Consider the following 487,587-nt stretch of genomic DNA (forward strand, 5'->3'; position numbering starts at 1 on the left):
ACTCTCAAATAAAGCTGAAAGGAAGGCCACAATTTACAAGTTTTTTTTAAAAGGCTTACTTGAATAAAGAGATCAGTATGCTGCTGGTGTTGCCACCACCCTCCTTGAATATCTGATAGCATCATTCAACTGGCATGGAGTTGCACAGTACCCCCTAATTACAACTGAGCAAAGAGGCCCAGGCAAAATCCCAAATTGCAGCGTGGTCAACCACTCTGGAACCAAATGCAGCTATTTCAATTTCAGATAGTCCTGGGGTTCTGCAAATATATTTTCAAGCTTGTAAGTCTGAAGCACACTTACAGAGAGATGGCATTGTATCTGTCACTGTGCTCAACTGCTGAGCTCCACATACAGAGTCCTACAATGAAACTGAGTGCTCTTGAGGTTCTCTAGTGTCTTGTACCTCAGATCCTGTCATCGCTGCTCAACTTGAAACTAGGCACAGCTAGCAATATTACCTCTCAGAAAGCGGATCAGGTGAGTTAGGAGCATGTAGGGGTGCTCGGGCATACCTCTGAAGGATATTCATGCCTTGTGAAACCCAAGGAAAACTGTTACCTCTTATTGGCTTACAAATGTTCACTGAGACCGGCGAAGGGTATTGCAGGTAGAATTCTCAATGTTGGGACATTGACAGGAGAAATCAGAAATGACAGATCTACCCTCAAGAAAATGCCAGAATGGAAAGCATTGGATGGAATCTCAGCAAAACTTCTTCCTTCCTGCCCAATTTTCTGACTCTCTGTAATTTGATTTGCTCTCACAGAATCACAAGAATCAATGATTTCTAAGACTACTAAAACTTTTTCTTGTAAAACCTAGAGTGTCATTCCTCTGTTGTGTTGTTTTCTTTACTCTTGAGTTTTGGTTCTTGGACTCTTTTCATACTTGCAAGAAGCTCAACTAAGCCCATTCTCCAAATATACTTCGATAATTTAAAAATAAGTCCTGAAATTTCCTGAGTAAAGGGATCATTGTTCATTTTCCCCAAGAATCCCAGAAGCATTTTTTTAAATAGACAATAACCAAAGTGCTGTTGAACTTTTAAAATCTTTGCATTTTTCATTTCCTTGCTTATGTTTTGTACTTCCATCAAACATGGTTGTTTCCATTGATTGGGAACGAGTCATTTACACAGTCTGAGTTCTAATTCTGTAGAAAAGCATTATCAAGTCTCTGAAATCTAAGGATAGCTTTGTTTCCATTTTAAGTCAAATGAAAATATGCAAGTTGAAATGCCTCCATTAAATTTTCCCCCATTGTTTCTAATGAATAGTCCATTTCCTGTCACTGCGAACAAGACATACTTCTGTACGTTTGCCAGGAAGTTGATCCATTTATTTGTGCTTTCCAATATGCTGCAACGCATGTCACCAGCTATCTCTACATCCCAACCCCCTTCCCACAATTATTCCAATCCACTCTGAGTGGAGTGCATAAACACAGGCAGTAATTTCAGCACAGGAAGTAAATTACCTAAATGTTTTGAAATTAACAACCCTCTGCTTGTTCTATGAGATGGCTGATATCACTGATTCTGTACAACTAAAACCACCATATCCAATCAACAAATAACCTCAATGAAATGTACTCACATATACTGGATGTCTTTTTACAGTAGACCGTACATTCAAAGGAAATGTAAATGCCTAACCAAAGTTCATGTCCTGTGTCACCATTATAAATAAAACAGTAAATCCAATTAAAAGCCAGCTGGGTTGATTGGCCACTCATAATTTAGATAGCTAATTAATTGTAATAGTGGTTTATTTGGATCTATAGTTCAATAATCTAATTACTCTAATTTTCTATAAGTGCTCCAAATTGGATGATCTAACAGATAGCTCAGAATACCAAAGAGGGTAGTTTTGAAATTAAGCTGCATAAAAGCTTGGCGCTATTTCAGAAATAGGAATTGTTTTTTTCTAAATATATTTGAGTAACAAAACAAATCCTTAACATCCTTTACAATTCAGAATGATTTGGCTTATTTCTTAATTACTAAATAAGAGTGAAAACTGAATCTATAAACCTTAATGAATTGAGTGTTTGTTTTACTCAGTGATAAACCATTCAATACCAAATAAATCAACCATTATGGCATCAAAATTCTAGATTCTTCAATTTCTGAAATGGACTTTATAATTTTCAGTTTATTGTGCTGTGTATAAATTAACCACATTCTGTTCTTATTTATTGAAAATCCATTTTACTTTGCTGCAAAGCCAAAAAGGCAACATGTACAAGCAAACAATATTACATCTCAAAAGAATAATTGAAACTTCTGCGGTATAGACTTGATACTATTTTATTTCAGTTGGTCATTTATGGAAGTCAGACTCTTTTCCCTCCAAATAAGCTCTTCATTCACAAAAGTCTGCTCATTTGGCCACAGCTTCCCAGATCCCAGTCTGCAAGCAGCTGCTCAGCTTGGGCTTTCTTCTACTCAACTGCAGGTTTTTTTTAATCAACCCTATAAGATCCTGCAAGTATTACATAACTCAAGGTTTCATGAGCATATGTCAGAAATTATCATTTACTACAGAAAATAAATATTCACACTTTTTTTGCCATCAATTGCAGTCGGAGTCAGTCAAGGACAACAAAAAGATCAGCAAGGCCTTGCTGTGGTGACGTGGAAATTAGGAGCATCCATGTCCGTGAATAATGAGGAAAATGAAGCAATGTAGAAAACCAAACTATGTTGAGTGGAATTAGTATCAACTGTTTGGATTTAAACTACATTTCGATTTTTTTTGCAGCTTTTGAATATTTTATGCCCTATTTTTTTGAAACAGAATGTTAGATCTGCTGTACATTAAGTAACATGTCCACGATAGCTCATGCATTAACACATATGTCTCTGAGTCAGAAGATTGTGGGCCCAAGTCCCACTGCTGAGACGTCAGCACAAGGAATAATGGTTTGATACACTAGGACAGCATTGAGGTAGTGCTACAATGTCAGAGGTCCAATCTTTCAGAAAGTACTTCAAACCAACATTCCTTCTACTACTCTCTCAGGTTGGCATATAAGATCCCAGGGCACAACATTGTTCTTAAAAGGGGAATTATCCTGACTGTGATCAATATGGATCCCTCACTCAACATCATGAAATCAGATTATCTTAGTGTTATTACCTTGCTGTTTGTTGAACTTGCAGTAACCAACTTGACTGTTACATTTTCATATTACAGAAGGACCACAGTTCACAAAGTACACCATTAGCTGTAATGTGCTGTGGAACATTCTTGAAGTTATAATAAAAGATACTCTATGAATGCCTTTTTTCTGATATATCAAACACTTTCGTGTATTTATATGTGAATTATATAAATTAATAAACTGCAGAAACAAACAAAATCTGTGAATTTGAATTTTATTGCACTGTTTGAAAACGAATTCTGATAAATTACTTTTTAACTGCACTTCATACATGTATCAACAAACAAAAAAATATTTCAGCAATCTATCCCAAATGATTTGAGAAAACATCTATTCTTATGCAGGGAATGCAAAACTGTAACCCAACTTTAATCCTTATAGTCTACACAGTTTTAATTTCAATCAGTTCAAGGTTTGAGAATTGATTAAACTCTCAGAGAAAATTTCTTCCTGTTGTCAGTTCCATTCTATTGTATTGTAACAAGGAAATTAACAGTGCAGCAGGGTCTTTTGGCTCTTAATCAGATTGCAGGACATCATGTATGTTTCCTGGTGTCCGGCCTGCCCATTTCAGTTAACACATTAAATAAATATTTACCATAGAAAGGAAGACATTTATTTCCTTTCCATGCCACAGAACAATAATTCTTTTTTATACAATTAAATACACAACTAGTTCTCAGACTGGGAGTAATTATCACACTTCCCTGCATTCTTCATAGACATTGTCATGGGATGACAGTAGCCATTAGGTTTCACTAGATTTTTCTCACAGTGTCAAGGAAATTTATATAGAAAAGAATAAACAAAATAATTATTACAGGATATTATTCTCAAATTATAGACATCACTGCCTCTTAGACAATAACCATATTTCAATTTAACATTTCCTCTTTATGGTTTTCACTGAATGACTCCATATTTAGGAGACAAAACAAGCCTTTAGTCATTACATGAGAGCTAATAATATCTTACAAATGAAGGTGCTGCATTTCCAACTATTAAGGATTCAAAATATCTTCAGAGATCACAATTAAATTGGAAGGAAATCATTACAAAAACAAAATAAAACAACAGCAATAACATTCATATATGCTCTAATACAGTCACCACAGAAGTTTCATCATTTAGAATGGATGTGCAATTCAATCATTCTGAAGCAAAACTAGTCATTCCAGTTTACTGCATAATAATGCATCCATCTATAGACTTGAGAATTCAGTACCCTTGCTCTAGCAGCTGATACTTTGGTTTTATAATAGTCATAAATGCTGCTTTAATAAACCTACCTATCTGAAATTACCAAATCATTCTTCTAGGCAAACTCCTAAAAAGAAAACTTGCAGATATTTTTGTGTAAAAATGATAAAGTGTCAACTGAAACAGATCCATGAAGACTTGTTAATTGCTGCTGATCTACCTAGAGATATAAATAGTTGGAGATGAATGAGGACATGGGAGAGAATTGATGGGTGGAATCTTGTTGCCCCAAACTGGTTGCTGGTAAGGCATTTGGAAGATATTCATGCCATTGATGAACAAGTGGGAATATGTGGAAGACAGAAATTGTTGGTAAGAGTCTTTGTCAATACATTCTTGAGCAAATGAATGTTATGGAAGAAGTCATCGTTGATAAAGATTGTTGGAAGGTTAACAATGGTGATTTATTGATGGAATAATGTGTGAGACAGTTGTGACATGGGATTTGATGGCATCTTCAATGACCTGGACCACAAATGTAAGGTCATTAAATTATGTGCAGCCCCATACCCACATCCTTGGGGGCCACTCTTTTGGCATTGACCTTGAGTGTAACCTTCTCCTACTGTCACTTTACTCTGGAACCAGAGGGATTAGAGTCATAGAGTCATCGAGTCATAGAGTAATACAGCATTAAAACAAGCCCTTTGGCCCAACCTTTTCTATGGTGTTTCCTTGAGTGGTATGTATTTGTTTTCCTCTTCACTGGTTGTGCAAGAATTCCAAAGCTGCATTTGAAAATCAGGGTGCTAAGTCATGAAAATGAGGGGAGAGCACATATTTTTAATGCATCCTTCACCAAATCAAAAATACATTGTTTAAATGTACCGCAATCTCACAACATTTTCCAGCGATATTCAACTTAGTTTCTTATATCACCTCAACAAAGAGTTAACTATTTTAACTAAATCAAAGATCCAGCTTGTATCTTACCAAGATAGTATTTCTGCACTCCTTCATTGTCAGGATGTTTACCATGAATATACATTTGCCTTTCTTAAAATGCCTTCATCTATATCCTGTTGTTAGGCAGCCCAGAGTATATGGAGGGAACCCTTATATTCATTACAGAAGGTAAGCCATCATCCCATCCAGCTGTAATTAATTTGAATTAATGCTCCAGAGCACCATTTTCTAAAGCTCTACACTTCTCAGTCTTAAATATGTGCATATCACTATAGTAAAATACTCTAGTTTTAGTGTCCACTTTTACCGAAAGTGACAACTTTAATATTCTTTGGCTTTAATAATTCTCTACAAAAGATGTACCAGAAAAATTTCTCTGTAACTAAAAGCTTTATGCAACATAATTATTGCATTAGCATGAAAATTATTGGGCACTGTATCTATCTAATGCAAATATTTCATGAATGAAGAATGCCTGCTTGGAACTAAGTATAATCAACATCTTGTCTTCTGACAAATATAGTGGGTTTTATAATGCATGGCAAATTTCAGCTTTGTCAATTAGGAGCACACAATTCAATAAAGCCAGAATGCAAGGAAATCACTGAATAAATTGTTGATTTTTTTTCACCTATTTCTTAAATGCTGCTCTTCTCAGCAGGGAGATTTTAATCCAGATCACTGACCTGCAATTTTTTTTTCAAATCCACCATTGGTTGTTCATAACCAACAAAAACCACACTGAGGCAAGTGTGATTATATAAGTATTTCTATCAAACATAGCTATGGATTGCACTCCAGATTATGTGCATTACACATCATCTGTTAGGTAGAGACCAGGATAGATCTGAATAGGCAATTACAAATTTACTTTTTAACTTCCTGATTTTTCCAACATGGAGCTTCTGAATAAAACCACGTAACACAATAATGTGGTGCTGAACTCTGATCTCTTCATATCATTTGAATTACTTGAAGCACACTAAACTAAACTTTGTCAACATACAAAACTCCATTCAATCCCCAAACCAGCTTTCCTCAAATAAATTTTCCCAACTGGTGTAGTTGAGGACAATTGCTATGATTTATTCTGTAATACAGATTGATTTCAACACTTTGGAATTGGCACGATTAATTGATCTAGATACACTTCCCTAAAACAGCATTAATGCAACATTTTTAAGAAACATTCATTTTGATTTGTGTATTCCTCATCAATCTTTGTTTTCTTGACTTCTCTCCAATGAGATCATTGAAGTATAATTACATTTGATGTAATGCAGATAAGTACATAATAATCATACAACTGTGCTGCCCAATATACTTCAGCAACCGAAAATATTTCACGTAGATTTATTACACTAATTCAGCATATTTTGTCCAATTATTATTAAAATGTTTACAAATATTTACCTTTCCTCATCAATTTTGATGAAGTGCTGGATTTTTTATCTCCTGAAATTTAATTCGTGCCTAACATTTTTGCCAAATAGACATTTACCAGTTGAAAATCAGCAGCAAGTCTGGTGGAGGAAAACAGCAGAGCTAGCCAAGTTACACCCAAGACTCTATGATGCCATATTCAAGCGTACTAACAAATGGGGAAGCAGCCCCATTGCCTGAAATAGGCAAAAGTATATTTGAAGGGGTAGGACTGTGTGTTAATGCCAGACCCTGAATAGCCTAATTATTTATCCTAAGAACCACCATTGGGGCCACTCAAAAGGAAGCCCAGGAATTTTTGTAGGCCCGGGAGATGTCAGAAATTCCAGCTGGATCCATAATAAACCTCTGAACTGTTGCCAAAATATTCAATCTTCTACTCACAATTCTACTCACAATCACCATATCTCTCCCAATTCTAAGCAGCAGGCCAGCCAATGTTGAATCAGCAAGCAACAGAATTTTTCAATGAGTTATTTAAATTTGTCTTTCACCTTGGGTTGACAACTACAGGAAGCAGTCAACCTATTGGTCAAGTTCCTGTTTTGGACATACCAAATTATCCCCTCCACTCACACCTACAATCAATAACAGGAGTACATCCCTTGCCTTTTTTCTGAGTTATATCCCACATTTTAACCAGTGTGGGTTATGGCTTTGCATGAATATGAACAGTAGTTCAGACAGATATGAACTGAGTTCATCTATGCAATGCAAACCTATGTTAAAATATTTTTCCATTTAATATTGTGTGGACTCTGGTAATACTGTCATGAATGAAAAGTAAATGTTAACAGTTTTCAATGAGGATATTGTACAAGGTAATTAATTGAGCATACAAAATTTTTGAAAGTAGCAGCAAATCAAAATAGTTAGAACTAACATAAAAACTAATGTTGTTTTTCTTCTAAAGGGAAAGAAAAATTGTTACTTTATTCTAAACAAGAATACAATTTGTAGTGTTAATGGCTACGAAATGAGGAAAATAGAACTTTTCAATGAGCAACTCATACAATCCAAAAGATTATCAAGTATTAAATGTGAAATTACATCATTTACATCGTAAAAAGGTGTTTGTTTATTTTATTCATATGGCATTTGAAAAGGAACAAATAAACATCAGTGATTTTTGAGTCAGGCAATCCATTCAAAGGCATCTGAAGTGGCTGGATGCCTACGGTTAGTACCTCCTGTGCATGTTTATAATGGATAGGGATCAGTTTCGCAAGAGCACATCATACTCCACCAGATTCATGATAGGGGGATTATCTTATTTTCTGTTTGGGAAGAAGACAGCAGTATAAAAATTGTTGCAAATAGTTAAGCATAATCCATAGCTTTCTGCGCAAGTTGAATCCAGGTAATACCTGCATGAGATCTTCAATTAGCACATTCAACAGAAAAGCAAGTTTTTATGCCACTAATCCTTGGCATCTATGTGGCCAACCATAACGCCATTGCATTATTTCAGTAAGGACTGTGGGACTTCAGCCAGCTCAATGGCACATATTTGATATCCTGTGTGCATTGTTGGCTGCAAGTTGGCCAAGATTGTGAAGCACAGTGGCATCTTGCCTGATACTCAAAATGAAACATATGAAAAGGAAATCTTTGATGTGGGAGATGAACAGACTATTTTGAAAGATGACATTGAGAGCACTGCCCACTGTCCACAAAAGATCTCTGTTAGTATGTAATGAGTGAATCCAGAACAATGAGCATCGTGTGATTATTGTCATCCCAAAAAGACAATCAATCATGCAGCAAAACCTAGCAGAGAATCACATTTTTCAATTCCTAGTAAAGCCCTCTGTAAAATGATTTTTCTAGGAATAATAACTGCCATTGACAAGCTGTTTAAAAAACAACCCAGTGCCTGGAAACAGTATTTCAGCATCAGCAAAATCTTCTGACTTCACCTGCTTGTCAAAAACTGACTTTGATTTCAGATTCCCATTGTAGAAAAACGTTATTGATTTTAAAAATACCTTTGATTAAGTACGTAGATCAAACATGCAGAAAATTGCCTGTTGTGTTTTCTTGCTTTTGATTCCAATACACATCCTCAGATTTTCTTCCCTTTCCTCTCTTCTCCTTAAGGCAAGTGCCTCATGTCAAAGTATCATTTCAGAAGTTGTGACAACTCTACAGTACAACATTCATGTCTCCCTTCTACATGTATGAAAATTACCAAACAACTCTACACATGCCATTCAAATATGATGGCAGTACAGCTGGAACCCAAATACTCGCACAGAAACAGCTACTGTGGGCCAGTTGCAAAAGCAATAATCCTGCAACAATTGCTCATATCACCCAATGAGAATGGTTGGTTTTAAACACACAAGCTTCCCTGTAAATAAAACATGGTGATACAATTAACCATCCAAGTGGTCAATTATGAGATTTCCCAAAGATACACAAAAGGAAATTTCCACAAAATTGTCAAGATGAGGCTTCATGAAACAGGTGACCACAAATCAAAATTTCTTTGAAGCGAAAAGCTTATTTTGTATTTTGTGAAGTTCTTTGTTCTTTTAATATTTGCTTTTTCTAGTGCTGCACTAAAAGGCATTTTGATTGGATGTCTTTGGATTGAGGTTTCACAAAATTTCTTAGTTTAGTATGGTAACTACATTTATCTACAGCATGCAGAAAAATGTTCTTATTACTGTTTCGGCCCTTTTAAAAGTAGGATACTTTAAACTTTGATGCTCAACTCACTTGAGTTTACTTTTCCCTCAAAAATTCCACATGAGAACCAAAGAACTATTTCAGCATAAATGGAGGTGATTCAGTCCACTGAGTTCACTTCAGCTTATTAATGGTCCCACTGCCTGGCTCTTTCTCTCTAGTCCTGCAAATACTTTCCCTTCAATTGAATCTGTTTCCACCGGCCTGTAAGACAATGCATTCCAGACATAAACTGTATGCTCCATAAAGAGATCTTCTTCATGTACCTTTGGTTCTTCTGACAATCATCTTAGATTCTTAAATTCTATTATTTTTGATTCTTAATTCTTTGCCTAATTAGAAGTGAGTTATAAACCTGTTGTTGGAAGCTGGATTAAGCTGGTGTTCTTTTTCAACTGGCACTTCATCATTCAATCCTTCATCACTTTTGCCACCACCAGTCACGTCTTCTCCTCCTTTTTGCCTTCCGCAGGACGCACTCCCTCAGTAAGTCCCTGGTCCGTTCATCCCTCACCACCCATCCCTCCCTGACTCCTGGCACTTTCCCCTGCCCTCGCAGGAGATGTAACACTTGTCCTGACACCTCCTCCCTCACCACCATACAGGGATCTAAAGAGCACTTCCAGGTGAGGCAAAGGTTTACATGCACCTCCTCTAACTTCATCTGCGGTATTCGGTGCTCTAGATGTGGTCTCCTCTACATTGGCGAGACCAAACACAGATTGTGTGATCATTTTGCAGAATACCTACGTTCAGAGCCCAATGACCATCCCAAGCTCCCAGTTGCATACCATTTTGACTCCCCTTCCCATTCCCACACTGACCTGTCCACCCTCAGCCTTCGCTACTGCCAGGATGAGGCCCAACGCAAACTGGAGGAACAACATGTCATATTCTGCCTGGGTAGTTTACACTCAATAGCATAAATATTGAGTTTTCCAATTTTAGATAACCTTCCTTTCTGGTGGGTTCTTTATCCCCCCTTTAACACCCCCCCTTCCTTCTGATCCTCCTCCAGTCCTCCCATTTTTGTCCCCTTTCCCTCATACCGCCCCAGAGCCCCCTTACCCACCTTCATCCCACTCCCCCAACCCGTTCCATCCACCTACTACACAAACACAACTCACCTACAGGTCCTCCCCTGCCCATTCCCTATCTGGTTCTGGTTCCAGCTGTCATTTACCTCTCCCCTAATGGTTCCCATTCTCAACTCCTCTACTTATCAGAGTCAGAACTGTTAGCACTTTGTGTTCATGCTTAACTCCCTTCAGCAGCTATCTCCCCTCCCCCACCACCTTGCTCCATCTGCCTCTCCATTTTTTTCCCTCTCTCTCTTTGCCTGCCTCCATCTGCCTCCACTGTCTCTCAACTGCCTGTCATTTTACACCCCTCAGCCCACCAATCACTTCTTTCTCACCACTCCCTTTCTCCTCTTTATACTGGCCATCTCACCTCTCCACTCTCAGTCCTGATGCAGTGTTTCGACTTGAAATGGTGACAATTCCTTTCCTCCCACAGATGCTGCTCGACCCACTGAGTTCCTCCAGTACATTGTTTGTTGCAGCACAATGGGAATACCCGTATCTTAAGCACTGCAGCAGGATGACCAAGTGGTCCTCGCCTCTTGTCTGAGCAAATAGAAAGACCTTTGAAAACCTAATCTGGCAGCAATCCCATGAGTAATAAAAATAAAGAGCAACAAGATGTCTCATCATACCACAAATTCTTACTCTACATCACATTGGTAGCTGATCATCTCAGCTTCCAAATGACCACAATGATGAACGCAAGATCAAATCAAATCAATATTTCCAATCTTTTTGTGCTGCCAATCATGACAAAAAAATTCATACATCAACCATTCTCCTTGCACCTATCTCCTTTGTGCCTTTGCCGGTCCTACCATTATTTATGTAACACTCTCCCAATGGCAGCAGCCAAACTGGTGGAAGGCTGCTCACTTGCAAGGGAGGAGCAGATGGGAGTGAATGACAGCCTAGAGCAGCTCTGAACCCAGAAAGGCAGCTTTATACTGCAGCATCAAGGTGTGAGCAGCAGCAGGAGTCAGTGTGAGCCATCTGTAGAGCAACAGTAAGAGTACTGGCAAGGTGACAGTGGTTGGATCACAAATGCTGTCAAGTGAAAGAAAACAGCCAATTGAAAATCAATAAAACTAGAATTCTGGTGAAAGGTTATCAAACTGAAATGTTCCCTCACCACAGTTGCTGTCTGGCCTGCTGATTATTTCCAGCATTTTTTGTGTTCATCATTGAGAACAGCCAATCTGTGTAGCAGAGAAATTTGCCACTCAGTACAGTGCCTGTGAAATCCTATTAATCTATAGGAAGCCAGACTGCTCAAATGCTGTGACACCCTTTAAACATTGGTATGCAGAGCCATGATAACATCCTTCTGAACTAACATGGCAGAAGTCCAAGTTTTCACTGCAACACCGCCTGCAATCAATGAACAGCAAAGGGAACAGTGGCTACATGCAACAATCCTGGTAACATGTAGCTGACTTGAAGTTGGCATCTAGCATGCACTTTAATCCTTGGGTGGAGTTTAAATATGCATTGCTATTCCTACATCTGTTTTCAAGGGTTATTCAATTTAACCGCCAATAACTCACAAAACTGGTCAACTTGATATAAACTAGATAAGTAAGGAGATTTGCTGGAGATGTTCCAATTTATTTACTTTTTTTCAGACATGGCAAATAAACAGAAAATGCCCCTGTTGGCAGATGATTCACGAATTAGAGAAAAGAAATTTGAGCTGTTCAGCTTCTGCTTGTGAAAACACTTAAAACTGTGCAAATCTTCGGCCATCAGACTTTGCACAATGATGGATGTCTAAGTGCTGAAATGGACTGGGTAGTACTTCCAAGGCAGGATTCCAGACTCTTCATAAAATGGTACAAGATAGGAGCTGGACTCCACAAATCTCTTGACACTATTGTACTGATGAGGGTAAACAGCAAACATCATAGTGTGATACTGGAGAAACTTGCCAGCTGTTGTGAATTGTCAATCTGTTCCTTGACTTTAATCACACATATATAGTTAGTTAGCAAACTTTCACAGCTGGGAGCTACCCTTTCAGCCATCTCCTCCTCATAGCATTTTGTAATAGATCTAAGCTCTTCCTGGCACTTGTGCATGATGGACCCTTCTCACCTCTTCTACTTTGTCCTCCAAGACACCCATTGCCTCAGAAAGTGATTCCTTCAATCTTCCCAAAGGTTTGGAATGTGTCTCAACAGCTGCTGGAGCCTATGAGCACATCTCATTTAAGATTGCAGACAGGGCTAAAATCAATACTTATTACCTGATGCTAATGATTCCCAAAGCTGAATCCCACGGATGTGTGCTAGTCCAACAGCAAGAATGGACATTCCTTCCCTTCACTGCAGGGACAAGGTAGACACGCTCCCTTTGAAACACAGAGCAGTACAGCACAGGAACAGGCCGTTGAGCCCACCATGTCTGTTCTGACCACGATGCCAATCGAAACCAACCCATTTGCCTGCACGTGGTCTGTTTTCCTCTATTCCTTGCCTGTTCATGTGTCTGTCTAAATACCTCTCAAATATTGCTATTGTATCTTCTTCTACCACCTCCCCATTCCAGGCACCTACCACTCTCTGTCTAAAGCTTGCCTCAAACGTCTCCTTTAAACTTTCCCCTCTCATCTTAAATCTATGTCCTCTAGTATACGGCATTTTCACCATGGGAAAAAGGACTCTATCTACCCTATCCATGCCTCTCATAATTTTATAAGTTTATATCAAGTTGTCTCTTAGCCTCTGACTTTGCAGGAAAAACAATTCAAGTTTGTCAAACTACTTCTAACGATTCTAATCCAGGCAACATCCTTCTGAACCTCTTTTGCATCCTCTCCAAAGCCTCCACATCCTTACTAGAACAAACTGCACACAATACTTCAAATGTTGCCAAAAAGAAGATTTATACAGCTGCAACATGACTTCCCAGTTTTTATACTCAATGCCCAAACTGATGAAGGCAAGCAGGCACACCTTCTTTACCACCCTGTTCACTTATGTTGCCAATTTCAGGGAACTATGCACTTGCACCCCAAGATCCCTCTGTACAAAATGCATCACCTTACACTTGTCCAGATTAATGTTAACAAAATGTTCCTGGCATCCACCTTTCCATCCCACGCTCTTATGGATTACTGTTTGGCGAGTTGCCTTACGTTGCCCTTTCAGGTTATCCTTTACAATATACATCGTGTCAATTTCTGGAAAGATCATTTCCAAAGAAATGTGGACTGACAAGGACACAAGAAGATAGGATCAGGTGTAGGCCACCTTGTCCCTCAAGCCTGTCCCGCCATTCAATATGATCATGGCCAATCTACGCCAGACCTCAACTCATTCTCTGTGCCAGATCTCCGAGCCCTCAATTCCCTGATCTTCCTATCTCCACCTTAATACTTCTAATAATCTATAACCCTCTGGGATAGAAGATTCCAGGGATTAACCACCCTCTGCAAAATTATCTACACATCTCCATTTTAAATGATTGGTCTCTTATCTTGTAACAATGTCTACTCATTCAAGACTCTCCCACTAGTGAAAACATCTCAACACCTAAGGTGATCATAAATGATGCTTTCCACCATTTTGTTGAAAAGAGGAATCAAGGTTAGAATTTAGTGTGAAGGATAAGCAAAGACAAGCAACACTGTCATGCATAGTGTACAAGGCCTTAAGTTTTCATTGACAGGCAATTGAGTGTAAGATAGCCAAGCACCTTGCAGAATACATCCTCCATCCTTGGCACTTGCCAGGTTCTACACCCACGATCTGCAGTATCAACTCCTACACTGAAGAGAGCACCTGAATGACTTCAACCTCCTCCTGTCCTCAAAGTCTTGCTGGCTTTCTTTGCAAGAGATTGTTAGTTGTTGTCTTGCAAGACACATTGGGAATGTGCAGTCCTATGAAGAAAGGTTGGACAGGTTAGGCTTGTATCTGCTCAAGTTTATAAGTATGACAGTCTTGGTTGAAAGATACAAGGTCCTGAGGGATCTTGACAGTCAGAATCTTAATCATATGGCATGGAAATAGAACCTCTGACTCACTGAGTCCGTGCTGACCATCAAGCACTCGTTGACACTAATTCCATTTAACTTCTGCACATTGCCATCCCCAGATTCTAGCGCTCGCCTACATACTAGTGGCAATTTACAATGGCCAATTAACCCATCAACTCACATGCCTTTAGAATGTGAGAAGAAACCAAAGCATTCAGAGGAAATTCACTCACTGACAGTGAGAATGTGCAAACTCCGCACAGACAGCACAAGATGTCAGAAACAAACCTGGGTCGCTGGAGCTGTAAGGCAGCAGCCCTGCTGGCTGTGCCACTGTGCCGCCCTTTGGGTGAAAGTGAAGAGGATGTTTCCTCATGAGAGAATCCAGACTGTTTAAAAATAAGGTATCACTCATTTAAGACAAGGATGAGGTAAATGTATTTCTCTTAGAGGGTGGTGAGTCTTTGGAATTCTTTTTCTCAAAGGGCTGTTCAAGCGGTGTCTTTGAATATTTTTGTTTTCAAGGATCACAAGGAAAGCAGTCTTCTTGAGTGACTGAGCAGCTTGAGAGGCAAAGTGGTTTATTCCTGCTCTTAATTCATATCTTTCCATGACCAGTAGGAACTCTCTTCAACCAAATTTTGTTTCGAGAGTTAGACAGAAATAATTAAGTGGAGAATGTATCTATGATACTAATCAGAAGGAACCCAAAAAGTTGAGCTCACACATGGAAGATAGGAACTATAGTAGAGGTTGCTCAATTCAGAGATGTTTGGTGGAAATTAAGTGCCAGAATCCAATGTGCTAATGGAGATCAAATGATCTCTGCTACAGATAAACTAAGTCAAGTTGGTGAACCGCTCCATCAGGTAGTTGTGTCCAAGATGGATCCAGAGCCAACCAAGAAGTGAAGTGCCAAATCCAAGTCTGACAAAGGTGCAGACCATTCTGAAAGTCCAGAATCAATCAGTCCAGAAGTTGATGCAAAATAAAGCCTGTAAGGAGATCAGAAAAACTCTGAATACTGGTTAACTTATAGTTGTTGTTGATAAACTTCATACATTGATTCTGGTACTTCACTTTTTTTTCAAAAGGGAAGTAAAGTGTATTGCGTCTTTAAGCATAGAACATATTGTATTCTCCATATCCATTTGTGTCATGTGGTTGCCTGTTTCTCAAACAATCTATCAATTTCATAGATATTCAGTTTACAGCAAGAGCTTAAAGACTCAACATGTAAATAGTTATCAAGTTGTCTCGTAAGTAAACCACCAATTCTTTAGATATATAATTACTACCTCTCAATATATTCATGAAGACATTACAATAAGCATTTCCCAGAAACTACCAACAAGTTAGTAAAATGGTGATGAATGCATTATTATGCCATAGATTGGACCTTTTTTGATGTAATGAGAAATATGGGTAACTGACTTACTGCAGCTATGTCTAACACGGAAGAAAATGGCTGTTTGCATTTATACATAAATTTGTGTAAAAAGTGTCCAATAAATTTAACTATAATAAACTCACTTTTACATTAATACTGTTAGGAATTACACTTTGAGAATACTTGAACAGAATGCTGAATCTTTCCTCTCTCCTACTGGAACAACTATTGTAAAGAAAAACTCCCTTGCAAAAAGTGTCCTTGTGTGAATCCACTCAACGTTCATCAACCAAAGCTTATCCAAAGAAAATTTACTCTAAGGTTCATTTTAAAAGCCTCTGTTTAAAGATGGTAAAATCCTAAATTATCATATTTATATGGAGGCAATAAATGGCAAGAGAACTATGCAGATTTGACAAGATTAATGCAAAGCGGTAGTACTACACACACATACAATTTATGCTGGACATTAGCTAGATGTTAAAATGTTTGCAGAATTTTCTATGGATTGAGATGAAAGTAAAAGACAACTTTGAAATTATGAGAGGACAATGCAGTCTTTTAAAATTCACCTTCAGCAAAAAGTAATTGGCAATTGCTTTCTTTTAAGAAATCTTAGTAATTGGCAAATGCTTTTATAAAACTATCTTTGCTAAATAATTTCATGCCGTGACACAATTTTTATTGAAACACATCACTGCACTTTGAAAATATCTCAGTGTTTGAACGATACATTATTGCAATGAAAATGATGTGTAGCTGTACTGCTGGTGGCCTGGCAGTAAAGACAGTGCCTCTGTATAAATCAAAATTGAATAATGAGATCTTAAACCGCACTAATGCATCCAACTCATGTGGTGACTCAATATAGTACATTTTTCCAAGACAGAATCTAAATGTTACACATCATTCCTGGCCTGAACATGAATAACTCTAACAGCTTACTGAGATGATCTAATAAGCAACTAAGCAAAGCAAACAAGGAAAGTACAAGGTGTGATTACCATGATTATCACGATGTGTTTGGTCAAATGAGCTCAGGTAGTGCTGAGCTGACTCTAGAGCTGACTCCAGTCCTTTGGGTTGGAGATTTAGAACAGGTAAGGGGAATGTGGAGAGTAGGTGGAAAAGTGTGGGTAATAATGAAGATTTGTATATTGTGATCAAATGCAGGAGGACTCTAGTCAATCAAATTACCCCTGTTGGAAGTGTAATGTTTGAATAATGATTATTAGCAATTTGGCATTGTGATAGAATCATTGGAAATGAATGCAGAATCAACAAAGTCATTACAGCACAGAAGGAGGCCATTCAGTCCGACCATGTAGGATGACATGATGACCGATGACATGAAGATTGGTGGTGGTGTTATTAGGGGAAGGTAGTTTTCGGATACAAAATTATATTGACCACCTAGTTTATTTGGCAGAGCCAAGGCAGTTGGAATTTATTCCTGATAAGTGTAAAGTGATCCATTTTGCAGGGAGGGGAGGGTTCCATAAGAGTAAGATATGAATGGTAGGGCCCTTGGTATTATTGACAAACCTTCAAGTGCAAGTCCAAAGATCCCCAAAGGTAAGTAGGGTAGTAAAGCATTCAGGATGCTTGCCTTTATTAGCTGGAGCATAGAGTACAAGAGCATGGAGGTCTTGGTACAACTTTATAAAACATTGGTTAGGCCACAGCTGGAATAAAGTGTGCGATTCTGATCACCGTGCTATAGGAAGGATGTAAATACACTGGAGAGGGTGCAGAGGAGATTCATTGGGATGAAATGTTTCAATTATGAGGAGAGACTAGATAGGCTAGGCTTGTTTTCCTTGAAGCAGAGGACGCTAAGAGGGGATCTAAAGACATATACAAATTATGAAAGGCATGGTTAAAATAGATAAAAAGAAACCTTTCCCCGTGGCAAAGATATTTAAAAGTAGAGATTTAAGGTGAGGAGTGAAAGTTCTAGAAGGGATGTGAGGAAAAATCTTTTTCATTCAGAAGATGTATGCAATCTGAAATTGACCTCTAATCTTCAACTGCAGCTACATCTGGAGAATAGGATCAATCGAGTTGTGATGCTTCCATCCTCTCACATTCCCTTTCAAAATCCTGAATTGTACACCATTACAGTCAAATTGCCACCTGATCTTATTTTCAGGGTTCACTCAGGAGTCATGACAATGTAAGCAAGAGATGCATGTTCATATTCAAGTAATGAACTGATGAAAGGAAGGAGAAAAGCAGTGCAAGAATAAAAAAGAACTGTGATGTAAAATGTAAGTCACCAACCTTACTGAGAAAGAAGTTACCTCAATTGTCTCCTGAAGACAGATTGTCAACTGCTATAAAATAAATACCACTGGGATGGCCCCAGTTTTGAATTTTTCAAAGTATCAGTGCTAACTTATGACAACAGGTATGAAAAATGAAATTTCCATTTAGCTCAGTACATGGAGATAAATGTAGAATGAAGATGAAAGTACAATCTTCAAATATGGGAGAACAGACCCATTCTCCATAAAAGCCTCTTTGGATGGTTATTAACTACTCATTGGCCATATAGATAATACATCTAAAAGATAAAGAAAGGACAATCAAGATATATTATTCTTATTTCACCTTCATTTCAATCTGTGGAAATACCAACATGAGCAAAGCCCATACAACAGGCAGTGATAAAATGACTGAGAGAGGTTTTGGGCACATCAGTAAACCAACTTCAGCATAGTTGCGACTGCAAAGTTGGTGTGGAATTTGGGATTGACCAAAGCAGTCCTGCAACATACTGAGTTGGGGAGATGTTGAAGCAAAACATCCAGGAAGTGGAGGTCTCAACCAAGAGTGTAAATGAGGTCTTTTGAAGTATGGGTTCAAAGGCATGCAGTGACACTGGATGTCAGATGTTTGAACATTACATGAGTGAAGATGTACATTAAAATGGATGCAAGCTAACAGATGCAGTGAATTTTCTGACTCTTGGTCAATTACAGATGATTTGCACACAGAGCTTTGCCATCAAACAAGTTAAGTTTATTTCAGAATGTTTCTTTTCCTTTTCAATTGTACATCTAAAGAATATATAATAAATGTTTGTGATTATAAGTAAATTTTCAAAACTAAAACACAAGTTATTTTCACTCTGCTCTAATAAACGTTAAATGATGCCAGAACTAGCATACGGATTCCACTGATCTGTTTTTTCTTAAATTTGCTCCAAATTGGTTTGTCATTATGTGGGACCACAATTGCAAGAGCATTATAATACATGCTTCTCATACTTTATCCTCTTTGGTAGTCAATGCAGCTAAAAAAAAACTTGCAAAATTGCAGAGTTTAGAAATATGTCATTCTGCAAGGTGAAGTGAGCTTCACAGGTGATGATAACAAAGGTCCCACCCAAAGACTAAATTGATAGCTTTCTGACAGCTTGTGTAGAAACTTTGAAAAAAATTAAAAAGGTTAATTGAAAAAAACATTTACATCCAAAAGCATCTGGAGCAAAAACATAAAAACAGTAATATTAATAAAAACAAAATGACCAAACCACTTACTATTTTAGTGGTCAGTGACTCCACTCAAATGAATGGGGCTGCTCCAGATGCACCAGCTATGGCTACCATAAAGCTGAGGGGTCAGATGAAGTATATCTGGCCCTTCAACTCAGTACTTAACAGAACTGCTGCTAAACTCAATAGTAAGTCCAGTAGCAGAAAAGAAGGTCAAATGTGGTAACATGCAATGCAGCTAGCCAGCCACCAGCTTCTGAACCACCAGTCAGCCATCAGCACAATACAGTTTTGCAACCTGCCTGAGATGATAAAAAAAACATAAATAATACAATGTACAAGCTGTCCCGGGGTAATGAATGGTTTCTGTTTTTACAGACAGCCATACGCCAAATTTGTCTGTAAATTGAAAAAATACACTAAAATCATTCTACATGGTAACCATACCGCCACAGTATTGTAATGAATGGCATCAAAAGCACATAAGACTGATAAGAAAGAACAATTATTAAGAGTGAAGGAAGAGAGGGGAAACTACTTCTGCTGTTTGCAAGAACGAATATATTTACATACGTCAGACTTTTGAATCTAATAACATTACGGGATCTCACTTACATGTGCAGGTGTCCATAAGTCAGGCATTCATAACCTGGGGACAGCCTGTATATGGACCATAAACAGCAAGACTTGGCAGTTTACAACATACAAGGAGATTACGTGACCAAACGGGTCCACACCAGCTACATTCACATCCCCTTCCGAACTCAGTCTGTATGCATTGTCCTAAAATTTGTATTATGTAGTCTGTCATAACACTTCTAATCTTAATCATAACAAAAATATTGCACAGTTTTATTTCTCAGTCTATAATATATATTCATTAGCCCAAACCTAATCAAATCCAAAATATAAACAGAGAGTACAGGAAATACTGAGCTCATTAATCAGCACCTGTGGAAAAAACAGACAAGTTCATGCAGATCTTTAAGGAAAGCAGGAAAAGATTAAGGATAAACAGCACTGAAAATGTAATAGAACAAAGGAAATATAATTTCATAATGTAGAAAGAAGCCCCATTCTGCCTGTCCTTGCTCTTTGAAAATGTTATTCAAATAGTCCCACTAGCCTGTTCTGTCCCATTGTCCAGCAATTTTTTCTCTGCATCCTGAGAAGAGAAACACATGTGCAAGAGGAAAGCAATAAAGTTTAAATTGCTTATATGTTAAACATGAGGCTGTGTTCTGGCTGATGTTATATTTTTGTGCTCACATTAAGAGAAATTCAAGTTATTAAAGATACATGAAATATGTGAAAAATGCAGAGGCATTTGGAAAAGCAGACAGAAATGTATAGGAAACTGAAGAAGTGAAAGATGGGCTTCATCAGAATACTGAGGTTGAGGCAAGGAAGGCAGTGGGATCAGGAATTGGAGTGGAAAGTGACACGGCGCTTGTGGTCACAACTGTGGAAGAACAAGAGGTGTTTGGCAAATGTAACATCAAATGCAGAGACTGCTACAGGGACAGTACTTCAGGTTGGAGGAAGTATACTTAAATTGCCACTTCACATAGCTGCAAGAGCATAACTAATGCCACCCAATCCCAAGGCATTAGAACCACTCTATTCTGAAGACAGGGTCTCATTTACATGCTGCAGACTGCATAATATCAAGTGACGCAGAGGCTGGGCTGGCTGGAGGAAAAGCAGGTCCATTGTGAGCAGCCACATTTGGAGAAGTCCAAAGCAACCACAGCCCATGTACTTCCCCTTGACAGCCAAATTTTACTGACCAGAGCATGCAAATTGTATAACTTTCCTAGCAAGCTTTCTAAATTTCCTCAGTTTCCTATATGTATCATGTATTATACCACACAGCCAAATTGATAACCAAAGTTATCATTCACAGGTGGATGATATTACTCTCTATGCATCTTGTCATTCAGAATGAAATATGTGAAATTTGTAGCATAGCACTCCACAAGAATAATTTGGAAATGGGATGACTATTTTCCGTTTCACACATTCATTACTTTTTGTAATCAATTTATTAATTCAAATGTACTTAGATTTGCTGGAATTCACACCTTTGGAACTAAGGATCCAAAATAACTTCCAATCATTGAGCACAGCAGCCTTGAATCCTACAGAAGACACAGTAAAGTTGGTGTCATTAGCAAGCAGTGCATTACAACCTCGGCAAGCCTTTATTTGTGCTAATCATATCTCAGACCTTAGGGAGATTTACAATCTGATTTGCCACTGCAAACTCTATGTAATCTTCTCTGAAGACCAACACCATTTTATCTACACTTGATTCCCTGTTCCACATGCAAGTAATTCAGTCCTATACATTGTCAGCTCTGACAGCCTGATTTAATCTGTAGCATTCCAAGCACCTCTGACCACTGTGCAGAGTCATTAACCTTGACTCAGGTAATTGAATTCAAGGTTGATTGCCTATGACCCCCTTCGCTTAGGTCCTTAAAATGTACATATTCATTACTGCCTGCGTAGCTAAACGGATTGCACAGGAAAAGCTGTAGCAATCAGCCTGTTTGGTATTCAGGGGGCAAGAAGGGCACTAATTGCATGTTAGACTTGAGGATTAGATTATGAAAAGAGTGAGAAAATGAAGATAGATCCTTCTGACACTGTCAGATTAGGGGCAGTGATATACAGGAAGAAGACACTAAAATCTACAATGACATTAGTGGTAGAAAATGCTGAAAAGGAAATGGAAATTATACAAAACTGTCATACATGATGTGTCACTGTTTAAGGTAAAAGCTACAGTTTTTGACATTTCAAAGTCAATTTCATTCTGTTTTTTGAAAGGTATGCAAAATGTTCATATTCAACATGTAAAAATGAAACAGGGTGTTTTAAGTTTAATCGTTCACTATAACATGAATTTTCATATTCTCCCACAGCAGCGAAATAAAGCAAAACAGACTAAATTGCATGAAGAAATCAACAAGGTGATGTAGCCTGTATACAGCATTTTAATAGAGAAATGTGCACTGAAAATTATGGGAGAAGAATTTCTCTATAAACTATATGTAATGAAATTGTAAACCCATTTATAAAGAATAAATTAACTTGCATTAATATAGCACTTTTCATGTCCTCAAGACATCCTAAAGTACTTTACAGTCAATGAATTACTTATGAAGTGTAATCACTTATTTTGTAGGCACACACGACAGCCAATTTGTGCAAACAGTAATAAGATCCATGACCACTTAATCTGTTTTGGGTTGTTGCTTGAGGGATAAATGTTGGCCAGAACATTGGAAGAAAGCCCTGTTTTTCTTCAAATAGTGTCATTGGATCTTTTATATCCACCTGAGTGAACAAACAGAGCTTTAGTTCAATGTATTATCCAAAAGGTGATACCTCTGATAACGTAATCTTCTCACTGTACTGCACTGAACCAGCAGCCTGGAAAGGCATATTAAACTCTAGAAGCATTGATCAAACCATAAAGAATTAAGAAAATGTTTTCTCTGAAGAACCAAACAGTATTTAGTTTATTGCATTAGTATACACTTCATGGATAAATGCAGTGGGTCAGAATTTACATTTGTAAAAATTGCAAAACTGTCAGTATTCACCTTCATTATTCTGTGAACTTGAAAAAGAAACCTCTGGCAATCAATCACACATGTACAACAACTATCGAAATCCAGAAGTAGCTGACATGGTGCTCTTCCGCAGCCTGTGCTTTCACAGTGTTGCAGTTTTTGCAAAATCAGCGAGAAGAAGTGAACTTCATTTTTTTCTAACAAAGTAATTGCACTGTAAAAAATACTGAAAATGTTAAGTCTTAATGAATGAAATTTACCTGAGTTTTACAGGGTACAAGGACATAATTATGACTGAAAAACCTATTTGTATCCAAAACTGTAATTTTAAGTTGTGGACTGTTAGTCCCTCAGGAAATCTGACTTTCAAAAGTATTCATGATAATACTACTTAAATGAGAAACTTATGTAGATGTACTTTTTTTCCATTTTCAGTATGTTTAGAAAGTTAAAAATTGGAACCTTGTATGATGTCTGAGAATTGTTCAATCTGATTGGCTGCTTGGCATGCTTGATGACATCATTGTTGTTGAACAACACAGATCTCTGACAGAAGGTGCCTGACAGCACTTCACATTAGATTTGTCTTTGTTGGTGAGTTTTTTTCCCAAGGTCCATGGTAAGTCCCATCCGACACTAACTGGAAAGTCCAAATCATCATCCACATGGCTGCGTGTTTTGGCGATATTTTATGCTTAATAACAGACCATTTTGAAATTGTTCTTAATTCCTCTGTGTACTGGACTGTACAGAAGGTGGTACATGCCTGCTCAAATTAGGAAAGCAAAGCATTCTTCTATTCTTACAAATATTCTCTTGCGTTAGAGATTGATTTGCACAGATTTTTTTTTAGAGATTTGGATCTAATAAGCAAATGTTGTAAGTCCTGCAATAGGAATTTAAAGAGGATTTAGAAAAGCAGGCTCACACAAAATACACCAGCTAGTGAAGCTGACAGAGCTAAAACCCTGTGTGCTACCAGCAGAAGAAATATAGGCAGTCAAAAGAAAATGTCTGATCAATAAATAGAGTTTTTCTGTTTCAAATTCCTATCATTCTTTGAGTTTGTGCTATAACAGAAAAGCTTCCATTCAATTATTATCAAAAGAGCATTCCAGTAACATTATCAGAGTTGGCAATGGTCACAATTCATTTATTATTACCAGTTTTTGGACATACAAAAGGTGTAATGGTAAACAGCTGCTGGGAAGTACATTCATATTTGCTTCTCAAGATTTGTGTCTATCTCTTAACCTTATTACAAGAACTATAATGATGCACAAACTATCACAAATTTTAAATTTTCATAGTCAATTGATAAATCAAATTTTATAAGAAGCAAATTGCAATCATGTAATCACCAGTTACTCTGAGCAAAATAGAAGTTAAACATCCAGATGAATGCTGAACAGAAGTGGATGGCAGTGGTGGCACACAAGAGCACTGTCATGTGATACAAGGGAAGTGTAAAGGGCAATTATTCAATTACTTTTGATAAAGATCCTACAGAAGCATGAAATGCATTGAATAAAGGAAGTGAGTAGTCACTGCGTGCAATTAGAACTCTAGCAGCTGTTGAAGAAATAAACACAAAGTGAAAACTGGTATATCACCTCTTCTTTACTACATCCCTGAGATTATCATGATGCTCTTCTTCAAGATGTTTAGAAATCCTAGCAATTAAAATATGTTCACAGTGAGTGCTTGGGTCACTAAACCTGCTAGTCAGTAGAACACAGGATTCCAGGTTCAAACTGAATTAGTGGAATTCAGCCAATATCTCCTATTGTTACTTTTGTGACTATGCTGGAAAGTATGTACGTGCACGTTGGGTTAGTATGATATTGTCAGCCTGAATAACTACAAGATGCTGTTGTTAATCCATTTAGAACAACCAATATTCCTTCTGCTACAGCATCCTTGATCTCCTTCAAGGTTTTCACCTTAACTACCCAGTACAAACTCCAATTATTAGTCATTTCTTACATGAAGAATGTTCTGAACATTTTGTGAAGTTGTACCAGTGGTTTGAACCTGTACTTGTCTGGGAGACTAACAAAGATTACCTTGAAGTAGTGCTCCAAATTTACCTTTATTATACTGCTGAAAAGGCTTATATCTCTGGAAATTCACCTTTCAATCACCTACTTTCAAGGAGAGCTCAATCTATCTAGTTTTTCTTTATAACTCAATTTCCTGACACAAGAGATCAGTGTTATGGATTTTCTTTGTACAAACATCAGGGTTTGATGTTTCCCTTGTCTCTTCCTGATCAAAACTAGAATCCTCAGCTGGCATTCACCAATACTTCAATCTGTCAGACTGCACTCCACATTTTATTCCATGTCATATAAATTACATAAACCTGCAAAATATAAATTGTTGCATACAAACAGCTGAGTGGCCTTACCTTAACAAGCAATATATATTTCTTTGCACAATCAAACAGCTAAACAGAAAAAGATGCAATATATTTATCTATTTTAAATGAAGACTTCAATCTCCTTGTTGAATAAGTCATGTGTCCTGCAAAAATAGTTCTGGACATGTGGGGAAGCTTTGTGGGATATTTCTTGCTTGCCATTTTTTTTAAAGTTCACATGTCAGAACATGCAACCCAGAGAAGATACATCAGTGGCAATAATTTCTACTTTGGTTGCCTTTGAGTACTCTCGTTTTCTTGCCTCTGTTCTCAAGCTGTCTTGCATCTCAAGTTTCCCTATTCTCTCCCAATTCTTAAGCCATATTTCTTCCCCTTCTTTCCCATTTCAGCCTTTGCAGTGGATTTCCTACATCACATTGTCTGCACATGTGTCAAGTAATTTGAGTGATGTGAATCATAGTCCACAATCTCAATTAACTCAATCTGTTTTCTCATTGTTAGATTCATGTCTTCAATAGGCTTTGTCATCAATGTCTTTTGCACCCTGTCTCAGACTACAGATTTATTTCCAGTACTGTGTCAGGGGCACTGTTAACACTCCCAGAACTTTGCTTGGCTTTAGGCTACTCTCATCTGTCTCTGCTTTTTCCCCCACTGGGATTTTGCTTGTTCATGTCCAAGCCCTCAATAACACTCCTTGTCATTTAGGGGGAATCCATGGCACTCTTAACTTGCTCCCACTAAAGATTAGAAGTGTGACTTGGTGTCTATGGTTGTGGCTTTAGCCTATGCTGCTCAAGTTTTTGATGTCAGCATGTTTATTATCAATACCATTGCCTCAATCAATAATGCTTCATCGTAACCACTTTCAAGAGTTGTATCTATGTCCATACTTGCTATCCAATCTGCATCAAGTATCATCAAATCTTCGCATGTTTGTGTCATTCATTTTGAATATACAGTCCACAACACAAATCACCATCGATTGATCCTCCACATCTAAATCTCATTTCTGTTCTAGTGCTCCAGTGCCAGACGCACTTCATTCTCAAATGCAATAAGTGCAATACTTCAAGATTTGAAGCCAACTTAACAGTCAGAATTTCCAATATCTGTGAGGTCCTCAAGGATTTTCTTGAGCTCAGTCAGCATCATTTTGTATAGAAGATTTGTAATAAAAATGTTCTACAACCACTCCCTGGGTTGTCTCTGATAGGCCTTCGTCAGTTTCTACCTGATCCTACCTGACTTGTCGAGTATTATGAGTATGTTCTGCTTTCAGTTCAGATTTCCAGCACATACAGTTTTTGATTTTCAAGTTATTGGTCATGCTTCCTTATTTTTTTGAAATATTCCTTCTATTTGTTGAGATGCTGCTTGAAAATTCTCAATCTCTTTTCCTTCCAAGGCAAGTTCATTATAGCCATTGACTCACTTATTTGCTAATCCTGACCTGTTTGATCTGCAACCTGTAAACATTGTCTCCAATGTCTGCCAACTGGATATTGCTGGGTGTTTCATGGAGGATTGACCTATGGTTCTTAAAGGACTTGTTCTTTTGTGCAATATGCCCTACCCCATGACAACCATGACACCAGACCAATTTACATGGGCGTTCTGGATTTGGATGTCTCTAATGCATTCACGTCTACACCTCCTGCCATTTTCAACCATGTATTCCATAGGTTTCTGTAATTTAGCACTTAAGTGATCTGGTTTTCTGCTGAGCCCAGATGAAGACCACTATACCACCATTACCATGCCCGAAGGCTTGTTTAATATCTGCACCTCGGATTCATGCCAAGTAAACCTGTTTCACATTCCCACACACCAACTTCACTCCGTGGCCATCATCCACATTCCCTTATATTTTAGGTCCACCGTATTAAAATACTTTTCTTGAATTCTTTCAACAACTCCCAACAGCATCAGATTGACATATCCCTTAAGTTTTTCTTGCAATATATAGATCATGGTGCAAGTAGACTCAGCAACATCTCATTCATCTCTGGTCCTCTAGACAGCAGCAATATTGCCTTCCACCCTACAGGTGTAGTGTTCCTTTGTTTTGTGTCCTTCCCTGGGATCTCAACTTTAAAGAACAACTCCACATGACCTGTTCAAGATGAATGTCTGAATTTGCTCATAAATCTCAAACTTCACACATCTTATACGTATAACAACACAGGAGACATTCATTTGGCCCGTCAAGTCCATGCCTGCTCCCAGGTGAGCAATGCCATCTGTCCCATTTCCTGTATCCTTACTTCTCTATACCCCTGTAACTTATTCCCTCTCACACATACACATCAATTCCCCTTTAATTATTTTTGCCATTAACCTACACTAAAGGGTAACTTACAGCAATCAATGAACCCATCATCACATCTTTGGGATAGTGGGAGAAAATGGAGCACCCAGGGAAATCCATAGAGTCACAGAGAGAAGCTGCAAAGTCCATACACACAAAACTCAGGTCAGGATCAAACTTGGGTTCTGAAGCAGTGAGACAACATCACTAATTGCTGCACCACTCTGCCACCCCTATAATCTGCCACACTTACAATGTGCACTCCCACTCAGAGAAATCAGTTCTCCTGTTCTACCACTTGATCTGTGTTACTGTCATAAGCATCAACACCCATCCTTCACTAAAGGAGCATCTGTGGGTTTGTTTGGCACTGACACAAGAATCTAAATTCAGACGAGCTAAAGCATGGAAAACCTCTATTCCCAAACTAAACAGCAGTGCCTGATAGAATGTGGCAAGGTCATACCACAAAGTATTTATGAATGTGAGTGTACCTTTAAGAGATCAGTGTAAATTCAATTTTAAAAGACACACTCTCTCTCATGCACATAACGGACTTAAAAAGGGAAGTCAAACGTAGATATTAACCATCAGCAGAGTTTCATGCTCTACTGCTAAGATCTCAGTGATTCATTCCTACCAGTTTCCATTTGTCTAAGCAACAGACAGATGTTATTCACTATGGCTTAACAAAGATACCTTTTATATTTTATCATTAATTACATTCATTATTCAGTTGCCTGTAGATCATTTTCAAAAGCACAGATACTGAAACGCCATTATACAGATACAGTCTGTCTTTTCCAGTGAAAAAAAACTGAATATTTTTCACTCAAACTACACAAAGCATGAACACAGTGACTGAAAATCAAAAAGCTGCAGATACTGGAAATCTGAAATAAAAACAGAAAATGGTGCAAATGCTTACCAGGTCAGGCAGGATCCATGGAAGGAGAAGCAGAGTTAAATTTTCAGCTCAAATACCTTCATCAGAACTGGGAAAGTGAGAAAACAGTTAACTTGAACTTTCAGAGATGGTGGAGGAAGAATGGATGGGATAAAGGGAAAATGTCTGATAGAACAATATCAGGATTGTTGTGGAGGTAAAATGTTGCTTACTTCATCTAGATTATAAATTAATGAGGATTTACAAAGAAAGAAAGCACAAACAAGAGAACATGTAAAAGATGAGAAATGCGTAACAGTTCAGGCAGTATTAGTGGAAAGATAAAAAATGACAAAGCTACAGATCAATAATGCAGCAGAACTGGCTTGTTCTGATACAAACAAGGGAAACTGTTGAATTTGACATCGAGTATGGAAGGTTGCAACATGCCAGACAGAGATGAAGTGCTGTTCCTCAAGATTAAATTGTCCCTCATTATTCAGTTCAGGAGGCCACAGACGGAAGGGTGAGAGTAAGTGTGGGTTAAAGTAACAGGTAACTGGAAATGCAAGAATGAATACAGGAGTGTTGCAAACCAGTTACCAAATCCATGTTTGGTTTCTCCATTGTGAAGGAGACTACATAAAAGGACACATTGCAGCCTTCCAGACTTAATATCAAATTTAACAATGTCAGGTAACTCACTTCTTTGTTGGATAGATTAAAATGATGACTTTTCCCAGTCTGGGGTGTCCAGAACCAGGGATCACAGTTTCAAAATAAGGGATCAGTCATTCAGGACATCTGTGAATCTTTGGAATTCTCTATCCAAGAGGGCTGTGGAGGCTCAGTTTCTGAGTGCAATCAAGACAGAGGTCGATAGGTTTATAATTATTAATGGGATCTAAGCATACAAGGTCATATACAAGTGCAGAGGAAAGTGGTACCAAGGTAAAAAAGAACCATTTAAAGTTAGAGTACATACTGAAGGACCAACTCTTTCCATTTGTATTCCAGTAAACTGCTCCCCCTTTGTCCCTTTTCTCTCACTTCCTGATCTCCCCAGCCCCCATCACCCTGTCACTTTCCCCTCCCCCACTACCATCTGCCCTCCCACCTCTCTCCCTCGATTCCATGCTCTGCCTTCCTTTCCTGTCAGATTTCATCATCTTCAGCCCTTTATCACTTCCATCTATCACCTCCCAGCTTCTGGTGCGATTCCTGCTCTCCTTTCCCCATTTACCTCTCACCCCTCCTCACCTGGATCCACCTATCACCCTGCTAGCTCTTGCTCCACCCCTTCCTTCCACCTTTTTATACTGGCTATCTTTCAGTCCAGCTGAAGGGTCTCAACCCGAAACATCGATTGTCCATTTCCCTCCATAGATACGGCCTGACCTGCTGAGTTCCTCCAGCGTTTCATGTATTGCTCCAGATTCCAGCATCCAGTCTCTTGTGTCTCCTTCTATTTCTTATGGTTTCTCACATATTTGCAAATAATTTTGAAAATCAAGCAAGTAACTTAAGAGAAATAATGCACCAGATGGATTGACTTAACTACTGCTGATGTGCACAATCACACGAGAGCACTGGATATGCCTCCAGGTTATAAAATCACAGCTCTAAAATTATCAAGATAAATCCCACTCTATCTCAAGAAGCTGAGAGGTCTTAATACACAAAAGGCAACAGCAGATAAATTCAATCTTGTTATTGTAAAATATATAATTTTGGATGATTGCACATTAGAAATTTAAATTTAGAAAAATTGCCACAGCATATTTTATTATAAAACCGTTTTGAATGATTTGATCACTCGCTTTTTTGGTATCTCCTAACTGGTTACTCCAAAAAGCCTATTTTTGAAAGTGTTTAATAGTTCTTCACTGCTAATTTTGTACATGTTCAAATATTCCTGACCTCTTCTCTTTTGACTTAATGCTACTTTACTGCATGCTAATCACGAAAGTGTTAAAGCAATAGCTAATGATTATGTGTAACAAATATGTGCTAAGCACATGGAGACACAAGAGACTGCAGATGCTGGAATCTGGAGCAAAAAAACAAGCTACTGGAGGAACCCAGTGCATCAGGCAACATCTGTGGAGTCAAAGAGGTAGTTGACATTTCGGGTCGAGACCCTGCATCAGGACTGAGAGTGTAAAGGGGAGATAGTCAATATAAAGAGGTGAGGGGGACAGTGAGGCAGGAGCTGGCAAGCGAGAGGCGGATCCAGTTGAGGAGGGGTTGATGGGCAGATGGAGCCAGGTGGGGGAGGGAAGGGTGGATGGGAGACAGAGGCTGGGAGGTGATGTGGAGACAACAAAGGGCTACAGATTATGGAATTTGACAGTAAATTGGTTTATTATTGTCACATGTATCGAGGTACAGTGATAAACTTTGTTTTGCATGCCATCTATACAGATCATTTCATCACATCAATGCATTGAGGTAGTACAATGGAATGCAGAATAAAGTGTTGCAGTTACAAAGGACGTGCAGTGCAGACAGACAATAAGGTGCAAGACCATTACGAGGTAGATTGTGAGGTCAACAGTCCATCTTATCATGCCAGAGGACTATTCAATAGTCTTATAACAGCAGGATAGAAGCTGTCCCCTTGAGCCTGGCGGTATGTGCTTTCAGGCTCTTGAATATTCTGCCCAATGGGGGAGAGGGGCATGAAGAGACAGTGTCCAGGTGAATGGGGTCTTTGATTATTTTGGCTGCTTTACTAAGGCAGCAAGAAGTGTAGACAGAGCCCACGGAAGGAAGACTGGTTTCTGTGATGTGCTGAGCTGTGTCCATGACTCTCTGCCATTTCTTGCTGTCTCGGGTAGAGCAGTTGCCATACCAAGCCGTGATGCATCTGGATAGGATGCTTTCTGTGGTGCATCTATAAAAATTGGTGAGGGTCGAAGAGAACATGGCAAATTTCTTTAACCTCCTCAGGAAGTAGTGGTGCTGGTGTGCTTTCTTGGCCATGGCGTCTATGAGGTTGGACAAGGACAAGCTGTTGGTGATGTTCACTCCAAAGAACTTGAAGCTTTCAACCCTCTCGACCTCATCACTGTTGATGTAAAGGGAGCGTGTACTCAGCCCCCTTTCTGTAGTCAATGACCAGCTCTTTTGTTTTGCTGACATTGAGGGAAAGATTGTTGTCATGACACCATGCAACTAGGCTCTCTATTTCCTTCCTATACCCTGACTTATTGTTATTTGAGATATGGCCCACAACGGTGGTGTCATCTGCAAACTTGTGGATGGAGTCAGAGCAGAATCTGGCCACGCAGTCATGAGTGTACGGGGATTAAAGCAGGGGGCTGAGGACACAGTCTTGTGGGGCACCAGTGTTGAGGATAATTGTGGCAGAGGTGTTGCTGCCGATCCTTACTGATTATGGTCTGTTGGTCAGGAAGTCAAGGATCCGGATGCAAAGAATTGTTTTGAGTCCCAGGTCTCAGAGTTCGGAGAGGAGTTTGCTTGGAATAATAGTATTGAAGGTGGAGCTGTAGTCAATAAACAATAGTCTAATGTAGGTGTCTTTACTGTCCAGATGCTCCAGGTGAGTGTGGGGCCAGGGAGATTGCATCTACCCAGGGAAGGTGATGGGTGTAACCACATAAGGGAGGGATGGTGGGCAGATAGGAACAGTAGAGGGAGGTGATAGGGGACCAAGTGGATTGAGACTGTGGGTGATAGATGGAAACAGGCGGAGGAGGGGAAAAAAACTGGGTAACAGAGGGCTGGGGGGTAGGATTAGAAAGAAGGGTATATGCAAGAAAACCTGTGTGGAGCAGGAGAGAGAAAGGAATAGAGAGGGTGCGTTAATTGAAATTAGAGAATTCAATGTACCCACCAATGGGTTGTAGACTACCTAGATGGAATATGAGGTGTTGTTCCTCTAGTTTATGTGTGGCCTCACCCTGGCAGTGGAGGAGGCCAAGGACAGACAGGACAGAAAGGGAATTAAATTGGCTTGCAACCAGGAACTCAAGATGGACAATGCGGACAGAGTGCAGGTCCTTGGCAAAGCGGTTGCCTGGTCTGCACTTGGTCTTGCCGATGTAGAGGAAGCCAGATCAAAAGTAATAGACGAGATTGGAGGAGGTGCATGTGAATCTCTGCCTCACCTGGAAGAGCTGTTTCGGACCTTCCTCACCTGTATCCACCTATCGGTTGCCAGCTTCTGCCTCCCACTCCTCCTCACCTCTTTATACTATCTTCCGTCTACACTCGCAGTCCTGATGCAGGGTCTCAAATCAAAATGTCAACTTTCCCTTTGCCTTCCCAGATGCTGTCTGACCTGCTGAGTTCTTCCAGCAGCTTGTTTTTTGTATTTTTAGTCAATTAATAGATTAAGATAGCTGCATTTTTGGATAATAATGCTTGTGTAAAAATGAAGCTTAAATGGTGTCACTTTGAACAAAGACATAAAATTTGTAATTTTATAATACTATACCACCAATCTATGACAATGGTTAAAAGAACATGCACAATAAGTGGCAAAACCAGGTCAGGTTTCTGCAGTAAAGAGAAGCAGCACAACAAAAGGAAAAGGTATGTGAGGAAACAAATTAAAATGTATTTTTGCATTATTAAAAGTAATAAAATAATGAAGCACAGGAGGTGCTGAAAGAAAGAAAGGGCTTTTATATAATACCTTTGGGACACCCTAAAGTTCTTTACTTTTGAAGCATAGTCACTCTTGTTACATGGCAGATAATTCGAACTCAGCAAGTTCACGTTCAGACCTGATTATCCCATCATGCTTTGCATATCAAAGCAAGACCATAAAGCAAAGAAATAGAAAACAAGGATCAAAGAAGCAAATAAAATTTCAGTTACAAAACAAAAATGACATTCAGGCCTCAAAATACCAAGAGGCCTTCGACTAGAAATGGTAGGTTAAAAAATGTTTAATGACAGGCTCACATGTATGACCTTAGGGGAAATTATGACTTTTTTAATAGATTTATAATTTCATAATTATTATTTATTCAGCATATATTCATCTGAGTCAGATATAAAAAATGGCAGCAGGAAATACACTGAAGTAGTAACTGCAGTGTGATATACTTAATTACTACCTTTCAAGTGATGGCTTTTTTGTGGGTTTCTGTGGGATCTCCACTAATCTATAGTTCAATAAATTAGTGCTGCAGGTGGAAGAACCATGGTTTTGAAGCACAAAGAATGGAAATATGAAAAAAAAATAAAGAGTTAAGCATCTAGTTCCCTTTCCTTTGCCAATTTTAGCTACTGCAAAAGCATATTATTTCTTTGAACTATTTGGAAATCAGGAAAGTACAGAACACGAAAATCACAACAAAAACCTAAATCTACCTACTTCTACCTGAATCTTCAGAATTAATGCACCCAATCACTTCAGATATTTTAGGTGTGGTTTAACAGCTATTTAAAATCACTACTTATTTCAAGTCATTAACATTGTACTTGAAATAAAAAGTGATTTTAAATAGATATTTATTGTACACCTGTGGAGTGTACACTTATGAGTTTCTGTCACTCATATCACCTGGATTCTGCAGTGGAAACTATTTAATGATCAGAAAATAAAATAGATGTTAAATATTTTAAAAAGCAAGAATTTTCTGGTGATAATTTTCCTCCTTACAGAGATTATAAAAATGAGCTTGTCAGAATCCTTATTTTGTCCAGTTAAAGATATTAGGTACAGTTGAAATTTGATGATTATTAAGACAAATAAAAGCTGATAAAAAGGTAAAAGTGCAGAATGTACAATCTACAGACATCTGCTGCAGGCATGTTTCTGGGTGAGCTGCTTTGAGTGTGTGTGGTAGTGGGAGTGTTACATATTGAATCATCAATCTTGTTTTAAGTGAGGGGAAAATTAACTGGTATTCTTGCATCTGATTGGAATCAAGCAAGCAACCCATGCAGGAAGTGCATGTGTTCAGAATTCGATGTAATTGTGGACTCACACTTTTGAGTTACTGCCTATTTGGTAGATTTGGAGTGTTAAACCAAAGAAAATATGTTATTTAAGGCAGCCATTGCACTGCATTCTTCTGTATAAAATTGATTTAAACCCCCTCTGCTAACTTTACAAGGTTGTCAAGATGCCATATCATCAAATCCACCCCATTCCCTTCCAAATCCACTCCACATAATAAGCATTTCTCGAACCAACATATCCCTGTTGCAAACCCCATCCACCACAACAGATCAGTGCATTAAGAAATAGTGTGAGGTTTCCTTGAAGAAGGTGCTACACTAATAAGGCTTCCTATTAAAACTGATATTGTTTGGCTTGCAAGACGATCTTTCTTGCATGTTGGGAGCTGAGTTAAGACCTTTGCTAACATTTTAACTCAGCTCTCTTCAAAGTACGCCTTTGAACTCTGGACATTGGAATACATTAATTTTGAAAGAAAGGAAAATGAACACTTCAGAGTTTTAAGGTTCAGCATCAGAGAAGGCATCATCATAGCAGGAGAAGGGTGCCGCCCAACAAGAAATGCCAGCCAGTTACCAGAGAAAGGAAAGCAAAAATAAACACCTAGAACTTTCAAGAAGTATGTAAAATCACTTTACAACCATCCATTTTACCCCCACATTCTCCCAATGTTCACTACTTTCCCATACTTCCAGTAAGATTTTCATGTGACAGGCCTACACCTCACTGAAACCTTGTAATTACCAAAAATTTAAAGCATGGTGGTGTAGCGGTTAGCGTAACGCCATTACAGCACCAGCGACCCGGGTTCAATTCTGGCCGCTGTCTGTAAGGAGTTTGTACATTCTTCCCATGACTGTGGGGGTTTCCTCCAGATGCTCTGGTTTCCTCCCACATTCCAAAGATGTACAGGTTAGGAATTTGTGGGCATGTTATGTTGGCGCTGTAAGAGTGGCAACACTTGCAGGCTGCCCCCAACACATTCTACACAAAGATGCATTTCACCGTGTGTTTCGATGTATATGTGACTAATAAAGACATCTTATCAAATGGAGAAATGAAGTCATAATGTGATATGTTCTTGTAGCTTTAGACTATAACATTCATCACAAAGCGCCACACGTTATTTACTACTACTTAATACTTTGACTGCTCCTTGTGTGAATTCATTGTTTACTTGGTTTTTAATTCATTACCCCAATGTAGTGCAGGATGGGAATGGCATGGCATTGATGGGTGGTAACTAGGTCAATATTCCTTGGAGGACTAAGGTGACCTTTGTCTTGGCATTGCTGCTGTTGAAGAGGGATCAGCTTCCAGCATCAGCTCCGTCCAGTGAATGCGCAAGTTCATTAATAATAGATTGACAGCCAACCTTTACTGGCAACAGCACCTGAGCCCACTCTATACAACCCAATGGTAATGTGCAAGCTCTAACAGGTTCTGGTGGTCAGTGTTTTTCCAAGCCCTGTAAATGATTACCCCTACCACAGTAACTTCCTGGACTGTCACACCTCCAGGATATTCTGCAGCCATTAGAAATTTCCCTCCCAATGTGTGGCAGATGCAGGTTGTAGACTCAATAGACTTTCCAAACTATCATCTCTGTGCGGTGACCCAATATAATTGCCCCTACGTGATGCTCCTCAATCGCTGGTCTTTTGAAGAGCAAGGTTTCTATTCATTTCAAGAGGACAGACATTTCTCACCTTTTTACAATGCAATAAGATGCTCCTTCTCTCCTAATTTCAGGCTCTCGTTCTCACTGGTGATAACCATTCTGCCTGGCCAAAATTTCATGAGCAAATGTACCTGCATAGTTAAGATGCCATGACAGGACTGCTATCAACATGGGAGCAGCTGTTCATCTGCAACTACCTTGTTGATTATAGGTGATCAAGCAGGAAACCCCTGGTTATGAAAGACTGTTCAACAATAAAAAGTACATTTACCCTTGAGGAAGTTTAGGGGATGAGTAAGAAGATTAAAATGCTTTTTAAAAAAAAACACAAGAAATGATTTCAAATTACAATGTAACTTTACCAACATTATCCAATTTCCAAATAAATCTAATGCTTATAGATTAAGAAATCTGTGCAATGGATATCCGCCTTTTTTTAGTCATCTTTGACATTGACTGTGTGGCTTTTTTCCCCCCTTTTGGACAAATAGAAGGGAATTTTGAGACCCATGAGTAATCTGAAAACTACTGATAGTCACGTATGTGTTGATGATGTAGGCAGCTCCCTTCAAAGTCAAGGTTTAGCAGAAATTGTAATTGCGTACAATTGATTTTAGCAAGGCTGGTGCATGAAGGAACAGTGAAGAGGAATCTTAAGTATTGGGCCCCACCAAATGTCAATCTACTTCAGAACAGGAGACATGGGCAAAATAATCAGTAGAAAATGTTTAATGACCTTCACAAATTGCAGCTACAGAAATATTATAATCTGATAAATATATATTACAGCTGAGGAAAGCCTCATAGATCTAAGAAGACAATCCTGGAAATATATTAGTTGGAGAATATAAACATGCAGTACAAATATTACTGCTAAATGCATCTAGAGTTTCGAAATGTAAAAATTTACATGTTAAAAAATCTAATATATTTGTTCGAGAAATTCCATATTACATGTACTGCTCAATAAAATCAGTATTAAAAAGGTTAATTTGTTAGTTCAGAAAATGTAACTCTAACAAATTCACCAATCCAATCAGAAATAAATTCAACAGAACACAGTTTGATAAATAACCATAAAGTATGAAAATTCTGAAAACGCTATAAAGCACTCTAATATGAAGTTGGTTATAGTGCAGTAAGAAAAGTTAATGGATCTGTCAATCTCACTAAAAGTATTCCAAAACTGATGTCAAACAAATGGAACAGCACATTTCAAAAACTAATTCAGTGGTTCCAAAGCAACTCTGTATTACTGGAATACTCCCCCTTCACTGGCATGCTGTATGGTCAGTGACTTATTATCCATCATTTATTCACATACCTTTATCTTTAGATGGACAAGACATGTCAAAACAGTATATTAGTCTAGTGGATCAATTTTTATAACTTCTGCATTGAGTGTGCATAGATATTAATTTTTAAAGTCTTCAGTGAAACAAATTGTGCCTGACATGAAAATAATTTTGTTCCTTGTAGACATAAACCTACACATTTGCTCACTGCAAAATGCAATTTGAAAAACCCATTTGTAGCTGCGTAGAGATAATATATCTGCTTCAAATTTTAGAGAATTAACAATTGGTAAGTTTACCAGAGACTTGACTGAAACAATACGTATGTTAGAGTATTTCAAAAATGCAATAAAAGGATTGGCTATGCTCCTTGTTTACTGATATGTCACCAAAGTTCTTTAATATTGCACATCTACAGATTTTTTAAACTTTTTAGATTAAGCCATCAGAATTGTGTCTGTTCCCTTCTGCCTTTATTAATAACTAATAATTTTTGTGCATAAGTCAATAAAAATCCTCAGAGGCAAACTACAGACATTTTTGTGATTCCCATACATCTGAGATAAATACTCTAATTTATTAGTGTTGAAATTTCATTTACTAAACTATAGTGCTAATGAGCTGTTACCCTGGGACCACTAATTAGATTCACTTTATTTGTGTCATCATAATTAAGTTATCCTCCGCGGTGATGGCCTGAAGTAATCAAATATTTTCATGAAACTTCCTAATGGAATGGTGTCAGCAAAACTAAATGGCTTCCAAACTCACTAAGCAGCAATTTATTTTCAGGTCATTTCCAATGTATCATTTGATGTATTTGTCATAAACTGTAAATAATATACAATATAATGCATGCTGCTCATTGTTGAAACGCCGACCATGAACTCTCATTTTTCTCAGTCTTATGAAATAGCCTGGTTTGAAAACAAAATAGCATTGATGTTGGAAAGACTTAGTGGACCAGACAGCATTCACAGAGAGACAGGAAGTTAACATTGCAGCTCGATTTTCTTTCATGAGTTTCTTTAACCATGGATGCTAATCTGAAATGCTGAATATTTCCAGTATTTTCAGTTTTATTTATTTTAACTTAATGTGAAGTATATTGTAAAGCAATATGCAAAGAAAGTACTTCGTCACAAACTGCCAATATAAAAATTAGAATGCATATTTAACCAAATGAGGTAGATATCCATCTCTGACTTCAATAGAACAAACTGTACAGCAGGAGTGGGTAGAATAGAAAAGGTGACTGATAAAAGCAGCACTAATTTTAGTGCTGTTGATCAAATATTAATTTTTCCCTTTCATAACTTTTCCTACAAAGCAGCAAAACTAAAAATATCCCTGACTGGAATTTCAAATAATTATATGCAGACCTTCTGAAATGTGGGGAACAGTAATCTGTAGTTTTCTTATGAGTAACGTTATTTTTTTCTGATGTGTCTTCAGCGGTTTTTATTTCTCCCAAGCCTTGTGCTCCTCGTGCCTTATCAAGGCAAATGAGCAATCAGTGACCAGGCTGTAACCAACATTTCCATTGACAAGCCATCAAGAAGAAGAAAACACCAATCCAATGAAAAAAGTGCATTTGAATTTAAGTTCCTTAGTTAAATTTCAAGGATACTGTCAACCAAATCCTGAATTGATCAATCAGATTAAATACTTACCAAACACAAATTGGAGCCTTACTATTTCACATCACCAAGTGTTGACTCTCCATACTCCAATATTAATTTTGAAACATTTTAAACACAGAACATTGAACAGTACAGCACAGGAACAGGCCCTTCAGCCCACAATGTCTGCGCTGAACATGGTACCAAGTTAAACTTCATCTATTCTGCCTACACATGATTCATACCCCTCCATTACCTGCAAATTCATTTGTCTATCTAAAAGCCTCTTAAGTATCTAAAAGCTACTGTATGGAAGACTTGCATTCCAGAACGCACCACATATCTAGCAATCTGTTCCAATTGTAGCATCTACCTGGCAATGTGGAAAATTGTTTGGGATGTTCTATCTACTAAAAATATGCACAAGTCGAATTCAACTAATTATCACCTAATTTGTCCACCACAATCGTCAATAAAGTAATGGAAAGTGTCTTCAATAATGCTATCAATGTCTGTAGTTTCCAATGCCCTCCTCATCGATACCCAGCTTGGTCCATCGGGACTATTCAGCTCCAGACCATATCACTTGGTCTGAATAGGAACAAGAGGAGTTCCACTGCAAGGTGAGACTGAATACCCTTGACATCAAGACAACATTTGATGCCACAAATCAGTGAGACATACCTTACATTCAGGTAGATGATTATGGTTGATGGAGGCCAATCATCTCAGCCCATGGAATCACTGCAGGAATTCCATAGCACAGTGACCTAGACCCAACCAAAGTAATTGGTAGGAAACAAAGTGTGGGTGAAATGACAGATTGGACTTCATTCACAATAATCATCTTATGGCTTTCTACCTCTACAATACTGAAGGAAGAACAGAAAATTGAGACTAGTTATTACACCAGGCCTTAACATAATTTGGCGCTATTGAGCATGGGCTGCTAAGTGGCATGTAACATTGGCATTTATGCAAAAGCAAAGCAATGACCATCTCCAGCAAGATACTCCAATTGTAACACTAAAACTGTCACACTACATTCTGCATTCTGTTACTGTTTTCCCCTTTGTACTACCTTGACATACTTATGTCTTGGAATCATGTGCAAGGATGGCATGCAACACAGTTTTTCATTGTATCTTGGTACATGTGACAATAATAAACCAATTACCAATTGACTAGTTACCCTTGATATTCAAATTAGTATTACCATCACTGAATACCAAAAAACAGAGCTATTGAGGCAATGTTCAGATACTGGACACCATTCTGAAACAGTGAATTTAAAGACCAACTTCAACATCCAATGAATATAATTTACACTTTACCTTCCTGTGTACTCTTAGCACTAAAAATGACAAGAAATGAAAATTTATATACATACTTAAGTAAGTAAAAATAACAGCCACTTATTTACTTTCTCAACAGTGAACAAAAAAAATCACAATTTTTGATCACCACTGCATATTCAAGTCTATTGATGAAATTAATTTGATTTTTATTCAGCCAATGTAAATCAGTACTCCTGATCTTTTGCATAATACTTATACTACTATAAGTAGCCCTGTGTGTGGTTTCGATGTACATGTAACTAATAAAGATATCATCTTATTAGGAAACAGATAATCCCCCAACATTTTATCAGTGTTGTTATAGGCTATCTGTTAATATTTTCAAGAAATGTAACATTCATTCAAGAAATTACTGCAGTATTCTGCAATGATACATCCCCAAGTGTGTGATATTTTTACATTTATTTCAAACAATCAGCAAATAGTCAGTTCTACTTTTATCACAAGACAACGACTTGCTAAGAACCCATAAATATAACTGCAACCACATATATATCTTGAAAAGTATTTTTTTTCTCAGATTAACTTCCAAAGCTCCAAGTCTTCTCCAACCACACTGACCCAAGTAATGACTATGGGAGCACCAAATGATGTTAAAGCCAGGTGTGCTAACTAATCTCAACTTTCTATTCTTCCTTCAAGAGGTGGAAAGAAAGCCACAAAAAGATTTTTGTGAATGAAGTCTCATCTTTCATTTTACCCACACTTTGTTTCCTGCCTTTACCAATTATTTTGGTATTTGCAACCTTGTCTTGCGTACATTTCATTTGCCTATTTCTTTTTACTGGACCAGTCTTTTTGATAAAGGTCTCATCTGTTGTCATTTCTACTTTCTTAGCCTTGCTCTTCACTCTTACCCATTTACTTTCCTTGGTTCTTCAATTAGCAATGACTCTAACTATCCTATGGACTGCTATTGTAATGGAGCAAATATGTCATGGTGCCCTTTCTCATGGAAATCGTGGCATTGCTCCATGAAGACTCTTGCCAAAACAAATGGAAATGAATTATAATGTCTCTATCCTATTTTCAAAATGACAACAATGATGGATTTTCCTGATAATTAAAAGCAAGATAATTGGGGAAACAATTGAGATGGTGAAACAGTGACAGACTGAGATTGGATTTAGCCATTATAAATGCTGTCCTATGAATTCCATTATAAATGTTGACATATACAGTTTCAGTATTAAAGTAAGTTTTGAAGAAAAAGTGCACCTTATCCATGCTCTTTAAATTATTATATACTAATCTAGCTCCAATGGTATTACACATGATGGTATTGGTGTTGGTTTATTATTGTCACTTGTTCCGAGGTACAGTGAAAAGCTTGTCTTACAGACCGATCATACAGGTCAATTTATTACACAGTGCAGTTACGTTGAGTTAGTACGAAGTGCATTGATGTAGTACAGGTAAAAACTGTAACAGTACAGAGTAAAGTGTCACAGTTACAGAGAAAGTGCAATGCAATAAGGTGAAAGGTCACAACAAGGTAGATCATGAGGTCAAAGTCCATCTCATTGTATAAGGGAACCGTTCAATAGTCTTACCACAGTGGGGTAGAAGCTGTCCTTAAGTCTGGTGGTACATGCCCTCAGGCTCCTGTATCTCCTACCCGATGGAAGAGGAGAGAAGAGAGAATGTCCTGGGTGGTTGGGGTCTTTGATTATGTTGGCTGCTTCACCAAGACAATGAGAGGTAAGGACAGAGTCCAAGGAGGGGAGGCTGGTGTCCGTGATGCGCTGAGCTGTCCACAACTCTCTGCAGTTTCTTGTGGTCCTGGGCAGAGCAGTTGCGGTACCAAGCTGTGATACATCCAGATAGGATGCTTTCTATGGTGCATCGGTAAAACTTGGTGAGAGTCAAAGGGGACAAACCAAATTTCTTTAGCCTCCTGAGGAAGTAGAGGCGCTGGTGAGCTTTCTTGGCTGTGGCATCTACGTGATTTGACCATGCAAGGCAAGCATATTTGTCAGTGACTATTCAACAGAGGAGTGTACACAAATTCAGTTCCCACTTTAAATGTACATATTTGTATTTTTGTGGCTTACTTCAATTGTAATAAACGAACAAAACTTACGACAATTTTATAGGAGAGAAAAATAATTGGTTAGAGAATAAGTTTGTCTGTAATGCAAGACAGCAAGACAAAAGCTAATACTAAAATTTTGGCATTGCACCTCCAGTGATGGGAGGCTCGAATTAAAGAATGACAAGTTTACATAGAGTGTCTGAATTAGAATTGTGCTCACAGGAATTTAAAATAAAAATCCCAGCTGGAAATAGTGTTTTATCAGATTGGACATTGTAAGATTTTTCCATAGTAATTTTCTTGAAACTGTAGAAATTAAAAATATTAAATTTTTAACAACATTTGCTTTCATATTTTCTTTTTCAAGATTTGCTGTGACCTAATTCAACTGGAAGTTTCACCTACCTGTAGCTGACAATCAGCCTGAAAATTGGAATAATGGCAGAAAAAAATATAGGAATCAGGAATAGAAGCGAACTCAATTTTCAGTATGGTGAGTGCACAAAACTATGGCAGGCAGAGGTCAATCTGGGAAAGTGTGAAGTCTTTGGATCAGAGGAAAGCAAATTAGAATATATTCTTAGTGGTGAGTGTACAGAAGCTGTGTGAGAACAAAGAGATTTGCCTGTCCATGTGCCGAGATCATTAAAAACAAGTACAAAATGTATTCAAAAAGCCTAATGGAATGTTGCTGAAGGGCAATGGAATACAATAATGAGGAAGTAATGCTTCAGCTCTACATTCATTTACACCAACATTTTCCATCTGCATCCCTGTTCAGTCTCATAAAACAGCATTTCCAGTGAGGATTTTTATTTTTGCAACATTTTTCATTCTAAATTCCGATATCTACATTTTTCAAAACCCAGCTGGAGTGTTTCAGTCAGTTTTGAGTAACACAGTCCTTGAAGGGACGACAAAGCCAATTCATGAGGATGACACCGGGGCTTAACAGGTTAAATTATGAGACCAGGTTGCATAAACTTGTTATGTGTTCCATTGAGTTTATAAAGCTGAAGGATGATTTCAACAGGGTCTCTTAAATGTAAAAGTATTTGTTTTGGTGGATACACAGAAACAAACATCCTTTATTGGAAGAAAGCAGAGCGAGGAAGCATAATTAAAATTAGGTCAAGCCCATTTAGGTGCAAATCAGGAAGCAGTTTTTCCAAGCAGACAGCAGAGAAGATTTGAAATTTCATTATCCTCCCCATCCCCATTACCCATCTACCAAAAGCCAAAACAAAAAGTCAGTTGAATCTTTCAAAACTGAGTGTGATAGATTCTGTTTTTTCAGATACATCAAGGGAAGTGGGTCAAATGCAAATACATAGATTTGAGGTAGAGATCAGCATTGATTCAACTGAAGGGCTGACCAGATTTAATCTCATTGTACAGCACAAGTAAACTGAATTTACCAGAAAATTACTTCAGCAATGATAGCCCATTTTGCTCAGTGTGCCAAAACATTTTAGTGCACCAAATTGCAAATTTTAAATAGTTTTTGTATCTTAAGACATCAATCAACTCAAAAGGCTAGAAATTCTTCCAGGTAGTCCAATGTTTATGTGTGCATCACAAACAAATTTAATCTAAAACCCTATTACAGTTTTATCACTTTGTTTCAGGGCATCCATATGTAAGATACACAAATACTCCAAGACAATCAATTTTGTATCATGTTGCATGTCAAACAGCATGCAACATGGGATTTTATTTCACATATACAAAATTCCTTTGTACATTCAAGGCCATCAAATGGCACAGGCAACTCACATTGAAGCAGGCCCTAAATGGAGTGTCATAACCTGCTTTGGTATTAGTGAACATAGGATGCTGCCAGGCAGTCTGGGACATTCTCCTGAAACACTGGTGCTGTAAAAATTTTGCTTAGCCTTTGTTCCCACTACTTATGTCATCAGGTCCCTGATTACACATACAGTCTGTACTAGCCCACTTGACACCACCGATGGGCTGATTGCATATTTGACTGTAAGTCCAAAGCCTGAATATCCCCTGCCAGGTGTTGCCTCTTCCAGTGAATGTCTACAAATCCAGGACGAATTGTCCTTTACCCCGGCAAACGTTCTCCATCACAACCTGCTACCTACCTGATTTCATCCCTCTACAATGTCAGGCCTAGCAGAGGAAATGCCTTTGCTTTATTTTTGCATGCAAACCTGATCCTCCTATTCGAAGTGAGTTATATACAACTCCAAAGTGCAGCACAAGAACAACCTATTGACAACGAAAATGGATATCTACAGTGAGAGTTATACTGCTGGAGTGTTTTCATGAGCCTGTGACTTTAAGAAAACATGGCATGGAAAAGGGGTGGTTCAATGAGGAGTGGAGAAGAGTATATCAGTTTCTGCATCAACATTACCTGAAAATGAGGTGACAATCTGGTGAAGTTGCAATAGAGAAGTACATTCAAGCTGAATGGCAAAAGCAGAATGCAATATTCAGAGCTATGTGATCTCATTTCCCACATATCAAAGTTCTGCAGTCCTCCCAACTTGTCATTAAAGGTGTTGAGCAATCAAACAGCTACTGGCTGCAGGAGACTCCAAGTACATGCTCACCAATGGCAAGGCTCAGCCTGTGAAGTCTATGGACAAGGCTGAAACATTCACAAGCATGTTCAGTGGATGTCTCATGAGATCTTCACCAGCACAGAATCTTGTCTTCAGCCAATTTAATTCACTCCACCTGATACTATGAAACAGTAGAGAGTGAAAATTATGCAACCAGACAGCATCCTGGCTGTAGTACTCAAAAGCTGCATTCCAGAATTAGCTGCACCTCCAGTCAAGCTGTTCCAGTACAGTTTTAATACTGGCATCTAACCAACAATGGAAACAGGTGTTAAATTGCCCAGGTATATCCTGTTCACAAAGAGCAGGACAAATCTCATCTGGTTAATAACCACTAAACAGTCTAATTTCAATCATCAGCAAAGTGATAAAAGATGTTAAGGACTGTGCTATCAAGCAGCAATTATTCTCCTGCTCATTGACTTTGCCAGGACCACGTGGTTCCTCATTACAGGCTTGGTCGAAACATGGACCAGAAGACTGAATTCCAGAGGCGAGGTGAGCATGACATCAAGGCAGCTATTGACTGAGCATGGCACGAAGAAACCCTGGTAAAACTGAAATGAATGAACATCAAGGGGGAAAACACACCAAATGTTTGATATAGTCTTTAGAGGTCAATCAGCCCAGCCCCGGTACATCACTGCAAGAGTTCCTCAGGGTAGTGACTCTGCCCCAAACATAATCAACTACTTCATCAATGACCTTACTTCCATTAATAGGTCAGAAGTGGATGTGTTCACTGATGATTGTGCAAATCCTCAGCAAATGAAGCAATCCACACCTACATGCAGCAAGAGTGAACAACGTTCAGGTATGAGCTGATAAGTGGCAAGTAACAATCATGCCACAAAAGTGCCAGGTAACCATCACAGAACCATCAGTCTGTTCTGTCCAGCTTCATCCAAGAACAATCTAGCTCGTCCTATTTCCCCAACTTCTCCCCATTGCCCTGCAAGTTTCCTCTTTTTAGATACTTAACCAGCTCCCCTTTGAACACTGCAATTAAATCTGCCTTCACTACTAATCCTTGCAGTGTATTTGAGACCCTAACCTCCCACTGCATAAAAAGATTTTCCTCATGTCGTATCTCCAACAAGGGAGAATATAACCACAGACCTTTGACATTCAATAGCATTTTGTGGCCCTAACTCTTTTCATTTTGCAGCACAGATGATGTTTTGCTTAATGAAATGCTTGAAAAATTAAAGATACTTCAGTGAAACACCATTTGAAATATTTCAAAACCACAAATGTTGTATGTGTAATTAGATGAGGAGGCAATTGATGATTATAATCCAATTTTGAGAAACCTGGGAGTCATACTTAAATTATAATGTTCATGTACTGTATGTTGAGGAACATACTGGTGTGCCACTGCAATGTTTAGAGGATCTTCAGGTATGCCAGAACTCACTTTTGAGTAAGCCTATAGGATTGCTGTTGAAAGAGTCGATATCGAAGAATACAAGGAAGTATAACACTGCAAACATACACAGAGCCTTCCAGGGAAATAATGTGCACAGTTCCATGCAATGGCAAATACCAATATACCACTGGATACTCCCTGGCTGAGATGCTTATAGGTCATCTCTTATGAATGAGGTCAAGTCTTGTGCGGCCCAATTTGGATGGAAAAGAATGGGAACAAGAAATAACGATTCCCAGTTTGGAGACCAAAACAGAAGTGATTCCAGGCAGACCAGGGGAAGGTGCCTTGACATCCAGGGCACATTTCACTGTCAAGATAGAAATATAAAAGTGCTTAGGGCCAGGGATGGTCACTAAAGAACAGAAGGCAATCCAAGTGAGGTCCTGAAAAGGAACCCAAGAAATGTTACAGGAAGCCTTGGGAAAGACAACCAATCAGGAAAACTGTGCCCTGCTTAAATCTGTAATTACACACATGTGTATGTATGCTCTTGTTTGTAAATATGTTCACCTACTGTCAGTGTTGTTCATATCTTATGTCAAAGAAAAGCAATGTGGGGCATACTGTATATATTGGTCTGAAATGTAACTCACTTTAAAGTTGATGGAATTGCTATCACTTTAAAGATTTGTGTCACATGTTCAGCTTCTGCAACCTTATTTGTGTCATAGTCTAGGTTTAAATAAGTAGTAACTGCCACAATAATTAGATGCATTTCACTTGCTATCACTAGTTGAAGTAAATTATTTACTGTTTAATGGTACAGTATGAGAACTCAATGCACTACAGGCAATAAAATGGCTTGCCCTTTTGCTATAACCTAAGGTCACTTTCTTTGTTTTCTCTTAGTGTAGAATTCTGAGAGTAACCATCATGATCATTGCATAATCTCTCTGGAGTGTACGGATTAACTTTTGATATCGATTTAGCTTCATGAATTAATTACTTGGTTTAGCTTCAATGTTCTAGTGTGTATATTTTAAATTTAAATTCTCAATTAAAAATAAAATACATTTTAAAAATAAATATAATGATCATGTTTAGATGAGTCTTGATGTTGTTGTTGCATCATATTTCATGAATTCAATCCTGTTATTTACGAGGCTGAGCAACTCACAGCAAGACATCTGTTGCAGGGTCAACATGGGTCAGATCATGACATGAAACAAGCAAGCCATAACGAAAGCAGAGACTGAGGGAAACCAAATCTTTGGTGTTGCTTTGAGAACTTGGCTGTTCAATTGAGAGCAACAAAACAATAGTTCTACTGGTATATGTTCCCTGGTTAGTTATGTATTTCTAATAATGTTCAATTCGTTTCAATAAATGACTAAATTAATGAAGAAAATAAATTAACAACTGTTGAAACTGAGTAGAATAAGAAATTTTATGCTAACCTAAAAACAGAAACTGCAATTTTATTTTTGGAAATTTCAGTAATATATCATTTTGAACCATATACACTAGGTTTGCAATCTGACAATGGAGGAGACACCAATGTTGAATCAATCTTTGGCTTATTTTGTTGCCTGCAAATTTATTCATCAAAAATAATGAGTGAAATGTTTTGAAAGCCTCCATTTTTGAAAAAGATTCCATTCTGAAGTAAAGCTTGAGATTACTTACAATAATGGAAAATGTGATGATGAAATCTATCACTTCCTATTTAAAGACAGAGAATCAAATTTCAGCTTCAATGTCACGAACCTTATCACCTTCAATAAAATCAAGAAGTTTTAGCACCTAAGAAAGTTGCCAGGAATGAAGAATTTGAATACATTTCGGCAACTGGTTAATAAAACGATAATTAAAAGTGGTCAGGGAAAATAGTTTAATAACTGGCACGGTAGTGTAGCAGTTAGCGCGACGCTATTACAGCGCCAGCGATCGGGGTTCGATTCCCATTGCTGTCTGTAAGGAGTTTGTACGTTCTCCCGTGTCTGCATGGGTTTCCTCCGGGTGCTCCGGTTTCCTCCCACATTGCAAAGATGTACGAGTAGGTTAATTTGGGCTTAAAATGGGCAGCGCGGACTTGTTGGGCCAGAAGGGCCTGTTACCATGCTGTAAATAACATTTTTAAAAAACTGATTGATGCAAAGCCCAAACCAAGCCTCAAGTATTTCTTTCCAGTGAAAGTAATAAATAAAGAAACTAAGGGGATTTAAAGATAGCTTTAAAAAGTTATTTTAAAAAATAACTTGGTACATTCATGCAATACTGTGTAACACATGAATAAAACAGAAAGTTAACAAGAGAATTGGTCACTACATGCATAATGTCAGTTCAATCAGCATTCCCTGCTGCTCTGTGAAGCCTACCAGCACCTCTGTAACATTTCTCTGACATGATCAACTCTTAAAATGATCCTTATTCAACATTACTCTTTTTGATTGGCCATAAACACATTTGCTTTGTTCATGAGCACAAAGTTACCTTGATACCTGCACACTTTCCCAATCATTAGCATGCTCGTCATGTTGCATTATTCTGCATCATCTATTTGGTTCTCCTCACGGAAGTGTCTGTTGCCCAATGTTCACGAAGCAACCAACGTTTGCATGAAATCTACAGTGTGAGATACTGCTTTTTACCAAATTATTTCTTTTAAAGAGAGTTTGCTCAGATTTGTTTGTGCTGACATTTTCTGCAGCTATAACAATTGTGGCTTTTAAAATATTTTACCAGTATGAGTCTTTCATCCAGTCTTTCTCTCTGATTTCTTTTCAAATATTTAGGATTGATTAGAATGAAATGGTGCCACAATTGTCAAACCAGTACATAACTCCCATAACCACCCTCAAAATCTTTCAAAGCACAAGAGATACAATTACCAACTGAGTCTTTGGCATACGAAAATCAAAAAAAGTTGTTATGTTCTAAATACACTTCTGGAGGCTTAAAGTTCAGGAGGTGCTCCTACCTAATGCATTAGAAAAAATAAACAGAAAACTTGATAACAGACTAATGTCACCCTAGAAATAATATTATTCCATAGTGGATTATTCCAAAGATTACCATGTCATTTTCTGACGCAAGCCAAAAATGTGTCACAAATTAATGATGAAGATCAGGATGAAAGAAATTTAGATTAACACCCAGAGCAATCCAACCACACACAGGACTCCCACCAGGAGCCCTGTTAATACTATTCACCAAAACAAATAATGTTGTTTGTTATTTACATTAACTGCAATATGCATAATGCCTTAACTGGAATTTGATCACTGGACAGGGTTTAATTACTAGTGGCCAAGTCTGTACCATGCTGCCTACATGTGGTTCCAACTCCAAGAGGACACATTAAGGGAAGACTACAAACAGCCCATTAGAGCCTTGGAGCAGGGTAGGAAGGCATGCACTACACCAGGCTAAATATTTAATCTTTAGCATTTCATGTTTTCATCAATGGCGGAGGGGGATGAGCATGAGGTGGGGGTGGGCTAAGAGGGCAAGAAATTTGAATGCAACCAATGTACTATTGATAAAACAATTTCCAAATAGTTACTGGGAAACAACATGGTCAGTAAATAACATCATCCTCAGACGGCTATGCAAAATGTACTATGTAGCCCCATTTAGCTTGTTATGCTCTGCCTCAGAAATTCACTCAAATTATGTCAATAGAATGAAATCCAGAGGCTGTATCGAACACGTTGATGGCATTATAAAACATACTTACAGGGATGAACTTCTTGGCAATAATTCCCAAATGTACCAAGCAGTGTACTGTGGAGGTGCAACAAGGCAAGGGAATATACAATTAATGGGAGGATATCCAGAATTGTTGGGGAAGAGGAGGATCTTGGAGTGTAGGTACGCAGATCATTAAAAGTACAGACGTGTCTGCACTCAATAGGGATGAGACTTATGAAGATGTTGCTTGAACTGGAAATTTGAAGGTATGAGAAAAAAAATCAGATAAGCTGGGATAGTTTTCTATCACATAGTAAAGGCTGAGAGGAGACTTGATTAAGCTGTACAAAACTATGAGGAGCTAGACAGAGTAAATAGGAAGGACCTACTTCCCTTACCCAGAGGAGCCAAAAACCAGGGGATACAGATTTAAAGAATTAGAGAGGAGATGAGGAAAGACTTTATCACCCAGAGGATAGCAGGGGTTTGGGAATCACTGCCTGAAAAGGTGATAAAGGCAAAAACTCTTGTTAGATTTATACAGTACAGGCAGTCCCCAGGTGACAATAAGGGCTCCAATCCCAAGAACTGTCCTTCAGCCAATTTCTCTGGAAGTCAGAACCATCCATTTTCTACATCTACCCATATTGTATCGCTCTAAATGCACTTACTATAATTCTTTCATTTCATCAAATATTCACTCAAACACTACCCATAATTAAACTAATGGAGTATATACTCATCCAGTTATGAGTGAACATCATGAAATATGTTATTATTATTATTACTACTACTATATTGAAAAATACTTTAAAAATGTATGAGAGAATTTGCGTAGTCAGATTTCCGTAAGCCAAGTCATCGATAACATCCCAAGTATGTGGATGTCTACTTAAGGGGCCTTCATCTGAAGGGCCATGACCTAGTGCTGGAAGGTGGGATGAGACTGGAGAGCTCTTTTCAGCCAAACAATAATGGAATGTGTTCTAATTTTTCCATGATTCCATTATTGCAATGCTGACTATACTTTCAACAGTTAAGTGAGCAGATACTATACTGAATGGGTGAGATATATAGCTATATGCTTGTTGTAAAGCATGCAAGCATGTAGCTGACTTCATGAAGATCCAACTGCTAGTGACTTCTTGAACAATATAAGAGCTCCTGGAAATGTCAGCTCAGTTTAAAATTTATTGTGGTTCAGCAAGCAGCCTCAGTTATTTTTATAGTCGTAAATTCAAATCTGAATCAATGTACAAAACTAACTATATAGTTTCACTTTATCTTCCAGATACAACTTGCTCCAACATAAAACTTGCAGATGTTATAAAAGAAAGGTCATCTCTGTGGCGTAAAAGATCAAATTTCAACCAGCAGTAAATCTATAGCAAAAATAGGGTACTTGACGTTATTTCATATTCCTTACTTGGTTGAACTACAATTCTCGCACCAGCTAATCTTATTTGATATTCGTTTTATGCCGTCTTAGACAAATTTTCCAAATTATTTCAGCCACTGACTTACGTAGTATCCTTTTGCTTAGTCTACAACTAAATGCTATTAACTTTTTAGTATCCCCTGGACTTTTTGAAAGGCTAAGTTGAACTGATTTTTTAAAAACTAATTCCTGTTTTTTCTTTGTCTTTGCTTTACCGATAACTTTGGACAAAGTACAGACTTTTTCTTTAACCTATCCAGAAAGGTGCTCATTCCATTCTGATATGAAAGATGATTTTCATAGAGTTATAGAATAATACAGCATGGAAACAGGCCCTTTGGCCCAACTCATCCATGCTGACCAAAGTGCCCACCTAAGCTAGTTCCCATGTTTTCCCATGTTTGGCCCATATCCCTTGAAACCTTTCCTATCCATGTACTTATCTAAATGGCTTTTAAATGTTCCTGTTCTACCTACCTCAGCTAGTTTCTCTTGCAGCTCCTTCGATATACGCACCACTCTCTGCATGAAGTAGTTGCCCCTCAGGTCCCTTTTAATTCTTTCCCCTCTCACTTTAAACTTATGCCCTCTAGTTTTTTGTTTCCTTTCCATGGGAAAAAGGCTGTATGCATTCACCCTACTATTGCCCCTCATCATTTTATACACCTCTATAAGGTCACTCCTCTGTCTCCTACGTTCCAATAAATAAAGTCCTAGCCTGCCCAACATCTCTCTCTAATTCAGGCCTTCGAGTCCTGGCAACATTCATATAAATCTTTTTTTGCACTATAACAGGGTTACCAAATTTTGCTATTTTTCTTTTCACAAAAATACAGTAAAACTCTGATAATCCAGTATTGTTCGGAAATCTTGACAGTTTGGCTTCTGGCTCACTCATTAGTCCAGAATATGAGCTGGGGTCCAGAGTGAGATTGGAGTGTGTGGCCAGGGCTAGGGTTCAGACTGTGGGCCTGGCATGCAGCTGAGGTTGGTGTCTGGAACACCAAAGGTCAGGAATGTGGGTAGGATTCTGGCCACAGCTGGGATCCGGAGTACATGCATATGTTCATTCTTCACTAGAAAATTTATTATACTACTGTGTAACATGTAAAAAAAAGAGAAATAAAATTTTGTTTGGATGTTATTTGGAGTAACATCCAATAATCTGTAAAATCTGTTACTCCAGCACTACCAAGTCCCAAGGGTGCCGGATTATTGGAGTTTTATGTGCAATATATTTAAATTAATATACCATTTGCATGTAGTTGACATGCTTGTATCACTGAGATTTGCATAGAACTTTGTCTTGGGAGCAGAAAAATATTGATTTTGCAACAAAGTCCAAAACCAAAGCAACCCATTTGAATTTTGCAATACAACTGATATTAGCAGCAGGAATGGAGATACTTTGATGCAAAATGTAAATAGTGAGAAAGTAGAAAGAGGGCAAAATACGATTATAAAATTTAGATTACCTTGTGAAATAACATATTGTACCACAGCAGCAGTATAGAAATTGACATCTGTGCTTCTCCATTCAGCAAGATCCACTTTAACCAAATAATGATTGTGAGTTACTTCTGGCAGAGACTCAGATCCCCACGGGGAAAGGAAGGAGAATCATATGTTTTCGTGGCAAGGGACCAGAATTACAGAAGCTCACAGTCGGTGGATGGAATATCTTGCCCTCTTGCCTACTTCCCAACAGGCAGCAGCAGACACTTTGCCAAAGGGCTCAGATTAAGTTGCGTAAACTGCTCAGGGGAAAATGCATCTGACACTGACTGAATGTTGGAAGAGTAAAACTAACTGAAAGGCAAAGTGAATTTAAATCTATGCATATTCAGAACAAAAAAAAATCACATTCTTAGAAGAATTACAAAATATTTGAAAGTTTAATGATAATTCAAGAAAGCTTGTACAAAATTTCCACTGAGAAATGAATTTACTAACAAAAATTCCACCAAGCAGCAGTTTCCCTATCCTGGACAAATCTGGGTTCACTCACAGGCTCAATGGACAAGTTGTACATTGTGAGTTAAATGCATCCTCAGTGTAACAAGAATCTTCCATTCTGTTCCTTTCTACATTATGCTAGCTCTGTTGGTAGGCTAGTAATAGAGTTAAAACTGCATAACTGTCCATAGTCTAATAGGGTGGGTGGAAATCAACTGTGTTCCTTCTCCTGGCTGTTAACTAGTAATGTCTGCTGGGAAGGCCCCTCAGTGCAAAATGTTAGATAAAGAATATTAAAAAATCTTGTCAGATATTAACATTACACCCAAACTAAATCATACATCTCCACTTTTTTAAAGCAATAATTTGCACCAAGTATGGGGTTTCTTACCTTCATAATTATGACTGCAAAAATTCAGTTATTGTTCACTGATTTCATAAATTGCTGTTAAGATATAATACTTCCTCATATTTTATGAAATCACTACAGCTCTGTGTCTGTATTCTTTTTTTCATATGATAATAAAAATCTTTAATCTGCGGAAAAAGAATAATTGGTGAAAAAAAACAATGCCCTTTTTTTGGAAAAAAGCACTGAATTTTCCAAAGTGAGTGTTCTGTACTTGTTAACTTGAAACAGAAAAAAATCCTTTTTTCACATGGAAAAAAGATATTCCTTTTAAAATTTTCTGGATAACTCAGATTTCTAAATTAAAAGGAATATGAACATAAGATTTTTGCAGTATTCCACACCTTAAAATTAATAATTGCATGCACATTGCAGATGTGACAAACTTCAGTAATTTCATAGATATAAGTAGCTTGTGACCTTCAGTTAGCAATGTGACCATTAGGACAATAAAAATTATAAGCCTTTCAGGAACGTTCTTTGATTTGACCAGTAAAAATGTTCAAAGTATGTCCTCGAAACTGCAAAACAAGTAGAGTGGATCTACAATATTGTTTCAAGCAGGGTCATTGCATTATTGAAGCTTTTTTTTGAAAGCTCACTTCATGGATATGCATATCGTAAATCTTACTGCAATACTGCTCCATTTCCTATCTGGGAAAGTTTAATGTGCCCCAGTTAAAATATTATGACAAATGAACAATTGCATATAGCATTTTAAATACTTAACACTAAACATGAATGACACATCTTTGTTATGGCTCCTATATTCAAAATTGAAGTGGAATTTACCATCCTGCATAAGATTCTTCAAAATTGCTTGAATGGTTTTATGCATTTGATCGAGAACTGCTACAAGAAAGTAACAGACAAGAAGTAAAAACTGAAATACCATGGTATCTAAAATGTGTTTTGTCAGAAATACAACCTACAAAATGTGTTTTGAACCTCCAAAAATGTTTCTCTAATAATTAGGCCATGCTTTATTTCTCAATATATAAAAATAAATGTTTTCTTCTTTTTTAGTTTTCTGACATTGAGGAAGCTACTGAAGCAAAATTTCAGACAATATTGTGGCCTTTATTAGCATAGAGATGTTAAAAGCCACTAAAAAACCATAAATGACAACAAAAAAAAATCAGTGTTAAATTGATACCTGCAATTTTCTCTACTTTATCATATTGGGCTAATATAAGTGAGGCTGAGTTCTTAACTTTAGTTTCAAGGAACTGACGGCAATTTCATGAGTGGAGATATTGTCTCCATATCATTGCACTGCTGTCCGTAACAATCAAACTGAAAATATAATTAGATTTCACAGAAGTGGAGATTAAAAACAAAAACACACATATGGTTCTTGGAACTCCTAAGATATTATACATGAGATATTATGAGCATGGGATATACGAGACAACAGCTAAACACACGTTTTTCACTGCTGAAGTTAACTCAAGGACTCAGAAGTAATAATATCCAAAAATTAATTATAAAGACCGTTCACAAGATGAAAGGTATATGTGAAAATGTTAATCTCATTCTATTTCCATGTGTCCTCATTTCCATCACAAATTTTAATTTTATATTGGAGTTTAATTTGGGAAGTCATCCCTTCAGAATTCTGTGTTAAATTTTCATCAGGTCGCTACTGGTGCAACTTTATGGTCCCAGAAGTGAGTGGAGGGAAAGGAAGCTTAACGCAGCTGACAGCAGACACAATTACAGTAACAGATACTTTTAGAACTGAGGAGCTGAGTTCTATTTTTAATGTGTGCATCAGCACGAGCACCAATGTATTGTAGCTCATGGCATTATCTCTCCTACTTAAAATAGCATTTTACCCATCAAGAAAACATCTGCTTTTACTGATTGCTCATTCAGCTTTTGTATCCATGCATCAAAATTCTACAGATAAAGAGAAAAAATCTTGAGTGATGCGTCTTAGGTACGCAGGTCATTTCTTTTCTAAAGTCAAAATATCTTTCTGTGTATCAAGAAAATGTTTATTATGGTTCATTTCAATGCCAAATAATTTCCTTCACACATATGTATATCACTTTACAATTATTTACTTTTTGCTTGAGCCTGCCACAGTAATACTGCCTTAACCCCACCCCTCAACACACTGCTACCCTCCATCTCTTCACCCTCCTTTAGCATGGAAAATTGCAAACAAGATAGACCAAAACAAAGAGGAAGAGATTGAACAGTTGAATTTATTTACACTGTCACATTTGAGACAAACTAGAAGAAAATATATTTCTGCTGAGTTAGAAGAATTTGATTCAGCAGAGCTGAACAGTTCTGTAAAGGAAAACAGGAAGAAATTAAACCAAATACTGTTGGCAAGAACTCTAAAGAGATTATCATGTTGTGTTTAATTTTATCAGTTATTACCATAAAAATGTGCTTCTTTGTCAAAGACATCTATAAAAGTTGCCTGTGACAAAGTTGCCTGTGACAAAGACCTTCTGAACATTCTATTCCATAGCCACTTGGGAAGTAGATTCAGTAACTGGTTAAACTATCCTCACAACAATGAGCCAGTACATTGTTTGATTGACTGATTTGGCATGATTAAATTGTCCCTGAAATGTTTTCATTAAGTCTACCAGATTATTTGGCCCCAGGAGCCTGATAAGATGTTTTGGACAAGTGAAGTGTTTTTGTTGACATACAGAATCTTTTGCATCATACAAATGCAGAAAGTTCTGGAGAGAACTCAATCTGACCAGATGATGCTTCTCGATTCAACTCGTCCCTATTAATATAATTTTAAATATAAAATTAAAGTAATATAAAAAATGAAAAACACAGGTAACAACAATGGAAATTTATAACAACACAATTGAACCTAGCTATTCACAAACCCTTTAGAAAGTTACATCTGGTTTGCTTTTCTGTCTGAAGTTTTATCATAAACAACGTCACTGTGATGTTTTTGACATCCTAGTGGCCACCAGTTTGACATCCAATACAAATCATGTCAGGCATATTCAGGATAATGTAATAAAAAAGCTGCACAATTTGCATTCAAACTGGGTTTTTGACAAGAGCATAGCAATAGGCACCTAATCTGGTCTCAGGTCTCCACCTGCCCTCTCCTTAAACCCGTGATCTTGAAAAGGACTTTAAATTGGAAATTATTACACATTAGAACCTCAACATGGGTCAGATCGAAGTGGATCGATATCTTGCCGAGTACAATAAATCAGCCTTCTTCTCTGCGGTTACTGTTTGCTGAACATATTTAAATTTTCTTGTAACAAATTAATTCCAACATTTTCTGTTGATTGAATTAGGGCAAGTGTTGGTGCTGTCACAAGTATTTCACTACTTCAGTGAGACAAATTGCTCGTCTGGACACGGGTAACAAGCCAAAGTGTTGAGTCCCTGATAATCTTCCCACTAATTCTCCATTACGGCAAAATGAAGCCATAAATCACCATGACAGCTGATCGATGTAAACATTGTTTCCGCCATGATTGCCAGAGCTCCCTGTGGAGTTACTGTCCACTTACAATTCGCTGAAATTACTCCCACTGCAACCTCCCTGGAAACAATGTAAGCCTTGGAACCAAAGTCACTCCTGTCTAAAAGTAACCATCTCATTTCAGCTTTCAGACCACTCACAAAATAAAAAATATTAATCAAAATGCCCTATTTAGATATCAGGAATGTAATTTTCTTCCAAAACTTAGAAGAATGCTATAGACCAATCATTCTCTGTGGGTAAAAAAGTGAAATTTTAAATCCCTATTCAATAAAATATATTTGTAGAAATGTAACGCTGTCAATCTCAACTATTGTCATTTTTTCTAAACTAACTAGTGGCAACCTGGATGAAATTACTTGACCCTTTATCGAGTTCTTCTAATGTCTTCCAAAAAAAATAAATTAAACCGCCTCATAGCTTGCCCTATGACATTGGTCTACACACAATTCTAAAAAGATGCTTTACGTGCTACTATGAAGGATTAATTCACAGGACAAGGCTGATGTACTTTAACCTGAGTTTGTGTGAAATATTAGGGTGCAGGGTCACTTCTAAGAATTTTCATTTTTCTATATTGATAATGTGTCATGCTAATTTGTTCAAATAAAATAATTATTTTTCAACACTGAAGAAATGACACATGTCTACAGGTCATAATTTTGAAAATTATAAATCTTTGAGAAGATTCACAAGTTAGCATCACAAAAAGCCACATTTTGATAAACAGGTCAGAGGCGCTTGTCGAACTAATCTACGCCAGTCATTTCAAAATTATCATGACATCATCACAAAGACAAGTAGAGAGAAAGAAACAGCATGAGATCATCTGTCAATGTCCATCTCAGGTTACCTCTCAACCAATCAAGTGAATTGATCAATAGTCAATCATTAAGGAAAAGAAGAATTTATGAGGTGCACATTGGGAGATAAAGAATAACTAATCAATAAGTAATGATGGATTTCATCTTTTTTTTACAGATTTCTGCTGTGAGTTGCAGGAGCTCACAGATTTTTATAACACAGGGACAGGACTAATATCTAAGTAAAGCTCTGGGGAGGATGGGAAATGTGAAGATTTGTTGTTTCTGTTTCATTTTTGTTGACAACAGTACTTAAGAGAAAAATCATTTTCTCAATTTCATATTTGAACAATTTATTCTTTTCCTTTAAATGCATCAACAAACAGAATTTTATTGACAATAAGGCTCAATGTTAAACGTTCATTTGATTGATGATATTGTTAACTATTTAAAAACCCTTTGATAACACTTCAATTTGCATTTAACTGGCTAAGCAGAGATTGATTGATTATTTAAAGATAGCAAAGAGCAGATCTGTGTTACTGAGTTTACAATTCAATTAAAGGGTCACATGATGTTCTATTCCTGAAAACTGCTAGTCATTCACAACAGAGTCTATACTTTTGCAACAAAGACTGAATTTTAGTGCAGGAGCCACAAAAGACTGCATCTTCAGTTTGGAGCTGGCATTTTGTGACACTGCTGCCTTTTCTGCTTTTGACTCAGAGGACAGAAACGTGGAAACATAAAGCACAATTTAATTTGTGCATCTGTGGTTGCAAAGTATTTTAATTCAGACAGCTGTGACTGAAGAGTTAATATTTTACTTGTCAGAAACTGAAACGAGGACAGTGAATCACTGTAATTCTCATTAAGAGGCTTTCCCCCAGTAGCACCCTAATTCAAAATAATGAAAGAAAAGACTGAGCACCAATCTAATACCAGTTGAGGCCTATCTTTTAATATTTCTTCAGTGATGGATTAGAGATTGGAGAAATTCATCTCAGATCTTAGAGCCTAATTTAATAAGGAATCGTTCCAAGAGTATTGCATTTTATAATAATGTCATTTAATGTGTCGTCTTCCATTTTTACTGTCCCATATGTATGCTTACATAATGGTGCCAGAGGGATAAACTTTTAAAGAGACAGTCATCCCTTTTGATGGAATCTATATAGTTGATCTCAAAGCTATGGCCAAATAAACTAACACACCCCTGCAGTTTCATAAGAGTTTTAAACAGTCCAGATAAGCATAAATGAAAAATGACAGTAAGTGTACCTACAGGAAGACTGAAATTAATTGAAAACATAATTGTTTCATTTCTGATGTTCAATCAGCTTTTTAAAAAGGATGCAAAACTCTGCAATTTTGCAAAGACATTTTTGTATTCTAAAAGGTAGTAAACAGAACCAACTTCAGAAAATTACAACTTCAAAATTTAATTTATCTCCTAGAATATTTTAAAGTCTAACTCAATATAATTATTTAAAAATAAAATGAAATATCTTACTGATGAATAAAATCACCTACGATCAGAAAAGTGTACTACTATACTCCAACCTGTGCTTTTCTTCATCCCACGGAATCTTAAACAGCCTATAATACCACTGTTGGCCAAGTCATCTCCAATTGTTTCTTTGCAACTTTACACAGAGTTCAGAAAAAAAGTTTCAATAAAAAAGGATGCACTTGAATCTTATGATGTTGAGTCTGCATGTCACTTTTATAGTCTCCAGATTTTAACATCTCAGCTTCTCAAAAAATGTTAGTACTTGCCCTAGGTTTGCTTCTCCTCCTTGCATAATTCAATTATGCAACAGAACCAATTTCTAAGTATTAATACTGGCCAAGACTGCTACAGGGATAAAAATCAAGGTCTAGTCTCACTGATTTAACCGATAACATCCATGCCAAATTGTGATCTGATCTGACAGGATTGGATATAAGATTGATCAGATGAATGTGACATCTGTGTTCTTGAATATGGCCTAAAAGGACTGATCTATGAGCAGCCGTTTACAAATGCTGGCAGTTAAAGCAAAAATGGTGACCTGACTCTTTCTGCCCAGCTCCAGACAGATAATACTCTTGCAAGCATGTCTTCCTTATCAACCACCAAGCAGTAAATGCAGGAATTAAGATATGGACTTGCAAAAGCATTAAAGATGGTCAAAAGTCACATACAGGGGCTTACAAAATGCATTCTCACAATTCAACTTTTTAATTTCCAATGAAAGTAAATTCTGGTCTCTGCATGGAAAACAAATTAGAACTGGAAAAAAGAAGTGTAATCTAATAGAGAGATTAGAAGACAGAGGAGAATATTCAGGCTTTGCATTGTTACACTGCATTCATACAAGAGCACATGGAACAAATCTGCTCAATCATGAAATGGTCCATGCTTTGGACTAACAGCTGAGATGAACCCAAGTTAGTGGATTGCAAGGTTTTGTTGAAAGAGAACAAGAGGTTCAACATAATTCAAAATTGAATCCAAAGTCCTTCTTATAAATCACTCTCAATTCTATTTTAGCACCTTATCCATGCACTCGATCTGAGTGCTCTAAGGAATAAAATCAAAGACAGTTTCATAGCATTCATGGTGAGGATTGTCATTGCCATTAAAACGTCTAAAGGTTTTGGCCTTTTTGAATTCAAATACATTGGTCCTGCAAGCTATGAATAAAACTTTGACTCATCATCTTATGTCCATTTGGAAAACAAAATTCTTATCCAATGTCCCACTGTTTCTTTACATACCCATCAGAAAATATAAAAGACTAAACCCTCCAGGTAAAAACTAAACAGCTAGTCAGCTGAATCATGCTGGTTGCGGTTGGCCTTTTGAAATGAACAGCCAGCTTTTAGTCACTCCATAGTGAGTACATCCCAGATGTGCACTTACCAGCTGAAAGTGCAGGTCGTGCTGAGTAACAGACACTTGTGTGGAGTCCAACGGCAGAGCTCAATTTGGCTGAGATAGCATCAGAGTCCCCTTTTATTTGCACTAGGAGAGAAAAAGGTAAGTTATTAAACTTCCATTCAATTATTTAAAAATATAGAGCTATTTATAGCAATTTTACTCATTTGTAATTGGCTCTGAATATCAGAAACACTTAAAAACTGTGACAGTTTTGACAGATTCCACTCAGAATCAGAATCAGGTTTATTATCACTGACTTATATGACGTGAAATTTGTTGTTTTGCAGCAGCAGTACAATGCAAAGACATAAAAATTACTATAAATTACAAAATAAATAGTGCAAAAAAAGGAATAACGAGGAATTAAATTGGTAAATTGGTTTATTATTGTCACAAGTGGGTTCATGGACCATTCAGAAATCTGATGGCAGAGGGGAAGAAGCTGTTCCTAAATCGTTGAATCTTAAATCGCTCCCATCCTTGCTTCCTGACAAAGCATGTCAGGTAGGCCACAGATACACCTCTTGAGGCCTACTTGCTGTTGAGACCTCACTGCACCTCACCGGATGCCTCCCAGATGTGGCAGGTGATCTTATTCAGTCCTCCGGCCCAGCTAAGTGCAGGCAGCAGGCTGAATTAATATTAATTTGGCCAAATTAGGTTTTCCAGTCTTGTTATTAGCTTTACAACTGTTTGGTGCACCCAGTAGCTTTACTGTTAATATAATAATGCCACTCACAATTCTGAAACTAAAGCAGTGTACTGAGGCAAGACACATCATTGTTGGTGGTTTGGGGGTAGTGAGAGAAAATAGATCTCAGTTTTGCTCATTGATAACTGAATTTTTGGTCTGCATCCTAGCACAATGTATGCATGACCTACCTCCATAATGAAAGATAACAGGAAAGCAAACAAATTTGGGCCTGGTGTGTCTCCCACCACTAAATATTTGAAATTGGGCTGGTTACTTCGATACCTGATTCACTTAGTGCACCTGACCTTACACCCGCATCAGGCACACACCAAATGGAGTCATTGTTGGCATAATGCCCCTTTTGGCTTGTAAAATGAAGCTCAGAGTTCCACACTACGACTATTGTGGAACAGTCTCAGTGGAACTAGGAGCACATCATGTTACTTTGTTGCTTTTCTCACTGTTAGAAAGGGCCACTGCTGACAGCAGGACACCTGACTGGACAAACCCTCAAAAGCCTTCCAAACTCTACAGGGAATGTTTAAGCTAACACAGAGTATTCTCTCCAGCATTTGGTTGCTGAGTTACTCATTCCATGAGTGCAGCAGTAGTGACTTTGCTGACAGCATCTCAATTACAGGAGCAGTTATCATGGTTATGGCTGACCACTCTGCGTCAGATTCTTTCAGGCAAGGGGCAAAGACATGTCCATCTGCCAACAGCCTACTCCCGGATCCTTAATCCTCTCCAATGAACAATGTATTCACAGGCTCAGATTTACCAAGGTTGTCATCATTGAGACATGACATTCCACAGGAAGATCTTCTGCTATGCTTTCAGGCCTGGACTGCATTGTTCATTGACTCTCAATCTCCTCATTAAAGGAATTTTCCAACTAGCAGTAGCAGATCACTTTCGTGTTTCCCAATTTTCTGCTCACAACTGCATCAGAGAGGTCACCCAGGCGTTCCATTCACAAAACAATGATGTCAACTAATGTAATTGCAGTGAGGACAGATAGCCTCTTGGCCATAGGATTTGACAATATTGCTGGTTTCTCATGTGCAGGCACCCACAGGCTACACTCATGACCATAAGAGATCCCTGGACCTTTTAATCAAAAGGGAAGCTTTCCATTTCCTCAATCTGCAGTTTGGAGTGGATCATAAGAAGAATTCCCTCAAGTTGAATGCCATGCCTCTGGGAAGCACAGATGACTCTTTATCCTCAGGGAAACTGCAAAGCCAGACTACTTTCCTGCTCATGTGCTTTGCAACTACAGCAATTGAGCACATTATGAGAAAGCCAAATTATGAGATGCCTGGAAACACCATTTGTCTCTTCAAGGTGAAATTTGATTGCATGCATCAGTCCAGGGCCACCTTGCAGCACAGATCAAGCAAATGCAGAAACTTCACTGTTGTGTCTGGCATGCTGCATAATCCAGAAACCATCAGCAGCAACAAGTGGCAGGGGGGGAGCAGAAAGGCGAGCCAAAGCCCAAAGAGAGTTGGAAGAGGGGAAGCAGGAGGAAGGCAGCGCATACCAGGTGATAGCCCTGCTCAGCTCCCAGATGACCAGAAGTAGTAGCATCGTCCATGTGGACTATCAGGGAGTCCCTGATTAGAGAGAATCTTCTCCCAGTGAGACTCTAAAATCATGGCTCCCAAAGCAAACCAAGTGATCCTCCCCATACTTCAATCATTACCTCCAAAAATAAATACCAATCAGGCAGGGGAGCTCAGATGACACGAAAATATCCATCAAATACTGATTTGCAAGTCCAACTACAATTATTGCAACACTCCAATGAATGATTCCTTGTTCCAATTACTTAAATGGCTTGCAACATCTCTGTATTGCCCAGCGAATAGTACCTCATTTGCAGAAATCAGGTCTCTGGATGAAATACACTTCCCTGTGATGATCTCACACCACAGGTGCAATGTGGTCCAAACATTCTGATGTCATATAAAGACATCAAAATTCAGTTAACATTACTTCTATGTGGGGGATCCACACTCCTGGAGGAGGCTGCTGTGGCCACCTGTCAGGCTCTTCTGCAGGTGGACCTGGCCAATCTCCTGTCCCCATAGCACACAGGATCTCCCTCCTGACATGAATCACGTTAACCAGAATTTCCTGAGTGAATGTGGGTGTTGTCTCCCTTTTCCTTGCAGCTTCTGTCTCTTTCATAGCAGTTGTAGCATGTGTTCCTGCTGTCCGTTTGCAGTGGAGAGTGCATGTGTCATCCTCCGGTTGCTGTGTGAGCAAGTGTATCAAAGGAGAAGCATGAAATTCATGGTTCTGTAAGGAACCATGCAGACTTGCTTGTAGCACTTGTTTGTGGCTTTAACCACCCTGGCATAGCTTCACAGTGGACAGAGACTAATTTCGCAATCTATTGCAGGGAATCCAATTTGGCAATAGCTCTAAACACAGCCATGTTTTAATCACTTACGCCAGGTGAAATCCAACTTCGAGGCATGTGGCTCCAGCTTTTCACGTTCTCCAGAATTTGGAAAGATTGCCAGAGTCCAGGTGAACAATAGGTAAAGAGAAGCCGGGGATCAAAATTAAGTAAAATATTGTAAGATTTATCATGGAAAATAAAAACAGCAAAATACATTGGATGAAGTTGAACTCACAAGACTCCAAATAAGAAAAGTACAGGGATAACAGGAGAAAAGCAGCTCCAGCTGCCATTGCTGGTAGAATTTATATTTTTCATGTAATCCTCTGTTTTTAGTCATTTAGTTGTTCTTAAAAGCCATTTCTGAAGATTGAGCTGATTTATTACTGTAATATTTTCACTCTTTGCTGAGCTTTGACTTACCACCTCATTGGTCTTGAAGGGAAAGTTATAAATCCTCTACCCTGTCTAATTGGGTTTTCCACCCTACATATCAGTCACTGTGCCTGTTCATAACAGAGAGGTGGGTTTATGCATGTCTGGTAAACTCACATTATACTGTGACTTTTGAATCGACTCATCACCCTGTATTGATGATGTAGCTTTTTACAGTCCTGGCACACTCTTCCTGTAGATTTGCATCATTCCTTCAAAGTCCAGACAGTAGCAATCCTCAAGGAGAGGAAATCCTTTTGGCAACAATTTACCATTCACCATCTGCTGTACTCTCATCTTGCTGATTTAGATCTAGCTTTGGCCAATTCCCCTATTTGCCTGGAGACAGTCAAAAACAACAGCTGGTACATCTGACTACAACTTCATCTGCATCTGAGTACCTTTCACAGTATCTTGAGAGAAATACAAATGCAAATTTTGGCCATATGACAGAGATAATCGGAACTGTCTCAACTAGGAAGTTGTCACTTGAGTCCAGCATCCTTTCTATCATCTGAAATTAGACAAAATGGATTATATCTAAACACCTGGATTGTCTCACTCATCTATGCCTTGAAGCTAGGTTTTGGAGTTTATAAATTGCTTGTTCTGTTTTCCCCTTCCTGAACCAGATTACCTAGTTCTGATAATGGCAACATTTAGGGTCCACACACATACAGTTAAACATAGAAATCAAGAAGTAACCCTCAATGATATCTCCTCTCCTTCCAAAGGTTGCCCAATTGCAGTTTTCATAAATGAAATCTGCAAAGAACTAGTGAATTATTAGGACATGAGAAACCAAAGCAGAAGTAGTAGGTCATTAGCCTGGTGCCTGATCCATAATTTTGTTACAGAGTCATAGAGTCATACGGCGTGAAAACAGGTCCTTTGGCCCAACTTGTCCATGTCAACTGTGTTGCCCAGTGAGCTAGTCCTATCTGCCCACATTTGGCCCATAGCCCTCTAAACCCCTCCTATCCCTGTACTTGTCTAGATGGCTTTTAAATGTCGCTAATGTGCCCACCTCAACCACTATTTCTGGCAGCTCATTCGAAATACACACCACCCTGTACATGAAGGAGCTGCCCCTGATGTTCCTTTTAAAGTCCTAGTCTACACAACCTCTCCTTGTAACTCAGGCCCCCAAGTCCAGGCAACATCCTGGTAAACCTTTTCTGACTTTCTAGTTTAATAACATCTTTCCTATAACAGGGTGACCAAAACTGTACACAATACTCTAAGCGTGGCCTCACCAACATCTTATATAACTACATCATAACTTCCTAACACTGATACAAAGTCCTGATTGATGAAGGCCATCATGTCAAATGCCTCCTTCACCACCCTATCTACCTGTGACGCTGCTTTCAGCGAACTATGCACTTGCACTCATAGGTCCCTCTGTTCCATAACACTCCCCAGGGCCCTATCATTCACTGTATAAGTGTTACCCTGGTCTGATCTCCCAACATGCAATACCTCACATTTAACTGGATTGAAAGCCAGTCGCCAATCCTCAGCCCACATACCTAGCTGATCAAGATTCCCCCTGTAATTTTCCATAACCTTCTACACTACTTACAACACCATCTATTTTAGTATCATCTGCAAACTTACTAACCATGACTTGTACATTCACATCCAAATCATTTATATAAATTATAAACAACAAAGGTCCCAGTACTGACCCCTGTGCACACCACTAGACACAGGCCTCCAGCCTGAGAAACAACCCTTGACCATCACCCTCTGCTTTCTACCACTAAGCCAATTAGGAATCCAATCCGCTATGTCCCCCTGGATCCCATGCGATCTAACCTTCCAGACTAGCCTGACATGAGGGACCTTGTCAAAGTCCTAGCTGAAGTCCATATATACAACATCCCACTACCCTACCCTCTTGGTTACCTCCTCAAAGAACTCCAAGTGATTTGTCAGACATGATTTCCCACGCACAAAGCTGTGCTGACTGTCCAAAATTAAACCCTGTCTCTCCAAATGTTCGTAGATCCTGTCCCTCAGAATTCCCTCCAGAAATTTACCCACCACCAATGTCAGATTCACTGGCCTGTAGTTTCCTGGCTTGATTTTGCTACCCTTTTTCAACAATGGTATCACATTAGCCACTCTCCAGTCCTCCGGAACCTCACCTGTGGCCAGAGAGGAAGCAAAAATCTCTGCAAGGGCCTCCACAATTTCCTCTTTAGCTTCACACAAGGTTCAAGAATGCACCATGTCAGTTAGATAATGGCTAATTCCAACTCAGTACCACATTCCTGCACTAATCTTGTCTCTGGATTCCCTTAATATCCAAATATCTAACGATCTTGCTTAGTGACTGCATGTACTTGGGATTAAGTCCTTCTGGTAGAGAAGAAATTTCTTCTCATCTTTCCTCTCAATGGCCAACCCCTTATTTTGAGCTTGTGACATCTGGTTCTAGATGTCACCCCACACAGAGCATCGATTCCAATCTAACAAAATTTTTGTGGGCTTTGCGGTATGTTTCAATGAGGTCACCTCTTGTTCTTCTAAACTCTGTAGTTTATAGGTTCAGCCTGCTTTAGAAAGATACAGTGTTACTGTACAGAAACAACTCCTTCAGCCCACCAAGTCTACAACGACCATCAACCACCCATTCACACTAACACCACATTAAGCCCATTTTCTTTTCTTCCCACATTCTCATCAAATTGCCCAGATTCTACAACTCACCCACCCACTAAGGACAATTTATAGTGTTAATTAAGCTACCAACACACATCTTTGGAAGGTAGGCAGAAATTGGAGCACCTGGATGAAACCCAAAGGGTTACAGGGAGAACATGCAAACTCTACATAGACATCACCTCAGGTCAGGATTGAATCCAGGTCTCTGGCCCTCTGAGGCAACAGCTCTACTAGCTGCACCACTGTGCCACCCTTTATCTGTTTTCATATGACAAACCTATTATCCCAGGCATCAATCTGGTGAACCTTCACTCTAATCCCTCAGCGACAAGTATATACTTCCATTTGGTTGGCAGAACATACCGGTACATAATATTCCAGGTGTAGTCTATATAACTGGAGCAAGATTTGCCCTCAAATCTTCTTGCAACAAAGATCAACAAACCTTTAAGATTCTTGGTTGCTAGCCAAGCCTGCATATTAACTTCCAGTGATTCCAACACAAGGACATCCAGGTCGCTCTGCTTCACGATTCAAACTCTTAGCATTTAAAGACTTCTCTGCCATGTATTCCTACCAAGTTGGATGACCTCACATTTTTCCACGTTAGATTACATCTGCTATCTCCTTGCCAATTTACTCAGCCTGTTAATATCCCCATGAAACCACTCTCATTCTCCTCACAATCCACACTGTGACCTACCTTTGTATCACTAGCAAACATTGGATATAATACACACTTGATCCCCTCCCCTCCAAATCATTGATACTGATTATGAACAGCTGGGGCCTATGACTGATCACTGTAGCACCCCACTCCTCAGAGACTTTCAGCAAAAAAAATGAACTGCTTATTCCTGCTCTCTGATTCTGTCCAAGAGCCAACCTTTAATCCATGCCAGTATATTACCCCCAATTCCATATACTCTAATTTTGTTTAAAACCTGTTGTGTGGCATTTCATTAAAGACCTTTATAAAGTCCAAATGTACCATATTAAGTGTTTTTTTCTAATCTATTCTGCCACCTGCATCCTCAAGAAGTTCCAACAGATTTATCAAATGTAATTTCCTTTTTATTAATCCATGTTAATTCTGTCCAATCTATTATTATTTTCAAAATTGCCTGTTACTACTGCCTTAATAATAAGTTGCAGTATTTTCCCTGATACTGGTCAATAGTTCCCTGTCTCATCTCTACCTTCTTCGAGCTACAAAAACATCCAAATATTAAGTCATGTTGAATGAAGTTTAAAAGTGATTTTAAAAGACATGGTAAGGGAGGATATACCAAGACAAGAGAAAATCCAACCATTACCCTCTGACATTCAATGGCATTACCACCACTGAATCCCAACTATCAATATTCTGCGGGTTACCACTGAAACCTGAATTGGAGTAGCCACATACACAATATGGCAACAAGAGCAGGTCAGAGGCTAGGAATCCTATGGGAAGTAACTCGTCTCCTAACTCCCTAAAGCTTGTCCAATATCTGCAAGGCTCAAGTCAGGAGTGTGATGGAAGAATTGCCACTTGCCTGGATGAGTGCAGCTTCAACAACATTCAAGAAGCTTGACACCATACAGGACGTAGCAACCTGCTTAATAGGCTCCCCATCCACAACCATTCATTCACTCCACCAGCGATGCACAGTAGCAGCAGTTTGTACCATCTACAGGATGCACTGCAGTAACTCACCAAGACTCCTCAGACAGTACTTTCCAAACCCACAAACTCTACCTGCTAGAAGGACAGTGGCAGTGAAAGCATGAGAACACCACCACCTGGAATTTGCCCTCCAAGCCACACAACACCCTGACTTGGAAATATATCGCCATTCCTTCAAAATCACTGGATCAAAATCCTGGAACTCTCTCCCTAACAGCATTGTGGGCATACCCACACATCAATGATAAGATAAGATATCTTTATTAGTCACATGTACATCGAAACACATAGTGAAATGCATCTTTTGCGTAGTGTTCTGGGGTAGCCCGCAAGTGTTGCCATGCTTCCGGCGCCAACATAGCATGCCCAAGCATGACTGCAGCAGTTCAAGAAGGTGGCTCATCACTACCTTCTGAAGGGCACCTAGGGATGGGCAATTAAATGCTGGTTCACCCTGCAAAGACCATGTCCCTTGAATGAATATATAAAAAAATAATTACAACTAAATGACCTTTCTGGTGCTAAAAGTGGGAACTGGAATAGAACCACAAAAGGATAGACAAGACAAAACCATTGATAACAACAGGAAGATGGCAGGAAAATTATTTTGCTTTGGTGTTTACCAGGGAGATAGAACAAATTGCAATGACATAAGATGATGAGATGAGCAGTGAGAGCATTTAAGACAGTAAAGCGGGACATATTGTTCAAAGCAATCAAACTCAGAGGATAACATCCCAGCTGGATTGGATTTGTGCATCTTAAAAGAATCTAGGGAAGTGACAGTAGAGATATTATTATAGTTATTTAACAATTTGTTCGAGAAAAGTGTAATGCTGAGGGATTGGCAAAAATCTAACGTAATACTTATGTTTAAGATGGGGTAGGTCATGTTGAGCGAATTAAAAATCAGTCAGCTTTAACATTAGTGATAAGAAAAATAATGGACTTCCTATAAAAATATAGATTTGCAAATCATCTTGATAGACTTCAAAAGGTGAAAATCTTGTGATTTTTTTTGGAGGAGCTAAGAGAACAGACAATGGTAATGCAGTAAATGTAATTTCTCTAGATTTACAAAATGCCTTGAATAAGGTACTCCACAATAAACTAATAACTAAGTTCAGTGATTGTGAAGTCAGGGAATAAATAGCAGAAATGATTGCCAGCTCTTCAGGACAGAACTTAGTGGGATTAATGCACAGCTATTCATAGTGAATAATGGGCAGTGGTTTTGCAGAAGGATTACAGCTGGGACTACAGCTGCTCACAATTTACAATAACAACTCAACCTCTGAAATCAAAAGCACTTTTTCTAAATTTTCACATGATACCAGATTGAGGGGGATAGTGAATACGGAGGACAAGTTACAGATGGATATCAACAATATTGCAGAATGCCAAATAACTGGGAAATAAATTTTAGCGCAGATTGGAAGGAAGAATAGGGAGGTTACTTTCTATTTGGACGGTGCAGGTCTAGATAGGGTGGGAGATATCTTGGTACAAGCTGCACCAATCACAAAAAGTTGTGTTGCAAAGCCCTAAAACAAAAGCAAACCAACCACTGGGGTTTATTTTTGGGAGGGACAGATTTGAAAAGTAGGTAATTAGGCTAAACTTGCATCAATCACACTTACAATACTGCATTAAATTCTGGTTGTCATAATAGAGAAGGGATAAAGAGGAAAATATGTCAAGAAGAATTTACAGGAATGATACCAAAACGATGATGGAGTTTTTAATCAGGAAAGGAGGAACTCACTGGGTTTTGTCTTGAAAAATGAAATATTTAAGCAGACATTAGAAGTCTTTAAAATTACAAAAGATTTTGACTGTGGGGATACAGAGAGAATCTTTCCACTTGTGGGGAAGTCTATAACCAGAGGTCATCAATATGAGATTCAGGAAGGAAGCCACAGGAAATTTTGAAGAAATATATGAGGTGGGAAGATGGAACTCACTCCCACAAGAACCGAGTAAATGAAGCAAATTGTATAAATTCATTGAAGAGGAAGCTGGACAAACATTAGAGAGAAGGGGACAGAAAGTATTGTTGATAGATTTGGCTGAGGAATGAAGGGAGAATACTTGAGTGGAGCATAAATGTTTGTCTGGATTGGTCGAGTCATGTATTCGACATTATTCTATGTAATTAAGACAACGTCAGCCATTATCAGTTTACTATTTCTGCATGGAAAAATCATTGAGTGCTAACTCAGCCTCATACAACAGAAATATATCCACAACTGTGAACTGGGACCTGTACACAATGAAAAGATGGCAAAACTGAAATTTCTCCATTGTCTAGTGGATAGTGAAGCCAAATGTAGTTCCAATTTTCAATTAATAAGGGTATTAAATCAAAACAGGACCAACTAAAAAAAAAATCTGGTCCATTAGGTAGTAAGAAAAATAGATTAAGAGTCATATTTTCACATCAAATCCCATTGCTTGACACCATTACTGTCAGGGGTATGGAACACTACCAGCAGGTTCTATACCTGGAATTCTCTATGCAACAATGCTTTCACTGTACTCTCACAGGAAAGATTACAACAATTCAAGCAAGTCACAGCCCACCACTTTCTCAGATGCATTCAGGAGTAGACAATGAATGGTGCCTCTCAACCATAAGTTAATAAAAATGCCAAGCTCCATGCTGTTTTATGTTAAAGAAATTCAAGGGAATTAAGGAAGATAGTCTAATGAGCTCTTTAAATAGGATTCGTCAACCTGTATGTCAGTGAAATTCTGACATTGCAAAGCAAGGAAGATAGAATATAGATAAAACATGCAAATTTTATAAAGCTGTTAATACTAGTTTTAAACAATCTTGCCGTGAATTATTTTGTCCCAAATGTAATTAACCTGGTGTGCTTGAAAAAATTGTACTAACATTATTATTCCTCTGAAACATTTTTCCAATGGCTAATGGACGATAGTGGACTCCTTTGGAGCCTCTGGAGATGCAAATCCAGTCTGCAAGTCTGAATATGTGAGACTTTGTCTGCCAACTGCTTCTCTTCGACTGATCTTTGGCAACCTGGACCAATCACTTTCTGGAAACAGGGATGTTATCGGTTGATGGGGTGGCTAGTGAGCAGGTGTCCTGACAGGAGAGAGTGGTGTTTGTCAGCCCTGCTGTGCCTCTATCATTCCCATGGAGCAAGAGCTTAGTGCTTCCATGTATCTGCCAGGCAGCAAAGTGCAGAAGCTGAATGACACCTTCAAAATAGTTCTGTCAATTTGTCCAAAGTGGACTTCTGCCTACTGGTTTGAGGCTGGGCTCTCCATGGAAGAAATCTGAGCTTCTAATAACACTACAATGGTGAGAAAGATTGATTCCTGATGTGTAGCCCAGATCCAGTCCCATACTCTCCAAGGTAGATCAAATCGATATCCTATGACATCCTGTCATATAAATGTAAGCTAAAAGCAGACGCCTGCACAGCGGAGGTGACTGCCCAGCACTGACAATAAATAGTGAAAATCAAAAAAAAAATACAGATGTTTGAAATTTGAAACTTGTTTCACAGACCACCTGCATTCAGACCACGGGGGCAATCGTGAGCTTCATGTTGCCTGCTAATTTATTTCTCCATCCCACTGCCACTCTGACCTAACAGTCTGTGGCCTCCTACGCTGTTACAATGAGGCCCAATGCAAGCTTGAGGAACAGCACTTCGTCTTCCTGAGATTACAGTCCTGATGCAGGGTTTCCACCCAAAACGTCTATAATTCCTTTCTTCCCACAAGTGCTGTTGGACCCACTGAGTTCTTCCAGCAGATTGTTTGCAGCACTTCATCTTCCATCGAAGTGCTTTGCAGCCTTCTGGACTTAATATTGAATTCTACAACTTCAGGTAACACTGTATCAGTCATCCATCGGTGATATTGGCTCCGCAGTTTTTTTCTCTATTTTTTTTCTTTACCTCAGGGAAGTAGGACATACCCAGCTGCAGTGTGAAAGGTCATGGCTGTCATGTGACTGTGACAACACTGACCCCTCTGGCTGGGATGACACCACTGAGCACATGGCCGAAAGCGACATCACTGTCAATCAAGGTCTGGCTCCGCCCCACCCATTAGGTAAACACCTTTGTCCTGGCTGGACCACCTGGATTGGTCTTTGTTCCTGGGCACATCTAACCATTGGCCCATTTAAACACCTTTGTCCTTGCTGAACCACCTGGCCCTCCAGCAGTATAGACGTGCTGCATGTTTGGTTCTCTCTCTCTCTCTCTCTCTCTCTCTCTCCCCCCCCCCCCCCCCCCGAGGATGTTGAGGTAAGCTGTGCACTACTTCAGGGCAGTTAGTTAAGGACTCCCGAGACCAAAGAGCCAATGTTTGTCCAGAATCAGGGTGTTCAAACATTGTATTGTTTATTCCTTGATCATTTGTAACCAGTTATTTTGTGTGTGTGTGTGTGTACCTCACCCCTGTTGTGATTCCCTTCACGTTCGCGATCTCCTGCTTGAGGGTGTGTGAGTGTGCATCCGTTCCCATCCATTCTGTCCCCGTGTTTGCCTTTGTAAATAAAATTCTCCCTTTTAAAGTACAAAGACTTGTGTCTGAAGCCCTCTGCCTTTAAGACCTGAAAGAACCTTTTCTCACAACACCAGCCCAACCTGCTGGGCTTGCCTTCCTTCTTTGCATTTCACAACTTCTTCAGTTTTTTGTTGATGTTTTTGTCTATGGTCTCACTCTCTAACTGCTTCCATTCACTTATTGACTAGTTAACTTTGTTTACAGCTGATCTCCATGATCACCCTGGGTTACACTATCCGAAGCATCCCCCTCCCCCACCCTTCCTACAGTTTAACAAGTTTCTTTTGTCTCCTTCCCAATTCATCTACGATCTTCAAGCTGAAACATTAGCTCTGTTTCTCTTCTCACAGATGTGGCCTGACCTGCTGAGTATTTCTGCCACTTTCTGCTTTTATCCTATGATAAACATTTTTTTTCTCAGCAGAGGTGGAAATGGATCTTGTCCTCCAGTGATCTTTCTCTTGGATTGTTCCTGTAACCAGCACCTATTGCTGCTCCAGTGCTAGGTGTTACAGTCATCTCTAACTCGGCCTGTGAAGTTACCTCTATGTTAGTTCTCGAAAGAGGCATAAAGTACAAGAGTGATTCCTCAGAAGAATTGTCTTTTTCCAAAGTGCCACCTTCCATGGGTTACAGCTGTGCAGAAGTAAAATGAGGAGAAGGAACAAGAATTAGGATGATAGTGGGAGACTTAACACTAACATGTGGCAAACAACAATAATACAGTGGATCATAACCAAGCCAAGTGATTATGCATTTTTTAGAGGTTCCATTAAGGAATACAAACAATGGTCAGAGACAGCTCTTAGAAGCCCCTAATTATGTACACTCTTATGCTGCTCTAGAGAAGCCACTAATTTTCAGCATTTGTTGCTCCAGGTGCAAGAGTACCACAAGGTCTTCTGGTGCTTCCCCAGTTTTACTCTTCACTCTGGTGTTGAGCAGTGTCTTGTTCTTCAAAGAGAAAAGGCAAGATCTGTCCCTTCTACAAAAGGAAAATGCAGCTGTGAGGTTTGTTTGCCTCTTACTTCCTTCTCCAGAATCTCCATAGCAATCTGCCTTGGGTCATGTTGAATAACAGGTATAGGTATATGGTGTGTGAATTGAGGAGGAAACACAAGAAAGACATCCCAAGAAAATCGTCAGACATTCAAAAAAGTGTTCTCGGCACGTGCAAAGAAATAAGCAAGAGGTAAGCATATTATTGTAATGAAAATGAAGTATGGTGTGTTTTATCTGAACACTGGGTGGCAAAGGATACAGTGATATACAGGAAACTGATAAGCATCTGAAGGTGAAATGTGTCAATGGCTACTGCCACAAATTCTGAAACAAAGAACTGCATTCAGTTTGCTATCTGGCCTTCAGACTGAGCTGACAATTTTTACCACATTGCCCTGTACCTGATCAACTTGGTAGTTCAAGATCCTCATCCCAAAGGTAGGAAAAACTTCTCCACTCCTCGCCTGAACCTCCGGTAATAAACCTACAGGAAGGTTTTAGAACAACCTGTCCAACTTGATTTCTTTTAAATATACCTACCATTCAACTTCTTTGTGTTGCAAAATCTACTTGGGAGCCAAAAGCAATAGAACATCAGTTCCATTTTAATTAACTCTGGCTGATCTCCCATAAATAGTAATACAAAATTGGCATGGTCAGCCTATCAAGTTCTAAAGAGGCTGAGGCTCCAAAGAAACCCAGGCTTGTCTTACAAGACAGTAAGTGAACTTTAAATTTACCCCATTACCCAACTGCTGAAAACTCACCTCATGTTAAAACAATGCAGCCTTATGCCCTTTCATAAATTCCAAATTTCACAAAGATGACAGCCACACATTGCAGATCAGAGGTCAGTACAATGCTATCTCACTAGCACTTAGGATACATTCCCGAAAGCTCTAAAAATGGCTTTTACTTCCGGTGCTCTCACTGACTGAACCCAAATGATGTAATGCTCATTTGTTGTCTAACCAAACGTGAAGAACTTGGCTATGTAAGCTGTCTGGACACGTTTGGCAAGCTGGCAAATTTTGATGATTTTTTTTGTTTTCCAGTATTTTTGGTAGAAATATTTTACCCATGGGCCAAGGGTGCCATAACAGGTTAGTGCTCTGCAGGGCAACACTTAGTGGGGGAGCAGTGCACTGGTATTGGAGGCAAGACCATGCTGGACCCTTTGCAACACGTGCAGGTGGGAGAGTAAGATATTCAACTCTGGAATTCAGGGTAGGAGGCAACAGTGGGACACAAAATTTTGGGCAACCTAACTTTGAGAGCGGAGAAGATACTCTGGTACCTGGCAGCATTCAGAGTAAGCAAGGTCTGGAATATGTGTCCGCTTGAACTTTGGGATGAGGTCAAGCAGCCTTGAGAGAGATGCCAGGTGGAAAGGAAGTGTCCATGTAAACTAAGCATAAGTAGAGATTGGCAACACTGTAACTGGCAACATTTGGAGGACAAGGGCTTGGTAGTACTGGGGAGAAGCTGGGATCTAAAATCTCGATGGAAGTGTACCAAGGTCCACTAGTACTGGATCTCGTAGGACTCAGAGAGAACTGCACTTCAATGACTCTCCATTAAGTAATGTAAAAAAGGGAAAAAATGTCAAGACTGTTCAACAATTATTTTTGTTCCCTGTGTAGGTTTCCATGCATTAATTTATTTTCATAACAAACATTTCAAGAGTAGGTCAACTTGCGTAGCCATCGGGTTAGATGGAGATATTTAAAGTCATGAAGATGGAGTAAGAGAAAGCTGTTTGCATTGTGAATGTTTGATAAGTACAAGGCACAAAGGAAGAACCGGAGACAAAAGGGAAAATCTATTTCATCACATAACAAATGGTTAGGATTTGCATTGCCCAAGAAGGTAATCGATGCAGATTTAATGAGCTGGATCAAGCTCAATCCACCGAACACCCATGTTCGCCCTCTCTACCTTTCCTGCAATTACACTTTTGTGGCCCTGTCAGACCTAACAAGCTTGAGGCCCCATTATCATGGCAGTTCCACGGATGGTGTGGTTCCCAAGTGGTGACTAGGCCTCAGGTGGAGAACCATGAGGCCCTGCTCCTACCAAACTGCTACCAAAGGCCTTTGACCTGTTCTTGAACATCTCTGATAATCAACAACATTGAAAAACAAATCAAATATATTAATATAACTAAATCACAAGTTTGTAAAATTAAAACAGATTCTTTCAAGCACCTTCAAGTAAAATAAAGAATCTGTTTACATTTTCACTTAAGGTCAGTAACCCCATTCAAATGAAAAGGCCACATTACTCACACCAGCACAAACTGCATCCAGTTCCTCAGCTTGGTACGTATGGATTCTGCTCCCTGACTCAGTGCTGAATCCAGCAGCAGACCACAAGGTCAGATGTGAGGAGGGGTATCACCTGTGGTTCTCTACCAAGCCACCGGCAAAAGGTTAGGTACATTTCAATCAAATGGTATCCATAAAAAATTCCATAATAATCCAAGATAACCAAAAACATTGAAAGAATACAATTAAAGAGCAGGTGAGGTGGACTAACAGGCTTGCTCTCTGATAGGGCTGGTACAGTCTTGATGGGCCAAATGAGCGACACAATTGCATGATCTAAATAATCATTACAGTAGCAGGGAGATTTTTGCAGGATTAAGATTCTGGCAATATGGCAATCCTCGAGTTATCACTAAATGTAAACTGAGATGGAAAATGCTATCAGTAGGGACCGCTGAGTAACAGTAACACAAATCCGGGGAAGAGGTGGTCCTGTGTAGAAAATAGTTTTTGGCATTCATAAGAAAAGAAAATTAGACAACTTTAATATGTTTTAATCTTTTTTCTGCGCTTAGCAATTGGCTAAAGTACAGCAAGGCTGGACCTTAGGTCAGTACTGACACTGACAAATTTGTGGAGGCACGTTAATTTAAATTGCTTTCCATCTGCAATTTGGAGCTCAAGAATGGGGGCCAGTGGGAAAATGATAACTGTTACACAATTTAAAACTGCTTTGCTACTAAGACAGCCTGACATCTTTCTCACCTATTTCAAGTGCTGGGAAAAGAAACTAATGTTACATTGCTGCTTCAGAGATGTAAGCTGCCACCTTCGCTGAATATCTATCATGCTAGAGAGCATTTTCTTTCATTGTCTAACAAAGAGGAAAAGGAACATTACATGGATAAACCTACCATGGATAATGGTCCACTAACCTTAAGCCTCCATAACACTGAGAAGAAGCACTCAACCTTTTCGACATTGACAAAATTATGAGGAGCATAGATAGATATGTTAATTTATGATAATTTAAACTTATATTAACTTATGTTTGTTGTATTTGTAATATACTGTGCTGCTGCTGCAAAGGGATAATTTTCATGGTATTTATACCCGTGTATGTCTGCCCATGACAATAAACTTGAACCAGGATGGATAGTCAGAATGTCTTCCCAGGGTTGAGGAGTCCAGATTAAGGGGCCATAGATTTCAGGTGAGAGAGGAGAAATTTAAAAGGAGATCTGAGGGGTAGGTTTTTCACACAGAGGATGGTGAATATTTGGAACAAGCTGTCAGAGGAGGTAGTGGAGGCAGACACATATTGCAATGTTGAAAAGGCATTTGGACAGGTACTTGGATGGGAAAGGATTAGCATAGGCAAATGGAATTAGCATAGATAGGCATCATGGATGAGGATTTTTCTATTGTACATTTCTTTGATTCTATGATTTTGTGACAGAATGGATAAAATATTAGAGACGAGGAAATCAAAGCCAGGTGTCAGCTGCAAGTTCATTGTAATAAACAGCTTTTTTCTCTTCCACATACAATGGGACCATAAATAACTCGTCAGAAAGCTGCCACAAACTCTCGTAGAATACCTTATAAACATACAAATGCAGTTCTTTGCCAAACAGAAAGTCTTGGACATTGACATTATTGACCATATATAAGCAAACACTAAAAGTAAGAAAGAGCTTGCATTTCAAAGTGGAAAGTTCTAAATTAATTTGGAAGAATAAAAAAGGCCTAAGATTACATGAAAGACATTATCACCAACACTACAGCATTCATCAGTATAGCACTTGAGCATCAACTTCAACTTTTGTGTTCAGGTTCCGAGAGTGTGACTTGAACCCACAAATTTCTGACTCAAAAGTGAAAGTGCTAACGACTCAAGCACTGAAAGCAACCAGCTTTCACAGCAGATCACCAGCAGTACACAAGAAAGGGTCAAAACAGGGTATTCTGTGACAGGCTGCCCTCTTCCTGATCTCTATCCACTATCTGCATGTTTCAGTTCAAGAGTGTGATGGACTGTGCACCACTGAGATGAAAAGGTAGGGCTGCAACAACATTCAAGAAGCTTGATATCATCCAGAAAAAAAAACAATTTACTCAACTGATTCCCATCTCTGAACTTAAATATCCACCCCTTCCAATGGCATTCTACAGCACGTTCTACGGAACACACTAAGGTAAAACAAGTTTCCAGTAATATTGACACCACCTCCGTCCAAGCAGATCTGAACACAAAGCAAAATAAAAGCAACAACAATGGCAATTGGGAGGGAGGGTAAATGCACCACCTATCTTGGAGCATACCATCATGGCTTAGATCTGCCTCATCGTCCCTTCATTGTCATTGGAGCCATGTCCTGGAATCTCCTCCTCAGCACTGGTATGGGAGCACCATCCATACAGGACTAAGGATGCTCGATGGGAAGTCTTAGCATCTCATTTTCAGGACAAGTGGAGATGAACTTCTGAAAATAAATTTGGCAGCATTTCATAACTCATGAACAAAACAAAAACATTGGGGAACATCCACCCCTAATGTTTATGCAAGAAAATGGAAGAATGCCAGCCTATTTGAGGACCCACTGAGAAGAAAGAGGAAAATGAAAGAATTTTTATAAGAAGCAAATAACACAATAACATTCCTGCCAAAGTGATGGAAGGTGAAAATGAACACTATGTTACAATACAAGGTATTTGTTATGATATAATTATAACCAATGGCTTTCATGCATAAATGTGTCACTATTAACCAATTATTCCTTGCCCTTGAGTGATGTTTGGCTTCCTTATTTAGTAATCATGGTATTAGACATGTTATTCTTTGCTCTTTGAGGTACATACTTCCTTTGTAGTTTCTCCAAATTCTTTAGTCATTTCTGGTTTGTTTTTTGTTTTACCCTAAAGTTCTCTCATACCTGTCAAAATCTGATGGTACCCCAAATTTTTGTCTCTTAATTCTTGAGTGTGGTGCTATTTTTGACATGCTAAATGGCAAATCAATGAAGTTTTATACATCCATTGAATGAGCATCGCTGGCAGGGCCACTATTTATTCCCCACCCCTCAATTTCCCTTGAAAAAGTGGCGCTGAGCTACCTTGAACTGTTGCAGTAAGTGCGGAGAAATTATTTCCACAATGCTGTTGAGTAGGGAGTTGCAGAACTTTGACTGAGTAACAATTAGGGAATGAGAATACAATTCAGGATAGTCTGTGATAGACATATAATTGCTGATGATGGTGTTCCCATCCACCTTCTGCCCTTGTCCTTCCAAGTAGTGAAGGTCAAGGATTTGAAAGGTGTTGTCACAGAAACTTCTGTAGGTTACTACAGTGTATCTTCTAGTAGTTACACACTACAGCCACAAAGTGCTGGTTGTGAAAGGACATGATCTTTATGGTGTTAGATGGGGTGCCAACCTGTGTCAAGAATAAAGCAGAATTTCAACTGGTATTGGAGTTCAAGCAAGTTAAAACAATTTCATCATTCTCCTGACATGCTTTAGGGGGTCTGCAGGTGAGTGACTTGCTGTGGGACACCAGCCTCTGAGCTCCTCTTTTAACTGTGGCATTTTTTGTGGCTGGTCCATAAGTTTCTAGTTTGTGGTGCTCCCCTCATGCTTCCCCCATCTTCACAGCCCAAATATTGATGATAGTAATGCCACCAAATGCCATGGGGAAGTATTCACATTCTTTTTTTTCTAAGATGGTCATTTCTGGGCACATAAATGAGCAGTAACTTTTGCATCAAACATCTGTTCATGCCAAAATATTGTCTGAATTTCTCCGCAGGTTAGCACGGTCTACTTCATCATCTCAGGAGTTAAGAGAAGATATCTCTATTAGTCACATGTACATCGAAACACACAGTGAAATGCATCTTTTTTTTTGCATACAGTGTTCTGGGGGCAGCCCGCAAGTGTCGTCATGCTTCCAGCGCCAACACAGCATGCCCACAACTTCCTAACCCGTATGTCTTTGGAATGTGGGAGGAAACCAGAGCACCCGGAGGAAACCCATGCAGAGACAGGGAGAACGTACAAACTCCTTACAGACAGCAGCCGGAATTGAACCTGGGTTGCTGGCGCTGTAAAGCGTTACGCTAACCACTACACTACCATGCCTGCCCCAGTTGTAGGTGGAACTGAATACTGCAATCATTAGTCTGCATTCCCACTTCTGGTCGTTTAATAGATGGAAAAGCATTAAAGCAGCTTGAACACCTACAGTGATGAACTGCACACCTCTGAATGGTCTCCAACAGGCACAACCATCATCCTTGCATTAAATAAGATAAAGGTACGGAGATTTTCCCCTACTTCCTTTGACATGAGTTTTACAAGGACTCCTTCTCACCACATTTAGTCAAGTGCTGCCTTGATATGAAAAGCACTCACTCTCACCTCAACTAAAGAGGACAACTCTTTAGTGTACATTTGAACAAAGGCCATAATGAGGTTTACAGCCAAATAGTCTGGGCACAACTCAGGTGAGCAGATTGTTGATTAGTAATGATACTTCATAACAATCTCAATTTCCTATCACTTTCCTGATGATTGGGAAAGAATGATGGGGCATAATTGACCTGGTTGGATTTGTCCAGCTATTCATGGACAGGATCTGCCTAGGCAATTTTCTACATGATCTATTAGATGTCAATGTTGTAGTTGTACTGAAGGTGTGGTTAGCTCTGGCACACAATTCTTCAGAATTTTGTTGGGAATATATTATTGGCTTTATCAATATGGCAAGCCATTTCTTTATATCATATGAAGAGAATCAAAATGGATGAAGACTGGCTTATGTGAAGGGAGGTACCAGAGATGGAGCATCTGCTCAGCATTTCTGTTTGAAGATGGCTGCAAACTAAGTTACAAAACTATTTACAAAATCAATACAGGAGACAGCTAGTTGGCCCATCTTGCATGTGGTGGCTCTCCGTAAAAGCTATCTACACATCCCCATGGTGGCAAGTATGGTTGATTTAGATTGCCTGCATTTTCACATGATAATAATTCGCTAATTATTATGCAAATGCATGTTAACCTGGCTTCCAGAAATTATTAAAATATCAAATACCAAGGAATGGTGTAACTTTGTTATATTGTCCCCTCCATTCACCCAACACTGACAGATTTGTGACTTATAAGGAAAGGATGAACAGGCGAGGCTTGTATCTGCTGAAGTTTAAAACAGTGAGAGGCAATTTGACTGAAACATGCAAGTTCCTAAAAGGCCTTGACAAGCAGATGTGCAGAAGATGTTTCCTTTTGTGAGAGAATCTAGGACTAGGGTCACATTTAAAACAAGAGATCACCCAATTAAGACACGGATGAAGCAAGATATTTTTCTCTCAGCAGCTTTGAAACTCACTTACTCAATGGATGATGGAAGTAGAGTCTCTGAATAGAAAACGGGAGATATTTCTTAATAAGCAAGAGAAATAAACAGATACTAGGAAGAGATGAGAACAGGGAGCTGACAATCAGATCACCATGATTTTATGAATGGCAAAGCAGACTCGAGGGGTCGAGTGGCTCCCCCAGCTCCAAGTCTGTATTTTTCTTAATTTACCCTGCATTTTCATTCACCGCTGACTGATAGTTTAAACTCTTTCAATTCTTTTTCAGGGATTATTTCATTGTGGCAATGTAAACACAGGAAAATTATCTGAGTGCATAGCTTTTGAATTGGATACTGTTGAACACATTAATATTTCACGACCATTCTCCCAATGACAGATAAGATTTATCCCAAACTCCAGTTTCAATTTTTGGAGTCAACTAAAGCCCAATGACAGACCTCAACAGCACTGCAAGAAAAAACAGTGATAAGAAATTGTATTAACTTTAAAAGAAACAATGTCTCTACTTGAAATGAATAACTATTTTGTTGTGAGAAAGAGTACAAGGAGTGGGCTAATGGACATTTGTTCAGAAACCCACTACAGACAAAATGGCCTGAAAGGCCACCTTCTGTGTGGCAAGATTTTATTATTACAGTCAATTTTGCAGAATAACTCAAAGCTCTCCAATATCTACCTACTAATACAAATCTCAGCCCACAACCAGGTAGATCCAATGTGTGTACTGCCAAATTATATAGATTTTGGACATGGGTTACTAAGGCTATCTCAATTTAGGAGCATCATTCTACATGCATTGTATGTATCATCCCATACATATATACATACCTAATGTCATGTTTGTAATGTATTGTGCTGCTGCAAAAAGCAAATTTTTATGGCACTTATATCCTGAGTATTTATGGCTGTGGCAATAAACTTGAACAAATGTGCTCAAGTTAAAGGAGCATTCAAAATTCTCACCTCTGTGCAAAGAGTGAGATAACATTATTTGAAGTGTTCACATCACCAAGGTCATATATATTACAATTTACTTGAAACATCAAGGTAGAGTATTTCACTTCAACCAGTTTTACTAAAAAAACATGCATGCTCTGATGTGTTGTCATTATGAATATTGGTCATAACATTTTCTAAAATCAAAACTAATTCACAATTATTGAACTAGCATAGCTAATTAACAATTTGTAGTGGCTGCTACCGCGAAACGAAAGTAAGACACTAGTCGATGAGTTGCAGAACAAAACTGATTTATTTTCCTGCCTTGCGTGGGCCTTTTAAGAGGAACGGTTTCTGCCCACCGAAAACGGAAATGACGTATGCGCTATGTCATCAAATTTTTCCCGCGTGCGGGTTCTCCCTGTCGCTTGGGGAAGATGAAAGCCCAGCGCCATCTTGGGCCTCGCCGCTCCAATGATGCGCGACCCAACCGCCAAGCCAGTTCGCTTGCTCGGACGGTGAGTCGCTACACAACCCTCCCCCCCCCCAGAACCGGCGATATGTTCCCCAAGGTTCGCGGGCTGTGCTAGCCGTTGCTTAGGAGGTCGGCCTCTGCGTTGCGGTGTTGGACCCTCGACCAGTTGTTGTAGACCTAAATGGGCCAGTTTGAGGCGGTCCATCGTGAGGACTTCTTCCTTGCCCCCAATGTCCAAAATAAAGGTAAACCCACTATTCCTGATGACCCGGAATGGTCCCTCTTATGGTCGTTGCAACAGTGCCCAGGTGTGCCCCTGCAAACGAAAATGAACTTACAGTCTCGTAGTTCCTTGGGCTCGCAGGATGGGGCTTGACCATGCCGCAAAGTGGGAATCGGTGCCAAGCTGCTGAGCCTCTTGCGCAGTCTTTCCAGGACTGCCGCGGGTTGTTCCTCTTGCCCCCGAAGGGCGGGTATAAACTCCCCTGGGACGACCGGGGCGCACCATACACGAGTTCAGCTGACGAAGCGTGGAGATCTTCCTTGGGGGCAGTGCATATGTCGAGCAGGACCCAAGGCGGTTCATCGACCCAGTTAGGACCTTTCAGGCGGGCCAACAGGGCTGATTTCAGATGGCGGTGGAAACGTTCTACCAACCCATTTGATTGAGGGTGGTAGGCCGTGGTGGTGTGCAGCTGCGTCCCTAGCATGTTTGCTAATGCAGACCAGAGGCTGGAGGTAAACTGGGCGCCCCGTCTGAAGTGATGTGGGCCGGAACACCAAAACGCGAGATCCAAGTTGTGAGCAGCGCCCGGGCGCAGGAATCAGTCGTGATGTCGGACAGAGGGGTTGCCTCTGGCCATCTCGTGAACCGGTCCATGATGGTAAAGGAGGTACTGGGCTCCTCTTGAAACTGGCAGGGGGCCAACGAGGTCGACGTGGATGTAGTCAAACCTTCTACGGGTAGGCTCGAACTGCTATGGTGGGACCTTGGTGTGTCGTTGGATTTTTGATGTCTGGCAGTGCGGACAAGTCCTGGCCCACTCACTGCCCTGTTTGCGCAGGCTGCGCCAGACAAACTTGCTGGCGACCAGTCGGACAGTTGATCTGATGGACGGGCATGCCAACCCATGTACAGAGTTGAAACCACGTTTCTGCCAGGCTGCAGGAACTATAGGGCGGGGCTGACCTGTTGCGACATCGCAAAGGAGGGTCTGCTGACCTGGACCGACTAAGAAATCTTGGAGCTGCAGGCCCGAGACTGCGGTTCTGTAGCTGGGCAGCTTGTCGTCGGCTCGCTGTGCGTCAGCCAGGGCTGCGTAGTCTACACCCAGGGACAGGCTGTGGATAGTCAGTCTGGAAAGCGCGTCAGCAACGACATTGTCCTTTCCGGAGACATGTTGGATATGCATTGTGAATTTGGAAATGTAGGACAAATGTCGCTGCTGACGAGCTGACCAGGGATCGGAGACCTTGGAGAAGGCGAAAGACAAAGGCTTATGGTCAGTGAAAGTGGTGAAAGGCTTGCCTTCTAAAAAGTACTGGAAATGCCGGACCGCCAGGTACAGCGCTAGAAGCTCCCGATCTAGAGTGCTGTATTTCAGTTTGGGTGGTCTAAGGTGCCTGCTGAAAAATGCCAAGGGTTGCCAATGGCCTTCGATTAGTTGTTCCAGTACTCCACCGACCGCGGTGTTGGATGCGTCCACCATGAGGACGGTTGGGACGTCTGTCCTAGGGTGTACTAGCATCGCGGCGTCTGCCAGGGCGTCCTTGGCCTTAAAGGCAGCCGCAGCCTCGTCGTTCCAGGCAATGTCCTTGCCCTTGCCAGACATCAGCGAGAACAAAGGGCGCATGATACGGGCTGCTGCAGGGATGAACCGATGGTAAAAGTTGACCATCCCCAGGAATTCTTGCAGGCCTTTGACCGTGTTGGGACAGGCAAAATGGCGGATAGCGTCTACCTTGGCGGGTAGGGGTTTTGCTCTTTTGCTGGTGATTCTGTGGCTGAGGAAATCGATAGAGTCGAGTCCGAATTGGCACTTGGCCGGGTTGATAGTGAGGCTGAAATCACTGAGACGGGAGTATAGTTGGCGGAGGTGGGAAAGGTGATCTTGGCGGTCACGGCTGGCAATTAGTATGTCATCTAAATAAATGAACATGAAGTCCAGATCCCGGCCTACCGCGTCCATCAACCGCTGGAAGGTCTCCGCGGCGTTCTTAAGGCCGAATGGCATTCGAAGGAATTCGCAGTTTTGGGGACGTCGTCAGGGTGGACCGGGATTTGGTGGTATCCCTGGACGAGGTCCACCTTGGAGAAGATGTGGGCCCCGTGTAGGTTCGCTGCGAAGTCCTGGATGTGAGGGACGAGGTAGCGGTCTGGGGTGGTGGCGTCATTCAGCCTGTGGTAGTCGCCGCAGGGCCTCCACCCGCCGGTGGCTTTGGGGACCATGTGCAGGGGGGAGGACCAGGGGCTGTCTGACCTGCAAACGATCCCCAGCTCCTCCATGCGGCGGAACTCTTCCTTTGCCAGGCGGAGCTTGTCTGGAGGTAGTTGTCGTGCTCGGGCATGAAGGGGTGGCACTATGGTAATGATGTGATGCTGCACCCAGTGTTTGGGCATCAAATTTGTAAACTGAGGTGCCAAAACTGATGGGAACTCGGCTAGGAGCTTGGTGAACTCGTTGCCAGACAGGGAAACGGAGTCCAGGTGCGGGGCTGGTAGGCTGGCTTCTCCCAGGGAGTAGGTTTGGAAGGTTCTGGAGTGCACTAGCCGCTTCCCTCGCAGGTCGACTAACAGGCTGTGGGTCTGAAGGAAATTGGCTCCCAGGAGTGGCTGGGCAACAGCGGTAAGGGTAAAGTTCCAGGTAAAACGGCTGTAGCCAAATTGTAATTGAACTGTACGGGTACCGAAAGTTTGTATCATTGTGCCATTTGCGGCTTTGAGTGCGGGACCCTGTTGCCTGCTACAAGTGTCGCGGCGGTCGGGGGCAAAACACTGACCTCTGCTCCAGTGTCGACGAGGAAACGATGCCTGGACTGCTTGTCCCAAATGAATAGGAGGCTGTGGTGGCGGCCAGCCGCCGTAGCCATCAGTGGCGGCTGGCCCTGGCGTTTCCCTGAAACTTGCAGGGTGGGCGGCATCGACGGGCCTCCGCGCCCCACCTCTGATGGTGGAAACACAGCTAGTCACCAGTGTCATTGTCTGTGTTTCTGGGGTGTGGTCGCTCAGTTGCTGGGACTGGTTTAGGTAGGCGTTGGGCCCGCGGTCTAGCGATTTGGCTGACGGACGACCTGCCCTTGCATTTGCCCTTCCACAGGACATCTGCCCGGGCGGCTACCTCACGTGGGTTGCTGAAGTCAGCATCGGCCAACAGCAGGCGAATGTCGTTGGGTAGTTGTTCGAGGAAGGCCTGTTCGAACATCAGGCAGGGCTTGTGTCCCTCAGCCAAGGCCAGCATCTTGTTCATCAGGGCCGATGGGGATCTGTCCCCCAGGACGTCGAGATGAAGCAGGAGGGCGGTGTGCTTGCGACGGGAGAGGCCGAAGGTCCGAATAAGAAGGTCTTTGAAAGCCGGATACTTGCCTTCCTCCGGAGGAGACTGGATGAAGTCTCCAACCTGGGCGGCTGTCTCCTGGTCCAGGGAGCTGACCACGTGGTAGTACCACGTGGAGTCGGAGGTGATCTGCCGAAGTTGGAATTGTGCTTCAGCCTGGTCGAACCGGACATGGGGCCGAAGCGTCCAAAAGGTGGGCAGCTTGAGTGCCACTGCATTGGCTGCTGCGTTGTCGTCCACTGTGTGGGTCCAAAATCCGTTTGGACCATCGGGGTCACCAATGTAGCAGCTGTGACCGCAATACGAAAGTAAGACACTAGTCGATGAGTTGCAGAACAAAACTGATCTATTTTCCTGCCTTGTGTGGGCCTTTTAAGAGGAACGGTTCCCACCCACCGAAAACAGAAATGACATTTGCACTACGTCAATCTTTTCCCACGCGTGGGTTCTCCCCGTCACTCGGGGAAGACGAAGGCCCAGTGCCATCTTGGGCCTTGCTGCTCCGACGACGCGCGACCCGACCACTGAGCTCGGACGGTGATCGGATGGATCACTTGCTCGGACGGTGAGTCGCTACAAATTCACTTAAATGTTTTATTTAGCCTTAAATACAAGTTTAAAATTAAGAAATATTAATTTTGATTTATATTTAACATGTGGCCACTTTTAATCTAGAAATAAAACATTACTGTCAATTAAGCAATACCAAATGTTTTCAGTTAAAATACGTTGCAAAATATTTAGCAACTTAAGGACTGTACACGATCAAAGAAACATATCTCTGATTTCCTGGGGGAACATATTTAATCACTTCATATAAGTAGATGAACTCAAATTTTTTTTAAAGTTAAACTTCACCACATACCAGTGAAATGGGTGTGGAATACTGTGCATTTTCTGTGGGAAGAACTGGTCAAGTTAAAATAAAATCAAGGAAACTAGCATGACAAAACTTGTTACTTTTTACGAAAGGATCCAGTCTTCCATCATTTCCATCTTAAAATATATCTTTGTTCATAGTTTTGAAGCTTCAAGGTCTTCACATTCACTAAATTAAAATAGCTTGAGGCAGTTACATTAAGTAATACGCAAAAGAGACTGAGTAATACAGACCAAGTGGCCTGCTATACGATAGACTTAACTAATATCATTAACAAACTGGTATGCAACAAAATTGCAACGTATTTTGTTACCTCCACTTAGACAACCACACAAAATGATTGTTGGTACATACCTCGCCAAATAACTATTCCTTTGTGTTTGAAATGTGTATGTTTAACTTACATAAAAAGGAACCCTCCAAAGAATGTTCATAATGATTACATTCTTCCCTTTGAACTGGTAGACAATAAGATGTGAGTGCATCCTCCATTATATAGTTTTATTTTTCCAATAATCCTCCTACCAAACAGGTATTGCAACAGATAATCCCTGGTTGATAAGAATCAGCAAAAATAAATGTGCACAGAAATATAGCTAACCTTGCAACATGGCTTGGAACAAACAAGGCAAAGAGAAGGGACAAAGGGTAAAGACATTGCATGGTAGTATGTGACATGACCTGGTGACACTAGCTAAGGGATCAAACTATCATTAAATCGGCATCTTTAGGAGGTTTACAGAAGCAATTTAGATAACACACTGTATCCACATTTTTGCTCAGAAGTACTCACCCTGAAGGATTCTTCATGTACTGATTTTTCAACAACTGATAAAGACAAGCAAGCTAAGGTTTATCAGCAGGTGGAGCATCAGATGACATCAGAAAGAACTTCCAAAAATAAAATGTCCCAAAAGTTCCTCACACCAGCATTGTTTAATTATCATTGCATGCAACTCATTTATCAGATCAGTACAATTATGTTTGTGGTTTGGTATGAAATTGAATAATAAACTGAAAGCAATCAAGAAAAGTTATTTTTTTCAACAGGAATATGTCCCAAATGGAATGTTATCAGTCTTCAGCTAGTCCACTAGATGGGGTGTTTTGCAAATGGCTGAATATTCCATTTTGGAGGAAATATTGGCAAGACTATTATACCGCACTAATGAGCATTGATGTAGCATGAAGAGAAGCTAAATATAGTATTAGATCAAAAGAAAAGACTTATAATGTTGCTAATAAGAGCAGTAAACCTATAGAGTGTGAACCTTTCAGATTTCAGCAAAGAAGAACCAAGAAATTGATGAGGAAAATGAAAGCAGAATACAAGAGTAAACTAGTGAAAAACCAAAACAGATTTTAAGAGATTCTACAGATAAGTAAATAGAAAAAAAGATTGACTAAGATTAATGTGGATCTCTTACAGACTGAGACAGGAGAAATTAAACTGAGGAAAAGAAAAATCATTGAGAAATTAAACACATCGCCATCTGATGTGGTAAATGCGGGCTCGCTCTTTTAAGAGTAAATTGGATAGATACATGGACGAGAGAGGTCTGGAGGGGTATGGGTTGGGGGCAGGTAAATGGGACTAGCAGAATAATGTTTCGGCACAGACTAGAAGGGCCGATTGGCCTGTGCTGTAGTTTTCTATGGTTCTACAAACAACCCCCCTATACCCGTGGAAAATAACAGGTCAAAAGAGGAATCCAAAGAAATTAGCATAAGTAAAAAAATAGTACTGGAAAAATGAACAAGACTGAGAACCAATAAATCGCCAGGACCTCATTACCTGCTTCCAATAGTTTTGAAAGAGGTGGCTTTGGATTCCAGAACATTTCCCACCGATTAGAAACTTGTAAATGTGACCTCACTTTTAGGAAAGGACAGAAAGCGGTAAAATGGTGGATCACAAATGGGGAAGCATGACATCAATGGTGGGAAAAGTATTAGAATCTATTATTGAGGAAATAGTAGCAAGGCACTCAGAAAATAATAAAAGGGCTGGACAGAGTCAACAAAGATATTAAATGGAAATTATGATTGATATATCTGTATGGAGATTCTTTAAGATTGTAGTTAGGAGAATAAATGAGGGGGAACCAGTGTTGGGGTGTTTTTGACTTTCAAAAGTTTTTTGATTAGATGGTACACAACAAAATTAGAACATATGGCATTGGGGTAACATTATCTTCTGGAGCAAGGATTGGATAACAGACAAAAGAAGAGTTCAACAATAAATAGGTCATTTTTGAGATAGGAGACTGTGAATGGTGAGGAGCCCCAGATGTTCACAATCTATTTATATCATTTGTTCAGCCTCTTTAACTGAGGAAGGATATATTTGCGATAGAGGGAAAGCAACAAAGGTTCACCAGTTTAATTTCTGAAATGTATACACCGATTAAGCAGACTGGCCAACACTCAATAGAGCAAAAAAACAGTTTCTTGAGTCTCCACTATACTCAGTGGAATTTAGAAGAACAAGAGATGATCTCAATGAAATAAAATTCTTAAGATACTTGACAGGATAGTTTCCTCTGGCTGGGGTGTCATTAACCAGGAATCGCAGTCTCAAGATAAAGGATTGGCTATTCAGGACAGAGGTGAGCAGAAATTTCCTCACCCAGACAGAAGTGGATCTATGGAATTCTCTACCCAAGAGAGTTGTGGTGGCTCAGCTACTGAACATATTTGAGACTGATATCAAGAGATCTCTGAATGTTGTGTATCAAAGAGCATCGGTATTGTGCAAGACAGTAGTATCAAAATGAAAGATCAGCCATGATCTTTTTAATAAGAAGAGGCAGTTCATAGGACCAAATGGCCAGTTCCTGCTTCTAATTCCTAAGTAGGTCTCAGAATTGCCAACCACAATTAACATTAATGACAAGTTTTGTCATTGCTCTCACATAGAGTAGTTTGTTCTGTGGCTATAAAGAAGGGAAAACAATTTTAATGATGTTTAAAAATTTACAACCTGCCCTAAAAAGTGGCCCTGCCTGAAACAGTATCTATATTAACTTCATACAGAGAAAAATGTTTCACAAATCTTCAATGCAAAAACAAACTACAAGTTGCATTAAAACAAATATTCAATTCTACATAGCTTTCCAAGGAGCACAGTTTCCATTCTTGTATGACTTTTAAAATTACCACTTGTATCGACAGAAAATTATGTATCATTTATTATCTATTAACTCTACCATAAGATCATAACTCAGGTCAAGGATTACGTAACAAGAGCCTGATATGACACAAATCTAATAACTGTCTTAGGAATATGACTGCCAAAAATCCTGTATATCACAGAATTCTCCACATGCAAAAGAGAAATTGGCTGTTCTGTAAAATCAACAGAGTTCATGGGGACAAGGCTGAGGTCTCCAAGGACATCTCCAAATCTTTAAGAGGAATGCTTGGTAAAGCTACCATGTAGTTTATAGCGTATTTAGAAGCCACGTATGACATGTTGACAGGAGGACCATTTTGGAGGCTCTCTCTAGAAATCCATGGTAGGATACAACCCGATCAAACGTCTATTTCATGGATCAGGTCCCAGCCAATGCATAACTCAGACCCTGGAGCCCAGGTAGAAGCTGTCAGGGATCCAGAGACCAGCTTCACTCCAGTTTGATCTTTTGATCTGAAGTCAAGATTCAGATCTATATTCAATCCTGACCCAGGGATACAGTACTTCTGGACACAGGTCTGTCACTGTCTAATACTGGGTTACTGTACTATTGGGTACAAGTCGATCACTGTACAGTTTAACACTGGGGTACAAATCAATGGACATAGGCCTACCACTCTGTAACACTGATACATTACTGATGCACAGCGATCTCTCACAAACACTAACTGCAATTTCAAAAAGTTATTTTAAAGAACTGGTTCAGGCACAATGCATTTTAAAATTCTTTGAATTCACGACCCAGTCTTCTTCCCAGATTTTACTCTTGTTGGAGATAGGTACATGCATGTGAATTTGAGGGATTCCCATGTAGAGCTGGTGTTATTTAAGGCTGGCAGGGAAATAATGCATCCATCCTTCTGAGTTAAAAATATTGCCCTCTGAGAAAGTGCGGGCAGCTAACTTTTAAAAAAAGAACAAATTTTCTGGAATGGCCTAAAATATCACCTTTATAGTATATCTCTGTAAATAATAGAACCTGCAGTGCTTTCAATAAATTTTCTAAAATGGTATAATATATAAAAATTGCAGCTAATGCTGTTCAAATTGTCAAGGTGAACAAAATCATTGATATAGGGCAGGAAAATAATCGTCGAGCAGGTTATAAATTATGCTGGTACATAAGGAAATGTGGATTAGGAGAAATAAAAAATTACTTTTCCAAAATCCAAAACTGGGATAGCTATACTTCTTCAGTATTTATATTAAAACATATATCAACATTGGTTTTAGCTCTATATTTGTTAACTGAAAGACTTTTTTAAAAAATCAGTTTTAATTATTTTGTCTCTGATGAATCTTTTGGCTTCCCCAAGCCTCAACCCAATTGTAGAAGCAGCACTTTGGAATCTCTCTCTCCAACACATGATTTAGACTCGAAAATATCTTTCCCTACCCAATCCTTATGCATGCATCTGAACCAATAATGTATAAGTTGCTAATGAGGGAATAATAGCAATGATGGGAAAGATCAATGAAATAATAGGACCAATGATACAATACATGACATTGAATGAAGGAAGCATCATAAATGTCCAATATCAGCACACTTAACCCTGTTTTAAAAGTAATTATATATTTAATTCTCAAAAAAAAAGTTTGAATCCCAAGGGATAGATCCAAATACTGCTTCTGTAATAATTCTAAACAATAAATTTCCTTCCTATCATATGCTCTTAAAAAATAAAATATGCTTTCAACAAATGGTCTTCTACTTCAATGGTTCAATGGCATGGTAATGTAGCGGTTAGCATAATGCTTTACAGTGTCAGTGACCCAGGATCAAATCTGGCCGCTGTCTGTCAGGAGTTTGTAAGTTCTCCCCATGTCTGCGTGGGTTTCCTCCCACATTCCAAAGACATACAGGTTAGGAAGTTGTGGGCATGCTATGTTGGCGCCAGAAGCGTGGCGACACTTGCGGGTTGCCCCCAGAACACTATGCAAAAAGATGTATTTCACTGTGTGTTTCGATGCATGTGACTAATAAAGATATTTTATCTTTCCTGATCAAAATAACTTTTTTCATATCAATCAGTAATTATCAACAGTCCAACTCAATTGTGACTCACCGAGGGGCAGCACAGTCAGTAGAGCCACTGCCTCACATCGCCAGAAACCCAGGTTCAATCCTGACCCAGGGTGTTGTCTGTATGGAGTTTGCACTTTCTCCCTGTGAGCGGATGGGTTTCCTCCAGGTGCTCCTGTTCCCTCCCGGATGCAGAGATGTGCAGGTTGATAAGTTACTTAACCACTGTAAATTGCCCCTAGCGTGTACGTGAGTTGCAGAATCTGGGTGGAGTTGATGATAATGTGGGGAGAATAATATGCTTAATGTCGGTTTAGTGTAAATGGGTGGTTGATCATCAGCATGGGCTGAAAGACCTGTTTCCGTTGCTACATCTCTCTAGGACTCTAATTCCAGCATGCAAGCACATGCAAAACACACAGATAAATGCATTTGCTCATTAAAATCAGGTGACCCAGGAGACGTCAGTTCATGAATCTGAATCAGTGATGAAAGTTGAATGATCTGAGAGATGACTGAAATTGGAAAGAAGAGGAAGAGAATAAACAGGAATATAAATCTGGAAATAGCCCAGACAATGAAGGCAGGAAATTGTACTACATGGTGCACTTAGTGGAGCACATAAGCTTCATGCCAGTAAGAAGGTTAAGCAATCTGAGGCTGGAGATTTGGATGGAACACTGGACTAATGGAGAGAGGGAAGGTGGTGGGGACAAAGGCTAGAGAGCCAAATCGATGAAATAGGGAAGGGACAATGTCACACTAAATCTTTACCCATGCATTAGGGCTTGCTATAATGTATTCTGGAAACAATCTTTGACATTTTTTACTTGGCTTTACCTGCTCTGAGAACTACAAGGTATTGGAATCAAGAACACAAATCTCCTGATCATTGAGAGTTGGGAAAATATGATTTCCCCACCACATAATATTTTCAATTGTTCATAGCCTTAAACTTGAAAGATATCAAGTGCCTTTCTCTCAACCAGAGACAAAAAGTTCTGAGCAAAATCATTTCTTTTTTACATGTACAGAATGTACAGATATCAAGAATGATAAACCGATAAAAAAGGTTAGTTTTACCCTATTATTTATGCATGCTGATCCTGGATATCTCAATTTTGCAAATTTTCTAATACTTAGTTACAATAAATTCAAATTTTCCAATTTCAAATCAAATATTTTAAAGACCTAAATATAGTAAAGCAAATAGGAAGCAAATAACACTTCACACATTCAGTTATATTCTGTAGGTAGCTAATTTTCTGTTCCCCAGCAAAAGAGGAATACTCATTATATTTGTAAAGAAATCAAGAGAAATAATGATCCAGCATCCCACTGGATGCATGGGCTGGAGAAGGAGGTGGAATTTTAACTTATAATTCACCCAGCAGGAAACCAAAGGCATGGAATTAACATGAATTTTACACCCCCTCTGCATCAAAATCAGGCAGGTATGAAATGGCCAGCAGATTCAACCCCTTCAGTTTCCCACCCTCCCCAAACCCTTTGCAGTCTCATGTGTGCTCTGGAATAGATGGCTAATCTATTAGCATATGTTTTATAACCCCTTCTGCCCCTCCCCCAACCCAACCCCATCATTTATAATGCAGATCTTAAAATAATTTGTCACCTAATTGCCTGTTACTTAACCAGTCATCTGTTCTTTCCAATGTGTGACCTATTACAATTCCACAAAACATCTAAATAACAAACATATTTTCCCAAAGGAAAAAAATCTCATGTTATCAGCCTACCAGATGAAAAGCCAAATAGATAATCCTTTTCTATCTCTTCCTGAGATATCCATTAACTTAGATGCCAGTCTTCAACTAATGAGCACACCACACGATACCAGGAATCAGCCGGATGCACTGTAGCTAAGGCCTGAGCAACATCCTAGGTGTAGTGCTTAAGATTTGTGCCCTTCCCACAAGTTACAACAATTTATTGAATCAATGCCAATCAACTGGCATTGATTCAATAAATTGTTCACCAATGCTGTGTCTGGTTTCTATGCTATCACTCAGCTCCAATCTTAACCACAGCCTTCATCAAAACAAGAACACTAGCTGAATTTGAGTGAGAATGATTACCAATGTCATCATTCAATTGAGTACAGTACCAAGTAACTTTAGTAAAACTGGTTAATGGGTGATCATGGGGAAAATCTCCAGTGGTTGAGATCATATCAAGATTGATGCTAATCATCTCACTTCAATGATTCGCTGTCAAAATCCCTCAAGGCCAATGTCCTGAATCCACCTAAAATCAACAGCTATATCTTATTTCCAACATAAAGTCAGGGCTGGGCACTGCAGTGGTAGCTGTTCAGTGTTCAGGTCCTGGTGCAATTGTTTAAAATCTGTATATGTTCACACATAGCAATACCTGGGAAACATCCAGCCTGAACTGATAAAGACAATTAATTTTTTTTACCATTTCCAACAAGATAGTGATGCTAATGACGTCTATAGTGGTAGGCACATTAGTGTAGCAGTTAGCATAACCCTATTACAGTGCCAGTAACCCAGGTTCAATTCTGGCCACTGTCTGTAAGGAGTTTGTACTTTCTCCCCGTGTCTGTGTGGGTTTCCTCCGGGTGCTCCGGTTTCCTCCCACATTCCAAAGACGTACGAGTTAGGAGGTTGTGGACATGCTATGTTGGCGCTGTAAGAGTGGCAACACTTGCAGGCTGGTCCCAGAACACTCTACGCAAAAGATGCATTTCACTGTGTGTTTCCATGTACATGTGACTAATAAAGAGATCTGATCTGATTTTATGAGCCAAGTCCCCGTCTTTAATTTTGTGGGTGGGGTTCACCTTTGACCAGAAAGTTGAAGCTGCATTGAATAGCACCAAGTGGTTTCCAGCAGTAGGACCACGCATCCCAGTTCCTTAAACTACCTGAAAGTCACATATAAGGAGTACGTTAGAATACTCTCCATTTGCCTGGAAGGATGCAAACAGCTACAACAGCAATAAAGGATGACACCACCCAACGTTAAGCAGTCCATACGATTGCCACTCCATACTCTAATCTAAATATCTATTCCCTCTTCCACTGTCATATCATGGTTGCATTGTGTCACATCTGCAAAAAAGAACCCAAAATCATCTGTAGTAAGTTTTCACAATTCATTAAAGTGTATTCGGCAATACTGCCAAAACCAACAACTACCACCACCCTGAAAACAAGACAATGATTGCGTACAAGAACCATCGTTCCTCTTCCGCCACAAGTCTGGGGCATGTACACAGTACTTTCGTCATCACAGCCCAGCTACTCGGCGCGAAGCACCTTCACTGGATCACTGAGACCCAAGTTTTCAGCAATGTGCAAGAAATCCCGGCCTTGCCGCCAGGATTTATTTAAATAAAGGACGGGCACTCCATATTTCTAACATATCCTGGATGATAACTGCAACATTAGTCACTCTCTACCGCCTGACAGGGGCAGGGGGCTTAGGCAACAGGCCGCAGCAGCGGCGGGACAGACACAGATGAGGTACTAATGTATCGACCTAGTATTGAGGCCATTGTCGCCCATTTCACCAAATTAAAAACGGTCCGCTGGCTCTGGAGTCTGACAGCCAACTCGGCGTCATGGCAACTCCAAACAACAGGCAACAATTAACTTGGATGGATTGCGCCGAGTAGTTGAGTGCACTCTCAGAACAACAGGGACTAGGGTCAGTTGCAGGGAGGCCCCCGTGCGAGGACAAAGTCGGTGTAGAATTTCTTACCAGACGCACCAGCTGCTCCGTCCAGCTCCATGGGCTTCCGGTGCCTTTGCCCTTCCAGCTGCTGCAACCTCCTCCCGCCGAGGCCTCCGGAGTCGAAAGCTCTCGTTGCCCAGGTGAGCGTTTTGCTGTTTGCACCACTCCTGCTCCTCATCGCAATCGGCGAGGTTACTCGACTCGAGCAAAAATTATCTTTAGAGAATGTGGCGTCAAAATTACTTTGGATAAACCAAAGGTCCTTGTGGCATCGAATTGTACCGCTGCCCGCCTGTTGTGTGCTGCCGCAGAGTTTACACCAACCAAACACGTGTCCGCCTCAGGTTGGGCCACCTGACGGGACACAGCAACACAGGATCAAGTCAACAGGCAGTTGCTTTCAAGCACAGGTGTGACTAGTGTGCCACCTGTAGTACATGTCACCTCCAAAACAAACTGTCCATGTCAGCTGAAAACGAAGTTTATAGATGGACCTCAATACGTTTTACTAAATATATGGGCGTTTTCCAGCATTAGAATTTTTGCTATCTGGATGCTGGTGTTGATATAACTGATTCTGGAAAATTTCTACTTATATGAGCATAATGCATTTTTCAAAATTAGATTCAAGTAACATTTGTCTTGTGACACATGTTCCTTGTGACTTTTTGTTCACTTTTTAAGGAACTTGTTTGTATTATATCTCACAAATTAATCCAAATGTAGATATAATTCATCCCGGACCTTAAATTGTTTTTTTTTGCTCACCGAGTTTTTAAAGTAATTAGTACAAAGGTGTATAATGACATAATTATATAGTTGTTAAAATATGCCAACTTGCCCCAGCCAACACGAATATTCAGTTGGTTCTGCACATTTTATCCAGGACTCTTTTACAGGTCTTTTGATGTGGAATAAATACATTCCCATTTTACTCAATTCGAGACGATTATTTTTCTATGTGCCTACCTTTCAGAGTTTTCGCATATTAATTTCGAAAATAAGTAAAAAAAAACTTCGAAAAGCCAAAAATATGTAAACAACATTACAAAATTGCTGGAAATTAATTAGAATGTTATGACTTACCACTGCGAAGCACTTAAAACAAGGAAACTTTTCATTTGTATTCTATGTCTGCATCATTGACGAAAGTTTCAGCTCGTTGTATTTCCCTGACCCTTATATCCAAAAGCAGCAAATATTAAAAAGATATATTATAATGTTTACCACAGCATCGCTTTAAAAAGCAAGTCTTCTTACTGATCCTGCAACAATGTTCGACAATACCTTCATGTTCTCGAAAACAAATTAAAAAACAAATGCAGAATCCATCGATATTACACGCAAACCAAAGTTTGAAAACAGAAGTAAGTGTAAAAGAAATAACAATGACGGCTTCAACATATTTTAATTAAATATATAAAATCATTTCATTCTGACTTGGCACTCGTTGCAATATATGCAAAATCTGATCGATATCGGCTGATTTCCGTTAATCTAATTCATTCAGATTAATTGCATTGACATTAAACCGTAGAACTGTACAACAGAGAAGGTTTTGTTTCATGTTTAGAGTCATCGTTGAACACTTGTACAAATAGTCTGTTCACTTTATTATAAATAATCCAAGAATGGCGCAGCATCTATGAATTGAAGTACATCTTTACTTCCGATTTCTATCATGACGGCGGGAAAGGACATAATTACTCTAAGTAATATCCCTTTGCAATGAGCTCTTCAAATTCTGCTGTCCCATGAGTGAATCAAGGTTTTCAATGAAACCAACACCCCAAAGAAACATATTCCATAAACATCTATGTGAAATAAATTCCCACAACAGCACAAGAGAAATATTTATGAATAAAAACACATATGAAATAAAAATTAAATACTGACAGTCTATCAGTCATACACAATTTAACCAAAATAAAACTTTGTTCGTGTATTGACAACTGTTTTACACAAAGGACCGTACCTTAATCGTAGGGATTAAACTACATGAGTTTACGGCGAAATGTAGGATACATAATTTATATCTTTTGATCTAAAACAAATGGACATCTAGGTTGAATAGTTATTATTGTCCATTATTTCAGTTATTGTAAGGACAAGAAAATAGTACATTGGAAAATTCTAAAATGAAAATCTCTGAAATTATTTTCTTCACACTTGCATAACAATTATGTGTCCCACCTAACATAAACCAAGTGCAATTCTGATTTAAAGGACATAAGCGTCATTGAAAATAGTATAAATATACATGCAAGTGTAATTCTTTGCACTTCATTTGATTGTTCACTCTTGACTCTCATAAATGGTTCACTCAAACAGTTATGAAATCCACTTTCCACTTCTGTGTAATGTTCCAATAGTTTATGGGAAGCAAAAGTAAGCATCAGGATTTCCATTCTACGAGAGGGGGCCAGCCCCCATGGGTATCAAGTAAACTTGTGCTAAAATGAATTCGCAGAAAGCTCACTCCCGAACTTTTTCCCAGCTGCGCGTCCATCCTCCTTTGGAGGTTTTGTCTTTTAAACTTGAAATTGCTGTTGAGATCACAGGCCTAGTGCTGCGGCGTGTTTTTTTGCTTTGAGTCTCAAGTCTGCAATGCTGGAGTTTTTACTGGTGGTTTTGGCGGCAGCTGCTGCCGCCACGACAGTAGCAGATTCTGCCAAGGTGGCCAGAGGCAAACCGAAGGGCGGTGGCGGGAACATCATGTAGGGCGCATGTGCCGCCAGGTGTGGATGGAGGTGATGATGGGCGTGCGCCACACTGTCCAACTGCAGTTGCGCTTGGACCTGAAAGGATAGTGGCGTCATGTTGCAATGATTCTCCTGAAAAACAATGAAACAGAAGCCTATTGAAATATCAACTACAGAAATTGCAGTTGCCAACAAATATTCACGAACAAATGAAAACTTACCCAAAGGTGTTGGGCATTAATCACTGGATAAGAAGGGAAATGAATGGTTAAATAATATTGGTCAGCTACCTGGGTTATAGTTTCTGAATGATGTTTTGTAACCTAAATGAGTGGAGGCACTAAAAAAAAGCCCTAAAACTATCAGATCCCTCCACTCTTGAATATTTATAGGAGTGAAATTAGGAACTTTACATTGCGACTATGAGAGACGATATGAAAGTTACATGCTTTTCACCCCTCCGATCTAACTGAACGGAAAAATAGGAGTTTTCCTGCAAACGGCGGTTCCACCAGTCGACAATATTCGAAAGGACAGTATCGGGAGCTGGCCAGTTACGGAAAATACCCAACTCATTGCACTGCTGGAAGTCTCCATCATTCTATGAATGGGGGACCTTCATCTTAAAACTGATAAAGGCAACAATGAGTTATGGAAGGCTCTTAAACGTGCAATTATGTAATACTTGTACTTCGCTCTGTGGAGATTTTGAACGAGAAATTAGTAAAAACAAAAGATTCGTTTTCTGCATATGTAATGGCTTCAGGCAAACATTAAACAGCATGTTTCGCTTCCCACTCCCACGATTAAGAAACACCGTTGTGAAAATCCGTTGATGATGAAGGGGATTTTATTAAACATATCGTTGATGTTCCTTAAATTATTGGGGGGGGGGGGTAATTGTTACCCAGCAATGCTCTAGGAGTGAAGTTTAATCCCAACAGATAGCTGAGGAAATTCAAGCCTGTTGAATCTGTCAAATCTGTCTCAAGACATCAAAGATGCAAGAGCATATTCTATTCCAGCGAAAACTGTAATAGATTATATCTATTTAAGTTCGATTCAAAATATCCTCCAAATTATCATTAGGGTATTTTTTTTACAAGAGTAGTGGAACATTTGGAAAATAGTCTGTCAAACTTGATTGAGGAATACGATTCGAATAGCAAGATATGTAGGTCAAGTGCACAGAGAATCATGTGGAAATATAAACTCTTCTAAAACCAATAACTGTAAGGCGAAGTGGGAAAGTACACAACGTAACAAGTCATAAAAAAAATCATCAGGGGCCAACCTTCGGTACTATGGAGTTGGGACGTTAAACACGAAGTAATTTCTCGTTTCTATTGAGTAAATTCTAATTGAAGATTCTATCTGGATACTGGCTTGGACTTAGGTCCACACAGTCAATGCCATCCGTGAATATTTGCCCAAGTTTGGATACGAAAATGTCATGTCGGGCGAGCTCAGCCAATACAGCCAGCATGTGCTAAGATTAGTCTATTTGTCGGTGGGGAGAGAATTGTATATATTAAAACAAGGTCATGGCAGCTTGGAAGTAAACTGGGCGAATATGGGCGCATTGCCGATGGAATCTAAAAACTAAACAGCCTTGTGCTTAAATTTTTATGGGTAAAAATTGCGAAGGAATAAAATTTGGTTTGGAATATTCAGGCATCCTGAAAATAGAGACAAGGAGTTATTGCGAAATGTGCTGCCATTCATATGCCAGTAAATGGACCAGAAAATGGCAAACAGGTTGTTCTGCAACATGGGAATCCTTTCGCCAAGTCAGGCAAATGAAGAATGGAATTACATGTTGGTTAGTGATAGCTCTCAGAGGAATACCGATCTTCTTAAGACGCTGCCCACGTCGCATTGTTGACAGCACTTACTGGTAAAATGGCAGAACGTGATACGGGTGGTTCAGTAATAATCAACCATAACTAGTTCAACTGTTAAAATACCCCAATAGTTCGAAAAATCCACAGATTTTTCTCTCCCTTCAACGATTTTTCACCTGTGAGACCACGCCCAATTGAAACAAATGACGTCACCTGCTAATTATCAATGCAATTTTAGCAATAATATGAAGCCGTGCTCTGAAAAAATTAGGAAGATCCTATCTTTAAAATGACTCATTAGCACTTTACTTTCAAGACAAGCTTCATACAAGGAGTATAAGTGATAAAACAACTTGTATCTCACGAACGATTGTTTATGCAGTTTGATGTCAGTGTTATTACTTGCCTGTTGAAATGGCATCCTCAAAGCTCCCACGTTAACGTACGGTGCGACTCGACAAGCTTCAAACTGACTAGCGGTTCCAATAAGTACACCTACAGTCGGGAAATAAAAAGGAAATTCAAATGAATGTACGTTTTTGCCTCACAGGAGGGCCTTATTGCTTCAATTAGTTTGTGCGAATTCCAATACACAATCAAATTATTATGTTAAAATTAGCATGATAATGTTGCTTAAATTCATGTTTCATAACATATGAATAATGAATGAATAGTTGCAACGTTCACTGTTTTTGTTCTCGCGATCCCACCAGCCACCCTGGGTGCAGCCTGAAATGCAGCCCTGTAAACTTGGTTGACGACATTGTACACTGAAAGTTTACAACTGTGCCCTAAACTGCACGTGTCAGGATATTAGCGATTATTAAGATTTTGTAATTTAACACACATACCTTTATGAAGTTGATTCTCTTGTTTTCGACATTTTGCTCTTCTGTTCTGAAACCATACCTATAGGGCAAAATGAAGTAATTTAATGGCAATGATTGGCAGCTGCATCTCAGATGTACGAGTTATATTGTTCAAACTGACAACTATGCGATGCAATATCCCGTCGGACTTATTAATTATTAATGTGATTGACCTCGTTTATTTTAATTATCTGACTCTTACATACACGATGCATGGCAATATCTTGGGGGGGGGGGGGGAAGGAGATGCTGCAAACAATCGAAAACATCGTCCGTTTCTTAATGTTTATTGGTTCGTGAAAAATATTTTATGCCCTATTTCTAGTAAAGGTTATCATACCATAAGAACTAAATGCAACTCCATGATATCTAATACCACAACGACAATGGCCCTGACGTTTGAGCAATGAGCTCCTTCTAATAAGATTTTGCTCATTAGTAGACTAAAATAAGTACCGGCAAGAAAAAAAATGTTTTCCTGATAATGAATAATACCTAGTAATTAGTATTATTCAAGATGTGTATATAATACAATGTTTATTCTTTTGTTTATTATACCGAGGCAACATACGCTCACAAAGGACACAGATTAAAACCCATACAATAAATACCGCATTAATATGTTAAGCTGGTTTTCAATTCTCTGATGAAAGTCTGGTGTTAAATAATGCATGTACTATATCGAAATCATTTTATCTGCAAGTAGCACCACATGAACAAGTTTCCCAGAAGCATATGTGGGTAGAGAAAACTTGGGTGCGTTGTAGAATTGTGAAGCCAAATTTAACTTTAGATCAAATGGAACTTGGACGTCGCCCTTTAAAATGGCAAATATTGTTATCAAAACAGATTATTTGTTTAACTTGCGGATTTAATAACGGAAATGAAATCAAACACAGTTTGATGCATGTAATAAATATTCAATCTTCTGGAAACCTTTCACTGTACTTTGTTCAAGTGACTCTTAATCGATACAACATTCTGCAGCCCATGACAAAAAATATCCGAATTCATACAGTGGAGACCCAAATGCTGTCCTTTTAGAGCAACTCAAGTTAGTATTCTTTGGCTCTGCAAAAACAACTGACTGAGAAATCAAATTTCTCGAGTTTTTTTTTAAAACATGCCTAGGAAGTAAAATTTAATTGCCACTGAGAACAAAGAATGATTATACAGTCAATGATATTGATGAGAATTTCGGGTACAATATAGATGCTGCTGGCCGTTACAATTTAACAAACAATATTATAGTAATGACCAGAGCTGTTCAAGAGAGTGGGAATAAGTGACGAGAAAGCCGTTTTACACAAATTGTTACAAGCCTATAACTGTCATTGTGCAAGATTAAAAACAAATTGTATAGTTTGAAGGATGGATAATAGTTGTTGAAATATGCCACTTGCTGCCTTGTATTTATAATGTGAATGACAGGGAGTCCTGAATCGAGTCTAATGGACATTGGCCAGTGCAGCGCTCTGTACAATTCCTAATAAATAACATAATTCAGATATTCGTAGCACCGGGCTACTTGGTATTGTTGCCACTAAAATCGTTAATTATGTTTCATCGCCTTTTATGATGCGATATTGAGAAATCATCTTTAATGAACACGAGTCAAATGGAAATTTGATGGGTAAATGTTATTTGTTATATGCAGAGAAGCCATAACAAAGAATTCGCGAAAGATCATACGAACAGTGTGTTTTTTCTTCCAGTGTTCTTTAGGCAGCAATCTTTTTTTTCTTTTGCAGGTCTGTTTGATGGTTTTTGAACACTGGTCGATTTGTTCAGGTCAAGTTGCTGCTAAGTTTACCTCGTTATCGTATTACAAGCTGGAAACCCCCATAAGAATACTATATAGCTTGATGCAGATGGTACTGTAACAGAGGGCGCATGCTGTAAGTAATTTCCCAATAGCAGCTGCAGCTGCCGCTGGCCTATCAACCACAACTTCTGAAACTTCTAGTAAATTAAATATCAGTTCTTACGACGCAAACCTATTTAATTCATCATAGCCGCATGCAGCGTCGACATCTGAAGGACTACTTATGTAAACATAAATCATCTCCTTTATGTCCTGAGCCTGTTGTTGTGCAGTTGCCCTAATTTGTTTCCTTTGCACGTAAACCCAAGTGTATTAGTACAGTGCTTATTTCTCGCTGAAGTGCAAACCACAACCTGTGTTTAAATATAAATAATGAAATCACTCAGCATATTAAAACATTGTGGTACCAAATTAAGCTGATATTTGCTGTATTCTAAAATACCAGATGGATGTGTAATAGGGAATATTTGCCTTACTTGTACCCTGGCTTCTGAGAGCCCCAGCCTCTGGCTCAGCTCTTCCCTCATAAACGCATCCGGATAATGCGTCTCATCGAACAACCTCTCAAGCTCATTTAGCTGTTCCAGTGTGAAGTTAGTCCGACTTCGCCGTTGCTTAATTTTTGTCTGCGCTTCCTCTTCCACTGGTTTGGTGTCTTCTTTTTTCTCTTTAATGTCACCACTTCCTATAAATGGCCATTGCACGTGATAATTACTGGCATGTTTTGCTACAGTTATCGATAGATATAATTATCGATAAGAAAGTTTTAAACGAATATCTCTAAAAAGTTAACAGTTATATCACAATCAGTAAGAATCACAACCATTATAATTATACAAGGTATAATTAATAGTAAACGTAATTTAACTTCAACCCATGCCAGCGAACTTGTCATTGGAGCAGAGTACATTCTTCCCATTGTAACGAAGTAACATTTAATAGCTGGAGGCCCTGCGCTTGTGGAAAAAAAAGCTTTTTTTAATTCAAGATGATTACAACCCCGCTCTCAATGATGCTTATTTTCATAATTTTCTTAGTCAATGACTAGCATCATGATAAACTTCGATATTCAGTGGCATCCGTCTGATTGTGTCAGAATCTAACAATAGACAACACCTTTAAGTATTTACGATGTGTATCGCATTCAAATAATTTGATTCAGTAAATTTCTTACTGCACAGAAAGAACGCACAATTTGAATATATTGAATGTTCTAAATTAACTGTGATACAAATTCACAGCGTATTTGCTCTTCTTTAAATAATCTGCTCGCTCATTCCATTATCTGTCAGGAAGATTCAGGTGATGTAACATGCGTTAGATAACAAAGAACCAAGTTTGAGTAGCTGAACAGTTAGGTTGCATTAAATGTAATTTATAAACATTTCACGGTGGAGCTTCAAATATTTTGAGTTTAGGTTTGATTTTTTTTAGGTAACTGAGCTGCAACATTCAGCGGGCTCAGCCACTCGGTTAATGACAACGGGCGTCTTAACCAAATTAGACACATAGGCAGCGTTCACAGTCTTTTATATCTAGGACAATACATTTTCAACCAGAATTCTTTGGGTCAGAAGAACCTTTGTTAGAATTCCGCAACTGTTCGCATTTTAGCGGCTTGATTTATTTGTAACGAAATAAAAAATACGATCCATTAAAGCTTACTGTTTACAATGTACTATGTAATAGTGTGAGCATTTGTTGCCTGAAGCTCTGGAAACTTAGACAAGTCTTATTATTTTAATCGTCTTGCGAATGAGCAATACATTTTTTGGTTATTTCTTTTTATAAAGAGAGTCATCTGTCAAATACAAGTCTACATAAAAAGTCACGAAAATGAACTGTGTCACACATCATCGACAACGTTACAGCGTGAAAGCATCTTACGCTACATGAGACAGATTAAACGGTTGGCTTTTTGTTACAATTTACTGCAAATAAAGATGAAAGGAGAAAAGAAAATCGTTTTTGCTTCCATATAAATACTGATTGAAGACGTTATCTGCACCTAACATTTTCTGCATGAAAGAGGGCTAACTCATTTTATTTAACAATGGGAATCCCATTTATTATCGTAAATAAATTTATCAAAGAAAATGTTACAAAATGATTAATGAAACGATTATACTTAGTGAGGCGACTGGTTCCGAATCTGCAATGCTGAAATCATATTCAGCCACCATTTAATCGTCTTAGGCTGCGTAAAACTGCAATATTCTGTGTACAACGTATACAACAATATACGTTGTAAATTATTGCGAACGGTTTTGTGCTTTGCTAAGAAGTATCCTTTTAAATGGCGTCAGAGATAAAGTAACAGTATTTATTTATAAAACCATTTCCGAACGATGCTCTGGAATTGTGTTCTAATCTCAGCAAATAAAACAAAACTTAGTTGTACTGTATCAATGTAAACATATCATTAAGATTAGTTCCGTCATTGCCATCTACCTATGGCTAAACGTCTATAAATGGCAAACTACCGCAACTGGCTTTGAATGTGTCTTTTAAAAACAATTCCATTACGTTATTTTGATTATCAGCAAATCCTGCCTGTTTCAAACTGATGCTAAGCGAAGGGGCACGTTCTTCAAAAACATAAACCAGAAGAAGCTATTAAGTTTTACACCACAATTAAAATTGATTGAACTCCCCTTGCGTCACCGAATGCTCTGTAAACATCCTCGCGGTATTATCCGGGACACATTTCGCGTCCCTTATCGATATGCAACTTCCACTTTTTAAAAATCATTGATTATGTAGTAATTAATCGCCTTTCTTATAAAGTGACTATGATTTACTGCACCTGAGTTATATAAAGCTGCTAACTTGATAGTATATTTAACAACATTCGGTAGTTTGTTCTAAATGTGCTTATATTCTTTGATTTTCGTAACTGGGATGATATCATTGAAATGATCACAAATAAACCAATCTAACATTGACATTGTACCACGCAGGTCATACGAAGCCGCACTGCTATATGTGAAATTGAAAGGTTTGTTTACCCGGATCAGTTAATTTCGGAGTGCCGCTGTCCCGCGGTCTCTCTGGCCCGATCTCTGGCTCGCTACTTGGGGATCGAGACGCCCCACGCTGTGCGCCGATTACTTCATCCCGGCTTCCTTCACTCAGACCCGGCTCCCGAGCTCGCACAGGCCCGCTCTCAAGAACTTCTCGATATGTGATCCCATCCTTCCTTTCTTTCACTTTTTGATCAAAAGACTTCGAAACAAAAGCTGTAAGTTCTTCCATTGCTGCTCTGAGGAATATGACCCTGTCTTTTTTTATTCTCTCCAATACATTAACCGTACAATATTTCTCTGTGGTATGTCGTCTTGGAGTTGAAGTGCAAACCTGATCTTCCAGAATTCGGCTTGCTCGGAGATGTAGATCTAATACTGATGCGCTATTGAAGTCAGACTATTTATACTTTGCAATGCTTGCCCAGCTGCGCCCCTTGTACTCAGCAATTACCTCCCCTTGTACTCTTGATGTGTCCCCACTCCTGGAACACAGTTATCATCAGCCCCTGGGCTGCAACTCATACCTAGCGGCTGCTATTGGCCATTAATCCACCACTGACAAGCATTCGTAATTAATTTAATTAGCGAGTATTACTGCTATTGTTATTACTTAGCTAAACACGGGGGAGCTGGGATGGCACTGGGGTGTGGCCAAAAAGAATGACACATCGTAGAGCACGGTGACTGGATCGTCCCCAAAACCAGCGGCTTTAAACACCAAAGCACGCTAAAATCAGGTAAACTTTTGATTTGCTTAAGGTAAATCAAAATAATATTTGCAGCTTACATAATGTTTAATATTTCAACAGATCTTTTACACAATTTACGTGCGAGCATGTAATATTATAAAACATACATTTTTTGCTGATGGTAAATTATGAAATATTTGTTAATCTGTTCTCCACCTGAATGGTGTTCTGACTGGGTCAAATGATTCACAGGCATTTTGGTTGTTAATTTGCTTTAAATGTACATTTACATTACAGATCATTTAAATTTAGTATATGACTATACTCTTCCTCCAAAAAGAACCAGGCAAAAAGAAGACTAATGCGCCACTAAGTCACCTCCGCGGTTTTCCTCGTGGATGTTTTAAACATTTACGGCCGATATGGTACTTAGCACCGTGTGGACAAAAGACACTTTATTATGACGTCTGATGTATACTTTTTGAGAGAACCGTGCACACATAATGTTGTTTTCTTGTCAACTAATGCAGACATCCACTAGCAAATGGCTTTATATTGTTGTTTACCCTATATCCATACTTCTTCCTATTTATAGGAGGAACTTTATACTTAATACTTTATGTTAAAATAACAATCCGACGGCATGTTAATTAGATCTTCAACGAAACTAACTATATTCATACATGCAAAACATTGAAATTGTAAGTTTTAAAAAAAAATCATTAAGTTGTTTAACATAAGTAACCCATGTTTACTTTGATGTAGCTTTTTCACTTAAGCACTGTGTATGGTGTCCACGTTTTACTAAATCTGAAGTAATTTAATCTGCACCTTTAGCAGTGCCGTCTGTCCAGAAATACTTTATTATCGTTTAATATTACACTTTGCATTATTTATCCAGCAAGATGATCAGTATTTTCATCCTTCATCATTTAAACCAATTACTTGTGATTTACCACATATTGTTAATCAAATTAATATTAGTAAGGCTGAAGCCTGGATCCTTAACTGTAAATACATCGAATTGTCATAAAGCTATATCTCGACCGTAACTATGTTATCTCTCTTCAGCTGTATTATCTCATCTGCATGATTCGAACTAATATTTATTGCACTTTACAACAGTAATGCTTATTTTCAAAATATATTAGAATTGTTTGTGAAGTTTATCATAAATAAAACTTCTTGGGGAAAGTTGCAATTAATCCATAACTAGATTAATTTTTGAAAATAAATCCACGAACACAAATGTGTTTGAACACAAGGAACAAATGTTACATTTTATCCGAAAACACTTAGTAATAATATTTTGCAAGTCCCACGTCTTGAAAAAATACATATAAGTTTTCTATTAATTCAACCGCCAAATAATCAACATTTAAATTTCAGCGATGTTCTTAAGTTTACAGAGAAACATTTTATTACAATTGTAACAGAATAGTATATTTTTCAGTGTATTTTGCTCTTATTTACATAATAGCAACAATCTACAAACGCTTGTAACATAGGACAAACATCTTTGCTTACTACACCAAAGATAGAACATCAACAATTATAAAAGTTGTTTAATGTGTAATTATTATTGATCGTCAAGAAATTTAATATGATTTCCCCAAAGTCACAGCAATAAAAATACTTATACGCGCATGGAGTTGGGATTAATTTTAAATATAATAATTGGTATTAATATAAAGAAAATAGCATTGATATACAATTTCCTTAACTTTCAAGGGACTTTTCATAATTTGCGCACATTTCTCTGAAGCTATCTAGGAAACAAATGGGTCCACCCAACAAACCAAATTATCATCTAATCGCATGTCATTTCCTATGTGTGAGTGTTTGGGGGTGGGGGTGGGGGTGGTGGTGGTGGGGGGGGGGTTAGTGAGGAGGTCTCTTATGATAATCTATTTGCTACACTTTTATGTGTAAACTAAAATGCTTTTCTAATTTAGCGGAATTTTCACACTAAGCTTTCTTATTGCTTCATTTTATTGTTTTAAATGTACATAAACGCTTGGGGTATTTTATGGTGTGAGTTATTTCAATTAATTTGCAAGGTGACGGACGAAGATATTTTCATAGACTACCGCGTTAAACCAAACTCTCTGCACCAATATATCTTTCCATTATGATATTAAATATGTTTCTGCTGTCACATTTAAATATAATCATTTCCCCATAATAATCAGGGATGATATTGAGAAAGTATGATAATAGTCAGCGATTAGTTAAGGCTCTTAATTACGAATGCAAAAAACTCGATATTTCGTCCTTGCTAAAAGTCAATGCTAATCTCGAAAAGATACACTCATCCATTGTCCAGTTTTCAGTGCTAAACCAATCCCGAAGAAAAGCAAACAAAAAAATAATTATTCACGACGCACGAAATAGCTACCATAGTACTTCCAAATACGCTGCTCAACTAACAGATGCAACCAAATAATATACAATAAAGATCCTCAAAAGTTATTTGCCTCCTTTTGTGGTGATAGCGTTCAAGTGCTCAAGATCTTTTGGAGAGTGTATCCATCTTTCTTGGAGGAAACAATTTTAACTTGCCTCCCCAAATGTGCATCGATGTGAATCTTTCTTCATAATAATTAACATAAAATCTCAATGTACTTTAGTTCGGCAGCATTGCTAAGTGAGGTAAATCAGACAGAGTTGTGAACTTCCCCAGCTTCTTGCACTGAACCAACTCGACCGAGAAGGCGCGTGTCCAACGAATCGATGAATCAGGAACGATTTTCTTTCGTTCGGCTTGGGTTAGATCGGTCATCGGCTGAGAGAGCCTGTTAGACATGGCGTCGTCCTCGCTGTGGGGACTGCGGAGAATTGTCTTTATTAAAGCCTAGCGCTTGCCCAGGTACTTATCCTTTCTTTTAAAAGGGATATAACGGAAGCAATAGATGCATAACGATGCCCGCCGGCCCTTTTTGCACAGGTCCTTGTCTAGTTGGCCTGCAGGCGCTGGAAATGTGTAAACACTGAGGCCTACAGTCGGCGCCCTGCGCCCGGCCCCGGAGATCAGTTCACCTCCGGCTCCCAGCGGCCGGGGGAGGTCCCGGCCCTTCTCCCACCCGGATGGGTGGAAACTAAAAGGACTTTGTGGCCCTGGCGGCCGAGGATAGGGAAGGAGTCGCCTTGTGATGTTGCTGCAGCCGGGCTGGGCGATCGGGGCCCTTGGGGTGGGGAGGGGTTTGGTTGGTTCCCGGGTCGGTGAGTTACAGAAGCCCTTGGGATCCTTCACGGTTTGGAGTGGGGGAGTCGAGTCCCTGGGGTACCTTAGCTGTGGGTGGGGAAAAGGTCTCGTTCGTTGTCCCTTGCGGGGCTGGGGTGGGGAGGGGAGGCAGGGGGTCCCTCACAGCCGGAGGGTGGAGATCTAGGGACTAGGGTGCTGAGCAAACTTGTATTGAAATTGGGGCTGAAAGTGCGGCCTTTGCAATTGATGGACGCTGAAGTCGGCAGCTTTTCATTTGTTTGTTGAGAGCCGGCATTTGAAAACAGCACAGAATCTGGGTTCAAGTGACCAGTTTACTGCACTGCTGGTAGTATATTCTGTTCATGACACTGACGCTGTTGAATTATTATCTATCAGTATTAAGCGCAAACATGTTCGGTACGGGAAAATGAATAGACTATTCTACTTCATTCAGTGTCAGCATGGTTGCTTTGCTTGAACTTGACCAGCCACAGTGTTATTTTTATTTCTTTGCAAATCCACCAACCGTTCTTAATTCGTTAAGTGAGTTTGATGCTTTTTCTTTGAATTTTGGACAATTTGTGCTGTGACCAATATTCGTTAGGATCTCATCTGAGTGACTAATCTTGGTCTTAATTGGCCCATTTTAATTGATAAAAGCTTTCATCCTGCTTGACAGCAATGTCAATTTAATTAATTGAGACAGTACATGATTTTAAAATGCCATGTCTTTTCAGAGCAGAGCTATTGCACCAATTTTTTATCATCACCACCACAATAAATTGCTCATTTTGTATAAACCTACTTGCAACTGCTAAGCTTCACAGAAAACCTTTTGTTACGATACCAGTTTCTTTTGCTCTGCAGTTCAGGTAGTATCACTTTAAAAGGTTCTTGCACAGGCACCACAATTGCTTTATTGAAATTGTGGGAGGGGGAAGAAAAGTTCAGCAGTGTGAAAAATGTATATTTAACATTGCTGAAGTGTAGTTACTGCAGTTTGTGTAGGCTAATTTTAAAGTCAATTACTGCTCATGAAATGGCTTTGTTCTCACATGCTGTGTATTTTTGTTTCTACATTTCTGTGAATCTTATTGAGATGATATCTGAGATGTGAAATAAAGAAATGCTAAAATAACTGTACAAATATTTTGCATCTGTCTTTCTGGAAGATGCAGAAAACTTGCAGGAGATAGTGGAGCACAACAGGTATAGAGTGAGTGAGGTACTGAAAGAAATTAGCAAAAGAAAACTTTTATTGGAGAAATAAATGGGATTGGAAACTGATTAAATATATTTTCTTTGGCTGGGGGTGTCTTGAAACAGGGACTACAGTCGTAAGATAAGGGGCCATCATTCTGGACTAAAGAGAGGAAATTCCTTCACCCAAAGGGCAGTGAATCTTTAAAATTCACTACTGAACAGGGCTATGGATTTTTCAGCCATCGAGTATTTTCAAGATGGAGGTCAATAGATTTCTAGCTATGAAGGGAATCAAGGAGTATGGATTTAATACAAAAGAATAGTAGTGCAATTAAAATATCAACCATGATCTTATTGGATGGCAGAGAAGGCACAAGGAGCCAAATGGCCAGTTTCTGCTTTCTCTTGTGTTCTTGTCCAAATGTGATAACTTTTAATGTACAAACTCATGCAGGAGGGGAAAAAAAAATAAAAGGTGCTCATCTATGTTGGATTAGATAGGTCAATATGTCCACTTTCATTTTTGTAATTAGTATTACTGATCATAACTAAAGTCCGAACCTTGTCCTGTGGGATGCAGGATACCAGACATTGTATTGGGAAATGAGCCTGGTCAGGTAATCGGTGTTTCAGTGGGAGAGCATTAGGGGAACAGTGATCATAACTCTTAAATTTTCAGATAGTTATAGATAAGGATAAGACTGGATCTCAGGGGAAAGTGCTAAATTGGGAAAGGCTAATTACAACAGTATTGGGCAGGAGCTGGGGAGAGTAGATTGGGAGTGGATGTTATTGGGTAAGTCTACATCTGACATGAGAGTTGTTTAAAGGCCAGCTGGTCAGAATTCTAGACCCTCATGTTCCTGTGTGGAAAAAAGATGAGGATGGTAGGTTCAGGAACCTTGGACGATGAGAGATGTTGCAAATTTAGTCAAAAAGAAAAAGGAAGCATATGTAACATGTACAAACCTGAAATCGCCCAGGCCTTTGAGGAATATAAAGTAAGCAGCAGAAAACTTAAACAGGGAATCATGAGGGCTAAAAAGGGCCAGGAAATGCTTTGTTGAGTAGGATTAAAGAGAATCCCGAGGCATTTTATATATCCATTAAAAATAAGAGGGTAACTAGGGGGATGGTAGGACCATTTAAGGACAAAGGAGGGAATTTATGCTTGGAGCCAGAGGAAATGGGTGAGGTACTAACTGAGTACTTCTCATCGGTATTCACCAAGGAGAAGGACATAGAGAATAGAGAGATCAGGGAGGGGTATGCTGATATTCTACAGTATGTTGCTATCAAGAAGGAGGGGGTGTTGGGGCTCTTGAAGAACATTAAGTTGGATAAGTCTCCAGGGCCTGATGGGATCTAGATGAAAAGCGCTGTGATGTTGGAGGAAGTCAGCAGACCTGGCAGCATCCTTGGAGAAAAGCAGGTGGTCAACGTTTCGGTCAGGACTGAAGATAGGAAAGGGGGAAGCCCAATATATAGGAGGGAAAAACAGAGCAGTGAAAGGTGGACAAAAGAGGGGAGGTGGGGGGCACGAGGTGGTGATAGGTAGATGCAGATAAGAGATAGTGATAGGCAGGTGTGGGGGAGGAGGGGAGAGCAGATCCACCGGGGATGGGTCAAAGGTAAGGAGAGAGAGAAAAAGGGGAGGTAGAAAAAAGAGAGAGAGACTAGGAAATGGAAGAGGCATGGTGTGAGTTGGGGGAAGGGGAAGGGGCGTGGGGATTACTTAAAGTGGGAGAATTTAATGTTCATGCTGATAGGCTGCAACATTCCAAGACGGAGAATGAGGTGCTGTTCCTCTAGTTTGCACTTGGAATTCTCCTGGCAGTGGAGGAGGCCGCGGACTGACATATCTGTGATAGTGTGGGAGGGGGAGTTGAAGTGACTGGCAACGGGGAGGTGCAGATCACTGTGACAGACAGAACACAGGTGTTCTGCAAAACGGTCACCTAGTCTGCATTTGGTCTCTCCAATGTAGAGGAGGACTGGAGAAGAACCAATGTAGAGGTGGACTGGAGAAGAACCAATGTTGTTCCTCTGTTTAAGAGAGGCAATAGAGACAAACATGGAAATTATAGGCCACTGAGCCTTGCATAAATGGTAGGGAAATTATTGGAGAAGATTCTTGGGGATAGGATCTACTTGCATCTGGAAAGCCACAGACATTAGGAATGGTCAGCATGGCTATGTGTTGGGGAGGTCATGTCTTAGAAACTTGATTGAGTTTCTCAAGGAGGTAACAAAAATGATTGTTGAGGGCAGTACAGTGGATGTTGTACAAGTTTTTGACAAGGTCCCTCAAGGTAGGCTGATCCAGAAGATTAGGCCGCATGGGATCCATGGAGACTTGGTAAATTGGATTCAAAATTGGCTTGGCCATTGAAGACCAAGGGTAGTGGTGGAGGAGTGTTATTCTGAAATGGAGGTCTGTGACCAGTGGTGTTCTGCAAGAATCAGTGCTGGGACTTCTGTCATTTGTGAATATAAATGATTTGGACAAAAGTGTAGGTGGGTTGATTAGTAAGTTTGCAGAGTTTACAAAAATTGGTGGAGTTGTGGATAGTGAGGAAGGTTGCTAAAGGATTCAGCAGAATATAGACAAGTTGGAAATGCAGACAGAGAAATGGCAGGTGGAGTTTAATCCAGACACGTGTGAAGTATTGCACTTTGGGAGGTCAAATGCAAGAGGAAAATATACAGTACATGGCAGGACCCTTCACAGCATTGATGTACAGAGGGTTCTTGGGGTGCAAGGTCATAGCTCCCTAAAAGTGGCAACACAAGCAGATAGTGTGATAAAGAAGTAGTGGTTGCCTTCATCGGTCAGAGTGTTGGGAAGTCTTGTTGCAGTTGTATAAAAGCTTAGTTGGGCCACATTTGGAGTATTTGGTGCAGTTCTGATTGTCGCATTACAGGAAAGATGTGGAGAGGGTGCAGAAGATATTCACCAGGATGTTGCCTGGATTAGCTATAAGGAAAAGTTGGACAAACTGGGATTGTTTTCTCTGGAGCATTGGAGGCTGAGGGGCAACCTGATGGAAGTATTTAAAATTATAAGAGGCATAGATAGGGTAGATAGCAATGTCAGATACTAGAGGGCATAGTTTTAAGATGAGGGGGGGTAAGTTTAAAGGAGATTTACAAGGCAAGGTTTTTACAGAGAGTGGTAGGTGCCTGGAACTTGCTGCTAGAGAAAGTTGTGGAAGCAGATACAATAGCAGCATTGAAGAGGCATTTAAAAGGAACATGAACAGGCAAGGAATGGAGGGATGTAGACCATGTGCCAGCAGATGAGTTTAGTTTGGATTGGCATCAAGGTTATCATGGGCTGAAGGACCTGTTCCTGTGCTGGACTGTTCTGTGTTCTAATGCATCTTGAAGTAGTTGTAAAACGTAATTTGGATGGTAAATAGGTTTATTATTGTTACACGTACCAAAGTACGGTGAAAAACTTTGTTTTGCATGCCATCCAAACAGATCATTTCTTTACATTATTGCTTTGAGGTAGTACAAGGGAAAAGCAACAGAATGCAGAACGGTTAGTTACAGAGGAAGTGCATTGCAGGCAGATAATTGGGTGCAAGGCTATAATGAGGTAGATCGTGAGGTCAAGAGTCCATCTTATCATACCAGTGGACCATTCAACAGTCTGATAACAGCCGGATAGAAGCTGTCCTTGAGCCTGGTGGTACATGGTTCCAGGTTTTTGTATCTTCTGCCCGATGGGAGAGGGGAGAAGAGAAAAGAGAATGTCTGGGGTGGTCTGGGCTCTTTGACCATGGTGGCTGCTTTACCGAGACAGTGAGAAGTGCAGACCATGGAGGAGAGTCTGGTTTCCATGATGTGCTGAGTTGTGCCCACAACACTCTGCAGTTTCTTGTGGTCACAGGCAGAGCAGTTGCCACACCAAACTGCGATGTGTCTGGACAGGATGCTTTCAGTCGTGCATCTTTAAAAATTGGTGAGTGTTAAAGGAGACATGCCAAATTTCTTTAGCCTCCTGAGGATGTAGAGACACAGGTGCACTTTCTTGGTCATGGCATCTACCTGGTTGTTCCAGGACAGGTAGTTGATGTTCATTCCCAGGAACGTGAAGCTCTCAATCCTCTTGCCCTCAGTGCCATTGATGTAAACAGAAGCGTGTGCACCGCCTCCCTCCCTGAAGTCAATGACCAGCTCTTTTGTTGACAATGAGGGAAAGGTTGTTGTCATGACACCATGCCACTTGGATCTCTATCTCCTTACTATACTCTGACTCATCGTTATTTGAGATTCAGCCCACTATAGTTGTATCATCTGCAAACATGCAGCTGGAGGTAGAGTAGAACCTGGCCACGCAGTAGTGAGCGTATAGGGAGTAAAGCAGGGGATTGAGGATGCAGCCTTGTGGTGCTCCAGTGTTGAGGATAATCATGGCGGAGGTGTTGTTGCCTATCCTTACTGATTGTGGTCTGTTGGTCAGAAAGTCAAGGATCCAGTTGCAAAGGGAGGTGTTGAGTCCAGGTCGAGGAGTTTGGAGAAGAGTTTGCTTGGAATTATAGTACTGAAGGCAGAGCTGTAGTCAATAACCATAGTCTAATGTAGGTGCCTTTACAGTTCAGATGCTCCAGAGATGAGTGTAGGGCCAGGGAGATAGTGTCTGCAGTAGACTTGTTCTGGCTGCGGCTGAACTGCAGTGAGTTGAGGTTGTCTGGGAGGCTGGAATTGATGTGTACCATGACCAGCTTCTTGAAGCACTTCATGGTGGTGGATGTCAGAGCCACTTGGCTGTAGTCATTAAGGCATGTTACCTTATTTTTCTTAGGTACTGGGATGATAGTGGTCTTCTTAAGGCAGATGGGGACCTCAGATTGAAGTAGGGAGAGGTTAAAAATGTTTGAAAATACCCTCGCCAGCTAGTCTGCGCAGGATCTAAGGACATGGCCGGAGACTCTATCCAGGCCAGATGCTTTCTTTGGGTTCACTCTCCGGAAGACTGATCTGACGTCTGCATCGGTGGCTATGGGTACAGGTGCATTGAAGGCTGTTGTGGCGGGTGGTAACGTTCCATTCCCCTTCTGTACAAAACATGCATAGAATGCATTAACGGAGACACAAGAAAGTCTGCAGATGCTGGAATCTGGAGCAACATACACAAAATGCTGGAGGAACTCAGCAGGTCAGCCAGCATCTATGGAGAGAAATAAACAGTCGATATTTCGGGTCAAGACCCTTCATCAGGACATTAATCTCATCAGGAAGGGACGTGCTGCTGTTGGTGATGCTGCCTGACTTTGTTTTGTAGCCTGTTATAGCATGTGAGCCCTACCACAATGGATGGCTGGTCTGGGACTTGATTTTGGACCAGTATTGTCTCTTGGCATCCCTGATAAATTTACGAAGTTCGTATCTTGATTTCTTGTATAGGTCAGGGTTATTCAATTTGAATGCCGCAGTACTGGATTTCAGTAGTGAATGGATCTTCCATTCACGGTTTTGGAACATCCGGATTGACCTCTTTGGTCCACAGTCCTCTGTACACTTGCTGATAAAGTCCGTGACATGATGAGAAAAAATGTCTTTAATTGTTGTTGGGAAATTCCTGCAATCTAGTAATGTTGTAAGAGCTCACTTAGAAAATCAAAATAGGTTTAGATAATCGACAGGAAAATTGTGATTGCTCATTTTCAAAAGAATTTTTTCAGGTTGAACAATGGGGAATCTGTGGATGTAACATATTTGGATTTTCAGAAAGCATGTGGTAAGGTGCCAATTAAGGTTAACAGAGTAGTGACAAATGGATCATTTTCTCATTGGCATGCTGTAACTACTGTGATGCAACAGGGGCATTGTATTCAAGTTTACTAACATTGCAAAGACAGGTAGGAATAGCTTCCACTACTAATAGGATTTTTAGGGTACCTGGAAGCATGTTATTTTGACACTTGGATTCAGTTTCAGATCAGTGAAAACTGAGGATGTGTTCAAGTGAAATATTAATTCCCCAGAGTTTTGGGGAGAAAACCAATAGTTCCTTCTCTTAATTTACTGTGTGATGAGTTATTTTTAAATTTATTTCTTTCAAAAGGATTGATTCAAGATTGGTGTTCTGTTTATTTCTTCCCCATACTGGAGATATTGCTTGCCTTGCTTTCTCGCACATAAAGTAGGAAATACTTATGTCGATGATTGGTGAAAAAGTTTGTTTCTGGTACAGTGCAAGGAAAATTATTTCCTGTATGAATGAGCCTTATAGTATTTATGTTGTTCTTCCCTACTTGCAAAAGGATATTTATATGTAAAAAGAAGGAAATAATGCTCCATTGTTTTAAGTTATTTTCTTTCCCATCTTTATATCATAAAATCAGATGACGGGAAAATAAACTGCATCTTTGCTCATTGGCAAGTAATCGTGAAGCTTTAATTGGGATATATATAGTAATCATTCACAGGATTGTTTATCTCTAAATCCTCAGAGAAGCTAACTGGACAATTCACTGGCTTGCAGGATGACCAGATAACAATTAATTATTGGTTATGTCAGAGCTGAGTTGAAGTAATACAAAAGACGGACCTTGTTATTGAACTAGCTCAGACTTTTTCAATTGTGGGTAAACTTTATCATCACTCAATCAATACTTTCCAGTCACTGAAGAGATTCTTGTGAACTTGCTTGCAAAGCACATTAGATGGAAGATCACTCAGAACAAAAACAACTTTTTGTAAATTTTTTACATAATGATTATAAATTGTGTGTCAATATTGTGATGAAAAACAGTTATTTAGATAGGTTCAATGAGTGAATACTTAGAATTATGGAATCTCAGAATGTGTAAGAAAGCCACGTGGCCCACTGAGTTTGTGTCACATGAGCACAAGAAAATAGGAAAAGGAGTTGGCTACCTGGCCCCACAAGACTGTCCTGTAGTTCTATATGATTATAACTGATCTGCTCAGGGCTCAATTCCTCTTCAGTGTCAATTCCACAAAGCTGTCAATTCTCTGATCTTTAAAATAATTTTTTACCTCTTTAAATACCTCCAGTGATCTATTCTCCTCAACACTTTGGGGTAAAGAATTCAGCACTTGGTCACTTGATTTCCAAATTGTTCCTCTCCCCTGCTCTTTTCCTATACCTTTGCAATTTTCTCTCCTTCAAGTACTTATCACACCCCTTTTGAGAATTGCTATTGAATTAGCTTATCCTTTTAACTCCATCCTAACCCTAAATGATTTTCAAAGCTTCTGTTAAGTCACCTCATTTATTAGTTACTGCAGAACAGGCCAAGTTTTTCTTGTCTCTCCATGTAACTAAAGTTTCTCATCCTGAGTACTAGTTTAGTATTTCCCTCTGCACCTTCTCCAGGTCTATGAAATTCTTTCTCAAGTGCAATGTCCAAGAATTAGATACTAAATTTCAAATGAGGCCAGACTAGTGTACTGAAAATATTTGGTATAAATTACTTTCTGATATTTGGTATAAATTACTTTCTGTTACACTCTGTGTCTCTGTTTATAAACCCAAGGTTTATATGTCTTTTTTCACCTTGTTTTGCCCTTTTTTCCATTTGTTTTTTTCATTTTTGAAATTAATGTTTGTAACAATATATCGAATTATTCTAGAAATGTGAGAGCTTCCACTTTTATATCAGCATATGTGAGAGAGGAGCCAAACCTTTAGTGCCAAAATATACTTTTTTTTAAGCTTCAAACTTCAAGGAAAAGAAAAAAAAAATCTTTCCCTTCCCAGTTTAACCCTTCTCTTATGTTGCCTTCATAAAATCAGATAAGTTTATGGTATGGGAAGGTGCCATCATATCCATGTCAGATTCTTACCAGGAAGGTCTGTTGACTCTGGAAGTACAAAAATTGATTGTTATTTTATAAGATTGTGCACTCTCCATGTGAGCCAAGATGAAGACCTAAGTTGGCACATCTTTCTAACAATTTATGTGATAAATTTATAATGCTTAGGAATGCCTCACATAGTTCAGTGAGGAAGCAAAAATTTCTATAGGTACATGGTTCATGTGAAAGAATAATTATTCTTACTTTATAAACTAGATCTGACAATTTATTTCTAAGTGTACGGATGATTATCCTGAAAGTAGTTGCTGTGGAGCTACTTTTCAGAAAAATCATCTGTAGATTTAGTTGAGTCCTAAGAATTAGCCAATGGTGATGATACATTTTGGCATTGGTGAGGCTGCAGAAGAAATAGTGATATGTATATGTGAGGACATTACCAAACAATGCAATTACTGGCAACAGGAAAATTGGTGACAGTTAGTCAGATCCAGTAATAATCTTATTTAAAAATCACATAGGTTTATTTTAATTTAGTTGCGGATTGTGGGACTTGGTGGCTGAAGGCAGATATGAAAGCAGATAATGATGTGCTCAACAGGACAGAAATCCCTTTTAATGGGATCCTGGAAGGATTTCATTGTAGTGTCTACTGACATAGCTCACCTCCTGCTGAGTTCAGCTGTTGTGCAATAAGCTTTTACATGAGGACAAAAGCATCTTCGTGTCATCTGTAAAATGTATGTGATGGGGAAAAAAATAAGAGAAAATATATTGAGCAATTTAACAAATAGAAGAAGAGTGAATATCATGGGACTGTTCCTGCTCTCTTAAAAACTGCACAAAGTTTTGCGATTGTCATTTTATTCAAGTGAATGGCAGGTTTAACTTTGGAATGCACGAATGAAATTGTGTAATGAAGTAGGAAAATTCTGCAATAATTGGTCCATTAAATTTGATCATCGTTTACATATAAGGAGCTAAACACCAGCATCGTCTACTGTTACAGTGTATTTTTGTTTCATAATGGTGCAACAGTTAGTAAGTTTGTCTAATAAGTTAGCCTCTGGGAGTGACCTATTATTCTGTTGATTGATTATTCTATGGATTTTTTTCCAATAAGTTTGATTTTTGGGTCTTGTCTTGAATTTAATAGATAGTTGTTTAAATTGACAGTTCAGATAATGGTTTTGAAATTGCGTATCAGTCAGCCTTTTCAAAATGAATGATTTATCTTGACCCTCAGATGGCTGGCTACGTAACACATTGCTGAGAGTAAAGACTTTTATGTATGGCATTTAGACACTGCATTATTTAGCGAAGAGGTTGTAAACTGCTTTTGGTTTTCTCTTGAAACAAGAATTTGCCAGTCCATTGTAACAATGAATATCACCACTGCCGCTGTCATTTTATTTGATTCCTATTTATCATGTTTGTTTGTCAATTGAAACCAAAAACAAGGAATAATAGTGATGTAATTCTGCCACTTTCTAGTAAAAGATTAAAACCTCAGGTTAACTACATAGATACTAGGACTTGCAACCACTTTCTCTGGATAGAATGTTTGGGCTCACCTAAAGTTGTATGGATGGTGAAGAGGTAAAAGAAGATCAAAGATAAAATAGCCAATATTATTTGTGTTGAAAATAAAATTGAAAAGTGATGCTCATTCTTGGGATTGATTAAGAGAAGGGAAATGTATGTCATTTTGTTTTTGGATCATAATTTAGTCAAATGCCTTCAAGTTAGGGCTCAGACTAAAAGAAGGGAGAAATCAGATGGACTAATCAAATGTTTAATTATTTTAAAATAGAAATATCAGCTAATATTCAGTGGAATCCAGCTGATATCAGGTTCCTGTTGATATTTAACAAAATTATTGATGTAAACTTGAGTAGCATTGTAAAATACCCTATATTATCTGCATGTGATTTGGTTCCCGTTAAGAGTCGCAGTTTAGATAAAGTTCATTTCTTGATAATTAAACTGTTTTAAAGCAATTTACATTTAAGAGTTCAAAATGTCAGTTTTGGGACAGTCCTACTCATTTTTACAAATCGGCAGAGAATTCACATTGTTTGCGTTGAAAAATAGATGTGTGCAAAAACACAGGATTTGTTACAGTTGTATAAATACAGAAGGAACCAGAGTTTTAATTTGCAAAGCAATGCGTATTTGAAAAACCAAACAGCAAATGCTGGAAATCTGAATTAAAAGTAGAAAACTTTGAGAACATTCAGCAGAGAATTTAGCACCTACGGAGAGAAAAATAGAAATTACTGTTGTCATTTAATAACCTTTTTGTTAGAATGGTCTTGACAAAAAGTTGTCAACTTGAAATATTTCTCTATCCATAGGTGCTGCCTGACCTGCTTAGTATTTTCAGAATTTTCTGTTGATGAGTGCTTATATTTAGTTTGCTTTAATACTTGTTCTCCAATTATGAACAGTGATCATTTTTTAACTAGTAAACGTTTTGTTAAACTTAATCTGAAATATTAAGTGTTGAAACATAAAAAGTTGAAATGTCTTCATCTTCAAGTTCACATTGAAGTCGTACAAATATCTATCCTTCATCTGTTTCTTTCCAGCCTGATTTTGTAATAAAGACAATCCTCCCTTTTAAAATAAATAATTTGATACTTAAAATCTCCATCTTGTATTATTGTTCCCAAGTTGTATTTTTCTTGATTTTTTTTTATTTGCAGATATTTTTGCAAATGTATTTAAGTTGCTTTGACTCAAAATTTGCAGATCTTTTTGATGAACGACAGCACAAAGGAGGCTATTCAACCATTCAATTCATGCCAGTTCTCTGTATAGCAATCAATCAATCACATTCCCTTACTCTGCCCCTGTAACCCTGCAAGCTTATTTTCCTCAAATGCAAATTATTTTCTTTATGAAATGATCCTCTCATTTTCCCTCATAGCCAATAAGTTTTGAGGAATTACCACTCTGCATAAAAGCAAAGTTTTTCCTTGCATCCCCTCCGTATTTCTCACAAAAAGCTTTAAATTAGTGCTTTTGGTGTTGGTACAATCAACTAATGAGAAAAACTTTTCTTTGCTTTGTTCAAATCTGTCTTGATCTTGTATTCCCTCATCAAATCTCCCCTCAGTCTTGTTTGCTCCAAGAAGAACAACTCCTGGAGTGCAAAATCGAGGTCAATGAGGAAAGTAGCTGGCTATACACAATTCCTCTGTGCACACCTGACTTACCTACATGATAATATTGATGTTGTCTTATGCCATAGTCATTTATATTTAAGTAACTTTTACTAGATCCTGGAATTTCACACATAGTACAATAAAGCTTGATGTTAAAATTACTGGTGCCTGCACAGTTGGATGGCATATTTCATGGAAAGTACAGCTTGGGGAAAACAAAAATGACCTTGCATTTTAGAAGGAACTTATTTACAAAATATGAATTGCTCAATGAAACAAGTCAAGGTCTATCTAGTACTCATTCCATCATCCTGGAAATCACATGATATAACAATAATGGAGTTTTTGGCTGATCATGACAATCAATCTCTTGCGAGTTAGTGTGCAACAGATCCAGACATGAGGCGAGAAAAAATCCAGTGATGGAAAGCTTTTAAACAATAGGTCCAAATTCACCTGTTCCTTTCAAGCATGTAATACTTCTATGTTGTTTCTCAAATTACCCATATACTCTATCTCAGTATGTATTTTCTGAAAAACAATCTAGATAATTTACATTGGGATCAATTAATACTATCTCCATTCACTGTCTCCTTTGACAGTCTGTTCCACAGATTGACCACTTGTTCAATTAAATGTTTTCACAACTTTATTTAGCATTTATTGCCTCTTCAGTCACAAGCTGAATCCTCTAATTCTTCTGTTCCGAACTTAGTGAAATACCTGTCCGCACTACATAAACACAATGCAATTCTTCTAATACCTGGTTGCTTTCTTTTATACCAGTTCAATAACTGCAATATTCACTTGATGAAGTGGTCATCAGAACTTTACTAAATGTTATTTAAAAACAATAACTTTTAAAAATATTAAAAGCACACTGTATCATTGCACCTGACAGAGTAAAGCAGCAACTCAGAAACTGTCATTGTGAGAGACTTTGCCACTTATAAGCATCTGCACCAAACTTCTTGTGAATGCTTTCTAATTGTATACCTCATTCAAGATCTTTGTGAAGTAATAATGTGTGGACTCCTGTTCTGGTGAGCCAGCATGCTTGATTATCTTTGCTACCAGGCTAGCTGCAGAATAACGGTATAAAGTGTCCCTCCTTGGGTAACATGCCATTCTATTGTTTTTACAATTTCAAGACATTAATCACTTAATCAATCCTGGTCTTGATGTGCTTTACTTATCACACCTTCAGATTGCTTTCACTTTCTATGCACATTATTCTAATTCAACTTGCCATAGGATTTTTCAATATTTGTGGCGCAGCCAAATAGGAATTCTTCTACTACATATGGTAGTTGAATGTTGATTGTAGCACTGAGTAAAAATAATTTAATCTGGTCCATTATTTAGGGAGACAATCAAAACAGGTTCACACAGGTCCATTCCAGCTCCTGTAGGGTCAGATGGCACTGAAATAGGCTCTTCGGCCCAACTTGTTCACGCTGACCAAGGTGCCTACTGAGCTAGTCCCATTTACCTGTGTTTAGCCCTTATCCCTCTAAATTTTTCCTATCCACATGCTTGTCCAAATGTTTTTTTAAACGTTGCAATTGTTCCTGCCTCTACCACTTCCTCTGGCAGTTCACTCTGTATACCCACCACCATCTGTGTGGAAAAACTTGCCCCTTGGATCCCCTTTAAGTCTTTCCCCTCTTACCCTACAGTTTGATTTCAAATAGTTGGAAAAGCAAGTTAAGGTAGAATCACCCAAACTTAATATAACACATTCCAAAAAAGAGCTTTGAATACATATTCCTCTTTTTGTCAAGTAAAAATTCCCTTCCATCATAGTGAAATGGATTCTGGACCTTGACTTAAATTTTTGGCACTTCTGCACTTATACCTTCTTCTCTTGCCAGCAGTATAACAGAGTTCTCATTGTCATCATCTTCCTTTCTACCTGGTTTCTCCTGTGCATTTTCAAGCACCTTCAGCTTAATGTAGCCATGAAACACATCTTTCCCTTTCAACATTTTGAACAGATTAAACGTTCCTCAACACCCTGGTTCCAGTACAATCACCACCAATTCCCTTTCCACTTCCAAGGCATCTTCTAAAGGTCACTGTGCATGTATCACTCTTTTCTGCCACTGGATTCCATGTGGAACTCAACAATAGAGCCCTGTCTTGGTACATTCCCTAAGGGGAATGTATCTCTCCCATCTATGCAAGTAAGACATGGTCTAGAATCAGAATCCCCATTAATTTGTATGGGGACTCCTGGCTTCAAAATTTGGAGGGAAAAGGCAAGTTATTTCTTTCTTTCTTATTTTGTACTATATTTAATACCTTAAATTATTTGTTTTTATTTTTTATTTCTTAAAAATCTAACTAATTTTTTTATCTAATTAAGGTGATCTTAGTAGTTTTTGAAATATGCCTGCAAATCAGAGACACTTAGGAACTTTCTTTAAAAAAAAATGTCTTCCAGCTTTGACACAAGGCAAAGTTCTACCCTCAGCTATACCACCTGTCAAAGGCTATAAAGGCATTCTGGGGGAAGGGTAGGGGTAGGACATCAACAGTAATTTGCCTGAGGCTTTCCTGTCAGTGAGTCCTTGCTCTGCCTTGTCAGATATGAAGGGACAGCTCGATCAGTCCTCCTCATCTGGTCCAAATACGTGTGGGCGGCATGCCGAATCTGGCCTGTTAACATTGATTCTTTACAGATGCTGCTGAATCCTCTGAATATTTCCAACACTTTCTGTTTGTTTTTAAGGTGGAATTCATTAATGTTAGGAATACAACTGTTGGGATCAAATTTATTATACTGATGCAACTTTATTTACTTTTTCTATGAATTGTCAGAAAAATTGATGCCCCCAACTCAAAAAGCCAGTTCCTACATTGACTTACTGATTTTATTTATCTTTGTTCTTTGGAAACTTTAGGAGAAGGTGGAAAATGGGGCATCACTCTTCAGACAGTGAAGATGACACAAGAAGTCGTCGTAAGAAGAAACACCGGAGAAAGTCCACTTCCAGTAGTTCTTCAGATAGCAGAACATACATTCGGAAAAAATCTAGTAGAAGAACAAGATCCCATTCGCGTACTCGCCGCTCCCATTCCCGTTCTAAAGATAGAAGGTAAGTATAGTGAAATATGTTACAGCAGTGTATCAATAAATTAACTGCTGTTAATGTAGTTTCCATCTAGAAACAGATATGAATGAAATATATTTGTTGCCTGATTTTTGCAAATATTTTTCAAGTCCCTCTTTATTTTTGTTACACGTTGGCAGTTTTTGATCGAGTATGTTTTGGTTTAGATAGGAATGTCAAACTGGTACTAAACGCATATTTGTTGATGGAATTGAAAATAACATGTTGGCATATTTCCCATCAGTTTAGTAGATTTAGAATAGCAGTTTGAAGTGAAATTATATCTGCCTGTTATTGGTTATATAAATCCATCTCCTGATATGAGAGGTTATGAAGGCACTGGACAGAATGTGTCATAAAGCAGTTGACAAACTAAGTGTGGCATCAAGAGCTATCTGCTGTATTACTCTTCAACTAAATCTTTTATCTGTAGAATTTCATTTTTTGCACTGAAATTAAATATTACTTGGTTCATTTTTGAAAACAAGTAAATTGCAAGTAATTCTCAGTTATAATTCCAAAGACTACTTCAAAAGGAAATTTACTCTGAATGCAAATGGCCATACCTGATGTTTTAATGCTGCAAAAAAGGAATTGAGCTAATGAGTTGGCACCATGATGGTCTACTTTAGCTTCCGATCTATCTCACTTTATTTTGTGTTCATTAGAAGTCAGAATAAACACTTCCCTTTGAAGTAGTCTTTGGAACTATGGCTGACGATTATTTGTAATTTGCTTGTTTTCAGGATGAACCTGGTAATGTTAATTTCAATGTAAGAAAATTAAATTCCATGAGTAAGAGAAGATTCAACTGAAGAGTAATATAGCAGATAGCTCTTAATGTCATATTTGGTTCGTCAACAGCTTTATGACGAAAATGTCAGTGACAATAATAACGCTTTTGTTCCAATATGGTGTTGTTTTCCTCAGAGAAACATTTGAGATGAGCCATCTTGCAATAAAACTCTATAAAATGAAGTTGTCACTTTTTGGAGTGACTGCTAGTGCAATTTTGAGGAAATTGTGATAACATTGTTCATTTAAAGGTGGCTACAAACACTTGAATCTGACTGGAATGAGAATAAAATGATGATAAAGTGTAGATGCGCATGAACACTTGGTGTTTAAAATTGATAAAAGTTGGAAATTGACAACAAAATGACACTATCAGATTAAAAATGTGAATGAGATCTATTGGAAAGAATTGTGTTCTTGGACAAAGTATAGTAAGTTCAACGGGATGCAGCAGATAATAGTAAATAGATTTAGTGTAATATGATGTATAGTGCATAAAATGTTCAGACTTGCAGCAGTACTACAATATTATTTGAATGACCAGTAATATTGGAAACAATTGAAAAGCAATTTATGTGGCTTGGAATTTAACAATAAAAACACAGCTAAGAAAACAAATGATAATTGTACAATGCTGACAATGTACACATTTGCTTGAAGAAGAAAATGTCATCTTGGAGATAATGCATTGATTTGATTGGCTGGAAAATGACTAATTAACTTAAGTATATGCATAAACATTTGCAATGTAAATGATTAAAATATTCTGTGTGTTGATATTTTGATCTGACAGCTCTGTAGTTGAGATGTTACTTTGTTCACAATTTACATGTAATGTTTCTGCCAGTTGGTCTTGAGCAATGAAAGGTACAGAAATATTTCTGGTGAATTTAAGCTAATATCTGAAATACATGCTTCTTGCAGTGGAATATTTGTTGCAGAATATTGCAGCCAAACTATAACAAAAATGAAGCTCATTGCCTGTGAATCTTTACACATGATTTTTGTTTATGAAGCACAAACTAGTTTCTCAATGCTTTCTGACTTATCTCTTATTTTTTAAAAATCTAAAATAAGCAAAAGTCTTAAGTACGCTACATCAATACACCTTCTAACATACATGTCATCCTTAATATTTCAGACATAGGCGACGCTCAAGCAGTAGCTCATCGTATGAAAAACGAAAGAAACGAAGTAGTCGTAGCAGGTCACGTGATCGAGGCAAATCCTACAGATCACGACGTTCTAGGTCAAGAAGCAGGAATAGAAGGTATGGATGTTTTATCTTTTCTGTATGGCAAGTAACCATAAGTTTGGTTAATCCTACCTTTAGTTTTTAAACTGTTCTGTCTTTTATTTTGTTTTGTGTACCGGCTCTAGAAAGCTGTAATTAAATAGCTGGTGCATTTGCAAACAAGTCCTTTGCTGTGGTAACTGATGGACACTCAGTAAGGGTAGAGGAATTGTTTGGAGAGATGATTGAGGGTATGATCGGTATTTTGTAGGAACAAGTGTATCATAAACAAAAGTAAGAGAGCAGCTGAGCACATCCATGAGGACAGGGGCATGAAATTTGATAGTAAATATGTGAAAGAGCTTGGGGTGTATTTTCTATTGGATGAAAATGAGTGTTGTATTGGTTGAAAATCATAATAACTGCAGCTGCTGGAAATCTGAGTAAAAAATAAAATGCTGGAAAAGCTTAGCAGGTCAGGTGGCATCTGTGGAAAGAAAGCAGTTGAAGGTTTGGGTCTGCGACTCTTCATTGAGGTTGGCAGAAGGATATGAGTGATAAATGAGGCAATGAGACCAATTGGGACTTGATTGGCGAAAGAAACCATTAACATTGTACAACATTTTGGAGGAGAGGAGACCACTTGTTTTGGAGAGTGTGTGGGTTAAATAATTTATGTGAAGGGTGCAAGTGAATGAGGACAGAAGGCCTGAAATTAGAAGTAGGGTTAGGAGAACCTGGCTTACTTTGAAATCACAGGAAGAAAGAGTCCTCAGTGGAGAGACTGGGAGGAAATCATGATGATTAAGTTGTGATGATAATTAAGATATGATATTAATCATGATGGTTAAGATAAACATATCTGTTTAATGAAAAGACATAAGAAATAGAAGGGCATATTGTGCTCAAAGGTGGAGAAGATGCTAAAGATGTAGAGGCAGAAGCAGATTTGGCAATGGTTGCTTTCTCAGCATCCCTACAGTTTGGGTGGGGCAAGTGATAGACTGTTTCTTCTGTGGTGGGGAAAAGAGTAGCAAGGGAAGAATGATCACTAAGAGGTAGGCTTATTCTGTCCTGAATGCCTTTTAGCAAAAGATAGGGAGGATTTTGCAAGTGGGAAAATGCTTGTATTAGTGGGAGGCATGCTGTCAGTAAAGAGTGGAACAGTGGCAAGGTCAGAGATGAGGGAGGCATTGTAGGAATAGGAGAGAGGAATTTATTCACCCACGAGTTGAATGAGTACAAAAGTCATCAAGAATGGAGGATTAGGCATTTGGGAGTGCAACTCTGGTAAGATATCGACAGATGCTTCCATAAACGTGGGAAAGATTACCAAGGGACTCTGTAAATTTGTGGCAAAATAAGAAATAAGCAGTTTTTTTTTAGTGAAGAAATAGTTCAAAGGGATTTGGCAAGAGAGAAGTTGGAGGGAAATCATAGTGGAAGGAGCTGAAAAGAGCAGAGCAAGCCTTGGAACTGGAAAAAGAATTTATAGCTTGCAGAGGCAGGAATACAAAGAAAACTGTCTTTTTGGAGAATCTAGAGAGTAATATTCAGTTCTTAAAAAAAACACAGCTCCAGATTTGTGCAGTGCCATAAAATCCAGTCCTTCAATCACAGCTGAAATCTAAATCCAAAGAATTAACATTGAAAACAGTTACATTCTCTTAATCCACACATTTGAAGAGATTTATTAAAATTTTTATGCTCCATACAAATAAGCAAGTGATTACCAACTGTTACTCTTTCAAGTGTAATTCTCTTCTCACATAACACACACACAGGCCGATTTTCACCAGGAATTCCTCATTTAAAAAATTTAGCTTGTGGAACATCTGATTCTAATATCCACCCCTTACTCTCAAGATCAAAATTTGGATCTACCTGGTCTTCATGGCTCAGTAGGATACAGCAAGAAACAATTATCTTCTGATCTTATTTTCAGGTGAGGAATTCCATGCCAAAGAGCCCCTGAGTCAACCATATAGATTAATATTAAGTAACCTTCTTTGAGCTGGCTGGTTGTTTGATGTAGGGGTGAGTGTAGTGGTTGATGAGGTTTGATGTGTAGGTTGTAGTTTCTGAAGTTGCTGGAAATTTGAAACTAAGTATCAATAATTTTGAAGGTCATAGCTGGTGAATCATCTTTGAGGGGGGGAGCAGGAATGTTTTGGACAAATATTCTTCACCCAGATCAAATATACAACCGGGACCATTTCTGTCATAGGACAGAATAAATTAATTAGAAAGCAACAAGCTGACATTGAGGTTCAGGGGTTTAGTGGCTGCAATTCTTCACACATAAAGCTATTAATAGATCAAAGCCTGGTGAATGAGAAAGTGATTTTTTTTTTACCTATCTTCTATTGCCTCACACATGGGTCATGAAAATTGTTGACTCTGCTCCTGGCAAAAATGTACAATAAACACTTGGGAAAGAAAGAGGAACAAAGTAAAAGGTACATGGGAGAAATAGGTAAGAAAATGGAGAGAAATCAGCAAGAAAATGGGGAAGATTTTACAGTATTGATATTCAGATAAGGGTTTTCTGGGAAGAACATAATTTAACCTTTTGAGTTGAGACTACAGATTCTTCAATTCATGTTTCACACTTTGAAGGGGCCCATGTTCGTTTGGTTTGAGGGCCCCAGGCTTCAATGTACAAGACCCAAGGCATCAAGCATTGTAGAAAATGACTTGCTTGTGCAATTATTCATCAAATCCTTTACTCCATAATCTCCTGCCATTACGGACAGGAGATGGTTAGGACTGAAGATTGTTGGGGAAATTAAAATGCTTGGGGGAATCAGTGGTTAGAGTGATTGGAAGTAGTTTGTGTTGAAGAGATCATGGGGTCAGAGGAAGATATTGGTGCTGAGGAGAAGATTGTTGAGGGTATAGTGGGGAAAGCTCTATGGGGCCAAGAGGATACTGACAAATAATAGCGATGAGAGGTTGGTCATTTTGTTTACAAAGATAAGTTTGAATTCTACTTATGAGGACAAGCATTATCTCAGAGTCCCCAACTCTTGCCCAGGTTGAGATGGGCCTTTTAACTCATTGAACAGGCCTCAAACTTCTCGTTAAAATCTGCTCGAATTTTTTTAAGGCCCAAACCATTTCTGAACCTCTTTAGAGTTTCATTCTTGATGTCATTTGTACATGGATTCCATATGAGGATGCTCCATGCCCAGTGGCTCCATGTGTGTTCATATCACATGCAGTGATAACATGCTGAAGGCAGAATTACATATGAATTCTCAGAGCTGAGCTGGAGGATATTATAGAGATTTGAAGGAATCTGATCACAAGGACAAGAATTTTAAATTTGGTGAATAATGAGCCATTGAGCGTCAGTGACCCCACACTTAGGTAATGGTGGAATGGAACTTGGTGTTAATTAGCATATAAATAACTCAAAATCTATTTTAAAAAAATGTATGTATAATATGGTCAGTGGTTGCATGTTGCTTGTAGTGACCATCTGTTATTGTATAGACACATAATTAAAAGAAAACAGATTGTGCACATAATACAAAACAAAAAGGTGACCACATTTTGAAAAAAGAATTCAAGTGAATTACTGATTAGTTGCCATTATTGGGAGATGTTATTGTTATGACATTGTAGTAATAACATTTCTGCTTTTCTGTTGTTTGTTACTTAAATAAATGTTCAGAAATTGAGACACCTTAGAACAGTGGAACAGTAAATGTAATCCATGTACAAAGATATTTAAGATCCCTGCAAGATAAAATATTAATAACCTCAATGCTGCAATGCAATTTTAACCCAAGCTAGTTAACATTCCTTGCCCTTGCACAATAACGTTATTGTGTGAATTTGAATTCAACAAATTGAACATTCCGATGTGTTAACCTCAATTTTGCCTACAATGTGAAACTCTGAATTTAGATATTTGCAGACATGACTGCACATTGCAAAGAATTTCTAAATTTGTGCAATAAATACATTAATATTAGGCATCCATGACAGGCACTTGATAGAGAGCGACTTTGTACTTTTACTAATTTACTGAAGAAGTACTTAGCAGAATACTGATTTCTGTAAAAAAAACTTTTCACTTAGATATTGGTATTGTCAACGTTTGCGTTGGTCAATAACTGTCATTAAAAGACTATGCTCTATTTATTTAAGAAAGGTTAATGTGATTGCTCTCATGAAGTATATTTAGTATTCTCCTGAGGTTTGCAGTCTCTGCACTATGTCATGGTAGTAATGTTGGCACATGCTTAGGTCATACTGAATATAGTAGGCTCTGTGTTCTTATCTGCTATTATCTTAAATAAAATATGTAGCTACAATACCAATGATTTAGAAAAGATTGTTAATATGTGCTAATGGACAAAGTTTAAAGTTTCACGGTTTAAATATGTTGGTGACACTCTTTGTATATTTGAGATTGTAAGTATCATCATCATTAAGATAGAATTTCACACAAATACAATTGAAATTTTGTATTTGTTTCCTATAAATATCACAGAATATAATTTCCTTGAAACAAATTTTGTCTTTTCTAACTGGTTAACCCAATGATTTTCATTGTTATGCCACATTTCTCAGACCTAATTTTTGTCGAAGTATTTTAATATATTAAGAACACTTACCTTAACAACAATTTATTAATAATCCTTTGCTGTGAAATAAATACTTGTGTTACTAAAATGCCTTCATTTAGAAAATGATCTTAAATGTCAGAACATCTATGGTAAGTATAGAAAAACTGAATTAGTCGGGGAAAATATAATAATTAAAAATGAGTTGATTCTTCATATTGAACCCATATGGTGATTTCAATTTTATAAATAATCTTCGATATGGAGGAATATAGAAAAAAAATCTGTTGGGGTCAGTGACAGCAGATAGTTTCTCAAACTGCCTATATGAGAACATAGAGAAATCTTTCGGCATGACAAAATTTAATAAATCATCCCATTTCCTAATTTGATCATATTAGATGCTGATGTGGAAGAAGCGTTTCAAATAGCAGCTCCTCATTAATATACATCAGTCTAGGGAATAGAATGTAATACTTATGCAGGGATGTCATAGTTACTGTTTCTTAGTTTACTAAGTGGAACAGGTTGATGTGATATGGGGTGTTATTTGTCACTGTCGTATTAAAATGGTTTGGGTCGAGTTATGGAGTCCAAAAAGGCGTCTGCTGATAAATCAAAACTGGATTGAGTGGACAGGAGACAGTGATTGATACTCTGACAGGATATGAAGAAAAGAATCTTGATATAAGAATGCATGATATTGAAAATGAGCGGAAAATGGCTCTGTAGTATGGATATTATTCAACAAAATGAGAATAATAGTGGCACGAAAATATTGCTGAGAGAAAATTTGGATAGTAATTATTGGAATATTACACATTTAGGTATAATAAAAATTGTTTGAAATGCTTTCCATGACACATTTTTTGAATAAATAAATCAATGTTTTTTTTATTCAAAAGTATTGAATGTAATGCTATATAAATTTAACTTGTATTTTGCATATTTTTCAACTGACACATTCACTATTGACAGGAAACCTGATTTTTCACAAGTGTGGCCAGTATTGTAACTAAAGAAGAGTTTTCATTTAATGGAATTTGAAATTATTAGATTGAGACCATCATAATACTGTAGACAAATATATTTTTTAAAAGAGAGGAATATAATATTTCATCATGGATAATCATCTTTTGCAATGGGAAGGCTTAATGAAGTTTTGGTGATTTATATTTATTTTAATTTTTTTAAAGTTACATGACTTTTGTATTTTTGAATAAGTAGTAACACACAGCATCTTGCTCAGAACCCTACAAGTAACAGTTCAGATTTGGGAATAAGAGTGAAGGGAATTTACTCAATATACATTTTTGAGTTGATTTTTAAAAATATGTTCTTTGTCTTTAATGATTATATCAGGTGAAGCATTTGGATTCAGGATTTTAGACATTTGGTAAAGGACGTAAAATGCTTGAAACGTGCCAATGTGATGAATCCCTGGTTTTGTTGCCCTGATGATTGATGTTTTATTCTTCGTCGTTACAACGTATATTGTGGCAGTTCTTTGGATCTTGCAAGCAAGAATGATTCATTTGCAATTGTTTCTAGTTCCAGTTTGTAAGAGAGGTTGCAATTTTATTGGTTTTAATGTACAAATAGTTTTTTAAATAATGGTATTTTTGTGATATACAGAAATATATACTTGTATTCAGTACACAGAATTAATGGCACACAAACTTTGCGTTTTAAATAGGAATCCTCTTTGGTGGAGAAAAGTATCAATTATAAATGTCCTCACTTCAAGTAGATAATTTGAAAATTCTTTTGGTTAAAGCAAATAAACTCAAGTCATTAAAGAATGTGGAGACATTTTTGCATCAATTCATATTGTTGAACAAAAGGCTAAATGAAATAAAATGACACTTAAGCAGTGAAGTACAGGTGCAGAAGGGCAGAAGAACAATACGCATTATAACATTTATTAAGGGCTTAATCTAAAGATAATGGCCAGAATGATACGGGAAATGAGGTAAAAGAATAATCAGAGGGCTAAAGAAAAATCCAGGAGAAAAATATTGCTGCAGATTCAGAATATAGCAGAACAAAAAGTGTTCGCAGTTGAAAGTTGTCAATGGGCTTAGAAACTAGCAATGAGCACAAGATCAAATTTAAGTCTTTGAGAGAAATTACTTTGACTTGCTCAAAGAAAACAACAAAAAAAATACCCAGGGTTAGATGCTATTTATCTTGGTGTCCAGAGCCAGTAATGGGGAAAATTGCAAGGCTTGGGCAGTTATCTTGAGAGACTAAGTAGGCACTGGGGAAAAAACAGTATTTTGAAAACAGGTTAATGCAGTGCCTATATTAAAAAAGGATGACAAAGCAAGCACAGTTAACTACAGGCCCATTAGGATTGCTTTAATTCCTTGTCAAATAACGGCATCTATTATTGTGATTAAAGTTAAGTATTATTGGTACAACAGCCTACTGAATTGAAGTTGGCATGCCATAAGGTGAAGAAGGTGCTACCTGACTATATTTTCCATTTTTCAAAGATAGTTAACTGTGGCATCACTAGACATTCAAAAAACATTTGACAAAATTGTTTTAAAATTAAGCCTATATTCCTTTATCCTAACATGAGAATTTAGGACAAAGGAATATGGATCAGAAAAATATGAAAGTAGGACACCAGTTTGAGGGGTTATGTCTGAGTTGGACATGTACTTTGTGCCTTATGTTGGGCTTAATTGCTTTTTGCAGTTTGTATTTGAAAACTCAAAATAAACTAGTTAAATTTGCAAATTATGCCACTGCAATAAGTGCTTACAATTAAAGGATGAATTCCAAAAATAATGAATTGAATTAATCTAAGTACGAGTTGTGCAAGCAAAGGAAAATGAAATTTACTTTGGACAAGTGTAAAACATCATTCTAAGGAAAAATAAGCAATATACACAATGTGGATGGAATTGAAATAGCTGATCTTAAAGTTGAAAGATCTGTGAGTATTTGTAGATTTGATGTTCGTTGTGAGTATAGAGGTCAGTTAACATATCTAATGAAGCAAAGCCGTTATTAACTTGTACGGTGTTTATATCAGGTCCTGCCAAGATTGCATTGTCTGGTCTTGGTCGCCAAGAAATGAAAGAGACTCAAATACTGTTAACAGTGCATTAAATCTGAATCCCAAATATTTAGATATCGTAATTCTTAATAAAAATTGGAGAGATTTGAATGGCAGGAGTCTGAGATTTTACTTTTGTGTTTCAAGACAATAACTTACAACATAGAACCTTTAATGCAGTAAATTATCCCAAGGCCCAGTCTCGAAGGAGAGTTATCAAACAATATTTGACACAGAGCCACATAAAAGAAAAAGATATTTTCAGAAAAAGTTATCAAAGCCTTGTCAAAGAAGTAGATTTTGAAGAGTGTTATAAAGCAAGAGAGAGAGATGGAAAGATTGATAAGTTTGGAGAAGGAATTCCAAACTTTAGGCAGCTGAAGGCATGGATGCCTATGGGGAAGGGATGAAAATTGATTTTAAGCATAAGGCCCAGAATGGCAGATTGTAGAGATTTAGAAGATTTGTGGAGCTGGGAAATTTATGAAGATAGAGCATATTTCAGGGATTTGAACAGTAGGATGAAAATTTTAAAACCGAAGCATTGTTGGATTGGGTGCCAGTGTATGTTGGTAAGCAGAGGGCTGATGGATGGATTGAAACAAGTGTGAATTAGAATGGGATAATGGAGAAAATTGTATTGTTGGCTAGCAGTCAGAGTGAGTTGTATTGGCAAAAGAATAGTTTCAGTCTCCATTATTTGATTGGTTGGGCAACTTGCATGTCAAATCTTTAAAGGGGTGGTGTTGAGGTAGAGCTAGGTGTTGTCAACATACATTTTTGGATGGTAGTGCTGGAAGTGGCAAATAGATGAGAAATTGTAGGGAGCTGAAGATCTCTTGGGGAACCCCAGAGGGTATTTGGTATGGAAAAAGATTATTACCTATTACCAATTTAAGTTATTTTGTGGGAGTAGGACAACAGCAAAATCTACTTGCAGAGCTCTTTGCTTAAATAAAGTGGCATAAACACTTAGAGGCATAACTAAAAAAAACTTGCAATGCTAAAGAAGGAATAAAAAGAAACACTCATCAAGTCAGGCAGCATTTATGGAAATAGAAATGGAATTGATCTTTCAGGTAAGACCCTTCATCAGAACTGGGAAAGAGAGAGAACAAGTCCATTTTCAAGCTGCAGAGAGAGGGGTGGTAATGGAAAGGTGTAAGGTAATATCTCTTATAGGGTGAGCCCAGGATTGCAGTGGGGATAAACAGTTGATAAAGCGATATGCATGGTGGGTTAATGAGGGAAGTTAGAGGAGAAAAAAAAACAAACAAAAGAATGCATAAAAGGTGTGATATGCACATCAGAACATCGATGGTTTTGTTCACTGTTCTAATAATGACCAATCCAAGATTGAGGGAAAGCATTTCATTTTCTATGTGGGCACATTGCAGCATTCTGGATTTGATATTCAACAATTTCAGGTAACTCATTTACCTCCTTTCTCTGCTTGCATCAGAACTAGCCATCCTCCTGTAAGTCATCCATCTGTAATGTTAACTCAGGTTTCTGACTCCATTAATGCTGCCCGATCTGCTGGCCAGACACTGTGCCAAGTGGTGAGATCGTCATAGTTGCAAGGCTTCAAATGATGTAATTGTCTGGCATGCTCTGGTCAGAACAAGACCCGCCCACAAAACTGCTCTTAAAAGCATTTTGACTGGCAAGCATCACATTCATCTTGTTATCCGTCAAAGCAAAGGTCTTCTCAATATGATCCAAGTTTCAGAGAAATTTCATGCAGAATGAAGGGGAAAACCCAACAAAATCTGGGCTAACATGATCACTGCTCATTTTTCTGCACTTCCTTGATTAAAGGTCAATAATTTCATGGAAAAGATGTGTTATTATATTCTTAATGAGCATATTTTCACTCTAAATGTGAGCATAGACTTTCAGACACATGTTCAAGGACAGGTTACTATCATATCTTCTAATGTTATCTATGCTGCACATAGCAATCCAAAAGGAATAAAGTATTTACATAAGAACATAAGAAATCGAGGCAGAAGGAGGTCATTTGACTCCTTGTGCCTGCTTCATCATTCAATAAGATCATGGTTGATCTAATAAGCTTTTTAAAAAGCCTAATTATATCTTTGTCTGCAAATACAGCAAATTTGCATTAGTTCTTTTCAGTTAGAAAGGAGGAACACTTCAGCTCATTCACCTGCATGGGAGGAATTGTTGGTGCCCTTGAGCTGTCAAAATTTCCAACAATTGGATATTATTCCTATTAATACACCAACATGATTTTAATTCACCATTTTTTAAAGACGTTACACAGTAGTGTAATAAATTTTCAGGTAACCAGGTAAGAGAACATGGGGAACAGAGACTAAGTGAGTTTAAAGGGAGTGTGGGGAACAGGGGCCTGGTGAGTTTTAAGGGAGTGCAGGGAATGGGGTCCAGTACCTGTAAAGGGATGCCAGATGCTGAACCATTGGGATTTCAGAGTTTTACTGTACCATGATAATATGGTAATGTTGCACATAGACCAGCAATGTCTAGGTTCAATCTTCAGTATTTGGAAACAATTTTGTATCTTTCCCAGAATGTATTTACAGTTACGACAGTTGCGATGTTGATAAACACTTTGCAGATGTGATGTAAATCCTGACAAAAATGGGGCATGACTTGCCCCTTTTGTAGTTATTTGATCTTAACACCTGATTCACACCATACAAGTTCAAGATCATTGTGAAGCTGTAGGTAGAATCCATTCCAGCATAAATAACTGTTTGAGGATTTAGTTAAGAAGCAACTCTATTCCAGTAGGCTCCTGTTCTGTGGATAATTACTGAATGAGTTTTCACTGGTCCTTCATTATTGTGTGAATATTAGAGTTTCTTTTAATTGGGGGGTGGGGGGTGGTGTGGGAGCATGAAACACAGCATTATAATGTTTTGAATGACACGCCACATTGTTAAAACTACTTTTAGATGTTCCACTATTTGTAATTCGAAACAAGAATTATTTAAATATGAACTATGATGTAGAAGTCTTTCTTCAATTGCTTGTGCTATAAACATGCAATATAGTTGCAGCTGTTCCAAGTTAATTCAACCAAATTTGAGTATAATGTGCAGCTGCTGCTTTGTTTTGAATTCAACACGTGACAGTTGAAGAATGTCTACCCCTTTGTCTTATAGAAAGCATTGTAGATACCCTGAGTAATAATTTGTAATAGGTATTTTAGATTTGAGCAATAATACTGTATATTTAAAATATTTATGTATTGCATTTCTATTTTCACATTTTGAGTGAAATGTGCACCATATGCCAAATTTGTATGATAGATTGTTATGATAACAATTTTACTTACTCATTTAGTTAAGCCTGTTTAATGCAGTTTTTAATTAATGAACAATGGATGTAAAAGTAGCAGTAGCACTCATTGAGCTGGTTGCATTATGCTATTGAATACAGCTATAAAATTCCATATGAATAGACTGTTTATAGAGGGTATATTCTCCAATGAAATATTCCATAAGATTTTGAAAATTTGATGTTCAATATGTTCAATGGCAAATTTGATTGAATACCTCACATGGACTAATTATTGTTGATATTTAGGAAAAAAATCTTTGCCCTTAATGCCATGTTAATCACTTAGTTCACAGTGTATATCAGTATGTTCGAAAGTTTTTAGAATAAACAGAACTGATGAAAGTTAACTTTAAGTTTGTGCAGTTTCTTTGAGAAAGATATTTACTTGGGATGAGGGGTGGGTAGTCGGGTATTTAGAAAATAGTTCTAGTCACACATGGTCAAAAGCTTGCAATTTGTAAGTTGAAAGTCACATTTTTTTATTTGAACAAGTTTGTCTATACCAGGGTATAATTCCAAACTGATTTTTTTCCTGTTAGATTTTTGCTTCAATTTAAGCTGCTTGAAGTTTTCCCAAATTGGATTTTAAATGCCAATTAGAAGGTTGAATGTAGTAAAATAAAAGCAAATAAAACCAAAATGGCCTCGCCTTATGGCTAGTTAGACTTCTAAGAGGAAAAATGAACCTTTGCTCCAAGCATGGCTTTGAGAAAGATATTCATCATAATGAACACATTAATTAGGACGATAACTATTTATAAGATGATAATTAGAAACGAAGCACAGTAAACTGGGCTTTTCCTGCAATTAATGAAGGATTAATTACTGTAGGTAATGAAGTGGATTTTTAAATGCATTAAGGTGAAGTACAGAGATGTTCAGGGCTTTAGTAATACACATAATTATTTCAGGCTGTTTGAGCATGCTTATGTGAGTTGGCTAATAAGCATCATTGCATCATTATGTATGCACTTAAAAAGACTTGCCACCAAAATGACTGTCTAATTATTTCTAATTGGCAGGACTATGTAGTTATTGAGCTGTTTGTAGCCATTTTAATGTTCATTTAACTCTCCTCGGGGCCATGTGATTGAGAAAAAGTTTGAGATATTTGCTGGCCTTGGCTGGCGCCGTTAATCACTTTTGGTGGACTACAGTTAAAAATGCTTTACTTATGCAGAGGTCAAAGCCTAAAGTAGTCTGAGTGAAGTTTTCTTTTCTAAGGCTACTTGACTATATATTCATTTTCAATTAGTGCAATAATTGTGGGTGTCACTTTGTTTAGCTTTCACAACAGTGGAGTCTTCTTTCATCACTGTCCTTTTTAGTGACACATTAGTATTGATGGAAGCCAAAAGTCTCCTCAGTCTAGGCACGCAGTGAATTTGGTGCTGTGGTTTATACCTTGTGTTCATGTCTACTGTATCTTTTTTTTCAGGTTAAGTACTGATTATCTTTTCAACACTGTCAGGTAATACCTTAGATTGACTGTTGAGTGAAACTTCTTTCCCAAGGATAAATTTTTTTAAAGCTTTTAACCAAGTCCCTGTGGAGTTGGTTATTACATTTTAAAATGCAAGTAAGAAGTATCCCAATCCAACACTGACATTTTCCAGAAGAGTTTTGTTGTGGGTTAGTGACATCTACACTCCAGCTGTTGACAGCTGTATACATTCTCAAGGCCAGCACTTAACCAGAAGTAAAGCGGGACATAGTATCCGCTTCTGCCTTTTACTCAGTGCCTTGGTGGATGTATTACACTGCTATTACCTGTAATTTTGACAGTTAATAAAGCAAATGGAAGTAGTAAGACAGTTTATAATTGTCTGTCAACTATGTAATAAATTAAGTTTTATTCCCTTATTCACATTAACCCAAGTTACATTTGAGTTGACATTCCATTGTGTATGTATGAGAAAAGAAATATATTGTGTATGCTGCCCAGTTGTACTTAATCAAAAACATCTGAATGATGTTGTCAGTACAGAAATGCCATTCTTGTGGCTTAACTGCCCAGCTGTAGAGCAACATGTAGATTTAGAATTGAAGGCCAGCTTTGTCTTCAGTTCAGATGAAGGATGGTAGTTTTCATTTTTATAATTGTGAATCGTGCACTTCAGTTGAGTTGACTCAGATCCTCAGACTTCATTTTCCAACTGTGTTCGTATATATTTGGTTATTAGAGTACTTAAAATGCATAAACTCACTGAAGAAGAGAAACAAAATGGAAGTCAAGTAAAGAAAAGGACAGATTCACTTTAAGGAGGTAAGATGATTGTGTGAGGCTGTGCCAGAAATGTTTCAAATGAGTATGAACAGATTTACAGATTAATTGGTCAAGGTAGTTTTGAGGTTATTGTTTTATTGTCACTAATAAGGAAGTTCGCATGCTGGCTCAGTGTGATAAATTTGTTTGTTTCCAGATTAAATTCAAGTCCTTTGTCACTTACTTCCAGACAAAATGTTAATATGAAATGTGCTCTGGTAGCTGTTTTACACTTGCATTCAAAATCAGTACGAATTTAGTACTGAGTTTGCTCTATAGTTAATATAAATTTTTCTGGTTCTTCATGATTTATCATTATAGCAAAAGTAATCTTGCACCATCTCTGATTTTGTTCATATTTTGCAGCATTCTTGCTTACAAACATGTTTTCAAATATGCATTTTGTTTTTCTACTAATAGCTGGATTTCTGAAGTGTATTATTAACAGTGCAAAGCTACAAGTCCTGGTTACAATAATACAACTCTTATATTCCTTCAAATAATATTGCAGGTATTAAATATTTCTACTTTGGTTATGTATACTTTGTGTATATTGTTGTGTACATATTCTGGGGCCAAATTTAGCCGAGGAATGGTCAATAAATAAATGGATGATGCAGGTTTTGGCATGGTGTCAATGGAATCCTCAGCTGGGAGTTAAAAATTTGCTTAGAGTCCAATTAAGTGAGAGTACCGTGCCCAAACTGCTGCAGTTTCAGTATTCCTAGGCTTTAATTCTTTACATAAGATGCAGCAACCAATATGTGAATCTATTTTCCATGCAGAATCAGTGGGTTATTGGACAATATAGTATTTAACATTTTTTGTGATGTATTGGGAAACACTTCTTTTGAGTTTCTTTTATTGTTCTTCAAAGTGTTTAAGAAGTTTACCTTTTTTTGCATCACAGTGCAGCTTGCATACTTGATCAAACAATGCACTGTTGGGGTTAAATGCATTTTATGATCCAGCAGAATTTTGAAACCTAACCTTGGAATGGGATCACATACTGCAGCAGCTATCCTTTTGCCCTCGGCAGATGCACCGGGTATTTATGAATGATTTTAGACCATTAATTGGAAATGGTTTTTTAAACTGCCTGAATTCATTTTGCATGTGATGTTTGCGGCAGAGAGATTTTGATACCATTTTTCTATGTCAGTTTTAAACCCAGAGATGAAAACAGAGTATTTGGCATTCTTTACAAGGGTATAAAAGTAGTAAGGAACAGTGTAAACTGGATATCAACAAGGTTGAGAGATTACATATCAGAAGAAAGACAAAACCATATTTTTTACTGGACTCTGAAGATAATGGAATAAGTTGTTAACTGTCTTAAAGATTATTCTCTCAGTTGATCAAACTCTCGGCTGTGCGATATTGGGTTTTGGGTTCAAATCCCACTTCAGGTACTTAGGCAGAAAAAAACCTAGACTCGTACTTTAGTAGTATGTTGTTGATGGTGCTTTCTTTCAGATGGAATGTTACAATTAGGCTCCATTCAGTTTCTTAAACATATGTAAAAGATCCAATGGCACAATTTTAAAGAAGACTAGCATAGTTACCACTGCTGTTATTGCCAGTGTTTATGCTTTGTAAAATCTTTCTTAAACACTTTGGAATCCCATGGAAATCTTTGTTTCCAATAGTAAGAAAGCCGCAGTATCTTGTATCCTGCTGCCTCAAGTGTTGCATTGGTCCAGTTATCTTGGTGCTCATGGGGTAATGTGAACCTCCAAAGCCTCCCTGCTGAGCCTGAAGTACAAATACAGAAGTTCCATTAAAATGAATCAAACACACTAACAGCTGGGAGAAAGGGTTATTTATGTGAGTTAGTTTCAGCGTGCTTAATTGACCTAAAGTGCACAAGTATCTTTTTGGTGCTTTAAATCTAAATAGTTATTTTTAATATTTTTGAATTTTTTTTCATTTTTTCATGGGTCCTAAGCATGATCAATTATTTGTGAATTTAAAACACATTCACAAACAAGACTGACATTTGATAGCAGGTGAAATGGTCGGATCAGTGGCTAAACAAAAAGAGCGAATGCTATGTTGGCATTCATTTGAGAGGTATAATGTATAAAAATAAGGAAGTGTTGATGAGACTCTATGGGGCACTGGTGAGGCCTCATTTGGAGTACTGTGTGCAGTTTAGGCCCCCTTAGAAAGCATGTACTGATCTTGGAGAGGGTTCAGAAAAGATTTACGAGGATGATTCCTGGAATGAAAGGGCTTACATACAATGAGCGTTTGTCAGCTCTTGGACTGTCTTCATTGGAGTACAGAAGAATGAGAGGGGACCTCATAGAAACATTTCAAATGTTGAAAGGACTGGACAGAGTAAATGTGGTTAAGCTGTTTCCCTTGGTGGGTGAGTCCAGGACTAGAGGGCACAATCTTAGAATTAGAGGGTACCCGTTTAAAACAGAAATGAGGAGAAATTTCTTTAGCCAGAGGGTACTGAATTTATGGAATTCTTTGCCACATACAGCTGTGGAGGCCCGATCATTGGAAGTGTTTAAGGAAGAGTTTAAGGAAGAGATTGATAGGTATCTAATTAGTCAAAGTATCGAGGGATATGGGGATAAGGCTGGAAAGTGGGGCTAGATAGGAATAGTTTTAGTTTAGTTTATGGAGCAGACTCAATGGGCCGAATGGCCTACATCTGCTCCTTTGTCTTGTGATGGGGGCAGGGTATTTCTGGATGTCAAGACCCATTCTATGAGTGCAGCAGGTGGCCACATGGAGACTGCAGGCACTCTGCTGTGATCAGACATGCTGATGTGCTGGGACATGAGCTCCCAGTAGAGGACTGTGCTGAGGACCATGGTGATGCACAGCATAGCCTGGGAGCAGACAGCCAGCATTTTGTGGGAAACAGAAGATCTGTGCCATTAACTGATCACAATCAAATTGCTTTATTTAAGAGCTTGCTATGCACAAACTGGCAGTTCCTATATTTAACAGTGACTACATTTATAAAATATTTCTTTGTTTGATAAGCACTTTGGAGCATTGAAAGGTAAATGAAAGGCATTATATAGGTGCAAGTCATTTACAATGTTAAGGTAGATAATGATAAATTGTCTCCTTGGATCTATTACACTGTTACAGTTTGGTGCAGAATTAAGATAGAAATAAAAAGGAAAGGTTTGACAAATATTTTCCTGCAAAGGGTAGTTGGAATGCAGGATTTGTTCCGCAAGTTGTTGGAACAGTTTTCAAAGGTATTTCATAGTTGTTTGAAAAGGAGGAATATTGTAGCTTTTGAGAAACAAGTAAGAAAATAGGATTAGACTAGACAGCTCTTTGGTTAGAAAACACTGGCACAAACTTAGTTGGCCAAGTGGCCTTTTTCCTATGGTGTAAAATTCTGTAAAGGAATTGATGATATAATGTATGCAATACTTATCTGCAACCACTAGATGTCAAGGGTATGTTTTGTAAATCTTAATCTTTATGGAAAATCACTTTGTCCTAAGCAAATTTAAAACCTAAATACCTACTGAGCAATACTCTTTATATTAAATGGATGCTGCCTTAACTTGTATTGCTGCTAATTTGCAGATGAGCAGATTTGTCAGTCTAACCCTAATCATACATCAATATTGTTAATAAGACCAGGAAATTATGAAGCGACTTCTGTGTCACATATTACCAGCCATATTCGGATCAATAGATGAACACATGGAACCAACAGCCTAACCTCGTAGTCGGAGTGAGATTAGAATATAAGAAATTGGAGCTGGAGTGTGCCATTTGACTCTTTTGAGTCTGCTACACCATTCAACAAGATCAAAACTGACTTTCTACCTCAGTGCTATTTTCATGCATAAGCCCCCATATCCCTTTATTACTTTAATATCTGGAAACCCAAGGATCTTTGTTTTGAATGAACTCGATGATTGAGTCTACACACCACTCCAGGGTTGAGAATTCCAAAGAAATTGTTTCTCAGCTCAGTCATAAATGGCCTCCCTCTTATTTTGAATGTGACACCAGGTTTTGCATTCCTTAACTAGGAGAAACATCCACTCTGCAACCAGCCTGTTGAGCCCTGTAAGTATTTTGTAAGTTTCAATGAGATTTCCTCTTGTTCTTCTAAAATTGAGATAATATGGGCCCAGTCTTTCCAGTCTAGATTGACGAGATTGATTTGAGGGATGGCAGGTTTGTCATTTGAGGAAAGATTTGGTAGTCTCAGTTATTGTTCATTCAAAATAGAAGATGATAGATTTCTGGATTTTAAGGGAATCAAGTGATAGAGTAGAAAATGGCATTCAGGTAGATCAGTCATGATCTTGATGAATGGCAGAACAGGCCTGAAGGGCTAAATGGTCTACTTCTGCTCCATTTTCCTATGTGTTAAATTTCTCCTTGATTTAGCAACCAGTCCAGTGGATCTTTTCTGCACTCTCTCTATGAAAAGTCCCTTTTTAGTTAGAGATCAAAATTGTGCTTAATACTCCAGGTGCTTTCTCACCAAGGCCCTATAAAATTGTAGTAAGACATCTTTACTCCTGAACTCAAATCCTCAAGTAATAAATGTCAATATGCCATTTGCCTTCCTAACTGCAGACTGCACCTGCACATTGGCTAATAAATCCTCATAAATTAATCCTGGAAAAGATCCCATTGTCCTGTCAGCTACTCCATCTTCAATTTTACTTTTCCTTCAAGCAAGTATACAACTTAATTTAAAACTTAAGAATATTGTTCCAACAATTTGTGGAAGAAATCCTTCATTCTAACTATTATTTAAAGATATTTTCTATCTTTTTTTTATCTTAGATTTACTTTATAATAACTGTGTTAAAAATCATTATTTTCCTTATAACTTAAAATGGATAGCATTTATAAAACACCCTATCTACCCCTTTCAATGTTTCAAAGTGCTTCACGAGTAATGAAATATCTTAAAAATCTAAACATTTTCACAAAAGTGTTGCTATTGCATCTACATATATCTTTATATCATGGGAGTATAATGCAGCAATTTATATGGAAACATAAATGTAATGATACTTTAAACACTGACAAATTTGAGAGTATCTTTAAAATTTGTGGTAACATTATTGATTTTCTGATTGAAGTAACTACATGTGAGGAGGTCTCAATGAAATAAGGAGCCCTGCAGCATGGTGATCTTATCACAGCTGTGATCAATATTTAAAAAGCCATGTGTATGTCTTAGCATAATAAATAGCATTAATCCTGTAATGTTCATGAATGTTCATATTTAAACCCCATCACTCATCGTTAACAGTTGTTTTTTTTGTTAAAGAAATAGTTATTGTGTCACAAAATTGCCATTATAATTTTGTAACTTTGTAGCTGGAGACAGTTTTGTGATTTCTCCATTTTGAAGGCAAAATAACATTACAGTATTTTGTTTCATAATTAAGTTATTCCATGTATGCGCGTGATATTACTTGAATGATCATTGTGCATGTTACTTGTGCATTCTCCAAAATTGGCCTTCGCTCATGATCAAAGGCCAACTTGCATTGGAAATTGAATATGGATATTGAATAAATACCTTTATGCAAAATATTAGGCCGCAAGGGAGTATGAATAAATTTCTCTTGCCCCGACATCCCTTGATGCACAATATCTTCTGTTCATTCAGCACACTGAAACTTTTGGGTTTCACAACTGACATTTCACTTCCACCTGCTCTGAACTTGTCTTGAAATTATTAGTTGCATCCACTTCTTAGCATCAGTTGATATTAATGGGTCTTTCCTCTCAATTGCTGTCTCCTTCGCCTTGATCTCGCAATGCCATTCATCTGATTTTGATTCCTCTGTTATTTTCTAATCTTCCTTTGCTCTTCAAAGTTATCAAATGTGCATTTCCAACCAAATCCATGCCTGTCTTTACCCAGCTCTACATTTGAATCCCATTGATCATGTTTTCCTCCTTGCTGAAATATTATGACTTCAGCAAAGTCATGCTGTTCTTCCCATCCTTGATCAGCCTGCTGCCTTTGACACATTTGACCACACCACCTGCTTAACCACTTCTACGTCTTCCTGGGTGGGTCTGCACTTTCTTGGCTCTATTCTTGTCACAGCCAGAGAATTATCTTCAATGGCTTCTCTACTTTTACACTGTAACTTTTAGAATCTCATGAGGATCTTTTCTTGGTTCTCACCTTTTTTTCATCTACTTGATCTACTTGCAACTTCATCTGAAAACACAGCATCAATTTTCACATGAAGGTTGATGACATCTAGCTGCATCTTACCGCCATCTCTGTCAACTCCTTCACTCTCAGATATCTCATTTGATGTCCAGTGCAAGATGAATACAAATTTTCTCCAGCTGAATGTTGCCAAGACTATATCATTGTCTTTATTCCTGTCACAAATTTGTTCCAATGTCACTGACTCCAGCTGCCTCTCATGGGCAATTGTCTGAGGCTAAACCAGATTATTCACGTTTGATGGTATGTTTGACCCAAAAACGAGCTATGGACAACAAATCCACAGCATTGTTAAGGCAGCCAATTTCATCCTTGGGAATGTTGTCCAACACTGTCCTTATCTCAGCTCATCTGCTTCTGAAGTCTTCACCTATGCCATTTGTAACCTCTAGATGACTTTTCCAAAACACACTGGACTACTCCAGCTAAACTTAAGGCTATCCAAAATCTGACGATGTCCTATTTTGCAGTATGTCCTATTCTTCATCATCTCTAGAATTTCTGACCTACATGAGCTTTGGCTAATCATCACCTTGATTTTTAAGTTCTCATCTTTATTTTTCAAGCCCTTCATAGTCTCATTCCTCCCCATAACCAGTTCAGCTCTATTTCAGCTCTAATGGTTCCAACATATTGAGCTTCTCTGATTTTTAGTTCATTCACCAATAGTTGCTAGTTCTTGATTCATTAAGATTGAACTATATAAACTTATGAGGGGTATTGATAGCGTTGAATGCAGAAAACTTTTCCCCATAAAAGAGGTAGATGAAACTAAGGGGTAATGAATTTAAAGGGGATCCAAGGGGACCTTTTTCATCCAGAGAGAGTACTTGGGATACACTGCCTCAGATAGTGGTGGAAGCAGAGCTGCTGACAGCATTTAAGAAGTGTCTAGACAAGCATTTGAATTGTCTTAGCATTGAAGGCTATGGGCCAAGTGCTGGAAAGAAAAATTAATACAATTGGGTACTCACTGGTCAGCATAAACATGGTGGGCCGACTAGCCTGTTTCCATGCTGTATGACTCTCATGTTATTCAGCTCTAGATTTCTGTCCTGAAACCTCCACCTTTGTTTCCTCCTATTTCTTTATCAAAGTTTGAAGTTACCTGCTTTAATATCTCCTATTGTGACTCAAAGCCATAAAAAGGACATAAAAACATTGGCACAAGTGGAAAAAGACTTTCATTAAAGCAACACCAGAACTGAGATTGCATTTATCAGAAAAGATTGAGCAGGTTGGAATATTATTCTTAGAAAACAGAGAAATTAGAAGTGGCAATTGTGGGTTTCAATAATTTTTGGATGGATTGGGCAAAGTTGATGTGGAAAGAGCATTTATGCTTGTAGGAGAATCAAAAGTCAGTAGCCAGATGCAAGATAAATCTCATGGAGAAATATAGAGCCATTTCTTTCATTAGGCACCAGTTAGAATTTGAAACTTGTTGCCACATGCTGCGGTTGACTAATTGAGCTAAATTGACATATGAAAGATAAAGAAATTTGAATGGAAATTGGAATGAAAGATGATTTGTTTGAAGCATTAGCATTGGTGCACAGTTGTAGTTCATACAGCCATTTTTGTGCTGCCTATTCTATGCAAGTCTCTGAAATTTTGAGGTTGCAGCATCATTCAGTAAACTTTGTTGAAGATTGTCCTTGATCATTTATCCTCATCCTTTCAGAATATAAACCTTCAAATGTTCAAACATTGATATGGGATTTGAACCAATCCAAAATAGAAGTTCCAACAAGTGTGACAACGATATCTTGTGAGACTTCCCTGACTTACAAGTCATATCCTAAGTTTATCATTTGAAGTATCAAGCTCTGTCTGTTTTACCACACAGACTAAAACTTCCTTCTGTATCTAAATGGAACTGTGAGGTGCTAATATCATGTATTTACATGGAAAATCATAGTGTGCATTTTCCTGCCCATTCATTAGAAGTGTGCACAGAATGCAAAGTTAATGTGCAACCTAAAAAATTGGAATTTCAGCCATAAGTGAGCCACATACCTAATATGGTATGTCCAAAGCAATATTTTTGTTGATTCCTTTATAAACATTTGTCCACTCATAATGAGTAATGTACATGAATTTCTTCCAACTGTGTTTGCTAAGGTGGTCTTAAATTACAACCAGATTTTCATGTGCTATGGGAAACTATCATTTTTCTGGTATTTTACTGCAATATTTATATTAGTTTATTGTCATCAGGAATTATGAATTTCTTTTTCTGCAAAGCTATTTTCATGATGGAAGGAAGCACATCAGCACATGTAGGAATGTAACGATTCATTGTTACACTGTGATTTTACCATCCATTGTTTAAAGTTGTAAATCTTGTATTTGCTTTTATTGATGGGAATACAGAATAAGTTATTCTGTATTCCCATTGAAATCAGCAAATCTCAAGATTCTGTTCTGTTTTCTGTGTTCTGTTTCCTATGGTTTTGGACATGATATAAAGCAGCGACTTTACCTTAGACCAAAATTCTCATTACATCTGGTTGAAAAGTGCTCTTTTATTCCTTGTGCATATTTCACATATTTTGTGAATGGGAGAGAGTGTTAGACAGCAGTGCAAACATTCTGTTTAATACTCCAGCTTAGTATCAATCCTTAACCCATATTAAACAGCTGGCAGCTGTGGTGTGAGAATGAGAGTTTTGGTTATTAGTTTAAAATCAGGGCGGTTGTACAGCACTTTAGTGGGTATTTTACATTGAACCATAACTGAAATAAATCTGTTTGATAAATCTGCTCATCCTGAAATATTTCTGTGTTAAGGGTTCTGTCATTTGATAATATTTTTTATGACCCGAGTAAAAAAAAACTTTTGAATAATAAACCTATTGCACAAATAGGGTGAATGAAGCTGCTTCTGTTCCCTTAACAACTATTTAAAAAGTAAGACTTTTATCCTTAAGACTGAGTGTTGGATATCAAGTTCAGACAGTTATTTAAGAAAGGAAATTGCAATGTGTTGGTGATGAGATTATTTGTGTAAAGAATAGATAACAATCAAAATCATGAAATGCTATTTGAGAATTCTTGCTGCATATGTACATTGACATGTGTTTAACTGTATGATCAAACATGCAAGATCTAAATTTATATTCCATTTTTATAAAAAGAGGTTAAACATTTCCTCTTTCAATTACAGTTTTACAGCAACTACATCCTTGACTGTGATGTCCAGACTGATATAAATGTATGTTTAATTTTGAAAATTTTAATATGTTTATTCATTTAGTAAATTTTATTGTTGTATGATTTCTGTTGTGTTTTGTATAAATGATTTGGTCTGATGGTATTTGGAATGCAAAGAACAATGCCAAACAATGATGATCTCATTTCCTTTAGAACATCAGAAATTTCAATTTTATTAAGGCAAGGTTCCAGGTGCAAGAATACATTTAATTAAGTGTAGTTTCCTTTTGGTGCTGGTATGTGTATCTGCTTTTTGTCATGGGTCTGTCTTAAATATAATTGTCCATGTGTTTTCTTTTGGTGTTTCTGCTTTCTCTTTTTTCTTCTTCCTTCCCAACTGCTGAATTCTAAATGACCTGAATTATCAAAGTGTGAAGGAAAAGCATTCATATGTAAGCTATAAATTTAGTTTATAGAAGTCTTTGGGTTTTCAGACACTTAATAAATATAAATCTACAAATCAGTGCTGTATGTACTTTAAAACACATTTACTAGTTAAATGCAAATTTTATAATACCAGTGCACATGAAAAGTTTTGCTCTGGTTTGTTTTAACTAGAGTATGTTTCTGTGAAGTCAAAGTACAGATGGTTCTAGTGAAACTAATTATATGAACCGAACAGCTGTTAAATTTAATACAACTAATTTTGTTCTTGTATTCCAATTTTCAACTGATTACCTGTGAAGAATTAGCAAATTATCACTCTTTTGGGCAGTTACTGTAACTTCACTGGAGTATTTAGAATTTAATGGTTAGCATCAGCATATCTGAAATAAGGGGATTTCTGCCTGCTCTTAAACATAGCTGAGATTTTGTGATCTACGATTACTGTTGTAAGTTGCTATTAGTATTTGTACTATTTTGGAAAGCAGGTGAGTTACATACTTAGAGAAGGAGTAGATTTTCAAAGTCCTCTGGTGCCATATGGACCTATGTAGATCTAAGAAACACTTCAAGATTTTTGAACAGTAGCCCATTTACATATTGTTAATTTGAATTTAATTTTAAATTATTAACTGCAGATCTGAATTGACACTTTCTAACTGATACAGAATTAAATTCACATATAACTAATGATGGCATGTGTGTTTCTGCAATATTTCATTACAAACGGATCTATGAACTTTTTTGTAAAATATTTTCAAAATTATTTTTCTGAAACACGTAACTCTGCTTTGAAACTATTTTAATTTACAAGTTCTGAAAAGAACCATCATTATAAATCCAGATTCCGAGGATAAATGTAATGACAAAAATGGGTAAAAGGGTGAGCTTTCAGAACTTTGATTGCTCAAATTGGCTGCAGTGCTGTTGGGAGCTCGATCTGCAGTTTTGTTTTTGAATCTTAATAGTATTCAGGTTTATTAATTCTGTTTTTTTAATATAGGGCTGCTGCTGAAGGTGGCTTAGATCCTTGTGGCAGTGCTGCATTATAAATGAGGTGGTAGTTGTTCCTCCAGCGGTACAGAAACTGAACTCCGAAGGTGGTTTCTTTCTATGTCGCTGGAGGGGATGTGCAAAACATTCACAAAAGAACTATTTAGCTTCAAATAGGACACTGTTTTTGTTGGACATTTCTATTAAACTATTTGAAGCTAAATTATTCTTCTGTGAATGTTTTTGCACATCCCCCTCCAGCAATCTAAGGAGCAACCACCTTCAGAGTTCAGTTTCTGTGCTGCTGGGTCAGTGAAAATAATTTGTCTTCCAAATGCAATTTCTTAATGCCATTTGCAATTCTAACCAATGTTAAAATTGCATATCATTCAGTATCTGCAAATTGTTGTATTTATTTACATTTTTTGTTCTTTTATCTTCATTATCTCTAATTTGTTCCATGTCTTTTATTGTTAAAGCTATCTTAAGTGTCTGCTTGCATTATTCTTCAATCACAAAAACTTAATTTTTTCTCTGTGATGTACAAGGTCCAACCTGAGGAAGACATGTAATGTTTGTAAAGCATTGTTAGATCGCATACAAAAGAGAGTTTTCATGTGACCCCTCTACCTTTTCCAGCATCCAATCTCTCTGCGAAGCTGTGACAATTTTTTAATATCAAAACCACTGTGGTTAATGTCCTTCTGGACTTTTTTCACTTTCTGAATGCTAGATGTCTTATAAATATTCTTCCTCATTCTTGTCTCAATATTCCTGCTGTTTTGAAGTCAAACCACACTGCTATGCAATCTCAGGTCTCAAGACTAAACTGCAACTAGTGCAAGCTTTCTGCTATTAATTTAACTTTGGGATCTACAGTCTATTTCATCAGTTGCTACCCTGGTGACAGTTGTAAATTACTCCTAGCGTGCTTATATCTTCATTCATGTTATCCCTCCACATTATTTCACTTCACTGTTTTTACTGTAATAAAAAGACAATTGGTAAAAATTACTGCATGTCCGCCATTACTATCATCATAGTAATGCCAAATGTTATAGAATATCAACTCTTGGTAATATCAAAATTGAAACGGTGCAAGATAATGGATAAGTAGTATGTAGAAACAGTATTAATTGGAATAAATATGTCCGTGGAAAAATGTTATATAACTCATATGGGCTTAATTGATTTCCCCCCCCCCCCCATAGGCAATCTTCAAAGGTCAGTATATTAATGACAAGTTGATTGGCTACTGTAAATCACCCCAAGTGTAGGTGGGTGATAGGAGAATCAGGATGGAATAGATGGTCATGTGAAAGAAAATAACTTATAGGGAAATAATTGGCAAAATAGGATTGATGGGAATGCTCTGAGCTGAGAGCTGGCATAGACTTGATGGGCCAAATAGTGACCTCTTTTGTCATAATAAAAACATGAAAATGCAGAATATTAAAAAAAAGTGTATGTTGTTTATATGCATTTTCAAAAAGCATTTGATGCAGTACCACTTGAGAAACTAATGCAATTGAAGGAAATGTGGCCAAATAGACAAAGGGATCATTGGTAAAGAAATGTTGACAGACAATCTGCATTAGGGGTCTGCTGGGGCTACCCTTACTGAGATGTTTAAATGCTTATGAAATGGACTGAGCAAATTTATAATTTTCAGATAACAATCAAAACTTGAGGGGTTTGATTTCCCATCCGCCTCTACTAACTCAGATATTTAGTTCTTAAGATCAGTTTACACAGTGCAAACCAGGTGCCTCCTTTAATCCCAAAATTTTCACTTGTGCTTCTAGCATATTTTATGCATGCATGCAGCTCAAAAGGAGGGAAAGAAATCATGTTTGTTGAAACCTTTTCCCTTAATGTACCTGTTCCTTAATTTGAAACATCAGGTCTCTATGCTTGTATGGAATAGTTGGTTATGGACAGGGTTACATCCCTTCAGGATATGTATATGCAGTTGATGCCCCAGCACATTGTAGGTGTGTTAGCTGTGTGGCTAACTGAAGTAATTTATCTCATATTCTGGCTCAAAAGAAGCACAGTTTATAATCTAATGAATTGAGGATTGTGCTTTCATCCATCCATAGGTTACAGTTGGTTTCACATTTTAGCATAAAGGTCATTGACCTCTTTCTTTTTCCACAGATGTTACCCAACCTGCTGACTATTTCTAGCACTTTGTTTTTTTTCCAGATTTTCAGCATGTGCAATATTTTGCTCTCTGCTTTGGTCATGTGAGCAAATAGCTTGAATTCAAATTCCTAGAAGTAATGCTGAAGCTGCACACTACCCTGGTTAGGTACTGTCTGGAAACGTGTGTCGTTCTTATCATTGTAACATGAGGGGCCTTCAAGGCAGTGCAGAGGAAAGCAAGTAGGCCGGAGGAAAGAGCCATCAGGAACAACTTAATAGATTTTGTCTCTTCAGTTTTTGGAGAAAGAGATTTAAAGAACAAAACATAAGATTGTATGAATCAGAAGAAGGGGTGGGCTATTTGGCTGTCATGTCTTCTCTGCTAACCATGGCTGATCCTTAACCAGAGCATCTTTTTTCTCAGTGCTCAATGACCAACCTTTATTTTGAAAATGTGATTTAAGGTGCAGTTTAATGCTGTAATGGAAAATTAGGAAGACTTGATATACCATAAGGGTGAGATTGAATGAAGAGTTTTATTATCCATAATAACCTTGTCATTTTAGCCACCACCGTTCTTTGTTAATGAAGGACTGTCAGAATTTTTAAATTGCACTGCTTTGATTCTTTGCAGTGTGGCTGATGAAAACATCTGTTGATATTAGGAGTATTAAAATATCTCATTGAACACATTGTAAGTAAGCATTAATCACAATGAGATATATTTTGCATAACTTCCTATTGATGCAATGAATGTTGAGCCAGGGTGCATATATTGTAGCAAATGATTGCCTGTAGATTACTCTGTTCTCTTACTTTTCTTGCCTACAAAAGATGTTTGATAGTTCACTGGTATAGATAAGAGTTCACATATTTTCCCCTAAGAGCTATTTGTATTTTTATTTTGGATTTGACAATATAACCATGTTCTGCATTGCCAGTTTGCATTGGACTTGAAGCTGCAGAATTTTTTGTTGTTTCTAATACTTTACTTCCAAGATCATTCATCAGTGTTGGAGCTCTTTTCTGTGTACTTTGTTTGGATTTGGTTGATAAAGTAGTTTGCTGTTGCTGATGTTGTCAAATACCAGCTGCATGCATGATGATAAGCCTACCTACTGAATATAGTCACAGACCAGTCTCCTTTGGAGTTGCTTACCCGGGAGTTGCTATCAATTTTCAATCACATGTATTAAGAAGTACATATGAATTCATTGTTCTTGAATTTGTGATGGTGAAAGTTAGTAAAATTGTGACAGTTTTTGAAATCTTCAACATATTTTAGTTCAATTTACTATTGAATAATCTATTAAAAGTGCACTATATGCTGTTGAGAGGAAGATGATTACTCATAAAGTAGTTATTATAGAAGCAAAGACAAAGCTAGTGATCTTAAAAAAAGTTTCTTGCCAAAATTAGTTCTTTCTGTTTTATTTAGTTGCTAACATTTTGTAATGAAGGGTTGAATTAGACCACATAATTTGAGACTTTAGGCATGTTTTAAAACCCCCTCTGTGTAATTGTTTTATGTTTTCTTTTCAATAATCAGAAGTAAGCTGAGAAATTGTCATGATTTTTTTTTACTTAAAGGACTGACCTGCACCCAGTGAGTGAAGCAGTAATGATATTTTGGATGGAGGACAAGCACATTTTGTAATGATATGCAGAAAATTTCCAGAATACTTCAGTTAAAGTGATATCATATCCTAAATGGTAGCATGCACAATTGTGTTGGTATTTGACGAAAACATGTCACAGCATTAACTGTGATATTCAGTAGGTCCTATTAACACAATCATCTGTGGTCTGGTTCAGGTTTATATCAATGTGGTGAGTCATTAGAGATAAACGGGTCTCTGCAGTTATATGGAAGTAATTGCTTTATTGATAGTGTGGTGGGAAGATGACAGTAAATTAGAAAGATTAAATAGTTTGGCAGAAAACTCGTTGGAAGAGGCATGAGAATATGATGCAGCTTGTGGAAAAAATTTGCTGCACAGTTGAATAGGAAACATGGAAACTATATTTCATTTTGTTGTGAACTGTTGTTTTCAACAAATGTTCTTTTTCTCATTGTGATTAATTGAAACCTGCTCGAGAAAATGCTCAACTTCATTTGACGTATAACCACAGTAATTTGTAAAAACAAAACAGATTTTGTGTTGATGAATAATACTTGTGGCTTAGATTCTGCAGGTAAATGCAAGCATGTTGGGGATGCATGTATGTCAGAAGTGTAAATCTTGAACATAATCACTAATGGTTGATGCTGAATTCCCTTCCTCTTATGCTAGGGTATTTGTTCTGGCGCAGGATCTGGGAACCACTGATTTAAGTTGGGATTGCATGGCTACAGGAAAAATATACAGGTTGTAAACAGCGATGGAGTAAATTGAGGCCATAATATATAAAATATGTCTTTTAATCAAGAATGCTGTTTAAAGCTTTGTCCTTAAAGAATGTCATATATCCCACAACATTTTACATTGATGTCATTGTACTATGTTTATATTTCCAGAAAGCATTTGATAAGGGGCAACTTGAAGGTTATTTCTGAAGATATATGGTAGGAGTTTAACATATTGGCATGGATAGAAGGAGAGTGGATGAAATGGAGAGTAGTCATAAATTTGTCTTAGTTGGCAAGATGATGTACTCCAGGGAGCAATACTAGGGCCTCAGCTTTTTACAATTTATGCAAATGATTTGGATGAAGACACCAAAGGTATGGTTGTTAGATTTGCTGATGACACAAATGTACATAGGAAATCAGGTTGTGAGGAAGACATAAGGAGGCTGCAAAGGGACATTGATAGGTTATGTGAATAGTCAAAGATCTGGCAAATGGAGTATAATGTGAGAAATTGTGAAATTTTGGCAAGAAAAATTAAAAAATGAAGCATATCATCTAGATGTTGAGAGATTGCAGAGCTCTGAGATGCTGAAGGATTTAAGTGTGTTAGTGTATGATTCACAATGCTGGTATGCAGGTAGAGCAAGTAATTAGGAAAGCTTTCAGAATGTTATCATTTTTTGCAAGGGAAATTGAGTACAAAAGTAGAAAGCTTTTGCTTCAGTTACAAAGGACATTGGTGAGATTGCAACTTGAATATTGTGTACAGTTTTGGTTTGTTTAAGGAGGAATGTTATTTGTTGTGAACTGTTCAGAGAAAGTTTATTAGATTGGTCATTTTATGAGGAAAGGTTGGCTGAGTTAAGCTTGTATCTGCTGGAATTTAGAAGAGCGAGAGGGGACTTGATTGAAACTTGTAAAATCCTGAAGGGCCTTGACTGGGAGATTGTCGAGAACCATGGGTCACTGTTTTAATACTAAGGGGGTCATTCATTTACAACAGAGATGAGACAATTTTTGTTTCTCAGAGCATCATGGGACTTTGGAACACTTCATTAAAGGACAATGGAAGCAGAGTCTTTGAATATACTTAAGGCAAAGGTAGATATATTCTTGACGAGCAAAGATCTGAAAAATTACTGGTGATAGATAAGAATGTGGAGTTGAAGTTACAATCAGATCAGCCCTGATCCCATTGAATAGCAGGCCAGACCTGAGGAGCCAAGTGGCCTACTCTTAAGTCAAGCAGGCGAATGATATTGTTTCTGAGATGTGCATTAAAACAAATGGATAGAGGATTAACACACAAGGGAGCAGGAGGAACTTGGCAAGTCAGGCAGCATCAATGGAGGGAAATGAACAGTTGACGTTTTAGGTCGAGACCCTTCATCAGGACTGGAAAGAAAGAGGGGAGATAGCCGGTATAAAAAGGTTGGGGAAAGGGGTGGAATACTGGAGGGTGATGGTGGATGCAGGTGAGGGGGGAGGAGAGTGGGAATGATGTAAGAAGGTGGGAGATGATAGGTGGAAGCAACAAAGGACCGAAGAAGATGGAATCTGATGGGAGAGGACAGTCCACCATGGAATAAAGGGAAGGAGATGGGGAAGGGAACCAGTGGGAGGAATGTGTGGGTGATGGGCAGATGGAGAGGGTGGGGGAGGGGAAATGGTGCTGGGGGCCAGTGGGATCAGGAGGGTTAAAAATGAGGCGGGTGGGGAGGGACAGAGGGGCTAGTTACCGGAAGGTAGAGAATTCAATGTTATTGATGTCAGGTGGAATATGAGGTGCTATTCCTCTAATCTGCATCTAGCCTTGGCAGTGGAGGAGGTTGTGGACAGACATGTTGGTGCGGGAATGGGAGATAGAATTAAAATGGCTGGCTGCCGGGAGATCCCAGCTGGTATGGTGGACGGAGCAAAGGCGCTGGACAAAGTGGTTCCCCAATCTGCGTCAGGTCTCACCGATGTAGAATAGCCCACACTGGGAGCACCGGATACAATAAATGAAACCAATGGATTTCACATGTGAAGGACTGCCTCACCTGGAAGGACTGTTTAGTGCCCTGAATGGTGGTGAGGGAGGAGGCACAGGCCAGGTGTAACACTTAGCATGATTGCAGGGATAAGTGCCTGGAATGGGATCGGTGGGGAGGGATGTGGATAAGGGAGTCATGGAGCGAGCAATCCCTGTGGAAAACGGGGAGGGGAGAGGAAGATGTAACTGGTGGTGGGATCCCGTTGGAGATGGCGAAAGTTGTGGAGAGGGTTATGTTGGATGTGTAAGCTGGTGGGGTGGTAGGTGAGGACAAGGGGAACTCTATCCCGTTTATGTCTGGGGGGGGGTTGGGGTGGCGGTGGGGGAATAGGGTGAGGGCAGATGTATAGGACATAGAAGACATATGGATGAGGGCTCCATCGATAGCATTGGGGGGAAACCCCATTCTCTGAAAAAGGAGGACATCTCGAATGTCCTGGAGTGGAAGGCCTCAGCAAGAGAACAGGTGCGGTGGAGATGGAGGGACTAAGAAAAGGGAATGGTGTCCTCCAAGTGACAGGATGGGAAGAGGTGTGGTCGAGGTAACTGTGGAAGTCATTGGGTTTGTAGAAGATGTCAGTGGACAAACTATCTCCTGAGATGGAGGCAGAGAGATCAAGAAAAGGGAGAGAGGTGTCAGAGATGGACCAAGTGAATTTGAGGGCAGGTTGGAAGTTGATAGTGAAGTTGATGAAACAGATGAGCTTTGCATGGGTGCAGGAAGTGGCACCAATGCAGTCATCATTGTAGTGTAGAAAGTGTTGGGGAGCATTGCCAGTGTAGATTTCGAACATGGATTGCTCCATGTAGCCAATGAAAAAAACAGGCATAACTGGGGCCCATGCGAGTGCCCATGGCTACACCTTTGGTTTGGAGAAAATGGGATAGAGATTGGAGAAGGGTAGAGGATTCACAGCTGGAATTCACAGTTTTCACCTTTTGAACTTTTAAATTGTGTATTGGAAGAAGAATAGTTGGGCATAATATTGGGCTGGATCATCCACGAGCTGGTCTATTGCCTGAACTTGCTGCCCATGGTCAGTGAGCCAGGTTGATCCTCTCCACTGAAAGGTGTCCCATAAGGTGGTGGTTATGTTCCAGGAGCAGGACTCTGCTGCCGAATCCTGAGGCTCCATTCGTGAAATGCTCTGATGGCCTTTTGACGACTTGCCACTGTTAAAGGCTTTTGAAACTTTTTAAATGCTTCATATTTATTTTACAAGCTTTTAAATAGATTTAAATTAAAGATATCAAAGTAATTTAATTGAAAGTGCATTAAACTGACAGCAAATAATTGAAAACATTAAAATAAATACACCACTTATCTACACGTATTTTTTTTTGTGTGGTTGACAATCTCATTCAAAATTGCCAGTCTTCACATCTGGTCCCTTTCCTAAGCATATCAGTGTTCCACCACTGGACTTGGTGTGTGAAGCAAAAAGCATTGATTCCATACATTAGTTGAATAATTTGAGACCCCCCAAAAATGAACCATTCAAGTTGTTTCCAATGAAAGTTAACAGCAAACTAAGGTAAAGCGCATGATTCTTCACTCCTGTTTTAAACAGTACGTCAAATGGAAAAGGACAGATAGTGACTTCCATAAGAGGAGTGCAGGAAGAAGGCTGTGCTTGAATTGATCTATCTTCAGAAAGATTAAATTATCTACTATGTTAGCTGTTTTACCACCCACAACAGTAAAAGAGAATCAGACTTCACATCTAATTTGTTTGACCCAGGGTCTTCACTGCTTCCACCCAACTTTTGCTAAATCTGAAAAGCTTATCCAACTGCTTCTTGAGCTCTAAATCCACTAGTTTACCAATGGTGTCAAATGCCTCTATCTTGGTCTATAATTTGGGCATTAAAAGTTAAGAGATAAAATTTGATAACATTTGGAAGAGCATACACTGGTGGCCTTTTATATCACTAGAACAGTGCAGGACAGGAACAGGCCCTTTGGCCCACAATGTCAACCATGATGCCAAATTAAACTAAACCAATCTACTTCCACATGATCCATTTCCCTCCATTCCCTGCATGTTCATGTACTTGTCTAAATGCCTCTTAACTGCCACTTTTATATCTGCTTTCACCACCACCATCATCAAATTCCTTACAAAAATTCATGTAGACAATATCCACTGACCTACCCTCATCAATCATCTTCATCACTTGCTCAAAAAAACCCAGTCAAATTTGTAAGACGTGACCTGCCCTGTACAGAGCCATGCTGACTATCTCTAATAAGCCCATGTTTTTCCAAATATGAGTAATTTTGACCTTGTAAGATTCCTCTTCCAAAATAATCTTGGGATTAGGAAAACCGTTTTCATTAGAGCCGATAAAATCCTCCCAGTGTTCCCACAATCAGTCATTTCTCGATCAGAAACTTTCTCATGGAATCTTGCTCCAGGATTCTTTTTGTTACCCTTCATTTACTCCACTATGTACTTTCAACCAGAGCCATGTTCACAGCACTGATGGGTGGCTCAGCTGCACAAGGCTAATTGTCCAAGGGCAATGATAGCTGATTCAGTAATGAGAAAAATGGGGAGACATCTCTCTGGCAATAGATGCAAATCCAGGATCCTACATGGAGGTTGATCATAAGGTAAAAGCCCACAGGATCCAGGGCAATTTGGCAAATTGGATCCAAAATTGGCTTGGTGATAGGAGGGAGATTTTGGAGGGTTGTTTATGTGGTTGGAAGCCTGTGACTATTGGTGTACTGCAGGGGTTGGTGCTGGGACCCATGCTGTTTGTTTTATATAAAACAATCCGTTACACGATTTTCTGCTTTGCAAAGCTGCATCATCTACTCGTGTCAAGAAATGCAAGTTCAAAAAAGTTAATTTTGTGTTTGTTTATTTACTTTCTTTTCATGTAAATTTCACAAGCAAATTTTTATTCCTTATCTCAGATTTTTTGGTGGTGATTTGTGAATTCCTTAAGGGTGAATTTCCATTACCCAAACTGCCATAATGCAGGGTGTCACCTGTAATTAACTACCTGGATGTGAATTTAGAAAATATGATTGGTAAGTTTGCAGATGACATGAAGATTGGAGGTGTTTTTTACAATGAGGAGTGTCACCTTTGGCGAGAAAATAATTTTATTGGTAAGAAGGACAGGGAAATGGCAGATGGAATTTAATATTGAAAAATGTGTGGTATTACATTTTGGTAGGATTAGACTAGGATAGACACAGTGAATGGTAGGACTTTATGCAGTACTGGGAAACAGAGGGACCTTGAGATACATTTTCAAGGCAACAGCGCAGGTAAAGAAAGTAATTAAAAAGCTGTATAGGATATTTGCCTTCATTAGCCAGGGCATATAATATGAGAGCTTTAGGTAATGATGCAACAATGTAAAACATTAGTTAGGCCACAGCTGGAGTACAGTGTGCAGGTCCCCACGCCATAGGAAGGATGTGATTTTACTGGAGAAGGTGCAGAGGGAATTCACCAGGATGTTGTCCTGGCTGGAGCTCTGAGGAGAGACTGGAAAAGTTGGGTTTTTTTTTTTGAAGTGGAGAAGGCTGAAGGGGGAGGTGGGGGTGGGTGGGAAAAGAGAAAGCGAATTGAAGTACACAAAAATTATGTGGGGCATAAATAAGGAAGGTAATGAGAAACTTTTCCTCTTAGAAGAATGCCTATGATCAGAGGGTATGTGTTTCAGGTAAGGGGTAGGAGATGTGGAGGGGATTTGAAGACGATATTTTTAAACCAGAGTGTGGTTGAAACCTGGAACTCACTGCCTGAGAGGGTGAAAAATGCAAGTATTCTCATAAAATTTAAGAATTATTTAGACAAGCATTTGAAATGTTGTGGCATACGTAGCTGGGAAATTGGATGAGTAACGGTACCTCATTGCCGGCATGGATATGGTGGGATGAAGGATCTGTTTCCATGCTGTATGACTCTGACAAACAATCTGCTGTGCTCCCAGAGCCTGGCATATCACCCATGCACACCAAGAAACTTTCCAAGATCATGCATACCTCCCACTGGTCCAGATTCTATCATTGCTTGCAATGATTTCAGGTTTTCCCATACTGCATGCCACAACAATTATTCAGTGAACCAAATCAGTGAACAATCATCCAGTGAACCAAAACATAATGCTGCCAAAGTTGAGCACCCTCTTAAATGCAGCAGTCCACTACTACTGAATCCCAAATACCTATCTCCAATCTGATGCATGTTGTGCACCATTTCTCTTTGTATCCTAGATTTTTAAAATAAGTACTGAATATATACGGGGAACACTAATAATAATCAAGGTACTTCAAAGCTATTTGGGCAAAATTGCCTCTCCAACTGATATGCTATTTTCATCCATTGAAGTGATTGGATATTGCATTGCAAAATATTTCTATTAGATTTGCATTCCTGAGTACTAAATAAAAGAGAAGTATTTTCAACTGTGACAGGAAGCTTTAAACCTGTAATTAAGTTACTCTTCCTTAAATATTTAATATTTCTTTGACTCTGAGGCAGCAATGTCATAACTGTGATCAATGTTTGTTGTATTTGCATATTTTGTGTTGTTTTGTTGGAGATGAAATAGGCTTTCTGAAACCTATGGACTTATTGAGATTGTTATACTTCAGTGTGTTTTCAAATTCAAGTTGTTAATTTATTCAGAATATCCATTAATGAATGCCAGGCCTTGGGTTTGAAATCTGAAGCAATTGTTGAAATGTTCATTAACATGACCTGCCAGTGCTTTCATCAGCCCACAGCTGCATGGTGCTAATTTCGACATTTCTTATTTGGGTGGGGGAAGAAAGACAAAAAATGTCGTGAAAGGTTTGATTTGATTATAGATGTTTAAAACAGTCTCTTTCTACATGATTGATGACAGTGTTTAAGGCAGATTGAATCATTTGTGAAATTTAGATGAATGCAAAATGGCCACTAAGTTGAGGCACCAAAATTGATGGATCAGCCAAATTCTTCTTCCTAGATGAAAGCAACATGTATGGTAAAATGTTAGTGTGTTAAAACCACTTAGATATCAAAAGGAGGAAATAATTTAGTCTGAATCTGAAATTCCTGCAGCCAATCTATTTGTGAGCCATCAAACTTCATAACAGTTTTTATCTTCCAAGTTTTGTTCATAACGTTCATGCAGTACTCCTTGGGGCTCGTGTGAGAAAAGTTCTGGGCAGATGTTTCATAACCTCTGAGCAATTATCAAATCTTTATTCTGTTGTAATTCTGTGCAAGTGCTGTTAAGATAACATGGCCTAAATTGTCCAAACAGCAAGGGGTGCCCTGCTCTGTGGCAAATGGAGGGACAGATTGAGAATAACATCAACATGGTGCTGTGCCTCAAATATTTCTTCATACTTAGCACTGACGAGTGTGGTCCAAAATAGAATTAAAATTTGTAAACAAAATTGAAGACTTAAATCTAGCTCGCAAGAGTGAGGTTCACTGTACAGGACTTGGGTCTTGGAGCGAGAGCGGGAGAGTTTAAAAGAGGTAGGTCTTGGGACTTGTGAGTGTCACTCTACAGTACTCTAAAAGAGGTAAGTTTGCTAATTCTTAGTTAATAGTTGATTGACTAATTAGCTAATTAACAGCAGCCAATAAAAAGAAGTTAGGGTTAAGCAGAGCGGTCTTTGTGGAGTGGTCGTTGTGAGAGTTTGCCAGTGGAAGAGTGGGGAGCTGAGGCTTTGGCTCAAGGGGCTGAGTAAGTGGCTTAGGTGTTGGGAGTGAGAGTGGATATTTAAAAAGGCTTTGGTGAGGAGACACAGGTAAGAACAGGTAAGGTCTTATTTTGTTGTTGATCTTTCGTACTTGATTCAGTGTAGGCAGGGTGGTAGTTAGGGCATTGGAATGCTCATCCTGCAAGATGTGGGAAGTCAGGAAACCTCATGGTCTCCCTGATGACTGCATTTGTAGGAAGTGCACCCAGATGCAGCTCCTGACGGGCCAGATCAAGGAACTGGAGCTGGATTTGAATATACTTAGGATCATCTGAGAAGCTGAGAGCATTATAGATGAGACTTTTACTGAGGTGGTCACACCTAGGTTACAGACTTCAGATAGATTGGTGATCACCAGGAAAAGCAAGGGAGTAGGCAGACAGTGTAGGGTTTCCCTGTGGCCATTCCCCTCATGAACAGGTATACCTCTTTGGATACTGGTGAGGGGCATGATCTTTCAGGGACTAGCAGCAGTAGTCAGGTCTCTGGCACTGTGACCAGCTCTTGAGGCTCAGAGGAAAAGGGTGCAATTAGACAGGGCGATAGTGATAGGAGACTCGATATTGAGGGGGATAGACAGGAGATTCTGTGGCTGTGGAAGAGATGCCGGGATGGTGTGTTGCCTCCCAGGTACCAGGGTCAAGGATGTCTCTGAGCGGCTGCAGAAAATTCTTGAGGGGGAGGGCGAACAGCCAGAGGTCATTGTACATGTTGGTAAAAACAGCATAGGTAGAACAAGGGATGAGGTCCTGCAGAATGAGTATAGGGAATTGGGTAAGAAGTTAAGAAGCAGGACCTTGAGGGTAGTGATCTCTGGAGTACTCTCGGTGCCACTAGGTAGTGAGACCAGAAATAGAAGGATAGGCCAGATGAATTCGTGGCTGAGGAGCTGGTGCAGGGGTAAGGTATTCAGGTTCTTGGACCATTGGGATCTCTTCTGGGGTAGAGGTGACCTGTACAAGAAGGATGGGTTGCACTTGAACCAGAGAGGGACAAATATCCTTGTATGGAAATTTGCTAATGCTACACGGGAGGGTTTAAACTAGATTGGCAGGGAGGTGGGACTCTGAGCAGGAGCAAGTCGTTGGTAAAGCAGTAGCCGGTGAGATCAAGTTTAGTAATCAGGATAGCCAGGGGCATAGTAAAGAGAGAGAAAGGAAGACTCAATTAAACTGCATTTATTTCAATGCACGAGGTTTAACAAGTAAGGTAGACTATCTCAGAATGTGGATTGGCTCTGGGGACTGGGATGTTATAGCCATAAACGTGGCTGAGAGAAGAGCAGGACTGGCAGCTCAATATTTCAGGTTATTGATGCTACAGGCTTGACAGAGGTACAGGTAAGTGAGGAGGGGTGTTACATTTTTGATAAGGGAGGACGTAACAGCAATACTTAGAGATGACATTCTTGGGGGATTGTCCAGTGAGGCCATATGGGTAGAACTTAGGAACAAGAAGGGGAAGGTCACTCTAATGGGGCTGTATTTTTGACCCCCTAATAGTCAGTGGGAACTTGAGGAACAAGTGCGTAGGGAAATTGCTGATAGCTGTAAGAATAATAGGGTTGTATTAGTGGGAGATTTTAATTTCCTTGGTATTGACTGAACTACCCAGAGATAACCAGTACAGGAGCAGCATGTTCCTGTTCGGGTGAAGAGTAAACCTGGCACGTTTAGGGAACCTTGGCTGATGAGAGATATTAAGGCTCTGCTCAAGAATCCCAAGAGGTTCCATAGCTACATCAGGAGTAAAAGGGTGGCTAGGAAGAGAGTAGGTCCCCAAGAGATCAGCAGGGCCACCGATGTCTCGAGCCACAGGACATGGGTGGGATTTTTAATGAATATTTCTCCTCTGTGTTTACTGAGGAGAAAATTGTGGTTGCTCAAAAGTGGTGATGTTTTGGAGGACATTTGTATTGCTAGGGAGGAGGTATTTGCAGCCTTACAGTGTATTAAAGTGGATAAATCCCTCGGGCCTGACCAAGTGCATCCTTGGACTTTGTGGGAGGCCCTTGTGGAAATATTTGCTTCACCGTTCACCACTGGTAAAGTTCCCAAAGACTGGAAGGTGGCTAATGTTCAGTTGTTTAAGAAGGGTAGCAAGGACAAGCCAGGGAACTACAGGCCAGTCAGCCTGACATCAGTAGTGGGGAAGTTACTGGAGGGAATACTGAGGGGGATCTACCAGCATTTGGATAGTCAGAGTCTGATTAAGAGGAGTCAGCATGGCTTTGTGTGTGGAAAGTTGGACTTGACGAACCTTTTGGAGATTTTTTAAGAGGTAACTAAAAAAATTGATGAGGGTAGGGCAGTGGATGTTGTCTATTTGGACTTCAGCAAGGCCTTCAACAAGGTTCTTCATGGTCGGCTGGTCTGGAAGGTTTGGTCCCATGGAATCCAGGGAGAGCTAGTTAGGTGGATTCAAAATTGGCTCGGAGGTTGGAAGCGGAGGATGGTGGTTGAAGGTTGTTTCTTGAAGTGGAGGTGTATTGCAGGGGTCAATGTTGGGATCCTTGTTATTCATTATTTATATAAATGATTTGGATGCAAATGCACAAGGTTTGATCAGCAAGTTTGCGGATGACACAAAATTAGAATGTGTTGTTGATAGTGAAGAAAGTTATTGTAGATTACAGGGAGATCCTGATCAGTCAGGGAAGTGGGCCGAGGAATGGCGAATGGATTTCAATACAGATAAGTGTGAGGTGATGCATTTTAGAAGGTTAAACCAGCGTAGGACTTACACTATGAATGGTAGGGCACTAAAGAGTGTAATGGAACAGAGGGACCGAGGAGTACAAGTGCATAGTTTGTTGAAAGCAGTGTCACAGGTAGACAGGGTGGTGAAAAAGGCATTTAGCACGATGGCCTTCATCAGTCAGGACATTTAATATAGGAGTTTGGATATTATGTTGCAGCTGTACAAGTCTTTGGTGAGGCTGCACTTGGAGTACTGTGTACAGTTTTGGTCAGCCTGTTGTAGGAAAAACATGGTTAAACTGGAAAGTGTGTGGAAAAGATTTACAAGGATGTTGCCAGGACTAGAGGGCCTGAGTTATGGGGAGAGGTTGGCCAGGCTTGGTCTTTATTCCTTGGAACATAGGAGAATGAGGGGCGACCTTATACAAATGTTTAAAGTTATGAGAGGCATAAATAAGGTGGATGGTAACAGTCTTTTCCCCAGGATAGTGGAGTCCAAAACTAGGCAGCATAGATTTAAGGTGAGGGGGACCAGAGGGGCAACTTTTTCACACAAAGGGTGGTGAGAATATGGAATGAGCTGCCAGAGAAAGTGGTTGAGGCAAGTACAGTAGTATCATTTAAGAAGCACTTGGATAGGTACATGCAGGGGTGGGGCTTAGAGGGATATGGGCCGAATGCAGGAAATTGGGACTGGCTGGGTGGGCACAGTGGTCGGCATGGACTTGATGGGCAGAAGGGTGTACATCTGTGTTGCATTGCTGTATGACTCTAAGAGCTTCCTGATCATTAGGAACTTGTCAAGATATTGCAGTAGTGGAATAGGTCCATATTTCTTCAGCCTTGTGTCAGAAACATCACCACCAGGCACATTACAATTACAACCATGTCAAGTTCTTCACAATTGAAATGAGGAAGTGAAAACTGATTTTTGCTGGCATTCAGTCAAATGTTAAGATTTAAAGAAGTTCTTCTGTGCCTATAAAATAATGGGGTAGTGTTGTGACTGATAATTCAGAGCGCAACTTTTTTTATCATTGTTATTTGTGGAAGACATTAAATAAATTTTGTTGTCAAATTGATGACGAATAAAATCATTTAGGAATCCATTGATGTCTAGCCCCAATCCAATAACAAATTATAACTGTATTAAATTTTCCCTCCCCCATCCCTGCACCAATGGTTCTTATCTTATCTTATTGAGTGGTACAGAATACTCTGAATACTCTCAGCCATCCAGCATCCAAGGGGAATAGGGTTGCTGATCCCATGAGAGTTGCTCACAAAATACATTACTGTACCTCGCACACAAGTTTTCTTGCTCAAATCTCGAAATGGCCAGCTCTGTGATTTTCATTTTTGCATAAAATTCCTTTGCTTTTTCCACCAGCACTGGCCCTAAGATAAATGCACCCTCTGATCTTTTTAAAGAAAACCATTCATAGAGTTTATGATACACAGTTGGAACCAACTTCCCCTTGTAAATACACACGAGGGATAGAGGGCGGGCTGCTGTGTTGTAGGCTGATGGGAGACAGTGTTTAAACAAGATCGTATCAGAACCTGGCGAGCCAAATTCAAATTTACATTTTTGAAAGCATAAAATCGTATAGCACAGGAACAGGCTCATTGGCCCATGATATCTGTGCCAATCATGATGCCAATTTAAACTGCATATCCACCTGCACATGGTTGATGTTCCTCCATTCTTTGTTCTTGTGTGTCTAAATGCCACATAAACGTTGTTGTTGTACCTGCTTCCACCACCTCTCCTGGCAGCGTATTCCAGGCACCTACCACTCTTTGTGTAAAAAAAACACTTGCCATGCAAACCTACTGTAAATCTTCCCCTTTCACCTTAAAGCTCTGCCCTCTTGTGTTTGACATTTCCACCCTGGGAAAAAGGTTCAAATTACTGCCTATGCTAATTTTATATACTTTTATCAGATTGCTCCTCAACCTTTGATGCTCCAGAGAAAACAATCGAAGTTTGTCCAACCTCTCCTTATAGCTAATATTCTCTAATCCAGGTAGTATTCTGGTGAACCTCTTTTGCACCCTCTCCAAAGCCTCCATATGCAGAACTGACCGGAGCTGCACGCAATACTCCAAATGTGGCCTAACCAAAGTTTTGTACAGGTGCAACATGACTTCACGACTTTTATACTCAATGTCCTGACCGATGAAGGCAAGTATGAAATTGCTGAATATTCTTAGAAATATTTGTTGGTTGCATGAGAATTCCAGATGTATAAATACCAGATAATGGGAGTTTACTGTACTTTGTAAATTTGGACAAATTTTAGGTAACACCAATGCTCATTGCAAAAAGCAGTCAGGTGTTAGTTTGGTTGGGATCCAATAATTCAGGAGCCTTCAGTCACTATACCAAGCCTCATTTTATTTGTGTTTTGACCTTTGGTGGTGAAGTATCTTGGTGATTCCACTGAACTGTGCTATAAAAATTGCTCAAATGGTAAGACTGTAAAGATTAATCAATATACAACAAGCTGAGCATATATTTGAAAAAAATATTCAAGAATGCATTACTTTATATGTCAGCCAATGTAGAGAAAGAAAGAATATATCCTGAGACTCAGATTCCGATATCTTTAGCGTCTTGGCTTAAGGGATTTCAAAATTCTGTCCAGCGTAGGTACTATCCGTGCTTTGTTGAAAATGTCTTTCAGTACTCCCACCTGGGTTTACAGCAGCTACAAGAGACTGTGAGAGTGTTGTTATGAAAACAAAAGGAAAGCTCCATCTGAATGGTAGTGCTTTCTTTCTTACAGGTCTATCAAAGTTTTAAGGAATAATGCATTTTTAGTATTCTCAGGACATTGCTTCATGGAACCAGAGTCGAACTATACGATCAGTACCAGAAGAATCTTCCCTAGGTTTTCGCAAACAGCTGTAATCATTCAAGCATTGCTTTGGAATCTTGCGCATGTTATTCCAGAGTTCTAGATTTATCCCTTAAGCCACAAAGTAGGCAATTGTTTTGTTCCTAGATTTGTGTTAAAACCATTCTTGAGATGTTCACTTGGATGTGTGTGTGCAAACAGTTTCAGCCCAAAATGACATAGCTACCATTTTCTTTAGGTACTTTATTTACTGACACAATTCCATCAACAATTCTCAGATCATTTTAATGGCACAAGTGAGGTTGAAGATTACTTTATGGAAAATTGTCTGCAAGTTGTATATTTTCTAATCACGTGGCACACTGGAGTACCATTTCCATGAGGATTTCAAACATAATTTGAGCTCAAATTGAATATGCTGAGTGCAGAAACTTCTTTTTAACTTATTGTATTTAATGCTTTCACATAGTTCAAGATCTAGACATGGACATCGCTCTCACAGTCGCAGCAGTGAACGCTCAGGCCGCAGACGAAGTTACAGTCGAAGCAGGTCTCGAGAAAGGGATAGGCGCAAAGGCAGAGACAAGGGACGAGATAAGATCCGGGAAAAAGGAAAAGAAAGGGAATCACGAAGTGATAAGAAAGGGTAAGATATAAATTGTAGAATATCATGATTTTTGATTTAATATTCTCTTAACAGATAATGCTTGTGGACGGTTGTCAGTCTTCCCACCACATTGGGTGCTTATCAAGCTGAAATATTTTGGGGAAAAATGTTTCTTGTTCATGCACTTGTTTACTGTTTGATTGTGGGTCATGTTAATCTAAATGTATGCAAATCGTTCAGGAAGTTTATGAAAATTATCAAATGTTAATGAAGGCAGCAATTGTATTTTTAGTAGTGCCGAGACCTTTATAGTAATTTACCCACCATTATCGTAATGATGACATTGTTCACTATTTTAACAATTAACGAAACACTAAGTTAACAACATTTAGCATAAGAATGAATAAAAAGCTAAAAATTATAATGTTTAACAGTCTTACTTTATTCAAAGAAAGAATGTGTAAAATGTATTATGGATTCAGTGAAGAGAAGAATCTTTCTATTGAGGAGGAGAATATAATTTTGGAATCTTAGTGGCTTTTTCCAAACACAACTCCTTACAGTGATCCGTGGCTCCTTTTAGGAAAGTACCAAATGATTCTTCATGGTCATGCAGCTGCAACATATCAATGTATTATAATCAAAGCATTTGATTGCTTTTATTTACATAAGACATTACATTATTGTGCTATTAATCTGGTTTACAAAGACTTCTATTATGCCTGTAGAGCTTGGGATCATCAAAAAGGATTTATTTATAACATAGTGTGGCTCTTTTCATGCCAAATATGCATTTAAGTACTTGTATGGTTTCTTTAAAACTTCAGTGCCAAACTTTGACAGGATCTGCTCCCTTCCTCGGGAGTAAGAGTGCTTTGTTGGACTTTACTTGGCAGGCTGGGAGGCATTCAGCTTCTCACCCTGCCATAGGCAAAAATATGGCTGGCTGCACTTCCCAGAACATGTCTTTATCTTGTTTCCAGAGATGTTGGAAGTGTTTTCTAACATTGCTGCATTGTCTAACAGCATGCAACACCTGATTTACTTTATTACATTCGTGAAATGTGGAAAAAGTAAATTGTATGCAAGTTGTTCATTTGAACAGGATAATTTAGTGAATTTAGTGAGGGCTTTGTTTAAAAATGACTGATAATGACACCTTTACATTTTCCAGAGTATTTTTGTTGGTGAAACTTGTGGAGGCTTACTGTTTCTGAATCTACTACTAATATTGATGAGAGTGATGATATTTTATCTAATTTGGTGACATTACTGATTTGTGGATACCTAACCCAGGGTTTTAAAATGTGTGAGAAAATTGCATGTGAGTTTAGTCCTAATTTTCAAAGCTCATTATTTTTGTGAATTGTCTCTATGGGTTAGAAAATTACAAATCTTCGTGGGAGAAGGAGAAAAAACATGTAACTTCAGATTTGTCAGTTTAACATTTGTCTGAAGTCTAGAATCTGTGGAGAAGCAAAGGGATTGATTTGGGTGTTCCTGTTTGGAAATCACAAGAAGTTGTGCACACTGTAACCTATTTGAAAAGCAATTGGCAAGACTGTGCTGGGCTGGTTGCCCGCTGACTCCTGAATCAATGTCCATGTACGTCCACACTCAGCTGCACTGTATGCAGAGGTCCTACCTCACTTGCTCTCCATGTCCTGGAGTACAGTGGTATAGTCTGAATGATGATTGGGTCTTGGGCAGCATAGTACAGAAACCCCACTCTTGAAACTCCTCAGGTTGGAAAAATTGTCAGTGAATTTATTGTTTTAAAATGTCTCTGACATTTAAAATATTAAAATTGAAGTAAACTGAGAAAATTTTAATTAATGAACTTAAAAATAAGCTTACATTAATAGAAAGTATCAGAAAGCATTTTGAAATAATTTGAAAAAATCAGGACAGATCTTCCCAGATCCCAAGATCACAGGTTGCATGTGCCTTGGACCTTGCTGTTTTTTCCTGCATGGTCCAGGATGCAGTTTTCTGCTAAGAGGCAGGCTCCTAGCACTTTGAGGGAGAGCTTTTTTTCAATACAAATGGCCAGCTGAGAGATCCCACCAAATGTTTTATGACTGCCAAGCATACTGCTCAAATTAAATGTTTGTGAATGGCTTTGAGCTGAGTGGTTTCAAGGAAATTGAAAATAATGTTCTAAAAATAAAATATTAAATTTGTCTTAAGAAAAATGTGCATGCAGACACAAACACATGTACGCCTGCATATGCAAAAATCAAAAACCTTTACTTAAGTAAATCAAATAAAAACCTTTGTCCCATAGTCAATTTCTCCTGGTAGCTGATTTCTCCCATTCATTTCAAGGGGGTCACTATTTTATGCCAGGATAAGTTGGCATGGGTTCAACAGTCAGGTTTCCCAGCTGGAGAGCTGAGAAATCCAGTTGTTCATGCTGCTCTGTTGAAGTCTATGGGTAGAATACTACAGGTGTTTCATGGCCAGTGCTTTACTGAGCAGGAGGCTGCACCATAGCCTCCACTGGAGAATTGCCCAGTTATGACATTTCTACCAGCAGATCTATGGGGATATTATCAGAGTTATAATAATTTAGAAGGCTGCAACTTACCTTCTCCTTTGCCTTAAATCTTTGCCCTACACTCCCCAATGAATTCATTTGTGTCTTGAATCCTGAACAAATCAGATTGACTGCAGGATCCAAGGTGCGATTCTGTAGAATGCAAAAGCAATGAAGTTTTTACTGAACCTTCATAAATGAATAGTTAGGCCTCAGTTAGCGTATTGTGTTGAATTGCAGACACCATACTTAAGGCATAATGTAAAACCTTGCAAAGTTTATTAGAGATTTATGGAGATTTTACTGGGAATGAGAGATTTCAGTTATATGGAGAAACTGAGAAGCCAGAATAGATTTCTTTACAATGGGAGACTTAGTATAGGTGTTCCAAATTATGAGTGATATTGAGCAAGTAAAGAAGGCTTCCACTGGCAGGAATATTGGTAACCAGATAACAAATGTAAAATAATTAGCCAAAAATCCAGTGGACCAATGAGAATGTTGGATCCAGAGTGTTATTGTGATCTGAAATGTACGACCTGAGGGTGAAGGAAGCAGATCCTATTAAACTCTTTCAAAGGAGCATTGGAAATATACTTAAAGAGGAGACATTTGCTGGGCATGAGGAAAAGAGCAGAGAGGGGAGACTTAGCTTCATGATTCCCCATTTGAGATTTTTTTTCATTCATCAGTTATGTCACTTCATTGTTGAAGTTTGTAAACACAGTTCCTTATAATACACAAATTGCATTAACAATCTTTTGTCAATATTTTTTCAAAAGTTGATTTCAGATTGAATGTACCTTAAAGTACAGTCAGTAGAATACGACATAAGCCGTTAAATTGATGATAGTGGATATGCATTTATGGCACATCTGGAATGTGCAATAGTCACACAGCCAATGTTTGCTTCATCCTTTGATTTACAATAATTGTGCGAAATGTTAGCTTTCGAGCATTTAAATACTTTAAAAACCATTAAAATAAAATGTATGGAAATGTGAGGAAAGACAGATTTGTATGGTTGTATTGCTAAATACATAGTTTTTTTTCAGCTCGATAGTCTTCATTGGACTGATCTTCTCTGTCACTGTTTTCAGCAGTAGATGACAAGGTATTATACTAACTTTCAACCAAAGAAGTTCTTACGGACTTGACATCAAATCTGTCTTCCTTATTTGTGAAGAAGACATAATACTGTGGATCAAAATATCTGTGTGTGTTAATGATTAATGTTTTTCAAATCTGTCTTGAAGTGTACAGAGTGCTGTCGCTATGTTGTTTGTACTTTTTTATGCGTTTCACTTGTTTGACAGTTGTGTTCTAAAAATTACCTAGTTTTCAGTTTGACAATGTCCTTAACTCAACCAAACCATCATTCCTTTAAATACTCTTTCCCCACCCACCCCTCCTCCACCTTCCAATGCTGCAGGAAGTCCTTATGTTAATTTAACATTATTAGCATACAGGTTACAGAGTTCTGCTGCATGAATCATGCACAGGACCTCTTTAAAGTGTCTACTCAGATGAAAGCAAGCTTATGTGATTGGTGTTGTCTGACACCAAGCTGTATGGTGTTGTTTTCATTAAACATTTATCACACTTCCAGTGTGACAGCAGGCAACTTTGTGCTTGAGTAACGTGTTTTCATGCAAAATTTATTGAAGAAGACGAGGCATTGTAAAGGGATCTTGTTGCCTTTCACCAGTGGCAAAAGGGTAAATGGTTGATTGGAAAAAAGGAAGTATGCCTTTGACATCGCACTTGAATTGTTTTATTTGACAGGGTCATGTAGGAAACAGTGGATGTATTAAATGGCATGTTTATTTTAGATATATAGACATATTTAATAAAGCATTGACACCTACTTGAAATTATTGGATTTTGATATGTCCATATACGTGAAAGTTTATTTTTATCATTCTCATAATAGAATATCCTGACGTGCAATATGCTATCTATGATAACATGATTTTATTTGGATCCACAGTATCAGTAAGTGATCTAGTATTTCACTTGTAGGGAATGTTTTTGTTTTAATTTCTTAACTATAACAGTGAAAATAATGATGCTTAATAAATTCAAGTTGCTATTCTCTGTGGCATTGGAAGGAGGAGAGAGAGAGAGGAAGTTAGAAATTTACCAGGATGCTGCCTGGTTTAGAGAGTATGCATTATGAGGAGAGACTAAGGGAGCTAGGGCTTTACTCTTTGGAGAGAAGGAGGATGAGAGGAGACATGATAGAGGTATACAAAATATTAAGGGGACTAGATAGAGTAGACAGCCAGCACCTCTTTCTCAGGGCATCAGTGCTCAATACAAGAGGGCATGGCTTTAAAGTAATGGGTGGGAAATTCAAGGGAGATATCAGAGGGAGGTTTTTTACCCAGAGAGTGGTTGGGGCATGGAATGCGCTGCCTGGGATAGTGGTGGAGGCAGGTGCATTGGTCAGATTCAAGAGATTACTAAATAAGCATATGGAGGAATTTAAAATATAAGGATATTTGGGAGAAAGGGGTTAGATAGTCTTAGGCGAGGTTTAAAGGTCGGCACAACGTTGTGGGCCGAAGGGCCTGTATTATGCTGTACTGTTCTATGATTCTATGAAATGTAGTTGTTTACAAAATGAAGATGAGAGGTAGGACATGGAAATCTTTTAGGAATGTGGTCATTGAAGTGAAATGTTGATGTTGTTTTTGCTAGGAGCATTTTTTTTACTTCAAGGCCTTTTACTCTAACCACACCTCACAAAACATCTAAATGACACAAGCTTTTTAAAAATGAGACAAAGGCACAAAGTAAGCATGAACACCTGTTGTTACAAGAGCAAGAGGATGATCCAAGATTCTTGAGGGTTTTACAGGTAGAAATGGTAAAGGGTTTAGGTGCAGTCTTTTAGACAACAGTAACATTTCTAAGAAAATGAAAACATTGCAGTTTGAGAGTTGGAGTCAGCTGGGGTTTCATCTGTTGATGTCCATGCAGTCATTGTTAACTTCTGATTTAATTGATTCATCAGCAATGGATTAGGGCCAAGCTGAGGGTATTAATAATGAGCCCCTCTAAGTGATACAAAGGAATTTGCTGCAAAGACTATGAAGGACAAATGTGCATTTCCTTGAAACTGGATATTTATGACTTCCAACAAAAATAGAATGCAGCATCTCCTTGAAAGGGAATAGCACAGTGCCTTTGTTACAGTTTTTCACTGTTTTCACATGGTCACCCACGAACACATGGATCCTTAAACTAAGGAATGACATTAACTGTACATTCCTGGATTCCCTTAATATCTAAAAATGTATCTCTGTCCACTTTGAATGTCCTGAACAACTGAGACTCCACAGCCCTCTCGGTAGAGAATTTCAATAACTCACTACACTCTGGGTGAAGAAATTTCTTCCATCTCAGTACTGAATGGATGATCCCTTATTTTAAGATTGTGAACCCTGGTTTTAGATATCCTGCCAGGGGAAATATCATCCCTGAATCTACCCTGTCAAGCTCCATAAGAATTTTGTATCTTTCACTGAGATCACATCTCATTTTTCTGAACTCAAGAATACAGGATTAATTTGCATATTCACCACTCGCAGTGAATCAATCTGGTTTACCTTTGTTGCATTCCCTATGTGCAAGAATATCCTTCCCTGTGTGGGGAGACAGACCTGTACACAATATTCCAGATGTGGTCTCACCAGGGCCCTTTCCAATTGCAGCACAATTGTACTCAAATTGTCTTGCAGTAGAGGTCAACATGACATTTGAGTTCCAAATTGTTTGATAAAACATGTTGAAAATCATGATAGTAGAGCCAATATGGATTTATGAAAGAAAACTCATGTTTAACTAATCTGCTGGTATTTTTTTTTTGAAGATGTGATTAGTAGAATACTCAAGTGGAAACAACAGATGTGGTATACTTGGTGGCTGTTCAATAAGAAGGTTGATCAACAAGGTTTGAGCATATAGAATTGGAAACAATACAGTATATTGATGTGGAATGAGAATTGATTATCAGACAATTAACCATGCTTTGTTTAGATGTTAGTCATTGCTTATTTACTGTCATTGCTTTTAATGTAATTTCCTAATTTGCCATAGCTAACTCCCTTTTTCTGACATTGGATTGATAAATAAATGCTGTAATTGGCAAAGAGTAGGGACAAACAAATCATTCTCAGATTGACAAGATGTGACTAGTTGGGTACTGCAGGCATTGCTGCTTAGGCCCCAGTTACTCAACTTACATCAGCAATTTGTCTGAAGGGACAAAACATCATATTTTCAAGTCTGCAGATAGTACTAAACTCAGAGGGATTGCGTGTATAAAGGAGAATGTAAAGAGGCTTCAAGGGGGTAATCTCATATTCTCTCCTGACCAAGAAGGAGACCATATAGCGCATTGAGTCTATGTTAGGTCTTAAAGAATTTCTATCAGTCCCATTCCCCCACTTATTCTCTTTCACATACCCATCAATGTCCTCATTCTCCTGTCATGTAATTATGCTAAGTCACTTACAGCTGCCAATTAACCAACCAACGCATTGGGATGTGGGGGGAAACCAGAGCATGCACGGAAACTACATGGTCATAAGATGTGCATTCGAAAGACAGCATTCAAAATAAGGATCAAACCAGGGTTGAGGGAGCTGTGTGGCAGCACTAACTGCTGCACCACAGTATCACCTGGTTAGATAAGGAGACTAGAACATGCAAGATGGAATTCTTTATGGAAAGGTGGAAAGTTATTCACTTTGGTGGACATAACAGAAAAGGGGAGTATATTTAAATGGTGAGGTATTGTACAGCATTGAACAAAAGCAGGCGAACACAAGTCACTGAAGACCAACATGCAGGTGCAGCAAGTGATGAGGAAAATAGTAGGCTAGCTTTAATTATGAGGGGAATTGAATATTGCCATAGGAATTTTTATTTTAATTGTTAAGGGTGAGACTGCAGCTGCAGTATTGTGTACAGTTTTGGTCTCCTAAGCTCAGAAAGGATTTTCTTGTCGTAGAGGAAGTGCAGCTAAGTTTGATTAGACTGGGATAGCAGGTTTGCAGCAGGAAGAGAGATTGAGTAGACTGGGACCGTATTGTGTTGAGCAGTGGTATTTGGGCTGCAGCTTGAGCCATATGTACTTTGCAGCTCTTTAAGACCTCTAATTTCTGTAATAGAACATGAAATTTTCATTACACTAATCAGAGTACCAAGTATACTATATTTCCCATTATATACTGCTAAGTGTAGGACACCGGTCAAAATCAATAAGAATTTCTTGAACAATCATGTGCATTCCTCTTATAGATGTTAGTACCCCCAGCTGTGGATGCAAAATTAAAATGAAGAAAGCATCAAAAATTGAAAGTACGAAAGATCGGTTTAAGGGATGGAAATGTGATTTCTTCCTTGTGCCTAGTAGTGGAAGTAAATGTGTCTGCTTAATATGTTACAGTCTGATTGCCCAATTCAAAGTAGTAAAGAATAAAAGTAACACGCAAAATTGACATTCTCCAACATGCGAAGAAATCCTTTTGAATTGCTATTTCAGGTAAAGGACCCAACATAGTGGAGTTCATGCCACAGAGGGATAGTCAAACATCAAGCTGGCAATTAAGTATATGAAATAAATAAATTAGCCAAATGTAGTCTTTATTGTACTGAAATTTTTTTGGGTGAAAATTTAAGAAAATTTGATCATATCAATAGATATATATTAATCATGGTAATATGTGTGTGTTTGGTGGAGTGGTGTGCAGGGCATACAGAAGTCGTGTGGCTCTTTTGGTTGATCGTGATTGTGAAGGTGGCTCTGGAGTCTCATAACTATGGAGAAAGATAAGATTTCACAGAAGTATGCAAAATTGTTAATGAACCTTTGGAATTCTCTACCCTGAATGCCATTGAGGCTCAATAACTGTGTTCACTTAAAACACAGATGGAATTCTGGGTTATGGGATAATGATACAAGGTAAGCCATAATAATGAATTTGAAAGCTGACTTGAAGAGCTGGATAGCCAACTCCTGCTCCCATTTATTACATGTTAACTTTGTGGTTCTTTTACAAGGGCAGCCAGGTCCCTCTGACCGCCAAAATTCTCTGTTTTTCTATTTCATTATCAAAATGAGTGGCCTTATTTTTCCACACTGTATTCCTTCAACCATATCGTTGCTTCAATAAAACTGTCTGTTTGCCACTGAAATCTTTCTGCATCCTCCTCACAACCAGCAGTGCCGTCCAACATTGCAAACTTGGGATGTATTGCCCTTGCACCCTACATCTATATCATTGATATAGATTGTGAACAGATGGGGCACCAACACTGATCCCTGCAGCACCCCTCTATCCACAGGCTTTGAACCTGAAAATGACTAGTTTATTTCTACTCTCTGTTTTCTGTTCTTAGACAGGCCTCATCTTCACCAGAACATTGACTCCAGAACTGTGCACTCAAACTTTGTTTAATAAGTTCTCCTGTGGCACCTTATTGAATGCCTCTGATATCTAAATACACCATGTCAACTGGTGTGCTACATTTTTTTTTGCTAGTTACAACCTCCAACATATTTGTTGAACGTGGCTTTCCATATTGACTCTGCTCACTCCTGTTATTATTATTATTAAGTTCCCTGTACTATTTAATAATAGATTCCAACATTTTTTGATATTAACTCCCAGGCAAATTGGACGGTGGTATCTGGAGACACGAGACTGCAGATGCTGCAATCTGGAGCAGAAAAATAAACTGCTGGAAGAACTCAATGGGTCAAGTAGCATCTGTGGTATCTATCTATTTTAAAGCTGTTGCAGTCTACAGTTCCACTTTATCCTCTATTTCATAATTAGTTTGTAGTTCTTGTTTCTTTCCCTCTTTTCTTAAGTGGTGGAGTTCCATTTGTTTTTCCAACCTGTGAGAACCCCTCTAGAATTATGGAAGATAACAACCAATACAATTGTTTTCTTCATAATCACCTCCTTCAAAACCCTGCGATGTATGTGAAAGTTCCTGGAGGATTTATTGCTTTTGGTCCTATTAATTTCTCCAATGTTTTTTCTTTACTAACGCTAATTTCTTTGAGCTCTTCATTCACTCTAGACATGTTGTGCATCACTATTTCCTGGAGGTTTTCTCAGTCTTTCAAGAAGACAAAAATGATTGTTTAATTGTCTGCCTTTTCCTCTTTTTCCAACATAATTTCTCCTGCCTCAGACTGTAAGGTATCCCCATTAACCAGATGATCTCTTCCTTTTGTTTACATGTGTATAGAAGTTCTTAGTCTGTTTTTAGTTCTTGCTAGCCAACTCTGGCATTTTCCCTTTCCTTATCAACGTGTTGGTTCCCCTTTGTTGAACTGTGGTATTTTGCCAACTCTCTCTTTTGGTAACATGATACCTTTGCTTTCGCTTTCCTTTCTGTCCCTAACTAGATAGCAATGGCTGGACCACTTTTCCTGTTAGATATTTTGAGTTAAGTGGATATATATCTTACTTGTAAACTATGTCTTAATTGGTTAGATGTTAGCCATTGCTAATTTACTGTCATACCCTTTTAATGTAATTTCCTAATCTGCCATAGCAAACTCCCTTTTTCTGACATTGGATAGATAGATAAATGAATGCTGTAATTGTCTATCCTGAATTGTGCACAAGCTCTAATTATGTCTGTGTTTTTGCTTTCAACTAATTTATAATTAATATTTAATTCTGGAACTCTTTTCCCCTATTTATAATGCCATTATTTATTTTCATGGCCATATATACCCTCACGTGTACATTCAAATTCTTGTGCATTTGATTTTCTTGGTACCTGTTCATGTGCACCCATGTACATCTTTCCATTGAACTCCTTATTTTTCCTCCCATAATATATATATGAGATGCCACCTGAAATCTTTTCTGCCTATTCTATCCTATTTCCAAAGGCCTTAATGAGTTTCTTTACTGTTTGTCAAACTGATTAGCGTCTTAGTAAGTTTTGATCTTGTGCTCCCTGTTCCCAATATCAGATTGCCTGCACGTAGTGGGAGCAAAATTGGAGCCAAACTTGATGCCTGTGGTAGACTATTTTCATTACTTCTCCAAACCTAACAGCTATTAACTCTGCGCTCAAAGCAAAATTCTTTCTGTCCTGTTTCATCTACCTCTTGCAGTATCAAACATGTATTTTTGTACAAAGATTTCCAAAAGATATTTCTGCAGTCAATGTATTCAACATCTACTGAATTCCCTGTCATTCAGCCCATCGTTTAAGCAGAACTGCACTGCGTTAACCTGAACCTGATTTTTAACAATTTACAGTGGCTGTTCTTGCTTCCCTCATGCACTGATCAATATTTGGTTCCTCTTCAATTATGCACTCCAAATCCTCAATTTTAATTCTAGTTGAGAAGTCTGCTTGGTGCTAGTGGATGAAAATAAAAAAAAATACTGCAGATACTGAAAGTATGGAATTTATTTGGGGCTAGCAGTGAGTGTCTCTTGCTTATGTAAGAATTGGTCTTTCTAAGAGTTGCCATTTATGTAGTCTTGACACCTTTCTCTGGGAATAATATTAATCTAGGAGTTGGGTGACCTTGGAAGGAGGTCATTATGAGAACATGAACCACATCTTTCTGACTCCTTTCTTTTTGGATCTTACCAACCTTGCCTATTTTACCTTCTCGGTTATTTGGATTTATGTTTCCTTTAAGCAGCAGTGGATCCAGCACAGATCCTTGCAGAATTAAACATGGGATTATAGCAAGCAAAGCCATTTATTAACATACTTTGTTTTCCTTTTGAAATCAGTTTTTAATTCAACCAGGAGTCAATAATTCTGCATTTGTGTGAAGATTCTGCAGAATGGGTTGATAGTTCTGCAGTTTAGCAATACCCATAATGATTTAGTGGATAAATGGATCAACTTAGATCAATTTATCCAACAAATGCTGGGTGTCAGATTAGTCCCTTAAATTGAGCCTGTGACTCGCAATTATGACACAAATTCAGTTCTTGGGATTGTAATTTGTAGTTTCCATTTTTGGAACCAGCTAATTTCACTGACCCCATCAGGATGCAGATGTTACTGCAACTAATCTTGCAGTCTTTTCGTTGGGAAGTAAAAAAAAATCAGTGATAGTACCTTCCTGTGATCACTGCCATCTACATGTACGTGTTCGTGCATGGACAATGGCAATTATTGATTATATCACCAACAATCCGAAAGCAGCCTCTTGCACATGGAAAATTAGGTTTAGCCTGGTACTGTAGGATTGTTGACTGCAATAGAATTATGGTATCTAGTTGGTAATGATTGGTTGGGAAATTGATAAGAGTGGAAATTAAAACATGCACCACTCTATTTCTTCAAAATAAGCAGTAGTCAAGGATAAAGATATTTTCTTCTTTTTCTAACAAGGAATTCATGAAATAGTGTACAGATAATGTTACCACGATGAGTTGCTTTGTTCATGGCCTTCTTTAGAATATCACTTAGCACTCTGAAGAATGCTTCTGCATATTTCTAGAATCTATTTCGAAATCTACTTTCATCCATTCATTTTGAAACAATTTCAGTTAACTAACATTTGCTAGTACTAAATTGTTATTACTTACAATAGTTATGTAAGTACACATAACAGATTTAAACCTTGTGTCATCTGGTTTAGTTTTTTTTAGTCTGTCATCCATTTGTGTTGTCAGATTTGATAGTGGCCTGCTGTTGTGAAAAATGGGAAGAAAAATTGAATTGGATCACCTTAATGTTGATCAGAGCAATGCTACGTGAGTTTTTGAGAGCTGCGAAAATCCAGTTATTGTGAGCAGTAATCTCTTTACAGCCTAAGAAAAGTCATGGTACTGTTTAGATACCCTGGAGACTGTGTGCTGCAAAGATGAATAGTTCACCAAAGATAATAATCCTAGACAAAATGAAAAGAATAATTTGGTCTGCTAATGCACAAACAAGTAGAAGCCACTGGGAGCTTTTTGACTATATTTATAACTGACTACCAGATATTGAGTTGACCCTTTATTGTTAGGCATTAAATTATTTTGCCAAATTAATATGAGAAACAGCATTACTTAACTATAATATCATGATTTTTTTTTACAGAAAATACAGTGACTTTACAAAGACTTACTCTCCTTAAGATGTGCCACAGCCATTTCCCCGTCCTTATTGCCAAATTCCCTTCTTTCTCCGCTCTCCATTCCTGTACTATTGTTCCACAATCACTGGTCAACTTCCGGTACAGCACTGAAGTAGGGATCATTCTTGTGGCAGCCTTGATGGTGCATATTGAAAGGACATTTGTTTGCAGCAGGATCAATTAACACACATCTTGTCCTCGTATGATGTGCTGACACATGCATACAGAGATGGGTTTGCTGGCTAATGATCAAAAGGTGGAGGGCTGGCTCATTATCTTTTCCCTAGCCCAAGGCACTGTGGTCAGCTGTAGCACCTCTTTTCCCATTTTGGCTGAAATCAACTTAATACAATCTGGACCATCCTCATCTGTATGGCTGAGTACCTCACTTATTAAAAAGTTGTTCTGTAAATTATAATTCTATACTTAAAAATGCACTAACTGGATCTATAATTGAATATATTTGATTGTAAGTTAATCCTTTTATGATGCGTTAGAGCTTCATTACACAAGGAACAAAATCGTTTGCATTATGATGGAAACAGGTCTTGCATCTTCAGGGTCAATACAGCTGATGCATTTCCCAGTCAATCAAATAACCATAAAGAAAAGGAGTGTCTAATTTTAAGTACAAACATTTTCTGTCAACACAAACTGAACAGCCAGAACAATATGTGGGTTGAGTGCTATGGTTAGGCAAGCTCTTCTCGTTCATTGGATAGATAGATGATCAGAAGATAGGAATGCTTGCTTTTCACTCTTAGCTTAGAATTGGTTTGGTACACTAGTAGTCATTAGAAAGGAGAAAACAAGCTGCCTGTTAAGCAGTCAGCTTATGTAATTTTCCATTGTATGGTGGGATAATGTCCTATGACTTATATTCTTAGTCTTGTGATTTCCGATCTTCTGGACCTCAGCAGGTTCAGACGAGGGTTGATAATGTAACTCTTTCATGAGCAAGGATTCAATAAGTGGGTGGAGGAAACAAAAACTGCTTAGTGACTCAGTAGTTTGGTGCTCTGTGTAGCAGTATACAAAACCATACTGTTCAGGGAGGTCTTAAGTTTGGTCCCTAGTCTTTATTGAGTTGTTGATCTTCAGCAACTTGACAATTGGTCCCAGGGCAAAGGACTGAAAAATCAGCTAGATCAGCAATGCTAGAAAAGCTGTCATTGACGTTTAAATTAGGCTTGGGTTTGATGTTGCCTTGAGTCAGAGAGTCTATTGTTGTATACTGCCCAACTTCATAATTGACGAATAGTCTTTTCGGTAGTGCAACGTTGTGAGCCATTTATTGTGGTGAAGTACCCAGGGTGAATGTTTGTCTTCTTGGGAGAGGGAGGAATAGTGATGGGGTAAAAAGTGGGGGAATGAAATTTGAGTTAATTGATTATTTGGGGGGGCGGAAATAATACTGTATTTTTCAAAGGTTTTTTGTGCTTAATCCTAAAACACAAAAAAAACTACCAGAATTTGAGGAGGAAATCACATTTGCCTCTTTTCTACCTTTCTAGAAATTTTAAGTTCTGGTTTTGATCCCTTGGTTATGTTCTGAAATGTGTGCATGTTTACATTTTACTGACTAATCCTTATGGAAGGTAGCATACCTTCTCAGTAAAATTCATAATATTTTGTGAGAGAACAAGAATAAAAATATTGTGCTTTTGTGCAAATGGAAACAAATTAGCTACTAGATCGGCTTTCAGCCAGTATCAATATAAAATGAGGAATAAGACCATATCAAGCATGTTTAGTACTTGTTTAAAGGAACGGGGGCAGTAGACAGGAAGGAAATTCTTCTGTATCCTTGAGCTAAAACATCAGCTGTGCTTGGCCTTGTCATATTTGAGCAGCATTTTGCATCAAACTTTGGGCTTAGCATTCATTTGAGATAAAAAACCAATAACTTATTGGTCTCCTTTGCTTTTCATTTGCCTATTGTACCACGAAAAAACTTTTGATGAATTATCACACACTTTTTTTTAATTTTTATTTGGCAAATTACTTGGATAAAATTATTTTCTAAAATTGTATGATCTAGTGAGCAATTCCATTTGTTCATGGTTACATAAGAATCACTTTCTTGTTTGAATTTTGATGTCCTTCCTGCCTGATGATGCTTGATGGTCTGAAAAATAATATAAACAGTAAATTTGAAACTGGAGAAAGTGGGGGGGGGGGGGGCGGGTAGGGGAAAGAAGGAAGAAAATGAAGTATAAAACAATGAAAGGAGGAACAAAATTGTGGGCTATTGTTAGAGAACAAGGACAATTCACCAACCTCATCCATTTATCCCATGCGACTTTTGTCAGTTATATCTTATCCCAATGACTTGCACATATCCACAAGTCCACCAGCTCAGAATAGAAGAATATGCAACAATCCTAGCTCCTGGTTGTATCTTGGTTCGGTTGCTGATCTCGTGACACCTTTCCTTTGGATATCTTACCATGGGCCATTCCCAGTTATGTTTGTTTATAATTGTCATTCTGAATGATATGCTCAAGCTCCATCCTGGCATTCTAGAGACGTCCTCACCTCTTTAGGCTCTTCATACTTGGTGGCCTCAGTTTCCATCATTATTCCTCAATCATTCCTCTTCTGGATTCGCTCCCTTGATGCCATCAAATAATTTTGCCCATTATTTGAACTCTTCAATCCCATAATTAGTTCAAGGTAAGTATGAGCAACGGTGGTTATCTTTGAGTGTGAGAAACTGCTAGCACTATTGGATTCAGTTTCTTTGTTGGCTTTAATGCAATGAGAAATTTCATGCATGTAACAGATTAAGGAATGGAGAACATCTTTCCTCCAAAGGTGAGATTTGAGGCATGACTGTGGTTTATTCTGGCATTCTATTAAAGAAACTGGCCTTTCCATGCTAAGGATATATCATTTTGGATCGCAATACTTGTAGAGGAGATTAATCATTTGAATTTTTTTTGAAACTCGGGAAGGACAACGTGAAAATCAAAAGCTGAAGATGCTAGAAATCAAATAAAAATGAATACTGGAAGCACTCAGCAGGTTGGGCAACATCTGTGAAGGAAGAAACAGAGTTAATGTTTCAGGTTGAAGGCCATCTATCAGAACTAGCAAAGAAAGCAACCTGTTAGTGTTATGATGCAGAGAGGCTGAGGAAAGATAGGACAGAGGAAATATCTTTTTTAGGATAAAGCCAGGGTTGCCGATGGTATTAGCTGTAAATAAAACTGTCTGGTTGATGGGTTCAGGTTAATGTGAGAGAGGAGAGAGAGAACACAAACAAAGGAACAAGTGAAAGCTGCATTTGGTTTCTCCAATGCAGACAAGAGCACATGGTGAGCACTGAGTGTAGTACACTGGTTGAAAATAAATAGAAGTGAGTTGCTACTTCACCTGGAAGGACTTTGGGTCCCTGGATAGTGAGAAGGAAAGAGGTAAAAGGACAGGGGTGTTGCAACCCCTGCAATTTTCCTGAAAAGTGCTATGAGAATAGAAGTGGTTTGGTGGAGATGGAAGAGCAGACCAGGCAGTTGTGAAGGGAACAGTCCCTTTAGAATGCGGAAAAGGGACGAGAAGAAACGTCCAGTCGTGAAATCTTATTGAAGGTGGTGGAAATTGCAAGGGATAATCCATTTAATGTGGAGTCTGATGGTAAGGATGGGAGAGCTCTATCTTTGCTCTGTCCACAGGGATAGAACTCAGTGTGAGAAGTAAACAAGGACTCTGTCAACTATGGTTGAAGAAAGACATTTCAGAAGCATCTGTGTTGAAGGTCCAAAATAGTTATATTTATGAAGCAACCATATGTATATCCAACTTTTGGTTCATCTAATAATCCACTTTTAAGCCTTATACAAAGCATTTTTGTTTGCTATGAGTGTCCATGCAAAGCTTGGATACCTTTGTTGTTGCATGAATCCTGTTCAGAGGCAGTGCTTGCATTTACTGCAATTGGACACATTTATAAAGAAATAAAATAGAAAATGCTGGAGATATTCATCAGATCGGCAGCATCTGTGGAAAGATAAACAGAATTAACATTTCAGATTGATGAACCTTTGTCAGAGTCAGTTCGATAATAATTGTAAAGAATCTGTGAATACCTACGATATAACTTATTTGTATTTTATCGTAGATCTACATTTAAAGTATAATGATTGAAATTTCAAGAAAACTCTTCCATAAGTTCAGAACTAGGGTTCTGTATCCTTGCAAAGGTTGTCAAATTGTATCAGGATGTTTTATGATATTTTGGTCCATTCATTCATCAATGTTGATTCATAATCAATATTTAACATTTAAAAATCCCTTGAGAATAACGTTCATAAAAACCTTGCTCTTCCTCACCCGGGTTGTTCCCCTGGTACAGCCCTTACAATGGCATGCAAAAGTTTGGGCACCCCTGGTCAAAATTGCTGTTACTGTGAATAGCTAAGCAAGTAAAAGATGACCTGATTTCCAAAAGGCATAAAGTTAAAGATGACACATTTCTTTAATATTTTAAGCAAGATTACTTTTTTATTTCCATCTTTTATATTTTCAAAATAACAAAAAAGGGAAAGGGCCCAAAGCAAAAGTTTGGGCGCCCTACATGGTCAGTACTTAGTAACACCCCCTTTGGCAAGTATCACAGCTTGTAAACGCTTTCTGTAGCCAGCTAAGAGTCTTTCAATTCTTGTTTGGGGGATTTTCGCCCATTCTTCCTTGCAAAAGGCTTCTAGTTCTGTGAGATTCTTGGGCCATCTTGCATGCACTGCTCTTTTGAGGTCTATTCACAGATTTTCGATGATGTTTAGGTCAGGGGATTGTGAGGGCCATGGCAAAACCTTCAGCTTGTGCCTCTTGAAGTAGTCCATTGTGGATTTTGAGATGCGTTTAGGATCGTTATCCTGTTGTAGAAGCCATCATCTTTTCATCTTCAGCTTTTTTTTTACAGACAGTGTGATGTTTGCTTCCAGAATTTGCTGGTATTTAATTGAATTCATTCTTCCCTCTATCAGTGAAATGTTCCCCGTGCCACTGGCTGCAACACAAGCCCAAAGCATCATTGATCCACCCCTGTGCTTAACAGTTGGAGAGGTGTTCTTTTCATGAAATTCTGCACCCTTTTTTCTCCAAACATACCTTTGCTCATTGCAGCCAAAAAATTCTATTTTAACTTCATCAGTCCACAGGACTTGTTTCCAAAATGCATCAGGCTTGTTTCGATGTTCCTTTGCAAACTTCTGACGCTGAATTTTGTGGTGAGGACGCAGGAAAGTTTGGAGAAGAAAAGGTGAAGAATTTCATGGAAAGAACCCCTCTCCAACTGTTAAGCACAGGGGTGGATCGATCATGCTTTGGGCTTGTGTTGCAGCCAGTGGCACAGGGAACATTTCACTGGTAGAGGGAAGAATGAATTCAATTAAATACCAGCAAATTCTGGAAGCAAACATCACACCATCTGTAAAAACAAAAAGCTGAAGATGAAAAGAGGATGGCTTCTACAACAGGATAACGACCCTAAACACACCTCAAAATCCACAATGGACTACCTCAAGAGGCACAAGCTGAGGGTTTTACCATGGCCCTCACAGTCCCCCGACCTAAACATCATCGAAAATCTGTGGCTAGACCTCAAAAGAGCAGTGCATGCAAGACGGCCCAAGAATCTCACAGAACTAGAAGTCTTTTGCAAGGAAGAATGGGCGAAGATCCCCCAAACAAGAATTGAAAGACTCTTAGCTGGCTACAGAAAGTGTTTACAAGCTGCGATACTTGCCAAAGGGGTGCTACTAAGTACGGACGATGCAGGGTGCCCAAACATTTGCTTCGGGCCCTTTTCCTTTATTGTTATTTTGAAACTGTAAAAGATGCAAATAAAAAAACTAATTTTGCTTAAAATATTAAAGAAATGTGTCATCTTTAACTTTTATGCCTTTTGGAAATCAGGTCATCTTTTACTCGCATAGCTACTCACAGTAACAGAAATTTTGACCAGGGGTGCCCAAACTTTTGCATGCCACTGTATCTTCATTCCCTATATCCAGGAACTGCAAACTTGAATCATTATGGTGGACAAATGATTTAGCCATCCCATGTCAGATCTAGCTTGCTGCATAAACTACCAAAAGTGTCACTCTTGTCTTTCAAATTTCCTCACAGTTACTGGATAATCATAGAATGCAAAACTTTCTTCTTAAATGCCACTCCCCTTTTCTCCACCCTTATCTCTCACAACATATGCAGGGAGCTCATGGATTATTTTGGGACCATATAAGATTGAGACGATTTGCTCAGCCATAGTCTTTGTGTTTGCAGTTCCAAGCTCACTGGGAATAACTTCAAAAGTTACTTTCTTGCCCAGCCACAAGCTCTCAGCCATCCATAGTTTCTGATATCCCCTCATGCCCCCTTTGAACTCTGCTTATTCATGAGAACCACTACCTGCTCCCTCAACTCTGTTCCACTAAACCAACAACCAAACTGAACTAGGTTCCCTTCTGGTGCTCACGTTTACTGGTACGGCTAATTGTTTTGTCTTGGGTACCATCTGCTTTTTAAAATCTGGCCTCCTCATCTGTTACCTTAGAATGACTAACACTGTATGCTTGTAAACTACCACCCTATTTCTAAACTATTTCCTCTCTAAGGTGCTTCCCAAATGCATAAACACCTTGCTCTAAATTTCTTGCTTGAATGTATCTAATCAGGTATCCCCTTTGTCACCTAACAAAATGACCCAAAGTGACACATGACATCATAGGTGATTGTTATAAAGGAAATATGCTCCTCATTCTTCTCAAACTCTCAGCAACTTTTGGCATTTATAAGAACATAATTCCCCGCAATCCTGCTTTGCTATTCAATAAGATCTTTTTTGATCTGATCTTGAACTGAATTTACTTTCTGGTTTGACTCCCATAATCATTAATTCTCCGAGAGTCTAAAAATATACCTTTTTCAGCTATGTATGTACTTAATGCCAGGGAAAAATATTCCTCCTCATCCCAGTCTAATTGGGTGACCCAGAGTAACTGGAAAAGGTAGGAAGAAAATTGGTGAGTTTGGAAGGTAGGTCAAGCCAAGGTTAGAAAATCGACAAAATAGGAGACAAACTCTGCTTAACAGTATATATTCAATTGAGGTACTGTAATGAACACAAAGGATGAGCTGAAGGCAGACATTTGGAAGTGTGACATGTTAACTATTATTAAAACATGGCTTGAAGAGCAGGAGTAGCAGCTTAATCTTCCTGATTAAAGGGTTTTTACATGAAATAGTGTGGAGAAATAATTGGGCGTTAGCAATATCAGTTAAAGAAACAATCACAGCAGTGAAAAGGGGTGAGGTGTTAGAAGGATCATCAAATGAGGCTGTTTGAGTTGAACTCAAAATAAAAGGCAAGTATGTGGCAGGGAGTGCACCACAAACCTCCAAACAGTCCAAGGGAGATAGAAGAGCAAATTTCTGACAAATTGTAAAGCACTAGGGTGAAATTGTGGGCCATTTCAGTCAACCTAATGTTCACTGGGGTGCAGTCAATGTAAAAGATACAGATGGCACAGAATTCGTAAACTGCATTTAATTTGCTTTTCACATGAATATTGCAAGTGCAAAATATGGAAGCAACTCTGGAACTGAAGTTTACAAAATTAAGCAAGGCGGGTGGAAGGGATATCAGTTGGGGAGCAATTTTTGCTTATTAATCATCAGATTCAGTTAGATTTAACATAGTTATAGAAAACAGAAATAAAGGCCTTTAATCCCAAGGGGGAAGGCCAATTTCACTAGGCTGAAAGTAGTCTATTGAAAGTGGATTGGAAACAACTGCTTGATATAGATGTTGCATCTAAGGATAGTAACTGATGTGCTGCGTGTTTCCAGCATTTTCTGTTTTTCTTGTATCCTTGAAGGCAAATTGTGCCTTTGTAAACCCACATCATATATGGACTGCGCATGTATGATTTTTTTGTGCCATTTCCCTAGCATTCCTGACTTTGATTTAGTCTCCTGTAATGTCCAGCCTGAAGTTCCCTTCACTGAAGTTCCCTTCACTGAAGATATTGCAGTGGCATGGCTCTGGATGCACTCATTACATTTGTTCATGATGAGGCTATTTTGCTGAATGGCTCTTTTAAATGGCACTGTTATAGAAAATGTATTGGTTTATTATTGTCACTTGTACTGAGGTACAGTGAAAAGCTTGTCTTACAAACCGATCGTGCAGGTCAATTCATTACACAGTGCAGTTACATTGAGTTAGTACAGAGTGCATTGAAGTAGTACAGGTAAAAACAATAACAGTACAGAGTAAAGTGTCACAGCTACAGAGAAAGTGCAGTGCAATAAGGTGCAAGGTCACAACAAGATAGATCGTGAGGTCATAATCCATCTCATTGTATAAGAGAACCGTTCAATAGTCTTAACACAGTGGGGTAGGAGCTGTCCTTGTCTGGTGGTACGTGCCCTCAGGCTCCTGTATCTTCTACCGATGGAAGAGGAGAGAAGAGAGAATATCCTGGGTGGGTGGGGTCTTTGATTATGCTGGCTGCTACACCAAGACAACAAGAGGTAAATACAGAGTCCAAGGAGGGGAGGCTGGTGTCTGTGATGCACTGGACTGTGTCCACAACCTCTCTGCAGCTTCTTGCGGTCCTGGGCAGAGCAGTTGCCATACCAAGCTGTGATACATCCAAATAGGATGCTTTCTCTGGTGCATCGGTAAAAGTTGGTGAGAGTCAAAGGGGACAAACAAAATTCCTTTAGCCTGCTGAGGAAGTAGAGGCACTGGTGAGCTTTCTTGGCCGTGGCATCTTCGTGATTTGACCAGGACAGGCTGTTGGTGATGTTCACTCCCAGGAACTTGAAGCTGTCAACCCTCTCAACCTCAGCACCATTGATGTAGACAGGTGCATGTACACTGCCCCCTTTCCTGAAGTCAATGACCAGCTCTTTTGTTGACATTGAAGGAAAGGTTGTGGTCATGACACCATTCCACTAAGCTCTCTATCTCCTTCCTGTACTCTGACTCATCGCTGTTTGAGATATGGCTTAAAATGGTGGTATCATCTGCAAACTTGATGTAGATTGTTGTAGCCCTACTATTATAATGTGGCCTTGCAGTCATCTTTTGGACCTGTGAGCCCCAGCTTTTGTCAACATTGAGAAATCCCATAAGGTGGGTGTCTGAGAAAACATTAGGTGCAAAACCTTGCATCCTAACCAAAAGTATGTCTGGTAGAATATTATTTGGTGCAAGTTAATTCAGCAATGGCTGCAAATGTGATTGTGGCAGGTTAAATCTACTCTAAATTGTATAGCACTGGAAAAATATCAATGCAATCCAGTTTCTCAGCTTACAAATCTAAACCTAGTTTTGAACATTGTTACATTGCCTAGCTGTCCATTCTAGGTTTTCTTTGTACAAGGGTCTAAAACATAGATATTTGAGTAAAAATGTTCCATTTTAAGAAGTCCTTTTCTCCGATATCTGATAGACAGGCTGACCAGTTGTTAGGATATGAATCTTTATAACTAGGATTAAAAATATAAAACAATTTTTATCCTTCCTTTCCTAGTTACCTCTAATGCATTACTACAGTCCTCTAATTAAATTGCATATTCTTAGCTTTGTTTTTATTTAACAATTTCTTGTTTCAAAGTCAGGGCTGAAATGGTTGCCACAAGAGGACGTAGGTTTAAGCTTCTGGGGAGTAGGTGTAGAGGAGATATCGGGTAAGTTTTTTTACTCAGAGAGTGGTGAGTGTGTGGAATGGGCTGCCAGCAACGGGGGTGGAGGTGGATACGATGGGGTCTTTTAAGAGACTGTTGGATAGGTACATGGAGCTGAGAAAAATAGAGGGCGATGGGTAAGCCTAGTAATTTCTAAGGTAGGGACATGTTCGGCACAGCTTTGTGGGCCGAAGGGCCTGAATTGTGCTGTAGGTTTTCTGTGTTCTATGACATTCCCTTTCTGTAGTTTTTGGATTTCTGTTTTGGAATGAGAGAAATATGTTGTATGTATCAATTACAATATGTTACAAATTATGGAAAAATTAAACAACAAATTTAACTTGCCACGACATAGTGAATTTGCCACATAAGCAATACCTTTAAAATGGAAACCTCTTATCTCTTCAGAATTTTACCGAGGAAGTTAAAGAATCAATTTTGTCTTTGAATGTGATTAGTTGCAGGGCTATCAGTTTATACTTTGGTACCTTGATGACTTGAGGTATGATATATGAGGTTGACAGACACAGGAATACACTCAACACTTTTTTTTATTCTGTTTGATATCAATTGGCATTGCACATGAAGAACGAAGACTAAGGCACTTTTTAGATCAAGTAGAGTGGGATTTAAGGAATGGACAAAAAATATAAATGGGGAGGTGAGGGAGGAAAGGTATTTTTGCTACTGCAGGAGGCAGGGAGCTTATTTTTGACTTTTCATTTGATGCGAAAAATGGTCAGATTGGTGGTACTTTCAGCCTGCTCAGTTTGGGTGATACTGAATGTCTGTACTTGTACTTGGCTTGGTGTGGGGAATGGATAATGACATATGGATTTTGCTTTGGTTTGTTAATTAGACCTGTTTCTACCATGTAGATTGGCTGGATGGGTGGTGTTGGTAGTTTGATTTTTGCCTTGCCATTTTCATTTTCATTTTCAGCTGAATGTGGCGTAATTGACAATGTTCTATTCCATTTGGGGTATTTCTAGGGCAAGATTCCCACTCAGTGGAGAAAAAAAACAGTTAATTTTTGTCTTGTTTGCCCCTTCCAATGGATGGGACTTGACATAACTTAAATCTGTGCTTTTATCACTGTCAGGATGAGGTTTGTCTGAAATAGAAAAAAAATGTAGATGTTACTTTATGTTTCATTGGAACTTGGTTTGTGGTCTTTAATTTTTTTGCAATGCAGCATCTCTGATGTTGAACATTTATGTTAATATTTAAATCAATTTATGGAGTATGTGGAGCTTTTCATATTTTATTAATCATAATTTTCTTAGATTTGCATGATCTAAAGCTCAAAGAAAACTGAGTGATAGCTCCACTTTGACATTTTAACATTCTTGCTAGATTTTTTTTAATGATTGTTATCCCATTTGCAGAGTTTGAAATAAATAATAAGCTTTCTTTCAACCAAATTTGACTTACAGAAATAAGATGACTGCAAATCATCAAGGTAACATTTAAAATATAATTCTTTTAAAAATTTCATTGATATTAGTTGGTCTTTTATCTTCCAAGGTATTGGAAGCAACATATTGAACAGATTCTTTTGAGGACAACTTGAAAAACAAAATTTTGGAAAGTTCACAATTTTGATACATTTCAATGACACTTGCGGCAAAACAGTTGATGGTGTATTCTTACTAAATCATGCAGGCAGAAAGATAGATTTAACTGCTGCCAAAATGTTTATGCTTATTTGGTAAAGATAATTATTAGAACTTTAAAGTACTGTGACATTAAAATATTAACGGAAGTGTAAATATGAAAAGCTATAACAGGTCATAAGTAGGCTGCTTTTATGTATAAGATTAGCAGGAAACCTCACTGGAACTCAATTCTAGTTGTTTATGTCACAAAGAGCACATCAGTTTTGGATTATTTTCTTAGTATTTCACCTTGGATTAGCATTTGTATAACCCTGATGTCCTGAAATGGTCCTCATTTGCCAAGTGCTTTGGGCCATTTTTTTAGTTACTTCTGATGAAAACTGTGACCATCCTAAAACTGTAGATGATATGAATAACAATTGTTTCCAAGATCTTGCCATATCTCCCTGGGTAACCTGCAGCCTGCAAAAGCAGCATAAGTAGCACATAGTCTTTGTTGCTGCTTATCCAGGCTATACACTTGTAAGAGAGTGAAGGGATAATCACCTAAATCTAATTAGAGGTTAAAGTAGGCCATGACTGTGCTGTGGCGGTCAGACACCTTGCTGTAGCAATCCTGTTTGCATCAAAAAATAAGGTGTCATATTGATTATTCAAATTAGCTCTTAATGGCCATAGATCATCCCTCGTGGTGCAGCTGAACCAGTCTGAGCCTGAGATCGCAAAGAAGCCTGGTGTTTGTTGTCTGCCGTATGTTTTGCTTTTTTTTTGTTAATTTCAGATTTAAGAGAGCCTTGATCACAAGAGAATTTTGGTGCAAGAAAGATCAGAAGGGTTTAACTGCAGAATGCTAGTTTCCACGTGAGCTTTTGTGATGTTTTGAAGCTTCATTTGCTGTCAATTCAAGAACATGATTACTTGTAAAACAGTTTTCTGATGTATTACTTAGCTACAAAAATCAGACAGAAAAGACAGCAGTTCCAAGCTGCACTATTGTTTTTAAAAAAACAAGTATTTTCCTTCTATACAGTATTATAAAAATATTTGCTGAATTAATTATTATTGGAAATCAGACCAATTGTTATAAAAAGCTGCTTCTTTTAAATAAAAATATGGCTTCCATAGATGGAATTTACTTCCTTTCATGTACTTTTCATTTTGCTATGGCTCTATATGGAAATGATTTATTGTTCAACTTCTGTTTAGATAAGATTTTGAGGGGTGGATGTGGAGTGGGTATTTTCTCTTAAGACAGAATCCAGAACTCGGGGAAGGGGGGGGGGGGGGGGGGGGGGGGAGGTCACTGTTTTAAAAGAGTGGTCCCCATTTATAGCAGAGATTAGATAATTTTCTTTGAGCATCTTGAGCCTTTGGAACTTTTCCTCAAAGGGCAGTGGAAGCAGAGTCTTTAAGAATACTCAGAGTAGAGACAGATAAGTTCTTGATGATTTTTTAAATGGTGGAGCATGCTTGAAGGATGAGTGGCCTATTCCGACTTCAAATTCATTCACTCAGATGTCCATAACGATCATGCTTTTTCTTTATTGTTCACGTAGCTACCGAATAATGTAGTGCCAACTTCTTGCTTATTTGGCCTGAACTAAATTTAGAAATCTACTTTCCTCAGTATGGCATATTAATTTTGTATAAAATGATAGTCTTCCAAGTATTTAGTGTTTGGGTATCTAGGGTTATGATGTTCTCTAAACCCAATTGTTTTACTTTGCTGATGCATTGTTGTTTTGGGGGCAAAAAGGTGCCTTTGCTTTTCTCACTGAGGTTGTAATTATAATACATTATTGTAATTTCTATCTGACAAAAGAAGCCAATTTTTGAAATCTCATTTTTGAGTAAAATGAAAAATTAAGTTTGTAACCTAATCTAAAACAAAAGATGCCCAGTACAGGTACACCTCAGCTTATGAATGCCTGACTTATGTACAGCCCGTAGATCTGAATGAATGTTTGGGAAACCAGTGGTTTGGATTGGTTGACTGCTGCAGAACTGCAGGCATCTTCTGCCATGTTACGAACAGTTCACAGGATCAGGATCCTGAGGTAACCTTGGGCGGACCTGTAAAATGATTTTGTTTTTGAAATGCACATGAGCGACTCTAAAATTTGTCGACTTGAGAAAATAAATTGAAATGTGTCAATTGAAACTTGTGTGGTGGGTCCTAAATTTAAAACTAATGCAACTGAGATAGTTCAGTCATTTGAATCAGGAGTCACATATAGGCCAGACCAGGTAAGGATGGCTGAATTCCTTCCTTGAAGGGCCATTCGTGAACCCGATGCTTTGTATTGCACTGTTTAGTTTTAAATTATCTATAATCACTGCTGATGGTCCCTGCATGCCTATTTACCTGGTTTTGATATGGGCCTTGAGCTTGCTGGTCAGAAGGATTGGACTCCTATGACAATATCTGAGCAGTGGTAGGGCATTGATGGTGCTTGAAGAAGACCTGCCCTGAAAATCTTTTGTCAGCTGGCAAATATTGTGTTGGTTGTCAGAGCAGTAAAGGACTTTAAAAATAACTGAAACATTGAAGAATTATTTAATAAAAATAAAATTAGCTGAAAGCAGTTGTGAATAATTAAAAGCAATAAACTATACCAGAATAAATTTTATAAAATAAATTAAATCCCTCACCCCCTTCCCCCTGCCTTCTCTTCAACATAGCCCTACAATCTGGCAAAGGAGCTGAGAGCTGTTTTGCTTGCGAAATGTGAAGGAATCACAGAAAGGACTTTTGGGGGAAACCCAATGGCAGGATGTCTGACAGGTATGGTGCCTAACTTGGTCTTATTCAGTAAGTTTCAGATGACATATGCATGGAAGTTCCAGACGTCAACAGTTCAATGCATCTGGATCTGTTCATAGTTGCCAAAATTTACTAGTGAAATTCAAACTAAATCTCATCTCAACTCTTTGGTACGTCTGTCATATTGAATACATGAGGCATATTTTGTAGATAGATAACAGGAACATCAGGGGCATAAATTGGGTGGGCATGGAACTTTTGGCATTTCCCTACAAACATGAGTATGGAATTCCTGCCTATCATTCCAATTGCATTCCAACATTGCATTTCAAGTGGCCTGATGATGCAGTATAAGCTAGCTGTAATTTCTTAGCAGTTTTGCCAGGAAATTTGCCTACTGAATCTTCTGGTTTAGCCCAAGCACAGATTCAGCAGTTCGGTTCAATTCAGTGGAGAAAAGTGGCTATGAGGGAGAGAGGTAAGTTTTGGACCAAATCAGAGCTGGCTTTGGGGGCCAAATTACTACTGGCAGATCCCTTTCAGGTGCATACAGACTAAAGATGTTAAGGGAGTGGCAAGCATGGAAATTCATGGCCACTTTGATTAGCCAGGAGATTTTATGTATCTGTAACACTTGAAGTGAAATCCAAAATGCAGTTCTCTTAAATTATGCAGGTTCAAATTGGACAGTGTTGTATGCAGGTAAGGTTTTTGTTAATTTTTAAAATTCACTTCAATTGATCAAATGAACTTAGCAGTTATTAAGAAAATACTCAAGTTTTAAAAAAAAAATTAGGACTTTTATAGATACAACTGGTAACATTCTCCTGTACATATAAAAATAGAGATTTGGTTAAGCTTCAAAAATGACTGACTCATGTTTTCACAAAATAATTTTAATTTTTTCCTATATTTTGTTTTGATGCCATATGCAGTTCCCAATTAAAAATTACCTTTTTTGAAGTTAATTGCAATTAGCTACAAGTGTTTAATACAAATGTTTTATTGTTGTATATTACATTTTAACAACAATATTTCAATAGAGCATATTGTATATTTTTGTAATTTGTGCAAGATTCATGCTAACAGTGATGCAGCTGGTGAAGTTTAATGCTGCTTTGACTCTAAATATAACCCTTATCCAGTAATGCACCCTTTTGCTCAAGAGTGTTTCACCTTTGTAGTTGCTTAAAGTCGGACTCTTGAAACTGTGGTTTCAACATCTGATGATTCTTGTCCTTAAAGTTAAGCTACCCTCTGATACACAGGCTACCTGGAGAAAATGTATTTTTAAAACAATCTGTTTCAGTACCCATAACACATTCCTGATTTTCATTTTCAACAGCAGGCCTAGCAATGAAGACCATGAACAATTCTTATTTTGTCTGAAGCACGATTTGTGTCACCATTACACAATATAAATACAGAGGAAAGAGTTCAGAATATAATTTAGGAAACAATTCTGATAACATTAGTGAACTGCACAGACTTCCACTATCACAATATCTGACATTGTGTAAATCATCGCTAATCGAATTACAGCCTTGTAATATGATTGCAGACATCTATTATTCTAGATATTACACGATTTCACTAGTCCTTTTGGTGTTGTTTCTTTTTTTTGTTTACATTACAATAATTTGTGGTTGCCATTTATTGTGTCATTTGACAACAATGGCGCCTGGAGAAGAACAAATTTGTTAAATGTTACCATGACAAAAATCATACACGTATTTTTCTTTACAAAACCATCATTGCCTACTCCGTACAAACAAAAGCAGACTTTAAAATGTAGTAAGTTTGAACTGGTGATTTTTTTTTTCCAGGGAATTGTTCAGTGCCATATCTGTACAATGTATATATATTTGAAAATGCATGCATTAATTCTATTTAATTTTACTGAGAAATGGGTGCCTTTGTTTTTTTTTGATTTTTTTGATAACTTAGATTTCAGCACTGAGGATTTTATTGAAGTAGTGTGTTATTAGAGTAGGAAACTATTTGACCCATTGTGTCTCTGCACACTTAATGCCATAGCAATCCAAAGCAAATCCCACTGCCCCACTTTCTTTCTGTAATCCTTTATGATCCCTGCTTCAAATATATATCCTATTTTCCATCAAAAGAAATTTCAGTCCCTGTGAAAGTGTCACTTGATTTATCAGTCTTATGTGCAAAATATACTTTAATCTGTCTTCACTCTTACAAACAATTTAAATAAGTGATCATTTATTTGTGTCTTAAATCAGTGAAAATACTCTTACCATATTCACTCCCTTAAAGCATAATAGTTTCCTACTAATTCATCTCTTGGCCCTTTCTAATCCAATGAGAATAGCCCTTAATTCCTTGCATTTAAAATTCACACTCTAGAATTCAATTTTTTGTGACTTTGCCCCTCCCTTTTTCTGTTACCATCTTCAGGCATACAGGCTATATTGCGTTCTTCTACTCATATCTCATGTCTCTGCTTTATTCCTTCATCTCACCATTTGCAGCTTTTCTTTCAGTTGTCAAGACCTTAAGCTCTTAATTCCCTCCATAAACCTTCCTGCCTCTCCACCCTTTTCTCTCTTCAGACCTACCTCTTTGACTAAGCTTTCCGTTCACCTCTCCTAATATCACCTTCTATAGCTTTGCATCTATTTTTGTGTGATTTTGCTTCTTTGGACAGGCTACATAAATCCTTTTAACTGCTAGACTTCTTTCACGTTTTCTTTTAATTCCATTTTAAATCCCATTTTTCTTCTTCTTCACTTTCTGTACTCATGATTATCTTTATGACTGTTTGCTGTTAACTTTATTGTATGTCTCTCTTTAAAGTCTTAATTTAAGTTGAACGATACAAATGTATTTAGTGCGTATTGCGAAACATGTTTCAAAGGAACCTGATGAAACTTTTGAAACATCATAGACCAAAGATTTTTTAACTTATTGCAAAACTGCTTTGCTTTTGGGACATGCAAGTTTTCAATGGGCCTGCTGAAGAACAACAGCTGCCGCTGTCTTGGGGATTTGACAACTGTTCTGGTTGTAGGTTTGCTTCAATTTTTAAAACGTCATGCAGATTTTTTACCATCTGAATGGTCTAAATGAAGTCACACTATATTAAACCTAATTAACAATTCAAGCATTCTATGCATTCTACCTAATATTTTTTCTTCCAATGCCAATGCCTTTCAAAACTTCAGACCATGAGGCCTGAAGCACCAGTGTTGCTTACTGGACACAGATGTAGTCAGAATGTCTTGTCCCGCCTGGTAGCAAGTGCCGTCAGATAAATATCCATAAAGGGATTTCTTGCTCAAGCTCCAAGGATTTTTGCCTTGACTTTTTGTGTGAGTTTTAAATGAAATGTATTCATCTTTTGCCCCAAAGAGAGAGCCTATTGAATGGGATAACGGGTGTAATGTGCCATTGAAGGCAGGATTGAAAGTGATTATCTTGTTAACTCCTGACAGTTACGGCCAGCTTGAAATAGAACTGACAGGGTTGATTTGCAAGTGAATTAGAGGGTTTTTCATTTTGTGCCAGGATCATCTTTTTATATTCTGATATGACAGATGCTATGTTTTATGCTTTTGTTCTCTTCCAGTCTTACACTTGCAAAAGAGCTCACGATTTTGATGTGTATTTCAATATTTGCATCACTGTGATTGGAAATCCTTCTTTGGGTACAAGTACTTCGGTGAAATCTTACGTTTCAGAATTTGGTGATACCAGTATATTTTTCAAATTGTGCTCTACATTAATTCTTTTAAGCAAATTTGAAGTGGTTCTTTGTATCGTAAGTGGGTTAAGAGGCACATGAGCCATTTTTGGTAGATGAGAACTGGATTTCTTGAGCTATCTCAATTATTCAACAAAATGATGAAAAAGCAGTTTGCAGTTTTCAAAATAATTTCTTCATTGGCATTTGTGAAATCACCATTTTTCACTTGGATATGACCATTTTGAATATAGATATGAAATATGTATTACCAGTGTATATGAAAAATATCGTTAATGCAACTTTTTCATCTTTGTGTTCAAACTGCTTTTGGTTTCATGATCTTTGTCACTACTAAGTGACTTTAAAGAAAGTCAGTAATTTGTTACACTCTTGCACTTATTTAGCTGGAATTTATGCTGATACAGATGGTGTGATGCTAATTATTGAACGCTTTGTTTCTTCAGGAAATTGTCATTAAATATAAAGTACTTAACCCTTTCATATCTGCTTATGTAAAATATTTTCATGCTTTTAACCAGAATGCTAATGTATTTAACAAAAAACCTGTAAAGTGGAAAATCTGTAAAATGAGTACCCTTATTGCTTCTTTAGTGCTGTATTTCTATGGCAATCACATAATATCAGTGTTTTACTGCAATTTATACATTTAAAGATGTAAATGTTCCTGATTTTCTGTGGTATTACTCTTAGAATTTGAATGATGAGCTCATTTTAAATTTGTTTATCAACTACTATAGAGTGTTCTTCATTCTATAATTATATTGGAGCTGTAAATTGCCCTGTCATCTTAAAGTGAGAATGTCTAATTCATGATTTGGTAGGAATGTAGTTTTTTTTTGGTGAGGGAGCCAGTAGGTGAAAAATATCTGCAGAAACAATAAACTGGTTGGCTTTTGTCCCCTTTGTTTTAAGATTGTTTATATTTGCTATGAAAAGAAATGCGGGACTCAAAACAGAATTCAAAAAGTTAGTACCAGAAAATGAACAATGTTGGGAATGGCAGCATTTTGATTTGGTTAAGCTCTTCATTCTGGTGGATTACCAGAGCATCACCAGAAGGTGTAACTGGAGGGATGAGTTGATCCAATGATAATGTGAGAAAAGTGAGAAGAATAAGGTAATTTGAGCAAAATGATAAGGCAGACTTCTTTGACCCAAAGTGCTTTATAAGCAATAAAGTACCTTTTGCAGTTCAGTCACTGTTGTAATTAAAGTAAGAGCTGCAATAAATTTTCACTGAAAATGTTTCATATACAGTGACCAAATAATCTCTTGTTTAGTCATGTTTGTAGGAAGAAAAATGTTGGCTAGGACATGTTCTCGGAATAGTCCGATGAGATCTTATACATGTACTTGAGAGGGCAGTAGGTAGCTATGATTTAATATCTCACGCAGCTTTGTCTATTGGAGCACTTCCTCAGCATTTTGTACCCTCATTCTAGATTATACACTGTTGTGTGGCTTGAAACCACAATTTTTGGATTCTAACTCAAAATTGGTATTGGCATTGGTTTATTATTGTCACTTGTACTGAGGTACAGTGGAAAAACTTGTCTTGCATACCAATCATACAGGTCAATTCATTACACTGCAGTTACATTGAGTTAGTACAGAGTCCATTGATGTGGTACAGGTAAAAACAGTAACAGTACAGAGTAAAGTGTCACAGCTACAGAGAAAGTGCAGTGCAATAAGGTGCAAGGTCACAACAAGGTAGATCGTGAGGTCCTAGTCCATCTCATTGTGTAAGGGAACCGTTCAATAGTCTTATCACAGTGGGGTAGAAGCTGTCCTTAAGCCTGGTGGTACGTGCCCTCAGGCTCCTGTATCTTCTACCCGATGGAAGAGGAGAGAAGAGAGAATGTCCCGGGTGGGTGGGGTTTTTGATTATGTTGGCTGCTTCACCAAGACAACGAGAAGTAAAGACAGAGTCCAAGGATGGGAGACTGGTGTCTGTGATGCGCTGAGCTGTGTCCACAACTTTCTGCAGTTTCTTGTGGTCCTGGGCAGAGCAGTTGCCATACCAAGCTGTGATACATCCAGATAAGATGCTTTCTCTGGTGCATTGGTACAAGTTGGTGAGAGTCAAAGGGGACAAACCAAATTTCTTTAGCCTCCTGAGGAAGTAGAGGTGCTGGTGAGCTTTCTTGGCTGCGGCATCTACGTGATTTGACCAGGACAGGCTATTGGTGAAGTTCATTCCCAGGAACTTGAAGCTCTCAACCCTCTCGACCTCAGCACCATTGATGTAGATAGGTGCATGTACACTGCCCCCTTTCCTGAAGTCAATAACCAGCTCTTTTGTTTTGTTGACATTGAGGGAAAGGTTGTTGCCATGACACCATTCCACTAAACTCTCTATCTCCCTTCTGTACTCCGACTCGTCGCTGTTTGAGATTTGACTTACAACAGTGGTATCATCTGCAAACTTGTAGATGGAGTTAAAGCAGAATCTGGCCACGCAATCATGAGTATATAGGGAGTAGAGAAGAGGGCTGAGGACACAGCTTTGTGGGGCACCAGTGATGAGAATAATCGTGCCGGAGTCAATTGACTCAAGTATAACAAATAATTGACTCCAAGTACAGCAAATAAGGATTAAAGATTATGAGTTTCAGCAGAGAAGTGCTGAAACCTGGTTTGGCGATAAAGGAGTATTGTCACTAGAATTCTTCAAAAAAACTTGCATATAAGCCAAATTTTCACACATTTATTAACGTTGCTGTTGAATCTAGATTATTGGGTGAGAGGAGTGGGAAGAAAATCAAGAGGTCCACCTCAGTAGAAGTATTTTTCAGCAGAAGTCATTGGCCTGGATATTTACTTGCATAACGCATGAGGTTTATTTGAAAATTTAATTGTATATTTTTCTGCAAATGGAGTTCGAACCTTCTAGCGCACACACAGCATTAAAGCTACTTTTGATCATATAGTTTTCTGCAGCTGTTATGTGACTACATGATGCATGTGGAGTGTGCACAAGTAACTTCAATCTTTGTGCAAACAACAATTGTTGCCTCCCTGTGAAATTAATTCATTTGTATTCAATTAACACTCAATAGGAGCAACATAAAGGAAAACAGATCTGAACAAAATGCTACTTGCAAGTTTGTTGGGATGGTTTTTGAAAATGACCTTGTGCAGTGTTGAAACTGCCTGCAGACTTGGAAATTTTGGAACAAATTTAGCTGATCCTTGAGGTAAAGGTTGCCTTTTGTAAATCGGAACATGGGAGCCTCAGTAATTGTGCTACTGTGCATTCCATGCAAGGGGGAGAGGCACCAAAGGCAAAGATTCTCTTGTGGTCCCTGTCTTCCATGTGCATTTGCCTGGCCTATTGCTTCCGTGCAGTGTCATTCCAGTCTCTGTAATTAAGTTGTTGAAGTTTCAATTGCATTACTTAAATATCAGGTCACTTTTGCAGCGGTGGAATGGTGGAGAGCTGTTGTTTGTACCTTGCTTTGCCACTATCTGCTTATGCCTGGTAGCCTACCTGATGTAAATCCGGTTTATAATCTATTCTCTAATGTTTGTGAGAAACCACTATCTGTTCTGGTTGACAGACTGTCAGATGATGTGTCTTGATCTTCCTGTACAGAGTTAGATGGCTGTGCTGCAAAGCTTGGTGAGCTGGCATTTTAAGGTATCTGAAATCTGAATTGCACATGGGTATAGTTATAGTAAGACTATGGGTGAGGGATGAGGGACATGTTTAAATGTTGGCATGTTCTTTTCCAGAAAGGAATGAGATGGGTTAGATATGAATATACCCTATCCTCAGTGATCTCAGAGCTACCACTGGCCAATGGCTCTTTAGTGGCCAAACTTATGCTCATCAGCTTCCAGTCCTGATTCTGTGAACGTGGTGACTCCCATTTCACCAGCGATTGCTTCAGTGAATGGTTGCATGCAATTTTTGAAAGAGCGAGACAGGGTATGTATTTTTTGGGTATATTGAAATAAGTGTTTACATATTGTCTCCTACAGTGTGAGCTGTGCGTATTGAAGTGGCAGGTTTGTGAGTACAGGAGCCTTGTTTTTGATAGGTAGAATCTACTGCTGCTTCCACTGACCTTGACCAAACATGACGTCATGAAACATTTTCTTTCATTGGAATCAAGAACTTGGGGCAACATTGTGAAAAATTATTTCACTGCCTACCTCCTGCTTCATTTTACCCTTTGGTGGCTTCTTGGCGCTTCTCATTTGCAGTAACATTTCCCATAAGGATCTCAAAACCAGCATTAGTGAAATAGTCTGTCCACTCACTAGTCACAGACTGCATCTTTCTCCTCAGTCATCTCCAAGATAAAGAAGGACTTGTAGCAGTGGTTGGAATCAGTGCTCACTCCCTAAAAGATGCACAAGCTTGATGTAAATTAGTGCAGGTCAATTTCAATTGGCCCTTGGGACTCTGAAAATGCCTACACCAAATGTGCAGCAATGGGATAAATATAGTAAGTTGAACATTTGAACAAAAACTACAGATGGTGGAAATCGGAAATGAAAACAGAAAATGTTGCAGTTTAACAAACTTCCTTTCTGGCCTTCCCAGTTCTTAGGAAAGCTCTTCAGCCTGAAACATTAACTCTGTTTCTCTTCCCATATATGTGATTTGACTTGCTGCGTTTTTTCCAGCATTTCCTGTTTTTATTATAAACATAGTAATTTGCTCCACATGTGCTCAAGTTCTTGCAGGAGGTGGGCAATGAAAATAATACAGTAACAGCACAATGACAGATTTCCAGAGGTCCCCTTCACAATACTATTTTCACATGTAAATGAAATTTTATCCCATCTTTCGAATAGGAAAAGAATATTTGTGGTGCCATAAAAAGTCAACTTTTGTAAGGGCAGTGGCCACCCACGCATTGTGATATTTACTGGTAGCAGAAATAGGAACAAAATTAAATAAAACTACTTCAAAGGTGCACATGATAATGACAGGTACAAAAGACTAATATAAGGGCTTTGAACTTGTCTTGAGTTCCAACAGTATTTTAAACATTGCTAAAGTTTTTGAGGTTTATGACATCATCTGCACCTGAAAACAGTTATTTTTTGTGACCATTCTCAGATATCCATTATTCTTTAATTATATTTTCGGAACTTGCAGACATTCTGCTAGGTTACTATATTTTATATTTAAGAAACTGAAGTTCTTTACTATATCTATTTTCATGTGATGTTGAAATACAACTCTGCACTAATAAAAGCAAGATAATGTATTTTAAAGTGGTGTTATTTAAAATGGTGTGTTTTTCAGTATTGATATGATCCTAGCTAATGTGCAATGGTTGACATTCTGTTTTTCCTTCATTCTGCAGTGATCTTGTAATTTAACAAATCTAACACAGAATTTTAATTTGTTTGTTGATGTTTGACTATTAAGTGAATGACAGTAGTTGTACTTCAAAACAAGATGAGTAAATCATTTAAATTATTTGAATAACAATGTATGTGAATCCTATTTGTCTATGGTTCATAAGTGCCAGCATTGGGCCTGTTCCTCTGCTGCACTATTTCATGTTCTATTATGCAATAATATGAAACTGTAATTAAAATAAGGTTTATGATTGATCAACAATTGTTACTATTCTTTTTCTATTCTTATCACATAAGCCTAGAACAGAGTTAATGCAAATTTAATCTGGATGCAAACGAATCCAGATAGGATAAGCAACTGGGTGGCAATGCCAGTAGATAGGATGCTGCAACTGTATAAGATGTTGGTTTGGCCATTTTTGGAGTATTGTGTGCAGTTCTGGTTGCTGCATTACAGGAATGATATGGAGGCTTTGGAGAGGGCACAGAAGAGGATCACCAGGATGTTGCCTGGATTAGAGGGTATTAGCTATAAGGAGAGGTTGGACAAACTTGAATTGTTTTCTCTGGAGCATCAAAGGTTGAAGGGTGACCTGATAAAAGTATATAACATTATGAGAGGCATAGATAGGGTCAATAGTCAGAGTCTTTTCCCCAAGGTGAAAATATCAAATGCTGGAGGGTGTAGCTTTAAGGTGGGAGGGACAAAGTTTAAAGGAGTTTTTTTGAGGCAAGTTTTTTTAACACAGAGTGGTAGGTGCCAGGAATGCACTACCAAGGGAGATGGTGGAAGCAGAAATGATAGCAAGGTGTAAAGCCAGTTAGACAGGGACATGAACAGGCAGATGGAATTAGTTTAAACTGGTGTCATGGTCGACATGGACATTGTGGCAGATGGACTGTGCTGTGAGAAAATGTGAGGTAATGCAGTTTGGTAGGAAGAATGAAATGAACAGATTACATTTTAAATTGTAAGAAACAAGTACATTTTGGTGTGAAGATTCATGAGATATAGAAATTCAACATGTATGACATGAATGGCAAACAACCAGGATAGCAAATGCATATTTTCTTTATAGAAAGAGGTTTTGGACTACCTTTCTTTGAGTTAGAAATATGTACAATTTTGGTCTCTGCATTAAAAATTTACTTGCCATGGAGTTGCAATTTCACTTGGTCAGATCTGTGATGAGGGGATTGTCTAATGAATAGAAACTAAATAAGATCACCCTATGATCACTGGAGTTCCGAACAATAAGATGTAAGGTCATTGAGATATGTAAGATTCTGCAAGGGATTCTCAGTGGATGCCAAGAGGCTAGATCCACTTGCTGGAGAATCTAAGCTAGGGAGCATTCAGTCTGGCTGAACAATTCATTTAGGACTTAGATGAGAAATTTCTTGCAGCACAGGGTGGTACCACTTTGGAAATTCCACCCAAAGGGGCGTGGAAGTTAAGTCACTGACTGTGTTCAAGTCTGAAATTAACATTTTCTTGGACATTAAGGGAATCGGGGGATATGATGATCTGGCAGGTAAGCATAGTATCAGCCATATTCTTACAGATTGGAGATGCAGGCCTCAGTGCTATATGTCTTGCTTCTCCTCCTAATCCTCATGCTCTTATCTGTAAATGTATGAGAGGGATTTCCAGTGGCACTCTAAGTAGGAAAATGTATTACGAAAATGATGACAGCATGCTCACCTGCCCTTTCTCACTTTCAGTTTGGGCACTGCCACTGCTGGATGCAGAATGATTGCCTTATTTCACTGATAGACCTTTTTTTCTTGTGCAAAACGGAGCTTGAGAAAAATGAGTCAACTCCAAAGGCTTCTGCAGCATGCTTAAATTGTCCTCTCTCTTTAGCGCTGGAGCAACCTAGAAGTTGTTTTTCTTTTGATCTATTTTGCAGAAATTCACCTCAATGAATCCCAACCACCTCTAAACCAACTGTTTAATTAGATGGACTGATTTGATTATCAGGATATAGTAAGTTTCATATTAAATGCTGTCAGTGTTTTGGGAAGGATTTGGCAGTGATGTCTATTGATTTGCCCCTCACCTCCAATCAAGACATAGGCAACTGTGCTTTCAGGGAAGAGGTTTTTTAGGATAAAGAGTGGAGCATTTGCTGAAATCTTTTCAGAGAAACACAGTTCTGGATGTTCTGAGCACCAGTGTCACGAGTCTCTGTTAAGAGTAGTCCTCAGTTAGTTCTGGATCATACATAAGCCTATAATGCATGAAACTTAGTTTAGAAGAAAATTTCCAAGCTTGTTATCTCAGAAACACCCCCAAATAAAGATAAAGCAAATTGTTAAGAAGCTATCTGTTTTCACCTCTTCCAGGGATAAACTTCATTCATGTTAAATTTATATGATGCCAAAGCCATAACAACTTTTCAGCCAAGTCTTGGGTTTAAATAATGACCCAACAATCAGATCACATTATGATTATTTATTAAAGATTCCACTGCTCTTTTGTAGGTGTCCTCCCTACAAATTCAGGAGAATGGTGGGCAGGTTGAAAATCACTATGTTGTGTTATAAAACAAGCTGTAAACAATAGGCCAAAATTGTGTCTGTCAATCGAAGAATAGTGAAAAATCCTGAGATGTGGCAGGTATCTGGACTAGTTTATTGGTATGTTAATGGACAGCGGTGATGGCTGTATTCTGAGTTACAGGAGCTGCATTTATGGGAAATCTGTTTTCTTGTGAATTGTGCTAAAAAGGTTTAAGTCAAAATGCAATCTTAGAGTATTTTTCAATACTCCAAGCAAAAGCTACAATATAATCAGTGGAGGAGTTTGAGTATGAATATAATATTTACATCAAAAATATGCCATCTGGAATATGGTACTGGGCAAAGAATCCAAAGGTTTGCCCTCGTTGATCCAATGCGGGCAAAGATCACAGGAATAAGAGGAGGTGGAAAATGATCAAGTGAGCAAAATTGAGGACTGAAAGCAGTGCAGAAGAAATTGAAGTATATCATGAAAGAAACATTGGAAGTTGTAATGTTGTTATGGAGGTAATATATTCTATGATTTTACAAATAATACAGGCATTCTGCTTTTCAATTTCAACTAACTAGTTACTAGTTACCGCCAACTTGCTAATTTGGCAGGGGGATGGGAACCGGAGTGATAGGGCTGAGGAAGGGGAAAACAGTAATAAATCAAAGATAGTGCACAGTAAAGAGGACAGGAAGGACAGGCAGGTGATGGGGCAAATTTGCAACCAGTGGGATGAGTTGCAGTGCAATAGAGTTGCAGTGCAATCAAAGCAAAAATTACTGAATACTGGACTTAGAGTATTATACTTAATTGCATGCAGCATAAGAAATAAGGTGGATGGTCTTGAAATACAGCTACAGATTGACAAGTATGACGTTGTGGCCATCACTGAGACGTGGCTAAAGGATGGATGTCTTTGGGAGCTGAACGTCCAAGGATGCACAGTGTATCGGAAGGATAGGCAGGAAGGCAGAGGGGGTGGCGTGGCTTTGCTAGTAAGAAACAATATTAAATCATTAGAAAGGGGTGATATAGGATCGGAAGGTGTAGAATCTTTATGGGTTGAGTTAAGAAATCGTAAGGGTTTAAGGACCCTGATGGCAGTTATTTACAGGCCTCCAAACAGCTGCCGTGATGTGGACTACAAATTACAACAGGAAATAGAAAAAGCTTGTCAGAAGGGCAATGTTATCATAACCGTGGGGGATTTTAACATGCGAGTGGATTGGGAAAATCAGGTTGGTACTGGATCTCAAGAGAGAGAATTTGTAGAATGTCTACGAGATGGCTTTTTAGAACAGCTTGTTGTTGAACCCACTAGGGGGTCAGCTGTACTGGATTGGGTATTATGTAATGAACCAGAGGTGATGAGAGAGCTTAAGGTGAAGGAACCCTTAGGAGGCAGTGATCACAACATGATTGAGTTCACTTTGAAATTTGAGAAGGAGAAGCCGAAATCTGATGTGTCAGTATTTCAGTGGAGTAAAGGAAATTACAGTGGCATGAGAGAGGAAATGGCCAAAGTTGACTGGAAAGGGACACTAACGGGAAGGACAGCAGAGCAGAAATGGCTGGAGTTCCTGCAAGAAGTGAGGAAAGTGCAAGACAGATATATTCCAAAAAAGAAGAAATTTTCAAATGAAAAAAGGACACAACCATGGCTGACAAGAGAAGTCAAAGCCAAAGTAAAAGCAAAGGAGAGGGCATTACAAGGAAGCAAAAATTAGTGGGAAGATAGAGGATTGGGAAGCTTTTAAAAACTTACAAAAGGCAATTAAGAAGGTCATTAGGAAGGAAAAGATGAACTATGAAAGGAAGCTAGCAAATAATATCAAAGAGGACACTAAAAGCCTTTTCAAGTATATAAAGGGTAAAAGACAGACAAGAGTAGATATAGGACCGATAGAAAATCATGCTGGAGAAATTGTAATGGGAGACAAGGAAATGGCAGAGGAACTGAATGAGTATTTTGCATCAGTCTTCACTGAGGAAGAAATCAGCAGTATACCGGACACTCAAGGGTGTCAGGGAAGAGAAGTGTGTGCAGTCACAATTACAACAGAGAAGGTACTCAGGAAGCTGAATGGTCTAAGGGTAGATAAATCTTCCGGACCAGATGGAATGCACCCTCATGTTCTGAAGGAAGTAGCTGTAGAAATTGCAGAGGCTATAGTAATGATCTTTCAAGAATCAATAGATTCTGGCGTGGTTCCGGAGGACTGGAAATTTGCAAGTATCACTCCACTATTTAAGAAGGGTGCGAGGCAGCAAAAAGGAAATTGTAGACCTGTTAGCCTGACATCTGTGGTTGGGAAGTTCTTGGAGTCGATTGTCAAGGATAAGGTTACGAAGTACCTGGAGGCACATGACAAGATCGGCCAAACTCAGCATGGTTTCCTTAAAGGAAAATCCTACCTGACAAACCTATTGCAATTTTTTGAAGAAATTACAAGTAGGCTAGACAAAGGAGATGCAGTGGATGTTGTGTATTTGGATTTTCAGAAGGCCTTTGAAAAGGTGCTGCACATGAGGCTGCTAAACAAGATAAGAGCCTGTGGAACTACAGGAAAGTTACAAGCATGGATAGAGCATTGGCTGATTGGCAGGAAACAGAGAATGGGAATAAAGGGATCCCATTCTGGTTGGCTGCTGGTTATCAGTGGTGTTCCTCAGGGGTCCGTGTTGGGGCCGCTTCTTTTTATGTTGTATATCAACGATTTGGATTATGGAATAAATGGTTTTGTGGCTAAGTCTGCCAATGACACAAAGATAGGTGGAGGGGCGGGTAGTGTTGAAGAAACAGAATCTGCAGAGAGACTTGGATAGACTAGGAGAATGGGCAAAGAAGTGCCAAATGAAATACAATGTTGGAAAGTGTATGGTCATGCACTTTGGTAGAAGAAATAAACTGGCAGACTATTATTTAAATGGGGAGAAAATTCAAAATTCAGAGATGCAAAGGGACTTGGGAGTTCTCGTGCAGGATATCCTAAAAGTTAACCTCCAGGTTGAGTCGGTGGCGAAGAAGGTGAATGCAATGTTGGCATTCATTTCGAGAGGGATAGGATATAAGAGCAGGGATGTGATGTTGAGGCTCTATAAGGCATTGGTAAGGCCTCAATTGGAGTACTGTGTGCAGTTTTGGGCTCCTTATTTAAGAAAGGATGTGCTGACGTTGGAGAGGGTTCAGAGAAGATTCACTAGAATGATTCCAGGAATGAGGGGGTTAACATATGAGGAATGTTTGATGGCTCTTGGACTGTACTCCTTGGAGTTCAGAAGATTGAGGGGGGACCTCATAGAAACATTTCGAATGTTAAAAGGCCTGGACAGAGTAGATGTGGCAAAGTTGTTTCCCATGGTAGGGGAGTCTAGTACAAGAGGGCATGATTTCAGGATTGAAGGGCGCCCATTCAGAACAGAGATGAGGAGAAATTTCTTTCACCAGAGTGGTGAATCTGTGGAATTTGTTGCCACAGGCAGCTGTGGAGGCAAAGTCATCGGGTGTATTTAAGGCAGAAATTGATAGGTACCTGACTAGCCAGGGCATCAAAGGTTATGGTGAGAAGGCGGGGGAGTGGGCTAAATGGGAGAATAGATCAGCTCACGATAGAATGGCAGAGCAGACTCAATGGGCCGAATGGCCATCTTGTGCTCCTTTGTCTTATGGTCCATGGTCATAATGTGTAATTAAGAATAATAATTTTGTTTTGAAATTATTTTTTGTTCTGATCAGTTACAGATAGTCTTGCTGGTGAATGAATAATTGCAAAGCACTTTGCATTTCAGCAGATTTTGATGTATGATGTGAGGTTAAGTGAAATAAGTATTTTATAACTACATACATTGAAGAGTAAGGTTTACACTGATGTCACTGTTCATGGTGAGCAAATAACTAGCTTCACCTTTCTAAAAGGTAAGACAGATTATCAAGACTATTTTCAGCAGTCTGCAATTAGATGGAAATATACACATGTATATTTCTATAGATGAACTGGATGTAATGAGCTTTCAGCAAAGAATATTTTCTTTGGTCAACCACTTGGAGTTTGCTAATTTAACTAATATTTCCTTGTGAATGTAAAAATTGCAGACATGTGTACTTTAATTGGAAATGTGGCAAAATTGTTTCAGTTTGAATTAAAACATATCAATTGATTTTATATTAATTAGCATTGTAAAAATATTGTTCAGTGTACCTGCAAAGCTAAAGGAAGTGATTAGTTGTTTTGGTCAATTTGAAGTCTTGTAAGAGCATTGCGTCATCAAAAATGCCTTGTATTTGGTTGATTTATCATTTTAATAGATGAGTAGCATTTAGTACCAGCTATCTGATTCCTAATTTTCTAAGTTACTGAAATTGAAATCTTCAGTATTACTTGAATTATTTGGCAATTATATCATGCCTGTGAATATTGTCATGATAGTTGATTTAAAGCAGATTACTTTAGAAACTGGCAGTTTTTTTGACTCAGATGAAGAACCATATCATGTGATTTGCCCTCATTGATAGTTTTTTTGAATTGCCTCTTTTGCCAATATTTAATTTTTACATTATCTGTAACTTAAATGTTATGTTTAGCATTTAGAGTGTAGTATTTGTTTCTAATGATTCACCACCATGAACTCGCTAACTGCTATGTCAGTACTGTGACTGCAATGGAAACCATGAGCTGGTGTATTCCTAAGGGAATAAAGGCATTATACTGTTTCAATCTATATCTTAAAAATGAAATATTCAACTCTAAGGTCAGAAGACTGCTGTGAGTTACAGGAATTGACAGAAAAATAGAGCAGGATTAGCTCTGCAGAACTATCTTAAGAAGTGTATTCCTGACGTAATCAGTTTTTTTCCATGAAGCAAACCTTGCAACAAATTGGTAATTTAGAAATCAGTTATCCTCAAAACTTATGTTAGTGGAAACTAGTTGCTGTGATGTTAAATATGTAATGTATTGATAATAGCAATAATTTGATTTTTGCCATTGAGTTTGTTACACTTTCACACATGTAAGATGCATGTGCCACATGGGAGTGAAAAAAGAAAATTCATTCATGTCTGGTCATGACTTAATAATATATTTGGTGTTTTGATGGATTGAATATATGTAATTTGAACCACACTTATTTTCGAGAAATGCCAAGCCAAAATAAAACTGTTATTTGTTTTATATAAGACTGATGAACTCCCTTTGACATTTTTAATGGTTAAAGGGAAGTCATTAACATTTGTCAGATCTTGTCCAAGGAAATAAGTGTGAAGTGTTGCATTTTGGGAAGTCAAACCAGGGTGGGACTTGTATGGTGAATGTTGTGGGGAGTGTTGTGGAACAGAGGTACCCAGGAGTAAAGGTACATAGTTTGCTGAAAGAGGCATCACAGGCAGAAAGGGTGGTGAAGAAGGTATTTGGCACACTAGCCCTCATCAGTCAGGGAATTGAGTACAAGAGTTGGGACGTAATGTTGCAGTTGTGCAAGATGTTGGTGGGGCCACACTTGGAGTATTGTGTACAGTTTTGGTCACTCTATTGTAGAAAGGACATCATTAAGCTGGAAAAAGCACAAAGAAGATTTACAAGAATATTGCTAGGACTCGGAGGCCTGAGTTATCAGGAGAGGTTGGGCAGGCAAGGACTTTATTCCTTGGAAAGTTGGAAACTAAGGGGTGAGCTTACAGAGGTGTATAAAATCACGAGGGCTATAGATAGGGTGAATGCACACAGAGAACCAAAAATTTAGAGGGCATAGGTTTAAGGTGAGAAGGGAAAGATTTTAAAAAGGACCTGAGGGGTAACTTCCTCAAGCAGATGGTGGTGCATATATGGAATAAGCTGCCAGCGAGAGTTGAGACAGGTACAATAACGACATTCTAAAGACATTTGGATAAGTATATGTTCAGAGGCATATGGGCCGAACACCATATTGGGACGAGCTTAGGTGGGCACCATGGTTGGCATTGATGAGTTAGGCTGTGAAGGGCCTGTTTCTGTGCTGTATTACTCTGACTCAAAAAGAAAATGTTTTAAAGAAGAACAAATGATAAAAATCTTGGGATTGGGGCTTTAGTGTCTATAGTTAATCAGAATAAATCAGGTTAATGATATGTTGTTCCTGCAACTGCAGTAATATTTCTTTTGCAAGATTTAATTGCATTTTTTGTAAATTTAATTTCTCCAATCACAAACTCCCAAAGGGGTCCGCCATAGAAGAGAGCAGGGGTTGAAGAGTAGCGGTTACAATGTTGTAGTCCTGTCTCTTGAAAACATTAGTTTGCATTTCAGCTCAACAGACGCTCTGGATTGATGAATTTCACCAAATATTAAAACAAGTACTGTCTGTGTCTGAAGTTATGGAATGATCTCAATATAAAGGAATATGATTTAATGCTTTTCATTAAAAATGTTTGTTATCCAATAAATACACATTTGAGTTTCCAAAAAGATTGCTGTAGTTATCTTAACTCTTTCTAAATTAACCTAAAGAGACATGGAGCAACAAGATAAGACCCTCTATTACACAGTGTGCAGTGAAGTGATGTTGAACAGCATTGGGAAGGTTGAAGAGACTATGCAGAATTACATACACTGCAGTTGGCTTATTACTCTTTGACAAGGATGGTGAGGATCAAAGTTTCTACTCTTGATAGCCATTAACAGCCCTTCTAATAATTACTTGAACGTTGGGACAGGATTGAGGTTGAATTGCCTGCTGACGGTTGTTGTCAGGGCTTCAAGTTAAAAATGGTGCAGAGTTAAAGTGCTGAAAGTCAATGTAAATTTGAAAGACAGATTCAAACAGGAGAAGTGTGGTAGGCCAGAGGACTGATGTGAAGAAGAGCTATTGCAGGTCATCCTCGATCTGTGTTTAGTGATTTGAAGAGCTAAATTATTTGGGGCCTATCTCTTCACTCCTGGTTGCCAAGAAGTAAACACTATCTGTCTGCCATGCCAAGCATGGGAACTTGTTTGTCAATTTGGATTTCTTTCTGTAGAAGGATGGGTAGGCTGACCTCTGAGCAGCAGACCCCCCATTGTGAAGTCATTTTTTTTGTCCTTTTAGATGTATCCAGTCTGAGTGTTTTATTTAGTTTATGCCAGAATTTATTGATTTTTTTAAATCTATATGGCTATAATTCTTGTGCCAAGCTTTCCAGTTGCTTAAGATGGAATCACTTGTCTCGTATCTTCAATATCACCCCCTTTTAACAACATGTGTTCCACCTTTTCTTGGTGGCAGCACCATTCATTTAATTTTATTTCATAAATTTATTTCATTTTATTTAAATAGAATTTGTATGAAAACATACAATTCAAATGAGTTTTTCAGAGGTTATAGTTGTGCTAAGTATGCTTTCTTTGTTGGTGTGCAATGATAAGCCGTCCAGGGTCCTGCTAATTTGCATATATCTTCATTCTTTAGTGGCAAAGCAGGGGAGGCATGGTGGTTGGTCCTGCTGCAGCACAACCTTGGCCACCTGGGTTTGGTCCAGACCTTGGGTAGTGCCTGTGTGAAATTATCATCTTCTCCTGTGACTGCATGGGTTTCCTTAGGGTGCTCTCATTTCCTCTTGCATCCCAAAGACATGCTGCTGTAAATTGTCCTTAGTGTAGGTATGTGGCAGGAAAATTGAGGGAAGTTGATGGGTAGGTGTGAGAGAAAAGGCTATTGAGAAATAAGTGGGGTGATTTGACTGATGGGAATGCTCTGAGAGCCAGCATAGATTTGGTGGGCAGAATGATGTCTTCTCCATTGGAAGAAAAATGAGAAGTTTCTGCAGAATCTTTTCATTAGGTAGTGAATCCTTTCCACAGAAAGTTTTATGCCTGCAGTGAGCATGTGGAATTGAAAAATTGCTATGAAATGTTACGATCTTATACTGAGCTATTTTTTAATTCATTGCTGTAGTAATGTGTTTTTGAACTTAACGTAAAAAACCTCTGATGAGAGAACCTCTTGGGTGATCTGTATACCACTTTTAAAATACTTGTTAGGGTTCTTTTGATTTGTTACCTTTGCAAGTTGCTGCTGTAAAACAAAATTCTTCAAATATTACTTAATGATGGTGTTTAAGCAGGTTATCACTTTGAATGTTACATTCACATTGATGCAATAATTATCATAGCTTTCTCATATTTGCAGCCCAATTTTAAAGAATTCTATTGGGCTAGAAACTTTCCACCAGTAGTGTTGGCAATTTTGCTAAATTTTAAACCAGAAGACTGGAATTTCGTTGTAATAGTTCCTGTTTAGTGGTGGGAACGATGAGCAGCCAATGTACTTGTGCCTGTGGGATAATCAGCATATAGTAAATGGACAAACAAGCATGTCTCTCTGAAGTAGTCACACAGCTGTTATTTAATCCATAAATTAGAAACATCTTGATGAGAGAAAGAGTATGTATACTTAATGGATTTTGGTGTAACTGTCCAATAAACAACTATACTATTTGAGAACAATGATTCAAATGTGAAAAAACAACATAATTTGCCACTCAAAGAAATAAGGTAACCAATTAAATTACCATGTATAAAAGGAAAATATTGCTGGTAATCTGAAATAGAAAATGCTGGAAAAGCTCATCAATTCAAACGACATCTCTGGAGGGGAAAACAATGATCAGGTTAATTTTGACATTGTACTCCTGTTAAAGATATCAGCAGCCATTATTACACTCAACTTGCCAGCAACTTTAGCAGTATGCACCTTAAATGGGGAAATCTAGAGTTGCTTTCAGTGATTTCCTGTCCTCCACAGGGTATGCTGGTCTTGCAACCTTCGCCAATATATTATTCAGAAGTCTGTGAAATAACGAAAGATGGGTATTTATGGACTGTCTGCCTTATTTTTAAAATTAATCTGTTATTCTTTGCTACGTAAATTGAAAATGAGCTGGCAATTTTGTATTAGGTCATATTTACTCCATAATAACCTTTTCTGCCATCCCAGCAATGTGTTGCTATATGTGTGGTTTAATTTTTGCAGATAAATATTTTAAGATTCAGCATTTTTTAGTTTTGAATGTTTATGATCTTTCAGCCCTTGTGTTGATCAACTGTGCATGCACCATTTTATAATACTAGATAACAACAATGCACTGTCTCTTTTGGTTTGCTGTCTAATGATTCCTCAATGTGATTGGCTGGCATTGCCACTTTGGACTGACCCCTGCCAGCAATCACACTGCAGGGATCTGAATAGGCAACATTATTAAAAATCTACAGCATTGCTGTTGTCAGCACTGACCGTAAAAACCACATCAGTGTTTCAGGTTAATGACCTTTCACCATTCCCCTTTTTGAAAGTGCAGTAAAATCTGCCAAGATATGGCACTTGTAATTTCCAATCCTAGCATGCTTTATTTTATAAATAGAAATTACTAACAGTGGGAAAACCCCAAAGTAGATTTCCAATATAAAATATCAGTATCAACATGTTGTGACAATTTAATCCATGAAATTTACCATTGATCCTTTATATTTGTAATGTGAATATCTCTGCTTGCACCAAACCAATTTGTTTATGTTTAACTTGAAGCTTAAAAATTACTACAAACAGATATTCTGGGAACACTAAAATAGTACTTAAGGGAGTTACTGATTAATTCCCCAAACTTAAACTGATTTGCAATTTACAAAACTTTTCAAAATGCTAAAAACTGCCATAAATATTTGGGAGTAAAGGAAATAATCAAATTATTTTTAGCTTCAACCTTTATTATTTTTGGTGTTCACAGTGAAAATTTACATTTTGAATAGATAGACAGTAAATGTAAACAGATGCTCTCCTGTTTTAGAATTAATAAAAAAAAAGTAATGGAAAAGAACATTTAATTTTCCAGGGAATCAGCCCTCCAATATCTACAGGTATTTTTCAGAACTTTCTACATTTGTACATCAGTCAAAATAAACACATCTTCTGAGCCATCGTAAGCCAGTTCAATTAGGATGAAAGTTGGAGAAAAAAAATGCTGCTCCATTTTTGTGGTGTCATACAGTATGATGCATGTTAACTTGCACATATCATGGGCTGGCTGTCCACTTTCATCCTGATTGTTACACTGGTTCTTGAAATTTTTTTTTGCCAATAACTAAATATGAGATAAAACATATTGCAATCTGACCTTTGGGCACCAGCACAATCTGAGTCAGAATTCATTAAGAATATTATTAAGAACTCCTTTTTGATGCTCTAAAATTGTTTGCATACATGTATTAAGTGATGTTTGTATTTGGTTCATAATTCAATCCTCACTGACTACTCTTTTATTCAGCTCCTTCGCAAAAAAACATTTGTCCAAATTTACAATCTTTTGATTATGATCTCAGATACTATATAGATGTGTAGGGCTTCTCTTGAACGTACCTTCATACATTGTTATTTTTTGTTTGTGATTTTTTCATAGTAACCAGGAGATGCATTAATTCAGCCTATTTAGTTTGTTCCTACCTTAAGGAAGTGAAAAGAGAATCAGGGATTGGGCTCGCAGTGTAGTTATTTAAAAAAAAATATAAATTTATGTTTTAATACTTTTAACTTTCTTGCACCTCCAAAGGAACATGTTGTCATTTCATTTTTAATCAATCTAAATAAAATTTAAATTTCAAATGTTTTGAATTTCATAGAATCATAGAACAGTACAGCACAATACAGGCCCTTCGGCCCACCATGTTGTACTGACCTTTAAGCCTCGCCTAAGAGTATCTAACCCCTTCCCCCCACATATCCCTCTATTTTAAATTCCTCCATATGCTTATCTAGCAATCTCTTTAATTTGACCAATGTACCTCCACCACCGCCCCAGGCAGCGCATTCCATGCCTCAACCACTCTCTGGGTAAAAAACCTCCCTCTGATATCTTCCTTGAACTTCCCACCCATTACTTTGCCCTCTTGTATTGAGCATTGGTGCCCTGGGAAAGAGGCGCTGGCTGTCTATCTATTCCTCCTCATATTTTTGTATACCTCTATCATGTCTCCTCTCATCATCCTCCTCTCCAAAGAGTAAAGCCCTAACTCCCTTAGTCTCTCCTCATAATGCATACTCTCTAAACCAGGCAGCACCCTGGTAAATCTCCTCTGCACCCTTTCCAACGCTTCCGCATCCTTCCTATAATGAGGCGACCAGGACTGGACAGTGGTCTAACCAGAGTTTTGTAGAGCTGCATCATTACCTCGCGGCTCTTAAGCTCGACCCCACGACTTATGAATGCTAACATCCCATAAGCTTTCTTAACTACCCTATCTACCTGTGAGGCAACTTTCAGGGATCTGTGGATATGAATTTATGCTAGGAAGTTTGGAAATCCATTTTATTATCCATTTTATTACCCAATTTCCAATATCTTCTTTCATTTCCTCTCATCATTCTCCTCTTACTTGCTCAAAACATTGTTGGGAGTTTTGCAAGGTACATCAGCTTGCCAGAGCCTTCCCTTGTGTTTCTTTATGTTTGAACAAGGACATTGTGATTGGTACACTGTAACAGAAACAGAAATTTTGGATCATTACTTTTCCTTTCCTCTGGTAAAGGGAGATTGAGGGATTTTTATGTGCTCTGCCTCTTGAATAACATTGGTAGCGTAGGGCCGAATGGTGAGCATACTTTGTATTTTGATTATATTGATTGGCTATTTTTGGTGTTTACTCATGCACCCGGCTAAAATGATGCATATGTTTCAGAGCTATTTTCTTTGCTTTCAATGAACATTCGTTTTGGGGAAGGAAACACAATTAGAATGTGTGTCTGCTTGCCTTGCTGGTGGTCTGTGAATAGTGTAATGTCAATGGGAATGAAATACAATAAAAACTGTGCTTGCCATCACCTTCGAGAGTGGTAAATTAACTTTTTTCCTTTGATTGTTGATTTTGATTGCAGACATTTCTCAAAAGAAAGAAGATTTTTTTTCAATGCAATGTATTTTATGTCCTGTTTGTTAAATATTTAACAATATCTTCAATGTTCTGTTACTTGGTTGACAAAGCTTGAAGTTGCCTGTGATTTTCTGTCATCAGGAGCAGACACTTCCATGCACCAGCATCACATCTTTACAAGATTTCTTTTTAAATTAGATGTAGGGGATTGAAGCTATCATACCATAATGCATCACTGAATGAGCAGTGTGCTAATGGGCCACCCTGTTAGGTGGGAAGCAAATGACTGGCTTTGCATTTTAAATTTGTGGTTCCTGATGATGGGCGTTGCCTCAGCTGTGGCAGGAAAAGACAGAAGAGCAAAAAAAAATCTAATGCAATTATTTGAAATTTGACCATGAATGAAAATTCAACTGGTGTTCTGGCTTTAATTAATTGCATGCTACCTGGAATTCAAGCTACAGATTAAAGGAAGCTGTTCCAGAGGAAATTTAGTAACTATGAACATAACAGTAGCCTTCAGAATTAGTCGATAATGATGTCGACATTGGGACTAAGAGACTTGGGTTGGAGCCACACAGTTCCCTTGACATGAATGATATGCTAGACATTTCCAATTTACCAATATTGACTGCAGCAAAAAGCAATGCATTAAATGCAGACCTTTTAACACCTGTTCTTCCTCTTTGCTTAATTAAATAAGGTATAATAAAAAGTTCTTGTTTTGTGAAGAATAGTGATTTTCTTCTGCTTTGGTTCTTATTTTATTGTTTATTGTTAAGAAGCTGACCAGCCTAATGTTCTTTCATCTTTCCAGGCTGTAAAATAAAACTGAGGAAGCAGATGGCTTTACTCACCATCAGTTTAGACATCCTTTGGCAGTCACATTAATTAAAATGTGAAAAATTTATTTTCTGTGGGCAAATAAAGTTCTCCACCCTCTGCAGAAAGAGCATGATAGCTGAAGTAGATGAGCTTATGAGAACGTGGTCTCATAGAATTCTGATTTGCTGTTAAATAAAATCTGTGTTTGTGTTTTTCAAAGACCTGTTTTTTTTGTGTGGACTTGATGAAAGGCAATTGTGGATAATGGTTTATTTCTGTGTGGACCTTTCGTGATTGAATTTGGCAAGTGCCGTGAGGTTTATTTAGGATGGCCTGAGCTGTGTTTCCATAAGTTTCCTAATCTCTGACTTATGAATGTTAAACCAGTACATTTCCTGCTTCAGAGGTTTGTGTTACACCAATATGACTATCTGGGCTGCTTCAACTACAAATTGGATGAACAGCCCCTGACACTTTTTCAATATTATTACATTAAACCAAGTGGATTTTGATTGATAACCTAATATTCAACTAATGCAAAACATCAATCATGGCAAGTATATTAATTATTTAATATTGCAGTCTAATTCAGAAATCGATGTGCTGTATGAGAGAAAGGGAAACTCAAGGTTCCCAGCAGACCAAAGGCAGAAGATGATAAAAAAAAAGGACTGTTGTACTCCTGTGTGCTTGTTCGATATAAATCTTTATTCATTTGCCAATAAATCTCTTCCCATTTTCCACTTTAGGACCAGTTTTATCAGTTTTGAGACCCATAATTGAATTAGGTCTGCTTTCAGCGCAGGGGAAGAAGCTGTACAAATATTGATGGAATCATGACAGGGACAGTACTGGAGACAGACCACTGATAGGATAGTCTTCATAAGCCATTAACTGGAGGCTTCTTGTGAACAGTCTTCAAATGCGATGTAAACGGTTTCCTGATAATTGCTGTTCATTAGGCCGTTTGCACTGTATTGCCTCTGTAGTAATAAATCTAAAATAAACAGCACTAATTTCTCTTGGAGTCACATATTGCAGATAGCTTGTGTTTTTTTTGCAAGTTGTTTTCAACTTGCACTGCAAAAATGTACAAAGGACATTGAGGCACTTTGAGTTTCATATTTTCAGGTATTGTAGCTTTCATGGGTATTATTTAAATATGTTTTTTTCAGGAGTAATATATATGTGCACTTTTGCAGTTACAAGAAATGTAAACGTTTGGGTGTTTTGTCCTGTAGAAGGCGATAATGGCTGAGACAATACATTTGCACGTGGAAGGAAATAAGCTGGGGTTTTACGAAGTACTTAATGTGTGCAGTAAGTTCAATTCATGAGGATGTAGGAATGCACACTTGGAAAACAACTCACTCATTCAGCGAATATCACATTCCCTTATCAGTTTTAAAAAATTCAGGTATCTGCAACACCATTTCTTTGATTCTGTTATCTTGTGTAAAATAAGATGGGGTGGTGCACAGCACTGGAAAATGTAACGTGGATCATGACATACGATTAATCTGCAACCCAGTCAAACTGGTTAGGTGGCTCATGAAATTTGTGGTACTTGCTTATTTGCATTATTTCATCATCTAGCTAGTACTAATTGCTCAGCTACTTGCCTTAGCATTTCACTCTGGAACCCAATTTTGCTAGTGGCTTACACAATATCAAGCTGGTTTGCACTGCTTAAAACTCATTCTGTGACACCTAAAAGAAAGGTATTGCATTAAATGGTGCAAAAAGTTTCCAAGGTCTTCATCTTGGTACCTTGTTAGAAGTATTAGTTTAATGCTGGTGAAAATGAACACCCAGCTCTTCTGACATTCCATTGAGAGTCTTGGGAGGTGAAATGGAGATGAGGAGACATGCCTACTATCAGACCCGATCATGACTTTCAGCCCACTAAATCTATCCCAACCATCATCCACTCATTTTTGCATTAATCCTACGCTAATCTATTTTATTCTTACCTTAACTCTTCCCCAGATTCTGCCTCTTCTATATACTCGGGGCAATTTACAGTGGTCAATTCACCTTCCGGTCCATGGTCAAAAGTAGAATGTGCAAGCTCCACAAAGACAGCACCATAGGTCAGGATTGAACCAGGTTGCTGGAGCTGTGAGGCATCAGCTCTACTAGCTGCACCACTCTGCCACATGGGTAATTAAAGTGGTTGTAACCCCACCACCACCTTGAGGGCAATTAGGTGTCAGCAATAAATGGTGTTGTCAGCAATGCCAAAATCCAAAAAATGAATAATAAAATAAAAGGATCTGCATGTGGGTGAATTATTGGGCAGGAATGGTCTGCAGCCAGGGCAGTGGCAAGGGTTCTAACTCCCTGTTTTGTGAGGTTGTCCACAAATACTGGTGCAGAGGATCCTATTCTTTGTTGGGACAATATATGGGACAAGACTAATGGGAATGCACATTGAAGTACTTGATGCACAGGCAAGTCTGCCAGGAAGTACATATGGGATGCTAAGGAGCACTGGGGATCTATTATCCTTCACAAAGCTTTGCATGCTTGCTTCCATCTTTTCCAGGAAACAACCTAGAGTACTATGTCAGGTGACTGGCATCACAATTTTCAGAACACAAGTAGAAGCCTCCCAATGACTGGATTCTGTCATCCAAGCTCAGACTGTTGACATTAGCTTTTGGAGATAAACGTTCAGTGAGGCTTGCAGGCTCACAGCAGAACAGCAATGGTCCTCTAAGTGATTATGTGGATTGCTGATACACCATCCTAGGAAAACAGCAGTGGCTTCCTGGAACATGGATATTTCCTCTTGACAGTATTTATGATCTCCCAACTGCCATTTTGTCAGACCAGATGTAGGTGCCTGTGCAGTTGCTCGTCAGTGAGGCAAGCCAGACTGCAGCAATCATGGTCAGAAGTTGTGGTCAGGAGCCAAGGTTTCTGAGCCCTGCGCTTCTCTCGTGTCCTCCAAGGCCTCTTGCATTCCTCTTTGTGGAAATTCAGCAGCTTATGACCAGCTGTGGGACAACCACTGGAGTTACACTGAGTAGCAGCACGAGGACAGGCAAATGCATGCAGAAAACAAGCACAAACATTAGTTCATGTGTGCATGGTTTTTGTCAAAATTGCAAGAAGAAAAACGGTATGGAATGTTGATTTGGCATTGGTTTCAATTTTGTCATTGTGATGATCAGCTGGAGAGGAAAGATAGGTTGAAAGCTTATGCAGAATGGGAACTGGATCAGTTTTTACTAATGATGCAGTTGGATGAGTTAATCTCTGACAGGAGACCTCCTCGCTAATCTCCTTGTTGCCTTTTTTTTCTCACCTTCCTCCTCTAAAGAACGTAATAACTAGAAGCAGGAGGGATCCGTTTGGCTTTCCGTACCTGCTCTGCCATTCAGTAAGACAGTGGCTGATCTTTTACCTCAGCTCCCTTTTCCTGCACTAACCCCAGATTGTTTGATTCCCTCAATGTCTAAATGGCTATCGTTCTCTGCCTTTAATGTACTTAGTGAGTGAACTCGAGAGATTGCAGGTCTCGTCTGCTTAATCTCACCTCATGTAATATCTGGTTCATGAATGTTGATTGAAGAAGGAAATCTACCATCCTTACCCCGTCTGGCCTGTATGTAATTCTAAACTCACCAGTGTAATTAATTTTTAGCTGTCTCCTCACTCATGAAATACTAGGGACGAACAATAGATGCCAACAATGTCGACTTTCCAGGAGCAGATAATTTTTTAAAAAATGCTATTCTGGTCATGCTACTATGCTAACTGAGACTGCTGGTTGTGACATGTTCTGCTTCAGCAGGTATGTATTAACAGTAGCCACCTCACATTTTGCTTTGAGCAGAAGAGACTTGCTCCCTAAGCAGCCTTGTTGTGTCAGGCCTCCAGATGAATACCCCACCTCCTCCTCCTCCTCTTCTCCCTTCCCCATCTCCCTTCCCCATCTCCCTCTTTCTCTCCTGCATCTTCGAGCAACTTACTGTCCTTTGCTTAATGCTCTCTGTTGTGGTGGACTCCAAATAACTAAAATACCCATGTGTGGGAGCAACTAGGTTTTGTGAATTCTTGAAGTGAAGGTATAGGTCTTTGATTCTGCCACACTCATTGCCATGTCTAGAAACAACAAAAGGAAGCTTACTCCTCACAACACACTGCCAATCATTTAGAATAACCTGCAGTTTATTGATAATCCTTAAAAATATCAGAGATGGAGCTTTCTTTTTGCTATTATTAGCTAGATCCCTTGTGCAAATTGAACACGAATGACTTCAGCTACCTTTGAGGTCAAATTTTGTCACAGTAGTCTTTAATCATTTATGCACATGAACAGCCATCATGATTAGTCACTCTGCAAACTTCTGGCACGTAATTGTACCACAGACACTAGCACCTTTACCAATTTGACAGATGCCATGATGTGCGATAATTTCTTGCCAAATTTGACTAAACAACAGGCTCTACACAATTTAAGGCATTCATTGATCAGAGGAATGAAATCAAAGCACCTTTGCAGATTTTTCTCTTGATTTTTTTTTAAAGTTCTTTCATTGCTCCCATTCCTATTTATGAATCTGAATTTCTCATTTCCTCTGAAACCATCCAGCTGTCAGGAAGGGCGTTTCAGCCCTGTAAATTTAGTTTCTTTCCTCCTCATGGGAAAGCATTAAGTGTGGAATAATGTGCCTTCTCTGATTAGCATTTCACAGGATGAATGGCTCAGCATGGGAAAATTCTCGGCATGAATTTGGATCCAATTGCTCAACAGCACAATGCTTTTTTGGACCAAGATTGCAATCTACCATTTGGTCATTTTAAAAGGTTCTTTTTATTAAAGTTCATGTACCTTTCACTGTTACTTGATGCATGAAAATATTGTTCTTTAAGTTACAAAAAATATATTTCTGTAAATTTGTCCCAACCACCACATGCCCAAACAACACAATTTGTTCACTGTGATGTACTGTTTAAAATGTTGTTGTAAAAAACAAATTTTTATCCTATACCTTTGACAAATAGTAATTAGTCAAACTGGATTGGGAAAAAAAATGTTTCAAAGCATATTTGAATTGGTACTCTATCCTGTCATTTTTGTGACCTGTATTTGAACCCAGTGCAAATGAATGGTTCCGTTCACTGAACTCTGCCTAGAACTGGGTGTGGTCAATTCACTGGCCTAACCAGCATACATGTAATTAGAGTAATTCCTAAACAATCCAGGACTAGAGTATAATTTTTGTAAGGCAGCAGTGTAAAATGGCTGATTTGAGCATAGTTTATCTCAAAGATTTTCTACTCTTAAAGCTTTATTGAGGCAAAATATATCTCTGACATTGGGGCAATAAACTTATTTCTATTAGTACATTCTGCATGAGAATAACTGCTTTGGAGGTATTTGAAAAATTGGGACTTTCTCCTATTTTGAACATTTTCATGGGATCTTAAATAGCAAGATCCACAGTGTAAATTCTTAAAAAGTTGTAATTTAGAAGATTAAGGAAAATGTTTGTGAAGTCTTTTGAAGTTTGGTAAACATTTAACATCAAAGGCTCTTAGGTTACCGGTGCAGTGGATTTCAACTGTTCAAGTTCACATCTATTGAGAAAGTGTACATTTTGCGTGTGCACAAACTCAAAGCTGTCAACTTGAAATTAGTTTTGGATTCTCATCTCAATTGTTTGTTTTTCCCAACTAAGCACGTTTTTTTTGCATTCCTTTTACTTCTCCATGCATATCTTAGTGTGGCATTTGAGAGTTTAGTTAAAATGGACACCCTGTAACAACAAAATCTGTATGATTAGTGCCAGTATCAAAGAAAACCTGCTATTCAGGTTAATTTAGCAATGGTAGTATAGGGGACAATAAAATGCAGAGAAGATATTTAATGGAAGTTAATTCAGAAACGAAAGAAATTATGAAATGCAAAGGAACAAAACGGAAAATAAAATCAAAAGACAGTAGAAGATCAAATGCTGTTCAAATAATGTTCTGAATGCTCCACCTTTAGATATGTGAAGGAGAACTTGGCTAATACTGTCCCACATCTTACAAATATAATTGAAAAAGCAAAAATTATCACACATTCACACAACACTTTTCACAACGTCTGGAAGTCCCAGAGTAATTTAGAACCAATGAAGTGCTTCTAAAATGCAGTTGCTGTTATAATGTAGGAAGTACAGGAGACAATTTGCATACAACCAAGTCTCTTAAATTGGAATGAAACATATGACCCAGATCATTATCATTAGATGTTGACATTAAGTGGTTGAGCAGGACACAGAAACTCAATTGGTCTTTAAATTTTGTTGTGGGGTCTTCCACATCTCAAGTTGTAATGAGGGTCTCCAAATGCTTCATCTGGATCTCAGTCTGACATTCAAATACCACTATAAGTTATGTACTGAACTATTTGGGATGAGACTTGAACTGGGACTTTAATCTACCTCTGGAATAGACGATGAGATTGCTATAACTGAGTAACAGCTACAAAATAATTGCAAAAATGATCTGATTTGACAAAATTGTATCCCTTCTCTGATATCAATTTTCCAAGTTTGGAGACACGAGAATACAGATGCTGGAATCTGGAGCAACAAACAATCTGCTGGAGGAACTCAGTGGGTTGAGCAGCATCTGTGGGAGGAAAAGAATTGTCGATGTTTCAGGTCAAAACACTGCATCAGGCAGTCCTGATACAGGGTCCTAGTGTCAGGCTTTGACTTGAAATATTGACAGTTCCTTTCCTTGCACACATGCTGCTTGACCCGCTGAGTTCCTCCACCAGTTTGTTGATTGTCCTAGTTTTCTCAGTTTATAATATTTAATGAATTCCTTGAGTATTTTTGTTTTAACTTTGGACACACAGTAAACATACAAAATGTTTTTTAAAAATTGGATTCCATCTCAGAAATTTCTTATCATATTTACCTCATCAAATTACTGTTTATTCTTGTGCATGTATTGTACATCATTATAGATCAATGTCCTTTCTCCTCAAGTCATTGGATACATGGAATGAGTCTATTCCTTGTGTCACCAGGGTGGAAATGTAAAATGAGAGGCATAGCTTTAAGGTGAGAGAGGGAAAGTTTAAAGGAGATTTACAAGGCAAGTTTTTTATACACAGAGAGAGGTGCCTGGAATGCACAGCCAGGAGAGGTGGTGGAGGCAGATACGAGGTATTTAGACAAGCATGTGAACAATCAGGGAATGGAGGGATATGGACCATGTACAGGCAGATGGGATAAGATTTAAATAGTTTAAATAGGCATCATGGTTGGCAGAGACATTGTGGGCTGAAAAAGCCTGATCTATACTGTACTGTTCTATGTTAAAACTCTTAAAAGTTGTATATTTTAATCATGAAATTTGACCTTGAGCACCAACCCTCCATTACTTGTCAAATTGAAGGCCCAAAACTGGACAGAGTATTCTAGAAGGCCAGTTGTAGTTTTAAGGAATATCTTTTGTGTTGGAATGTCATGAACATATTTATCATACATCATCCTAAAACTGGACCTGCAACACACAGCTGTAAGAAGCATGGTCTTTCTGTGGCGAGCAGCTAAACTTCTCGCGTCCAAAGTCTACCATTATCAACAAGGCACAAGTAGGGTGTGTGATAGTTCACCCTTGGATAAGGGTAACCTTGTTTACTCTGTTTGATTTTGTGATTCTGTGTACACTCATAGAATAGTTGTCCATTGACCTGAGTCTTCAGTCACATTAACAAATGTAACTCCCTAAAGAGTCTGAAGTACTATATTTTCAGCAATCCTGACTGGCTGAAGTTAATAATATATTCTTTAGTTTTGTGATCTGTTGATTTTCTGTTCTGGATCAGGCTTGAGACTTGTAGGATTTATTAAACTGCACTCACTTCCTAGTTCTTCTTAGGCCTTCAAGAGAAAGCTAGAAAGGTGTGTGTGGAAATAAGTAAAGAACCTATTTTAAAGAAGTTGTTCTACGTTAATCTGTGGTGCAGTTATATGCATACTGAAAAGGTGAATAAATTACATTACTGTCTGTAAGGACTTTGTACATTCTTCTTGTGTCTGCGTGGGTTTCCTCCGGGTGCTCTGGTTTCCTCTCACATTCCAAAAGACAAACGGGTTAGGAAGTTGTGGGCATGCTATGTTGGTGCCAGAAATATGGCGACACTTGCGGGCTGCCCCCAGAACACTACGCAAAAAGATGTATTTCTCTGTGTTTCGATGTACATGTGACTACTAAAGATATCTTAAATTATTAGGCTCATGAAAAATGCTTGAATTAAACAATTTAAAGTAGTTGTTTTTGCTTAATTTCTATGATTACTACATGATCAGATATTGTGGAGATGTACATAAAAATGCCAGTACATGTTTATTTTCCATGCCAGTCAGAAATAGTGCTACCCAGTCTAAACCCTCCTTTCAGCATCTGGAACATGACCCTGCAGCTCATGACTGTTTTGGTACATATGCAAATACTTGTGATGAGGGTTTCTGTCTCTACCATCCTTCAGGCAGTGGGTTCCAGATCCTTATCACCTTCTCTGTGAAAAGTTGCTCCCCTTTGTTTCCTTCCACTTCTTGGACCCAGTTTGCCATTATCCATTTTATTGCTCTTGGCTTTTAACTTATTGATCAATCTTCCTTGCTAAAATCTATGTGGACTCCATCAAATCCCCTCATTCACCATCCTTATAAATCCCTCAAAATATTCAGTCAGGTTAGTTAGATATGAAGTTCCCTTAATAAGTTCATGCTCACTGTCCATAATTAATCTCTGCTTTCCAAAGTGAAGGTTTATAATTTCCTTCAGCATTAATTCCAATTATTTTCCTACCACTGAAGTTAAAGTAACTGGTCTGTGAGTACTCATTTAATCCTTCCTTTAGTTTTGGACCATGCTACAAATGTATGAGTCTTCCAATCCTCTGGCAATGCTCGTGTAGCCAGGACAGATTGAAAAATGATGGTCAGAGTGTCTGCAGTTTCTTTCCTTCCTTTCAAAAGCCTGGGGTATATTTCATCCTGGCATAGCAATTCATCCATTTTCAAGTATCCCACACCCTTTAATATTTTCTTTCCTTATGTTTAGACAATATTCCAAATTCTTCCTTAACTGCAAGGTTCCAATGTCCCCATCTTTTCTGAAGACGAACTTGAAGAAATTATTAAGAACTTGACCTACATCATCTTCCTTTACACACATTACCTTCTTGGTCCAAAATAAGACCAATTCTTTCCTCGGCTGTCCTCATGCTCTTTCTGTACCATGAAACACCATTGGATTTTCTTTAATTGTATGCTATTCATTTATGAGGAGGCAGGTGTTGCCAGCAAGACCTGTTTTTATGGCTCATTTAAATTGCTTTTGAGAAGGTGGTGGTGATCCACCTTCATGAGCTGCTCCCGTCTTTCTGGTGGAGATCGTCCCATAATGCCAAACACAGGAAAATGGGACTAGTTTAGAGAACCATGTTGGTTGGCATGGACGAGTTGGGCTGAAGGACCTGTTTTCATGCTATATAACTCTATGACCCTAATGCTGTTGGGTTGGGAATTCCAGGAGTTAGACCCACCACCAATGAAGGAACGGTCCCATACTTTCAAGGCAGGATGGTGCAAGACCTGGAGGGGAATCTGCAAATGCTGCTATTTCCATGTGATCCTTGCCTCTCCTGGTGGTAGAGTTTGCAGATTTGGGAGATACTTTTGCTGTCATCTAGGTTAGTAACTGAAGTACATTTTAGAAATGATACAGTGCAACAGTAATGAAGGGAATAAATGTTTAGTATGGCAGATAGTGAACCAGTCAAGCAGGTAGTTTTGTCCTGGATTGTGCTGAGATTCTTGAGTATTGTTGCAGCTGCATTCATCCATTTGGGTCAAGGGTTGTTCCATCGTGCTTCTGATTTTGTGTTGTAATTGGCACACAGGCTTGGGGATGTCAGCCACAAAGTCACTTGCCACAGGATACCCAGCTGTTTTGTAACCATGATATTTATGTAGTTGGTCCTGTTGAGTCTTTGGTCAGTGTTAATCCCCAGGATGTTGCTGGTGGGGTAAACGGTGATTTAGTGGATTGGTCAACTCTTGTTAGAGATGGTCATTTCTCACCTCAGTAAAATTGAGGCTTTCTTCCCTTTGTGTTAATGTGTGTGGCTTTTGACAGACAAAAGAGATATATTCAAAGAAAAGACAGGAAAGTAACAGAAGAAAGCATTTATTACTTCAAATTACAATATGTGATTGCAAAATCCTATGCAGTGCCATGTAATATTTTCATTGTTTGGAATTTTGTTTTTAAGTTTCTTCTCCTTTAGAGATCATTATCCCAGGATGATCCTTGAGGATAACTGTAAATGTACTTTTATTTGGGAGGTCATGATTATTTTCACGTAACTTGATATTTGATTCAGTGTTTCAAAAACCTTTAGAATATATGTTTCACATAAGTTATCAAATAACATACTGATACATTTGTGATATGTTTGCTTTGAAATCCTAAATTGCCTAGTATTAAAGCTTGTAGTTCCCTGCTTCATAGCAAAATATGGATATGATGATCTAATAGCAAAAATGTGATATTCTGGCTTTACAGTTATTTGTATTTTGTAGACTGCCTTTATTCTATAGTTTAATTTAAGGTTAACACTTGCAAACAGATATTGGAGTGGGCATTGGCTGTATTGAGCAGCTGATATTTAGGACATATTTCTGTTCTTTTGCAGGGATTCTGGGAACATCAAAGTAGGATTAGAACATCTGGTAAGTTTCATGATTATCTCTTCAATATTTGCATCATCTTTTGATATCTGTATTCTAAATGAACACTTTTGAACAAGCTTTGAATACCTAGCACTCTGAAAGTAGACAATTTCCCAAAGGAGCAGCCTTACTTTTCTTATGTGCAAGGCACTCACACTTCCATTTATCTCTGTATTCCAAGGGAATTAATTTTTTTTGTTATAAATTATACCTTTTTGATGTAAAGATGAAACAAAATACACTGAAACCCATAGTGCAGAAGGGAACTTGTGAATGTAGAAAAGATGACTGTATATTTTGTTTTGCTTCTCACAGAAGGAAGATTAGTAAAACGTCTTCTGCAGTTACAATAGCTGAGATTAATATATATTTAAACACTGTTCTGCATTGTAATGTATTTAACGACAATGTTCCATGGTGTACTACTAATTTCTGACTACACTTCAACACGTATGCCCATTTGTAATCAAATGAATTTGTTTTGGGACAGTACAATGATGTTCTACATTTCTAAGGAGCTCATGTCCATATCCGAAGACTGGGGAAAACATTCTTAATCTTTAGTCTTGATTCATCTAAAGCATATATTTATCTCTTCTATTTTTATGATTGCAATAGCAGTAATGTAGACTGAGTATATGATAACTCCTGGTATTTTAAGGATTTATATCACTTTTCACTGTGAAATTAAATATGTTTAGGCAAGCAGAAATTTTTTTCATAGTTTTGGAATCCTACATTTTGAATCAAAGAGCCCATTTGAATTGGCACATCCAGACTGCTAAGTGACAGGAGATACAACCATTTTGTGAACAAGTGGATTAGTGCAAAATAGTCTCACATACCACACTATTATTGAGTCATGGAATGATATAATGCAGACAAATTAGGTGCCATCCTTGCTTCACTGACACCATAATTTAAGGTTTAAGTTTCAATCCAGAGACTTCAGCACAAAATCTAGGTTAGTGTTCTGTACCAAGGGACTGCTATATCCTTGGAGGTCCCTTCTCTTGAATGTAAAAGATCCCATGGAATGATTTGGAATTCTGGCCGACATTTTCTTTCAATCAACACCGTTAAAGCAGATTATCTGATGGTTTATTTCATGGTTGCTGTGTTTATGCCTTGTGCAAATTGTTTGTTTGTTTTCTGCCATTATAGCAGTGATAATACTTCAGATTGATTGACTGCAAAATACGTGGGATTGACATGAGAATATGAATGACACGATTTGGTTTATTACTTTTAGACATTTGCCTTTGATCACAAGCTAAAGGCATTTGTTGGTATTGGCCATTAGATGCACAGCCTCCCACATATTTGATTGCACTGAAAATAGCTTGCATTCTTCTCCAAGTAACAGAAGTATTTTTTATAGGAATCTAAGATTTTCATCTGCCCTAAAGACCATGCCAAGAACTCAGAATCTTTTGTATCGAAAGATTATTACCTGCATGTAACTTTGGTTGACTAATCCTCCTCATTGTCCAATCCTGATATACCTTGGCAGAATAGTATTGAATTATTTCTTCCATTCTTTGAATATCTCATACATTCTGCAAGCAAACCAAGGATCTTTGTCATCCTCTTTCAAAGGAAGAGATTTAGGTTCTCTAATGTTTACTTCTACCAATGTCTTTTAATAATGAACACATCACTACCTCCATGGCTTCTGTATTTCCCTTGTGCCTTGGTAGCCCAGTAAATTAAGTGCTAGCTGATCCCATTTTAGCATTCCCTCTGACATATAATCAGCTGGTTTGATTACAGATCTTATTGCTATTGTATTTTCTATTATGTTGATTTCCAGTTCTTCCTTTACCTTTCTCATCATTCCCTTTTGACATGGTTCTACTTTCCATGAGGACAACCCAATTGCCATGTTTTGCAGGGATGCGGAAGCAAACTGTTTCTGCTTATTTCACTACTGTTGATCTAATTAGAGTAATTCTTTTTGTTAAACTTGTTTTTTTTTTGACCAGATGGATATAGGTTGCCAAATTCTCAAGAGACCCTCTCTCTCTTTCTAATTTATCCTTCAGTCATTCATGATTTAATATAATTAATGGTCCAACCATATCTTATGCCAGTTCATTAAAATTAGCTCATGTAGTGCTCAGAAGTAATTTACCGTTCAGCTCATGGGTTCAGTGATTAAAAGTAATAGACAAATGGAATTGAACTTGCTCAAAATAGAGTTTCTTGGAAAGATGGAGGAAATAAAGTATTCTGTCCATAGAGCTTAGAATACAATCTGTATTTTTAGAAAATGCAAGTTAATTTCTTGTGGATTTGTACACAGAAACCAAGTATACTTTTCAAATGAAATGGGGTCAAATCAGGGATGTCCAAATAATGGTTTTAGCTGAAAAAGGGTGGAACACTGTTTCACTAATAATCTTAAAAAGGAGTTTGGGCAAGTTCTTGAGGGCTGTGGACAAAATGTATAATGAAGCACGAGTACAATTTGAAAAATGCCAGCAAAGGACTGATGGCCAGAAAAGCCTTGTGCTGTAAATTTCTATGACTATTTATTTCTAATGAATAGTCAACTATATGTGTATGTGTTCTAACTTTATATAGTATGGGTATAAGCACATCAGGAGTTTTTAGATATTATATTTTTGATTAAACAAATGAAATAATGTAAAATATACAAAAATGAAAGATGCAAAAAGACCAGCTGCCCTAGTTGTATTTATTTTTGTGTAAGCATGTTGATGAGTTTTCAAGCTGCCTTTTAAATGCCTCTTAAACGATGCAGGGTCTCAACCCGAAGCATCGACTATCCCTTTGCCTCACAGATATGATTTGACCCATTTTCCTCTTGCAGTTTGGTTATTGCCGTTTAAATTGTGCATTCCTGCTGCAGCTGGAGATTGTAAATTTTAGAGCCATAGAGCATTACAGCACAGAAACAGGCCCTTTGGCCCATCTAGTCAATTCTGGCCTGGTTTTCAATGCCGGCCTGGTCCCATCAACCTGCAACCAGACCAGAGCCCTCCATACCTCTCTCATTAACGTAGCTATCCAAACTTCCCTTCAATGTTACAATTGAACCTGAATCCACCACTTCCGCTGGCAGCTCATTCCACACTCGCACTATCCTCTGAGTGAAGTAGTTCCTCCTCAGATTCCCCTTAAATATTTCACCTTTCATCCTAAATCTATGATATCTAGTTGAAGTCTCACCCAACCTGAGGGGAAAAAGCCTGCATGCATTCACTCTATCTATACTCCTCATCATTTTGTATACTACTATAAGATCTCCCCTCATTCTCCTGTACTCCAGGGAATTAAGTCCTAACCTATTCAACCTATCGCTGTAACTCAGGTCCTCAAGTCCTGGCAACATCTGTGTAAATTTTCTCTGCACTCTTTCGAGCATATTGCTATCTTTCCTGTAGGTAGGTGACCAGAACTTCACACAATACTCTAAATTTGGCCTCACCAACGTCTTATTCAACTTCAACATAATATCCCAACTCCTGTACTCAGTGCCCTGATTTATGAAGGCCAATGTGCCAAAAGCTGCCTTTATGAACCTATCTACATGTGATGCCACTTTCAAGGAATTATAGATGTGTATTCCCAGGTCAATTTGTTCTACTGCACACCTCAGTGCCCTACCATTCACTGTGTAAACCCTATCCCGGTTTGTCCTCCCAAAGTGCATCCTCCCACATTGTCTGCATTAAATTCCATCTGCTATTTTTCAGCTCATTTTCCCAGCTGGTCCAGGTCACTTTGCCAGCTCTGATAGCCTTCCTCACTGTTCACTATGACCCCAATCTCGGTGTCGTCTGCAAATGTGCTGATCCAGTTTACCATATTATCATCTAAATCATTAATATAGATGCTAAACAACAACAGACCCAGCACCAATCCCTGCATCACACCACTAGTCACAGGCCTCCAATCAGAGAGACAACCATCTACTACAACTCTCTGGCTTCTCCTGCTAAGTTAACGTTGAATCCAGTTGACTACTTAATCCTGAATCCCAAGAAACTTAACCTTCTGGAGCAGCCTCCTATTCAGGACTTTGTCAAATGCCTTGATAAAGTCCACGTAGACAACGTCCACTGCCTTCCCATCACCAACCTTCCTGGAAAAGCTCTAACTAATCTAATAGACATAACCTGCCACACAAAGACACACAAAGCCATGTTGACTATCCCTAATCAGGCCCTGTCTGTCCAAATACTTATTTATCCTGTACTCTACCTTCCAATAATTTACCCAGGACTGATGTCAGGCTCACCAGCCTATAATTTCCAGGCTTATTCTTAGAACCTTTCTTAAACAATGGAACAATATTAGCTATCCTCCAGTCCTCCGGCACCTCACCCGTGGCTAAGGATGTTTTAAATATCTCTGCCAGGGCCTGCAATAGCCTCCCGCGAGGTCCAAGGGGGCACCTCGTCAGGCCCTGGGGATTTTTCTACCCTAATTTGCCTCAAGACAGCAAGCACCTCCACTTCCGTAATCCAGATATGGTCCATGACCTCACTACTCTTTTTCCTCAGTCCACAGATGCAAAAAATCCATTTAAAATCTCCCCCATCTCTATCACCTCCACGCATAGATGACCACACCAATCTTCAAGAGGACTAATTTTGTCTCTTGCTATCCTTTGCTCTTAATATAGCTGCAGAAACCCTTCGTATTCTCCTTCACCTTGCCTGCCAGAGCAACCTCATGTCCTTTTTTAGTCCTCCTGATTTCTCTTGCATTTCTTATACTCTGCAAGCACCTCATTTGATCCTAAGTGCCTCTACCTGAGATGCACCTTTTTCTGGACCAGGACTTCAATATTCCTCAATAACCAAGGTTCCCTAAATCTGTTAGCTTTGCCATTCTTAACATTCTTAGAAAATGTTTTACTGGGGTTTGAACATACTGTGATGAATATCATGAGATGCTCTGGTTTTGTCTGAAGTTTTCCCTTTTTTGCATGTTCTCTAATTTTCTCGATAACTTAATTAAGGTGAGGAGTTCATTGTCTGGTGAACCAAGAATATGGAAACATCCAAATTTCACACTGCTGCAAGATGGTCGTGCATGATTGTGTTGTATCAATGTGTCATTTTGGAACATTTCAAAAAAATATATAGGTAGATCCCTGAGCAAGCTGTACCTATTAGATTCTTGAAAATCTCCCAAGAGTTAATATCAACATCATAGTCAAACTGATAATCCTTTGCAGTGCTGAGATGAATGCTCAATGTGTGCTGATCATTTGGATTGATAATTTGGGGGATATGCACTCATTTATGAAATTATTTACTGTGCTGTCTCCTAAAATGACAAATATAAGCTAGGAATTGTATGAATGTTCAGGTTGTTGAAGCCTGTAATAGAAACCAAAAAGCATTTTACTGCAAAAATAAGAAAGTACAGATACTTAATAATATCGTTGATGCATGTGAAAAAGTTGGCTAAAGTTAGCAGCTTCAAAAGGATGTGAAAAATGAAGGAACTCTCTACACCCAACTGAACCCAAGGGTTCAATCATTTGTCCATGTGTGAAGTGGTGAATATTCATTGAAAGAAAGGCAGTGTTCAGCATTTCTTTTATCTTCCCCATATTATTGTCGAGAAAAAGCACAGCAGCTTTAAATTTAGATAGCATAAAGCAATCAGATTCAATTTTGAAGATGTAATGAATGAATGCTTATAACTTCTTTGAAAGGAATGATTTACAATGTGTGGATTGGCAATGCAGTCAAAGTTTTCCATGCTGCAAAGGTTTCTTATTTCAAAATGAAAGCATGACGGCAAAGATGCAAAAATAACCTCTATTCTATGAATTTGAAATTCTGCTACAAGGTGGTGTTAGAATTTATGATATTCCCATCAAATCTTATACAAGCATTTTCCTGTCTTGCGTATAGGGTGGATGTTACACCTGGTAATGCCCCTTGATGTAAAACTATGGGAACAATGTTTTTTGAACTACTGCAAGAACCACTTTGACATTTACTTTAGTTATGCTTCACATTGACAATGAGTCATATCCAAAAAGAATGTGTGCTCTGGGGACTTGGTCATCCCAAAAGCACAATCATGCAGAAAGGAAGTAGTATAGCATGTTCTCTGTTTCACCTACTTCCAGTCAAGTCCATGGATAGTCAGCTTTTTTTTTGCAGATTTAATACATCGTAGTATTGACATTTGTAAAATAGGGAAAAGCTTGGCTTTTCGTTGCCTGCAGGAGTGGATTTGAGCTCATGGACAATGCCCCATATTGCTCATAATCAACCAGAATGGGAGGAATACAAGATAAGTCCCGCTAAAGGGAATACTCTGCACACCTTTTATGTACCTCCAGAGTCATGCCTTCCATCTGGTAAATGTAAGCCTTTTTGCAGATCAGATTATTTAAAATTATAGGTATTTGATTAATAAAACAGTATTCATCCCATTAAAAGAAAAGAGAGAACTTCAAACTCTGGACCCCACCCTCCAAGTCTTGAAGAAAAAAGCAGGACAGGATAGAGCAAAAATGAAGAAATATGGCAGATACTGAGGGCTGAATGCTGCAGAAAGTTTTTAGGAGTATTGAAATACATCGGTGAAATTAAAAAGGGAAGTTAGGAAAGCAAACGTGGTACATGAAAAGACATTGGGCATTTCAGATCTGGCCCCTCAGCTTTATGCTTATATTCATTCAGTATATTCATTCCATTTGATTGGGAATTTTTGTTTAAAATTCTACTTGATTCCAATTTTAAAATTAATTCTTGCACTTAAGAGTGTTTCAAAGTAAAAACTGTTTAAATAAGTTTAAATATTTACTTTTAAACTTATTTAAACAGTTTTTAAAAAGTGTCTGATTGTCGGCAGTGTTCCAGGTTTGGGGAAATAAAGGACTGCAGATGCTGGAATCTAGATAATAAATACTATGATGTTGGAGGAACTCAGCACACCAGGCAGCATCTGTGGAGAAAAGCAGGCGGTCAATGTTTTGGGTCAGGACCCTTCTTCAGGTTTGGGGTCTCAAGATCCACTGCCTGAGGCTTGTAGACCACTTTGCTTTACAAGATAGTCTCGCAGCCAGACCTTAGACAGGCGGAGCTGCAGAAACCAAGGGTAGTGACAAGAATGGTATGGGAGGTGAACTTGGGTGGTAACATCATGATAAAACTCGAGGTTAAGATGTTTAGAAGTCTCAACTAAGACTAAAAAGTACACTAAGAACTCTAAAACTCTAACTGCAATTGAGACTCCAGGATGATGTGTTGCCTCCCTGGTGCTAGGGTCAAGGATATCTCGCAGCAAGTACAGGACATTCTGAGAGGGGAGGGTGAGCAGCCAGAGGTTGTGGTCCATACAGGTACCAATGACATAGGCAGGAGTAGGGATGAGATCTTGCAAAATGATTTTGGGAAGCCAGGTAGAAAGTTAAATAGCTGGACTTCCAAGGTTGTAATCTCAGGATTACTACCCGTGCTAGTGAGGTAAGAAATAGATACATAGTGCAGTTCAATATGTGGCTAAGTGGCTGGTGCAGGAAGGAGGGCTTCAGATTTATGGATCATTGGGCTCTCTTCCAAGGCAGGTGGGACCTGTACAAACAAGACAGTTTGCATCTGAACTGGAGGGGAACCAATATCCTCGCTGGGAGGTTTGCTAGTGCTACTTGGGAGGGTTTAAACTAGGTCGGCAGGGGTATGGGAACCACACCAGCAGAACAACAGGTGGTAGGGTTGAGGGCAAGAAAAATGGTGTGACAAGTAAGATTGAAAGGAAGGACAGCAAGGGACAGGCTAATAAACATGGTGGGTCTGATGGGCTAAAATGTGTTTATTTCAACACTAGGAGTATTGTGGGTAAGGAGGATAAACGTAGAGCCTGGATCAGTACATGGAATTATGATGTTGTTGCCATCACATAGACTTGGGTGCGTGAGGGACAAGACTGGCTGCTCAATGTTCCTGGGTTTTGTTGTTTTAGATATGATAGAGAGGGGAGTAAAAGAGGTGGAAGATTTGCACTACTGATAAGGGAGAATGTCACAGCTGTTCTCAGAGAGGACATACTGGAGGGCTCGTCCACAGAGGCAATTTAGGGTGGATCTCAAAAAATAAGAAAGGTGGAATTATGCAGATGGGATCAAACTATAGGCCTCGCATTAGCCACCGAGAGGTGGAGGAGCAGATATGTCGAGAGATTATGGAAAGGTGCAGAAACAACAGGGCTGTCATAGTGGCAGACTTAATAACTTCCCCTGTGTTGATTGGAACTTCCTTAATACAAGAAGCTTAGATGGGGCAGGATTTCTTCAGTGCATCCAAGAGGGGTTCTTTAAACAGTATGTGGAGAGTCCAACTAGAGGAGAGAACATGACCTAGTTTTGGGAAATGGCCAGGCCAGATGACAGACCTGATAGTGGGTGAATATTTTGGGAATAGTGACCACAACTCATTATGTTGTAAGATATGAGTAAAGATAAAATTAGATCTTGCAGGAAGGTTCTAAATTGGAAGAGGGCAAATTACGACAGGATAAGACGGGAGCTAAGGGGCATTGATTGGGAACAGCTGCTGTCAGAGAAGTCCACATCTGACGTGGGAGTTGTTTAAAGACTAGCTGATCAGAATTCAGTATCGGCATGTTCTGATAAGGAGTAAGGACAAGGATGGTAAGGTAAGGGAACCTTGCATAACCTGAGAGGTCCTAAATTGAGTCAGGAAGGAAAAGGAAGCATACATAAGGTTTTGGAAGCTAGAATCAGACTGGGCCCTTGTGGAATATAAAGATAGCAGGACAGTGCTCAAGCAGGCAATTAGGAAGGCCAAAAGAGGCCATGAAATGTCCTTGGCAAGTTGAGGATAATCCCAAGGCATTTTATACATATTAAGAAAAAGAGGATAACTAAGGAGAGGGTAGGTCCACTCAAGGATAAAGGAAAGAATTTGTGCTTGGAGTCAGAGCAAGTGGCTGAGGTACTAAATGAGTACTTTGCATTGGTATTTATCGAGCAGAGGAAATTAGAGGATAGTGAAAGCAGAGTGGGGCATGCTAATGTGCTGGGACATTTTGAGATTAAGGAGGAGGTAGTGCTGGGTCTTCTGAAAATCATTAAGATGGATGAGTCCCCAGGGCCTGATGACATATATGCCAGAATATTGAAAGAAGCGAGTGAGGAGATTGCTGGGGCCTTGATAAGGATCTTCGTGTCTTCACTGTCAACAGGGAGGTCCCGGAGGACTGGAGAGTAACAATTGTTGTGCCTTTGTTCAAGAAGGGAAATGATAATCCAGTTAATTATAGGCCAGTGAGCCTCGCGTCAGTGGTAGAGAAGCTATTGGAGAGGATACTGAGGGATAGGATTTATGCAGATTTGGAAAGGCATAGCCTGCTTAGGGACAGTCAGCATGGCTTTGTGCAGGGCAGGTCATGTCTTACAAACTTGATTGAGTTTTTTTGAGGAGGTGACAAAGGAGCTTGATGAGGGTAAGGCAGTGACGTCATCTACATGGACTTTAAGGCATTTGACAAGGTCCCTCATAGTAGGTTGATTCAGAAGATAAAGGTGCATGGGTTCCAGGATAAGTTGCAAGTTTCAATTCGGAACCGGCTTGCACATAGAAAACAGAGAGTAAGGTTGGAAGGCTGTTATTCTGGCTGGAGGTCTATGACCAGTGGTGTTCTGCAAGGATCAGTGCTGAGCTCTCTGTGTTTGTGATACATATCAATGAATTGGACAGAAATGTAGATGGGTAGATTAGCAAGTTTGCGGATGGCACCAAGATTGGTGGAGTTGTGGACAATATAAAGGACTATCAAAGAATACAGCGGGATATAGATCAGTTACAGATATGGGCAGAGAAGTGGCAGATGGAGTTTAATCTAGGCATGTGTGAGGTGTTGCACTTTGGGAGGTCAAATGAAAGGAGAAAATACATGGTTAATGGTAGGCGAGCATTGAGGTATGAAGGGATCTTGGGGTCCAGGTCCATAGTATACTGAAAGTGGCTATGCAGGTGATAAAGAAGACGTATGGAATGCTTGCCTTCATTGATAGAGGTGTTGAGTATAAGAGTAAGGAAGTCATGCTGCAGCCATATAAAACTTTAGTCAGACCACACGTGGAGTATTGTGTGCAGTTCTGGTCAACCCATTATAGGAAGGATGTGGAGATTGTGGAAAAGGTGCAGAAGAGGTTTACCTGGATGCTGCCTGGATTAGAGGGTATGAGCTATAAGGACAAGTTGAACAAACTTGGGTTGTTCTCCTCAGAGCATCGAAGGCTGAGGGGAGACCTGATAGAGGTTTTTAAAATTATGGGAGGCATAGACAGGGTAGACAGTCAGAATCTGTTCCCCAGGGTAGAAATTTCAAACAGCAGAGGACATGCTTTTAAGGTTAGAGGGGGGAAGTTTAAAGGCGACGTGAGGGGCAAGTCTTTTACACAGAGTGCGGTAGGTGCCTGAAATGGGTTACCAGGGGTAGTAATGGAATCAGGCAGTTTGGTGGAGTTTAAGAGGCTTTCAGATAGACACATGAATATGAAGGGAATGGAGGGATATGGATGATAGACAGGAGGAGGACATTTATTATAAATCAGCATCAAGATTGGTACAACATTGTGGGCCGAATGGCCTGTCCCGTGCTGTACTGTCCTATGTTTAAGATCCATAAATATGTGAAAGGAAGGAGGATAAAAAAGTGAAAAGTAGATGTTATTAGAAACTAAATTCATAGCCTGGGTATAGAAATGGAAGATGTGTAAAGTTTGAATAAATAATTCATTTCTGTCTGCAGAAGAAATGGATGATATAAGCATTGAAATTAAGTGGGACAAATGTGAAATGTTGAAACTGATAGACATTGAGGGAGAGTTTTTACTGTTGAGGATGTTCAGAAGTTGTTAAGTTACCAAGCCCAGATAAACTGAGTCCCAGGTTCTTCAAAGAATCCAGGGAGGAAAGAGTTCAGGCTCTGACTACCATTTTCCAGTATTTTTAGCGATAGGTATCCTTCCATATGACTTGGAAGGCTGCTAATGTATCATTGACTAAAAAGGTCAGAAAGGAGAATTTTGGCTGATATGAACAAGCTGAGTTTGATGAACCCCATCTGTGCCACAGATGTTTATGATTCAATGAAATTGGGTCTCCAACACAATGCTGCATAAACACGGTAGTCCCAAATCTTCTGAGAGGCCTGTGATGTTGTCATTTCAACTGTGCTCCTCCTTCAGACTCAAGGAGTCCAATAGAGCACCTACTTTCTGCAATTTCTCAGCATCGACACTGAGAAATCTGCATGCTGAACCTGTGCGTTGTTTAATCCTTGGCAGATTCAATGACTTCATTTGCCTTAATGGGTAGGAATGGCTGAAAAAGAGAAAGGTAAGCTTCAGCTGCTGAAGAAATTTTCTTGAGTTCATTCAATTAACTTAAATGCTTTTTACTGTTTTAAGTTTCAGTTGCATTACAAACATTCAATCTCTGACAGCCATGTCAATATGGATGTGTGGCTTATTTACCTGTCATAGGAAGTATGAGGGCAAAACTTGCTATTTAAAGCCAAAATGCTAGGACTAAGATTGCTGCTGGAAAATTTATTCCAAATAAGTACATGCCTAGATGGGAATAAAAACAGAAGATACTGAAAACTCTCAGCGGATCAGGCAGAATCTCTGGAAAAAGAAACAGTTAAAGTTTCAGGTCTTTGTCTGCAAGGCACCCAAAACAACTAGAACAAGGCTCCATGAATGAAGTAAATTCTTTTGCTTATTCAACAAGTTGTTTGACTTTGTCCTTCTACAGATGCTACCTGACTTACTTAGGGTTCCAGCATTTCGTGTTTTTATTTCAGATTTCCCACATTTGTTGTTTCCTAGAAGGCAGGAGAGCATCATGGTCCTCCCAGCAACCCATACATACAAAAGAGCAATTGGGAGATTGACAGGATGGACTTGCCAGCTGCTGAGGGGCTGCTGGCACCTTCTGCCCTCTGGCAACCTGGTTCGTGGCACATTTCTGACTTGCAAACTACTCGGGTTACGAACAGTCCATAAGAACGGAACCCCTACTGTAACTTGGGGAGGACCTGTACCCTGACACAGCCAGTTTTTTAGATCAATTAGGGAATGAATGTGTACACCATCAGCATATATATTTATGTTTTTTATTTACAAAATGCTTGCACAATAAATTACTTAAATTTTAAATTTAATGAAAAAAATTATTTTAATCTGGATTTAATTGAAATGATTTGCAACATTGTAAGACTGCTCCTTGTGCACATTGTTCTTATGTTCTTTCAGCCATTGTGAATTTATGTTACGGTTAATGTTAAAACAAAATGTAATTTCGTCGTATGTATGATCAGGCTAAACAATTTACCGCTTGAAATGCCACAGGGTAGTCTGTCATTAATAGCTTTCTTAGGTCATGAAGGTAGTTTGTCACATTGTAATTTTGTCTACGAATGACATGGACATTCTAGTTAGTAAATGAAAATCAATATCCAGTGGTGGATGCTAATGGAAGTTGTCCAGCTCGAATATCTTGATGCAGGGGAGGTCTGTTATGTAGACTTAACAATAACTAAAGAAAAAAAGGTAACAGTTTGTTAAAATTACAGAAGGATTCACTTCATTAATGTTGCCAGCTTTTAGTTGTATGTTTTGAGTGCCTTGCAGTTTGTGGTGCTTCTTCCTTAGAGTTCAGTATAATGGATGGCTCAAGCAAAGTCTTAAAAAAGCAGTTCCTATGGCCTAGATTTTGCAGTTGTAATAGTGGCAAAATTTTGGTGATCTCCATCTGAGACATCCATTTATGCATTGTCTGTTGTATAATTTCCAGCTTCCTACTATTTGCACCTTTCTCCAGTGAAATCAAGGAAATCATCCAATTAGATATGAATTTAAAACTATTCCTACGATAGAATACCCCAAAATATGCTTTATAGTATGGGGTCTAAATGAGTTTTTTCTGCTGTTTTTATCCATAATTAATGAGCTTTTGGATCGTAATAAAAGTTGATTTCTTGTATATGTATTGTAATTACTTCAAATACATATTTCAAAATATGGATTTTAAAATCACATTTTATTTATTTTAACATCTCCCTGAATTGAATGTGATTATTCAAACTTTTAGAAAATTGTAGTATGTTTAAAAGTTAACTGAACAATACTTTTTCCATCCTGGTTTGTGGTCTGTGAGGATTCTTCAGTGTGCTGAGCCAATTTTAAGTGTTCAAGCTGCTGGATGCCAGGGATTTCCTTAAATAGACACCATATAGCAATAAACACTGACTTATGAACATTTTGCACAGATAACTTTAGAACTTCGTTTATTGCTTTCTTTGAGGTTAGTGACAAGTGCCACATGTCATGGCTTCACTATTGATGATAAATTCCAGGGTAGCATTGACCTGGAATTCGTGGTTGGAATATCAGTGAGGTTTGCTAGAAGTGTCCCCAATGTTGAGGAGTAAATCAGATAACTCTTCTGGCATCTACCAATGCAGATGTTGCTGTAAAATTGCCCTTATTAGCCAGAAGCCTCATTGAACAAGTTTGCATTCAAATACTTGAAGGACATGGGCGTGGTACATAATTTACAAACATATCAGAAATAATTGGTGTTTGTCTATTGAAGTATGAGTAAATTTTTAATGCACAAGTCTAAATCACTACTGAACAACCATAGCACTGAATATAAGCAATGTTTGGGATTTTTAAAATTTGCTTACAATATTTAGGCATTGCTGACATGCCAAGCTTTTGTTGCCAGGCATGCCTTATGCTTAATTGTCCTTGATCTGTGCCGGTTCATGGGCCACTTCGAAGAGCAATGAAGAGTGAACCATATTTCGTGATTATGGAGTTGAAATAAAATTGGAAGCCACCAGGGCCTTCAAGCCTTCGCGACCATTCAATATGATCAGAATCACACTTATTATCACTGACATATGATGTGAAATTTGTTGTTTTGCGGCAGCAGTACAGTGCAAAGACATAAAAATCTATAAATTACAAAAATAAATAAATATTGGAAAAAACGGGAATAATGAGGTAGTGCTCATGGATCGTTCAGAAATCTGATGGTGGTGGGGAAGAAGCTGTTCCTGAATCATTGATGAGATAAGATTTCTTTATTAGTCACATGTACCTCGAAACACACAGTGAAATGAATCTTTTGCATATTGTTCTGGGGGCAACCTGCAAGTTTCGCCACGCTTCCAGCGCCAACATAGCATGCCCACAACTTCCTAACCTGTACATCTTTGGAATGTGGGGGGAAACCGGAGCACCCGGAGTAAACCCACGCAGACATGGGAAGAACGTACGAACTCCTTCCAGACAGTGGCCGGAATTGAACCCGGGTCGCTGGCGCTGTAAAGCGTTGCGCTAAGGCTCTTGTATCTCCTCCCTGATGGTAGTAACGAGAAGAGGGCATGTCCCAGATGGTGAGGGTCCTTAATGATAGATGCCATCTTCTTGAGGCCAGCATGGATTAGCTATGAAAATTGGCTGATCCATGCTGGCCTCAATTCCTCTTCTGTGCCAGTTCCCTAGTTCCTTGAAATATTTATCTCCAAATATATCTAATATATAATTTCTAGTATATATTATAATATAATTATGTATGTTATAATATATGATTATAATATATATAACATATATATAATTTCCACCTAAAATATATCTAATTATCTTACCTCCACCAGGTTCTGAAGCAGAGAATTCCAGAGATTCACTATGCTTGCGTGTAGGCCAAACCTGTTAAGTAAACAACCATTTGGCTAAAGGGATCAAATATCATATTTCCTGTGCTGATGATACAAAGCTGGATGGGATTGTAAGTAAGGAGGAGGAAGAGCCTTCCAGAGGAATTAAACAAGCTAAGTAGTGGGTGAAAACATGCAAATGGAATGTAATCTGGAAAAATATGAGATCATCTACTTTGGTGAACAAAACAGAGGTTTTTTAAAATGATAATAGATTGAGAAATGTTGATTGTATGCAAGTCATGAAAAGCTAACATATACATACAACAAGCAGTTTGATAGGAAAGTGGTATTTTAGTTTTTTATTATAGGACTTAAGTATCCCTTGCACACAAGTCAATGACAGCTATAGTGCAGATGCTGTGAGATATTAAGAAGATAAGTGATCTGATGATTTTTTCTTACAAGGGATTTGAATACAGGAGCAAAGAAGTCTGACTATAATTAAATTGAGAGACCACATCTGGAGTATTATGTTCAGTTCTGATCTTTTTAAAAAAAAGTATTTGCTATTGAGGTAGTGCAAAGAAGATTCACCAGACTGATTTCCGGGATGTTGGGTTTACCGTCGGAGGAGAGATTGAGTAGACCAGACCTGTACTCCCAAAAATTTAGAAGAATGAGAAGCAACCTCATTAAAACTTACAAAATTCTCATAGGGGTTGACAGGCTGGAAGTAGGGAGGACCTTTACCCTGGATGAGGATCCTAGATCCAGGGGTGGCAATCTCAGAATAAGGCTTTTTAGGACTGAGATAAGGAATTTCTTCTCCCCAATAATAGTGAATCTTTGGAATTCTCTACCCCAAAGGACTGTAGAGGTTCAGTCATTGAGTTCATTCAATACAGAGATTAATAAATTTCTGAATGATAAGGGAGTCAAGGGATATGGGGATAATACAGAAAAATGGAGCTGAAGTGGAACTTGGATGTGATTTTGATCAATGATGGAGCAAGCTGGAAGGCCCAGACAGCTTACTGATCTCCTAATTCTCAAGTTCTAAGAATAGCAGTCTTCAGCCCCTAAATCCCTAATTATTATTCCTTCATCTTTAATTATAGTTGATTTTTAAAAAAATATGACTTTTTTAACCTTTCCTCATGGTTTCATTTATCTCTCTCCCTTATTTGTTATTAATCAGTCTCCTTCATTTTGTACATAATTTTTATATTGAATATTCCAATTTAAATTTTATGCTTTAAGTTCCTTGTGACCGTTCAATTAATTGATTGCAGCAACTTATTATTACAGGCCCTCCCAGGTTACAAGCAGGGTTCTGTTCCTGTGAACTGTCCACAGGACAGTTCACAAACTAAGTTCCCAGGTGGCAAAAGATGCCCACAGCCCCACAGCACCTGGCAAATCCACCCTGTTGGTCTCCCAAACTCTCATTCATATATCCGAGTTGTACATAAGTTGGGTGTTCATAACCAAGGAGGACCTGTACTTTTCAGCTGTGTGGTCCAAAATATGCTGCTTTGGGTACTTAATTCCCAAAAGTTACCATACCACAGCCCGTAAACAGCCTGTGGACAAGTGTATGTGTGGTGATTGGCTGAGGTCATGCTGCACTGCCAACCTCAATCTTTGGGACAATAGACCTTTTTGTGAAATTTTCTTGAAGACTGTGACCTCTATAATCAATACCAAATCAAATTGGTTCTTGGTAGATAAATTCATTTTTGGTAACTATAGTTAAATGTTTGCAGGAGCATTGGCTGCATGTTGCACTTAGCTCTCATGCATTCTGTTCCTTTGACTTCACTGAAGCAAAATGTTGGAAGATGAATACTAACTGCACCTGATAGTCTCATGTGCATTTAGCTCTAGCGACTGAGGTCAAATTTTTTTAACACCATATTTGCCTCTCTAAATCATGCTGTTCTAGTTCATCTCATTCCCTGTAGTAGATAAGGGAAAACCATGGTTAAAAGCTTTAAAGAATGCAGGGCATTCTATAAAGTGCAGTTATCCTTCTGCAAACATTTTTCTGTGATCAAGTTATTTGAGTATGTATTCACAGCTCTATGTGCAGCTCAATAGGTTGTCAGCAGACAAAAAAAATACATTTGAAAGTGAATTTCATGTTTGATTTTTGAAGGGAAGAAAAATCCATTGGAAAGCCTCAAAAGGCAGTTAATCTGTTTGGTGACTGGTGAGTTGGAAATGAAGATACTTGAGATGGTTGTGAGTTGCAGAGCACCATTCCCATAAGCTTGGAAGAATCAGGAGAAGGTTTGATGCCAAACCTGTCAGTACTCTTATTGGCTGTATTTCTTCTGTGGTGCAGTTGTCTTTGGAACATGTGTGACACCAGTCTATTGTCTTGTTTCAGTCAGTGCCACTAAAAGTGTAAAATACTGTGACTGAATGAAGAAGAATTGCATAAAAATTCTCATACCATCTGGCAAGATCCTAATTAAATATGTGCCTGGCAAACATGGATGCCCACTATCTATTGATAGAAACATTAATTGTGAGTAAGAACATTAGAAAAGTTTGCTTGCAATCTCTTGAGACAGATACAACAAAGAAACTTTTGATTCAAATTTGTTTTCACTTGAATTGTTTAAAAGATTTCCCATTTGCTTTTTCAGACATTAGTACATTTTTGCTTTTTAACTTGGTAGAAAAATCTCTTTGTGCAATATATCAAAAAACATATATCATCAGTTTCAAAAAGATCTCATTGCGATGCTGTGAAATTTTTGGTTGCTTTTCATAAATAAGAAACCATGAATATACGGAACATGGTCATAATTTTTGGCTGTAACCATCTGTCATAGTCATAGATTCAGTTGTGCAATCTTTATAGATCATTTTTTCTTCTCAGAAGTTGCATTGTGCACATTCTGCTGCAGCTCTGCTTTCTTTTATGCATTTTAATTATTTTTTGATTTAGTTCTCACTCTGTTTTTCTCCTCTTCCTGTTCAGTTTTGTTTGTATTATTTTCTTGTGGTTAAAACAGTGTGGGTGGTGTGAGTTATGGATCTTCTGGTAATCAATATCGATCACAGTGGGTGATAGATTTCCCTATGACCAGCAGAAGCCACAGTTTAAATGAAATTGGCTCTCATTGCCTACATTCATCTGTATCAGGTGGAACCAGGCTATTTGGAAATTTTATGTCCTATTGGAACCCAAACAGTTTCAAATGCAATGTCATTTTCATCATCAAGACTGATTGCTTCCACATCCACAGCAACATTTACCTTACCCCTTCATTAGACTCTCCACATGCTTTTGTTAGCTTCAAGCTTAAGTACCACAATATTGGCGTCCAATTTATCATGTTTCACATTCTGCAATTTAGCCAAAACACTGCATTTGTCTTGTACGACAGCAAATCTGTTTAGTCAGTCCTCTTATTACTAATTTTTGTGGGAGGTCTGCCATCCAGTGCCTTAGTTTAAAATTCTCACCTTTGGTCTTTCAACAAACTATAACTGTAACCTCCAACAGACATCTGCCCTTAGCACCCTTCTTGACTAAACTTTTGAGCATCTCCTTTCTGTTTGCCTCATTATTGACAGGAAATGTTCAGTTGTCTGAGTTCCATTTTTTTGAAATTCTCTCAATAATTTTGCTGCCTCTCCACTACTTGCACTTACTTTCAAAGCTTCTCAGATTATAATATATGGGCAAGCTTTCAGCAAGGAAGCTATTAAAATCTATAATTAACTGAACACTTCGGAGAAATTTGAGCTTAATAGGGAAAATGAACAAGGATTTGTAAAGCAGATCAACCTGAAATATCAACTGTTTCCCTTTCCACAAGTGTTACCTGACCTGCTAAGAAATTCAGGCATTTTCTGTTTTTGTTACAGACTTGCAAAGGACAGGCTAATACCATGGAACGTTATTGATTTTTTTTGAAGAATTAATAAAAAAAAAACAGGAGACAGGGTAATATCGATGGATGTAGTTAAGTAAACATACAGAAAATATTCAATAGGTTTCCTTTAAAAGAAGTTCTTAGCAAAATGAAAGTGGATGCATTTGAAGGAAACCTATTGACTTGGTTGCTGACTAGGATACAGGGCCAGTTTATGTAATTTATTTTGAAAGGGAGTGAGAGAATAGGTAGAAAGATTCAACTGTTGATGAGTAATAGATAAGGGATGTACGAGAATCAGAGCCAGAGAAATCAAGATTAATGTTGGGAAGCAACTCTACACTCAAAGATTTGTAGAATTTGAAAATATCTGCCACAAAAAAGCAATGGATATCTCACAAACTTGATTGGGTTTTTTGAGGAGCTGACAAAGATGATTGATGAGGGCAAGGCAATGAATGTTGTCCACTTGAACTTTAGTAAGGCATTTCCATGCTAGATTGGATTCAAAATTAGCTTGGCCATAGAAGACAGAGGGTTGTGGTGGAAGGATGTTATTCTGACTGGAGGTCTGTGACCAGTGGTGTTCTGCAAGGATCAGTGCTGGAACCTCTATTATTTGTGATGTATATATAAATGACTTGGGCAAAAATGTAGGTGGGCTGATGAAGTTTGTGGAAGGTTCAAAAATTGGTGGAGTTATGGATAATGAAGAAGGTTGTCAAAGGAAACAGCAGGATGTGGATCAGTTGCAGATAAGGGTAGAGAAATGGCAGATGGAGCTTAATCATGGCAAGTGTGAGTTGTTGCATTTTGGGAGGTCAAATGTAAGGGGAAAGCATACCATTCATGGCAGGACCCTTCGGAGCATTGATGTACAGAGGGTTCTTGGGGTACGAGTCCATAGCTCCCTGAAAGTAAGCATATGGCATGCTTGCCTTCATCGATCAGAGCATTGAGTATAAGAGTCAGGAAATCATGTTGCAGCTGGAGAAACTTTGGTTAAGCCATATTTGGAATATTGTGTGAGTTCTGGTCGCCTCATTACAAGAAGGATGTGGAGGCTTTGGAAAGGGTGCAGAAGAAGTTCCCCAGGATGCTACCTGGATTAGGGAGTATTATCTACGAGGAATAGTTGGACAAACTTGGTTTATTTTATGTGGGGCCTCTGAGGCTGAGGAGAGACCTGATAGGTTTATAAAATTATGAGATGTATAGATAAGGAAGATAGAATATTTTTTTCCGAGGGTGAAATGTCAAATACTAGAGAATACAGTTTTAAGGTGAGTGGGGGAAGTTTCAAGGAGATGTGCGGGGTAACTTTTCTTTTACACCGAGAGTGGTAGGTGCCTGGAACGTGCTGCCAGGGGCCATGGTGGAAGCAAACATGATAGTGGCATTTAAGAGGCAATTTAGGTAGGTATATGAAGATGCAGGGAATGGAGGGACATGGATCATGTACAGGCAGATAAGTTTAATTTAGCTTGGCCTCATGGTCAGCATAGACATCATGTGCTGAAGGGCCTGTTCCTGTGCTGTACTGTTCTATGTTCTTAAAAAAAAGCAATGAATGCTAAATCTGAGGTTTACAAATTTTTGCTTCCCAAAGTATAAAGAGATTTGGGACTCAATGTGTATGAATTGAGTTACGAAACAAGCCTGCCCTGATTTCTTTGAATAGTGGAATGGGCTTAAAGGGCTTCTTTGCTTAAATAGCTGCCTGGAAACTGCATCTATTTGCACACTTTTTCTTGCACAAATTGCACATGGAGTTGATCACATCCAGGTTAGATTGCACTGGTGATCATTTCTGGGTGGAAATGTACAATTCAGGAAATTGGGCCAGGCAGTTCCAAGTGTGAAATAAAAACAGAAAATGTTGGAAATACTCAGCAGGCATACTCAGGCTGCATCTGTGGGAAGAGAACCAGAGTTAAGGTTTCAGGTCAAAGGTCCTTTGTCTGACAAGGGGTCTTCGATCTGAAACATCAACTCAGTGTCTCTTTGCAGCCTGACTTGAAGAATATTTCCAATATTTTATGGTTTATATTTAGGTTTTCAGCACCTGCAGTGTTTTTTTTTGATTTTCAGTTCCAAATCTTATTGTAGTTGACCTCTTCCCAGCATCAGCTGAACACCAAATGATTGCAAAAGTAGAATGTCCCGTTTTCTCCCTTACCAATATAAATTGGAACTTTTGGTGCAACCCATGATCTTCGTTGAACACTTGCAAAAGCATTAGGAATACATAGTGCAGGGTTCAGCAATGAGACGTCAATTAAAGAGCCTGCACATAGATGTATTGCATACCGCCTCAGCTTTGAAAGCTCAGGATAATGGAAACTGCATCAGTGGTGGTCCTTTCACTGTTGGTAACCTTTTGTACAATTCACATTAGAGCTGTGATCATTGGTCCTTTGATCGTTCTGCACTTCTCAGTGGCATGAGGCTGTTCACAGTCTGGAAGCACATCATCGCATGGGGAGGCACAGCTAGACACAGGAAATGCCTGTGTTCTGCCTTTCTTGCCTGTTCCCTCACCTCCATGGCAACCTTAGCTTAGCTGTACTTACTTTTACTTACCCTTTTAGGTTTGATGTTCTTCCTTGCAATCAATGCGGCAATGCAGTGGCAATTGTAGGATTTTCAAGCAGCTCTCAATGTGAATTGCACAGGTTCCATTTTTAGCACCTTGTTTCATGTGCAAACTGCTATGGCACAGTTTCTAACTTATTTTGGCCCAACTTCTTGAATTTTGGTGAGGGATCCAATTGGCTGTTCGTGCTTTGCACAGCATATGTTTAATGCAGCAGATGAGAATGAAGTATAATTTCTAGACAAGAAAATTTGATTTTGACACATCACAGCCTGCAATTACATTTGATTCTTTAGAATCTTTTTGATAAAATGTCAATGTCTGTAACATTCTATCAATTAATTATGGAGTATTTCGTTGGTTTTGTAAATTTCTTTGCAGTTCATTTGGTAACATGTCTACCTTTTGCACACTACACAATGTTAATACATTTATTGAATTATGTCGTTCTATATAATTCATCTCTTGAGTTAATACAGGGTATCAGAGAAATGTAATTGATTCATTGTCCTCACATCAAGGTGAACACATGTTAGCTACCAGGTGAGCTGTTTATGGAGTATTTTCCCATCAGGGAACCACGTACTTTTGCAGTGACCCTGCCACATTAAGAATTTCTTTCAGGTTTCCTTTGTCCCTTACATTGGTTACTTGCTGTTTCAATTCTCTTTTTCATATTTCCGTCAGTTGTATTGCTTTGAACAGGTGTTGTACGTGCAATTTTCATTTGAGAGTTTTAGGAACAGAAAAAATCCTTTTAATTTTTTTTGGTGTTTGATTGTAATTTCCAAGACCAGTTGTAGAATCATGGTAAAAGTTGATGACTATTTCTCAAATTCAAATGTACCAAACTCTTGTGCTACATTTGGAGTAGTTGCTGCTTACAATATGTAAAGTAATTTTGCTTTTTATAAGGAGGTAGTAAAAAGGGAATCTTGGGTTTTAAATTGCAGCAATTGATCATCCTAAGCATGTCATTTAAAAGCATACTTCTCTGAGAATCAGTTTTTTTGATGTTTTTTTTTAATCTACTAAGGTTGCATAGTGTAGCCAAATATACATTTTTTCTGAAATAATATGAGCCTTTGCTTGATGATGGTTGAGTTAATAGCATAGTTTTGTAGAATTATATAGAAAATATTCAGTTAATACAAGCTTTCTTTTCAACTATACTAATTTGTGGATTTGAATATAGTCCTGACTGGGCCCATGCAATCCCTGCTGAGCTGCTAACTTTTTGCAACCCGGTAAGTCTAAAGGAGCTTGAGGCCTTCTTGCGATGGCCTTCCCATAAAATGGAATGACCTGTGAGTGGTAACTCGGTCTTTTCCAACGTGGAATGAAAAAGTAAATGGTTAGTTTTACTTTTCTTTATTTTGTTTTCATATTAATTAAAATATAAAAAATCTAACTGCTTAGCTTTTGCATTCAGGTTGGCAACTGCATTCAAGTGAGTGGGGCTGCACTGGCATAAGGCTGAGAGGCCAGGCAGGAAGTACATCCAGCACCACGGTCCAGTATGATTGAACTTGGTCCTTGGACCAGCTGGCAAGCAGCGGGGTAAGATGCACAGCATTTGACCTCCAGCACGTTCTGTACTTCCAGCCATGGATGTCAGAAGCATGTTGGCCCATGAGGAGTAATATGATCGTGGTTCTCTTCTGAACTGCGGACAAGTGAGTATCTTTGAATACACCAAGTGGATTTAGATCTCAACCAATCAATGCAAAGCACTGTGGATAGAATACTACAAAAGATACTATTTTTTGTCCTCCTTTTAATGGTATTAATTAAAAATTTGGAATTATGTACATTTTTAACAAATTTTGATTTTCAAATATATATTTTATACATTGTATGATGGATCAGTTCAGATGTTCACTGCTGTATTAATTCCTAATGACAGATTATCTATCTGTCTTCATTTATTGGCATAAAATTAAACCTTTGCTGCTATATAAATAAAAATGCCAATCAGGCATACCGTTCTCATTTGCAGCCATGATATGTTCATGGTTTCAGTAATTTGATCGTGGCTGATGAAAAGCTGACAAGATTTCCACAGTGCCCCATTAGATAAAAGCAGCGTGAAACCATGGGTTAATCTGCAAACAGATTTCCATGCTTATTACTCTAATGATTTCATCATATTTGATGTACCAGGCAGCATAACCATTTCAGCAGCAGCACCATGCTCTGTTTTGATCTCTTCCCTCATTTAATGATGTAGTAATTTAGCTGACCTTTGACTAGTTGCATATCTATTCATAATTGTGTGTCATTCTGATGGGGAAATTACTTTAGAGAAACCAAAGTATTCATCCTGCTTTCCAAGTCAAAAAATAACAAAAGAAATATTGTATTAATTTTCAAATGATGATATTACATTTAGCGCCTCGGCCTCATGTATCAAAATATGAAAAATGCTCAGTTACTGTATGTGCTTAATCTTAATGGTATCTGTGGATGTCAAGGGCATGGAGGAAATTAAATCGGAAAGTGCAGATAGACCTAAGACGATATTATCTACTGATGATTGCAGTTGTGATAGGTATTTTAGTGGATTTCATTTCGCAGAATGGTAGATGATGAGTTGGGCACCAGATTTTCTCATTTTTCTTCTACATGATTTATGTGAGTTCAGTATAAAACTTTTTACAGAAGCATGGTTACTGGAGATGAGAGCTAAATTAATGCACTAGGTTTCCATCTCCGCTTCACGCACAAATGTCAGAGCAACAATCACAGAACAGTCCACATCATTATTCAGAGTTGTTTACATTTAAAATATGTAATGGAATATGTTCAGAATAATAAGTGGAAATAAAAGTTTTGGAAAAATTTTAAAGGTCATGGAGTTTGAGAAATGGTGTAAAGCTCCTAAAAAAAAATCATTGATGCAATATAAATTATAGTATCATGGATCTATTCTCCTTTAAAGAAACATTGGAATAAGCTGTTCCATCATTTTCACCTTATAGTTGCTCAGCATTTTCCCATGCTGTAGTGGTATATGAAAAATTTTAAGCATTTTTGCTGAAAGAACACTTTTAAGAGTGTACAATAACAGATAATTTAATAATTATATTTTGTCGGAAAAAGACTAGAACAAACATTAGTCCTATTTCATAAAGTTTTAAACAGGGTGGCACAACTCATATTACAAATAATGGAATTTATTCTTGTTCAGTTAATTGTCTTGATCATGTGTATAGCAACAAGATTTTCATTTGTAATGATTATTGCAATTTTTAATTTGCATTCTCTCAGCAATGACTATCCACATTATTAATTGGTGACTTATTTATCATTTTTCATTTTATTTAAGTGTCAAATTTATATGGCTCTTTACTTAAAAAGGTAAACAAGGTATGACTTGCATACTATTATGACTAATTGAAGTAGCCTTTTGCACGTGTTAAAGATGCATAAAGAATATTAATTTAAAATATGTTTATCTTAATATGCAACATTGCAAGAAGGATGCAAAGAAACAGTCACACCCAGAAAACAGCTATGATAACTGATATAACATCAGCTAACGATTTTGAATATTTGTTAATGTCTCAGACGTATAGAAGAATTTTAAAAAAACAATTAAAATCAATCAGTTTAAAAATGAAAATTGTGAACAATGCACCAAACAGATTAATAAACTAAAACACTGAAACAAAAACAAAGTGAGAAAACAAATTAGTCATAAGTTGCAAAGGGGGTGGAAAAGGGATGAGTAGGGCATAGGGAAACTCTCTGATGGGGTGAGGCCAGGTTTGCCACAGTGAGGTGTTGTTAATGAAGCTGTCTGGTTGATAGATTAATGTGAGCACTTAGAGAAAGGGAGACGTGTAAAAATTGTGAAATGCAGGTCAGAGATGTTGTGAAGAACTGAAACCAAAAGAAGAATGTTGGAAATGCCCAACAGGTCGAGCAATGTCTCTGGAGAGAGAAAAACTGAATCAGAATTTCAGATGGATAACTTGACAGTTGACCTGGTCAGTTCTGATACAAAGAGTGGAGGCGAGAAATTATTGAATTCAAAATTGTATCCCAAAGGCTGCCAGATGGAAGATGGGGTGCTATTCCTCAAGCATACTTTGGGTCTTGTTGGAACAGTGAAGGAGAGAGAGGTCAGAGTAGGATAGTGAATTAATGTGACAGGCAACTTGAAGCTCAGGGTCACCCCTGCAGACTGAATGTGGGTGCTTCATAAAGCAATCATTCAATCTGTGTTTAATTTACAAAATGTACACTATTATTGGAAGAAGTTCAAATGAATCATTGCTTCACCTGAAAGGACTGTATGGGTTCCTAGGTGGTGGTCAGGGATGAGGCAAAAAAGCAGGGACTGCATTTCCTGTAGTTGCATGGCAAAGTGCTATGAAAAGTTGAGTGGTTCATGGAGATGGAAGAGGGGATCAGGGAGTCGGGAAGAAAGCCATTCCTTCAGAATGTTGAAATGGGATTGGAGGGGAAAATGCCTCTGATGGTTGAATCTTGTTGAGGATAGCAGAAATTGCAAAAGTTGCTCCGTTGAATATGGAGGTTGGTGGGGTGGAAAGTGGGGACCAGGAACTTTAACCTTGCTCTGTGCAGAAGTAGATGGGATCAGCACAGAGGTGTGGGAAATAGATCAAACATGGTCAAGGGCCTGTCAAATAAAAAAACTGGAACGCTGTCTCTCCTTTCAAATAAATGGAGTAACAATTCCTGCACCAGGTCAAACCAAGCCTAGGTTTAGTATTCTGATTTCCCAATGCAAGTTCTGGGACATTCTCCCCTGTTGATTTAATCCATGGTCCAACATCAAAGTGCAATTGGAAATTTCTAGTGAAAAGCTGTCAGCATTTACATGGGAGTCCTCAACTTTGTGCACTCAAGTGGAGAACTGGCATCATTTCCCCATTAAATTTGGCTCAGCGACTCATGAGCAGGAACAAACACACCTTGTATGTATCTGGAGCCTTTTTATCAGGAAACCCAAAAACACTTCACAATCTGTTACTTTTGAATGTCGTCACAGTTGTAGACAAATGGGCATTTGCATGGATCCTTCAGTAGTCTTTTGTGTGTACATAGGATGTCAAAAGATTATTGTGCAATGTATTTTTCCTACATGTTAATGTGTTTAGACTTTATGATCCACAATCTTGAATCATGGATTGCTATGTTAGAAGCTCATGTTCTTCCATGGTTAATGTATTCTTGTTGGAGAAACAAAATGAGAACAAAAATCTAGTAATAGGTATTTTGTGTGATGAAGGTGCAAACTCTTTTTAATTCAGCATTAATTTGGCTGTTTCACTTCATTCCATGGATGGTATATGAGCAAAATATGATTTTTTTGTGCCAACATGAGGGATTTAGGTAAAATTGCAAGAATGTTTCCAGAGAGAAACAGGTAAAAGCTTGGCATGGCCGTATCTAAAGAATCATGCCAATTGGCCAACATTCCAGATTTTACCATTTCTACGCCCTGTTTTGTTCTGTCCCCTGGCAGGTCAGACCCATTGCATGGTTATTCTTCGTGGTGGAGGAGGTTGATGTCTAAGAGGTGACCAGCAGTAATCTCTGAGCTTTAATGTCCTGGCTTTGAACTGTACTGCCTTGTTATGAGTGGCTTGAGCCTGGGCTACCTGGATAAAAGGTTGCAATAAGTAAAGCAATCCTAAGGGAGGGCATCCAATTGTTATCACCTGCTACTCCCAGGACTGGGAAGTCAACTGGTCAAGCAATCAGCTGGAGGACAGATGACAGAAGCATTCTTGCTGCCTCAAACTCCTTAACAACAGTAGCATCTAGAGCCATGATGGCAGCAAATGCGATGGTCTTATATGAGGGCCATAGCTGTACCACAACGGAACCCTGTCCCTCTACCACCCAATGTTGAACCATGGTTGAGATCTACAGATGTTGAAATGGAGCTGGTATCAATTCCTGCAAAATGTGGGCTCTAAGTCCCAAGTAGAGTTCTGTGCAAGGTCTAGAGCTGGACACCCAAGACTCATTGATACTCCATGCAGGCTTTTGGGCAGACAAAATGATGCCCAAGCATCTCCAAATGCATCCTTGTCAAGCCTTCATTTACAGACCAGATTCAATCCAATTCTTGTCCCTGACTACCAGCACACTCTTATCCAAGCAACTGAAGATTCCTCCTTTGGTTTGTTGCTACAGGTGACGGTTGCTAGTGACTGTCTGCAAGGGATAGGGAAAAGTGGTAATGTGCGTGCTTCATTGTGTGTATGACATGGCTCCCTCGTTATAATAGCTTTACATAAGTAAGTGTGAATTGTATCATTAAATGCCACTTTTAATGACCTTAACCAGGCATTGATCTCTCTATTTCCTCACATTTTCACTTTATATGAATATTGGGAGACTTCTTGAGCTCTATTTTGTGCTGGATTTTTGCATTTGTTCATCTTTTCCTCAAAGATGTTGATCTCGAAATGGAGTGACCCTATCCTTACCAGTGTTGTGACACTTCTGTGCAGTGCTGCCAAAGCCGTGTCATGACTTCCAGCAGTGACTATATTGAGTGATCACCTTTCCTTTGAGAAATACAGGTGTGCCCAGTTAATATTCTTTAGTTTTTGCAGAGACATACCTTTTAAGATTACTTGTACTTAATGCACGTTTATGGTTAAAACTGTGCAATTTGCATTTCTACAATGCCTGTGCTCTTGCACAATTTATGTGAATGAAAAGCTTGCACCAACTGTACCAGAACCAGCAGAATCCTTTGTGTTGTTTCTTTCTAATACACGTTATTATGGGCAACATAATTTCTAGTGCAATGACCTTTAAATTTTTCTAATGGTACAGAAAATTTTTATGTTGCATGTTTAGATGCAAGGTAGGTACTTCGAAGTTGTGTATGTAATTAGAGCCAAAGTCTACCTGCAGCTGGAAGTGAAATATAAACTGAGATTCAGCTGGAGTTTCAGCTGGAAGGCAAGACCTATCCCGTGGAGAGTATAATTAGACGTTTGTAGTTTATTAATGAAGTAGTTCATAACCATCTGCAACCAGATAATAATATTGAACATATCCTTGTCCATGGTGAACAAAATAAAATGAAGCCACTGAGAATATGCACCCCTATTCTTCATCTCTTTTGGAATCTGGGAATGTCATTTAAAGTGCTGGCAGTTTTTGTGACCAAGATATGCATTTTTTTTTCTGGATAATGGATGTCCATTTGAAGCTCTGTCATTTATTGATCAGAAACAGGATTCCATCGGGTACTTGTGAGTAAAGGAATACATTTTATTTGGACTTATTGTTAAATCCTGCTAAACGTCACTGGTACTGTTGAAATGGAAGAAACATACAGGATGTGATTTTACACTATACTTGACACATATTGAATTCAGTTTTTCTTGAAAGAGGGTGTGTGGAAAAAGGCTTCTAAAGCTGCATTTTATTTTATCTGTGAGAAGGAATGACTCCTGCTATTTACTACGCTTGCTCTGCAGACTTGAGTGACAACATTGTCATCAGGTATCTAATCCAGTGCAATAGCTTCTACGGGGAATATGATGAGAAAGTAACAGTGTGGCTCTTGAACCAATCAGACTCAAAGTTCCAAACTGAGATGTGCGTGGTACGAACTATGAACAGAAAGCGAGGGAAGCAGAGGAAAATTAATGGAATTGATAGAGAGGGCAAAAGATAGGAAAAACTAAAATATATTTAATTTATTTTTAATACTAACTAAATTATGAAGGATAGAGACTTTACCTGTATTTTTCTCACCACCAGAGAGTTTATTTAAAATTTAGTTAAATCTTCTTGGGTTGAACCTTTCTATACCAGGCCCACAAATCATGGTGTTTACCTTTCTGTGAGTAATCATATGCATATAAAGGAGCTAACCTGCAACTCTCTTGCCAATAATGAGATCTCAGTGGAAACCATGTCTCAGGTTGTGTCCTGTCAAACTTGGACAGAATCCTGTTCTCAGAACTGTAGTGGGCCAATCTTTTGCAGCATCATGACCAGGATTCTCCAACCAATCCTAAACACTATGTTTGACGAGTAGATACACTCAGGATACCATATTTTGGCAGGGATACCGAGGCACTGGAGAAGAAAAAGAAAATTACACAGATAGTATTGGAAGTCTGCATTGGTCAGAAGAGGAGCAATAGCCTGTGTCCCTTTCTCTTGAAAGGATCAGGTTGAGGGGTGGCTTAATGGACTTCCTTTAAGTTATGGAAGATTTGGATATAGGGAGGAAGAGTGTTTCACGTGGTAAAGAGTGAAACAAGAAAAGATGGTCATTAGGAAATGAAACAGGAAATAATGGGGAAATCTCTTTTATCAGAGTTTTGATAATATGGAACTTGCTACACAGGGAGTGGTTGAGACAAATAGTATAGTCATTATTAAGAGGTACCTGAATAATTTATGGGGGAGAAGCTAACAGTTTTAATTCCTTTTCAGGCTGTAATTTTTGAGTTATTTTGTGCCAGATCTTGCTTGTGCAGTTCTCCTGACCAGAATTGCTCACCATGTTACCTCCATGACCAGACTTACCTACTCTGGATATTGGAAGTTGGATGCTGGATACTGGAGAGCTTTCTGAACCAGCATAGAAACAGCCCCAATAAGAAATACCAAAAAAAAAAGTTTAAAATTGAGATAAATAAAGCTAGTTTAAAATTATTGGGCCACATCATACTGATTTTTAACTGGTGGTTTGGTAGAGGTCCACTAGTGAGTTAACTGTTAACTGATCACTGAGTTCCACACCTGCACATTGAGATGCAGAATTGGAAATTAAATCTGACTCCATTTGACTCCATTTCCCCTGCTGAACTCAGTGCTGGCAATGAAGTACAGATGTCCTGAGCTGAAAGGCTGGATGCCCTTGGCTTCAGGTCCCTCAGCGTTATGCACATTTTTGAAGATTGAGTGTGTTCTTTCCAGTACGCTTGCCAACACTTAACTCTCAGTGCAAAAAGATCATCTGGTCATTATCACATTGGTGTTTAGTGGAACTTTGTGTGCTAATGTGGCTGCTGGTACACTGTTGTTCCTTGAGATGTCCTGAAGAAGTGCTGTATAAATGCAAATATTTTTATGGCAAAAAGAATATCAAAACTCAATTTGATATCTGTTGACATATTGGTAATCAGTACAGTTCAAATGAAATCAGCAGGCTAGAATTGAGAAAGGAATTGGACTAGAAACCTATTCAGTGATGTGCTCTGTACAAAAGAGAATGAGAACCTAACCTGTCTTGGCTATGATAGTCTCGTGATTGGAATAGCCTGTTAATACTTACTGCCAAAGCAAATAAATCAGGAATGGCCATTTTGGTACATGAGTGTAGGATTGGTGTATCCCAGCCAGGATCCAATGCCTTCAGGAAATGAAGGAACAAGAGATAATTGGCAGAAATAGAAGCAAAATAATGTGCTCTCTTCAAAAGCTTCACCATAGGACACTGAGTTGTAGGTATTACAATATATCTTTTACTGTTTTCTTATCCTTGTAATATTTCCATGCCTTTAGTTTGTATTAATTTATGCATAGCTTTATGTAATAGATATGTTTGCATCTCACAAAGTTGCAGAAAGTGTGATTTTGATAATTCTTGAAGCTACAGTAATTCTGAGGATTTGTGTGGGGGAGGAGGAGGTTGATGTCTTTGAAGGATTATGCAAATGTGAACATTTCTTTGCTGAATGGGATTGCAGGAAGCTCTGGTGGCACATATGTATGAACTGACTATGCAAATCCTCAAATAATCTAATGATCCCAAACTACAAAGAATTAAAGCAAACTTCACATCTTTTTTATTTGTTGAAACTTCATTATTTTATAATAGATGCAGCACAGCAGCATGTATGCAAAAATGAAGTGTCCTTTTTGTCTGACAAAGGTATTGAAGGGAAAAATTCACTTTGGATTTGAGGTTTGGATATTTTGCAAGTGTTGCTCATGGTGCAATTAATATTTTTTTAAATTTATAATACATTTTGCTGCATCTCACTTCTTAGAACTGAACAGCTGTAAGAGGATGTGTGACAGGTATTATGCAGAGATTTTAGACTTGGAATTGGAAACACTTAAAGAATTATGTAAAATATCCTTGAATGTTTAGTGTTGCCTTGCTCCATTCTAAATCCTAAACTAAGAGTATGCCACCAATCATTCAAAATGTTTTCTGAGTGGTGTATCTTTTTGATTATATATTAATTGTATAGTGTCCTGCACAGTTGTTCTTTTATTTTTTGATGAATGGAAATCCTTTCCTTTGTGTCATCATTAATAACAAAGTCCATTATATTTGATGTGGGTTTTATCTTTGTTGTTTTGGCAGTCCCCTGCGGAACAGGCAAAAAGCAAGACTGCAGTTGGTCCTCCAGGCTGCTGGTAGGTGATGGGATTGAAGTATCATGTTGTTTTCTGTTAGTGAAATATTATGCAGGACACAAGATTATCTGAGGTTGAACCCTCAATACATATTGTGCAGATGCTTTCAAAAGATGGTTTATATTTTCACCAGATAAAATTATTTTCTTGGTTGTTAAAATAAACTTTGCTTCACCAAAAATAACTGTGTAAGTATTTTTTCCTCAGGATTGTTATTAACATATACTAACTTTACTGAAAACAGATTCTGAATTGGTTGCTAATTTTTTTGTGGCAACTTTGCTGGCAGATATGACTTATTTGTAGCTGCCAAATTCCTTCAATTTTATCTTGAAATTTACATTCAAACAAGGATTTGTATAAACACATAATTAAAGACGTGCTTTCACAAAGAATGTTATATCAACATGGATAAATTTTGCCAAACGTATTTCACATTTGCTGATTGAGAAGAAGGAGAATTTTATACTTTTTTTGGATGGTTTGCCATTATATTTAAAGTGTTTTGAAGTTACTAATCTGTTAAAAGTTAATATGTTTGAAATATAAGTATGTATTCTGGTCAGCAAGCAATACCCTTTAATCAATTGGTCATTTGATTTTTTCAATTGCATTACATAAGTATTTTGTGTAACATTTTGTGACTATAGCTTTATTTCTGGTTCTGATACTGTTTTCTTTGGTGGCTTAACAACTTGTACTTGATTGATGAACATGGAACGTGCGTGTATGCATGATAGGGAGGTTGAATTAGAAATATAGTAATTAGACATGGCGGTAGAGGCTGGCTGTTCTAGAAAGATGCATCTGGGGCCAAATTTGCAGTTGTAAAGGCAGCAAAACTGTCAGTGTTCACTGTCATTACTTTGTGAAACTGACAGCAATTTGTATGCTTGCACATAAGCAGTTGAACTCAGAACTGTGGAAGTTGCCATCATTGCCAACTCCTCCACAGGGTGTTCACTTATTTGAACTGAATTTCAACCTCTAGTTATCAAGACCATTAAAAATGCTAACCTTATTGAGTGAGTTGTAATTGTGATTTTAAATGCGTTCTAAGTCACAATTGTTGTTGAACAATCTCACCAGACCTGTAGGAAGCTAATTTTAATGTCATTACTTCCATCCAATGATAAAAATTCACATGTTGAAATGTTCTTCGACCACTTCCGTGGTACTGGTATGCAGGATATGTTCCCAGGAAGGAGAGCGCCAAAGGAACCATTGCTCAAAGGGTTCATGATAGCACTACATATGGAGAGACATGCTACTGACTGCGCCTCTGTGATGGCAACCTGGCACAAATTCTTGCTTTCTTGATGCTGTGCCTAGAACTTGGCATGAACCCCTACCCTCCCAGTTTCTGCACACTGCTGTACTGGGATGCCAGTGCGAATTACAGCAATGAATCACCCCGCACTTGGTGTGAGGAGGCTGCCCACGAGGGCTGTAGTTGAAACTGACTGGGGCAAATGGTGTGACAACTCAGCACTGATTTGCGGGATTCAGGGCTACACCCCGGCTGGTATGATGAGCATGGACCTTTGCTGGGGAACTGACTGTGACCACTCCATTCTATTGACGATCACCCAGATTTGTTTGCTCTTCCTCATCACCACCTGCTGGATGTGGAGGAAAACTGCTGTCTTTCTCACTCTTTGTTTAGCTATACTGTTCTCCCAAACCCAGAGATTTTTCTATCGTTCCAAGATTAATGGCTAGAACACCATTGAATTATTACCACAGAGAGATGTTTGAACTGACAGACTTGTGCAAACAAACACAGAGAGGAACAGTGAAATCATGAAACAGGTGAAGCAACTGGTGTGAATGAAGAATTCTCAGAAACCAAAGCAAAAGGAAAAAGCACAGATTATATTTATTTTTTACAGCAACTGAATACAGATTGGGATAGGCATTCAGGCTCAAGGTAGATACTGAAATACAATGTAGTCATGCTTCATACTACCCTGGAGAGCAGAAACTCACAGCAGGTCAGGCAGCACCTGTGGAAAGAGAAACAGAGTTTGAGAGAGCAGTTCTAAGGGTCTTTGACCTGACATATTAACCCTGTTTCTCTTTGCACAAATACCACCTGGACTGACTGTTTTCAGCATTTTCTGTTTTTATTGTTTTATTTAAGATTTCAAGCATCTGTAGTTTTTACATTTTCATTTAAAATTGCTGTCAGATTTTCTTTAGCATTCATACATGGCTGTAGCAGAAATGATCCATAACGTATTAATGGATCTGTAAATTTGTTACCATTGCAAGATGTCACGGTGTTCAGTACTATATTTAGACTTGATCAGACAAGTATTTGAAACCAGTGTGAAACATATAATTATGACCTTAATAACTTATGTAAACCACCCCTCTTCTATCTCCTTCATGTTATTCCTTGCAATGGGATACCACCTCTTTGCTTGGCAGCAGCTTTTTAATACAATTTTAATGTATTGAGAACATTAAAATACATGAGCTTTGATATTAGGTTGATTCCAAAAACTACTGCCACAGTGAATTGTTGTTGAAGTATGATTTACAGAGCTTACCTCAAGAAATGAAGTGTGTTTTGCGTATTTCCTCTTCCTTAAAATATATTCTGAATTTTTGACAAAATACTTATACTGAAGATAAGTGTAATATAGAACATGCATTATCTTTTTGTACACTTTTTAGATCTCAGGCATTCTATACAATAAGAATTGATGATTCTGATAGTCTATTGTGATTTGGGCATTTCAGCTGAAATTTTGTGGTCTCCCAGAATATGTTTGTCCTATACCATTAGCATGCCCAACAACATCTTCACCTTGGATCACAGAATGTTTCTGTTTGAACAAATGGATGTGCCACATCCTGAATAACGAAACCAGTGCACTCAGATACGGACTTGAATCGCTTTGTTCTGATCAGCCATTTTGTTTCTGTAGTTATGGTGCACTGAACACTGTCCTACTTCCTACTGTCAATCACCAACAGGTATTAAGCTTTCAAATTTCAACTACTTTTATCTCGCAAACTCACTAGCAGTTTTCTTCAAGAGTAACTTTACATGTGGTGGCTGTTAGATTTCACCTGCAGCTTTTTCAGTTCTCTATCCCACATTGCTATTCAGTTTCTGACTCCACTCATTTCTTGTGTCCTATTTCACATCTATTTGTTTGAACTTAATTTTGATATACACCTAGGTGTCTCATCCATTGTACCAGTACTTAGTAAGTACAGAATCTTTTTTTGTCAATTGTGCAATTCTGGAATTTTAGTTATTTCTTTGTTGTCAATCCAAAGTATTTTGGGATTTTCAAATTAGTTGTTAGACAATGTAAACCTCCTCCCCAGTCACCTCCACTTCCCCACCCCCGCCACACTCCAAATCAAAAAAGAATACAGAATTTCATTCAGTGCTATAATAATGCACCCATTTTTCTTATTTGCAAGTGTTTCTTGAAGCCATTTTTGGGTCAATTTTCAAAAATGATTTGCTTTTTTTTTGCCTGTAACCTTTTTGTTATTTTTGCTATGAATTGTCATGAGTCAGGTCTGTTTAATTATAGCAAGGTGTAAAGTGAGAAATATTTCACACTAGTACCGATTGTATTGTTTTCTTGTTGGAGACATATTATAGAATCCATATGAGAAACACAGTAATAACAAGCTTTACATGTTTGCAAAATGATTTAATTTGTGCTCCTTTGGTATTGTCTTGTTTCCACTCTTTCAATGACATTTACAACTATTTGGTTGAGATTTATGGAATTTATACAGGAAGTATCTTTTTGTTTTAAATGTACAACAGATGAATGGAGACCACATTGATGAGGATATTCATTGCCCAAAACTCTACCTAGATTCAGTACACTGTGATACCAGTTTCTCTGGAACATGTCCACTATCTTCAATATTTGTAATGAATCAGCATCAAATATATTGAATGAGCCAATAACTTGCTCTAAAGGACAATGAAAAGAAAATTTAAGTAACACATAACAAGATATCAAATGAGCTTTACCTCACTGGTAGCACTTTTACCTCTGATTCAGCAATTCATGAGTTAAAATGTAGACATGAGCACATAATCTCGTCTTGTTCTCCAATACATGACTATGATTTGCTATGCTGTGAGATGCATAGTATTTTGAATTCCACACTGAAGCACACTCATATCTGCGCTTTAAGTGGAGAATAAAAGTGGAAAAGACGGGACGCTCTTTCTGTAGCCCTGCCCTGTACTCATTCCTTGTCAAATTGTACTGCCTACTTGATTACAGTAACTATGTTTCTAAAGTACCTACTGGCTGTAAAAGCACTAAAGTCCTAAAATTATAAAAGTTACTCTGTAAAAATGCAAGAATTTTATTTTCTTTTAGGCAGTCTTTTTCAGAGTCATTTTTGGGCCTTTCATTTCATCAACCATTTGAAGAAACCAAAACTAGATGCTAGATCTAACCAGTGGCTTATTACATTTTGTTTACAAGGAGCGGGCAATATATTCCATTTTGCCATTTCCTTTTGATATAGTCTCATGGCACGAGTCATGAAGTCTAAGACAGTGATATAATAAATACTGAGGCCCATCTTCACTAAATGCCTCTATGTTTTAGAATGTGAAGTCTATGTAGGAAATCAATTACCATCACATGAAAATACCTCAGTTTACAATTTTAAATCAGGTGAATACTGTTGCCTGGGCACATGAGCTAATGAAGGCTGTATCCCAGGTTACATAGTTATTGTGACAAAGTGAGGTTCTTGTGCGATAGCAATATGTCTCTATTGATGCTAGGCCTACACCAACTGATATGACATTTCATTCTATGCAAGGACCACTGCAGATGTTCAAGGCATGTGCTGAAATGGCCAGACTCACAGCAAGCTCACCTCCCACTATGGCAAAGGTTAAAAACCATACCCAAGTAGTTTGATAGGTGCATGGTACTGATTATATAATGAGTGCTTAATGTGAACCAATGGAAAAATCATGTCACTGCATGTTTATGTACTTATAGGAAGAGCAGAATAAAAAGGAGCATTGAAGTAGGATCTGGAGAAACCAACATGTATCCTCTCCACAGCGTCATTTAGTGCATTTATTTCAGCTCAGATTAATTTCTAGGTCAGCATTGCAACAGTATGCGCTTCCTCTGGACTCCTCTTAAGTCTTGGTCTGAATTAACTGCTCAGGTTACTGAAGTGGTCTTGAACCTATGGAGATTTGGACTCAAAGACTAAAGTACCATCGCTGCACTAAAGCTGAGAAAGGCAAATTGGAAAAGTTGACACCAATGGAATTATGGGTACTTTTAATTTACTTACCCAGAACAGACAAACTCAGGCTTGGAAGCCTTATAGGTTATCGTTATCCAAAGAAAGATATCACTCCTATTTTTACTGCAAATTAGTCCCGACTATTCTGGTTCCCTGTTGTATCTGGAGCACAAATTCTTCAATTACAACCTAACCATTGTCTTACAATCATGGCCTTGCAGTTCCAGTTATGACTTTTCCAGGACAAGGCAAAGTCTGATCTCAGGTGGCTTACTCTGCAGTGATTTATTCCACATTCAAAATCTCCTTTGAGAGGGAAACCTTACATTCCCTGAGATGGTATAATCTTTGAAAGAAGTGAATTCAGAGGCCAGATGAACTCGTGTATCCTCCAGCACAGTAAGCACTTGGCAATTTAGATACCTCACAAGTGCTTGTTTCATAGCAAGAACTTCAAGACCCTTAACACATTGTGGTTCATACCAAAAACTCTCAAGGGGTTTGGGATCCAGTCCCCTAAGTTTCAACTAATTGCAGAACTGTGACCACATGAAAAGAACCTGGTAGTACTGTTTAACCCAGTCCCCTGCTAATGGCCCACTGTGTCTGAAAATAATTTCCAAGTGCACTCTGTAAAATGTGAGGTTTCAGGACCATGTATTTTATGGCTTGCAATCTGATATCTTTATTGACAGGATGTTTCTTGTCATTTGCAATCTCATTTTCCTAACATGAGATCTATCTGCAGGGTTCAGCACAAACTCAATGTTATCACAATAATGCTGGTTTTATCAAGATTGAGGCATTTACTGTATAGCAGATTGATATACCGTGCTATCGCTCCTTCAATGCGGAGTTTAATATTCACAATTGTGGCCAAATTGGCTTGTTGCTGGATTTGCCCCGACACAATCCCCATACCTGGTATGGATGCATGGGACCAATAAACCTGGGCCTCCTTGATCCTTGAAGGCCTTAGTGGTGACCAGACTGGTATGGTGCTGAGGCACTGCTCACAGAATGCTTGACAGTCCTTGACTGGAGGCAAAGTCGGGGCAGATCTTCATCTGCTGTCGAAGTCTATGAGATTTTGGAAGAATGTTTAAATGTCATTGATACACATTTCATAATGATTTAAATCATGAAGGAATTAAAAAGGTAAAAATTAAGTCTCAATAATACATTAAAGTGTGCATAAGCAATTAAACCTATTAAAATAAAATAATATGAAAAAAAGTAGTTGAGATTTTCATTGATCTCCAGGTCAGAAATTCCTGATAAAATGAGGGAAATTCAGTGTCTGATGTTGGATTGCAGAACCATTTTTCCCAGAATAATGCTGGAGAATCCCATCACTGTAGTTCATGTGGAGGACCAACATCTGTCACTCAGCTTATCTTGAATTTATTTAAAGGGCTGCCCGAGACTGGGATATAGTTTCCTACAAATGACTTAATGCCAGTAATTTTCTTTGAAAATGCTAACCATGACTGGCTTAATTCAGATGTAGCAAGAGTTTGATATTTATTGCATTCATCAGGGGGTAGTCATTTTGAACTGAGGTGCAGGAGGTGGGGAATCCCTGGAATTCTCTCCGTTGGCGGGTTATGGAGGAAAGATCATTGGGAGTGCTTAAAGAGGAACAGATAAAATTTTGAAAGAGCAAGGAATTGAGAGCTATTGGGAACTGACATGGAAGAGGAAATGAGGCTTTGGGCAAACCAGCCAAGATCACATTAAATGATGGGGCAGGCATGAGGGAACTGAGTGGCCTCATTCTCATATTTTCTTATGTTCCTGTACTAAACAGATAGCGAGCGCTTCATTTAAGACTAATTGGGAAAGAACTGTTATCTCCCCAATATTGCTTTGTCACTGAAGTTCTAGAAGTGTGAAGTATATCTATGGTTTGATAATAATACTTCCCATTTTCTCGGCTGGTAACCATTTGGAAGTAATTTTAGCATTGCCAACAAGCTGAGAGCAGCTAAATATAGCAGCATCGGCATTGAGATTGGTGCTGCTATTCTGCCAACCACCTTAGTAAAGCAACTATAATTTATTGTATAAACATCTATAAATTTGGGCAACACTGGAGATCAGAAACTGGGTGGGTGATATTTACATGGCTGTAAAGGTGAAGGAACAGGAATGTACAGATCACAGGATAGTTGGCAACTAAATATAATCAGCAAACATTTGATTTGCACTGATCTTTTTGAGTACCAGTGTCTTTTAGTTTCTTTCAGGGCTGACAAGGCTGAGTTCCGTGCTCATTGCTACTCTCTTTTTTATGTTCCATTGTTTTGATATCTGCGCAACTGTATTCAGGCTGCTGACATTGAAGGGAAAGGCTATGGTTTTAACATGAACAATGACCACTTGGGTGGCGTACTATTGGTCCACTTGCAGCTAAGAAACTATAGCCAAGCAAAGAGTTAATCCATGAAAGAGGAGAAAATAAAGGAAACTTTTCATCTAGCATATATAAGTTGCTTGTTCTTTCCTTCATAAAATACAACTAAATTTCTATGATCTTGAAAATGGTTTGATGGTTTTTACTACTATAAAGAAAACTGGAATTTTCAAATTACTGAATTTATTTTCACGTTTATATATAAAAAAAAGTCATTTAATATTGAACTGAAAATCCAGTTGATAATATGAATAAAATGGAAAGTCATTAATAGGAATTTTGAATCTTGTGGTATCCATTTTGTTTTTGTTCACCATTTTGACTGAGCTATGAACACATGTTTCCCCACTGCCCCACAATAGAACCATATTGTATTTTAAGTTATGTATGTAACTTGGAATACCTTTAATATATTTTTCAAATATATAATTATTAAGTATATGTGATGGTTGTGAGCTGATTGGCACAATTTGTTTAGTTTGTGCAGAGCTGTCAGCATTTATTTTTTGGTCTTGCTCTCTAAAATATGATAAAGCTACTATGGGTTATATATCATCCCAATCCTGAATCTGTGTGATTCAAATCAAATATATAGTGCATGGCACCTTATTTTTAGTGTGAAAAATTGAAGGAGAGAATGAATCGCACACATTCTTGGTGAGAAAGTGAAGATTCTTGCTATTTAAAATGTTACTTTTTTACTCTGTGATTTTTTTTTCCTAATGCACTGATGCATAACAATTATTTAATTATATGCAAAAATATTTCTTTCAGTATTTACTAAATATTGAAATCATTTGTATCTAACCAATAGTTTGGATATGTTTAGAGTTGAATAGTTTCTTTATTGCTGATCATAGATATTTTGTTTTATACCACAATAAATTAATTGGACACCAATATTATTCAGAGTTATTTCATTTACTTCAAAATCATGTATTGCCAGTACATGAGATAACAATATTGGGTACATATTTTATTAAAATTGTTATGAGTTATAGAAACAGAAGTTGAAGTTGTTAAATAAACCAATATAATATAGTAAATGGTTATTAATAAGAGCCTTGTTATTGGGCCTGACACTTAGAAGTCAACTTGTGGATGTTTATTTTAAAGATATAATTGCTTAGACACATTAAATCCAATTAACAGTTACTAATGGGAAATAGCGGTGAGTTGCAGGAGCAATTTGGGCTCTGGTTCCTGGTTTAACAGATCTAATCTAAACAATAAAATAGTGTGTTACTTGCAGTGAGTAGTTACTTTTAATGCATAACAGCTGGATGAAATATTGGATTGCATGATGGCTTATATTGTTGGATAATCATATTGCACTGCACTGGAATTTAGTAGATATAGCTGAGAACGTGACTTAATCTTGTGAGTTTCAACAAGAAATCAAGCATCATAAGGGCACATGTTATTGCCACAAATATATATGCTGGAGTTAAACTGCACCTGCTAGTATTTACTAAGTATGTGTAGATTGCGATGTGCAGTTTTGATGCAAGGTCAACTTGCCTATATATGACTAATATTTAATTTATGAAAGCACAGAGGTCTACTTTTCCTATTATCAAAAGCATGGAGAAAATGGTTCAAGAGGTGCCCAGAAATGTAGAATTATTACTGAAAGAGCTGGTTCTATGCAATGCAGATTCTGATGAAAGATCATCAACCTGAAACATGAACTCTTCTTCTCTCAAAAGATGTTGCTTGACTTGCTGAGTATATCCAGCATTCTGTTTTTATTTCAGATTTCCTGCATCTCAAGTTTTTTGCTCCGACTTAAAGCACAGTTACAGGCCATCCCTGGAAAACGAACTGGTTCCATTTTTAAAGAAGTCCTTAAGTTGACTTTGTCTATACGTCAGAAAATACACAAAAATCACCACTTGATATGGTAATCATACCTCCTCAGTATTGTAAGAAACAGAACCAGAAGTACATAAGATTGATAAGAAAGAACAGGTACTGAAAGTAGAGAAAGAAATTAGTTCTGCTGTTTGTAGGAAGAAATATATGTATATACATGAGACTTTTGAATTTAATAATATGGGAACTTGTTCGTATGTAGAGGGTGTCCATAAGTTGGGCATTCTTAACCCAAGGATGACCTATATTTAGCTACCTCCTTACTGTACTTGGGTCCCTATTGTAACTAGATACCTTTGTTTCAGCAGTTTTTACATGGATGTCTTCCTGAATACCCTCCTGATCATAAGTCCACTGTGGATGGCTCATAGCACCTTTAATGAATAGTGATAACTGGGAAAAGCTTGAATCCTTTGATGGGCATTTCTTTTGGATGATTTGACCACTGACTTGCATTTTTTAAATGTTCCACAATGAAAAACTTGGATAGCCTTTTATCTATTTATAATTAAATTTAACATATTGGGAAGAAGAGTCTCACATTGACAACGTTTTTCAAAAGATGACTGCAGATAAATAGTGCAGTGTATTTTGTTGTCTTTGAAGTATATTAACCTATACTTAAAACAAGAAATTATATATTCATAATGTCTATCACATTCTTAGTCGCCCAAAGTGTTTCACAGCCAACTATGATTTTTGAAATGCTTTGGCTGCTGTTTATCCAGAAGTTAATTTATATTAATAGCAAATGAAATAAGTAACCAATTAATCTGTTTTTGGTAGTGGTTGTTAAACAAGGAAGGACAGGATAACTGGAAAATTCTTTCTTGGAGAGAAACCCCAGGAGTAACATATTATTTAAATCAGTGATGATCAGGATGCAAATATTGAACATAATGGTATTGAAAAGTGCAGAAAGTAAATCTGAATGCCTTCTAAAATAAGCCCTTTTATAGCAACATCTCAAATTTATTGTTGTAATACGGACCATTTTTATTGACCCATTCTTGGTTGCCCTGAATTTCCTCTATGAAAGGTGTTAATGTACCAGTTGAGTTTTTATTACAACAACTTTCATGGTTATTTTGTTTTAGTGAGAGTCCTCAAATTTCAAGATTTATTGATACCATGATTTACCATGCAGTGTTTTCAATTTACAGTCTCTGGGTTGTGAAAATGCCAGACCACTTTACCAAAAATTCAACTGAGTCAGCTCTTCTGACAACCAGCAGTCTTTCATAACTGCACTATTGTCACTTTTATGACATGGGGTGGGCTCAAATCCTGGGGTAAGACCAAAGTCTGATTACCTAAAATCATGTTACTATAGGAGAAGTGTTTCTTGTATATGGCATATTCATAGTGGTGTAAATGTTGTAGCATTGAATATTTGTGTTCTATTTATCACATATTTAAAAGCATTATGAAGTGGGATGATATGAACTCTGCACAACAAGCTTAAATTATCAGCTCCATGGAATCTACAATGACCCCTGACATCAAACCATTACGTTGTTTCCTTGATTGTAACCATAGTAACAACAGGCAAACAACAAACATAAACCCAAGCCATAATGGTATCAAATCAGTTAAATAACAATGAATACAATATCCAATAAAACTTAAGTGGACCTCAGGTCCAGTGCAAGTACAAAAATTCATACAAAGTAACATTCCAGCAACTTTCTACCATTCAAATCAAGTCATTAAAGGTTCGTGACCAAGGCAATTGGAATACTGTTGGGAACTAAAGGTCATGCCTGCCTTGTAAAAATAATAGACACAATTTGAAGGTATTTTCATTCCACAAACATTGGAATTTGACTGAATAAGACTTCCAGAGTAAAGATAGTCAAAAAGGAAATAACTGCATGTGCTGGAGTATAAGTGACAGATGATGTCATCTTGAACTTTGGCTTTCAGATGTTCCAAATCACATTTTATTAAGAATCTCAAACGTTAATACCACAAAATGTTTTATTACCCACATATTGTTTCTGCAAGGTATTTGGAAAATATATAACTTGTAAATGATGTGCAGAATTTGTGCATCAGAATTTGTGTATCACTTGGATATCTCTGGTTTGCTTTTATTTATGTGTGCTAATAAACATTATACGAGTGAAATCATTTAAAAATGTTGCACCATTCAAGAAGAAAAGATGGTTTTAGTCTTTGTTACAGATGATAAATCTGCACTGATGATTTGAGGCGATCTTTTTGGCTACAGATAAAATACTCCAAGAAATAAACTGAAGAAGTTTTTTTGTTTAAGTGTAGGAAAATAATTATTATTGAAAATCTAAGCTTTGTTTTCCCTACACAATAAGATGATCTGATTATACAAATCCTAAAATTACATCATTCCATCACCTTGCCAATCATATTTTTTTGAAGAGAAAAACACTCAAAAAGTTGCAGTATTTACCATACTCGTGCTTAGTAAAGTAATAAATTATAAGTACATTGCAAATATTTTTATACATTGGAATTGCAATGTGTTTTCCATGTTTTGGTTTTTGAAAGGATAAAATGTGAAACAAAGATCTGAAAAGTTCTTAACCCTTTCGTTCTTCCCATAGCCTTGTTGCAAACGTGAATTCTATCAAATTAACACAGTGGAAATTCAGGTTGTTTATTTATAAATGTATACCACTATGCAAAGCAAAATCTGGCGATACACAACTGATAGTCTGTCTTTTTCTAAACAGATGTTAAGCATGCAGAAGTTGAATGTTAATGTTTCAAAACTGGTGCCATGAGCTTGTACAAAGCTGAGTTGCACATGGCTACTTGGACATGGATTCTGTTTTGTGTCTCTGGAGAGGTTTAAAGCTGGGCCCTTTTCTAGTGTCACACTATATGGACTCTCTCAAGTCAGTATGAGGCAGATCATCCCTAGGCTAAACCTCTTCAGCTTTTGTTATTAGACTCTGTAGACCTGTAATTAGGCCTCCTGGCAAGCCTTGCAGGGCAGTTAATGGTCATATGGGGTTTGTGACAGGCAGACTTTCTTTGTATAAATCTAGTGTAAAGATGTATTTATGGGTCACTTCCTGCCAGGTCTATGCTTTGTCTTTATGCCCCAATGGCTGACAGAGAGCAGGTTCCCTTGACCATGGACAGTTCAGTTTGCTGCTTAATATCTTCTCAGTTAATCCCCAGTGTAAACAGGGGATTTAGTGAAGCTTCTGTCACTTAGAGCTGCCAGACTATGAGAGCATTGGGTGATTTATTTCCTCAAAGCCTTAGTTAAACTTTTCAGAAGTAAATTAATTTTTTTCTCATTTTACAAAATTTAGTTTTAATGTCACTTCTGAAATGAACTTTAAGATATATTTTTGTAATGAGATCAGCTTTTTACTTTTCACATTTCATTTCCACAGAAAACAGATCTTCAGGTTTAATTGCATTTTGAAATGCAATCACCATATGTACATTTATTTTGTAGATCATTTTGTTTGTGGTTAATTCATTTGAAAAGGGAAAGTCGCTGGATTTTCCTTAATGCCTACACAGTAAATAAGAGCATTAAGTGATCTGAACTCTGCAGGAGTCTGAACTTCGAAATGGCCCATGACAGATGTGGCAGAAGAGACCACATACATAGACTGTATCATTTTACTCTGGTGGAACTAATTGGATCACTCTTCACTTTCAGAGGCCTAGGCTTATTATAAGAAGTGTTTTAAAAATAAAAGAGGATCCCATTCGGCCAATCTGTATGTGGGAAGATATCGAGAACAAAAAAAATTACTGACAGGTGGCTACATATGTGAAACGTGTGAAAATCTGCCTTTTGGCAATATTCTAATTTCAGCATTATTCTTGTTACTAAAGAGTTCTGCCTTGATTTGTTTTACATCTTTCATTATATTTATGACATAATTGTTTAACACATTTGACAATTGTGGTATAGTCAAAATCATTTCTATGCAGCAAAATTTATATCCTAATTTGTTCAATTGAAAGTAACAGATCAGAATAGAAATTTTGTTTTGGTCATTATAATTTATATTTCTTCAATAATTATCAGGGAGAAGGAGACTGCAAAGGCTTCCAAAATCACATAATTCAATAATAAAATTCATAATTCAGCAATAACAATTTTTAGGAAGAAGTGATTAACTTTGTCTGTACAACATTAATCTTGTTGTGTCACACTATATTTCAGTTACTTGTTAGCTATCGATTTGCATTGAATTGTTAGAAATACAGTCCCTGTTTATTTTAATAGATAGTTGTGTCATGTATGACTTGATCTGTAATGGGACTCGGTTAACCCATAATGCCCATCTTATCATATTGCATGATTTTTTTAAATATTAAATGAGATATTAAGCAGCTCATTCTATAGCATGAAGCAATGATGGAGGAGGATGGCTAAAGCAGAACTTTGGGAATGTTGAAGGTTGGAAGTGCATGCCCGATTTTTGAGTGCACTTTTATTACTCTTTATTTTCCATGGTCATATGGGTGTGGTGCAATATAATAATTTTTTAACTTAATTTATTTACCTTTAAGGTAAAGCTTATGAGCTTTAAGGGCAGAAGTTCAAACACTTGGCAGCTCAGGCTGTTTTTGAAAACAAACTCACCCTAGTTTCATGAGAACAGTATCAACCTGAAAATCGCACTCAATATCTCAAAAGCAAATAGTTAAAATACTCAACAGTTTGGCACCTAATCAGTCTTTCCACAGACACTGCCTGATCTAAGTATTTTAACATTTAATGATTCATTTTACAATCACTCCATACCTTTCTCTACAGTTGCCACCTGGAGTCTTGAATGTGCACAGCATTTTCTTCCTGTACTGATGTATTTATTCAATCCAAATTGTCTGTTTCATTCCCCACACTTCAGCAATAAAACAAAAAATCCTCAGAGATGATGAATGAAAACAAGAGTCATTACAAACACAGGTTCACTTTTTGTATTGAATGTCACCCCTTGTCACCTAAATCCTGTTGATACTGTTGGTTTACAGATGTTCCTGTGTTTCTTCCATCTCAATATCACTGACAGTTCAGCAGCAGTCCTGGAACCCTGGCCTTTCATTTCTTCTCCTTAAGGCATTAATCACAGGAAATAATGTCCTTTCACATTAAGTTATACATTAGTTCTGAAATGGCATGGTAGGGAAAGATATAGTGACAGGTTGGTTGATATACTGAGAGGGTCATCTGGCATCCACCTGCAGGTATAGAAGGAGCAAAGTGCTTATACCTCAACTTCAGAAAACGGATGTGCTTTTTCCAGTTACATTTTCCTAATGAGGTTGAGCAGGAGTTATGCCACCTATTTGTTCAAAGATGGAGGCTTTACTAATAATAGCAATTTATTAATAATAGCAATAATATCACAACAGCTCTCAACCTTTATGTTACAGACACATTTTGGGCTATGTCAGAAGACAGAGGTAATATCACCCAGTTATTTGTGAATCTAGTGCATTAAGCTGGTCACAGAAGAATGGTGACCAGTTACTAACAATGAATAACTTTAACAATTAATACTTCTAAGGAAAGCAGCCTGTGAATCAGAAATAGACAGGGAAAGATTTGGTGGTTGAAGTTTTGAAAGTATATTGAAAATGAAGATTTTTTTTAAGAGCAGACGAGGTAGAGATGGGAGGGGAAAGGGGAAGCAGGTGGACAGCTATGCAATGGAGTGATCAGAACCACCCTGATCCCTTGTCTGTGATTGAGGTAATGGAAATAATGAGTCCAAGTCATGAGGATGACTGAAAATATGGACTACAAAGCTTAAATGCAGGTGTAGATTAAGGAACAATAGAAGAGCAATAAACTTGGAGCATGGAGAGAAGGGGGAGCTGACAAAGAGATTGTAATGACTGAGGATCCTATCCGGATGCATCACGGCTTAGTATGGCAACTGCTCTGCCCAAGACCACAAGAAACTGCAGAAAGTTGTGGACACAGCTCAGCACATCACAGAAACCAGCTTCCCCTCCATGGACTCTTGTCTACACTTTTTGTTGCCACGGTAAAGCAGCCAACATGATCAAAGACCCCACCAACTTGTCACTTCTTCCCCCATCCATCGGGCAGAAGATACAAAGGCCTGAAAGCAAGTACCACCAGGCATGGATGGTATGATGACAGGGTGAGGGTTTAATTATAGAAAATTATACATCAGTGAAAATTATAGACCAGGAAATTATAGACCAGTGAGTCTTACTTCTATGGTTGGTAAGTTGATGGAGAAGATCCTGAGAGGCAGGATTTATGAATATTTGGAGAGGTATAATATGATTAGAAATAGTCAGCATGGCTTTGTCAAGGGCAGGTCCTGCCTTACGAGCCTGATTGAACTTTTTGAGGATGTGACTAAACACATCGATGAAGGGAGAGTAGTAGATGTAGTGTATATGGATTTCAGCAAGGCATTTGATAAGATACCCCATGCAAGGCTTATTGAGAAAGTAGGGAGACATGGGAACCAGGGGACACTTCTTTGTGGATCCAGAACTGGCTTGCCTACAGAAGGCAAAGAGTGGTTGTTGACGGCTCATATTCTGCATGGAGGTCGGTGAACAGTGGTGTGCCTCAGGGATCTGTTCTCGGACCCTTACTCTTTGTGATTTTTATAAATGACCTGGAAGAGGAAGTTGAGGTATGGGTTAGTAAGTTTGTGGATGACACCAAGGTTGGAGGTGTTGTGGATAATGTGGAGGGCTGTCAGAGTATACAGCGGGACATAGGATGCAAAACTGGGTTGAGAAGTGGCAGATGGAGTTCAACCCAGATAAGTGTGAAGTGGTTCATTTTGGTAGGTCAAATATGATGGCAGAATATAGTATTAATGGTAAGACGCTTGGCAGTGTGGAGGATCAGAGGGATCTTGGGGTCCCAGTCCATAGGACGCTCAAAGCACCTGCACAGGTTGACTCTGTGGTTAAGAAGGCATATATGGTGTATTGTCCTTCATCAATCGTGGAATTGAATTTAGGAGCCGAGAGGTAATGTTGCAACTAAATAGGACCCTGGTCAGATCCCACTTGGAGTACTGTTGCTCAGTTCTGGTCACTTCACTACAGGAAGGATGTGGAAGCCGTAGAAAGGGTGCAGAAGAGATTTACAAGGATGTTGCTTGCATTGGGGAGCATGCCTTATGAAAGCAGGTTGAGGGAACTCGGTCTTTTCTCCTTGGAGCGACGGAGGATAAGAGGTGACCTGATAGAGGTAGATATGATGATAAGAGGCTTTGACTGTGTGGATAGTCAGAGGCTTTTTCCCAGGGCTGAAATGGTTGCCACAAGAGGACACAGGTTTAAGGTGCTGGGGAGTAGGTACAGAGGAGATGTCAGGGGTAAGTTTTTTTAATCAGAGAGTGGTGAGTGCGCGGAATGGGCTCCTGGCAACAGTCGTGGAGGTGGATACGATAGGGTCTTTTAAGAGACTTTTGGATAGGTACATGGAGCTTAGAAAAATAGAGGGCTATGGGTAAGCCTAGTAATTTCTAAGGTAGGGACATGTTCGGCACAGCTTTGTGGGCTGAAGGGCCTGTATTGTGCTGTATGTTTTCTATGTTTCTATAATTGGATTAAAGAGAAAGTAAATAAAGGGTGAAGGACAGCAATAGCTTAGCCTTGCATAGCCCATTAATTGGTGTCAAATCAGTGCCTCGTAAGTTAAAAGGAACTTGGCAGCCAATCAGAATATAAAAAATGAGAAAGTTGTATTAATAAATATTAGAGTCGTAGAGTTATACAGCACAGAAACAGGCCCTTCATCCCAACTAGTCCATGCCGACCAAGGTGCCCCATCCAAGCTAGTCCCATTTGCCTGCCTATAACCTTCTAAACCTTTCTAATCCATGTATCTGCCCAACTGTCTTTTAAAAGTTGTTAACGTACCTGCATCAACCACTTCCTCTGGCAGCTGATTCCACATAGATACCACCCTTTGTGTAAAAAAAAAGTTGCCCCTCAAGTTCCTATTAAAAAGTCTGAGTGCATTCACCCTATTTATGCCCCCTCATGATTTTATACGCCTATAAGATCACCTCTCAGTCTCCTACGCTTTAAGGAATAAAGTCCGAGCCTGTCCAACCTCTCCTTATAACTTAGTCCCTCAAGTCCTGGCAGCATCCTTCTAAATCTTTTAGACACTCTTTCCAGTTTAATAACATCTTTCCTATAGCAGAGTGATCAAAACTGAAAAAAATATTCCAAGTGCAGCTTCACTGGCATCCTGTACAACTGCACCATGACCTCCCAACTTTTATACTCAATACCCCAACTTACGAAGGCCAGCGTGCCAAGAGCTGCCTTCGTCACCCTGTCTACCCATCACTCCACTTTCAGTGAACCATGAACTTGTACTCCAAGGTCCCTCTGTTCTACAACATTTCCCAGGGCCCTGCCGTCCACTGTGAAAATCCTACGTGAATTTGACTTTCCAAAATGCAACACCTCACACTTATCCAATTAAACTCCATTTGCCATTCCTTGGCCCACTTACTCAGCAGATCAACGTTCCCCTGTAATTTTTGATAACTTTCTTCATTGGCCACTATACCACCTATTTTAGTGTCATCTGCAAACTTACTAACCATGCTCTGTACATTCCTATCCAAATCGTTGATATAGATACCAAGTGACAATGGGCCCAGCACCAACCCCTGAGGCACACCACTAGTCACGGGCCTCTAGTCTGGGAAACAAACTTCCACCATCACCCTTTGCTTTCTACCATCAAGCCAATTATGTATCCAATTAGCCAACTCTGCCTGGATGCTACGCAATCTGACCTTCCAGGGCAGCCTACTATGTGGTACCTTATCAAAGGCCTTAATGAAGTCCATATAAACCACGTCTACCACCCTCCTCTCATCATTTTTCTTGGTCACCACCAAAAAATCTCAATCAAGTTCATAAGACATGATCTCCAATGCACAAATCCATGCTGACTACCCCTAATCAACCCCTTTCTCACGAGATGTACATATATCTCCTTCAGTAACTTATCTACCACAGATGTTAGACTTACTGGTCTATAGGTCCCAGGTTTTTCTTTGTTGCCCTTCTTAAATAAAGGAACAACATTCACTACCCTCCAGTGTATTAGCACCTCATCGTTGTTAACAATGATGCATATATCTCAGCCAGGGCTCCTGCAATTTCTTCCCTAGCCTTCCACAGTATTATTGGATATACCTGGTCAGGCCCTGGAGATTTGTCTACCTTCATACCTTTTAAGAGATCCAGCACCTCCTCTACTGTAATACGGACTATCCCCAAGACCTCGCCATTTACTTTTCCAAGTTCTGAAGTCTTCATGGCTTTCTCCACGGCCTTGCCCATCTCCTGCGGCTCCACACAAAGGTGTCCCCTTTGGTCTTTGAGGGTCCCTATTCTCTCTCTAACTACTCTTTTTCCCTTAATATCCTTAAAAATCTCTTTGAATTTTCCTTGATCTTCTCTGCCAAAGTTATTTCATGCCCCCTTTTTGCCTCCCTGATTTCCTTCTTGAGTAAACTCCTGCATCCCAGCTGCCTGTACCTGACCCATGCCTCCTCATTTTTCCTGGCCAGAGCCTCAATATCCCTCATCACCCAAGGTTCCTTACTCATAACAGCCTTGCCCTTCACGCTAAGGAACATGCAGAACTTGACCTCTCGCTATCTCACCTTCAAAAGCTTTCCACTTGCCTGTGGTCCCTTTGCCCACAAACAACCTGCTCCAATCAACCTTTGCTAGCTCCTGTCTCATACCATCAAAATTCGCCATGCCCAAATTTAGAACTTGAACCTGTGGACCATTTCTGCCCCTTTCCATAACAAGTTTAAAGCTCACAGGTCCGAAATGTCACAGGCTCCCCCATTGTCACCTGCCCCCCCATATTACCCAAGAATAGGTCGAGCTTTGCCCTCTCCCTAATAGGTCCCTCTAAGGAACTTCCCTGAACACACCTAACAATTTCCATCCCATCTAAGCCCCTAACAGTATGGCAGTCCCAGTCTATGTTTGGAAAGTTAAAATCCCCGACTACGAAATCCCTATTACTCTTGCAACCCTGCACAATCTCCCTGCATATTTGTCCTTCTTTCCTGTTGACTATTTGGGGGCCTATAGTACCCCTATAGTACAATCCCAACAATGTGGTCATCTGCTTCTTATTTCTCAGTTCCACCCATAAAGCCTCACTGGATGATCCTTCAGTAATTTCATCCCAGAGTACTGCTGTGACATTCCTCTAAGTCAAAAATGCAAGTCCCCCTCCTCTCATTCCTCTGCCTCTTTCCTGTCTAAAGCACCTGTACCCCAGAACATTAAGCTGCCAGTCCTGTCCCTCGCTTAGCTACGTTTCCATAATGGTTATAATGTCCCAGTCCCACCGAGATATCCAAGCCCTAAGCTCATGCACCTTACCTGTCAGATTTCTTGCATTGAAATAAATGCAATTTAATCTATTAGGCTTTCCTCACTCCCTGCCATTCTCCTGCCTGTCATGCCTATTCAACTTACTGTCACTGACTTCTGCATCACCTTCCAGCCTCTTATTTGTCTCCCTGATACTTGGGATCCAACCCTCTGCCAATCTAGTTTAAACCCACCCTAGCAGCACTAACAAATCTGCCTGCCAGGATATCAGTCCCCCTCCAGTTCAGGTGTAACCTGTCCTCCTTGTACAGGTCACCTCTGTCCTAGAAGAGATCCCAATGGTCCAAAAATCTGAATCCCTGCCCCCTACACCAATTTATCAGCCACACATTCATTTGCCATGTCCTCCTATTCTTACTCTCACAAGCACATGGCACCGGAAGTAATCAAATATTGTTGATTTGAGCCAAAAGAAATATTAAATTAATACTATAATTTTATATAAAATACACTTTATGCATATCCTTGTGCAACCACTACTCTTTGTTTCAGCTTCATAGATAAAGTCTAGCTGCTCATTTTTGTGCTTTTATTTGCTGTGTTGCTCATGATTGATATCTTATGTTCTCTGGAGCTCTTGAGGTCCCTGTGATCAGCTGCTCCACCTGTACCTGTGCAGGGACAGATTTAGCCATTGGCATACAAGGCAGTATATGTGGTAGAAAACTGAGATAGGAGTTGGGGGAAACAGATGAAAATGGAATTGCTTTAATAAACATTAGCACTTCTAAAAGGCACTAAACAGTCAAGGTTAGGCGCCCTCTTTCTGATTCAAGGTAAAATTCATCGTGCGTAAGCCTCTATGAAACCTGTATTCAATCTGCATACAGACAGTTCCCAACTGTCCACTTCTAATGCTATAAGATCTGATTTCCATTCAAGAAGTGGGATGCTAGCTTCACTGCGTTCAGCAGAATCTGAGCTACTATATGAAGCAGCAGTTCCTGTTGCTTTAAGAGCTGCTGCCATGGCAGGAAACTGTGCAGGTAAATTGGTGGCTCATGCACACCATTTCAAATTATGCACAATTATTGTAGGTAACCAAAAGGAAAGTCTGGGATTTGTGTCACTTACACTTATGACTCCTTACACGTCAACATAGAAAACAAGACCTTTCACTTCTGCCCAAAAGAAACTGGCATGTTTTCTTGTGCTTTACAACTTTTAGCACAGAGTATGGTTTAGGCCTGTGACTTCGTACAATTAAGAACTCTACAGACATAACAAGGAAACAAGAAAATTAATTGTTTTTTGGCTATTTCCTTTATCAAAAATCTTTTTCTCATATTTTTCCTTTTTTCTTTTTCAAAGTTTACATAATTCAGGAAAGAGTATTCACTGTTTCGAACTTTAGATTTTACTGGGCTGAATTTTACTGATTTCAGAAATAAAATTATGTGAAAGAACCCATTATATGCAAGAATATGGAGCTACAGACCACCTGAACTGTGAGCTGGAAACCAAACACTCATCTCCATTCGATGAAGAAGGAGCTACTCTATATATACAAAAATGCAGAATCTTCTGGCTAAAATTGATAGAACTCATATTGGAGGTTTGATCAAGTCTTAATAGTTATTTTAATCTTTTTCCTAAAAATTGTGTAATTTTGTTATGAAAAGATGTATGTTAATTTTCAAAATATTGCACTTCTTGACATAATCTTGACATAACCATAAAATTATGTAATAGCATAATCTCCTCACAAATTTAAGCCATTTGTTTGTGATTGTTGTGAATGCAAAGTAACCCTATTTGGCTGCTTATTGTTTTTAAGTAAACTGAGTTAAGTGCCTGAATTACTTGATACCCGCTTCACAAATTGCAACCTCCAAATGGAACACATTATCTTTATTCAAGTCAACTTACAGAAGGTTCCAGTTTCTTCTCGATTATGTTGCATTTATCTTTGATTTAACAAACCTTATCACAGATCTGATGCTAGTACAACTCCTTGATGTAATTTAATAGTGAGCACTGTCCAGGTTTGACTCTGCATTGTACTAATTAGAATGAATTTAGATATAAAGAATATTTTGAAATTAGCCATTGATTGAAATATAAATATTATGCCTGTGATGATACAGACTGAGCATTAAATGCCTTGCATTTGAAAAACATTGCATTCTAGTAACTTGATTGGAATTGCATTAACTGCTGTTGTGCAGAAAAAAACTTCCTTCAGTATGCAATAATATGAACAATTAGTCAATCTGTGTTCAGTTGAGTGGGTGGGTGGTACTTGACGTGTTGATCAGCATTCTGTCCTGAAGGATTTTTATTGTTATGTAATGATTATGTTATGGATTTAATTGCAAACTGAAGACATTTGGTTCAATAAGTATATTTAGAATATTAAAATTGATATCAAGGTTACAGTATTCTATTTCATTTGACTGTGCCTTATGGTTTGTTTGTTGACCCAATTGAGTGAAATTAGAATATATACTATCAAATTCATTTGTAATCACTGACTGATTAATGGAGTTTAGTTTCATAGCCATTATTCATTCAAGAACACCTGATATCTTCCCATAAACAAATTTTGTTTGCCTAAATTAAGAAATTAAGTGAAGCATTTGATGAGCTTATGATTGACCCTTCCAACGAGCAGTCCATTAGTCAATGTCAGTGTCTTGCAAAACCATTCTGACTAATGTGCTGTCAAAAGAAGCGTTTGGATTTATCATGATTTCTGATTAATGGGTGGAAACAGAGGATGTTGGAAACCAAATGCAATTGTGATAATTGCTTAAATCTTAATTTGGCAGTCATTAAAAATTTCCTTCTTGGATGAACTATTCTGTACTGCTGCATTATTAAGTGTGACAATAAATGCTAAATGTAAACCACATTTAAATGTAAACAAGATTGTTAACATGTATACAAAAAACCTTGTACATTTTTTTTACTTATTTACATTTCTATTGATACTCAAAAACAAAGGATCTATTGTTGGAGATTGTATCTGCAAGACATATGGTTAACCTAATGTGCAATTGCTCAATGTTAGCCTCATTTCTTGATGTACTTGAGCAATTCCTATGAAGCAGGGGCAAATGCCAGATGACTTCCTGAAGAGTGAAGTTACTATTTTCCATTTAAGATATTTATTATTCACATCAGATGTATTTTGTTAACTCCCATCTTTATTCATGTATTTCAGTATATTTACATTAATTAAACTTCAAGTCAGGCAATTGACGAAATATGTGAAGTGCTGGTTGTATTCCAATGGAATAGCATGATTTTTTATAAGTAACATAAAATATGTCAATCCATCTTGTAACAAAAAAATTCCAAAGGAAGCAGGATGCATGTGATTTTGAGGGGAGCTTTCAGGCAGTGAATTTCTACATACCTTCTATCTTTTTCCAAGCTGTTAGAAAGCGTAGGTTTGAGAGATGCTGATAAACAAATTTTGCTAAGCTCCTGTGGTGCAATTTGTAGATGGTGCATACTGTGTTATGGTTTGCTGGCAACAGAGAGATTGAATGTTTTGGATGATGGATTGGGCATCAGGCAGCTCCTCTGTCCTGAATGTTGTCAAGCATCTGAAGTTCAAGCTGCACTCATCCAGGCAAGTATTCATCAAGCTGCTGATGTTGGAAAGTTTTGGGAATTTTTCTTGCAACTTGTGAATTGGTCATACCCAAGCAATTTTCAGCTTGTTCGGTTAATACTGTTGTTCCAACAATGGGGACATCTTGGCTCATGGTGCAGATCTCTGTAATGCAATTCTTCAGCACTACTGTCAATGGTTTATTGGATCCCACAACATTTGCTGTATTCACTTCTTGATGTAATGTGGAATAAATAAAATTTGCTTCTGTGATAACGTGAACCTCGGGAGGAGGTACATTTTCAATTCCATCTGAAAATGAGCTCCATATGAGTCATTTACACCCAAATGTTGACTCTTTTTCTCATTGGCTGCCAACTATAATTCATTACTAAATGTGGCAAATTTAGAAAGCTTTGATGTAATCTTTTGGATTATGGGATTCTTTATTTCTATTGCATGCTACTTCCTCTCTGTAGTCTTATGTTGTTGCTTTGCCAGGTTGACATCTCATTTCAGATACGCTGGCTTGACCTACAATCGTTGAATTGGTCATAGACTAAATGTTTCTGCTGGAGTGAGGGAAGCAGTGAACTGTAAGATTAAATACTGCAGTAGAGTATGATTCTGCTCCAAAGAGCCCTTTGCTCCCCATTGATCCAAATATTGAAGTGGTAGATCTGTTCTGAATCTATTCCACTTTGCATGATTGTGGTGTTGCAGAACCTGATGGAGAATGTACTCAGTGTGAAGATTGGATTTACTCTCCACAAGGATTATAACAAGAATGATAACAGTAAAACTTTCATAGTTTTATGTCCATTGCCTAGAGTGAGATGAATTAGACTTATATGATAATTAAGAATGACAAACACTAGAAACTTTAGTCTGTTGTAAAGTATGAATATAAATTATTGATAATTTCACTTACAAAAGTCCTAGACACTTTTTATGGCTGCATTTGTAAATTAATTTCTAAGCTATGTCAGAGAGTTAATACCCAGTAATTCTACTATTGCAAGTACAAAGTAATTTTTATATATGGTCATTTTTCTCCTCCTCTTAGACTTTATTCTTTTAAAATCACTTGTATGGTTTTTGCCACTGCATATCATCAATGCTTTTATCTTGTTTGAGCACAACTGTAGATTTCATTCTTGTGGCCAGTGGAATCCAAATTTTAACTACACTTTCATCTCCAAAACTTCAAACACTGTTATAATATTGTGCCACCTAGCAGCAATATTTTGTATTGGTATGATGAATCCACTTTTTTCTGTTTGAAACTTGGCTTTGTAATCACGTTGAAGGCAGAATATAATCTGTAAAGATGATTCCCTTGGATAATTGCGTTTTACAACATAAGTGAGAGTATTTGTCTCATTTGTGTTTGTTTTTCTCCACAAAAGTCATCTCATTGCATTTTCTTTCTCGTTTTCCACATCATTTTATATTTCTCTTTTGGAAGCAAATGTCCAATTCTTTTTTTTTGATTCATGAATTCTGCTTCAGTCAAGTTAAATAGCAGAAAATTCCAAATTTTGACCACACCATGTGAAGAAATATTTCTAACCATCCCTTTCGAGATATTTGTTATTTATGGAATCTTGTAACCTTCATACCGATGAAAATTGTATACTGCTATTTTACTCTGCAGAATCATTTCTTTTGTTAAAAACCTGATATAATTCAATTGATTGGGATCCTTTTCCATTTCTTACTGAAGCAGTGCTGATTTGTAATTTACAATGGCATTGGTCTGGATTTTCCAGACAATAGTTGAGGGGTTCAGTCGCTCCTTATTTTGAAGATATCTGCTCCACAAAACTTCAGTGGGCTGTGTGATATGGATTTCCTTTTCGATGGCAAACTGTATGTCAGGACTGTTGGAATTATGAGTTAAACCTCTTTGCATAAATAGATTGATTCCATTAATACATAACACAAAATAAGAAATCAAAGTTAGGAGTCAGTTATCTGGCCTTTTTTGCTTGCTCTGCCATTCATCAAGATCGTGGCTGATCCAATGGTTTCTATGGCTCAGAAATCAATGCATGGATAAAACTGTCAATCTAGGTGAACTATTTAGTTTTTTTTAAATTTCATTTAATTTGGAATTGTGAATGGGGGACAGAATTGAATGTGCATGACGTGCCTGTAAATGTAATAATCTGTCCCTCAAATTGAAAATGAACATTTAGGGCTTAGATTTCAAGTGTAGACTGTGCTGAAAAATAATCTTCCACATCTCAAGAGTATTCACAGCCTTGAGTGAAAAGCAACACAAGCAACATTTCTGATAATTTATTTATGCTAATGTTGTGCAGTATATTGGCCACTATTGAACACAATGAATCCAAATGTGGCTAACACATTTTTGAATGTAAGTAGAAAATCGGTAATGAAAATTGTAGTTGGGAATGTAAATTCTGTACTCATATTCTTATCTTGTATACATTGCATTTTAACCTTTATGTACAACTATTGGAACAACTGTAAGATTGAAGGCAGAAATTTTTACTTTTGTTCCTTTCTTGGCTAGCATTTATTGATCATCTGTTAAATGCCATGTTAGGTGGGTGAAAACACCCGAATTAAGACTTATGATGATAAATAGAGCTGTCATTGTGCTCAGCTTAAAAACAAAAAAATTGCTGAAAATACTCAGCAGGTCAAGCCACATCTATGGGAAGAGAAATAGAGTTAGCATTTCAGGTTGAAGATCCTTTGTCAGAACTGGAAAGGAGAGAAAAGAAGCTTGTTAAGCTACAAGGAGAAGGGTTGTCTTCAATAGGGAAAAACTGGGGTGACCATGGGGTCTGTTTTTATTTCAGATTTCCAACATGTGCATTTTTTTTCATTTTCATTGTGCAAAGCTTGACCAGAAAGATTAACTATTCAAGTCATTTTATGATAACAGGCATCATTAATAAACATCATCTCCAACAAGCAATAATTGTAAAGGCCAAGCGGTATTTAATTGCATTCTGAACACAGTAAATGTGGTTTACTGTACAAGTCAGACTCTCAGGATTTATTGCTGAAGACAAAGTATCTCAAATGCTCAGTGAATTCCTAGAAGCTACATAAGCTGTGATGTGGCATCCACTTCCAAGTTTTTTTAAATTTGATAAACTATTCCTTTTGGAAATTGGGAATGTTACTCTACTGTACTTTTGAAGAAACATATGAGAGGGAAATGAAGGAATTATAGACCTGGTAATGAAATTGTCAGGGAAATTACTGAAATCATTATTCAGGATAAAGTGGCTACCATCTTGGAAAATTTTCAGCTGATAACTGAAAGTCAGTATTGATTTGTAAAGTATATGTTTACATAACATTTTTTGAAGATGTGCCTAAACATGTGGGCAGAGAATGTCAATGGATATTATTTCAATAAACCTCCAAAGGCACTTGATAAAATCTCTTAGTGAAGTTTATGGAAATATGCTCTTCAGCAGGTGACAGAGTTGGCGTGATAAGCAGGTTCTCAAATATTGAATCTGGTCCTTCTCCTTGGACATACCTTCCAGCAACCTGTATGATGGGATGAAAAGCCACATATCCAACTGTACCAGAGACACAGAAGTTGTTTGCATTGCAACCAATTTAGAAGGACGCAGAATACTGTAAAGAGTGCTTAATAGTTTAAAGCATTGGACATCCCCTTTAGACCTAAATTAGATTGAACAAATACTTTTGAAATGCTGAAAGCTTGACTTAACAGTGGTCCAAAGAGAATTAATGTGTTTATACATCAATCTTTAATCTGTCATGGGCAGGTAGAAAAATTATCCAAAATGCTAATGGAATGCTGGAGTGCAAATTATCCAACAGCTACACAAACCTCTGATTGGATTTGGGGTAATGTGAACAGTTGTGGGTTTCCTTTGACATGGTATATTGGTCTTGAAGGATGTTTGGCATGGATTTACCTGGCTGCCTAGTGAGAAGAGATTACAAAAACTAGCATTGATAAGGGTAAGGGATAACTTAATAGAAATGTTTAACAATTTAAGGAAACCAGTAGTTTCTCTCTTTATCTATCCAATTTCTATTGGTTGTTGAGTCTCAGAGTTCAGGTTTTAGACAGTCGATTAGGAGGTAGAAACTTAGAAGTAACATACCAAATAACAAATGATACTTGGTTGGTTGTTTTTATTAATTGATAGATTTTTTAAAATTCATTGATGTTAAGGAATGTGAAATTCATTCTTGGATCAGCCATGAACTAACTTCACATTCCATAACATCTATGGATAAAGAAATCTATTCATTAAATTGTGGTATGGGTTTGAAGGGTTGAATGGCGTACAGGTCCAATATCTAAAAGTAGCACAATGGGTCTTACCATTGACCATAAATCGAACTGGAGTAGCCATATACATAATGTGGCTACAAGAGCAGGTCAGAGTCTGGGAATCTGTCCACCATCTACAAGGCTCAAGTCAACAATGTGATGGCATACTCTCCACATGCCTAGATGAATGCATTTTCAACGACACTGAAACAGCTTGACACCATACAGGACTTGGCAGCCCAATGGATAGGTACCCCATCCATAACCATTCACTCACTCCACACCACCAATGCAGAGAAGTAGCAGTCTGTTCCATCTACATGATACACTGCAGCAACTCACCAAGACTCCTTAGACAGCACCTTCCAAACCCATGACCTCCATGAGCGCGAAGGGTAGCAAAAGCACAGGAACATTACCATGCGGTAGTTCTCCTCCAAGCCAGAGACCAAATCCTGGAACTCTTTCCCTAATATCATTGTGGGTATACCCATACCTCAAGGATTGCAGCAGTTCAAGAAGGCAGCTCACCACCACCTTCTCAAGGACATCTAGGGATGGGCAATTAAGTGCTAGTTCAGCCTGTGAAGCCCACATCCCTTTAATGAATATGTAAAAAAAATGTTACTCCAGCCACAGCTGAATCATTGGAGAAACAATTCAACAATTTTCATTGGATCAAGCTGATAATGGAACTGTTTTGGGCAATTCTGTTGGTCAGGTGCTCTCCTAACTGTGTAATCATTGAAATCCCCACATGTAAACAAAATGAGCACCAGCCAAAATAAAATATCAGCAATAAACTACATTGAAGGAACAGAACTGATTGAATAGCATAAATCAATTAAACTGTTTAAAGACAGCACCATACCGTATGAGCATATTAAAAGCCAATATCAATATGGAAACTGTAATTCTAAGTGAATGATTGGAAGAAGATGCACCATTTCATGCAGGAAAATGCAATAGGTTTCCAAAAAGTCTAATGACCAGTGAGTTTATCTGATAAATGAACAAAAAAAATGAGAAAGACAAACAGAAAGGTAAATTGTATGAAATAACAATTGTAAAGTAACACCATGGGTCTGATGCCCCATAACTTAGAAAGCATTGAATTAGACAGGTGTTAAGAATGTGGATCTCACTCCCTGAAAGGAGGGTAGAGATACAGACTTCACCACATCAAAAACGTTCTTGATGAGCACATGGTGCGCCATAATTTATCATTATTGATACATTCAGACTGTGCATGTTTCAAGATGGCAGAATGGGCAGAAATGTAGATATAAATTTAATTTTTAACAATCAAGCCAATGTGTGCCTTCAAAAACATAAATTTATTAAATAGACCATTAAACATTTTTGAAAATTATTTGTGTGGCATTACTATCTCAGATCATTTCACAGAATTTACCTGAAGCATTGAGCAGTGCATTTAAAATAAAAGTGACAAATTAAAATTTAATATTATTCATCATGTATTGTATCATATAATTGAAATATTTAAGCATTTCCCACAACTGAAATAGATTTTGTAAACATTCCCAAAGACATTGTCTTTCCTTGCAAATTAGTCATCGTTTGAAGTTTTCTTGTTCTGATTTGCTGTTTACTTTGCTCCTTTACAGAGCATTTTTAAAAATTAACATTTTATTTGAAGTCCACAGTCCATACCAGTTGATAAAAATGATCTTTGTTTTCCTGTAACCCATTCAATCTATTTAGTGGTATATAGGCAGTCATAGTAGGCTGCAACAAAATAAAGCCTACAGCAGTACATTAACTGTTCCCTTACATAGAGCTAATACACTTTGAATGAAACCTTCAATTACTAAGCACTTTTAAGTTGTGTCAAGACTGTCACATGATGTTAATTGTATCTTTATAACCTTTTTAACTTCTTGTTGCTATAACAGAGCTTAACAATAAATTCAAAGTATTTGCCCATGGCAAGTAAAAACTCATTTTGAGCCTATAATAACTATTTACTATTTAGATAGCATGGCAATAAAATTTGACTGAATGTGATTTTGCTAGAAAATAGAAAATGATTAAATTACTCTCTAATGGACTGGACCAGCATGTAATCATTGTTTGTGAGAGTTCTATAGCAGGAGCAACTGCGTTTGCTGAGATGGTGAATGGAGTAAGCTTTTGACCATGCTTGTCAGAAGTCTTGCAGATATTTTAAAACAGTGTGATGGTGCAAAAAGGATTATAGCACCTTGTTGTACCTGACTCCTAATTTCCATATATAATTGTATCTATGTCAGGAGAGGTCTAAAACTTGCTGCTGATTCACTTTCATCCATTTTACACCAAAGCCTGAGTCAAAATTTACCCTTCGACCCACCTCATTCCCTCTCGCATCCCATTTGTGAAGGTAAAATGGTGAGGATAGTTTGGATAAAGAAAGCCTTTAAGTTATATAATAGGAATACATGTGTGTAAAAACCCATGCAAGTTCATCAACTGCATCGGTGTTTGCAGTTGATTGCAATTATATTGACCTTGTGGATGGCTAACCATTATCAGAATGGTAGAGACAGGCACTGCTGGTGTGAAAAGGAAGCGAACCATCCAAAATTGGCTTCAGTCATCATTGTACTGGTAGGCTAGACAAACACTAATGAACCATTTGTTTTGAGTAGGATTCACGTTTGATGTTCGTGAGGTTTTCATTGAAGTTTTCTCAATGAACCATTAAATACCTTTTCCTGGTAAGATAAGAAAAGATATGTCTTATAAATACCTTTTCCTGGTAGAGTGCCTCAGCTGCACAAACTAAACTGTATATTCAGAATTTTGTTCATCTTGAACTTGAAATGCGAAGCAGTTTAAGTTGTTTCAAAACTTGATCACATGTTGATACAAATACATCAGATTCTTCTTTGGAATATACCAGTGCTGGTCACCGCCTTCTAGTGCTGCAGTTTCATCCACTACAGCATCAAAGTTTGAACAGCTGAGAGGGTGAATTGTTAGTGATTAATAGTGTTTATATAATGTGTTTGTGGCACTTTTGTGGCTTTGGCAAATCAGTGATCTCCAAAATATTGAAGTTAGGAGTTGCTTCATTAGCGGACAATAGATAGGAAAATGAACAATAGTTTGAGGCTTTGAGAAACTAAAATAATATTACATTTAGATGAAGTTAGAAATATACTCTTTATTTAACAATGACTACATTTCAAAAGTACTTTATATGCGATGCCCTGAAGTTGTTGAAAGCACTATATAAATGCAAAGATTCCTTTGTTATTTTCACAGAAAGACATTTGGTTCAACCACGTTCTCTCACCTTTTACCTTACCCCACCCCACCCCCCACCCATGTGAGCAAATAGTTTGAATCACATTGATTCACTCTGTTCCTCCATTCTTTTTATGTCTTTGTTAACATTGGCTAAAATCATATAATCATAATGTTGACATGGTTTCTGCTTCACAAACCTTTGATTCATAGTCTATAGGAAAAAGATTCTCCTGCCTTCTGTTCTAAATGCATTTAATTCTTGTATTAAAATTTCCTTACTGTAGAACCCTATCAATTTTAGGTGTTTTTATCAAACTAAATGTGATTTTTTTTTTAATCATAGCAGCAAGTTAGAGTTGGCTTCACTGAAAAGGGGCATACTTGATACAGTAATCAGGGAAGAGTCCACTTCTCTGATTCTTGCAGATGTATGCAATTGAAAGATTATATTTTAGAGCTTATGATTTGATACGTGATGGAAAATGGAGATATTTAACAGTTTATTTCATGCAGAAACTCCAAACTCAGGGTATAATTATTTAGTTATCATTTACCAAGCTAAAAAGAAGACGATAATGATATGAAGATTTTTCACTTTTCTCCTTGTCTGCTGTATTCTATTGATTGTGTTCCTAGTTGAAAACCATTGGGCTAAAAGTTTTATTATGTTGTGTAATGTTTAAGTATGCTGCACAATATAATTTCAGGAGAAAATGGTGAAGTACAATCCAGAATTTATTGAGCACTCTCTGAAGTGTTGTGATTTTCATTCTGGATTCAACTTTCATCAGATATATTGAGGTATAGAGAAGCCCAGACATTGGTATTGGTGTCCAGTGATGTGCAGTACATGCTTGGATGGTACTTCCATGATTTTCATGCACACACGGCCCACAGCTTTGACGTGACAAAGTGTATGAGCCTGAGGCAATGAAGTCTCAAGGCTAGAAATCTGCTTGAGATGGGTCTACTTTCAGTTAAAAACTTACTCTTTTGCTGGGTCTTCCTCAGACCCCTAATGCTGTCCCTGATCAGGACCCCTTCTCAATATCCCATCCCTGCTTTTGAGGTCTCCATTCTAAACCCTGACACCCACTGCCAAGAGCCATGCCGTTTCCTTTGCACACTCTATATTGGCCTTTGAATTCATGAATTGGATAAGGTTGATTCTTTTCTTGTACACTGCAGAACTTTGCAGCAGTGTTCCCTGAACATTTGGGGTGGGAGGGGGGGCGGGGGGGGGGGTAGGGGAGAGGAGGTTGCACTGCATCCTGCCCCATTTAACCTGAATTTCAAAAGCCAAATGATTTGTGGGCCATTTACACATTAGAATACTTGAAACAATTTTCATTCACTTAGGTGCTCAGAAATGATGAGTCATTATAATTTCTTCTTTCAGTGTAATTCTTTACTTCATGTGTTTTAGCCTATAAATCCAATGTACTGTTTCCTGAACAAGACATATATACACACACACACATATATATACATATATAATATAAACACACACCATTTCTGTGTTTGGCAACCAACATAGCAGCAACTGTAAAACTGACATTGTATTTAAATCCCTCCATGCCCTTGTTCCTCATCTTTAATCTGAAGATCTACAACTCTCCTTCAGTTCTGACCTCTTTGCTGATTTTCATTTCTCTTATCAATGGTACATATATGAACGGATTCCCAAGTTCCTAAATACCTCTCTGCCTTGCTCCTTTATGTCGTTGCTTAAAACCTGCCTCTTTGACTAAATGTTATGATGACATGTTGTTGAAGTTCTTTATCAGATCTTGTTTGATAATGCTACTGTGAAGTGCCATTCGATGTTTTTACTGTATTAAAAGTACCATATGGCTGCAAATCATTGACAGTTATATCAGAATCATTAGTTTTTCTAAAGCTCTTGCGAATATTTATTTTAGTACCGAAATAGTGTCTTTTGCCTTCACATTTTAAACAAGAACTTTGAGATTCCCAATCAATAAATTTATTCAAAAACACTTGCAACATTATGTAATTTATAATTCTTATAAGCATTCTATTTTTATTACCAATTTCTTTACTGTCTTTAAGCAGAAGGAATATCTCTTGATAGTTTTGTGGTTAATTTTGCACAAATAAGATCTTGTGTTCAATTTTCTCTCTGTCTCGAGCTTGTTAATCTCAGCCAGGGAAGCTACATTTGTTCTCAGTTCCCCTGGGCCTAGGAAGAGTAAAACCAGCTAGGTTGCTTGCTACTGATTGCTATCCAATAAAGTGCAGTTAGAAAGTGTACATATGTTCATGTCCATGAAAGCAAAATCTTACTTAGCTCTAATGATCTCCTTGGCTGAATCATATGGTAAAACTCATTTTCTATCCTGGTAGATAAAAAAGAAACAGTTCCTTTGGCAAGATGCTGTAGGGTTGCCAGCAGCTGTGAACTATACTGTACTGGCTCCCATGGCAATAGGGAGGAAACAAGGAAAACAGTGCAAATACACATTCCTTCTATTTCACAAGGCTATTTTTGAAATCCAGATGTTGAGGAATAAGAAGATATGAAGTGAATAAAGTTATCCAACAAAAAACTCAGGTTTTGATATTGCTTCTTACATTTTGAAATACTAAGAACCCATTCATTTTACTCAAACAGACCGCATTGCATTGATGTACTTTCTTGGGGAAAAGTTTAACAGAGGTACTTTTAAACAAAACTCCAAAATATTTATCTCTCTGATTAGTATCACTTTTCTATCCTAGTTTGTTCCCCACCTTGACAGCACAGAGAGCTGTGGCAACTTATCATATAGCATTCATCTCCCCATGCATGAGCACGTACCTAACCAGATATTTTGTTCAGCTGTTCTAGAATGTGCATATGAACTTTGCAATTGTTTCTGCTGGATATTTAATCCACATACCCACTTCCAATCTCTTAAGCAAGAAACCTAACGTTTAAAAAGCTAAATTTTATTTCTTTGCAGGCATGCATTTCTGTACTGCAGTTTTGGAAAAAAAACAATTTCAGTTTTTCTTGTTTTAAATTATCTATTTTGGCAAAGTGTACTTATAAAAATATGAGGAAATTGACCAGCATTCAAACTGGTTGATTGATTTACTAAATTATATTTTCTACTCCTGAGGAAGCTTAATTCAGTTCAACAACTGTGTATTTAGTTAATGAAGCCAAAATGGACTTGTGAAGTAAATTCCTTTCCCCTCTGTATGCTCATGTTAACTTACAATGATTGTAAAGGCTAAACGATTTCCCCAAATTGCACGATAATACCAGGCATAATTTCCACAGAATTTTTATTCCACTATACCTGTTTATAACTCGTTTGTTTCTGCTAGTAACAATGAAGTAGTTTATGCTTTATGTATCAATTATTTACAAGTACCTCTTTGCTTTTGGCAGCATCACCCTGATGGGCAGGATTTTTGTGTAGAAGCATAGCAGCAGGTTGGATTCGTCTTAGAGCATTAATCCATGGGTAAATTAGCCAGAAGGCTGGATTTTACAGACAAGCCGAGCAACAGGTTGCTGCCATTTGGACTTGGGCAACAAGAACCACCTGAGGGAATTGAAATGATTAATAGGGGTTAGGATGGGGGAGGGTAGGAGTTAGCAGCCAGCCTGTTTTTTTTCAACGACAAATATTCTGGATTTCATTATGAAAGTCTCACTACAGTTGATACTACATCTGTGTTGAATGCTGCGTCAATTACAGAATATAATGATTATTTTATGCAAGGTTTAAAAATTTCAGTTAATTTTGTTTAGTTAGGATGATAGGATGCTAAACATGAATATGATGCCTCCATTTATGTGATCCTCTTGAACTGCAGTAGGCCTGAAGATTACATGCATATGACACTTCAAAGCTAAGAATCATATTTGTCCAATTTCAACACTGGACAATAGCATATTTATCCTTGTTTATCAGACTGTTTAGTTCCAGATTTGAGTTAACAGTTGGATCGAGCCAAAGGCTTTCATCTTAATTATTTTTTTCTCAAACTTTTATTTAATAACTAAAGTTACATTGTTTCCCTTAGTCTTAGAACTGCATGTTAGTTACTTGTAAATAAATTTTCAGGTGGCATGCCAAGAATTGGGTTGACTTAGTGGTATCATAAGGAAATAGAAATGTGATGTTGTCTTTTTTCAGATGATCTCAGTGTTATTACAAATAAGATAATTAGAGATCAGAAGTGCATTATTCGTACAGATATCAAATCAGTAGCAGAATTAGCATGGTGGTAATGTTGTAGGTGTAGCACAAGGTTGATGTTCATTTAGTTTACTAGTTTTAGATATTCTGAGTTAATTTATGTGCCATTTATAAGTGTCTTGCCTTAATAAATCTGTAGTGGAAAATACATTAACAATATTATTGCAATTTTTTTATGCTGTGTGGGATTCCATTACTAGATATGGGATGTACTATTCAAAGAAAATATTTCAGAAGGCAAATTGAGTCAACAAATAAGATGAGCAAGTTACATCGTAGCAGGCATAGGTTTATTACATCCTGTAGACCACTAACAAAAATTGATACATGTACAAGCTTAGCATGGCTGTGCTGATCATATCCATTCTTTTCAAAATGCTTTTAATTTTCCATTTAGTAGGGGATTTTAAGGAAATCAATATGTTGTTTCAAAATCTATTCAAAAGTGTTATATTTAATTAGAGTAATCAAAAACCTTGCTCAGAGCATGACACCTGCCTGGGAAAACTTCAAAAGGACCGCAAGCATGGCATGACGGTGGAGCTGTTTCTGCCTGTCCACAATCACTAATCCACCTTGTGTCCCAATCGGGGATAGAGAAGAGGCTATTTCATTGACTTTGATCCAGTTTTGGGGGTGGTTTAATTTCCCATAATGCCATTGATCAATGATTTCCTTTCAGTGGTGATGTAATTAAAGGGTTTTAGTCGGCTTGTGCTATGTTGTCCTGAAATTTATTATTCAGTAGCTTTAAAGGAGATCGATAGGGTGTAGCAGTGTTGCAGCCCAGTGTTTCCACAGTGGCAAAGGACTCATTGATGCTAGGTATACGCAGGAAAGAGAAAAGCAAGAGAATTCAAGTAAAGTTTTTGCCTTAGACCTTGAAGCAAGCTATATAGCACAATTCCTTTGTGAATTTGGTATTTTAGCCCCTATGAATTTGCTAAGTTTGATTTTTTTTTATTAGAAACCAGTTCTGTATTCACACTGTTTCCTGGATTTATTTTTATTTTTACCACAAAGACACCCAGCTGTGTTTTTGGATCTAGGACAAAATAATATTCCGTACTCTAAAAATCTTAGGTATTATTAATTCTCTCCACTTAGTTACAGAGACGTGTGATTGTGGGCATGTAGGGTAACCTCAAGATGTACCAACATCTTGAGAAGTACATGGTGTCAGTTAGATGAGCACTCTGACTGAAAATTACCTCGTTCTCTCTTTTACAAAGTAAAATGGAAGAACTTGATAGGATGCTTGAAGACAGAATGGATAGATCTGTTGTGTGGTAAAATTCAAAGCTTTTTTAAAATCATCATTTGGAAACTATAAAGCAGCACGGGTTAAATTCTGTAGCCCCTCAAAATGGACAGGAGAATCTAAGACATGCCAGTTTTATTCAGCATGTTCTTTTAAATGATTTCAGCATACTGCAGGCACTCACCATGCTGTTTATTGGCTGGACACATCAGCAGGGACCCAATAGCACAAACAGCTAGCAATCAATTAAAGCTAGCCAGCCCTGCTTAAAGCTAATTTGTGTTTGGAACAGTTATTATACAAAAGAATATGATCTAGGAATCAACATGAGAGATGGCAAGTTTTTTCCAAATGCTACACTCTGGGTCTTGGCAGAGGATGTACAAAATTGGAGCTGTATCTTGTATCTGCAAGAGACCAGAAGACACTCCAGGCACACAATTAGAAAATGCTGGGTGCAGATAGCCATCCAGGTCAGTGCCAGGCATCCAAGGATTGAGGATTTGATGCAGTGACATCAGTTCAATCACCTCACGTACATGGGGTTGGTGAATTCATCTTCAAATGCTATAACAACTGCATTAAAGCACATCCTAGCTCAGCTTGCTGCAGTGCCATCACTCACTTACCAACAATCCCTTTCAATCAGAATTGAAACCCAGCATTCATATGCTCCAATACACCCTTACATACTTACTACTTTGACAAAAAGAAAACCATAGTTACAACCACAGCTCACAGCTAGGTCACGTCACTGTTCAGCCACGACAGCTACAAGATCCAAACATATTGGCTACCACTCACTAATACACTCCCTTTCTGTTGAAGGGAAAGGTAGAGTGTGGAGGCAGTAATGGATAGCTCAAGGGGCCCTAACCCATGCAAAGGAATAGTGGCATAGCCAGTCAGAGCTGCTGCCTCACTGCTCTGGAGAAGCAGTTTCAGTCCTTATCTTGGATGCTGTCTGTGTCCAGTTTGCATGTTTTCCCTGTGATTTTATGACTTTTTTCCAGGTGCTCTAGTTTCCACTCACATCCCAAAGACGTGGGTTGTTAGGTTACTTAGCCAATGTAAACTGCCCCTAGTGTGTCGGAGTTGATGGGAATAAAAAATGGAATTAATGTAGAATTGGTATAAATGGGTGGTTAATGGTCAGTGTGGACTCAGTGAGGCGAAGAGCCTGCTTCTGTGCTGAATGACTCTGTGATTCCTTGACTCTATCTTCCTTCTGACTGAGAGCCATTCTTCCTTTCCACTCTCCTCCTTGCTGCTGAATATGTTTGGAACTGGAATTGGTTTATTACTGTCACATGGACTGAGGTACAGTGACAAGCTTTTGTTTCCTTGCCATCCAGGCAGATCATTCCACACAGTAGTACGTCGAAGGTGTACAAAAGGAAAACAGAATGCAGAATATAGTGTTACAGTTACAGAGAAAATACAGTGCAAGAAGCTATCCTTGAGCCTGGTGGTGCGCACTGTCAAACTTTTGTATCTTCCGCCCAATGGGAGGGGGCCTTGATTATGCCGGCTGCTTTTCAAGGCAGCAGGAAGTGCAGAGGGAGTCAATAGAGGAGAGAATGGGTTGCATGATGGACTGGACTGTGTTCACAACTCTCTGCAATTTCTTGTGGTCTTGGGCATAGCAGTTTCCATACCAAGCTGTGGTGCCTCTGGATAGGATGCTTTCTATGGTGTATCTGTAAAAATTGGTGAGAGTCATTGGGGAATTGCTGAATTTCCTTAGCCTTCTGAGGAAGTAGAGGCATTGGTGTGCTTTTTTGGCTGTAGCATCCATGTGGCTGGACCAGGACAAGCTATTGGTGATGTTTACACCCACGAACTTGGAGCTCTCAACCGTCTCCATCTCAGCACAATTGATACAGACAAGGGTGTGTACTCCACCCCACTTCCTGAAGTCAATGACCAGCTCCTTTGTTTTGTTGACATTGGGGGAAAGGTTGTTGTCTCGACGCCATGCCACTAGGCTCTCTATCTCCTTCCTGTACTCCACCTCGTTGTTGCTTGAGATATGGCCCACTACAGTGGTGGCACCTGCAAATTTGTAAATGGAGTTAGAGCAGTATTTGGCCACACGGTTGTGAGTATATAGAGAGTATAGTAAGGGGCTGAAAGCACAGCCTTGTGAAGCTCTGGTGTTGAGGATAATCATGGTGGAGGTGTTGCTGCCTATCCTTCGTCTGTTAACTTTCTGACCAAGGATCTAGTTGCAGAGGGGGGTGCAAAGTAATTAGTCTAGGAGTTTGGAGATGAGTTTGATTGGAATTATGGTATTGAAGGCGAAGCTATAGTCAATAAACAGGAGTCTGACATAGGTGTCTTTATTATCCAGTTGTTATGGAGATGACTGTTAGACCAAGGAGATGGCATCTGCCTTGGACCTGTTTCAGCCATATGACAGGGTTCTAACTGGACCATGAGCAACAAAGCTGCAGTGGTGCTGTCAAATCAGCTAATTGACTTTGTGATTTTCCTGTTCTGCATACTTCTGACATTCACTGGGTGTGTGGCAATGTCCTCAATAACATGGGACCCATCATGATTCATTCCACAGTGCACTTGAGGTAGCATTATAGGATCTTTTACATGTAGCTGTGAGGGACAATGGGACTTCAGTTCAGCATCTCATCTGAAAGGCAGCACCTTTGAATCAAGTCTTTAATAGTGTAATGGAGTGCCAACTTGGATTATCTGCTTAAATCTCTGGTGTGGAATTTGAATGCAGGATATTCTACCTCAAAAGATGAGTGCCCTACTTACAAAGTCATGACTGCAATAGCAGTAGTGGTCCTGTGACTGTAGCTTGTTTAAGGCAGGAAAATAATGTGCCACTCTTCCATTGACCTGGTAAAAAAAAATGTTGTGTTTTCTTTTTTTAAGAAGAGACATGGAGGTTATATAATTTATACTTGGAATCACTAGCAAGCTCAAATTTATTGCCCATATTTCATTGCACTTGAGAAGGAGTTGCTGGGGTTGTCTTTTAAATCAGTGCAGTCTCCATGGAGATGGCACTTCCACATTTCGGCTAAGAGTGAGTGTTAGGATTTCAATGTCTCAACAATGAATGGAAACCTGAAGGTATTATTGTTCCCATTGCATAGAATGTTCACCTTCCAGTAAGATGATGGAGAACCAAGGTTGTTGAAGATAGCTTAGCAAATTGAGGTTTGAAAGATTTTGTTGAGAATGACTAAACTGATCCAAGCAAATTATTTCATTGAAGGGTTTCAACATGGTTTAGAACTTGGAGTTAAGTGGGAATCCAATTATAACATTTTACATCAGGTGTAATAGAATTAAAACATAGAACACCAGAAAAGCCTTTAAATGAAATAGTATAACCAGGTCCAGATACAACTAGGTGCTTTCCCCATAATGTTGCTGTCAGCATCCTATCCTGCTTTTTGGTCCTCTTGTTTCTTGGCCATTTTTTAATACACTTTCTCTAATCACAATGGAACTTTTTTTTCTCTGTATTGAGGGTAAGATGTTGATGGAGAAAAAAAAAGAAGAATCTGATGGAAGAGATAAATGGGAGGGTTTCAGATTAAGATGTGGTGAACTTGCTGCTGTTTGTAGCCATTGCTTGTGAAGAGAATTTTTATTGAATTTACACCTTAGGTTTATGTAACATCTTCTGTTCAAAAACCAATACAAGTCTTGGTCATTGAATAAACTTAATGCTCCTTAGTGTTTTATGTGATTTGCATATAAGTCTAAATCAAATAATTTTTCATACTGTTAAAATTGTTTTGAATATATCAGTTGAAAGTCAGTATATGTGCTAAGCTTTAGCTATGATAGATCCCACCATCACTTTTAATGATGTGCAACTGTTACAGATCTGAAGTTCAAAACAAAAGTTATTACTTAGCGAGTGAAGTAATGCTTTTTCCTGAAGTTGAATATCTACATTCCTCCTTACACTCAACTTGAAAGCTGAAAAGTTGAAGTGAATAAGAACTTATTCTAAATGCAATGAAAGTGAGGTGACAGTGGTGAAGGCAAACGTCCATCCAATGTGGACAGTAAAGAATACCCAGTTGTCTTTTTCAAGGGCGACCAAGTTGCTAAAGTAAAATTAATGATATTTTTTCCAGTATTAGAGCCAGTGAAAGGAGTTATTTTAATCAAGAAATCCAGGAAAATCAGCAGTATAATAATATTTAGTAATATTTTGTTAATATTAGATGTGATTGAATTGATAATAAGCTAACTAATTAATGGTATACAGTGTGTAGATGAAATTGGGTTATAAACTGTACAATTGGTAGATATAAGTCTAAGTAATGCTTTCATAACCTTAAAATGGTTTTGAATATACGTGGTAAGAGTGAATGTATGTGCTGAGGTATACTTTGACTATGATCTACCCCACCATCACACTGTGGCTGCCATGTGTACCATCTACCAAATGAATTGCAGTTACTTGTCCAGGCCATATGGAGAGCACTTTCTCAACCCATAGTTCCCAACATGAAGAAGAACAAAGGCAGCAGACACGTGGGGCACCACCACATGCAGGTTCCCCTGCAAGTCACAGATCACTCTGCTTTAGAAATTAATCTGTCTCATCATTGATGGATGAAAATTGCAGAACTTATGACACAACAACATTGTGTCAGTACTTTCTTCTGAAGCACGACAGCAGTTCAAGGTGGCTCAAGAAGGTGGACAGGCAATAAATGAATAAGTAAAAAATAAGTGCCTGCCATTTCTTAGAAGAAGCTCAAGCTTGTATTTGACCAGACTTTGTGACAGATATAATTGGAAAAGAATCACTACTCTCCACCCCTCAAACTGTGGAAAATATTTAAATGCAAGCTAGTTTATGTAATTATAGGATATTCATGTAAAGGAACAAAGTCAACTTAAAAACAAGATATTTAACATATTATTCTTCTCTGATTGATGCTTTTGCAACCACTGACATCACATTCATGAAAATCAAAGAACTGTAGATGCTGGAAATCTGAAATAGAAACACAAAATGCTGGGTGCACTCAGCAGGTCAGCCTGGATCTGTGGAAAGAAAAACAGTTAATGTTCCAAGTTGAACATAATAAAGGGTCTTTAACCTGAAGCATTAACTCTGTTTCTCTTTCCACAGATGCTAATTGATTTGCACGGTGTTTCCAGCATTTTAAGTTTTTATTTAACATATATTCATACTGCTGCTCTTATGTGTGCTCTACATTTTTTTAAAAATTAATTGGTTCGATCTGAACCAGAGGGTAATAGCTGCAAAAAGCAAATTGCCAAGTAACTTGAAGCATATTTTTCCAAAGCTGTACTGCAGTTAGAAATGCAATCTCTCTCTCAGGACAGGTACTTGCTCAACTACCCTGAAAAAATGTCAAATAGAAACTACTGGAGATACTTAACATTATTGAAGGGTGAAACAGCAACCTATCGGGTTGATGACCTTCGATAAGAATTGCAGGTTATACCATTTTGGAAAATGTATCTTACTTTCTTTCACTTTGAAGTTATCTGATTTGTGCACCCCAAGTTTAGCATCTAGCTCAAACTGTTCCATGCAGATGAAATTTGGAAGTGTGAATGAAATCAGCATGAGATAAGTGTGAAACCAGAAGTAAGTATCTTTGAATACAATTTGAATGCTGCATTAATATTTTTGTGGTCTAAATTACAATATATGAAGATTTCAGTTAATGTTACTGCTTATTTGGAGCTATCATCATAGATTCTTTCTTGTAAAGCACTGATAATTCAGATAGTTTGATAAATGGACGAAAGTATGGAGCAGTGGGAATTAATAACAAATAGACTAATCTAAGTCAGACTAAGTAGGTAAGTATGGCATTAATGGGGAAATTACAACATTAAATCAAAATCTTTTGCTTACTTTCAGGTGCTTCTGATGTTGTACATCGCTGCACTTAAATAATTGCTACTCCAAAAGCTGAAAGTAATGCCAAAATAGGATTAATTGAAAACTGTAAGGGGGGTCATGATGTCATCACCACAGTATAGTACTGTGGCATGCATTATATACGTAACTGGAAAATATGGTGCAAGTGGGAAAGTAAATTATTAGGCAATTGAGGAAACAACACAAATTATATATGGCACCTTGAGCTATGCACTCATGGGGATGACATTACCTCAATCATTAATATTTTGTAGCTTTCTAACATACTGAGGAGTTTTATTCCATATAGTGTATAGGTCTTATTATATACATTCAATATTTTACAGTTGACCCCTGCATTAAGCAGGAGTTATATTCTTAGAAGATCGTCCATATCATGGTTTTCCATAAAAAGAAGCTACATCATCTGTGCATGCATCAAGAAACATGATTGAAAATTAATAAATTTTATGTTGATTTATCTACCTTTTTACCACATAAATTCTGTGAGTAAATTTTATTTTGTATCTCAAATTTTTGCTTTGTGATTTGTGAATTCTGTGAACTGCCTTAAATTGGGGGTCACCTGTACTTCCATGAACAAATTGATTTGACAAACTGATATTAGAATGTTGTTAACCAAACTAGGTTAATGTTAGATTTTACTTACACATTTATAATCATAAATATTTGCAATTTTAAATTGCATGTTTCTATATTCCAGTTATTTTAACTGATATTTTCAAGCTAAAGTGAAATGTTGTTGATTAAAATTTGTCAGGAAACAATGGTATTACCATATGTTCTGAATAATGGTCCATTGTCTTTCAAAGTAGCAAGAGGACAAGTGCCTACGTGCCAGATACAAATTCTCAGATAATAGCTTGTTTTGGCAACCTCACCTAAAACTATTGTTATCATGTTTTGTCCTTCTCACTTACAAGCAAATTATAGGCCTTGTGTGACAACCTATCTTACTAAATGCAGTGGTTTCATGTAGCTCTTTAATTTAACAGCAAATAGTTCTCAGATTTGCTTATTTGGTTACGTAATTACTGTTTTTAAAAGTATGCTCTGCTATTCCAAAGCAAATAGGAAAGGATAAGTTATTGCAAAGCATACAGTGCTGACCTGATTCCAGTAATATGAAACTGTGATTATCATGAAATTCACTTTGAAGAATCCACTAGTGCCAGATTGTACCATATGAAACATCTTGCATACATATGATCAGCTTCAAATAAAAATAATAGCTTAACCCAGAATTTTCAGGCATGTTAACAAAAAATAACCCAATGATATTTCTGTTGTCAAAAGCATTGTACTTGGTGTATCGTGGTGTGAAGTGAAATATTTGTTAGTCTTTGCAATGATCCTAAAGCTACACAAAAAAATCACTGATAGGAACTTGAAGTACAATAAATGAACATTATTATGAAGATTAAATAATGAATGAAAACCAAATATCACTTTTGGGCTTAGTACTATTTTCATATTAATACTACTTGAATGATTAGCAAATATTAATGCTACTTGAACAATCAGCAAATACCTAATGAGGTTTGTAGAGGTGTTTTGGATAATTAAGTGATCAGATAGAGTTATAAAGACACCTCTTTCAAAATCTTAAGTATGTTCCAAATATTTTGGAAATGCAACATCAAATCTGTGCACAGTAAGCACCCACAAATGCCAGTGTGGTCAATATCAGCTAATTGCTTTTGGTGATATTGTTTGAGAGATAAATGATGGTCTAAGCACTGCTTCACAATCATGATAAGTGATCTTTTATGAACAGAGTGGGTCTCACATGAATGTCTCACTCAATAAATGCCACTGCCTCTCCACTACAATGCCAGCCTAAATGCCCAAATCTCTGGAATGAGACTTGAATCCCAGTCTTCTAAACTGAGCAAGAGTGGTGCTAACCAAATGGCTAAAACCTGGTGTAAAGAGGTTGCTCTTTGAAAATAAGGAACCATTTCTTCTGGTGGTCCATTGAAAGTTTCAGAACTGAGATTGATAATTTTGGTGTTGGTATTGGTTTATTATTGTCGCGTATACCGAGCTACAATGAAAAGCTTGTCTTGCATGCCATGCATACAGATCAATTCATTATACAGTGCATTGAGGTAGTACAAGGTAAAACGATAACAGAATGCCGAATAAAGTGTAACTAGCTACAGAGAAAGTACAGTGCAGGTAGACAATAAGATGCAAGGTCATAACGAAGTAGATTGTGAGGTCAAGAATCTATCTTATCCTACAAGGGAGCCATTCAGTAGTCTTATAACAGTGGGGTAGAAGCTGTTCTTGAGCCTGGTGGTACATGCTTACAGATTTTTCTATCTTCTGCCTGATGGTAGAGGAGAGAAGACAGAATGTCCAGGGTGGATGGGGTCTTTGATTATGCTAGCTGCTTTACTGGGGCAGCGAGAAGTAAAGTCCATGGAGGGGAGGCTGGTTTCCATGATGTGCTGGGCTCTGTCCACAACTATGCAGTTTCTTGCGGTCACAGGCAGAGCAGTTGCCATATCATGATGCATACAGATAGGATGCTTTCTATGGTGCATTGATAAAAATTGGTCAGGGTTGATGGGACATGCCAAATTTCTTTAGCTTCCTGAGGAAGAAGAGGTGCTGGTGAGCTACCCTGGTTCAACTACGTAGACTATCCTGGTCTGTCTACGTGGTTGGACCAGGATCGGCTATTGATGATGTTTGTTCCTAGGAACTTGAAGCTGTCAACCCTCTAAACTTCAGCACCGTTGATGTAGACAGGAGCATGTGCACTGCCCCCTCTTCCTGAAATCAATGACCAACTCTTTTGTTTTGCTGACATTGAGTTGAATTTAATTTTTTGGCATATGTTTTAAGTATGGTTGAATGAAGTACAGATAGTAATTGGTATGTTTAAACAATTTTCAGGGGATGCATGCTGCTTCCAGTGGACAGCTTTTAAGCCACAATAGCATCTTTTTAACATTCTACAACATACTTTTAACCACAGGTTAATGGAATGTTCTGATTTGTTATGACTTTTAAATTTTTTATTCCTCAATTAACCACACTGTGCATAACTGTACAGTGTAAATAACTGAGCGTATGTGGTAGTGTTTCCTGATATTTTGTATTTAATTTATCATGTGTAATTATAAAATTACATAAAGTATACCAAAGACAAATTAGCAACAAATGGAGATACCCTTTTTTAATAATGAATGGCAGACTGTTCATTTAAGTCGTGCTATGCTGCCAAAAAATATTGGGATATAAATTGATCATTATTGCACCCATGTTTTGGTTAGAGCAGGAGAGAGGAAACTAAAGAAGAATTAGTAAAAGACTCCGTCCGAGAGGCCCCCAGGATTGTTCCACTGCTACAGTTCTGTTGTCACCTGTGGAAGGAGCAGTGCGTCCATTGGCCAAATTTTTCACAATGACTGGTGACTAAGAAGTACAACTTGCCTGAATGTGGAGGTTGCATTGGCCCTGACCTTAAACTAAGGATTAATTCAGGTGGTGGTGCATAAGCTTGTATACAGTACAGTAAGCCACTACTCTCAGCATGTCTTGCAATGCACCACTGCATTCACAATGGAATGGAGGCGCTCTGCCTAGGAATAAGAGAATTCATTTCCTCTGAGTAAGGAACAGTTAACAGCATGAACATGATTTACCCAGATATCAGGTCTCTGGAAGATTGATATGGTGCCAAAGGATCCATATGTGAACCTAGGGCTAGAACATGACAAATAGAAGCAGGAGAAGGCAATCTTGCCATTCACTTGCACTGATTTTCAATATGATCATGACTTTGGCATCATTTTCCTGCGCTAAATGAAACTTATCAATATATAGAGGTCCCAACTAGAAAGAACACAATACTGGATCTCCCCTTAGGGAATGAAACAGGGCAGGTAACAGAAGTGAGTGTAGGGGAACACTTTGGATCTAGTGATCATAATTCCATTAGTTTCAAGATAATTATGGAGAAGGACAGGACTGGTCCTAGGGTTAAGATTCTAAACTGGAGGAAGGCCAATTTTGAAGGGATCTGGCAGGCATGCATTGGGGTAGGTTGTTTTCCGGCAAAGAGATGCTTGATAAGCAGTAGGCCTTCAAAAGTGAAATACTGGGAGTACAGAATCTGTATGTTCCTGTTAGAATAAAAGGCAAGGCGAACAGGTTTAATGAACCTTGGTTATTGAGGGATAGCGAGGCCCTGGTAAAGAAAAAGAAGGAGGCGCATATCAGGTATAGGCAGTTAGGATCAAATGAGGAGTTTAAGGAGTATAAGAAATGCAAGAGAACACTTCAGAGAGAAACCAGGAGGGCTAAAAGAGGACATGAGGTTTCTCTGGCAGACAAGGAGAAAGAGAATCCCAAGGGTTTCTATAGCTATATTAAGAGCAAATGGATAGTAAGGAAGAAAATTGGTCCTCTTGAAGATCAGCATGGTCATCTATGCATGAAAGCGAAAAAGATGGGGGAGATTTCTGATGAATTTTTTGCATCTCTATTTACTCGAGAGACAAACACAGAGTCTGTGGAACTGAGGAAAAATAGTAGTGAGGTCATGGACCACACTGGATAACGGAAGAGGAGGTGCTTGCTGTCTTGAGGCAAATTAGGGTGGATAAATCCCCAGGCCTGGAGCTGCCTCCTTGGACCTTGTGGGAGGCCAGTGCAGAAATTGCAGGGACCCTGGCAGAGATATTTAGAACATCCTTAACCATGGTTGAGGTGCCAGAGGACTGGACGATAGCTAACGTCATTCCGTTGTTTAAGAAAGGCCCTAAGAATAAGCCGGGATATTACAGGTCGGTGAGCCTGATGTCAGTTGTGGGTAAATTATTGGAAGGTATTCTGAGGAATAGGACATGTAAGTATTTGGATAGACAGAGCCTGATTAGGGATAGTCAACATGGCTTTGTGTGTGGCAGGTCACGTCTAACCAATCTTATAGTTTTTCAAGGAGGTTATCGGGAAGGTTGGTCAAGGGGAGGTGGTGACCGTTATCTACATGGACTTTATCAAGGCCTTTGACAAGGTCCCGCATGGGAGGCTGCTCCAGAAAGTTAAGTCGCTTGCATTCAGGATGAAGTAGACAATTGGATTCAACGTTAGCTTAGCAGGAGAAGCCAGAGAGTGGTAATAGATGGTTGTATCTCTGATTGGAAGCCTGTGATTAGTGGTGTACCGCAGGGATCTGTGTTGGGTCCGTTGTTGTTGATAATATGGTAAACTGGATCAGCAAATTTGTGGATGACACCAAGACTGGAGGCATGGTGGACAGCGAGGAAAGCTACCAAAGCTTGCAAAGTGATCTGGGCCAGCTGGGAAAACAGGCTGAAAAATGGCAGATAAAATTTAATGCAGGCAAGTGTGAGGTGATGCACTTTGGGAGGACAAACCAGGGTAAAACTTGCACAATGAATGGTAGGGCACTGAGGTGTGCAGTAGAACAAGTTGACCTGGGAATACACATCCATAATTCCCTAAAAGTAGCATCACAGGTAAATAGGGTTGTAAAGAGAGCTTCAGGCATATTGGCCTTCATAAATCAGGGCATTGAGTACAGGAGTTAGGATGTTATGTTGAAGTTGTATAAGACGTTGGTGAGGCCAAATTTAGAGTATTATGTGCAGTTCTGGTCGCCTACCTATAGGAAAGATATCAATAAGCTTGAAAGAGTGCAGAGAAAATTTACATGGATGTTGCCGGGACTTGAGTTATAGGAAAAGGTTGAATAGGTTAGGACTTTATTCCCTGGAGTGCAGGAGAATGAGGGGAAATCTTATTGAGGTATATAAAATTACGAGGGGTATTGATAGGATGAATGCATGCAGATTGGATGAGACTAGAGCTTGAGGTCATAGGTTTAGGGTGAAAGGTGAAATATTTAAGGGGAATCTAAGGGGGAGCTACTTCACTCAGAGGGTGGTGCGAGTGTGGAATGGGCTGACAGCGGAAGTGGTAGATGCGGGTTCAATTGTAACATTTAAGAGAAGTTTGGATAGGTGCATGGATGAGAGAGAAATGGAGGGCTATGGTCCAGGTGCAGCTGGATGGGACTCGGCAGAAAACCAGGCCGGCATGGACTAGATGGGCCAAATGATCTGTTTTAGTGCTGTATGACCCTCAACCTTAATTCCTTTAACATCCAAAGGTCTATTGGTCTTTATTTTGAATATAGTCAGCAGCTGAGTCTCCACAGCTCAATTGGGTAGTGAATTTCTGGATGAAGATAATCTCATCTCTGTCCTGAATGGTTGGCACTTTATTTTAAGATTGTTGCCCAGTGTTAGACACCAGTCAGGGGAGCATTTTTGCAGTGTCTATCTTGTCAAGCCCTGTAAAAATATTGTATGTTTCAATGACATAATCTCTAATTCTTCTAAATCCAAGAAAATATAGTCTCATTCTGTTTAATCCCGCCATGTTGAACAAACCTGCTATCCCAGGAATTAATCCGATGAATTTTTCTTGTACTGCCTCTATGTAGGTATAGCCTTTCTTTGGTAGGGTGATCAGATCAATACTCACTATTCTAGGTGTCCCTATCAAATCCCTCTACAATTGTATCAAGATATCTTTACTTTTGCACTCAAATCCTCTTGCAATAATGGCCAACATGCCAGTTATTTTCCTAATTGCTTGCTGTAGTTATACTTCATAGTAATTTTCAGTGATCTGTGTACAAAGGCACCCACATTCCTAGAACCAGCACTGTTCAGTCTGTTACCATTTTAAAAATATTTCATCTTTTTCTACTAAAATGGATGATCCACACTTTTTCTGCATTTTATTTTATCCGCTGTGTCCTCATCCATTCATTTAACCTGTAGGATGCCCTTGAAGCCTCTCTGCATCGTTATCACAGCCCACAATGGCAACCAGCTTTGTAGTACTAACACTTATGGATACACTACACTTGTCATCTCACCCAAATGATCAGTATCATCTGTTAACCAATCCATGTCAGTATATTACCCCCCATCCCCATGTGCTTTAATTTTGTTTAATAACTTGCTGTGTGACACCACAACCCAAAAATTTTGTCAAATATGATTTCATGTTAAACCTCCAATACTCTCCCCAATCGTATTATTACTCTATTTGTCTGCTACCATTTTCTTGATAGATTTTCCTCACCACTGATGTCAGGCAAACTGCTCTGTCATTCCCCATTTTTTTTTCTCTCACCATCCTTTGAACAGTGTGGTTACATTTCCTATGTTCCAATCTGTGGGAAACATTCTACAATCAATGGGGACACAAAAAACTGAAGATACTATAATCTGGAGTAAAAACAAACAGCAGGAAGAATTCAGTGGGTCAAGAATTCAAGCAGCATCTGTGGAGGGAAAGGAATTGTCAACATTTCAGCTCTGATGCAGGGTCTCAGTTAGAAACATTGACAATTCCTTGCTCGACGCAGATGCTGCTTAACTTGCTGAGTTCCTCCAGCAGTTTGTTTTTTTGCTATAATCTGGAACTCTGGAAGGTGACAACCAATATACCCACTTTCCCCATTGCTACCTCTTGCAAAGCAGATCACCAAGTCCTGGGAGTTAAGTGTCATTAATTTCTTCAGTACTATTTTTTTAATGATGCTAATTTTCATGCAGCTCTTCATCCACTGTAAACTCTTTATTGTCCATTATTTCCAGCAGATTTTCAAAGTTCACTTCCAATCAGACCACAATATTGGTTAATTCTCAGCCATGTGCTTATTCCTCGTACGGTTTCTTCTGTCTGACTGTAAGAGACCCACATTAACATTTGCTAATCTATTCCTTTTTACAGGAAATTTCTGTTACTTGCTAGAATATCCCTGTATTCTTCCTCTTTCCTTATCAATTTCTTTGTCATCCCTTGTTAAATTTTGAAATTTTCTCAATCATCAGACCAATTGCTCTTTCTGTTGCCATAATACTATAATTAACCTAACTTGTGCCACAACCACACCCCCAACCCACTGGCTTAGATTGCTTAAAATGATACATTTTGTCTTAACTCACTAAATGTTAGCCATTGCTCACTTACTGCCATACATTTCAATGTAGTTTCTCAATCTGACATAACTAATATGTACCTTATGCCTTCACAATTTGCATTGTTTTGGTCTCAAACTCTGGTTTCAGGTTGAATTAAATCACTTTCAATCTTTAAATGAAATGTTATCATATTATGATTGGTATTGGTTTATTATTGTCACTTGTACCGAAGTACAGTGAAAAACTTGTCTTGCATACCGATCGTACAGGTCAATTCATTAAACAGAGCAGTTACATTGAGTTAGTACAGAATGCTTTGAGGTAGTACAGGTAAAAACAATAACAGTACAGAGCAAAGTGTCACAGCTACAGAGAAAGTGCAGTGCAATAAGGTGCAAGGTCACAACAAGGTAGATCGTGAGGTCAGAGTCCATCTATCAGATAAGGGAACCATTCAATAGTCTTATCACAGTGGGGTAGAAGCTGTCTTTAAGCCTGGTGGTATGTGCCCTCAGGCTCCTGTATCTTCCACCTGATGGAAGAGGAGAGAAGAGAGAATGACTCAGGTGGGTGGGGTCTTTGATTATGCTGGCTGCTTCGCCAAGGCAGCGAGAGGTAAAGACAGAGTCCAAGGAGGGGAGGCTGGTTTCGGTGACACGCTGGGCTGTGTCCACAACTCTCTGCAGTTTCTTGCGGTCCTGGACAGAGCAGTTGCCGTACCAAGCCGTGATGCATCCAGATAGGATACTTTCTATTGTGCATCAATAAAAGTTGATGAATGTCAAAGGGGACATACCAAATTTCTTTAGCTTCCTGAGGAAGTAGAGGCGCTGGTGAGCTTTCTTGGCTGTGGCATCTATGTGATTTGACCAGGACAGGCTATTGGTGATGTTCACTCCCAGGAACTTGAAACTCTGAACCCTCTCGACCTCAGCACCATTGATGTAGACAGGTGCATGTACACCGCCCCCTTTCCTGAAGTCAATGACCAGCTCTTTTGTTTTGCTGACATTGAGGGGAAAGGTTGTTGTCATGACACCATGCCACTAAGCTCTCTATCTCCTTCCTGTACTCTGACTCATCGCTGTTTGAGGTACGGCCTACAACGGGGGTATCATCTGCAAACTTGTAGATGGAGTTAGAGCAGAATCTGGCCACGCAGTCATGAGTGTATAGGAGTAGAGTAGAGGGCTGAGGTCGAAGCCTTGTTGGGCACCAGTGTTGAGAATAATCGTGCTGGAGGTATTGCTGCCTATCCTACCCTGACTCTTTCCTAAAAACCTCTTAACTACTTGATTATAAACGAACCCTTTCTCATCGCACAAAATTACATTTAAAATAGCTTGTTCCCTCATTATTTCCTCAACATATCAATCTGGAAAACCATTTGTTATATTCTTCGCATTTTGTTCTCTGCACAATTATCATTTGGTTTGCCTCATCTAAATGTAGAGTCTCCCATGATTATTGTACTACCTTTTCTACATGAACTTTGGTCTTCTGGTTTATACTATGCCTTATGTGACCGCTATGTGCATAAGTCCTACCTTTTTTCTCTACTACTTTTTCCTATTTTGTGTTATTAGCATTATCTCTTCATTTTCAATTTTTGCCCATCTCTTCTGAAATTTGGGCATTCTGGATTATTTATTTTCTGAACCTGGTCACCTTGCAACCACATCTTTTAATGGCTGTCAGATTGGACCCATTTATTTCTCGTGTGATATTAAATCACAAGATCACAAGACAAGGGAGCAGAAGCAGGCCATTCGGCCCTTCGAGTCTGCTCCAAGGAAAGGAAAAATAGAAATGAGAAATGGGGAATGGGGGAAAGAGGAAAAAAAAACCTATTCTAATCCCAATTTCCAGCCTTATCCCCATATCCCTTGATATCCTGACTGTTTAGATATCTATCTATCTCCTCCTTGAACGCCCCCACTGATCTGGCCTCCACTGCTGTACGTGGCAAGGAGTTCCACAAATTCACCACCCTCTGGCTAAAGAAATTTTTCCTCATCTCTGTTTTGAAACTGTACCCTCTAATTCTAAGATTGTGCCCTCTGGTCCTGGACTCACCCACCAAGGGAAACAGCCTAGCCACATTTACTCTGTCCTTTCCTATCAATATTTTAAATGTCGCTATGAGGTCCCCTCTCATTCTTCTGTACTCCAGTGAGTACAGTCCAAAAGCCGACAAATGCTCCTCATACGTAAGCCCTTTCATTCCTGGAATCATCCTCGTAAATCTCCTCTGAACCCTCTCCAACGTCAGCACATCCTTCCTAAGATGTGGGGCCCAAAACTGCACACAATATTCCAAATGAGGCCTCACTAGTGCCCCGTAGAGCCTCATCAACACTTCCTTACTTTTATACACTATACCTCTCGAAATGAATGCCAACATAGCACTCGCTTTCTTTACCCACTGATCCGACCTGGTGGTTAACCTTTAAGGTATCCTGCATGAGTACCCCAAGTCCCTTTGTACTTCCGTGCTTTGGATTTTCTCTCCTCCTAGATAATAATCTGCCCGCTTATTTCTGCTTCCAAAGTGTACAACTGCACATTTCTCAACATTGAATCTCATCTGCCATTTCCTTGCCCATTTCTCCTAAACTGTCTAGGTCCCTCTGCAACCTTCCTATCTCTTCAATACTCCCTACTCCTCCCCCTATCTTGGTGTCATCTGCAAACTTAGCACGAAAACCATTTATTCCATCATCCAAATCGTTAATGTACAAGGTAAAAAGGAGTGGTCCCAACACTGACCCCTGCAGCACACCGCTAGTAACCGGTAACCAACCAGAACGAGATCCTTTTATTTCCACTCTTTGCTTCCTGTCAAGCAGCCAATTCTCCACCCATTCTGTTATCCTACCCGTAATTCCATGACCTCTCATCTTATTAATCAGTCTCTTGTGAGGCACCTTATCAAAGACCTTTGAAAGTCTAAATACACAACATCTACCGCCTCTCCCTTATCCACCGTACCTGTGATTTCTTCAAAAGACGCCAATAGGTTGGTCAGGCAGGATCTTCCCTTCACAAAACCATGTTGGCTAGGACCTATCTTGCCTTGCGCCTCTAGGTATTCCGTAACCCCATCCTCGAGGATAGATTCCAATAACTTTTCCCACCACTGACGTCAGACTAATAGGTCTGTAATTTCCTTTGTGCTGCCTCCCACCTTTCTTATACAACGGAAACTACATTTGCGACCCTCCAGTCCTCCAGAACCACGCCAGAATCTATCGATTTCTGGAAAAATTATCGCCAATGCCTTCGCTATCTCTAAAGCCACCTCCTTCAGAACCCGGGGATGCACCTCATCTGGTCCGGGAGACTTATCAGTCTTTAACCCATTTAGTTTTCCTAGCACCTTCTCCCTAGTAATCTTAACTGAACTCAGTTCCATTTCATGAGACTCCTGACTAACCGGCACATTGCTGATGTCCTCCACGGTGAAGACCGATGCAAAATATTCATTCCAATTCCTCTGCCATTTCTCTATCATCCATTATAATAGCTCCTGCACCGTTATCAATTGGTCCTGTATCAACCCCGTTGTCTCTCTTTTACACCTTATGTATTTAAAAAAACTCTTAGTATCCTGTTCGAATGTTATCCGCCAACTTCCTTTCATAATTCATCTTTTCTTTCCTAATGACCTTCTTAGTTTCTCTCTGCAGATTTTTAAAAGCTTCCAGTCTTCTGTTTTCCCACTAATTTTTGCTTCTTTGTTACGCCGCCCCTTTTGCTTTTATTTTAGCCTTCACCTCTCTCGTTATCCACCATTTGTGCCTTTTTTCCATTCAAAACCTTTTTTATTGGAATATATCTATCCTGCAATTTCCTTATTTCCTGTAGAAATTCCTTCCATTTCTCCTCTGCCGTCCCTCCAGCCAGCTTACTCTTCCAATCAATTAGGGCCAACTCCTCTCTCATACCATTGTAATTTCCTTTGTTCCACTGAAATATCGATACACCAGTTATCAGCTTCTCCTTCTCAAACTTGAAACTGAACTCAATCATATTGTGATCACTGGTTCCCAGTGGTTCCTTTACCTTTAGCTCCCTAATCGCCTCCGGTTCATTACACAGCACCCAATCCAAAACAGCCGATCCCCTGGTGGGATCTTCAACAAGTTGCTCTAGAAAAACGTCCCTTAGACATTCCACAAACTCCCTCTCCTGAGTACTACCGCCATTCTGGATTTCCCAGTCCACCTTCATGTTAAAATCCCCCATAATTATCTTCACATTGTCACTCTGGCATGCTTTTTCTATCTCAAACTGCAACTTATCGTCCACTTGCTGACTGCTATTAGGGGGCCTATATATGACTGCTGCTATTGTCCTTTTACCCTTGCTATTTCTTAGCTCCACCCACAAGGATTCCACCTCCTCTGACCCAATATCCTTCCTTTCTATTGATTTTATATCACTACTAACCATCATGGCCACACCTCCCCCTCTGCCTACCCACCTATCCTTCCTATACACTGTGTACCCCTGGACATTCAGTTCCCAATAACATCCATCATAAAGCCATGACTCAGTGATTGCCACAATGTCATATTTATTAACCTGTAGTTGTGCCACTAGGTCATCTACTTTATTCCTAATGCTACGTGCATTTAAATATAGTACGTTTAGTCCAGTATCTGCTATTAATTTTGTTGTACTTCTATGTTCAGCAGATTATCCGGCTTTCCACCTGTCTATCCTTCTTACCATCTTCACGACATACTACCTTAGACATGTTCCTATATACCTCATCCCCTATCCTAACATTCTGTATCCTAACATCCTGACTTGTTGTACTTCTATTATTCAGCAAATTATCCTGACTTCTCACCTGCCTGTCCTTTTTGCCATCCTCATTAGACTTGTTTCTATAAACTTCCTCCCTTTCCTTAGCATCTTGTAACCTAACATCCTGATTTCCATCCCCCTGCCAGATCAGTTTAAACCCTCCCCTACAACTAAATTAAACATTCCCGCCAAGATATTGGAACCTTTGGAGTTTAGGTGCAACCCATCCTTAGCGAATAGGTCATGCCTCCCCCAAAAAAGGTCCCAAGTATCCAAAAATCTGAAGCCCTGCCCCCTGCACCAGTCACTCAGCCACGCAGTCATCTGCCAGAGCTTTCTATTCTTCCTATCATTGACACGTGGCACAGGTAGTAATCCTGAGATTACTACCCTTGAGGTCCTACTTCTCAACCTTCTCCCTAATGCCTTGTATTCCTCCTTCAGGACCTCTTCTCTTTTTCTACCTATGTCATTGGTACCTACATGTACCAAGACTTCTGGCTGCTCACCCTCTCCCCTCAGAATATTCTGGACCCGGTCCGTGATATCCCGTACCCTGGCACCAGGGAGGCAACACACCATCCGAGACTCATTGTCGCTATCGCAGAATCTGCTATCCGTACCCCTTACTATAGAATCCCCAATAACCACTGCATTTCGCTTCCTCCGCTGGACCACAGTACCAGGCACGGTGCCAAGGTCCCAGTTGCTGAGGTCTTCCTCTATCAGGTCATCCTCTCCAACTGTCTAAAATGAGATATCGGTTTTTGAGGGGGACTGCCACAGAGGTGCTGTCTACAAACTCTTTATAACTCCTGTCTATTTCCTGCTCGCTCTCCCTAACCAACCGAAGGTCATCGAGCTGCAGCTCCAGACTCTCAGTCCGTTCCTTGAGGAGCCGCATCTCAGTGCACTTTGCGCAGATGTAGTTATCGGGGAGTCTGGTAGTCTCCCAGGGTCCCCACATCTGACACTCCAAACATAAGACCAACCCTAGATGCATCTTGCTGAATATCACTGAGTTCAACAAATAAACTAATAACTTACCCCCTCTCTATTAGTCTCACCTCTTTCCCGCTCTCGCCGAAGCCCGTTGAGCCAAAGCCTAACCTTTTACTCTGAAATCTGCATACAAACAAATACTGAGCCTTTAATTCTATACTTTTTATCATTATTTCCCTTTTTCTCTTCAATTGAAAGTATGTTCTTAAGTTTGTATGCGCTGACTAATAGTATACAGAAAAGCCTCAATCGTTGCTTCCCTGAAGGACAAAGAAAGCAATTGCTTGGGTAAATTACATATGTAAATCAGCCTCCAAGTATGCACTATCCTGGCCTGGAAATATATTGTTCCTTTGTGGTTCCTTGTTCATAATGTTGGAGCTGCTCACAAAATGGCACTGTGGGGGTTGTTCACCATAAGCTCTGCAGCAGATCGGGAATGGCATTTAACCTAACTTGGTTCAGCAGGTACATTCCCAGTATCACAGCTAGGGAATTGCAGCAAGTTTACATTCTCCGTGAGGAATCCAACATTGGGGCACAATCAAGTAAATCCAGCATTGTGTTGTGGGCAAGTTCATGGCTCCCCATTCACTCTGCATTTCCCAGCAAGTTCTAACACGCTGTGTTGCCTTCTCTGGATTCTGGGTACTTGTATTAAAACAGAATCGGGTTCTTTTGAGTTCCTTTTGAATGACAGAGTCAGTAATGAAAAACACTACAATTTCACAGAAAGTTCAAGTAACTTTATTTAACACAACTAAAAACAAAGGAAACTCTAATTTGACATCTAAAGCACAGCTACTAATCTAATCGAAACTAAAAGAACAAGACCAAAAACCTAAACTCTTTCCGAGCTCAAATTGCATGCAATTCACGGTAATACTTAGCAACGTTGCGTTATCTGCCATTCAGCCTATTGCTTAAAGGGAGCCCTGAGGTACTTCAGCAAGACATGAAGGGGCTTGAAAGTCTCCAGGCATTGGCCGCAAACCAACCTGTGAAGAAGCTCTGAAGGACTGTCCTGCGGGGCGCATCTATATAGTCGAGGAGGGCTTTGCGCCTCGCTTGGTTGTGGCATAACAAAGGATTTCACACCTTTTGCTAAACCTTCCTGTTGTCTTCAGGAGACTCATCAGTCATCGGCGCAGAAAAATCCATTGTTAATACATACTGAAACAGATTAAAATTCCGATCTTCTAGAGAGCAAATGGGTCCATGGATGTACAACTGAGGCAGTTTCGTGACAAACTCAAACAAGGCCCCGGGATCTTGTCTAATGGGGCAAATTAATCCTCTCCATTATCTTGCTTGGCTGAAGTATACCATGATTGTTTCGCAAAGCTGTCCATTTAACTGTTCCCAATTAACGCTTAGGAGCTGTATTCTGCATTAAGATCTGCTGTTTCATATGGTTCCAGTAACTCCTGGGAAAAATAAATATTCCTAACAAAGAAAGATGTTTCTTCTGACTCTTTAGTTACACTCAGCTATTTCTTAGCTGTTGCAACAGGGAAATCATTAATCGTGTTTCATCTAACCACAGTACTTGCCTTGTTTATTTCTGTCCAAAATCAGTAGAGGAAAAAATTGGAGATGTGAACCTGCGGTGCAATAATGTGGGATTGATCATGTTCCAAAGTTGCTGCTCTGCTACTGTCTGTTTTTCATTAGAATGCATTCTCAGTGTACATTTTGTTGTAAGATTGCAATAGAAGTTATAATCTTACAAACTGATTGGTTAACTGATTACAACTGCCATATTAAGAAAGTGCAAGTCATTTGGAAGACACTTGTCAACATTTCTGGCCAATTTGTGAAATGCTAATAACTGGCTGCTCAGCCAGCAGTACTTATTACAGATTTCTGATTCAACTTTGAAGGAGGCCCAACATTAAAGAGAAGTCTGCAGATGCTTTCTGAATCTTCCAAGTCAACATTTTCAGTGAAGACAGGGAAATATTGAGCAAAGGAGCAGAACCCAATGATCTGGATCTGCATTCACAGATGTTTCATATTGTATGCACATACTCCAGTTCAGGAAAGATGTCACTTCTCCAAATAATTAACTCCAGTTATGTACAAGTCAGTGATGTTTCTGAAATTTAGATATTTTGAGAGTAGTAGTCAAACCCAGTGATAAGATCCTTCTAGAGAAAAAAACATTGTGATAGAAAATATCTATTACAATAAGTTTCTCACCAGAGAGTACAGTAAAGTAATGGTGATCTGCAATGCAATGAATATAATCTCCACCAGAGGTGACTTGATAACATTGACCATATTGCAGGTCATTCCAGCTAATTAGTTATTGGGACAAATCATTTTCATGATTATTATGTCCTGCCTGGTATTCATTTAAAAGCAAATCAGCATGCCAGTCAATGAAAGTACAATGAAAGGAAGAAAGGAATTGTTAACAGACTTTGCCTTATCTTCATCATTGTTACAATTCATTCATTGATGGAAATGAAAGTGGGTCCAGCACTGGGCTTTCACTCTCAGATACAGGTACTTCGAGTGCGGTGAATGAGCAGTCATAGAAAAGTCAAAGTTGAGTTTATTGTCATATGCACAAGTACATGTATGCGCAGGTGCAGTGGAAAACTTACTTGCAGCAGCATCACAGGCACATAGCAATACTACACAAATTTATGTAATAACTTTCATCCAACATGACCCCTTCCCCCCCTTCACGATGTTTATTTTCTAGATGGAGGCTGTGCAATGAAAGGTAGGTTTAATCTGAAACTGAGCTACAGATCTCATCATTCTGTTTTGTTCCATTTTTAGTGCCTCTGCAAGTGATTAAAAGTAGGCTTTTTTGTCTTTGTCACATGTCTGCATTGAAGCAATCAAATGTGTCATTGGCAGGATAGTTTTCTCTTTTGATTATTTGTTCAAATCACTGTCTCTTTCTGAAAAATATTGAGAAATTTTACAAAATCCTAGGATCCTAATCACAATGAATGTTTATTGATTTGAAGAGTATTTTGTAAATGCATTGGTAACAGTGGCTTGGATTAAATGTCGTGGCTTTCTGCTCCTGGAGGTGATAGAAAAATATAGTCGGCACACCAGTGAGAAACTTATTGCAATAGATATCAGTTATTCACCCGGAAGGCTTTCTTCAACAAACAGAAAATGGAGATGATGATTTCAATTCAGAGAGACTTGATCTCCTACTATTGTTATCTCACTGATTAAGAATAAACATATTGGTGTGAAAATCTAAACTGTAGCAAAAAGGTAAGGTATTGCAGAAGACAGCAAGAGAAATGTATATTGTATAATTGTTTTGGTACTCATTTAAAAGCAAATCAACATCTACCAATGAGCTGGGTTTACCTGCAATGTGGTCAATGTTAATAAAAGTAACCTATTCCCAGTGCTTCTTCCATACCTCAGATATCACAGTTCAGTGACCCTCTCAGACTACTCCCTTACTCTTTTCTATTGCCTCAGAATTCTTTGGGATGCACTTAGTTCAAACAAAGGCATCTTTCCTAAGGATAAATGGCAGTTTCTAATAATAGTTGTAGTCTGTTTATACCTTGCATCCTTGCTCGGGATTAATTGTTTAAAGTGTTGAAATAACATTTCAAGAAGTTTATCACCAGTCAAATGTTTATTGTTTTGTATAATTTTCACCAATGTTCTCTGACAGTAGGCCATTTCTAATTAGAGTAAATGGGGATTGGTATTTTGATAGGGCAATGTTCATTCTAAAGGACTTCACCTTGTTCTAACCTTTTGTAATTGACTCAGATCTGTGTTGGAAAAGTAAAAAGAGAGTGGAAAAAGAATTTGGAATATTTTGACTCTCTGTGATCCTCAATACAATATGGTACATTTGAGACGGTTCTGATAAAAATGGCATTGCCTTATGTACAAATATTTGAAACAAGATGGTTTGGGAAATAGCTTAAAGGCAACCAAGTATTCTTGTCTGAAGGTGGAAAAAATCACCATGCTCTGTTCTGCTAAGCCATGCAATAGAAAAAGTGAGGCAAGGGTCATTTTGCCACTCAGGGTATCAAATTATCATTGGCAATATATTTATTTCTTTTGATAATTCGTGAATATGAACAATTTACATTCCTATGATTTTTTTTGTTAATTGATTTGAATGCAGAAGAGATGTGACAAAATACAAGGTTCAAGAAGTGAAAATACTGAATTTTTTGCTAGATTCTAATCAACCAATGAAGAACAAAGCTCCCCAATTTTTCTAAACTTAATAATGCACACCATTCAACCATGATTGGTTGCACCCAAAAGATGACACTCCCAGTGCCTCAACAGTGTGGAACCAAAGTGATCTGTAGAGTATTTAATCATCTATGCCTCACTTATCCCTGTAACCTTCAATCATTTTCATAACTAGATATCCCGCCCACTCCTATTCAGAAGAATTAGATTGGCATAAAATTAATTGCTTTTGGAAGGATTCTGTTCTGCATATCTGCTGGTCTGCAGAGAAAGAACCTTCTTGAAAATTCTTCTCATCTCTAGTACTGCTTCAGGCTGGTTAATTTTGTATTCATGTCTTCTGGCCCTGTAACCACAACTTAAGTTTAATAACTGCTTATATCACATTATCTAAGCTGATCAGCATTTTAAACAGCAAGAGCATGTGCAGTCTGAGCCTCCTCTCGCCACTGAGAAGAAGCCCAATTCTGATAGGCATTTTTTTTAGTTCTGCATGCATCCTTTCTATTTTTCCTTTTCTGACATTACCATTGCACATCATTACTGAAACAATTTTGTTTTATCCAAGATTTTCTCTGCTTTGGCCTGGGTTAAAAGAGCACTTTTTTTTGTCTCGTTTTCTCTTTGTTGGTTGACATTCAGTGATTATGAGTGTCAATGTGTTACATGATTTCAATACTAAAGTAAACTGGTCTTTGTTTTATTAAACGAAAGCTGTCATCTGCCAATCTGTAGTCTGCATAAGAACACTTTTTATTGTGCATTCAAATTGAAATGCAAAACTCTGTTAAGTAAAGCCCAAGTTGGGAGATTGCTGGATGAATGAATGGATGATTCATGTATGAAGAAGCATTGTGTTTTTTTTGTGAGAGTGAAGTTGTGAGGAGGAGGAAGAGTTGAACTGAAATGAAAGCAGGTTTAGGGAAACACTGATCAAAATAACTTTGAGTATAAAAAAGAGGATAGGTTGCAGCAATGAGGGAGACTTTAGAGCAGCACTTGAAAAAAGGATTGGTCCATCACACTTTTATGTGCATCCTTCCAGGTGTGTTGGAAAAGTTTCTTCAAACATAGTAACTCTCCATTACCACTGCCACAAATAAAACAAAAATAATATTAAGTACTTCACATTAAGTACTTGCCCTTAGATTTTATTTAAAAGCAAAGTTGCATTCTCAAAAAGAATAAAAGTGTGCAAACAAATTTTATTCATTCATTGATGTGGCATTTATTGCAATCCTTAATTGCCACTGATGAGGTGATGGCGACCCCTCATTTTGAACTGCTAAGTTCATGTGATTTGTTTGGTAGGGAATGTTAGATTTTTAAAGAAATAGGTGACGTGTCTGTTGAAATTTTAGTAGTACCTTTGTATTTGGTACTTACAGTGATGGAAAATGATGCGTGCTATTAGCCCAATACAGGCAATCGTCTGGGATAAGCAAGGAATATAGATGTGGTGCAGTCTGTAGTTGGATGATGAAATAATAACAGCATTATTGACAAATCAGAACAATTAGTCTCTATCAATTAGTCTGCAACAGCAACAGAAATTGCACCCCAATAATGGCAATTTTTCTGAACCATAGACCCAAATTTACATTTTTCTTCTCAACTGTATTGAGTCTCAAATTTCTTGTACACTGCTCCAGAAAATATTTTATGAAATTAATCTGTCAGATTTGCATTTGAATGAATCAATGTTAATGGGTTCTGCATTCTCCTTGGGGAGACTGTTGCATTGATCCATTTAATGAAATATTATTTCTGATTGTTAGTTTGGTATTCACCCCACTTCAAATTCTACTGTCCCAGACAAGGTGAAGCCACTTGTCGTGATCTGCTTTGGGCTGTATTGTCCAACTCACCATGTGCCATTCAAGCAGGTTCCTCAGTGCAATTTTGAGCCCTTGGGAAGCTTGGAACCTTTTCACTTTTGTGCTCGTTGATAGCCTGTGCTAATGGCAATCCAGGCAGTGCCAACGATTTTCAGCACATCCAGAATGTTAAATGGTGGGAGGCTCTGACAGAGTGGAACTCCAGGAAGGAGCAAATAGTCTGACTGAATCTGGGACATAAATCTGGATGGTTGGGGCCAAGAGAAGTTTGTGACTGGTTGATAGGAAACTTAAATAAAATGAAATAGTTGTATTATTTATCTCCGTTTGCCATGACGTGAAATCCATTTAGACAATTTCTGGAAAAAGGAAGTTAGCTAATGAGGTGGATGTATTTTGAGAAAACTGTTAATCATGGCCAAAAATATTGTTTTATTTCTCCTTCCCCCAGAGCAGCCTCAAAGCTGTGCTCATTCACTACCGGAGTATTTGCCATGCAAGTCTGTGTCATGCGGCTAAGTGATTTTGTACACAGTGCCCACCCCGAAAACACATCCAGTAAAGAAAGGTTACTAAACGTTTACATCTTTGTCATCTGTGGTGTGAATAAATTTATGTCATCAGCACATGCAAAGCCGGTCACATGACCTTCAGTATGTACCAGTGATGTTAAAATGGTGCAGCATAGCTCTATAATTTTGTTATTCTTATCCTAGTTCCATAGTTAAGGGACATTTCCAATCTATTTTCATGTTTTTACTACCTTAGATTCAGATTCTATTTTCTCCTTCTTTGTGAATGTTTTAATCAATAGTGCTATTTCAGTGATTATATTATACTTTTTTGTATGGTGATGACCAGAAGTGTACTCAGTATCTAATTATTAATCATCACCTTCTTGAGAGTAATTTAGGATGGCAATAAATGCCAGCCTTGCCAACAACACCCACATCCTGAGAATGGCTATTAAGCTCGTGTCAGTGCACTAGTAATATATTAAATGGTGCTATTACCTGACTTCTTTGGCCTGGTATTGACCTTTTAATATGTTTCAACATATGATCTGCTGTATTCAGTGCTTCAGTACATTACAGAGAAATGTCTAATTTAAATCAATTAGATGCTGTCTTTCACTTTACAGACACAAACGTTCAGACAGAGAATCATTATATCATTGATTATAATATATGTTATCATTTAAATCAGCAGACAAACTTGTCTGGAACTATACATCAGCAACTAATGATGCAAGTAGAAATGCAGCTATTTCCTAAGTCTTGAGGGGAATGTGCTTTACATGAAAACCGGCACTAAAATTTACAAACTCCATAAAGCTTATTCGGTGTCAGTGAGCACAGATGTTGGTAGATAGCGCCAATAGTAACAATCATGCATTAAATTGGAATGAGTTGGATCTTGTCACCCATACTCTCCACTGACTTAGATAATAATTATGGGCACAACTTTTCTGGATCCACAGCTTTCTGACAGTAGACATGCCAATGCCAAATAGTAAGGTTCTACATAGAAACAGAGTCATGCATTTTGTAATTTCAGCATGTGACATCAAAATCTGAAGGTATTCAGAAATTGCATTTTTAGAACATTCTCATATATATGAGAACAATATACATGGCAGTGGGGTAGGAAAATCCAGTTAAGAGTCCAGGCTAAATAACTGTCATCAGAAAAATAATTGAGTCCTATTAAAAATGCTTGAAGTTTTAGAAAAGTTACAGTGAAATATGTGATGATCTGCATTACACTTAAGTCATGCATTTTTCCTTGAGCACAAAAATGTATTTTTAAAATGGCTTCTTTATTGGATCTGTTTCTCTTGCTGGATTTTGGAATCTTTGCCTCTTAAACTCTTTTCCAATTGCACATGCATTATTCTATTATTCTAATGTGTACATCATGTCTATCATTCTTGGCAATTAGCGTGCAGGTATTTTGTATAAGGTCTCCAGAATTATATATGGAGCACATAATTGGTATAGTGCACCTCTATGAGATTCAGTAATTGTGTGACATTGTGAATTCAATGAAAGCATACAATTAGTCCATATTCAGAATAAGAGAATTCATTGAAACTTTTGAGAATGTACTTGGAACAATAATTATTAGGTTTTTATGAATGCAGTGTACTTTAAAATTCACGAGTTGGTTCCATATTTTTCTGGGGTTTTTTTTGCTAATGCTGTATTCAATAGACAGTAGATTTGGTGTAAAACAAGTCACAGCCATCACTTGTTCTGTATGCCAACAAGAGAAATTCAGTCCTGTTAAAAGCCTTTTTAAAAATTTACAGCTGCATTCCAATGAATCCAATGTGCATTTCTTCCCCATCTGAAAAGATCTACATGTTCATTTTTATGAGCTTGATTGTTCAGACAGCTTTCATACTCAATACGTTAACATAAAACCGTCGTACGTTAATTTCATATATATATTAACACTGCCAAGTTTGAATTTATTAAGTTAAAAATGAATATAATTCTGAAGTCATATGAAATAAACATCTTGAAACAGTTCTGGTTTATTTATTTATTCTTAATGTTCTTGTCTTTGCACTAATTTTAAAGTCAAAAGGGCAATTCCTTTTCATCATTTTCAAGTTCAAAATATTCACTGTGTCACAGATGTTCATGAATAATGTCCACTTAAAACTGTTGGCAAGACTGCCCTGAAGTTGGTGAGATGAATTAAATGTTGGGGGGATCTGACAGGCAGCACACTGCTTTGTGATCATTGCAAAGTTCTAATAATCTCCCTCACCTTCCCTGTCTGTGCCTAATGAAAGAGAATAGGTGATTGCACCTCAGGCTATGTTCTGCACTTAATGACTTCTCCAAAGGCAGATTTATGAAGAAAAAATTAACTTTGAACAAGGACCGAATTGGTCCTGACAGTCTGATAGACTGCGACACAGAATCTGTAGCAAAACAGACGTAACTGTAATTGATTATCAATATTTTAAACAAAGTGATGAAAATAAGCATTAAGTGATGAGAAAGGCAGACTTAATATAGCAGGCAGTAACCAACACTTGTCATGTCTACAGGGACATTCAAGTGCATCGTATTTTTGCTCCAAAAGCTAAGATCTTATTTCTTTACCTTTAGCCACTTCCCACCATTGTCTTTTCAAAAGACTAACTGAAAATTCTCTTTGCAATTCCAAAATCTGTGCACAAATTAGTTGGTGTTGTGCAACCTTGTAGTCGAATTGCCTCACATGTTAATGTTCAGCTTTATATCAAAAGTTGTTTGGTTTTCAGTTAATTTCAGCTGCCAGTAAAATGTTAAGGAGAAATGGAAATACTACCATTGTGGCACTCTCATGTTATAAAAATAACACACAAGTGTTTCCATTTACTAACTAATAATTTACCCCATATTCAGCTTGGGAACTCTGTTATGTATTGTTCTTTCATTATGGAGATTAGATAAACTGATAGTCCTGGAAAACAAATGCTGGGGCCCTGATACATGATTTAGCTCATACCAATTTGCCCTGGAGGAAAATGTTATGAGTTGTTGCCACTAGTGTTAGTTAGTTGGCATTGATGGATCCACTTTTCACATTTTTTGTTGAATAGGATGTGTTTTGTGACTGGAACTGATGGTGGAAGTCGTTTCAGAGGCCTTGGCAGATTAATGGAAGAAATCACAGTATGTAGGCGAAAGGAGGCATCCTGATTTTCTTAGGAGACCTCAGTGGTCTTAAAGGTCCTCTAGCTGCAGGTGTGGCAGAACGTAGTACATACACCGAATGAAACAGCAGTGCATGGAGGCAAAGTTTGAGGTGCATGTGGAAAGTTATGTCCCAAGGACATGGATGTAGTTTAATGCTTTAATTCTTATTAAGGACAGTTAATGCACTATCGGTTCAATTTCCTTCCAACTACACCATTAGTCTCAAGCATGAATCAGTGCGTATTTCCCTTCACTCATCTACCTACAATCTCCAACTTTCAGGACTAGAATTAAAAACTCAAAATCATCGCACCTTACCACCATACTTGATATCATATCCACATCTTAGAGCCTATGCACATTGTCTCAGCTAATCAATCATGATAGCCACATCAACCAAAATAATTTCAAAATGTTCACAAATACACATCTCTCTCCTTTGTACATTGGAACCAATGTCAACAAATTGGCAGGGATGGTCATAGTATAATTTCACCCCACAGCAGGACCAAGTTCTGACCATTATTAGGATGGTTGCTGCAGGGTTCATGGCCAAGAGCAACACAAAGATTTCTGTAGATGTATTCTCATACCTAAATCTCATCCTTACATTCCACTTCCCCATTATTCCACAGTCTCTTCAGATTTGCAAGCTGCTGATGGAGTCAGTAGGCATATCTTATACTTATTCCCTCCCTTGCTCAGCCCTGGAGCCATTTTTTGCTTTTTGAATTGTCATATAGTGGATTGTCGGTTTTTTAATCTATTTGGTCTTCTTCACTTTGCCTTTTGTGGAAGCTTGCCCCTATTCAAATTGGCTGCTGTGTTTCCTATATTGCAGCAGTGACAGTGCTTTAAGGGTACTTCATGACCTGTAAAATGCATTCTGTCATCCTGAAAAGTACATGAATTGCGCTTGGTACGTGCTAGTCTATTTTTCTTTCAGCCTTTGTAGTTCTGTGTACAATGTTCAAATTGGCTTTGTTTCTTGTCATGGGGATATCAACCAGAGAAAGTGGCATTGGCTGTGTTGAGTATAAGTTGACTGTCCTCCCTCAGAATGGCAGCATTTGAGAACCCACTGCTCTCACTCCAACAGTCAGTCAACTTGCAAGACTGCTGTCAGTTATAGCGAGGCCGAGGCTAGGTAATCTAGGTGCAGAGTTACTTGTAGTCATCCTCCATAACCAGTCTAATATTAGCTCGGTGATAGGCACTTGAGGGAGGTCTGCATAGAAATAGGTTAGGCAAAGACACCTGAAACACAGGCATTAAGAAGATATACAGGGTTTGATGACATACTGTATATCTGTTTTTTTCTCTTGATTGGATATATAAATATGATTTGGAATTTTGATTTTATTTGGTTGTATTCCTGAATTGTAGTCAAGCAGACTCTGAGATAATCAGTTACAGAAGGGAAGGGAAGATATGAACTGTGTTGCAGTGGAGAATCTTGTTTCCCTTGATTATTTTTCTCTCATGGATCTGATGGTGTTAACGTGAGGTCAGAATTTAACAACTATCTCTAATTGCTCTTGAGAATGTGGTGAGGAGACATCTTCTTGACCAGATGGAATATTCATGACAAAACTAGTCACAAGACTCTTCAATAAGGTTCTGCAGTATTTTGATCCAGTGACAAGGGAGACACACAGAAGAAATTGTAAACAGGCTGGTGTTTGACTTGGTAGTGAAAATGCCAGGTGATGTCCTCCCTTTGTGATTTCTGACTTGCTTTGTGGGAGTGGTCACTGAATTTTTCAGGTACTATGGATTTTGTTGTCTTTAGTTTTGGAGATGATAAAATTGGCAGCCATAGAGTGCCAGAGGCAGAGGAAGTGTACACTTGTGTTAGGTAACAGACTGGAATTCACAGGGTACATTTATCATGAATTATACTATATCCTTTAGTATTTTTAGGGGAAGAGCAGTTTTTGTTTGTTCTGTCATCTTCCTTACTGAAAGAAGAGATTTGTATCTGTTGGCTGTTTAGGCCTTATTTCAATCTGGCTTTATTATTTTTCCTTAATTCTGATTCATAAGGCTATTTAACTGAAAACTTGCGATATGTTTTTTGGTAACTCTTGGAATTACTCATATCATACAGGGTGAGCTATTGATGTATGATGGTTTACCATCTTTAACATGAATGCAGAATCTTCATACTCTGGCTTAAAACTTCTCTCTGCTCTCCTCCATCCCTGAGCTTCTTACAATTTGATGCTGTCACTTTCATCCACAAAATTAATGTTGGAGTACTAACACTTATGCGTAAAGCACAGGACCTGATTTTTAAAGAAATGTTCTACAGGGATGCCATAGATCACCAAATATATTGACCACAATGACTGAATGAAGACTGAATGCAGCAGACCAATATGCTGCACTTAATGCTGCACACAGTGCTCAGGTTAGAAGGAAATGTGGGCTGGACAGCATAGTCCACTACCATATTGTTCTGGCAAGGTTAGTAAAGTGTGTGTTTAGGAAGGAGGGTCTTGGAAGTGGGACATTTGTCCCTTGTAGAGCTTATGGGCTTGGGAAATATTGCCAAAGAACTTCCCATAAATCGGATACACTGAGCCACAGTGCACTGTTATTAGAGGAAGTGAATGTTTAAAGCTTGGGCATCCAGTCAGGCTGTTTTGTCCTTGATCGTGTCAAGCTTCTTGAGTTGTTGGTACCATATACATGGAGCGGCTTCAAGGACTTTTGGCATTTATTCAGTCACAGAATGTGGACCTCTTTGGCAATTAAAGTATTTATTGTCCATTCCTGAACTGGGGATATAGTTACAAATCAACCACATGATTAGGTCTAGAGTCTCATGCAGGATAGATATAGATTTACTTCCCTGAAGGACATCAGTAAAACAGATGTTTTTGTTTTACAACAGTTTTGTAGTTTCATGGCAACCATTAACTAGACTAGCTTTTTGTAAATTTGAGATTTATTTAAGTACTTAAATTCTGTAGATGCCATGTTGCGATTGAAATTCATGTGTCTGAATCAGCTGGTCCAGTGAATTAACCACTACATATATATACCCCAATATGGGCGAGTAAACTACAGCATACCCAGACTGATGTGCTTCATTTCTGGTCTTTGGTGACCCTTAGTCTGTTGATGAATTTGAGCCAGGCTGGATGTTGAGAATGTTGATTCAGAGATAATAATGCACTGTCAAGAAGGAGTGATTAGATGTTTTCTCATTGGTGATGATCATTGCCTAGCACTTGCTAGTTGTCTCTTGTAACCTCAAGCTTGCATGTTTTCTAGCACGTGCTGCATTTGAACTTTGGCTGCTTCAATATCTGAGTTGTGCATAGAGCTGAATATCAGCAAATGTTTGTAGTTCTCATCTTACACTGGAGGGAAGGTCATCAGTGAGGCAGCTGAAGACTCTTTCCTGAGCAACTCTCATAACAGTGATCTGGAGAAGAAATGTTTGGACTCAATGAACATAACCTCTTTCCCTTATTCCAGGAATGATTCCAGTTTATTTAGTATTTTCCTCTTGATTTTTGACAATTTACAAAGGGAATCTTGACTTGGTCAGATGCTGTCTTGGTATCAAGGGCAGTCATCTTATTTCTGGAATTCAGCTTCCATGTTTGGCCCAAGAGTCATTAGGTCTGAAACATTTGTCTTAATAGAGCCCAATTTGAGCAGCAGTGAGTGAGTACTTGATTAGTAATTGCAGATTTACAGTAATGTCAGTGATCCTTTTTATCATCTTGTTGATATTTCAGAGATGACTGATGGCTGGTAGTTGGCTGGATTGGATTTGTCCTGCTTTTTGAAGGCAGGGCATATCTAGGCAGTTTTCCAGATTGTCAGATGCATGTCTTATAGCTTTACTGGAACTGTTCTGCTGGAGGCATGGTTTGTTCATTTCTTTCAGGATATTGTCAGGCTGTATCAACACCTGGCCCAAAGTATGTTCTCTTTTTATGGTGCATAAAACTGGAGAGACAATGACCTGGAACTTTATTGACTCCATGCTTATGTTGGAGGCACATAATGTACACCTAAGCTTCCTGTGTGCACATGTCCATTACATACCTGCAAACAGAGTCAAACAGCAAAAGCAGGTCCTTTGGCCCCCATGGAGTCAGCACCAACCATCAAGAATCCATTTACACTGATCCTTCAATTCCATTAATTTTCCCCAGATTGTATCAGTCACCTACATACTCGGGACAATTAAACACGTCTTTTGATGTATAAGGAAACCGGATCATCTGGATGGAACCCACATGATCACAGGGAAGACCACATAGACAGCACCAGTGGTCAGGATCAGGAACAAACCCAGGACAGCTGGAGCTGAGAGGCAACATCTCTGTTAGCTGCCCCACTGTGCTGCCGTTATGTGACACTTGTTCTGTCGGGTCATGGTTCTCTGTAAGCCTCTAGGACATGGAGTTGAAGCAGATTCGACAAAATTTAAATACACTCCTTGAAGGACTTAAAATTGAGCTGCAACTGTACTTGATTTGCCAGGTGAACCTTGGACCTTTAGTCAATTGATTAATATTTTTAAAGGAATTTTTTGTATTATTTTCCCACTTCAGCTAATTTGTGACTAAAGTAGACAATCTCAATTTTTACACTTTGTAATAGAGCACATTGCACCTTAACATTATTAATGTGCATGAAATATGAATGGAAATTGATCAACATATCTCCCTTGTACTTCTATCTGGCAATGACAGAAACATCATTGATGTGCATGATCTTTCAGCCTTTCAATTAATGATTTTGAAATCAGCAAATGCAGAAATTTCTCATTTGCACTTAGGCAGGTTTCCAATCAAAAGTGCTTAGTCACGAAGTTACTTCTCGAGTATAGTAGAGAATGCTCTGCAGCAATATGATGTCAAGTGAGGCAACAGTCAAGAACCAAGCTTAGTAATCTGTCTAATCACTAACTGTGCCCTGTGCAAATCTACTTCATAAAAGAGCATTTGAAAGAGATAGAAAAGCAAGATGCTATTTTTGTTGCAGTGACAACATATATAGTTGAAGTAATGGTGATTGATTTGCAGTTTGTAGTTGATAGAGTGTTTCAAAGTAATTTTGGAAAACATTTCTCCATGAACTTGTGGGAACTGAGGCTTTTTAATTGAGATTGAGACAACCCTCTCAGTTACCTCATCCACTTCCCTTCCTTACATTGACACCAAAGACTTAAAGTCTAAGATTGCCCTGACCTTGTTGTAAACTTGCATGTTTCACTGGCTTTTCACCCATCTTCCCTTATGCCTTCTCGAAGCCACGAGGCCCATCTCCTGTTCTGTTAACCCTTTAACCACTAACTCAATTTGCTAACTACCTGACTTCTCTTCATGAATCCAATGGCACTGATATTATTAGCAGTGTTCTTTCTCCAGTTACCACCCCCTTCCATCAAATGTTCCATAATCACTCATTTTCTCAGAAGGAAAATGATCCTTTGCTTTCATCTTTGCAAACTTCTGTCTCATTTACAGCTTCCCCACATTCTTCAAAGAGTGTGCCCTGTAATTAGAAATATGACCAGTTTTGAAGAAACATTTTAAACACATACATATTTTGCACATATGTGCATTCATACTCGACCTTATTATTGAAGTTGTCCATGACTCTGTTTCACCAATCCTGAGTGTGCCTTATCCTCCCCAATCTTCCCTTTGTCTCCAAGATCTTTCATTGTGCTCATCTATTCCAGGACTCTATATTTGAATTTCCTCCAAGTAGATTTCTGTCCCTACCACTGTTCCAGAATGGTTCATCAAAAATTACACGTGACCTCTGGATAACTGTGGTAAAGGCTGACAATTCTTTCTCGTCATACTCAACCAGTCTGCTCCTTTTAGCTCAGTTGACTTCGCCATGCTGATGCATTTTCTGTCTACCTTATCCAGTTGGGTTAAATACACTGACTTGGTTTCATTCTTATCTATCAGAGAATCATGTGCAAAGGCTGCTGCTTTCCAGCCTTGGATCATAAAATTTGATGCCTCCAAGGGACTAATTTTGGCCCTGTTATTTCTTAATTATATGCCATTCTTTGGCAATCTCATCTGAAAACACAATGTAAGTTGACAGTGGCCAACTCTTGGTAGTTACCAGTTCTGTCAATACCCCTTGTCAGGTTGTTTGATTAAGATTAAGGACTGCATTGGCAGAAATTTCCTCCAACTGATGTCCACTTGGCCACTCTGTGAAGCTGAGCCAGACTGTTTGCAATTTTAGTGTCATCTGTTGTTGAAACTCTCATCCATGTCTTTGTTACTTCTTGAGGTATCAATTACTGCTAGCCAGTCTGCATTCTATCCTTCATAAACCAGAGGTCACCCACCTGTTACTAATGTACTACCTTGCACTAAGCCTTGTTCACCCATCACCAATGCGCTTGCTGAACTTTATCAGCTCCCAATTAAACAATGCTGTAATTTTAAAATTCTCTTTTTTTTTCCAACTCTTTCTATGGTTTTGCTCTCCCTCTCTGCGTAAGCTCCCTCATTCCTATAAACCTGTTTGACCATGTTTGTGACTTGTGATTTTTTTTGCTGTGAAGCACCATTTTTTTTTCAGTACCTTAATGTTGGGTTTTAGCCACAATATTAAAATAGGTTGGGTAAGTTCTTTATTGATTGCACAAATTTAGATTTCTTGTAGGAACATTTCTAACACAAGTTTATTGCTACCCATCTGGCAGTATTTTTATACTTTTTCAATTTATAAAACCTTCCAATCCTGAAAGTAAGTAGTAGATTTCATTTAAGATCTTTACATCTTAATTGAGCCAAACAGATATGCTTTAAAAAAAGACCAAAATGATTAAATTCAAGTTACCCTTATCCAAGAAGTGTGTATATGGTATTTTAATGCCTAGGGTTTTATTGCCACCTACTGACAAAATGTGGCCAAAATGTTCTTTTTTTAATAATTTTAGGAAATCTCTGATTATTTTAGTGCAGAGTAAAAATCTTTTTCTTCATAAACACTTCACACACTTCTTACAACGTTTATTCAGCAGGTTAATTAAATTACAATTGATTGTCATTATTAGGATGAATTTCAACGCTTAGTAAAACATTAAGTAAATTATATGACGTGGTCAACAGAGAGTCTGTTCCTTCCACAATTCCTAACTTCCATTTTAAACTTTGAAACTTTTCTTTTGGAATATGACCAGTAGATGAGAGTACCTTGAATAATTGTCAAAGACGTAGTGAATATATTAAAAAAACTGTTCAAGATTTCTGTGCTTAAAGTTTTCAATGACTCGAGAGTTAAAAATCCCAAATAGGCTAAATAAATTTCAAAAAATTGTGCTTTGCCTGCCACCCACTGACAGTTCTTAGCTATAGCATATAAAATTGAGCTCAGTATCAAGCCCAAACTGAAGGACCTGGATTTTAGTGCACATTCATATTTCAATTCAAACCAAGATTTGCTAAAAATGAGTACTTCTATTTGGTAGAACTTTTGAAATAGTGTGCAATATTTTAAAGAATATAGTGCAAGAAATAAATGGGTAAATGTCCCAGAAATACTGGGACAATATGGTAAAAATTTCCATGCATATAATTAATTGTTAAAAATGGTTTTGTAGGAGGTACAGTGAGGAAATCTATTTGGCAGAAATCTACCAGACAGGATGAATCATTAGTATTCATGGGTCAGCCTTTTTCAGTTTGTTTTGCTCCTTCAAACATCGGGTACTGTACTTAGTGTCAAATTCTACAGATTAAGGGTTGAGATATTTGAAACAAAGGAGTTAACAATAATGGAGACACATGTTAGACAACAGAAGAGTATTAAGAAATCAGGCTAAGGAACCATCAAGTGGTTCAGGTATTAAGGATCTGAGAGCTTTGTGTGAGTAAATTACTTATAGATCACAGTTACCATGTCATGCATTATGTGTTTAATTCTACTTCATTATGAGTCACGAGCAGCTTTAACTTATTGTAATGTTGTGGGGTTGGAACAATTTTCCCGATTTGTCTTTCAGACAATATGGGTCATGACTCAAAGCTGATGAAGACTTGATACTCCTATGTATTACATTCTATTGTGAAGATATTTTATCTAATGTATGCATATCCACAGAACCAAATGATAACCTTTTCATTTGCTGGCTTTGCTATTGTTAGATCATCCCTAAGTTGAATGAAAAGACAGTCCTCAACAATACGCAATGATTGAGAAAGCAATGCTGGGTCATGTATGAATATTTAGTTCTATTTAGACAGTTGGAGGGCAATGGTATACAAAGTCCACAGAGTATTTGTTTAAGTGCCAAGGACATTGTATACCATGTCAGACCTTTGTGGTGTCAAGATGATGAGGTTGTTTTGATGCTCAGGCAATTAAAATAAAATAACCTGAATGTAGCATCAAGAATAATATTCAGGATATTTGGCCAATCAGGAACAGGCCTCAGCATCATGTCAAAATACTGGAAATAATTGTGTAGCTCTGCATAATTAGAATTATTATTCCTCTTTACTGAGATCCAACCCTCACTAAATTAAATTATGCCATTGAAGCTGCTTGCATTGAGTTAATAAAAACTTTGTTCTCTATAACACAAAACTAGAGTCATGTTTTGTTAAAAGGGCCGATAAAATAATAATTGCAAATTGTAATCGCACCACATATAATGGTGTGTTATTTAAGGGCAACATAATAGTAACAAAACTTTAAACCGTGAAATGTGACATCATAGCAATGGTACAGTAACAGGAGAGAAATAGAAACAATTAGTCAAATAATAGTTTTCTTATAACAATTGATCCAAAATATTTGTTTGTTGTAAAATTTAACAACCTAGTAACTCAGATAATTTACCACAGAAGATTTGAGTAGAATAGCTGTACGAAAATAGAAAACAAAGTATCTTTTGTTTCTTTCAAAGAGCAGCACAGCAATGAGAAAATTTCCATCTTGGTTGTTTGCTGTCATGTAACCAAAAATAATTGCAGAACAATTGTAAAAATAAAAGTGTTTTAAAATGTGTTGAAAGGCAATTCACAGGGTTAACATAACAGAATACTAATTTCCTTCAACAGATTTCGCTATATAAATTGAAACAATATAGTGAAAGTTAAAATCTTTTGTCATGATACAAAGGCTAATAATGCCAACTTTTATTTTTCACTTTTTTTCCTCTCAATATTTATATTTCCTGCCATTTTCATACATTTAAAGCTGTATTTTTATATAATTTAATAAGCAGTCTCTCTGTGTCTCACAATATGATCTTCCATTGACATTTTAGACAGTTGTAACAGTCACCTAAAAGCAACTGGAAATGGAGACTACAATTCATTACAACTATATAAACTATGAAAATATTTATATATGCAAATGCAGTTCTTGTCAGCTCAACTAGAAATATAATTGTATAATCTTCCATTCACTGTAATCATTAATATTTTTCTTAACATCTTTAAAAGTCCAGTAATTACAGAAAATGCCCTCTTTTTTTAAAAAAAGCTTTATTGACATTTTACTAATTATTTTAATCCTGAATGGTGATTTCCATTCTGTGTCCAGGCATTGCTGGAAGATAGGCTTGCTTGCAGTATATTATTAAAACATTGATTTATTGAGTTTGTATCAGCAGCTCACTTTGATGATAAACTTCAATGGACTTACTGTTAACAGATTTTTATTCAACAGCATCGCTTGGTCAGTATGAATAAGCTTTTCATCAATGTTGAAGGAATTTCACACCTAATATAAAATATTAATCAAATGTTTTTGTTTTAAATTGACAATTGCATTTCATGAAGAAAAGTAAAGTGTTATTTTCAGATCTGGAAGTGCAATATCTGTTTGAACAAGAAACAAAGGGTTATTTTGAAGATTATTTCAACAGCTTTGTTAGCAGTGTTGATTTCAATAACCTTTTCTTTTTAAGTTGTACTTTTTAAAAAAAAGCACTCAGAACAAGAAAGTGAAGGTGAGCTTGGTAAAATAAATAGAAATTGGAATTCAGAATTGGAGTCACATTTTCAAATCTGAATTTAGTATTGGGTTTCTGTATCTGTATGGCCTAAATGCATTAATGTAAAGTATTAGCTTGACTTGATCTGATTTTGAATTAATCCAAAAAACTGGAAAAGTTTTGTGTACGTAATTGAACACTGATTAATCACTCCTTCCTCTGCCAGTTTGTGGTTCTATATGATTGAGGAAACACATTGAAACTTCATAGAATAACACAACACACAAGCATGCTAGTTAGCCCATTGAGTCTGCACCAGCAGTTTGAAAGAGCTATTCAGCTCGTTTCACTTCTTTTCCTGCATCAGAGCATTATTTTCTCCTTCAAGTACTGAACAAAGTATTTTTGAAAGCTTCTATTGAGTCTGTTTCCACCATCTCATCATGCCATGAACATCAAAATCTAGCTATTTATTGAACAAAACCTTTTTTTCGTCAAGGCACCTGGTTCATTTGCCAAACGTCTTAAATCTGTGCACTTTGATTATTGGGACAAGACATTAGAAGCAGTTTTATCTTCATTTACCCCATCTAAACACCATTATTTTAAACATATCTATTATATCTCCTGATCTTCATTGTGCCAAGAAGAACGATTGGCATTTTCAGTGTGCCTTCAGAAATGTAATGCTTCATTCTGATGGCCATTCTGATAATTCTCTTTTGTATCCTCTCCTAAGCCTTAATTTCCTTATTTAAATATGGTGTCCAGAATTCTATTTGGGATCTAATTTCATCTTTTATATTCATAGTTGGGTTTATTTTATGGAATGATGGGCATTTTTTGATCCATATATTTCAGAATGCACCAGATCTCATTATGAAAGTACTAGCATGTTTGCAATTAATTTTGTAGTTGGCAAACAAGTTCAAGGTATTGGAGGGTTACTCTGATTTGTGAAATCTCCAAGCCAGATTGTACCACTTAGCCTTTTATTTCAAAGAGCTTGTTGTATTTGCATGTTAATGACTATAACTTGCCACAGAAAGTTAGAACTAATAAGGACACCATTAGAAATATTTCATACATTTTTGAGTATATATTTTTCTCTATTTACTTCGAGGATATTGACATTGATGCAACCAGCAAATAGTGCCGCACAATAATTTTAAGTTACTTAAAATTGTTTCAATGACAGAAGGCAAACATTAAGCCCATTTTCATCTGTTAATGAAACCATACCAGTTACCACTTTTTAAAAATCTTTTAAAATGGATTTAAGAGAAAAATATATTGTAAAATGTTGTACAGTATCATTGGTTTATGGTAGAGTTAATGTTTGACGATCAGAAACATGAGCTCATTAAACACTTCCCAAAACTAAAAACAATTTGTGCCAGACTGCTTATTACACCCAAACAAAAACCTCTATACTATTAAATTATTGTTATTGCTTTTCCTTTTCATCTCTTTACAGCACCTAATCTTTCTTTCTCCACCCTTATTTCTCATTCTGTAGCTGATTTAACTCTAAAACACTGACTCCAAAACACCTACTCCAAAATACACCATATTTTCCATTAATGATTAGAGAAATAAGGTATTTATTGTTCCGACCATGCACTAAGGTTCTAGATGCTCCAATGTACTCACCACCCACAACAAGCTCACATATCCAGCAAGTTGCAATGCAAAAACATTTTGAGTTGGATGATGCACAAAAATGTCTATATAAAATGTCTACCACAGCAGAATGCCCCATTCTGACATGATCTGGGCCAATATTTTAAAACATTTACCTGAAATGTTGTACAGTGCATACTACAAAAACTTGAATTAAATGTAACTATCAAAAAACATTTGAGAAACTTTCTGGACGTTGGTGTTTTGCAATTTTTAGACTAAAGTTTTTTTGAGTACATCATTTACTATTTTTAAATAACCTGATGTTACTGTGGTGAGTAAATGTGGCAGTTTATCATGGTTCCACCAGGAGTTCTAATTATAAGATGGGTTGGCTGAGATCGCCCACAGGCATCTGAAATTGTCTGTCTAGGTTTTTTTCTCTCCTTGGTATCTGTGGACAGTTGATCATTTTCTGTCCTGATCCTCAGTCATATCATAATCCTCTTATTCACATGGAGTTTGCTCATGTTGGTTTATTTCTATTTAACTGAATTCAACAACAGTGCAATGTAAGGCAAAACTAAAACTAATTACGGTTTTTTCTGACAATTTTCTTTAATAGATTAAGTCTTGTGGGCAAAAATAATGATCATATGTTGATGACAGTGGAAACAGACAATCAAAAACAAAAATGATAATATATGAACTCAGCTGGCTAGGATGCCAAAAAAAATTACTATTTCAATGTAACAGCTGGAAGGTTTATCTATTTGTGTCCAAAATTAAATTATACTGCAAATAATCATGCTGCTTATTTGTCATAGAGTCTTAGAGTTGTACAGCATAGAAGCAGGCTCTTTGGCCCACTGTGTCATCGCTGACCATCATGCCTTTCTATACTAATCCCACTTTCCCTACATTAATTCCATATCCCTCCGTACCTTGCTCATTCAAGAACCTGTCCAGATGCCTCTTAATGTTGTGACTGTCCTTCCTCCACTGCCTCCTATGGCAGCTCATTCCAGATACCAACTACACTTTATATGAACTTTTTACCTCTCAGATCCCCTTGAAACCTCCTCCCACTCACCTCAAGCATATGCCCTTGAGTTTTAGACACCTCTCCACCCCCCACCCCCCCCCCCCCCCCCCCCACCCCCCCCCCCCCCCCCCCCCCCCCCCCCCCCCCCGCCACCATGGGAAACAGACTCTGGCTATCTACTCTATCTTTGCCTCACATGATTTTATATACCTCCATCATGTCACCTCTCAGCCTCCTTTGCTCCAAGGTAAACAGTCCCAGCCTATCCATTCTCTCCTTATAACTCAAGCCCATCAATCCAAGCAAAATCCTTGTGACTTTTCACTGTACTCTCTCTAGGTTAATCACATTTTTCCTGTCGTATGCCAACCAGAACACAATAGTCCAAGTGCGGCCTAACCAGTGTTTTGTATAACTGTAACATGACGTCCCAACTCTTGTATTCACTGCCTCGGCCAATAAAGACATGGTATATGCCTACTTCACCATACGGTCTACCTGTGTTGCCATTTTCAGGGAACTATGTACTTGTACCCTGGGTCTCTCTGTTCTACAACACTCCTCAGGGCCCCGGCATTTACTGTGTATGTCCTGCCCTGGTTTAACTTCCCAAAATGCATCACTTCACACTTTTCTGAGTAAATTCCATTTGCCATTCCTTTGCCCACTTTCCCAGTTGACTTAGATCTTGTTGTAACCTTAGACATACTTCTTCACTGTCCACCACACCTCCAATTTTGGCGTTTTCTGCAAACTTACTAATCATGCCACCTACATTCTCATCCAAATCGTTAATATATATGACAAACAACAGAGGAGACAGCAATGATCCCTATGGCACTCCACTGGTCGCAGGCCTCCAATCTGAAAAACAATCCTCCACTGCCACCCTCTGCCTCCCACCATCAAGCCAATTTTGTATCCAATTGGCTAGCTCACCCTGGATTCCATGTGTTCTAACCTTTCAGACCAGCCTACCATGCAGGACCTTGTCAAAGGCCTTGCTAAAATCCACGAAGACAATGTCTACCACCCTGTCTTCATTAATCCTTTAGGTCACCTTACCTCAACCAAATTCATGAAGCGTGATTTCCCACACAGAAAGCCATGCTGCCTATACCTTTCCAAATGCAAGTAAATCCTGTCTCACAGAATCCCTTCCAATAACTTTACCACCACTGACGTATGGCTCATTGGCCTATAGTTCCCTGGCTTATCCCTACTGCCCTTCTTAAATAAAGGCATAACATTGGTTATCCACCAGTCCTCTAGTACCTCATCTGTAGTTAATGAAGTTAAACAATCTTTGCCGGGGCTCTAGCAATCTCCTCCCTTGCTTCCCATAAAATCCTAGTATCCACCTGAGCAGGCTGCGGAGATTTAGCCACCTTTATGTGTTTCCGGACCTCTAACAGCTCCTCCGTCGTAATGTTGATATGCTCCAGGGTATCACTGTTCCCTCCCCTGAGCTCACTAGCAACCATGTCCTTCTCCACCGTAAATACAGATGAAAAGTGTTAATTTAAGACCACATAGATTACTACATTAATCCTTAAGGAGACCTACTCTCTCCCTAGCTACCCCTTTACTTTTAATATATTTATAGTATCTTTCAGGATTCTCCTTTATCATGGCCCCTTTTTGCCCTCCTAATTTCCTTCTTAAGTGTCTCCTGTATCCCTTCTACTCCTCAACAGATTTGCTTGATTCTAGGTGCCTATAGCTGACATATGCCCCCTTTTTCCATACCAGACCCTAAATATATCTCGTCAGCCAAGTTTCCCGAATCTTGCCAGCCTTGTCCTCAGGAGCATACTGGCCCTGGACTGTTCTGATATCATCAAAATTAGCCTTCCCCCAATTTTTAGGACTTTAACTTGAGAATCAGTTCTGTCATTTTCCATGGCCATCTTGAAACTAATAGAATTAAGTCACTGGTCCCAAATTGCTCCCCCACTAATATGTCCATCACTTGCCCAGCATCATTTCCTAAGAGGAGGTCAAGTGCAGCCCCTTCTGTAGTAGGGGCATGGCCATCTACATATTGATTCAAAAAGCTTTCCTGGATGCACCTAATAAATTCTGCCCCATCTAATCCTTCAGCACTAAGGCAGTGCTAGTCAATAATAGGGAACTTAAAGTCACCTACGGGTCCACCCCAAGTTATGAAGGCCCAACTTATGTACAACCTGTATATACGAACAAGCATTTGAGAGACCGGCGGGATGGATTTGCCAGCTCCTGTGGGGTTGCAGGCATCTTCTGCTGCCTGGGAACATGGTTCGTCGTCGCATTTCCAATTTGCAAACTGTCGAGATTACAAACAGTTCATAGGAACGGAACCCTGCCATAGCCTATGTTCCCGTAACCTATACTATTACAACCCTATTATTCCCTGTACATATACTCTATTTCATGCTGACTATTGGTGAGCCGATAGTATAATCCCATCAAAGTGACCTCCCTTTTTTTATTTCTAAATTCTATCCATGTGATCTCACTGGGCATTCCCCTGGGATGTCCCCTCAGAATAGTGGTGTGAGTTTTTCCCAGTCAGTAAGGCAGCTCCCCCTCCTTTCTTTGCTCCACCTCCGTTGCACTGGAAGCATTGGTACCTCAGAACACTCTTGCGAGTTTCTCTAGCATATTGATAACTGTATCAGTCTTGCTTCCTACTGTTATCTTGCAAACATTTCTCACCTTTTGTTCTGGAAAATCTGGAAGATGAATGGGACAAGGGTAGAAGGGTATGAAAATATCCAAATTTTATGTCAAATTGCCTCATTTGTTCATGATATGCAAAGGTTAATATCACTTGAAGATTGAGAAGCCCTGCTTCCAAAGTTCAGTAATCTTGCATTGTCCTTAACTTCTCCATTCGGCCACCACTAATAGAAGCCAGAGGGATGTGCAGTGATTTTTAAAGCAACGTGAATTATATGATGTCAATACTGAAATAAAACATCTGTTAAATCTGGAGTGGAAAGTATATGCCACATTTCTCAACAATAATATTTCTAGAACCCTACCCCCACACATCATAGAATCCTTATAAGTTGATCAACCTTAAGAGTAATAAAAGACCACTATAAAGCAAAACTTGTGAAGTACAACAGATAAATCAAAATCAGGCACATTAGTCAGTTGAATCTAAATTGTGCCCAGTTGGTTTCCGAAAAGCATAAAAGCTATCAATCTTCTGCTGTTAATGGGGGATCTTGAAATCCACGTGATGTTTTTGTTATTAAATTTCAGTCTAATGGGTACTGCTAATACATTTTGAAGATTTTTGTAAAGTGCTGAATGTGTTCTGCAGCAGGATAATTTGAATGAAACATTAGCAAACCGTTTACATGACTCAAGGGGAATATTTACAATTACACTTATAGCCAAATTGAATTTAAATGGAATTTATATTATCTTCCCTTTTCTGGCAATCAGAATGAAGTGTATATGAAATACAGGTCTTTACCTCTCTAAATGATTGTTTTGATAAGCTAATTTAATATATTTGAATTGTGAGAATGGTTGGAGACTTTGATTTAAACTCCATCAACAACTCTTGTATAGTGCTAAGCTTACAATAAAATTATGCTTTATTTATTTATAATAAAAGTATCAATGTTAGTGAATATGACTTTACCAAGTGATATTTTTATGCTCATTTTGGAGAAAATAATTTGTATCAAACACCTTGTAGTTATTGAAATGCAAATATTTTTGTAGTGATTCAAATAACAAAACTTAGTGTGGCAAACATTCATCAATGATATTTTTTATTTAATTATCATAACAAATATTTGGCTGGATGTAGAGCTTGTTGATGTGAAATTAGAAAATGGTTGGTTATAATACAATAAATGCACAATAAAGTAAGTTAGCAACTGTTATGAAAGATTATTTCTAGAGATTTCTTTGCACATAGTTCACTCACCAACAGCTTAGCAATAAAGGGAAATGGTTCCCTCGAGACATTTATGTATTGAAATAAATGATATGCTGGAACAGAAATTTAATTAATTTGCAGAGTTTATTGATAACCTCTAGTTTCTTGGCAGTGTATGTTAATCTTTTCCTAACATCTGCATTGTAATGTTTTAAAACAGTTTTCGAGAATGTGTCATGGATTGTGTGATAAAAGTAAATGTGACCAAATACATTTTTGTGGAAAATATGTAAGAAAATTAGTTTGGGAAAGAGGCTTCCTCCTTTATTTAATATTGAAGTTTTCTCTGGCCTTTTGAATTTATTATTGCTATTACAGCACATTATTCAACCTTCAAGGATTGTTTGTTTCATATTTCAAGAATGTTAACATCATTGTGTAACACTGTTTATTAGTTGGACTAGGATAAATAATGTTGTCAGCAGTTATTACTTAGATCTTATAAGGTGGCAACCCTCCAGTTTCTCTGGAGATTCCTAGAAATGAGCACAAATCTTAAGACTTCGTTGCAAGCAACCATGGAAGACTATGGGACAGTAAAAAAATCTGCTTTGAATAGTTTTCATTACTGATTGTAAAAAAAAGAACATATTATTAAATAAACTGACCATCAGGGAGTATAAATAAAATATTACAGATGATAGATATCCAAAATAAAAATGTGAAAATGCTGAAAATATTCAGCACATCAAGCAGCATCTGAGGAAAGAGAAACATGATTATCATTTCAGATTGATGACATTTTGCCAGAACTGTTGTACACTTAGAGTGTGCCCTAAATATTCTCTAAAATTCTACATCCTAACTTGTGCACTCCATGTCCTTTCCAATCTGGTGGTAATCTGTACAAAGCTACCACTCAAAACAGGCCAGTGAAATAGCTGCAGCCATTTCCAAATGGCCTATTTTGTGTTTCCTATTTTCGAGAATGTAGATTGGTGCTCAAATTAGTCAATTAAGATGAATTATAAGACAATTATTTGCTTTATTTTGTGGCAGAAGAACAAACAGAGATGAAATTTTTACAGGACTTTACATTGATCCATATTTCCCCCTGCAAGATTAAGACAAAAATGTTAGTATTTATATGGTTTCTTTAGGATGTCAGAACTGATTTACAGCCAATGGGGTGTGATGTGTATTCACTGAATCATATAGGAAACATGGCAATCAATTTGCACAAAGCAAGCTCCCAAACAGTATAAAAACAAATGACCAGAACAGCTCAAAATAAAAAGTATACATCGCAGTAAAGCTAATAACCTGGATTGACATTTCAATATGATCTTTTTCAGAGTTGACTAACTCTAACTTTAGAAAAAAATAGATATCTCAGTGACTTTCTTATTTTAAACCCTGTAAATTGAGCTGGTTGCATACAGTTGATTAATGTCCAAAGTCTTTGCTAATCAAAGCAACCTATTCAGACAGGGAATTGTCCAGTTGACATGTCAATCAACTTTCTCTTGGGTGTGGAACCTTTGGCTATTTAAATGAACATGATCAAACCAATGATGTACATGCCAATGTTAAATCTTATGTGTAAGTTTGTTCAGTTGGTGCAAATCGTTACCTCAAACAATGTGGGAGACAAGTTCTATTTCACTAATTTCCATCAGTAAATTGAATAACAAGCAAAATTAATCCTTAATAAATAGTCTCTATGGGTAGTTGGTGTGGATGGCCCTTTATGTTTGAGTGTTGAATCTTTATTTTAGTAGTGACATTTTGTGTGGTTGTGTAGTGGGGGACTACAGATTTCTCTCAGTCTCAGACTTCAAAGCAGGTATTCATTAGTACAAATGGAGAAACCATAAGTTAAGCAGACTGGAATAGTTATTTGACAATGACAAAAAATAATATTGATCAATGTGAAGCACATTAAGGAAATTGAATATATGAGTAGAAAAAATGTGTCACTGGCATAACCAAGGGCAGGAACAACCAGTATAACCCAGAATTTGCTATCAGTAGAGAGGCAGTGGTATTCCTTATAATCTTGAAATTAGCTCCTAAAAAATCTGGTGAAAGCAGCTTCCTCTTTTTTAATGTTATCAAGATGTTTGAGCAGACTTGTTGATTGGCTAAAGATCATGTTCAATAAGGGATGTGTTAGGTTACAGACTCCCTCCCTCCAGCCATTATACTATCCTTCCTCTCCGGACACAGCTGCCTTTTCACCTGAAGATGTTCTGCTCCGTTAGTCCCATCTGCCTCAGTTCTTGACTGTGTCCCAACCACACACTTAGCCCCATTCCTGGCCAAGCTTCTTCTATGCTTCAGCTACACAAATAGCCCCAATCCTGTCTACACACTTGCCCATGCCCAGGTGCCCAGCTCCCAGATGCATGACCAACAGCAAGCACCTTGAAGCACTGGAGAGATAGTACCAATACTGTCTCCACAAAATCCTCCAAATCCACTTGCACGATAAACAAACCAACATCAGTGTTCTTTCCCAGGCTAAGAGCTCCAGTATTGAGACCCTGACTGCACCCAGTAGGCTCTTTTGGGCAAGCCGTGTTGTTCGCGTACCTGACAATAGAATCCCAAAACAGCCAGTTGATTCTGAGCTCTCATGGCTGGAGGTTGCCAAGTGAATAGAGAAAAAGATTCACAATCTACCTTGTTGTGACCTTGCACTTTATTGCACTGCACTTTCTCTGTAGTTGTCACACTTTACTCTGTACTGTTATTGTTTTCACCTGTACTACATCAATGCACTCTGTACTATGTAACTGCACTGTGTAATGAATTGTGTTTTTCACTGTACCTCGGTACAAGTGACAATAATAAACCAATACGAAAATGCAACGTCCCAATTGAATCTTGGGTCCATGAGCAATCAACGTAAAGAAGTCACATTTCAGACAGCACTGAGAACCCTAAGTCCATGCATTGGGAGCACACACAAGCCCAATGTAAACAGTGAAAGGAGAACACCATCTCACAAACAACATCACAAGCGGTCTCATCAGGCACCCCCTGCCTCATCTGTGGTAGAGTCTGAGAGCCTCACATTGGCCTCATCAATCACCTCAGAACCCATAGAACTGGAAAAAGAAGCAAGTCATCCTCAATCCTGAGGTTCTGGTGAAGAATGAATAGATCTGAGATTTGATTGATTTGCTGTGGAAGTGCAAGAAGAAACAATATCTTTTTTTGGGAAATTAAATAACTGTTTCTGATTTTGAAAGAGAAAGGCACGGAATTGACTTTGTTCACATGTTAAAGTTTTAATAATTAATTAAAGCATGAAATGTTTATTTTGTAATCACTGATTTTCAGGTATTTGAACGTGAACAAAATGTAAAGTTTTCTTAACAATTAATCTTCTTAATTTTCAGCAAAAGCAGATGAAGTATTAAAGGCAAAGGAAAGAAAAGAGGAAGATGCCAAAAAGAAAAAGGAGCAAGGTAACAGAAATTAATTTTAGTAAAATAGCATCCATAATTTTACAGTGAATGTTATAAAATGCTGTTTCCCAATTTTTCAGATATGTTGTCAACTTTAAATTAGGGGAAATAAATGACTACTCATTTCCAATATGTAAAATAAGCTGGAAAAAAGTACATTGATGTGGTATAATTTAAGTATTCTACTGTTTCAAGTTGAACACCTGTTTTTATTTTTGTGGGAGCACATTTGTTTTTAAATCTTGACAACTACATTTATGTGTTGTGTTCTCCCAAATGTATTTTCCAGAACAAAGAAATTAGGCACAGTGCACAAGAAATGTTTATGATATGTGCTAACATAAACTTGCTTTCTCACAAGTTGTCTTTTTTGAAAGTGGTTTTTGGATGAGACAGCTTCTCCACAGCCAGAATCATTGTAGATGGCTACATGCTGCCTCCTTGCTTTCAGGGTCCATTAAGAAGAGAATAATTTGCCTGAAATAGCTCCCATAACACCACAGATGTAGAGTTTTTTTTATATAGAAAGTAAAGTTATAAATATATGGAATTTGCAGATGTTTCAAGAAAGTATCATTTGTTGAAATTTGAGAACACAGCCTTGAAGTACTTGTTTGAACAAAATGTATATTTCATTTTCCTTCTCATTTTAAATCCTGTAAAGTGTACAGAAAGTGCTTGGTCACTCTGACACGTTGCAAGAGTTGGCTTCATGTACTGCCTGAGATTTAGCTTCAAGTATTGTCTGGAGCCCAAGAAGGAATTGAGTTTCTATTGCATACTCAGTCTTGGCAACTTTTTAAACTTCAGATCCAGGTGATGGTTTGAAGATAATGGACCAGATTTTGTAGGGAAATGCTGGCTGTTTTGTGTGGAGCAGTTGACGGTTCTTGCATAGATGCCAGAAGTTTGGCATTGCTATGCATGTGTATGCAAGCATGGATGTCACTGACTTGCTGACAGCCATTGACCAGTCTTTTGCTGACTACTTATGACATTGGACTTCAAATGGTGTTTGAAGTTGTATCACTTACAGCAGAAAATCCACTGGAACTGGTGGAAGGAACTGTTCTCCATTGATTTCAATGGAGTAGACAGCTGTGAAGGATTGGGTATTAATATTTCTAGATTTCTTTAAGTTTAATAAATCTAAGTGTTTTTAAATGCCTCAAGTATTCTTAAGCATTTCAGTTTTAGAATCATCCAAAATTTCTGGCAGCCTGGAAAGTTGGGGACATGCAAAGCTTTTCTCAGCAATTTTGGGAACTGAGATTGTTCTGGACACTCTATGTAATGACAATTCTATTGTAGGAAAACCTGCTGGTGCAGAAGGCCTTGCAACTGAGAATTTGAAGAGTTTCTTTTGGCAAGCCCATTTCTTCAACATTAACCACATGTTGGCAGGTTTTCACCATGTGCACTGCACAAATTAAGTGCAGTCGTCTTTGATAGTTAAGTGGATAATGCAGGCAACTTGCTGTTCACCAAGCATTCTGAGCCAAAGTTAACAAATTGAAGGAAATGTCAATGAGTGAAATTTGGTTGATGTGGAATAAATCGCATTTCAATAAGTCTTTGATAAATGTCACATTATTGGCCTGTCATCAGAATCAGGTTTATTATCACCGACTTATATGACATAAGATATCTTTATTAGTCACATGTACATCAAAACACACAGTGAAATACATCCTTTTGCATAGAGTGTTCTGGGGGCAGCCCGCAAGTGTCACCACGCTTCTGGCGCCAACATAGCATGCCCACAACTTCCCTAACCTGTATGTCTTTGGAATGTGAGAGGAAACTGGAGCACCCAGAGGAAACCCATGCAGACACAGGGAGAACGTACAAACTCCTTACAGACAGCAGCCAGAATTGAACCCGGGTCGCTGGCGCAGTAAAGCGTTACGCTAACCGCTACACTACCGTGCCTGCCCACATGAAATGTCTTGTTTTGTGGGAACGGTATAGTCCAAAGACAAAAAATTACTATAAATTACAAAATAAATAAATGGTGCAAAAAAAAGGACCAGAGTGCATTGAATAAAAGGGGCTATGGCAAGAGCTCTGAAAACACTGGCTAAGTAAAAGGAACCAGCGAATGGTTGTTTTTCAGACTGGAGGAAAGTGTGCAGAGCAGTTCACTGGGGTCAATACTAGGAGCACTGCTTTTCTTAATGTAGATTATTATTAACTTGGACTTGTACCTGCAGGACACAATTTCCAAATCTGCAGATAACACAAAACAGTGCAGTTAACTGTAAGAAGGACAGTAAAAGTCTTCAAAAGGAAATATGGACAGACTAGAATGAATGGCTAGATGACATGAATTTTAATGCTGAGAAACGTGAGTTGTTGCATTGTGTTGGAAGAATGAAAAGGCGCAATCTAAACTGGAGGGCACAATTCTCAAAGGGGTATAAGAATAGAGATATCTAGGCCAGGGTTCAGATTGCAATGACAGGGATAGTAGTGGAGGTAGATTCAGCAAAGCATTCAAAAATGAGCTGAATAAGCATCTAAATGGAAAGAATTTGCAGAGCTGTAGGAAGACGTTGGAGAAGTGTGACTAAATGAGTTGATCTTGCATGGACTCTTATTCTGCGTGAAGTAACCAGCAAGTCAGGCAGGCTGCGAAGACAGAACTAGACATAATAAATTAGACTGAATACTTTTCATCCTGATTACTTTTCATTAGCATCTTGTTTTAGGGAAAGGGAAATCTTGATCACAGAGCTTTCGCCACTGAAGGAGAATGCAGGCTCATGGCTGTGGCAGCATCCAGCATAATTAGGAGTCATCCAGCATCCAGCATAATTAGTTGACTCTGCATCAGAGAATGTTTTAAGAACATTCTTATTCTCAAAAAAAAGTTTGAGGGTTTTAGCCTTTTGGAAGTTAATCAAATTCCAATTCAATACTAAGTTCCAAGCTTTTGCATGATGGATTTTCACAGTTGGTTTCAGTACATTGATAATTAAGCAATGATCTACACCTAGTAAAATCTACGGTGGGTTGAAGTTGGTGAGGGAGCTCTTTGGACCTCTCCTGACAGAAAGATTTTTTTAGGCTACATTAATAGGGAAGATTTTCCACGTGGCTGCCAGTAATTGTGATGGACTTAACTATGTTTCTTCAAGTAGATATGGAAAATGGTGAGGTTTGCTTACCGTATGGGGACTTTTTTTGCCAATAGCTTTCGATTGTACACCAGTTTTAAAAAGCAGTGTTTTATATCTCATAACTTAAAACATAAGGCAACAGAACATGCACAGCTAGATTTTTTTCTTATTGTTTGCCTATTTGCCATGACAATTGGAATCCTGGGAAGAAGATACTGAATTCACACATACCTGGTGCTATATTCCCCCACCTACACCTGCTTGCTCTGCTGTTACCAAGCCAGAAGTAGCATTTGTTTGAGAATGAAAATATATTCATATTTTGACAACTGAGGCTTGTCAGATTGGACTGTTTGAGAAACTCCTCAGTTGTTTTGCCAAACTTAATCGAAAACAGAAAGTTGTCTGTGGGCATAGGCATCTCCATGTCCCCAAGTTCCTAGATTGACATGCCTAATCGTGGCTAGACAATGTCCAATGGGCTCCATGCCATGGGAAGTGGTGAAACACGTAATCTGAAATACTTACGAAATGTTGAGCAAGTACAGTGACCCTAGCAGTTTGGGTGGGACTTTATTTCTCCAGTAATCTAGAGTTAGTTCCGACGTTTCCAAACTCCAGTAGTTTTCTTAAATTAACAAGGGCACTGGATCATTTCTGGATAGTTCTCGGGTATGAAGGCAATTATTAGATTTGGTACACATACCTCCTGCTCTGGACAAATAACTGGGGAGTGTGCGTCTGAAGTGGTTGGGATTTTACTCCAGCTCGGTCCTATTTCCAGAGGTGTAATTATGTAGCATATGTGGCACACAATTACATAAAATTTGATCACATGAAAATTGATTGTTGAAGTTTACATTTTATCTTATTGAACTTGGTTCCCCTGTAGCTTACGATCTTTTATCTGCAAGTATCAGTCTTAAAACAGTGCTGAAATTAGCTTCTCACTGCCTTCAGCAACTTAGAGGCTTTTTGACATAAATGTAAAAGTCATTGGACTTTTCTATAGTTCAGCAGAAACTGAATTGCAACTTTGTTTTCATGAGACTTTTACTTAATCATGGTCTTTAGTCCAAAGCAGAATCATTAGTTTGAAAGCATTTTAAGGTTTAGTTTTGAGACTTGAATTGAAAGGGTGAAGGACATGTTTAAAAATGTGACTTTTCACTTACATTTGTTTGAAAGCTTTCACCCATTATCAATCAATTTTTTGCAGCGTTGAAACTGTTTCTCATTGTTTGCCGTAAAATGCAGCATCTTCATATAGCCCTGTCAAAATCAATTTTATTTGGAAATACTTATGGTTTCTTCTCAATATCAGACCATTTCACTTCCAATGAAAGAGCTGACATTTGTTTGAAAACAGATGTCTTGAAAGTATTTCTCAAAGTACACAATACATCTTGACGCTCCAGTCTCTACTTCCTTCTCAAATTTTCTCCTCATCAGTAACGAGAAGTAGCCTGAGCTGATCATCCATTGAACTTGTCCTCTTTCCAACCCAGCAATTTAGAACAAAGACATTCCATGACACATTCCAACCATCTTTCAGATGCGGTATGAAAGATATATGTGTCCAAACATTCCAAGGCAGTCTTTGAAAGGGGACAGAGGAGCACGCCACTAGACTAACCAACATCTGTTGTCAGAATCCATGAGGAAGGGCACCATTACCCTCATCTACAAGCAGAAGGGGGAGATGGAAGACATCAGAAATTGGAGACCCATCTCACTGTTGGATATGGATTATAAGATCCTGCCCAAGGCCAGCGCCAACAGGGGCAAGTCTGCTCCGAGACAGGTGATCCACCTGGACCAAACCTGTGCTGTACCGGGCAGGAAGATCTTTGACAGCCTTCCGCTGCTTAGGGATACCACTGCCTACGTGCAGGACAGAGGGGTGGACACCTGCCTGGTCAGCTTGGACCAGGAGAAGGCCTTCGACAGGATATCTCACACGTACATGTTGGACATGCTCTCCAAAATGGGCTCTGAGGAGGGAGTCAGGAATTGGATCCAGCTGCTCTACACAGACATCCGTAGTGCAGTCCAAATCAGTGGGTGGGAAACAGACAGCTTCCCCATCAAGTCTGGAGTCAGGCAGGGCTGCCCTCTCTCCCCTGTCTTGTTTGTGTGTTGTATAGAACCTTTTGCCGAATCCATCAGGATGGACGAGAGCATCAGAGGGATGACGTTGCCAGGCAGTGAGGGCACCCAGGTGAAAACCTCCCTGTACATGGATGATGTCGCCATCTTCTGCTCGGACCCAAGGTCAGTTCGCAGATTGATCAGCATCTGCGACCAGTTTGAGTTGGCATCAGGGGCCAGAGTTAACCATGTGAAAAGCGAGGCCATGCTCTTTGGCAACTGGTCTGACCAATCCAACGTCCCCTTCGCCGTCAGGCCTGACTACCTGAAGGTGCTGGGGATCTGGTTCGGAGGGATCGGGGCGTGCAACAAAAATTGGCGGGAGCGGATTGGGAAGGTGAAGCAGAAACTGGGACTGTGGGAACGGCACTCCCTATCGATAACTGGGAAGAACTTGGTCATCAGGTGTGAGGTGCTCTCAGGGCTGTCGTACTTGGCGCAGGTGTGGCCTGTTTCTCACTCCTCCATCTTGGAAATCACCCATGCCGTCTTCCGGTTCATCTGGGAATCCAAGATGGAGCAGGTCCAATGGGTCACCATGCACAAGTCCCTGGATAATGGGGGTAAAGGTGTCCCCAGTGTCACCCTCATCCTGAAGACCACCTTCGTCTGTGGCTGCATCAGGCTGTGCGTGGAACCAAAGTACTTGGGCACCAAGTGTCTACCTGTCCCTGCTGTTGCGAAGGATGGGTCAGGCCCCATTGCTGCGCAATGCCCCAGTCAGCTGGCCATTGCCGCACTACCTGTCCTTCGTGGAAAAGTTCTTCCAGACCAACACCTTTGACCACAAGTCCATCAGGCAGCGGTCAGCATGTAACATCCTGCAGACACTACAGGAGAAGGACTCGATGGATACTGTGGGGTGGTTCCCTGAGCAGACTGTCCAGACCATCTGGCAGAATGCCTCATCGCCAGAACTCACCAACAAGCACCAAGACCTCGCTTGACTGGTGGTGAGAGGGGCCCTCCCAGTCAGATCCTTCCTGCATGGTCGGAACATCAGTCCCAGCGCGTGCTGCCCGTGGGAGAACTGCACTGGGGACGAGACGGTCGCCCACCTCTTTGCGGGCGTTGGGTTTGCAAGGAGGGTGTGGCGAAATATGCAAGGGTCCTTGTCACGGTTCATCCCCAGCAGCTGCCTAACAGAGGATTCTCTGATCTACGGGCTGTTCCCGGGGAGGCACACAGAGACAGACATCAGCTGCTGCTGGAAGGTCATCAACTCGGTGAAAGACACCCTTTGGTCTGCCCGAAACTTGTTGGTCTCCCAGCACTGCGAGATGTCCGTGGGGGAATGCTGCCGACTGGCACATTCCAGGCTGCAGGAGTACGTGCTGAGGGACGCACTGAAGCTGGGTGCAGCCATTGCAAGGGCTCGGCAGGGAAGGACAACAGTTTAGGGGTCTTCTGCCACTGGAGAGGGAGGGGCAGGGTCAGGTGAGAAAGCCGCTTAAAGATTGTAAATACAGGATTGGGGTATTACCCCAGGGAGCCACATGGGTGGCATTGGTGCTGTGGTTTTTATAAAACGTAACACTAATGATTGATCTGTACGTGGATGTAAAGGTTTGCACTGTTTTATTCTTGTATCTAATTTGTCTTTTATTATGAATAAAGTTTATTTTGGTTAAAAAAAAACATCTATTGTTGAACTTGTGTCATAAAAAGAAGATATATTAAAACTCCCATAATCTGACATGCTTGGAACTTTGGTTGTGCCAGATTAGCAAATTTTCCAGACTGTTGCATGTTATTCATGTTAATACCCCAATACATTTTTAATTCACTTTTTTGTATATTACTTAGTTTTATAATAAGTTTCCCAATGAACCAGATAAGTTTGAAGGGAGCACAAGAACTAGAGCTTTGGTGAGTTGAATGGGAGCACGGGAACTGGAGTTCTAGTGAGTGGAAGGCATTGCAGCAAACATTACTTGGTTAGCCAGATGCTGAACCATCAGGTTTTCCAAATGGTCAGATGGTGAATTATTGAATTTTCATTGTATCTGAACAGAGAAATTAACTTGTGTAAAATTAGCAGAGTGTTGTACAGACCAAACTCACATTAATATGGTGTAAAACAAATTTGGACATGTGTCTGGAAGAGTTAGTACCAGTTTTTGATATTGCATGGGTCTTTTTTTTATATGAGAATTCATGCACTGTGACACTACTTTTCTGGCTGCCAGCTCACCTGAAATCTAAATCCAGGGCCCTTCCATCCTGCCTCTGCTGAGATATACAACTTAATGCTCACTGCTGTATTACTAACATCAAGAAAAGCTCATCCATGATGGTGAAGAACTTCCAGTTTCTGGTTAATGCAACATTTGCAATCAGAGCTGGCAGAGAAGAAGGCTGCATTGTAAGGTTCCCCAAAATGCAGGCACACAGAGTGTCATCATGCCCTTTTAGCTGCTGCTCTGGCAGCTTCCCAGAAAAAGTGCCCATGCACAAGGAAGATATGAACTACGCATTCTGTTATGCAGCAGTTCTGTAAAGGTTCCTCTACCAACCTCCATCCCATCATTGCAAGATTATTCAAGCTTTTCAGCAGTACAGTGCTTATAATGTGGTGTGACCATTTGAGAACTGTTTCGTGAGGTTCACCCTATGACAATATTTGCTGGTAGCTTTAGAAATTCCACCACTAAAACTCACTGTTCTTGAAATTGAAGAGGAGTTACATGAGGGCTATTGCCATTTTTGAACAAGTAAAAACAAATTTTACAAACTTTCGAGAGCTTCTCAAAACACCAGCATGGAGGTTGCTAACACTAGTGTACAGATATATGTGTGTGTGTGTGTGTGTGTGTGTCTATATATGTGTGTGTGTGTGTATGTCTATATATATACACATATATATCTATATATATATCTATATATATTATATATAGCTACACTGTTTTTCATACATTAAAACAGTAAAAACTAAAAGGTACGGTACTTCATTAGGGATAAAATATTTTGGGTGTCCTGAAGTCATGAAAGGCACTAGATTTACCTTCATGCCAAAATGGTTGTCATATATAAAAAAAGGAGTAATTGGGACAGCTACCTGAGCATGCATCTGCCATCTCTCCAGACTGCAGCCTGGTACAAAGCAGGTCAGCGTTAATTCAGATCTCTCTTTGTGATAGCCACACCGGTTGCCATGGCGATGAAGGGAATATGGTGGAAGGGAAGGTGGAAACAGAGGGGCAAGAGAAAATTAGGGGCATAAGGGGAAAATTAGGACAGGGAAGGGTGTATTGACAGTGTTGAGTAATGGAGTCCCCATTGCCACAGAGCAGTGTGACTTGGCCTCGTGCTGCACCCAGGCTGCTGCCACAGTGATAGTTGGATCTAAGGCAGAGGTGCTGCTCTCTTAATCAGTGCAGCCCTTCTGCAAAAGAGCAGCACTTGTTATTTGATATAATGGAGTCTGGCAAAATAAAATTGATATCCTGACATATGGTTCCTGACCTTCTACATGAGATTGTACCAGTTATACTGTGAGAAAACAACACAAGTAAATAAAAACAAAAATTGCTGGAAACATTCAGCAAGTCAGGCCTCATCTGTTTCCAGTATCTTTAACATTTCAACTTCAGCATCTGCAGTTTTTTTTTATTACAATAACAAAGCTAATAGGTTGCAACCTTTTGATCCAAGCTCTGTTGGTAAGTCATAAATGTTTTTAATGTGAGTGAAATGTGATAGGGAAATGACACCAGAGTTGGGGTGAATTGCAACAGAAAATGCCTGCTCCAATTTCCTGAAAGATAGGACTAACATCAGAAATGGATGTAATACTTACAAATACCCACAAAAGCATTCTTTATGCATGATTTATACTTAAAGAACCATTTCATTTCGCATCCAATTACTAAGCAAGTTTCTACAATGTTAAAAGAAATCTGAAAGGTCCTATCCTGTCATTTAAGGAAGAAAATCCACCAAATACTTTCATAATAAGATATTTTCGTACAATTTATATGTAAACATGGTTTGAATTACATTGCACTTGCATCCAACCTGAATTTCTCTCCTTTTTTTGTAGTTTTCAATTCTGGTAAATTGACTATTTTGCCTAAAGTGGCAGTGGCATAACAGCATTTTCTGGGTTTTTTTATATTGTTTAATGTAGTAGTGCCTTTCAGATGTATATGTTCCACATGTATGACAATGTCATCATTTAATGGAAAGTGCTGAAACATAGGATATCTGGCATTAGTTTGTAAGATAAAGTGATTGGAGTTGGCCACACACGAGAGAGTGTAAGTATTATCTTTCCTCTTTGATGAATATGAAAGATCCCAAGCTAATATTTGAAAAGAAGCAGAGTTCTCCCTCTACTTTAGCCAATATTTATCTCACAACTAGAATACACAATGTTGTACTAACCCACGATTTATATTGGCATTTTATAGAAATATCCACAACTCTAGCTATTGTTCTGAGAAAACTCCAAATGAATGGTGGTTCTTGTCTCTATAACCCATACACCTGCTCCCACTGCTCTGACTGTCTATCAGGCATTTGAGGTTCTGTCCTTCCTTAGTTTCAGCTGATCAGCCACTCATTCCATTACAGGTGTTTCCTTGTGGCTGATTACACTGCAGCTGGAAATATAGCTTGCCACACATCTCATAATCATGATGCAACAGAACACCCTTGGGACCCTGCCACAGAAGGAAGGACATGTTAAACAGAGACACTGAAGGCCGAATTAGAATTTTAAAAAGGCCAAGCCAAAGTAATAGAGAATTGCAAGGCAATCACAAATCAGAATTCACAAATAAACAATACCTAGTTTACACAGTATGCTTAAACATTCAGAAAAGCAGCAGTACCTTTTGGGAAAGGAAAATACCAGTGTCAAATATAGCCTTTCATGTCTATAGTACAGATACTACATATAAAAATCAACATTGCCAGGTTTGATAGGGAGGTAAGAAACAGACAAGTAGATAGATTGAGTTGTTCATTTGATTAGGAAAGAAAAAAAAATTACTGTCAGAACTGAACATTAGTCAAAACAACTCTTGAAATAGAAAGCGTGGAAAACTGATTTTCTTCTTGTAAATTGTCTGCAATATTTAGTCCCAGCAATACAGGGAATTAAAAAGCATTTAAAAAAAATTGTTCCTGGAACTTTTGATCTGCAGCTCCATGTTGAAATCCCAGCGGATACATACCACCTATTTCTGGTCATTGGACAGTAAAGATCCATTCCAGCTGTCCATGTTTTCATATTGTAGAATCATTACCTGAGAACTGAAGGAATGTGCCCATCTAAGATTCTAACCTTCTTCAGAGATGCTGGCTATTTGTAGCATGTATTTGTTCATGCCTTAACTTTATCATTTTTTGAAGTTATGGACACTCTTAAAGTGGCTTTAGAAAAGAAGATTTCAAATGTTTTTTGTTTCTTGACTGGCTGCAAATGACATTCTTCACCCAGAGCAGCAGGTAATATTATCTAATTGCAAAAGGACTTCCTGTTTTAAAAAGAATTAATGGCAATTTGTTCCAGAATACAAAATTGATAAAAATAGTTTATTAATTACCCTTTTCTTCTGTCTTTGCTGTTTAAAATTTTGTGCATTGTTACTGAACTACTTCTATCTTAATTGTTTTCCATCCATCTATGCAACAAACAAACGAATGACTAGACAAAAGTGTTAACTGTAATCTGCTTGAAAATCAAATTGTTTGACCTCTAAACCCTACAAAATACACTCCTGCTGGTTTGCTGTTAAATATTCAGAACCGTCATGTCATGAATACAAATAGAGGACAAATTAGAATCTACAAGCGACTGACCCAGGCATTAGATTAGAGGCTAGGGGTTTGTGCTGCTTTAAATCTTTTAATTACCACAGTCCTCACTGCCAGCTGAAGGACGCATGAAAATTTAGAGAATGTTGAAAAAACAGCAAGTTTTTCAGCAAAAATATAGAATAAGATGTGGGCGGAATAGGAATGCTTTAATTCAAGTTATAAAATAACTCATTAATCAATTGTGATTGAAGTTGCATGCACGTCACAAGTAATATATATTCTTTCGGAAAATTATCATCACATACAATGGATCTTCAAAATAGAAAATGCCAGGAGTCCCAACATATTTAGGTGGTTATGCTAAATAATTTTTTGTCATAATAAGCTATCTGTCATGCAACTAAAGACTTTCTGTAAGGCATAATAATGTGGTTCTGCATTAGAATGTTTTTAGTACTAATCAATTTTAAATAATATTTGATCCTGCGTTACTGCTGCATTAGTACATTATAAGGGCCTGCTTGGAAATGTTCTGAATATATAATAAATATTTGAAATAATCATGTGCAGCAAGTTACAGTCTCAAAAGTAGCAATTGTTGCCTGAATTGTACCTTGAGAGTGTGACATTAGACCTACTGAGTAAAAAATTTATATTCACTTGTGATTTGATAATATTATGCTGCCTTAAAAACCTCTTGAAAGTTCCTACTGTCCAATAGTTTGCACTAGTTACTTGCACATATATGCTTCTATAATAAGTAAATGCACTTGAAAAATAATTCATTGTATTAAGATATTGACATGTTTCAGTGTAGTAAGGTCCTATTTGATGCATTTATGATTTTTATTATTGGGCTGGCCCTTTGAATTTTCTGTGTCCTTTGTAGCCTTTTGTGACTTGTACAGATTTTATAGTTTTCATTAATTGCTATGAAATTATAAAATATCTTTTGTGTTATACTTATAAATATATATGTGTATGAATATTGCATATTCCAATTAGTTGACTAGCAGCTACAAGTACCTAATAGGGTCTTGCATTCTAAGAATGTCATTCGACCTTGACAGTGATACTGCGAGCAACTGCGCTATCTACTAATGGCTGTAGTGCAGGTTTCAGTGTTCTATTCTAGTGTGGAGACCTCATGCTGATTAATGCCCCGTTTATTATTGAAAAGGGTGTCAAATTTGCTTTTAAACCCTTTGTCCTTGTACCTGTCAGCTTGTGCTATCATCAGTTTACATTGCTGATGACTTTTGGAGCTGGTGGCTTTGAGATATCATGACTGTGTGATCTGCCTATACTGTCCCTCAGTATATTTCCTTCTCCTTCACTTGGGTACTGGGCAGGGAAAGTAAAATAAAAACTGCAGCTGAAAGTAAAATGCTCAACACAAGGATAGTAAATACAACCACTGTTAAAGATATTGCTTCCACAGACATTATTTTATGCACATTTTAATTTCTAACAGGTCAAACTTCTGTGTAGAAGTGAAAGAGACCCAAGTTTGTAAATAATGCAATGTTTTTAGTCACGTAGCACTTCCAAGTGATAGCCAAGCATTGGTTAATGACCAGAAGGCCCCCAGCCCTGAGTCCTTTGGGACTGAGACCTACAATTTAGATTGAGTCTCAATCTGCCTGGAGTTCAAGTATACTAGCTGATTTTGAGTTCTCTGTGTCTGAATAAATTAGCATGCAAATTCAGTACCCTTGTGGAATACTGAATGTAGCACTTGACCATCATCAACTATATTGTAAGTTATTATCTGTCCGTCATTTACTATGAAGGAATTAGTTAAGTATATCAACTGACAGTACTAATATCGAAGTTACTTTTGACCTGTATACCTGTGTGGGTATGTTGTAGCAATCTGACTGCTCGATGAAATATAGCAAATGGCTAACAGTTTTGAAATAATATTTTTATTGTTTTGCTAAATCTTTCTTTCCAATTTCTTCAGCATAGAAACAAAAGGAAAATCAAATGAATGGTGACCCATTTATTATGAGGAGATGAAACACAGCAATCCAAAGCAATTTGCCCATCAGTTTTCACTCATTACAAAAATCCATTGCTGCTCAGCATCACCCCCTAATGGCACAATGAAAAACATGCTCTTTGCAGATTAAATTATGTGCTCATTCCTTAATTCCACTGCCACGTGGCACAGGATTTTTAAAAATTCAACTTGCTGTACAATGACGCTTCAAAACGTACTCTGTTTTGAAAGGAATTACTGTTGAGAATATTTTTATTTTATTGATTGAAATGCCAACCAGACATATTTATCAAAAGACTTTAAGCAAATGTGTTGTACTGCACAACCCTTCTGGAAACTTCTACAAATAAAATAAAGAAATTCAAGCAAAAATATGTTTACTATATATTTCCACAATAACCCCTAACAGAACTGTGAAAAAGTTCCACTTAATATTTTTTAAAGCTCCTTTTATCTTTTAAATTGATGTTTACAAAGGAGGAGGTAGTGCATCTGTGGTGGATTGATTAGTTATGCCTGATTTGTTACCAGCAAATCGGGGTTATGCACTCTTGGGAAATAAATTTGGCAGAAAATCAGCATGAGAAGATTTAATTATCACTTGGAGACCTTTCCCTTTTCCAAACCAGTGATCCTGAAACTGTCAGTGTTGCAGGGAAATCTGTGTAGACACCAAGCTTCACTTCCCAATTTGTCCCTCCACATGATGATAAGCCAAGCAATTACAGGTTTATTGATTTTTCATCATGGCAAATTTTAAGTTGATATTTTCTTGAAAAGGCTAGGGTGATTAAGTGTTTCCCCTTGCTTTAGTGCAAGAGAGAACTGTGGCAGAATCTAATATTCAGAGGTTGACCTTTCCAGGCAGATAATGTGGTGTTTTGCCCATGTGTTAAATAGACGATTCGGGGTACAAATGTGATAGGGTATCTGTGGAGACAGTTTAATTTGCTCTATTTATATGAACAAGTCATGTGGCACATAGTTTAAAGCATCAGTTGAATGAATCAGTTGAAGTAAAGCCCACGTGGCCTGGAAATGTGAATGAGTACAGCCACTGTCTAATAGGGTTAGTGTCATAAAGAAAAGCATTGACCAGAATCATGCTGTGGTAAGTGCATGTATTAGAAATATTTCTTTATTAAGGAGAGGGAAATGAGTTATAACATGACAAATTAATTAATTGAAAAGCTATTTTTTCTGACTTCTGAAAATCAATTTTTTTGCAATTAAACAATATAATAGGAACTGTAAGATTAAAAAGAAAGAATCAAATACCATCAATATAGATTATCTCACTTAACCAATGGGATTGTAATTAATAGCATATATTTGAAATGTTCTTCATTTAATTTATCCTGCTGACTGTAAAACCAAAATGAAAACAATTTAATTGCATTGCTACTATAATTTTTTTTGAATCTTTCTGCTCTCAGGTTGATTTTTGACTTTGTTCCATTAATGTGCAGCTTGAAAAAACAAATTATTTTGCAAGGCTTTAAGAAAGGAAAAAAAAACAAAATTAAAACCAGCTGAGAAGTGCAGTCAATTTTGATGTTTATTTAACTGCAATAATTTGAAAAGGGATATATCATTGGTTGATGCTGAGCAAATAACTAACTATATTTTCATTTACTAAGAAGTAATCAAATTAATTACTGGAAAAGTTTACCTGATCTTCACCAATCAATATTCCCCTCTGAATCCCACATTTCCCTCGAACAAGGCTCAGCTGCTGCTGTCACTGCTGAATTCTTTCACATCACTTGATCCAGTGCATTCTGTCACATATCAGCCTCCTGCACTGTGTCAAGTGTCGTGTAATAGTTGCTCTCAGCTTGTTCTCAAGTATTGTTTACTTGTCTGTACCATCTCGCTCCATGCCATGCATGCAAACATGAATATGTTCTCAACTCACCTGACCCTAATTAATCTGGCTATTGCTAGGCACCAAGACAGTGACATTAGCTGGGGCCCAAAAAAGCTAAGAAATAAGCAGTCCAGCATTGGATGCCATGCCCCACTGCTCATGAATTTCCCCAAGAGCAGCCTTGCATTCGACTGGTGCCTTTATTTTACTCACGCATCGAGAAGGTGGTGCAAAGTCACCAATCGAACCTTAGCAGTCCATGAGGCGAAACTGCTCCCTCAAGGCTGTGATAAAGAGTTGATCCAGGACAAAGATGACTTGCAAGGGAAGGTGCAGGTAATGATTTCCTTTGTGCTAGATACCTTTGCTATTCAGGCAGTAGAGATTGCAGGTTTGGGAAGTCTTGTCAAAGAACCTGCAATTAGTTATAGCTGTACATTTTGTAGATGGGGAAACTACAGCTGCAATGAACTGGAAGTTTAGCATTGTGAATGGGATGCCAATCAAGCATGTTACTTGAATATTATTAAAGTTGGACTCATCCAGACAGGTAAAGATAATTTTAATACATTCCCAGTTTGTGCCTTGTAGCTGATGGAATAAGGATCACAGGAGAATCGCTTGCTGGAGAATATATGGCCAGAGACCTGCTGTGACCCATTCATTTGGCAAAGTAAACATTCTGACCAATGTTGACCTGCCCACCCCCTCTCCAATTAGGATGTTGATGTGTGGGGTTTGTTCATACCACTGAACACCAGGCTCAAGGACAGCTTCTATCCCACTGTTATAAGACTATTGAATGGTTTCCTAGTACGCTAAGATAGGACTCTTGACCTCACAATCTACCTGTATGGACGGTATGCAAAACAAGTTTTTCATTGTAGCTCAGTATATGTGACAATAATAAACCAATATACCAAATTTAAATTTACCAAATTTACATAAGGGGTAGGATCTCTTGTTGAAGATTGTCATTGTCTAATACTAGAATGGCATGACTGTTACTTGCTACTTATTGACCAAGCCTGAACACTGTTCACAATCTGCTGCATAATAATCTAATTTATTATCTGAGGATTTATGCATCATGCTGAATCATCAGCAGACATCCCCACAACTGATCTTATGGTGGGGAAAGGGCATTGATGAAGATAGTTTTAGCTAAGGCTGTTGGAAGTGTATAAAATTATGAGGGGCATAGATAGGGTGGACAAGCAATATCTCTTTTCCATTACTGAGCGATCCAATACCAGAGGGCATGCATTTAAGGTGAGAGTGGGTAGGTTCAGCATAGACGTGAGGGGTACGATTTTTATTCAGGGAGTGGTGGATGCCTGGAATGCTTTGCCTGATAGGGTGGTGGAGGCAAATTCTCTGGGGGCTTTTAAGAGGGGCTTGGATTGGCACATGAATGAGAGGACAATGGAGGGATATGGGCATTCTGTAGGTAGGAGGGATTAGCTATGTCGGCACAACATTGTGGGCTGAAGGGCCTGTTCTGTGCTGTACTGTTCTATGTAAGGCTCTTCCCTGAGAGATTCCTAAAGTAATGTTCTGGGGCTGAAGCAATTGGCCTCCAGTGAATCCTCAAATGATGCTTTGAACCTTGGGGGAAAATCTCACTCATCTCACCTTTGGAATTCAGTACTTTTTAGCCCAAAGCTGCAGTGAGGAGAGAAGTTTTCTTGGCATTGATCAGGAGGTTTTTGGTGAAGAAGCATCTTCCATCACAGCAGATGATTGAAAGTAAATTAGTGGGTGGCATTTTGGTAGATTGATTTATGCTGCATTTGTCAATGGGGCACACATCAGATAAGGTGACACCCATAATGGCATTCTTTCTAACAACAGTAATGTCAATTATTTTTTCTTCTACACACTAAAAAGCAAATCCCCAAATAAATTACGTAATAATACATTTATCGGAGTAATGACATTCAATCTTGATATCACAAGCAATGTGTAAACAGAATATGTTGTCATGAATGAATCATGTTTTTGATTGAAGTGAATAACCAGAGGCCACTGTTACACCTTGTCAACTGTATCAGCTTCTGTTGTGGTCGGGCATGTATAAATCCATGACAGGTCATTAAAAAGTATCATTTAAAATCTTATTTGCATTTGCTGCGCAGACAGAAAAGATGCCCTTTCCACCAGTAAATAAAATGTCCACTGCACTCAATTAGGGTTAATGGAAGTATTTTTGCAGTTATGTTTTTAAAACATTGAAGTTCCTTGTTACTGATGTTGTTAAGAATCATTGATCAGATTAGGTTTCTAATTTTTGTACATTAATAATCACTATTTCTTGTAAAAAAAAATGTGTAATATTGTTCATTTGAGGTTATCCATCACAAAATAATGAATTTGTTTTGACTAAATATTTCTGTAATTTTCATGTACACCCAATGTACATGTTAAGTTGAAGTTAAAGCCACATTGTCATAGACCCACTGAGCTAAGATTTCTCTGCACAGTTCAACAGAAAAGAGGACTGGAACAAAAACAGAATATTTGGAAAATACTTAATGATACTCAGGTGACAGGTGAGGTTTTAAATGAATATTTCTCATCTTATTTACTGTGGAAAAGGTCATGGAAGCTAAGGAATTCAGGAAAGAGAACAATGATGTCCTGAAACATATCCACGTTACAAAAGAGGAGATGCTGGCAGTCTTAAAGCACATAAAAGTGGATAAATCTCTGGGGCCTGACCAGTTGTATTTTTAGAACATTGAAGGGAGCCAGGGAAGAAATTGATGTGGCCCTGGCAGAGATATTTGCATTATAATTAGCCACGAGTGAAGTATTGGAAAGCTGGAGGGTGACTGATGTTATGCCTTTATTCAAGATGGGCTGCAAGGGCAAGCCAGAGAACTACAATCCAGTGAGCCTAATTTCATTGGTGGGAAAATTACGAGAGGGGATTCAGAGGGACAGGATCTACCTGCATTTGGAAAGGCCAGGGCTGTTTAGGGATAATCAGCATGGTTTTTTTGTGTGGGAAATTGTGTCTCATGAATTTGATTGAGTTTTTTGAAGAGGTGACCAAAAGGATTGATGAGGGCAGGGTGGTATATGTTGACAACATGAATTTTAGCAAGGCTTTTGACAATATCCTGCATGGTAGGCTGGTCTGAAAGGTTAGAACGCATGGAATCCAGGGTGAGCTAGCCAACTGGATACAAAATTGGCTTGTTGGTAGGAGGCAGAGGGTGGTAGTAAAGGGTTTTTCATATTGAAGGCCTGTGACTGGTTGTGTGCTGCAGGGATCAGTGCTGGGTCTCCTGTTGTTTGTCATCTATATTAACAATCTGGATGAGAATGTAGTTGACATGGTTAGTAAGTTTGCAGATGACACCAAAATTGGTGGTATAATGGACAGTGAAGATTATCTAAGATTACAACAGGATGTAGATCAACTTGGAAAATATGCCAAGAAATAGCAGATGGAATTTAACTTGGACATGTGTGAAATATTGCATTTTGGGAAGTTACACAGTAAATGGCAGGGCCCTGGAAAATGTTGTAGAACAGAGAACCCTTGGGATATAAGGACATAGTTCCTTGGAATGTGGTGATGTAAGTAGACGGTGATGAAGAAGGCATATTATACACTTGCCTTCATTATTCAGGGTGTTAGAGTGCAAAAGTTGGGATGTCATGATACAGCTGTACAAGATGTTGGTGAAACTGCACTTGGAGTGTTATGTGCAGTTCTGGTCGCCTAGCTATAGAAAGCATATCATTAAGCTGGAAAGGGTGTGGAAAAGACTCACAAGGATGTTACCAGGACTGGAGTTATAACAAGAGACTGGATAGGCTGGGGCTTTCTTCCCTGGAGTGTAGGAGGCTGAGGGATGATCTTATAGAGGTGTAAAATCATGAGGGGGATAGGTTAGGTAAATGATCACAATCTTTTTCCCAGGGCAGGGGTGTTTTAAGGTAGAGATCATGGTTTTAAGGTTAGAGGGAAAAGATTTAAAGGAGACCTGAGGAGCAACTTTTTCACACAGAGAGTGATGAGTATATGGAACAAGCCATCAGAGGAAGCAGTTGAGGTGGGTACAATTACAGCATTTAAAAGACATTTAGGCAGATACATAGATAGGATAGGTTAAGAAGGATATAGAGCAAATGCAGGCAAATGGGACAAGCTCGGGTCGGCACCTTGGTCAGCATGGACAAGTTGGGCTGATCGGCCTGTTTCTGTGCTGTATATCTCTACGACTCTAAGCCAGAGGCATTTAGCAAAAGGAGAAATTAATCTTTTCAGGCAATAATCTTTTGCCTGAAATGGGAAAGCTAGAATAAAACCAGAAAATGTGGAATAAGCTCATCAGGTCCAGCAGAAGTTGTGAAAAAGAATCCAGTGAAAGTGAGGTAAACATGGGGGAGAGTTGGTGAGAGGGGCTTATCTAAGATGGAGATAGTGACTTTGATTTTACTTTGGAGAAAGAATTGTTATTGATATTCAGAGTTCATCATTCAGTTAAGTATATTTGAAACATACCATTCCTCCCACCACTTTCTCTACAACCTAAAATTACCTTTTATATCTCTCTGTCCCAGTTCTGGTGAAGGGTCTCCAACCTGAACTGTTTACTCTGTTTTAAGGTTTCCTGCCTGACTTGCTGAGTGTTTCCAGCATTTTCTGTTTTTATTTCAGATTTCCAGCATCTGCAGTTTTTTTTGGTTTTGAAATATATCGAATTGGTTGGAGTCTACCTATACTTTGTTAAACCACTTGTATACTGTGCTAGTACAATCACAAGCAATGGAATTCAGTATTGCAGAGAGAATTTTAAAAAGACATTAGCCTTCCTGTGAATTGTCCATAGAATATAATTCTGGTTCCACACCCATTTTCTGCCTTCATCAGTATATCAGGCAATCCTTATGAGTGTGCACATTCTTCCTGTCACAAAGGTGCAGATTTTCTCTTTGGAATGTTTTTTTTCTACAGTCTATTTTCTTTCTTGAAATACTGTTAATTATACAAGTTATCATGCTACTATTCAAACTCTTCTTAACTGTGCTTGTAGCAAATACAGTATGCATGTCTGTTGATTTGTGATCTGGTAAATAGGTTTTCAAATACAGCATGTTTCTCTAATTTAGAAAAAAATGTTGCAACTATTCTTAAGTTATTGGATATATTTCAGAGCTATACCTGGTTCAAACTGCTACTTATTTCCCAAGTATTAACTCCTTCTTTGAGAATGGCTATCACTGTATATTTGCAGATCCATTAGTGAAAAATAAAACTTGAAGTTATTTTGAAATTTTCTAAGGTCCTTCCATAATGATCTTTTTGCTAAAGAAAAGTTATTTTTGGATTCAATTTATTATTTAAATGATTCAAATAGGAGTTGTTCTTCTCTTGGGTAGAATTCTTTGAGAGATGGAATTGTGCTGTAAATCTCACTTTTTTTGTGCCTGGATACATAATTAATGTAGTATAAAGTAGAATTCAGCACAGATGTTTTGAATTCAGTTTTGAATTAGGTAAATTGCTATTTTTAGATGTAAATGGTTAACTTAGTGATAATCAAGGAGTGCTCTGAAAAATTGAGAACGTAGCAAAATTCCCAAAATATTCTGGTGTCAGCCCAATGTGTTTTGTGCTGAGGGAAAATATGGACATTAATATTAATAAATATGCAAATAAAATAATTTACAACACACCAAGGTTTGGTTTCTAATCTTTTATTTATGTTCATTTGAACTGTACAAATGCAATTAATATAATCTCTTTGACCTCAAGGTTACTGAAATTATCCACAAAATTTAGATCATCTGCTTGTTCTTTTACCTTGCATGGAATTCACTGAACAATTGCTGGATGATACAACCAAATAACTTATAACATTGAATGAAATCAAATATATACTACATGGTATGTTTTTTTATTAATGTGTGCTCCAAGATGTAAGGCTCTCATGGCCACTTTACTCTTGTGGTTTATGACATTCTTCAGAACCCAGAGATTGTGTTACATCTTTGTGGCAAACTCATGGCCATCTGTTCTGTTTTTCAGTTAGCAAATCTCAAAACACATGTTACATAAATATGGGATACAATAGGTTGAAATGTTTGGTATAATTTTTATTTAATGAGTGAGACATGGTTTAACTCAGGAGTAACTGATGGTCAGTTCTTCTGCTTTCCTAGCATCTCAGAAAAAAAAATTTGATTAATTTATAGCATAAAAATTAAATTGTGATAAAATATGGTGTCCTTTTCTGACAGATGAGCGTCTTGCTTTCAGTTCATTTTTCTCCAAAATGTTACATATATGACAAGAAAATATATTATTTCTGCTAAATTCAGAATAAACTTGGATATGAAATGGTTATAGATATCAAAGCCAAGAATAATGACTACACGTATATATGGCAATTCCTGAGAAAATTTTCCTCTTTCTCTTAATTAATACTTTTTTACTTAGAGTCCATTGAGCAAGCAGAATTTAGAGTATTACAGTTTTTTTATATTATAGATATGCTTTATCCTGTTGTTATTACTCTGTTCATAAATTGAGTGCTAATCATTTTGTGCCTTTTTATAATTATCAGATTCTTACATTTGACCTCTGGCTTATTACGATATATTTGCCCATCTTTCATTTGCAGTTGAATTGACTGATCTATGCAAAATTACTTTGCTTAAAAAAGTTCATAATTTTGAACCCAGAAAAATCATAAAATGGGCCTTGATATGAAATGGTAGTCAGTGCCTAGTTTATGCAAGTGAAATAGATACCAAAGCCTCTAGTAGATTGGCTAACATGTGCAAGTATATTCTACACCAGAAATGTACCATTCATCAAAATGGTGAAAGCAAAAAAAAAGAAGCCATCCTTGATTTGGTAATAGATTGTAAGAGAATTTAGGCATTTTATGTGGGTAAATATGAGGTTTGGTGGATGTTTGAGAGCCCTTTGCAGAACAATCTGCCTTGAATAAAGCTATCAGTGAGCTTTCTCCATTCAGAAAACATGGTCTAAATGTGAATTTTAAAGAGAACAACTCTAAAATGCCACATCTGTTTTTAAAAAACTCCCAGCTTCACTGCATTGCAAATGATTGGTGCCAACTTATTCTCCAACCAATTGCCTCCCTGACCTATCCCAGTCACCCCCTTCCACACTTTATCATCCTTGTCCCTCCTCACTCACAGGACCTACCACAAACCAAAATGAAACTTGATTCACCGACATGGTGTGAGAGGATGCAAGCATGCAACCACAGCTTTCTCATCGGGTGTGCCTAAAACCACATTCTGACACAAGGATCATTCTAGACTCATAACTGAAATGCTCTGGGAAAAAAGAATACAACAACATTTTACTGTACTGTGTGTGAGAGGAGAAGACTTGCATACAATGTTCATAACCTACTTTCAATTGTGGACCTATGTTGTTCTGGACGAATGCTATTTGTATTGCTCCTATTATATAAAACTGACTGGGCACCATTGTGGTTTATGCTATGAGAAGCTGTATCCTTGGAGTACTGAGTGGCTAAATTGGGGGTAAACTTGTAAATGCCTAAAATTGACACTACCTGAAGGAAGGTCAGTATACCAATAGATTTTATACTGATTGAAAAATAAACACTTTTTTTAATATCTTGATAGCTTTGAAAAGCTCAAGTTAGTTGGATCATATCCTCTGAAATTATGAATTTTTCTTCTACATTATGCCAAATAACCAAATGGTGTTTCATGTTGATTAATTTTGGGGAGGGATTGTTCAAGTTTGCGGGAGTGACATTCAATCTGGAAAAGGTCACATTTTGCAAGTGCAATTCCTTAAGTGCTATGCCCAATGATAAGATAATATATTAAGATGTATTTCAGTTCATTAGCTTTGGTCAAAGGTCAGATTTGCTTGTTCAATTACTCAGGAATACTGAAGTATATTTTATCCCAATGTGAGTGTGTAACAGTGACCTAAGCCCATGATCAGCCATAAAAGCTAAAGGCACTGACATCATGTATTACCATTAATAGAACAGTTTTATTTTTTTTCAACTGCTGTGATTAATAATTGATGGTGTAAAATCTAGAAGAACTACCTTTCGAACTTCATATTAAATATTTGTGATCTATAATTTAAATGCATTTTCAACAGAGTCAGCCAAATTCTGCTATGAAAGTTGAAGAAAGCATATCAAATCAGAAAATACTGGATTACCTGTAAACTATCTCCTTTAAGAATTTACAGAGCAAATCAGGACCATACTGATATTTAATCCAGTGGGTAATGGATTTTAAATAATTGGGTGACCTTGTATAATTTAATTAATTAGCCTGCCACTTTCTAAGGTTCCTAACTTAGATGAGGTGAACCATTGGTTAACTGAACATTGGTATAATTAATAAGTACTTTGACGGTGATGACATATGCAGAGCTGATTCATTCGTAGAATTACTTGTGCTGTAGTTTGCTAGTTAAAATTCCCACATTTATTTTCTGCCCATGATGAAGAGGAGAACATTTGGAGACAAATGGATAGGTACTTGAATGAACAAGGCATAGAGAGACATGGAATTAATGCAGGCAAGTGGGATTAGTGTAGAGAGGTCTGATAGTCAGCATAGACGCAGTGGGCCGGAGGGCCTGTTACTATGCTTATAACTCTATCATACATACCGACAGGTGAAATACCACTAGGGTAAGCTACAGTATTCAGCCAAATTGCAGCTGGATTTAAGAGCAGACTGTGTTTCTGATATTATATAGATCTTGCTGGTGTTTCTTTTTTATCACAGTAAAGCAGGCTTTTCCTGCTGGCATTTTTACGGTGCTAAAATTGACTTCCTTGTTCTGCTGGCAGTATTGTGGTTATTTTTTGTGGTGTAAACACAAAGAACTGGCTCATGGGGACTGATCATAATCATCCCATGCATGGACCGAACTAAGCATACACAAATTCAAAAAAATTGTTTATTCTTTTTCCCCCAGAATGCTGGAGAAACCATCATTTTTAGCTGATCCCGGAATCACCACAGGCAGCAGTGCCACCTTATACCTTAAAACATGGCACATACTTGGAGCTGCTAACAATGTCAGAACTATAAGGTAAATGCAGCATTAGTCTGTACAGATGGGGCTTGTGGAAGTTGAAAGCCTCCCCAGTGTACATGTCATGGCCTCATTAAGCTGACTCAGCCACCTGCTGTGTACATTGTCAACCTCCTGAGGTTGCTTTAGCATCTGGCTGTGACTGTGATCTTAATCTATTGACCTGCTGATTGATCCTCATTAAGACTAATTTTATGGACAGGCAGGGGAAAGGTGTACAACCATCAGAATTGCTGTGGACTGAAAGCTGAACATTAAACACTATGGGCACAATATTTAGTTCCATAGCAAATGTTTTTGAACTCTATGGGAACTGTTTCCATTCTAAAATGGTGTCCGATCCACTGTATATGTTATTTATACAAATTATACTAGTGCCAGATGCCAATTTGATGAGGACATTCAATAACATGTAAGCCACCAGGGCAAACCAAGTCAAACCATGATGCGGCTTATGATTCTAGTGCACAAGCCTCTCGCACACAAACAGGATGTTTTCAGCAAAAGCCATGCAGTTATGCAAAATGCATAAGAGGAAAGCATTGGCATGCTGAAGCAGCCCTGATGCCTGAACTACTGAGAGGGGAGCTCTGCTCTGTAGTACTCTGGTCATCTGCTGTATACCAAACAATGTCACAATCATAACAACACAGCCCTTGCCACCAGCTGTACAGCAAGTATCCAAGGAGAAGGATTAAAAAAGAGGAAGGGAGTAAGCAACTTGCCAGTCCTGTAAGAGCTTTGCTGTCTATGAGCATCTTATCTCCTTGCAACACCATTAAATAAACCTCACTCCCCATTCAAGAACTGGTTCACATTATATCTTCCTTCATTTTCTTGCTCTTAATGCATAAATACTGTATAAGTTAACACAAAATTGAACATTCCAAAACATTTTTATTTTAAAGTATGTCATATTCCAATGAATATCAACTGATTACCCTCATTTTTTCCCCTGATATCTGTATACCTTTGGCAGTCTTAGAGCTTCTGTGCAGTGCTACCCCAGTGGTTGCAGAATGGCTGTGGAATTATTGTGTAAGAGGTTGCAGATGTCCATGGAAGTCAGTGTCAAACAGGACTGCACCCAAAAAGCCCAGCCTTGGACTGTGCCATCTCAGCAAGAGTGGATGGGGTCTGTGGTGGCCTCCTGTCATACAACATCAAGGAGACTGTCAGAGCCATTAGTTTGGAAGGACAAACACTGCCGTCATGATGGAAGTCAGGGGATTTGTGTTCCAAAGTTACACATTTGAACACTGGTGTTTGTAGCTGAGCTTAGCACATCAATCCAAACAACTTTGGCTGCTTCTGAGCAGAGTTCTGAGCATCCAGTGGGTGACTTCTGCTGGTTCTGCAATGGAAGCTGAGAGACTGGACATTACATTCTGGATTATGCTTGGATCTTGAAGTCTGCTAATCCTTGGCACGGTTTTCATGCTGGAAGAAGTGGACTTCAAGTTCTGTGGAGAGCCCTTTGCCAAGTTGGCATTGCATTCCTCCATAATATTGAGTATTGCACAAAGGCCCTCTGACATTCCCAAGCCTTTTACTGTGCATGGGCATCAGCCATTTCCTGTAGACCATCCCATTGAAATGCTTATCATGGTGCTCCAGAATTAGTGTGCAACCTTGCCTCCCTAGGGAGTTTGTACATGAATTACTTTTATTCCCCTTCAGGCTCCTGGATACTCATGCGCAATGTCTAGATCCAGGCTCAGAATCATCCTCTGTACTTTGCAATGTCAGTATCTGAGCTAGTGCCTGCAGGTATGAAATTAATTGCCAATGTTTCTTCACTGCCACTGCTTTCTTGCCTTGGAAAGTTGCAGTTTTGGGGTAGGAGAAAGAATAAGAAATGGATTGACTGAAGCTTCTAAACTGGAAGAGATGGTGAGATCAGGAAGTAGCTATGTACATCTTGGTGGTTAGTTGAGGTTTCTCTGCCATATAGCCTTTCTTGAGGCGAGCTCTCTATATTCTTCTCCAAGTCAGAATGAGTTCCCACATGGCTTCTACCACCTGTTGCACTGTTCCTTTAAGTGCTGCAGGTTAGCTTTTATAAATATGAGCCAACAACATTATTAGCCCTCTGTTGAAGCATACAAACACTCAGCAACACGGTTAGTGTTGACTGCATTCTCCATTCATGGTAATTAGTGGACAGCAAGAATTTGTCATCTCCACACCCGTTTTCAGAGACCATTGAATTTAGTTACTTCTTAATTCTAATGCAATAGATAATTCACACAACTGGCTTTGATTGCAGTTTTCAAAAAGCACTTCAACTCCAGTTAGACCAAGATCTTACTTGCAGGGCATGTCTGGAGTTCTTAATCTATAAATTTTTCCCACATGGCTGATAGGTGCTTTCATTAAATGGACAGTTATTGAACATTTTTGCATTTTTATTTAGGTCAGATTAAAGAGCATTCCCTTTGGGTCAGTTATTCGTTTCCTATAAGCAGCAGTAATGAGTGAACTGATTACTTGGCATTACAACTCTTCTTGTCTCTTTATTTTCTGACATTATTTCCTTGCACTTAGGTTGAGTTTGTTGAGAATCTTTCAATGTGAATGGTTGTAACATTATTGTTGTGCATTTATACTGACCTAACCCAAATGATTTATTTGCCATAAGCAAAATTTTCCAGGGAAATCAATTATTATCTGAAGGAAAGTCTGAAATTTAAGAAAAATATTTTGTATCTGGGCTAGTTTTCCATTATACACAAGGACAAATTTCATCTTCAGCTGTGGCTTTTAACTGACGGTGTCACATCAGCCACTCATTAGATAAGCTGCCTGATTTTCCTTCAGTGAAACTATTTTTCACTTTAGAAATTATGCCATTTTTATCATGTTTTGCCAAGCCACATCATTAGGAAATTGTGGCTCGGGGCAGGCAAATTTTTAATTTACTAGATGTGTTTTAAATCTCTAATATATGCTATTTTTGACTGTTCTTCATACATACCAATTAATATTTTGCTATAATGCAAATGGAGGTTTGCACTTGTCAGTACTGTTACCTTCTGGGCATTACTCATGCAAATACTGATGTGCAACTTTAGCTTGGAAGCTATCAATTGAAATCAGCAAATCAATAGTCTTAATAGCTCTTCATTATTGTACACAGTTGATGCATTTGCATGGCCAAGTCTAATGCTGTCAGTATTATAGGCAGTTCAGTTCACAACTATTATCTCATCACCACTGAACCATATTCATTACCATTTATTGTATCTTCATTCATGATTAACATCATTATTTTACAATGAAGAATAGATTTCTTCAAATTAAAGTGTAAGTTTATTGTAGAAAAGATGCCGAGGTATTTAATTATGAGACATTATGCAAAACAGAGATCCAATATAAATAATTAACTTAATTTTAAATTATTTTAAAAGACAAAGGATGTAAGGACATTTATAAAAGACGACCCAAATATTAGCTTTTTCAGAATTTGCCTAGAGGGATGCAAGTAAGTTGCTATTGGAAGGTTCTGATCAACTCTGAATTTCCAGATCGTGGATAGAAATTAGTTTGTAATGTATCAATATGAGGTTAGGAATTCAAGTCCCACTCCAGAGACTCAAGCACATAACTCAAGGCTGACAAACTAGTGCAGTACCGAGGAAGCACTCCATTGTCAGATGTGCTGCTTTTTGAAGATGATGCTAAACCATGGGTTCTCTCAGGTGGACAGAAAAAAACGACATGCTGCAAAGAAGTTACTTTTGGGGTTGTTCAGTTCTCAACTAGCATCACTATTGCAGATTATCTGATCATAATCACAGTACTCTTCAAGGTGCTAACTGGGCACAACTTGGCTATCATATTTCCTACTTTACAAGAGCAAATACACTCAAAAGGTACTTCACTAAGGTAACGAAAGACAGTGTAGAATACCAAGATTTTATTTCCAAGATTGCATACGGCATTTTTCTTGACCTTAAACCAGTTTTTTTTAAGTAATCTCAACAACAGTGATTTTACTTCTTTCAATGTTTCAAAGATGAGTTTAAAGTCATTCTGTTTGCAGTGCAAGTGAGGAAAGTGGTTTAACTAGGGCAGAAATATAATAGCTTCCTGTTCCTGTATAACAGAATTGGAATTCAAATAACGGTCATAACTTGATTGACGGTTTATTGGGCCATGTCCCCTATCTCACTAACTTACAGCAATTTACCAATATATGAGCGTCTTCTGTCAATCTATTTTTAATTCTCTCTCCAGTAGGTGAGTCATATTCTAGTAGACAGGAATAGGAAGTTCCCACATTACAAAAGTGTTAACCAACTTACTTAGATGGCTAAACACATGTTAAAATAAAGAAATGGAGCAAGTGCCTGGTGTCATGTGAAATTTGTCACAGCAAAATATGTAACTATACTCAAAGTACTTCAATTTCATCTGCATTAAATTCTTCTTTGATAAATGTGGTGTGCATTTTCATTCATTGCAAGTTTTTATTGACTCCATTTTGAATTTCTGCTATTTCTCCTCTTCCACCATATCGTTTTGATAGTCTGATGAGGTAAAACTCATGGATAAATGAGATTTAATCCAAGAATGTGATGAGGAAATTTGTACAACAGAAATTTTGGGGAATTCAAACAGATACGAAATATCAATCTTGGATTTCCTGTTTGGATGTTTCTGCCAGAGCTTTGTGAAAAATGGCCACTAAACTAATTCAGATTTCTGTGGCTGTGTGGATCAAAAACTTCTCACGAACTAGATTTCAGGAAAACTATCAAAAAGTGATTAACTGCCAAGTAATAATTAGAGGCAGCTGTGTGATGACACAGGATTATTTGTTAAAAATGAACATATGATTTATTTTTGCTTTAGGACATAGAAGCATCTTGGTAATATCCTGTTCATATTTACCATTGTATCTTACGGCTCCAAAAACACTGTATCTTCTTGTTCTTCATTTGTGTCTATCAACCAAAATCACAATGCTTTCCAGAGACCAGCTTATTTCAACACCCTCAAGTTGGCATCAGCAAATGCAGACACCATGCAGACCACTGACCTTTGAGCATTGGGATGACCAGTTGATCTTATGTGGTCTGCCTCCATCGTAGTCATGATTCTCCTGCAGTATCCCCATTTTATCCTGTCAGTTCTCGACCTGCCAACTTAGGTGCCTAGGTCGTTTGGTGCCATTCAGGTTGTCTTCAGAGCCCTGCAGAAAGCTGTCCGATTGCTCTGATGACCACGCTAACCTAATTGAAAAGGAGTCCAGATTACACCTGCCACATGTCCTTATGGTTGCCTGCAGGTATAATATATTTGTGCAGAAGCTCCTGTGTGATTCTGGCCATGTAGCTTGCATAGTATGATGTGCAGAGGATAACTTGTTACTAGTATCTGCTGTTTTCCTTTCTGCTAGACTGGCCTTGGTTCTACGGGAATGCCTGCGATACTACTTCAGCAAGGACGTACAAATTTTTGACACTGGTTGAAGGCAGACTGTGATGATTTAGCATATGTTGAGTATTTCCATAACAGACAGGTGTATTTACACTGGAATAGCTTTGCATGAACTAGGCTAACCATGGCTGGGGTGTGCCCCCCATTTTCTATATGTGGGTCTTGAAACTCTCATAGCTCGTGAATCTGTCCTTGGTGAACTCACAAGGAGAGCCAAGTGGTGTCATTCTCTTGATTCCATTCTCTGCTTGTATTGTGGCAGCAAATGGAAATTGTGTCTTGGTTCAATTTGATCAAAGTTGCTTGGCAGCATGGTAATCAGTCCAACTGGCAAGTTCAGCTGTCAGAGTGTGCTCCATCTTGACAAAGTCTCCTACACTTGGTAGATCATCAGTGCGGATGAAAATTCATGAGTTGAGGTGTGTTTATTGATCATTTGTGCAGAGGTTAGAAAGAAGTTAACCTGCCATTGTAAGCTGTTCCATTGTGGGCAGCAATGCCTGTGTTTCCTTCCAAGTTCAAGTTTTCAATCATTGCTTAGATCATATGGTCCAGCTAGCTGCCGTGAATGAGACCCACTTTTGTGATGACCCTGTTATCTGGGTCAGCCTTCAGGCATGTTTGATTCTTCACACTTTACTGTGTGATTGGTGTTTGCAGGGTTGGCAACATGGATGCTCCTGCTGTGACCACAATATAGCAATATTGTTTCATATCACTGAGTATAAGCAGGAAGTCTTTATGATGTAAAACAAAACCAGAATGTTTACCAAATGTCTTAGAAATGTTACAAGGTTGTTTTGGGGAAAGGACATCAGGAGTGCTATGGTTGGTTACTTATACAATATGTTGTAATGTAGTTGTTAGATTCTGTAATATGTTGCTCAAAAGTGTTCCCTGTATGGCTCACTTAATCCTGTTGTCATGGAATAATTCATTATTTATTTAGAAATTTCCTTGTACAGCTGAAATATCAAGATGGTGTTCCTAGTTTGATTGTAAGTGGAAATCATGAAGATTTGAACACATTCTTTGAAAACATGGGCACATTATAGTCATTTACTGTGTGAAAACCTAATCTCAGTAAACACTGGAGGAATATAACCCATAATTTTACTCATAATTATTAATATTAAGCAAGTATTATTTTGATGTAGAGGAACAAATTACATTATAGTACTTAGATTTATGGAAATAAACTTTTAATATTTTTCAATAGGAAACAATTTGTGGAGTTAGAATGTTTTTATTTAATAACTGTTCATTTAGGTTATTCTCATGTGACTAAAAAAAATTAGAAAAAGATTCATGTATAGATGCAAAGAGCAGCTTTTTGTCCTGTAGTGTACAAAAAATTGTAGTCTTATAAAACGTATTTTTCTTTACTAATTGCCTGTGGAATAGCTGAAAAACTATTTAAGAGATTCCAAATTTATGCACTTCTATAATCAGTAAAATAAATTCACTAAAACCCTTTTCCAACCAAGAATCAAGTGACCTTCATAAATTTCATGTACAGGCATTTTTCATCCTCTTATTCCATATGACCTTGAAGTCACCTGCTTGTGTTTATTGAATCTTGTGCTTTCATTAAAGACCATGACATTATTTTTTTACTGAATCTAATTCAGTTGTCTTCATCAGGGAAAGATACAAGTGTGAGCCAATGTGTTTTGGTGGAGGTTGCGTGCACACAAATCTTTGAAAGTGAGCAGGTTGAGAAAGCTATGAATAAGGCATGGAATCTTTGCTTTATCAATGGAGAATAGAGTACAAAAGTAATGTTAGATGAAATGTTTATAAAATATTGGTGAGGTCTCAGCTGGGCATCACGGGTTCAGAAGGATGCTGTGATCTCTGAGGTGGAATGGAAGATATTGCTACCAGTGTTATTAGTTCTCTGGAGAAAAGGGAGAAGATACAGTTGTTCTCCTTGAAATCGAAAAAATTGGATTTGATGGAGGTGTTCAAACTTATAGATGGTTTTGATAGAGAAAATAATGAGAATATTTTCAGTGGCAGAAAATTTGATAAATAGAAAACACAGGTTTAATAGCATAGAAATTTCTTCTCTTGGAGGGTAGTGAATCTCTGGAATTCTCTGTCCCCAAGATGAGAGGCCAGATCATCAGATATAGTTCAGGTGGAGATAGATAAATATTTGGAAGATTAAGTGTTATGGAGAACAAAAGAGGTGTTGAGACCAGCATAGATCTGCAATGATCATATTGAATGGCAGGGAAGACTTGAGGGGCCTGGTAGCGCACTCCTACTCCTATTTTCTTGTGTTCTCAGGGTGAATAACAAAAGAGGCAGAGGCAATAATACCTTTTTTTATGCAGTGATGTGGATATGATCTGGATTGCATTGCTTGAAAAGGAGTTGGAAACAGATTAAACAGTGATTCTCAAAATTGAATTGCATTTAAACCAAAAAAGAGGAAGATTTGCAAGGCTCTGAGGAAACAACTGCAAATTGAGACTTTCAAAGAACTGACAATGGCGCCATCAAAACCATCTATAAGTTTGAACACCTCTATCAATAATTATTCCAAATTTGATCAATTGATGAATGAACTCAATTCATACTATAAACTATTAACTGTGCAACATCCAAATGTGCAATGGTTTTGTTATAAAAGCTGTTGTAGAGAATCTCCCAGCAATAATTATTGTAACCCAGAATTTATTTTGGATATTTAGTTTAGCTGAAATATCCATTATTTTAGAGGTATGGATGAAACAGTGCTGCATTTTTCATCATGCTCAAGATTTGATTCTGATCTGCATTTGAGATGCAGTTTTCCACATTGTTGCAATGGCTGTGTGTGCATTAACATGGTTGTCAAATGACTAGGAAACTATCAACAGAACAAGCTGCATCTTATTTTGACAGTAATTGACATTAATCTAGCAGTTTCACAGGGTGATTTCAATTATGCACAAGCTTCCCTATTGGCACATATATTTCAGGGTAGTTCTGGGAATGAATTTCCCCAGAAAATTATGAATGTGAAAACTCATAATTTTCACAAATAGTGCATCCTGGTTCACCTTAAGAACTTTATTATTAGTCGGTTTATAATCACAAAAATTCAAGCAAAGTGAGTGACACTCATTTCTTCAACCTTAACCAGCAGCTAACCTCTACCCTTTCACATTTGGTAATCCTGGTTACAATTCCTACCTGCCAAAGTTGTTTGATTTTGAAGAAAACCCTACATAATGGTGGGAGGGGGGGGAAGGTTGGGGGGGTGGGTGGGGTGGGGTGGGGTTGGTGCTACTGTGGTCTATCATAAGACTGGGAATATCCTGGTTCCAGCCCAGGGCCCATTACCAAAGCAAAACTGCAGTTTCAGGTCAGAGTTACAGCTGGAACCAGTAATGAGATGCTTATCAAGAAGAGAAGAAAAAAAAATTCCTGACAAGGCCTCTTGGGGCAGTAAATCAATTATTCTGTTGAGAATTCACCAATTTGTTGTCCCAGGAGAAAACAGTGATCCAGATCTGCAAATTCTATATGCCTGGCTACACTCACATGACTGTATGTAAGAACAGGTGGTGAAGTTGCCTTCCGAAATTTCTCAATTGTACAGTTTATGTAAAAAGAGATAGATAGGTATAAGTTTATTGCTTTTATTACAGTTAAAAGTGCACCCTTCTGAAAATTTGAGTGATGTATATTTTAATGTTTCTAAATTTTGGTAGAAGAAATATATCCCTGACTCCAACAAATAGTGTGGTTAAATTTGGCAGTAATATTTACAATACTGAAAACATTTATTTATGACAGTGATAAATGGCAGTGCTTCACAAAATAGGTTAATTCCAGGCGATGATATTTGTTTGTTTTACTGTGGAGACACTCTCACTACATTCTTAGAACAGATGGTTTATTAATTCTTGTATAGATTTATATGTAACTCACTGCAATTAGAGAGGAGTTGTGTTTCACTGTAAGAGTGTGTTGGTTAGTCACATATTTTTGATTTGTTAAGTAAAAAGCTACTGAGAAGAAGTACATTAAAAGGGCAATTTAGGGATTGAGTACTAGATTGCATGTTACTGGAATAGAAAAATATTGCAATGGCTTCAAGGCTGACTGTTCTAAAATGTTGAGAATTATTATTTCATTCCATTGCTGAAATTCAAAGTTTTGAATCATTAAGTAAATTATAGGCTATTTGGAACCAGAATGTGAGCAGAAAAGGAAAGAGACTGAGCAGAGCACCATTTTCAAACATGTAGTTTCTTAGGTGGTTTGCAAGGGTAAATGCTGAGAAGATGTTTCACTTCATGGGAGAGTCTGGGACCAGAGGCATAGTCTTGGAAGAAGGAGGCATCCATTTAAGACTGAAATGTAGAAGAATTTCTTCAAACCGTTGAGAGTCTATGGAATTTGTTGCCCTAGGAAGCTGTGGAGGATGAATCCTTTCATATATTCAAAGCTGAAGTAAATATTAATCATTAAAGGAATCAAGTATTATGGGGAGAGGGTGAAAAAGTGGTTTTGAGAAAGTTGGGTCAGTCGTCATCTTATTGAAGGGCAGGGCAGGTTTGAAGGGCCAAATAGCCTACTTCTGTTCCTATTTCTAATGATCTTAATATTGGACCCTCTTGTTATATTAATGTGATCATTGTAGCATGCATTGTAATCTCCTCAAGATCAAAGTGATATTGGAAATATTAAATCCAAGGTTTACAAAGTCATGTTGCTGAGACAAATAAAATTGAACAACATTTTAACATTTTCTGTACAAAAATGGTTTCTGAAGCTATAACTTACCAAGTTTCTTCTAGAGTAATTAATTTATTAACATTTCACCTTTTACTTGAAGCATTAGAAAATGGTCAAAAATTCATCTGTGTTTTAGAAATAATTGGAAGAAACTAATTGGTATGTTTATTGTCGCTTTATTTTCCTTATTTCCTCACATGGTATGAGAGTGGTTAAGTTGCTGAACAAGCATCAGAGAGCCTGGACTATTGGTCCAAATAGATGAGCTTAAATCATGTTTCAGGAATTTGAATTAAGTATTTAAGTCGATTAGCAATAAAAAGAGCTACTCTCAGTAATCATGACCATGTGACTACCAGTTTCTCATTTAATACGCCACCTGGTTTACTAATATCCTTCAGGGAAGAAAATCTCCAATCGTAACCCAGTCTGGTATATTTGTGACTCCGACCAACCAGCATGGTTGACCTTCACTTCCTCCTGAAATGGCCTGGTTGAACTCCACATCCTGTGAACAAATACAAAGTAATTTTAATTATAGAATCATAGAAATCTATGGCTTGGAAAGAGACCTAATAATATCAATTTCTGCATGTAAATAACTAAATTATACTTCTTCAAACATGTGATAAAGCAAAATAGAACTACAAAGCAAAATAGTTGGGTGGAAATATGTCAATTTATTGTGACTTGCCAGTTGGCTAAATTATCTCCAAAGGTCAATGATAGCATGTTTCCTTTTCCAGTGTGAATCTTGTACTATAAATAATATTTGTAAATGTTCATAATGGAACATTATTGTAGATATCACAAGATTTCTAGTGTCGCGGTTAGCGTAACACTTTACAGCACCAGCAACCCGGGTTCAATTCCAGCCGCTGTCTGTAAGGAGTTTGTACGTTCTCCCCGTGTTGTTCTGTTTTTAAGAAGTAAAACTTCCTCTTCAGAGTGTTAGCAAATTGTTTTTTTTCTTCCCATATTTGAAAACCTGGGCCACCTTTTCTTGGGTGGGTTCCACATCTCAATCATAGTCCCATATTCCCTTCTTGATGTTATCACAGTACTTCCTAAACTGTAACTTACTTCTCAAATTTTTTTCACTTCTCTTATAACCATTTTTTCCTTCTCAGACAACAATTTCCTCCCGTATCTATTGTTTTACTTTCCCAGTCATTGCTACCTACATTGTCAACACCCTTACATTCGAGATATAGATTTACCTATTATGTTTCATTCCATGATTCAATAATCATAATTCATTATTAAAGAAAATGTACTTGGGATTGTTGACTACAAATCACTCCATTTTACTTTAAAAAGTTTCCAATTAACTTTCAGAAACTAGCTAAAGCGCTATGTGTAACCTTGACTGCAAGGTGTAATTTGACCAAACCTTCATTCCCATTGTCAAATCATGTTCAAGGCAAGAGGAATATCAGTCTTCTTACCTCTGATTTCTGTTCTGTATACAAGAGACTATTGACTGCATGTGTGTTGCCAACAGGTTAGACTTGGGATCAAGCTCGGCAATGAAGTTGGCTTTGGTTGATTAATTTGCTGACCAAAGCACATGTAGCAGGAATGCCTTTGCATTGAATTAAAATAGAATATACAGTACAGTACTGCACAGGAACAGGCCCTTTGACCCACAGTATCTATGCCAACCATGCCAGTCTAACTAATCCCATCTGCCTGCACAAGGTCTGTATCCCACGCTACCCTGCCAGTTTGTGTGCCTGTCCAAATTGCCTGTTAAACGTTGCTGTTGCATCTGCTTCCACCACCTCCCCTGGTAGTGTGTTCCAGGCACCTACCTCTCTGTGTAAAAAAAACTTGCCTCACAAATCTTCTTTAAACTTTTCCCCTTTCATCTTAAAGTTATGCCCTTTAAGATTTGACATTTCCACACTGAGAAAAATACTCTGTCTACGCATGTCATAATTTTATATACTTCTATCAGGTCACCCCTCAGCCATTGTTGCTCCAGAGAAAATAATCCAGATTTGTCCAACCTGTCCTTGAAGCCAATAATCTCTTATCCAATCAACATCCTTCTGCACCCTCACCAAAGCCTCCACATCCTGTAATGTAGCGACCAGAACTGCATGCAGCACTCCAAATGTGGCCTAACCAAGGTTTAATACAGCTGCAAAATGACTTCCCTACTTTTATGCTTAGCACCCAACCATATGCCATATGCCTTCTTTACCACAGTTTATGAAACTGTACATCAGGACTTCCAACAACAGCCACTTTCAATTTATGTGCATTTAACACAGCAAAATGTACAAGGAATTTCACAGGAAATATCCATATTCATACTGAATTTGGCACCAGACTAAAGGGGGAGTTGTTAGTGGGATGGTTAAAAGGTTAATAAAGGGGTAGATTTCAGGAAAGTATGGGAGAGAGTTCCAGAACTTCTGTCTGAGTTTGGGAAGCAAAGCTGCCAGCATTTGGGGAAAAGGGGAATACTGAGATGTTTGATATTGGAAAATCACATATCCCTTGATTAGCTGGAGGGCTGAAGGGAGGATTGATGCTGTTGAGAAATTGGAACATGTTTATTTTAAATTCAGATCCATGAGAACAAGGGTAACTGATGAGAGCTTCTTGATGTATGTTAGGATATGGATAATCACATTTTGGATGTGTACATGCTTGTGTCAGGTGGAAGATAAGAGGCTGACCGTGAGAGCTTTGGAAAAGTCAACTCTTGTGTTCTCAATAACATGAATGAGGGCTTCAGCAGCAGATGGACTGACATTAGAGATGGACAGCCTTAGAGGTGGAAGTAGGCAGTCCATAAGCTGTTGAGAATACAGGGTCAGAAGCTTAGCTGCAGATCGCACAGAATGCCAGTTTTTAACAACAAAATGTTATCATACCTTGGAACACGAGCATTTATTATAAGCATTTACTATGTCATTGCTTTTCTCAGCGAATATAATCCAGATCATTCTGGCTTAATTTTACTTTAAGAGCTAGATGACTTGGTCCCTTTTATGATGTAAAACTACCAATTATAAAATTTAAACTATACATAACAATCAGTTACAGACAAGCTCTTTAAATCCTGATTTTATTTTGAATTTTAATGAATTAGAATATTACAAACCTTAGATTCAAAGCATTTCAATGAGCAGAAAATAAAAGCAAACAGAAAGAAAGGATTTGGAATAAATCAGTAGTAGAAGGTTATTGGGCAGACAGAGAGATAAAAGATAGAAGAAGCCAGTAATTGCCTTTAAGATCAGACTACAAAGCATTACTGTAGATTTTACAAGGCCAGCCAGCTACAGAAAAGCTGTAATTTATGAGCTCAGCGTAAAAGAATAGCATAATTGCATTAAAAATTAATGCTAATGAGCACTAAAATGGTGAAGGTGGTTATTATGAAAGTTTGTATTCATCTTCTCTGGGCTGAATGATGGCTAGTGGCTTGATTAATGGCTTAATTTCTATCAATTAGCAGGCAAAAATCTCCTGTGAGGCAAGGGTAAATTGAGCATTGAATTACATATCTGGCCCTGTGTATTTGAAAGAAGGAGCTGCCTATTGTAGACATATCTCTGACTTGGCCTGAGTGACAAAGGTGGTATAGTCTGTAATGTCTGTGTTACCTCTCCTGACAGACTAGTTGTATGTGGTTACGGGGTGTTTGAAGATGGCTAGCAGATGGCGCTTAATGGCCGGTACCTTGTAAACACGCTGTGTTCTGGTTCATAGTAAATTAATCAGTTGGGTCAAGCAGAGCTTTGGAATAGACAACAATATTGTTGGCTATTCAGGCCATTTATTTTGCAATCCATTATGAGCATGATATGAGTCTTTCAGTATTTGTAAGAAATAAATTTGATATTAATCAATTTAATATAATTTCCAGTATAACTATAATAAAATAAAGCAAGGGAGAACTCAATTCTTTTGACATTATATATCACAGGAATAGTTGTAAAATGAAGCATTGTTATTTTTTAAATAATTTGATGCTTTCAAGTTTTAAGGAGATTTTCAGAATTAATTAGTTAATGATTTTAAAACTATCAACTTAATAGGAATTGTATTCCTGCTTGAAGACCAGTTAAATCACAGCATTGGCTATCAAGGGGTCACAGCAGCAAAACTGATCATAAAATTGCCTTCATTTATTCTTACACTGTCTATTTGGAAAATGTTAAACACTTGTACATTTCACGTGTTATTTCATATAACAATCTTTGTCTTCTGCTACCTTGGTAACCAAGTACAATCTTTATAAAATACTTGATCTTTGTAAAAAGAAATCCTGGATAATTGCAGGAATTAAAGTGAATTATACATAGAGAATGTTAATTAAAGCTTAATTTCAGAAACAAACATATATGCAACTTTATTAGCAAAATATATAATGTATGTTTGCATGACCTGACTGAGATTTATTTACAGGTTTAAACAATTACAGATGAAAATCGTATTATTTTTCAGCAGATGTATTGAAGTTAACAATGTAATGAAAAATAATATGCCTGAGCCTGGAGTAAATTATTTTCTCATTTAGAAAGTTTCTTCTTCCTGCCTAACACCAAGTATCATTCCTTTCTCACAAAAGCTAGCATTTATTTCCAGGCACTAGAAAAGGCAGCAGAATGTACATAATAGCTGCCCAGAGTAACCGAACCTCTGCTTCTGTTTTCCTTTTTTTTCTTTACATTTAGAAAGACCAGTTCATTTGATCAATCCTTCAGCAGTAGATTTTTTCCGTGTGAGGTTTTCAACTTTGATAAATAACAAAATGTTTTTAATGGTGCAGCTTAAGGTACAATCCCTACCATGAGTTCCAAATTTAATTTTTGACATTATTCAACATTTGCTCTCCTGGTTTCTGAAAGTCATGTTTAGTTTACTGATGATGCAAGAGTTAATTATTTTTGGCAGCTGCAGTTACACTTCAATTATCAAACTGTTGTAAAGTGCTTTTAGTTGTATGTTGACAAATGTTCATGCCTTCAAAGTAAGGTTGATGATCTAACTTATGGGTGTACTAATAAACTGTTGGACCACCTTGGTTAGATCACTGCTTGCATTTTTACCATGTGTAGTACAATTGTTGCCCAGTGCAAAGCCAAGTTTAAAGTTCCAGTTCAATCAGTTTGATCTTCTGAGAATTTATAATGGTACTTTTGACATATTTTACATAAAGTGTTCTTCTTTATAAGATTAAAGTTTAAAACTTAGCTGTCCAAGAAATGAAATTCTATACACAGACTAGATCCATATAGATCCACAGTTATCAAAACTGTGTTTGACTGGTGTCTGTGAACCAACTCTGGTAAGTGTACAGTACAATTATGACAAGCATAGCCCATGAATTTTAAATAATCAATATTGGATTTGAATTAATAATTATCCTATTGCTTTTATATTTAAAGAGAATTTAAAAAACAGGGATATGTTACAATGAATTCTGCAGACCAATGTGTTTCTTTAATGTATGAAAATAAATATAACAGTTTCCATTTGCAGTATAATATAAACTGTTAACATAGTTCTGCATCATGCTGCCTAATAGTACAGATGTCCAAAATCCTTGATATGGTAAGGTTGAAGTATTTTCTTAAAAGTGCAAAGTGTGTCTAAGGGCTTGGAGACTTAACATTTGACAGAGTTCCTCAGGTGCTTTTGACAACTCTCCGAACCCTTCACTCACATTGTGCCCCCTCACAGTCATTCCCCCAAATCCCCAACCCTTCTTCCTCTGTTCAGTACTCCCAACATGTTCCCACCCATCCTTTGCTTTCGTGTCAAATATTTCCTCCATAACACCATCCATACCTACATGGGTGAATGTGGAGCTGCAGGACGGCTCCCACCACCTCCTGATATTGTTACCCTTTGTCAATTGACAGAGTGGCTGAACGTGGTTCAGCAATCAAACTTGGGGAAGATCAAGAGGTGGGAATTAGTGGTGTGCAAGGGTTTCAGAGGGTCATAAGAAATAGGGAGGGGAGAGACGAATGAGGGGTTTGAAAGCAAAGGTGAGAATTTTAAAATCAAAACGTTGCTTCACCAGAGGCAAGCACAGGAGTGATGGGTGAATGGTGCTGTACAAGTTCGGACCTGGGAAGCAAAGTATTTTGAGAACAGAATAAGAGGACACATCCCTTGGAATAGTTCAAGTCTGGAGCCAACAAAGGCAGATGAGATTTCAGCTGCAAGTAAAGCAGAAAAGACCAATATTATGTTGGTGGAAATAGACAACCTTGATGATGGCATGAGTTCCATTTCAAATTTTGCCAATCAGAAGGATGGAATCTGTAAGCAGAGTTTGTAACTGGACCAAAATGTCATTTAACATATGTAGTGTAAATGTGAGTACGACAGGGTGAGAGTTAATTCCACATGTCAATTTAGTAATTGCTATTGCAAGGAAATATTTAAAACAGACTTAATTTAGGAAATACAAAGAATATCGATGCAACTGTGACAGCTTATTATCTGCTGACCTCTGCTGGTTGACATGTCATATTGCTATTTGAGACCTGAATTGTTTAGAATACCATCTGGTGGCGATGTTCTCAAACTGCATCTATTCAAAAAATGAGCAGTTTCCAAAGTCAGGGAATTTATCACTCTCTTAACAATTTCATTACCTTTGTGTTCCTGTTTCTTTATCTGTCACCTTTTCAATATCTATCTGTCTGTCTCCTCTTCTGTTGCTGCCTCCCTAACGTGTTTACTCCTCTCTCTTCCCCACATCCTCGATAGTATAGATTTCAGCTTCATTTATTTAAGCAACATTTCCACGATCGTCATTCTGACCACACATCATGCTCTGTTGAAGAATGTCTGCTGAAGCACATAACTTCTGTTGTAATTGCTTACACCACTTCGACTAAATTCTGGGTATATGAGCCATTTGCAATAGCTCATATTAATTATCAATTATACATTACCAAATCTCAGTGCTCTGGAAGAACCCAAGCAGCAGAGCTTACAGTGCATAAACTGTAACGTTGTAGCTATTCACTGTGTACTCCTATCACTTGGGTTCCCTTGTGCCTTGTAGGCACAGATGGGTACAGCATATCTGAAAACAAATTATTCACAGAATGAGAGAGAGTTACATCACGGAGGGAGGCAATTTGCCCCATTGAGTTCATACCAACTCAACTAGTGGTTCAACTAGTGCCATCCCCCAACAGCCCTGCAAACTCTTTTCCTAAAGATACTGATCCACCTCCCTTTGGAACGCCATAATTGAATTTGCCTCCAATGCACTACTTATCCCAGTAGTGCATTGCAGAACCTCCCCTCTCCTTGTGTACAAAAGGCTTTTCCCGTGTTTATTCCAAAATCAAGGCAACTTTACATCAAACTGTGTCAGATACCTCTTAATGTAACCTAGTCACCCTTCTGCTTTCCTTTAGTCACAGCCTTCTGTGGACTTTGTCTGTCCTAGTTGTTGCACGAAGTACTACCTCAGTAGTTGCAGCATAGCTGGTGAAAGATTGCAGAATTGAAGTGGAGAAGACTGAATTTAGCCTTGTAGTATGACCTTGAACGATCCCGAATCTTGTAGGCTTAGCATTTCACTGCACAATCTTGTAAGAATGGCAGAAGACCAGGCTGCCCAACTGACAGGCAACACGATGGGAATTGACAGAGGTAGGGTCACAAATATAATCATGAGAGGGGACAGTGGTAGTGTGTGCGAGCCATGAAATGTGGGTAAGAGTCTAATAGCAGTATATATGTGTGAAGATGCAGAGAAGCATATGAATATTTGACAAATGAATCTGTTGATAAAAAGTTATTGGTAGATGAGTGGTGGGTCAGGTGATGCTCTGAACAGTGTGAGCCCAGTAGTTTATATGATGAGGCATTTAAAGATGTATTCACAGATCTTGACCACTCTGGTGAGCTTATTGAACTTTTTGAGGGACTGCATCCGGCTTCATGGTACTAAGCTCAGAAGACGATTTCCTGGAGTTATCTTCTCTTACTACCTTCCCAGTATGTGCCTGGAGTGTGTTCTATGGATGGAAAAATCTCCCTCCATCTCCTTGACCAATGTTTCCTATGCAACATTGGACTTGACTCTCTTCCATACTGGCCCTCTTGTGTGAGTGATATTTGCTGCTGTATTCACTTCTACCAATTCCTAAGCCTCATTGTACCCCCAGATCAAGTATAGTTTTCAGTAGTTTTCCACTGGCAGGAACAATTCCCAAAATTGGATGTCAGCGTTAAACCAATTATCATTGATAAGCAGATACTGCAGGGTTTGCGGACTGCTCGTCATTTAGAGAAACTTAATGTAATCTAACCAATCAGTGCTGTTTTATGAAAGGTAAATCATGTTTGACTTTTCAAGGATGTAACGAGCAAAGTTGATAGAAGGGAATCTGTAGGTGTAATTTTAGATTTTCAGAAGGCATTTGACAAGGTGCCACGTAAAAGGCTGATGCACAAGAAACAAGGCTCATGGTATGAGGAGAAGTATGTTAACATGCATTGAAAATTGGTGATTGCATAGAGAGTTGCAATAAACAGGTCTTTTCAGGCAGCAAGGATGCATTGAAGTGCCCCAAGGATCAATTCAAGGCCCTCAATTATTTATGATTTATATTAATGGCCTGGAGTAGGGGGCAGAGCATAAAATATCCAGGTTTGCCAATGACATGAATATACTGTAAGTGGAGGAGTATGTTGCGATAAGGATATTGGGATTTAATGTGCCAATTGCACACTAAGGCAGCTGCAGGAGGTAATTACATAACATAATTCACAACAGCAGTTTGTGTAATCACTTTGCATTCTGTATCTAAGTGTTTCAAGACCCTATTTGAAAATGGAAACATTATTCCTTAAAATTAAAGTCTTTTTAATTTACCTTTTTGCAGAAACTACAATTGAAGAACAGGTGAAACGAGTGAAAAGTATTGAAGCTATTGAAAGTGATTATTTTGTCCAACAAACTTTCAGATCAAATAGAGATGTGAAAAAAGTAAGTATATGTTCAAGGAGAATCAAATGGAGTAAACGTCACTTAGGAAACAATGATCGCAGTCCACAAGGTTGAAAATATCTTCAGAAAAATAACCAGAGACATCTTGAGTAAAAATACATAACTGGAGGAGTGTCAGTTTCAGCTGGTTGAAAATAGGTCTGGTCAATGTGAATTGGATTCTAAGACTGACAGGGAAATGTGTAATTGAACAATGTGTGGCCTTTAAAAAGAAGTTGGTGTAGGTATATACCAGAATCATTTTCAGCAGGGTTAAAGGTAAAGCAAACAAAGCCACCCTGGGTGTCAAAAGAGGTAGAGAGTAAGATGAGGCAAAAAAAGAGGATGCATGACTGATGTCAGTTTGATTATAGGAAAGAGAATAAGGCCCAACGTAGAAAGATAAGAGAGAAGATAAAAATAGAAATAAGGGGAAGAATGTGAGAGTGTCCTGGCATCTAATGTAAAAGTGAAGGAAACTTTTACAGGCAGAGAAATTCTGAATGGGTAACACAAGGAGAACTAGGGCTGATTAGGGACTATAATGGTATCCAATGCGGTGAAAATGGCAGGATCTCTAAGTGAGCACTTTTCGCCTTTTTTTGTTACCAGTATTGACCAGTCTCTGCCAGGGCCCATGCAATTTCTTCACTACGTTTCCCAAAATATCCCAGTAAGCAGTTGGTCAGGCCCTGGGGATTTATCCACCTTTATGCACTTTAAGACCACCATCACCTCCTCTTGTGTAATGTGGATATGTTTCAAGACATCACTGTTCTCTTCCCTGAATTCCCTAGATTCCATAACCTTCTCTACAGTAAACACAATGAGAAATATTCATTTAAGACCTCACCCATTTCTTGTGGTCTCACACCATAGGATCATCACACTGATCTTTAAGGGGGCCTACTCTCTCCCCAACTACCCTTTTGCTCCTAATATACTTGTAGTATCTCTTAGGATTCTCATTTACCTTATCTGCCAAAGCTATCTCAAGATCCCTTTTTGCGCTCCTAATTTCTTTCTTAAGTGTCTCCTACATCCCCTATACTCAAGGGATTCGCTTGATCCCAGCTGCCTATACCTGACATATGCTTCCTTCTTCCAGGGTTCCCTGATCCTGCCAGCCTTGCTCTTCACTCTGTCAGAAACATGCTGGTCCCATCTCACTTTTAAAAGCTTACCACTTGTCAGATGTCCCTTTACCTGCAAACAACCTCTCCCAATCAACCATTGCAAGTTCCTGCATAATGCCATCAAAATTAGCCTTGCCCCAATTTAGGACTTTAACTTGTGGACCATTTCCATCTTTTTTTCTTAACTATTTTAAAACTGATAGAATTATGGTCACTGATCTCAAAATGGTCCCCCACTGACACTTTTCACTTTCCCTGCCTCATTTCCCAATAGAAGGTCCAGTGTTACCCTTTCTCTGGTAGGGTAACATCTATATATTGCTATATATTGGGCACAATAAATAAATTCAACCTCCTCCAGGTCCTCAGCGCAATGGCAGTCCCAGTCAATATAAGGGAAGTTAAAGTCACCTCCTATTACAACCTTATTATTCTTGCAGCTGATCTCCTTACATATTTGTTCTTCTAGCTTAGTTATGTCGGCACAACATTGTGGGCCGAAGGGCCTGTTCTGTTCTATGTTCTAATTCTCGCTGACTACTCAGGGGCCTTTAGTGCAATCCGATCAAAGTGATCACCCCCTTCTTATTTCTAAGTTCCACCCAGATAGCCTCACTGGATGATCCCTTGGGAATATCCTTTAAGTGCTGCCATAATGTTCTCTCTAATCAGAAAAGCAACTCCCCTCTCTTATCCCATCTTTATCACACATGTAGCATCTGTACCTATCCTGAGTTCACCTGCCTTACCTGTCAGGCTCCTGACATTAAAATAAATGCAGGTTATTAAAATAAATGCAGACCTTCCTCTCGCTCCCTGCCCTGCTCTTACCTGTCCTGCCTACTGAACTTGCTTGCTTTAACTTCTATATTTGCCTCAGTTTTCTCATCTGCCACACTACTGCTTTGGAACCCACCCCACTGCTAGACTAGTTTAAACCCTATTGACAAGCACTAGCTAATCTCCCCGCCAGATTATTAGTCCCTCTCCAGTTCAGGTGCAACCCATCCTTCATGTTCAGGTCACCTCTGCACCAAAGAGATCCCAATGGTCCAAGAGCCTGATTCCCTTCCTCCTGCACCAGCTCCTCAACCATGCATTCATCTGCCCCATCCTCCTATTCCTACCCTCACGAGCACATGGCACCATGAGTAATCCAGAGATTACAACCTATGAGATCCTGCTTTGTAATCTTCTGCCTAACTCCCTATATTCACTCTGCAGGACCTCATCCCTTTTTCTACCTATGTTGTTGATACTAATGTGTACAATGCTCTGACTGCTCGCTCTCCTCCTTGAGAATGTTCAGCAACCGCTCGGAGACGTTCCTGACCCTGGCAACTGGAAGGCAACACACCATCTTGAAGTCTTGCTCGCAGCCACAAAATCTCCTGTCCGTCCTCCTAACTATCGAATCTCCCGTCGCTACAGCTCTCCTTGTCTCCACCATCCCCTGCTGTGCATCAGACCCAGTTGTGGTGCCACTGACCTGGCTGCTGCTTTCATTTTCCCTGAGAGGCTGTCTCCGTGTTCCCACACCACCACACCAACCCCCCCCCCCCCCCCCCTGCAGTATCCAAAACAGCATACTTGTTTGACAGGAGACCAGCCACCGGAGAATCCTGCACTGGCTGTCTGCCTGCCCTTCCTGGTGATCACCCATCTATCTGACTGAACCTTTGGTGTGACCACTTCCCTGAAATTCATGTCTATAACACTCCCTTTGACTGGTAATGTTAACTATGCTTCTCTTTGCACAGATGCTGCCTGACCTGCCGAGTGTTTCCAGCACTTTGTGTTTTTATTTCAGATTATCAGCATCTGCAGTTTTTTTTCCAGTTACTTAACAACTTTACTAGAATTCCCATGATAGAATCTGATGAGAGAAGATTTGATTTGCACTGAGATTTTAGAGAATATTTATGGTTCATCTTTACCTCTGCTTTAGGCACAAGAGCCTACAGAAGCTAAGCATGAAACTGCTGTGCTTAGCAACCGAGCAACTGACTTTAACATTGAAATCAAACAAGAGGTAGATTATCTTCCTTCTGCCATTAAGTACCAAGATGATGACTCGGTGGCTCATCCTAGTGTAAGTATTGCCTGACTAAAATACAAATTTATAATTTACTAATGATACTGAAATAAGAAAATATGTCGCCAACAAATTGCAAATAAACTGAACCAATGGAAGTTGTATGTATTGCTACCTCCTCTATTACTAAAATTTTAGCTTCAGTGAATTCTCAACTCCAAATCATTTGAGGTTAAAATTCCATTGAATATATTTTTAATGCATAGGTTACTATCTTTGTGTAAAATTCTTACAATGTCACAATGTCTTAACTGTTGATAACAAATTACTTAATGGAATTAACTGGAGTGTATTATCCACAGCATTAAAAATGCTGCTTTGTTAAATTTCAGTACCATGAGCACATGGTTTGTGGTTTTCATTTAGTTTTGTGGCCAAACCAACTACAAGATTCATGACAGCAACTTGCCAAGATGTCTTAGAGATCACATGCCAAACACATGACCACTAGTGCCTTGATGGAAGTGAGCACAAGGCACGTCAGAATACTAGCAACAGATTTCCCTCCACCTCTCACACCATCATGTCTAGGAAATATACCATCATTCCATCCCTGGGTAAAAATCTTGAAACTGCCTACCTATGGCATTTCATTAAATAAAATATGTCTCATCACCATCTCATTAAGGCCAATTATGGATGAGCAAGAAATGCTGGCCTTGTCAGTGATGAATGAATGAACAACTAATTGGGCCTGAATTAAAGGACATCATCTCGTCTTTACTTGAGGAGCATTTAGCCTCTTTGACAGATAAAATAAATAAATCTCAAAATTAGTAGAAATCCTTCTGTTTTTAAACTACATTTTAACATACTTTTAAAAGTAAGACAGGAAAGACAAATGGGTATGTTATGTATAACATGGAATTTCTGAAGATGCGGAAAGATGTATTTGATAGTTTTAAATTTCAGCAAGAACAAAAAACCTGGCAGTGGTGGATGGGACGGCATGCGTACCCTGTCCATTTTCATTTACCATTGGTTTTCATTTACCATTGGTTTGTTGCCTTTGCCAAAGCTGGAAATTACCTCCATTGTTTTAATTCCAGATTGACAGATACGTGCTCTCAGTTCTATCCCCTTGCAATTTTGTAAACTTTAGATTCAGATTTCTAGTGGGCAATTAATAATTTACTCCAAAAACGCCAAAATATTACATAGACAGTGCCTTCATTAGAAATAAAACATCTCCACCAGTTATTTAACACTACCACAAATGCACGTAAGAAGTATAAGCAGTTCTTCCTACCTAATCTTGTCATTGAGAAGGTCTGAGATAACATTCAAAAACATTTTGAAGAAAGCATGAACTAATAGCAAGATATATTTAGCATTTGGTATACAATGTTAGTTCCCTATCCCACACAAATGATCCAGATACCTGTCCTTCTGGTGTGATTCAAATGATGTTCACCATTCACTCTCTGGTACATCTAAATGAGATGGCAGCCTAATAGTGCAGCTAAAGTAATATAGTAAATTTAGTACTTTTAATAAAGTAAAATATGCCAAGGTACTTTACAGAAATGTTATCAAATAAAATACCACACCTACTACCTGAAGAGATATTAGGTTAATCCAAAGACGTACAGAAAGTATAAAAAGGGAACCTTGTTCTTAACTAGCTGAGGTCCTTTGCTTCCTGTTTCACTTATTTGTTTTGCACATCTTCCTCTACCTGGGGCTGCTTCCTTCAAACTGAAAGGTTTCTAATCTGATAGGGGAACCCTGTCCAGTGCTGCTTTGAAATTAGCTGATTGTCCCTGGAGTGAATAGCAGTGGTTGTTCCCAGGAAAAAATGTTCAGTGTTCCTCTACAATGCTCAGAGAAACGTTACATGTGAATAAAGAAGCAAATTTCAAAATTACTGCACTGACAGTCATGTTCCACAACTGAAAGATTGTCAGCTTTGTTTCCTCTCATTTCATGATGTTGTATCAGTCTGCCAGCCTTTACAACTGTTGTGAACGAACAAGCAAATGTGTTCCTATTCTCTTGCACAGACATTTTAACAACACTTTGCAAGAACTGAAACTAGACTTGAATGCATCACATTTAGAAAAGTTGAGTTGTAAATACTTGTAAATTATGTGAATTGTTGAAACTAATTCCAGCACTTGGTTCTATTCCACTGCTGCAGTTATTCATGGACAAGAAAGAAGCAGAAGAAAAGTGGTTCAAGAGATTAATCACTCTGCGACAGGAGAAATTGATGGGAAGCCCAGTATCTGGATTCTGAATGTTTTAATGTTATTTCTTAAATGATTGAGTCAGTAGCCAATAAGTTTGTTGTACAATTCATTGATTAATCTTGCTAAAGTAATCTATGAATTTCTACTCAAAAGTTGTAGTTTTCTGTTTTAGTGGAGTATCTGTATTGTGATCCAACAACATTTTTCTTTAATAAAAAATCTGCATATCCAGAATATTTTCATCTTTAAATTTGCAATTAGTCATAGTGGACAATATTGCTGAAGTGAGTACAAACTCATAACCATTCAGAAACTTACTGTGTGCAGAACCTTTTCGTACAAAGTTATGACTTTATAGTAAATTTTGTTTTATACTTTCTATCCCTTGTAGTAATTATGGAAGTGTTGACTTGAACCCTTGATCATCTGATATAGGATTTTGTTTTTAATTTATTCATGTGATTCCAGCATCATGGGCACAGCCAACATTTGTTGCCCTTCCTAGCTGTGCATGAACTGAATAATTTGGGCATTTCATAAGGCAGTTAGGAATCAAGCCATTTTAGAATGTGAATTCACATTCAGACCAAACTGGGTAAAGGTATCAAATTTACCTTCCTAAATGAAATTAGTGCAACAAGTCAATAATTTATTGTTAACCATCATTGGTTACTTTTTATTTCATTCCAAATTCATTTGGTATCTGAATTTAAAATTCCCAGTGGCTTTAATGAAATTTGATCTCCTATCACTGGATCATTCATCCTGATGTAGATCTCCTGCCAGGAAACTGGATTCATCACTCAAAACACTGCTCACATTTGTGCAATTATAAGTGAGTCTTTGGGCTTGAACTGAACCAAGGAGCCATTTGTTTAAAAGTACTATTTTTAAGCATAGTGGCATTGTTCATCAAACTTTCATGTATACATTAAGTGAAGCAAAGAGGTATTAACCTTAACAAATTAAATAATTCATATTTTAATCTTTAACTCCAATATTCGGGTCAATTTTGATACTGTTTTGGCACTTTGTTATTAAACATAAGTAAAAATTAGCATTGATATCCCCATCAAATGCAAATTGTTTTCTTATTTGCATGAACTAGCCTAGGAAGTCAATTAAAATGAATGGCAAATGTTTCCATAGCAAATTATTTTTTTTAAATCAACGTCTTTGGTTGAGTGAGGATATGTATATAAAATATTAATTCTAACATCCATATGTTAACTTTTATTATGCGGTATATTACCAGATTATCAAAATTAGCATGGTTATATAAAATATTCTTGGTTGCTGCGTTACGTCAAAAAGATGCAGCAGTCACTACAAAGCATATGAATATGTTTTGCTCATAGAAATTTTAAAGCTCCGATTCAGTGGCTACTAATGCACATTCAGAATTTTTAGGTCACGCTAACTTTTGCTATGTTACTGTGGCTGATACCGATGCACTTGTCTGCGGTGCGGAAGTCTGTTGTCCTCTCAGCATTGTATGTTGCCTTTCCTCCCGGATCATCATTGCGTCATCGCAGCCCTTGGCGTGACGTCACTCACACGCCGATTGTGACGCGCGGACCCCCGGGGGCCGCGATTGCAGCCTGTGGCGCCGTGCTGAGCCAGACCCGCCGGCTGGGGGCAGCGAATTGTTCACATTCCGCCAATCACCGCGTTCATCCGCCGGGCTGCGTTGTCACGGCAACGGCAGCGTTTAGCGTCGTCCTGGCGACGCCCCGTTCCCCAACCAAAACAAAAGCTGGTGCGTGTGCGGAGGTTTCCACGGCGGCGGCGGGAGTCACTCGACAGAGGGGAGAGCTCGGGGGGGAGAGCGAGGCTGTAACATCCAACCTGGCGGTGATCGGAGCCTGAGGAAGCCCAAGAGCTGACAAAGCGCCCTCCCGAGCGATGTGCCACCGGCAACTCTCCATGTTTCGCGAAATGGAAGAAGACCCCTTTTTCTCGTAAGCTGCCAGCCCTTGGGTAACTCAATGTTAAAGTTACACTTGTCACCAAACCCGCCTGACCAAGGGCGGGGATGAAGTCAGTGTCGGCGGGGACTGCAGCAAACTTTGCACTTGTTATTTCTCAGTACAGATTCCTCAGCTTAGTGTAATGGATACAGGTGTATCCAAAGCGCCCGGCGTTTGCCAACCCGCTCATTTTCATCGCCGCACTTGGAAAATATCTGGATGAAGTTGCACTTTTTATTGAGACACGTTTTATTTATAATGTAGGCACGTGTATGGATGAGGCTGGTGGTTTTTGTAGACAACTCCTGAATAATTCCGGAACCTTTGGAAAGAATGGGGATAAGGGTGGGGGGCATCCTAGCTGATGAAATTACACTGTTACCATATTCTGAAAATAGAACATAGATGGGACAAAGGAACCAGTGGAGAATTTGGTTACAGTTGAAGAATAAAAAAGAACTTGATGGCTAAAATGGAGATATCTACATGCTTCTGACAACGGCATGAACTATCATTAGACGTTGAACCATTTTAAATGTTTTCCATTGTTGTTCTACATGGCTGTTTGTCAATTTGCTTTTTATTTTCTGTTATTTTCACAGACCCTAAAAAACATTTTTTCTTCAATGTCTAAATCTGCTATGTTCTTTATTATCATCATAAAGTATAGGGCTACTCTTGCCTTTATCTTCTCCCACATTTTACAATTCCTTTCTATTCTAATTCATACCCCATTACCAGATAAGACAGTGAATCCTCCTCCCTTCTTGGGCTTTTTACATGTTGTTTTAAGAAACCACATATATCTTACAGGAACTTATCATCTTTGCTTAGCTGTTCTGTTTGTTATAGATTCATAGACTTATACAGCACAGAAATAGATCCTTTGGCCCAACTCATCCATGCCAACTAAGATGCCTATCAATCCTCATCCCATTTGTCTGTATCTGGCCCATATCCTTCCAAACCTTTCCTAATGTATTTTAAACCCTGTGACTGTACCTGCCTCCACCACTTCCTCAGGCAACTTGTTCCATATATCCAGCACTCTCTGTGAAAAACATGTTCCTCAGATCCTCTTTCAATCTTTCCCTTTTTACCTTAAACCTGTGCTTTCTAGTTTTAGACTCCCCTACTGTGGGAAAACAGACTGTGACTATCTACCCTCTCTGTGCCCCTCATAATGTTATTTACAACTATCAAAGTCCATGCAGACAACGTCTACCACCCTGCTCTCATAATTCCTCGGCCACCTCTTCAAAAAACCTCAAATTCATGAGACGTGATTTCCCACACACAAGGCTATGCTGACTATCCTGATCAGTCCTTGTCTTTCCAAATACAAATAAATCCTGTCCCTCAGAATCCTTTCCAATAACTTTCTCACCACTGCTGTAAGGCTCACCGGCCTGCAGTTCCCTGACTTTCCCTGCTGCCCTTCTTAAATAAAGGGACAATGTTAGCTATCCTCCAGTCTTCTGATAGCTCACTTGTGGCTAATGAAAATACTAAAATCTCTGTCAACTCTCCTCTTGCTGACCATAGAATCCTAAGATACACCTGGTCAACCCCAGGGATGTATCCACTTTTATAAGGTCACCCTTCAGTCTCCCTCATACCTGGGTAAAGAGACCTGGCCTATCTGATATCTCCTGCTAACTCAAACCCTCCAATCCAGGCAACATCCTTGTGAATCTTTTATCCACCCTCTCCAGCTTAATCATGTCCTTCCTAAGTGTAGTGATCGGAACTGCACGCAATACTTCAAGTGTGACCTAACCAACATTTTGTACAACTGTAACGTAGCATCCCAATTCCTATACTCAATGCTTTGGCAAATGAAGGCAAGCGTACCATATGCCTTCTTCGCCACTCTGTCTACCTGTGTTAGAACTTTCAGGGAACTGTGTACTTGTACCCTATAATTTAGTAAGAAAAGTTGAAATCTTCCATGATTATTATTCTATGTCTTTTTATTAATTTCTCTAATTTATCTCCATATTTCTTCCTTACCACTGTGAGCTGGTCAGCAGGCTTTGTCTAAAAGTGTAATTGGTCCTCTATAACCTATATCCATAGGGAATATTTTTTGCTTCCTTACAGCTGAGTCCCTGTTTTCTTCAACCATTACATTAGGCCTAATAAGCGCAGTTACTCCACTTCCATAAATATGTTATGCCTTCAATTTTTAAATCCCAATCCTAATTGTGTGGTTCCTCCCAACATATGATTGCCTCCAGTTTCCACATTTTATTATAGACACAGTATGTATTGCTGTAAACTAATTTTTAATGGTATTTCCTTCACTTAATGGTTAACCGTCTTTTTGGACTCCTCTGATCTATTTGCTCCTGTGCCCTTCAGTATCCACCCTTAGTTTATTTCTTATGCTCACCTTTCCTGTTTTCTCCATATTCAAGTTATTTTCATTTCTTGTAGGTATCATCCCTCTTTAAACTAATTTGAAGCCTTTGCCACCTCCCCATTTACCCTTGCTGTGAGGACACAGAATAATTCCCAGCCACGATGAGATATCCTGTGCCCTGGCATCCTTTGTTCTTGGCTCCAATGGGTGCTACCTATTCCCCAAAATATAGGGTCTCCCATCACTATCATGTTACTATTCTGTTCTTGGTCCTCCATGGAGAGCCTTCTGAACCAAGGTGCCTTAGAGTCATAGAGTCGCAGCATGGAAACAGGCCCATTGGCCCAACTTGTCCATGCTAACCAAGTTGCCCATCTGAGGTAGTCCAATTTGCTTGTCTTGATCAGCAGTGTGACTGTGGATAGTTCCTCCTCCTCCTCAGAGGCAGTGAGTCCATTGCAGCTACTGGACAGGACCAGAGTCAGCGGCTTCCTCAGCCTCTCGTAACCACAAATGCATAGCACAAGTCACAATTTTAATGGCATACTCTCCACCTAGCTGGATAAGTGCAGCTCCAACAACATTTTGTAATATATACAAATGACTTGGATGAGGATGCAGGTGGTATGATTGGTAAGTTTGACACAAGTCAGGTTCAGATGAGTTTATTGTCATATACACCAGGGTGCAATGAAATTCCTTGCTCACGTGAAGCTCACAGAATAAACAGTATACATGTCAACAATAAATTATATACAGTGAAGAGCACAAAACAACAGAATGGTGCAAAGATTGTAGTGAAATCTGAAGCAGTGCAAAAAGAATTGCTAAAATGACAATAATTGGATTGACAATGGAGGAGAATTAAGAGTTGGATGATGCGGCAGCACCACCAGGAAGAGGATGCGAAAGAAGTGATTGGTTCAGAAGTCTGACAGCAGTGGGGAAGAAGCTGTTCTTGGGTCTGGTCATCCAGGCTTTCAAGCTCCTGTATCTGATCCTAGAAGGTAGAGAGAAAAGGCCAGGGTGGCAGGGATCCTTGACGATACTCTTCGCCTTCCTGAAGCAGCACACTGTGAAGCTGGACTGAATGGAAGGACTAGGCAGTGTTTACCACTCTCTGCAGGTTCCATCAGTCCAGGGCAGAGCAGTTGCCATACCAGGCTGAGATGCAACCCATCAGGAAACTTTCCATAGTGCATCTGTGGAAGTTTGATGGAACCCTTGTGGACAAGTTGAATCTTCTCAGACGCCTTGGAAAGTAAATACAGTGGGAGAGAATTCCACAGATTCACTACTTTCTGGGAAAAGCAAATTTCTCCTCATCTCTGTCGTAAATCTATTCCCTCGAATCTTGAGGCTATGTCCTCCAGTTCTAGTCTCACCTACCAGTGGAAACAACCTTCCTGTCTCTATCCTATCTATCCCTTTCATAATTTTATATGTTTCTAAAAGATCCCCCCTCATTTTTCTAAATTCCGGCGAGTACAGTTCCAGGTGACTCAATCCCTCCTCATCTCCAGAATCAACCTGGTGAACCTCCTCTGCACTGCCTCCAAAGCCAGAATATCTTCTCAAGTAAGGAGACCAGAACTGCATACAGTACTCCATGTGTGGCCTCACCAGTACCCTACACAGTTGCAGCATAACCTCCCTGCTTGTAAATTCACTCCCTCTAGCAATGAAGGCAAGCATTCCATTTGCCTTCTTGATAACCTGTTGCACCTGCAAACTACTGAACATAAATTTCACCCTCCAGCTGATGAATTAATCCATTTCTGGGTTAATAAAAATCCTATTCAGGAATGGCTCAGCTATTGCTTAAGTTTTTTTTACTGATGTATCTAATGATGGGCAGGCATGGTAGTGTAGCGGTTAGTGTAACGCTTTACAGCACCAGCGACCCGGGTTCAATTCCCACCGCTGTCTGTAAGGAGTTTGTATGTTCTCCCCATGTCTGCATGGGTTTCCTCTGGGTGTTCCGGTTTCCTCCCACATTCCAAAGATGTACAGGTTAGGAAGTTGTGGGCATGCTATGTTGGCGCCGGAAGTGTGGCGACACTCACGGGCTGCCCCCTAGAACACTACGCAAAAAATGCATTTCACTGTGTGTTTTGATGTACATATGACTAATAAGGATCTTATCTTACCTTCATCCTTATTCATGTCTTTTCAGAGTTATAACATTGTGGTCTGTGGTGCTACCTCAGTGTAAAAGAGAAGGCATTTGTCATGACTCTTACCTTTACAGGGTTTTACTAAATTAGTTGGGTATCCTTCGTCTTAGCAAAAACTCCAGAGATGCTCCAAGGAAATTATCCAAGCAAGGTGTTGGCATGAAGGTTGGTCATGCAACATTAGTTTCCAAATGCCATTCAATTTTCCTGTAGTATTTATTCAGAAGTTATTGAGGTTGACTTTTTCTTGCATTCTGAGAGATAAGCTTTTTAGAGTATTGGGGAAGAAGAATGACCACTTATAATCCAGATTTTTATGCCCCTGATTAAGATTCTATTGGCTGAATCTGTACTCTGCAATCTCATGCAGTTTTGAATTTGATTATTTCTGACAAATACTTTTTCATCTTCAAAACCTACAGTATCCATTATCAGCCATTTTGCATCATGTAAAACAATAATTCTATATTATTGCTAGAGATATGGTTCTGTGTTCACAATATTTCTGTGGGATTAAGATGTTAAGCATATTAGCATTAGGCCTTGAGTGACACTGAAATTCAGACTCACCAATGGAGGAGAAGAAAATACTTGTGTGCAGTGAAAGTGCATTTTTAGCTTATTGTTTTAAACACCCACATCAATACTCAAGGAATAAATTAATTATCTTGAAATTAGCCTTATATTAGCCTGAGAACACACAAATCTGTCCCATCCTTTGTCTGCAGAATTCTGTTTTGATCTTGGGCAGAATTTTGATTTGGGAAACATATTAGTTTGGAAGTGGTTGTCAGGATAGGGTTGGTGAAATTAACAGTGCTTTGGAAAATTGTCTTCAACCTTGCCAAGTTCTACAAAGCTACTGATTTTGGCACCTATGACATCATCTACCCTTCTGTACATCTACTATTTTCCATGGAGCCCCCGGATTGCATTGTGTTGGCCTTGTAGTTTAGTGTTTCTATTTTTTAAGAACACCATCGTAACAGCCTTTGAGATCCAATTTGAGAATATGTGTTCATACAGAACAAAGCTACTTATGTCAACTAGGTAAAGTTTTTGCTTTTTTTTTGTCTGTCAAGATTATTAGGTAGATGAATTTAGTCAAAACCTCATCACATTCAAGATCTTTTATTTAAGTTGATACTGGAAGGGATGTCAGCTACATTGTTCACGAAAAATGTGTCTTTTAAAACATGAGTTAGAAAGTCTTTAATGAGTGACGTAAATTTATTACACCTCAAAAATTTTCATTTTCTCTCCAATTTTAGGGACCCTTTTCATTCACATCAGGAAAACCTCCGTCAACTGATGTCCAGTTTTCCAGCTCAATTGGATCAAGACCTCTTGGTGAATTTTATGGGTGGCAAAGTTCCTACTCAGACAGGCCCAAGGCAACACAACTCGAAGGAGGATGAAAAGCATTCTGAAGTGGTATGATAATGATTGTGTATTCTAGTTGGAATGTTTGGAATACTGGAAATGAAATTTCTTGAATGGTGATGAGTATGCAGAGGAACTTATTTTCCATTATGGTATTGGCATTATGATGTAGTATTTAAAAAAAAATCTGCAACTTTTGGAAATGTTTTATAGTTTTATTAATTATAGGTATTGCATTTGAGTGTAAATATGGATAAACCTGACACTGGCCAGAGATTTTTTTAAACAATTTTCAACAATATACAATTGTTGAAAGATGCACAATGTTTCTGATGGTATTAGAATTGTTTGATGTAAATAATGTTTGTTAATGAGTCTATTCTTCACTGAATTATTTAAAGCCTTTGCTGCTGTCGTTAAAATTTGATTGACACTCATTGACACCTTGTACATGGCCTTTTTCAATTTATTCTCTATTCACCACCCCAGAGAGGTCTGGATGTTCAGTGGGTAAGTATTTTCAAGCCTAAGATCAATAAATATATTTTTGGACCTTAAGAGAGTGAGGAAAAGGGAAATGGATGGCAAAATTACCTGAGTAAAGGATCAGTTATTGAATAAAGGAACATGTTTGAGGAGTGGTATGACTTCACTCACACCAATTTTTTTATGTTCACATTTATGACCCTTGAATATGATTTCTGATAGTACCTTGCGCCATATATGGGTTTAAAGGGTAATCTTCAGGCTGGCGCAGAAGACTGCAAGCTGAGACTATTGCCAGATATTTAGCACACTGGCATTGCTGGGCATGTGCAGTGATGTCAAACAGCATGCCACATTGCAGCAAAATTCTGCTGCATATATTGAACCTACATACAGCACGAGTTTTGAACTCCAAAGCAAATTGCAGATACTTGAAATTTGAAATAAAAACATAAGCATTGGGGAAAACTTGGCAGAGCAGACAGCATCTATGCAAGGAGAAACAGAGTTAAGATTTCAAGTTGAAGACCTGCTACCTCCATTCCCATCCACATCTTTCCTCAAACTTCATTGAACTTCAACTCAGTCCTTTTATGCATTAAGAGTCTTGCACTAGTGTTGTTGTTTATTTTGTTACTTTTCACACATGTAAGTTATGTATAAATTATGTTAAATTAGTTTTACATTAATTTAAGTTTGTCCTTGTCTTGTAATTACTGTGCTGCTGCAAGAAGCTACTTTTCATTGCATTTGTACCCTGTGTATGTATGCCCATGACAACAATAAACTTGAACTTGAAGTCCAAATTGTCGCTATGTTGGTTCCTAATCCACAAAGTTAAAATTAAATTCTTGTCCATGTGTTCAGATTCTGAGATACTCCTCTGACTTCATAGTATCTTGATCGGCTGTGTGTTGTCCATTACCTCATACACTGCCATCTTTGTTGCAGTCCCATCCCAATATCCCGATGAGGCACGTGCCTGGAATTGGAGGAACGCAGAGACCTGAACATTATAGGTTTATGGATGTTATAGAGGAGGGGAAGATAATAGATTTGATCAGTGAGAATTTTTAATTATATCATTGTATATAATTAAGGCAAAGCAGTTTCCTTTGAGACACACAAAAATATTGATTTTTTTTTTGGTTGAATCATGTTAATGGCAAGCTGGTGGTTCTATGGAGAAATTCCAGGTGTCAGTATGATTCAAAAGTCAGCACCTGCACATTGCAGAAGAAAGTACAGTATCCACTGCTAGTTTCCAACTTACTGAGCTGAGAGACCTCAACTGTGACTGCAGGGATCCTGGGCAAGGCAAACATGAGGTATGACTGGATTAAGGATGATCCAGGCACATTACATGGTTCTTTAACAATATGATTAAAACCACTATTAACTTTCAAAGTTAATTGTGATTAATAATCTTTTCAGCACTGACTAGTATGAATGAACAGTTGATGAACATATATTTCACCTCGGTACATTGAAGATGAGGGAAATGTCACACTGACCCTAAAAAGATGTACATGTGGATTTTAATTTATTGCTTTGGTTATTTTATTTACAACCTTTTATCTGTACTTCCAGTCTTTATTTATTATTGTCATGTTCCTAATTAAAAATTGGCCTTTCTCCTTCCTGATTTGATGTGTGTAAGAATGGCACATTCCATTCTTCAGCAACTGACTGTAAAATCAGTGAATAAGGCAACATAACCTGACCTCATCCTGCTATTATAATGTTTTAGCCACTCATTAATGTGTTAAGTGTAAAACAGAATTTACTGAACGTTACTTATAATTCCCTGGTTACATTATTCTTCTATGATGTTTTTTTTAAAAATAACCACATTATGTGTTTATATAGGCTAGTTGCTCAGTGGATCCTTTCAAAAAGATGATGGAACAAATGAGAAAAGAAATGGTTGAAATGCAACACAATATTGTAAGTGCAACATGGGGACAAACAACCAAAAACTCATATTTTCCACAATTATAACCAAATGTTAAAATTGTCTGTCAAATAATTTAAAATTATATATTGTGATTGAGATTCAATTTAGTCTCAGCTTCGAGAGTTTTCTCATATGTTAAAGTCCAGGCCAAAGTTCATTTAGCTTTGCAAAACAACTTCAGCCTTTAATTTTAAAAGCGTGTACTTCTTTTTCTGCAGAAAAATGCACCTTACCATCCCAACGATCATACTTTAAACACTTCCACTGTAATGAGCTATGCAAAAGTGGGAAATGAACCTGCTAAAGTGTTCCAGGCTTCCAGTCATGTACATCGTGTTCCTGGTGGAGTAAGTATTCTGAATTGGAGAATTCCTCAATAGGGCGAAACAATTCTGATATTATTTTATCATTTTAAATGTCTATTTAGTAAAACTGGATTCCAAACTTTTGCAGTGGCCTATGATCTTGGGCTGTACTTATTTTGTTTTTATTCATTCACAAGATTCATACAAGCCCAACATTTATTGCCCATTCCATCTCTATTTATCATTGAAAAGGTGATGGTGAACATTATTGAATTAAATGCAGTCCCGAGGTGAACGTATAATGCCATTTCAACAATCAGAAATTGTATGACTTGGAAGGAAACTCGTATGTGTTGCAATGTGCTTGTTATCCTTGAATATAAGAGTTTGAGAGATCATCTTTTTAAAAGCCTTTGTGAATTGCAGCAGTGCATTTTGTGGCACGGTGTATGATTAGTGGAGAGAATGAACACCAAGTTAGCAGAGAAAATTAATGTTACAGGTAAAAGAGAATAAATGCTCAAGATAGTGAAGGGTGGAGTTGCGAGTAAAGTAGCCTGCTTTTTTCATGGTGCCTAGCTTCTTGATGGAGCTGCATTCATTCAGGTGAGAAGAGGTTATTTCTAGTTGTAAAAAGGCTTTGGAGAATTAGCAGGTAGCAGAATTCTCAGCCTCTGATCTGCTCTTGCAGCTACAGTAGTTGTGTGACTGATCCAGTTTAGCCTTGAGTCAATAGTGATGAGGGAGACCACAGTTTCAAACTTATTACGACACGTGCAACTTCAAAAAATAGGTGTTACGATCGAGACAGTTCTGGTGGCAGAGATTAATTTGGATCCTTTCTAGACAATGTTCCAGCAAATGAATACTTTTCTTTCCTCAACTTCTGATATCATTGTTCTTTAAAGCTGCTGAGGAGGGTGAGGGAGTGTTGGATCTGAACATTCAGGTTGCACCATAACCAGGTTCTGGTCATTGGTGCTGATGAATAGACCCCTATCTAAACAGAAATATTGTTGCTGGCACTGGTTACACCATCTCTGGCACATAATTGAATAAAACAGACCACTCACTCATTGAGCTCAGACTGAGCTAGGATCATATAAATTGTGGAAAGATTTTGAGAAATTGGGAGGTAGGCCACAGACAGTCTCAGGTGTGCTCCTGTGGTCAATATATTTATATGTGACTGATCCAGCAAAGTTTGAGTTCAATGTTAACTACTCTAAAGTTTTTATTTCCCTGATGCTAATGAACAAATTGAGTGGGATTTATTCTTTTGGTAGTATCTGCTAAATAGAGTCAATCTCACTGAACAAATATTGCTGATTGGCACTGTGCAGAGATGGAAGTGAGTTGGTCGTGTGGATATCAGCCTGGCTAAAAGGCAAAATAGTGAAGTTGAAGGAAGCCACTGACTGGATCTGTGTCAAAAAGTATGGCTCAGGGAGCTACTGGAAGGAAATGTTTGTTGGGGTTCAAGGAATGTGGAACAAATGTTGTTCTGCAGCCATTCATTCTGTCTCTGGGATTGGAATTTTGTTGTTCATAAATTTTATCAACTAAATTGGCATAGATGATCACTCCAATAGTAAACCACACACTTTGCACCCCCCCCCCCAACCCATCCAGCAGCCAAGAATTTTGTTCAAGATTGATTGATGATAATTCCATTAAGTACCATGGGAAAGTGACTATATTCACTCTTGTTACCCAAGTCTGAATGTAATCCAGGTTTTGCTTCATTACAGGGACAGTTTGCTTATTTTTTTGAGGAATTAACTGAACATTGCAATTATCAATGAGCATTCCCAGCCTGGGTGGAATGATTCCCATTGACTTTGTTTTCACTAAAACTCCTCAATGCCTTGGCACTGCTGCGCTAATGTCATTTTATCTATGGAATTCAATTCTTTGTACATTTGGACCAGAAGCTGTTACAAAATACAGAGCCAACCTCTGTGCTGAAAAGTTGTCTGTCTCCAACTTTTTCCAGTTCTCACAAAAGATCATCAACCTGAAATTTGTTTTTCACTTTTCAATTATTGCATGTTTTTTGTATTTTCAGTGTTTTCTGTTTTAGGTCCCATTGGTTATGTTATGTAAGTATACAGTAATTGTACTGCAGAAGGATCAGTCTTTACAGTTTGAAACCTGTTAAAGCAATGTATTCATTTTAATAACCAATTACAGTAGGCAATAATTTGTGTTGTCAAATGTAAGTTACTTTGTTCTTTTGAAGACATTGGGCATATTAACAATTTCAGAATTTTACAGCTTAAAGAGACAAGACGGGCCGTAAAAGACTCTGAAAGTGGAATTGAAAAAATATCAATTGGCCATCACATTAAAGACCGTGCTCATGTAATTCAGAAACTCAGAAACCAGAAAACAGGTGATGAAGAAGTTGATCAAGAATTTATCAACCTAAATGAAGGTGAGGCAACCCTATCCTGGTTGTCCATTTCAAAAGACTGCAATTAAATACTATGAAGGTAACAGTATATGAGGACTGGAATAAGTTCTCAATTTCATGATTTTAAGAATATTTGCTGGAGCCAGTCATGACCAATGCTCTGGAATTGTACTACTTCAACTTTTCATTTATTTCTATTTGTACTGTCTAACTGATTCGGGATGTTATTATCTCACTCAAGATTGTTGTTTAATACTCCATGAAGCTCAATCTGGCAGTTATACTGGGATATGGCCCCAATGTAGGACTGTTCCTCATCCCCACTATATTTTACACAATCAAGAGAAGTAGCTACCAGGATCAGGAACAGGTCTTCTGCAGCATGCCATACTTGCCCCCAAACAGGCCACATCAGATTTAGCAAAGAACATGACCAAGATTTACTTAAAGCCTGATGATGAATGAATATTTATTTGATAGGAATCATAATATGATGACATTCGATGTATTGTTCTTAAGGGAGAAATTAAAAATAGCTGCTAAAATTCTCGGTTTGGGTAAGGCTGACTTCCATTTGATAAGACAGAGAACGAGCATGACTGCTGATGGTAAAATATGTGAGTTGTTTGAAAATATTCAGTTGATTAGACACAACATAAATTTGTAATAGGTTATACTTGATGAACCTGGTTGCAAATTTTAAAGACATTATGGAACACCAGTGCAGACCAATGAATGTCTATGAATGGTATTCATTTGAACTTCCAGAAATCTCTGATAAGAAACTTAGGTGAAGTTGATGCTCATGTAATTGAAGGCTAGGGAACTGACTGAGTCTCAGGAGACATATCTCTGTGCTCGTGATATTGGCTGTGTTTTGTAGGGACTGATAGCAAACATGGGGCATTCTTCCAGAGCCCTCTCCTGCGGTGTCCGGTGAATCCTGTCTGTCATGAAGTGAATTCCATTTTCTGTCTTGTGTTGGCAAATAGAGAAATATGAATAGTTATTGTGTGGATGGAGCCTGACCGGGTTGGGATCTCCTGCAGCCGGAGCTGGGTCTGGAGTGTGGGTTGTATGTGCAAACATAGCTGTAGTTGGTTTGGGAACTGGGAATCAGAGATGTGGGTCTTTGGGTCTAGAGTGTGGGTCAGGTGCGTGGATTGAGCCATGTTCTGGAGTGCGGGCCAGGGTTGGGGTTGGGATTGGGATTGGAACTGGGACTGGAAATACTTGGGTATGGAATGTAGGTAGGTTTGTGACTGGAACTGAGGTCTGGAGTGCTAGTATGTTTCGGCTTGTTTCGACAAGCTGAAATTACAAAGAAGGGATACACTGCAATATGTCTTTGTCATTTAGTCATCCTATGCTTCAGAGTTTGAGTTGTGGAGTAACTCAGCCAGACTGATGGATGCTGAGATATTTGGAATGGTGCTGAGGATGCAAGTTAATGATAGAACACCCTGCTCTACTGAGAGCTCAGAATCACAAAACAGACATTCTGGAATCAGAACCTCAAAACTTTAGCCTGAGGATGTGCCTACCTTATAATGCAGTTTCCAAGTTGATACACCAGTAAGTGCAGGCACTTGCTTATGTAACTGCTGCCACAACTTTGTAAGATCTGAAGCTGAAACTGGAAACTGTAAAACCTTGATATGTGGGCAGGCTGCAGTTTGCTGACTAATGTTGGTGGTTCTAAAAGGAAGCATTAACATTCAATCATTTAACCACCATCAGGTCCTGGACTTCTGTGCATCTGACAAATGGAGAAGTTCAGGACTTACTGCCAGATTCAGAAAACAAAGCAGGTTTCACAAAGAACTGGTATGAGTTTCTTCCACATTTAAGCATTTATTTGTGCATGAAAACATAAACTTGTAACACTTAGTTTCCTGTCCTAGAATTTGTTGATAGTGGTTTATCCTGTTCAGCCTTTTAATTGTGACAGAAATTTGGAATTCTCTTCTGGAGAAGGCAATTGATTGTAGGTAGATCATTTGTTTGTTTTAATGTATTTTTGTCAACTGAACATTTGAAGAGATATGTCAAAAGGCAGAAGAGGTGTTGATTATATGAAATGCATCCATAGATCAACCACAATCTCTTTGAATGACCGAACAGTTTCATACATACATATGGCCTATTTCTGTTCCTTTGTTGCACTGTTTCCAATGAATGACTTTATAAGATGAACATTAAAATGCAATAAGTTGTCACGGTGAAGATTTGATGAAAGAAATGCATAAATGCCGAGGAACAGTTCATGAAAGAAAATAGTTGATGTATTACCATGATTGAATATTGCAGTCCTTTCTGCTTTGTGAAATTATTAAATTTATTGTAAAAGTCCTCTGAACTAAGCCGTTTTCATTTCCAGAGCATGCCAGTGGCAATTAATGACCGACATTTAGTTTTTTTTATGTTCAATATTTTAACTTTTATTGATAAATAGTTTTTAATTTTACCATTTTTATTAATATATGATAATATTTGTTCAGATTGCTTTTTTTCTGCAGTATTGCTTTACAGAGCACTCATAACAAGATGAATGAATTAAAGGCACAAATAGAAATAAGTGTGCACAATCTGATAGCCATTACAGATACATGTTTGCAAAGTGATCAGGGTTGGAAGTTATTTTTTCTAGGATACTTATTTGCAAAATAGAAGAGTGGTAGTGCTGAGAATAAAAGATGGGATAAAGGGAATGTAGAGAGAAAGGACAGAAGTTCAGAAAATCAAGAACTAGAATCAGTTGGGTCGAGCTATGAAGCAGCATGGGGTAAAAGGCATTTGAGGAGGAGTTGATAGGTCTCAAACATTAGAGAATATATGAGGCAGAGTACAAATCAGGGAATTAGAAGTGCATCTAAGAAAGGTATTTACGGGAGTCTTTATCAAAATAAAATGAACAAACAAAATGAACAGTAACCATGTGGAAGATAAATTGTTCAAGTGTATAAGACATGGTTTTCTAGATCAGTATATTGAATTACCAATGAGGGAACAGATGATATTACATCCAGAATTTTGCAATAATGAAGAATTAATTAAAAATTTGTTAGTTAAGGGGTCCTGGGAAGAATAATGATGATAGAATTTTATGTCAAATTGAAAGTAACTGTGCAATTTGAAATAAGGGTCTTAAATCAAAACAAAGTAAACTGCAGAGGTATGAAGCGTGGATTGACTGTTGGTAAATTGGAAACTATATCAAAAGTTATGACAGTATATGAGCAATAGTTAACATTTAAAGAATTAATACATAGTTTACAATAAATATATTTCTCTTTAATGCACAAAAAAAGAGAAAGGTCTGCAGCCTTGGCAAACAAGAAAATTAAAGACATTATAAAATCAAAGGAAAAGGTTTTTATGTTGCCAAAAGAACACTGAGCCAAAAGATTGGGAAAATTTCAGAATTCAGCAAAAGGGGACCAAAATATTGAAGATATTGATAACAAATGGAAAAGTAGAATACAACAGTAATTTAGCAAACATAATGACTGCCTATAAAAACTAGTATGGAAATGTGAAAAAGGAAAGGTGAGCAAAGCGGGTCCCTTACAGACTGAGAGTGTGAATGTTTTATTGGTGAATAAGCAAGAGAATTGGTGAACAGCAGAGAATTTAAACACTTATTTTGTCTGCCTCTGTGGAAGAAGATACAGAGAAACCGCCAGAAAATTTTGGCAAAAACAGGTCGAGAGCAAATGAGCTGAAAAAAAGGTATCAGAAAAAGTTTTCCAGAAATTAACAAACTGAAAGCTGATAAATTCCCAGGACCTGATGGTCTAAATCCCCCAATCTTTGGTCATCTTCCAAAATTCCATCTATTTAAGAGCTTATCCCACGGATTGGAAGGTAACATGTATAACTCCACTATTTAAGAGGAAGAAAGAAAATGGTGAAGTATAGACAATTGTCCTGACATCTGTAGCAGGAACATGTTAGAATCTATTAAGGTAGTAATTGGACAGTCAAAAAACCATAACAGAATTGGGCAGAATCAACATGGATTATGGAAGAGAAATGATTTTTGACAAATCTGTTAAGTTTTTTGAAACAGTAATGAGCATAATACTCTCTTGAGTTGATGAGAATAAATTATCATTCTCATTGAAACAGAATTCCTCCAGCTTGACAGGGTGGATACAGAGATGATGATTCTTTATGCACAGATGTCTAGAACCAGGATCACGGTCTCAAAATAAGAGATCAGTCATTCTGGACTGCGATGAAAAGAAATTCTTCACCTAGAAGTAGTGAATCTTTGGAATTCTCTACTCAAGAGGAACGTGGAGGCTCAGTCTATTCAAGACAGAGATTGGTAGATTTTTGGAAATTAAAGGAATCAAGGAGAGTGGGTCAGTGAAGGAAAGTGACATTGAGGTAAAAAAAAGTTGTTATTGACGGCTGAGCAGCTGCTGCTTTTGTACTCTGTGACTGAAGCTAAAACAGTTTTGAAATATAAAACACTACAATAACGTGGTGGACCTGGTCAGAAAATCAAAATGCATTCATATTTTGCTGTGATTGGTTTATTTAAGGATAAGCAGATCTGCCAGTGTTTCTGTTTAATGTGGCACTGAATTCAAACGTCAATAGAGAGAAAAGTTGAACATGACAGTGCAGGATGATGACTTGTTTTGTAAGTTCTGCTCTTGCTATATTGCAAATATAGAAGAAATACTTCAATCTTAATTTATAAGATCAGTATACATTTCAAACCCTGAAAAATTCCCAGGTTATTTACTTAAAAATAAAAGCAAGAAATACAGAGCACCATCTTATTCCAGAAATGAACTGGAGCTGTTATGATATTTTTATTGTCCTGATTTCTCTGGGCAGAAAACTGAACTGTGAAATCTGGATTTGAATCAGTAATTACCATTTTATCCCCATGCTCATCGTAAGTACATAAACCAAGTCAGAAACTACACGTCCTTGAGCTGCCCTTCTGAAATTTACCCAGATGAAATTCATGATTGGGCATCATTGCTTCACTTCTTCTAGCTTATATTTTTTAACTACATTCATTATTTTGTTTTCAAAATTTCACAGATGATGCACCGATGTTTGACCAAGAATGGCAGGAAAAGGTGTCAAAGTTTATGCCTCCTGGAGCACAAATGTATGGTCTTCAGGATGTTAAAAAAGCCATGGAAGGACAAAGGTACATCGTGGTCTTTTGTTTCTTTGCACAGTTATTTTTTAAAAATAATGTAGCCTAATATTGATGTAGAATTTAAAAAGTTTTAATAATTTTGCTCTGTATGGACAAGAACATGTTTTGTTCACTGACGGTATCTTGAATCTTTATTTTTTAATTAATTAAAAGTAAAAATTCAAAATATCTGTCAGTGAAAAAATTAAGGTTCAAGAAAAAGTGCCAACAAATTACAAATATTTTTATTATGTTTAGGTTCCCCATTTTTGAGGATTATTCATATTGCCACTTTTTCATAGAGTAATACAGCACAGATACAGGCCCTTCTGCCCAACAATTCCATGCCAACCATCCAGCTTTTCCCAATTTTCTGAATTCGGCCCTTCCAAGCCCCGTCCCTCCATGTACCTATCCAAGTGCTTCTTAAATGATACTATTGTACCTGCCTCAACCACTTCATCTGGCGGCTCATTCCATGAACTCACCACCCTCTGCGTGAAAAAATTGCCCCTCAGATCCCTTTTAAATCTTTACCCTCTCACCTTAAACCTATGGCCCCTAGTTTTGGATTCCCGTACCCTGGGGAAAAGACTATTACCATCCACCTGATCTATGCCTCTCATAACTTTAAACACTTCTATAAACTTGCTCATCATTCTCCTATATTCCAAGAAATAAAGATGTAGCCTGGCCAACTTCTCCCTATAACTCAGGCCTTCTAGTCCTGGCAACGTTCTTGGAAATCTTCTCTGCATTCTTTCCATTTTAATCACGTCTTTTCTATAACAGAACCAACAAAACTGTGCAGAGTACTCACCAACGACTTACACAAATGCAACATGATGTCCCAACTCCTGTACTCAATGCCCTGACTGATGAAGGCCAGTGTGCTAAACACCTTTTTCACCACCCTGTCTAGCTGTGACGTACTTTCAACGAACTATGTACTTGTACTCCAAGGTCCTTCTATTCCATTACATTTCCTAGTGCCCTACCATTAATAGTATAAGTTCTATGATGGTTTGACTTTCCAAATCCTACATATTTTTAAATGCTCAAAATTGTTGCTGGTGCATAATATAATTACAAAGGCAACATTGGAGAGGTACACAAAGCCCTGGTTGAACTCCAACGAGGAATGTATTCAATTCTGGGTACCTCATCTCAATGAGGCCTTGAGGCCTTACACAGTTATTGACTTTGGAATGAACGCAGCACAGATTAACCAGAATGTCCAGATGGATCAGATCATGAGAGTTTATGATAAGAGTTTGCAGAAATTTGCTTGTGTTCCTTACAATATAGAAAGTTAAGAATTAATTTGAGGATTTTGGAATTTTGAAATGGTACTGTTACTGGCCTAGACATGAATGAGAGGTCTCATTGTGAAGAATCCTCATTCTTTAATGTTCTGCCTCATGTCAACTGTTTCAAGCTAACCTTCAGCTAATGTCCTCTGGAATTAAGTAGAATGAGAATATATATATAGGGTAGACTCCAGACAACAACATGTTATTTGAGATAAAACTAGCCATTTATTTATTAACTTCAGATGAAACCACATATTAACAAAACTGTTACAAACCAGAATTCAGCCAGCTGAAGTGTTTTAGCAGTGTGTCCTTTGCTCCATAGTTTGTCTTGACAGCTCCATATCAGCTCCTGGTACCACCTGATCAATGCCTTTTATTTATCTGTAGCAAGGGTGTAACAGTCCTCATGTGACTTTGCAAGATGACTCTATCCTGCATTCACCACCACATTAAGAATATGACAACACATTAAGAATATGATCTTTATTGCCACTATGATGCCAGAATATCAAATCTATCTTTCAAGCTGTTTCATGCATTCACATTCAACTGATCATCACTTTTTAATTGTATGATTGCAGCCAGTATGTTGCAATTTGCATCCAAGGTATGACAGATTCATAGAAATTTACTACATTGAAGGAGGTCATTCAGCCCATTATGTCCACGCCTGGGCAACAAAAAAAATCTATTTAGGTTCTTTTCACTTTCCAACTCTGCCTGTTGCCTTGTCAGTTATGGTACTTCAGGTGCTCAAGTCACTGCCCATTAAAACATTTTCATGTTTCTGCTTCTACTATTTCTCCAGGCAGTAGTTCCAGACCCAGACCACTTTTGGTGCAAGTCTTTCCTCAACTCTCCTCTAATGCTTCAAACAATTATCTTATCTCAGTGTTCCCTAGATTTTGACCTTCCTATAAAAGGAAATAGACCCCGCTTTGCCATTTATAACTTTACAAAATCCTGCTTAAATCACCTCTGAACTTCAGTTGATCCAAAAAAAATTTCAACCTAGCCAACCGCACCTCCTTCCCTTGATTCCATGGTCTACTGTCCTCTCCTATCGGATTCCTCCTTCTTCCACTTCCCAACTCCCAGCTTCTCACATTATTCCCTTTCATCCCCCACCCACCTACCTTCCCTCTCACCTGGACTCATCTATCACCTGCCAGCTTGTGCTCCTCCCCCTCTCTTTTTATTCTGGCTTCTGCCCTCTTCCTTTTCAGTCCTGATGGGGTCTTGACCCGAAAGGTCGACAGTTTATTTCCTTCCATAGATGCTGCCTGACCTGCTGAGTTCCTCCAGCATTTTGTGTGTGTTGTTTCAACCTAGTCAACACCTCCTCTAACTAAAATTCTCCAGCCCTGGCAATAACCTTAATAAATTCTTTACACACTCTCTTTACACCAGAATTCTGCACAGTAATCTAGCTGCAGTCTAACAAGTGTTTGACAGTGTTGCAGAATGACTATTTTGCTCAGATTCAATTCCAATAATGGAAAGCATCTTGTATGCCACCTTAACCATCTATCCACCAGTAATGCAACCTTCTGGGATCTGTGGATATCCAATCCATGATCACTCTGTTCCTTTATACTACCACTTACTTTGACTTTCAATGTCATTATCCTTACCAAATTCAACACTGTCAACATCCTGAGGGTCAGCATTAACCAGAAACTTAAGTGATCTCTGGCTGCAAAAGCTGGTCATAGGCTGTCCTGCAGCAAGTGATTCACCTCCTAATACCCCTAATCTTTTCACTATAACAAGGCACATCAGGAATATGATGGGAAACTCTCCAATCGTCTGGGCAATTCTCAAGAAGCTTGACACCATTAAGGTCAAAATAGCTGCTAGATTCATATCCCATCCGCCACACTAAACTTTCATTCCTTCATCAGCGAACACTGTGAGCCCCGTACTGCAGTTACTCTTACTCTTGAGTCTGTGGTCAAAATATTGATGTCCTGGCGGATTCTTTAATTCATGAATAAATAGCAACTTGGTTTAGAGTTTGCTTCTTGTTTTATTTGGAGTTGAAAAGGTCATTGGTACCACATTATTTCTCAAATTTCCTTTGGTAAGGCTGAAAGGAGCAGCACATGTGTTTTTATGTCATTACATTCACAAATGATGCCAGAAGAATATCTACTATACTCAGGTGACTGCTCCTGGCAGCTTCTGTTCTAATTTCCCAATATCAAAGGCTTCCATTTGGAAATGAGCACTATCATGTTAAAATAAATGCTGGATTTTAGGCATGATTAGTGCATGGGTTAAAAAAAGATGCTGATGGGTCCAGTTTCTACACTTGGCAGTTTTTAAGTCTCATGGCACCTTGTCTCATAAATTTTTCCCCATCCCACCCCTTTTGTTTCTTTTACTAGCCTGGGATCCATTCTGCTTGAGCCTGGTAATTTATCCATTTTTAAAGACACTAGACACTTTAATGTTTTCGTTCTATGTTTATCACATCCAGGGAGTTTGTATTTATGAGACTCCTGCCTTAGGTCCATCCCCTTTTCTTAATGTAAACATATGAACTCATTATCTGCTCCTTGAATGCCTCTCACTGTTGCAGGGTGGAGCCCAGTGATGTTATGGAGATTATCTGTAACTAATGTTAATGATAAAAAACAAGATAATGGCTCGATTTCAGGGTCCAGAAGGAATACTTTGAAGTGTCTGGTCTGGGAGGCGAGTGATAGAATTGGTGTTCAAGAAATTGATGTTGTGATGCGTACCAAAGTCGGTGGTTTTGGTCCCCAAGGTGCATCTTACTGGCATAACTAGCAAAATCTGCTGTGTTTTCAAATCATGTTACTAAGGGACAACAAAGGGTCAGAAATTGGATGACACTACAAACAGTCCCACATTGCTAATGATGAGGATGCCGGATCATTAATCTGGTGATATTTCCTTTGTTAACATTGTATTCAAGAATCAAATTTGACATATTTTGCAATCATCTGTGCACACATCAGCATTATTGGCCAAAAAAAGTTTACAGATTCAACATAAAATGGTATGAGTACTGAATAAGTTAGTCATCAATGACAGAAAAATTAAATTAAATCTTAAGGTGTTGATATGGGTATTCGATGTTGCAAAATGTATTGTCAGTCAGCCAAAAAGGATTCAGGACCTTACTGCTGAACTATGTTGTCCATTATATTCCTTTATTTTAACAGTTCCACAATAACAGCAACTTACATTTTAAGAAGCATTGTTAACATAATGAAAAGTACATCACAATATCATTACCAAACAATATTTGACAACAGACCACATAAAGAGTTACCATGCAGATGATCAAGAGTTGCAGAGGAGAGTTTTAGGGAGAGATTTCCAGATTTTAGTGCCTGGGCAGCTGGGCACAATGTTATTGATTTTGGATTGATTAAAATAGGGGGCATACGAGACACCAGAATTGGAGGAATATCAAGATTATAGGATTGGAGGAGTTTACAAGACCAAGGAGCAAAGTTTTGGAGCAACTGAAAACAAGAATGAAGACTTTGAAACTGACATACTGCCAGATAGAAAAAGGAGTTTTTTTTGTGTATTCAGACATTACGCTTATTTCACAAACTTGCAATAACTGATGTGAAACGTGTACATTTTGGCAAGTTGAATAGTTTTAATTTATCATGGAAATTACTTACAAAGCACTTAACTTCATAATCATTGAATTCTTTGTCATGCATCATAAAAAATTATAGGATGAGGAATAAGCAGGAATTAGAACTATTAGATTTGGCTGCTTTTGATTGATTCAACTTCATTTTGAATGTATTACTCCCCACTTTTCTGCTCAAAAACATCCTGATAGTTTTCATAAAACATTATAATAATCACTTAAATAGTATTCCCTGTCAAAGTTCCAGAAGTCTAATGATCTTAATGTTTAAAAAAAACTTCCTTTCTAACTCCTAACATCCTATTTTTTAAAATTAAAAGCAGAAAATGCTGGCAACACTCAGCAGGTCAGGCAGCATCTGTGGAGGGCGAAACAGAATTAACGTGTCAGGTCGATGATCTTTCACCAGAACTGGAAGATTTTAGAGATGAACAGATTTTAAGCAAGTACAAAGCCTAAGCTCCTATTTTTAAATTCTACCCCATACTCTTTGAGCCCTTCATCATTGTAAAGAATTTGCCTTACATACTTTGCCATTCCTCTTAAATCTTAATTTTTTTCATTTAAACCATTCTCTCTATATTTTGTTTCAAATCAAAGCAGAGCCAACATTTATTTTAACCATTCCTTGTAAGTTAACTTTCTGATCCTCAAAATCATTGCTGCTTGCCTTTGTATTCTCTCAGGAAAAATAACATTTGCATGACTTATTAAATGGAACTCTGCACAGAAATCCACAGTCAGGTCTATGGGTCAGATAGCACTACTCGAAAGAGAAATGCTTGGTTTTCTGTCCTCTGTGTGCCAAACAAATTTTCATTGATTTTCTTTTAAATCTGGCTCATCCAAAGAAATTAACTGTTAATATTTGTTCCCAAACAATAAATTGGTTTGACTTGCATCCCTTTGATTATTTTGCATTAATCAGTTGTTCAGAAATATTTTTTGTAATATTGATAGATTTCTGAATAGTTGCATCATACAGATTCATCACAGGCATGCAAAGCTGTTATTGATCAAAGTATTTGCAGATTAGGGCCTCAGTAGTGACTTAGTTTCAAAACATTTTCCATGAACATGAATCTCCTAACTGACATAGTTCTAAAAATTATATTTTTACCATTATTTATATTATTTAAATTTGCTTAGCAATTGTAACTGTACCAAACATGAGAAAGCAACACAGCAGGTATTATTGTTTGCCACTATGGTATTCCATATTATGTATATACATTTATACAAATAAAGACTTTATTGTTAAATCATTCAAAACCCTAACTGCTGAAGAAGTAAGGCTGGAAACAGTTGCAGCTTTTAAGAAATAAAATTAATGAGATTTTACTGCAGATTTTGTCTTTAACTGAACAGAATTTTGACAATGATGTATTTGACACTTCAAAATCTAAGATAAAATGTATTGTGTTACATTTCACTCTGAAGTTACTAAACAAATAACTACTGCTGCATTTCATGGTAAAATATGTATCTGCTAATGTACTAAAGTCTGATTGAAATTACACACTATGGGGACAAGTGAGTTTCAGTCTTTTGAACTGTAAGTTAATAAATTTTCACCTCTACTAGTTTCTGACAACTGGAGAGAAAGCTCCAGTTGTCAGAAACTAGTATTATTCAAAAAGAAAACAGTATTATTCAAAAAGAAAACAGTATTATTCAAAAAGAAATTGTAGATAGCAATGAAAAATTTTTTGACCTTATGTGCATGAACAAAAGTAACAAAATATTGTTTTTATTTTCACTTTCAGGACCAAACACGGTAAAAAACAATCTGTTTCGCACCTTAATCCTCCCTCTGCTCCTTGTGGCTGCCCTAATACGAGCTCTGCTGCTGCAGGCATGAAAGCGTTGTCAAAAAATGGAAGAAAATGAGCATTTTACTGAAACTACTTGGCTCAGGCAATTTCTGTGTGATAATACCGAGGCTGTGCTTTTGAGTTTTAGTTTAATTTCTGTAGAATACTTCAGTTCACTTCTTGCCTTTGGCTATAGTTTGATAACTAGCATTTCATTTTTGTCATCAGCAATGTGCACCAAATAAAAGAAGTGCATTTTATAGATGTTAAAAGTAAATAACTACTGAGTCAACTTAGGCATCCAATAAAGTAGGGTTCAGAAATACAGGTGATGTAGCTGACTCGATCGATTTATATTGTGTTGATACAAATGGTGTCGATTTTTCTTGTACTCTGCATGTAAATGTGTGCAATGTGTTGTATGGAATATATTCACTGGATGACATTAGTGGGAGATCCGATGGACTTTTGGTCTATAGCCTCATTTGCAAATGAGTGATTAGCTGCTAGCATTAATTTTACTGCATCATGGACCCAGGAAATATAGCAGGTCTGTTATTTCTTAAAGTCCTCTTAAAGTGGATGCATCATTTCTATCAGTTGGGTCAGTGCTAGAAGCATCAACAGCAGGACATAGCTGCTGCATCTGAAAACATTAACTGATCTTACCAGGACTATCTCTTAACATCTCTCTTAAATAAAATCCTGCTACATGACATGTTTTTCAGCTGCACTACCAATATTTTTTTATAACCTGACAATTATTTTGAAATATCTTCCTCCACTTACAAAGGTTTTGAAAGGCTGTTTGCCTCTTACATGCTCTGGTGCTTTCTTCTTGTTAGATACAGTATTAAATTTAAAAGGCATCAGATATTGAGACAAAGAGATTCAAATAACAGCAGTGATCTTCCTAAACCACACTAGCTGTGAGCTGCTGGCAGTTAGCTGACTTTTCTGCTTGAAGCTGAGCACCAAACTGAAACCTTTGATTTTTTTGCTCTACAATCCATGGGCAACGAAGCAGAAACACTGAGCTCGCCATGGAACCTAACATTCCAGCGCGATCTTCCCTTCTCTGCTCTATTCAAAGCCCCCTGCCTGCATCAATTCTCACTGTGCCTAGCATAATTGTGCTTCTGAATAGCAGGAGGCAAACAAGGAACTCCTGGCATTTGATGGAGAAGACTTCTGTCTTCAGGTAAATGACACCATAAGGTTACACAGCGTAAATTGCTTCAGTGGTTATTCAACGTGCTAACTATTTCCCAAACCAGTGAGCATTTTGCCAAACACTTGTCCACAGAATCAGCCTTTGAAAATAAGGACCTGAAGGAAATGCACACTTCAATGACTTGTGTACAAATTTAATATCGAGTAAATATTGTGAAATTCTAACTTATTTTGCAGTCCAAATCGGGCTTGCAATTTATCAGGCCACATTGTGCTGGACAACTGGATTTATCTTTTTCAAATGCAGAAAGCAGGATCCACACCCAAGAGATATGCCATCTGATAGGGACATTGAAAACTCTGCAAATATATTTAAATGATTCAAAACTAAAACTATTGAAGATAATAAAAAAATTAAACCTTAAAATTCTAACAATTATAAACATTAAAATAACATGAAATAGCTCAACCAATTACCTCCACGTCCCTATTTCCTTCAGGTCAGAAAATCCATTCAAATAAATAGTGTTGCCATTCATTTGACAGCCGTCCAGGTAAACAGGTCAGAGGCTAGTGCAAAGTGCTGCACCATTGGACTCAATGGTGAGTCCAACAGCACTGCAGCAAATCAGATGTACTGGTACCTGATCTCCAGGTTATCTCAGGATTCTGTTTCTTGCCCGGGCATGAGCATACATCCAGGACAAGCCAAGCTGCAACCAGTTGCTGATCAGTATGTTTTGGCCCATTGCTGATTACTTCCATAACAATGAGTTTAGAAAAGCTGAAAGGTGACATAAATGACCGCCTAAGAGATAAAAAGCATTTGATTCAATATCTGCTGAAAAAAATATCTGATAGAGTAATCCAGGGCAAAATGTCTCTATCCCACTTTCAACCCTCAAGATGACAATAGAGCATATGTCAGTGCTAGTTAAAATTAAGACAATGATGGTGATAACCTTGCACATGTTAAAAACTAATGAGACCACGATTTAAATACATGTGACTTTGCTGATGCTTTGTAATCAGAGGCTGCCAAATTATTGTGAATTCAAACCTTTGACTGTTGGTTACGAAGAAATTAAAAATAAATCAAAAGGAAACATCAAAGGTTTACTGAAAACACATTGTTCCTACGGACTTGATGCCCAAGCATTTTGTACCTTTTCTGCTTCTTGTCTGTAAAGTCGATGTATCATTCTCACTGCATGGCATAATAGGCAAACAAAAGAAAATTCCAAATGATTTTATCCTCCTATACACAGACATATAAATGGAGAAATAATACTCTCAAAGTAAAACTACAGCTCAGAAAGACTACGCAATCTACTTCAAGGATATTTTACATCGTACAAAGGAACAGTTTATTGATGAAGCTGGACCCATGAATTTAACTTTTCACATAACAGCTAACAACCTTGTGTGACCAAATAAGAAATATGGTAAACATGGCACATCTGGTACGAGGATAGCATAACCTTAGAACCAACCATACAGGTGACCACACAGACACACTGGCAGATGATTAGGGTAAAAAGTGAAAGGTATGACTCATGATTGCTGTAGTCAGAACTATAGTTGGAGGATGGGTCAACCCAGTCAGTTAACTTTAGAAAGCACATTTGGATCAGACTAGTATTCTGAGCAATGTTTATATACAGGAATTATCAGCGAGGTTGGGGAACCACCTGAAGTAAATTGTGATTCATAGTAGTAGAGTGTCAATAGAATTTGTATAAGGTTAACACAGAATTTAAATACAGGCCATTCCTGGGTAACGAATGGGTTCCATTTTTACAGACGTTGATTTTGTCCCTAAGTCGGAAACTATACAAAAATCACCTGATATGCTAACCATACCTCCACAGTGTTGTAATGAATGGCATCAAAAGCACTTAAGACTGATAAGAATGAACAATTACTGAAAGTGAAGAGACAGGGGAAACTAGTTCTGCCATTCGTAGGAATGAACTTTGGAATTTAATAATATCATGGGGCCTCGTTCATTTGTAGGGGTGTCCATAAGTTAGGTGTTTGTAACCTGGGGACAGCCTTTCATTCTTTCTTTTTCAATCTTTTTATTAGTTTCCAAATTAATACAGATTAATATATAACATCAATGATTGTACATAAAAAACAAATAGATCAAGAGAACAATCATGGCATAGATAATCATAAAGAATAAAATATTTAAAAAATCCTTAGATCTCACGATCTCTTAGTAGATAATAACATAAAAGAAAGAAAAAGATTTATTGTGTATATAAAAGAAAAAAAATCCCCAAATCAATAGAAAATTGTAATATAACAAACCAAACAAAAAAGAAAATTTCAAAAAAGAAGACAAAAAAAAGAAAAAAACTGGACTGAAATTCCTCAATAGAAACAGAGCAATATTATGTTGTCAACTCCGTTCCTCTAAATTGAAAAGTTATTGAAAGGGGATATCATATGAAAGTATTGAATAAATGGACTCCAAATATCTTCAAATTTAAGCGAAGGATCAACAGTACCACTCCTAATTTTTTCCAAGTTTAAACATCATATAGTTTGAGAGAACCATTGAAAAGTAGTAGGGGGTATTGGATCCTTCCAATGGATTGTTAGCCTGTAAAATTGAAAATAAAAAATACTGCATATGCTGAAAATCTGAAATACAAAAAGAAAATGTTCTTTGTTGTAAGGGGCACAGGCGAACTCCTATAAGGGCTAGAAGGTTTGGAAAGAGTAAGTTCCCCACACCCGTTTAATACAAACTTTTATACTACTGTTTTTTTTACAGGCTGCCAGCAATAAAGAAGGGGAGTTTGCTGGCCTTTTGACTGCCTGATCTGGGACCTGACTAACGAGGTCACAAGAAGGTCATGGAAGCTAGGTAATTCAGGGAAGAGAACAATGTCCTGAAACATATCAATATTACAAAGGAGTTGGCAGTCGAAGCACATAAAGGTGGATAAATCACCAGGGCCTGACCAAGTAGGGCATTGTGGGAAGCAAGGGAAGAAATTGAAAGGGTCCTGCCAGAGAATTTTATATCTTCCTTTGTCACGGGTGAGGTACCAGAAGACTGGTGGATGGTTAATGTTGTGCCTTTGTTTAAAAAGGACTGCAATGACAATCTGGGAACTACAGGCCAGCAAGCCTTACATCAGTGGTAGGAAAGTTACTTGGGGGGGGGGGGATTCTGAGAAACAGGATCTATCTGCATTTGGAAAGGTAAGGACTGTTTATGGATAGTCAGCAGGGCTTTGTCCCTGTCTAATGAATTTGAGTTCTTTCGAAGAGGCAGGGTGGTGGGATTTTAGAGGCAGGATTTCAGGAAAGCTTTCGACAAGGTCCAACGTGGTAGGCTGGTCCAGAAGGTGAGATCACATGCAATCTAGGTGAGCTAGCCAACTGGATACAAAATTGGCTTGGTGGTAGGAGTCAGAGGGTGGTAGTGGAGGGTTGTTTTTCAGGTTGGAGCCTGTGGCCAGTGGTGTGCTGCAGGGATCGGTGATGAGCCCCCAGTTGTTTGTCATACATATTAACGATTTGGATGAGAATGTAGGCGGCATGATTTGCAGATTTTTGCATGAAGTTTGCAGATGACACCAAAATTGGTGGTGTAATGGACAGTGTTCTAAGGTTATAACAGGATCAAGGTCAACTGGGAAAGTGAGCAAAGGAATGGCAGATGGAATTTAACTCAGTCAAATGCAAAGTAATGCATTTTGGAAGTTAAACCTGGGCAGGACATACACAGTGAATGGCAGGGCCCTGGAGAATCTTGTAGAACAGAAACCTAGGGAAACAAGTACATAGTTCCCTTAAAATGGCGACACAGGTCGACAAAGTAGGGCAGATGGTGTATGGCACACTTGCATTCATTGGACAAGGCAATGAGTACAAGAAATGGGCATCATGTTACAGCTGTACAAGATGTTGATAAAACCTCACCTGCAATATTGTAGGCAGTTCTGGTCACCATACAACAGGAAGGATATGCTTAAGCTAGACACCATGCAAAAAGGCTTCACAAAGATGGTGCTGGGACCAGAGGTCTTGAATACAAGGAGAGACTGGATAGGCTGACACTGTTTTCCCTGGAGTGAAGGAGGCTGAGCAGTGACCTTATAGAAGTACAGTATATAAAATCATTGATAAAGTGAATAGTCACAGTCTTTTTCCCAAGGGAGTCTAAAACTAGGTGGCATAGATGGCATTAGGGTGAGAGGGGAAAGATTTAAGAAGGACCTGAGGGGCAAGTTTTCACGCAGAGGATGTGGTAGATGTGGGTACAATTGCATTTAAGAGACACTTAGATAGGTCATTGCAGCTAACCTGCCTGGAGCAGATATAAATAGAACAAGATGAATGATAACAGAAACAGAAAGAATAAAAGGGAAAAATGTATGGTAATGGTGGCACAAAACATTGGAGAAGTAAAACACTGCAAGTGCTGGAAATCTGAAAATACTGGAAATACTCAACAGGTCAGGAAACATCTATGGAGAGAGAAAATTCAAAGTTAATGTTTCAGACTGATAATCAGGATTGGCCAGTTGTGATACAAACTGGAAGGATTGGTTTTTTGAAATTGTTGCACTGCGTTAGATCCTGAGGGCTAGAGTGTGCTAAGATGAAAGATGAGATGATATTCCTTGAGCTTTGTAAAAAGCCAAAGACAGAGTCACAATGGGATGGCGAATTAAAGTGACATGCAACTGGAAGCTCAGAGTCACATTTGCAGTCTGAATGGAGCTGTTCCACACATCAATCATTCAATTTGCATTAGGTTGCTCCACTGAAGAAGAGACCACACGGTGAGCACCAGATGCATGCACTGATTGAAAGAGTTACATTCACTTTGATGCTTAACTTGGAAGGAGTGTTTGGGTGCAGAGATAGTAGGAACATGCAAAGGGACAGGTGATACATCTCTTGCAGATGAATTGGAAAATGCTGTAAGAAAGGGACTGAGTTTTGGTGAGAGTGAACAGTCCAATTGGAATACTATAAAAGGAAGGATGGGTGGTGGCATCATGTTGAAGGATCAGAAATTATTGAGATATCTTTATTAGTGACATCGAAACACACAGTGAAATGCATCTTTTGCATAAAGTGTTCTGGGGGCAGCCTGCAAGTGTCACCATGCTTCCAGCACCAACATAGGGTGCCCACAACTTCCTAACCCGTTCATCTGGAACGTGGAAGGAAATCGGAGCACCCAGAAGAAATCCACGCAGACATGGGGAGAACATACAAACTCCTTACAGACAGCAGCTGGAATTGAACCCAGGTTGCTGGTGCTGTAATAGCGTTACGCTAACCACTACACTACCGTGCCTGCCCATACACAGGATTTGTTGAATGTACAAACTGATGGGGTGGAAGGTGAACCTTACTTTCTACTGGGAGATAAATGCAAAGCTAACATACAACACAACTGCAGAAAAGAAGTATCATCATGACAATGAAAATATTAGTAATTTCACTGAAGCATGTAACATTTCAGATTGCCATCCAGCTTTAGGACAATAGTTTTTAAAGAAAGGTCATATTTTGTTTAAAAGTTAAACGTTGCACAAATTGCTTTTAACATGGGGGGAAAAGATCATAAGACATTTCACAGCAATTAGATAAAAAGTTGAGACCAAGTCAAAAGACATCTTCAAAACCTCAGAGATGAATTTAAAGGAAGGGTTTTCAGGAGAGAATTCCAATGGTTGCGTGATGATGTTTTAAATGTTGGTTAGGAAGTGTGATGCAGAGTTGGAGGAATTACAGTTCCTGAAGGGCTTAGCTCTAGAAGTGATGAAAGATATAGGGGCAAGATAAAACCAAACACGGATAAGAAATTTAATTTGGAATTTTTGGGGTATCAGGAACAAATGTAGCATGTGTATGGGTGACTAAAGGAAATTCTGAACAGCTAGAAAATAGACAGCGAAGTTTGGGATGAGATTACATTTATTGAGGCTGATGGAATAGTCTATTGATGATTGCGTGATGTTTTCTGAAGAAGATAGACTGAGACGAGGTCAGAAAATTCATTACCCATGAGCAGGCCTTCCCTGGGTTATGAATGAGTTCAGTTTTTACAGAAGTTCATACGTTGAAGTTGGAAAATACACAAATTCGCTCTACATGGTAACCATACCTCCACAGTATTGTAATGAATGACGTAAAAAAACACATAAGACTGATAAGAAAGAACAATGACCAAAAGTGGAGAGAAAGAGAGAGGGAGGAAACTAGTTCTGCTGTTTGTAGGAACGAACATATGTATGTACATCAGATTTTTGAATTTAATAATATGGGAACTTCTTTGTAAATACATCAGTTACAGATATGGGTGGAGAAATGGCAGATGGAGTTTAATCTAAGCAGGTGTGAGGTGCTGCACTTTGGGAGGTCAAATGTTAGTGGAAAGTATATAGCTAATGGCAGGACTTTTGACAGCATTGGTGTACAGGAGGATTTTGGGGTCCAAGTCCTCAGCTCCCTGAAAGTGGCCATGTAAGTATATAGGATTGTGATCACTTGAGGTCACACTTGCAGTACTGTGTGCAATTCTGGTTGCTCCAATACAGGAAGGATGTGGAAGCTTTGAATGGGTACAGTAGAGGTTTACCAGGATGTTGCCTGGATTAGAGGGTCTGAGGTATAAGGAAAGGTTGGACAAACTTGGGTTGTTTTCTCTGTAGCTTCAGAGGCTGAGGGGAGACCTGATAGAAATTTATAAAACTATGAGTGGCATAGATAGGGTAGACAGTCAGAATCTTTCTCGCAGGGTAGAAATGTCAAATGCTAGAGTACATGTATTTAAGGTGAGGGGGGTAAGTTTAATGGAGATGTGCGGGAGATAAAGGGTTTTGGGTAGCAGCTGTCTGCACATGGAAGGTCTCAGGAAGAGGACATAAGGATAGTTGTACTAAAATTTAAGTGCTGGCTGAGTTCATTGATTCTTGTTAGGTTCTCTAAACAGCGTCTCAGTACAGGGTTTCAAAAGGGTAAAATCTTTTTCTCAAAACTGGGTACAAACAAAACTTCACTCAACACTAATGTGCTTTGAAGTAGCTGAAAATGTTGATCTAGAAATTCAACCTTCGTTAAAAACATACTTTAAAATGGCACTGCAAATGAGGTCCTGACTAGTTTCAAGCGAGGCTACTGGAAAATTATTTTCATACATGCACAAACTTGATTTACAGACTTTTGCGTTGTTAATTACCCGGCATATCACAAACCATTATAGGTGATACGCAGTCATGGTTGGTGCTCACACTGTCTTACTGTTCTCTCAAGTTGTTTCATCCCAAGCTTTGGTGTTGCTGCTTAGTTATACAAAATGACAGCTTTCAATCGAACATATTTTGTTGAAGGCGGTAATTCTCAGCTAATAGAAAAGTCTGTCCGTCGACTCCAACAACGTATCAAAGCTATGCCAAGTGGTACACTCAGTTCTTAAAAGTTCTTACATCCACGACGAGACTAAATGAAACTGGGAGGAAAGTTGTACCACGGAGAAATTATAGAGGTACAAAAAGAAGTCAGCCAATGTGCTTCAGAAATAAATAACGTCAAACAAAAAACAAAAGCCATCGGGGTAAGGGTTGAGTCATGCCCTCGGGATTGATGAGCTGCTGTACGCCCCGATCATAAAACGTTTTGAGTAGACAAGCAACTGATTATGTGGAAGCTTACCGTGTACCCACGTTGCAGCTGCGAAAACAATTTTATTTGTTGTGAACAGTGGTAAAAGCAACTTGAATGCCTGACTGGTGCGATGTAACTAGACAACGTGCGCCTTGCCGGCCCGCACCGCTGTATTCACCCCTGCAGGTGGAGCGCTCTGGGTGGCCGCTGTCGGAACGCCCGGACTGGAGCGGGTGCCGTCGGTGGAGGGCGCAGTGCGCGGAGTCCGGCGCAGCGAGGCGGAAGCGGCAGCTCCGACCTTGCGAGCAGCAGCAGCCGGCGGCGTGGGGCAGCAGCATTGGCCGTCATGTACCTGTTGAAAGCCGCCCTCTCGATGTCATGGAAGCTGGCGCGGCCCGCCGTTTTGCGCAGTGTCCGGCGGCAGGTGAGACCGGCCCCCAGGTGGGCGGGATTTGCGGGAGAAGGGGTCCGAGGCCTGTGTCGCAGGCCGGGGGGGGGGGGGGGGTCACTCACTGCGTGAGCAGGCTGAGGGACCGTGGTTAGTGAGGCAGGCGTCCCGCCTTCCGCCGGTTGAATGCGCACTGTTGTCCCCGGTGTCGTTGGCAACCCGCATCTGTTGCCTCATTCAGTTTCTTCTGCCTCCAGTTGCGTAGGCAGGGTATAGATCCCCAAATGTTGATTCTTGTAAGTGATTCTGGTGCTGGTACGTCTGTTGAAAGTGTCAGGGCAAGGGAGATGTTGTAACTAGATTGAACATCCCCAGCGGTAGTGATTCTGGTTTGTGATCTGAAGGGGAACTTCAGATTTCTCCTCCATCACTGGCCCCTTTCAGTGGCGAATACTAGAAGAAAGAACTTGCATTTTTGTCTTGCACAACAGCAGTTTGTCCCAAAGTCAAGTAAGTTCTTAAGTAGGCAGTTACAATCGCAGTGCAATATTTCAGCTTTGGGATTGAACCATACTAGATTGATTGCTGAAATTCAGTACAGGGTAAGCAGCATTTTGCTAATTTTTACAGAAGCTCCATACCATCATCGACTCATTCACCTAAGCATATGAGAGATGGACTTTATATTCAATGTTGACAAGATGAAAGACCTCTTCCAACCTGCACCCATGTTCAACACTGTCCCCTGACAATAGTGCTTCATGGTGATACTCTGAAAATGTAAACCATTTTATGTCTGCCTCAGTGAAGGCAGACATCAATGACAAAATTAATCATTGCCTTCCAACTACCAACACAGACTTTGATTGATTGAGGAAAAGGATGTTTGAAGATCAAGACCAAAGACCCAGTACAAAAACTCATATCTTGCTTCCGGTACAAAAACTCATGTCTTGCTCCATGTACAAAAACTCATGTCTTGCTCCCATTTGTGTTTCTGAGATCTGGATTACCTGCCATAGGCATCTCAAGGCACTTGAAATATACCACCAACTCTATCTCTACAAAATTTACTGAAAGAATGTGAACCAATGTCCTTGTCATTGCTCTGATCAAGAACTTCAGAACTGAGATCCTAATTACGCTCAGTTGGCTCCACTGGATGGGCCATGCTGCTTTCGTGCTTGATAATGGACTACTGAAACAAAGCTGTGCAGCAGGAAGAAATTATCAGGTGGAGAAAAGGCAACATCCTCTCTGACTCCTGGAATCCCCAGCTCATCACTGCTCAAAATGAAGAAGGAACATTGCAGGATGGTATTGAGAACTTCAGGTCTGCACATCAGGAGCACAGAAGCTCTGTAGATGGCAGAAGCAATGCACCACCTCACAAACTATATACCCATCTGTTCCATCGGACACTGCTGCACCATCTATAGAAGAGACTGCTTTTCCCACATTTGCTTCATCAATCACCTCAAACTTACAAAACTGGAATAAAAGCAAGTTACATTTGTTCCCAAGGGACTGCCACAAGACTATGGTGACCACATTGACTTTGGATGCTTTATGAAATGAACATATTAATTTTCATAAGATCCTGTGAATATTATAATTGTGTAGCCAAAGAACATTATTAATATGATTGGTCATGAAAAATAACTATTAACTTTTTAAAGATTGCACTATAAAAGTTCTTCTAATGATCCTTGGAACTGATAAGTTGTTTAGTTTTTTGATCATTTAAATCTCTTCTGACATTGAAGACTCTCAAGCAGCTCTCTGATATGTTTTGACTCTGAATGTGTGTAAGTCTTGTTATCATAGCGATTTTTTGCTTTTTTACTTAGAAAAGAACTGGCCCCAGAAATTGAGCATAGAACTGTAGTCTATCAGAACATAGTGTGGATTGAACTGCCACAATCTTTCCAGCAATGTTACATTGAATCACACAGCAAAGAAACAGGCCATTTGGCCCACTGAGTCCATGGCAACCATCAAAAACCCATTCAGAAAAATTCCACCCGAACCCATTTAATTACTTCCATCGACTCCCCCAGATTCTACCATTCATCTACAAAACAGGGGTAATTGACAGTGGCCAATTAATCGATGAATCCATGAATTTTTAGGGTGTGGGAGGAAACTAGATCACTTGGAGGAAGCCCATGTGGTCACAGCGAGAATGTGCAGACTCCACAAAGACAGCAATGGAGGTCAGGATTGAACTTCAGTTGCTAGAACTGAGGCAGCAGTTCTACTAGCTGCACCACTGCTGCCCATCTAAGTTTAGTTTTTCTGATGTGGGTATCAGCTTGAAGGGCCATTGAGAAGTTGGTAGTGAGCCACCTTTATTGAATTGTTGCAGCCCTTCTGAAGGTGTTTCCACAGTGCTGTTCAGGGAGCTCCTGGATGTAGTTCCCAGGATGATGAAGGACTGGTATTATATTTTAAGTTGGGATGGTATGTGACAGGGAGGAGAATCTGTAGCTGGAGGTATTGTTCCAATGTGACTGTTCCCTTGTCCTTGGTAAGAGATGGTGAGTTTTGAAGGATGTCAGGTTATCCTAGATAAGTAACTAAAGTTCATTTTTTTAGTGGCACACACTGGAGCCACTGTCTGTCAGTGGAATAAATATTTAAGTTGGTTGGTGATATGTTAATTAAGTGGGCTGCTTTGTCCTGGATATTGTTGAGTTTCTCAAGTGTTGTTGGAGCTGCATTCATCCAGGCGAATGGAGAGTATGCCATTACATTCCTGACATGCCTTCTAGATGGTGGAATGACTGGGATGTCAGTGGATGAGTCACATGTCACAGGATGCCCAACCTCGACCTGCTTTTGTCATCACTTAAGTGGGTCATTCGACTAAATTTCTGGTCAGTGGTGAATCCACAGGATTTTGCTGATGGGGGACTTGACATTTGATGCTATTACCATATCCATTGGTAGGTTTTTAAACTTCCTCTTGTTGAAGATGGCTATTGTCTGGGACATTTGGGGGTCGAATGTTACTTGCCACTTATCAGACCATGCCTGATTATTGACTTGGTATATATGCATGCAGCCATGGACTGGTTCATTTGCTGAGGAGTTGTGAATGGAATTGAAAATTGTGCAGTCATCAGCAAATGTCCCCACTTCTGGCTTTAGGATGGAAGGAAGGTCATTAATGAAGCAGCTAAAGATGGTTGGACCTAGGACACTGCCCTGAGATATTCCTGCATTAGTTTTCTTGGGCTGGGATGATTGATCTCCAACAACTATCTCCCATTGTGCAAGGTAGTACTCTGCTCATTGGAGTGTCTTCCTGACATAATTTTACCACAGCTTCTTGATATCACACTCACTGAAATACTGTTGTTGTTGTCGAGGGCAGTCACTCTTGTCTCATCTCTGGAATTCAGCTCTTTCGTCCATGTTTGGATTAAGGTTGTGGTGAGGTCTGGAGCCATGTTGTCCTTGCAAAATCCAAACTAGGTATCATAGAATACAGAACATTACAGGCCCTTTGGCCCACAATGTTGTGTCGACATTTTATCCTGCTCTATTATCTATCTAACCCTTCCCTCTCACATAGTCCTCCATTTCTCTATCATTCATGTGTCTATCTAAGAATCTCTTAAATGTCCTGAATGTATCTGCCCCCACAACCTCTGCCGGCAGTGCGTTCCACGTACCCCACCGCCCCCACTCTCTGTGTAAAAAAAAAAACAATTCTGACATCTTTTTGCTCCAGATTCTAGCATCTGCATTTTCTTGTGTCAGCACTGCACTTACAGCTTGACCAGACGTGCAGCTAGTTTTGGAATGCAAGTTTTCATACAGATGTCTGGCCTTATTGTCTTTGCTGTTTCCAGTGCCCTCAGTACCTACTTGATTTGATGTCGACTGAATAGAATTGGCTGAAGACTGGCTTCTTTGATTGCAGGGATCGCAGGAGAAAGTTGAGAGGGATCATCTTGGCATTTCTGGCTGAAGCAAATGCCTTCTCTTTCGTGTTTATGTACTGGACCCTGCCACCAGTGAGGATGGGGATGTTCTTGGAGCAGGCTCCTCCTGTTAGCTGTTTAATTGTCCACCACCATTCACAACTAGATGAGGCAGGACTGTAGAACTTTGACCTGATCTATTGGCCACGGGATCACTTAGCTTTGTCTCTGTTTAGCCTGTAAATAGTTCTGTATTGCAGCTTTGTCAGCCAGCACCTCACCTTTCAATGTGCTTGGTGCTGTTGCTGGCATTCCCTTCCGCTCCCACTGAACCAGGATTGATCTCTGGAAGCTCAATGTAATATTTATTCTTCTCATTTATTTATGTCAAATTATTTAAACTAGTTTAAAATTACTTCAGCCAGTTCATAATTTTTCTCTGCAAACTGGATTTTGGTTTGTTACTGTCATCAAAGATATGAGAAACCTTTATAATTTGCCAGTTTCTTAATTATTATAGCACAGGAGTTGACCATTTGGCCCATTGAATCTCTGCCAGTTTCCTGTAGACCAATCCTCTCAGTTCTATTCCTGTGGCCTTTCTCCATAATCCTGCAGCTTATCCTCTGAAATGTCTATCCAGTTTCCTTTCAAAGGCACTGACTCTGTTTCTTCAGACAGAGAGTTCCATATCCTTACTATTCTCTGAGTGAAGATAATGTTTTTCCTTGCACCTTATGTCCAAAACTTTAAATCTTTAATGCCTTGAGCCATCTACTACTAGGAACAGCTTCCCTCTTTGCCCTGTATAAACCAGCATCTTTATAGAATCATATTGTTAGGTAACCCAGATTGCTTCACAGGAATATTACTTTACTTTTTGCTTGATATAGTATTTGTTTATATTCCTCCTCTACTGGTTTTTTAGCTCAATCCATTTGTTACGAGGAATGCCAATATTGTTTCACATTTGTGAACAATAATTTAAGCCTGCTGCAGTGTGGTTCTGTTGAGGTAGTATTGCTACCACCAGAGTCAGGGCAGATCAGAGACTAGAAACACAACACTTGTCGAACTACAATTCAATAATGCTTGTAGTATATTGGAAACTGCATTAAAGTAAGAACCTCTCTTTTTGATTGGCATTTTGTAGTAGCAGAAGGAATCCTTCTATCATCTTTGAGTCTCTAAACTGAGCAAGGAAAATCACAAGTTTTTGATTGTAATTTTCTCTTAGGGGCATCTTACATATCTCATTATGAAACGCTTCAAGAGAAGTTAACAAATGTCAGGACATTACCATGCCCAAGTTTACACCACTAAAATTGGGCAGCTGTCAATAGAAAGCACCAGCAAAAAACAATCTGCTGAGGAAGTCAGCAGGTCGAGCAGCATCTGTGGGAGGAAAGGAATTGTTGATATGTCAGGTCAAAACCTTGCATGGGTTCAACCCGAAATCTTGTCAGTTCTTTTCCTCCCACAGATGCTGCTCAACCCACTGAGTTCCTCCAGCAGATTGTTGCTCCAGATTCCAGCATCTGCAATCTTTTGTGTCTCCAATACAAAGTACCAGTAAGCTTCATGAAACTTGTATTATGCCTGTTCAACCAGTTTGTAAGTTAACTTTCCGTTATGATTCTAATTGGAAAGATTTGTAATTCCAACAATGAGAAAATTCAAGGTTCAGCCACTTAGCTGGTTTGGATAACTGTGTGCAGATTACTGTCCAAGGGGAAGTCAGTGGGAAAAGTTGTAGGAGGTGTGTTTTAAAAACTCTGAAATCCTGGTGATATAATGTCAATAATGTTTTACTTATGAGATGTTCACAATTATTTTGGATATTAAATCATATTACGTGCAGAATTTCTTGAAAAGCAGTATAAAGGTGTTATAAAATCAATATTTTCTTCATTTTCTACCAGGTTCTTATGAACGCTTGTCGACAATGTTCATCTGGAATATTACCTAACAAAATGATTAGGAATATAGGAATCTCTGCGCACATTGACTCTGGGAAAACAACACTGACAGAAAGAGTTCTATACTATACAGGAAGAATAGCTGAAATGCATGAGGTACTAAGAATCATTTTAAGCTGCTCAAATACATGTCCATTTTTAACCTGTCGACTGATTAAGTTCTAGGGAATTTGAAAGAGTTTTTTTTTGGCTGAAGTCTACTCCTAATAGGTAATTTCATCAGAAAAATATACCATTTATCTTTTTTAGCGGCCTAGTTCTTATAAGTCACTTCAGTTTATTTAAATTACTAAAGCCTACACACAGAGCGAAGTCTTTTCAGTCATATTTAAAACCTGGCAAGCAGGTCACATTTGTTGGTTTCAGAGCTGGAATGAAATAATTCTGAGGTCTGCTTTGTGTATTGCAGACTTTTATGTGGAGCATGTTTGAACAAAAATATTAAACTTTTACTCAGTGTTTCCAAATAGCAGCGTCATATGACTAATACAAATATTCTTTTGAAGCCTGTTCATCTGCTAGAAAATAAAAAGTCTGCATTTATCTTAAAACTTGAAAATAAGGATATTACTTTTTTCTGACTGGGTTATAACTATTTTAAGTACACGTAGAGAAATGTCCAGTTTGTAAGTAGTCAGTTAACCACTCTTTATTAGTTTTTTTTCTTAAACTCATTTTATTGAAGGAATTATCAATTTTTGAATAAAAATCCAAGAATGAATCATTAAAGATGTCCAAAATTTGAACTTAAAAACAAAATGCCTGAAGTATCCAAGTCAATGACATCTGTGGAGAGAGGTGAATATTTTACTTCATCTTGGTGACTTAGCTCCAACTTTTTCCAATTCTGATGGAAGGTCATTGACTGAAATGACACGCCTGCTTTGTTACTCATGGATGTTGCTTGACCCGCTGAGTGATTTCAGCATTTTTGTTTGTTTATTATGAAAATCTTGGGGTTACCTTGTTAAATTATTTTGTTTGATAGTTCAGTCAGATCAGTGCTGCAGAATGTGTAGTTTCCAATGAAGTAAGAAAAGTCACTTGTTGATGAATTATTCCCTTAGAGTATAAACGGGCAATTGTTATGAATGTGGTATTGTTATCGTGCAAACAATAATACATCGGAATATCAGAACAATAAATCTTTTAATTGTGGCCCTCTTTTAAAATAAAGTACGAAGAGATTTCCACGGGTTCGAAAGTTTATTAAGTAACTCCAAGCATGCCACTGACAGATAAATTAACACAGCAGCCTGTTAATTCAACCTGTTAATTTTTTTTAATCTGAAGTATGATGAATAATATTAATGTCCAAACTTAGGTGGGCAAGCATTTCATCAGTTAACAAATATATCAGAATGAAGATAAATTGGAATTAATTCTTAAATGTAATTATTCCATGTTAATATTTGATTGGCAGGTAAAAGGAAAAGATGGGGTGGGTGCTGTAATGGATTCCATGGAACTGGAACGGCAAAGAGGTATCACTATCCAATCCGCAGCCACTTACACGGTATGGAAATCAAGGAATGTCAATATAATTGATACACCAGGTAATATATGAGACAGTGATTGATATCCATGAAATGCTAAAGATAAAGTTAGAGCAGATTTGAATAATTCTGAGAAGGGCAAAAGAATCCAGTGAAAAATTGCTTGTCAGAAGAGAGTTATGTTGAGATTTGGATGGAAGATTGTTGAGGGAATATGCAGATTCAGTGCATTGTGATTTATTTGATGCACCAGAAACTTGTCCGCCCCACCTTCCCAGCCCTTAACAAAGTTATCACACTTCATTTTTATTTAATGTTTTGGGAACTTTCAATTTAAAAAAATATATACAAATGCTCATCCATCTTAAACCAGTGAACACAAACAAATGTTTAAAATCTTCCCCATTTTTCTTGTTCACTTAAGGTTGGCAACTTGTAACAGGGTACAGTTTGACTTCTGAGGTCATTTATCCGTGAACTTAATTATTAAATATCTGTGTGGTGTGGCAGATTTTACAGGCAGAATTAATTTAATTCTCACACATCTATGGACTATTCTAATAGGCATTACAGGAAAGATGGAAGATACTAATTCTTAATTTTCTTTTAATGGAGCAATTGGGAATTCCACAGTGACTTTTCTTTGGAAGGTAGTTAATTCACTTGAGAGCAGAAGTTATAAACAGGGAAGATTCCATATTCAAAGTTCAGAAGCACACCATTCTCAATGTCAAGGTGTTGTAGAAAAATTGCAAAACTTGCTACTTGGTGAAGTACTGACACTGCTTCAGTCCTGTCATTTATCAAACATTGGAAAATTGTAACATCTCAACGCCGACAACAAATTTCAATATAGCACCCTTATGTAGCACCTTCTAATGTAGTCAGCAGCAACCCAGATGTTTTAATTCATTTATCTTAGTATTATTTTCTGTTTTCCAGGACACGTTGATTTTACAATAGAGGTGGAACGTGCATTAAGAGTTTTGGATGGAGCTGTTCTAGTTTTATGTTCAGTTGGTGGAGTTCAGTGCCAGACAATGACTGTAAACAGACAGATGAAGCGTTACGGTGTTCCATTCCTTACATTCATTAATAAATTGGACAGGTTGGGAGCTAATCCCAATCGTGCTCTTCAACAAATGAGGTTCGTTGGTGAATGCACGATGTCAAACTGTTGAATTTGAGACTTTCCATGACTTACATGTGTTGTAATACAACTGATTTATGGCATTAAAAAGGCTTGAACATTCATTATTTTTCATATACATTCTAACTATTTTTTGAGACTGCCTCCTTAGATAATGCAGTACTCCTGATATAAAACCAGGAAATGCTGTAAATGTTCAGCTGAATGTTCAACTGGTAAGCAGCATCCCTGGAAAGAAAAAAACAAATTAACATTTTGGGTCATTGCCTTTTATCACATCCATTCCTCCTTAGGCACTGCTGACCTAAGCACTTCCAGCATTTTCTGCTTTTATTTCAGATTTGCAGCATCTGCATTTTGTTGTTTTTTGATTTGTAAGGCTCCTGATACACACTGAAGTACTTCTGAGAGGAAGAGTTTCAAATTGGAAAGAACTGAAGGAAAATGGCAAAAATTTGTAATGTAATTGAGCAGTACATTTGTGTCCCAAAATGCAGCACAGTGTAATGAAAGGATTAAGCTATGTCCTCTGGAGTTAAGTGTTGAAGTAGAGTTGGCAAAAGTACTCTGCAACGTGAGAATTTCTGAATTTGTGTGAAATCTTAAAGATGCAGGCACACAGAAAATTTTGGCTGATTTCAGCAAAATCTTTGTTACTGCATGTTACTCTCAAGGATTTAATTCCTCTTCCAATATGTTTCTTTTTGAGTATTTTACATCAATTTTTACTTTTTTTAAATCATTTATAAAGTGACGGTCCTCAGATCCCTCATTACAGGTAACAAGAAGAAGGAATCCTTTACATGTTGTGGGAATTTCTCTCCTTTTTCTCCATTTAGTAATAAGTTAGGATGACGTGCATCTCTCCAAACAATTTTATCATCTTTATTCATTTCTCTCATTTGAGTATAGATTTCTTTAATTTTCTTTTCATAATTTGGAGATTTGCTATGCACCTTTATTAATATAATAAATCTTTTTTTACTCCAACCTACTTGTCTAGATTCTTAGAATATTGATTCTCTTGACAATATTCCTATTGAACCTTTTCATCTTTTCCATCCCAACAAAATATGTGGTGATTTTGTTTATTTTTAATTCTTGCCCAGTTTGTGGCCAAACTTCAGTTCATGCTAATCATCTAAATTTCTGCCACTAGATGGCAGATTGAGACATAATAAATAAGTATTTTGTAAGTCTGTATAAAATCCCTATCTGTTTCTGTGTAATGCTCTTAGGAGCTGAAATTTAGCCAGTGATAGTTCTGCAGCCATTACTTGATAAACATGTATTATATTAATAAAATTTAGTCTGATATTTTAATGTGTCAAAAGCATCTGTTTCCAATATTTCAGAGGGAAATATGACTTGTGCTTGAGTGCATTATCACAGGTGGTGTTAGCACCTGTCCTTAATGTGCATTTTGTGATAGAGACGATTACTGGATGATTTAAACCTTTGGATCATTGCAATTAATCCCAGATTTTCCAATAGGATTCACCAGATAACCTGAAGAAACAGGTGTCCTTATTTTTGTTTTACTTTTACTTACCTCAGCCTATCATCACTTCAGAGTACCCTTTAGTCATTGCAAATTCGGTTCTGTGTGAGATAGTATGTTCTGTTTACCTACTGGTCATGTGTGTTGTGAATCATTTAGGAGCCATCTTCTCTTGGTAATTTTTGAATTTATGTTTCCTAAATTTTATAAGAGGTAATTTTATTTTCAGTTATGATACATATGTTATTGTACTGGTTTAATTTTTATTTAACATCTTCAGATTTGAAAGTAAGAACGTCCAAAATGAATTGTGTTTTGTTTAAGGAAGGTGCAAAAAAAAAGGTTTTCTTTCAATTTGCAGATCAAAGTTGAATCTTAACACTGCATTTGTTCAAATTCCAATTGGTCTGGAAGGAAACTTTAATGGCATTATTGATCTCATAGAGGAACGTGCAGTTTACTTTGATGGCCAGTTTGGGTAAGAATGTTATACAGATGTTCTAGTAGCACACTTTATGTATAATCTCTGGATTCAACTAGAGAAAATCCGATTTCACCAGAATTCCAGATCAGTGACAATAATACTTGTTTTGTAAAATTACTTTTTAAGGTTGTCAGAAATTCTGCTGCTATCTTGATTCCATTGGATAAAATAGTGCCTTTTCTATTAGGCACAGGGAATAGTTGTTATTCCTTGAAGTTGTAACAAAATTGAACTGAATGTTGAATGATGGTTTCTACTTTAGTGATTGACCCCATGTTAAATGTGGTCATATGTGGCACGAGTCCCATTGTGATGTGATGGTTTCTGTTGCACTTGCTGTAGATGAAAGGAGTAAACTGAGAAGATACAAAATTTGCTGGCCCCTGTTTCCTCTGGTCCTGTTCTTGGCCAGCTGTTCATTCCAGTTCTTCTTCTCTTCTCTCTTCCTGGACAGTCCGTCTTCAAAGGTCTTGATTATTGGTGGGAATCTTCCAGTTGGCCGTTTCATTGCCCAATATCTTCACGTTTTGTTTGCTGTTATCCTTGGCGCTCTTTTACAGACTTTCAGCAAGTTGTGATCCATTGACTAGTTCTCCCATATGAAAAGTCCTTGGCTGTCATCTGTTGGATGAACATGGCCAATTCTGTGAAGATTTCATTGGCTTGATAATGAATGTATGCTGATGAATTTAGCACATCCAGAAAATGCTTAGGATGCATCTTGTACATGGAAGGTGGAAACTGTTCTGTCATTTCTTATGCCTTCATATGTTGTGCATGCCTTGCTGTTTTTGGCAGGCTTGGGAAACTCAGTTTGGTGTTGAGCTCATAGTCAATGTTCATGGAACAGATGTGTCCTGGCTGATCGTTTTCCATTGGGGTTCTATAATGGCATTGTCAGTGCAGATCAATTTCCTGATGAGGATCTGATGCACATTTGCACTTCCCACCTAACCCAAACCCATCTCATTTTGGAATTAAAATTCTGCACAGTGAATTCGGGGTGGCAGAGGAGAGGGGAGGCCCTAAAAACAAAGTTGACTCAAGTCAGTAACAACATAGAAGATAACAATTTGTTATCTTCTCTAAGTAACAAGAGCTTCTTAAGACATCCAGTCTAGATATTGTCTAAATGGTTCCAATTTTGTTTGATAGTAATAGGGCTCTATATCTCTTGGGAATTAAATTTCAAAATCCTGAATTTGACTCCAGGTTGTATGCTACCTGAAACCAAAGATTTTTTCGAAATGGAACTATTGAAATTCTCTAAATCTGATCATTACTACTTCCTCCTTGTCTCTCCCCTCCCATCTAAAGTTTATTATTTTGCATTTTTCCCTTTTAACTTTTTATTTTGGTATTTATTTGCTCTGTTTGCAATCTTGTAGTCCACTTGCACATCAAATTTAATCCAATATCCTGTTTCCCTGGGAAATCTGCATCAGATCCTCATCAGGAAATTGATCTGCACTGACAATGCCATTATAGAACCCCAATGGAAAACGATCAGCCAGGACACATCTGTTCCATGAACATTGACTATCAAATTTAATCCAATATCCTATTTCCCTGGGAAATAGGATATTGGATTAAATTTGATGTGCAAGTGGATTATAAGATTGCAAACAGAGCAAATAAATACCAAAATAAAAAGTTAAAAGGGAAAAATTTTGGATTTGATTTTGTTTTGCTCCTGTGATACGCCATGAGAGATTTTACTTCATAACTTGTTTTGTTATTGTTCTCTATTCACCCAAGTCCCAATCATTCACGTACAAATAATGTCTATTGAAAAAGGAATTGACAATGAGTTGATTTGTGGGAGATGCTGGTGTTTATACCCATCCCATTCTAAAAAGCAAGTATTAGCCTCTTCTGGTCAAATCTTCTGTTTTGGTACTTTTCTCCCTTAAAGCATATACTGAATGTTATTAACAAACCTCTATAATATTTTAGCAAACACTATTGCAAAATGTATTGACAAATCATCCACTGTATTTGCTTCCTCTGCTGCATTAAATTAGTCTTGTACAAATTGCATTTTACAAATCTCTGCAAGTTGAATAAAATGAGCATTAATTTTATCCATGTTAATGCTTCCAGAAACCCATTAGTGATGTTAGCTGGAATGGCCTTTAGTTACCCAGTTTATCTTCTTTAAACCAGAGTGTTACATTTTCAGCATTTTCATAGCTTCTCTATCCAAAGGCACTTAAAAGATCAGAGTCAGGGCCTCCACTATTATGCATATGTTGGTGTAATAATTTGACATTTTGTTTGAAACCTGGTTAAGTTTTAAGTTGTAAAGATTTTTGGCAATATGTGTTTGGTTTTTTGTTTCTTAATAACTGATGAAAAACAAGGTGTACTTGAATGATTTGAACCCAAGTTAATGTCTTTCTTATTTGCATAGTCAGAATATTCAGTATGATGACATTCCTGCTGATCTGCGTGCAGAAGCTACAGACAGACGTCAAGAGCTGGTTGAGTGTGTGGCCAATGTGGATGAGCAGCTTGGAGAAATGTTTCTTGAAGAGAAAGTTCCTACAATTGGTGATCTGAAGGTAAGTTTTTGTTGCAAATAGGATATGGTGCCAAACTTAAGCTGCTTGCAGATTTCATCTTGTATGCTGTTATTGATAAGAAGCAAATGAGGTGATGATGAAGTTGCATTCAAGACGTTTGGATCTCATTTTAGAACATTATTTCTATATATCATTCAGTCTTTCAGGAATAAAAGTGAAACAAACATACTGGGAGTAAAACAACTGTTGAAATTATTTTGTTTTTTAATTGTAAAGTTTATCCTGGTACTAGTATTTTTTTAGATATTTGTTTTCTTCCTTCAATGATTTCTAGGCTGCTGTAAGGAGAGTAACTATTAGCAGGTTATTCTCTCCTATGTTAGTGGGAAGTGCTTTGAAAAATAAGGGTGTGCAGCCACTCTTGGATGCTATTCTAGACTATCTACCAGATCCAAGTGAAGTCCAAAACTTTGCCATTGCCAACCAAGTGTAAGTGTTTTATTTTTTTGTTGTTACTGATTTAAAACTTCAATCGTTAGCATGTTCATGGTAATTATTCAACTAGTAGTTACAGTTGTATGCAAAAGTTTGGGCACCCCTGGTCAAAATTACTGTTATTGTGAATAGCTAAGCGAATAAAAGATGACCTGATTTCCAAAAAGGCGCAAAGTTAAAGATGGCACATTTCTGTAACATTTTAAGCAAGATTACTTTTTTATTCCCATCTTTTACAGTTTCAGAATAACAAAAAGAAAAGGGCCCGAAGCAAAAGTTTAGGCATCCTGCACCCTGTTACTAAGTAACACCCCCTTTGGCAAGTATCACAGCTTGTAAACACTTTCTGTAGCCAGCTAAGAGTTTTTCAATTCTCGTTTGGGGGATTTTTGTCCATTCTTCCTCGCAAAAGGCTTCTAGTTCTGTGAGATTCTTGGGCCGTCTTGCATGCACTGCTCTTTTGAGGTCTAGCCACAGATTTTCAATGATGTTTAGGTCAGAGAACTGTGAGGGCCGTGGCAAAACCTTCAGCTTGTGTCTCTTGAGGTAGTCCATTGTGGATTTTGTGGTGTGTTTAGGATCGTTATCCCGTTGTAGAAGCCATCCTCTTTTCACCTTCAGCTTTTTTTTTACAGACAGTGTGGTTTGCTTCCAGAATTTGCTAGTATTTAATTCTACCAGTGAAATGTTCCCCGTGCCACTGGCTGCAACACAAGCCCAAAGCATCATGGATCCACCCCCGTGCTTAACAGTTGGAGAGGTTTTCTTTTCATGAAATTCTGCACCCTTTTTTCTCCAAACTCTCCTGTGTCCTCACCACAAATTCAGCGTCAGAAGTTTGCAAAGGAACATCTAAACAAGCCTGATGCATTTGGGAAGCAAGTCCTGTGGACTGATGAAGTTAAAATAGAACTTTTTGGCTGCAATGAGCAAAGGTATGTTTGGAGAAAAAAGGGTGCAGAATTTCATGAAAAGAACACCTCTCCAACTGTTAAGCATGGGGGTAGATCCATCATGCTTTGGGCTTGTGTTGCAGCCAGTGGCACGGGGAACATTTCACTGATAGAGGGAAGAATGAATTCAATTAAATACCAGCAAATTCTGGAAGCAAACATCACACCGTTTGTAAAAAAGCTGAAGATGAAAAGAGGATTGCTTCTACAACAGGATAACGATCCTAAACAGACCTCAAGATCCACAATGGACTACCTCAAGAGGCACAAGCTGAAGGTTTTGCCATGGCCCTCACAGTCCCCTGACCTAAACATCATCGAAAATCTGTGGATAGACCTGAAAAGAGCAGTGCATGCAGGATGGCCCAAGAATCTCTCAGAACTAGAAGCCTTTTGCAGGGAAGAATGGGTGAAAATCCCCCAAACAAGAATTGAAAGACTCATAGCTGGCTACAGAAAGCGTTTACAAGCTGTGGTACTTGCCAAAGGGGTGTTACTAAGTACTGACCATGCAGGGTGCCCAAACTTTTGCTTCGGGCCCTTTTCCTTTTTTTGTTATTTTGAAACTGTAAAAGATGGAAATAAAAAGGTAATCTTGCTTAACACATTAAAGAAATGTGTCATCTTTAACTTTATGCTTTTGGAAATCAGGTCATCTTTTACTGGCTTAGCTATTTACAGTAACAGAAATTTTGACCAAGGGTGCCCAAACTTTTGCATGCCACTGTATGCTTTTTTTATGCTTCTATATTGGTTTTGTCCAGTGGTATGGGAATAACTCAACTGGTATTAGAATTTGAAGCTTTAACATTAAGGGGCACATATAATTCTGTTCTCACAGCAAGCACTTACCCAGATAGAAAGAGATGATGAAAGAGATAGGCTATCTAACTTTGAAGCTTAAATACATACTCATGGAGTTAATATTTCTTCGTTTGTTTCTCTGTTCAATTTGTTTAGATTCATTGGTAAAGTTTTAGACAGAGTTGTGATTACTTTTTCAATGTCAGCTGGTGTGTGTATAGAAATATATCCCATTGCACATTGTAACCAGAAAATCTTAAAAATGGATGCTGCATGCTAGTAGGAAAAATTCCAAATGGAGAGTTTTGTTTCAAAGGAGGATAGAAGGATAGAGAGGTGAAGGTGAACAGAGGGAAGTCCAGAATGTCATGAATAGGCTTCTGAATTTATAGTGTGTTGTGCCAAAGCAAATGATGGGGGCTGCACAGTAGGTCAGAATTTGTGAAATGGAAAATGGAGGTTTTTAGTGTTAGGGAGGGAGGGATGAATTTAGGAAGGAATTTGCACAGGACAATTTGCATACTGAAAAATCAATGTTAATCAATGAGAACTGAGGTGAAGGCTAAACAGGGCTGATATAGGATAGAGCAGATTTGAATGCACAGATGCTTACATAAATTAACTGTAAAATCTGAGTGAAAAATGCTTTTTAAGAACATTGTTTCCTTCAGGAATTCAGAAGGCAAAGTTAAAGTTCTTATGGACCCAAAAAGAGATGCTTCTCACCCATTTGTAGGTTTGGCCTTCAAACTGGAGGTAATTCAATAATATTATTATTTTATTTATGCATTTAATTCCATGACTTGGTAAAAAATGACTGTTCTTGCAAGTTTGTAAGTTGCTCTTTAAAATAGGATTTGGTAGTCTTATTAAAATTCAAAGAAATTTTACATAATCTACCAACTCAAAATTAGTTTTAGTGCCAGAGAAACTGAAAACATATATCTGTCATGCAATGGAACATGACATTTGCAGAGTTTTTTTTAGGTGAAAATTCTCATCAGTTAAAAGATTTATAAAGATAATGTGGATCTAATTGCAAAACAATGCATTCGTAACATTTCTTCTTAACATTTAAAATGGGTTTCACCCATTTCTGCAAAGCCAATTGGAGAAAAAAAAACAGAAGGAAAAAGAAATCAACTAAATTGCTACATGATTGAAAACTAATCTGGAATCTCATGTTATGGTTTTTTTTTTCCTAATCTTGTTTTGAAGACAGCTGTTTGCCAGTGGTAACAACAAACAAAATAACAATGTGATATAGTGGCTGGAAGTTCATTAAATGATTTACCTGTGACAAAATAGAGTTAATTAAATAGTTAATTGTTTCATCGTGATTTATAATTGTTGAATCCCCTTTGAATACTACTATGTGCAATCTGCCCCATTGTTAGATTACTATTAAACCTAATGATTGATTGATTGCCAGGAGAGCTAAATAAGCCAAATAAATAAATTGCATTGGTGCTGAACCTGAAACTTGTTTTAAAAGCTGTTCTTTGTTGACTGTCAAATTTAGATTGGAAGCAAATTTGATGTTGTAGACCTAAATTACTGGAATTTACATTTTCTATCAGGAAAGATTGATTACTCTACTCTGGTTTCTATTTTTTGGACAACATGAATTTTTTGTAATGTACAATATAATTTCAATCTCTGAAGTAATGAAAATGGTGACCTAAACATTTACATATAGCATCTGACTGATCTTAATGTAATCGAAAAGCACAATTGGACTTATTTCCTTGAATTGTAATAGTGCAATTGAATTTCTTTTCTGAATAAAAATTCCACTATAACACTATGTTAAATTAAAGTGATACTGATGAAAAGTTGTACTCGTATCAGTATAGTTTTCCTTTTGATTTATCAGGCAGGCAAATTTGGACAGTTAACATACATTCGAGTTTACCAAGGCATGCTAAAAAAAAGTGAGAACATCTACAACACACGAACTGGCAAGAAGATACGGGTGCAGCGCTTAGTTCGAATGCATGCGGATCAGATGGAGGTATGACTTCTGATTAATATATGAAATATTCTTTCCTCTATTTGTGTGTTTTCCAATTAACTTTTAGTGCAGATAATTCTGCATCCATTGTCTGCCCATCAATCCCATATCAGTTATTTTCTAATATAATCCATATAGTCAGGTCTGAAAATTGCAAAATTGTATTTCTTATTCAAAAGGATATCTAAGAGTCAGAGTCTTTGTTTTGCATCTGATCTTGAAGTCTACCTGGTGCAGTTACAGACATAATATTTTTATGTCAATTTTTTCTAAAAGACATATTTGATTGTAATGCTTGGTGTTCATGTGATAACTATGTGTATCATAATAATGAACTAAAATGCAAAACTAAAATGAAGACAATTTATTTTACCTTCGGTATAGGGCACACTGTATTGTCATGTGATTATGTCCATTATATGAAGGCAAAAATAAAAATTACATAACACCCATTGAAGCAAATTGAATATTATTTCATCATGCCATTGATGCCGCTTTAATCTCTTTACAGTGGATGAATAAGTTGGAAGAAACATGACAAAATTTAAAACTGTTTCAGTTTTGTCTCAAGCTGTTTGTTCAACGATGCAGAATTCTTCAGTTCAGTCTTTAAGGATTTGTTCAAATTAAATGCTTGCTCCCTTGGTTAGCTTTGAATGCAGAACTTTTTCAGTTCACTGGCAGAAGTGGTACAAGCTATGCCAAAACTGAAAGTTTGCAAATTATGATCAAGTTAAATAGAAAGGCATTTCATTTGAGGGGAAAGAAAATTGTGATGGCTAATTGTTTCAACTTACACAAAACATAACTTTATACCTTTTTTGCCTTTGATAGGATGTGGAAGAAGTTTTTGCTGGTGACATTTGTGCTTTATTTGGCATTGATTGTGCTAGTGGCGATACATTTACCTCAAAAACAAACAGCAATCTTTCAATGGTAAGAAAGGAACAATCAGCAAAATCTTGCAAATATTGTCAGTTTCTTCAAAAATGATAGTAAGACTGCCACTCTTCCAGAAAAGCCACATCGTCTTTTGAAATTTAATTAAAATCAGGCAACAAGGGAAAATGTATGAATATGTCAGTCTTCAAATCTATGATCAGTTGAAGCAGTTCACATTATGAATTTCTGTGACTGGGTGTTGATTACCCACTCAAGCTTGGCTGTTTTTTATTTACTGTTGCTCTAGTACTTGTTCTCTTACAGTCAAATTATCCCCATTTGCTTTGTTTGTTGAGTCCGTGAATTGCAGCTAGCCAGTTGTTTCATTTGTAAGTTTGATTTGGTAAAATTACAAAGATTTTATGTTACAGAAAATAGTTATATAACAATAAACATTTGTACACATGTAAACTGAAAGCTTCAATTATGTTTCTTCTGTTAGTACCTAAAAATAACCAGACGGAAAATTGCTCACATTAAAATCTGGTAACTAAAATGAAATAAGTTTATTACTTTGTTGTTCAGTGTCCTAATAAGCTAGCTTTAGAATATTGAAGCTGAGTTAGATTATTTTGATTGATTATTAATGTCAGTACTATATTACAAAGTGCACTCTATGTCGTCATTTTGAAAACTATACGATGTTAAGAAGGATTTAACGTATATACGTGGGCAAATCAAAGTCTGATTTTTGTTGTTGGTGTAATAAAAGACCTACAGTTATATCATGCCTTTCATCATCTTAGAATGTGCAGAATTACCTTATAGCAATGAGGTACTTGTGAAGTCAATATTACAATTTAGGAAATGCAACAGTCACTTTGCAAACTGCCAGCTCTGACAATCAACGTTGTGCTAATGCAAATCAGAGCTATGATGATTTTGTTTTGGAAAGGAAGTAAAATGCAAGTTGGTATACAGTATGATTCTTTGTACCTTTTTGTCCTTAAATCTCCAGTTGTACCAATTGTTTTGTTTCACTTTCAGGTTCTTTAAATCACAGTATTTTAAAATGTTTGCTCCTGTGAAAAATGCACCAATAAAATAGTTTAAAGATTCATGAAAACTTAATGATAAAATAATGTATGGAATGTAATCTGTGATATTACAAATGTGATGCTAATTGTTCTGCTTTTAATACAGGAATCTATTCATGTACCTGAACCTGTGATATCAGTTGCAATAAAGCCTGTCAATAAGGTATGCATTTCTGGATTCAAACTCCTGAATTGTATTTTCTATGTGTTGAATTTCATTCCATATGTTTATTTTGACCAAAAAGTCATGTTTCTAGGCCTTTTCCGGTAACTAGAAATGCTTCAATATAAAGTTCTCCTAACGATATTAGTAAAGGCAAATATCACAAAGGAGCTTGTGAACATGTTACTCACACTCAACCAGGCACAGATCAACTGGGAGACGATTGGGCAGAAATGCATGATGTTTTGTTGGCCTTCAGAAAATCATAAAGGAAGATAAAGTTTTCATCATAATTTGAAATTGGAACCATGATGTAAAAATAAATTGTTAAAAAATAGACCGTCAAGTAACATGTGATATGGGACTTAATTACAGCAAATTATATCTCATAATTTTCACTCCCAAATCTATTTCTTTATGCTTAAGATTATTTCAATAATTTACAGTGCAGTGTATTTCCTGAATGTTTTATCTTTTGTTTGGAAACAAAGGTATTATGATTAAAATATGAATATTTGAGACAACCTATCCTGTTTTGCAATAACAAAATAATTGAACATTGGCAGAGGACATCATTAGTAACAAATGCTGTTTCATTTATTTTTAAATCAAATAATATTCTTGGTTTCCTAAGTTCATAGATCAAAACTATGAGGCATTTCTTTGTGACCCACCACAAGTTGTGTTGATATGGGAATACAATGATTTAAATTAACTTTGTCCATATATGAAGTATTTCAATGTACTATTTTGAGCGAATGAAAGTACTTAACTGCTTTAATTTAAAGAAAACTAGGAAGTGTTTGCTGCATTCTCTTTCAGAATGATTTGGATAAATTTTCCAAAGGAATTGGCAGATTTACACGAGAGGATCCTACTTTTAGAGTTACTTATGACACTGAGAGCAGAGAGACCATTGTATCAGGAATGGGTGAATTGCACATGGAAATTTATGCACAGGTATTTAATCTGCTACTACTACATTTTATCTAAATTTGGAATTTTAAGTTTTGAGTTTTGGGTTAGTTCATAAAAGTTTTGAACTTTAACTTACAATGTGAATGTGTTTCTGGTGATCACAGAACCTTTTATATTGAACGTATTTGTATTGATATTTGAACTGAGATGCCTATACTTGCATTAAAGTGATGGGTTAATGAAAAACCCCTGTTTAAACCCATATATAATGAACAAAATGTCCAATAACTTCAGGTAACCTGTGCAATGAATATTTTTTCTCTGTAATTCAGTTAAAATTCTGTTGATGTACACAACTTTGACAAGCCCTTTAATCTCTTAAACTGGCTATTGCTGAAACTTAATGTAATCAACTATTTGGCACCTTTTTCTTTCTCTCCCACTGTCTAAATCTTTGGAAACAGCTAAGTAACCTTCTCTTGTGTTATTGGCAAAGATACTTCATATATAGTATTAATTTTCTATATAGTTTTAATGATGGCACTGTAAAATCAGCTGTGTGAGTTGCATTGCCTTTTAGATTTTTATGGTCTAGTTTGTTGGAATTTATACTCTGATATAATTTATCTTGTCGTGATCCTGCCTGGTATAAAACAAGCCACTGTAACCTTCATACTTATGAAACCATTATACTGGAATTTATGGTAGCTTTACTGTTGCTAATTTTATGGACTGGGAAATAACTTCATTTACACTAAGTAAAGTATGCTTCATTTAACCTGGACAAATTATATTCGATTTGACAGTTATAAAGCTAATTAGTGAAGTGTAATTACCTTTAATTTTAGTGATAACAAGTTTTAGAACCCATGTAAAGCTTTTGGGTATCTGCTTGGCAGTTTTCAGAGTTTGGAATTTTCTCTAATAAAGACAATTTGTGATTTTAGTACCCACCTGATATTTAACACAGGACAATTTTTATACTGATAAACAGATTTATTTGACATTTATCCTTATTCTTCAGTTTTTTAATTCGTTTATTAAATGCAGTTGTTTTGAACATGCAAAATCCTGAGTGACTGTTTTAGCTGTGACATTAACAATTACATTTTGTGTAGTGTCTTTAACTGTTTTCTAATACATTTGACAAAGGAGCGAGAGAGAAGATTTAGGGTGGATGAAGATGGTTAAAAGCTTTGCCAGCAGTGAAGAGGAGCATGGAAAGAGGGTTGTTGAATTGTAGGGCACAGGTTGGGATATAGGGCTGCAGTTTGGAGAGAGAAGATGCATGAGACCAAGGAGAGATATGCTAACAATGACCAGTTTGAATTTCATGTGTTTGAGGGTCAGGAGTAGTGCATGTCAATAGTCATGGGCGATAAGCTCTCTGGGAAGACAATGTAAGTTATGGGGTTTTGGACATGGAAAAATATCTACTCTCAGTACATCAGGAGACAGCTAGTCTTGAGGTTACAAAATAATGGATAAGGGTTTCAACAGTGGAGGCACTGAAGTTGGAGCAGAGATTTGCTGACATTACCTTATGCTTCATCTTATCTGTTGCAATGTTTGATAAGATATCTTTATTAGTCACATGTGCATTGAAACACACAATGAAATGCATCTTTTGTGTAGAATGTTCTGGGGGCAGTCTGCAAGTGTCGCCAAGCTTCCAGCGCCAACATAGCATGCCCACAATTTCCTAACCTGTACATCTTTGGAATGTGGGAGGAAACCGGGAGCACTTGGAGGAAACCCACACAGAGAGTGAGGCAGAGGACTCCAGACAAGAGCTGAATTGTTCCATTGAGATGGACACGAGAAATATGAGCAGAAATAGGCCATTTGGCCCTGCAAGCCTGCTCTACGTTGAACAAGTTTGTGACTGCTATTCCACCTCTGCAACATTTCACTGCCCTGTCCCCACTTCCTTGATTTTTGAATGCAATTAAGGACATATCCTCCACAGAGCAGAATATTCCTAAGAGTCTCCACCATCTAAAGAAATTTCTCTTTGTCGTAGTCCTAATTGATCCTTATTGTGACTGTGTAACCCCTAATTCTAGGCTCCTCAGCCAGGGGAAACATCTATCCTGTCTATCTCCCCAACAATTTTGTAAGTTTCAATGAGATCATTTCTCATTCTTCTAAACTCTAGAGAAGAGACCCTAGCCTACTCACTCACTCACATAACAGACTTGTTATTCCAAGAACTAGTCTGGTGAATCTTCCCTGCACTCACTATAATGAGTATATCCTTCCTTGAAAAAAAAGACCAATTGTGGTTTTGCTAAGGCCTGAAATTATTTTAAAAAGACATCCTTACTGCTGAAATCCAATCCTCTTGCAATAATGGCGGACACACTATTTGCCTTCCCAAATGTCTGCTGCATATGCATGTTAGCTTTTGGTTATTTGTACAAGGGCACTCGGGTCTCTTTGACCATCAATGTTTCATAATTTCCTGCCACGTTTAAAAGAAAATGCTCAGAATTTCTGTTTTTCTGCCAAAATGGATTTTTTTTTATTATGGAACTTGGCATGGGATACCAGTGGTGATAGTATTCAGGTTATCTTCCAGTTCAGAAAATGATCCTCCATGAAAGACAAAAATCTCACCAGCATAAATTTCCAAGATTTGATTTCTGGCAGGTGATTGGTATAGAGGATAACCAGGAATGAGCACAATTTGGAACTCATAGAATTGTACAGATTAGAATTGGGGCCTTTTGAAATACCTTATTCATGCTGACTGTAACGCCTATCTATGCTAATCCCGTTTGCCTGCATTAGCCTGTATCGCTCAACTCTTTTCCTATCCAGGTGTGTCCTATCTAAACTCTGATTTGATCTCTACATGACCTGATTTCATTTATTAATTGAACTTCAAAACTATGGTTTTTGAGGAGAGCCACTTTACTGATGATCCACCAGTGGGTTAACAATGAACAACACCAAACTCTGCAGTGGTGAGGCAAGATTAAAAGTACTGTAATCCAGAGTCCAAATCCCACTGAAGTAGATGCAGAATTTAAATTCAAATAAAAATCTAGAGAAAAACAATAAGTAGTCAATAAATTTGACCACAAAAACTACCAGGTTGTGTTTTTTAAAAAAAAAACATCCTTGTTAGACTGGCAAATGTGGTTGACTCTTAACTGTCTCCAGTTGTGCCTTTACTGCAACTTTTAAACAGTAAGAATAAAATTGGTCAAAAAACATGTGGTATTGATTGGGTCACCTTATTCAGGTATGGCAGAGCCCTTCATTTTTGGGGACGGCGCTTCAATTGGTCTTATTAAGCAACAGGCTGATGCAGTTGACTTCAGACTCCATGAAATGTGATATGAGAAAAACTCCTCTTGATTATCACTTGCCATCCTCCAAGTGATGAATCAGTGCTTCTCATGTAGAACAACACTTGGAAAAGCACTGAAAGTAGCAAAGGCACAGAATGTTCTTTCGGTGTGGTATTTCAATGTCCAGTGCCATAAGTAGTTTGGTAACACCACTACTGATTGAGTTGGCCAAGTTCTGGAGGATATAGCTGTCAGACTGGGTTTGTAGCATGAACCAACATAAAAGGTAAACCTAACTGTGTATGGTGCATCGGTGCAAAAAGGTAAAAATGACCATTCCTCAACTCTTGTGGAACCAGAATTTTTTCTACAAACTATATAGTGATACTCCAGTCATGGTACATATGGAAAACTCAGGGCAGAACAGGTAGCTCAAAACTAGGCATCCATGAAATGCTGTAGACCATCAGCAGCAGCAGAACCTCCCCCAATCTGTAACCTCAAGGCTCGGTACATCCTTCGATACTATTACAGTGAAGCCAGAGGATCCACCCGTGTTCACTGAGGGTGGTGCGTAACCTGCCTATTAAGCTGCAACACAGGACCATGTGCTACATTGTAAAATCAGATCCAAACAATCTCACAACCAACAGATCAAACTGAAGTGCTGTTGTTTGCTCACCTATTTGTGAATGTTGGAAGAAAATTAAACAGTTAACAGGAGGAAACTGCTCCCTTGCAGTTTTTGGGGCTGGAGTTCCCCACCATTGCAGAAGTGAGTCATCATCCAATTCGATTCACTTCATGTGATATCAAGAAACAACAGAGAACACTGGATATAGAAAAGACTATGGGACCAAGCTGTAGTAATGAACCAGTTGCACCTCTAACCAAATTTTTCAGTATAACTATGATACTGGCAGCAACTCAGCCACGTGGAAGTAGCCACAAATATTTGTGGCTGTTAGAGTAGGGCAGGGGCTTGGGAACCAATGCTGAGTGATTCACATCCTGACATCCCAAAGCCTTTCTGGCATCTGCAGGGCACAAGTCAAAAGTGTGATGGAATGCTGTCTACTTATCTGAATGTGCACAGCTCCAAAATCTTTCAAGAAGCTTCACTTCATCCAGGACAAAGCAGTCCACTTGACTAGTGTCCTGTGCACCACTTCAAAGATTCATTCCATCCACCATTGATGCACAGTGGTTGAAGTGTGTACTGTCTACAAATGCACTCTATTTACTTACCTAGACTACTCCAATGCTGTCTATCAAACCTGTGACCTCGACCCTCAAAGGGAGCATGGGCATTAGGTGCATGGGAACACCACCATCAGTAGGTTCCTCATCTGGTCGTACACCATCCCGACTTGGAAATATATCACCATGTCGTTGTTGGATGTAAATCCTGGAATTCTGGTTCTAACAGCACTGTGTGAAGGACTACAGGAATTCAACACCATCTCAAAGGCAATGAGGGATGGGATATAACTGTTGAAATTGCCAGCATTGATATTTTCCAGATCTGAAAAAAATGAATACATTAAAATAAAATGTTGTAAGTGGCAATCAGATCCAAGAATACAGCAGCAGTCTTTGGATTTTAGTTTTTAATGCAGTTGGACATGACAATAGCCTGATTGTCTTGAAAGAAAGCTGGCATAATCTATACAGGCTGCCCTTTGTCGTTTACCTGCCAAAGGAGTGGACACTCGAGTTTTAAAGCAGACACTATTTAGTGAAATTGAGAGGAAACTGGCTACTACATTGGGATTTTGCTTGATTTTAGCAAAGTATTTTGAATTAGCATCAGATTCTAAGAAGGGTGCTTTGTTGAAGTGGAAAGGAACAAGAGGCAATCCCTGGAATCCTGAAATATCGAGCAAATATGTAAGTTGATAGCTTACATTTCTAAAAAGGTAGTTGTTTCAAGCTGATGCTCAAAATTTAACTTGTATTTCCTGCAGTTTACCAATTGTATTGTTGAAATAAAAGAAGTTGGTAAGTTCAATGAAAAGTTGTTTCTAAAACAAAAAGTGATATGAGTTGTTAGATCAGAGTTTGAGCATTTCAACATCTTGGTAAAAGAATGTGAAGCTTCTTTATTGCTATCGTTATATATGCAAGGAAGAACAGTTTAGGATACACGAGTCAACTTTTATCACTGTGTAACTTTGTAACTATTTGTAGATGTGATGACTGTTTTTGTATCTGCATGTATAAGATTTTGTAAGCTATATTTATGCTGCTATTTTTATTCTGATTCCAAAACAACAGCATCCAGCAAGCCTTCCAAAATTGAACCATTGATTCTGCTTGCAGGATATCTGGATGAGTTCCAGATTGAAATGAAGTAAGGTTTTAGAACCAACTGAAGAATACTTAAGAACGCAGTTTCCTAAATTCAGAACTAAAACAAGCAATGTAAAAGTAGCTTTAAGAGTACTCATGGTAAGCTCAGTATGATGCTTTAAAAAAGCCATAGATGGTATTTAATCAATTTTCCTTCTGTTCAATGTTAGAGACTAGAAAGAGAATACAATTGTCCGTGTGTAATGGGAAAGCCTAAAGTTGCCTTCAGAGAAACCATCTCTTCACCTATTCCGTAAGTAAAGTTTCATACTATAAATTTGCTAATATACGCTGTTACATTTTTGAAGTAAGTTAAAGATTTGATTTCCCAATTTTACCTAAGGTCCACCTTGAGTGTTTAATGTATTTTAATTGAAATGCTTTATATTTAGTCATACAGTGGCATGCAAAAGTTTGGGCACCCCTGGTCAAAATTTCTGTTACTGTGAATAGTTAAGTGAGTAGAAGATGAACTGATCTCCAAAAGTCATAAAGTTAAAGATGAAACATTCTTTTCAACATTTTAAGCAGGATTAGTGTATTATTTCTGTTTTGTACAATTTTAGAGTGAAAAAAGCAAAGGAGCACCATGCAAAAGTTTGGGCACCCCAAGAGATTTGAGCGCTCAGGTAACTTTTACCAAGGTCTCAGATCTTCATTAGCTTGTTAGGGCTATGGCTTGTTCACAGTCATCATTAGGAAGGGCCAGGTGATGCAAATTTCAAAGCTTTATAAATACCCGGACTCCTCAAACCTTGTCCCAACAATCAGCAGCCATGAGCTCCTCTAAGCAGCTGCCTAGCACTCTGAAAATTAAAATAAATGATGCCCACAAAGCAGGAGAAGGCTATAAGAAGATAGCAAAGCGTTTTCAGGTAGCCGTTTCCTCAGTTCGTAATGTAATTAAGCAATGGTAGTTAACAGGAACAGTGGAGGTTAAGTTGAGGTCTGGAAGACCAAGAAAACTTTCCGAGAGAACTGCTCGTGGGATCGCTAGAAAGGCAAATCAAAACCCCCGTTTGATTGCAAAAGACCTTCAGGAAGATTTAGCTGACTCTGGAGTGGTTGTGACTGTTCTACTGTGCAGCGACACCTACACAAATATGACCTTCATGGAAGGTCCTCACCACAAAATTCAGCGTCAGAAGTTTACAAAGGAATGTCTAAACAAGCCTGATGCATTTTGGAAACAAGTCCTGTGGACTGATGAAGTTAAAATAGAACTTTTTGGCCACAATGAGCTGTCACAAATCAGCAACAAAAGAAACACACTGAGCATGATTCAGTGTTAAAAACTATTTTATTAATCACTACTATTGATAATACGTAAAATAAAAGTAAAAATGTTAGTATGTTAGAATTCAAGAATGTTAAACCTCGAACGTTAACCCCAAAACTAAACTCGTCGTGTGTGTGTGTGACAAAGTCCAAAACTCCCAGTTCCTGAATGGTTCTTAAAGTTCAGTTCCGCAAGCCATAAGGTGAAACATGAGCAAGGGCTTCTTCAACAACCACCGTTGTCTGAAGATAAGATGTAGATGTAGAAAAACATAGAGAGAGTACATACGAAATCCAAATGTTCCACGATGGAACCCAAACGACACTTCAGTGTTTACTCGGTAGTGACTTCCTCACCCCGAAAAGCATCCGAACCGTGGTCGTCCACACACAAATACCTGTTTCCTTCTACAGGTCAGCAACAAAGTGAACTCCACCGGATTACTTCCAACTTCCATACATGGATTTCAGTGGCAAACACAGTTATTGTTTCTCATCCATCGATAGAGAAAACAAGCAGGCTGGTGTCTCTCTCCCTTCTCTCTCTCTCTCCTTCTTCTTCTGCCTTCTTCAACAACGTCATTACGTCCTTTATCTTCTATTGACGTAAGCACGCCCCACACACACATACACACACACTCTCTATCTTAAAGGGACTTTCACTGAGTCCATAACACCTCCCACCTAAAAAAAAATTTCCCAAGAAAATTTTAACCGCGCATAGAGTTAGTAATGTTAATAATTATCACGCTACACAACTACAGACTATCAGATTAGTACAGATACATGTTTCCCATTTAACATCGGGAAAGACAATCAGCAATCATTATCTTTGCCTTTAATGTGAGTTATCAGGAGATCAAACTCTTGCAAAATTAAACTCCAGTTTAACAGCCTTCTGTTCTTGTTTTTGACTCGGCTCAGAAACACCAATGGGTTATGATCTGTATACACAGTCAATGGTTTCTGAGCGGTGCAAACATATACACTGAAATGTTGCAAGGCTAAAACAAGCGACAGTAATTCTTTCTCTATGGTGGAATAATTCTTTTGATGCTCATTAAATTTCTTTGAAAAGTAAGCTACAGGATGGTCAATATCATCAAGGTCACCCTTCTGCAACAACACAGCTCCTGCAGCTTCATCACTGGCATCTACTGCTAATGAAAATGGCTTTTCAAAGTCAGGTGTTTTGAGCACAGGATGGCAGCATAAAATGGCTTTCAGTTTCTCAAATGCTTCTTGACAAGAATCTGTCCAAACAAACTTTACTCCCTTCTTCAGAAGATTAGTTAGGGGAAGAGCAATATCAGCAAAATTTTTACAAAATTTTCGATAATATCCAACCATTCCCAAAAATCTTCTAACAGTCCTCGTACCTGTGGGAATAGGGAACTCAGATATTGCTTGAACTTTTGCCTGAAGAGGAGCTTGCTTGCCTTGACCTACAACATAACCAAGATACGTCACAGTGGCATGGCCAAATTCACTTTTAGCCAAGTTAACTGTAAGGTTAGCCTTGGAAAGTCTTTCAAACAACCTTTCTAACACAGAGATGTGATCCTCCCATGTATCATTCCCAGTCACTAAGTCGTCAATGTAGGCATCTGTATGTTTTAACCCATGAATCACTGAATTAATCATTCTTTGAAATGTTGCCGGAGCATTTTTCATTCCAAATGGCAAAACATTGTATTCATACAATCCAGAAGGGGTTACAAAGGCTGAAATTTCCCTTCCTCTATCTGTTAATGGAACACACCAGTACCCTTTTAATAGGTCAATCTTTGTAAGAAATTTTGCCTTTCCCACTGTCTATGCAATCATCCACCCTAGGAATAGGGTAAGCATCTGACTTTGTTACAGCATTCACTTTCCTGTAATCTGTGCAAAATCTAACAGTTCCATCAGGTTTAGGTACAATAACACAGGGCGAACTCCAATTTGAAGTAGAATGTCTAATAATATCATTTTCCAACATGTATTTTATTTCCTGATCAACAAGTTTACTTTTTTCCACATTCATTCGATATGGGTGTTGTTTGATTGGTTTTGCATCCCCAACATCAACATCATGGGTAATTATCGATGTTCTGTTTGGAACATCTGGGAACAGATTTTTAAATTTTAAAATTAATTCTCTCATCTGTTGTTTTTGTGAAACTTGTAAATGGTCCAACTTCGTTTCAAGGTTCTCCAGGATATTTTGGTTTTTTAGTTTCGATGGAACAATATTTGGTCTAAATTGGTCTTCCTCAACATCAACATCAGGCATTCTAGAAACAACCTTTTCACCATCCACCAAGGCCACAACTGAATCCCTCTCATAATAAGGTTTTAGCATGTTTACATGACAGAGTTGTGTTTTCTTGCGTCTATCTGGTGTTTTGATTATATATGTTAGATCAGTCACTCGAGATTCAATAACATAGGGTCCAGAAAAGCGAGCTTGCAAGGGATTATTTTGGCTAGGGAAAAATACCAACACCTTTTGCCCCACTGCGAATGTCCTAGGCCGAGCACGTCTATCAAAATATGTCTTCATTCTTATCTGGCTTGTTTTCAGATTCTCTCTCGCTAGCTGGCAGACTCTCTCCAACCGAGTTTTAAATTTTTGGACATAGTCCAACAGACTCAAGTGAACTTCCTCATTAACCCATTGCTCTCTTAACAACTCCAAAGGTCCTCTCACCCTATGTCCAAACACAAGCTCAAACGGACTAAATCCGATTGACTCCTGGATCGATTCTCTAACGGCAAACAAAAGTAAATGGATACCTTCGTCCCAATCCTTGGTGTTTTCAAAGCAATAAGTCTTCAGCATATTTTTGAGAGTAGAATGAAATCTCTCCAGAGCTCCTTGAGATTCTGGGTGATATGCAGATGATACAATCTGCTTTGCTCCCAGCTCATAGACTATTTGTTGAAAAATTTTTGACATAAAATTACTACCTTGATCAGATTGGATTTCTTTTGGCAAACCAAACAAGGTAAAAAATTTTACAAGAGCCTTTGACACCGTCTTGGCCTTAATATTTCTAAGGGGTATTGCCTCTGGAAATCTAGAAGTGGCACACATGATGGTTAACAAATACTGATTTCCAGTCTTAGACTTTGGTAAGGGGCCAACACAGTCCACAATCACCTTCGAAAAGGGTTCACCAAAAGCAGGAATTGGTTTCAAAGGAGCCACAGGGGGTTTTTGATTTGGTTTACCTACCATCCGACATGTGTGGCAGGTTCGACAAAACATCACCACATCTTTTCTCAAACCAGGCCAATAGAATTGTTTCAAGATCTTCCCTACAGTTTTATTCACACCAAAATGACCACCCAAAGGCATACTATGGGCCAGGTTTAAAATCTCATCCCTATAAACTTTTGGAACAACAACCTGATGAATAACTTCCCATTCCTCAGTAACAGGAACATGAGGAGGTCTCCATTTCCTCATTAACACTCCATTTTTGACATAGTATCCAGTTGGCACCTTTTCAATCTCCTCACATGAGAGTGCTTTTTCTTTCAATTCTGTCAACTCAGGGTCCTTTGTCTGTTCCACCATAAAATCCTTCCTCGACAAAGACAAATCTTTAAATTCAGGCTCACTGTAAGGATGTTGATCCTCCAGTGAAGACATAAAAGTCTCAGATAAGGCATCATAATTTTCTTCCTGTTTAGGACTGTCACAAGGAACTACATCAGACTGCACCGGACTGTCTGTCTTGGCTAATTCTCTAGCTCTAGCTCGAGTCACCGCACATGATGGGTAAACATCTGAATCATCCTCAGACTCATCAATCCTTGGTTTGGTTGTTAACCGTACCACAGGATCACTTTCTCCATTTGCAAGGTCATTTCCCAATAATAAAGAAACTCCTTCCACTGGCAAACTAGGTCTTATCCCTATCTCGACTGGTCCTTCTACGAACTTTGACTTTAAAATCACCCTGTGAAAAGGGACAGACATGGTCTCACCTGTAACGCCTCGTACTAGATTTACTTCACCAGTGTCACTTTCTTCACCAAAATTTAAAACACTGTCCAGCAAGAGAGATTGACTAGCCCCAGTATCTCTAAGAATTTTCACTGGCACCTGGGGTGACTCATCATTCAGTGAAACAAAACCCTCTGATACATACGAACGGAATTCTTTTCTCACCTCCTCCAACTTTTCCGCTTTTCCCTCTTGCAAGGACTGATCTTTAACAGCATCTCCTAAACCTTTTTGATTTTTAATTGCCTGAAAGCAAGCATTGGGCCCAGCTTCCTTCTTTTTCTTCAAAAGGGCACAATTAGATATCACGTGGCCAGGTTTCCTACAGTAATAACAAGTACGCTCAACAGGTTTCTCCAGCCCTGGCTTCTTTTCATCTTTTCCTTTTTGATTACCTCCCAATTTAATCTCCGGTTTCCCTGGATTGTCTTTGTAACTCTTTTGAAAGGTTTTAGGTTGTCCCCATTTGGATTTATGGGTTAAAGCATAATCATCTGCCAACCTAGCAGTTTCTTGTAAAGTTTCCACTGCCTTTTCATTTAAATATGTTGTTAATTCAGCTGGAACACATCTTTTAAAGTCTTCCACTAGTATCAATTCTGTCAATTTATCATAATCCCCATCTACAGTTTTAGCCAGGCACCATCGTTCAAAACATATTCTCTTTCCATTGGCAAATTCCATATAAGTCTGATCTGCAGATTTCCTCAAGTCTCTGAATTTTTGTCTATAAGCCTCAGGGACCAATTCATAGGCCTTCAAAATAGCTTGTTTTACCTTGGTATAATCAGCTGCATCCTCAACAGACAAAGCAGAATAAGCTTTTTGAGCTTTACCTTTAATCACACTCTGTACCATAAGAGCCCATCCTTTCCTTGGCCAGTTTGAACTCACAGCAACCTTTTCAAAATGTTGGAAATACTGATCAACCTGATCTTCTTCAAACGGAGGGACTAATCGAACCTCCCTGCTGGCTGAAAAACTATCATCAGAATCAGATTCCAAACTCCTACGCTTCATTTGTAACTCATGCTGCCTCTGTTTCTCCTTTTCCTCACTATCCAGCTCCATCCTCTTTAATTCCATCTGCTTCATTGCTAGATCAGCCTCTATCTTCATCTGAGTTATCTTTTGTTCAGTCTCTAATCTCTTTTGTTCGGCCTCTAATTTCTTTTGCTCTCGTTCAGCTTCTAATTTATTTTGCTCTCGTTCAGCCTCTATCTTTGCCAGCTGCACCTGTGCCTCAGAAATTGCTATTTCACTGCCAGGAAACTGTTTTAACACGTCCTTCTCAAACACCTTCTTTTCCACATAATGGCCAGCTATCAGTCTCTGAATATCTGCCTTTCTCATAGACTGCTTTACTTCTGTAAGGTTTAACCTTGTAGCAATCTTTATCAGATCATCCTTTTTCGCCACCTCCAATCCCTTTTGGGTTGGTGACTCCAAAAATGCCTTAATATCCATTGCTGCTGGTTTCCACACACACAAGCCAATTAAAAAGAATTTATCAGACCTCCCTCAAAAATCTTTGGATTGAACCCCGAACAAATCTTGTCAATCTGGGAAACGATCCCAGACGACACTCGTTAACCTTGGGAACTATCCCGGACGAGCCCCCAATTTTGTCACAAACCAGCAACAAAAGAAACACACTGAGCATGATTCAGTGTTAAAAACTATTTTATTAATCACTACTATTGATAATACGTAAAATAAAAGTAAAAATGTTAGTATGTTAGAATTCAAAAATGTTAAACCTCGAACGTTAACCCCAAAACTAAACTCTTCGTGTGTGTGTGTGACAAAGTCCAAAACTCCCAGTTCCTGAATGGTTCTTAAAGTTCAGTTCCGCAAGCCATAAGGTGAAACATGAGCAAGGGCTTCTTCAACAACCACCGTTGTCTGAAGATAAGATGTAGATGTAGAAAAACATAGAGAGAGTACATACGAAATCCAAATGTTCCACGATGGAACCCAAACGACACTTCAGTGTTTACTCGGTAGTGACTTCCTCACCCCGAAAAGCATCCAAACCGTGGTCGTCCACACACAAATACCTGTTTCCTTCTACAGGTCAGCAACAAAGTGAACTCCACCGGATTACTTCCAACTTCCATACATGGATTTCAGTGGCAAACACAGTTATTGTTTCTCATCCATCGATAGAGAAAACAAGCAGGCTGGTGTCTCTCTCCCTTCTCTCTCTCTCTCCTTCTTCTTCTGCCTTCTTCAACAACGTCATTACGTCCTTTATCTTCTATTGACGTAAGCACGCCCCACACACACATACACACACACTCTCTATCTTAAAGGGACTTTCACTGAGTCCATAACAGAGCAAAGGTATGTTTGGAGAAAAAAGGGTGCAGAATTTCATGAAAAGAACACCTCTCCAACTGTTAAGCACGGGGGTGGATCGACCATGCTTTGGGCTTGTGTTGCATCCAGTGGCATGGGGAACATTTCACTGGTAGAGGGAAGAATGAATCAATTAAATACCAGCAAATTCTGGAAGCAAACATCACACTATCTATAAAAAAGCTGAAGGTGAAAAGAGGATTGCTTCTACAACAGGATAACGATCCTAAACACACCTCAAAATCCACAATGGACTACCTCAAGAGGCACAAGCTGAAGGTTTTGCCATGGCCCTCACAGTCCCGTGACCTAAACATCATCGAAAATCTGTGGCTAGACCTCAAAAGAGCAGTGCATGCAAGATGGCCCAAGAATCTCTCAGAACTAGAAGCCTTTTGCAAGGAAGAATGGGAGAAAATCCCTCAAACAAGAATTGAAAGACTCATAGCTGGCTACAGAAAGTGTTTACAAGCTGTGATACTTGCCAAAGGGGGTGTTACTAAGTACTGACCGTGCAGGGTGCCCAAACTTTTGTTTCGGGCCCTTTTCCTTTTTTGTTATTTTGAAACTGTAAAAGATGGAAATAAAAAAGTAATCTTGCTTAAAATATTAAAGAAATGTGTCATCTTTAACTTTATACCTTTTGGAAATCAGGTCATCTTTTACTCGCTTAGCTATTCACAGTAACAGAAATTTTGGTGGTGCCCAAACTTTTGCATGCCACTGTATGTTATTTTTATTAACAGAGTTGTCAGAAGGCACTAAGTGGCTGGGAGGTATAGGAACAGGAACAGTCCATTTGTCCCCTTGAATCTGTTGTACTATTCCATGAGATCACAGCTGATCTCTATCTTGTATCCACTTGTGCTCCATATCATTTACTGTCCTTATTTAACAAAAATTCATCAATTTTACATTTAACATTTATTAATACAGCTAGCCTCTACTACTATTTGTGAAGACATCTCTTCTACATGGTCAGTCTCTGATTTTAACACCATTCTTCTACCAACAGAAAATATTATTTTGATTTATTACAAAATCCTAAAAATGTCCATTAAATATCTATATTCCATGACATGTAAAATAAATTTGTGTAATCTCTCCTAATCTCAATTTGGAGTCCTGCTGACAATCTGGTGAATTAGCCTTCCACGCCTACTAATGCCAATCTAAGCCCAAAATTGTTTATGATATTCCAACTAGTTCGAAGGTTTGGTAAAACTTGATCAATCTTCTCTTTTATAATGGAAGAAATAGAATCTAATGATCAGCGTGCATTACAAGTGTGATGATTGTTTTAAAATTATAATCTTTGTACTGGGAAATGCATAAGTTAACCGTACAGTGACATCTTGGAAATGGAAGTGCAGTGTTATAATGCATTCCAGCACATGGCACAGAGAGAATATTGTAGGTTTGATTTTGCTGGACTGACAAATTCGCGTTGCATTGATTGAGGGTGTGTTGACTGAAAGTTGCAATCTCTTACGCTAATGCTCCATGAATATTGCTGAAGTAAATCTCGGGATGCTAATAATCTTGATTTTTGTACTTTGGCTTAATATGGAATGGTATAACTGAGGAAATGGGTTGCTGAATTATAAATCATCTAATCTAGCTCAGAAGCTTACCTGCTAAAATACTCTCATCAGACAACATGTTGATTACCATAGCAAGGTTTTCTCAATTGCCTCAAAGAAAGCCACAATGAAGATCCAACAGTCTGCATTGCCAGGCTTGTATTTTTAACAGTCAGAAAAATTGTAAGTTGTTCTCATTGAACCATTTTTTTTAAGATTATACTGAAGATTCCAGAACAGCACATACTACTGAAAGGCAGGAAATCACTAATCGAAGCTTTGAATTTTCGTGTTTAACTGCACATGTGTACTCCAGATATTTCTGTAAGGTTCACGGTATATTGACGATGAATAGTGATCATTGCAGCCTCATCAGAACTGCTAAATGCAAGCTAATTTCTAAATTTTGACACTGAGAAACAATAGAGACAATTGAGTCCAGGATATGGTGGAAAAAGTGGTGAAGCAAAGGGCAGAGTTTTGAGGAAAGACTTGAGAAGTTTGGATAAAAATAGATAAACAAGAAGGAAGCTCCAAATTCTGAATTAACACGATTGTGAGAGTACATTTACACCAAAAACTGCAGTGGTTCAAAAAATTGGTTGATCCTCCTCTTTTCAAGAGCAGGTGAGGATGAACATAGAACTGTTAGCAGTGATATCCATGTCCCGTGATTTTTTTTTGTAAACTTAAACTCTGATAGTAGCAAAAGTTCAGTCTGGGTAAAATAAAATTTGCAATTAATGAAAAATGTAATGCAGAGACTTTTAGTCCTTGCATTCCAGACCCTTTCAGTCTGTGTGGCCACATTCACACTCCTTCACTGAAGTGTTTGGAGACAATTTTATCTTTTGTTGCTGTCTTGGCCTGCTTTATTACTATTTCCAGTTAAAGGAATCTGAAATTGAGGCCTTGCAGCATTGGGTGAGTGAAATAGATGGTATGGTATGGAGGAAATTCTTAAAAGTAAACCTGGTTCTGCATATGCAGTTTGGATGCTTTGGTTCACTAAAAGTATTTATTCTTTGTCTACAAACAATAATGTGGCACATATCAAGGCAGATTATGTTGGATTATAAATCTGATCAGAAATAATATTTTTCATTGACCATTCTTTATTAGTAGAAGCACAACTTTCATTGATGGAATAAATTGTTGATGTTACCAATTATTTTCTTAATCTGAAATGGGAATGCTCGAGTGTGACTTCATTATCTTGTGCAAATTAAATGCAGTTTTATGGCAGGTATTGAAATGCAATTTGAAAGATGTGAGACAACATTTGAAGTAACATTGTTAGTGCAAATACTGGTTAAACTATTTTAGATACCACTTTAATAATGTTCTTAGTCTTGTTTTTTGTGCTGCCAGTACAATGGAAAATATACTTTTTAAGTAAGTGCATAGTGTCCCATCAGAATGGTTAGTAATCAGTTCATAGAGAACTTTCTCGTAGTTGACTCTTAACGTCTTTGCGATCCGGTCCCCTCTGGCCTTTGCGATCCGGTCCCCTCTGGCCTTTGCGATCCGGTCCCCTCTGGCCTTTGCGACCCGGTCCCTTCCGGCCTTTGGGACCCAGTCCCCTCCGGCCTTCCAAATTCTGATGCTTCAGAAGAACTTTCAGAAGGAGGGGGTAAGCAAGTGTATTTCACAGTCGGTGAATGTTTAGGCTTCCACATCACCCACATATTGCATGTAATTATTTCCTGTTCAGGACAAAGAAAATAGCGTTTATTCCATGTAATTCATTTGCCGACTGGTCATTGTGAAAATGGTTTGAGCATTGCTATGAAGCTAATGGCTTCTTTTTTATTGAATAATTTACCTGGGTTGGGATCTCATGGAGAAGAACTGTGAAGGTAAATTGAAGAAATTTGCCTGTCCTGAGCTGGAAAACAGATATTTAATCATAAAAACATGTAATGAGAATGCCACAACTCAGCAGTGTTCAGTGATGAAAAGATTGTTATTTTGATTTCTTACCCATTGGTTAATTTTCCGTATTTGAAGCATGTTATACCTCTTAATTTCAGTGGATTTTTGCCACATGATATAGCTGGCACTAACTTGTGACAGTCGCCAGATTGGCATCATTTCAGGGTCTATAAATCCAAAATTATCTGATATTCAGAGGGGAGAAAAAGTTTTAAAGTCATAATATTTTTAGAATATTTTTCTCAATGCTAAACATTTTGTTACCTGGCATGGGTAACTAAGACATCGTACCAGGGATATTGTAGCCAATCACAGGGTCCTTCCGTTTTCTCATATTGAGGTAAAATACTTCATCTTTTTTGCTGTCTTCCTTGAGGTCTCTTAAATTGCACTTTAGAGTTATGTCTGGATTTTTTTCGTTGTAAAAGGATACATTTGCTGTGCAGATTTCAGTGACCTATAATGAGAGGTAATGACACTAATTTTCATTAAGTTTAGAACCATAGAACAATACAGCATAATACAGGCCCTTCAGCCCACCATATTGTGCCACCCTTTAAACCACACCTAAAACTATCTAACCCCCTTCCTCCCACATATCCCCCTATCTTAAATTCCTCCATATGCTTATCTAACAACCTCTTGAACTTGACCAATGTATCAGCCTCCACCACCACCCCAGGCAGTGCATTCCATGCACCAACCACTCTCTGGGTGAAAAACCTCCCTCTGACATCTCCCTTAAACTTCCCACCCATTACGTTAAAGCCATGTCCTCTTGTTTTGAGCATTGGTGCCCTGGGAAAGAGGCGCTGGCTGTCCACTCTATCTATTCCTCTTAATATCTTATATACCTCTATCATGTCTCCCCTCATCCTCCTCCTCTCCAATGAGTAAAGCCCTAGCTCCTTTAGTCTCTCCTCATAATCCATACTCTCTAATCCAGGCAGCATCCTGGTAAATCTCCTCTGCACCTTTTCCAATGCTTCCACATCCTTCCTATAATGAGGCGACCAGAACTGGACACAGTACTCTAAGTGTGGCCTAACCAGAGTTTTGTAAAGCTGCATCATTACTTCACAGCTCTTAAACTCAATCCCACAATTTATGAAAGCTAACATCCCATAAGCTTTCTTAACTACCCTATCTACCTGTGAGGCAACTTTCAGTGATCTGTGGATATGAACCCCCAGATCCCTCTGCTCCTCTACACTGCCCAGAATCCTGCCATTTACCTTGTACTCTGCCTTGGAGTTTGTCCTTCCAAAGTATACTACCTCACTCTTCTCCGGATTGAACTCCATCTGCCACTTGTCAGCCCAGCTCTGCATCCTATCAATATCCCTCTGTAAGCTTCGACAGCCCTCCACACTATCCACAACACCACCGATCTTTGTGTCATCTGCAAACTTACTAACCCACCCTTCCACCCCGTTATCTAAGTCGTTAATAAATATCACAAAAAGTAGAGGTCCCAGAACCGATCCCTGTGGGACACCACTAGTCACAGCCCTCCAATCCGAATGCACTCCCTCCACCACAACCCTCTGCTTTCTACAGGCAAGCCAATTCTGAATCCACACTGCCAAGCCTCCCTGGATCCCTTGGCCTCTGACCTTCTGAAGAAGCCTACCATGCGGAACCTTACTTAAAATCCATGTAGACCACATCCACTGCACTACCCTCATCAATCTTCCTGGTCACCTCCTCAAAGAACCCTATCAGGCTTGTGAGGCAAGATTTTCCCTTCACAAAGCCACACTGGCTGTCCCTAATCAGTCCATGATTCTCTAAATGCTCATAGATCCTATCTCTTAGAATCCTTTCTAACAGCTTACCCACCACAGACATAAGGCTCAGTGGTCTGTAATTCCCTGGACTATTCCTACTACCTTTTTTGAATAAGGGGACAACATTTGCCACCCTCCAATCCTCCGGTACCATCCCCGTGGACAACAAGTTCTTAAATATTACTTCCATCACTTGGCTCTGTTTATCTTTTGAGGCAAGGGTGCTCAGACCACAGTTTACTTGGTTGTTTTTAAACAGACAAGGAAAGATGACATAAATCATTCACTTAATTCCCCATTGCCAAAAACACATTATCAAAATCAGATTATGTATAAAATAACATTTATTCATGTTTGGACAAAGAATATTGCATGCCTGACATAATTTTGCTATTGCTATTCTACTTACATTTGAGGAGTCTTCATTTTTCACTTCAAATTCAAGATGATACTTGTTTCCAAGATTGAAAATCACCTAGAGAAAGAAATTGTGTCATTGTGGGTTTTTGATAAGTCATTCCTGTTCCTAATGGAAATATACAATTCAATATGCAAAATAAATGCTTCTTGTCATCACTCTATATCAAAAATTCCCAAGAATAAGAAGCTGGGAAGCGTTTGACAAAAATTTACTTCTCTAGAATTAGTCCTTTCCTACCAATACACATTGGCGGAACTAGATGTAGCTGTTGGAATTGGTTTATTATTGTCACTTGTACTGAGGTACAGTGAAAAACTTGTCTTGCATACCGTTCATACAGATCAATTCATTACACAGTGCATGGAGGAAGTACCATGTAAAACAATACAGAATGCAGAGCAAAGTGTCACAGCTACAGAGAGAGTGCAGTGCAGGTGGACAGTAAGGTGCAAGGTAGGTTTTGAGGTCAAGAGTCCATCTTGTCATACTAGGGAACTTGTTCAATTGTCTTTTAACAGCAGGATAGAAGCTATCTTTGTGCCTGACGGTATGTGCTTTTGTATCTTCTGCCTGATTGGGGGGGGGGGCGGGGGGAAGAAGAGAGAACGTCTGGGTGGGTGGGGTCTTTGATTATTCTGGCTGCTTTACTGAGGCAGCAAGAAGTGCAGACAGAGTCCATGGAGGAGAGGCTGGTTTCCGTGATGTGCTGAGCTGCGTCCACAACTCTCTGCAGTTTCTTGCGGTCCCGGGTAGAGCAATTGCCATACCAAGCCATGCACAGCTCAAATGCCATCTGTAAATTTGCCGATAACACCACTGTTGTTGGCAGAATCTCAGATGGCAATGAGGAGGTGTACAGGAGTGGGATAGATTGGCTGGTTAGCTGGTGTCGCAACAACAACCTTGCACTCAGTGTCAGCAAGACTAAGGAGTTGAATGTGGACTTCAGGAAGGGGAAGTCGGGAGAACACACACCAGGAGGGGTCAGTGGTGGAAAGGGTGAGCAGCTTCAAGTTCCTGGGTGTCAACATATCTCAGAGGATCTATCTTGGGCCCAACACATTGATGCAGTTACGAAGAAGGCACGCTAGCGGCTCTACTTCATGAGGAGTTTGAGGACATTTGGTATGTCACCAAAGACTCTTAACAAATTTCTACAGGTGTATGGTGGAGAGCATTCTAACTGGTTGCATCACCGCCTGATGTGGAGGCTCCAATACGCAGGATCGCAAGAGGCTGCAGAGGGTTGTAGACTCGGCCAGCTCCATCACGGGCACAACCCTCCCTGCCATTGAGGACATCTTCTAGAGGTGGTGCCTCAAGAAGGCAGTATCCATCATTGACCCTCACCACCTGGGACATGTCCTCTTTATGTTACTACCATCAGGGAGGAGGTACAAGAGCCTGAAGACCCATACTCATCGTTTCAGGAACAGCTTCTTCCCCTCCGCCATCAGATTTCTGAATAGCCCATGAACACTGCCTCATGATTCCTTGTTTGCACTATTTATTTATTTTTGTAGCTTATAACAATTTTTATGTCTTGCGCTATACTGCTGCCACAAAACAATGAATTTCACAACATATGTCAGTGATAATAAACCTGATTCTGATGCATTCATTTAGGATGCTTTCTATGGTGCAGTGATAAAAGTTGGTGAGTGTCAGGGGTAAATTTCTTTCGCCTCCTGAGGAAGTAGAGGCACTGGCATCTATGTGGTTGGACCAGGACAGGCTATTGGTGATGTTCATTCCCAGGAACTTGAAGCTCTCAACCCTCTCGATCTCAGCACCATTGATGTAGACATGTTTATATGCACTGCCCTCCTAAAAAGCATAATAGCTACTGGATTTGGTGGGATTTATTCTGAACATTTGAACAACTTGAGGGTGAGAGAATGTGTCCAGCCTGCTGAGTTTTTCAAAGCTGTTCACCAAAGCATAAGATTGCCAAAGAAATGGTGGCAGGCCAATAAAACGAGGAAAACCACTGGGAATCACACTAGCTACTGATTGATATTGTAGTTATTCACTGGAGGTGAATTAATGGAGATGGCTCTTCAAACCTTTTTCTCCCTGATCTTCGAAGAACCTCTTCGAGATTATCAAGCAGGTTTTAGGCTGGAGTGCAACTGGTGCAATTAGGTCTTATTTTTCATGACCTTCGTTGAAGAAGGTTTCCAGAATAGGAGAACGGCTAGCAGCATTTTGTCGTTCGTTCTTCTGTCTGTGATACAGTGTGGCGACAGTTGATGTTCAAAGTTTGACGGGTCATCTAATGTTGATGAATGCTCTGGCTCGCTCGAACTGGTAATTCTGCATCAACTTTAAAGGACAGGCTGGATCCATGTGGTTACTGAGGATGCATACAAGGATTGGTCTTGGCTCAGTCACTCTTAAACGTGTGTGAACGGCATCCCTGATCAGCCAAACTTGCATGGTTTATGGGCACTCACCATCACCTTAGCCTGTGCTACACTGAACAACAATCTTGAGGAAGTGGAAAGATATTTGCATTGTTGGAATTTATATCCCAATCCCTGTAAAATCTTAGCAATAGCCTTCCATTTCAATAATAGGGGAAGATGACAATGCAAACAAACCTGCAGAAACCCAAGGATAAACTCTGCAAAAACCTGCTTTGGCTTTGCTGTTCATAGTTGTGGATCATGGTGTTCCTGTATATCTAAACAATCACCACACCAGGATGCTGAATATCCCACTAAACATGGCCATTCGTGTAATTACCAGTGCACTGAAATCAATAATGACAAATATGACTGTTAAAAGCAAGATTTTCTGCATTAGTTTTAATTGAATATTAGACTTGGAAAGAATGAGCAAAAGAAAATTCAGATTAGTTTTTTGTCAGATACACCAGGATGCAATGAAATTCCTTGCTCACGTGAAACTCACAGAGTAAACAGTATACATGGTAATAATAAATACACTGACAAGCACAAAAACAACACTGATGCAAAGTATAGTAGTGCAAACTGAGGTAATGCAAAAAGAAATGCTGAAGTGACAATAATGGAAAAAGTAGAATTAAAGGTTCAAGAACGTGGCAGCACCACTGAGAAGGGGATGTGAAAGAGGTGATTGGTTCAGAAATCTGATAACACTGGGGAAGAAGCTGTTCTTGAGTCTGGTCATCTGGGCTTTCAGGCTCCAGTAGTAGAGAGAAAAGGGAATGGCCAAGGTGGCAGGCATCCTTGATGATACTCCTATCCTTCCTGATGCAACACACTATGAAGATGGACTGGATGGAAGGGTCTGATGAGCCTGTGATGGACTGGGCAGTGTTTGCCACACTCTGCGGGTTATACAAATAACAGTGTTCAAATGACGGCCCAGTGCATGAGGTCAGTGCTATTGCTTAAATAAAACTTGCTTTGGCTGTCGTGGTTTATAACACCAAACTCCCTGTAATTAAATGTGCTGCATACATGTAAAATTGATCACTCTGTTCAGCTGATGAAGAAGAAGAGAAACAAATGAAAGACAAGTAATTTTAGAAAATTGTAGTCTTTAAGGCAAACAAAGGATTCAGAATGTAAAAATGAAGTTAATAGATTAATCGTTATTGTGAAAAATGGAATCTTTTGAGCTTTATTTTCAATAGTGTTTAAACAAGTAGCAGGCAACAGACACAATGGGAACGTTGATACAAATCAGCTATTTTATTAAAATTGTAGAATTGTACAGCATGGAAACAGACCATTCTGCTCAACCTGTCCACGCTAACCAGTGGGTACCCTTCTGTATAACCTCATCCCCCAGAACTTTGGTTCATAGCCCTCTAAGAGATTCAAGTGTTCATCTTGACACTTCTGTAATGCTGTCAGCAACTCGCCTTCAACTACATCATAAGGCAGTGCTTTCCAGGTGCTTATCACTCTCAGGGAGAAAAAGATCCCCCTTGTATCCCCTCTGAATCACCCAAACCCACTCTTTCTACATCATAACCTCTGATTTGCTGTAATTGATGGCATGAACATCTGTGTGTAGGTGTATATTGGATATTTTGTTTTACATTATTTATATATATGTATATTTATTATGTACCTTCAAAGGTAACCTAGATTATGATTAGAGTTGCAGTGAAAACTTTTGATTTATGATTTTGCTTCCTAGTAATTCCCAATAACAGTTTTGAAACAAAATCAGAGATATAAAGAAGTGTGGATTAAGTTTTTGTATTCTGTTCACTTGTCCATTTTCTAGTTGTGAAAGAATGAGAGTAAAGTTTCAACATGTAAACTGATATAAAGACTTGTTGAAGAGTTGTTAGTAAAGCAGAAGAATCTGCAAACTTGGAGCTGGATATATTTTGCAGAAATTCATTTTTAAATTTCTAAGATTAAATGTTATATTGTAATGCCGAACACACCAAAGTCCTTTGTTGTTAAGTTCTATGGACTTGCAGACAAAGTAGTTTTTGTACGGTTAAATAGCCCAACCTACCCAGACATTTGCAGAATAGAGGAGTTAGTGCTTTTCATTTCTTTAGCATAGCGCTTGGTGTAAACAGTTTGTAAACTGATTTGTATGTAATGGTGATTTAGAAAAGGTAACTTGAAATTTTGAAAGCAGCATTTGGCTCCAAATCTGCCATCTATTTTCATAAGCTTATCAAAAGCGAGTTTATGGTTAAAACTAAAAATGCTGGCTAAAGTGAGTGATATAAACCAGTAACTATAACGTAAACTGATTATCTGATTAGTTCTGAGTTGTCATGTTACTAAAATGAATATTGAGTTTTTTTGTGCAGTGTCTCTGATTCAACATCTTTTCAGTAAAAAGAAGCATTTGCCATCTCCTGTTTATGTGCTTTGCATTTTAATTCTGTACTCCAAGTTGGTAACTTGAACATGTAGTGTGAAACATAATTGATTACAGTTTGTAGCAACGGCACATTTAGATTAATTTTATATTTACTATGTTATATCTTGAGAAAGCCTTTGCAAATAGTCATTGAGAAAGCATTTATTATTTTTATGTAATCTTACCTCATGATGCGTTTTCTTCGCCTTGTGTAGCTGATAAAGTTTGTATGGCGATCCATGATGGTAGTTTAAGTAATGAATGGCCACACTTGCAGCTTGAAGAACAGGGCGAGTTTCTGCAGGAATTTCAATAGAAGTGTCTGGAATTTCTAAATGATTTGTTTTTGACATTCCATTCAGTGATAGCAAGACACAAAAGACAAAGCATAGAACTGAGTACATGTTTGAACAAAGCCAGTTCAGAACTGAACTTTAAGCCTCTACTTGCCTCTACTTTTGTGGAAGGTGCAGCTTCAACAGTTGCGTCAGGATCACAACCTCCCTCGTGACCTCAATGGTTGCGCATTTAATAAATTGTAATGTTTCATGTTCTTTACCATGACTTTAAAAGTTTGTCTCCAATAGTTGCATATTTCCCTTTAATCCATTAAGACCTGATGATTTTTCTGTTTATTCTGTGTATCTCAATTTTAAGAAAAAAAGATTTCCATTAACATTGAACCAAAGTTATGTTCTGTACTAAGTGCTTTGTAGCATTTTTTCCTATTAATTTCCCTATTTGTAAGAGGAAATAATATTATTTTGTAATGCTGTCAATTTCCACCACCTTCAACCTTATTAATAACATAAGCATAAGAGCAACACATCATTTTTTTAATTGTCTGTTTGTAATTATTTTAAAATGCTTGCAGAAAGGTTTGAAGTAGTGCTATCTGAAGGAATCCAATGTAGTTCACAGGTTTATCTATCTTGTATTACTGTTTTGTGCTGGTTTAGAAATCTGAAACTGAAGACTGAGATATTCCAAAAGAAATAGTGCATTTCAGATATCAGATGTGTAAAAATGTTAAAAAAGGTAGGTATTTGCAAACCTTGCAAGGCAGTATACCATAAGAGCTATTTTGCACTGTGAGTCCAATGTTTAACCAATGTATCTCAAACATCAAATTTACTGAAAGCTTATGTTTGTCTTGGGTCAGTTCATCTGGTCGCTGTATCTTTACTTAGTTGGCTTTGGACTTTTTACTCGAATCTGGTGAGTGCAATTTATGTTCCACATGATTTAATAAATGGCTCACCAGATGAAGTGAAATAAATGGAGGTGAAATAATGTAATGCAAATAAAAAAATCTCTTGGATTTCATACTTTCTGCTTAAAATCTGTTCGTACTTGAATATGAAAAGTGGTTATGCACAAGAATATTAAACTTGTGATTTGTTGTTCTGAATTTGATTAGTCAGATTGAGTCTTCCTTGCAGTTATTTGTCTGAGCCAATTGGACTGCAATATCGAGAAGCATGTGATGAAAATGTTCAGGTGTAATTGTTGTAATTAATGGTTTGCACTGAGTGTTGAAAGTAATCTTAGAGAAAAAATAATTTCAAAAAGCATTAGGCTGGCATGGAAGTCACATGAAGACTGCAGCTTTTTTATATCTTTGCAAAGTATAGGTCATTGACACTGAAATGTATATTAAAGAGCAAACCCTTTGGTCTTTAAGTTGCTCTTGTTAACCCGGTGGTCCATGCATGCTGATTGCTTGGATGCCGTGGGTACTTTTATACCCGAGCCTGAACAGAGTGTTAGCAGTTGATTTCTCACATTCAAACCCTATCCATCAGTGTGTTTGCATATTAGAATATTAAAGGAAATAAAAAAGATATGCAACATAGTTATATACATTTAAAAATAGTATTTACTAACTTGCCAGAAACTCTTACACAAGAACAACCTTAGAAATTATGAAATTATTAAGAGTATGATCAGTCCACTGCCTTTTACCATAAAACTTGAATAAATTTCAGAAACAAGCTGTAACGAAAAATGAGCCTGAGGATGTTTGTTCTAATTTGTTATCAACCATATCACTATTGCTAGAGATTACAGTAATTAAAATCAGAAGATGGTTTCTGGGATTCTCCCTACATGTTTCCCGAAGCCTGCCAAAAATTGCACTGGTACCTCGGATTAATTGACTCCTATCAAACTACAACATTTTCATCGTTCTCTGTGAAATGAAGGTCAAAATATTGAGCTAATTATTGCTTGAAAAAAAGAGTTTTTTCTAGTTATTGATGGATAAATACTTGCAATGCAGACTGTCATGGATGTTTATTAATGAGTAGTTGACCTGAAGTTAGCCACAGTTTTGGAAGTGGCATAATAATATACTTATCACTATTCTGCACAGCAATCTCATGACAATTTTATACATTGCTCTCTGATAGAAAAGCCCAAAGTGCAGCAGGTTCACCTAAAGACAGTTAAGTGCAGGAGCATTACAAAGCCACACCATTCTCAATGGATTGGACCTCAGAATAAAAATGATCAACGATAGTTTACCTTAAGACTTGAGTAGTAAAGTTATATCTTCAGCACAAAACAAATCCTATATTTGCAGTCATCCCACAGTAGGCAAACTAACTATCTTACATTGACTTACTGCAAAAAATATTGTTTGCATTTACAAGTTATATACAGAATTATTTTCAGATTGTTATTTTTTTTGTAGCTTTGAATATACTCACAAGAAGCAGTCTGGTGGTGCAGGCCAGTATGGCAAGGTTATTGGAGTATTGGAACCTTTGGAGCCCGAAAACTATACCAAGTTAGAGTTTACTGACAGAACAATTGGAACAAATGTTCCACAGCAGTTTATACCAGCCATTGAGAAGGTAATGAGTTATTACTTCTATATCCTTTTAATTCGTTTTTATCTTCCATATTTTTTCTTAATTTGTCACCAGCAATATTTTCAACAACCCAAATTATTGTACTTGTTTATTCTTTAGGGAAGGGGAATAAAAATGTGGAAATTTCATAACTTCTTTTGAAGAAAATTGTCAGAATAATTGCTACCCACAACTCATTCCCAACACAAACAAAAATTTAAGTTTGTTGAGCAGAAAGGAAGCCAGTCCTTGGTAGAAAAAGGCAAAACTAAAACTAACTGCAGTGCATGAAATTTATGGCTCTGTAAGATATCTAGTACTAGATTTAAATATATTGTCTTGCCAAGTTATAAAATATTTACAGCATATCATAAGCCATTCTTCTCAGTCATCCATGTTGAAGATTACCTGTCACACATTTCTCCTCCCATTTGTTTCTTGTCCAATTCCATCATCGCATCTTTCTCTTCCTATCTCTGACTTCCCCTTAAATACTATTCATCTCAAATATATCTGGTAACAAATTTCACATTCTAGCCACTCATGGAATAAGTTATTTCTCCTGGATATCCTTTTGCCAATTTATCAATGATGTCTTTTTGGCCCTCAGTTTTGCTCTCCCTGCAAATGATCGACACATCATTATTACACCCATCTCATCAAATCCTTTTAATCTTGAAGACCTCTGGCAGTATCCCATTCATAATTTTAACTTAAGTGTTAGGTATAACAGTTAACCTGCATTATTCTAGTAAATCTCTTTAGACCTTCTCTGGTACCTGTGGATCTTCTTATGTGCTGTAAATGTCATAAAATTGCATGTTATTTTGACAGGGTTTTCTCGAAGCCTGTGAAAAGGGTCCTCTTACAGCTCATAAAATCTCTGGGGTGCGATTTGTATTGGAAGATGGTGCTCATCACATGGTGGATTCCAATGAAGTCTCTTTCATCAGAGCCGGAGAGGGTGCAGTCAAACAAGGTTTGTAAATTTCACAGAAAATAAGAAAAAATATTAATCATAAATATTCTCAATGTCCTTTCTACCTTGGAAATTTAAATGTGAATAGAACTTTTGTGTAACTCCTTCAAAAAATTCTTACTAAGGAATATTTTATGGAATTTACTAGATCATCATCTAATTTTGGCCAGCAATCTCTGTTTAAAAAGTGCAAATGATTTATTTTCAGCAAAAATTGATTTAGTTTTGCAGATATCTTTGTTTACAAGTGGAGAATTGGCATCCTGAAAATAACAAAACTCAATATTAAACTTTTTTATCTAACAGATGCTACAAATGATACTAAATTTCTTCATGCTAGGAGCTTTGTATTTGTTGACAAAAGATTATTTGCAAAGAAAATGTAATATAATTATCATTTTAATTATAACTTCCAGTGTTACATTTGTTACATTCACTGTAATTGCATATTACGTATATGGAAAAAACATTAAGCCTGAACGTCAGGATTTAATAATTGTATCAAAGGAATTTATGGCTTCATAAAACCCTATTACAGAAATATGATAATCATGCATCTTGATGGAAAGTTTATTCTATGCGATTTATTTTTGCCCAGCCGTTGTAAGAATGATCAGCTAAGAATATGTGAACTGAAGAAATAGAAGCAAGAATCATCCGTACAACTCATTGGGCCAACTTTTCCGCATCAAAATCATGTTCCTCATGCACTCAAAATCTTAAATCCCTTTTTTACCCTCTGTATCGATCTCAGCTTTGAATCTCACTGGCTGTCTTTGGAGCACCTAGACAACAGCAAAACATATGTCAGGCTGCTGTTTATCGATTACAGCTCGGCATTCAACATAATCGTCCCCTCAGTACGAAACAACAAGCTCTAAAACCTGGGCCTCTGTAGCTCCCTCTGCAAATGGATCCTCAACTTCCTTATTAGGAGACCACAGTCAGTGCGGATCAGTAGCAACATCTCCTCCTCGCTAACTATCAACACAGGTGCACATCAAGGATGCGTGCTTAGCTCACTGCTCTAATCTCTCTACACTCATGACTGTGTAGCTTGGCACAACTCAAACGCCATCTATAAATTTGCCAATGACACCACTGTTGTAGGCAGAATCTCAGATGGCGATGAGTAGGCATACAGTAGTTAGATCGACTGGTTGAGTGGTGTCACTACAACGACCTCGCACTTAACATCAGCAAGACCAAGGAGTTGATGGTGGACTTAAGGGGAGGTCAGGAGAACACACACCAGTATTCATTGGCGGGTCACTGGTGGAAAGGATGAACAGCTTCAAGTTCCTGGGCATCAACATCTCAAAGGATCTATCTTGGGCCCAACACATTGATGCAGTTATGAAGAAGGCAGGCCAGGGGCTCTTGCCAGTGGCTCTACTTCATTAGGAGTTTGAGGACATTTGGTATGTCACCAAAGACTCTTACAAATTTCTACAGATGTACGGTGGAGAGCATTCTTACTGGTTGCATCATCACCTGCTATGGAGGCTCCAGTGCACAGGATCGAAAGAGGCTGCAGAGGGTTGTAGACTCAGCCAGCTCCATCATGGGCACAACCCTCCCCGCCACCAAGGACGTCTTCAAGAGGTGGTACCTCAAGAAGGCGGCATCCATCATTAAGGACCCTCACCATCTGGGACATGCCCTCTTCATGTTACTATCATCGGGAGGAGGTACTGGAGCCTGAAGACCCACACTCAACGTTTCAGGAACAGCTTCTTCCCCTCCGCCATCAGATTTCTGAACTGTCCATGAACAGTACCTCGTTATTCTTCTTTTGCACTATTTTTGTAACTTACAGTAATTTTAATGTCTTGCACTGTACAAGTGCCGCAAAACAACAAATTTCATGACATATGGCAGTGATAATAAATCTGATTCTGATTTATTGACTGATCATCTAGAGTCCTCTGTAAGAGAGAGGTAATTGAGTATGGGTTGAAGAATGTTTCTGGAAGAGGGGATTGTTTTCTGAGGAAAGGAGCAAAATTGATCTCCTTGCCCTGGACTTCAGAAGAATGAGAGGTGATTGTATTGAAACGCATGAGGTTCCAAGAGGTCTCAACAGGAAAGACACTGTGAGGATAGGAGAGTTCAGAATTAGGGGGCAGAGTCCCAGGATAAGGGGTTGAGCACTTAAGGCAGCAATGAAAAGGAATTTCTTGGATTTTTCTTGTACTCAACACTCCTGAGGTAAAAGCCAAAATAAAATTTGTCTTCCCAATTACTCACCTGAATGTTATCTTTTTGTAGTTTGGTTACAAGTCATCTGTATGCATGTCAACATTTACTGTGTTTTTACCATTTAAAAATATTCTGTTTTTGTTTCCAATGGAAATTAGTAAAGGGTCACTTTCCCACATTTTACTTCCCCTGCACATTCTTGTCAAATCAATCTATCAATATCCATTTGGAGATTCTTTGCATCTAACTTGGCTCATTTAACCATCTAGCTTTGTATTGTTAGCAAACATTGCACTCTTTCTTTCATCCAGATCACTTGTCAATAACAGCAAGTCCAGCCATAAATTTTGTGGCATCCACGAGTAATAATCTGCAGAAAAATGGTCTGTTTATTCTGACTCTCTTCTGTTTCAATGATTATTCATCCTTGTTAAAATATAAGATAGTCCAGAGAGCTCTCTTTATGCAATAATCTTTTGTATAGCACCTCATCAAAAAATCTTTTGAAAATCTAAAAATAGTATATCCACTTATTCCTCTCTGCCCATTCTCCTACCTTCATCCTTGAACTTAATTTCTTTTTTTTTCTAAAACCATGTTGACTCTCTTAGATCGTATTATGATTTTCTAAGCATTCTGTTACCATTCCCTGGATAATGTATTCAAGCAATTCCTGCCAACTGGCCTTCTCCTGATGGTTTTTCTCTCCCGACCTTCTTCAAAAGCGATTTGTTAAAAACTTGGTGGGGGGGGGGGGGGTTAGCTGGAGGAGGGGAAGTGGCTTCTTGCAGCTGCGTTAATTGAGAAAGGTATTACAAGCATACTTCATGTATATCGCAGGTTAGATATTAAATTCGAACATGTGAGCATACACAATTGATCAATTGGTCAATGAGTAGAGCATCATGACAGGTCATTCCCAAGGTGTATAATTTCAGAGGAGAAGCAGTACCTCTTCACTCCTTAACCAAGATTCGCTTGTCTTCCTAGTTATGTGATCTAGTCGGGAAGTCGTCCTGATCCTCCTTGAAATTTTGAAGAAGCCAGCATAATGCAGTAACAACTACTTTCTATTTGTTTTTGTTCTTCAGCTATGGAGAAGACGAGTGTGATTATTCTGGAACCCATTATGTCAGTGGAGGTGGTAGCTCCTAATGAATTTCAAGGAATTGTCATTGCTGGAATTAATCGTCGACATGGTGTTATCACTGGCCAGGATGGAGCAGAGGGATATTTCACACTTTATGCTGATGTATGTATTATGCATTGCCTGTTTATTGTGTAAAACATGGCTAATATCATTATTGAGTAACACAGTTACATTTATCCTTATGAAGATCCTTCCCTCTTTCTAGTCACTGTCCATAAGTATGAAAAGCCGTTTCAAAGAAATAATGGATCGGAAAAAGATCCTACATTTGGAGCATGTTGTGAAAAATGAAAGTGACTTTAAAGTGTTATGGATTTAAACCTTTGTCTTTTTTGGTAGCAATATTAGTATATTCTCATTGCATGAACCACATGAGTGCCCCAGATACAGTATATTTCAAAAAATTCCAAGAGAAATTTTACTTGCTTGGGTGTTAACAGAATTTTTAAATAGACGTGACAACATGGAATGGTTTCTGCAAAAACTTGTATTTATTTCTAGATATAGTTAATGGAAAAACCCCAATGGCATCACATATAAAGAATCAGAGTTATTGAGGTATAACATAGTACACTATATAGAACCATAGATACAACTATATAGTACACTATATAGTAATAGATATGATGGATTCTATAAGAATCTTTACAACGTGCTTTTATAAGAGAGTTGTAAAAAATATCCATTAAAAAAACAAATATAGAATGAGAATATAGAATAAGAATATAAATATAGGAATATAAATATAGAATAAGAATCCTTTATCTGTTTGTTTCAATTTTTGTGCTTTTTATGTCAAGTCATAAACCAACCAATACATAACTGAGTAAGGGAAAGTAAATTTGTAGTGGTTATTGTCTCCTCTAGGAAGTAAAATATTTATTTTTGTTTTACAGGTACCACTGAATGACATGTTTGGATATGCTTCAGAACTCCGGTCTTGCACAGAGGTGTGGATCATGAAATTTATAATAGTGCTTATTGTTTATAAGATGCATAATTTCATTTGTTTCTCTACCATAAGGCCATTCATTCAATCATTTCTTAAAATAAATACTTGATGAAGCATTCAGATTGAAGGAGGCAGAAGATTAACTATTAGTGAATTAAGCAAATATTTTAAACTTAATTTTGTTCTTTATATAATGAAAATTAATTGATTAAATGTAGTAAGTCTGTGAACAGATCAGAACAAATGCAAGTAAATGGCAAATCACTTTAAAGGGTACAGCAAGTTTTGTTTACAACTTCTAATTTTTTTTTCCCAGGGTAAAGGTGAATACACTATGGACTATACCAGATACCAGCCATGTCTGCCTAGTATACAAGAAGAGCTGGTCAATAAATACCTAGAAGCAACTGGTCAACTGCCAGCTAAAAAAGGAAAAGCGAAGAACTAAATGTCCTGTGATTATCAGTTAATTTAGCATTCGCTACATCTCAAGAAGTGGCTGAACATAGTGTCACTTTCCAGTTAACAAATCAACCTATTTTTGAAGACTGATTACCAGGTTGTAATGCATGGACAGGTATTTTAACATGCTATAACTCTGAATTCACTGTGGTTTAGAGATTATAACAGACATAAGTCAGATGCGGTCCTTTTGGAAAAAAGTGTTTCCTCAAAAACTGTTTTCAGTTTCTATTTCATGACGACTATCCTTATTGTTTCTGTTAAATTTTTCCTTAAGTATTTTCTCATCCATGGAAGTACAAAATCTTGTACCCAGACTACAATTGGATCGAACATTGCATTTCGTAAACCTAATTAATCTTGTATTTTTGTGATAATTTAAAAGGGTACTACATTAATTTAAAAGTATGAAACCACTGTTTTTGAAGAGGAAGAACTAAGTTTTGGTACACTGTCATGTGTCAGTTACAAAACGTTATGCTATTTATCTAGATTATTTACTGCATTCTGTTTTAATATTTTCTGAACAGTGTTTCCATAAAGATTGTGTCCTTTTAAATATGCTGGCATATAAAAGTGACATGCTTGCATCTGAACATTAAATCAAACTGCCAAAAGTGAACTAAAAGCAGAAAATGCAGGAAACTCTCAGCAGGTTAGGCAGCATCTGTTGAAAGAGAAACTCAGCAATTTCTGTTTTTCTTCATATTTTTGGTATCTGCGTCTAATTTACTGAGTTTTTTGAACATTATTTTTATTTCAGATTTCAAGCATTTGCAGTTTTTTTTATTTCCAGAGATGGGTTGTGTCCCTGTGCTTTTGTCGTTTGGAAACAGTAAAAATCTTTAAATTAGAGGTTCAAGTAAAATTGTAACCAGAATTGTAATAAAAACAATTGTATTCTGCAAATGAAAGGTTGTTTTAAATATTTACTCTGATTAAAAGTAAGTCTTCATTTACTTTCTCTTTTGCCTGGGTGCTGCACTACACGCGGGGTGGGTGAAATCTGTAGGTGACCTGCTTTCTACTCTCATTCTCTGTCAGTTGCTCAGAAGTACATAAACTTAACCATTACCATTTTTGTTCATTGGAAATGAACTTCTTGCCTGTATTTCCTTTGTTGATAATGGAAGCTTAAAATTGTGGGAAGCACTGACATGGTATGTTGGTACATTAGATTGCATTGATTATGCCTTGCAGGCTTTGGTGATTTAATAAATGGCACACTGCAAGAATTATTTCCCCCACATTGGTGCAATTGAATTCTGCAAATGAATGCCCTTTGTGAAGGAATAAAAAAACAAAATTAAAACAGTATCTATAATTGAGTTCAAGTGGCAAAAAGACTGTTCGTTTTGTTCTGTACTGAAAATATTTGCTGCTGTTCAAAGTTATTTGAAGCTAAGCATATTGAGCAGAGATAGTTTTATTGGAACACAATTTTACTTTTCAGTCATTTAAATATAGAAAATGCTAGAAACACTCAGCAGGTCAGGCAGCATCTGTAGAAAGAGTAACAG

General features: G+C 38.2%; 5 protein-coding genes across 8 annotated transcripts; 3 read left to right on the plus strand and 2 right to left on the minus strand.

The window, feature by feature from the left end:
- Positions 1-98,472: 98,472 nt before the first annotated feature.
- Positions 98,473-107,868, minus strand: shox2 (short stature homeobox 2). 2 transcript variants are annotated; one of them, XM_052018361.1, is made up of 5 exons: positions 107,331-107,868; positions 104,799-105,007; positions 102,480-102,537; positions 102,035-102,123; positions 98,473-99,916 (listed from the first exon to the last, which is right to left on the minus strand). In XM_052018361.1, the coding sequence occupies exons 1-5, from the start codon at positions 107,575-107,577 to the stop codon at positions 99,638-99,640; spliced, it is 882 nt and encodes a 293-aa protein (XP_051874321.1). In that variant the 5' UTR covers positions 107,578-107,868; the 3' UTR covers positions 98,473-99,637. The 2 variants fall into 2 exon arrangements, with proteins under 2 accessions (XP_051874321.1, XP_051874322.1); XM_052018362.1 differs by having other exon boundaries at positions 99,460-99,880; positions 107,331-107,585.
- A 2,916-nt stretch (positions 107,869-110,784) lies between these two features.
- On the plus strand, positions 110,785-399,252 carry rsrc1 (arginine/serine-rich coiled-coil 1). The gene is made up of 10 exons (XM_052018264.1): positions 110,785-110,906; positions 126,316-126,510; positions 128,462-128,590; positions 170,898-171,074; positions 232,783-232,819; positions 264,345-264,397; positions 350,351-350,419; positions 393,498-393,601; positions 396,686-396,829; positions 398,973-399,252. Exons 2-7 carry the CDS (start codon positions 126,329-126,331, stop codon positions 350,361-350,363), a joined length of 591 nt encoding a protein of 196 aa, XP_051874224.1. The 5' UTR covers positions 110,785-110,906; positions 126,316-126,328; the 3' UTR covers positions 350,364-350,419; positions 393,498-393,601; positions 396,686-396,829; positions 398,973-399,252.
- Positions 399,253-400,636: 1,384 nt separating this feature from the next.
- On the plus strand, positions 400,637-426,273 carry mlf1 (myeloid leukemia factor 1). 2 transcript variants are annotated; one of them, XM_052018247.1, is made up of 7 exons: positions 400,637-401,004; positions 406,808-406,970; positions 409,275-409,352; positions 409,581-409,709; positions 411,945-412,104; positions 417,151-417,262; positions 423,979-426,273. In XM_052018247.1, exons 2-7 carry the CDS (start codon positions 406,848-406,850, stop codon positions 424,100-424,102), a joined length of 726 nt encoding a protein of 241 aa, XP_051874207.1. In that variant the 5' UTR covers positions 400,637-401,004; positions 406,808-406,847; the 3' UTR covers positions 424,103-426,273. The 2 variants fall into 2 exon arrangements, with proteins under 2 accessions (XP_051874207.1, XP_051874206.1); XM_052018246.1 differs by having other exon boundaries at positions 400,637-400,985.
- A 6,697-nt stretch (positions 426,274-432,970) lies between these two features.
- Positions 432,971-487,290, plus strand: gfm1 (G elongation factor, mitochondrial 1). 2 transcript variants are annotated; one of them, XM_052017190.1, is made up of 18 exons: positions 432,971-433,267; positions 439,086-439,238; positions 440,566-440,698; positions 441,581-441,785; positions 443,651-443,767; positions 446,187-446,337; positions 446,633-446,787; positions 449,222-449,306; positions 450,427-450,564; positions 451,399-451,500; positions 452,650-452,706; positions 453,529-453,666; positions 459,446-459,528; positions 480,163-480,325; positions 481,157-481,301; positions 484,595-484,755; positions 485,550-485,603; positions 485,922-487,290. In XM_052017190.1, the coding sequence occupies exons 1-18, from the start codon at positions 433,190-433,192 to the stop codon at positions 486,051-486,053; spliced, it is 2,250 nt and encodes a 749-aa protein (XP_051873150.1). In that variant the 5' UTR covers positions 432,971-433,189; the 3' UTR covers positions 486,054-487,290. The 2 variants fall into 2 exon arrangements, with proteins under 2 accessions (XP_051873150.1, XP_051873151.1); XM_052017191.1 differs by lacking the exon at positions 432,971-433,267 and having other exon boundaries at positions 439,222-439,238; positions 440,566-440,658.
- On the minus strand, positions 469,812-477,954 carry lxn (latexin). Its single transcript, XM_052017194.1, has 6 exons — positions 477,653-477,954; positions 472,629-472,694; positions 470,721-470,886; positions 470,478-470,614; positions 470,320-470,382; positions 469,812-470,200 (listed from the first exon to the last, which is right to left on the minus strand). Exons 1-6 carry the CDS (start codon positions 477,869-477,871, stop codon positions 469,958-469,960), a joined length of 894 nt encoding a protein of 297 aa, XP_051873154.1. The 5' UTR covers positions 477,872-477,954; the 3' UTR covers positions 469,812-469,957.
- Positions 487,291-487,587: the final 297 nt, after the last annotated feature.

Source organism: Pristis pectinata, chromosome 6, assembly GCF_009764475.1.
Source record: "Pristis pectinata isolate sPriPec2 chromosome 6, sPriPec2.1.pri, whole genome shotgun sequence".
Taxonomy (NCBI): domain Eukaryota; kingdom Metazoa; phylum Chordata; class Chondrichthyes; order Rhinopristiformes; family Pristidae; genus Pristis; species Pristis pectinata.

Bases quoted from the DNA above. Each gene is read 5' to 3' on its own strand.
- shox2 (XM_052018361.1), bottom strand. From the start codon at position 107,577: ATGGAAGAACTTACAGCTTTTGTTTCGAAGTCTTTTGATCAAAAAGTG. The intron at 102,124-102,479 runs GTATGTGTGTTA...TCCCGACTGTAG, and splicing joins AGAGAATCAACTTCATAAAG to GTGTACTTATTGGAACCGCT. The intron at 99,917-102,034 runs GCAAGTAATAAC...ATTGTTTTTCAG, and splicing joins TGAGGATGCCATTTCAACAG to GAGAATCATTGCAACATGAC.
- rsrc1 (XM_052018264.1), top strand. From the start codon at position 126,329: ATGGGGCATCACTCTTCAGACAGTGAAGATGACACAAGAAGTCGTCGT. The intron at 128,591-170,897 runs GTATGGATGTTT...GCTTTCACATAG, and splicing joins TCAAGAAGCAGGAATAGAAG to TTCAAGATCTAGACATGGAC. The intron at 171,075-232,782 runs GTAAGATATAAA...GTTCTTTTGCAG, and splicing joins TCACGAAGTGATAAGAAAGG to GGATTCTGGGAACATCAAAG.
- mlf1 (XM_052018246.1), top strand. From the start codon at position 400,930: ATGTGCCACCGGCAACTCTCCATGTTTCGCGAAATGGAAGAAGACCCC. The intron at 412,105-417,150 runs GTGAGGCAACCC...AAAATTTCACAG, and splicing joins ATTTATCAACCTAAATGAAG to ATGATGCACCGATGTTTGAC. The intron at 417,263-423,978 runs GTACATCGTGGT...TTTCACTTTCAG, and splicing joins AAAGCCATGGAAGGACAAAG to GACCAAACACGGTAAAAAAC.
- gfm1 (XM_052017190.1), top strand. From the start codon at position 433,190: ATGTACCTGTTGAAAGCCGCCCTCTCGATGTCATGGAAGCTGGCGCGG. The intron at 446,788-449,221 runs GTAAGTGTTTTA...TGTTTCCTTCAG, and splicing joins TTTGCCATTGCCAACCAAGT to GAATTCAGAAGGCAAAGTTA. The intron at 485,604-485,921 runs GTGTGGATCATG...TTTTTTTCCCAG, and splicing joins AACTCCGGTCTTGCACAGAG to GGTAAAGGTGAATACACTAT.
- lxn (XM_052017194.1), bottom strand. From the start codon at position 477,871: ATGTACTCAGTTCTATGCTTTGTCTTTTGTGTCTTGCTATCACTGAAT. The intron at 470,383-470,477 runs GTAAGAAATCAA...TCTGTTTTCCAG, and splicing joins TACGGAAAATTAACCAATGG to CTCAGGACAGGCAAATTTCT. The intron at 470,201-470,319 runs GTAAATTATTCA...TGTCCTGAACAG, and splicing joins TCCATGAGATCCCAACCCAG to GAAATAATTACATGCAATAT.